Raw genomic sequence first — 576716 nt, forward strand, 5'->3', positions numbered from 1 at the left:
AAACACACACTGTAAGACCAGCCATAGCATTATTATGAATTACGTAAAATAACAACCCCAAAAAGCAAAACCAGGTTTCTTCCAGTGCTTTGCCCAGAGAGTTTGGTTTTAGGAAGACAGCAACCAGAAGCAGAAAGATATTCAGTTCTCTGTGAGAGGAAGGATTTGTGGGTCAACAGAAATATAATTGGAGTGGGTCTATGAGCAGAGGTATGCCTCACCTGTAATAGAAGTGACTTGAGTATACAACAACCCTGGGTGGGGCTAAATGTTCGCTGCCATTTGGAAGTGTTGTGCAACGTCTACAAGGACCTCCTTCTCCAATCTCCTTCCACCCAGACTTCAGCTATGCTGAAATTTCCTCTGGCATTTTGGAAGTATGTTCTTAATTTTAAAAAGCCCCACCTTTTTTCTCCAAACCCAGCCTCAGCCTCCCCTTGATTGCTCAGATGCTAACAGTTGCTACAGTTAGGGCTTAAGGAAAGTAACCTGGGGAGGCAATAGAGGCAAACTGAAGGTGGGAGCACATAGGTGAGCTCAAGCAGAGAGCCTTGCACATTCCACTCTGCCAGAACTCCGCCCCGAGGGTTCGACCGACTGAGCAATAGCTCCAAGTTCAGGTCTTTATAACCATCGCCAAATCCCCAACTGGGACTCAGTAGCCGCCCTTGCTCTTGTTGGTCCTGGGGAATCCTAACTGCGGGGTCCCCAGAGAGAAATCTTATTGGAACCAGGAAGGAGAGTTCCCCATCCAGGCTGTTCAGTCCAGAATACACAGGCTAAGCAGTCTGTCTATACTTTCTGCATAGTGCTGATGAGAAGAGAAAAAAACACACGACAAAGGGAAGAGCTGTGGCTCCCTGACAGTCTCTCCTCCTAAGGTGCAGATAGGAAGATGGCTTTCTTTTCTTTGGTGTATATATTTTAGTGCCTGGAGGGGTTAATATCAAAAATCAAATGAAATTCTTCTTTCAAAATATGAACACAACTTGCCAATAATCAGAAAAGATCAGTGCAGAAAAACAGAGCCCCCCTGCGCGCACACACACACACACACAGTTTTGCACTTCTGTTGGCTTGGCCACTTTGCACACTGAGAAAAGGTATCAATAGCCCCATAGTTTGCTGGCAAATGAACCAAATATAGTAACTTATCATCAAGCTCCAGGTTCAGGATGACCAGATACCAAATAGTTCTATTTGAGTTATTTTCTGACACTTGAATTCAGTACCTGCCACCAGGGTTCCCAACCATTCCCTGTTGTCTGAATGTCAGTGTTGTGTTTGCATCATCTCATTTCTCTTTTCCAGCTCCCTAAGGATTGAAGTAGAGCCAAAAAAAAATGTCTTAGAGGAGTTTTAGTGTCCCTATCCTCATAAATACCATAGAATCCCACCCCCATTCTTTAATGTAGACAATTGACATAGTCACAGTCTGATGTAAAGTGCTCTAAACCCCCTTTTCCAATTATACATACTTTTTAAATAGAAACTTATTATTTCTTTGTAGAAATCCTAGAGGTAATACTAGAGAATAGGCAACTACTAGAAAAAAAATTTTTGTAAACCTGCACTTTTCCAATGTTGTTTTAGGTTATATTTAAAATTTTTTTGAAAGGAGTTTAATCAAGTAAGAAAAATATTAACCTGACAGAGTTAAAGGAACAAAAATGAGAAAAATATATGTAACAAACCCAAGGGAAAATATTCAATGTAGGAAATTTATTCAGAAAAGTTTAACTAAAAGAATAATATATAACTGATTAGCCTTTTTTGTTGAATAGTACCTAATGCTGGGTTTGAGATAAATCTGATGGTACACTTGCATTACTGTTAGCATTGTAAACCAGTGGATGAGAACTAGGGATAAGAACAATCAATTAGGTCTACATATGGGCAAAACAAAAAAAGAAACTTGATTTGTTCAAACTGATAAAGCTGTGAGCTTTTTACTTTTCCTCTGCTTATATTCTTCTTATATATTTGTGTTTTATGGTTTGTTATGGACTACATTGTGTCCCCTGACCCCCAAATTTGTATTTGTAAGTCCCAACGTACAGTACCTCAGACAGTATTTCCAGATAGGCCTTTGTCCTAAGAGGTGATTAAGGTACAGTGAGGTCTTATAGGTGGGCCCCAATCTATTATGACTGGTGTCCGTCTAAGGAGAAGAGGACACAGACACATACACAGTGAAGACTGTGTGAGGACACAGGGAGAAGACAACCAGCCACAAGCCAAGGAGAGAGGCCTCAGAAGAAGCCAACCATGTCAGTACCTTGATCTCAGACTTCCAGCCTTCAAGACAGTGAGAAAATGCGTTTCTGTTGTTTAAGCCCCCTACTCTGCATTACTTTGTTATAGCAGCCCTAGAAACTTCATGCATGATTCAAAAATGAACTCCTTAAAAGAAGGTTAGACATTTTAAGTAATTAGAATAGTAGGTGGCACAGTCTTTGAGAAGAGGGAAAGGCAATTAGGAAACATGTATTAATAACCAGCAAATTCACATTTATTAGAACTCCTTGAGAAAATCTCCAAATGGGCCTGAATGTCTTGGCTCTGCCATATAATGACTTTTCCTTCTCTGGCGAGGATGGGAATAACAGATGAAGACCATTGCTATGCACAATAATGTATGGCAAGAGCAGAGTACCCTGTCCTGCAAGAGGCTGCAGAGAAGGGTAACATCTGCATATCCGCTGCCCAGAGCACCTTCATTTAGAAATCTAGCTTGCAAGGTTGTTTTTGATACGTATATCTCAATGGTCTAGATAAAGAAAACAATTTTTACTTCACATTCCAAATAAAATAAAAGAAACTTACAACTGGATTCACCTTAGGACCCTAATTTCATCCTCTGAGGAAGTAAGAAGAGGGGTCAGACACCTCCATTTGGCTGAATAATCACCAGATATTACCTAAAAGCTCTCAGCAGTTGGCTTTGAGCAAAACCCATCTCCTGTCCATTCCCAAATCACTGAGATCTCAAGACTAGGCCATCCGATGACTAATTTTGCCTCTTTAGGCAGAGGCCTGCAAACTGTACAGTTTTCTGGATATTGGCTGAGCTTCACATTTAATTGGAATCAAATGGCATGTGTGAAGCTTTGACAGGTTCGTGACAGGTTCGTGCCATCAGCAGAACCAGTTTCATTCTGGTTCAGATAAAAAGAGGTATTATTTATATTTTACATTTTATACTCAAATCTCATATTGAGATATTCAATAACTGTACATGCATATAAAGATTTATAGGTAAATGTTCATCACAACCTTATTTATAAGAGAAAAATAAATACCTCACTCTAAGTCATTACCACTAAGTGAAAGGTTATATTGATAGTATTAGGCATGGTCTGACCAGATACAAATATATACTAGAATGATATGACTCTTATCTGCCAGAACTACACCCACAGCCTGTCCTCATACTCTATTCCGTTAATATATTTTCACTATCTTTTAAAGAAACAAAATGAAACTGGAATAGAAAAAATATCAACAGTGGGCACCTTTTGGGGGAGGAGGGCATTAGTTTAGCATGACTCACTGGGAAGGGGCTGGAGGGAACTATCTAAGGTAATGGCCATGTTCTATACATGGACAGGGGTTTGGATTACACAAATATATGCACTTGTCAAATGCAGCCAATCCATGCTCAAGACTCATTCATTTCAATGTATGTAAATTTTGTATCAAAAGAAAAGCAGTAAATATCAAGCTCTGGCTAATGTTATGAATGCTAAATTATTCAAGAGGACATGTACTGATACCTGCAATTTATTTGGAAATGTGTTAAAAAAAACAGATGGGTGAATGAAAGAATATCAGGATGGATAGGTAAGCAGATATGTGCTGAAACAAGCAAGATAAAATGTTAGTGGTAAAAGCTAGGTGGGGCATAGACTGATGTTAACTGCAATTTTTTCAATGTATGTTTGAAATTTTTCATAATAAAATAGTAGGGAAATTCAAGATGGCGGCGTGAGAGGTGAGACAGAGAATTCCTCCTAAAACCACATATAGTGTGAAAATATACTTAATACAACTAGCCCTAAAACAGCAACAGGAAAGAAGGCTGCACCAGACTGCATACAGACCTCACAAACAGAGCAGACCTCATGAAACAGGGTAATGTACGAATGCCTTGATCCAGTGGGAGCTGAGCCCTTCCCCAACCCCAGCTCACAGGCAGGAGGAAGAGAAACAGAGCGGGGAGTGGGTGGAAGCCTAGAACTGCTGAACACCCAGCCCTGGAGGTCTGCTTTGGACCACAGACCTACATTGTGTGGTGCTCTGGAGGTTGGTGGCGTTGAGGAGCTGGGACAGGCGGAGTGCCTGAGAGACTGAGATTCTGGCCATTTCAGGAGGACAGCGATCCACATCAGGCCGCTCTGGGACAAAGGAAAGGCGGGTGGTCGGAGAGGCTTAAGCGGCAGCAAGAAGGCTGCTGAAGGGGTGGGGTTTGCATGGAGCTTGCTATGCAGAAGGGATAGGTGGACAAGATTGTCTGGGCACACTCTACGCAGCTGGTTGGGAACTCTGAGGAGCTTCAGGTGCTCCATCCCCCTGGCTGCCTACTCAGCTCCGAGGCCCCCCACTGTGACACACAGCCTGCTGTGCCTTCCTCCTCACCTGCCAGCGCCTGCCTGCAAACCTGTAGTCACTGCGCTGGCATCAGGCCAGCCGGAGGGAGGCCCTGCCTACAAGAGCTAGAGATGCCAAGCACAGAGGCTTACACCTGTGTGCTTGGCCCACTGGCTCTGACACTGGGAAGAGGCACTGCATCTGGGAATCAGGAAACAGATCTTTCCTCCCACGGGCACCAGCGCCGTTCCCCTATGACCCCCAACCTCATTCTAGGGGCTGAGCAGCTCCAGAGACTAGAGCTTCTGGACACTGGAGGGCACCACATAGAATTATGAAATGTCAAAGGAACCTGGTTCAGACCAAAATCTCACAACCCTAGAAAAAAGGCCAAATGAAACTGAACTCACCAATCTTCCTGAAAGAGAGTTCAAAATAAAAATCATAAACATGCTTATGGAGGTACAGAAAAATATTCAAGAATCAGGGATGAATTTAAGATGGAGATTCAATTATTAAGAAATTCTATATCTGAAATGAAACATACAATGGAGGGATTTAAAAGCAGATTCGATGTAGTACAAGAGACTGTAAATGGAATAGAAATTAGAGAAGAGGAATACAAAGAAGCCAAGGCACAGAGAGAAAAAAGGATCTCTAAGAATGAAAGAATACTGAGAGAACTGTGTGACCAATCCAAACAGAACAATATCCACATTATAGGGGTACCAGAAGAAGAAGGGAGAGAAAAACAAATAGAAAGTATCTTTGAGGAGGTAATTGCTGAAAACTTCCCCAATCTGGGGAAGGAGATAGTCTCTCAGGCCATGGAGGTGCACAGATCTCCCAACACAAGGGACCTGAGGAAGACAACATCAAGACATATAATAATTAAAATGGCAAATGTCAAGGATAAAGACAGACTTTTAAAAGCAGCTAGAAAGAGAAAAAAGATCACATACAAAGGAAAACTCATCAGGCTATCATCAGATTTCTCAACAGCAACTTTACAGGCCAGAAGGGAGTGGCATGACATATTTAATGCAATGAAGCAGAAGAGCCTTGAACCAAGAATATTCTACCCGGCAAGGTTATTATTTAAATTTGAAGGAGGGATTAAACAGTTTTCAGATAAGCAAGAGCTGAGAAAATTTACCTCCCACAAACCACCTCTACAGTGCATTTTGGAGGGACTGCTATAGATGGAAGTGTTCCTAAGGCTAAGTAGATGTCACCAGGGGAAATAAAACTACAGCAAAGTAGAACAACTAATTACTAAGCAGATGCAAAATCAAATCAACTATCCCCAAAGTCAATCAAGGGATAGACAAAGAGTACAGAGTATGATACCTAACATATAAAGAATGGAGGAGGAAGAAAAAGGAGGAAAAAAAAAAGAACCTTTAGGTTGTGTTTGTAATAGCATACAAAGTGAGTTAAATTAGACTGTTAGCTAGTAAGAGAATTACCCTTGAACCTTTGGTAACTACTAATCTAAAGCCTACAATGGCAATAAGTACATACCTATTGATGATCGCCCTAAATGTAAATGGTCTGAATGCACCAATCAGAAGACATAGAGTCAATGAATAGATAAAAAAACAAGACCCATCTATATGCTGCCTACAAGAGACTCACTTCAAACCCAAAGACATACACAGGCTGAAGGTAAAGGGATGGAAAAAGATATTTCGTGCAACTAATAGGGAGAAAAAAGGACAAGTATAAAATGATTTCTCTCATCTGTGGAGTATAAGAACGAAGCAAAAACTGAAGGAATAAAACAGCAGCAGACTCACAGAACCCAAGAACGGACTAACACTTACCAAAGGGTTAGGGATTGGGGAGACTCGGTGGGAAGGTAGGGATAAGGGGGAAAAAGCAGTATTACACGTATAATGTAGGGGGTGAATACAAGGAAGGCACTATAACACAGGGAAGACAAGTAGTGATTCTATAGCATCGTACTATGCTGATGGACAGCGACTGTAATGGGGCATGTGGTGGGTTTTGATAATAGGGGGAGTCTAGTAACCATAATATTGCTCATGTAATTGTACATTAATAATAGCAAAAGAAAAAGATCAAAAGAAAAAAAAATAGTGGGTGAAAGTGAAGACACCCAATAAAACCAATCATACAAAATTTAAACATATTGCTAAATTATATTGCCCCCTAGAGCAAAATTGCAAAGCAAATAATGTAACTCCCAATGACTAAGTTTCAGTTTGTCTGGCTGATTTATCTAATTGGGTCAGTTTCTTACAATGATCAGGACTTACTGAAATGTCTCATCTAAAAGGAAGCAATCATCTAGGGTCCAGCTATGCAGTTTCATAAACACATAGAATTTTACTGCTTCCCAACTCCTTTGTTTACTTCCCAGTGGTCATCTTCACCTACCCCTTCCTTTGTATTTTTAAAAAACCCAAAACTGCCTTTCTCTGTCCCTCTCCAAATCATGGTTTCTCAACCTCTGCACTGTTAACATTTTTGTACTAGGTGATCTGTTGAGGCAAAGAGTAGGCAGTGCTGTCCAGTGTGGTATAGGATGTTGAGCAGCATTCTACTTTTTACCCAGTAGAATTCAGGAGCACAGGCACCCCACCCACACTCATGACAGCCATATTTTAACTACTTTTTTCTACCATCTCACATGTTTGTGTGTTAGAAATCAGGAGTCTATTTTTAGACAGGTTTTGTGTGGTTTGGTGGTTTTCAGGAAGCAAAGTTAAGGGTCTCTTGCTTCTTTTCCCTCTTTTCTAGCCAGTCAGGAGCAAGGCAACATGATCTTAAGAGCCAGGAATGTTGACACAGAGATGAAGGGAATCTGATTGTGGAGGACCCTGCAGGCCCCAAAGGCAATTCCCATCATTGTTTTCAGAGGACCCACGGATGCTATTTGGAGTAAAAAGAGCATGGCTGCCTTGAAGGCAAGGCTGTTCTCTTGGAATCTTGGGTGGTGTAGGTGGTTCTGGGAATGGCCCTGTAAGAGACACACAGGCTCAAAAAAGGCTGTCTACACCAGTCCATGTCTCTTTGACTATAAATGTTTTCAAGTGCATGGAGGGAATCCAAGATAATTCAGTGGATTCTCACTGAAAAAAAGCCCAGATTCTAGTTTATAAGCAAGTGCAACCTGAAAATCTTGTCTCCTTCTCCCAGACAGGGTTTGAGATTCTAACATCTTCCTTCCCCCTTTGGCACCGCCCCCCCCAGTGGACCCTGGCTGAGATCTATACAACCCCAGAGTCATGACATTTTCAGGGTGTCATGAAAATTTCTTGTCAGAATTTCAAACGCTATGTTCTTAATTTTGTATATGAGATCTGAATTTGGTTCTGAAAACACAGTTACAGTATACCTAGGCTAAATTATCTGTTGACCTTGGCCCTCTCTTGGGAGTTCCCCAGAATAATGGTGAAATCAGGGAAGAAAACTTCCGAGATGCCTAGTGCCTGGTGGTGGGCAACAGTGTGACCAACCAACAACCACAACACACAACCACAAGATGTGTGTGTGCTGTGGGATGTCTACAGTAGTAACCTTGCCTCTTCCCCTGATTTCCCCGAGACCCTCTGGTCAGCAAAGCTCTCCTGCATCCCCAGTGGACTCTAAAACCCAGAATCCAAGGTGGGCATCATTAACTCTCTCATCTCCTCTGCCTTCTGAGGAATATTACTGAGTAATCCTGTTCAAATTCTTTCAGAGGCCAGGCAGGAAAGTATTGTGAATATATAAAGAGACCTGGTTTAAAGAGATGGTCAGGCTTATGATGAACTGGAAATTGCATGCTCCATAGAAAGCATTCATATTCAAAGTAAGAATTTTAAAAAGTGTGTTTGCCAAATGAAATACATGCTACTACTTTGCAACTCCTGCTTTGGAAGGTCCACACTAGCATCAGAGAGAAGTGATCTTGGTTAGAATTCTGTAAACTTTAACAAACACATTCCATGCCTAATTCTTAGTAACCAGCTTCTTCCAAGGTGGGGTGTATATTTTGTGCCTTTGTCTGTTTCTTCTGCACAGCTCCACAGGCAACCTGAATCTCTCTGTGGTGGCTCTCTTGAAAACTTTGTAAAATAGACTAATGTTGCTGATTAATTTCATTTTCTCTCCATTCTCCTAACACCACATCATGAATAGGCTACCTCTGGATAATAGTTTTAAAAAACAAACAAAGCCTTGCATCTGGTTAATTTTAATCCTTTCCCTTCTGTGTGTTCCCCAATGTTCAGACCCTTTTTGTTAATTAGCAGTGACAGATGAGTGACCTGTCTTGCTGTCTCCCCAAGGAAAGAAGAAGCTTGCTTCTCATTAATCTGGGAGACTTTCAGGAGTCACCACATGCTCCTGGAAGCTTCTGTCAGAAGAAGGAAAGTTCAGTCTGAAAAGCCTGGTGCAGACAGAAGCCTGCCATGGGCAGAGGTCCAACCATCCCTAGCATCAGACAGCAGGAACAGATGGGGCTTCCCACTGCTCAGTGCTGATGGGATTTTTGGGAGTCCTGGCCATCAAGGAGAGGTAAATGTCACAGGCCCAACCAGGGCAAGATCTGATTGTCCAACATTGGCAATTCACCAGCTCAGCAAGAAGTCAGGCAGCTGAAAGCAAAGGAGAACCATGGGTCCTTTTTTTCCATAAGTGAGTGACCATGGAAAAAACAGAAGTTGGTTAAGAGGGGCTGAAATTGGCACTTATGGGGACCAAACAAGGAGAATGCTGGATGATGGAAGGTTTAAGGGAGTCTGATGCCTCTTAACCAATCCCTCCAAAATTGTTACTGGAATAGAACTCCTGCAGTTTTAAAGGGGCCTGGGCAGTGAATGAGATAAAGAATCACCTACAAAGTCAGAAGCTTTCCAGATCTGCATCTGAAAGCTGGAGCTTTTTTTCTGGTGTGAACTGATGTTCAGCAGGGGGGGTCAACATATCCCAGCACTCACTGAATTTTAGGCTCTGTGGTTGAAGCCCTAACCCTCTTCTTAATGGGAGAAGCTGGAATCTTGATATCTACAAGGACAGTAATTTAGCTCAGATGCACAGGCAGATTCTTCTGCAAAGACAGAAATAAAATAAAGATTAACTGCTTACAGAAAAATGTATTAATGCTAGGGTGCTATCTCTATGAAATGATATCCATGTCTTCCTTTGGGTTTACTTTTAATGTTGAAGAAAAATATATTTATATACATGTATATACACATATATACATATATTTATTATACTATTTCAGAACATGTCACATTTTATGAAACTCAATTCACTTAGCTGAGGCTTTTATTGCATTTCCAATTCATTACAAATCAATTTCTTCTTCTGAGATATCAGACATTATGTTGCAACGCTGGTGAAAGCAGTGTGGGTAAAAATAATGTTTATGCTCAGATATAATAATTTTGTTACCATTCTCTCCAAGCATCTCCTGTTCTAAAATGATTGCTATGTAAAAATTATCTTATCAACAACAAAAAGATTTTTTTCATGGGCCAGACACCATTGTAGGTGTTTTACATTATTACCTCCCTTAATTCTCTTAACAGTCCTAAGAAGTAGGTACTATTGTGTCTCTGATTTTACTGAGGAGAGAACTGAGGCATAAAAAGGTGGCTGAGCTATTATACTAAAGGAGGTCCTATGCTAAAAGTTCACAGATGAAAGTGCTGACAGCTTGTTCTATTTTTCCTTATTCCAAAGACATCTTGATCACCAGTCACCTGTGTTACTCTCTGTGTGATGTTATCCTTCCTGCTCATATATGTTTTGGCAACAAAATAGATCTGTTTGTCTCTTGAAGTTTGAGTTAATAGATAATTATTTCTAACTGTGCATGCTAATGTTTCTCAAATCAGTGTGCCAAAAGCATCACTTTGGAAGTTTGTTAAAAAATCATATATCTAGGCCCCACCTCTCATAGAATCTGATTAGGGGAGAAGGCAAGAAATCTGGACTTAACATGCCCTCTGGGTGAGTCTGATGTGCACCCAGGCTTGAGAAGCTTGATCTAGAGCAGTGGGCTCTCCCCTTTCTTAATCAAGAACTTTTTACCAGTAAAAATATGTTAGGCCAGGAACTAGCGGTTACCAAAGGGAAGGGGTTGGGGAGGAAGATGGATAGGGAGGGAGAAGGGGATTAAGCTGCATAATAATTATCACTCACAATATAGGTAGGTCACAGGGAAGGCAGTATAGCAAGGAGAAGACAAGTAATGACCCTACAGCATCTTACTACTCTGATGGACAGCGATTGCAATGGGGTTGAGGGGGACTTGATAATATGGGTGAATGTTGAAACCACAGTGTTGCTCAGGTGAAACCTTCATAAGATTGTATATCAATGATACCTTAATTAAAAAATAAAAATTCATGAGGCTAGATAGCCACTATTTCTGTATGTATTTATTCATAAATAATATACTTGTATTATTTTGTCTGCCCATTATATATTATGAAACATACACAAAAATAAAAGTCAAGAAACACTGAGGTAAGAATGAAAAAATAATATTTGAAAAATGTTTTTCTTACTGAATTGAATACAGTTCCCACTAAAATTTTAGAGAACAATGAGATTAAATATGCCTCATTATTTGAGCAAATTTTGGATTAACACCATGTTGTATAGAGATTTTTTTTTGGTCTGGTTCTAAGTTCAGTTTGTTTTTGACATTCAGTTTTAATGGTTGTCGTAAGTGAAAGAAAGAATCTTCACTAAACCTCCAAATAGAAAAAATACATAATTGACAGCACATACTCATTTTCATTACCATCTGCTAATTAAGCAAACATTTTGATGAAATGTGTCTACTAACCTCCATAGTCCCTGACGCACATCAGTAGCTCTTGCAGACTAATTGAAAGATAAATCGCATTTTAATCATCTTAATTTGGGTACTTAAAATGAAAAGCACTAAAATTTTTTATATGGAACATTTTTGTATGTTGTTTTTCATCCACCAGGGCCTCAAAAGAGGCTACTAGACATTTTTCATTAGATTTGATGAAATTTCATAAAGTACTTGGTAGGATATTGTATGACCTTAAACATTTTTGAAAAATTATCTTCATGTTCGGGATGTACATATACATACATAGACATGTGTAATCTCTATATATTTACTTTTTGTATGTATTTGATAGCCATACACATGTATTTATACACAGTATTTACACTAATGGAATTATACATGTATATCCAAAAATACATATATACATGCAATTACATTTAGTATATAAGATGTATTTTTGTACATATAAGCATATTACACACTATGTGTAAATATACATACATGCATACATATACCTAGTTAAGGCAACACTCATCATTAATGAGAGTGGATACACATTTGCAGTAGACTTCTCACCACCTGAAATTATTTTGCCTGAGTTTTGGTCAGATCTCCTTAGGTTGGTACTACTTCCCCAGTGTATCTTATAAGGGACTCCAGCTAGAAATGTAGTTCTGCCATTTTCTCATTGGTTACCTTTACCTATGTTATTATTGTAGCCTTCAAACTGAGATGACTTGGCAAGAAACTTTTAAAACTGTGTATCTAGCTTGTTCAAGTTAGTTAAAACTAAGTAATTTAATCCATAAATCTGTTGAATCCAACAGGTCAACTGAAACATGTCTCAGGATGTTAAAAACAAATGAAAATGTGGGACACCACTATCACCGCCTCCATGGCATGGGCCTCCTCCTTTTCCCTCATGGCACCTTTCATACTGTGACTCAAGTCTGTTCAGCCTATGACAAATGAGGGGACCAGTCTATTATATTCAATACTGGTAGAACTAAGTTTCTTTCATATCTTCCCGGGTCCATGGATTTAGAAGTTTAAAGGAGTCTGCCTAAACATGTAGTTAAAGTTAAAAAAAATCATAGATCTATTCGAGGAACTCCCCAGAAATAGTCCTATACCTACAAACATCTATATTGAAGACGCTTGATCATTGAAATCCTGAAGCCTCAGATTGAGAACCCCTTGTCTAAAGACATTTTATGTCCTTAGGAAGGAATTTGGCCTGTTTAGAGATGCATTAGGATTTATCCACAGATTTAAAAAAAAACATGTAAGCATTTAGGATTCAGATTTCTCCAGTCAGGTTTGTGTTCCCTTGTGTCACCTGTAGACACTATAGGAAGTCCTTTTTTACCTCCACCTCAACTTTTTTGAACATCCTGAAGATCTCCTTCAGGACATCTCCCATAAGACAAGTGATATGTTAAGACTTCTCTAAAAGAGAAAAACAGAATTAGCATCTTGTTTAATTCTCTATTCTCCAAATAGCCCATAGAAGACAATGCAGGTTCCTTCTGCCATGAATTAAGTCATTATTTGCTCTAATGAAATCAACAGGATCTCCAACAAACTACATCTTGATGGCAGAGGGAGAGTATTGGGACTGGTTTCTGTTTAGTCTCCCTTCCCTGCCTGGTCCCCGTGATCAGTGTTTCCATAGGGCCTCCACTGATACCCGTGTTCCCTACACCTTTCAGACTGAGCCGATCTGAATCTCTCCCCTAATTCAATCTCTTTTTAAACTTCTTCTCCTAAATTGCAAAGACTTGTTGGTGGAATAACTGATCTGGCCCGCCACCATCTCATGGATTTAATTTCATTCTTATATTAATTGTAAATTCTTCTCCTGGGAGATCTTCCACACTGTCCTCCCAGACCTTACACAATCAGAGCAGCATGTCCCCACTGCCCTGCTCTGTTTTTGGGGCTCCATGCAGCAGAGAGAGGGGAGAAAGGGAGAACATGGGATTTGGAGCCAGAAATAACAGTTTAAATTCAGGCTTAGCAACTATGAATGTCTTTGTGGCTTTGGTCTAGGCACTTAGCCCTTCTGAATCTCAGTTTCCTTATCTCCAAGTGGGAAGAAGGATATTTGCTGTGTATGATTGTGATGAAGATTCGACATTTCTTAATTTAAAAAGTGAATATCTTTTAATATATAGAAAACATACTTGGCCCTGCAGTATTATTTCCCCCTTCCTTTCTTCCTCCCTTCCTTCTTCCCTCCCTCCCTTCTTCCTTCTCTCTTTCTCTTCTTTCGCATAATGTTCTTGGCTTGTTTTATGGTTTCTGCTTCTTTTACCTCTTTGAACAACTCAGAGTACCTATTTAAAATCTTTTTCAGATAGCTCAAGTATCTCTAATTTTGGGGAACAAGCTTTCTCTCTTTTTTTAATAACTGGTGGTGGTTTCTTTTGATGGACTGTGTTTGGTGTGGTTTGTAATTTTTGACATTAGGCTCCTCTTCAGTGAAGAAGGTTTCTGTGGGTTCTTCACATGATCTAGATTGTAGGAGCACCCTGGAGGCTTGTTATTCAAAGACCATCCCCTGCTCAAGGATACTGTTTGGTAGGTGTCCTTTCCCTCCTGTGCAATGCAAATCTTTCCTCCTACTGGATCATTCCAATCAGCATATAAACCGCAATATCTCCTGATTTGTCTCATTTTGATTTTCCCTTTATAGCAACACTTCTTGAATGACTTGTCCATATCCAACGCTCCAATTTTTCTCCCTTCATTCAGGAAGAACTTGCCCCAATCAGGCTTTCTGCACTCCTAACTACTCTTGTCAAGGTCACCAATGATTCCTTGTTGCTAACAGTTCTCACTCTTCATCACACATTTGATCACCAGCATTTGATACAATTTATTCCCTTCTTCCTCTTCAAACATTTTTTCCACTTGGCTTCCAGGACATCACTCTCTCTGGGCTCCTCCCACCTCAGTGCTCCTTCAGCTTTTTCTTCTTGGATGGGTCCTCATTTCCTTGACCCTACATGTTGGTGTGTCCCAGGGCACAGTTCCTTACACCTCGTTTCTTCTTGGTTTTCACTCTTTGTCTTAGGGCTTGGGCGTTTGTTATGTCCTCTGCCTGGAAAGCTCCCCCAGATATCCACAAGCCTTGCTCCTTCACTGAAGGTCTGGGTTCTAGGTTGTTTTATCAGTTAACCCTTCCCTGACCATCCCATATATAAATTATATTCCATCGCTAACTCTACCTATCTTCCCTTACCTTGATTTGATTTTCTCTACAACGTTTATCATTACCCACATACTTATTACTTGTGTATTTATTTATTGTCCAGCTCCCTCACAAAATATAAGTCCCATGAGGGCAGGGACTTTGTTTATTTCAGTGTTGTATACCCAGCCATTGGAACAGTTCTGGCACAGAGGAAGCATCTGATAAATATTTATTGAGTGAGTGAGTGAATAAGTGAATGGAAATAGATGACACCTTTACATTATTTCCTAAACTGAGGTAGATGTCGCTCAACTTTTAAAATATATTTTTTAACTTTTCAATCTGTTTAGAAAGAGAAATTCCATCCTTTGCCTTAAGTTGCCAGTTTATAAAGAAATTATTAAACTGCCAAGTGTCACTTTCATATCAGGAGCCATCTACCAGTGTCAGAGGTCTTAACCTGAGGTTCCTGGGTTACAATGATGGGCTTCAGAGCTCTGTGAACAGACTGAACTTGTGGGCAAAATTTTGTATGTAGATGTTTGGGTCTTCCTTTGGAAAAGATTTATAGCTTCGATCAAATTCACAAAGTGTCTGGCCTAGTGAAAGGTTTTGAATTAGTTATCTTCCTTGGATGTTGATTAGATAAAAGCTAACATTTGCAGATAAAAACTCATCATCTCTCCTTCCAAAGCAGCTTATCATTTGACTTTCTTGGAAGCAAAGACCCTGGTGTTGGAAGAAACACCCACTTCAGGGGTCCTGTTAAATGTTCCTGATACATTTTTACCATGTTCTGCTCAGAAAATCACAAAGTAACATCTCAGCACAAGTCAACTTTAGCATCTTCCACCTGGGTGAAGATATCGTAGTTGTCACACAGTGGGTCTTGTTCAGGCTCTAGGACTTAGAAGAGCATGTTGAATCCCTTTTCTACTGGTCAGCTTTTCTCTAAACACGGGACAGAGCACTTCACTGTTCTGCAACTCCTGTTTTGAATGCTCTGCAGTTTGCTAACTGCCTGAGATTAAAAACATTTATGATACACTTTTAACCCGAGTCTCTCGGATTTGGACATGTTCCTTCTATTAACGCATCTTACTATCACAAGGTAACTTGCAACCAAATGCAGGATCATCTGCAAATGGGCAAGGGTGGACACTCAGAAACAGGTGACACAGCTGGGGCCATTACGTCGGTTAGGTATGACGTAGAAAGAACGCAGAGGTAGAGAATGGGGAGAGGGAGACGTGTCTGAGATGAGGTTAAATCATAGGACTTGCCGATTCTTGGTGTGTGGGAAAGGTAAGGAGAGGGGACGCGGGAGGCAAGGATGACATTCAGGTTGAAGTGGCGCGAGTGTAAGAGGTAAGAGGAAAGGGAGGGTATCAGAAGAGAGTAAGTAGAGAGATTAGCACTGCACTGACTTCCAACACGGGAGAAGTAGAAGCAGAGCGCCCCGGAAATGCCAGTTGGTGAAAACTGGACAGGGCAAGGTCGGAGCCAATCAAATGCCCCAGGGAGGCCAAGCAAGGTGAGAAAGGCCAGGAGGAGAGGGATTCCGGTTAAGCACTGCGGATAACTGCAGAGTTCAGCTTTAGGTGTGGGCCAGGGCAGGGTCGGGATAGGCAAGGGAATGATCTCTGTGGCCCTCTCAATGCTTGGCCCAGGGCCTGGCAAAGACTAGGGCCTCATTAAGGTCGGTTTGGGGTGAGCTTAAGAGAATCGGGAACCTCGAATAAAACACTGAATAGCCGGCGGTGGGTTACGCAGAGCAGCTTCTGCGCAGAGGGGCGCGGCCAGGCGCGCGACCAATCAGGGCCTGCGCCTCACTTCCGGCACCGCCCCGCCCCCGCCGCCGCTCGCAGGCTGCATGAGCAGCGCGCAGCCGCTCGTCTCCCGGAAGTGCACCCGGTGCCGGCGCTACGGGCCGAGGTGATCGCGCGCGGGCTGGGCGGGCCCGGCAGCAGCCGGCGGGGTTCGGCCTGGCGCGGTTTGCGTCCGCGCGTGACTCGGCCGGTTCTACCGGAACCACGCGGGGCCTGCGCCCTGGAGCGCGCTCGGGGACGCGGCGAGTGCGGGGGCGGGGCAGGGGGGCTGAGTCTGACGCTGGGGGCTGGAGACGCCTGTACGGCCCACGGCTCTACATCTCCGAGCCGGTGGACCCCGCCGGACTCACGAGGGACGTCTCTGGACTGGGATCGAAAACCGGCCCTTTCCTCCTGCCTTCCCGCAAAGGCTGGAAATGCGCCTCGGGAGGAGAGAATCCGGATGGGCCCGTGCCCGAGTCTTTCCAGGGTGCTGTCGCTGGAGGGGTGCGGAGGGTGGAGAACACATTAGTGGAGAGCATCGCCCCGCGCCGTGCAGGGCTTGAGCAGCTCTGGCCCCCGGGGCGCTCAATGACAGTAACTCCCCTGCTCCCCCGCCCCGCCACCGGCCTTTAGTGACAGCCCCCAAACCTGCCTCCACAAATGTCCAAACGTTGCCAGCTCTGCCGCCCCAAAGCACAGGTGTTACAGCTCCCCGGGTTTGAATCTGGCTGCCATTTGTGAGCCTCAGAGGTTCCTGATCTGTAAACGTTAATATTTACTTTACAGGTTGATTGTGAGTATTGACATGAACAAGGCCTAGTATGGAGCTGATACATAGCGTTCAAGAAAAAATGTACTCAGACACTCGTTAAAGACGGTAAGGCTGACTCCGGTCACATTCAGGGTGAAGACTACAGTGGGGTTTGGCAGTAGCAGGGAGAAATTGGCTGTACTCTGCGTACAAGATCAAATGGAGAATTACAGCCAAGGAACAGGGTGTGGGGGTCAAGGGGATGGAAACTTACTAGGAAGAAATATCTGGTGGAAGGGGGGATTCTGGCTAAACCCACTTGACAAGATTTTTATTGAAGGTAGGCCAGGGTGATAAGGACTTTAGATACCAAGGGTGGTCAGATTCCAAGGTTGGGAGATGCAGAATTTGACCAGGTATCAAGTTGGGGGATTTTCCCTAAACTGGATCCCCCAAGATTCTTGTTAAAACTGTACAAAAAGGGCCCAGAACAGAGCCCAAGGGCCAGGCCTGGTCAAGAAGAGGACTCAGGTGCTTGACAAAAGTTTCGTGAAGGAGAGAGAGTTCGACCATAGTAGGTGTGCAACAAATGGTCACTTACATAGGTATAGTAAGAATACTTAGCTAGATATACATTTTTAATTTATTCTAATTTGTTATTAACTTTAGTAAGCATAACAAATGTTCAGGATTACTTGAACATTGGAATATAAACCTATAAACCTTTCAGAAAGTCATTTAAGTTTGAATAATTGGGGCATTTTTCTTATTTTGTGAGAGTATCATTACTAAAATCAGATTTAAGTCTTTTGTAAGATTCATAGTTTTCCCTAAATGTTAACTAAACTGTTGTAATTCAGGAACGAAATAGATCTGAATAAGTCTACCCATCAGTGTCTTGCTATCTGAAATCGTTCTGCTTGTTATTTGTAACTCAGATGCCAAATAGATTGAGACAGTGAAGGATATGTGTATATTTATACAATTTTTAAACATTTTTTATTTAAAACTGTACATTTCTAAGTAGTGCTTTAGTAGTTTCCTACAAATTTAGATACATTGTTTTTATTGTCATTCAACATGAAAATGTATTTTACTTTCCTTTTTCTTTGACCAGAGGTTACTTAACAGTGTTACTTAATAATTTCCATATGTTGGCATTTTCTCAATCTTACTGTTACTGATTTCTAATTTAATTGCACTGTGGTCAGAGAATATATACTTTTAAGATTCCAGTCTTCTGAAACTTAATTATGCATATGGGCTATTTTCGTGAGTGTTTCATAGGCATTTGAAATGAGTGTGTTTTCTGCAATTGTTAGGTCTAAATGTCAATTATATGAAGTTGGTTAGTGTAGTTCAGATTTTCTGTATCTTGATTTTTTTTTTTTTTGTCTACTTGTTCTAATTACTGAGAGAAAGGTGTCAGTTTGAGATTTTGAGTGGGAGAGGTGAACCCCTTACCTAACTTTGTGGAAGTATAATGGACAAACAATAAACTGCACATATTTAAAGTGTATAGTTTGGAAAGGTTTTCACACACATGCACATGTGTGAAGCCACAGTCATATCTGTCCTTCCAAAGGTTTCCTTTTGCCCTTTTGTAATGTCCCCTACCTTTCTCCACTCCTCCAATCCTGAGGCAACTACTGAGCTGCTTTCTGTTACCTTACATTAGTCTGCATTTTCTAGAATTTTATATAAAATAGCATCATGCCACATGTACTCTTACCCTTTTATGATTGAAAATTTGTCCCTGTAGATCTGGTACTAGGTGTGTACCATTTAGGGTTGCTTTGTGTTCTAGATGACTTGACCCTATTATCATAATGAAATGTCCTTTTTCTCTTTGTCAGCAAAGTCTTTTGTTCAGAGGCTAATATAGCCATGCCAACTTTCATGTGCTGGCTGTTTACAGAGTTTTTCTACCATCACGTTGTTTCTAATCTGTGTATTTATGTATAAAATGTCTCTTGTAGATGGCATACAGTTGACCTTGCTTTTTAAAAAATCTGACAATCTCTATAATTCAAGTGTTTAGTCTGTTTACATTTAATGCAATTATTGATATGATTGATTGTTAGTCTATCATATTGTCTTTTTTTCCATTTGATCTTTCTGGTTTTCTTGATCCTTTCTTATCACATTTTAGGTATTGAGTGTTTTTTAGTATTCTTTTATGACTTTTTAACTATCTCTTTGTATAATATTTTTACAGCTAGCAGTATGTATCCTTAAATTATAAAATTTTCTTTAATCAGAGGCTACTTTAATATTGCAGCACTTTATATCTCACAGTTCACATTTCTTATTTCCTGACTCAATACCTTTACATTTCCCATTTGTTGCTTGACACTTAGCACTACCCCTTCTTACTTCCTGATTTTCAGTTAGCAGTTCCTAAATGTATCAACCTAACAACAGATTAATTCTATTACCCTCTCCTTGCACTATTTTTATATTTTCTACTTACACTATTATATTTGCTTTTAACAGTCAGTTGCCTTTTAAGGAAATTGGAAGAAATAAAAGCATAGTATTTTTACATTTGTTCACTATGTATTTACCATGTTTGGAGATCTTCATTCATTTCTATAGATACGAGTTTCCCTTCTTAGAAGAATGCCCTTTATCATTTCTTACAGTACAAGTCAGTAGTAAAAATTCTCCTAGCTTATTTTTATCTGAAAAATGTTTTTATTTTAATTCTTGGTTTTGAAAGAGGTTTTTGCTGGATGTGGAATTCTGGTGGATTTTTTTTTTTCTAGAATTTGCATTTCATTCTTTTATAATTTCTGTTTCTCTGTGGAAAGTCCCTATCTCTTCTCTCATTGACTATATTTTTCTTTTAGTCCTCAGGGCAGCTTGGGGTTGGTTTCTCTTGACTACATTTTTCCTTGACTTTGAGTCAGATTTTCCTATTTTTTTATGTCTAGTAATTTTGGATTTCCTGGATATTGTGGATGGCACATTGTAAACAGTAAGGATTCTGTTATAGTCCTCTGAAGAGTGTTAATTTTTGTTCTAATAGGCAGTTGAGTTACTGACTGATCACCTTTAATTTACACTGGCTTGATTTTATTCCTTGTTAGGGCAGATTTTGCTCATGTGGAGGCCAACCCTTTGCCACGGGCTCATAAGGAAACGCACATGGATGTCTGTGCTGCACCCCCACAACTCTCTCTTCTTCATTGGCCTGTTCTTCAGATTCCAGCCACTTGAGCAGCTCCAAATTCTGATCTCCATCTCCTTATTTTAGTGAGTCACTGAACTCTGAGCACCATAGCTGGGAATTGTCCCCATGCAGACATCCATCGTGATCATGGGGCTTACCTTGAGTTTTTCTTCTTGCAGGGATTCCATTCTTGTCTGCTTATTGTCCAGTGCTTGAAAATAGGTGCCTGATAAGTTTTCTCCATTTTTATAGTTTTTTACAGAGGGTGGGCTAGTTTATAGTATCAGCTCTGCCATGGCCAGAAACAGAATTCCCCAAATATATACTTATTGAGCACATAATATGTGACACTGTAGCACACTGGATTCTGTATGAATATATAAATGAAATATGTGGGTTTCTTTTTCAACAAAAAATTAGTGAAGTCTACAGGAGAAACATAATATTGGATTAACTCCTTTTACCTCACTCTTTCCTTTTTTGCACTCTTGAAAATTGTTTTCTTATCTTTTTGGCTTCTAAATGATTTCTGATATAGAAATTGTTTGAGGGAAGTGGTCAGTGCTAATACTGAAGGAAAAAGCAGCTATTAAAAGCTGGAGAATTATACTGATCTCTGATTGAGCCTGACAGATTAAGTGATTGGGTGTTTTTTTATTGTAACAATTAGTGTCATGGAGAAATGATACCCTCTAGCTTCTTAATAACATTTAAGGATTGACCCAATAATTCAATATTAGGATCATATACAAAAAGTTAACTAAAAATAGTGCATGAACCTTTAAAAATACCCAAATATTAATTTTGCCATTTAATATTTCTCTTTTCACTAACTTGGTTGCTGTCTTCTCAATTTTGATACCATTCACCGTAAAATACTTACTTACTTCAAGGTAGTTTTTAAGGTGGTCAGTTTTTTTTCTAATCCTTCTCTAAACCCAAGGTAGAAAATTTCATGTGTAACAGGATTTTCATTAAATTCCTAAAAAGACCAGTTTTTACCATGGCACTCAAAAGAAGTCACTTAGAAATTTCACTGTACCTTTTGGGGTAGAGTTAATTTGTTCTCTTAGGCCTCATTTTATTGTGGAAGCATCTAATCATTTCAACATTAGCCTTTACTTCCAGGGCATTGATATCTTTGTTCGGCTTTATTTTTTAGTCTGCCAACTTGTGGGTGCAGATATAGAAGTGCTGTGTGGAAGAGCAGTTCACCTGGAAACCAATAGTGAGAATGGTCTGCATGGTGCATTTGCTTCTTGTACTTGATCTGGACGTTTGCAGAGCAAGAGAGAATGTTATAAAATGGTCAGGGTGGTGGTGACAGTTTAGATACAGTATTAATACTTTGCTTTGTCCCATCAAGTTTACAATCTTTCGAAATAGAATAGTATGTCCATTGATTTCAGAAGATCCAAGGTTCCCTCTGAGGCCTCTCAGGTCAGGGACATGAATTTGTTCTTTCTGAAAATGTGCCCTTCTCCTCTGTGTAGCATTTGCTCTCACTCCCTCTTTAGTATCCCTCTGAGAGGCTCTGTGAAGACCTGGTTCTCCCCAGAGACAGCTCCATCAGAAGCCCTCCTCCTGAAAGGACTTGCCAAGCCACATGATGCCTGTTGAGCTGGGGCAGGCCCCTGTCCTGCTGCTGCCCCTGGCGAAGGCTGAGGACCCCCCATGTTCTGGACCAGATGCCACCCCTCGAGAGGAGTTCTCGGGCCCTGAGGCTGCACGCCAGCTTTTCAGGCAGTTTCGTTACCAGGCGACGTCTGGGCCCCATGAGACCCTGAGACAGCTGCGGAAGCTCTGTTTCCAGTGGCTGCAGCCAGAGGTGCACACCAAGGAGCAGATCCTGGAGATCCTCACGTTGGAGCAGTTCCTGACTATCCTGCCTGGGGAGATCCAGATGTGGGTGCGGAAACAGCGTCCAGGCAGTGGAGAGGAGGCCGTGACCCTTGTGGAGAGCTTGAAGGGAGACCCCCAGAGACTGTGGCAGTGGGTGAGCAGAGGGTGTTATCTGTAAGCGAAGCGGAGGGCTCCTTGGGTGTCTCAGCAGGCATGTTGTCTTTTTTCTGACACTATATGTGTGAGATTTTCCATATCAACAACCAATTCTCCAGTGCTCTGATGCCTGCTAGGCATCCTACCGTTCAGTTCAAATATGACACTCTCTGGGGTTGGCTCAGACTCCATGGGGTAAGGGTCAGTCTCACAAGACTGCTCCCATTTCAGACCTCAGTCTCAGAGGGTTCCTGGGCTTACGATCCACTGGCTAGCATTTCAGAGGTTCCCACAACCCCTTCCTCAGGTTTGATAATTTGCTAGAATGGCTCCTAGAACTCAGGAAAACACTTTACTTACTTATGAGGATATGATTCAAAAACAGCCAAATGGAGGAGATGGGGGTTTCGTGGTACTTCCATGCTCTCTCTGGGTATGCCATCCTTCCAGCAATTCTGTGCATTCACCAGCTCAGAAGCTCCCTGAACCCCTAAAAATTAAGTTTTTTTTAATGGGAGGTTCATTACTTGGACAAGATTGCTTAATCATTGGTCACTAGTGGTTGAAAATCTCCAGCCTCTCTCCCTTCCTGAGAGGTTGAGAGGTGGGCCTGAAAGTTCCCCTCTGATCACCTGGTTCCTCTGGGGACCTGCCTTTATTCTGAAGCTCTCTGGGGGTCCCCCAAGAATCAGCTCATCAGCATTAGCTCAGGTGTGGTTGAATAACAGAAGTCGCTCCTGTCCCTCCTATCCTTCAGGTAATTAGAAGGGCTTAACATGCTCTGGGCCAGGAACCTCAGACAGAGAAAAAATACATACTTCTTGTCAGGGTCTTCCACATCAGTGTATCCCTATTCCCCACCTAATTCTGAGACTCTGTGACTCTCAACACTTTTTAGACATTAGGGGTTGCAGATAAAATCTCCCATCCCATTCCATCTTTAGGCTAGAATGTTCGAGAAATTCAAAAGATGCCTGAGTTTTAATTGGTGGTGACTATTCTGTAGAAGCACAGTACTGGTTGCCTGTGTCGGAGGTCTCTTAGCCTGCTTCAGGCCTCAGCTTGTGGCCTCTCTCAGGATGTTTCCCACACCAGTTCCTGCAGGACTGGTCATAAAGCTGGGTTTCCCTCTCCATGCCCCATGACCTCAGGGACAGCCTTATGATCGGTTACAGGAGGTTAGCTTTGCATCGTTCAGAAACCCTCACCCTGGGTCCTCAGTAATTAATTAATTCTGTGTGATCTCTAGATAAGCAGCCAAGTTCTAGGACAGGAAATTTTATCAGAGAAGTTGGGACGTGCAAGCTGTGCAGCGGGGGACATGGGGCCCCCTCTCGAAGTGGTGCCTCAGGAGCTGGGACTTGAGAATTCGCCCTCTGGGCCTGGGGAGCCACTGCACTGCGCTGTGAAGGAGGAGTCTGACACGGAACAAGAGTCGGGTAAGGGGCACTTATTCCCGGGCAGTGGTGCTGTCCTGGAGACGTTTGGGGGTTGTGGGTAGCGGGCCTGAGGGGGAGTTGAAAGTGGCATGCTGCTCAGATGGGGGAATCTCTGGGAAGTTTGGGAACAGCATAGACCTCCACGAATCACTCTGATTTGGAGACTCGGAGTCTAATGTAAACCACTTCATGACGGCTAGACCATTTGGATTTTGGTTTTGAGGAAGGAGGTGGGAGAAGATAAGGGTGAGATGGTTTGGGAGGTTGGAGGGAGTTGGAGTTTGTTAGGGAGGTAAACATAAGGCTTGAAATCGAGGGTGGTCGGGCAGGTGTCAGCCCTACTTTGTGAAGATTTGTTATCTGTGCTCGGGGGAGTGGTTGACGGGGGCCATCTAGGCCCTTCAATCTCCTGTTTCTCAACTTCAGTGGTGGCTGCTTCCCAGCTTCCTGCCCAGCCTGAAGGGAGGCTCAGCGGAGACCAGGCCTTTGGAGCCTCTCTTCTCCAAACAGCACCTCAGGTGAGCTGGGTCCCTCCGCTCCTCTTCCCCAGAGAGGTGCATGTCAGTAGTCAGGAGGTTTTGGGGGAGAGGCATCCACAGAATAAAGCAGAGAGGAGGGTCCAGCAAGGGTAACAAGAGTGATACACATGGAATGCATCCGGAAATCAGTATTTCTCTTAGGGCACTGTTTCCTAATTACCATCTTGAATAATGGAACCTGGGCCTGGAAGATGTAGCAGTGAAGAGGCACTCTTGTCTCTCCTTTTTATTATCTTTGGGTTATGCCAAGAAAAGTCTTTTATTTCCTAGTCCAGGCCTCTCACACAGGAGTCAGTTTGAGATTTTGAGTGGGAGAGGTGAATCCCCCTACCTAACCTTGTGGAGGTGTAATGGAAAAACAATAAACTGCACATAAAGTATATAGTTTGGAAAGGTTTTGATACAGTCAAGATAATAAACATATCTGTCCTTCCAAAGGTTTCTGTTTGCCCTTCTGTAATCCCCCCATGCTTCTCCACTCCCAAGGCAACTACTGAACTGCTTTCTGTTACCTTACATTAGTCTGAATTTTCTAGAATTTTATATAAAATGGCTCATGCCATATGTACTCTTATCTTTGTTCTTCTGCATATAATGTATCTTTCTTGCTTCTTTTAGTGTGTTCTCCCTGGTTTTAAACAGTTTGACTGTGATGGACCTTGGAGTCATTTTCTTCAGGTTTCTTGTACTTGGGATTCATTGAGCTTTTTGTATCTGCGGGGTTGTAGTTTTCATCAAATTTGATACATTTTTGGTCATTATTTCTTCAACTGTTTTTTTATTTCCTGCCCTTCCTTTTCCACTTCTTTGGGGACTCTGAGCACACATGTGGGTTGACAGAGAAAAAATGCATATTTCTTGTCAGGGTCTTCCACATCAGTGTATCCCTATTCCTCACCTAATTCTGAGACTCTCTGTGACTCTCAACACTTTTTAGACATTAGGGGTTGCAGATAAAGTCTCCCATCCCATTCCACCTTTAGGCTAGAATGTTCGAGAAGTTCAAATGTATCTTTATACTTTCATTTGGTCATTATTTCTTCAACTGTTTTTATATTTCCTGCCCTTCCTTTTCCACACTTGAATAATGCAAACATAAGTCTCTGAGTATATAATGAGAAAGTGTACATGTTCATAAGATCTCTTTAAATCATCCCACAGTTAGTTTACTGATGCTCTTTCTTTTTAAAACATCTGTTTCATTTTGGATAGTTTCCGTTTATGTGTCATCAGGTTTATTAATTTTTTCTGCATTGTCTACTCTGTTAATCCCATCCATTGTATTTTTCATCTCTAGAAGTTTGAATTGGGGCTTTATTATATCTTTATGTCTGTTCTTAATGTGTTGTCTTTCCTCCAGCTCCTTGAACGTATGAAATATCTGTTGTAATATCTGTATTAATGTTGTAATATCTGTATTAATGTTCCTGTGTACTAATTTATCATCCCCATCGGTTCTGAGTCAGTTTTCATAGATTGACTGATCTTATTATGAGATGATTTCCTGCTGCTCTGTATGCCTGGTAATCTTTGATTGGATGTCAGGCATTGTGAATTTTACCTTGGTGAGTGGTGGATACTTTTACATTCTGTAAATGTTCTTGAGATTTGCTCTGCGATATGGTTAAGTTACTTGGACATAGTATATTATATGGCACCAGAGAATCCTTTAGGGCTAATTTTTCCCACTTACTGAGGCAATGTCCTTTTTAAGTATTCTATCTGATGCTCGTTGATGTACAAGGATTTCCACTCTGGCTGGTAGAAATGTCAAGTATTTCCAGCACTGTGTGAACTCTGGAAATTATTTTCTGGGCTTCTTTTGGGGGATCTCTCCTAGATTCAAGGGGCACCCTCTGCAGAACTCAAGAGCTGTCTTTTTGTGGAGCTCCCCCATCTTTGGTTTTCTGCCCTGCTGACTCTGTAACTGCGTGAGCCTCCCAAACTCTGAGCTCCAGGGGGCTGCCTGGCTCCACCTGGGTTCCCCTCTCCATGCTGCTGTGGAAGCTGTCTCCAGGCAGGAAGTTTGGACTCCCCTAATTTGTTTCCTTGCTTTCAGGGAATCTGTTTCGCTTTGCCTAATGTGTAATGGCTTCAAACCATTATATGTTATATTTTGTCCCATTTTCCAGTTGTTTCAGGCAGAAAGGTAAATCTAGTCCCTGTTAATTCATCTTGGCTGTAAACAAAAGTCTCTGGAATAGGTTTATTCTGATGATGCATTTAACAACTCTGAAAAGTCCCAGTGTTTCAGGAACCTATGCACCTAAATCAAAACATGGTTTCAATCCTTTGGGGGGCTCTTCTTGGGACTTGCCTCCTGAGGTAGTTCAGAGTAAAGGTGAAGATAGGGAAGCCAGTAGGTGGTGCTTAACGTGGCGCTAAAGTCAGGTCTGAACTTCCGCTTTCCCGGCTCAAAGATCTAGAAATCAGTATACCAACTTTGTGGTTCACTCTGGAGGCGAGGGCTGGGGAGGGGGCACGGGAGGGGTATTCCTTGTTAGTGTCTGAAGGGTACCCTTCTCTCTGCCTTCAAGATACCTAGAAATGAAATTGTTAGGTCGTGGCTTGGTGAAAAAGATTTGGGGGCATATTACAAGCACACTTGGAGGATTATTGCTTCTGTAGTAAGTACAGAACATCCTCGTAAAAGGTATATATAATTTAGAAACATACTGTAACTAGTAGAGTTAAGTTGCATCACATTAACAGCATTAATCATGACTTGGTCTGGATAGCTTAAAGTTCAGATGAAAAATGCTCACCCAGCAGCATCATATATATGTATAGAGATACATAAAACTCCCTGTATTTAGCAGATAACTGATTAGCAGCTGCTCAACCCCAACAAGCAAAAATTATCCCTACCTAAAAGGAAAGGAGCGACACACAGCAGCAATTCACCGGAGAATTCCGCTTTATTAGGGAAAGGAGCTGGGTTATATAGGAAGGGGCATGGGGTGATTGTGGTGTTACTTCTACGGGGCTGGTGGCTATTGGCTAGGTGCTGGGATTAGGGGGGTGAGGGGTGATTGGGCTTCAGGTGGCGCCGGCGGGAACCGAGGACCCAGAAGAGAAGCAGGAAGTTCGCCATCTTATGGGTGGGGGCCCTTCATTCCCCCCTTTCTCCTCTATGGGGTTGTGGACATTGCTTTCTCTCTGACTGCTTCCTGCTGAACGGGGGTGGAGAAGGGAGTGAGGGCTTGAGGACTGGGAGGAAGGGGTTGATAGGACTCCCCACAATAAGCACGAGTAGATGTGGACTTCTTCAGGTTGGAAATCAGTGAAGGTTTCTTGTAACTATAGGTCGAGGACTTGTTGATTCTAATGGTGCCAAGAGGATACGGGTGCCAGAAGCCAGGCATCTGCGGCCATTGTTTCCAGGAACAGTTTCCAGCGGAGAGAGGGTCCATCTCAGCGTGTGGTGAGGAGGTTACGTGAGGGTGAGGGATCTTCTGTGGCTAAAAGCTGGTAGTTCCTGAGTAAAAGCTGGTTGAAAGTTTGATTAGAGATTTTACCAACTTGGGATTTGATAAACTTTACAAGGCAAGAAGAGACAGGCGAGAAGAATGATTATTATAGGGCCTGCAATGGGCCAAAGCCAGATAAGGAAGGGGTTTGTTAGTATTGAAGAGAATGGGTTGGAGGAGTAATACTGTGGGTACCGGGAGTTAACCATGTAGTGAATGGCGCAAGACCTGTAGGGACATCTCCGTAGGTGTCTGGCCATCACCTGCAACAGGCTTGTTTTTGGTCATAGAGGAAGCAGAGGTAGGGAGAATAAAGGCAGCTGCTAGTGAACACTTCGGTGGAGGGAGGAAAGTGGAGGTATAAAGGCTCGGAGCAGCCTTTGAGAGGGCAGTCTGATGTGGCAATGAGGGCAGTAATTTTTGTTTGATGCTGTGTGTAAGTCTGTCTGACTTTGAATCGCCATACAAAGGAGGCTGGGGTGGCGGGGAAGACAATAGGAATGAGGAAAAGAAGCGAGAGAGAGCGAGGGAGCAGTAAAGGAGGAAAAAGTCATGATTCGGGTATGGATAGCAAAGGGGTGAACGGGATTTTGGAGGAAAGAGGACAGTAAGGTCAGGAGTCTGGAGGGAGGGAGAGTCTGTAAACTTTTGTAGGTTAAGAGATCCTTTAGGTGATGTGGGGACAGAATGGTAAGGGGTGCCCCGAATGTCAGTTTATGAGCTTCCTTCTGCAAGAGCTGTCCAGTGGCTAATGCCCGTAGGCAGGGGGCCCATCCCCGAACTGTGGGGTCTAATTGCTTGGAAAGATAAGCTACTGGGGCAAAGGATGGGCCATAATGTTGGCCTAGGACTCCTAGAGCTTGACTGGACCTCTCATGAATGTATAATGAGAAGGGCTTCGACAAATCAGGAAGGTGGAGAGCTGGGGCTTCCACAAGGGCTTGACGGAGATTAATGAAGGAGTGTTGGGGTGAGGAGGATAATGGTTCTTCAGGGGGGCCCTTGCTGAGGTCGTATAGGGGTCTTGCCAACAGGGAGAAGTTAGGGATCCGCGCTCTAAAATACCCAGCCAGGCCTACAAAGGAAAGGATTTCTGTCTTGGTTTTGGGAACGGGCAGTTCAGAGAGGAGCCGTTTTCTGTAAAAAAATCTTGGGAGGAGGGGTCCAGAGGGATAGAAAAAAATGCGTCCTTGAGATCTAGGACTGAGAAGTGGGAGGCCGAGGCAGGGATCCGCGATAAAAGGGTGTATAGATTTGGAACTAAGGGATGGGTAGGGACGATGGCCATGTTGATGAGGTGAAGGTCTTGGACAAGGCGGAAAGATCCGTTGGTTTTTTTAACAGCTAATATGGGGGTATTAAACGGGGAGTGAGTGGGTCTGAGGTAATTTTTGTTTAAAAGATCTTGAATGATGGGTTGGAGGCCTATGAGGGCTGAAGTGGTTAGGGGGTATTGGGCCTGACAGATATACTTAGAGGGGTCATGTAATTTGATAGAGGCAGGAGGACATAGAGCCACGGAGGGGCTTGTAATGTCCCAAACTTTGGGATTTACAGGGTGTATGAGGGCAGAACTAGAGCTTTCATTGGGTAGAGGGGGGTCGTCGGCTATGAGGGCCATCAGAAAGGCAGTACTGGGGGCTGTGGGAGTGGATATAGTTATGGAAACATGGAGGAGAGAAAGGATGTCCCATCCTAGTAAGGGGATGGGACACTGGGGCATAACCAGGAAGGAGTGGGAGAAAGGTATGGGATTGTCCTGGATTGTGCATAAAAGGGCGGGGGTTTAATGGGAAAATCTGTTTACCTCCTACCGCGACTATAGGAGTAGTGGCAGGCGTGGTAGGGCCCCGGTATTCTCGCAAGACTGAGAAGGTGGCTCCTGTATCTAGGAGGAAGGAGATGGGGCGACCGTCTACTATTAAAGTAACCCTGGGCTCCTGTTTGGTGATGGAAATGGTCGGGCGAGAAGCCCCCGGGGCCCGTCAATCTTCTTCTGCCAGCCCCACTACGGCGGGCTTAGGATGGGGGTTGTTTGTCCAGCCTCCCCTTCGGGTGGTTGGGCAATCAGACCCCCAGTGGCCCTTTTTGTGGCATCTGGAGCATGGGGTGGTAGGAGATCTGGGGGAGGGGCACACCCTTGACCAATGTCCCTCTTTTCCGCACTTGAAACAAGCTCCTGGGGGGGACTTGTTTGTAAAGGGGCGCCCAGGTTGTGGTTTTATCAGCTGGGCCAACATTTGGAAATTGGCCTGATCAGCCTTTTGTTTACGGCGTTCGTTCTCCTCCTCCCGGTTATGGAAGACTTTAAAGGCCACTGTTAGGATCTCAGTCTGTGGGGTAGTGGGGCCCTGTTCTAACTTTTTGAGTTTAGCTTTAATGTTGGGGTAGCTTTGAGCTAGGAAGTATGTCATAAGGACATGTCTCCCGTCAGGCGTTTCTGGGTCCAGGCTGGTATACTGTAATAGGGCTTGAGTGAGTCTGTCTAAGAACTCGGAGGGAGTCTCCTCCCTCCTTTAAATTATGTCTTGGAGCTTTTGAGAATTGACTACTTTACGAGCTGCCTTTTTCAGACCTGCTATTAAGCAGCAGGCGAAGATATCTCGAGAGTGGAGACCCACGGCGGTGGGGGACTGAAGGGTTCTGGCTCAGTCTGTGGGGGAGAAACAGGTGATGGGGGCAAAGACGGAGGAGGCTCCTGGGATTTAGTTAGAGGGGGGCTGAAAGGCTCAGGCTTGATCTGCAGGTGGGGTGAGGTGGGGGAGAGATGGTCGTGGAGGAAGGGGGAGGGGCTGTTGTAGGAGAGGAGGGGGAAGGGAGTGAATGGGAGGCTTCTGCGGGGAGACGGCCTGCAGGCTAGGAGAACTTGGGGGGAGGCAGAAAGCTTCGATATAGGGAATCTCCTTCGTTTTTCAGGCGCTGGCAGTAGTTAAAGAGATCGCGAGTGATGTTAGGATCAAGAGTTCCCCCTGCGGGCCATTGGTTGTTATTGTCTAGGGGATATGTTGGCCAATCTTGGGAGCAGTATTTACAGAGAAGTTTTGGTTTTATATGGGGTGTCAGGGAGAGGGTGGCTAGATGCTTGAGCAGGCATTCAAGAGGTGAACTTTCAGGGAGGGATGAGGAGGCTCCCATGGCTAAAGGACAGAGAAGGAGACAAACAGGGGAAGACGAACGGAGACCCTCGGACTGGGAGCAGACGGCAAGGAGACAAAGGGCGTCCCCGATGATCCTTGGTGGTCTGCGGAAACTCGTATACGAGTCGGAATTTCTTAGGAAGTGTGGGTCGTCACCCAGACTTCTCTAAGAAGGCAGAGTGCCGGAGTCATGAGGAACCTAGTACTAGGAATTTTCGGCAGAAGGAACGGAAGGAGTGGGGGGGGAAGGGAGCATTCTCATCCGCAAAGGAGTCACCTTGTTTATGGCTGTTGGAGGAGGGGCCTGAGGGTCCGCTGCAGCCGTGAAGGCCTGAGGCGGGGAGAGTTCTCTCCTCGTCCCCGAGCGTCAGGGCCTTGCCGGACGATCATGGTCAATGGCGCTGCGATAGCTCGGGGAAGAGTGGCCCGCTCCGGGGGAAAACTTACCCAAAGGCCAAAGAGGAGTGGTGAGTGTGAGGAGCCAGCGCCGGAAAAAGAGGACGAGGGCAAGCTGCTGCTGGTGTCAGGGGAAGACGGGGCCCAGTTGGGGTGTCCCGTCTCCCGGGTTTCGGCACCAATGAAAGGAAAGGAGCGACACCCAGCAGCAATTCACCGGAGAATTCCGCTTTATTAGGGAAAGGTGCTGGGTTATATAGGAAGGGGCATGAGCTGATTGAGGTGTCACATCTTTGGGGCTGGTGGCTATTGGCTAGGTGCTGGGATTAGGGGGGCGAGGGGTGATTGGGCTTCAGGTGGCGCCTGTGGGAACCGAGGACCCAGAAGAGAAGCAGGAAGTTCGCCATCTTATTGGTGGGGGCCCTTAACTAACCAATACCAGCATCCCTCCCTCAAACTCACAGCACCTATTTGCCTTAGAAGGACCTTGGTATTAATGGGATCTTTTGTAAGTGAAAGAACATTTTCAGTATCAGTAGACATTCGCTCTAATCTCGTCTAGAAATTAGGAACTTCATGAATAATGCCAGAATAATAAAGTAACATTCCAACACGGTGGTTCTTCATTCATAGAAACCGTGGCTGAGTCAGAGCCTCCAGCGCTGGTGATGGGTTTACTCGCATGCCTGGGTTTCCAGCCTCAGGGATAACTATGCAAGTCGGTTGTGGCAATGCCTCATAAGCCCACAAGATGGTGCTGTTTCCACACAAACCCAAGATCTCCCTATCAAATCCATACTTAGTCCTTCTGGAATAAGAATTTAGATTTTTTCCCCTCTTTATAAAAATGAGAAAGGGGCAGGATGGCTGAAGTTGCGGTCCTGCCCATAGAGTCCGGGGTTTATCCAAGCATCCCTGGCTCCTCGGTCATTCCTTAAGTTTGTGGCCTTACGCTGAAGGTACACTGTTGAGCATACTGTGCATCTTTTCTGGTTTTGGAAGAGCAGATTGTGGCCCTTGGGGATTTTGGTGACTGTGTTCTTTCTGCTTTGTACTGTACTTGGTAGCTGCCATTATGGTGCCCGTGGACTAGGCCCCGTGCCCAGCAAGCCAGGCAGCCAAGCAGATATCACTGTGCTTGGCACATCCATCCTTTCCTCTTCCGGTGCCGGACCAAGGGTCTGTGTGTTCTGACCACCAAGACAGAACCCCTGTGTTCAGCAGTGTTTGCTCAAGCTGGTTTATTTTCAGGAGGTTGTTAAGGTAACTTCATTCACAGATTAGTAAAATAAGGTGCTAACAATTCAGAGTTTAAACATTAAAATTAAAATTCATATTTAAAATATGGTTTTAGCTAATAGTTCCATATATAGTCATATATATTGAGGTTACTTTCACATTTTCATCCTAAAATATCCCATCCCTCTTTCTTTTTCAAATTTTTGCTTATTATCTGATAATGAGAGACTTTTTGCTATCTCCATTCTTTTTTAGCCATTCCCACTTCCCTTGATATGTTACAAGGCAGGCTTGAATTAGCCTGAGCATGGCCTCCCTGAGTGGTATATTGTGTATAAGAGGAGGATGACTTCCTCTCCTTCTTTCTTTGTTTCTGCTCCCTATATTCTCATCCTTCATGACAATAATAGGTGACTGTCAACTTTGGGGTTCCTGAGAGTGTACAGAATCCCCTAATTCTCTCTGCAAACCCTCAGGGCTGATTCAGAGAGACTGAGCATCACATAGATGCATATGCTGCTTCTCCTAACATATATCACCTACCGAGGGCTGACTGCTGAGGGTTTTATTTCACCTGGACAATGTATGTTGACTGCCTATTTCTCTGTTTGTCAGGGTCCCAGGGACTGGAAAGTACAATGGAGAGTCCTCTTCTCTTGGAGCTTACATGCTAGTAGAGGCAACTATTAATCAAGCACCTATGTGTGTGTATGTGTATGCACATGCATACACACAGACATATACATACCCCAAATTGTTTAATAAGCTGTATGAACGATATGAATGGAAAGTGCAATGTGCTTTGAAAACAAATGACACTTGCCTAAATTTTGTTAAGCCTCATGACAGTTATTTGAGTTCAGTACTATAATTAGGTGAGGACTGAGGCTTTTAACTCCCTTGCTTAAAGATCACACAACTAGAAAGTGGCAGAGCTGGCCCTTGAACCCTCTATGTCTGACTACAGAGACTATGCTGTCAATCATTCCTATACAAACAGTTTCTGACAGTCAGCTCCTTGGTGGGATGATAGAAATTCGCATTCACAAAAGGGGATGCTAATTCAATAGGCTTCCCAGCATTCCCACGCTGCAGTCTCCAGTTCCATAGGAGAAGAAGGAAGGGCCTGTTTGGGGGAGAACTGAGGGACCCCTCACTCCAGAGAACCCATCAATATCCCACTAACTGGGTGGAAAACTGATTCAATATTAGACTCTAAAACCAGGACTATTGGGAGATTCCAAGTGTGTTTGGCTACTGCCTCTGCTCTGAACCTGCCAATCATCGTTTCGGAGTCTTATAATTCAGTTGACCTAATTGTTGACTCTTCCCACCATTTTGCTGATTTGCATTTGCTTTTGCAACAAATTGCTTTTTATTTCTTTTCCCTCTTGAATTTCCCAATTTTAATGAAATACTGGGAATATTAGACTCTCAACTGTTCAAAGACCTCAGTTAGAAGGACTAAAAGAGAAAAAAAAAAAAAGGACAGTGTAGAAAAAGTTACTGTCTTCTCTGTGTTGTCCATTCTTAAACTCATACAATTTAAAGAAATCCAGAAAGGGTAAGAAATACCGATGTAGTTTTCCCCTTGGCCTCTTCCCTTGAACCCCTCCCGTGATCTTGCAGATCTCTGCTGGCTGGGATCCGAGGCACATCCCTTTCCTCCCAGCTTCCCTGTTGGCAGGGAAGGCAGAGTTCAAGACCCTCCACTGGAGTCACTGTGTTGTATTTTTTCTAGGTGCAGTGGAGGCACCTGGATTCCACTCAGAAGGAGCAATACTGGGATCTCATGCTGGAGACCTATGGGAAAATGGTCTCAGGAGGTAAGGGAGCACGCCAGCTTGGTGGAAGGAGATGGAAAAGATGGTTAGACATTTAATGTGCACTTTTGGAAACAGCTGTTGTGCTTAAAGTTCCCTGGCTGAAGGGAGTTCTCAGAGACAGGGCTGGAAACTGGAGATAGTGGGGTTAGCCCTGCAGCTTCCTTGCCCTGAAAGTGTTCTGTACCCATGAGCTGCCATCGGTGCATGACACAAGCTAACTCCTGTGCCCCATGGGATGGGCAATGGTGTCGCCGTTTTACAGGCAATGAAAGTGCATGTCAGGTGAGGTCCCTTGCCCTCTGTTACGTGGCTCTTGAGTGTTGAGTCACAGTGGCACTCAGTGTGGCAGGCTCTTGAGTCTGCATTCTTTTCTACTGAACCACACTGTCCCAACTCACCCTTCTTGGGGTCCCAATCGTGAGCCTTGGACAAGCCTGCCTGGTGGGCTGCAGGCCCTCCTGGTCACCCACCCAGACTTCTTTTTATGGCTTTCACCGTATATCCTGGTCATCTTGTGAGTACTGGTGTCTGAGAAGCCCCACACATCCTTGTAGATCAGTTTCCTTAAGTGGTCTCCAGAGCCTTCAGTTTCCATCTCACGCCCAGGGTGTGCCTTTGGAAGACACAGCTTGGTGCCTAGTCCTCCCTATTCATCTGGGCCCGCATGTTATCTCTCTGTGTCAGGCATTTCCAGTTCTAAGCCTGATCTGACTAATTTAACAGAGTATGGGGATGAGCTGGCAGGACGGCACTTTCATGTCAGTGAGAAGATCCCGAGGCCCACCTGCATTGGTGAGTGAGCTCTCACTGGGCCCAAACTGTCTCTGGCCTCCTGTCATTAAATTGGAGATGGTGGAGAGGTATTAGGACTTGATTTCTATCACACTGGTTAACACTCCATGATCTGGTCAGTCCCATGTGAATACCAAGGTTGGGTCTCCTCATCTCTGTCTGTAGGGCTATCGACACACATACTTAATCATGGAAGAAGGACCACACATTGAATCTGCTGCCGTCAGTCTTGTCTGCTGTGATGTGACAGTTTCTTTCTCAGAGAGAGTAAAGATCAGAACAGATCAAGCCCACTAAAGATACGAATAGATCCCATTACAGAAACAGATGTGTCACAGATATTGTTGCCCTTCCGAACTCTTGTTTGTCTTTTTGTATTTTGGTTGTAATGAATAGAGTCAACCCACCGTCAACAAAGTAAGACAAAATAAACAGAAAAACATGTTTTAGCTAATCTCCATGCACCTGACAGTTATTAAACAGCAACAATGATAGATTCTTCATATAAATCTTGTCCCTTAAGACTGGGGAAGAAGAAATATGAACTTGTTCTGATGTAATTTAACAATCACCCCTTATGCCCTTTTAAAACCACTGTCTTCTTCACTCTTTTTAAAACACTGCAGTTATGTGAAACCTAACTATCAAACGCACACAAACACACACACTCTCTCTCTCTCTCTCTCTCTCTCTCTCTATCTCTCTCTCTCTCTCTCTCTCTCTCTCTGTTGCATATACAAAAGTACCCAGGACCATGGAGGAAGAAAAGGATCAAGGATGAGAATTACATGACAAGCCGTCTTTCTCCCCAGTGGGATCTAATTAGTTCTCTTCCTTTGCTAATATACTACAGAGAGAGCAAATATCAAATGATATATATGATTTTATTTTTAAGCGATATATTTACCGTAATACTATTTCACAAGGATTCCTTTGGAGCAGTATTTTTTAAACTTCATTTCACAACTAATTGGTGTGTTGTAAAATCATATTATAGGTTGTAACCAGCATTTTAAAAAGTGAAATGATAACATGGAATAGAAAATATCAGATTGCAAATAGAAAATACTAGATGTCAGAGTAGGAAGTATTTCAGGAAATTTTTGCCCCAAATATGTTGTATGCATTATGTTTCATTATAAATATATTTCGTGCTGTAGGTAGCAGACAGAAAAGCTTGAAAATACTGCTTTAAAGATTGTGCAGTAGGATTTTTGTTTTATAGACTATTTTTTAGAGCACTTTCAGATTCACAGCAAAATTGAGTGAAAGGTACAGAGATCTTCTTTGTTGTAGGTTTTTATTTGTGACCTATAGCTCATGTATTCCTACTCATTCTCAGCCCCCCTTATCCCACCTGCTGACTGGGCCCCATTAGAGCTTACCTTGAACCAGACTGGAGAGTTTACAAAGCCAGCCTGCCTTGATAAGATAAAGAAATGCCATCGTAGGTTCTTGAGAGAGAGGGTATGTGGGAAGAAGAGAGGTTGAGGAGCAAAGTGCAGGAGACTGGGAGGAAACATGTGGAGGAGAGGAGCCCTGTGGGAAGTTGGTGCAGGAGTCCAGCTGTGCAGGGACAAGCCCTGGGCTGGTATGGAAGTGAGCAGTAAGGTGGGAAAGGACTGGGCCAATCTGAAAGCTACAGCAGTTAGGCAGTCCCCAGATTGGGATGAGACCATGGGACAGAAGTCACAGAGAGACCATATGTGTTGTTTTGTTTGATCTACCAGAGAAGAGCTCATAGTTAAATCAGGCCAGCAGGGGCATAAAACTCAAAAAGCTGCAAGAATAGTAACGAGGCTTTGAAAGAAGACTGCTTCATCAATATGTGACTATTATGAGTCTGTTGTTTTAAAAAGGCTAAATCACTAAAATAGTGGGATACTGATATAGAAATATTATTATGTGTTTATTATGACATCTCCATGATGGACCATGGCATTTTTAAGACTTCTTTAAAGACATGAGAAACTACCTTTGCCATTTGAGAGGAATATTCTGAGGTTTTGTGAACTAACAAGTTCAGGTCTAATTCTCTGGCAGATTCCTGGATCTGTAGCAAATAACTTGAAAGACATGAATACAAGAAGGGATGGTAAATAGGTTCTTTAGATATTCATAGAGTAATTCATAATAGTTGAAAATAAATACTACCACCAAAATAAAAATCTTTACTATTTGCACCGTAAGTAGTAATAGGTGGAAACCTAAGTCATGATAACACAGTTTTCCCTGTTATGTGAGTTAATGAAGCTCAAGTGAATGCTAGATTCAAGTATAGATCAAGGAACTCACTTTTCCACTAACACCTTAGTAAATTCAGTGCATTTCATGAATTTTTAGGTTACTTGTGAATGGGAGAATCCATGTGAAAATGATAAATACCACCATTTGCAATTTAAATGCTGGAAAGCCAGATACCAAACTGTATATACAATATGATGTCAATTATGTCAGACTTGCATACATATAGGTTAAATAAAGACTGGGAGGAAATGTATATTCAGTGGATGTTACCTCTGGGGTAGTATGATTGAGATTGATTGGGTTTTCCTTATGCTTTCCTCTTCAGATTGTTTTTAGAGATCATATTTATCCTTTATATATAATCAGACAAAAACCAGTCATTTTTAAAAGTAGCGCTTTGATACACTTTTTTTCCTAGAAAAAGAAATGTGTGCCGCTTTCTTAAGGGCCTGAAGAAATGCATGCTGCTTATTTATGGCTGTTAGGGAGGCGGGTGGGGCAACAAAATGCTCTGTGAGCCCTGCTCTGCTGTCAGGCTTGCTTCGCAGCCCAGAGCTGGATCGCTTAGTCTGGACCAGCACACAGGTGTAGGGAGTGCCAGGCACTCAGGCTGGATCATATATTTCTTCTTCACTCACCAATGCCCTCTTCATAAAAAGAAGTAATGTTTTATGATGGTTCTTTCCTTGACATATCAGTTAGAAAATAGGGCAATCCATTTCTTGAACTGTTTCAAACCTTCTGTCTTCCTTCAGGAGAAAGACAGGAAAATGACAAAGAGAACCTAAACTTGGAAAATTACAGGGACCAGGAACCTCCAGATGCCTCCTGCCAGGCCTCAGGAGGGACACCTTCTCAGGTCTCTTTGAGTGGCTGCTTCAGTGAGGACGAGCTGAGATGCTTTGGAGAAGGAGAGAAGCTCCTCGAGGTTCAGGAAAACCTTCAGGGTGAGGGGACAGGGGGACAGCTGTCTCCTCAGGAAAGGACTTCTGGGAAACAGCTGAGTCAGCATTTGCCTCATCCTCATCTGGGAGAACTGTCTGTGCTGTGGCTTGAGGAGAAGAGAGAGACCTCCCCTAGAGGGCAGCTGAGAGCCCCCATGGCCCAGAAACTCCCCACCTGCAGGGAGTGCGGGAAAACCTTTTACAGGAATTCTCAGCTTGTTTTTCACCAAAGAAGTCACACCGGAGAGACGTACTTTCAGTGCCCCACCTGCAAAAAAGCCTTCCTTCGGAGTTCAGACTTTGTGAAGCATCAAAGGATTCACACGGGGGAGAAACCTTGTAAGTGTGATTACTGCGGGAAAGGCTTCAGTGACTTCTCAGGATTGCGCCACCATGAGAAAATCCACACAGGAGAGAAGCCCTATAAATGTCCCATCTGTGAGAAAAGTTTTATTCAACGGTCCAACTTTAATAGACATCAGAGGGTTCACACTGGAGAGAAGCCTTATAAGTGCACCCGCTGTGGGAAAAGCTTCAGCTGGAGCTCGAGCCTTGATAAGCATCAAAGATCGCACTTAGGAAAGAAGTCCTTTCAATAGCCAAGCTCTGACAGCCCTTTTCCATCTTCTGGCCCATTTAAAACCCTTAGCATCCTCCAGGGAGGCTGCATTTGTTAACGTCTATCCCTGTTCTCTTTCTGGTGGATTGGAGAGGGGAGTACCTATGCTGGTGTGGTTTTGGACTTGGAGGACATTCTAAGCCTCTGGATTGGATTTCATACTGGTTTAATTTCTTGCTTCTGTATCAGGAGAAAGATACTCATCATCTTTCTGAAAGTTCCTTCTTTTGCACCTCTTGGAGAAAAATGTGTCACTTGGAGACCTCATTGTAGAGGTGCCATCTGGGAAGCTTTAAGCGGGAAGAATTAGCCCCAGTTGCTACTCATGGGAAGAACTTCGGATAGGCCTCTGGAGAAGGACTTCTGTTGTGGGAAGCGGGGCAGAGAGTACCAGTGAGCTCATGTGTTCTTTTTGTCATACAGGTGCCAAACTAACTTCAGGTGTCCCTTGTTTTAAATAAACTTAGCATTACTCCCTAGCTCATTTGTGTCTGAAGTGTCCACTGTGTGTTGACTGTAACTCATATAGTGCATTTTCTCAGCAAAGACCCCAGATGGCAATTGAGCTCCTATATCATCCCACACAAACATATCAAGTTTATCAGTCAACTGAACAATGATAGGAAAGTGCTCACCTGGTACCCAGGTGTGAGAGCCTGGTCAGCACTGGGCATTGTCTCAGGTAAGTCTGTCCTGGGTGCCTTTTCCTGAGCTCACTTCCCACTTGCCTCAGGCTGCCTCTCTTTATCCTGCCATCCCACTTAGGCTATCATTTTTGCCAAAAACATACTGTGCTTTTAAAGTTATCTTTATTTTCTCATTTTGTCTGAAGGTATTAGGAAGAACTCACTAGTACGGATCTAATTTATAGTACTGTCTAGAGGTTTGACACATATCTAACCTACTTGGTTTTGTCTTCAAAAGATACACGTTCCAAAGCGTCCTGCTCTTGTGTGGCGAAACGTCACCTTCCTTCCGTCTCGGTCCTCCTCTTGCCTGCTTTTACATTACTGTTCTTGGTGAGGCTCAGGAAGCAGGATGATCATGAGGAGGGCAGAGCTATCTGCCTGCAGACATTAAACTGTAGGCATGAAACTGCAAGTTGTTGGCAGGTGGGAAGTACTGGTTGATGAGAGACAAAACTCAAGTTTGAATTCCTGGATTCCAGAGGAATTTGTTAACTTACATCATGGAGATGAGGAATAAGGTCCCTCTGTGGGAGATACAGGAGCCACAGGACAGAAAGCAGGAACATCACGGAGGAATTGCCATTAGATTCTGTATTCTGCATAGCAGAGATTTGTAGGTAGGTGGGATGTTCTGTCTTGAAAGAACATTTCTCAAAGTGGTCCCTGAACCAGAAGCATTGGTAATTTGTTAGACTTATTGAATCATCCATTCTGAAGAGTGGGGCCCAGCAATATTTTTGTTTTAACAAGCCCTCCAGGTTATTCTGATGCCTGCTCAAGTTGAAGGACCACTGTTTTAAATAACTCATTCCAAAAAAAGTTCAAGGATATGTGGTAATAATTGTAGAAGGAATAATGGGCCCTCCCAGACTTTTTACCAAACAAGCTTCCCTATAGAGCTCTTTAAAACTCAGTAAAACTGTGGAATTCTTTGGGCTTCCAGTGCACATTTGTTCTACAGAGAAAAGCTAGAAAACTTATTTTAAAACTCAGTAAAACTGTGGAACTCTTTGGGCTTCCAGTGCACATTTGTTCTACAGAGAAAAAGCTAGAAAACTTACAAGTTAAAAAGCTTTAGATTAAGGGTTAAGGGTTTCTCCTTGGGTTCCCTGTGAATGGTTCTGAATGATGTTAGTGATCCAAGGGAACAACCTACCTCATTCACAGGTATGTTCTCAGCAAATAATGTTAGTTACGAATTTATTGAATGGAAGTGTGGGGTAATGAAGGATAAATACCACATACACACTTCCCTTATCCTCTAGAACAGTGGCCAGCAAAATATGGCTCAGTAAATAAAGTTTCTGGACCACAGTCACATTCATTTATGTATTGTCACTGGCTGCTTTTGGGCCTCAGGGGCAGAGTTGAGAAGTTGCAACAGAAAGAAACGCCCTGAGAAGTCAAATGTTTTCTGTCTGGCCTGTTACAGAGTTTGGTGACCCCTGATCCAGAGTAAAGTTTCTCAAACCATAATGTGCACCCAAATCACCTGGGAAGCTTGTTAAAAAGCACACATTGGGGTTTTTCAGTGAGTGATGCCAATGCTTTAGGTTCACAGAGGAGCTGGGGGTTAGAGCGCTGAGCACAGGGCTGTGTAATAGCGCCAGGGCTCAGGCAATTGGGTGCATTTCTCTGGTCTCCAGGATCACAACTGCACTCTGAAAGCCTCCAGACAGTTGAAGAATAAATCACTTTATTAGGAAAGTGTTATGAAAAGCTCCCCAGTTTCGGGGTCCACACTCCAGCTCAGCCTCACTTTAGGCATTTCTTGCCTAGTTCCTTAATACAATTCTACAGATTTGTGAGTATTTAAGATTTCTTTTACCTCTCTGTGTGTCTGTGGTACCCCTCACCCACTTGCCCCCCTGGGCAGCCTCTAGCCCAGCCTTGTTTACTCTTTTTCTGCAGGAAGCTAAATCTGGAGAAGCAAAGCTACTCCAGCTAGAACCCACTTAGATGGGTTCTCCTTCGTCTTCAGGTTGAAAGTCCACACGTAGGTGGGTCCCCGCTGACAGGTCTTGTACACGGGACAAGGGTAGACACTGCGGCAATCCTGCTTATCTGCAGGAATGGCCTTGATGAACATCACAGGCATGGGCGGCGTCAGATCCTTCAGCTTGGCCTCTGTAATGATCCCAGCCTGAGGACAAAAACACGAGGAGCTGCTTCAGAACAGACCCAACGCCCAGCCAGCCAGCCAGTCAGCCTTCCTGTTAGAAGACCCAGTAGATGGGAGATGGGGGAGGCCTGGCTGCCTTGTAGTCCTGTCATTAGCCCATGATGGAATGCATCTGATACCTGGAAAACATTTCTATTGTTTTCCGGCCTAAATCACTTACTGAAGGAGAGTTCCAAAAGCTGTTATTTATCTTTACATAAATTAATCCTTGGTAAGCTTGAGTTGCTCTTATTTTTTATTTTGGTATCAATATACAACCACATGAGTAACATTGTGGTTACTAGGTCCCCCTCATTCTCAAGTCCACACCACATACCCCATTACTGTCACTGTCCAGCATAGTAAGATGCTGGAGTCACTACTTGTCTTCTCTGTGCTATACTGCCTTCCCATGCCTCCCCCACGTTATGTGTGCTAATCATAATGCCCCTTATTCCCCTTCTCCCTCCCTTTGCACCCATCCTCTCCAGTCCCTTTCCCTTTGCCAACTGTTAGTCCATTCTTGGGTTCTGTGAGTCTGCTGCTGTTTTGTTCCTTCAGTTTTTGCTTTGTTCTTATGCTCCACAGATGAATGAAACCATTGGGTACCTGTCTTTCTCTGCCTGGCTTATTTCACTGAGCATAATACCTTCTAGCACCATCCATGTTGTTGCAAATGGTAGGATTTGTTTTCTTATGGCTGAATAATATTCCATTATGTATATGTACCACATCTTCTTTATCCATTCATCTACTGACGGACACTTAGGTTGCTTCCATTTCTTGGCTGTTGTGAATAGTGCTGCGATAAACATAGGGGTGCATATGTCTTCTTCAAACTGGGGTCCTGCATTCCTAGGGTCAATTCCTAGGAGTGGAATTCCTGGGTCAAATGGTATTTCTATTTTTAGTTTTTCGAGGATCCTCCATACTGCCTTCCACAATGGTTGAACTAGTTTATATTCCCACCAACAGTGTAGGATGGTTTCCCTTTCTTCACATCCTCGCCAGCATTTGTTGATCCTAGTCTTTTCTATGTTGCCACCCTACCTGGTTTGAGGTGATAACTCATTGTGGTTTTAATTTGCATTTCCCTGATAATTAGCCATTTGGAGCATCTTTTCATGTGCCTGTTGGCCATCTGGATTTCTTTGGAGAAGTGTCTGTTCATATCCTCCAACCATTTTTTAATAGGATTATTTGCTTTTTGGGTGTTGAGGTGTGTGAGTTCTTTATATATTTTGGATGTTAACCCCTTGTCAGATATGTCATTTACAAATATATTCACCCATACTGTAGGATGCCTTTTTGTTCTGCTGATGGTGTCCTTTGCTGCATGACAAAGTGCCATTTGTTCATTTTTTATTTTGTTTCCCTTCCTGTTCAGGAAAAAGTTGCTCATGTTTATATTCAAGAGATTTTTGCCTATATTTTCTCCTAAGAGTTTTATGGTTTCATGTGACTTACATTCAGGTCTTTGATCCATTTTGAGTTTACTTTTGTGTATGGGGATAGACAATAAACCAGTTTCATTCTCTTGCATGTAGCTGTCCAGTTTTGCCAGCACCAGTTGTTGAAGAGGCTGTCATTTCCCCATTGTATGTCCATGGATCCTTTATTGTATATTAATTGACCGTATATGCTTGGGTTTATATCTGGGCTCTCTAGTTTGTTCTCTTCGTCTTTGGGTCTGTTCTTGTGCCAGTACCAAACTATCTTGTTTACTCTGGCTTTGTAGTAGAGCTTAAAGTCAGGGAGCATAATCCTTCCTGCTTTATTCTTCCTTCTCAGAATTGCTTTGGCTATTCAGGATCTTTTGTGGTTCCATGTGAATTTTAGAACTATTTGCTCTAGTTTGGTGAAGAACGTTGTTGGTATTTTGATAGGGATTGCATTGAATCTGTAGATTGCGACAATATTAATTCTTCCTATCCATGAGCATGGGATGTGTTTCCATTTATTGGTATCTAATTTCTCTCATGAGTGTCTTGTAGTTTTCAGATTATAGGTCTTTCAGTTCCTTGGTTAGGTTTATTCCTAGGTATTTTATTCTTTTTGATGCAATTGTGAATGGAATTGTTTTCCTGATTTCTCTTTCTGCTAGTTCATTGTTAGTGTTTAGGAGTGCAACAGATTTCTGTGTATTAATTTTGTATCCTGCAACTTTGCTGAATTCAGATACTAGATCTAGTAGTTTTGGAGTGAATTCTTTAGGGTTTTTTATGTATAATATCACATCATCTGCAAACAGGGACAGTTTAACTTCTTCTTTACCAATCTGGATGCCTTTTATTTCTTTGTGTTGTCTGATTGTCCTGGCTAGGAACTCCAGAACTATGTTCAATGAAAGTGGTGAGAGTGGGCATCCTTGTCTTGTTCCCAATATTAAAGGAAAAGCTTTCAGCTTCTCGCTGTTAAGTATAATGTTGGCTGTGGGTTTGTCATATATGGCCTTTATTATGTTGAGGTACTTGCCCTCTATACCCATTTTGTTGAGAGTTTTTATCATGAGTGGATGTTGTTAATTTTGTTGAATGCTTTTTCAGCATCTGTGGAGACTATCTTGTGGTTTTTGTCCTTTTTGTTGATGTGGTGGATGATGATGATGGATTTTCTAATGTTGTACCCTCCTTGCATCCCTGGAATAAATCCTATTTGATCATGATGGATGATCTTTTTGATGTATTTATGTGTTCAGTTTGCTAATATTTTGTTGAGTATTTTTGCATCTATGTTCATAGGGATATTGGTCTGTAATTTTCTTTTTTTTGTGGTGTCTTTGCTTGTTTTTGGTATTGGAGTGATGCTGGCTTCATAGAATGAGTTTGGAACTATTCCCTCCTCTTCTACTTTTTGGAAAACTTTAAGGAGGATGGGTATTAGATCTTCACTAAATGTTTGATAAAATTCAGCAGTGAAACCATCTGGTCCAGACGTTTTGTTCTTAGGTAGTATTTTGATTACCAATTCAATTTCCTTGCTTGTAATTGGTCTATTCAGATTTTCTGTTTCTTCCTCGGTCAGCCTTGGAAGGTTGTATTTTTCTAGAAAGTTACCCATTTCTTTTGGTTATCCAGTTTGTTAGCATATCATTTTTCATAGTATTCTCTCATAATTCTTTGTATTTCTGTGGTGTCCATTGTGAATTTTCCTTTATCATTTCTGATTCTGTTTATGTGTGTAGACTCTCTTTTTTTCTTGGTAAGTCTGGCTAGGGGTTTATCTATTTTGTTTATTTTCTCAAAGAACCAGCTCCTGCTTTCATTGATTCTTTCTATTGTTTATTCTTCTCGATTTTATTTATTTCTGCTCTAATCGTTATTATGTCCCTCCTTCTACTGACTTGGGGCTCATTTGTTCTTCTTTTTCTAGTTTCGTTAAATGTGAGTTTAGACTATTCACATGGGATTGTTCTTCTTTCCTAAGGCAGGCCTGTATTGCAATATACTTCCCTCTTGCATGGCCTTCGCTGTGTCCCACAGATTTTGTGGTGTTGAATTATTGTTGTCATTGTCTCCATATACTGCTTGATCTCTGTTTTTATTTGTTCACTGATCCATTGATTGTTTATGAGCATGTTACTAAGCCACCATGTGTTTGTGGGATTTTTCATTTTCTTTGTGTAATTTATTTCTAGTTTCATACCATTGTGATCTGAGAAGCTCACTGGTACAATTTCAATCTTTTTTAATTTACTGAGGCTCCTACTGGGGCCTACTATATGATCTATTCTTGAAAATGCACTTGAGAAGAATATGTATCCTGTTGCCATTGGACGGAGTGTTCTGTAGTTGTCTGTTAGAGCCATCTGTTCTAATACGTTGATCAGTGACTCTGTGTCCTTATTTTCTGTCTGGTTGATCTGTCCTTTTGAGTGAGTGGTGTGTTGAAGTCTCCAAAATGAATACATTGCATTCTATCTCATCCTTTAAATCTGTTGGTATTTGTTTCACATTTGTATGTGATCCTGTGTTGGGTGCATAGATATTTATAATAGTTATATCCTCTTTTTGGACTGACCCATTTATCATTATGTAATATCCTTCTTTGTCTCTTGTTACATTCTTTGTGTGAAGTCTACTTTCATACAAGTACTGCAACTCCTGTTTTTTCTTCCTATTTGTTGCATGAAATATCTTTTTCCATCCCTTTACTTTCAGTCTGTGTATGTCTTTGTGTTTGAAGTGAGTCTCTTGTAGGCAGCTTATAGATGGGTCTTGTTTTTTTAATTCACTCAGTGACTCTATGTCTCCTGATTGGTGCATTAAAACCATTTACATTTAGGGTGATCATCAATAGGTATGTACTTATTGCCATTGCAGGCTTTAGATTCGTGGTTGCCAAAGGTTCAAGGGTAATTCCCTTACTAACAGTCAGATTTATCTCACTTATTAGACTATTACAAACACAACCTAAAGGTTCTTTTTTTCCCTCCTTCCTCCTCCATTCTTTATATATTACGTATCATATTCTGTATTCTTGGTTTATCCCTTGATTGACTTTGGGAGTAGTTGATTTGATTTTGCATATGCTTAGTAATTAATTGTTCTACTTTCTTTACTGTGGTTTTATTATGTCTGGTGACATCTATTAAACCTTAGGAACACTTCCATCTATAGCAGTCCCTCCAAAATGCACTGTAGAGGTGGTTTGTGGGAGGTAACTTCTCTCAGCTTTTGCTTATCTGAAAATTGTTTAATCCCTCCTTCAAATTTAAATGATAACCTTGTTGGGTAGAGTATTCTTGGTTCGAGGCCCTTCTGCTTCATTGCATTAAATACATCATGCCACTCCCTTCTGGCCTGTAAGGTTTCTGTTGAGAAGTCTGATGGATTTTTCTTTGTATGTGATCTTTTTTCTCTCTCTGTCTGCTTTTAATATTCTGTCCTTATCCTTGATCTTTGCCATTTTAATTATTGTATGTCTTGGTGTTGTCTTCCCTGGTTCTCTTGTGTTGGGAGATCTGTGCACCTCCATGGCCTGAGAGACTATCTCCTTTCCCAGATCAGGGAAGTTTTCAGCAATTACCTCCTCAAAGACACTTTCTATCCCTTTTCTCTCTCTTCTTCTTCTGGTACCCCCATAATGTGAATATTGTTCCATTTGCATTGGTCACACATTTCTCTCAATATTCTTTCATTCTTAGAGATTCTTTTTCCTCTCTGTGCCTCAGCTTCTTTGTATTCCTCTTCTCTAATTTCTATTCCATTTACCATCTCTTCTACTACATCTAATCTGCTTTTAAATCCCTCCATTGTATGTTTCATTTCAGATATGGAATTTCTTAATCATTGAATCTCTGTCCTAAATTCATCCCTGAGTTCATGAATATTTTTCTGTGCCTCCATGAGCATGTTTATGATTTTTATTTTGAACTCTCTTTCAGGAAGATGGGTAAGTTCAGTTTCATTTGGCCCCTTTCTGGTGTTTGTGAGATTCTTGTCTGAACAAGTTTCCTTTGATGTTTCATATTTGCATGTGGTGCCCTCTAGTGCCCAGACGCTGTAGTCTCTGGAGCTGCTCAGTCCCTAGAGTGATGTCAGGGGTTGCAGGGGAGCAGCGCTGGTGCCTGGAGAGAAGGAAATAGCTGTTTCCTGCTTCCCGGCTGCAGTGCCTGTCTCCATTGTCAGAACCAGTGGGCTGAGCGCACAGGTGTAAGCCTCTGCGCTTTGTGTCTCTAGCTGCGGTAGGCGGGGCCTCTGGCTGGTCTAACACCAGGGCAGGGTCTGCCGGTTTGTGAGCTGGTGCCAGCAGGCCAAGAGGAAGGCTCAGCAGGCTGCAAATCACAGTGGGGGGCCTCAGAGCTGAGTAGCCAGCCAGCGGGATGGAGTGCCTGAAGCTCCTGAAAGTTCCCAACCTGCTGAGCAGAGTGTACCCCGACAGTTTTGTCTACTATTCCTTTGTCCTGAGCAGTGAGCTCTGTGCAATCCTTGCCCCTTTAGCAGCCCTCTCACTGTTAGGAAGTCTCTCAGACTGCCCACCTTTCTTTTGTCCCACTGCAGCTGGATATGGATCTCTGTTTTCCACAAGTGGTGGAATCTCAGTCTCTCCACGTATTCTGCCTGTCTTAGCTTTCCAACCCCACTAATCTCCAGAGCACCATGCAATGTAGGTTTGTGCTCCCAAAGCAGATCTCCAGGGCTGGGTGTTCAGCAGTCCTAGGCTTCCACCCCCTCTCCCACTCCATTTCTCTTCCTCCCGCATTTGAACTTTGGTGGGGGAAGGGCTTGGGTCCCACCAGATCACGGCTTTGGTACCTTACCCTGTTCCCTGAGGTCTGCTCTGTTCTCCAGGTGTATGCAGTCTGGTGCAGTCTTCTTTCGTGTTGCTCTTTTAGGATTAGTTGTATTATCTATATTTTGATGTTATATGTGGTTTTGGGAGGAGTTCTCTGTCTCACCTCTTATGGCACCATCTTGAAACTTCCCAACCCCCTCTTATTTTTTCATTCATTCATTTCATGAGCATATTGAATGTAACTATTTGCCAGATGTTGTGCTAGGTGCTGTGGATTTAAAGATGGCTAAGACACAGCTCCTGCCAGCAAATGCTCTAGATTTTCAGATTTTGGTTGTGTCCTGATCAGTTTCATTTTAGACTTCATCCACCCTCAAACATTTTGACTTTTTGAGCAGACACAGCTATGTTCTATGTTAACTCGTGTAATAGAGACCTAATTCTGTAGCTTTCCAAATGGGCTTCTTTATGGTTTCTGAGATGTTGTGGATAAAGTGGAGGTTCCTGGGCCAGTATTCTCACCAGGCCCTGGTTGGCTAGCTCGCTACACATGTGTGAGCAGTGTCATTATTGAGTCTATATAAAGAGCTCCGCCCAGTGTTCTGGGTGACACAGTGGCACAGCTGCAAGGCTGCAGGAAAGCAGAGGCTGGAGTGGTGGCAGCGTCGAGGACAGAGATTGAGACGGCTGTGTGGGCCCAGAGGCCCAGAGGCAGAGACCGGCTTGCTCTCTGCAAACTCGCTCTGAGTGGACGGGAGTCTTGTGATTGACCTGCCACCATGGGAATAAAGTTGGTTATAACCCTTTCACCCCAAGAATGTTCTACTGTCATTTATTTGGTCACATTGAATCCATAGTGAACTTGCCCAGGGGTTGAAACCCACTGGCAAGACAGATGTCTCAAGAGAGCTGTCTAAGTTTTTCCTACTAGTGTTGAGAAATGTTCTGAGTAACAAAAGGGTTCCTTGGTCAGATAAGCTTGGGAAATGGACTCAAAGCTTTATAGTGTACACTAGCATATAGAAGACAAGGAGAAGTGCTAAAGGTAAAGAAAACAATTGAACTTTATTTAACCTTGTGTTTCCCAGACTTACTTGACTACAGGTCCCTTTTATTTGCAATCTATTTATTTCCTATGGCACTAATGTTTTATGAAACATCCTTTGGCAATGGTTGATCCAGAGTGATTCACAGATTCCCTGTTGTTTCCAGATGACTCTGAGCCCCTTATACTATAAGTAGAGTTTGATTTATTTTCCATGAAATTTATTTAAAGGCAAGGATGTGCCTCTTTAGTTCTGTTAGAGGGTGATATGAAGCATGATGGGTAACAGAACTAACAGAAGTGAGCTCCAGTGCAGACTTGCAGAGACCGCCCCCCTCCAGAGAGGGAAGATAAGGGCAGTTTCCTGGGAATGGGGCTTTGAAGGTTCTATTTTGCTCCCTCCAGGGGCTTCTAGGCTGCTGATTCCACTGTGACTGTGACCTGTTGGTTTTCAAGGCTACCAGAGTTGGGCAGGGGAAGGGATGGGAATAGGGCCGGTTAAAGGTCACAGAACTTCCTTGTGCTGAGATTTCAGCCATTTTTCTTCAATTAACACTTCTTGTCTTTTGGTTGATTTCCAGAGTTCTGAAAACAATTGACACTGACAATTTTTTGGCCAGTGTTCTTACTGTTTTTTAGAGGAGAGGATTTGGGGACATCCTTACTCCTCCATTTTGCTGAAATCTTTCTGGGATAGAAACTTTGAGAATGAGTTCTGGGTAGGCAGGTATTGCTTTCTGGGAAGTTTTTTTTTATTATTCAGAAACAAGTTGATGAAAAAACCAGATTAGAATCAGCAGCACCTCCCACCCCCGCAGTGCCAGTGCTCTTCCTTCTGAGCTCCTTCCCCGTTTATCTTTTTTGAACTTCTCTCATTTTGATGTTTTTGGTATCTTAGCTCTGGCTCTCCCTAGGCCACCCTGCATGTAATACAATCTGTATGGTCACCACTGACAGATTCTTGTAGAAATGTTCATGTGAAGAGAGGGGAGCTGAGTTCCTTCTCAGGGTTCAGGCTGCCACTTTATTGTCTTTTCTGTTGGCTCTTGATTGGTTTCCTGGTAATGAATCACTACAAAGTTGGTGGCTTAAAAACAACAGAAATGAGTTCTTTCACAGTTCTGAAGGCTAGAAGTCTTGAATCAGGGTGTAGGTAGGGCTTGTTCCTTCTGGGGCTCCGAGGCAGAAACTGTCCCAGGTCCCTCTTTTCACCACTGGTGGTTGCTGGCACCCCTTGGCGTTCCTTGGCGTATGATGCATCACTTGTGTTTCTCCCTCTCTCTTTACAGGGCATTCTCTTCTGTGTCTCCAATATGACCTGATTGGATTTAAGGCCTACTCTACTATAGTATAACCCCCATCTTAACTAATTATATATGCAAAGACCCTATTTCCAAGCACGGTCACATTCTGAGGTCCTGAGTGGACATGAATTTTGGGAGGATATTTTCCAGTCCAGTACAGCCCCATATATGTATTTACATGACCTAGGATCTTCTAGATTTTCTAACAGTTTTTCACCATTAGCTTTGTATTGATGGCCAGGAATAGTTGAATGCCATTTTCCGAGTGGGTATTTGACTAAGTAGTCCTTTCAGATAATGCATATAATAAATGTAAACTTGTTCTAGAATTATCCATCCTTGTTCATGTCATTTATCCCAGCCATCATTGCTTGCTTGCCAGCTTCCTATCCATAACAAAGTATCTCTAATCCTATTGGGACTCAATTTTGTATTAGGCTTCAGTGAGGAATCCTTTCAGAATGTCATTAAAATGGTATCTACTGGCTCCCCTTTGCAGACAGGGACAATATAAAAGGTGGAAGATATTCCTGCTCTCCTAGAGCTCATGAATGAGAAAAATGGACCAGGGAAGTGAACTGACAACCCAGGTGACAGCAGAGGGATAGATGACTCCAGCACTTTTTGAGCACTCCCTATGTGCCAGGCACTATATATTACCTCATTTAATTTTCACAACAACTCTATATTCCCATTTGACAGTTGAAAATTGAGATTTGGAGAGACAGAACTACATCCCAAGGTCACAGAGTTAATCAATGGTGGTGCTGGCATTCAGATCCAGCCAGCCTCATTCCAGAACCCATGCTTTTAACACTCCACTTCGCAGACTTTGTGTTCTTTGTACCATCCCTGGCTGCATAAAAATGGCTTGACAACCTCAAGAAAAGTTGATTTAGGTTAAAAGATTCAGGGGTACCCCTCTGAGTAATCACAGTTAATAGAGACAATACGTATCATCCCACACAGGATGCCCTTTGGCTCATCTCAGGATTTACCTGTGTATCCCAGCGAGCACCTTCCATGAAGAGGCCATGGATGTAAGCCCCTTCCCGAGGAGGGCTCCTGACTTCCTCTCTATTCTTCTTTGTCACATCACATTGCAGGGCCATCTGGTCTAGTGGCCACTCATTCTTGCGGGCCATGGACTGCATGATGGCAGTCAGGAAGGACTGGGGGTTGAAGAAGCCTGTCAGCCACACAGTGGAGGGCATCACAAAGTCTCCTATCCAAGCCTCCAATTCCTTGATTCGGTTGAGGAGGTCCAAAAACCAGGCTGCCAGGCCTGCTGTGGAAGGGTAGGCTCGCCTGGCCCAGGGCTCTGGCACTGTGTCTAGGTACAGGGCGTTCTGTAAGTTCTCCATGTCACCAGTCATAGTCAGCTCCCCCTGAAGACAAAGAGCAAGAGGGAAAGAGTGAGGGGGCAGCAAGTCCCCAGAAACAGTTGGCCTTGGGGACCTCTGGCTCACGGCATGCAGGCAGACAGGAGATGACTCGAGGAGTGGTGACACAGTGACTTTCATGTTTAATACTTGATTTGAAAGGTTTGTTTCATAAAGGCTAGTCCTTTAAAACTCTCCCTGCCCTAGTGATCAGAGTCTCCATCTATCTATTGACAGTAGTTAAGGTCCACTGGGGACCTCAGACCACCTGTGGGTTCCATGCTGGCTCATCCCTACCCTAGAGCTGAAGTTCCACAACTCTCCACCTGACTTTGCAGCAGCCCTGCAGGCTTTTACTTACAGCTTAGAAGCACAAGAAATCGATGCCTATGAGATCTGTATCCCCCAAATCAAGGGTTTCCTTGAAAAATCAAGCTTAGATACATAGTCAACTTTAAGGGACCCTCTTTGAATTGCTAGATGAAATTGCTACATGAAAGAAAGGTGTTCACCAAGAAGCATCTTTAAACTTTGTAATTGGTTATGCTAAGCATCTCTGGCAATTTGTTGATGACCCCATTTCTATTGCAGCGGTTTCTGCACAGGGCTTAAGGTACCCAACAAGACCTGTTATGAACTAAGTGTTTGCATTCTTCTCCCCACCGCCCAATTCATATGTTGAAATCCTAACCCCCTAAGTGTGATAGAATTAAGAGGTGGGGCTTCTGGGAGGTGCTTAGATCATGAGGTGGAACTCTTGTGAATGGGATTAGAGACTCCGGAGAGCTCCCTTGGTCTGCCTTGTGAAGGCACAGTAAGAAGATGGCCATCTATGATCCAGGAAGTGGGCTCTCACCACACTATAACCACTGCCAGTGCCTTGATCCTGTACTTCCTAGCCTCCAGAGCTGTGAGAAATACATTTCTACTGTTAATAAGCCACCCAGTCTCTGTTATTTTGTTATAGCAGCCCAGATAGACTAAGACAGCTTGGCCACCCATTAAGTGCTGACTGCCAAAACGTGAGAGGTGTTCCTGGGGCCAGGAGTCTCCTTGCCTGTGGGATGGGAGATTGCACCATGTAATTCTAGGTCCAACATTTTCTCTTAACTCTTGGAACTGTTAAAGAGAGTTGCACATGCCCTTTAAAAGATGAACATACTTCAGGTCCTAAATGACAGCTGGAAACTAACCTTCTGACCCCTAATTTATAGGAAATGGGCTAATGACTTCTGTATGAACTTTCTAGGGACAGCCATTTCAAGATTCAGTAGGAGGTACAGGTATCCTGTATCTGCCGCCAAGGTTTATCATGTTAACCACACCAAAATTAGGTGAACAGAAGCTTCTCCTGGTAGACTTCCTTAAGGGTCTGCTGAAATGAATGTTGTTATTGGGATAAAATAGAAAAACTGTTCTGTTTATTTGGAACCTCCACTTCAGAGGAGGCTTCTGAAAAGAGGCTGTAAAATAATACTTGTGTATTTGAGCCGAAATCAAGCTTCTGAGACAATATGGTCTTCCTCATGCCTGCAGTTGTGTGATAATTCATTATTATATGCAATTTGTCACTTACATAATAAAGCTTCCCTAAAAATAGCTGATTTAATAAAATAATATTAAATATAAAGATCCAATTTATTGTAAAGGAAAAAAATTGATCAAAAAACCTTTTATTTTATGAGGCCCCATCTATGTATCTTTTTCTTGACTTACTGCATTATCTAGGATCTTATTAACAATGATGAATAAAAGTGCTAAGGGTGGAAATCCTTGCCTAGTTTCTAAACTTAGAGGGAAAACATTGTCTTTCACCATTAAATATGATGTTAAATTTTTCTTAGATGCCCTTTATTAGGTTGAGGAAAATCCCTTTTATTCTTATTTTTCTGATATTTTAAAATCAAGAATTAGTGTTAAATTTGTCACATGATTTTTTTTTGCATTTACACAGATCATTTGGTTTTCTTATTTAATACATTAATATAGTGAACTTCATTGATTTTTGAATGTTCAAACCAACTTTGCATTCCTGGGATGAGCCCTATGCGACTGTGTATCTTATATTTCATGATTTGATTTACCAACATCTTGGTAAGGATTTCTGCATCTGTTTATTTACAAAGAATGTTTACCTCTTTCTCATAATGTCTTTGGCATTGGTATGAAGTTAATTCTGGCCTCATAAAATTTGTTGAAAAGCATTCCCTCTGCTTTCTATTTAAATTAAACTTCATTTTGAGATAACTATAGACACACATGCACTTTTAGAAATAAGAGCTCTTGTGTACCCTTTACCCAGTTTCCCCCAATGGTAACAGTTTACAAAACTGTAGTACAATATCACAGACAGTATACCGACATTGATACAGTCAAGATACAGAACATTTCCATCACTACAAAGACCCCTTATGTTGCCCATTTTATAGCCACACCCACTTCCCTTCTGTCCCCACTCTTTCCCTAACCTCTAGTAACCACTGACTGTAAGCTTGTCATTTGAGGAATGTTATATACATGGAATAATTTATAAAATGTTTAACCTTCTAGGATTAGCTTTACATTCTGCATACTTCTCTGGACATTCATCCAGGTTTTTGCATGTACTGAATAGTTCATTCCTCTTTATTGCTGAATAGTGGTCCATGATATGTGTGGTAGGCAGAATAATAACCCGTCCAGAGATAGCTATACCCTCATCCCTAGAACTTGTGACCTTGCAAGACCGAAGGGATTTTGTAGCTGTGATTAAGTTGGGAGTTTAAAATAGGATGATTATCCTAGGTTATCAGGTTGGCCTAATATAATCACAAAGATCCTTAGAGGAGAGAGGCAGGCAGGAGGATCAGAGTCAAAGAGAGATTGCTGCACTGCTACTCTTAAAGATGGAGAAAAGGGCCATGAGTCAAGAAATATAGCAGCCTCTAGAAGCTGGGAAAGGCAAGCCAATGGACACTTCCCCAGAGCCTGCAGAATAAATACAACTCTGCCCAGATCTTGATTTTAGCCACGTGAGACCCACTTCAGACTTCTGACCTCCAAAACTGTTAGATAAATCATTTAAAGCCATCAGGTTTGTAGTAACTTATTACAGCAACAGTAGGACATTTATAATAGAATATAGATATACCACAGTTTAACCACGCACTGGTTGAAGGCCATCTGGGTTGTTTCTAGGGGGTTTGGCTATTATGAATAAAACTGCTGTAAGCATTTGTGTACAGATTTTTATGTGAAAATAAGTTTTCATTTCACTGGGATAAAGGCCCAGAAGTGTAACTGATAGGTTGTATGTAGTTGCATGTTTAGTTTTTAAAGAAACTGCCTGTTTTCCAGACTAACAGTACCATTTTACATTCTCACCTGCAGTGTGTGAGTGACCCATTTCATTCATATCCTTGCCAGCATTTGAAGTTGTCATTATTTTTTTAGTTATTATGATTGGTGTGCAGTGGTATCTGGTGATTTTATTTTTCATTTCCTGATGGCCAATTATGATGACTATCTTTCATGTACTTATTTTCCAACTGTATATTCTCTTCAGTGAAATGTCTTCATATCTTTTGCCTATTTTCTAATTTTTTTCAAACCACTGACTAATAAGAGTTAGTTATATATTAGTCTTTTTTTCAGATACATGGTTTGTAAATACTTTTACCCAGTCTATAGCTTCTCTTTTCATTCTCTTAAAGGGGTCTTTTGTAGAGCAAAGATTTTAAATTTTGATGAAGTCCAATTTATCAGTTTTTCATTTTATGGCTTGTGTTTTTGATGTCAAATCTAAGTTTGCCTATTTTCCTATCCCTAGAGCTTGAATATTTTCTGCTTTTTTTTTTTTAGAAGATTTCTAGTTGTAAGTTTTACACTTAAGTTCTTTGTCTATTTTGAGTTAATTTTTTAAAAGATGTGATATTTAGCTTGAGGTTAATATTTTTGCCTATTGTGTCAAATTATTCTAGCACTGTTTGTTTAAAAGGCTCTCTCTCCAATGAGTTGCTTTTGCATCTTTTTCAGAAATCAGGATATTTGGGAAGGTTTATCTACAGCTTCTTTGTTTTGTGTGTCTATCCGTCCACCAATGCCACACCCAGTCTTGATTACTGTAACTATATGATAAATTATAAAATTAGGTAAACTGCTTCCTCCCACTTTACTCTTCTTTTTTCAAAATTATTTTCACTCTTCCAGTTCTTTTGCTTTTTCACATACATTTTAGAATAATAATCTCTGTCATATCTACAAAAGATTCTTGCTGGGAATTTGATTGGAACTGCATTAAACTGTATCAATTTGCATAGAATTGACACACTATGTTGAGTCTTATAATCCATTGACACAGTAGGGTCCTCCACTTATTTATATATTCTTTAATTTTTTTCAGTGTTTTGTAATTTTCAGATACAAGTCCTGTACATGTTTTGTTATATTTGCACTTAGTTAATTCATTTTTTGAGCAGTTATAAATGGCACTATATTTTTAATTTTGGCGTCCATGTTTTTATTGCTTGTGTGTAGAAATATGATTAATTTTTGTGTTTATCTTGTATCCTGATGCCTTCCTAATTTACTTGTTAGTTCTAGGAGTGCTTTTGTAGACTTCTTTTGATTTTCTATGTAGACAACCATGTTATCTGCAAATAGGGACAATTTTATTTCTTCCTTTCCCATCTGGATATATTTTATTTCCTTTTTTTTCCCTATTGTACTAGCTACAACTTCTAGCACTATGTTGAGTAAGACTGGTGAGAGCAGACATCCTTGCCTTATTCTTGATCTTAGGGGAAGAACATTTAACCTTTTGCCATTAAGTATAATGTTAGCTATAGTATAATATATATAGTATAATTATATATAATATATATAATTATGTGTTGCATAATTAATATAACATATATGATAGTGTAATTGAGGATGCTTGTTACTGAGTTGAGAATGTCTTCCTCAATTGCTGTTTTTCTGAGAGTTTGTCATGAATGGGTGTTGAATTTTTGAAATGTTTTTTCTGTATCAGTTGATATGGTCATGTGATTTTTCTTTAGTCTGTTAATATAGTGGATTATAATGACGGATTTTTGAATAATGAACTAGCTTTGTATCTCGGTCATTTGGCCATGGTGAATAATTAATTCTTTTTATATATTGCAAAATTCCCTTTGCTAATAATTTGTTAGAATTTTTGCACAAAAAATTTTGGCAATTTGTGAGTGATATTGTCTGTAGTTTTACTTGTATTTTTGTACTATCTTTGGCTGGTTTTGGTATCAGGGTAATCCTAGCTTCACATCTTGAATTGGAGGTGTTTATTTCCACTCTGTTTCTGGAAGAGATTGTGTAGAATTGGTGTTAATTTTTCTTTAAATTTTTCATAGATTCTCCAGCAAAACTTTCTGGGCATGGGGATTTTTTTTTTTTTGGAATCGCTAAACTACACATCCAATTTTCTTAATAGTTATAGGCCTATTCAAATGCTCCTTTTCACATTGTGGTATTGTGGTAGTTTGTGTTTTTAAAACGATTGGTCCATGTCATCTAAGTTGCTGAATTTATGTGTGTAGAACTGTTTCAAGACACCCTTTGGATGCCTGCAGCATCTGAACTGATAGCTCCTGCTTCATTTCTGATATTCGTAATCTGAGTCCTTTTCAATTCTTTGTCGGTCTTGCTAGGGATTTGTTAATTTTACTGCTATTTTCAAAGAGGTAGCTCTTTGTTTCATTGATTCAATTTGTTTTCTGTTTTGATTTCTGCTCTTATGTTTATTCTTTCCTCTCCCTGCTTTGGGGTTATTTTGCTCTTCTTTTCTAGGTTCTTTAGGTAGGAGCTGAGATTATAAGTGTGAGACTTTTGCTCTTCTAACACATGCATTTAATACCATGAATTTCTCGATTAGCACTGCTATAGCAATGTCCCACAAGTTTTGATATGCTTTATTTTCATTTTCATTCAGTTCAGTGTATTTTATTATTTTCCTTTAGACTTCCTTTTGACCCATGGGTCACATAGAAGTGTGTTTTTTGTTTTTCTAAAAAAATATAGGTATTTGTATTTCTTATTGGAGATTTTTCTGTTTACTTTCAGTTACTGCCTTCCATGCTGATTCCATTGTGGTTGCAGAATAAATTTTGTATGACTTCAAGTTTGTTAAATTTGGTGACGTGTGTTTTATGGCCCAGCATATGATCCATCTTGGTACATGTCTCAGGGCACTTAAAAAGAATGTGTATTCTGCTGGTTTTGGGTAGATTAAGTCCTGTTGGTTGATGGTATAATTAACTTCTATATTCTTGCTGATTTTTTTTGTCTATCAGTTGTTGAGAAATGGGTGTGGAATTCCCCAGCTATAAATGGGGATTTGTCTATATCTCTTTTCAGTTCCATAGACTGTCTACTTCACATATTTTTGTAGCTCTATTGTTTATTGTGTACATGTTAAGGATTGCCATATCTTCTTGGTGAACTGACCCTTTTATCATAATGCAATATCCTTCACTGTCTCTGGTAATTTTCTTTGCTCTTAAGTCTACTGTATCTGATATGAAAAAAGTCACTCCTGCTTTTTTTCTTTTAATTAATATTTGCATGACATATCTTTTTTATTCTTTTACTTTCTTCTTGCCTATATTATATTTGAAGTGAGTTTATTTGGGACAGCATAAGAGTTGGCTCATTCTTTTTTAACTATTTTGCCAACCACTCTATTTTAATTGGCATATTGGATCATGTAGACTTAATACAATTATTGATATCTACAGGCTTACATTTGCCATTTTATTTTTTGTTTTCTCTGTTTTTACTTCTGTGTTCTTTTTTCTGCCTTGCTGTGGATTACTTGATATATTTAAATTTGTTTTATTTATCTAGAGTATTTTTGAGTGTATCTTTTTTTATTGGTTTTATAGGGTGGCTCTAGGTATCACGTTACATGTATATAACATCATAGTCTACTATGTCATTTTCTACTATGTCATCAAGTGATTTACAGAAACATACCCTCTCTTTACATCCCTTTACACTCCCCCATTTATAATTGCCTTAAATACTTCCTCTATATACATTTAGAACCACATTAGTTATAAATTTCGCTTCAGCTGTTAAACATAATCTAGAAAACACAAGAGGAGAAGGAAAGCCTGTATTTGCTCATATATTCACTTACTGTGTTCTTTCTTCCTTCCTGATTTTCCAACAATCTTTCTTTTATCATTTACTTTCTGTTTTTTTTTAAGAAGTTCCTTTAGCATTCTTTTAGGGTTGGTCTGGTGGTGACAAATTCTCTTACGATTTTTCTTCATCTGAAATGTCTTAATTTCCCCTTCATTCCTAAAAATATCTTCTCTGGATTTAGGATCAGACTCTGTGTGACACTCATGAAGGGAAAATAGCATAAGGGCATCTGCAGATTTGTCCTGACTGCACCTGCTGAGCCACATGAACAGCCATCTTCTGAGATCCACAAGTTCTAGTAGCTCTTCAAATGTGGGAGTGATCTGGGGACAGGACCTCTGACACAAGCACATTGCTAGGTCCTGCTTTTTAAAAAAATATATAATCTGACAATTCTAATTGGTACTTTGGGCACATAGACCATTTGTATTTAATGTAATTACCAATATAGCAGCATTTACTTACTTGTTTTAGTCATTGCTCTAGAGCAGGAATTGGCAAAGTATTTTTTCTGTAAAGTGTAAAACAATAAATATTATGGGCTTTGGAGGCCATGTGATCCCTGTTGTAACTACTCAACTCTGCAATCATAGCATGAAAGCAGCCAGAGACAATGTGTAAATTCATGGTTATGTTTTATAAAAACGGCATAGGCTGGATTTGGCCTGCAGGTCAATTGTTTGCTGAGCCTTACTCTAGGATTAATGATATGTATCTTTAACTTAACACGGTCTACCTTCAAGTAATATACCATATAGCATAATATTATCACATACAGCATAAGAATTGTACACAATGTGCATTCATTTCACCCCTCTCATTTTTCATGCTATTGTTGGTATAGATTTTGGTTCTACATATGCTATAAAATTCACAGTAATTATATTTTTGTTTTAAAGAATCAATTTTTTAAAATGAGAAATATGTTTATTTCTGACATTTAGCATTTATGGACATTGCCCTTTCTTTATGTAGATTAAAATTTCTATATGGTATCATTTCCCTGCTTTCTGAAGAAATTAACATTTCTTGTACTTTAGGCCTGCTGGATCCAAATTCTCTCAGTTGTCTGAAAACCTCTACTTTGTTTTCTGAGAGATTTTTTTGCTGGTCAAAGAATTCTAGGTGTATAGTTTTTATTTTGGGTATTAGTAGGACTTTAATGATATTTTCCCACTGTCTTCTTGCTTGCATAGCTCCCTACAAAAAGTGTGTTGTCACTTTTCCTTTGTTTCTTTGTATGTACTTCTCCTGCGACCCCTGGCTGCTTTATCCACAGATTTCAGCAATTTCATTGAGGTACCTTTACAGTTTTCATTTGGCTTTTTCTGCATGGAGCTTCTTGTGCCAATGGGTTTATAGTTTTCATCAAATTGCAAAATTGTGGCTGTTATTTCTTTAAGTATTTTTTTCAAGAGAAACATTTATTTTTTGATTTTTTAATTGAAGTATAGTTTATATACAATATTATATTGGTTTCAAGTATACAACATAGCAATCAACAGTTATCTACATTATTAAATACTTACCCCAACTACTGTAGTTATTGTCAACCTAGAAAGGTATTATAGAACTATTGACTATACTCTCTATGCTGTACTTTCATCCTTGTGACTAATTTATGATTGAATTTTATGCCTCTTTATCCCCTTTACCTTTCCACCCCAGCCCTTTCCCCATGGTAATCACCAGTCACTTCTCAGTGTCAGTGAATCTATTGCTTTTTTGTTTGTTTTGTTTTTAGATTCCACATATAAGTGAAATTATGTCTTTCTCGAACTGATTTATTTCATTTAGCATAATACCCTGTAGGTCCATCCATATTGTTGCATAGGGCAGGATTTCTTTTTTTATGATTGAATAATATTCCATTGCATATATGTACCACATCTTCTTTATCCATTCCTGTATTGTGGACACTTTAGTTGCTTCCATATCTTGGCTACTGTAAATAATGCAGCAGTGAACATAGGGGTGCATATATCTTGGTGAATCACTGATTTGTTTTCTTTGGGTGATTTCCTAGAAGTGGAATTACTGGGTCATATAGTATTTCTATTTAGTTTTTGAGGAACCTCCATACTGCTTTCCATAGAGGCTGCACCAATTTATATTCCAAACAGTGCAGGAGAGTTCCCTTTTCTCCACGTCCTCACCAACACTTGCTTTTTCTTTTTTGTTTTTGGATAGTAGCCACTCTGACTGGTGTGAGGTGATATCTCATTGTGGTTTTGATTTGCGTTTTCTTGATGAAATAAAAAGGTGTGTTGGCCATTTGTATGTCTTCTTTGGGAAAATGTCTATTTAGGTTCTCTGCCCATTTTTTAATCGGGTTATTTGTTTTTTTTTGGTATTGAGTTGTGTGAGTTCTTTATATATTTTGGATGTTAACTCCTTATTGGATTTATCATTTAAGAATGTTTTCCCATACTGTATGTTGCTTTTTTGTTTTGTTGAAGGTTTCCTTTCTTTAAATGTATTTTTTTTCCTGTCCAACTTCTCCTCCTGGGATAATTACTAATTACACACATAGTAGACCACTTGAGATTATATCACAGGTCACTGATGTGCTGGTCACTTTTTTCAGTATTTTTTCTTTTTCCCCTCACTTTGTATAATTTCTATTGCTATGTTTTCATGGTTCATGATCTTTCTTTCTGCAGTGCCTAATCATTTGTAAATCTCCCAAAGTTAATTTTTCATTCAGATGTTGTAGTTTTTATCTCTTTAAGTTCCATTTGGGTATTTTTATATCTTCCAGTTCCGCTTCATCACGTTCTTATTTTCTTCTATCTTCTTGAACATATAGAAAGAACTTGTAATAGTTGTCTTAACATCCTTGTCTGCTAATTTCATCATCCATGCCATTTCTGGCTCCATTTCAGTTGATCAACTTTTCTCCTGAATATGGATCATATATTCCTGCTTCCTTACATGATTGTCATTTGTTCATGTCAGACACTGAATTTCACATTAGTGAGTTTTGGCTTTTGTTGTCTTCCTTTAAATAGTGCTGGGATTCATTTTCTCGAGTAGTTAACTTACTTAAAATCAGTGGATCTGTGGGAGGCTTGCATTTCAGTTTTGTTGGGGGAGGGGTCCAGGCCAGCCTTCAGTCTTAGTCTAGGTCTAATGGTAAGTCAGGCTAATACAGCAACTTGTCTATGGGAGGCAGCTCCACCTCCAGTCTTGGCAGGTGGAAAAGAGCCCTGCTATGGACTGAATTGTGTCCCTCTAAAATTCACATGCTGAAGCCCCTAAAATTCACAATACATGTGAATGCATTGGTGATAGGGCTTTAAAGAGATGATTAAGGTTAAATGAAGTCACAAAGGTGGCCTGGTCCAGTAGGACTGGTGGTCCTGTAAGAAAGAGAGGAAAATCTCCCTCTCTCTCTTTGCCCTCCTCTCTCTCCCTTTCTCCCTGCCATGTAAGCACACAGTGAGAAGGTGGCAGTCCGCAAGCCAGGAAGCCAAATCATCTGGCAGCTTCATGTTGGATGTTCAGCCTCTGGAACTGTGAGAGAAGAAATTTCTGTTGTTTAAGCCAACCAGCATACAGTATTTTTGTTATAGCATTCTGAGCTGACTAATACAATCAGGAGGGAGGTCAGAGAACTCTAAGTATTTACAGTGGACGAGACAAATAGCTTTTAAGAGCTGCAAGCATTTTGAAGGGGAGGGGCTTGAATTCACCTTTGGGCAGGATGAGGGACTGTTCTTTATGGGAAAACTACTTGATATTCTCTGTAGCAGACACAGCTGCAAGGCAACTTTTTACCCATTATTCTTGGCTCTACATTGTAGTACCCAAAGGCAGATGCTTTAGGACTACCATGTCTAAAACAAGAATGACCAACCTTGTGTGGCTGTTTAAGTGCAAATTATAAAAGTAAATATCAGTTCCTCAGTCATATTAGCTACATTTCATGTGTTCAATATGTGACCTTGTCACATGTGACCTTAATGAAGATATGGAAGAGTCCCTTATCACAGAAAGTTCTACTGGACAGTGCTGGTATAGACAGAAAGGCTAAGTTTTCTGTTTGGTAATATAAACAGCCAGCATCCAATCCCTAGGAGGCCAGCCACTCCCACCTACTCCCTTCTTGAGGGGCTACAGGCTGCATCCTGTCCTGAGGGTCAGCCCCTGGCTGCTCTTCCTTCCCTGTGAAGATGGTCTTGCAATCAGTACCTGTGTTTTGCCAGGATTATGTTGAAAATTCTGTATGTTGCAGTTTTAATAAAACATGTTTATGGGCATACAGTAGTACATACTTTCTGCCCAACTGTGATTAAGAAGATATGTACATAAATCAAGACTCATTACAAAATAATAAAACCCAACAGACTTTTAAAAAAGACAGAGGCCATATTTATTTTTCCTTTGAACATAAACATTTTAAGAAGTTTCCAATGGCCAACTTACTTATATCATTATAAATGATACACTAAAATAAGTTCACTTCTCCACAAAATGGGGATTTTGTTAAATCCAGGTATATCTATGGATGTATATTGTACATGTGAAGATTGTCTGTCCCATGAGCGATGGGGAAGGAGTAAAGGTCCCTATCCTGGAGATGCCCCTCAACATGACCTAACAGAACTGGGTCAGCGGTACTGGAGTAAGTGCGGTAACAATGTCTTGGTCCTTTGGCACTTCCCCTGAAGGCCATGGCAGAGTGAGACAAACAGACGAACCCAGACAGAGCCACCGTCGTTTGCTTGTCTGGAGAATCCTTTGTTACCCAGTTATCTCCCCAGCTGAGTCCACCGCTCATCCTGGCACCGTGCCTCGTGCAGAGATGTGCCATTTCTGAAAACAGTGAGCTACATAAGCCTCTGTTTCTCTGATTTTCATTGTAAGGGGATGATGTGCTTGAGATTAAAACACAACAGAGAGGATTTTTAGGGCAGTGAAACTACTCTGTAACATACTATAATGGTAGATACATGCCATGATAAATTTGTCCAAATCCATGGAATGTACACCAAGAGGGAACCCTAATGTAAAAGAGAGACTAGGGACTTTGGGTGATTATGATGTGTCTATGTAGGTTCATCAGCTGTAACAAAAGGGCCACTGTGGTGGGAGGTAGGCTGTGGTGTAGGACAGAGGGGTCCACGGGAAATATCTGTACCTTTCTCTCAGTTTTACTGTGAAACTACAACAGCTCTAAAAAATAAAATCTTACTATAAAAAATATATATGAAATACTTAATTTTTAACATTCTTTGGAAATCTGAAATCATTCTGACACCAGAAAAGTAGAAAATGTCTAACTTGACTTTCTTAAAAATTTCTTATACCTGCTTATAATGTGATTCCAACATATTCTAACAATGATTTTGCATTTGTAACTGAAAGTGCCAGTAGTAGAGTAATGTACTCTCTTAAAGAATGTACTCTCTCTTCGTTTTTGCCAGTTTGAGATGAAGCAGGAAAAATTTAGGAGAGGAAAGGATTCACCTTGTAATTAGGTTTCTGAACTGAGATATTCCCATGACGTTCACCTGAGGTAGCAATGACTCATTTTCAGAGGAGGGGCTGAGAAGAAACAGAGAGAACCTGGCCCCAAACTCGCTAAGTATAACTTGCGTCCCTTTCTTAGGAGAAGAGGAGGAGGAAATGCATCTACAGATTCTAGGACAGCATTTTCTGAGAAGTGTTCACAAAAAAACTAGTTCCCCAAGATACTGGCACACTGGTTGGGTCTGGGATGGGCAGACAGGAAGCTTCGGTGACCAGACCCGGGGTGAGTGGGCCCTGCTTAGAGGCTCAAGCTGTACCCACAGAGAGACCCGTTTATATTTGTTCAGGCCTGAGTTTCTCTAACGCCTCCTGCCTAGGTCCTGTGTAACCCCAGTTCATATCTGCACCTACTTATGATAGAATCGGGACCTGAGGACCACCTTTCGAATAAGCCCACCCACCATCTCAGAGAGACCTAGGTGTCATCTTCCCCAGGCTACAAGCATCCTCCAGAAGACACGTCCGCAGGCCACACGCCCACCTTTCCCCTGACCCCTCCCCTCTAAGAGCCTGCCAAAGCCCTGGCCATAAAACGCCTCTCGACCTGTTAGAGACCCTCCTTCCTTTGTTCTGCTGGCCAGGACAGAGGGCTCCCTCTCAGGCTCAGCAATAAACCTGCTTGGACTGTGGAGTTTGCATCGCCTCTCTTCTTTCAACTTGCTCACAGGTCAAGAGTTCATAGAAAAGAAAACTTACAGAGAAAACACTGAATGCTTTTAAGAAAAATGCTGCATTTCAGGGTCCTGTGACTGGCTTGCTCTGTCAGCACTGCAGGGAGATCAGGGAGAACTGACGGCCGGGCAGTCCCTTACTGTGGATATGAGGGCTACATGGCTGTGACCTTAACCACTTTTTATTCATCCCTATAAAAATGCTTCCATAACCTTTCTCGGATGTCATATAGAGTAATAACCTTATTTTTTCCTGCAGGCCTTCATTCTTTTCAGTCAGTGTGCTTGTTAAAAGCTCAGATTCATAGCTCTGACTTCTGGAGGGCCAGGGACGTCCATTTGGAAAGGGCGGCTCTGGTCTGTCTGAAGCAGCTGGTGCTCTGGCTTGGCAGCAGGCAGCCAGCATCCAATCCCTAGGAGGCCAGCCACTCCCACCTACTCCCTTCTCGAGGTGCTGCAGGCTGCATCCTGTCCTGAGGGTCAGCTCCTGGCTGCTCTTCCTTCCCTGCGAAGGTGGTCTTTGCAATCAGTTTTCATTTATATGAAACACGGGAGGTGAGATGGGGAGGGATGTAGAAATGATATGGGTCCACCCCTCCCATTGTGGCTTCCAGACAGAGGGTGATGGCAGCCTGTCCATCTGGGCATTCTGATAGGCTGGCAGACCAAATGCCTATGGGCTGGGGCAGCTGCCTGGGGGGGTGATGATTTTGAGTCCTTAGAGGGTCAAGGAAAGGCACACCTCTCAGGCCTGCACTAAATAAATGCACAGGCATCAGGGTAAAGAGTTGGAGTAGTTCTGTAAGTCAGTCAGCCAGGCTTTAAGTCTGAACATATCTTTCATATATTTAGAAATGAATTTTGTCAAACAGCCACTGAAAGCATAGGAAAAAAAGTCTGATGCTATCAAACATTTGTAATAAAAATAGTTCCCAGCCCTACCCAGATTCTAGGCTGGCCATGGTGTTTCCTTACATGCAGCACATCTCAGTTTGGATGAAGCACATTTCAAATGCTTACCTGTCATTGGAGGCTACTGTATTAGACAGTGCAAATAAGGGAATTTAGCTTCTCATGCAGTTTTCCTACACAGGAAGGGAATTTTGGGGGCAGAGAGCCATCAGTATATGGCCCTTTGAATGTTATAACTAGTTGTTATTGTAAAGGAATAAATTTTGGCCTTTGGGAGTTGTATCAGGCTTTTGTGTGTTTGGTTAGTAGGAGTCAGTACCTTTGACCACTCAGCTGTGGACCTGGCTCTTCACTGCGAAAGGCTGAGAACCAGATGTCTGCATGGTAATTCCCAAGGGAATTCCTCTCCGTGGGGACATGGTTGTAGCTAGCTGACCTCCCTAGGTGACTACCCTGCCTTCCCCTACCACTTCGTGTGCTGTGTGCTTTGAGCTCCCCAGTCTTCAGCAGCTCAGCACGCTGCGCCTCTTGGTTCAGCTAATACTTTTTGGGTAGCATTATGGTTTCCCACCCAGCTGGTTACGGATGAGTATAATAAACATTTCTTTATCATAAATCCTAAGAGTGTTGACTTAATAATTTAAAAAGATGGACGTTTTCTAACTTGGGTGCCCAGTCTGGTCAGAGCATTTGGGTTTTTGCCCAGTTCATGTGCTGGGCAGCATGAGTTGCCCACATCCCCCTGTGCTTTGCCTATAATACTCCTAGAACTCTGAAGTGGCTGTTAGAGAGAAAGCAAGCAAGGACGGGAGGAGAGCCTCAGTGGGGATTCCCTCCCCGCCCTGCCGGGGAAGCTGGCCCGCAGAGCCCACCATGCCTGCCCCTGGCGACCAGGGGAAGCTTGGGGCTGAGTGGCTGTCACTCCGTGCAGCGCGCCCTGTCCCAGGGGGCCTCGCCTCTCCCTCACAGGCCAGGGGGTCCTGTGCATCCTGTTCAAGCCACTCCCTCTGCTGTCCCTCTCCTGCTCTCGCTTCTTGCCAGCTCTTCCCTAGACTTAAACACTCTCCCTTCTCTGAGCTCTGCTGCCATTTCATATTTCCATGAACACACCCGTCCATCCTTTCCTTCCACCTGTTTGCCTTAACGCTGTCCTCCACAAACTTGGCTCATCATGACACTTGCCTGGCTGCTGGTTAAAAATAGTTTTCACCCCGGCTCCAGGGGTTGGTAGGACCAGAGGGCAGAGATGGGGATATGAGCTGGATAAATCCCCCAGGGCGTCTGACGACCAGGCCAGAGAGGGGGGGACCTGTCCTTATGAGACTGGGTTTTCATGACAGCAATTTAAAATGCAGATGGCGCTGTCTGTTCCCCACTTCATGGAGAGGCCAGGAGACAAAGGCAATATACAGGTGCTCTGATTGCATCTGGGTCTCTGGGTCATCGTGCTGCCCCCACCGTTTGAAGTTCCCCATGTCACTGTCACTCGCCTGAGCAGACTTTTCGTCCGGGCGAGAGCAGGTGAACTCCCAGACCGCCAGGAAGACTCTGCTCCTTATTCCCACCTGTCTTATGTAATCCTACCCTGCCTCTGGGCGCCCTTGATGCCCCCTCTCCAGGGCCTTCCCTGATCCCATGCACTCATTTCTTTCTTTCTTCTCCCACATCTCTCCGTATGGCCCTTCATGAATCCTGCCTGCGTTACAATCTGTGCACTCATTTTTCCAACCCTGTCGTTCTGGAGTGGAAGGCTGCCCTGCCAGCCTCCCCGGTGCCTCCAGCACGGACTTGCCCAAAGAGCCCATCCGTCAGCAAGGCTTGAATTGGACTGAAAGAAAAGAGAAACTTCCTCCCTGCCCCCTTCATCTTTGCCCAAGCATGCTCTGTGATTCATGATTCCATCACAGCGAAGGCTCTTGGAAGAAATTTCAGTGGATGAATTGGAAGTTGAATGGATAAACAGACTGCACCAAATTGCATGGATTCAATAAGCTAAGATTGCAGCAAACCTACTCAAGATAATTGCTAATATACACCTGCGTACCTCCATAATGGGCTGCACGGTGGGACAGCAGAGTCCTTATTTACATTTGAGATTATTCTATGAAGTTTTGTAGTCTTCTCATTACAAGCTGGTACATCATTTGGAACCATTCCCAAACACTGTCAGTCCCCAACATTCCTTTCTGCCTCTCCCATCTCCTTATGTCCCTTCAACTATATTGGAAGGAGAAGGGAAATGAACAGTTAAAAACAAATCCTCACTAACCTGGAGTTTGAGGCCTATTTCCTAGTGTCTGTGTGACTAGATGTGCAGAATCTCAGTTGTTTTTCATATGCACACAAGACTGTGGATGATGAACTCCAAGCGCTAATGGTAGACGGCAGCGCATCTCCCCCTGGATTCCGGGGCTGGGCTGAGCTTTCACTGTTGGCCACAAAACTGACTTCTCACTTTCCTTCTGTCCGGGGTCATCATTCTTTTCATAAATGTGCCAACGTAAACTGACAACGGTCACCTCCCTCAGCTCCTAAAGGTGACCCAGAAGTCCTCCCATTCATATATCACTCAGGTGTACGGTAGTAAAGGTGATTACCTAGTAAGCTCTGTGCTAGGCATTTGACATAATTATCTCATGGTACACAAAATAAGCTTGTTTAAGGAATTAGTGGTAAAAGTAGTAGACTCTTCCATGGCTCAAGAGAAATGTCAGCTTGTGCAATATCTTGGATCTCTGAGACCACCTTGAGGTTGTAAAGATTAAAATTCCTTCCTTTGCCCTGAGGGGGCAGTAAGTGTAATACTATGAGCTAGTACTTTGGGGGTACTTGCAATGTGCTGGGCATTGTTCAAAACCTTCTATGTACATCAATTTATTGAATCCTTCCCAAAGCCTTATGTCATAGGACCATTATCCCTGTTTTGGAGGTGAAGAAACTAAGACACAAGAGATTAAAGTTACTTTAAGGCCATACCATGGGGCAACGGAAGAGCTCGTAGCTGATCCCTGGCAGTCCAGTTTTAGAACCTGTACTTTTACCCAGCACCACTTTTGCCTCCCACGAAAGCAACGTAACCTATGTCAGCACAAGACACCGGGCTGTGAGGACCTCTCCTGCGTGGTGCTCGCAGTGTAGTGTCCTGGGGCAGCTTGCCCATGCTGGCCAGCTGGTCATGGCCCACTTCTGGTTTCTGGGAGCAACACCTTGGGCATTCAGATTGCTGTGGAACACCTGCTCTCAGTCACCTGCTTCCCCGGTGCCCCTCTCTCCCCAGGGGGCCCAGATCCATCCTCTGGCAACGTCTCGCCGCCAAGACCTCACCCACCTTTAAGCTGAGGTCCAGCTCCCTCAGTGAGCACTGGATCTCTCTGGTGAGGATGTTCATTCGTTCACACTCCTGGAAGGCAACTACTATGTACGGGGTGCGCTCCTCCACTTTGGCCATCAGCTCTGGGATGTTAAATTCATCTGTCACCCGCTCCAGTATTTCTTCCAGGAGGACCTTGACCTGCCCCACAACAGGAAACACAGGGTTAAGAAGGGGCTCTAATTCTCCAGAAGGGCTCCATTCCCTTGTGGTGTGGCCCCAAAGAGGCCAATCATCCATCCCCGGGCCACACTGGTGCCCGCTTGCTCAGGTCAGCTAGGCCGGAGGTGTGGACCCACCATGGGATGGCCTCTCTGTAGGCTAGCTGGCTCCCTGCGGCTTGTATGCCCAGTTTAAAAAGGTGAACACAAATGCCTTTCTAAGAATTGGGAATTGGAAAAACCTAGAAACTGACCCAGTTGGCTGTAGGAATCAAACTAGAAAAGCCTAGGATAGCCAAGGGCGGTCATCGGGGGCCATGGGACAGCAGCAGTGACGTATATATATTTACACACACGCCCATTCTGAGTCCCGTGAGGCTGCACTGCAGTGTCTGCCCCTGGGTCCTAGAAGAGACACCCCCCTCTATCAGGTGGATCTCCTCTCCACCCCACGATTGCTTTTACCACACAAGCTGCCAGCTAATTAGACCAGGGGAGCCGGAACATCCAAGGTCTCTCTCCTGGAAAATTGCAACTGAGATACTGGGCTCCTTGGAGCGAGCAGCTGAAGGCTGCACCTACTATTTTGAAGTGAATGAGTAAGGCCAGGAGGTCTGTAAGCAGAGGAAGAAAAATGAAACAAGTGGAGACATAACCGTACATGTGGCCAGCAGAGAGGGAGGAGGGGAGGGAGAGCACAGGCCAAGGAGAGTGCCAGCCCTTCCTGGTCGTGCCAGCTGAGCTCCAGGCTTGTGGTGACCGGCTGTTATTTTTGCGTTTGCCTTCTGTCTCCCTTTTGTCTGTAACTTCCCCATCTCCTTTTGTGAAATTACCCCTTCTTCCCTGTTTTGGGTACAGTCATGGAGCTCAGCCCTCCCGTGACCCAAGCAGGCTGGTCAGAGTATCTTCCACAGGAGCAGGAGCTTCTGCGTGTCCAGCCTCGGACTCAGGGCCAGGCTGTGGCTGGAGCCCCTGGCAGGATGGAAGTGCTCTGACGGGGCTCCCCTGGGGCCCCTAGAGCCGCTGTGGTGGCGAGCCTCTCCCCGATCGATTCCTTTGATATAACGAGCTATTTCTTGTCCATTTTAGCTACACTGGTCTCTGTTGCTTGCAGCCAGAAAGCCCTGACTGCGTTAAAACCGTCCTGTTATGCATTACCAGTGTGAGTTTAAGCAAGTCATTTAGGCCTCAGTTTTCTCATGTACAGAAATTTCTAAGAGTGTCTTTCTCTACCTGCCCCTTCTCCCCCAACTCCCCAGGCTGATGTGAAGATCAAATCAACTGAGTTGATGGACGTGGCAGCATCTGAAAGCTATAAAGCACTACATAAATGTACAGGATGATTAATATTCACCCTTCCTTGTATTGTTAACACACAATACATTCTCTAGGAAAAGAGCTGATGTTAGAAAAAAGAGGTAAAAATTCATCACCCTGTCACAAATGGGTCTCCGGTGCTGTCATAGCAAAAACTGGGATGGAATTTTAATGGTAGCTGAAAGCTGCTGCTGGGGTAGAAGACAAACGGCTAACATTATATCATATTTCTGTCTTTGGAGCTGAATTTGAAGAAACAGCCCTCTATCAGTGAGCTGCCATTTGGACATTATTCACAAAAAGATAAAAAGATAGTTTGGAGGCCTTGTTCCAAAGTCCACTGGACGTGGGGTAGCAGTTCTGTTCTGTCTCCGATCGGGCTGTGGAGCTTTCGGGGAGCAGGCGTGCTGGTGAGGGCCCCGTCAGCGAAGGGAGCAGACCCACAGCTGCAGACAGGACCCACTTCTGCCCCTTCTCAGGGGGCAGCGGGCCCCAGGGACGTGGTCTGCTTTATTTGCACACAGGGACTCCTCTGCCTTTTTTCCTTTTTTGGAAAGTGAGAAATGCTTACCACAAAAATCTAAACATTACAGATACTTAGGATATCGGGAGCAAAATCTTCCCACCATCTTGCCTCTTCCCTTCAAAGGGGAAGAAAAGCCACTGCTACCTGTTCATTTTTTTGGTTTATAGTTCCTGCAGTTGTCCTTCAGTGCATACAACTCTCCACCACCTTCCGCTCCTCCTCCGTCCATGTAACACCATGCCCGTCTGTGGTGCCTTCCTCCCGCCTTCCTCTTCCCTCCCCCCCACCTCCCTGCCCTTTTCTCCACCCATCATTAAGGGAAGCATACCTCACATGGCTCTTTCAGCTGTGTTCTTTTAATCTATACAATAACTCTTGGACACATTCCTTGTTAGTATGTATGGATATGTCCTTTTTTGTTTAACAGTATATATATGTATGTATGTGACTGTTTCAGCATATGCAATTTATTGCATCTTTCCCCTATTGATGGATATTTGGTGTGTTTATCACTTCTACTGCTAACAATGCTGCACTAGATACATATAAATATATCATCAAATCTGTGCACTGCTGAGTGTTTCCACTGGCTGAATTCCTAAAGATAGAATTATGAGTAAAAAGTAAGAACTTTTAAAATGCCAGTAGCTATTGTCAAATCATCCTCTAAGTAAAACCTCTACCAACAGGGAGGAACATGTGTGTTTTCTTATGTCCTCAACCACTGGATATTATCACATTTAAAAACCTTCCCTGTTAGGTGAAAAATGAGATGTCACTCAACTTCACTTAGTTGTGAGTGACTCTGAGAACATATTACTATTTTTATTGGCCATTTGTATTATTATGTGAATTTCTTTTGTGTCCAGGCTTCTTCGCCCTCCTCTCTTCTTTCTCCTTCTCTTTTCATATGTAAGAGCTCTTTGTAGACTAGCAAAACTGTCCGCTTCCCGGTATCTGTGCTGCCGATAGGTTCTCCAAGTTTACTTTGTTCAGGATATTTTTTGCTTTGCAAATATTAAAAATTTTTTAAGACATCAAATTTTTCAATCTTTTCCTTTATAGATTCTGAGTTGCCTTTTTTTTAAAGGTTTTATAAGGTTTTCATAAGATCATAAAAGCATTCTCCCAAGGATTAGGGAGCTAGGGAACCTGCTTCACCTCTCTCCTTATGACTCACCAGCTGTTCGATCCTAAAGAAATCCAGTAGTCAAGGGCACATGGCGGACAGACAGCTCCTCACCACAGAAGCAGGAGGGGTGGAGTCCAGAGGCCAGTGGGACATGCTCAGTCGTGAGCCTCTAAAATTCATATGTTGAAGTCCCAACCCCCAGTACCTTAGAATGTAACTGTATGTGGAGTACTTAAAGAGGTAATTAAGTTAAAATGAGGCTGTTAAGACGGCACCTAATCTGTAAGACTAGAATCCTTCCAGAAAGAGGAAATTTGGACACACAGAGACCAGGGGCACAGGAGTGCAGAGGAAAGGCCTACTGCGGACCCCACGGGAAGATAGCCATCTCTGAGCCAGGGAGAGAGGCCTCAGAAGAAACCAGCCCTGCTGGCGCCTTCATCTTGGATTTCTAGCTCGTAGAACAGTGAGAAAATAATTTGATTGCACCCTGTCTGTGCCACTTTGTTACAGCAACCTAGCAAACAAAAATGGCTGGGTACCCCCCTGATTCGTGGCAGATTCATCTGCCTAACAGAGGCATTTGGGGCCATGCAGCACTCGCAGCTCAGGTCATCCAATGAGCCATGGTGTCCCAGAGAAAATGCAAGCTTGGGTTGAACACTGTGGTGGACTGCTGGCGTCCTCTGCCCAACTTCCATGCCCCCCGACTCTTCTCTCTCTTTCCTAGGCACATGGCTGCCCAGCTATACACTCCATTTCCTGAATTTTCTTCCATGTAGATGTGGACATGCGAGGGATTTGGGCCAGTAGTCTGTGAGTGGATGTGTGCAGCCTCTGGCTCATTTCCAGCTCAACACACAAACACTCCCTCAGTTTTGGCTGTGTGCTGCTCCTCTGGGGCTGTCCTGTGCATGTGAAGGAGCACGGCTCGGGAGAACACGCGGGCACTGTGAGAAGCTGACTGTCCCGGGCGAGCACCGGGACACTGCACAGCTGACACACACATTATCTCACACACCTGCTTCCCGCACACCATGGTCACGGCCAGTGAGCATAGCTCACTTGTTTCTGCCACACCCATACCCACACCCACACCCACAAACCCACACGCACCCTCACAACCCCCAAACACCCACACACACCCACACGCACACATCATTTCTCATCATGTCCAACTCTACTGAGCTGGACAAAGGTGATAAGGAAATAACAAGGTCTAGAAGCTTCTTTGAACCCCGCCTAAAGAATCCTAAATCTATTATTTATATAGTCTCAGCCTTTTTCATTTTTAGAGCTAGGAACATTTTTCACACTAGGTGGTTTGGATTCTGGGCCACATAAAATGTCTTCTCTGCCTTTTGTTCTCAAATGATATCTTATGCATCAAACAGTGAAACAGGCTGAGTGACATGATTTAGAGCAGCTTTTTCATGTGCATGCTCACCTGCATCAGAGTCACCAGGGTGCAAATTCCTGGGCCTAACCCCAGACATCAGAGTCTGAATTTCAAGCTCCCTAGCTCATTCTGAGGTATTTGAAAATTTAAGAACTACTATTTTAATGACACCACTCCATACCTTTAAGCAAAAGTCCAGCCCCTTTAATATCAGTCAGTTTGTTTTCCTAAAATCGATCCCTGGTGCCTCAAAGTCTGGTAACTACCCTGGTTTCCTAACCCCGAATCTTCCAAGTATGTTTCCTGGTAAGGCCAATGGAATCTCCAAGTAAAGATTACAAGAACCCAGGCTGTCCTGTGGAGTGCAGGTGGGGTGAGCGGCGTCCATCTCTTGGGGGCTGGATTTGCATGCCCCAGGAAAAGTTTCCCTTTGGTGCCCTGGGCCTTCTCTGCCCTCGGCTGGGCCCATCAGGAGCAGAGCCCTCAGACTGCCTCTGGTTGTCCCACAGCTCACACCTCACGCCGGTCGGCTCCGTCATTCCCACTACCTTCCTGACACTCTGGAAGCCCGGTGCTCACCAGCACCTAACTGTGCATTGGAAGTCAGATTAACTCTTCCGCACAGAGAGAAGGCACTTTCATTCTGAAGAATGCATTCATCTGCCTGAGCATCCGGTTGGTGGGATGATGGTGGAGGCGTTTAGGAACAGCTGCCCCCCCCCATCGTGAAGTCAGTTTCAAGGTTCCCAAACCACCGTTGTTCAGTCCTGCCCTTTCTTCACTGTGGCAGAAAAACCGAATAGACATGGACTTTGGGTGGACTAGCAAAGCAAACGGCCAAACCCAAGGACAGGGACTTCGCATGATTTAACCAGACGGCCAGCCGGGTGACATGACCGGGGAGGGGGCCCCCTGGAGGTGAGGGCACTCATGCCAAGGCTGGACCGGCCGGCCGTGTGCGAGGGGAAGGAGTGCGCAGTGCGGTGCTGTGTACTGGGGCCCCCCCTGTGACCCATGGGCTGACCTTTTCTTCTCTTGTGGCTCCTGCCCCCTCTCCACCTTGGCTGTCCCGGGGCTGCAGCTCCAGGACCGTGCGAAAGAGCTTTTCCGAGGTCTGGGTCAGGAAGCCGATCTCTGCATTGGGGTGGAGGCCATAGAGGTAGGGCGACTCTGCGGGCAGCTCAGCATCGATGTACTGCAAGTCGAGGGCAAGCCCATTAAACAGCAGCACCTCCCTTCTCCCACTCTGGATCTGCCCTGAAGGGCAGTTGGTGGGCCAGAGCAGGCCCCTGGCAGCAGTGTCCCTTTGGCCCATCAGGAGAGCACACTCAACCGACGCCGGTCACATATTCTCTACCTGTTAGCGCACATCCTCTCCCCGGCCTTTCCTGACACCATCAGTTTTTGCATGTGGGCTGGTTTTCCAGACTTTCACATTCACAAGAGCATTCTCTTGTCCAGGAAACTTAGAGGACTTTATCCCCAATCTCACGCCCTTCACCGCTGCCTGATATACACCGGTCCCTCCATGCACAAGAAGGATGCTCAGTGTCCTTCAGAAATACTAATCCCAACCTGGTGTTTGTGGCCAAGCTCTTCTAGGGTCCCAGCCCACTTCCCCTTAAATTCGGTTTCTCTAAATCAGGAATCAGAAAGCTGAACACAAACATAGGGACAGGCATACAGAATAAATGTGTGAATCGGGCTGTGGGATGAGGTGAGTTTTGCTGTGAACTGAAGAGTACCTATCTCTGGTGGAAATTATTAGAATTTTAAAAACTTAAATCTGCGTCACCAAAATGACTCCTCTCTGCGGTCAGTTATGATGGGCCACAGTCTGCCATCCCTAAAAAAGTCCTCCCCGGCTCTTAATCCTCTCCAGCTCACTTTCTTTTCTGAATGGTCTCCAAGTACTCCTTCCCAGTTCTTTCTGTCACAATGAGAAAACATCCCTCAAGTTTAGTTTCTGATTTGATTTTGATGTTTTCTTGGTGTTATTAACGTCTAGTCTAAGTAAAATGTTGCTCATTCCTTAAAGGCAAATTTGTGTGTTTATTTTTGTATTTCTTCCAGCACCCAGCCCAGCACACTCCTGGGCTCTTGGTAGGTTCCCTATAACAACCTGTTAATGGACAGATGAGAGACAGGTATGAAGAAAAGGAAAATCTACTGCAGTGATTTGGAAATGGACAAACCACGTTATTGATGCCCAGCACGGCTCCAGCCTCTTGTCGAATTGTGTCATGGACACTAGGGGACGCTCTTGCACAACTTTCTGGTTAAAGTCTTGATGCCTTTTGGTCAAGTAGTTAAAAAAAAATTCCTCTTACTTTCTTTAAAGAGTCTTACTGGTTTTAATTTGTTCTCATTGGTCCAGTTCTGGATCTAATGAGTTTTATGACTTACCTCCTTAAATTTTATGAATTAAAGATATTTTAAAACTTGTAATTAGTGTTTCTATGACTGGTATTTCCCTTAAGTTTGGCATTCAAAGTCCTTTCACGCATGTTCAAAAGTCAAGCCATAAAAGAGGTTTTAAAAATGATATTATCTTTCAAGAGGAGAACCAAGATGGCGGCGTGAGTGGAGCAGTGGAAATCTCCTCCCAAGCCATATGTATTTTTGAAAACACAACAAATACAACTAATCCTAAAAGAGAGACCAGAAGACACAGGACAACAGCCAGACTACATCCACACCTGCGAGAACCCAGCGCCTCGCAAAGGGGGTAAGATACAAGCCCCGGCCCGGCAGGACCCGAGTGCCCCCTCACCCCAGCTCCCGGCAGGAGAAGAGGAGTCAGAGCGGGGAGGGAGAGGGAGCCCAGGACTGCTAAATAGCCAGCCCCAGCCATCCACACCAGAGCGCAGACACACAGTGCGTGCGTGGGGTGCTGGAAACTAGGGAAACAGGACAGTAAGACCTGTGAGTGGGTCCCTGCAGCCAGCACGCCTGGGGACAAAGAAAAGCGAGTGCTTTTTGAAAGTCTTAAAGGGACAGGGACCCCACAGATGGACGGAAGTGCCCTGGGACACCTAGCCCAACAGTAGGGTATCCTGGGGAACTCTGGGTGCCCAAACCCCCGAAGCGCAGCTCGGAGGCCCCTCATGGAGATAAACATCCTCCCGCCTGTTCCCCCTCTGACGTGGCTCCGTCATATTGGAGAAGCAGCCTGAGGCAGGCCACGCCCACAGCAACTTCAGAGCTAAATAAACTCCATAGCAGCCAGGCAAGATCAGAAACCCTGTCTGCACGCAGCTGCCCAGCACAAGCCACTAGAAGCTGCTGTTCTCCCAGGAGAGGAAGGCCACAAATTGGCAAGAAGGGACTTTCTCTTACTCAACACATGTGCCAGCTCCCCACAAATATATTTATCGCCATGAAAAGGCAGAAGAAACTGATGCAGACCAAGATCACAGAGGCAAACCCTGAGAAGGAGATAGACCTAACCAGTCTTCCTCAAAAAGAATTAAAAATAAAGCTCATAACCATGCTGATGGAGCTGCAGAGAAATATGCAAGAGCTAAGGGATGATGTCTGGAAGGACATTACAGAAATGAAACAATCTCTGGAAGGATTTATAAACAGAATGGATAAGATGCAAGAGGCCATTGATGGAATAGAAACCAGAGAACAGGAATGCATAGAAGCTGATGCAGAGAGAGATAAAAGGATCCCCAGGGATGAAACAATATTAAGAGAACTGTGTGACCAATCCAAAAGGAACAATATCTGCATTATAGGGGTACCAGAAGAAGAGAGAGAAAAAGGGATAGAAAGTGTATTTGAAGAAATAATTGCTGAAAACTTCCCCAAACTGGGGGAGGAAATAATCAACCAGACCATGGAAGTATACAGAACTCCCAACAGAAAGGACCCAAGGAGGACAACACCAAGACACATAATAATTAAAATGGCAAAGATCAAGGACAAGGACAGAGTTTTAAAGGCAGCTAGAGAGAGGAAAAAGGTCACCTACAAAGGAAAACCCATCAGGCTATCATCAGACTTCTCAACAGAAACATTACAGGCCAGAAGAGAATGGCATGGTATATTTAATGCAATGAAACAGAAGGGCCTTGAACCAAGAATACTATATCCAGCACGACTATCATTTAAATATGAAGGAGGGATTAAACAATTCCCAGACAAGCAAAAGTTGAGGGAATTTGCCTCCCACAAACCACCTCTACAGGGTATTTTAGAGGGACTGCTCTAGATGGGAGCACTCCTAAGACTAAATAGATATCACCAGAGAAAATAAAATCACAGCAAAGAAAGCAGACCAACCAAATACTAACTAAAGGCAAAAAATAAAATCAACTACCCACAAAAGCAGTTAAAGGAAGCACAAAAGAGCACCGAATAAAACAACCAACATATAAAGAACGGAGGAGGAGGAATAAGATGGGAGAAAAATAGAATGACCAGACAGTGTTTAAAATAGCTCAATAAGTGAGTTAAGTTAGACAGTAAGATACTAAAGAAGCTAACCTTGAACCTTTTAAGGCAACCACGAACCTAAAGCCTGCAATGGCAATAAGTATATATCTTTCAATAATCATCCTAAATGTAAATGGACTGAATGCACCAATCAAAAGACATAGAATACTAGAATGGATAGAAAAGCAAGACCCATCTCTATGCTGCTTACAAGAGACTCACCTCAAACCCAAAGACTATAGGAACAAAGAAAGACTGAAGGAACAAAACAGCAGCAGAATCATAGAACCTAAGAGTGGACTAACAGTTACCAAAGGGAAAGGGATAAGGGTGGAGAAAAAGAAAGGGTACATTACGATTAGCATGTATAATGTGTAGGGGGAGCATGGGGAGGGCTGTGCAACACAGAGAAGACAAGTAGTGATTCTACAGCATCTTACTATACTGATGGACAGTACTGTAATGGGGTTTGTGGGGGGGGATTTGGTGAAGGGGGGACCCTAGTAAACATAATCTTCTTTATGTAATTGTAGATTAATGACAACAAAATAAATTAATTAATTTTAAAAAATGATATTATTTTTCAATATATTTTTCATGACAGGCTAAAAAGGTAAAGATGAGCTCCTTAAAAATAGCTGTAGCAATAGGCAAAACCAAAGAAATAGTATGAAAAAGCTCCATGAAAATGTTTTTCTTGCTGTGTGTGTGTATGTGAGCATATGTGCCTGTGTTCACAGCAACTAGCAGAGTAGGAGGGGTGAGAGGACTGGCCACAAGATCATGTCCCTCTGAAGATATTGAGAATAATAGGAATGACACTAAAAGCTGGCTAAGTTCTTACTGAAATTTTGCTCCTAATGGCTTTGCCAATATACTGAATGAAAATAATCTAATGAATACCCCAGATGTTATTTGTAAATAAGAGCAACAAATAGAATTATTGAACCAAACATCAAGAATGAAAAGATCTCCAAAGGCTCAATTGTATCATTGATATTTGATGGTAGAAATCCTATAGCTCTCGAACTGAACAGGGCAAATTTGGGGCTGAGGCCCACACTGCAGACAGGCCCAGCTCTGAGCGCCCCATGTCCTGTGGGGCTGCAGCGAGGAAAGAGCGGACCCTGTGTGAGCGCCATCAGTGCCTTTGGCAGGGAAGAGCAGAGCCTCACCTGATGGTAGCCATTGTAGTCCATGTTTCCTGGGACTAGGAACCCTGGGGCCAGACACAGCTCTCCTTCTAGCATTTCTGGTTTGATGAATTCCTCCAGATAGGTCCTGCAGAGTCTCCTGTCCCAGTCATCTGTGATATGGCCTCCATACATGATCTCTCCAAAGAGGTAGCGCAAGTCATCATAGGGGACCTGAGAGAGGGGGAAAGAAAGGGAGACCTCCACACGGGCATCGCGGCTGTCCTGATGCACAGGCAGTGTAAGCCGTGGATGGCATGCCTCTCAAGACTAGGAGCAAGGTTTTACTCCCGTGCACACCCCAAGTGCCCAGCAAAGTCAGGCATGTTTGGGGGCCCGTTAAATGTTTGAAGAATTGCATCACAGGGTGAGTGGGGGAAGGTATATGCCAGCCCCCTCGCATAAAGGCCTTTCCTCTCTCGTGGTCATTAACTGTGGCCATGAATCTGGGCTCTACCTGAGTCTTTTAAATAGGCAAATGCCAAATGAAAGAAAGCAAGGAACGGGGCACCTCCCCAATTTCCTGCCACTAATTAGCTAATAATTAATTGTCTCCTTTGAAAGTTCATAGTGAATGGAATAGAGTACATGAGTTGAATGGTGTCAAAGTTAGGAGGGAAACCACTTGGGGAAGCCTGGCCTCCGTGGAGCGAAGGAAGGGATGGCAGTGTGGGGGGTGGCGGTGTGGAAGTGAGTGGGGGGCTCTTCCTGACAATCCACAACCCCTGCAAGGCTGTGCATGCCCTGGGCTGGTGGCCTTGGGAAGGGCACTCATGGGACTGACACCCACCAGGTGTGAGTCACTAGTCTGGTTTCCTGGGCTCTCTTGGCCCTAACCTCTGTAGGGCACTCTTCTTGGCCTCGGGTCATTCCGGATCAGCCACGGGGTTAAACTCGCACTTCCTCACACCGCTTGGGAGGGTGCCCAGCATGCATGCCCCTTTTTCCTTGTGTGGGTGCTGCACTCTCCTCCTCAGGGGTGGCCCTTCCCATCTACCCCGTGCCCCCTGCACTGGCTGGAAACCTCACCTTTGCGTTGGTCTCCAGGAAGTTGTAGAGCACATTCACAGAGATGGTGAGGTCCCCGGTGTTGAAGGGGTAGGAGCGATTCCATCCCTGGGGCCCAAACTTTCGTCTTTCGGCCACCACCCCATGAAAGTAACAGAGAGCAAAGAGGATGCTCTTAAACTCCGTCTCCCGGGAGCACATCTCCAGGGTGTCCTGAAAGGCAAGTGTTGCCCCTAGTGATGACACAGACACGCCATTACTCAGGGCAAGCCGCGGTGTGGCTACTGTGACTGGGGCTTGCGTTGGATTAAGCTACCGTGTATCCTCCTTAGCTCTGAGCTGCTGTAGGACTGCAGCTTGCATAGCAGACAGGCACAGGCTCGGGGTTCCGGGGGACCTTGCAAAGGCGTTGGGTTTTAGTTTAGAATCTGAGCTAAGGTTTAGATTCTGGTTATAGTGGGGTTCAGTTTACAGTTAGGGTTCGCACATATGGACATACTAATGAAGTTCCCAAGCATAGCTGATGGAAAACAGGGCAGTGGGCCCCGGAGCACTGCGTTCTTCACAGTGATGTCATTTTGCATCAGAGTGTGGGTGAGGACTCTCACAGCAGCCTCTCTAACTTCTTCCTTTCCTGCCATGGTGTCTGGCCCCTCATGGGACCTCATGAGGTGTAATTAGCCTGCGTGAGAGGAATGCCCAGCTCATCTGCTGAGCAGATGCTGAAGGGGGGCAAGCATGGGAGTCAGAGCACAAGGAACAGAGGAGTGTCATGCCCTCCACCCCCCTAACCGCTCCACTACTCCTGAGGGGGAAGCCGGATATGCAGCAGCAGAAACAAGAGGGGTCCTGACTGCAGGGCGCAGGCTGGCAGAAAAGACATGGATCATGGAGAGGGGATGAAAGACAGGATGGATCGAGAAGAGAAGGAGATAGTCTGGAGGGAGGCAATAGAATTCTGCTTGGTGGGTCTTAAGAAGGTGAAGAAGATGTGGGAAGCTGTGTTTTGAAGGGATGGTAGGACAAAAATCCCTAGATTCTTTGGAATTAAAAGTAATTTCCCCTGAGTGAGACCCTGTATGTTCAGCAAGGAGCAAGATGTTGCAGGTGGAGCCCAAGAGAGGCGCCTCCAAAGCTCATGCACGCTCATCAGGGTCAGGCCTGGTGTTCCTACCAGCAGCTGGTCCTTGCACTTTGCTCACATGGGCAGGAGGAGCAGAGGAGACAAGCCGGTTAAGCTCCTGGTAGGTCTGGTTTGGCTGTGGAGGGCCCACGACAGTCTACCTCTCTCTGGATATGTGGGGGTCATCCTGGTGCCTTTGGTACCATATTTGGCACAGAGGCATGGAGAAGAAAGGTCAGAAGTGGTGCAGAGGACAAAGTCAGTGTCCAGTGCGAGCAGGGACCTAGGACTGCTTTCTGGACAGAGCTGTTCCCCAGAGCTGGAGGATGCCTGCTTTGTTACTTTTGACACATTTGAAGAAACTGGATCCTTCTGAAAAATGCCTCTCAGTGCAAAGACAAGAAGGCACGCAAACACTGAAACTGGCCGACAGGGGCACACTCAGTCAGAAGAAAACAATCAACCCCTGACAGCTGTCAGGGAAGCAGGAAGAAAGAGAGCTCAGTTCTGCATTTGTCCCTTAAATGGTTAAAAGGGGGCTTAGAAGGCACACAGTGAGGAGCATGAGTGTCACACCAGGGCCTCTGCTCCAGGGCATGTGGAAAAGCAGAATGGAACAATTAAAATGCTTGAGAAGGATGTATACACTCATAAGTCAATCTCCTTTCTCTGAATGAGCTACGGACGATGGCTATAGATGCCCAAACAGCCACCTGTGGCAGGCATAGAAGAACCAGGAGAAGCCGGCAGCTCTTGGACTGTCTTCCCAGCTGCCTGAGCGTCAAGACAATGTCAGGTATGCCAGGAGATAAACCCAAGAGTGGGAACTAGGAAAAGCCAGCAGCTCCTGTTCCTCCCAAGCCCCATTTTAACCATTTAAGGGACAAATGCAGAGCTGAACTCTTTTATTCCTGCTTCCCTGAGGGCCCTGCTGATTAGCAATGGTTGTTTTATTCTGACTTTGTGCTGCTGTCACCAGTCTCAGCATTTGAAGGTGTGCCTCTTTGTCCTTGTGCCTGGGGGCTTCCTTCAGCTGGCTTTCCAGTACAGCTCACTGCCTTTTTTTTTCAACTTTTAAAAATCTGTGATAAAATATGCATCATATAAAATGTACCATCTCCACTATTTAAAGTGTGTATACTGTAGTGGTATTATGTGCATTCACATTGTCATGCAGCCCAATGCCGTTCAGGAAAGAAATCTTTTCTTGGACCCAGCTACACCTTCTGTAAAGAAGGCTGTAGATTTCAAGTTAAGAATGTGTATTTCCCTTATGTGAATATAACATCTAGAAAATTTAGCAGTTCTGGCCTCTGGTATGGAGTATCTAGGAGTTTAGGCAAGGCCCATTTAGGAAAATGATACTCAAGATGCATGCAGATATCAATTCTTATCACCAGAACATGAGCATCAACCTCCTTCTTGAAGGTAGTATGCTTAGTCGTAAGCGTGTGACTGACATAGCATGTCAATTAGGTTTATAGCAACTTGCCCTCTCCAACTTGGGATATTTAATTAACATGTAGCCTTACAGAAAGCTCCCCCAGAGTTTTTCCAGTGAAAGGCCTAAGCCTGGCTCTCCCAGGCATACTGGGAATTGAGAGTTGGTTGTATTCAGCAGGCACTGGGAGGAGTCAGCTGTGCAGGGGCCCAGTTGCTCCACAGCCCAGTAGCTCCATCCCTGCTCCCGGCTGCACGCTTGTCTCCCACCTGGCTTGAATCTGCTCTTTGCAGGTGGGCGCTCCTCTTCCCTCCCACCTGGGGCCTCACCTGGGTGAAGTTGTCCAGGGCCTTGTGCAGGTTGGCATGCATGCCCGTGGGAGGCTCATTGGTGATTTTAATGGAGTTCTCCAGGATGCCCTGGGGGATGATGTGACCCTCAGGGGAGGGCGCAGGCTCCGCACTGATGAAGACCCTGAACTCTGGGTGGCTGTTCTCGCTGTACTCCTCCAGCTTCTTCTCCAGGGTGCTGAGCCACTTGGCCACCAGGTGGATGTTCTGGTGGGAAGGAAGGACCCCCTTCAGTGCAGGCCTCTGCTTTGTTGTTTGCAATGAATGGTTTGGGGAAGGCAGCTCCAGGAGGGACCTGGCCCTAGCGTCAAGTGAGTCACATGGCAGCATGAGTCTTGGGGCTCTCAGTAATGGGGCCATCTAGTATCCTTCAGTTGAACCGCATCCCTGTCCTAAATCTAACACCGTGCTCTCAGACTTGACTATGTATCCAAGGCTCCTGAAGGGCGTGTTAAAACAGATTATCAGGCCCCGCCCCAGTGTGTATAATTCAGCAGGTCTGAGGTGGGGCCTGAGATCTGCATTTCCAGCAAGGTCCCCGTGATGCTGATGCTGCTGGTCTGGGGGCCACACTTTGAGTCTAACACGCAGTTACATTCCAAGTGCAGATTCTCATATCTGATACCTGCTTATTTGAGCCCTTAATACTCAAAAGTGGGGTCCATGGACCTGCACTTTGGCATTACCTGGGAGCTAGTTAGAAATGCAGACTCCTTGTCCCCCAGACTTACTGAATCAGTGCATTTTAAGAAGATCCTCCAGTGATTTGTACGCATGTTAAAATTTGAAAAGCACTGACTTAAGCTTCTGCTAGCTAGCTCTCTCCACTCCTCTCTCTCTTTCTCCCAACCATTCTGCTAATTGTTGACAGACTTATCTTCTCAAAACACACAGATGCTGCTGTGTGCATTCAGGGAGGACTCCCTACTCCAAGCCCGAGCGCCTTTGTGTGCTCTTAGAGCCGTGCTCCTCCAGCCGCCATCTGGTTCCTGTCTGCTGTCTGCCTGTCTATCTGAACCTCCATCTATTTCTCAGCACTACTTTGCAGAATGCACGTTCACGCCAGTAAGGATAGTCACTTTCCTTCATTGCAATATGTTTCATTAGGATGGCAGATGAAAGCTCCTCGATAGATATTTGAGGACAGCCACTCAGAGAGCCTTAAATACACACATTGGCCCAGAGCACACTACTTGGCCGAGCAATCTGGTTTCTGACTGCTGCTTTCTCTTCTATGAAAAGAGAAGTAACAATAATGTTTGCCATACTTATATCACAGAGTTGCTGCAAATAACTACAGGGAATGTATTTGAAAGGTTTCTATACAATAAAATGCTCTGAGTTAGTAGTGGTTACTGAAATGAAAATTTGTTAAAGAATTCATTTATAATCATTCTGTTGGAGTCGAGATTTTAGTGGGCTGCCTGGAGGGCCAGGACTCGGTCAGCTGGGCAGGACTGGAGACCCACAGATGAGTGCTCTGTTTCCTCAGGAATTCAGTTTCTGGATTTGATCTTGGACAGCTCTCAGGAAACCACATCAATGTGCATGTGGGGGCCCTGCGCTGCCAATATGTGCTGGAGGGCAAGACACTCTGTTCATTGTCTGAATGGCTGGGTTCCCAAAGGTGCCAGGGCCCAGAAGGGGGTTCTCTGGCAAATGATCCTGAGATGGTTGTGGGGGACACACTTGCCCAGCACCATGCTGATCACATGGGAGGGAGCAGGACCCCAGCTGTTGTTATCTTTTCACCTGATATCCCCACTGATGCTGGAAAAAGAGTCCCAGGGAATGGCAGATCCCTCAGTTGCTAGGCTTCAAATTAATAATAGGCTGATTTGGATGGAAACCCCGCAGCAAGATGTGATGCTGTAACGGGTCAGGAGCCAGAGGAAGTTTCTGGTAACTAAAGCCAGGAGAGGATGGAGTAACTTTGTTTTCCTTTTTTTCATTTATTTTTTGTTTCATTGATTTCTTCAATGATTATTTTTCCCAACAGGCTTTTGTTGAGTGCTTACTATGTTCCTGGTAGTGTGCTGGGTGCTAAAAGGTGATTCAGAAACATAGCTCTCCCTAAGGACATGTAGGCAAGGACATACTCATATATTTACTAAATCATTTCAACATAGCCACGGGCACTCAAATAGAGGTTTGTAGGGTGTTATGGAGGAAAACAGAAGTAAGCCACTTGTTCTACCACGGCCACAGTATCCATGCAGCATAGATCAGGAATAAGGGACAGGCCATGATAGAAGAGGGGGTAGCCTTTATTTCCTATACGCATTCAGTGAAATGGCCAGATTTCCATGCACCAACATGAACTGTCAGTGAAGAGGGTAACTTCTAGTTAGAAGTGTGATGTTCTGGTTGCACAGGTAATGAAGGACATATAATGTGTAACACAATAGAAAGGTACAGTAGAGGACAATTTCCTGAAATGCACGGGAAAACATCAAAAGCTGAAAAAAGAATTGGCTTCCTTGGTCTTTAACTGCACGCCAGTGTCCTGAGCGTGTATCAAAACAGGCATCAGCTTCCATGTAAACAAGAGTGGCGGAAGCCTGTGTGGGGTGGGGGCAAAGAGGAGTCATCAGGAGGTGGGGTGAGGAAGACAACACAGGAAGGAGGACAAATGGAAAGAGAAACCAGCAAGCCAAAGGGGTGGGGGTGTAGAGGGAAAGGTAGATGAGTGAGGAAAGGAGCCCAGAGATTGTGATGTGAGGTCCAGAGGGTTTTAGGGTCAAGCACGACCCCCACCAGGGCAGAGGGAGCATACCTGCAAAATAACCCAGTGACCCTTCCTGGCGGCCAGGTCCAGGGCAGCCTCAGCCACTGCCTCCTGTCCTTGCCCCAGAGACACGTTGTGGAAGTTCCGGTTGTTGAAGGTGTATCCGAGTTTTCTACCTGAAAGGAGCATGGGGTTGTTATGATTATCTCTTGTGTCTATTGATCTGTGTTGGTGCATGTTCATAAGGCAGTGCACATCTCCACACCACTCCCCAAACACAGGCATGCCTGAATCCATATCCTGAGCCTCAGATACCAGCCCCTTTCCTTCATGGTGGGGTGGGCGTGGGGGCTATATCTCCAGGCTCTTTGCTCCCATGTAAAAGGAAGCCCTTGTCTAGACCAAAACTGCTTCATCCGCCGCTCTTCACTTCATCTACAAGAATGGGTAGACATGCTGTCGATTTTTGGTGCAGCTTCATGTGAGGACCACACATTGGTTCACTACCTACAGAATGAAAAGGCTCAAAGGGTAGCAAGCATGGGAGTGTGGCGTCTGCTGACTTGCTTTGTCCTCTGAATATATATTTTCCCTGGAACTTTACTGGGAGGTGTGGCCAGTAGGGGCAGGATTCAGGGAGTTATGACTTCCTGGACTTTATGTAGAATTAACCTACTCCCCTCTTATTTCCAACACCTGGAAATGTTTTAGCTCATTGTTTTGCATGAATTAGAGTAAAGAGAGGCAAGAGGCAAGAAAAGGAGGGGCTTGGCTGTACACATATAAGTATATCTAGATAAAGGGTTGCTGGTGTCAGGAACGGAGTATGGAAACTGCTACACCAACACAAATATCACAGCCGTATCATTGGAGTGAGGCCAGTGCTCATGCATTGTTCTGGAAGCCCCAGAAAAACTTCACACAAAGGAAGAAATGACCTTCATATAGACGCCTAATTCTGCTTGGACACTGTGAACAGCCCTATAGGATGAAGTGTAGGGAAACTATAATATGTTTCAGATAAAAGGATCATAAAAGTGTTTAATACCAGGAAGGGATCATTGAGTGATTTTTTTCTAGGGAGATGAAGTATACAAGAGAAAAAAGGAGAAATTTAAAAAGGGGAAAAAAAAATCTGTACTTCAAAAATGTACTTTCAGGGGAACTAAAATTGAAGACACCATTTGATACTTGTAAGAAAATTTAAAGAAAACTCTTAATTTGGATATTTCTTTTAAGTACTGAGAAAAATACAGCATCTCCTTCCACTGTATATGACAAAGCAGCATGATAACTTTTTGTAGTGAGGAATAGTTATTACAGATTCAACTGAGATGAATCTGACCCCAAGACATACCCTTATTAAATCCAAAAAATCCTAGTTGGCACTTTAGAACAAGGGATATAAACAATTTATTCGAGAAAATACCAGGATAAAAGGTGCTGGGATTATTAGATAGCCTTGGTGACATTTCTACTCACCAAAGAGCCTATTTCTTTTCTTTATTAGCAAGATATGGGATAAATGGGGCTTAATAAAGATTAGTTTGAAAACTGCAGAGTGGGAGGACTGTTGAGGCAAAATCTAGCACCACGCAGGCCAGCTAGAGTCAGTTTGCATTAATCTAGGCTTGAGGCATAATGAGGAGCCTGAGGACAAAGCAATGGATGCCGGAGATGTGGAGAACGGGGAGACCGGTGCGGTTCTCAACTGACCGGACACTCAGCTGGAGATGACGGCGCGGCACGCGGGCCTTGTGACGTGCTGTGGCCATCTTGCAGAGCCCTTCTGTTTTGCAAGTTGAGGCCCTCAAGATGCCTTGCTGGGTCATCTAGCCAACTACACTCACTTGGGTTTCTACCTTCACATATACTTTGAGGTATGGGTTCCACCCCCCTCCCACTCCCACGGCCTTTAACTCATCTTTTTGTTTCTGATCTTCTTTTCAACTTTCCCTATGGTGGCGTTACCCACAATGGTGCCCCGTTGTAAACCTTGACATCTTCACCTTGTGTACCCTTCACCTTCAGTACTTTTGAGTGGGTGTAGTCAGAGTAGGGTGAGGGCCTCCGGAGGGGGCAGGGTGGGATATCTGCAGTCAGAGCAATGTAACTGCATGCAAGGAAACCCCCCAGCTAAAACTCTATGTTAAACATTGAGCTCTTGAATCATTCTTCAGTGAAATCAGTTAATGTTCCCCAGACAAAGAAGAGTAGCACATGTTTTATTATGCTAACCATTTATAATCATGTGTAAGGTTCTCTTTAGCAAACCAAAAGGCCCAGGCCTATGTGCTGTCTTTCCTCCTTCAGATCTGATGAAGTGATTTTGCAAACTGGGCAACTAATTTAGCAAGTAAGCCCAGGCATAAACAACACAGTAAAAGGCAGAAAGGATTCCACCTTAAAGATAAGATTGCATTTTAATACCCAAGAAATTAAGACATCAGAAATTCTTAACTTACTCTTTAGCAAACAATACCTCAGCCCACCTTGGGGGGCTGAGCAGGTGGCCTTGTTTCCTGTGCCCCCAGACCAAGATGCTGGTATCTCAGGGAGAAATCATCAGAGGAAGTTGCTTGTGTTAAGTTAATTCTAAATATTCAGAGACCACTTAACAAGTCCACACCCCTAAGTTTTTTTCATGTTCTCGAAAAATCCTCAACTGTCTATAAAACCCCCTAGGCAACGCACCACTACGGACTCTCTTGTCCCCTCCTGGCGTGAGCCTGGAGCTCTATTCTCTCACTTTATCTCTAAATAAAAGCCTGTACCTTGCTCTCCTACCTTGATTGTTTGTGAAGCTCATTCTTCGGCTCCGCAAACAAGAACCCCATCATCACTTTGAGGACAGTGCAGCTTCCGTGGCCCTCTCCCTGGGTCCACGTGCTGGTGGGGCTGGGTGGAAGGCAGACCTGTTTCTAGTCTACTCTTGTTCCTTGTAGGCTATTTCCTCTTGTTCCTCATATAAAAACCCTTTCTCTTTTAAAGCACATATCATCTGCTTACATTATCTCCAAACATGTTCCATGCCTTCTCACCTCCCAGTGAGATTCATGTTTATTAGGGGATTTGGAACTTGCTGGAAAATCTTCCATACTTCCTATTTCATCATTATCTCGGTAAATGTTAATGTCACTATGGATGACTCAGCCAACATCCAGCCTCAAGCTTTCTCATCTTCAAAGAATTTAACTCCATTCCATTTCTGTTTCCCACTCCCAATGGCTGCACCCAAGCCTTTATTCACTGAGAACCGTCCCATGTCTAAAACATTATTTCTTCATGTCTACTTATGACTATAACTTCCTACTTTCCAGATAGTTCATTCTCTTACTCCCTCCTCACCTAATATTATACTTCAGTGAAATGTCCAGTCTACTGGTTCCTCTATTTTTTCTACTCTTCACATTTACCTTCCTCCTAATTTAATGTGGACCCAATAATCCTTAATCTTTAATTGGAATGATGATCTCACAAGATCTTCAACTCCATTGCCCTCTTCTACTTCTGTGTTGCCCAATTGTTTATAAAACCTCAATCCTGAGTGAATCTAGTATTAATAAAAGAGAAAAGGAATACATTTGGTGAATTGGAACCATCAAAAATTCATGATTTTCAACCCCAGTGCTGCTTGGTAATCTTTTCATGTACCCAGAAATCCCCTTTCTTTAAAATTCCTAAGGGATCTCACCCTTTTCACTGTCAGCAGTTTGCTTCACTTTCTACTCCCTGAGAAAACACATGCCATCAGGCAGACATTCCTTCAACTCACTGCCATATTGTGTGCATCTCTGCACACCCCTATTACGTCTCCATCTCTGTGCCTCCCTGATGGAAGAGGTGTCCTCCCTGCCTGCCACTCATCTGTCTTCTGAATACCGTCTCTTCTTGTATCCTCAGTTGTTACCTCTCTGTTTGCTCTCCTGCTCCTTAGCACATGACCAAATGAGTCTCTCTCAACACAGAACATGATGCTCTGCCAATCTCAAATCTGCTTTCTAAACACCGCACATGCTCCAACCTGATCAACTTTCAACTGACTGTTAAAGACAAGAGAAAGAGGCCAGGAGCAATGAAAAAGAGACTCTAAGCAAAGTGTTGATAATCTGGCTGCAAAGACAAAATTGAAAACTCTTTCTCTGGACACACCTGGTAGTAGGCTTATAAAAGTCAAAGTGAGCTAACAGTTTTGACCCGCATGTTGGAAAGAGAAAAAAGAGGCAGTGGACAGCAAAGATGGTAGATAGAGCTTTTTCTGATCACAAAATGGAGATAACAGGATTGTTTTGGCAAAGCCTGGTAGCTGAACAAAGGAGGATGGAGACCAAGCAAGACTGTGCTGGAGTCAGGTTAAAGCAAGACCAGAGAAGGTGCTGTGTTAGGGTGGAAAGGGGGGGGGCCCTCTTTGTGGAGGGCTCAAGACAGAGCTGTGCTAGCAAAGGGTATGGCAGCAGGATGGAAAAGAAGGGCAGACCGAGCTGTCTGTCTAGAGAACAAATTTTCATCTTCATTATCATGCCGTACGATACCACTGTGCTTTTAACATTTAAAAGCCTTTCCCTGTAAGAATGGGAATAGGTTAACATAAGAGTAGCCATCTTAAGGGCCGAGAAGCCATTTTCTGAGTATGTGACTTAGAAAGAAGAACCGAAACTGGGTAAGGCTTGAAAAACAAGTTAATCATGAACACCGGGTTGTGGGCGGCTGTGACCCTTGGTCAACTAATCGTGCATACCAAGCTGTGGGCGGTTGCGACACTGGTCAGCTTATCATGCGGTACTGCCCTAACAATTGAGGAGTGGTCTTATCTTGCTCTTGCTTAACCCCCAGGATGTGTGACTTGCAAAAATAATGCGTAGCTGTGGAAAATTACTATGAGTTAAGTGCTTTGAAAATGCTATATAAACCCTTGGCTTTGAGTGGTCTGGGTCCTTGTTGAAACCTGCTGTGTCGGGCAGACACTTGGACCCCAGCTAGCTGGAATAATAAACCTCTTGCTTGTTGCATCGATCTACCGTGGCCCTCGTTTTCTTGCCGGGGGGGAAGCGCAGACGGGAATAAGGCCGGGAGGTCTTACATCCCCACCTGAGGTTTTGCATTTATCCTTACAGTAACCCTAGGAGGAAGGTACGATGGGCATTGGAAGCGATGAGTGAGTGCTGTTAGATGAAGCAAGAGCAACCACCAATGTGCCGATATGCAAGTGTGGCTGATTCAGAAAGAAGGTGATGAGAAAAGACAGAGAAAGTGCTGCTAAAGGGTTAATCCGAGAGGGAAAAGTGGGGAAACAGTGGGAATAGACGGGGTAGGTTTCATGTTAACACAGAGGCCAAGAAGGGTGGATGGAATTTTCTCCTTCTCCTCTTCCTCTTCTCTTTCAAAATTGTTGAGGAAGGAAAACCCTGGAGGAGACCAAGAGGCACAAAGTGCCAGAAAAGTACAGGTTTCCAATTGCAGGTCAGTGGATGAGCTTCAGGGGCTTAGAGAACTCCCAAAATCATATTCCGAATTTTTCTGTCGTAGGTTTGTGCCTAGTGGGTGGGGGGATGGAATGAGGATGAGGGAACAAAAGGATAGAGAAGAGAAGGAGTTAAGGACATAAATCACATATGCAAAGATGAGAAAGGATACTAAGGTTTGTAAGAGTGTAAACGGAGTAAAGCAGGGAACTGTCTGATACACAGGCTCTGCCTGAGTGTAGAGGCCATAAGTCTACTTGAGCTGGGGCTAGAGAGAAAGAGGAATGCATTTGTGTCATTCATGTAGATTCCAAACTTGAGAATAAGAACCCATCAGGTAAACTGATGAGAAACAAGATGCAGAAAACATGGATGTCACCCAAGCATATGTTTTAAATGGGTGAATTAGAAAATAAACCAACCATTGAGAAGGCAAGGATGGAGGAAGAGAGAGAGAAAGAGGCACAGGTGCCTGGGCAATCTCTCGCTGATGAACACCAGTATTGCCTCTGGTAAGCAAATATGCACTAACATTAAGGCAAGGACAGGGCTGAGATAATGTATTCAGAGGCAGATAACCAATATGGATCCAGGAAGGGTCAGCTTGTTGGAAATGACAGGAAGCTTCAAACTACATGATGGAATAGTTGGAGGTCAAGTGACAAAGAACAATAGGGAATTGTTCATAAATAGGGCATATAAAAGCTTCCATAAAGGAAAATGTTAAATAAGAATGAGGACACCAGATTGGTCAATATGAAAGGAATAAAACCTCCAGAGGACAGAAGAAATACAAAACTCTACGGAAGTGGAAGTCAGGAATAACAGCTATGACAACAGTTCTTATGATGTTCATTCATTCATTTGTTCGTTAATTCATTCAACAAGTATTTATTGAGCACATTCTCTGTGCTAGTTACACTTTTAGGCACTAGTTAAAAATGATGAGCAAGATGACATCAAGATTTTAGTGACAAGCAGGTAGGAAAACATACATTAAAATTATAAAAGATTTTAATTAGAATTATATTAAATGCTCTGAAGCAAATACATGTATAATGGGGAACCAAATTTTGCAGGGAGAAGATCAGGAGAGGCTGACCTGCAGGATGAATAGACATTGAACTGTTGAAGAGCTGGGGAGAGGTATTTCAGATAAAAGGAACTGCTTGTGAAATGCCTTAGGTCAGGAGGGCTCAGGTGTGACTGAGCATCCTACTGGCATATGACCTCACATGAACAAAACTGATTTCCAGGAGATATTGAGCATTGTGGCCACATTTTGAGTAAAATTATTTTGGACCTAACAAAACTATCAAACAGGTATATGGGCAAAATTGAAGCCTTTTTACGCACCCAAGGATTCAGCAGTTTTCCTTCCCATGGTTCTTTTTGGATGGCTTATGCTAGGAAAAGTAGGGTGAAAACTGAAAATAAAAGACAAAGACAGTAGAACTAAACTAGAATATAAAGAAAAGAAGCCCCAGGGTGATAATTTCTTAGGAGGCTAAATGCAATTCATCTGTTTTAATACCGGATATAAGTGGGCTCTAGGTAAAGCATTTTCAAGAAGAATAAAGTGGATAGTTTTCTATACATACAATAATAAGTGTGAGATGATAGTGGTAATGGTAGAGGGGGCATTTGTTTCTTTTCTTAAGAACAAGGGAAAAGCATTTAGAAACTTCAGGAAAAATGAAAAGCAATCTAATAAAATCATCATCTAAATATAAAGCAAACTAAAATTTCACATGACTTTGAGTCTCTAATGCTGAGAACATTCTTTGTTGAGAGACCCCAAGAGATTATGGATTATGACATTGGACTCATAAAGAAGGAAATGCAATCCTAGTACATTTACTTTCTTCTGCAGCAAATCACATGTACTTATTAATTATAATATAAATGCTATTTAATGGCTTTCAGATATTATAATTAACCATATACTAGGCATGAATAAATTAATGATGGAATAAATTAAGAAGGAATATATATTCATCCTTGACTGTGTAAAATTAAAACTGTAGCTAGTACAAGTTGGAAAATGGAAGTCTCAGTTTACCTAGAGGGAAGTTAAGAGAAATTATGTAAAATTTAGGGAATAAAAAGTTTTACTAACAGTATTTAAATTAATATAGCCAATTGAGGAAATAAACATCGAAGTTTGGGAGGTATTTGCCAACAAATTCAATCATTCAGATGGACAAATTCCTAGAAAAGAAACAAATTACCAAAACTGACTCAAGGAGAAGTAGAAATTATGAATAGACTTATAGTAAGAGAAGCTATTAAACTAGTAATTAAAAAACTCCCCATGAGGAAAGCTCAGGCCCAGTTGGATTCACCACTGACTTCTACCAATCATGAATAATTAATATCAATCTTCCACAAAAATCTTTCAAAAAAAATAGGAGAGGAAGCAACGCTTCTTAACTCATTCTGATGGGTACATTATAAGTCTTATCCTGATATTGAAACTGGACAAAGACATCACAAGGCAAAAAAACCAATAGGACAATATCTCTTATGCATATAGGTGTAAAAGTCCTCAAAAAATATTAGAAAATCAAATCTAACAGTATATAAAAAGGATTATATACCAGGACCAAGTGGGAATGTAAGGCTGGTTTAATGTCAAAAAATCAATTAATGTAATATACCATGTTAATAGAAAAAAAGACAAAATGATATTACCATCTCAATGATAGTTGACAAAATCCAACATTTTTTCATGATAAAAGGAAAAAAATTCAACAATCGAGGAACAGAAGGCAACTTTCTCAATCTGATAAATCTGATAAAAGACATCTACAAAAAACCCACAGCTAACATCACACATAATGATAAAGACTGAATAATTTTCTCCTAAGCTCAGGAACAAGACAAGGACATCCAAACTTGTAATTTCTATTTAATGTTGTACTAGAAATTTTAGCCAGGGCAATTGGACAAGAAAAAAAAATAAACATGCATCCAGATTGGAACAGAAGTAAAACTATCTCTATTCATAGATTATATAATCTTGTATCTAGAAAATCTTAAGGAATTTATTTAAAATGATCCTGGATTGTTGGAGTGGGCCCAGTGTAATCAGGAATCCTTATAAGGAAAAGAGGGAAGCAGTAAGACCCATTTATGATTTCTGACCTCCAGAACTGTAACATAGCAAATTGGTGTTATTATAAGCCTCTATCTTTGTGGCAATTCTTTAGAGCAGCAACAGGAAACTAAAAATGGAAGGCAGACTGGAGAAATAGAGGGGCCTGGAGGATGCAGGTCTCTGCCAGCCATATTAAGGAGTTCGTGCTTTATTCTGAGGGCAATAGGAAGCTGTGAAAGGCTCATACTTGTATTTCAGAAAGATTGCTCCAGCTAAATTAAGGGGAAGGGGTGGGTGGCTGGGGGGCAGGCAGGACAAGGTCACATGAGCCTGTTACTGTGGCTTCTACCTTATGCAGCCCAGAGAAGTCCTTTCTCTGCTGAGGATCCTCTGTTGTTGGTTCAGCAATGATTCTGACTTCTGTATGTTTAGCAAATATGGAATATTGCATAATGAGCATTGAGTCAAGAAGAGAGACACTGACAGATGCAAAGAGTGAAAATTCATGGGGCTGGTGCAGCCTCAGCTCCACAATGAGGTTTCCTCACCTTGATTTTCCACATCTTTCAGTGGGTCTACCCCTGGAGACAGGATAAAAAACATGGGAGTGGCTGGTCCTGATTCCTCAAATGAGGCTGCAAAGTCAAGGGCTCTTCCCACCACGTATTTGCTTCCTAACTTCTCCTCAACGAAGTCTCTGCCAGAAAAAGAAGTGCATATATGTATACCAGTCACAAAATAATAACATTTGAGAAATGGAGGACCTATGAAAATTGAAGGATGTTCTCAAGGTCATGGGCTTGGTACTTACAGAGCTAGGACTGACTCCAAGTTGGCTACTTATCTATTCAGTCAACATTTACAACGTATGTGCTGGTTGCCAGCCTGCTTACCTAGATCAGGACTCCTGAATCCCCATCCATCCAAGCCAGCGCTGACTTCCCTGTGAAGCCTGGGTGTCCAGCCACATCACTACTGTCCGTGAGAAGACTGCTAGGACCAATGCCTTCTGGAAGTTTACAGCAGCTAAATCCTGCCTACTTCGTATCCCTGAGATCCTCTCTACCTACTTAAGATTAGAGGCCCTCAAGTTCTATTCCCACATGTTCTATCATTCTCTGTGTTTCCTTTCATCTTACTCCACTTACCAATGGTCCTTCCAAACAAGCAAAGCCTTGCAGCTACACCCACTTACCATCCCGCCCAACTCCCGGCCTTAACTCTTCCCCAATGACATGACCTTCCCTGTAGCCTTCGCAGTTAGGCTCATTCTCCTACATCTGACCTATCTCAGGACTGGAAGGTGGGGTCATGGTCCTGCCCACTGATGACTGCTGTTTCCAAACCATCACTTCACTCTCGTGGCTCTGTTGAAAATCAGCTTCCCCGCCGCATCCCCACTACCCCAGCACATCAGTGTCACCTGTCATTCCTTTGGTCACTCTACTCACTCACTGGACGCGGGGCTACTTGGCTCATGGACTTTTTCTCCCCCAGCATGAGTGACATCAACATCTATGTGGAAAATCCTCCAGATTCTTAATGATCTTCATTTCTTCCCCACTTCAGCAACCTAATTCCATGGCCACACCCTCTTCATTGTCATTACTTGGTAACTTTTTCTATGTCTGAGATCTTACATGGAAACATCCCACTCTGGCCAAAACATTCTATTAGCAATTTAGCAATTCACCCTTACTTCACCTATTTTGTGCCTGTGTTGGTGTCACACTACAGAGGAAGGATTTTTAGCGTTTTGTCCTCCCTGTTTTTGTTTCTTGGTGTTTTTGCTATTATCCCCTTACTCTCTTCATTTCTTTCCTATCCAGTGTAGACTCTGTGGCCTATAGCTTCTCTCTTTTTTAACTTTATTAAGGTATACCTGACACAACATAAAAGTCACCCATTTTAAATGTACTATGCAATAATTTTAAATAAATTTACTGAATTGTACAACTTTGTAAAACTTCCAGTTTTAAAGCATCTTCATCATACCACCAAGATCACTCATGACTATTTAGATAATTCCTATTCCTACCCTCTAGTCCCAGGCAACTACTTACCTGCTTTCCATCTCTATATGTTGCACGACCTATGACAATGTTCTCACATCCCCTGCCTAACTCTTTTTTGACATACCAACTTGAAATGACCTGTGCTTCAGATCGACTTAACTCTGAATCTACATCTAGGCTGTTGGACGCTGCTGTAGAAAATAATCCAATGGTGAAGGTTGGTACAAATGCAGGACACAAATACAAATGTGGGATAGTAAGTAGGTGGGCCCTTAATGCTGCTTGAAATTCTTTGGGTTTCCTACCCAGTCTTTCCTCTGATTTTTCACAGATCCTGTTTCAAGCCTTCTGCACTCTCTTCAAATATCCAATTCTGCCACGTTCCCTTTCACACAAACTCAACTGATGATCTTCCTCCCTACCTCTCAGAGAAAATAGAAGTCATCAGACAAAATCCTCAATTTTCTGCCATTCTCTGCCACCTTACCTACAGCCATACCTATCTTTCTCTCCTGTTGTTTTTTTTTTTGTGATGAAGGAGCTGTTCTTTTTGCTAAGGAGGATCTTTCCCTCTGTTCTCTGGATTCCATTATCTCCTACCACATTTGAGGAGACCAGCATCCCTCTTAATGCTGATGTCAATGAGCACCTTTTTTGAAAATGTTCACTTAGATATTAAGAAAACACATGGTAAACAGAGCAACAGGCCTCATGGGGTTGTGGATGTTTATACTAAGGCTCCCATTACTACAAGCACATGACCTTTGTGCTCAGTCCTGCTAGCTGGGCCATGTTAAGATTGCCCCATGCCTACCCTGGGCCTTTCCACTGGCCTCTACTCCCTACCGCATGGCGTAGGTCATCCGGTCCGGCCGCATGGCCCTCATCATGCAGAGGCGCTGCAGGGCTGTCTTGTTCTTCCACTCCTGTGGGAACTTCTCCTTCTCAGGACATTCTGATTCCACAAACTTTTTCCAGCTCTTGGCAGACCCCTCAATGTCCCGATCCAGATTACAGAATTCTTCCATTGATGAAAGTGCCTGGGAAATTCCAGAGAATCTTTCTTTGACATGCAGTTTTTCCAGAAAGCTATAATAGGCATTTTGTTGGGGGTCAGGGACAAGATGGTATTATAGACATAATTCTGGCTCATTTATTCTCTTGTCTGGAGCCTTGGATTCCCCCCCAGGTAAACTCAAGGAAGCGGAAGGATTTTGATCAGCTGACCTTCGGCAGACTGCTCCAACAACGCGCAAGGGTTAACAAATAAAGTGTTTGGGTTCTCAGTCTCTGACATAGCAGAGACTGAGCAGCACTTTTCTGCAGGGCACTACATGGAGAGAAGAGTGTGAAGTAATACCATGCCTTTTCTGGTCATGAAGCCCAAACACTTTAAGTCTGATTCCTCCCTTTCATCTCCATACTCACTCTGCCAGCAACTCCTGTCAATTCCTCTCTCAAAACATCTCTAGAATTGCTGACTTTGTGTTAATGTCAACTCTAAAAATTTCCATGAGTTGCTAGCTTCCATAAGGATTAAGTCTAAATGCATAACTTGGTAATCAAACCTCTTCATTTAGTGCTTCCCTCCAACCCATCCAGTTAAGCAGGTATCTTACTTCCCTCCTTTGTTCAAGTTATACCTGTGCCCAACCTGGAAATGTGCCAGACTCATTTCCATCTCAATTCTTTGTTGACACTATTTTTACCATGTGAGAGGTGCTGTTCTCTTCTTCACCAAAACTCTATTGCCTTTTCTTGTGCTGGTCATGATTATTATTTGTTAAGACTCTACACATTGTTAAGGTCCAGTTCAAAATCAGCAGTCTCCCTCAGATACATCCTCTCTCACCTAGGACACATAGCCTTCTCCCCTTAAGTGAACCACTTAGAACCACTCATGAGTTCATGTCTTTAATAAAGAATCTGACTCAATTTTTAAATGTTGGACTGCTAATAGCTTTTAAGCCTTATCCATCCCTCTTTCTCTTCTGCTCCTTATCTGGACAAGCTAATAAGTAAGCCTGGTCACTCCCTCCTTTGGTGCTAGAAGCAAGTTGTACCATGTAAGCTCCTGCCCATGCACACAGGAACCCTCATCTAACATAAACCTGCAAACTAACACAAAAAACCCAAGGCAGTTTCCTTTCCTGGCTTTCTCCCAAGCCATTTTCAGACCTCTCAAGAGCTCCCCTGCTTTCCCCAGAAAGCTTCATCATCTAAGTAATAAAAATTTCATACCCTTTGGTATGTGTGTGGCCTTGACATCAGAACAGAATTTTGGGGTGGGTGCCTATCCTCTTTCTTCAGAGTGCCCACGTAAGCATCACTAACTCAGACACTTAGTTACCTGCAGTCTTTCCATTATTTCCCAGTTTGGCTTGTATGCTTAGTCTCTCTAATGAGATTAAAAACTAAACTGTCCAAAGCACCTACTGCAGTACCATACATTTTAAGGAGCTTAATGCATTCTTGCTACTTGAATTCATTCATTCACTCACTTGACATTTGTTGAATGCCCATTACATGTTCTTGAGAATACAAAGGTGAACAACAACACCAAAAAAGATACACACCTTCAGGAGCTCACAGTCCTAAGTCAAGGAGAAAGAAGAGATGAGGGAGGCCGTAATAGGTATGCTGAATTCTGTTGGACTGAGATAGAGGTAGAGAGAAGGAAGGGCATTTTATGCAGAAAGATCAACAAGAGCCCGAGTCTGGAGAGGGGAAATTGTGGGGCATGATAAAAACCAGTGTGACTGCAAGTAGTAGAGGAGTTTTTTTGGGTGACAAGGGGAAGGTAGATCTGGAGAAGGACATATACACTTGACCTGGGCCTGTTGAGGCTCTTTTCCCATGCAAATGAACACATCCTGCCTTTACATGCCCCTTCAAACAGTTTCTGTGGCTTCCTAGCGTCACCCTGACCACTTAGAGCAGGGAATGCACCTTCATTTGTGCTTAGAAGTGGCATGGAGTGGTGAGTCGATGGTGGTGGAGATGCCAGGAGATGAGAGTTCTGATACCATTTCCACCTCTTATGATTTGGAACCTGGTTTTAAACCTTTGTGAGCTTTGATTTTCTCATTTGGAAAATGAAGGCAAGTAATCACTGTCTTCAGCTCCTTCTCTAATGTAGATACAAGTGCTTTGAAGACTATAAAGCTCTCCCCTATGCTTTCTCAGGGCTCCTGCAGTTACTGAATTGCAATGGCTGGTTCATTTGCCTGTTACTCCCACAAGATAGTGAGTTCCCTGTGGGCAAGACCTTTCTTAGGCATCTTTGTATGCCTTAGGCCTAGCAAGCTGTCTGGCACTTAGAAAGTGCTCAATTAATAAAGTTTGACATCTGGGTAGCCGGCAGGAGGGCTCTTGACAGGCTGAGAAAAGCTGCAGCTACTGTAATTATTTCTCTCTGGGCTGAGGAACTGACTTTCATCTCCTTTCAGGCAGTCACTTCACTCCTCTTCCCAGCTTGTATCATCATTAACCCTTCTCCAATCCCATTACCCCCTCTGGTGTCACCACAAAACCGGGCAAATTACACTGTGATCAGGACTCCCAGTTGCCATGGCTTGGTCTGAAACACACTTTCTTCAAGCTCTGGAATGAACACAGTTGCAACATTTAATCTTCCAAATGAGGGAAAGGGACTTCTAGCCTTCTAATAAGCTAAATGGAAATGACTAATTAACCTAATTACATTGGACTGTGTAGCAAAATACAACTGTGCTAAATTGGCATCCAGAGTGGTAGTGAGGGGCCTTTTTAAAGGTTAACAAAGGCATGCATCACAGATGAGACTATAGTGAAGAACAGAACATGCCCATAAATGAGCATGTTCACAGATGAGACTATAATGAAGAACAGAACATACCTTAAAGTTCAGCATTTGATGAGACTTAAAAAATCCTTACAAAGGATAATAATAAAAGCAAAATTTTATCACAAAGACTTCATTCATTACCTGCTTATTATTCTTCTGGAGAAACAAGGCAATCAACCTTCCTCATCAGATAGAATGTTTTAAAATTTTTTCTTATCATGTGCCATTCAATTATTATTTTGTTTCTTTAGGCTAAAATCCAACTGAGCACTTAAAAAGAACATTCATCAAAGGCTTCAGCGATGTGCACTACACATTGTACTGTGTTTCACCTGCTCACGTCCTGTACTGTGCTGGAGTTTGATGGCTCTGGACCTTGCTGTTCCACGTAACAAAACTCAGAGAAAGAGCTTAAGCCTCACTCATTTGCAAAAGCCTTTGAGCAGCCAGATAAGCTTAGCCCTCAAAACAAAACAAAAAGGCAAAGCAGAGCAAACAATCCTTCTGTGAAAACAGCACAGGAACTAAATTGCCCTGCAGCTTTTGAGTTGAGAACGTAAAATGAAAGCCATAAAGAGTGCTTTTCAATCATTTATTCCTTATGACTTTCGCCGCAGAGGGCTTTGTGAGATAATACAGGGAAAAGCAGCAAAAGTTGGCCCAACTGGACAACTCACAATTCCTTAAAGTTTTCCTTTTCTGGGCAAATTCTATCAGGCACTACCCACATCAACCACAGCCTGTATACACATTTTAGCTAGGTAATTAATAATCACAACCATTATTAGGCGAATTGTGTGTCCCCAAATTATATGTTGAAGAGCTAACTTCCCGGACTTGTGAATATGACCTTATATTTGGAAATTGGGTCTTTGCAGATGTAATCAAGGTAAGATGAGGTCACTAGGATGGGCTCGAATCCAATACAACTGGTGTTGTAAGAACAAACGCAAAGACACAGAGGGAAGACGGTCATGTGGAGACCGTGGAGACGGAGGCGGAAACTGGAGCTGTGTGCAAACCATGGAATACCTGGGGTCACCAGAGCTGGAAGGCAATGAAGGATCTCCCCCTAAAAGTGTTAGAGTGAACATGACCCACTGATACCTTGATTTCAGACTTCCAGACTCCAGAATTATAAGAGAATAAGTTTCTATTGTTTTATGCTGCCCAGCTCTTGGAAACAAACACAACAGATGTAACCAAAACTATAATCAGTTTCCATTCACTCAGCAGTTACTGTGTGTTTGACATAACCCTGTGACCAAGGTATTATGATGGCCATTTGACAGAGAGGGGAGCAAAGGTTCAGAGGAGTCAGGTAACCTGGCAGAGGCCACACATCCTCAAACTTGAACTCAAACCCAGGAATGTCTGACTCCAGACCCTGTGTTAACTAGCCCATCATTGAAAATGGGCTCATTCAGAACTGCTTTCCAAAATTTATTCTCCCTAAAGGCATCAGACTATGAGTCAGTATTCTCAAGCTCTGGAGGCATTCTGTCCCACAAAAAAGCCATGGTCAGATGTGAGTACTGAGCAAATAAAATGTGGCTAGTGTGACTGAGGAATAGCATTTTTAATTATATTTAATTTTAATAATTTAAAATTTTAAGTTTAGCAACTGGGAATTGCTTTAGTATTTGGCAAACTTTTAAGTATGTTTGGAACAGCTTGGGGATCTGAATCAACTGTTTTAACTTTAAATTTTATGAAATCTAAGTACATATCAAGTCAAATGTTTCTCAATTAGAATTTATCATCTGAATTGAAATGAGCTGTATGTAAAAAGTACACACCAGAAATCAAAGACTTAGTACAAAAATTTTAAATACCTCATTAATAATTTTATACTAATCACATGTTAAAATGGCAATATTTTGATTGTATTGGGTTAAATAAAATATATTATTAAAATTCATTTATTTCTGTTTATGTTTTTAATATGGCTGCTAGAAAGAATTTAAATTACATACATAATGTGCATTCTATTTCTTTTGACAGTATATGGAGTATGCCTGTTCATTCATATCTGATCTTACATAGCCTAGGAAAGTTGATGGTTTTTGCTCTGCATTTATTATAACTAATCTCAGGCATTTTGGCACATTATAATTTTGGTTGCTGCTGTGAATAGAGCTCTCGCTTGTTTCTTTCTCAATATAGTATTTCCCTTCTTTTTTGCCAGATTCTGTCCAGAACAACAAATGAAGTTAATAAAAGTCAAATCATGCCTTTATTATTTAGGCCAGGGATCAGCAAAATACAGCTTGCAGGCCTAATCTGGCCCACCACCTGTGTTTGTAAATAAAGTTTTATTAGTTTCCATTTGTTTCCATATTGTGTGTGACTGGAAGAACTGAGTAGTTGTGACCCAGTCTGGCCTTCAAAGCCTAAATATTTACTATGTGGCTCTGTACAGAAAAAGGTTGATGACTCCTGATTTAGACACAGCCCTAAAGATGATTAAAAGGATAGCTTCAGACTCTGGAAAAGAAGTTAGAAAGTATTTTGGGCAATGGTGGCATGAGTAGAATTAGCCTCAAATTTCCTGAAATGGCTCCTTTGAAGAGGACAGCACACATATAAATATTAAGGTCTGGCCTTTTGTTATAGACTAAATCAACTTGGATGGATGTCAAGAGAATTATGCTCTGTAAACAAGCCAGTCCCAAAAGGTTATATACTGTATGATTCCATTTATATAACATCCTTGGAATGACAAAATTATACAAATGGAGAACAGATTAGTGGTTGCCAGACATTAGGAATTCGGGGAGGGAAGAGGTTGTCATGGTTATAAAGGGCAACATGAAGCAGTCCTGTAGTGGTGGAATTTTCTATATCATAACTGGGGTAGTGATTACACGAATCACAAACTAAACACATACACAAGTATGTGAAAAACTGGTGAAATCAGACAGAATAAAATTAGTAAATTGAATCAGGGTCAGTTTCCTGGATGTGATATTGTACTAGAGGAGTGTAAGATGTCACTACTGGGGGATACAGGGTGCAAGGGATATTTCTATGGTTTCTTATAATGGCATGTGAATCTGTATTAGCTCAAAAAATAGTAAAAAATATAAAGAGAAAGAAAGTCAATCATACTACTTTAAGACTCACACTTGTTTGTGCTATGAAACATGTATAAAATGCACCCAGCATGGGCTATCCTGAACAGGACTCATTTTGTGCACCAGTGCCTGCTGTGGGGCCTCATTCGGGTGTGGACTGGACAGCTGCCCACCTGGACTCTCTGGAGTTGGTGTTCAAACATGTCCTGCTTCGTGCCAGGCCTGTGACTGCAGGCATGGTCCCTACTGAAAGGAGCTGATGGTTTGTGCTCTTTTCAGTGTGCACAGGATCCCAAGTAAACTACACTGTAAAACATAGAAAGAAAATAGTTTTTGCCATCAGACAGACCAGAATTTGTGTCCCGGATTTGCTGCTTAGGTTCTGTGACCTCAGTTTCCTCATACATGAAATGGGAACAAGTGATACCTAATGTCCAGGTGAACGAGAGAAGGAAGCAACGTGATGCATTTCTCAGGTGTTCAATACATGTGAACTATTACCAGTCGCTGAGAATCTCAGGCTGGAATGCTTTTCCTGCACTGAGGCTGAGTTCAGATTCTCATGGAGAGGCCTGAACAGAGCCCTGGCATCTGTCTGCTTAAAGAAGTGAGGTCATAGCCTCTCTACACCAGTCCCAGGGCCTCACGGCACAGCCCATGTTCTAGCCCTAAGCGCTGGGAGGGTGAAGATAGCTCAGCTGAGCCAGGGAAGCTCATGGAGCTCCTGTTCCCGCACATCCTGGCAGCAGAGCCTCTCACCACCACATATGTGCCTTCTTTGTAAAGCCTTCCCATGAGGTCTGGGAGCAGGGGTGCAGGTAAAGGGATGCATCTATGATAATATAGTTCCTTGCTTTGAACCCCAAAACAGAGCCCACTGACGTCCTGGGGATGAGCACTAAGGAAAATATTCCAAGAGGTGAGAACTTGACCCTTTTCTACTGACCTTGATGCCACCCCAGGCCTGATGGGAGAGGAACTCCACTGGGCTGGTGTCACCTGTCTGCACGGGAGATCGAAGCAGGAAATCCAGCTCAGCCGGAAGAACCTCCTGGTTCAAGAGGAGGATCTGCAACGCAGAAGAATGACACTGCATTTATTCAGCTTGTGTATTCACAGCGGCCTGGAGATCTCAGGGGTTGTCACTTGGTGTAATCATGGCTGCTTCTAACTCTAGAGTTTACCCATCAGTTTTGGTGATTGAAAGAGGATGGAGTGGAAGAAAGCGTATATCTGCACACATCACTTCTGTGTGCATCTTGCCCCCAAGGACCAGGGTGGCTTAAATGCACACAGTGAATGACTATGTATCTTGCTCAGCAAGCATTTTATATATCAATCCTGAATGCCATGGAATACATTCCTGCAATCTAACCAAGAAGATGAAGCAAATGACATGATTTGAGGAGAATGTCAAGTAGCATGAATATATGCAAAAGAGAAATGCATGTATGAATCTATAATGCTAATAAGGTCCCAGAATGGGGAAGTGGCCAGCACGCAGGGATCGGGGAATTAATTTGATTAAACCTTCTGTAAGTGGCTTTGAACTGAGTCTTGAGGAAGTTAAGAGATGGGAATACCTAGAATGGAAGGGAAGGCTTTCTAGGGAATGGGCAATAGAAATGGAGAGGGCTGGGAGAGGAATTGGTGAGGTGTGTGCAGGGGAGGGTGAGGCATTTGGCTTGGTGAGAGCTAATGCTTCCTGCTGAGAGGTGCGTGGGAAATTGTTCTCCCCCATTCAAATGGTGTTCTGTGATGGGGAGTTACAGATGGGAAGGCTCACTAAGAAAAAACCATTTAGTCAATTTGAGGAAAATTCTCCAAGGAGAAAACAGGCTAGAAATAGCAGATGAGGTGGCTAAAGCCCTTGCAAATGAGCTTAAAATATTTATGAAGAGAGAAGAGTGAAAGCTAGGGGTGGAAGCTCTGTGGGGACAGGGAAAAATGAGGGGCAGGAGGGAAAATATTCATTCCTGGGGCTCAAGTCTTTTTATGATGGCTGAGCTGTCATCTGGGCTGGACGAGGAGTATGGAGGTGAGAGGGAGAAGCCACATTCATGTCCCCCCATGAATTCTGGCTTTGGAACAGAGTCAGCACAGAAGCATTCATAGAACAGCTGGGTTTTAGAATGGGAAGAGGCCTGGAAGATAATCTAGTGTATGCTCCCAGTTTACACATGGCAAACAATCCCCAATCCTAAATGATTAGAGGGATGAATACAAGGAAGTAAATTTTCACATTTTTTTGATGCTGAGTAAGTAGAAGACAGGTTTCTTATTAGCTTTCAAAATCCCTGATGCTCCCATACCTTTGAGAATTGTAATTCTTAAGGACCTTTTTAAGGCATTTGCAATTTCTTATTCCAGGGGAGGTTTGAGACATTAAGCTTGTATCCCTAAAGGTACATAAATAATGAGGGATACGTGAACACATTTCTTACAGCTTCTCATAAAGTATGTAGTTATTGGTATGGCCAACAGGGTTTCATCCTGGGTGCCAGTTTGATTACTGGTAGTGCCTGCGGAGGGCATGTTGAGGAAGATCTTAGGTCATCCAGGGCCAAAGAGATAAAGTACGATGGTTGATTAAGCTGGTCGGCCATGAGTGGGATGATGTTCGCTGTAGCATGCAAGCTGCATATTGACCAGCTTGTCGTATATAACTGCTTAAAGCTTAACAGTCTTCTCCGAATACTATGGGAAGTGATGTTTGAAAGAAAAAATGTTTCTTTACACTTTTTGGTTGGGCACTAGAAAATGAACTGTTTTCTGGAAGCTTCTTCAGTCCACTTTTACCTGAAAGGTGAGCTGGGCAAGGTAGGTCAGCTTATCACACTCAAAGAGCCCGCGGGTGGTGTACCGGTACACAGAGAAGGTGACGCTGTCTGTGAGGTTGGCCACCCGCTCCTGGAGGCTCTCACTGGGAGCCGCCTTCTCCACAGCCTTCTGGAAGACGATGCTGAAGGCCTGGGGGCAGAAGGGGGACACTGGTAATTTTCACAGCTCTCTTTGTATATAGCTAGTAGTCTAACCTGTGGAGAATATTATATTTGCCAGTCACAGAAATGCATTCCTAGTATATCCTGCCAAGAAGGGACAGTGGTACAAGAAAGCATGCTATTAGCCCTTTACTTAGTTTGCCTAAATGAATCATTGCATTGTCACAAAATGGGCAAAGCTATGGGGCATAGAGATAAGAGCCTACAGTTTGAACAGTGAGAAATAAATATTGTGTAGCCAAAATAATTAACTTAGGTCCAATAAGTTTGTTGGATAACTACCCAAATAAAGAGGAAACAGTCACCAATAACCAGCTGGGATTAATTATCCTATCCACTAGATTATTAAATTTGATGGTGGGACCAATGTGTTATACAAATCCGTTGTCTAAAAGAGACCCTTGTACATAATGAGCACTCAGAATATTTTAAAATTATTTTCCCTTCTGGTGATAATCAGAACCTCATATGTCCTTGGTTTTTCTTCCCAGTAACTCTGCAGTCATACGATGAGCCCTGTACAACTTTTTTTCCCTCATGGACCCTTCCTGTAATGGTGAGAGCATAGACTGCTCTGTTTCCATCTTCTGAACATCATGGGTATACGATAAAATAAGAAACACATTAATCAATTTTCCATTGTTTTAAACTTGGATGTAGACTATTTATAAAAATACATATTCAGGATGCTACATGTTGAATATGATATGAATAGAATGAATCATTAAAGGAAAATCAAGATGCAATTGAGCCTTTTTCAATTCTTGGCTGTGCAAATTCCCAGTCTTTTCTCTATTTTCCTTTTGTGGCTTTGAGAAGAAAAGAAATCTTATTGGTCTTTCTAACATCAGGTATTGGAGTCTCAATTGAAACCATATAAAATTTGTGCCTTGATATTTTGTCACTTGCAAAGGGGGGGAGGAATGTGAATTTCTCAATTTCATGCCTCCGTGGTGTTTCTTGTTCATGAAGCTCTTGTAGGCTTTTGTCATCATGCAGTTTCTCTGATCCTGGTGGAATCTCCTGAGCACCTTCAGCACAGTCCATAGTGACATTTACCCTCACTGGGCAGGTGTTAGATTAGGACCCCAGCCTGTTAGAGGCCGATAATGTTCCCCAGCACCCTGCAGAGTAATTTGGGAATTTCCACCTGTAGGACAGGTCAGTGGAGACCGAGTCTATAACTTTCCCCAGGTGGTTACTGTGGCTTTTTTTTCTGTACCTCTGTTTAACCAAAATGACACTGATCAGTAAAGAATAGAGACTCTTACTAAGTTTAAGCAAAGTGACTCACAATTCAGGAAAAGACCTGAAGAGAAATGTAGAATCTGGGTACATCTGGCATTTCCTTTACACTGAGCTCATCTGAGCCCTCTGTTCCTTTCCATCCTGAAAAGGCCCTTCCTCCCCCTTACACTCAGTGTGTGCATAGCCCTGGTGCTCGGCCTGGTCTCTGCAGTGCTGGCTCTGACTACTCTTGTCTCCTTTCAGGGATCTTATGGTGCCTTATCTTGAATTTTTTAAGTCTTTTCACTTATTCCACATTGTGAGCACACTGAGGGTGGGATTGGGCCTTACCTAACTTCTTACCTTTCTCAGAGTCCTGCCCTGCTCTTCGCATATAATCAGCTCTGAAAAGATTTGTTTAATGAAGGACTGTGTCTTACCAATGCCCTAAAGAGTTTAGGCAAACATAAGGGATGCTCTATACCAAGGGTCCCAAACCCAAGTGGCTACAGGGGCCAGGTGTGTAAGACCAAACTGGGAGGGGCAGGGAGCATGGCACTGCAGAGGGCATGTGCCTGCTTAGGCAGCGGCCACTCCTTGACCCCAGTGAGTGAATGTTTGCCACGAGGAATGTGAGCTCCCTGCTACCGAATCTTCCAAAGCATTTCAAGCAGCAATATATCAAAATTTGTGTATTTGCTTTTACAGAAGCAAAACCTATCTCAGAAGACAGTTTTGATTAAGCCCGGAAGTTCGTAACACAGTTAAGATGGAGTAAGTGATAATAAAAGATTTTTTTTTTCAAAACTCAGCTGAAGACTGGGAGAGGGGTAATAGGGCACACTTTCCAGGTGCCAAGGAGTCCTGGGTGAGAAGACACCTCCCTGGGTGAGTGAGAAGCCAGAAATTTGTATTTGTGTGAAATCAGCTGGGATTAATTTTTAAAATTACTTCAAAATCTTCACAACTGGTGAAGGTATTTGAAAAGCCCTGAGTACCAATGAAAAGAAGCTCACACACCTTTGGACCTCTGTCTGAGACCAGGGTCCTGTGTTCCATCTGCTTCTGACTATTGGGTTCTTTCCTGTCCTGTGTCTTTGAGAAACATTATCCTTTAAGTGTTGCCCCTCCACACCATGCCCAGGACAGAGCGGGCGGGCCTCCCCTCAGTCTGCAGGAAACCCCAGCGAGGTGTCTCCTCGCCCGAGACACTCTGGCACCGGCAAGTGGGTCTTATTAACCTTCTCCTAGTCTTTGGCTGAGTTTTGAAGAAAAATTCTTCTACTATCACTTAACTCCATTCTAACCATGTTATGAACTTCCAAGCAATTCAATACCAGCCCCTGGAGAGTTTTGCTTCTCTAAAAGCAACACACACACACATTTAAAAATATTCCTGCTCAAAACGCTTTGGGAAATGGGCTGTGTGGCTCCTACCCACCGGCCTGTCTGTGGTTTCCATGCTCTGAGAATGCCTGTCCTCTCTGCCTGGAACCGGAGCTGTAAAATCCAACCTCAGCAAAAGCCAAGGCTACGAAAACTCCAGTGGTTAGTTGTTTGGTCAAATCACGGAAGTGCACTCTTCTGGTACTTCTGAAGGTCCTTATTCGGACCGCTTGTCATTAGACATGTAAATCTGTTTTCAGTGACCAAGCTGGTTAAAGAACAGCTGCCCCTGGCAATTCTTAATAGTATGGGGCAAAATGTGCCCACCGCACACACCATAAATAACACTTCTAATGACAAAACAGTCCCACAGCAGGATGCTGTTGGTACAAAATATAGCATCTTTTTGAAAACATATTTTCTTTGATTTCATTTGATTTATTTTCACCCACGAGAGTCACTGAGGTAGATTTCAACTGCTCTCAGAACTAGGGTGGGTGGGTTACCTTATAGTTATTAGCTTATCATGCTTTTATATTGTTTTAAAATATTTCATAATTTTTTCATACGTTGCTTTGGCCTGATATGAGGCCAAGCATTGGATTTCTTTTAAAAATATTACAAACAGTTCATTTAGTCTGCAGAGACTCTTTCTGATTGAGAGTTTGGGAAATGGTGAAACGCTGCCTCCAATTAAATAAGCCCCAGGTACCGGGGGCCTCTGGATTGCTTGCATCCATCCTCAGGTGCTCATTTCCATCCCCATACACTGGCTTCCATATGGCAGTTTAGCTTCACGGAAGGTGGGGTGTGTGTGTGTCCATGTCCTCTCTGCTGGGTCAAACCAAAGAAGTTGTTCGGAAATGCTCTACCACCCCTAATGCCTCGTCAATTGTGCTCTTTTGGTGAATGCCCTAGGGGAAGAAGGATATGATTTCAGCAGTGCACTTAAAATTTATATGTCTTTATTTTTTCATGAGTAAGATTAGTCAGCACTTAGAATTTACTAACGTCTTTGGTTTTAGAAATATTTCAGCAACTATAAAGCAGTAGCTTTGAGGATATTAGGGCAAAAAGAAAAGTGATTTAAAATTGGACTATTATCATTGCCTGCTTTGGTCTTTAACCAGTGTGAGTGACACACACATTTAATCAGTCCTATTATTTTTTAAGTTCTTTAGGGGCCAGGATCACTGCTGATATTTCTTGGTATCCCCTTCCACACATTCAACGAGCATAGTATGTGCTTTCTGACTGAGTGAGGCCAGGACTTGCATGGGGTCTCCTTCTGCTCCAGCCAAAGTAACCAATGAGCCCTGAAAGACCAGTTAAAGAGATGGGGTGTGTCCTGTAGGCACTGCAGCTGCTCCCTGGATTTCACTGTAAAGCTCTGCCATACCTAATGAAGCACATGGATAAACCCTGTGGACAGGAGCATTGGTTATAAGCTGCTGTTTATTACAGTTATGCAAAAAGCTCCAGGTGTAAAAATCACCTTGAGAGAAAACCGGTACATTGGGTGGATCTTGCTGAGGTCGCTCATGATGAAGTAGAGCACAGCGGCTCGGGCAGCTGCGGGCCGGTAGTGCTCTCGGGCCTCATTGATTTTCACCTCGGTCACCTTGGCCTCCTGGACCTGTTAGAAAATAAACAGTGGTCCACTGTTCAGACCAAACAGGGATTGAGAGTCAGCTTGGCCTCTGTGTGTAAGTGCCTGTGTGCCTGGGTGTGGGGTGGGGCACACGGGGGTGGGGAGAGCAGCTAGGAGACTGGGAAGCTGCTGTGATGCTCCCTGATAGAGCTTCAGGGAAGAAGGGGATGATGCGCTTCCAGGCTTCCACAGGGACAGAGGGTCAGCTCTTCCAGCTGGGCACTGTGGGCCACGCAATCTTCCAAGCTCCATTGCTAATGAGAAAGGTTTCACGGAAACACATACACATATTTATATATACACACACATACATATGTGTATAAGAGTTAATATGTAAATTCACAAAGAATTTCAATGGAAAAGTCTATTTTCAAAAAATTTCTTATCAGAGACAAAAATAAGAAAAGAGGCCTACGCATCAGAGACAGATTCTGGAAGAATCTGCCACTACATACAAACCTCAGTATGATGTGCCTGATGCTCCAAAACACAGTGAAACTACTGGTAATTTGTGAGTGTCCCACAGGGAAATAAAACGATCCCTATGGAAGATGAGCTATCAATAAACAGTTACACACTCCAGGAGCAAGTGTTTACCAAATGGGACGATTAGAAGAACTCTCCACTCATATCCCAGAAGGATCAGTATTCCAAGAGCCAAAGATGACTGAACAATTTAAAGCTTGTCACTAACTAATTCTGTTGAAAAGGAGCGGACATAAAAGAATGCGTAAAGTCAGGACATGATAAAAAGGAAAAGGCATCATCTGAAGAAGAGCTAACTGGAGTTTCTAAAAATGAGAATACAGCTATTCAAATGAAAAACTCAGTGCGCAGGTTAAAGAAGGGACTAGAGCTGGAAAGAATTAAGCAAACCAGAAGACAGATCTGAGGAAATTGTTAAAAAAATAGCTCAGAGAGGAATAATGAAATAAGTAGAGAATAGAGAGGATGAGGGAGAGGCGGTATTTTAGTTAAGAATTCCCCCAGACCAACAGCAGACCGGAGCTCTTGTTGACCTCAGAGAATGCTTACTATCCACAGGCCCTTGGAGAAATAAATATTGGCTTCAATTAGAAGCAATTTCCTTGTAAGGTGATAGAAAATTTGGATTCAGTTTTAATCCAAAAGGAGGAAATAAGATGCAAGAATTTCTTAAATATATGGTTGCTCTAAATAGCAAAGACTATTTAAAAAAACAACTGGTTTGGGAGTAGGGGGTCAAAGCAAGATGGAACCAAGACATTAAAAAACAGTAACAGAGGGAAAGGATGATTGGAGTATTTTAAAGTTCGTATACAGTTTTAGAAGAGGCTAGATGTATTGCTCAATTTTACACTTTGTTAAGTCAGCATATGTATTGTTATGTCGCATAAAAAAGAAAATATATTTTTTACATATAAATGAAGCAATCAAGGTTAATCAATAAAATACAAAAGAGTGAATAATTTTAAAATCAGTGAAGGATAAAAGATGACAAAGAAATATTAAGAAAGGAGAAAAAGATATGGTTAACAGAGAACACAAATTAAGACAGTAAAAATAAATTCTACTGTATCAAAAATGTTAATAAATGCAAATTGGTCAAATACAATAGTTAGAAGACAAAAATCAGAAGGGAGCAGAAATGAACACAAACCATTTAATTACTCAGAACAGTGTACTCACAGATTTGCACTTTTTAAGCTCACCTGGGTCCCTAATGCTGTCCAGTAATCTTTTTTCCCTGGTCAACTTTCATTCCCATTTTTCACAACTGCTACTGTATCCCTTCACCCTCTCCCCAAGCCCCCTCCCTCACCGCCGCTCCTGTACTCTCAGGGGGGCTTCATTCAGGCTTTCACCGATTTTAAGACATTATCAGCAAGGAATTTCCTTAATTTCTGCCTCCCCTTCCATTCCCTTAATTTTTTGCCTCTCTACTCTGGTTGTCTACATGGATTCATGGACCATTTCTAGACTCATCTTTGCCCCCCATTCCACTAACTCTGTCTTTCTAAAGGTAATCTCTTCATCTGTGACCTGCATTACATTTCCTCGGCTTTCTTGCATACCCCACTACACTCATTATTCAACTTCTCATCCTCTTCCTTTTCCTTTACACTCCATGCATCCTCCCGTCTCCAGCTAGGAGCTTAGCATGCTCAGTCTCTCATCTCAGGAGAAAACGCCTTCAGGGTCCTCCATCCTCCTTAAGCTACAGCCCCTTCCATCTCTACCCTTTCCTCCTCTGGCCTCTTTAAGAGTGGTTTCTACTCACTTCCCCTTTCTCAACTCCCATTTTACTTTCATTCTAATGCAGTCTGGCTTCTGCTTCTGCTGATTCACTGAAATCACGCTCCCCAAGATCACTGATAACTCCCCTTTGCAAAATTCAGTGGACACATGTCAGCCATGGGTTGAGGTCTCAGCATCATTCAACCTGTTGACATGCCCTCATGAAATGCTTTCCTTCATAATACCAAATGTACCTGCTTCCCCCACCATCTCTCTGCTCTGTCCCATTGTTTACATCTTCTGTACTTTCCTTACAATGTGTTAGTATGCTCTACTCTCAGTCTCATTATTGTGACTTCATCCACTCCCAGTCTCAATGGTCAGGGCTACTCATTGATGACTCTCAGTACCCTATCACCAGCCAAGAGCATATATCTAAGACCTTAGGTGACATTCCCATGTGACTGAACCAATAACATTCCATACTCAACACAACACAAACTAAAATCCGCATTTTCTCATCACCAAATCTACATATGCTCTCACCAATACCTACCTAGATATTTATTCCTGGAAGCTGAGACTTTTCGTTGACTATACCTATATCCACATATAAACATATGTAATAATTAACAAGTTTTCAATTCTACATCCTTGAATTTGCCCACTTCTTTGCACAACACTGCCAACCTCAGGATACCAACACCTCGAATCTGAATTACTGTACTTTTTACTACTTTGTCTCCTCCTGCATTCCCAAACTCTCCTCCAAATTATAGCTGGAATGATCTTTCTAAAGCACAGTTCTGATCATGTTACTTTCTTGTCTAAAAAGGAGGAGAAAACCCACCTCTTTCATGATCCCCAGCTCCCATCTAAAAGCCCAAACTTCTTAGCATGATTTACAAAGCCCTTTGCAATGGCAACACACCGCACCTTCCGTGCCTCATCTCCCATGACCAGGGCCATCACCCTGATGCTCTCTCAGCGTCTGGCCCCAGGAAAGGGGAGCACCTCTCATTCTCACCCAGCATGGGTTAGCCCTTTCCCTCTGTGTGTTGCTGGATCCCTGGGCTTCCTCCAGTACAGCACCACAGCTTTGTAATTGCCCCTTTTCTCATCTTTCTCCTTTGAAGGAGCAGGTCTTGGAAGCCTGGGATTCAGACAAGCTTCAGTGTTGTGCTCCCAACTTTTGCCATGGAATTTGGAATAGAGCTGCCTCCATGTAAGTACTCACTGGACGATGACTGAGACAGAGAAAGAAGTAAAAAGGAAGCAAAAAAAGGAGAAGATGGCTCTATGGGACACTTGGCACATAGCAGGCACTCTGTAAATGTCCACTGACTTTAAAGAGGAGGGCACAGATGGAAGGGGTGAGGAGGCAGGGAGAGGACAGCCCTGTGGTTGAGTCTGTTGCAGACCTACTCCTTCTGTGTGAGTTGGGTCCTGTCCTTCCCTCTCTCCTGTCTGAGGCAGGGGAACCTCTACTATAATTTTTTTTTTTAAACTCTATGGCCCTATGTAGAGATACGGAGGTGACAGAGAACCAAGAGTAACACCTGGTGGTCACACAGCTGCCACGGAGACAACACGAGACTGGACCTCCCTCCACTCAAGCTCCCACTCCAACCCTCGTTGTCTTGATCCCATAGTGGGCATGAGCTGGTTCATCTGCCCTGCCCATCATTACTTCTCATTTTTCCTACTGTGCCCCTACCTGAACAGAGTCCTTTATACCTGGAGAAATCCCAGTGACCTGACAGTGAGTATATTCCCTCAAAGGTGTATTGCTCCTGGACACTGTTACAGACAGGCTTTTCTTGCTCAAAACCAGTATCTTAATTACTCTTCTGATCCAAGAGCAGAAGTAAGAATAAGAAAGGTCATGTATAGGTTCATCAGCCACCTGGGGAAGAGTGAGGGGTTTGGCCGCATCAAGCCATGCCTTCCAGTCCCCCATAGGGGGGAATAAAAGCCTTGTGAAATAAAAGATGGAAGCTACTCACTCAAGAGTTTCCCAGGATGATACTGTTCTTGAGAACTGAATTTCCTGGGAAGCCGGTGAAGTTTCTCATTAAAATCAGGAGATTTTTGCAGGGTGGTGGGGTTTTCCCAGGGTGCAATCAGGCCTGAACCAGTCACCTTTGACAGCAGTAGCTTCAGGGCAGTTCCACCAACTGACTGAGGCATGAAGTTGGAGCTACCCTCCCCTGCACAAACACAAGGCCCCACACAGACTTAGGGGCTCAGCACACGTTTGTGGAGTTGAGTCGTCAAAAGTATTTCCCAGAAAGTGGGAGCTCCCTAAGGAGGGTACAGGATAGTCATTTCAAGAATCCTGCCTGGCTTGACTTTCTAGAGGAAGCTAGGGAAGATGGACAAACCATCTGTTACTCTGACTTCCTTTTTTGCAATGTCAGACTCAGAGATGAGGGGGAGGGCCTCTGCCTCCCGGAGAGGCTGCCAGCACCGCTTACCTTTGCTTCCACTTCTGCAGCTGTCTGCTTGGTGACCTCCAGGTTCTCTACTAAGGCTGTTTCTCCCAGGAAGTTCCCAGATGCTGAGGAGAGGCGGGACAGCAGGTTGTCTTCTAACGTTTTGAGGGTGATTTTGAACCCATTCTGTTGCTTCGTGAGATCTGACTGCAAATACCAAGTCAGGGAGTCAGGCAGAAAAGCCCAGAGCATCCTACTCTCGGGGTGCGTATGAATAAATAAAAACCATGGGGTCCAGTTCCTTCCTTTAGAGGGATGCAGAATAGCAGAGTGCTTGACACCACGAGCAGATGAGACAAGAGGGTATGTCGAGTCCCTACTGCACCGTTTACTAGTCCTGGGACCTTGGGCTAAGTTACCCTCTTAACACTTCAGTGGCATCTGCCGGGTGAAGCCCAGCACCTCTCAGAGGAGTGCTGTCCCATGCTCAGCACAGGGCTGATACACAGTCTGATCACTATACGGAGCCTTATTCAGCGATTCAGGGGCAGGAACAAGTTTTAGTTCTCTGGAGGGTTTTCTCTGTCACCACTTGGCTGCCCCCAGAAAAATAGCTCTCCTGTGGATTATCATTTTTTTGGAAAAAAAAATTCACAGAAGTAGTCTACAAGGTTTAGACAAGATCATGTTAGAAGTCCTTCTCAAGGCTGGAGGGGACGCTGGTGCCCAAGCAGATTCCACCTCATCTTCCCTTTCTGATTGTTAGATTCCTTATCCTAGAGCGCTGGACACTGTCTGTTGGGGGCTGGTAACTTCAGGCAGCTGTAGTGGGTTTCCTATGTACCCACTGGTACTATGGCTTTTGCATCCTTGCAAAGAACAGTGTTCCTGTTGCAGGCTTCAGCCACAGACACCCTGGCCATCTTCTGTTTTTAAAAAACATATCTCAGTCCTTCCTCATTGCCTCAAGGGCAGGGCTCAGTGCTCCCTCTGCTGGGAATGCTCTATGCCCAGAGGCTTTCAAATAATTTAGGATTTAGCTCAAATGATACCCTCTTCTAGACTCTTTTTTCTTACCTCCCAGTTTAAACAAGCACTCTGGTGCTCTAATATAACCCTGCTTTATTTTCTCCAAAATTCTTATCAATACCTGAAATGACATTATTTTTGTTTGCATTCTTATTTTCTTTGTTCCTCCACTCCACTCCATGGTGGTAGAGACATGCATGGTTTTCCCTGTTCACTGCCAAAGCCTCAGTTCCTGGACTCTTGCCTGTTACGGAGCTGAAGTGCCACAGGTATCCATTCAATAAATGAATGCTAGCAGGAAACAGTCTTAGGGAGCTCTGAACCCAGTGTCACTTGCACTGTAATTTTTGACCTGTAATTTACAATCCAAGTAGGTCAAAAGAGAGAAAAAAAGGGATACTACTTGCTTTGGACTAAATTGTGTCCCCCCTCAAATTCCTATGCTGAAGCTCTACCCTACCATGTGACTGCGTTGAACATGGGCCTTTAAGGCAGTGGCTATGGTTAAATGAGCTCACAGGGTGGGGTCCTGGTCTGATGGGATCAGTGCCCTTTTAATCAGAGAGACCAGAGAGCTTGCTCTCTCTCTCTGTGCACACACAAAGAAGAGGTCTGTAAGCACATGGCAAGATGGGGGCCTCCTGCAAGCTAGGAAGAAAGGTCTCACCAGAAACCAACCATGCTGGTTCCCTGTCGGGGACTTCCAGCTTCCAGAACCATGGAAAAATACATTTCTGTTGTATTAACTGCCCAGCCTATTGGTATTTTGTTATAGCAGCCTGAGCTGACTAAGACACTAATCCTAACATGGTTAAAAACCTGTTTCCATTGCCCTTGCAAAACTGAACTTGACTTAGTTCTGGACACAGGCATGTGACCATGTGTGATGAGAGGCCCTCATGTTCACAGCCCTGTGCCAGGCTCTGCTCTCGGCGATGAGTGTCTGTTCTCCCAGCTATCTTCTGCCTCTCTGTTCTCTAGCTCACTCCAGCCCATGTCCCAGCTTGGGGCTCCAGGGGCTGGTGCTCCGGGTCTAGCAGAGCCCTTGCTGCTCTGCTCTCCCAGATGGGGAGCACTGCAGGACTGAGCGGCAGAGCATTTTCTTCCTCCTTCCCTTGGTGGACACCTGACCTACCTTTAGCTGCTCCAGGTCTGGCCTCTCCATGCTGACCACAGCGGCCAGCAGCTGGTCCTCCAGGCCGTCCCTGGTCACGGTGAAGTTGATCAGAGTGGCTTGAGCTTGCAGTTCCGGCTGGTAGTGAGGATTGGCCAGCTTGGTGTGAAGGATTAGCCGGAATTTGGGATTGTATTCACACTCTTTGTCTCCGATTTTAATGAATCTGGAACACAAAGGCTTTTGTGAAGATGGGGTACCTTCCTGTGAGATTTGGTCGTGACAGAATTCTAGATGGTTTTTTTGTAAAAGCACAGTAAACAGTATTGCCACATTCAGATGGATTTCTCCCATGAATGTCTGGATTGAGCCCTAGGATCTTTGTCCTCAGGGGGAGGGTGAAAGACTGTCTCTCATGGTCCCCCTGTTCGATTTGTGTTTGCATGCAACTGGAGGGGGAGCCGTTGACAGGGCAGCCCATACAGAGCTGTACTGATGAAACATTTCCAGCAGATGGCAGTAAAGTGCTTGCAGGAAGGGGCACCCTCGTAGTTTGCACAAAGGTGCCTTAACAGATGAGAAATTGGGCTTACTTTTTTTTGGGGGGAGGGTGAAAGGGTTTATACCCAACTTTATTCCCATGGTGGCAGGTCAATCACTAGAATCCTGTCCACTCAGAGCAAGTCTGCATGCAGCAAGCTGGTCTCTGCCGCTGGGCCTCTCCCAGCACTAAGTCTTCTCTGTCTCTGTTCTTGGCACTGTGGGCTTACTTTTTTTATTGGCTAATGGAGAATAACTTCCATGGGTGAAAATGGTTAATTAAAATGAGCAGATCTTAGGCACATGTGAAGAAGGTTTATGGCCTGGGCGGCGGGTGAGGGGCTCTGAAGTCAAGCAATCCTGCATGAGATAAAATGTGCATCCTTAAGTCAGTCTGCTTGTCAACCACTTTCCTTCTAAAGTTCCTCCCAAATAGTGCACCGTGCCTTTCAGAAGAAGTCAGTGAGGACACTGACTGCCGGCAGAGAAGTTATTCCAGGAGACCTTCTCTAGGAGATGAGGGCAGCTAAATAGTCCTCTTCTGGAAGAAAGAAACGTGTGCGGGCTACCAGGAACTACTTGACATGAGTTGAGGATAGGATGTTCTAGGAAGAGTACAATCTGCCCACAGATCTGCCTGGGGCTGTGAACCAGCTCCTCACCAAGGAGCAGCCACGTGGCTGAGACTTACCGTCCTTTTTTAATGACTTCTCTGCCAAGCAGGGGTCCCAGAACAGGATCAATGGACTCTTCTACGTTTTCAATTAGCACCACATCTCCAGCTTCCAGGGCACGCTCTATAGTTTGAAGGTAGCTGCGGAGAAAGTTGGGCAGGAAAGCCTGTGGCAAGGTGTAGATTCACAGGAAATTTAATGAGATAATTGCGGCCTCTGAGACACAGTGGTTAACTTGGAGGCACCGCTCTCCTGGATGGCTTCAATTTTAAAATTGATTAATTAATTAAACATCGTGGTAAACTATACATAACATAAAATCTGTCCTCTTAACTGCTGTTCACTGGCATCACATGCATTCACATTACTCTGCGACCATCCCCTCTCTAGAGCTCTCTCATCTTGCAAAACTGAAAATCTATACCCCAGTGCCCCTCCCCACAGAACTGACACCACCATTCTAGTTCTGTGCCCATGAATTTGGCAGCTCTCCATTCCTCATGTGAGTGGAACCACACAGTATTTGTCTTTTGTAACAGGCGTATTTCTCTCAGCATGATGTCCTCAAGATTCATCCATGTGGGAGCAGGTGCCAGAGCTCCTTCTGGGTTGAGGCTGAATAACATTTCACTGCACACCCCATCTTGTTTATGCACTCATCTGTCAGTGGACACTAGGTTTGCTTCCACCTTTTGGGTATTGTGAATATGGCTGCTGTAAATGTGGTTGTACAAATAGCCATTGCTTTTACAATGGTGTACCACAGTTTCCTCAGATGTGAAATGGCACCAGTAACATTAATCCTGTCAGTTGTGTGGATTAAGGGAAGCATCTAAGATAAAGTCCCTTACACCAAGACTGCCCATTCAACCACCTCACAAATGATCTCTGTCCCTCTTCCTCTCCCCCATTGCCCTCTTATTTTTTCCATGTATCCTAATGACAAGAATTGAGAACAGAAACTACAAAGCTAAGTTATATCAGAGTTAATGAAGCAATAGGTGACAGCTGCTGAGGCTGGACCCATGAGGTGTGGAGGGTGATGGGCAGAGGATCCCTGTCATTCATGTCTCTTCACATCATAACTCCCCTGTCAGGTGGGCACAAAGCTGCATGGCCGGTGCAAAGGGCTCTGAAGGTTTCATAATGAGCTTGGCTGCTGTGCATATGACTGTCATGTCATCCCTCAGGGGACAGAGCATTCAGGTTTGTTCCATGTGGCTCCAGGCAGAGGTAGGAACATGGGTGGGAGAGTGCTGAAGGAGGCAGTTTTTGGCTAAATGTGAGGAACGCTTTGTACAACAGCTTTGTCTGACGATGGATCATGATGTTAGGGGAGGTGGGGAGTATTTACGGGAGACGGGAGGTGAATGTCAAGGATGGTGGAGAAAGGACCCCTGAGCAGGTTGGGAGGCTGGGGCATGTGATTTCTAATGAGCAAGAAAAGCAGAGACTCCGGGCCCAAGCATCTTGCATTGGGAGGTTCCCTAAAATGTGAGGAGAAACACGAGCAACATCATGGAGAGACTAGAAGGGTGGAAGCAGTCCCCTGGGGTTTCAGACCTGCTCATAACATTTTTTCTCTGCACACAAAGGGCCAAAGTGGAAACTTACGTGCTCAGCCACCTACCCCTTCTGACCTATCCGGGTGACCCACAGGTCTTCGCCGTATTTGTTCTTGATCCATTTGATGCCTTGTAGCTGAGGGTCAACCATGAGCGGCCAGCGCTCACAGTTGACGAGGAGGGTGGCATTCTCCATGGACATGCGGTCCGCAGGGAGGCCCTCGTTCTGCCAGGCGGCCATGTCAGCATCATCCGTCAGCATCCTCAGGGGATCCAGGCTGGGCGTGACTGGGATGGGTACCTGACGATGGAGAAACACCACGCATGCTCAGAACGGAGGCAGGCCTTCTCATGTGGGGGCGGAATACCCAGCTGCTCACTAAAATGACACAACTTCTTTAGAAGCGAGATCAAAATCTCCCTGAGGAGTGCTTTTCTGGCCAGGTGATTATTCCTGGAAGCAGGTTTCTGTAAACTCCTGATAGTCTTTTTTTCTCTTGATGGATGACCACCAGCTTAGCTCAGCCTGTGTGATCTTTTGTTCTTTAGTATATTCTCCTAAATCAAATTTCTACCATAATTATTAGTACTTTAACCAGTAGTTTCCTATGCGCATGCCCCTGGTAACAGGTCACTTCCCTACGACGTATCTGTGTCTCTTGTGTATTTTTCACAAACCAGGCCCCGCCCCCAGTGGGCTTTCTCCATCCATGCCAGCCCACAGTACCCACTCCCTCCTCTCCTCTTTTTCACCACTTGCTCACAGAGGCCCAGCTTGCAAAACTTTCTCCCTGCCTGGAACACCCCACTCCCAGGGCTTCTTGCCTGAAACCCGCCTGCTGCTGTGTGCTGAGAAACAGTGAGCAAACCGTCAGGCCTGAGCATGCCCTTGCTCCATGCCTCTTATGTGTGCACCAGACCCTTCCTTTTCTTTCTGTGTTGACTATTCCACCTCATTTAATTCTCCCACAAGTCTGTTTTTCAGTGGGAACAATACTCTTTTTAAAAAAAACACTGGGGTAAAATTCACATAACCACTTTAGAGTGCCCAGTGGGACGGTGCTTCACACATTCACGAGGTTGTAAAGCCGTCAGCTCTACCTAGTTCCAAAGTAGTTCCATCACTCCCAAAGGACACGCCTGACCCTTAGCAGTCAGTCTCGTTCCGCACTAGCCCCAGCTCTCAGCAACCACTAACCCGCTCTCTGTGGATTTACCTGTTGTGAATATTTCACATAGATGGAATCCTACGGTATGTGACCCTTTGTGTTTGGCTGCTCTCACTTAGCAGAATGTTTTCAAGGTTCACATGTAGGCTTTTGTAACGTCTCTGTCGCTCTCTTCTCTGACATTTGTCTCCCTGGTCACCTCAGGAAAACCTCTTCAAGTCATCTCCTGTCCCTTTAATCACCCCACCAAGGGTGCAAACAGCCAGTACTAATGTGGGGAGGGAAACCTGCCCCTGGCAGTTCTTCTGGGATCAGAAATATATTTCAATAGAATTGTTTTCCTCTGTCATCTTATTCATTCTATTCTATGTACTAAAAAACATTATTGTGAAAAGAATTACAGGTTTTACCTGACAAAGGGGTTCATCACACAAAAATGCTCAGGAACACCAAACAGAGCTAGAGAAAGCCTTGCTAAGCTGTCCATGGGTTCCTCCTCTCCGTCCACTCAGCTAGAGATCAGCCATCTGACAATTTCTTTTTCCACAGTGCTCAAGATGAATAAGGAGCAGCTTTATTTTCTGATTGTCTCCTAGTACTGTAACAGCTTGGACAGCACTATTCAACATCATCAGTGAATAAGATGTTATGAGCTGATCCGTGAAATGAGCCATCACTACACAAATGGGTTTTCTGTTCTAAGGATACACCTACCAGTGAATTTTGGAACACCACCCCTACTGTGCACAGTGAATGTTATGTGCTGACTCACAGCAGCTGTTTTCTATGGGCCTAATCACTTAATCTCCTCTACTGGACTATGAACTTCCTGCAGGCATCCTGGTCTTGAATGATTTTTGTACTTCCTGTCTAGCGCACTGGTGGGACATGCTGAGCATTTGTGGATCGCAGCCTCTGAAAAGTGTCAAGGTAACCTTAGGAATTATTCTGACTATAGGCTCTGGTGCAACCCTGAATCCCCTTCTGTCAGGAACCAACATTTCCCCCCTTCATCATGTCAGTGTGGAAGGAGGGGTTGGGAGTAAAATCCATTTGCCTACATGAAGAGGACAAGCTGAGTGCACACGGAAAAAAAAAGTAGAGACATTTCATAAGGGTGTCTGTGAGCCACAGGCACAGACCATGTAGCTTTGGGGCCCATAACAAGGTGCCCACACCGTTACTAGGAACTTAGCCTCATGAGCAGGGAAACACAGGGGTTTTGTGCCTCTCAGGTTTTCTGGTTTTGAGGAGTGTCAGGAGGCAGCCTGCTGGGCAGTGGATGGGAATTCCCATGGAGGGGGCCCCATTAGGAGGAAGGATGCTGGCCTCGGGGGCCCAGTGGTGAGGATGGCGATGACGGCATGTGGCAGGACACGGGTGTCTCTGTCACCCCTGTGTTCCAGAGGTCCCTAGGGGATGCCCAGGCCATGGTGAGGAAGTGTGCGAGGAGGGACCAGAAGATGTGGGTGAGTGTCATGGGCACGTGAGCGCACTGGTACCCACAGGTTGGCATGCTGAGGGTGAGTTCAGGCCATACGTACGTTCAGCTGGCTCAGGTAGGGTCTCCAGCTCCCGTCCAGGAGGCTCTGCCGGTATTTCTTTGTAAAGAAGCCAAGGTACGAAATGAAAGCCGTAATAAGTAAAATGTCTCCACATAATTTCCTTTCCTGTTGTTTGAAGTTCTGCACAGCTTCTGCCCACCTCACGTTTTCCGAAGCGAGTCCTCCTACCTGCCATTTCAAAGACCAGAGAGAAGACTTGTCACTCCACAGTCTCTGTAGAGCCATGGTTTTGTTCCCCAAGAACGGGCCGTGCATGCTTAGTAGCAGGAAGGCGCAAACATCAATTACTGTTCATCAGTGGGGGTTTGTACCGGCCACAGCAAACATGCCGGCGTCAAGTCCCTGCGCTGCGTACTGTGTGGGCTGTGGGAGGATGGCAAGTTTAGAATGCACGCTCTCAGGCTCTGCTCTTTCTAGGTTTGGAGATGAGCCCCACCCACCTTCAAGGGCTGTTGGGACGACTAAATATGTCCGTGTGCGTGTATGTTGATCACTTACCACAGTGTCTGTTCTGTAAAACACATTAGAAAATTATGCACTTCTCTCTTCCCCTTCTCAAATGCTGGGGATCTGATAATAAATAACATCAATTCCATGCACTATAAATAATTTGCAGTGGGTGGGGAGATAGACCTGGTAATTTAGACACAGAGGCAGAAGTCCTGAAACACGGGCATGTGTGCGATTACCGGGATTCCAGAACGTGAGCTGACTCTGCCTGAGGTTTGGCGCAGCTCTGCATGGGCACCCCCGCCCTGGGGGAGGAGCACTTCCTTTCTCAGAGGTCGGTTCCTGTGGGGTGGAGCCTGGCGTCTGTGTTATGACTTACCCGTCTCTCTCTGAAAGGCGGCATGACAGAATGTCATTGGGGGAGAGATGTTAGGAACCTGCCAGCACAAACACCCCCACACCCATTTTCAGGTTTCAGGAGCAGAAAGTTGGAGTGTCTTGCCAGAACCACGAGGGTGTCTCCAGAGACCAGAGAGCCTGAATCCCAGAGCAGAGCTCCACTCTGCCTCCCATGATCACCAGTTGTGCTGAGTTCTGGACACCAGACAGGGACCCGAGTAGAAGTCAGGCCAGCTAGGAGGGCTGGACTACTTTTGCACAGTTGCAGAGGAGAAGTCTCCACACCAAATTGTTCCATTAAAATAGTCACCTCACAGCTCTGCAGCAGCAGGTTCAGTAAACAGCTGCAGGCACACACTGTGGTACAGCCTCTCTGCACCGAGGCATGGCTTGGTGCAGTGATTGTTATAACTCATTTCTCCCTAGACTTGAAAATCTGGCTTTGTTATATAAATAAATGGTGGCTGGGATAAATGTGAAGAGGTATCGATTCCACTTTCCTTCATTGGTGAGGAAGGTACTGTGAAGGTTCTTGATTGAAGAGAAATCATACCCAGTGGAAATGGCTTTGCAGGATCTTAATAATTTGTGATGAGAAATATGAGCCATGGGGGACTTAAAAAGGCTGTGAATTCTTTGACCCTCTTGTCACCAAGAACTAGTGTCTGTGCTTCCTCTCCTTGAATCTATGACTACCTTGACCAACAGAACACAGTGGAAGAGATGTGCTGGCTTTCGGTCCCAGGACTTAACAGACTGGGACCTCATCCTTCCTCTTCTTGGAACACTGGCTCTTGGAGTCACTAGGTAAGACGTTAGACTAGTGCTGGAGAGACCCGAGGCTGCACAGAGAGGGAGAGGGGACCAGCTGAGCCCATCCTTCCAGTCCTCCCTGCCAAGGCGCATGTGAAGGACCTCCAAACCAACTGAGCCTTTGGCTGAGTAACACCCATGGTCCTACCTAGTAGGTGCCCATGAAGTGGAATAGCTCACCAGTTGAACCCTGCCCAAATTCCTAATCTAAATTCCAGATATAATGAAATGGCTACTGTGTTAAATCACTAAGGTTTGGGGTATTTTGTTATACAGCAGCAGACACCCATAATAGAAGCATCCTGCTCTTTCAGATTCATTTTATCAAGAGGCCAGATCTGTGTGTGTGTGTGTGTGTGTGTGTGTGTGTGTGTGTGTGTACCTATGGTCAAGGTCATGGTTAGAAATGTGCAGTGTCAATTGGCCATTGGTCTCATGCTTCTATCTCAGTGCCTAATCCTGGTCACACCCTTATTAAACATAGCACAGGTTTGAAAAAGAGCTTCAGATTTTGCCTATCAAATGCTAGCTTTGCCATGTAATGCGTCCTCTGGTAGGTGCATGTGTATATAAGCATGGCACAGCTCCCATGGGCCTCCTGACAGAGCCAGTGTTACCATCCTCTCAACCATCTCTGAAGGCAAACTGCTGACCAGACAGGGGCGTGCATCACACTTTTCTCAGTGTTCGGTCTCTGCATCCCAGCACATTTTAACATTTCCCCCAAAGTCAAAGCCCCACTGAGCTGTGCTCATCTATTTTGCACCTCTGTGGCACTTGACAAGCTCGGCTAATATGATTAAAGCTCAGGCAGCTGAGGCTCACACTCACCAGGCGATTTGCAAGGGAGATGGTGCCTGCGGTCGCTTCAGCTTCCTGCTGGCATTTGAGTTTGTCTGCTGTTGCTTTCTCAAATTTGGCTGTGAGTTTGGCCAGGTTTTCATTAAGGTGCTGTTTAGGAAGAAACACAGGGTCTATCAGTAATTCTATCACCCTAAGTCATCTCCAGCTTCTGAGGTAGGATCCAAGGAAGGGGGAAGCTATAAGGGACTGGGGAAGGCAGCACAGGGAGGGAAAGGAGAGCAGTTAGGGGCAATCTCAGGCAGAGTCCCATTGGCCGTCCACAGCAGTCCTGCCAAGTGAGGGCTTTTCCTACTCCAGCACTTCCATCACTGGTTCAGGGCTAGGAGGGGAGACGTACATGGACCAGGTGCATAAATCCTGTCTCTCTTTGTTTTGGGGAAAAATGGGTTCCAGTAACCTGCCAAAAGTGCAGGTTCTCCTATTAGAAGCAAAAGTATCCTGGAGCCTGGCGAGGGCTGAAAATGGTGGGAAGGATCCCCAGGGGGCCCATCTGCTACATCATGTCTGTCTGCAACCCAAGTCCTCCTCTTGCTTTAAGGTCCTAGGATCACGTGATAAGTTTTACTTAATCCCATCTATTCTTTCTAATTATCCCAAAGTAGAGGAACACTTCTCTCTAAGACATGGCTTCAATTTTTTTTCAAAGTTTATTAAGAATGTAGAATGGAAGCATACATAGATTTTGTTGCCCCCAGAATACATATTTGCATACACAAAGACACACAGACACATGGCAGATACCTCCAAATATGTCCCATGTATATGCAATAACTGGGGTTCAGGCTGCACTGTCACTCATTACCAGGTCACAAGAGAAATAAATAATGCACCAAGTTTATATAGCTAAGCAGTTTGAAAAGCAGGTGATAAGCCATCCAATTAACAATGGCAGACTGGCCACACTCATTTACTTCCTCTTCTTCCTGAGACTTCTCTAAAATGATTAGGAAATGATTTTAAAAAGTCATCAGCCCCAAACAGCAAGCAACTGCTGAGAGCCTTTGGAAGGTGACAGGAGCCCATAGATTTATGGAAGACCACACTGGTAGAGGGGCAGAAACTACCAGAGCAGGGAAGAGGAAGCTACAACCTAGATTTGGCCTTAGGTCACCAAAGGGGAAGCTGATCCACTACACAAAGCCCCGTACACACTGGGGAATTGGAAATGTCATTTGTGATTGGGGGTAATGCTAAAAATAAGAGGGTGAAGTGGAAGCCTGTCGATCCTCCACGTTGTATCTCCACCCCCATGCCCAGCACGCAATGCTACCAGGCATTTATGTCACAAGCAGGAGATTCAATAGTGACAGAGAAAGGATGCCATATGCCGGCATTTAGGATGCATCCAGTATAATTCAACTAATCTTGAAAACAAAATCTGTCATTAAAACAGCTATGCCCTTGCCTGAGGATCTATCATCAGTTTTTGATCACTATTCTCAAAAACATGAAAGGACAAGATGACACTTGATGAAAGCCTAGATTAAGGTAAAAAAGATTAAGGTAAACAAGAGGGAAAAACTGACCTGGGAAATAGAGATAACTTTAGTACAAAGACAACAACAAAGCATAAAATCCTTCATGATGAGTTTCTTAGGGAGAATGAAGATGTTTCATCCATAAAACAAGATGAGGATGCTAGTAAAAGAAACATAGAACCAAAAACTGTTGTGGAAATTATCATTAGTGTTAATATAAAAAATAATAAATTCCAGGGAAGGGTTAAAAGATGAATTTGAGGAAATCTAGAAAGCATAAGAAAATGTCAAGTGAAAAAAAAGATGAGAGAAACAGAGGACCCATGAGAAGGTCCCATATTTAACCATTATGCATTCCAGAAAATTAGATCCAAAAGGAAACAGAGCGGTGTTACCAAAGAGATAATACAGAATCCTCTTCCAGAGCTGAGAAAAATAAGTCTTTATATGCCAAACACAATGAATAAAAAAAGAACAGCAGCTCAGTAAATCAATGGGCAGTTTTAGATACCAAGAATAAAGAAAAAATTCAAACACTTCCAGAAAGGTGGAAACACAGTCTGTAAACCAAGTTCATCAGACTTCTTACCAGATAAGAGGATGAAACACTCAGCATTCTAAGGGAAAAAAATTGGCACCAGAATTCAATATTTGGCAAAATTCTTAGCTCAGTTTAAAAATAAAGACATTTCCAAACTGGAATCATTTGGAAAATTTACCTCTTACCTAACATTTCTGAGCAAGTTACCTAAGAATGGCCCACAGTGAAACAAGAGAAGAAAGCAACAAAGGAGAGAGCACGGGGCCCAGAAATCACTGGAACCACCCCAAGAAAGTGAATGTGTGCACTTTCCAGCAGTAATTGGAGCTTTGAGTTGGGTACCAGGGAGAAAAGTCTTGGGGGCAAAGGGAGACTTGACATCATCCTGGATTAGATGGTGAGTTTCAAAAACAATTGAGGCTATGCAAAAACAATAGAGGAAGCCAGAAAGAACAGGGGCAACAAGATTGTATTTTAAAAAAAGGAAATGAAATTCTAGTGTGGCAGTTAGACCTGCAATGAACAACATAGCCAGGTTCAGAGAATAGAAATGGAATTCACTAATTTTTCATCTTTTTGAATCAGTCAGTGGACAAAGCATGGGACACTTGATTTTGGTTACAGAACAGAATGTAGATATTCTCAGGCTTGGTGATTCAAAAGCAAAAGTAATAATAAATAATGATAATAGAAGTTGGGAGGTGGAAGGTAGGGGGAATTACTGCAGGAAAAGGCAGTAACTTCATCTTGAAAATTGAGGGCTCTCAGGGAGCCGCCTCTCAGGGATGGAGCAGGAAATGGAGGAAATTCAATTTCCTCCATCTGAAAACACTTGTCATAATGATACTGGGAAGACATGGGGATGAACATTGCAGAGCCTCCTCCAGGAGAAAGTCAACTGCCTGAATAAGAGACATCAAGAAACAGGGATATCAGCACAGTATACAGACAGCAGTCAACAGTTCACATGAGTAGAGGCCAGAAGATAATGTAAACTGGTCAGGGAAGTCTAGTGTTGAAAAAAGTAGGATGTGGTGGGGACTATGAAAAAATGCAGCAAAACAGTCTGCTTGAATGGAAAACTGCTCCTTAACTCCAGGGTCAGTCAGTGATATTTGGGATTCTTCTAATTACTTTAAGGCTGGCCAGAAATCAGGGTCTTACAAAATTCTCCTGCTGTGTTAAATGTGGCAATTAAATCATTTTCAAACACTATATGTGGGCCAATGGAACACATTAGTCCACTGAGTAGCAAGCTCTGAGTGGCATTAATAATGTGCTGAAATAGACAAAAGGATAAAAGAGCAAGGATGCTGTTGTTTTCATTAGAAACCCTTCTCTACTATCTGGTATTTTATGTGTGAGTACATGCTCAATGAAAAGGCCTTACTTCTTTTTCTTATTATGGTTCTTATTAACTGCACCATTAACATATGTTCATTACAGAGAATAAGGAAACATAGATAAAAAGAATCCAAAATAGACCACCCAGATTTAACCATCACAATCCATACTTCCATGTATTTTAATTTTATATATATGTATATGACCAAATTGAAATCACCTTGTATAATCTGTTTTGAAATATGCGTTTTTTTTTACCTTATGCATCTTGAATATAAAATTATTTATTTAGAATTATCCTAAAATGCTAATAATAAGGCTTGGTGGGAAGTGCAACTGGAGAAGGCTGGCAATGGCCTCAGTGGCATATAGGGAAGAATTTCCTTGTCCTGGGCAGGCCTCCTTATTAGTGATCAGTGGCAGCCTATTTCTTCTGCTATTACTAACAGGGAGTGTCTGAACTCTTGAGATATTGAAAGACATGTGAATAAGCAAAGGATGGAAAAGAGCTTGTTAAAAGCAAGAATACATTTTTTTCAAAAACTATTTTGGCAGAAAACAAATGCCTCCCTAAGGTAGCCAAGTTTTTCTAAGATATCACAGGTTGAGTGGGCCCATCATATGAATGTTGGCTACTGAATAGGTATAAACATTTTGAAAACATTCCCTTTGCACCAAATGTTCTTTTAGTTAAAATAACTTGAGTAAAGAATCTGAAACTATAGTTCTTATAACACTTTTCTGGAAGAGACTGAAGAATATGGGAATTATCAAGGCTTTCCCTCTAAAAACCAGTCACAGGGATGTTACGGTGTTTTGTACTCGGTGTTCTTTGAAGAGGGTCATTGCGACAGTGATTATCACCTGTTTTAAGCAAACATGCCCATAAACATCTGGATTTATAAAGCAAACACATTGAAAGATTAGTCACTTTGCCAAGGCATTTTTCTTTATAGAGATTGGTTGCAATTATCCTTGAATTAGTACCTTTAGCCATCAAATTTAACCTAACCATAAATAAAACCATGTCTTGTGAAGCAGGCATCATATCTACAATCTTACTTTTTGCAAGCTGTAAACCCCTTTTGATCATCACAAAAAATTTGCAGCAGGAATCTTTTTTGCTTAGAATGCATATGTGGAAGTGAAAGATTCAGGAAATGTTCTGGATTGAACTTGATCATGTAGTGACCGATTACCAAGCATGTACATGCGTGTGATAGCACACGTGGCTGGAGGAGGAGAAGAAGGAGCAAGAGGAGAGTGGAGGGAACATGGTGCTGGTCATGGTAACCACAGCAGTGGCGGGGGCCCCATGGATACTAGGGGCAGGATCCAGGCTCACACTCTGCCTGTGCGTCTCCTGTCATCCCAAGGGCAATCTTCTGACATGGGGCCATTAACTGTATCCATCTTACTTAAGGAAACTGAAGTTTGGGCATTTAAAGACCATTCTAAAGGTTGCACATCAGGAATGATTACAGCTTGGATCGGAACTAAAGTCTGCCCATGGATCTTTAGCTTCTATGCCATCCTACAGGATTCCTATTTCTACCTCTTACTTTGGTTGTACCCAGCAGGTCCACCTGTCCACACTGCTAAGCATAAGGCTGGGCCTATAGCTGGTCAGAACTGATAGGGGTATAAAAGGTAAAGGTGAAGGGAGGCCACTAAACATACATTTCAAAGGAGAAAAAGAACCTCCAGTTTTTGACCTTTTGTTCTTCACTATCAGATGTGCAAAAGTGTTAACTTCATTTGTAGGTAAAAAAGACAACTGTTGGCTCTGTGGATAACAGTGTTCGTCTAGTGTACATATCTATCTGTCATCTTTTCTTTCCTCCAAGGAAAAGGAGAATGGCTTTTAGGACCAAAGTACAAATCAATGGCTCAGAGGATTTGTCCTGTCTGGGCTACACAGTGTTTGAGAAATAAATTTTAGAAATTGCCTCTACTGAAAATTCTGATTTTGCATAACAATTTGGTTCTCCTAATTAAAAAAAAAAAAAATCAGGACATTGGTGCTGGGGAATGGTGGAGAGCGTGTGTATTAGAGGCTGCCCAGTGGGGACTGGGGCCTCTGGCCTCACTTACAGCGATCTTGGCTTTGATGGCTGCCAGCTTCTCCTGGGCAGCAGTAAGGTCTGAGGTGGCTTTGCTCAATGCTTGGCGCTTGGGTTCCACATCACAGAACACCTCGTAGAACCTCACAATGTTTATCACCCAAGAGCAGAGGCCCGCAGCGGCGTATGACTTGGTGGCCACGAACTCGGGATTGAACTCGGGGTCCTGCAGATAGGGCCTGATGGCCTTGAGGCAGTTCTCGTGAATGTTCTCCTTGTCGAAGTTGATCAGCGAGTCCAGGAAAGCATCCACTTTGGCCATGGTGACCTTCGCGGCCTTCCAGCTCCGGTCCTTGGGCACCCTGCCCCCGGGGGCCATGAGGACCATGACCGCAGCGCTGACGTTGCTGACGGTCAGGGGCGGGGAACCGAATGACTTCAGCTCTGTCAGGTTGGTCTGGGAAGAGGAAGGGAGGTTGTTAGAGGAAAATGAACAGCTTTCTTTGTCCTTGGCCACTAACAGGGTCAGACTCTGGGGTGATCAATCTGAGAAGGCTGCTCTGAAGCCGGCAGCAGCCTTCTGAATGTTAAATACCGTGACTGGTCAGAAGGAGCGCAAAGCTAGTCCCCAGGGGCTCCCAGCTCCCCTGAACAGTTAGCCGGGCCTCGGCTTTAGCTCTTCAGCACTTTAACTGGCTTGCAGCCCATTAGAGACACACAATTATTCCACATTCAGCTGAAAAATATAAGAATGCCTACATACTCTGAAGCATGCGGCATGTCATGAATAAAAGATAAAGTTATTACAAATTAATTTCCATTCTGGATTGAAGAGAATAGTGCTGTAACCTAATTTGTTTTTCTTTAATTAAACTGCTTTGTTCCATGAACTTGTCCTAACTACACTTGACTGTCCTGATAACAAAGTGGCATTTTCTGTTGAGAAATGATTCAGACAGAAAGCTAGACTTGTGCGGCCACTGCTGCTGCTAGATGGAGGTTTGTCCTTTGCTCCAGAAACGTGTGGCTGGAAGGGTTGACCAGGTAAGTCACTTAAATGTCCCAGGCCTCGGCGTTTTCATCTGTAAATTGGGAGCGAAGGGAGCCACCAATCTGTGAGTGAAATTGTGTCATAAATGCATATGAAGTTGATTTAAGGGTAGTTGTCACTGGCAGTGAGAAGCCTATGACCTCAAAAGTCCTGGCTTTCGGGGCTGATTTTGTGAGTGGGAGAAAATCTTGATTTCAAAGATTAGCTACCTGTGCTACATGAATGTGAGGTGCTCTTGGGCTTAGAGATCTACAGGCAAGGGGGATTATTTTGAGCAACTGATGGAGGCACCTAGGAAAACACTCCATGTACTTTTGAAACTTTCCCCATTTTGTCATGACACACTTGGTGGGGCAGGAAGGAAGAACAGTCCTGGCGGGTGGTAGGCTAGGAGACCCGTCGTAGTGGCCTCCTCTGGGTGAAAGTGGGCAGTGTGAGAAAATGCAATGGAAACAAAACCCCCACAATTTTAAGATAGTTTAAGTATGTTCCATGTGCTAAATCAAGAAAATATAAAAATGCGTAAAGATGAAATTGAGTTCTATAACCCAGATGCATCATTGTTAATATTTCAGTCCAATTCCATCCAGTCTTCTTTATATTCATATGCATCTACCTATTGATCTCAACCCTTTTGGTATTAGTGGCAAGAACTCTAGCTGAGCACAGAGGGGAATTTTTCGGGTTCATGAATCTGGGAGGATGGGCTTGGAGCTGTGGCAAGGAGGTGTGGCACTGTTTTGAATGCTTGCAGGACTTTCTGGACCTTCTCTTGTTTCTGTTTCTCCCTGAGCGGGTTTCTGTTTGACACACTGGTTTCTTCGTGTTACAAGGCCTATGATGTACCTCTCTGACGTCACCCTGCATCACTTTCTCCATCTTTCACTAAGCTGTAGCCACAGTCCTCCCTTTCCAGCGTACTGATTGCCAAGCTCATTCCCACCTCAGGACCTCTCCCTGGAACACCTCTTCCTAACCCTTTGCTTGGCTGATCGCTTCTCATCCATCAAGATCCCAATTCAGATGCCCCACACTCAGAAATACTGCAAACTTCCCCTTCCCAGTCACTTCCTTCCCAAACACCCTGACTGTCTTCAGAGAACTCAGGGCAATCGGAAATGATTGCCACCTTTTCCTGTTGAATTACTATCTTCCCCTCTTTTCTGAGGACAGGGACCCCATCTGTCTTGTAACTGCTGTAGCCCTGGTGCCTAGAACAGAAGTGAACATGCAGTAAGTACTCAGCAACATGTGTGGTCAACGATCAAACCGCATGAGTAAGTTTGGCAGCTCCAGGTTCCCATCCATCATTTGCACCCAGAAAGGAAGGTGGCCTTTTCTCCACTGTAAGTCAAAATAGTCCTGGGAAATGATTTTAGTTAGATGGGGCTCCTGTAGTCAGTCCCCATGGGGCAAGAGGATGTGGTTCATTGGCAGAATAGGGGCACAGAATTAAGAAAGATTTCTCAGCAGGCAGATGTGGTTTTGAGTGACAAGCACCAGGCATGTTCCCCTCCCTCCACACCACTCCTTCCTTAGGGGCTTGCTGTGGCGGGCTGGGCACTGACCGCTCTTCCCAGGTATCTGCCTGATGAATTTGTCCTTCTTCAAGTTTTCATGCAAATGCCTCCTTTTCAAGGAGCTCCACCCTGATCACCTTCAACACTGCACCCTCCAGCCTTCTGCCTCCTCCTCCCTGCTGTTCCAGCTCCAGCCCCAGAGCACTTCCTTACTCTGCTCTCTGCTATTCTTTTTATCCACAGAGTTCTGCTACTTTTTAATCGATTGTATAAATTACTTTTCATTATGCTTCCTGTCTCTCACTCTCACCTGTGTTAGAATATAACCTTCATAGAGGAAGGGATCTTTGTTCACGAATGCATTGCAATGCACCCAGAGCAGGGCCTGGCCCACAGAAAGCAGTCAACAGGTTGTTGTTGAGTGAATAACTGAATGAACAGATGTGTGCGCAGTCACTCATGGCAAATGGTGAACGAGAAAGGTGAAGTCCTTCTGCTCGTTTGTGGAAATCAGCAGCAAAGAGTCAACCTTTGATGATTTGGATACTGAGAAGTGCTTTGGAAAAAAAACCAGGGCAAATGGGATAGTGGACTCTTGAGAAGTGCTGATACCATTTTGGCGGGAGAGGTGGGTCTGGAAAGCCCACTTTGAGAACCTGACATTTCAGTTGGGATGCAAATGACAGGAAAGAGACAGCACTAGAGAGGCCTGCAGGGGGATCAGTCCAGGCAGAAAGTCTGCAAGTGCAGAGGCCAGAAGCAAAACAAGCATGGCCATGCTGTGTGGTGTGGGGCTCTGGAGAGTGGCAATGAGAGGAGAAGCAGTCAGGGCCTGACCATAGGGGTGGGATGGACCCAGAGCCACGGGCAGGGGTTGATCTCATTCTGACCTCAGTGGGAAGCCCTTGGAGGATTTTAGGCAGGGAGGGGAATGATCCAGTTTTGCTTCGGGGGCTTGCTGCCCTGTGGACTGGACCCACTGTGGCAGGGCAGGAGTGGACAGGAAGGACAGATCAGAGAGATGTGTGGTTCTCCAGGTGGGAGACTAAGGCTGAGTGGGCCACTGGAGGTGGTGAGCAGTGACTGGGTCTTTGGGGATGCTGCAGGCAGAACTTACTGTAAGATAAATTCTAGCTGGAATAAGCAGGCAAAGAGAGGCAACAAGGGGCCAGGTAATTTATTTAAATACCCCTGGGTGAGGTTCTGTAGCTTTCTTGTCAGAGGCCAGAGAAGTCACACAAGGTTAGGGAGGTGGGGTGCTTATAAGGGATTAGGAGGGGGAGGAGTGGGCAAGCTATCCTAGGGGGTGTTGAGAGGTATGATTGGCTAAAGGTGACATAATGGTCAACTAGAAATTTTTTTCTTTCCAAGAGGGAGGAGGCTGACATCCGGGTCTTAGTTGGCACATCAGGATGGAATTCAGGGAGAGCTCTCCCCTTTCCATATACGGCATGGACTTTGGGGTCTGGTCTGTTCTCCTCCTATGGCATCTCTCTGTTCTGTTTGCATGTCCTTGTTTTTCCTTTCTCCAGCCTAACATTCCAGCCTTTTGGTCATAATGGGTGACGACTCAATCTGGTTATTCTGGCTGACAAGGGGCATTGTGGGGTTTTGAGGCTGGTATTAGGCTGAAGGAGGGGGTTCAGTGGGAGGAGGTGCGTAATGGTGAAGTAACATCTGGTTGGTGGCGGCCCGGGTCATCTGGGTTAGCCGCTGTTGGAGGAACCTGAGGATACAAGGGATAACTAAGAGTAAACCACAAACTGTTATAAAGGGGCCCAGTAGGGGCATTAGCCAGGTCATTATAGGGAACTGGAATTCTGGATCGAGTTTACATCTCAATGACTAGTATTAGGATTTAGTATAGATAAGACTGCATTATTGAAACAATACTTTTCTCTAAAATCACCCTTATTTTTATTAGAAGTAGCCAAATTAAGAAAATAATTAACAGTTGGCTTGATTATTTACATAAGTGCAGCAAGAAGAGCAATTGATTACATAGGCTCTTTTAAATATGCTTTGCTGGAACTTTTTATAAGGAATTTCAGATTGGACTTTCAAAGGCTTCTTGAGGCCAGAAAGCCAAGCCAGACTTGCCATTAGGTTGTGCCTGCAGTACCTGTACATTTGGGTGAAATCCTCTCTTCTTGAGGTTCTCAAGACATTCCTGCCAGGAAGTGACCTTCCTTACTCACCTGGTAAGGCTGCTGGGAACTCTGTAAGCAAGGTACCAGGCCAGTTCTTCTAAGGGGCTTTGTTGGCTTTATAATGTCAACCTTAGTTCCTTAAAGCCGTCTGTTCATATCTGAGTTTACACACATGTCTCTCAGGTATGACATTCCAGTCAAAGCCTTGGTAGTATAACCAGTGATTTTAATTGGTCCTCTTACAAGGAAAGCAGATTCTTATTTAACTTATGCAAATAAACATACTGCCATGAAATATAAAAATAGTCACTGAGAGTTTTTAAATTCTGGAGGGATCAGGTAGAGAGAAAAATAAAATTTCAATTCTGCTTATAAAGGCAGTCATTTACTAAACTGTTGTCAGCTTAAGAGAAAAAGCTTAAAACACTTTATCAACAACATTTGAAACAAAATTCAGGAAATTCAGATATTTCTGTAACACAAAACATTCAGTAACAAAGTTTAGCATTATTCCTTTTGACAGTGCTTTCCAGGCAATTAAGCAGGTAATTATATATCAGATAAATAATCAAAATTAGCCAAATACTTTCTCCAATGAGTAAAAGGTTTTCTGACATGTTCTAGGGGCTCTCTGGAAAATATCAGAGTTAACTAGAGGCAAAAGCACTTTTTTAAATTTGATTTTGGGAAGTTGTTAAAAGTTTTAAGGCACTTGCTTAAATAGGATTATAGGCTGCTATGAAGCAATACTTATCCAATTAACTAGAATGACAACAAAGTACTTCAAAGGCAAATAAAGAACATTACATAGTTATTATCAAAGTCTTAAAAGATTTAGCAGATAACATTGACTTAAATGACCTTAGGTAAACTTAGGCAGCTGATAACAACAAGGACATGCCTGCTTCAGCTAAACTCAAATTAGCATTAAAGTTTAACATTTTTTACTAGATTCTCTGGAAGTTCCAGAATGCCTAATCTTCACAAGCACTTGTTTTTAAATAAAATATTTTTCATCTATACACCTAGACACACAAACGTACAAACTGAGATACAACGACTACAGTCAGCAACACTTTTCATATAAAAACATATACACAGATAGACAAACTGATACAAAGACTTGAGTCACTGATATCCAATTGCCGTCTTTCTTCTCAGCTTCTTGTCTGTGGCTTCTGGAACTAGAGGGTGAGAGGGGCGTGTTCTGGTGGGGGAAGAGGGTGGTGAAGGTGGAAGGAGAGGGGGAGGGGTGGTGCAGCCACCGGAAGAGGAGAGCAGGACAATGGCATGGTTGAGAATGCAGGACTTTAAGATGGAGGAGACATGTGGGAAGACAAAGGACTTAAAGATGGTGGTGGAGAGAGGGGGAGGGGATTGCGAGCTGAGGGAGGCAGGTGACTGAGGTTTTCTGGCGGATCTGAAAAGGAAGGACTGAGCAGAATAAGAGGCTGACAATCTTCAACTGGAGATCGGGCTAGGAGAACTTGAGTTATAGAACACTTAACATAAAGGTTTTGACGGGAGTGCAAAGTCCAAAAAGCCTGCACATATGGGATTTCATTCTACTTTCTGCTCTGGTGGCAATAATTAGTTAAGTCGGTGAGGAGGCTAAAATCAAAAGTTCCCTCAGGGGGCCAGCGAGATTGGTTGTCCAAGGGATACTGAGGCCCAGCTTCAGAGCAATGGAAGACTAACTTCCATTTGTGGACTTCCTGGGACAAACAGAGTAGCCAGATTAGAAATGAGATACCGCAGCGGGGTCTGAGCCTCTGATTTCATGGGCTGGTTCCTCATCTCTGCACTCATTTCCCAAAAAACATCCCGCTGAAAGAAGTGCCCAGCGTCCCAAGCGCACCAAGTCAGGGGAGACGGCCTGGGAGCCTGGGTGAGGGATGTCTCCCCCACCGCAGGGCCAGGGGCGAGTATCCCGGATACTCACAACGGATGGGCTGAATGCCCAGACCTGGACATAGCTACGATTTCGGACAGACCAGGTGAAACGGAGTTAGGAAGGGAAGCAGACTGGGGGAAACTGAGGGACACACCAGAAAATAGTCTATGCAGCGGAGAGCAGGCTGAGGTCCCGGGTTGAGGAAGGAGGGGGCGGGGCTGCCGGTGGCTGGTCAGGGCCCCACACTCACACTCCTCCTAGGTTTCGGCACCATATGTAAGATAAATTCTAGCCGGAATAAGCAGGCAAAGAGAGGCAACAAAGGGCCAGGTAATTTATTTAAATAACCCCGGGTGACGTTCTGTGGCCTTCTTGTCAGAGGCTAGAGAAGTCACACCCGGTTAGGGAGGTGGGGCGCTTATAAGGGATTAGGAGGGGGAGGAGTGGGCAAGCTATCCTAAGGGGTGTTGAGAGGTATGATTGGCTAAAGGGGACATAATAGTCAACTAGAAACTTTTTTCCTTCCAAGAGGGAGGAGGCTGACATCCGGGTCTTAGTTGGCACATCAGGATGGAATTCAGGGAGAGCTGTCCCCTTTCCATATACGGCATGGACTTTGGGGTCTGGTCTGTTCTCCTCCTATGGCATCTCTCTGTTCTGTTTGCATGTCCTTGTTTTTCCTTACTCCAGCCTAACACTTACTGATCATTTTAAAAAGAGGTATGAGAGAAACTCACTAGTTACTCTTCTTGAACAGGGTTTTGAAAGTCAGTATACCATCAAGTAAGTGAACTGCAATTTATGCCAAACATATTCAATTTCTGGAAACCTAGGTCATTTGTTTAATTTACATTATGGATGATACTTTGCTAGAAATTCTTCAATATAAATCTTTGTGAAAATCTTGGATTATTTCTTTTGGATAATATTCCTAGAAGTCCATTTGCTGGGTCAAAGGGTGGGAACATGTTAGTGTTCTTTGTACATGTGATCATATTATTTCCCAGAAACTCCAGTTCCAGTTCCAGTCATTGGTGTTTGAGAGAGTGAATAAACAATCCCACCCTTTTCAACATCTTGTAACATTATTAAAAAAATTTTTTTCCCCAGTTTGGTAGGCTGAAAATGGTATCATAACATTGGTTTAGTTCATGTATATGTACATATGTGCATATACATGTTTACTAGTGATGCTAAACATTCCATGTTTTTAAGCTACTTGACTTTTTTGTTGTATGAATTGCTTGATATTGACCTTTGCCCACATTTCCACTGGGGTGTTTGTCTTTTTCTTTTTGGTTACTGAATTAGTCAGCATCCCTGCAGGCATAAAGATGACACAACACACTGGTTAATTTGAGGAGAGCTAACTAAAGGAACTGTAAGAATGAGAATAAGTTAGCATAAGAGTAGCCATCTTAAGGGCCTAGAAGCAGTTTTCTGAAGTTGTGACTTAAAAGAAAAAAAACTGGAACTGGGTAAGGCCTTGGAAAACAAGTTAATCATGAACACCGGGATGGGGGCAGCTGTAGCCTTCAGTCAGCTAACCTTGGTCAGTTAATCCTACATACCAAGCTTATCGTGCAGAACCTCCCTAACAATTGAAGAGTGGCCTTACCTTGCTCTCGCTTAACCCCAGGATGTATGTCTTGCAAAGATAATGTGCAGCTGTGGAAAATTACTAAGAGTTAAGTGTTTTGAAAATGCTATATAAACCCTTGGTTTTGAGTGCTCGAGGTCCTTGTTGAGACCGGCTGCGTCGGGCTGACACTTGGACCCCAGCTAGCTGGTCTCTAAATAAATTCCTCTTGCTTATTGCATCAAGAGATGCCTTTCGTGAGTGATTTGGGGCGGCGTCCTCCTCTGGGGAAATCCAACATTTGGGGGCTCGTCCGGGATCTGCGCTCACCCCGCTTCACTCCCGAAGTCGCTCTTGGAGGAAGAGGTAAGATTAGTGGCGCCTTGGGTTGTCTGTATTCTGTTTTCTGTTTTTCAGTGAGACCGGTCAGAATTCTGAAAGGGTACCCGTTGTCTGGCAGCCGTCCCGGTCCCGTAAGGGGTCGCGACTGCGGTCGGTAGATGTACTAGGAGCACCGCAGGCTGCAACCCTGGGGGACGCCTCGGGGAGGTTGGGGGGCCAGGGACGCCTGGTAGCCTCCCGTCTGTTTTTCCGGCAAAGTGAACCTGATGAGATAGGGTTGGTTTTTGGGCACCGAGAGTATCAACCCTCTGATTCCTTTCGGTTTCTGTTTGAGACTCTGAGGAGAACTAAACGCGGCCGCTGTGTGTCTAATTTGTGTGTATCTTTGTTTTTTGTGTCTTTTACATGTCTAATTATTGTTATACTGACAATGGGACAGACGCAGACGACCCCCTTGTCTCTCATGACAGACCATTTTTCTCAGACGTTAGGGAGAGAGCTCACAATTTGAGCACGGACATCAGGAAGAGAAAATTTCGTGTTTTCTGCACCTCAAGTGGCCATCCTTTAATGTTGGCTGGCTGCCAGAGGGAACCTTATCATTATTTCTCTGTATGTTTGTGTGTCTAAGTGTGTAAATGAAAATATCTTTCTACCTCCGGATGGTATTAATGAAATTGATTTAAAGACAAGCGCTTGTGAAAATTGGGCATTCTAAAACTTCCAGAAAATCTGATGGAAAATGTTAAGCATTAATGCTAATTTGGGTTTGCCTGAGGCGGGCATGTCATTGTGGTTATCAGCTGCCAAAGTTTACTTAAAGTCATTTAACTTGATGTTACCAGTTAAACATTTCAAGAAAATGCTTGAAGAAAAGCTTGATTTTGTCTAATGTTTAGTAAAAGTTTTCTAAGTAATCTGGCATAGTTGCTAAAAATAAGTAAACAAGTGTAGCAAATAAACATCTTAATAATAATACTGTATTAATGTATAACAGTGTGTATGTATGCAAACAGCTTGAGAATTTTTGTGGTAACCAAAATTTTTAAAGTTTGCTAAGTTATATAGACATATTTTGTACCTAATGAGAAATTGTGTTGTAAAGCACATTTCCAAAAATGATAATATATGTTCATAGATGAAGAATGCTAGTGTAACAGTTTACGGTGGCCTGTTTTTCAGTGTTCACTGAAAGTTAAAGTATCAAATGATTTTAAGTTCTAATGAAAACTACTTAAATAAGGAAAACATTTCTCTATGCTAAAAGATGTATGTTTTAATAAGAGAAGGTATAAAGAATGGAAACTCGTCTGCATGCTAAAGAATGTGTTTTTTGATAAAAGAAAGTGGCTTTGTTCTAAAGTGCAGCTGTTTGTTAGAGAGGGACGGAGAACAGAGACAAAGAGAGAGCAGTGTGGTGCAGCAGCGTGGTGCCTTTTGTTGTAGCGGATCCGCTCAGCCTGTTGCTTTGGAGGAAGGTCAAGATGTTTAGAGATAAGGCGGGACAAACCCCGGCAAGCCCAGGCATAATTCTCACCCGTTTATGTGCTTGAGACCATGGGGCAAATGAAGAATAAATTACTATATTCTTACAGATATAGTCATGCTATGTGAAATTAAAGCAAGTGAGTCTTGATATCAAGTGCACAGCAAAATTAGAATTTTGTTTCCAGTTAAAAAAAAAAACAGTTTTCTTTAACTGTTAGTCTGCTCTTAATGTTGAAAGATTGCAAAGAGTTCTCTAATTGTTTTATCAAAGCAGTTTCTCATGCTTAAAGTCTCAGTGAGTTGCCAGAATATTTTTTTAAAAAATGAAATCTTAATATTAAAAAGACTAAAAGCTAAAGTATGTTAACAACTGTGTAACCTTTATTTGCCTTTGAAATATTTTGTTATTGAAAACGATTGCATAGCATGAGAAATTGAATTATTTAAGTTAACAAACCAAAATTTATTCTTAAAAATTAAATTGTGTAGAATCTGGACAAGATTATGTTTCTCCCAGAAAAACAGGTTTCACTGTAAAGGTTTAGATGGGCAAACGTGTGACCACTTTTGAGGAAAGTTGTAATAGATTTTTTTGAGAACCACCAGGTCTTCTTGTTTAATTTATATGCTGTGGATATGTTTGTATGTTTTAAAAAACATGGAGGACTCTCCATATTTTTTTATGCAAATGATCTTATAAGTTGCTATGCAAATTCTATTAAAAGCTCTATCTACTATTAAAGAGTAAAACATTCTTGAAGCTTTCAGGGAAGACCTGTAGACTTAAGCACTTTCTCTGCTTTTTTGTATCTGGTCTTGGACACTTATGCTGAGTTATGTTCTTATTATTTTCACTGTTTGTAAGCTATTAATTGTATATAATCTTTAAACCATCCAAATATCCAGCATACATTTCCATGTCACCACAACCCACTCTTGATGCCATGAATGAAATAGCTGGTTAGAAAGCCAAAGGTCATCATTTCTCAATCCCTCAATGAAGAAGTAAGATGCCTGATCTCTTTCATCTCAAAGCATATTTCTGGTCAAATCTGAATATCTGTGTGAAAGAAAGAGACATTTAAATTTGAGATTCTGCTTAAACTTTTAAGTTGAATTTGACTATAGCCATATTCATTCTTTGTATGTATCTCTAACAGGTCTTTTGTATGCCTGATGATATTATAATCTGCCTTGAGTTTGGACAGTTCTTTCAGCTAAATGTGAATTCTTATTGTAGCTTTTTTCCCCTCCTGAAGATGAAAGCAGAAAAATCTGCCATCTGCTACCATTCTCTCAAGAATGCTTGGTAACATAGATTATTTTGACTTTGTATATATTGTCTTTAAAAACTGACAGCAGCAGTCTCCCCTGCTGCCCCACCTTTTTAAGATATCTCGTTTACTGTGCTGGGTATATAGACAATAAATGTGTAATGATAGACAGTTCTAAAAGAATTAAATGCAAAAAAGTGCTTTTACCTCTAGTTAACTCTGATATTTTCCAGAGGGCCCCTGGAACATGTCAGAAGAATTTTTTCTCATTAGAGAAAGTATTTGACTAATTTGGCTTATTTATCTGATATATATATATATTTACCAAGAAAGCACTGTCAAAGAAAATGCTAAATTTTGTTACTGAATGTTTTGTATTACAGAAATATCAGAATTTCCTTATGTCAACTGTCTTACAGTGAGCTCTCGTCGGATCTTTGACCATTGTCATTTGTAAGTTTTTTGTCATTTATAGTCACTGTTTTGTTGTTCCTGGACTGGTAAAGAACTGGATTTCAGCAGAACAGGTATTAGTTACATAAGATTACATAAACTAAAGAAAATGGTTTTGTGTCTTTTTGTTTCGAATGTTGCTGATAGTGTTTTGAGCTTGTTCTCTTAAGCTGACAACAGTTTAGTAGATGGCTGTCTTTATAAGCAGAATTGAGACATCCTTCTCTCTACCTGATCCCTACAGAGTTTAAAAACTTTTGGTGACTGTTTTTGTATTCCATGGCAGTATGTTTATTTGCACAAGTTTAGTAAGAATCTGCTTTCCTTGTGAGAAGACTAATTAAGAACACTGGTTATACTGCCAAGGCTTTGGCTGGAATGTCATACCTGAGAGACATGTGCATAGACTCAGATGTGAACAACTTTAAAGAACTAAGATTGACTTTATAAAGCCAACAAAGCCCCTTAGAAGAACTAGCCTGGTACCTTGCTTGCAGAGTTCCCAGCAGCCTTACCAGGTGAGTAAAGAAGGTCGCTTCCTGGCAGGTGCAGAGACCTCGAGAAGAGAAAAATTCATCCAAATCTACAGGTACTGCAGGCAAAGCCTGATGGCAGGTCTGGCTTGGCTGTCTGGCCTCAAGAGGCCTTTAAAAGTTCAATCTGAGGTTCCTTGCAAAAAGTTCCAGCAAAGCATATTTAAAAGACCCTGTGTAATCAATTGCTCTTCTTGCTGCACTTGTGCAAATAATCAAGCCAGCTGTTAATTATTTTCTTAACCTGGTTACTTCTAATAAAAATGAAAGTGATTTTAAAGTATTGTTTCAATAATGCAGCCTTCTTCCAGAATAGAAAATCCAACTCCAGATGTTGGTACATAACCTAATAACACAATTTGTTTTATCTTGCCTAGAAGCCACAAAACTGCAAATAGTAATAGAAACGAAACCCAAGATAGAAGCGCCAGCCTTCTGAAGCCCTCTCAACTGACCAGTGATAGAGACCTAGCTGCACCCTTTACTGTGCCCCCTTCTCAGCAGGAAGCAGCCAGAGCGGTCATCGCCCCTTTTCCCTAGCAGCAGCTAGAGTCTCTACCTGTAGAAGAGAAAATGAGACAGGGACCATAGGCTTAGACAGAATAAAGTGAGAGCCTCTGGAAGAGGCGGGGTGGGATATTTGCAATCAGAGCAATGTAACTACATGCTAGAACTCCCCCCTACTAGAACTATGTTAAACATGAAACTCTAGAATCATTCTTCAGTGAGATCAGTTAATGTTCCCCAGATAGAGAAGAGTAGCACATGTTTTGTTATGCTAGTCATTTGTAATCGTGTATGAGATTCGCTTTGGCATACTGGAGGGCCTGGGCCTGTGTGCTGTCTTTCCTCCTTCAGATCTGACTAGGTAATTTTGCAAGCTGAGCAATTGACTTAGCATACAGACCCAGCTGTAGACGGCATAGTAAAAAGCAAGATTCTTTAGCAAATAGACAATATCTCAGCCCACCTTAGAGGCTGGGCATGCAATCTTTTGATGTGCACCCGAACCAAGGCGCCAGTGTCCCAGAGAGAAATCAAGGAAAGAAATTATCTTTAATATTCAAAGACCCCTTCCACGTTACCCAGACTGACAACCGCGATTTATATAATAAGTTAAAAGCCCTCCAGGAAGTCCAAAGAGAATTGTAGACCCAACTAAAAGCAGTCTACGAGCCCGGCACTTCAGAAGCAGCCCACCCGTTCCAAGTTAAAGACTTTGTGTTTGTAAGGTGACACCGAGCGCAGACCCTTGAGCCACGGTAGAAAAGACCCTACTTAGTGTTGCTGACCACCCCAACAGCAGTCAAAGTTGACAGGATTGCCACCTGGATCCACGCATCTCATGTGAAACCCATTGTCTCAGCTGAGACAGCTGACAACCATCTCACGTAGAGAGCCCAACCTACTGAGAATCCTCTCCAGCTTAAAAATCACCAGAAGACCCCTAAAGTGACCAGGTGCGTGTCCAGAGACACCAACGCCGTTTAGCTGACCCACGCACTGTTCTCAAAAACTCTATTCCAAGATGACCACGTCAGCTGGACAAAGACAACCCTCAAAAGCTAAGACTGCGCCGTTCATATTGTGCCTTTCCCCTATTGCACTACCAAACAGATGACCTCTAATTTCATGATTGAAATAGTTACAAGAAGAAGAGGGGAATGTAAGAATGAGAATAAGTTAGCATAAGAGTAGCCATCTTAAGGGCCTAGAAGCAGTTTTCTGAAGTTGTGACTTAAAAGAAAAAAAACTGGAACTGGGTAAGGCCTTGGAAAACAAGTTAATCATGAACACCGGGATGGGGGCAGCTGTAGCCTTCGGTCAGCTAACCTTGGTCAGTTAATCCTACATACCAAGCTTATCGTGCAGAACCTCCCTAACAATTGAAGAGTGGCCTTACCTTGCTCTCGCTTAACCCCAGGATGTATGTCTTGCAAAGATAATGTGCAGCTGTGGAAAATTACTAAGAGTTAAGTGTTTTGAAAATGCTATATAAACCCTTGGTTTTGAGTGCTCGAGGTCCTTGTTGAGACCCGCTGCGTTGGGCTGACACTTGGACCCCAGCTAGCTGGTCTCTAAATAAATTCCTCTTGCTTATTGCATCAAGAGATGCCTTTCGTGAGTGATTTGGGGCGGCGTCCTCCTCTGGGGAAATCCAACAGAATCATTTAGAAGAACATAGATTGAAGGACCCTAAGAGACAGTGTATTACCCAGGTCTAGTAATGATGGGCTTGGTGGAACTGGGTGGCTCCATGTCCACCCCTGGGCCTGAAGCAACACTGCGAAGTTGTGGCTAGCAGCACCTGGGGGGCAGAGACAATCCCATGGACAGGAAACCTGGCAGGAGCTTGTAACCTTCAGCTGAAGGCAGGTTGGGGCCAAAGGAATGAATATCTTGATCACACTCTCTTTCCCTTCCTGCAATCTCCTGCTGGTGCTCATCTTGGCCAAAGATGCCTGGAAGCTACAGGGCAAGGAAGGGCCTTGAATGTCATCCATGAAAGTCATTCTCCAAGGTCACGGAGAAAAATGGTGGGGAAGGGGAAAGAGAATGGGAGGGGAGACAAAGAGATCCAGCACAGTTTATAAGAGCTCCTGACATACTGAACTAAGGTATTAACTCTTTTCTTTTTTAAATTTACAAGTTTTGTTTATGACATTCTGTGATATATGGAAATTTAGGTTTTATGCAGCCAAATTTAATAATCCTTTTCCAGATGATGTCTTAATAGCATCCTTTGTTTCCATGCTTAGAAGGGTCTTTCACATGCATTAACATCATTATGGCCTTATGATAATTTTTGCTAGTTCTTTTATAGCTTTGTTTTCTTATTGTTAACTCTTTTACAAGATGACACTGTTTTGTCCTTTTATTAAAAGACTAAATATTTATTATGAAATATTTGGCAAAGATGAAAACAAGGATCATTCATGAATTTACTCCCCAGAGATAAACATTGGTTAGGTCCTGGTATAGTTCATTATATAGATTATATAACAGACTAACAGAGAGAGACAGAAAAGAAAGATAATGAATGAATATATATATGAACTAACATATATCTGGCTCATTCATATGTGTGTGTGTGTATATATATACATACACATATATACACACCAATCACTGTTTATACTATTTTTTTAACCTGATTTTCACTGAAAAGTATCTTAAACGTTTTCATGTCATTATTTTTGTAAAGCATGAATTTCAATAAAGTATGCCCTGTTTTCTCTCATTTAGGTAAGCATAATTTAGCTAACTCCTTATTGTTGGACATTTAGATTATTAACTATTTAATAGCTGGCTAAATGCTATGAACTTATAATGATGTTAGAAAAGAATAAACTAAAAATCAAACAGGAGTTAAATTTGACTTGTATTTAACTTTTAAATTATTAGTAGCAGCATCTTTACAGAATTGAATCTTCTTATACATGAATTTGGTATTTATATTTGTCTATTCGTGCCTGGTTTCATACCCCTCAATGAAGATATGTAGTTTTCGTTGCATGGTTCCAACAAATTAATTTATGCTTACTTGTTCCTTGTGTTTGACTGTTATTTTGAAATACATTTTTGATTTGGCTACTGCTGATATTAAAAAAGCTATTAAGTTTAAGGGACTATTTTATAGAGGGCACCCTTCCCTTTTATTTGTTGTTATATTTTTAGAACATCTATGAATAACCATACATTTGTCTGGTATTTTATAATATTTACATAGTTACTATTTTTCACTTATTATTGCATCGGCTAGAAATTCTAGACATTTTTTAGTAATAGTAGTGAAAAGGATCATTATTGTGCCTTTTCTGCAAATGGGAATGCCTGCAATGTTCTGCCATTAGATAGGATGTTTTACCCTTGGATTGGGATTGACTGCCATCTGTTAGCAAAATATCCAAGTACCTGTTTATTCCTACTTCACTGAGAGCTTTAATAAGGAATGGCTGTTGAATTGTGTTAAGTGCCATTTTGACATCCCTCAAAATGACACCAGAGCTTTTCTTCTTTGATTTGTGGGTAGGTGTGGCTATATGAACAGTCTTCTCTACCGAAGACTTACCCGTTGGTGGCAGAGTACGTGTGATTCACAAGTATTTTACAAAGATGTCACACATTATTATTCATAAATTAGAGTAATCTGAGGTTTTACTTTCTTGTACTATTTCAATCACTTTTAGTATCAAGCTTACTACATAAGAAAAGGTCTTAAGAAGTCCTAGAGGAAGGGAGTCTATGTATTTCTGTGATTCTAGAATTTTCAAAATTGATTGATTATAAAATCTGCTTCTTATATTACTTGTTGATATTCAGTTAAAAGTCAAATGACAGGGAGGAAATATTTACAACATATATACCAGGGATACCAAGGGATTAATAGTAGAAATGATAAAGAAAAACAATAAATCAATAAGAAAAGGGAGACCACCTAAAAGAAAATGGATGAAGACTCTGAACAACAGAGAAAAGAAGGAATATAAATAGCTGAAAAGATGCCCAGTCTCATTAGAATGAAACCACTTATAAATTTTTAAAGATGAATAATGTTTTGCTCTGTTCTTGAGGAAAATTGAAGTGATTGAAAATATCTAACGTTGGCGAGGATGCAAGAAAAACAGTATTCATAACTTACAAACAAGAATAACCACTCTTGACAGATATTGGGCATTATTTATAAAAAAAGGAGCACATTGTTTATATGCATTTCCTATTGCTTCTGTAACAAGTTACCACACATTTAGTGGCTTAAAACAACATACATTTATTATCCTACTGTTCTGGAGGTCAAAAATCCTACCCTTACAGTGTGTTGGTGGGCTAGTTACTTCCAGAGGCTGTTGGGGAGAATATGGTCCTTGCCTTTTCTAGCCTCTAAAGGTTGGTTTCATCCCTTGGCTCATGGCCCTACATTGCATCACCTGCCCCCACGCCCAGCCTGCTTCTGTTATCATGTCATCTTCTTCTTTTGACATTCTCGTCTCCCTCTTTTAAGAACCCTTGTGATTGCATTTAGGGCCCACCTGATAATCCAGGATAACCTCCCATCTCAAGACCTTGAACTTGATCCCACTTACAAAGTCATTTTTGCCATATGAGGTAAAATGCACAGGTTCCAGAGATTAGGATGTGCATCTCTTTGCAGGTGGAGGAAGCATTCTTCAGCCTGCCATGTTATTCTATCAAGCAATGCACTTCTCACGGGACCCAGAGAAATATTTGCACCTATGTAATAATGATGTATGTACAAGGCTTTTTGTACTGGAAAAAAAACAAATGAAACACTCAACAATGGATAGCTAAATAGAATACAATTATTGCATAGAATATTGTAAGCATTAATAAACAAGGTATCAATGTATTATACTGGCATTAAATGGTCTCATTTTATGCGGGAGAGTAAGTTTGCATTATCTGCTTGTATTTAAAATGTGATATGTTTTATATGTGTGGTTGCACAAATATAAGGGCATAAAAACACTGCAGGAATAGAGACACTTCAAATGACTCCTCAAGAGTTCCTTCTTGGGAAAGAACTAGGGCTGGAGTGGAAAGTAGTGCCTTTATACTTTACCCTGTATATTTTATACTATTTGAATTATTTCTAATGGTGAAAATGTCATTATATGTTATTTGTATAATAAAAAAATAAGTTCTCTGTAAAAAATGCATAGGAAATAAACAGAAAATACCACGTAACTATGTAGGGAGAAAAAGGGCCATAAAATTGCAAACAAAACCCTTCCTTAAGTAAGGCAGGAAAAGTCATCCTGGATTTCTTTCAGTTTAGCAATAAAAGTGAAATAAAACTGTCAAAGCAGAGACTTAAAATGTGCACAGATTTACTACCATGCTCTGATTTACAGGTGTTCTTTATGTATTAACTAAAGATTTATTGTTATTGTTAACTTTGAAAATGATGAGAAAATGGGGAAGTGAGCCTTAGATACCATAGTCCTGTAAGCTCAGAAGGGTTTGGAGATACTCCAGAAGTTTCCTGGGCTCATGATGCAGTACTTACCACATGAGCTACAGTCTGATCCACTTCATCAGGTGGGCGGTGGGCGAAATGAGTGAGGGGATCAGAAGGTACAAACTTCCTGCTGTGTAATACATAAGTCCTGGGGATGTAATCAATGTGTGGTGACTATAGTTAATAATACTATATCATGTATCTGAAAGTTGTCAAGAGAGTAGATCTTAAAAGTTCTCATTACAAGAAAAAACTGCAGAGGGGGGCGGAAGATGGCGGCGTGAGTAGAGCAGCGGAAATCTCCTCCCAAAACAACATATATCTATGAAAATATAACAAAGACAACCCTTCCTAGAATAAAGACCAGAGGACACAGGACAATATCCAGACCACATCCACACCTGAGAGAACCCAGCGCCTCGCGAAGGGGGAGAGGAGGGCCACAAACCAACAAGAAAGGAAGTCCTTCCAGCCGTCACTCGTCCCAGTTCTGCAGACTATTCCTATCACCATGAAAAGGCAAAGCTACAGGCAGACAAAGATCACAGAGACAACACCAGAGAAGGAGACAGACCTAACCAGTCTTCCTGACAAAGAATTCGAAATAAGAATCATAAACATGCTGACAGACATGCAGAGAAATACGCAAGAAAAATGGGATGAAGTCCGGAAAGAGATCACAGATGCCAGAAAGGAGATCGCAGAAATGAAACAAACTCTGGAAGGGTTTATAAGCAGAATGGATAGAATGCAAGAGGCCATTGATGGAATTGAAATCAGAGAACAGGAACGCATGGAAGCCGACATAGAGAGAGACAAAAGGATCTCCAGGAATGAAACAATATTAAGAGAACTGTGTGACCAATCTAAAAGGAGCAATATCCGTATTATAGGGGTCCCAGAAGAAGAAGAGAGAGGCAAAGAGATGGAAAGTATCTTAGAAGAAATAATTGCTGAAAACTTCCCCACACTGGGGGAGGAAGTAATCAAACAGACCACGGAAATACACAGAACCCCCAACAGAAAGGATCCAAGAAGGGCAACACCAAGACACATAATAATTAAAATGGCAAAGATCAAGGACAAGGAAAGAGTGTTAAAGGCAGCTAGAGAGAAAAAGGTCACCTATAAAGGGAAACCCATCAGGCTAACGTCAGATTTCTCAACAGAAACCCTACAGGCCAGAAGAGAATGGCATGATATATTTAATACAATGAAACAGAAGGGCCTTGAACCAAGGATACTGTATCCAGCACGACTATCATTCAAATATGACGGTGGGATGAAACAATTCCCAGACAAACAAAAGCTGAGGGAATTTGCTTTCCACAAACCACCTCTACAGAACATCTTACAGGGACTGCTCTAGATGGGAGCACTCCTAGAAAGAGCACAGCACAAAACACCCAACATATGAAGAATCGAGGAGGAGGAACAAGAAGGGAGAGAAGAAAAGAATCTCCAGACAGTGTATATAACAGCTCAATAAGCGAGCTAAGTTAGGCAGTAAGATACTAAAGAGGCTAACCTTGAACCTTTGGTAACCACGAATTTAAAGCCTGCAATGGCAATAAGTACATATCTTTCAATAGTCACCCTAAATGTTAATGGGTTGAATGCACCAATCAAAAGACACAGAGTAACAGAATGGATAAAAAAGCAAGACCCATCTATATGCTGCTTACAAGAAACTCACCTCAAACCCAAAGACATGTACAGACTAAAAGTCAAGGGATGGAAAAACATATTTCAAGCAAACAACAATGAGAAGAAAGCAGGGGTTGCAGTACTAATATCAGACAAAATAGACTTCAAAACAAAGAAAGTAACAAGAGATAAAGAAGGACACTACATAATGATAAAGGGCTCAGTCAAACAAGAGGATATAACCATTCTAAATATATATGCACCCAACACAGGAGCACCAGCATATGTGAAACAAATACTAACAGAACTAAAGGGGGATATAGACTGCAATGCATTCATTCTAGGAGACTTCAACACACCACTCACCCCAAAGGATAGATCCACTGGGCAGAAAATAAGTAAGGACACGGAAGCACTGAACAACACAGTAGAGCAGATGGACCTAATAGACATCTATAGAACTCTACATCCAAAAGCAGCGGGATATACATTCTTCTCAAGTGCACATGGAACATTCTCCAGAATAGACCACATACTAGGCCACAAAAAGAGCCTCAGAAAATTCCAAAAGATTGAAATCCTACCAACCAACTTTTCAGACCACAAAGGCATAAAACTAGAAATAAACTGTACAAAGAAAGCAAAGAGGCTCACGAACACATGGAGGCTTAACAACACGCTCCTAAATAATCAATGGATCAATGACCAAATCAAAATGGAGATCCAGCAATATATGGAAACAAATGACAACAACAACACTAAGCCCCAGCTTCTGTGGGACACAGCAAAAGCAGTCTTAAGAGGAAAGTATATAGCAATCCAAGCATATTTAAAAAAGGAAGAGCAATCCCAAATGAATGGTCTAATGTCACAATTATCGAAATTGGAAAAAGAAGAACAGATGAGGCCTAAGGTCAGCAGAAGGAGGGACATAATAAAGATCAGAGAAGAAATAAATAAAATTGAGAAGAATAAAACAATAGCAAAAATCAATGAAACCAAGAGCTGGTTCTTCGAGAAAATAAACAAAATAGATAAGCCTCTAGCCAGACTTATTAAGAAGAAAAGAGAATCAACACAAATCAACAGTATCAGAAACGAGAAAGGAAAAATCACGACGGACCCCACGGAAATGCAAAGAATTATTGGAGAATACTATGAAAACCTATATGCTAACAAGCTGGGAAACCTAGGAGAAATGGACAACTTCCTAGAAAAATATAACCTTCCAAGATTGACCCAGGAAGAAACAGAAAATCTAAACAGACCAATTACCAGCAACGAAATTGAAGAGGTAATCAAAAAACTACCAAAGAACAAAACCCCCGGGCCAGATGGATTTACCTCGGAATTTTATCAGACATACAGGGAAGACATAATACCCATTCTCCTTAAAGTTTTCCAAAAAATAGAGGAGGAGGGGATACTCCCAAACTCATTCTATGAAGCTAACATCACCCTAATACCAAAACCAGGCAAAGACCCCACCAAAAAAGAAAACTACAGACCAATATCCCTGATGAACGTAGATGCAAAAATACTCAACAAAATATTAGCAAACCGAATTCAAAAATACATCAAAAGGATCATACACCATGACCAAGTGGGATTCATTCCAGGGATGCAAGGATGGTACAACATTCGAAAGTCCATCAACATCATCCACCACATCAACAAAAAGAAAGACAAAAACCACATGATCATCTCCATAGATGCTGAAAAAGCATTTGACAAAGTTCAACATCCATTCATGTTAAAAACTCTCAGCAAAATGGGAATAGAGGGCAAGTACCTCAACATAATAAAGGTCATCTATGATAAACCCACAGCCAACATTATATTGAACAGCGAGAAGCTGAAAGCATTTCCTCTGAGATCGGGAACTAGACAGGGATGCCCACTCTCTCCACTGTTATTTAACATAGTACTGGAGGTCCTAGCCACGGCAATCAGATAAAACAAAGAAATACAAGGAATCCAGATTGGTAAAGAAGAAGTTAAACTGTCACTATTTGCAGATGACATGATACTGTACATAAAAAACCCTAAAGACTCCACCCCAAAACTACTAGAACTGATATCGGAATACAGCAAAGTTGCAGGATACAAAATCAACACACAGAAATCTGTGGCTTTCCTATATACTAACAATGAACCAACAGAGAGAGAAATCAGGAAAACAACTCCATTCACAATTGCATCAAAAAAAATAAAATACCTAGGAATAAACCTAACCAAAGAAGTGAAAGACTTATACTCTGAAAACTACAAGTCACTCTTAAGAGAAATTAAAGGGGACACTAACAGATGGAAACTCATCCCATGCTCGTGGCTAGGAAGAATTAATATCGTTAAAATGGCCATCCTGCCCAAAGCAATATACAGATTTGATGCAATCCCTATGAAACTACCAGCAACATTCTTCAATGAACTGGAACAAATAATTCAAAAATTCATATGGAAACACCAAAGACCCCGAATAGCCAAAGCAATCCTGAGAAAGAAGAATAAAGTAGGGGGGATCTCACTCCCCAACTTCGAGCTCTACTATAAAGCCATAGTAATCAAGACAATTTGGTACTGGCACAAGAGCAGAGCCACAGACCAATGGAACAGACTAGAGAATCCAGACATTAACCCAGACATATATGGTCAATTAATATTTGATAAAGGAGCCATGGACATACAATGGCGAAATGACAGTCTCTTCAACAGGTGGTGCTGGCAAAACTGGACAGCTACATGTAGGAGAATGAAACTGGACCATTGTCTAACCCCATATACAAAAGTAAACTCAAAATGGATCAAAGACCTGAATGTAAGCCATGAAACCATTAAACTCCTGGAAGAAAACATAGGCGAAAACCTCTTAGACATAAACATGAGTGACCTCTTCTTGAACATATCTCCCCGGGCAAGGAAAACAACAGCAAAAATGAGTAAGTGAGACTATATTAAGCTGAAAAGCTTCTGTACAGCAAAAGACACCATCAATAGAACAAGAAGGATCCCTACAGTATGGGAGAATATATTTGAAAATGACACATCCGATAAAGGCTTGACGTCCAGAATATATAAGGAGCTCTCACGCCTCAACAAACAAAAAACAAATAACCCAATTAAAAAATGGGCAGAGGAACTGAACAGACAGTTCTCCAAAAAAGAAATACAGATGGCCAACAGACACATGAAAAGATGCTCCACATCGCTAATTATCAGAGAAATGCAAATTAAAACTACAATGAGGTATCACCTCACACCAGTAAGTATGGCTGCCATCCAAAAGACAAACAACAACAAATGTTGGCGAGGCTGTGGAGAAAGGGGAACCCTCCTACACTGCTGGTGGGAATGTAAGTTAGTTCAACCATTGTGGAAAGCAGTATGGAGGTACATCAAAATGCTCAAAACAGACTTACCATTTGACCCAGGAATTCCACTCCTAGGAATTTACCCTAAGAATGCAGCAATCAAGTTTGAGAAAGACAGATGCACCCCTATATTTATTGCAGCACTATTTACAATAGCCAAGAATTGGAAGCAACCTAAATGTCCATCAATAGATGAATGGATAAAGAAGATGTGGTACATATACACAATGGAATACTACTCAGCTATAAGAAAAGGGCAAATCCAATCATTTGCAGCAACATGGATGGAGCTGGAGGGTATTATGCTCAGTGAAACAAGCCAAGCGGAGAAAGAGAAATACCAAATGATTTCACTTATCTGTGGAATATAAGAACAAAGGAAAAACTGAAGGAACAAAACAGCAGCAGAATCACAGAACTCAAGAATGGACTAACAGGTACCAAAGGGAAAGGGACTGGGGAGGATGGGTGGGTAGGGAGGGATAAGTGGGGGAGAAGTAGGGGGGTATTAAGATTAACATGCATGGGGGGGTAGGAGAAAAGGGAGGGCTGTACAACACAGAGAAGGCAAGTAGTGATTCTACAACGTTTTGCTATGCTGATGGACAGTGACTGTAAAGGGGTTTATAGGGGAGACCTGGTATAGGGGAGAGCCTAGTAAACATAATATTCGTCATGTAAGTGTAGATTAGTGATAGCAAAAAAAAAAAAAAAAAGGGCAGTTCCTGTGTGGTAACCTCCAACGAGTTCTACACAAGGGTATAAAGGGCATATAAAAGTGTAGGCAAAGGGTCTGTTTGTGTTTATACAGAGGATCAAAGCCTAATTGGGCTACCCCGAAAATGAACTAAGATACGATATGAAAAAGAACTTCCAACATCTGCACCCTCTGGAAGACTCATGCCAGAAGATGATCATCAAAAAACCCCAACAAAGATCCACACACTGCTACAGCTGTAGATGCACTCATCCCACCAGTTCCTGGACCTGCCATGGGAATGAGGAAGGAGATATCTAAGCTGGCCTGTGCATACAGTAAAACAACAAAATTGGACTGGATCTATACTGTTGGAACTCAACCAAGAATTTGGAGAAGTGCAAATTGTAGCGCTCCAAAGTCTTACAACTACAAACTATTTACTGTTAAAAGAACATATGGCATGTGAACAGTCCCCAGGAATGGGTTGTTTTAATTTGTCTGATTTCTCTCAGACTGTTCAAGTTCATTTGGACAATATCCACCATATCATAGATAAGTTTTCACAAATGCCTAAGGTGCCTAACTGGTTTTCTTGGTTTCACTGCAGATGGCTGGTAATTACAGATATGCTTTGGTTATGTAACTATACTCCTATTATGTTAATGTTTGTGTGCAATTTAAGTAGTAGCTTAAAACCTATACATGCTGAAGTTACTCTACAAGAAGATATATCAAAGAAATAATCAATCTTCCCATGTTTTATTCCGCCTGCTACTTCTATAGCTTTTCTTCTTCCTTCCTAATTACAACCCTTAAATAGAATTCGTGCCTCATATCAAATTTACCGAGTATCATAATTCTTCCAAGTGGTAAAGATACCTCAAGACAAATGCTGGGCATAGAAGCCACAGGGCATAAATATGCAAAGAAGTAAAAAGCTAACTTTTTCAAACAATAAGGCTTCTCTCTCACTTACCAACTTCACATTTCCCTGTATGGCCCCGGAAGATGACTGGTTAGCCAGAGACGGGTAAGATTCCTCAAGGGAGGAACAACCTAAGACAGGCACAGTCGCAGGGGGGCCATCAGGTGAGAAATTGGGGATCAACAGAGGTGAGGCTTAGAACCTCACCCCCCCGTTCTGAGAGAAATCTTCTGCATACGTGGATGTTTTATTGCCCTGGTCTAGCTTGGATTAACACATAGTCTACAGGCACACACCTGATCATCTACATGTGCTCTCTTACAACACTAAACTATGTTTTCTACCTTTATCTTGTATCTACCTACCACTTCAGCATTTTATTAAAAATAATAATAATAAAGAGAGAAATGTGGTATCCACATATAAATCAAGTATAAAAACCAAATCAGTATTCATATTTGAACTGACTGTTTATAGTTCATAATGCATGAGCAAAACCGAAAGTTTCTGTGATGACTGCCCTTGTACTGTTCACTATGTAACTTATTCATTATGTAAGAATTTGTTCTACATGTAAAAACTTGTTTGTTATGCCTCAGAAGATTGGAGACTGACAAAAATTAGGCTTGGGGTGGAATAATGATTGTGCATTGAGCATTGACTCCCCTATACAGAATTTTATTGTCGTTAACAACCATTTGATCAATAAATATGAGAGATGCCCTCACAAAAAAAAAAATAAATAAATAAATAAATAAAAAATTAAAAAAAAAAAAAAAAGAAAAAACTGCAACTATGTGTGGATGGATGTTAGGTAGACTAATGGTGGTCATTTCACAATGTTGAATCATTAGGCTGCACACCTGAAACTTATATATCAATTATATCTAAAAAAAAAGTGCTGTGTGAGACCCACTGATGGGTTACAATTTGATCAGTGCACCACACTCATCTCCACACAACCTTTGGAGGCACCCACCTGTGTACCCACAGTTCAGCCACACCACACCCTTGCATGCCTCCATGAGTTCACAAACATCACGCCTTTCTGGAATAGTCTTTTCTTTCTTCTGCTCCTTCTAGTAAGATGCTCATCCTTATACTCTTTGCCTCATGGACTTTATCTTCCTAGTTCCCACCTGGCCAGGCAGTTAGTCATGCTCTCCTCTGTACTCTCAAGCCACTGATATTTTCAACTTTTTATGTCTGTTAACATAATAAATACACAGTTTAAAAACTCTAGTAGAGCTAAAAGACTTAGAACAAAGCACTTGGCCACTACAGTCCAACACCAGCTCTCCAGAAGCCACTGATTACAATTTCTTCCATCATCACTTCTAGATTTCTCTCCTTATTCATAAAGAACATGCTTATGCTGTTAGTGTTTTTTCATTTTAGACATTATCAAGTGACTTCCTACTAATAATTAGTTAGTTTATTGCCCTCTTTTCCTTTCTAATGGTCCCCCTCTGATTAGGGTTATATCAAATTTTTAGTGAAATTAATGTTCAGCATGTACATGATTATGATTATAAATATCATTGACCTTTTTTCTTGTATACTGACATTTTTTTCTGAAATTAATAAATAATTTTATTATTTGTTTTCCAATAAAGTAACTTTTAGGCAAACACCAGACAGAAGAAGAGGAGAGAGTCATACTTGGGGGCAGGGCATTCCACACAGAAGCAAGGCAATTGCTTGCTCAAAGGCCCTGGGCTGGTACTGTACCAGGGCCATTTGAGACATGAGGTCAGCAGGGGTGGAGAAGTGCTGACAAGAGGCAGAGTAGTAACTGATGTAATAGAGGTGAACCGGGAAAGGTCACGTAGGGCTTTGCAAGCCATGGTGAGGACTTTGGTCCTTAGTCTGAACATGGTGGGAAGCCAGTGGAAGATTCTGAATGGAGGGATGACATGGTCTAACAGCTGCTTCAAAAAGATTATTCAGATGGCTGTATTGAACAAGGACAGACTTGAGCAAGGGTGGAAACAGAGAGGCAAAATAAAAAACTATTGCAATAGTCCAGGGAAGAGATGATAATGGACAAGAGTGGTTGCAGTAGAAAAGATAGAAAGCATTTGAATTCTGGATATATTTTGAAGGCAGAATTGATAGGATTTGCCAGTAGATTCAATGGGAGTGTGAGATAAAGAGCGGATTAATTCCTATTCACCCCTTTCCACACAGCAGAGGAAAGAAACCGAGGGCTCCAGAAGCTGAGTCTCTTGTGCAGGCTGCACAGACGGTGAGAAACCAGCGTGCCCCACTGCCAGGTGCACAGCAGGCACTCACGATGAATGAGGGACACTTTCTCTGCGGCAGAGGTGCCGGACTCTCAAACCCAGTGCTATCCCATCACTTCCATGAGTTACTTCTCTACAAATTTAGTTCTACCAATAACCAATTAACTAACTAACCAGGCAATAAATGAACCCAAAACACTTATGGGTGTTTACTTTGCAACCAGTTTTGTGGGAAAAAAAGTGATAACTCTGGTTATGATGACATAACAACACTGAGTGGCTATTACCTGTTTGCTACTTTTCATGCAGCATCTCATTTAATTGGCATCACAACCTAATAGGGACTAGATTACTGTTACCTCCATGCATAGATGAGGAAATGGAGGCTCAGAGAAGAGAAATTCCTTCCCAGGGCCACACAGAGTAAACAGTACAGCCAGTCTCCTGTCTCAGGCATCCTAGAAAATATAATCTCTGTGTCAAGACATCTTACAGAAGACATTAGTCTTATTGGCAGGAAATGACCAGTAAAACTTCATGAGCATGCATTAATAAAGTTGTCTCATGTGTTTTGTGCTCTGGAAATCAGAAAAGGGAGAGCTTGATCAAGAATATGTTTGATTTTGAAATATGAGTAGGTTTCAGGCAGAATGAAATGAAAGGAGAGGGATCCTAACTGACTGGGAAGGGGAGGGTAGTCTAATCAAAGGTCTAGAGGTTGGAATGGGTGACACTGTGAGGGATCAGGGGGAAGCCCAGTCTGGCTGCATCCACAGGTTCAGGCTGAGAGGTGGCAGCATAGCTGGGATACACCTCCATTTCTTGGCCTCCCCACAGATACCCTAAAACCCCTAGAGGAGAAATCTTGTGTTTTCTATTGATGTAGGGTATAGCCCAGTTGAGTCCTTTCTAGGTCGTATGTGCTCTTATTTTTAGGGTGCCTACCACCCTTCCTCATGAACACTAAAATGCACACATATCTCACATTAAATACAACTGTTATGTAACTATATGCAACAGGATTTTACAGAGTTCCTGGTTCAGTGCCAAAGTTGCTGAGGTGCTAAGCCAATAGCTGCTGCCTTCCAAAGTGAGGTATGAGATGGCAGAACTAATAAAATCAGGGTTCAGAAGCCCAGTGCTTCTGACTCTTCAACACTTCACCTGCTTTGAGGGGATTAAAGAGTCAGGGAGTTGGAGATGAAGAAGGAATTTCTAGTAGGAACTGTTGGTGAGTCCCACTCTCTGCCTTTGAGGGAGGATGTGGGGCATCTGCCACTTTTGCATCAAGTCTAGAGGGACCACTTGGGGAGCTTACATGTTTTTGCTTTGAGTGACACAGTAGACTGAGGTCTAACTTATACCCCAGACATGAACAGTCCATGAGAATAGCTGGTTGCTTCCAAATGTGGAGCTCGGGTGTTAACTGCATGGGTGGCCAATGCTCTCAGGGTGTGCCTGGGGAAAAGAGGCACAGGGTTCTTGCATGGACCAGAGGTGAGGTGCTTACACAGCACAGCTGGCAATAGGTTGTCTGAGGCCTTGACCGAGTGGTTTGTGTGAAAGGGCAAGTGCATTATCAGACTCTCAGGAGAAGGAGGAGAAAGCCAGCTGCAGGGGAGGGATCCCAGTGCATGATGGGAGGTCTTCAGAGGACCTAGCAAGTGGTCTGGGAGAGAAAGGGTCAGCTTCTCAGTCTGTCTGCGCCTTTTTCATCCTCTCTCCCTTTGCCCCTCAGCCATTGCTACACAAATGGAAAAGAAGCCTAATTATGGAAAACAATAAAAGGAAGCAGCAGCTAGCCTCATGTCCCCTTCCCCCAGTCACACACAGACACACAAACTAAATATAACAATCAAAACAAAATTGCCTTATGAATACATTTCCAAAGTCAGGTTTGTTCCACCAAATGGTTATGCATGTGACTTGAATTTAGTTGATGCAGTTACATGTTGCTGACAATTGAATACTTGCTAATTTTGATTTTGTAGATTTTTTTTTCATTTTTTGGAGCCAACACCTCATTTAAGTCTCATCATCTTAAACATTTTCACAGGGCTTTAAAAGGCTCATGTCCAATAGTACATAGCACAAAAAATGACCCTGAGATGTAGAGCTTCAAGATCTCTGGGCATGGAGTTTGAAGATGTGAGTTCAAGTCCAGCCCTAATATTGAGGTTTGTGACTGCAGGTAAGTCAGTCCTCCTTCCTATCTGGGTCCTGGCTTCATCAGTGAGGTAAGGGGTCTGGCCTGGTTGGCCTCTCCTGTCCTGATTGGCTCTAAGGCTCACATCTCTGGGATTTCATTGGTAGCTCATCGGTCCTGAGATACAGTCAGCTTAAATAAATGTTTGTTTGCTTAATGAATAAACCAGGGGCAGCTAGATCCCGCCCTAAGTCCCCCAACTTTGTCCTTGTATCAAAGACACTGAGGTGTCTTTGGGTCCGACAAGGAGTCTGCTCTGCACTGAGGGGTAAACACACTTGGCAGATGGTTCCCCTACCTTGTTGAGGGTGTTGAGGGCTGCCTGGGCTGCTGTGAGCGCTGGCTCTGCTTTGGCCAGGTCTTCCTCACAGCCTTTCTGCTTCTGTTGCACCTCCAGCATGATGAGGGCCACCTTCCGCTCCTCCTCGTCCGCGATGGCTTTCTCTTTGCTCACCTTGCCAGTCTCAACGCCCACCACCTGAATCAGCCTGTCTGCATCTTCATTCTTCTGCTTTAGCTCTACTTCCTGGGTGGCCAGCTTGGCTTTCAGATCAACCACCTGCAGCAGAGAGGCAATGGGCTTACTGCGGGTAGAAGGACTTGGAACACGGTCTTGGGGATCTGACCCTGCAGAGCAGAGTGCCAACTCCTGAGGTCAAGGTGCAAGGCTAAGCTTTCACCTGGGACCAGGCTCCCTGACCTGGGAGAGGAAAGGAACACTGGCCTCTCTCTTCCTTCCCCTCTATAGCACCTGCGGTGCAAGTTCTAAGCAACACATGATCTGACCTTTCTTTCTTCTTGATACCCAAAATGGCTTAGGCTGCTTCTCACTGATATTGGGTGCCTATGTCTTAGAAAATGTATTGTCCCTAACATAATACTCTACACATGGTGGAGTCTTAATACAAATCAGTCATCATTAAATTGAAATTGGCCAATGTGGAGTGTACTAAGAATTTAGCATACTATAAAATGTGAGGGTCTACTGAGCATCCTGAGAGACTGACTATATGAACCTACAGTGGCCAGGCCATATGTAAAAGTAGAACTCTGACCTGCAGCTTGCAACAACATGTCCAGAAAACCAACCTATTATCTACAGCAGACAATTCAGGGAGACAATAACCTGTATAACAGCTGGCCCCAAATGGCCAGGATTTGATTAGTAACTGGCAGCTTCCTTAATTTTTGTCCCTGCATCCAATTTAGGATGAACCAGAGAATGTCAAACATGTACCCCTTTCTGATCACACGGGATGCCCCACTTCTAGTTAGCCTGCCTCCAGTTCCTGCAGGCCAGCAGCCTCCATCAGGGCACATGCATGGCCTTTCATTCCTGCCCACTCTAAAGCCCTCCCCCTCTTCTCCCTGCCTTCAAGTTTCTGCAAAGTGCAAACGACGGTGGCTGACCTCCTTGTGAGGGCAATCTGAGTAAACAGCTTTTGCTTGCTCTCACTGGATTGGCCTTAGTTTATTTCCACAGTCCTCACAAGAAATACATGGACAGAGGCACAGCAAGGACAGCAAGAATCCTAATGGTCCAGACCAGCTGGGGTCCCCCATCCAATCTCCGTATTCATGTAAGTTTTGGAGGCAGTAATGAAGTGATGGAAATACCAAAAACGAGGAAACCTTCTATTTCTCTGATAGCTGGAGATGAAGAAATAGCCTCCTGTGCTTCACAGAGTGTGGTCCCTGCACCAACATCATCAGCATTCCCTGGGGACTTGACAGAAATGCAGAATGTCAGGCTCATCCTTGACCAACTGAATCAGAAGTTCTGGAGGTAGGGCCCATCAATCTGTATTTTAACAGTCCCACTGGCTGATTCTCATGCCTGCCTAGGTTTGAGAATCATTGGCCTAATATTTTGGCCCCGTCACATCCAGAGACCACTCAGATATATGTATATCTGGCAAATGAAAAAGCCATTTGTATTTGCACTATGGTCCATAAACTTTACATTCCAGAATGACCTCTTGTCTCTCATTTCTCTGCAGTCTATTTCATGCAGCAACCAAAGATTACTTCAGAGCTCCAGACACACGTCAAACAGATTCAAATGCTTTACGATGCAAAATGCATAAAGGGGAAAATAAAACAGAGGCTTAGACGCTGCTGATAATTCCCTTTGCCTGGCAGACCAAAAGAAAAGAATCAGAAAGTGAAAAGAAAAGAGAATGCTCTTTAATTTGGTGTATTCATAGAAACTGGAGACTTTGCATTAACCTCAAATGGAGGCCTGCTCCCTAGAACACATTTTATATTCCCATGTGGGGAGGTTAATCCATTTCCATCTCCTGTTGTTCAGCTGCAGGGAGTTATTTCTACAAGGACAAAGATGCAATTGTAAATCAAAATGATTGAACCACATAATCACTCCAGTCAGCAAACACACCAGTTACTTTTTGTTCCTTTTTAAATCTTGGGAGATTTGAGAAAATTGAAGTGGGTTTTCTTTTATTGTTATCGTTTTTTTTGATGATTGCAGATATGGCTTATGACCTTGGGCCCAAGGTAAATAACCACCGGCACCAGGAATAGGGCTTTATAGCTTTTATGCCATGTCATGGAGTGACATTTGGGTCCCACCAGTCAGAATTAGGCTGCTCCCCACAAAGCGGAGCATAGGGCATAACAGGTTCATTTTATGGCTCTTTTGCTATAGAACAGGAAATTGAAATAGGTTGCTTTAAAATTGTTTCTTCTCTCTTCCCCTTATTTAAAGCAATCAAGCCACTCTTTGGATTTCTTCTTATGTGGACACTTTCATGCCCAGATAGGAAGACTAAGAGAGGGAGAGAGCCACAGACACTGAGGAAAGCCTTTCCCTCAGTCTTCCCAGCCCAGTGAATGTTGACCATGTGAGGCAGGCGTGGAGATGTCCACTGAGTGGGTGACCACAGAGTAGAGCCTTCCTTCTTCAAGGACCAGGCTCATGATGCTAAAGAGAGAGGCCAAGCTTCTAAAGACCCTCTCCCCAGAGCTCCAGAAGAAGGGCAGAAAACCCAGGGTGAGCATCACCAACAGACACTCCACTGAGGCCTGGAGGTCTAGAGATAGGCTCCTTCTCGACTTGGAGTCTTTCCACTCACCCAACAACTTCTGGTATGAATTTTCATGTCAGGGAGGCTTTCCTCTTGGGTAGAGGCATTTCCCTTCTGTAGTAGTCATCTGCTATGCTCGCCTGCTTAATAAAAACTTCTCATCTCTGCTCTGGTAACATAGTCTGACTTTACTTTGGAGGACATTCCCTTCCCATGTCCTCATGATTGGTGGGGCTGACTCCAGTGGTTGTCATTTGATCCTGGCTTGGCCAATGAGCATATCCAAGTCACAGAGATCAGTTCAACCCCAAGCAAACCACTGACCAAAGAGGCCAGTCAGAGCCACTGACCATTCACCCAGGAACTTGGCTGAGAACACCAGGGAAGAGGCACTTCATGCACTAGAATCTAAGACTGAGGATGTCAGGACCACGGGGGTTGCTTGCCTGAGCAGGGACATCAAGTGAGTATCTAGTCCAGCTTTGTCCAAACTAAGCTCTATCTCTCAGTTTTCAGTTATAGAAATCAATTCATTTTATTTTGTTTTGTTTCAGCTAAACCAACTTCAGTTGGATCTTGGTCAGTTGCCATCAAAAGGATCCTGAGAAACATATCATATAATCATACATTTTTCTCTCTCCCTCTCATGTTCTCTCCTCTCCTCAGTCTTTCCTTCCCTTCCTCTTCTCTCCTGTATCCTCACCTCCTGATCTGAAATTGACCTGGGGAATTGGGAGGACTCTCCATGAACTATGTGCAGATGCAGACAGATTCACCTAAAGGTACAAAAGGCTTCTCAAGAAGAGATCACCTAACAACCAGGCTTTTCTGTCAGAGATCACCTTATAACCAGGCTTCTCCTTATTAGAGATCACTAACCGCTAGGCTTCTCCATCAAACAGGCGTCCTGTCAGAGGTAACCTAACAACTAGGCTTCTCCTATTAGAGGCTATCTAACAACCATGCTTCTCTATCAGAGGTCACCAAACAATCAGGCTTCTCCATTAGAGATCACTTAATAACCAGGCTTCTACACTAGAGATCACATAACAACCAGTCAGAGATCACCTAACAACCAAGCTTCTCTGTCAGAGGTCACCTAACAACCATGTTGCTCTGTCAGAGGACACCTAATAACCAGGCTTCTCCGACAGAGGTCAGTTAACAACCACACTTCTCCGTCAGAGGTTAACAAAACAACCAGGCTTCTCCATTAGAGGTCACCTAACAAGCACACTTCTCCATCAGAGGTCACACCTAACAACGATGCTTCTCCATCAGAGATCACCTAACAACCAGGCTTCTCTGTCAGAGGTGACATAAAAACCACGCTTCTCTGTCAGAGGTTACTTAAAAACACGGCTTCTCTGTCAGAGATGACCTACCAACAAGTCTTCTGTATTAGAGATCACCTAACAACCAGGCTTTTCCTTATTTGACACCATCTAACAACCAGGATTATCCATAAGAGGTCATCTAAAAACCATGCTTCTCCATCAGAGGTCACCTAACAGACAGGCTTCTCCTTATTAGATATCAGCTCACAACCAGGCTTCTCCTTATTAGAGAACACATAACAACCAGGCTTCTCCATTAGAGATCATCTAACAACCAGTCCTCTCTCTCAGAGATAACCAAACAATCAAGCTTCGGTGTCAGAGGTCTCCTAACAACCAGGATTCTCAGTAAGGGGTCAAATAACAAACACGCATCTCCATCAGAGTTCACCTAACAACCTTGCTTCTCCAACAAGGTCACTGAAGAAACAGGCTTCACCATCAGAGGTCACCTAACAACCATGATGCATAATCAGAGGTCACCTACAAACGAAACTTCTCTGTCAGAGGTCACATAACAATGAGGTTTCTCTGTGAGAAGTCATCAAACAAGCAGGCTCCTCCATTAGAGATCACCTCATAACCAGGTTTCTCAAATATAGATCACCTAACAACCAGTCCTGTCCATATCACATCACCTAACAACCAAGCTTCAATGTGAGAGTTAAACTAATAACTATGCTTCTCCATCAGATGTCACGTAACAAACAGGCTTCTCTGTCAGACGTCATCCAACACCAGGCATCTCTGTCAGAGGTCACCTACCAACCAGTCTTCTCTGTCAGGGACAACCTAATAAGCTTCTAAGTAAGAGATGTCTTAACTACCAGCATTCTCTGTCAGAGGTTACCTAACAACCAGGCTTCTCCATCAGAGGTCAATTTAAAACCATGCTTCTCTGTCAGAGATCACCTAACAACCAAGCTTCTCTATCAGTGGTCAAGTAGCAAACAGGTTTCTCTGTCACACATCATGTGACAAGACTTCTCTGTCACAGGACATCTAACAAGCGTTCCGCTGATTACAGATCACCTAAATATCAGTCTTCCCTATAACACGTGTCCTAACAACCATGCCACTCTGTCAGAGAGAACTTGATAACCAGGCTTCTCTGTCAGATGTCACCTAACAATCAGTCTTCCCTGTCAGAGGTCACCTACCAGGCTTATCCTAATTACACATCACCTCAGAACAAGTTTTCCCCTTATTAGCGATCACCGAACAACCAGGCTTCTCTTTATGAGGTCACCTGAAAACCATGCTTCTCTGTCTGAGATCACCTAACAACCAAGCTTCTCTGTCAGTGGTCATGTAACAAGCAGGGTTCTCTTTCAGACATCACCTAAGAAGACTTCTCCATCAGAGGTCATCTAACAATAAGCTTTCCACTGAATACAGATCACCTAACAGTCAGGTTTCCCTATAAGAGGGGACTGAACAACCATGCTACTGTGACAGAGATAACCTGATACCCAGGCTTCTCTGTCAGATGTCACCTACCAACCAGTCTTCTCTGTCAGAGACTACATAACACTCAAGCTTCTCCGTCCAAAGTCACCTAATAAACAGGATTCTCTTTCAGAGGTCAGCTAACAAACAGGCTTCTCCATAAGTCCTCACCTAACGAACAGTGTTCTCGTTATTAGATCACACAACAACCAATGTTCTCTTTATGAGTTCACCTCCCAACCAGTCTTCTCTGTCAGAGACAAACTAATAATCAAGCTTCTATTTAAGAGCTCTCTAAACAACCAGCCTTCTCGGTCACAGTTTACCTTACATCCAGGCTTATCCATCAGAGGTCACCTTAAAATCATGCTTCTCTGTCAGAGATCACCTAACAAACAAGCTTCTCTGTCAGTGATCATGTAACAAATAGGTTTCTGTGTCAGACATCTCCTAACCAGACACCTCTCTCAGACGTTATCTAACAACAAACCTTCCACTGATTACAGATCACCTAACAGTCAGTCTTCCCTATAAGAAGTGACTGAACAACCATGCTTCTGTGTCAGAGATAACCTGATACCCAGGCTCCTCTGTCAGATGTCACCTAACAATCAGTCTTTTCTGTCACATGTGAGCTACCAGGCTTATCCTCATTAGAGATCACATCACAACCAGCTTTCCCCTTATTAGAGATCACCTGACAACCAGATTTCTCTGTCAGAGAAAACCTAACAACCCAGCTCCTCCTTATAAGAGATCACCGAACAACCAGTCTTCTCTTTATGAGGTCACCTACCAACCAGGCTTCACTGTCAGAGATTATGTAACAACCAAGCTTCTCCATCAGAAGTCACTTAACAAACAGGCTTCTCTTTCACAGGTCAGCTAACAACAAGGCTTCTCTGTAAGATCTCGCCTAAAAAACAGGCTTCTCCTTATTAGATCACCCAACAACCAGTCTTCTCTTTATGAGGTCACATAACAACCAGGCTTCTCTGTAAGAGCTCACGTAATAAACAGGCTTCCCATATTAGAGATCACTTAACAACCAGTCTTCTCTTTATGAGGTCACCTGCCAACAAGTCTTTTCTGTCACAAGACTGGAAGACAGACTTATCTTTCAGAGGTCACCTAACAACCAGGCGTTTCCTTATTAGATCACCCAACAACCCGTGTTCTCTTTATGAGTTCACCTACCAACCAGGCATCTCTGACAGAGACAACCTAATAATCAAGCTTCTATTTAAGAACTCTCTAAACAACCAGCCTTCTCTGCCACAGTTTAGATTACATCAAGGCTTCTCCATCAGAGGTCACTTTAAAACCATGCTTCTCTGTCAGAGATCACCTAACAAACAAGCTTCTCTGTCAGTGATCATGTAACAAATAGGTTTCTGTGTCAGACATCTCCTAACCAGACACCTCTCTCAGAGGTCATCTAACAACAAACCTTCCACTGATTACAGATCACCTAACAGTCAGTCTTCCCTATAAGAGGGGACTGAACAACCATGCTTCTGTGTCAGAGATAACCTGATACCCAGGCTCCTCAGTCAGATGTCACCTAACAATCAGTCTTCTCTGTCACATGTGAGCTAGCAGGCTTATCCTCATTAGAGATCACATCACCACCAGGTTTCCCCTTATCAGAGATCATGTGAAAACCAGGCTTCTCTGTCAGAGTAAACCTAACAACCCAGCTCCTCCTTACAAGAGATCAATGAACAACCAGGCTTCTCTTTGTGAGGTCACCCTCCAACCAAGCTTCACTGTCAGAGATTATGTAACAACCAAGCATCTCTGTCAGAAGTCACATAACAAACAGGCTTCTCTGTAAGAGCTCACATAATGAACAGGCTTCTCCTTATTAGAGATCACTTAACAACAAGTCTTCCCTTTATAAGGTCACCTACCAATGAGTCTTCTCTGTCAGAAGACTGGTAGGTAGACTTCTCTTTCAGAGGTCACCTAACAACCAGGCTTCTCGTTATTAGATCACCCAACAACCAGTGTTCTCTTTATGAGTTCACCTACGAACCAGTCTTCTCTGTCAGAGACAATCTAATAATCAAGCTTCTATTTAATAGATGTCTTAACCTCCAGCATTCTCTGTCAGAGGTTACCTAACAACCAGGCTTCTCCATCAGAGGTCCACTTAAAACCATGCTTCTCTGAGAGAGATCACCTAACTACCAAGCTCATCAGTCAGTGGTCATGTAACAAAAAGGTTTCTCTGTCAGACATCACCTGACAAGACTTCTCTGTCTGAGGTCATCTAACAACAAGCATTCCTCTGATTACAGATCACATAAATGTCAGTCTTCCCGATAAGACTTGTCGTAACAACCATGCTTCAATGTTAGAGATGACCTGACAACGAGGCTTCTCTGTCAGATGTCACCTAACCATCAGTCTTTGCTGTCAGAGATCACCTACCAGGCTTATACTCATAACATGTCACCTCAGAACCAGTTTTCCTTTATTACAGATCACCTGATAACTAGGCTTGCAGTCAGAGAGAACCTAACAACCCAGCTCCTCCTTAATAGAGATCAATGAACAACAGGCTTCTCTTTAATAGGTCACCTATCAACCGGTCTTCTCTGTCAGAGACTACGTAACAATCAAGCTTCTCCGTCAGAAGTCACCTAACAAACAGGCTTCTCTTTCAGAGGTCAGCTAACAAGGCTTCTCTGCAAGATCTCATCCTAAAAACAGGCTTCTCCTTATTAGATCACAAAACAACCAGTCTTCTCTTTATGAGGTCACATAACAACCAGGCTTCTCTGTAAGAGCTCACGTAATAAACAGGCTTCCCATATTAGAGATCACTCAACAACCAGTCTTCTCTTTATGAGGCCACCTGCCAACAAGTCTTTTCTGTCAGAAGACTGGAAGGCAGACTTCTCTTTCAGAGGTCACCTAACCACCAGGCTGCACTGTCAGAGATTATGTAAAAATGAAGCTTCTCTGTCAGAAGTCTCTTAACAAAAAAAGGCTTCTCTTTCAGAGGTCAGTAAACAACAAGGTTTCTCTGCAAGATCTCGCCTAACAAACAGGCTTCTCCTTATTAGATCACCCAACAACCAGTCTTGTCTTTATGACGTCACCTACAAACAAGTCTTCTCTGTCAGAAGACTGGAAGGCTGACTTCTCTTTTAGAGGTCACTTAACAATCAGGCTTTTCCTTATTAGATCACCCAACAAATAGTATTCTCTTTATGAGTTCACCTACCAACCAGGCTTCTCTGAGAGACAACCTAATAATCAAGCTTCTATTTAAGAGCTATCTTAACAACCTGCCTTCTCTGTCAGAGGATACCTAACAACCAGGCTTCTCCATCAGAGGTCACCTTAAAACCAAGCTTCTCTGTCAGTGTTCATGTAACAAACAGGTTTCTCTTTCAGACATCACCTAGCAAGACTTCTCTGTCAGAGGACATCTAACAAGAAGCCTTCCACTTATTACAGATCACCTAAATGTCAGTCTTCCCTATAACACGTGTCATAACAACCATGCTTCTCTGTGAGAGATGACCTGATAATGAGGCTTCTCTGTCAGATGTAACCTAACAATCTGTCTTCCCTGTCAGAAGTCACCTATCAGGCTTGTCCTCATTACAGGTCCCCTCAGAACCTGTTTTCCCTTATTACAGATCACCTGATAACCAGGCTTGTTGTCAGAGAAAACCAACAAACCAGCTCCTCCTTATTAGAGATAAACAAACAACCAGGCTTCTCTTTATGAGGTCACTTACCACCCAGTCTTCTCTGTCAGAGACTACGTAACAATCAAGCTTCTCCGTCAGAAGTCACCTAAAAAGCAGGCTTCTCTTTCAGAGGTCACCTAAAAACCAGATTTCTCCATAAGTGCTCACCTAACAAACAGGCTTCTCCTTATAAGATCACACAACAACCAATGTTCTCTTTATGAGTTCACCTAAGAACCAGTCTTCTCTGTCAGAGACAACCTAATAATCAAGGTTCTATTTAAGAGCTCTCTAAACAACTGACCTTCTCTGTCAGAGTTTACCTTACATCCAGGCTTCTCCATCAGAGGTCACCTTAAAACCATGCTTCTCTGTCAGAGAACACCTAACAACCAAGCTTCTCTGTCAGTGGTCATGTAGCAAACAGGTTTCTCTGTCAGACATCACCTGACAAGACTTCTCTGTCAGAGGTCATCTAACAACAAGCCTTCCACTTATTACAGATCACCTAACAGTCAGTCTTCCCTATAAGACATGTTCTAACAACCATGCCTCTCTGTCAGAGACAACCTAATAATCATGCTTCTATTTAAGAGCTGTCTTAAAAAACAGACTTCTCTGTCAGCGGTTACCTTACAACCAGGCTTCTCCATCAGAGGTCACTTTAAAACCATGCTTCTCTGTCAGAGATCACCTTAACCCAAGCTTCTCTGTAAGTGGTCATGTAACAAACAGATTTCTCTGTTAGACATCACCTGACAAGGCTTCTCTGTCACAGGTCATCTAACAACAAGCCTTCCACTGTTTACAGATCACCTAACAGTCAGTCTTCCCTATAAGAGGTGACCTAACAACCATGCTACTCTGTCAGGGATAACCTGATAACCAGGCTTCTCTGTCAGATGTCACCTAACAATCAGTCTTCTCTGTCAGAGGTCACCTACCAGGCTTATCCTCAGTAAAAATCACCTCAGACAAGTTTTACCCTTATTAGAGATCACCTGACAACCAGGCTTCTCTGTCAGAGAAAACCGAACAACCCAGCTCCTCCTTATTAGCTATCACTGAAAAACCAGGCTTCTCTTTATGAGGTTACCTACCAACCAGTCTTCTCTGTCAGAGACTATGTAACATTCAAGCTTCTCCATCAGAAATCAGCTAACAACCAGTCTTCTCTTTCAGAGGTCACCTAACAACCAGGCTTCTCCGTAAGAGCTCACATAATAAACAGGCTTCTCCTTATTAGAGATCACTGAACAACCAGTCTTCTCTTTATGAGGTCACCTACTAACCATTCTTCTCTGTCACAGATCATGTAATTATCAAGGTTGTATGTAAGAGCTGTCTTAACAACCATGTTTCTCTGTCAGAGATAACTTGATAACCAGGCTTCTCTGTCAGAGGTCACCTAACAGGCTTATTCTCATTACAGATCACATCACAACCAGGTTTCTCCTTATGAGAGTTCACCTGACAACCAGGCTTCTCTGAGAAAGAACATCTAACAACCGAGCTCCTCCTTATTAGAGATCACCGAACAACAAGCTCCTCCGTCACAAGTCACCTAACAACCAGGCTTCTCTTTCATAGGTCACCTATCAACCAGGTTCTCTGTAAGAGCTCGCCTAACAAACAGGCTTCTCCTTATAAGATCACCCAACAACCAGTGTCCTTTTTATGAGGTCACATAACAACCAGGCTTCTCTGAAAGAGCTCACATAATAAACAGGCTTCTCCTTACTGGAGATCACTTAACAACCAGTCTTCTCTTTACACGGTCACCTACCAACCAGTCTTTTCTGTCACAGATATCCTAATAATCAAGGTTGCATGTAAGAGCTGTCTTAATATCCAGGCTTCTCTATCAGAGGTTAACTGACAACAAGGTTTCTCCATCAGAGGTCACCTTAAAACCATGCTTCTCTCTGTCAGAGATCACCTAACAACCAAGGTTCTCTGTCAGTGGTCATGTAACAAAGAGGTTTCTCTGTCAGATGTCACTTAACAACAAGATTTCTCTGTCAGAGGTCATCTAACAAAAAGATGTCCACTTATTAGAGATCACCTAACAATCAGTCTTCCCTTTAAGAGGTGTCCTAACAACCATGCTTCTCTATCAGAGAAAACCTGATAACTAGGCTTCTGTAAGAGCTCGCCTAACAAACAGGCTTCTCCTTATTAGATCACCCAACAATGAGTCTTCTCTTTATAAGGTCACATAACAACCAGGATTCTCTGTTAGAGCTCTGTAAGAAACAGGTTTCTCTGTCAGACATCACCTAAGAAGACTTCTCTGTCAGTGGTCATCTAAGAACAAGCCTTCCACTGATTACAAATCACCTAATAGTCAGTCTTCCCTATAAGAGGTGACCAACCAACCATGCTTCTCTGTCAGAAATAAACTGATATCCAGGCTTCTCTGTCAGTTGTCACCTAACAATCAGTCTTCTCTGTCAGAGGTCACCTACCAGGCTTATCCTCATTAAAGATCACATCACAACCAGGTTTCTCCTTTTCAGAGATCACCTGACACCTAGATTTCTCTGTCAGAGAATATCTAACAACCCAGCTCCTCCTGACTGGACATCACCGAATAACCAGGGTTCTCTTTATGAGGTCCCCTACCAACCATTCTTCACTCTCAGAGATTACGTAACAACCAAGCTTCTCTGTCCGAAGTCATCTAATAACCAGGCTTCTCTGTAATAGCTCACCTAACAAACAGGCTTCTCCTTGTTAGATCACCCAACAACCAGACTTCTCTTTATGAGGTCTCATAACAACCAGGCTTCTCTGTAAGAGGTCATGTAATAAACAGGCTTCTCCATCTTAGAGATTACTTAACAACCAGTGTTCTCTTTGTGAAGTCACCTTCCAACCAGTCTTCTCTGTCAGACATAACCTAATAATCAAGCTTGTATGTCAGAGCTGTCTTAACAACCTGGCCTCTCTGTCAGAGGTTACCTGACAACCAGGCTTCTCCATCAGAGGTCACCAAAAACCAGGTTCCCTGTCAGAGATCACCTAACAACTAGGCTTCTCCTTATTAGAGTATACCGAACAAGCAGGCTTCTCCGTTTGAAATCACCTAATAAGAGGCTTTTGTTAGCGATCACCTAACCACCAGGTTTCTCCATTTCAGAGATCACCTAACAACCCGACTTCTCCTTATTAGAGGTCACCTAACAACCAGTCTTCCCTGTTAGAGATCACCTAACAACCAGGCTTTTCTGTTAGAGAGCACATAATAACCAATCTTCTCCTTACTAGAGATCCCTAAAAACACAAGAACAGACATTATGCTTTCTTCACTGTCTGTCCTAAGGCCAAAGGGCTGCATAAAGGAGAACTGTGTGCACTGCTCTGTGAAGTGTAGGAGTACCTTTCCCATTACTTGCTCCCTAGCAAGTGTGCTCTACACAGACTGATCAGCAATTCGCAAAGGATGAGTGAGTAGGAGGCAGACAGGAGCTGGCGGGGGTGAAGAATGTTCTGAGGGCCCTGTATGTTGGGGAAGACAGAAAGAGGAAGAGGTGGGAGGTATGGGAAAAAATCTGGTAGGACTTCATTCTGGATTCTACCTTATGCTACTCTCTAGAAGTTCAGAGATGGAAAGAAATGAAAAGTAAATGGAAGAGAAGATGCTTCCTTTCCACAACAAACATGTATAACAGGCAAACTGCTACTACCTGGACTGGGACCTATGTACCTCAACCTGTCCTGCGCTGTTCTGAGAAGGGGTTTTAGATATGACACAAATGGGAAGAGAGTAGTGTCTTAGATCATTGTTACATGCCATTTGTTGACAAACATCGAGTTTGAACAGATCTCACTGTGCCTGCAAGGAAATAAAGAAAACAGGAGGTATTTATACAAATACAGAACAAGGAAAGGAATAGCAGTATAAAAGAGGAAGAATAACATAGCTCTGGAAATGACTCATTAACCAGATCTACAAAAAACATGAAGAAAGCTGCTTGGCATCAACTGTAGAATGGTTTCTGTGATACCATTGCAGAAACACAGGCTGAAATAAAAAAGCAATAGGATGTGTTGGAAAGGGAAAAGGGGCAAGATGAGGAAGGGCTGATAGAATGGTAAAAATGTAATGGCATCATTAAAGTTGTCACTGAAAGCAGGAGAAGCAGTAGCAATATTACACACTATTAAATTAGTATTACTGAGGCTAAACTTGGAAAGCTCTCCTGGAATGTAGAGAACAAGGCCAAAGGGATGAAAACAATGAGTGAGAACATAATAGATACGGGGCACAGGGAACCCATCTAGAAGATCATTGCTCTGGGAGGAGAGGCCAGACCAGATGAACAATCCCAGATAATAGAAGAAGACTTACCCAAGCAGAAAAAATCTCTATGTATAGACTGCAAGAGCTCACTGCATCCCACAAAATGAATGAACTCATTTGGAAATAGTACATCTATGAACCAAGAAACTGAAGTGGGTAGAAAGGAGAAGTCAGAATAAGGAAGTTCAGTACAGAGTTATTCCAAAAGCAACATTCTGAGAAAATGACAGTAAGTGAAAGGCTTAGACATTGGCAAGACCATGTGATGTCCAAGAATTAAATTGATCAAAATCTTAGTTTCACTGTGCAGAAAGGTATGAAAGTTCACCATCTTAATGAGAGGCTGCTGCTGCTGCTGGTAAACAGAGCACAAAATGGGGCCTTCAAGGGACCAGTGATATTTGATGGGCATAAGCAGGGGCAGAGAGGATGCTAGAATTGTCCCCAGTTCTCAAGGGAAGAATGAAAATTGACTAGAATAAACTCATCCCTTTGGAAGAGTTAGTAGAAAAATATAACAAGGTCAGGATGACAGGGGCCTACTTTTGATAGACAGCCACTTAGGAACAGATGAGGAGGTGCATAAGATCAGACAGGATTTGTTTAAGAAATTAGGTTCCAGTGGCTCTTTGATAGACCATATAGTAAGACACAAGAAACAACAACAAAAAATTGCTATCACTCTGCAACCATTTCTCCCAACCAGTCATCTTTTTTGGTTTTGAAGATGGAAGGGAAGTGGGTGGAGAGGAAAAGGAAGCAGCAGAACGGGAGGAAATGGTGAAGAGGGAGAAAGGTGCTTCAGGGGATCGGGATTCTCGTGTCAGTGAAAGACAGCAGGGCAGACCACAGTCGAGGGCACACCCAGCTGCTGGGGGAGCTCAGCTGTAACTTTTGGTCCTGTTTCTCTGGAAGACCATGAATGATGTTGGGACCTTGGTTGTGATCCCTCCAGTTGTCTGGAAATGGGCAGCCCCCACTTCCCCTCGGCCCTCTGCAGGCAGCAGAGATTGACCGCTAAGGCTCACCTGGGCAGACGTGCTGTGGAGCTTCAGCAGCCCATTCTCCAGCCGCTCCATCTTGGACTTGAGCTCTTTCCCTTTGCTGTGCAGCAAGCTCTGGTAGAGTCTGATGAACTCCAGAAATGATTTGGGAGTAGTGTAGTTGTAGCGCTGCTCGTTGCTCAGGTAAGACTGGGACATTTGGTTGACACTTGTGTGGACAAAAGCCATGAACTTGCTGATTGACTGCTTGACCTTGGGCTGAAATCAAAGCAGGAAATAAAGGGATGGTCTGGCTGTGAAGACTGGAGCTGACGGCCTACCATGCTTGATAGTGTGGAAAAACTGAGCTCCAGCAACTCTGTCCAAGCCTGAGCTTGACCCCTGAAACTCTGAACACATAATTCCTTGTGCCCTGAGGTGGAGAGGATCTTGAGGAATGCCTCCTTTTCCCTCTCACCTCAATGCTCTCTGTGCTCTGCAAGAAGCGGAGGCTGACAGACTCCAGTGCCTGCTGAGGCCACTCATGGAACCAGTCGATGGCTGTGCAGTTCACAATGGCTGGGAACTTCCTGCTGCGGACCCTCAGCTTGTTCCCCACAGGGGAGAAACAGAGAGTCACCTGAGAAGTCAGAAGGGTGGGGAGAACCGAGAAGCTTTTCGAGAAGCATCCGTAGACAGACTGCCATCAGGCTTTTTATTTCCCAGGAAGTTGGGAAGCAAACTCAACAGCGAAAAAACATCTATAATTGCTAGTCAGTCTTGTTAACAAAAAATTAACAATACTGAGACTGTGTGAGGCAAGAGGGAGGCCACTGCACAGGAAACAGATCAGAAGGGCACCCCTGCCTAGGTGCTCAGGCTGGAAGGCCACTGCACCCTTGCTGCCCACCCCCAGCACAGTCAGTGAGGACAGCTGTGTCCAAAATGACAGCAGAGGCTTCCACAACCCATCACTGGCCCTGCCTACCCTGGACAGTAAACCCTCTGTACCTTCAGCTGTCGTTGGACCCGACCAATAAAGAACTTCCAGCAGTTCTCTCTGCTGTCAATCAGACCTTGGCTCTTGACTTCATTCCCCACATGGTTTATGATGTTCTCGACTTCATCATCAGAGTAGAGATCTGGGATCTCTCCTGGGAAGAAATGGAACACAGGTGGGCAGCTTTGGCATCTCCCCACATGGTACAATTGGACAAGAGAGGTTATCCAACCTTGGAAGACATGGCCTTTGATTTTTAGGCCACTCTTGCTGGTGAAACTGAATGGACACCATATGGACTCCAAACCCAGGGCTGGGGAATGATACATAAAAGATTGGAAAGATTTAACTATAAAATAGTAAAACCATAAAAATGATAGAAAAAATGAGGGGAATACTTTCATAAACTCTGAGTGAGGAAAGGCTTTCTAACTATAAATCAAAATTGGTATGCTTTAAAAGACAGATACATTTGATACATATAAATTGATAAATTGTATGAAAAATATAAAGTTTATGTAAAAAATGACATAGACAAGGTATAACAATAGCAATAACAAAACCGAAAGAACCAATGAAGAAAATGCATGTTTTACAAAGAAGACATGCAAATGGACAACAGGTGCAGGAAACGGTGCTCGGCATCTCTAATCATCAGAGAAATGCAAATCAAACCACAATGAGGTAGCATCTCACACCAGTCAGGATGGCTGTCATCAAACAGACAAGAGCATATGAAGAAAGGGGGACCTTTTTACACTGTCAGTGGGAATGCAAAGGGTACAGCCACTATGGAAACCAGTATGGAAGCTCCTCAAGAAATTAAAATAGAACCACTAAGTGATTCAGCAATCCCATTTCTGGGTATATATCCAAAGGAAATAAAACCACAGCTCAGAGATTTCTGTATTCCCATGCTTCCTGAAGCATCATTATTCATGATAACCAAGGTGTGGAAACAATGTAAGTGTTCATCAGCAGATGAATGGATCAAGAAAATTATATATATACATATATGTGTAAAAAATATACATATACACATCCATATATGAAAAATACATGAACATTATTTAAAAGAAGGAAATCCTGTCATCTTCAGTAACAGGAATGAACCAGGAAGGCATTATGCTAAGTGAAGTAAGCCACACAGGGAAAGACAAATACTGCATGGCATCAGTTATATGTGGAATCTAAAAAAAAAATCAAACTCATAGAAACAGAGAGTGGAAAGTGTTTGCCAGGGCCTGGAGGGGTGGAGTGGGAAATAGGGAGAGGTTGGTGAGAGGATACTAACTTTTCAGTTGTAAGATGAATAAAGTCTAAGGATCTAATGTATAACATGGTGACTATAGTTGATAGATAACACTACACTAACTTTGCTGAGAGAGTAGAACTTAGATGTTCTCATTCAAAAACGTTAAAAAAAGAAAGTATATGTATAACTTACATTGCAGTTAGATGGCTGATCTCCTTAAAATTTAAAGAAACTCTACAAATAAAGAAGATCGATACTTCAAAAGTGAGATATGGTAAAGGAAATGAAAGTGGAGTTCACAGTACAGGACATACAAATGCCCCTTAAACATGTGAACAAATGTTTTACCTTACTTGTAACAACAGATATGTACACTGAAGCTATGTTTACTTATTGTTTTGTTTGTGCAAATCAGATTGGCCAGCATATGAACACTCAACCCTATAAATGAACTTTAAAACTATGCCTAATTATTATTTTTTATAAGATTGGCAAGATTCACAAAGTTAGATAAAATCTTGTATTAATAATGCAGCATGAGAAGAAAAAAAGTTTTTAAATCTTAATTAAATATATAAAAATAGGATGACCAAGTAGGGTTTATCCTGGAAATGCAATTATGGTTAAATATTAGAAAAATTCTACGAAAATAATTCATTACATTAATAAGATTAAAGAGGTTAAACAATATGACTGTTAAAAAAGACGTACAAAATTTCTAAAAACTATTAGTAAACTTGGAATAAATGAAATTACTCTTAACCTTGTGAAAATTAATTAGGGGAAACCTCACTGTCATGGAGCTTGGAGGCCTGCAGGGGGAGCTCTCACACCAACCACTCCTTGTCAGTTGCAGACACAGAAGAGGTAGACCTGCAGGGCTATTCTGATTTAGATACGCTTTCTATCCCAGCAGGAGTAAGGACGATGTCCTCCTATCCTGTAACAGCCAATAGCCCAGCCAATGACAGACCATTACAACTCAGCCAATGGGAAGCCACTACACTAACGACTCGCAGTTCCATAGACTTTTTGTTTGTAACAGCCCCTCTCAACTCCCTGCTTTTCTCTATGAAAGAGCATTCCTCTCCTTTGTTCTCTGAACGAGCCTATGGTTTTGCTGTGCGAGCCTTGTCCCAAATTGCAATTCTCTGCTATTCCCGAATAAACCCATTTCTGCTAATAAAATAACTTACATACTTTTATTTTTTAGGTTAACACTTGAAAATAGATATCTATTGCAGATCCAGAGCAAACATCATTCCTAACTGTGAAATACTGAACTATTCTCTTTCAAATCTAGAAAAAGACAATTATGATTGCTAGCATGTTTTCTATTCAACGTTATATGGGAGTTCCTAGACTATGCAAAAAGATCAAGAAAAGGAAAATGTATAAGGATACTTAAGGAAATAATAAAACTTTTTTGCTCAAAATCTAATTTTCTACATAGAAAAACTAAAAATATAAACAAGCAATCAGAACTCATAAGCATGTCCAACAACAAGCTTGCTGGATGCAAAATCAGGATCGGAAATAAAATGGCATGGCTGTACTCAAGGAAGAAAAGGTTACTTAAAAAGCTATTTAGAATACCAGCAAAAACCATTGTGAATACCTTGTAAGGCAGATGGTTGTACATGGAAAGAGAGGCCAGATCTTGATACAAAAACTAAAACATACTATTGAAGGGCATAAATAAAACCCTAAATAAATGGAAAGAAAGATTGTGCTCATGGGTGGATGACTTAGTATTACCAGTATCGTAAAAATGTAATTCCAATAAAAAATAAAATGGGTTTCTTTTCAATCCTGACAAGCATATTCTAAAATTTATATGGAAGAGCAAAGGGCAAAGAATGGGCATGACTTTCTGAAGAAGAATCAAAAGGAGGGATTTGCCCTACCAGAAATCAGGTTTCTTTATGAGCTATGATGATTGAAACAGAGTGAAATTGATACCGGGATGAATGGAACAATGAAAGCAACTCCTAGGAACAGACCCAGACACAAATATGAAATTGATACTAAAAATCAGTGTGCAAACAGGGATGGATTAACCAATAAGTGATGTTAAGACAATTAAGTATCACCATTAAAAAATAAAATTAGAACATTATACAAAAATAAATACCAGGTGGGTGAAAGTCATATATAAGAAAAGTGATACAATAATGATTTAAAAATAACGAGATAATTTTTATGATGTTGGATAAGACAAAATTTGTGAAACAGCACAAATAGCAGAAAGCATAAAAAAGACAAATTTTACAACGTTTAAACTAAATCAGCATGACAAAAAAAGTCATATACAGACTCAAAAAGATATTTACAACCCATATAATGAACAAAGGGTTAGTATCCAGAATATATAAAGAACTCTTATAAATCTATAGGAGAAAGACAAAGAACATGAGAGCAAAAGGGCAAATTTAGAAAAAGGCAACTCACAGAAGAGGAATAGCCAATAAAACTTGAAAAGATGCTTGATGTCACAAGAAAAAAAGGGAAAGGAAAACAATGAGATTTCATTTCATGCTAGCTGGCAAAAATTAGTATGTCACATAAATCCAGTGTTGAAGAAGTTAGGTGCAAACAGGTATTCATGCAGTATTGGCCAGACAGTTCATTTACAGCGAGTATACTCTGGTGAGCAATTTGGCATTTTTTAGTAAAGTTGAAATGCACATATCAGACAAGTCAGTCCTTTGGGGCACCTACTGTAAAGAAACTCTTGAACATGCACACAGAAGATTCTATTTTGCAACATTGTATGTGATTGCATGGGAGTTTGTTTTGCTGCTTTCTGAATGTCCAAGATATGTTATAAAGAAATACGGAAAACATAAAGGGAAGAAAGTAAATTGTGAGTGTTGAGAATGTAAAAACCATAAGGGAGAGGCAGCAATGAAAGAAGAAAGCAGACAGGGCAGAACTGTGAATCAGGAACCAAGAGGTGGGTTCCTGGTGCAGATGGAAGGACTGGCCTTGGAAAGGAAGCATGGTAATATTGGTGGAAAAGAGATGTTCACAAGGAAATAGAGATGGACGGTGAGGTATACAGGTATTCGCAAGGCTGAAACTAAATGACCTGTTTTCTCAATGTGAGAGAGGAGGTTGAGGGAGGTAAGAATTAAGGGAAGAGCTGGTGAAATGTTGACAACACTAGGCAGGATGTAAAGGTGAATGTGGCTCATTCCAGGGCAGTCTGTGGGCATCAGAAAAGCTCTCATTTCCAGGACAAAGCATTTGGTAGGTATGGAGGCCATCAGGAGCTGAAGTCATATACATGCTCCCCTTTAAAGTTCTCCACACCCGCATGCCTCTTCCCTCTTCCATAATCAACACAGAAACGTTAACTCCGTGGAAATGGCAGAGATGGAAGAAGCCACCGAGGCCACCCTACTCATGCCACTTCCTTAGGGATTTGGGTGACATCCTCAAAGATGGGAGGCTTGCCAGATGGTTTGGGACTAATCAGACTGATGGGAATTATGACTCCGTCGGGGAGGCTGCAGCACTTCCTTGAACTGCTATACCTGGAGGAAACTTACACCAATTTCCAACAAGTTTCTGGTCTTCCTAGTCTGACAGCACTAATCTAGTAGCTGGGAGTTTAGTAAGACCTTTACACTGATTAGGCTTAATCATTTACAAGGTCAAATGAACAAATGAATTCTCATGAAAATGATCACTTATTTTCTTCCCTTAATTAGACAAACTTGATTTAATTTCCATTTGTTGAGATATTTCATAGCATGCATATAAAATGCCCTTGGCTATAATTTGTCAAAATCAAGATCTTACTAATGGAATAATCCATTTCAGTCTTATCTGATAAAAATAGGAGTCAGAGAAAACTGTTAGGGAAATGAAATGGTATTTAGCATGTGTTGGGAGTTGAGTTCAGGGAAGTTTTTAAAAGGGAAACATTCAAATGGAGTTGGCGTGAGCCATACTCCTCCAGCATCAGGGGCTGGCCATGGCCTATATCCCTCTCTCCTTTACCTCTCTGATAGTCTGCATTTCTTGTCTGTTAACACGCTAGAGCCCTTCAGTAAGGACTTGGATTCCCTTCAGTTTCAGAACATTTGTAATCATAGACTCTGTGTTCTTCACCTATTATTTGAAATATGTAGGACTTCTGTCCTTTTGGTATTTTTATGTATAACCTGCTGGGTACTGGGCGGCAAACTATAGTCTACAGGCTAAGTCTGGCTTGCCACCTCTATTTGCATGGCCTGCAAGCTAGGAATAAATGGTTTTTAGAATTCTAATGGTTGAAAAAAATTAAAATAATAATATTTAATGATATGTGAAAATTATAGGACATTCAAATTTTATTGACCATAAATAAAGTTTTATTGCTTACAGCCACACTCATCCACTTAGGGATTGTCTATGGCTATTTTCCCAATGCAATGACAGAGCTGAGTAGTTGTGACAGAGACTGCATGGTCTGAAAGTTGCCAATATTAGCTTTCTGACCCTTTATAGAAAAAGTTTGCTGACTTTGGTTTATGTGATACCCTTACCGCCAGGATGTTGAAAGCACCCAGGCCATTTAGAGCCTTTTTCCAGGCCCTTAGGATAATGCTGTTTGTCAGAAGATTCCAAGAACTCTTAAGAAGACTGCCAGATGGCATTGAGCACCTCTGAATTGGGAGGAAAGTCTGCATTTCAGGTTTGTCCCTCCAGTTTCTCCTGACAGTGTTCCTGTCACTTATGCATGATGTAGGTAGTCATGCTGAAAACAGGAGACTGAATTGCCAGAGGGGATTTTCTGATGTGAAGAAGAGAAGTGAAAACAAATATTTGAAAAGCACCCTCCAGAGACCTAAAGTTGGAAGACATTGTTTCTGCCTCCAAGTGCTTGCAGGCGCCGTGCGATCATTAACATGTCCAAATATCTCACAAGTCACAGTAAGCATCATCTACTCTGTGTAAGTCTGGGGGTCTCAGAGGTAATAACTGCTTTTGGGGGAGGAGATCCTGATGGCTTAAGATGCTTCAGTTCGTTGGAGCTTGGCAATAAAAAGGACTGTGAGCCAGTTAGCTTCACACTGGCTTCAGGGCTTTGGCCTCATATAGACCCACTGTTTTCCAAAATATTTCTCAGGTCTCAAGGGAGAAAAAGCAAGGGGCTGTGGTGGCTATCACAGTCCTACTGCCCTCTTTTCTTTTTAAAAAATTAAGTATCATCGATATCCAATCTTATGTTGGTTTTAAGTATACAATGGTTTACAGTGGTTCAACAGTTACCCACATGATTAAATCGTCACCCCCACTAGAGCAGTTACTATCTGTCAACATAGGAAGATGTTACAGAATCATTGGCTATATTCTCCATGCTGTACTACCACCCCTGTGAGCAACTTATATGATGATTGAGAATTTCTGTACCCTTTTCTCTGCCCCTTTGTCTACATACCTGGCAACCTCACCACATGTCCAATGGTGATATGTAATATATAAGATGGCACATCATTCTCATGATATGAACCCAGTTTCGTTCAATGAATACCTCCTGAATATTGATTATGGGCCAAGAAATACATTAATTGCTGACAATATAAATGATGAAAATAAGTATCTATAGAGGGTTATAGTTCTATCAGTATGGCTTTATTTTCTAAACTGGATGGTATGTACTTAATCCTTTTTATTTTGTATCTCCAGATTGTTTAATAACAAATAATTAACAAACAGCAGACAACACAGTCTTTGCCTCCCATAAATGTATGGTGTTGTTTCAATACAATGGTGGTGTGTGCAGCAGTGGAGTGCTGTGGAAATATGGAGGGATGTTCCTCATGCCAGGGGTGACAGGTGGTTGGGGAAGATTTCCTAGAGAGGTGACACCCCATATACGTCTTACAACATGGGTAGAAGTTAATCCAGACAAGGGAGAAGGGCATGCAGTTCAAAAAGAACAGCGTGATTAAGTAAGGATGTCAGGAAACAGCATAGAGAATTATCTCAAGGAGTTAGGAATTACAAGATCATACAGAGGTCAAAGACAATTTATTTTTCTGTACAAAAGGGGCTTGGATATTCCCCTGCGTTCAGTTAGGAGCTAATGGAGTAATTATAGTATAGATAGACTTTTTTGAACCAGAGAGGGGGACTGATTGGAAGAGGTATTGCCTGTTAGGTAGGGAGGTGAGTTAAAGTAGTGTCTGCATTTGTTGAAACAAAAGATGAAAAGATCAGTGCAGCCATGATGGTCATGATAGAGAATATATGGATTCAGAATAGGAGGTAAAAACTGGTGGCAGTTGATTACAGCTTGGATATAGGTGGTAAGGGAGAGGTTAGCAATGTAGGAGAATGCACAAAGGCACAGTCTCAAAAAACTCATGTGGGAATTCAGTACCACAGAAAGAAAAGAAAATGGTGATTATTCAAGCATCTTTTTGCCTTACCCTTTAGGCATTTCTTCTTGGATCTGGAGAGACACCAGGTGCGGGTTTAAATTTGTGCTCTTTGTGGTTTGAAGATGCATCTGGTGAATGGATCCACAGAGACCACAAAATATGCTCAGGTAATCTGGTACATGCTTGACAGCTTTTCTTTTGCCCCACACTTTCTCTTTTCCCTTTTCAGGGAAACTGGGCCAGATTTCAGCTTATATAAAGCATAGATAGTCCATCAGGAACTCCAGGTTTTCATGGGAGATGAGCAATCTCATGCCAAGTCTGTTATAAATACTTCTAGGCTACATTATCATGAAGATGTGTGCAGACCACTAATATGGCAATCTGGGATCTAATCCTAAAGCATCTGGAAGACATGGTGAACTTCTCATGTTACATATGCCAAGAGGATATTTGGCCCAAATATAAAAAGGACAGTCTGGTTTAGAGATGGAGAGACATATACTGTTACAAGAGAGGGGAGCCATTGGTTATGAACTATTCCAATGGACCGCATATAAGCTATATGATACACAGCTTTGAGCAGAGCACCTACTGATTGGAAGATGGGGGTTTAATAAATGGCTTGAATCCATGAATAAATGGAAGGGTATCTATTCTGAGTCAGGGAAGAGAAATCTTAATTTTGGATGGAATAATTAAGCTTTTCAAAAAGCAAAAGGAAAACCCAATATAGGATCCTAAAATAAAATGAAGTATGAAATCAGGCAGAGTTAGAAAAGGAGAGACACTACATCTGGAGCAGATTGGGCCTTCTTGACTGGGACTGCAGTTAAGTGGGCTCTCTGGAATGCTGGAAAGCTGGAAGCAGATGTGCTGTGCCAGAAAGCTAGAGAATGATTTTGTTTTCTCTATATATATTAGGATAAGACCTTGCTGATTCTGAGCTTGATTGAAAAACTAAGAGAGAACACATTTTCTAAGAATATCTGTGTTTGAGGGCCAGTGTACATTCTTTAGGAATTATTATAACAGGGCAATAAGGACATAGTAAAAATTGAACTTTCCAGATTCAACAAGGGTCAACAGTTCATGCATAATTTCAACCAGCAGTTGACACCCTTTAAGGACTCTGGCAGCCAAGGGATGTGACTCAAAGACATGCTTAATTTATTCCTAATCTATGTGGCCACTTCCTTCTGATACAATTATGTATCTTTTGCAAATCTGACCAGGAACCATATTTAATTTTTTAACTTTGTGCATAGGATTTATTCCTATCACTCTGTAACCCACCTGAGATGCAACTGGCATAATGATGGGTTCTGAGATGTCTGGCAGGTGTCAGAAGTGGGATTTATGAGCTGAATCATTATCATGGTTTGATTTTGGAATTGGTGTCAGGAAATCAAGTGATGAAACAATGAACTAAAGAAATGTGGAAAGAAACCAGATAGCCTATGGCATGAGATAATTAAGTTACTGAGAAAGATGTTTTGGGGGAGAGCTGAATCAGTGGAATTTACTTACTGTGCCTCTATCTGCAATAGAACAGGACTTGTAGATAACTAAAGAGGGATGAGTTAATGGTAAGGGAGCCCAACATGTAATTTCATAGTCTCTATCATGTTATCTAAGAGTGGAGTGATTATACAACCCCATAAAACTGAAAATCTAAGGGAATGGGGGAGGTTCTGATGGATCTCCACAACCTTCCCTAGACTGACAAACAGTCAATTTCCAGCCAGAAATTATTTATTTGCCAGGGAAAATTAGAACTAAAATATGCTCTTGTTCTCCCAGTGAGAGTGGTTTAGGAAAAAAAAGAAAGGAAGATTTGAAAAGAATAATATTACTTTTAATTGTATATCCACTTTAACATGTGTATGTAAATCTTGTTTTTATAGAGAAGCCTTAAAATGGAAATATGCACTTGAAGCTTCATGATTTTGGAGCAAGCTGATGCATTACTTTTTCACTGGGCAGGGCTTCAGAAACTCATTTGAACTTGAAAATGTTATCTTTTAAATGAAAAATTAAGAATACTTAATTGAGGAATAAAATTTCAATTGGTAAAAGTATAACATCTTCTGTGTCTCAGATGTTATTTTAGGAGAAGGTGACCTGGCTGAATTGGAGCGAATTGAGATACAGGGTGAGGCTGGCAACATGCCTAGACTCTCCAAAGCTATAAGTCTTTGGAAGCACAATTTTACCTTTTTTGATTATTTTAGAAATTAGACTTTAGGGCACAGCTTCAGGGTGGGAGGGCAGTTGGACCCCTCTCTTATCACTTGATGAAATAATAAAAGTCGATGCACTGTTGTAGGTGAAAGACTGCTATAGAAAATGGTGGGATGTTAAAAAGACACTATAATGGAAAGGAAAAACTTAATGTACTGGAGGAGAAAAGGAAAAAGCAGGCAACTCTTGGATATAAAGCTCACTTAAACAGAACAAGTTGGGAAAGAAATGAAAATGTGGGATCAGTGTAATACTTGAGCCAGCACAGTAAGAAATCTGGGATTCTGGTCTTCATCAGAAACAATCCAAAGGTTGCTCACAGAGCCTGCTAGTGCACAATCTGGACCAGGGACCAGGAGCTCTTCATAAGTGACAGTAAAGTGACCTGGGGTACTAGGGCACAGAATTTGAAGCAGGCAGTGATTCTGAAGCAGGGAAGTTCCTAGGGATTAAATGGTAGTAGTCATCCTGAAACATACTACATATGACATGGGATAGACTGCGGAGAAATATCGTGATCATGGTTTTTGTAATTTATGTACTAAAGAGTATTCAGTAAAAGAGCCAGGGATGAACTTTGGATAAATGGGCTTTCTGAAATTCTGGAAAGCTAGAGGCAGACATTTTGTTCAGGAACATCTGTTCACTGACTTTGTTTTCTTAATCCAGATGAAGAGGTACTTTAACAGATGCTAAATTTGGTTTTAGAGCCAGGAAAGAATATTCTACCTTCAATTGTTTAAATATAAATACACACACACACACACACACACACACACACACACACACACACACGCAATCCACCCCACATTTCTGTAAATGTATAATTTATATACTAAATTGTCTTATATTCTTGAATATTTATATACATATTTACATCTTTTCACATACATACATATATATATATGTGAATACACATGATTTTTTTCCAGAATGGCTGACATAAGTCCTGAGTTCCTAAACAAATAAGGACAGTAAAGTATCAATAATTTAATTTCCTCCTTAAGTCCTATCTTGCACTGATGGTGTCACAGAGCAGTTGGCAGCCCCTGTCAAGTTCTTTGGAAACCAAGGAAATCATTTTAGACATATTCCACATCTGTTACTGCTTTCACTCTGCTTCCACAAACTTCTGAATCCTTGGTTAATTAAATCGGCAGCCTAATCTTTTCCTGTTGCATAGACTTTGTATGTGTACATTCTGTGAATGAGTGTACATATTTCTGCCAATGCCTGAGCTACCTAAAATACTGTGCACTTTCCAGTTTCTGTCTGTCTTCCATATGGGGAGGGGATAGCACCTTCTCTCTGGCCTAAGCAGATTAGCACCCTCTTGACCTGCTTTTTTCCAACAGTCCAGTCCCAGTGAGAGAGCCCCAAGATTGTCTGTCTGCTTTGAAATGAAATGAGAATGAGAAAGCCAGGACAGCAGACAGAGCACCAGCCCTAGAAGGACCTCAGTGCACAGTCCACTGTATCAGTTTTCTCACTGCCATGACCTTGCTCTTCCAACCTTCGACCAAAACTCCATCTTGGAATGACTCTGACTCCAGGGGAAATTTATTAGACACTCAAGAGCAAAGAAGTCACTTACCAGATGCCAAGAGATCATTGATGAGCACAAGGAACTTCTCATCAGCCACTTGGGCATCAGTCATGAGGAACACTGTGCTGATATTCTTTACCCCGGCTTTCAGGCACAAGCTGGCCAGGTCCACCTGCAGAAACAATCAATATCAGAGATCTGCAAGAAGAGGGTCCGATTGAAAGAAATGCCCAACCCACTCTTTAGGAATGGGACCATTTTCTTATCTACTCTAAAGGGAAATAAAGAAAAATGGCAATGGAGGAAGGGAGGAGTTCTATCTTGTCCTGACAGGCAGGGAAATATGTCTTATTCCCAGGAGAAAAGGAAAAAGCAGGCAACTCTTGGATATAAAGCTCACTGATCCCGATAGAGGTGGGTGAGTCAAGTTCAATAGTGATGATCTTTAATTCATACAACCACTGTGGCTCCTGTGTGGCTTCTGGAGCTCCTGCTTTGTGCAGAGAGGTTGATAGTTTTCCAAAGGATCAGAAATAGTCCCTGCTCATCCGTGTTACTCTGTATCATCATATAACTGAATGACCTGCCCAGAAGGCAGGCGATTGTTGTTGGTCTTGACAGAAGAGTCATGTACTTGGGGATACTGGCCTCGGGGAGAAACGTGTTACACTAGCAGAGTCTTGAGTTCTCATGATTAGCTCCAGCAAAAGACTTGTGTTGGAAAAAATATACCGGGGAACACATGCATGGTGCATTGCATGCACGTGCGCGCGCATGCACACACACACACACATTATCTGGTAGGAAATCAGATTCATTCAAAATTATAGGTGCATGAAGTTTTGGGCTAGGATGCCAACCCTTGAATTCTCCAGCGTAGCCAGTCTTGGTTCCTTTGCTGTTTCCCTTTCACAAAGCTCAGCCATCAGCCTCAGTCTTGCTCTTCTCTCTCTCACACCTCTCAAAGCTTATTCTCTAGTAGCCTCATACATTTCCTTACAGCTGAGCTTCCTTTGCATCCAAATAATTCCCCTTTAAAGTTAGTGAAATTTCTTTTAGATTAGTGGTTCTCAACCTCATTTAAGAGAATTACCTAAGATAATGCTTCTCAACTCTCATTGGAATTAACTGGGGGATACTTTGAAAAGTCCTGATGCCAGGCCACCCCCTGGACTAGCTAAGTCAGAATTTTTGGGGTGGGGTGGGATACAGGCATCAGCATTATTCAAAGGGGATTCCAGTATATAGTCAAGGTTGAGAACCCCTGCTTAGATCATTCTGTAACAGCATATTTCAAATATGCACTATAGTCTCTTTTTTGGAAGCACTGAAGATTGACCTCATGTGAACTTGGTGTACGACCTTACATTTAGCCAATCATGGACAGGATGACCTGCAGTTTTATAGCAGCGAGTACCACTGGCTGAGAGATTATGAAGGAGGAGTTAAATAAAGTTCAATAGTGATGATCATTAATTCATACAACCACTGTGGCTCCTGTATAGCTTCTGGAGCTCCTGCTTTGTACAGAGAGGTTAATAGTTTTCCAAACGGTCAGAAATCGTCCCTGCTCATCTGTGTTACTCTGTATCATCATATAAGTGAATGACCTTATACGATGTGAAGAGATTATGTAGGTGGTAAGTCTGGCTCTGTGTGGCTGACATTGTCCTGGGGACAGCAGGAGCAGTATCCTGATGGAACTTATATGGCTCCCTACGGTTCCTCTACTGTGGCCCTGGACTAAAGGGCGGGGTTGGACAAAGCGCCTTCTGAAGGTCCTATATAATGCCTTTCTCCGCTTTCTAGAGTGTGCACTGTGGCCCCTTCCTGCCAGATGTCTGGAACCAGGAAATGTCACAGAGGGTCTCAGCGGCTGGTGCTTCCTGAACTCATCTTTAAAAATATGAATTTCTTATGAAACTTGGGCAGAGTGTCAGAATTCCTCCTACTGGAGCTAGAGGGGAGATGAGTGCTTCTGGTTTGGGCAGGAGCTGAGGCTCTCCAGATGCAACAAAGCAGCTGAGTCCTCACAGATGCAACCTTGTGAAGGCCAGTGTTCTCAGGCTGTCTAGTGAGAAAAGAGCCCCTCATGTCACTAGTCCAAAATCTAAGAAGAAAATGGCTGGACGATTAAGGGGAGGTTGTGGGCAAGGGAACTGAAGAGCTAATGAAGAGTGACAGAGAGCTGAGGGTAATTGGAGAGGCTGCCATCTCCCCACTCCCGCCTGGCCTTCTGACCTTGAAGTCTGGGATCTGGTAGCCCTTCCGCAGCGTGATCTGGAATACATCCATGGAGCTGATGAAGGCCGCAAGCCTTGTCAGACTCTGCTTGCCGCTCCCGCCTACACCAACCAGGAGAGCATTTCCCCGGGGGGACTCCAGGATACGATTGATATGGCAGCTAAAGAGAAGGAAGCAGGGCATATGGCTGTGATCCGACCTTCCTCTGGGTGAGCATGCTTCCTGGTCCCAGTGAGAACTGGAGCCCTCCTTGGAGGCACACCATGGGCTGAGCTGTAGGAAATCTGAGTTAAATTGTCCCCACACCTAGCCTCACCTTCTTGTCCAAGTAGATTGAAGTCGTCCCTGCTTTGCTTTAAGCCAATGCCGCTGGCTAACTAGGGGCAGTGGTGGAAGATCTCCCAGCAGCCAGGCAGGACTTGGGGGGCCTGTGATGGCCACAGGAGGGGACCTGGGCTTACCCTCCCACATCTCCCCAGCTGAACCTGACTATGCCACAATCCCCCACTTCACTGTGCCTCACCTATTTGTGCATTTAAGCAAAAGGAGGGGATGGGAAAAAGGAAAGTAGAAAATGTACCATTGGAATAAACATCAGGGAAGGCTAGAGGACAAGCAGGAACAGAACAATTTGTTCCTTTTCAGAAAGAAGGAGCAGATTAAGGTCAGCAGAACAGCAGAGGGCCCTGGCTTAGCTTTTTCCATCCTTCTTTTATCCTTTCTGGATGTTGATGCCCTGGAAATGAATATTTGTGGATCCTTGTGTCAGCCTAGAAGACACCCACTTCCTTGGCTTCTGTATTCCTCCCTCTGCAGCTATACTTACCACCCTCAGGAGTCAGCACTGGGGAAATATTCCCTGGCCCTGGGCTTAGACCAGGCCCTCCAGAGGAACCCACTCCTCCCACCCCTGCAGGCCTTCCCCAAATGCTAGTCTTCCATCAAGCTGTCCACAGCCTCCCCTTCAGGAAACACCGCCAGTCTTTTCTAGAATTCCCCTCAGCACTACGTCTATATCTAATGTAAAGTACCTCCATTCTCTATAAAAATAACCCCTATTCCCTCTTCTTTTCTCATCTTAAAAACAATGACTATTCTTGGTGCAAAATGCAGAAAATACAGGAAAAAACTACAATTCTACTATTAGTCAAAAACACCACTGACATTAATTATGTGTCCGTTTGGACTTTTTTCTAGTGTCTGTATGTTTATAAGTGTACATTTATGTGTATATTCATTTATTACACCTGAAAACTCAGTATATTTCTATTCTGTATTTTCAAAATTGGGCTCACAGTGTATATTGAACATCATGTCTCAGAACCCTTTTCTCATTTAACGATCTATTATTATTTCACTATGTCACTGAGTGATCTGCTATACCATGCTACTAATGGTAGACTGATATTCCATTGCAGAGAGTAAGTTCCTTAACTTCAGTAGCCTGCTGTTGGATATTTAGGTTGTTGCCAACATTTTCCAGTTACAAACAATGTGATAGAAGCATTTTTAATTTGTATCTGTAATTATGCCCATGGCATAAGTTCCTAGGAGTAAAACTGCCAAGTCAGACAGTAGAGCAGTTTTCACAGCTTCTGATACATGCTGAAAAGCATCCCCCTGGAATGGTGTCACCAATTTAGATCTTAAGTAGGGTAGATCAAAATGTGAATCTATTATACTGCAGGATGAGAATATGTTAGATTATGTTAGTTGAATTAGACCGTGTTAAGTCAGTGAATTTGGGGAAACATAACACAGCAATCAAGCCACTGGAGAAAAGGGTAAGGAAGAAGAGTCAACAGGGGTTGGTGATCTTTGGAACAAAAGAGTTATGCAGAACAAGAACTCAGGTAAAGCCCAACCAAGAAGTGTAGAGGCTACATCTGATGCTGAATTGCATGGGCTATAACCCTGTGTTCCTGTCTGGTGTTAATGATATTATAATGAAAAATACCATGTTCAAATTAAGCAATGGTAATTAACTAAGGATGGAGCAGCTTAAGGTCTAGCTAACTCCAGTTTGGAGGAAGGGCTGGGGGGGAAGTCTTGGCCTGGGAACTTTGACATGTCAACCAAACGGGAGTATGTATGATATTAAAGGGCTCATGTTGAGCTTCTGTGGTTTGAAGTTTCTTCTTACTGAAAATTTCTTTCACATACTGATAACTTGGTCGTAATTAGCATCAGTAAATTAAATGTGGATCCTCATTCTTTCAGCTCTCTCATGGAAAGAACTTGGTATTTGAAAGAAATCCCTAGCAGAAGTACGTATGAGTCAACAACTCCCATCACCAGCATGCAGGAGAGTATGGCCCCCACCCTTGTTGACACTGGGTGTTATTTTTTTTAATTGGTGCCAATTTGATGGTTGAACACGTTGTTGTTTTTTATTTCTTTGATTTCTAGGGAATTGGGCATTTTTCTTATGAATTGTTATGTATCTTTTCTTTCGTAAATTTTCTGTTCATATCCATTGTCGCTTCTCATTGAAGTGTTCTTGTAGATTGGTGAGATGACCCCTCTATGTATATTTTAACTTATCCCCCCAATTTGTCACTTTTACCTGTTAGTTTCCATGTATTTTTAGATTACAGAAAATTTTAGCTTTGGAGACCTAAACTTGTATATCACTAAATCTATGTAGTTAAAACTTAAGTCTCTACATATTCAGGAGTTATTGACCTACATTTAGTTCTTTCATGCATTTCTTTTTTCAGCTTATAATTATCTGTGATACTTCATCTTACATCAAATAGATTTACACTTCTCTTGCCCCCTTATTAAACCATAGTTTCTAGACATCCAAAGAGTGTACTCATATTCTCTAGGGTGCTAGCATATTAAAGGTGTTCGATACATTTTTGTTAAATTTAAGCAGAATTACATATACTTTATACTCAGCATCACCTTTGGGGTGATGAATGGAATCATTCATTACTCTAGGTGCAAGGAACCACCTGCTTTGGGGCTACATTAGATGGTGCCTGACTAAATGATAAAAGGAGAAACAATGGTGGCAAGATATACAAACCCTCTCCTCTAATTCAAAAAAGGAGGGGGCGGGAATGAGTTAATGGAAGAGAGAGGCAAGCAAGGAGCAGGAGGAGGGGGACGGGGGCTTGCAGCACCCAGCTCTGTTCAGGAGGGCCTGAACTCAGCTTAGCATGGGCTGTGCTATTCGGTATCTAAGAGGGAAATGCATCATTAGTGATGAAGTTTCCAAAGAAGTCTGCAATTGTCAGCCCTGGGCTCTGGCTGCGGATTCATCAACAACCTCTGATGAGCGCAAAGGACTCTGCATTTAAATTACAAAATTTTAAAGGAAGATCAATATTCTAAAGGGCTCCTGGGCCAGAAAACCAAGGCAGTCTAAGTTAAGCCCATTACTGAATTTCTGGGCGATTAAAAACAAAAGCTGAAGATGCGCCACAGCACAGCTGGGGGAAGCTGGCTCACTGGAGACCCCCCCCCCCACACACACCCTTGAGAACTGATAAGATACACACAAAAAAAGGGGGCATGAGAGTACATCAGAAGTTCCTTTTTTGTTAATGATTTAGAAGTGATTCTAAAAGAAAAAGAGAGGAGGCTGAAAAAATACACGTGGGAGTGAATAAACAAGGAAAAATGTAGAGTAAGATTATGCCAAAAGCCGGGGAAAATATCCAGGGTAAAGCTGAAAGAAAAAGCAGTACAAGACTCTGCTGAAATGGTGAAGGAATAGGAGGGCAAATGGTACCACTGAGAAAAGAAAACCACTCAAAAAAAAAGTCTAACATTTCTGGGCAGCTCTTTAAGTGCAAAGCACTTGGCACAGACAGCAATGACCTGCGATGTAGGCATTCTTATCATGCTCATTTTTCAGAGAAGGAGACTGACGCTTGGGGAAGTTGTGTCCTTTGCAAAGCACCACAGCCAATTAGTGGCAGAACCAGGATCTGCACCTGGGTCTGACTCTATCTGCAGAACCTGTGCCCCTAACCACCACACAGGGCTCCATTACGGGTTAAGCACGAGAGCAGTGGAAAGAGACAGCAGCAAAGCTTGGGAAAGGTGTAGGGGAATCAAACGAAAGAAAATGTTAAGCACTCAAGAGGTGAGAAGATACAGGCGGATAAAAAAATCAAGGTGAGGTTACGCCTCATTGCACCTGTAACCACAGCTCCTTGGCCAGCCCAGGTGGGTCGGTCCTGAGACAGCGCGTGCGCACTCTGTCCCCGCCGCGCCGGCGGGCGCTCGGGTGTAAGAAGTCAGGACCTTCCTGGACTGAGTCCGGCGCCTGTGCTTTGGGCCCCGTGTGCAGTATTGCGAGGCCGTGGGCGCTCCCTGCAGCTGTGACCTGTGTCGTTTGGGGCCCCGCTTCTGCTCTATCTGGCTGGCTGAAGCAGCCAAGAGGGCCGAGGAGCGCCAGGGAGGGGAGGGAGGGGTAGCAGGGATGAAGTCATGGGACGCTGATATTTCTAAACAAACCTGCAGGACGTTATATATCCAAATACACTTTATTCTTCAGAATTGCTTCCTCAAGGGAGTTCATTATTAAGACTTTTCCTGGGAAACTATCTTGAGAGTCTGTTTAGCAGCCTTGGGAGAAAAGTCAGTTTTCATAGCCTTATTTTTTCCTGAAACAGTGTTAGTCAGTTAGATCACCCATGTTGGAAGGCGCATTGACTGAATCACTTGCTAGTCTCCCAAATTAAATTTACGCTTAAAGGACGAAGATTTGTCTCAACTCCAGGACGATGACACAGGCTCTGGTAGCTCTTGGAGAGGAGGGAAAATACTTCTGTACAGAAGTTTCACAAGGTGAGTGAACAGACATCCTAGAAGCCTTATTCCTGACCACCTGTGATGCAGCAGACAGTCTCCAGGGCACTGGGGACTCAGCATGAGCCAGTTAGTCTGTGTGCTCAGGAGCTTACACTGGATCAGGTGGGGACAGGAAAGCATATGGGGAGCGTCATAGGGTGATGGTCGCGTGCCTGAGCGTGAGCTTTGGCTTGCCTGTGTCTGGGGTGTGTAACATTAGGCAACTTCCCTCCTCTCTCTGGGCATCAGTATCCTCATTTATGATACAGGGAGAATAGCAGACCTTGCTTTCTTCACTTTTTCTGTGGGGACTGAATGAATCAGTGTATGCAAAGCATGATGCTACAGGCCCATGATGATTCTATGGTAAGTGCAGCTCTTACATGTCCTATTAAATGCTGCCGTCCCAGGGAGGCCTCCAGGACCACCCTTTTTAAACTTGCAATCACTCCCCCTTTTCTCTTTGTTTTTCTCTCCATCATTTGTCCCATATATGACATGCTAACAATTTACATTGAGGACCTGCTATGTTCCAGACACTGTCCTGGGTATTGCGGCTCCAGAAGTGAGTAACACAGAGATGCCCACGCTCACACTAACACCATGCACTGAGCAGGTATGTGTTGGGTGGATGGATAGATGAATGGAGGTAGGCAAATAAAGGAATTAATCATGACAAATGCAGCAGGGCGGTGAAGTAACACATGGCAAGGACCCAGAACTGACAACTGACTTTAGCAAGAGCTGGAACTGTTGTGACTTTGATGAGAGCTCTTTTATTCAAGTGGTAAGAAATGGACCAATGAGAAGTGAGAAAGTATAACAGGTATAGAACCCTTTTGATGAGTTCTGTTGTGAACAGAAGCAGAGAAATGGGGGTAGGAGATAGAAAGGCTCTAAGAGTCCAGGAATAGATTTGTTGTTTTTTTGGTAAATGATAACACAATATGTTTATATATTGATGGATAAGATCCAAAAGCCAATGAATTAATGATGGTGGAGTAAGAGGGAAGAGGAGGGAAAAGAAAATAGGAAAGAGGGGGAGAGAGAAGGGGTAAGTGCAGGAAGGAGCAAAGTCATGGATAAGGGGAAAGAGATGGGATCTGGTGCACATGTGGAGGGATTGGCCTTTGGTAGCAACTTTGCAGGTGGGATGCAGATAGGCTGTTAGATTTGATAGCAGGGAGATGACAGAACTCACTTCTGGTTGCTTTCACTATCTCAGTGAAATAGGAGATGTGCTCATTAGCCAGGAATGAAGAGAGGGGGAGGAGTGTTAGACACTTGAGAAGAAAAATGTGTCATGCAGTCATCACAGGGAGGGAAAGAGAGCAAACTTCCCAGGGTAGTGGAGGAGGGTTTCCAGCAAAGTTGACAGCCCGTTTGATATTTGTGGCTGCAAATCTGAAGCACCTCCAGTCAACACGATGATGGTGTTTCTTCAGTAATCGTCAGGTGCTCCGGGGAAGGTATGGGATGTGAAGACAGTGGGGTTTCATTAGAGCGGGATTTTGCCATATGGATGCAATGACAGGAAAGTTAGGGAAGCTTGAATCAGGATGATGGGTCTATGGTGACTGAGGAAAGTAAAGACATGGTAGGCAGTTTGAGAAAGTAGCTGCCTCCAGAAATGAAGTCTTGAAGTTTAAGAATAGATGGAATATTACAGAAGATCAAAGCCTAATTGGGCTACCCCCAAAATGAACTAAGATACGATATGAAAGAGAACTTCCAACATCAGCACTCTCTGGAAGACTCATGCCAGAAGATGATCATCAAAAATCCCCAACAAAGATCCACGCACTGCTACAGCTGTAGATGCACTCATCCCACCAGTTCCTGGACTTGCCATGGGAATGAAGAAGGAGATATCTAAGCTGGCCTGTGCATGCAGTAAAACAACAAATTTGACTGGATCTATACTGTTGGAACTCAACCAAGAATTAGGAGAAGTGCAAATTGTAGCGCTCCAAAATCTTACAACTACAGACTATTTACTGTTAAAAGAACACATGGCATGTGAACATTCCCCAGGAATGGGTTGTTTTAATTTGTCTGATTTCTCTCAGACTGTTCAAGTTCAGTTGGACAATATCCACCATATCATAGATAAGTTTTCACAAATGCCTAAGGTGCCTAACTGGTTTTCTTGGTTTCACTGCAGATGGCTGGTACTTACAGGTATGCTTTGGTTATGTAACTATACTCCTATTATGTTAATGTGTGTGCGCAATTTAAGTAGTAGCTTAAAACCTATACATGCTGAAGTTACTCTACAAGAAGATATGTCAAAGAAATAATCAATCTTCCCATGTTTTCTTCTGCCTGCTACTTCTATAGCTTTCTTCTTCCTTCCTAATTACAACCCTTAAATAGAATTCGTGCCTCATATCAAATTTACCGAGTATCATAATTCTTCCAAGTGGTAAAGATACCTCAAGACAAATGCTGGGCATAGAAGCTACAGGGCATAAATATGCAAAGAAATAAAAAGCTAACCATTTCAAACAATAAGGCTTCTCTCTCACTTACCAACTTCACATTTCCCTGTATGGCCCCGGAAGATGACTGGTTAGCCAGAGACGGGTAAGATTCCTCAAGGGAGGAACAACCTAAGACAGGCACAGTCGCAGGGGGGCCATCAGGTGAGAAATTGGGGATCAACAGAGGTGAGGCTTAGAACCTCACCCCCCTGTTCTGAGAGAAATCTTCTGCATACGTGGATGTTTTATTGCCCTTGTCTAGCTTGGATTAACACATAGTCTACAGGCACACACCTGATCATCTACATTTGCTCTCTTACAACACTAAACTATGTTTTCTACCTTTATCTTGTATCTACCTACCACTTCAGCATTTTATTAAAAATAATAATAGAGAAATGTGGTATCCACATATAAATCAAGTATAAAAACCAAATGAGTATTCATATTTGAACTGACTGTTTATAGTTCATAATGCATGAGCAAAACCGAAAGTTTCTGTGATGACTGCCCTTGTACTGTTCACTATGTAACTTATTCATTATGTAAGAATTTGTTCTCCATGTAAGAACTTGTTTGTTATGCCTCAGAAGATTGGAGACTGACGAAAATTAGGCTTGGGGTGGATTAATGATTGTGCATTGAGCATTGACTCCCCTATACAGAATTTTATTGTCGTTAACAACCATTTGATCAATAAATATGAGAGATGCCCTCACAAAAACAAAACAAAACAAAAAAAAGGACAGACTTCCAATGGTAAAATAAATAAGTAACTGGGATGTAATGTATAGCATAAGGAATATAGTCAAGATATTGTAACAGCTTGGTAGAGTGATAGCTGGAACCTAGAATTATGTATATAAATGTTTTATCACTGTGTTGTACACTTGAAACTAATGTAATGTAATACTGTGCGTCAACTACCCTTCAATAAAAAATAATTATCTAAAAAAAAAAAAGCCTTCAGTGGCCACTTTTAAGTGGCCATTATTAAATGAAGTGTGAACTTCTTAAAAAAAAAAAAAAGAATAGATGGAATATCCATCGCACTCTTCGTTCATCAGTCTGTCTTATTTTTGATGCACTTATTGCAGACCTCAGTATTCTTCATCTCTAAACATTTCAGCATGCACATCATTAACTAGACTTCAGCACTGACTTCCTGTTCTTTTATTGAAGAGACAGTTATATATAATGAAATGCACAAACCTCAAATGTGCCAGTTCTGAGTTTTGACACATGTATGTGCTTGCATAGCCTGAACCCCTATCTAGACAGAGAACACTATCCCCTCAGGAAGTTCCCTCAGTTTCCTTCCCAGTCATTCCCCACCCACACTGTTCTGAATTTTGCTCCCTAGTTTTGCCTGTCCTCAATTTCATCTGACTAGAATCACACAGTGTGTCCTTTTTGCATAAGACTTCTATGGCTTAGTATATTTTTGTATAAATCACATTGTTACTTTAAATTGCTGAGTGTTATTTCATTAAAATACTTTGTTCTGTTGATGGACACCTGGGCTGAGTCAGTGTTGACTATTTTGAATAAAGTAGCTATGAATATACCTGTACCAAGCAACCAACAGAAAAGAATAGCTGGAATATTTTTATTTGCAACCACATGAATGGACATTGAAGGCATCATGCTAAGTGGAGTATGTCAGGGAGAGAAAGACAAATCCTATGTGGAATCTAAAGATAACAAACTCACAGGAACAGAGAACAGATTTGTGGTTGCCAGAGATGGGGAGTGGGGGGATTAGGGGAAGGAGGTCGAAAGGTACAAACTTCCAGTATAAGATATGTAAGTGCTGGGGAGGTCATGTATAGCACGGGGAATAGTTAACAATGCTGTAGAGTGTATTTGAAAGTCACTAACAGTGGATCTTAAAAATTCTCATCACAAGGAAAAAATTGTAACTGTGAGGTGATGGATGTTAACTGATTTTATCATGGTAATAATTTTGCAATATACATGTACATTATGTTGAACACCTTGAACTTATACAATGCTATATGTCAATTATACCTTAATAAAATGGGAAAAATAGAGTAGCTAGAATGGAAACTAGAGCAGATGAGTGGATGGGTAGGAGGTACAAGCCAGACAGTGAGATGTCTGAAGATGAGATGTGGCAGTGGGCTCATTATTGATGATAGAAGTTCTGGGTAGGAGCCCATGAGGGGGTAGCTGAGACGGGGTGGAAGAAAGGATCACTGGAGCTAAGAAGGCCAGGGAACAGGAAGACGAGGTGACAGACAAAGGCAGGAATGTAGAAAGGCAGGTGGAAGGAAGAAGACGTTCCAACCTCTGGGGCAGTTTGCAGATGACAGGGAGTAACGGGCTGTCAGTGGATGACAGTTAACAAGAGGAATAATGAGAATGAGAGTCCAGTTAATGAGCTTCAAAAGAACTGGGCTTTGCAGAGAATAAAAGGGGAAATGGTTTAAACATGCCATTGGCGTGGGGTTGGGGAGGAGGGTGTCCCTCTCTCTAGACCCTGGGGTACATAGAATGGGGAAGAAAAAGCAGTTTCCTCAACTCAGAGGTCATCAGTTTCACTTAGAATGCCTCAGAGATAGAAAGTTCAGACAAGTTCAAGTAGATTTTGCTGCTAAAGAGTGAGTGCCGGGGGTGGGGGACAGGGTGGAAAGATTTTGGAAGGCAGGGAGGGATGGTAAATATGACCCAGACTGGGGGATGTAAAGAGCAGTACAGGGATAGCATTGGTATGAGAATAAATTATCTGGGAGGCTTGGTGATTACTGTGAGTGATTCATTTGACAGCAGTGACACCTAAAAGGATATTTGATTTTTTGAAATATGTGAGCACTTAAGCAGAAACCTTCAATTTCATTAAAATTGGCTCTTAGACTAGTAGGGGGTGGGGATGCAAGTTCTGAGCTGTTCTTGTGCCTCTTTTATGATTTTCAAATTTTCTTTAGTGTCACTGTAATCATGCCTGGGGACTGTCAACGGCAGACAAGGACATAAACCCAGTTGTGCCTGACTTCAGCACCATGCTGCCCACAAGGGCGGGGGACCAAAGCCGCAGCTGCTGCTCTGACCAGCAGCCACCTTGACCTTCATGGCAGGAGTCATTGCGGCTTTCCTGGTTTTATCAGAGTGGCCTCTAATGCCCAAACGAGGCCCCACACTGGGAAGAGGAGGCAGCTGAGGGAAGGCAGGAGAGAAGCACACTTACACGTGGCGCATGGCATCCTCAAAGAGCACCAGGTCCATCACTGCGTGGACTTCATTGTGGTTCTCCAGGGCTTCCACCAAAGTCTGAGTCAAAAGTTCCCACGACTGTACCGGCAGGTACTTGGGCTCGCCAGTGCCATTTGCAAAATGACAATACACGTCCCGGCTTTGTGTCTGCTCCACAGTCCCTTCCATACCCTGGAGAAGAGACACAAGCACCCTTCTTACTCTCGGTTCTGGTCCCCACAGAGCAGACACACCTCATTCAGTTTTCCTCTCTGAACACTCCCCGAAAGCTGAGTGTTGCTGCTGCTTTGAACGCTTCGTTTTCTTGAGAATTCCTTCTAGGGTGGAAGCTCTACTCGTTTCCAAGCCCCATGAAGTCACGGATGATGTCTGCCATTCCTTGCAGGCTGAGGATGTGAAATGGAAGGTGGGAGTGCCTTTCCTACATGTACAGTAAGAGCCCGGGGTCTCAGCAGAGGAGTGGATGGGGACACGTGGATGGATGTCCCTAAGCAGGGGACCTCAGCAGTGCTGGGTGAAGGAGTCCATGGTCCAGTGGCCTCATGTCCCCACATCCAATCCAACAGGTCTTGCTCTCCAATCCAGAGCAGTGTTGTAAAACACCCTTTCCTGCTTCCTGTGAGATTGCACACTATAGGCTGCCAACCCCAACTTCATAGGCTCAGCTCAGAGAGCTTGGCTTCTGAAAAATGCACCACGAGCCATTCTTAGGTGACTGGTTTGTTTAATGGGGACATTGATAATCTCATAAAACATTTATAATAGAACCCCCTACTATAAAAACTTTCCCAAAGATCTGGGATTGTGTGTCAGTTCTTGCTCACAGGATAAACCTCACCAGGTTTAATAAATACCCAGTACAACTCAATTAACTTAAAGACAGGGAGTTAACATCTCCACCAATCTACCCTCTAAGTTTTGAAGAGGTAACTTAAAAAATTTTTAATTCAGAAAGGAATCACTTATCAAAACCCAAATGCCTGCTACTTCAAAAGAAAGGATGTAGAGGAATTAAGTGGGAGAAAGAACAGGTTTTCTAATGCATAAGTAGGAATCAGTTCAAGCAATTGCCTCCACCTGCCATTCTCTTCTCCAAAGTCTAAGACTGGGAGAGCCACCCGGGGAGATGTAATCAGCATGCTATTCACCAGCAGGGCCGTGATCCTGGGCACAAGCCACTGTAGGGTTCACCCTAGAAGCCCAAGATACAAGATGCACCAAACCTAATGGAGGGAAAGTGAGGATACACTGACATCTACAGAGAAGCCAGGGCTGCTGTCTTGTTGGAAGAAGAAAGAAGTGGAAAGAGTTGAATTATCAAACAGTTATGTACATGAAAGTGGTTTCAGGACCACAGAAAACCCTTAAACTATTCTGGCTTTACCAGACAGTAACGATAAGTATCCAGACATTTGGAGAAGATTTAATGCAATGCAGGGGAGCATTCTTGGCAGTAAAAAAACATGTAGGAAAGTGATGTGGGAATACATTTGTCCAGTTTGAAAATGGGCTAATATCCCGGGAATCAGTCCTGATGGCAGGCATTTTACATCAACGATCCAGCAGAGGGGCCACTGAAGGGCAGGCCTGAAAGCCTTGGTCTGCGAAGACTCTTTGATAAACAAAACAATAGACCTCTGATTTTATGACCAGAACCAGGCTGTGTAAAAGGGAGAGAAACCCAGCCACATAGTGAATCAAAAACTTTTTAATTGCACAAGGGCCATGAATTAAAGAATTTCAAGCTTTTATGGCAGAAACAGGATGGTATCACCTCGTTTGTGGAAATATGGCAACTTTTCTTTAACACCAATACCAAGATTTGGTGTAGCCAAAAGTGCTTGAGGCTGGCATTTGAAATGTTGTGGAAAGGTAATGCCAGTATTAATTATATCTGGGTCTGTGATCAAAAGGATGTGCCCTTAGCATACAGACCCACATAAGGACTTCTGTTTCAAAGACTGAGTGTTGTTTCTTCAAAGAACTAGCTCAGACCAGAAGATACTCAAAGCTCTTTTGCAGAGCTAACAATGGATACATAAACTGGCAAATTCTACCATGCTCAAAGAAGGGCATTTAAGATGTGGCAGTACTTAACATCAGGCCATATAAAAAGGATGGGAAAGTGGAGGAATTCAGGCTGTTTGGATTAGCAAAGGGCAGACAGAGATAAACTACTTGATATGCTGTCAAAACATTCAAAAGGCTGTCATATAGGTTGGATGGACTGTAATATTCTCAGAGGTAGACCCAGGATCTTCCCAGGGAAAAATATGGAGCTAAATCTAGCAAGGTGAGCATAGGTGCAATGTGGTACATTTAAATACAAGATTTGATTATTTCTAAATTCAAGAGGGGGCAGTCAAGCAGTATGTGTGAAAAATATGGGGCTTTTCTCAACAGAAGGCTCTGTGTTAGTTGTGGGGTAATTTTGACATTAAGAAATATAAATATGATCTTAGGCTGTGTTAATGTATCAGTGCTTCCCAAGGCATATTCTATGGACCATTCATTCTGCAAACTATTAATAGGTTTTATGAAGGGAAAAGAATTTTAGGGCCCAATACATGTGGGAAATGATAAATGAATCAGGGTTATTCAAGATTTTCAGGGCTTTACTGTGCTGACTGCACTGTGGATTTCCAAGAAAGGGATATAATATGAAGTATTTTTCTCAATTTATTTCATTACAGATACCTTCTTTCCAATGAGTACATCATAGTACAAGTCTCCAGCAGGACACATTTTGGGAAGCAGTATAACAAAGCTGCAGTATATAAGAAGAGAGGAATGATGATCCCTGCTTTTTCAGTCAGACTCCAACTGGGTTGTGTTATGAAAGTTGGGCGCTGTGATTTCAGAAAGGAGAACAGAGAGGAGACTAATCAAGATGATGTCAAATTTCTCCAGGCTGGTAAACAAGCCACATCAGAAGTGGCTAAGAGAACAGACGCTATTTGGCCTGGAGGAGAGGAGACCCAGGAAAGAGAAGATAAATGGTCTTAAAATATCTGAAGGCTTGTCATGTAGACCTAGGATGGACTGACAGGGAAATACACTTTAGATCATTCGTCCATATGTTCAGTCATTAGCAGTTCCAAAATGGCTGCTCTGGGAAAGGCTGTGCATCTCCAGGGAGGCTGGCATGTCAACTGGGACGACCATCCTGGGAAATGCTGCTCAGAGGAATTAGTAGAGGATGAGTACTTGGATCTGAAGATCTCTTCCTACCGCTGAAATTCCACGATTAACTTGGGTCTCTTTTTGCCTCAACATAGTTCATCTTGGCAAAGTAATGAAAGATTTTCTTTCCTTATCCAATCTCTGATTTTTTTCCCCATTTATGAGCTAAATGTTATCATTTGGGGGATCAGCTGCACAGTTACATGATCAACTGTAAAGAAAAATTCGCAAGGCAATACTCACATCAAAAATTTTCTTGACCACTTCTGTCTGGATTTTATCAAAAAGATTAAAGTCCTTCTCTTCCACCATCTTATCCCGATAAACTCGATTTGATTCATGCACATAGAGCTTTACTAGGTCCTGTGTGGATTTTACACATTCCACTGAGGAAAAGAGAATGCCCTTTAAGGAGAATAGACAAACAAACAAAACAAACAAAACCATGAACAACAATTTAAAACTGCAACAGTTATAATTTATTGAAGCCAGTTATGTGACAGGTCCTGGACTAGATGTTTTGCCAGACAAAGTTCACTTACCCATCGTGATGACCCTACAGAGTAATTTTTATTATATCCATTTTGTATAATGTGGAGATTGGGATTCAGAAAGACAGGAAGCATGCCCAGGGCATGCAGTAAAAGGCTTTAGTTCAAAACCACAAGGTTTTGAAACCAGGTGTGCCTGAAGTGAGAATCTGGAATTTTAACCACTACATTCTGAATCACCACAATAATGGGGGGAAAGGTGCCTTCTCTGCTGTATTCCAATTCTACGAGTGTCACTTTGAAAATGAGTCCTGGTGACAATCCCTTATGAAAAATTGATGACCAAGTGAGGAAATGAATATAGTTAACTTTTGCAGGTCAGCAATCTATTTATTCATCTCTAGTAGGTTCTCCTTCCTATATAACACAGGGGTTGTTCCAGGTATTTGCTATTCTTTTTGAATTTTTCTGTCACCTTCCTCTGTTGCTATTAGCTAATGTCTCAGCCTTCTCTTTCATTGACAAATGGAGACCACCAAGATTAGCCCTTTGGCAACCTCAACAAATCCAGAAACTTCAAAGTCATCTATACCTGTTTGCCTTCATTGCCCTCATTCTTGTCTTAGAGGAAAAGTGGCCGTTTGGATGTTCCTCATTACTGACAGTAATATCCCTGCACACTTTCTGTACCTTCATGCCTTTTGCTTTGCTTGCTATGTTCACATTTAAAGATCTAACTCAATTGATATGTTTTTGTTGAAGTCATGCATGACATCACCTTTCCTGCCCAACAGCATTCCCTCTGATGCACCCCACATAACCCTTTATGTATAAGTCTCTATTACAGAAGAACTATTAGTTTCTAAAATTATTTTTATTCACACAGGTTTCCTTCTTCCAGGTCCTGGTGAGTGTCTCAAAGGACAGGGAAATTGAAAGACATAATTTGGATGTTATTTATTTTTATCTTTGTATTACTAGTACCTAGAATGGTGCCCGACATATGCTAGATTCTTAACGAATGCTTGCTGAAAGAATGAACGGGTTGATACTGAAACCTTCAATTACTGTAACATAGCAAGAACCTTCATCAGGATTTCTGCTTTTGGCAATGGCAGAGTAGCTGATCACAGACCAACCCACTGAGGTCAACTACAGAAAACAAGAAAATTATTTTAAAGCTTAATCATTTTAGAGGCATTAGAAAGTAACCAAGGCAGTGGGGGCTAAGATACCAGAGAGAAGAGGAGGAAGAAAAATGAACCCAAACTTTGACACCATTTTTTCTCTTCAGAAATTTGCCAAATCATGAGCAGTAGCTTCAGAAACTGAGAAGACAGATACAAGTGAGAGATCAAGACACTGAGTAGAGTTTTCTCATCTCATGGAGAAGGGAGGATAAAAACTGGAGTTCAGTGATTACCAAGAAGGGGTCAGAGCTACAACCCCAAGGGACCACCTCCAAGGGTTACACACTAGGGGTATGAGTGAACACAGATCAATCAATCCTTACAGAAACTCATGCTCAGCTTCAATCTTCTCAATCCCTGGTAGCTGCTTGCCAGAAACAGAAGTATATAATCTATGAAGGAAATAATGCCATCTCAACCCTCAAATTATCTGCACATTTAAAACCTCACAATGTCTGGCAATCAAGCAAAAATTACTGGGAATAACAGGAAATAGGACCAAAACCAAAGAAAAAACTGACCCACAAGAGATCTAGGTCTTGCAATAATCAGACACAGACTTTAACTATGATGAATATGACTAGAAATTAGATGATAAGGTAAAGAATTTCAGAAAACCAGAACTTTTAAAATTAATCAAATGCAAAGTCTCAAATTAAAAATTACCCCAAGGTTACAGTAACTGAAACTAAGAACATTTCAAATAGGGCTAACAGCAGAACAGACACAGCTGAAAAAAGAATTAGTGGATGGGAAGAGAGATTAGCATAAGATATTCAGATTGAGCAGCAATGAGAAAAAATTTTAAAAAAAGAAAAGAGCATAAAGGACATAGGAGAGAGTGAAAAGGTCTCAAAATGTGCTGGAAAACCAGAAAAAGGGAGAGAAGCAGAAGCAATATTTGAGGACACACTGGCTGCATCATCTCTAAAACTGAACACTGAACTAGATTCAAAAGTGCTACAAACACTAAGCAGGATAAATACAAAAAAATACTGCCTTAGTCATCTTAGGCATAAAAGTGAAAGTTTTGAAAAATCAAAGACAAAGAGTAAATCTCAAAATCAGGCAAGTGAAAAAATAAATATGTGTACATCAAAGGAACAATAAGACTTAGAGATTATTTATCAACTGAAATGATGGAAACCAGAAAACAATTAAATAACACCTTCAATGTGTAGAGCAAAAATAGCTGCCAACCTAGAATTCTAAACCTCCTCCCAAAATTCTTCCGAAAATAATAAATCAATATATTTTCAGTCAAATAAAAACTTAGAGATTCTTGTCTAGCAGATATAAACTAAATACTAAATGTGTTCTCCAGGCAGAATAAAAATGATTCCAAAAGGAAGAACAAATATTCATCAGGAATAAAGGACAATGGGAAAAGTAATATGTGGGTAAATCTAAATAAACAGACTTACTAGGACAAAAGTATTAGTGTATTATGGGTTTTCAATATAAACTGAATTAAAAGAAATAACAATAGCACAAAAATTGGAGGGAGGTAAATTTTTCTAAGATCCTTACATTGTATGACAGTTGATAAAAGTGTTAACATAAAAGAAAAGAGGATAAAATGATGCATTTGGTAACCATTAGGTGAATTACAAAAGAATGTACAGCATGCTAAAAAAAGGGAGAAAATAAAAAGAATTTTTTAAATATAAATTAGTTTGACAGAATATAAGAGAAGGAAGAAAACAGAATAAGTAGGACATCTTGAAAACAAATAGTATAAAGTAGCCTAAATATATTATTATATAAAATAACATCAAATATAAATGCACTAAAAACATTTTAAGTAGAAGACACTGATTTTTTAAAAAATCATTAAATTTTTAAAAATATTTTTTAGAAGTCCATCTGTATGCTGCCTATACAGATTTCCTTAAATAGGAAAATGTGGGATAAGAAGTTCCAAGATAATATAGCATGAAGATACTGACTAAAAGAATTAGTATGACTGGTTTGACTAAAAAATTAGTATGGAATAGCCATACTAAAACCATAGGAAGTTAACTTTAAAGCAAGGACCATTTTTAGAAATAAAGAATGCATTTAATAAGAAGGAAAGGGTCAGTCCATAGGAAGATACACTTATTCTAAATTTGCGTGCATCTAACAACATTCCAAAATATATAAATATGTCAGGAATAAAAGGAGAAATTGACATGTCTATAGTTACAGTGAGATTTTAACATACCCTTCTTAGAAATGAACACAATAAGCAGACAAAAAAAAAATCAGTAAGGATATAGACAATTTAAACAACATGATTTACAAGTTTGACCTAATTGACCTATTGATAAAACTACACCCAACACATGCAAAATGCATTATTTAAAAAAGTGCACATTGTTTATATCTTGGGACATAAAGCCAATCCCAATAAACTTCAAAGGAATAAAATTACATTGAGCATATTTTCTGACAACAGTAGAACTAAGCTAGGCAGGCATCAATAAGAGAAACATAACTAGAAAAATCTCTAAATTTTGGAAAATAAAGCACTATATTTCAAAGTATCCCATAGATTAAAGAAATATAGGGGAAATTAAGAAACATTATGAAGTAAATGATAATAATAATACAATGTATAAAATGCTTGCATAATGCAGCTAATGGTTTAATTACAGAGAAATTTTTGGCCTTAAAATGAGTGTTTTAGAAGAGATGAAAGGCTGACAGTTAATGGCCTAAGCAGCCATGCCAAGAAGTTAGAAAAAGAACAGACTAACCCCAAATCCAAAGTAAATAGAAAGAGATTGTAAAGAAAGGAACAAATATTAATAGCATAAAAAACAGATGTCAAATAGAGACAGTCAATAAAATAAAAAACCTAATTTTGGTATACTTCCCAGTTTCTTTAACAAGACCAGCACAACTGATAACTCCCTAGTAAGGCTGATAAAAGAGAAAAACAGAAAAACAGAAAAGGCACACATATATCAATATCCACAATAAGAAAGAGGGCATAATATGAGATACTATAGATGATTTAAAAGATAATAATGGGATATGATCAATAATTTTATGCTGATAAATTAGAAATTGATGACATTGGCATCTTACCACACTGATATATGAATAAATAGAAAATCTGAATTGTCTAGTAGGTATTAAAGAAATTGAATTCACAATTTAACATGTTCCATAAAGAAAACTACAGAAAGTTTCATCAGTAAATTCTTCTGACACTTAAAGAAGGCACAATATAATGTTTTATAACAACTTCTTGAGAGTAGAAAAAGAGGGAACGCTTCCCAGTGTATTTTATGAGGACCTCATAACCTTAAAATATTGGAAGGAAAGTAATTACAGGACAATCTCATTAATATAAAAGCAAAAATTGAACAAAAAAAGCAAATAGAATCCAACAAAATGTAAAACATTCAGCAGGTAGCAATTAAGTTGGGTGGATTATAGGAATGCAAGGTTGATCTAACATGAAAAAATAATCAATGTAACATTGTATTTCCAGAAAAGGGGGAGAAAAAAAGCAATATAATTACTTCAACAGATACATAAAAATCATTTTTTAAGTTTCTACATATGTTTGTGATTAAAACAGTAAACTATAAACAGGAAGAAATTTTTTTAATCTGGCAGAGTATCCTCAAAAATCTGTAAGCATCTTATTTAATGGTCAACTATTAAAAGCTTTTCCCCCTAAAATTTAGAATGCAATGAGATGCCACTCTCACTACTTCCCTTCAATATTGTACTGGCAGTTGTAGCCAATACAATAGGAGAAGAAAAAGAAATTACAAGATTAAGGATAAGAAAGAAAGAAATTGTTATAATTATTATTTACCAATAACGTAATTCTATATACAGGTGTATAATATTGAACAGAAGACACAAAAGAATATTTATCATATGATTCTATTCACATAAATTTCAAAAATAAGCCAAAATAACTTATGTTAGAAATCCAGACAATATTTACCTCTGGGTGGAGGAGGAAAGAGGGAATGGAAGTAAGAAAAATCAGGAGCTTCAGCGATGATAGCAATGTTCTATTTCTTGATCTGAGTTGTGGTTACGTAGGTGTGATGGCTTTGTGATAATTAACCAAGCTGTATGCTTATGACTCGCATGCTTTTCTACTTGTATGTTGTACTTTAAGAAAAGTTTATTTTAGAGAAAGAAATTATATGAGGTCCCTTTGGCTCCACCATACATACATCTCAGCCCTTCTCTCCTTCCCAGCTCCCCTAAGTATCCACCGTGTATGAGATGCATGGGGCAGGAAGAAGCACCAGCCAGGAATCCTGATTTGAGGACTGTGTCTGACTGCGGGGTGTGCTGTCAGCTGGTGTATCAGCCTTCTTACCCCAATCACTCAGGCTGACTGACAATTAAAGGTAGAGTCAAAGTGAGCATGTCATGTGCGAAGACAGTTATGTGCGACACTGAGATGGGGATGGTTAATGATGGCTGCTGCTCAGAGCTCTATCAAATTCTGTCCTGATGGGGACAGCACGAGCAAGTGCAGAGGAGGTCTGAATGACTGAGCCTTGGAGCAAGCTGGATGAAGAAAAGCAGCATGACCCCTGGGCAGTGCCTGTCTCCCAGTGGGCATTCAACCATCCCCTTAGGCTCTTCTGTCAAGCCTGTAGACAAGCAGGCAGGGAGGGAGGGAAGCACAGGGAGGCTGAGGTCAAGCTATGAGCTTGAAACACCCTCTGGAAGAGGAGGGTGAAGGATTGTTGGTTGAAAGGAGGCATGTGGTCCATGGAGGATGTGCTTTCCCACACTTGTGGCAGGTGGCTGACAGCTGGCAAGCTGCAGAGATGCCTGGCTGGGACATAGAGCCCAGGGGGTTGCCACTCAGCCTACCTGGGTCAGGTAGAGAAATGGGGCCAGGGAAACAAGACTTACCCTCCTGGGCTTTCCAGTTCCTTCACTGGTTGGCTGGGTGTTTTAAGCAAGTCTGTATAATTTTTGTGGGTCTCTGCTTCTTCATTTTTAACCGAGTTTATTCTTGGGAGGTATATGGCCAAGAATGTTGCCCTGAGCCAACTCACATGTATTCTGAGACTTGACCTTGCTGTGGGTTCAGTGGCTCCATCTTTAGAACCCTAAAGCCTTTCTGAGCACAGCTCTTGGATCTTTGAGCTAACATTTAGTAGGCTTCTGCTCCTTATGACCAAGAGTCCTGGCTGGAACATGCAGGCCCTGAGTCCTCAGGTCTGAAGCTTTGCTGGTTTTAGGTTCCCCAGAGTCTGGGTAACAAATTGCACATACATGTGCTCCCTGCAGGGTCATGCTTCTCTCCCTGATCCTGTTGACCTTTCCCTACAGGTGTGGCCACTGCTTGGTATGAAAGGCATCCTTCACCCAATAATGGCTTGGTGCAATCTTGGGAGTGATCTCTCTGAAAAGTAGTTTCTGCAGATTCTTGTGGAGGATGAGAAAGTTGTGGCCTCTGCCATGTGAGGATGCTGTACCTGACCAAGAGGAAGAGAGGCCAGGGTCTGCTGCATTGCCCTCTGAGACTCTGACAGTGAAGGGCCAAGCAACTAGAAGCAAAGGGCAGAGATAGGCCATTACTATTCAGATGAGCAGCTGCAAGGATCTGAAATGGCTTTGCCCTGGAAAAGAACTTGGATATTTTACAAGTGAGGCATCCCAAGCACTGGCAGATGGTGTCTTAGAGATATTGTGATATGGCTTCTTCAAGAAGCAAATCTATCTTGCATGATTTGGGGGACTTCTTTTTATCCCAAGAACAATAGGTATACCACCAGGGCCTGCAAAATAGCTTCAGCTTTGTCTTCTGTGTCATTTTCTTTCCTAGGTGTGCCGAAATCATTATATGATATTATCTCCAAGATGCTGAGCCCTCTCCAGCCGGAAGGAACCAACTCAGAAATGCATTCTGCTTACTGGGAAATAAGGTCATTAGCAAACAGAACTCTGTTTTGCTGAAGTCCTTCCTTATGGGACCCATCTCACTCTGTTTACCTTTTAATGTTCATGCGTCCATAGGAACTGAGCCCTTGCCTAAGAGTTTGGCATTAACTACTGTTTTACTGAATGGAAGAAACTAGATCATTATTCAGCCATCTTGGCTGGCACAGACTGACCTACCTGGAAAATGTTGGCAAAGTCTCTGAGATTGAAGATGTAGTGGAATTTGATGGCTGTGGGGAGGAACGTGGTGGCAATCTTCTGGTGGAAGTTAAGGGCGAGGTCGATCAGCGGGGGAATGGACCTCTGCAGGGATGCTGGGAAGTTTCCAAGCTTTAGGTGCTGACTCAGGATGGTGCTGTAGATGGAGGACAGGGCGTCTGCTCCCGGGAAGGAGAGGACAAACACACTGAAATGGCGCTGCACCGGGAAGAGAGGTATATGGAAGGACCCGGAGTCAGACATCTACCACAGAATAAAAATCACCATCTCCGGATTTGGATAACACTATGAAGATTTCCTATAAGGCTTTGAATTCTACATACTGGTCACATTTCTCACCCTAAACCCAAACTTAGGTTGAGCTAAAATGACTGGGGGAATAATGGGCTTTGGACCTTTGGTCAAAGACATCAGTATGGGGTAGTAAGAAGAGAACCTGAACTCAGAGAATGTGAGTCCAAATCTCAATGTTACTGAGTACCCACATGAGCTTGGGAGAGTCATTTCATCCCCCTGAAGTTTTCTTATCCTGAAGAATGAGTCATATCAGATGAACTTGATGACCCCTTTCAGCTTTAAAAGCTTCATAACTCTGGGTCTAGGAGTTTCTTCATCCCGCTAGAAATACAAGTCAGCATCCTGTGTGATTTACCACGTTAAGAAGCTGGACAGGGAAGGGCCAATTATTACTTAAAATCAAGGGACATCTGCCCTGGTAAGGAAGTGTTTAGGACTCACATACTGGCTACTCCCATACCTGAAGCCGTGGGTTGATGGTGAAGCTGCCTGTAGTGGGGTTCATGCAGGAAACATACTGTACATTCATGATCTCCTTTAGGCACAGCTTGTTCCGGTCATACCTGGAACAGTCAGAAACCACAGGTCAGAGTTGTGTGAGGGCCCAGGCAGGTGAATGCCTTGTGAAGGTGTGGTGGGCTGTGCCCTATTATTCATGCACTTGAGTACATGAATGTCTTGGTCCATTGGTAGAGACTGAAAAGAGACAAGAGCCTGGGACAAAATCCTGAGGGATCTAATATCTATGGAATAGCATAGGAAGAAGAGACCATATGGATGGACTAAGAAAAATGGGAGGCAGAAAGTCAGGGGTGTGTGGCACCTCAGAAAGCAAAGGAAGTCAGTATTTCCAAAAGGAGAGAGCCATCAGCCATGTCAAGTGCTGTCGAGAGAATAAAAAAGATAATGACCCACATCTGAGGTCTGTCAGACTTCACATAAAGACATAGTGAGCAGTTGAGCAAAACAGCTCAGTAAAGTTGAGGAAAACAGAAAGTAAATAATAGTGGGCCGGGGAGTGAGTGGGAGAAGAGAACGTGAAAACCGCAGAGAAATTTGGTTATGTAGGGAGAGAGAGAACAGTAACTAGAAAATCATTTTTCTGAACTCAATAGAGAAATTTATGCAAGTTTAAATACTGGTGAGAAGGAGCTAATCAGGAGAAAACGGGGGCTAGATGATGGAGTGAGGATCTCAGGAGGTTGGAGAGAGTGGGGTGAAGGTGCGGTGGACAGCTAAGCCTCAGGGCAGATGTGTCAGCAGGAGGGACAGAAAGATGCATGGGGGTGCAAGTAAGTTGTGCAAGCAAGAAATGGAGATGGCATGTGTGATCATTCACAGAGGTGGGTGGGAAGTTTGAGGTGAGAGGAGAAGATATGAAACTGACTTTTCTGAGAGTGGAGATGTGAGCATGCATAGGCAGTATGGGAGAATCCCTGGGAAGTTTCTACTTCTCAGTTAGGATTTGTGGCCATGAATCTAAAAGAGGAGGCTTTTTTCCTTACATGAGAGCCATGTATCTTCTCTGGCCAAACCTTTTATGTGGGTTTTAATGCCCTTTCTGAAAGAGCTTTCTAGAAAACAAGCCTGTGAGGAATGCAATTTGCCATGGGGATTCTCAGCTGGCACCAGAGATCAATTGAGGCTGGCAGCCCCAGCAGAATAGACTGGGCTTCAGCTCTGCCTTGGGCCTTTCCCACCCCCTCTGCGTGTGCTCTTACCAGTGGCCATAGTCCAGATGCTGCCTGATGACCGTGTGTGGCTGCACAGTCCCGTAGGCATCCACCTCGGGCATGTTCATGTCATCGATGAAATAGATAAGCTTCTTGTTGCCTGCGGGGCCATAATTTCTGCCAGCCTTCTTTTCTAGAGGCTTCTCCAGGACAGCTGAGGAAGAGAGCCAGTTAGTGAAACAAGAAGTTCAAACCTCAGGTGCTAGTATCCAGCGAATATGGATGTCAAGGTCAAGCAATGGTGCAATGTGCTCAGGCTTCCAAACGATGGTGGCAGCTACTACTAGATTCAGGCACCCCACAGAACCAGAAGGAGAAGCTGGAAATGACCTGGCAGTAGCAGGGAAGTACTGGCCAGGTGTTGAACATCTTATTTGTGCACTGTTAGGTTTTTACAAACATTTATGATCTCATTGAATCCTTATAACATTACTGCAAGATTAGTATTATCATCCTAATATACAGATGAGGGAACAGGGACTTAGAAGAGTGACTTTTCTAAGATAGAGTCAGGAAACAAGTCCAAAGCAGTTAAATTTCAAAGCCTATGCTCCCGCTATCATACTTGTGGTCCCCGGTTTTCTTGGTAGAACCAGAAGAGACCTTCATAGTCCCAATACTGGTACTCTACCCTCCAAAAATCTACAGATAGCCAGATCCTGGGTAGATCTGGCCTCTCTACCTTAGACACGGATGAGCGTGAGGATGTGGCTCCCATCCCAGGGGTAGGTGGGGGCCCTCCTTCCCCTGTGATGTAAGAGGGATTATTGGATATGTCATAAAAGGTGTTCTCAGAGAGTTCACTCCCTGTGGTTCTCCTGTGGGGGAACAGAAACAACAGCCTCAGAGTAATTTCCCAGAAGCCTCCAAGTATCATGACGGGCACTGCCCCACTGCCTGCAGGTTCTGAGGCCCATCTATCAGGGCATCTCAGTACCTTCCTGGAGACGAAGTATAGACTCTCTTGAGAAGCTATTTCTTCAATTATCCAGCCAGAGGAAAGAACCAAACAGTACCATTTTCCAGCCTGACAGGACTTGTTTAGAACAAACTTTTAAGTAATAGGGTGGATATATGTGTCTTTTCTTTCCAGTAAAGCAATTAAATATTTATATATTACAAGAATCAACAGTTCCGATTACAGCTGGAAGTGCTAAGAACCATCTGATTTCTTCTCTTAAAAAACAAGTTTGTAAACAAGGAGAAAGTGTCAATAGACATATAAAGGTGACAGATAGAAAGACAAGTTCCTTCAAGTAGCTTGAATATTCTAATTTTTCAGGTCCTGAGTTGAATTAAGTGCTTAAAATATGAATTACATTTAAATTAAATTAGCATCCAATTAAAATACACTATCAACCAATTAATCACCCAGCACCTCCTTCCCCCCTAAAGATATAACAACTCTATATGAGATCTGTCAAAATGAAATATAATTAATGGGCTGCCAAGGGCCTGTTCTGGGCAACAGTCCTTCTAGTAGGAAATTCTCTCCTTAGGAAGACTTGTTTCTCCTCCTCCCAAAGTGGTGATATTCAAGTCAACCCCTGGAATTAAGCAGACCCTGTAATTTGGGTTGATTAAACCTTTTGTGCTTCTAGGATTTTGAGAAGAAAAGCATGTCAGTTAGCAAGAAGTGGCCTTGGAATGCTCTGGATTATCTTAAAAGGATGATGTTAAGTACTCCCAAGAAAGAGAGCACCCCCGACCCTGGGAAAGGCATACACATTTTGATCCCTTCTTGGCCAAGCTTTGCTCCAAGTCGCATTGAGGATGGAATGGTAGCAAGTCCTTCCATTTGTAGGCAGAATTGCAAGAGCAGAAGTTTAAGTTTCAGCAAACATGCTGATGTTGAAGGCACTAAACACAGGGACATAAAAGTATGTGACCTTCCCACCACAATCTGGGCTCTGCATTGTCATGAACACACTCTGGGAGTCAAGTCCATAGCCGGGTGCAGAGCTCATCTGTACCATCTCACTGAATTTCTGCAGCATGGCATTTGGCCATGACTGCGTGGAGCAGCACCAGCTGCCCTCTCTTCATATCTTCTCGCCATTCCTTCTGCACCATTTCATCACCATCCTACATTTGAAGAGTGACTTCATTTTCAAAGTGGGTTCTCATTTGTTACCTCACTTCACCATCTCCGCTGCTACCCTCCTTGTCCATTGTCACTCACCTGGTAAAGGAGACATCCTCCCTAACAGCTGTCCTGCTTCCCCCCCAGTAATCACTTCACCGTATTCTCAAAGCACACTCAGGGGAGTCCTTGTAAGATGGAAATCAGATTGTGCCAGAGTCAGCTCTCCAGTGGCATCACCCTCACTTAGCACAAAGCCAATCTGGTTACATCTGCAGACCTTGCATCCATTTTCCCCTTCTACTTCCCCCTCTGCACCCCTCCTGCTCCAGCGATCCTGCTTCTAACACACTCACTGCCTCAGGGCCTTGGCTCTGGCTGTGTGCTCTGCCTGGAATCTTCTTCACCCAAGTGCCAGCACAGTTTGCTTGCTCATTTCCATCAGGCATTTATTTATTCAAATGTCATTTTCACAAAAACTCTTCCCTGATACTCTAACTCTATGCTTCCCCCTACCTCCTATTCCCTGTCCCTGCTCCATTTTTCTCCACAACACTTATCACCACTTAATATTCTGGATATTTTAGTTATTTGTCTTTTGTGTCATGTCAACCCTCCACACTATAAATGTCCTAAGGACAGGAATCTTTCTCTGTTTTTCTTATTGTCATAACTCCAGCACCTAGAACATTATCTAGCATATAGTAGGCTCCTCAAAAAACATGTATTAAGTGAATGAATGAATGAATTTTATTAGCATAACAAATTTCATGAATAGGCAAAGAAAGGTATATTATCTGTATTTTGTAATTAAGAAAATAGAAGTGAAGGCAGGTTAAATACCTTGCTGGAATTAGAACTCCTATCTACAGATACTGATTCCAACACTTCTTTCGTATCACTCAGGGAGAGAGCCCATGAGTCCTCACATCCTGATCCCTCTCTAGGGTGTACCAACCATTCCAGTCCTCCTGATTTCTCCAGTCTCTGAACTCGAGAGCAGTGCATTCATTCATTCATCCATGCAAATGTTGACTGGCTCTATATGGAGTACAGGACATGCATTTTATCAATGATCCCTCAGATAAAGCCTACTGTGTATTACCAACACCTTTAAAACATTCTTTTAACAAATGAGAAAACTGAAACTTAGAGAAATTAAAGGATTTTATCCAAGGTCATACAGCTACTGAGTGGCAAAACCAGGATTTAAACCCAGGTTACCTCCTGTTACCACTACTGCAAACTACTTCTTAAACATTATTTTTTCATGGCTTCTGCCCTTGAGAAATCCCCAGTTTAGTTAATTCAGTGCCTGATCATATTTTGACAGGAGTACATTAGCAATTAATCATGTCTTACTCTGTACCAACATGGTTTGTATACCTGTGTCTTAACTATTTTCCTTCCATGTAGTCTAATCTTTCGCTTGTTAAGACATTTCCGGTGTATTGGGAATTTGAAAAGTAAGGGCGTTGCATTTATTCTTTCAAAAAAATAACATGTTTTGCATGATTAAAAAATAATACATATTCATTATTTAAAGATTAAAAAGCATAGAAATCATAATGATGAACATAAAAATTGCCCATAATTTTATCACCTAGTAGTAAGCATTACTTCCAATATTTTGGTATATTTCATTCTACTTTATTTGCTCTGTTAGATTTTTCCTTTACAAAATCAGAATTATACTGCATTTTCTGCTTGTAAAAGATTTCTTCATTACACATATTGTAAACATCTTTATATGATAATATATATCCTCCTAAAACATGATTTTAATTGCCGCATTGCATTCCATAATTTGGAGATACCAAAATTTATGGAATGCTTTCTCTATTGTCTGAAATGTGTTGTTTTCAATTTCCTTATACTTTGAAACTCACTTCCCCCATTCCAAGCAGAGTTCTTGCCCACTAGCTGATAAATATTTGATGATTTAATTTTGTGTCATCTCCTTTTTGGAAGACATTAAGGTAAGAAGAAGAGAGCTGTCCATATGTAATAATGGAAGCTCATTGCTCCTTCAAGGTTGAGAGTCTGGTCAGATCTTTCATGGTGCCATCCAAGCTTAAACTTTTAATGATCAAGTTACAGAGATATGTTTACACTCAGACACCTGAGCTCCTATCTAATTAGTGTAATTAAGCACTCAAATATTTGTTGAACTAACAATTTAAATTGCAGTTGGATGGTGAGAGAATTCAGAATTGTGGAGGCCATCATCTCTGTCCCACTCTCTTTACACCTTGACCTTTGTTTCTCCTTGTCTCTTTCTAAACTAGCCTGTCTATGGGCCATTGTGAATTTTTTCATTTTAAAAATTACTTTTATTTCAAAAGGAATGAGAAGAGGCTTGAGGTATTTGAGTAGACGTAAAACAGACAAATTAAAATATAGACTAAAAAGGGATACTATAGGGGAAGAAACATGTTTGCACCGATAACCTAGAAGGACATAGTTCTATAACCAATAAAAATGTATCTCACATCTCCCTTTCTGACCTGCCTACTTGAAAGCTCAGGACTCAATCTGTATTTAATTACATGCCAATCCAGATTACTGGCACAAATCTACCTCTACTTTCATATGAAAAAGTTTTCCCAGGCAGTAAGTTCTAAAAGGCATATATCAGGGATACTCACAAAGATAAATCAGGCTACTAGATGGGTATGGTCTTCAACTGAGATTTTACAGAAGATACAAAAGTAATTTAACATTATCTTTTATCACCCTAACTCTTAACAAAACCCAAGGACCGATCATTGGCTGTAATCTGTGGAGGGAATGAAAGCGAGGCAAGTGCGTCTGCGGAGCTCAGAGGAGGAGGAGAATGAGGATGGATCTCTGCCTCTAACCTGAGATGTCAGGTTTACTAATCTGTGCTTTGTGTAGCTGTTGGCGGGTAGTCAGTTGAAGTCTGAGTGTTTCAAAGAAGAACTGAAGGGGCTATTTTATTTCCTATCAAAGGGAAAGATAACCCTGTGCTCTAGGTATCAGACTAACAGAAGAAAGTTGGCATTCTACTATGGAAATTAAGATGCATGACTTACAGGCTTATCAGAGAGGAAGGCCACTAGAGTCTTATGAAATAAGACAGGTTGGTTATTAATGCACTGTGTGACTTTCCAAGAAGTCACTTTACACTTCTGAACCTCATTTTCTAATCTTGTAAAAATGAGACTATCATCAGATCTGTGATGGTCATCATTTCCAGCTTTCTTGTCTTCAGTCACTTTCCAGCTGATGTGGCTGTGTGACGCTGTTCTGAACGACAAGGCACAGACACAAAGCTATGGGGTTCCTGGAGAACTATCATCTCCTGACATGGGCACTAGGTCTCTCCTTTATCTTTCTATTTGGAATGCAGACGTGATGGCTGGAGTAGCACACGTTCTGCCATCCTGAGGGAGCAGCTAATAATAGATATTACAGCACTGATATCACTGAGCCATTGGTTTAGCATTAGCAACTGCCTACCTCAAGACTTCTTGTTGCATGAAAAAATTCTGTTTATGTCATTCTTGTCAGATTTTCTGCTGCTTGCAGTCAAAAGCATTACTAATACAGTGTCTCACTGGGTGGGGATGATTAAATGAACTGAAGGGGGTAAAACCCTCAGCACAAGGTTTGGCACACTTCAAACATTAAATAAACCATGTGCTATCAACACTGGTGAGCAATGTCAATGCCTTGAAACACAACCAACATTTGTATTTAAAGAGTCCTGAATCTGTGTTTAGAAAGTACTCAATGGAACCCCAGCGCTGGATGTAGTGAAAGAGAGAAGTGAAGGAGTAACTGCCTCCTTTATAAAAGAACATCTGATTTCGAGAAAAATGGCTTTTGGTGGACTAGCAGGATGAATGAGCTGCAAAATATTCCCCTGAAGCCCTCAATGAATGGACCTGCTGCAGGGTTACTGCCCATTTGAAAGTTGGAACATTTCTTCCAAAAACATTACTTTTGCTTTAGCACAGTTTATGTTAAACTCCTTCCAGCAAAAGGGGCTTGCTTGCTTCTTTTGTTTTGGCAGTTGGGGCTTAGACATTATTAAAAAATATTTATAGGGTCTTAAGTTTGAGAAGTATCTTTAATATTAGTATAATAACAGTTTCCATGTACTCAGCACTTACTGTTTGCTGGGAGTCATTCTGAGTGTTTTATATATTTTACCCTGCTATTCCGGAATGAAAAGAATGAACTATTGATATACTCAACAACATGGATAAATCTCAAATCATGCTGTGTGAAAGAAGCCAGACAAAAAAAGGAGTGCATTTCATATGATTCCATTATATAAAATTCTAGAAAATGCAAGCTAACCCACTGTGACAGAAACAGATCAGTGTTGGCCTAGGCACGGGGGAGGGTGGAAGGACTGGGACGGAGGGAGGGATTAGCAAGAGACATGAGGAACTTCCAGAGGTGATGGTTATGTTCATTATTTTTATTGTGGTGATTGCTTCATGGCTGTGTAAATATTTCAAAACTTATCAAGGTATATCCTCTAATATGTACCATGTAATGTGTGTCGATTATAACTCAATAATGCTTTTTCTAAAGGGAAAACATTTAAAAAGTTATGCTGCCCTTTAGTAGGAAATGAATAAATGAGCTGTGATTTCTTTACACAATGGAATTCTATGCAGCAATGAGAGTAATGAAGTAGATCTGCATGCATGAAAACAGACAGTGATTTAAGAAGTTTCTAAAAAAGTTACAGTAAGATACATATTTAAAATTTAAATACACACAACAGTACTGTGTATCTGTATGGGTACCTATATGTACCCACAGTGTAAGTTTGGAATGATACACATCAACTTTGGTTACCAAGGAGCAAGAAGGAGGAATGGATGGGGGTGGGTGTTGGCTGCGATGCTAAGATCCATAGCAGAATGACAAAATTTTAACATCTGTGAAGTCTGGGTGGTGGGTGCATGGACATCTGTTGTATTATTTTCTGTACTTTTCTGCATGCTTGAAATATTTCATAATTTTTTAAAAGTTTAAGTAATTCCCCTTCCTACTCTTAGCATCCAGTTCTCCACGCCACGGGCAACCGCTGTTGTCAGTTGATTGTATGGCCTTCTGGAGATATACTAAGTATATAGAAGCATAGATGCGTGAGTGTATATAGATGTAAATTTTTATGTATCTCTTTTTAAACAAGACACAATCTGGTGCTTACTATATACACTCTCCTGTATCTTGTTTCTCTCTTCAAAAAGCTTTGGAAATAGTTCCAACTCAATTAATACAGAATTTCTTCATTCTTTGTAATAATGCTTAGGATTCCATCCTATGGAAAATCAGGCCATTTCCCATCTTTTGCCATTACATATACATTATAAACACACATCTTGCACATCTGTCTGGGTGTACTATCTGCCATTTAAAGTGGACTGTACCACATCAAAGCTAATCTTTTCTTTATTACATAGGGTCTTAAGTACAAACAGCAATGAAAATGCTGGGCTGTAAAAAGCATGATGGGCTCACGACGTGGGTGGGACAGTTAGCCTCTCATCTAATGCCAGAGAAGCTACCCTCTGAGTTTCTGTATCTCCTTTTGTAAAAATTCTATTTCCTCTTGGATACCAAGTCTCCAGCTCCCACTTTTCTGTTAGTTGCACCCTTTCTCTTACCATTTTGTTGCTTCTAAAATGTTTTAGGCTAGCAAGTCAGATAAACAAAGTTGTTTGGACTGTGACTAAAGTAAGAGGCAGGAGATCCCAAGTAAAGGAATTCCGTGCTTTTCAGAGGTAAGGGCATGAGCTTTGCTACATGGACTTTGTGACATGGATGCTGGCTACCCTGGTGCTTTGAGTTACCCACCAATTCTAGTTAGTTCTGGAGAGGTGATGGTAGCGGACAGCTGCTTCATCCATCAGCTAGTGTGAGAGGAGCGCTGGGACCGAGAGGCCACCAGGGAATTAACAAGAGACCGAGAGCACTGTGTTTTGGTGTAAGTCTAGCTGTGGTAGGGAGCCAGTGTCCATCCTGGCTCTATTTGACAGCATTCTGTGACTGTTTTGAATAATTCTTTGCGTTCCAACAGGAAGGAAGGAGAAAATCCTCCAGCTGAGGGACCCAGAGTAAGAACAAGAGGTCTGAGCAGTGAGCTTTTTTCCTTGGCTATGAAGTTTTACTCTCTATTTGATGTATTCTTTGAATTATAAAATCAGTGTAGGATTCTAGGAAAAAGACCCTCTAGAATTCTCAAATAGCACCACAAATAATAATAATAATGTCAAATATTTATTTCACTTTTCAAAACATTTTCTTACCAGAGAGGTAGCCTGGTGGTTAAGAGCACAAACTCTGAAGTCAGACTGTCTGGGTTCAAACCCTGGCTCCTCCACTTATGTGTGGCCTCAGGTAGTTTACTTAACTTCTCTGTGCCTTGATTTTCTCATTTATAACATGGGGATAATATAAGTACTTAACCTCACAGGTTTGTGCAAGATTAAGCGATTAAAAATTGTGTAAAAGTCTAACCTCAGAAAAAAGAAAAAAAGTCTAACTTCAGGTTAGCACTGGTCACATACCTGATGGATGTTTGATAAATGCCAATAATAATAATAATAATTATCATTATTATTATCATTATTATTTAGTGTAGTTGTATTAAGTAAACAGTAAATTCAGAATCGGAGTAAATAGGCAGAGCTGATAATCTGATCAGACCTTGGAATCAAGGCTTGCAGGTAGATGTAGACGTGTATGTTTCCATGAACAAGAAAGGGAAACTGTGTTAGGCAGACCTGGCGAGCTCCAGCCAGGTGTGTAGAGCCTGCTCACGGTCACGGGTGGGCACTAACGCGACGGTGTGGAGCCATGAGGGACGGTTATGACATTGTGCGGCATGGTGGGGGCTGAGGCCTTGTGGAGCAAAGAGGAAGCTAGCTGTTTACCAGAGCTGTCTCTTCAGAGCTGATTGCTAACACGGAGGGAATTTTGAGAGCTGGTTGGTAAACACAGCCATTGTTTGAAAAAAAAATTAGACAATCATACAATTAAGTAAATTGTATCCGAAACAAAGGTAATAACTATACAAAACTTATGACATCCAAATTAGTTTACCACATTTCACCATCATCTATGCTCTTCAGGTTATTTTCATCTTTCATTATCACATCTGTAAAGTGTGGAGATATGATAACTGGGGCGCCACTGTGCATCTCTGACTCCATGTTCACTGACCACGTTCATTGCATCAGTAACTTGCAACCGGTCATGGTGGGAGGATCTGTACTACGGAAGCTGGCAGACATACAGAGCAGGGCTTGGTCTGTTTTGTTACTGTGTAGACTTAAGAGATGCTGGAGACAAATGCTAATGCAGATTACTCTTAGAAGTGTGTCATACCTGTACCTGTTTACATGGTGAAGAGCCTCACATTCTTCCTTCAGAAGATGCCCACGTTGTGGACAAACCAGCCAAGTTCTGACCTGAGTCTTCACCCCCTTTGTCTTACTTGTTACCACCCATGGGGTAGCTAGAATCAATTGGTGGACCGAGACTGACCTGTGAAACATTTCCCAGCCCAGCAGGTTGAAGCCTGGAGGCCAGTGTGACAGAGAGGCGGGAGTCTGCTAACTGCTCTGGGATGCAGAAAGCAGAGTCAGTGCTGGGCCTCCCAGCCCCAGACCCCGATGCCCGGAGAGCTGGCAGGCAGTGCAGAAAGGAGGTGGAACTGACCTGCTCTCTCACTCCTGTGGGACCCTGGGGGGACCCGAGCACTGGCGACCCCATACTGGTTGGCTTGGGTTCATGTGAACAGGTGCCAAGGAAGGACTGGGGGAGTGAAGTGGTCCAGGCTCAGCAAGCTCACTTTGTGAGTCGGCCGACCTAAGGCCCAGGTGATGTAGCGAGGGAGGAAATGGAAGGTTCACGTCTCCTATCAGCTGTGGCTTCTGACTTGCCCATCCCAAGAAGGTGTGTGCTGATTCCCCACCTCTGGGGGATTTTGCCCTGGAGGTGTGGCTGTGCACTGGGATCTCATTGGGAAAGCTGGGCAGGGTGGGGTGAGGGACCCTCCTGGGAGTTTGGGTCAGGGAGGAAGTGACTCTGGCAGGGGAAATCCCTGCAATGAGCCCCTGACCCTGAGGCTGCAGCCAGGCGTGGAAAGCCAGTGAGAAGCGTGCTCCATGTGGTCAAAGACTGGATGCACCTGCCAGCCTTGCTGCCTGATGGTGACCTTGGGCAATCTCTTACTATTACCTGAGCCTCAGTTTCCTATCTATAAGATAGGAGGGGTGAACACAATGATCTCTAGAGATGCCTCCACTGACAGAAGCCTACCAGCCTGCCGAAATCTCTCAATGGCTTCCTGCTTTCCTTGTCCTCCAGGTGCTGAACTGCTTGTTGTGTGTTGAACTTGGGGCCTGGAGGAGCTTGCACAGGCAAAGGAGGAATGTAGGGAAAGGACAGGAAAGGGCATGGGGCTAAGGGGTGCTGTGGGAGAGAGGAGGGGGGCGGCCCAAAGGCAGCAGAGAGGGAGGAGCGGTGCGGTCTCAGGAGCCAAGCCCACCCAGCAAGTGCCTGGCACTCTGCACCAGCGCAGAGTCAAGGACGGGGTCACTGGCTCCCCAGCATGCCCCTCACCTTGCAGCATTGCTGATGTGGTGTAGTAGTTGAAGGGCACGTTTTTCACCTGGTACTGCTCGCCATCGAGGCAGGCCAGCTTGGCTCCCACCAGCACTGACTTGCCGGTGCCCGCGGTCCCCAGCAGCATGACTGGCCGCCGCCGCTCCATAAGCCGCTCCAGGAAGTAGCACACTCGGATGGTCTCGCTCGTGTGCACCAAACAAGCCTGGAACGGGAACACGATGAGCGTGCCAGGGGCTTGTGGGAGAGAGAGATTCACTGCAAAACGTTCTGGACCATTTCAGGAGAGGGATGCTGCCGGCAGGGTGGAGCAGGCTCACTACTGTGGGCAGGAGTGTCTCCCCTCATAGCTATGGTAAGGCCATCCTATAACTCCCCCTCAGTGTAGCAAGTATCCCCTCCCGTCCTCTTCCAGCTCTGTCTGCCTCCCTGTGGCTTCTCTCATATATTTTAGTTTTTTTTTTTTTTAACCTTCTGCCCACAGGATGCTGGGGGGCTCTGGGAATCAAGAGCCCTTTGGGGGAATCTTATATTGCATTGTGCCTATAATTTCCCTAGAAAAGCTGTGTAGCTGGGAATGACTAGTTCCTAGCAAGGCCAGAACACTTGGATTCCCATAAGGGGCAGCAGCCTCTGCAGGTCCTGGGATGACCACACGTGTCTGTTCACTTGGTCACACTCACCTGCAAAGGCATCTCAGGATCAAATTCAAACTGGGGGATGAGCTTGGACCAAGGCTCAAATTTCTTGGTTTCTGAGTCTATGTAGTAGTCAAAGATGGTTCCCTGGGAAGGAAACTTGACTGTCTTGAACTCTGTCAGCCACCATTTGCTGAATTCTGCCCGGTAGTCCACAAGCTGCCAAAACAAAGCAGGTTAGGGTGCATGGTTTCCCAGAGCTGGTAAGCTGGATGAGCCGCCCTGGCATCAGGCAGAGGTCAGGGAGGGGACACAAAGTGGCCCGGTTTGTGCAGGCCTGCCCAGTGGACCTACTCCTCCAGGAAGGACACTGCTCCCCCCAGGACCAGCCTGACAAAGCCCAGCTGGCAGCCCTCAGCCATGAACATGCCCAGCTGCTGGACCTCGCAGCTGAGTCACCCCAGTGCTTCGTGGGGTGCACGGGAGGAAACCGGTGGTAACATGGAGGACAGTGGGAGCCTGCATCCACAAGGTGGGCAAGTGTGGTCAGGATCTCCCAACGAGATAGAGCTCTGTCTTCCTAGACCCCTGAGACTGAGCAATGCCCAGGATGGCAGTCAGCGGCAAGAATAAAACGGTGACCACTGATGCTGGGGGCACAGGGTGGTGGGGTGGGAGGAGCCCCACTTCTTTCTGTGCCTCCATTTCCCCATCCATAAAATGAGGATCCAAGAAAAGACTTCTAAGGTGTCCTCAAGAGCTAAAATTCTAAGTCTAGGAGCAGCAAAGACAAACACAAATGGGACTTCATGACAAAAGGAATGGGTGGAGACATATAATTCACGTGCATACAGATCAGATCCTGTGCCTCTCAGGATAGCACTGTGCACTCAGTGTGCTCAAACTGTCTGACGTGGCCAAGCCCAAATATACACCCATATGCATGTGCACATACACGTGCACACCCCCACCTCCCACCAGCCACAAAACTAGTGCTACTAGCAACCCTCTAGGGGAGGACCTCAAACACCCTCTTTGAACACACAGACCTAGGAAAAATCTAAAAAAAGAAAAGAGACTGAGATTGGGCATTTTAGGAAATGTTCCTGGAGGGCAGGCCAGAGAGGAAGTGCAAAGGCAGGATACACCAGGAAGCTGGTTGTGTGGGAATGAAGCTGGACCTGGAAGAATGGTACTCGGCATTTTGCTACCCATTAGGTAAATAGGATTGAATTATTTTGCTTTAAAATGAGAATGGAAATAGGCTCTACTGTGAGGACAGATTTGTTTGCTGTTCTTATTCTGATTAAGGGTACACTGTGTCTCTCAGTATTGTTCTCTGCAATTGGAAGCCTCAGAAAAAATCCCTATTTTTAACTCATTGATAAAATTCTTGAGGACCTTTAAAAGCCAGATTTTAGGTTTAGATGGGAAATCTGAGATGAAGGCAACCTCTAGAAAGAAGAAGATTCGATGGATCTTCTCTCCTCATCTCCAGTCTCACCTGAGTTACTCAGTCAGCTTCTCAACCAAACCATTAGCTGGGCTGTACCAACATCGTCTCACCGCCTGTAAGCTGGAGCATGACCACGCCTTCTACTATAACTGGTCACTGTAATATAATCAAGGTCACCTCTGCTGAGTCATTCGATGGCCCTTTCTCAGTTCAGCTCTTTGTGGGGGGCAGGGGGGGTGTCTCTGCAGCAGTGACCTTAAGTGCAGAGACCCCTTCTCCTTTAGACTCAGACAATCCTCAGGCTCCCTTCCTGCCCTTTGACCTCAGGGACCCTGAGGCTGTCTCCACAGACCGTAGCAGAGTTTGGAATGCAACATCACCTCATTTGATCCTCACAATGCCTCCAAGTTATCCTGGTGAAAATTATTCCTCTTTTATGTATCAAAAGACAAAAGCTCAAAGGTTACACATCTAGAAGCATCTGGAAGAATTGGGATTTGAACCCAGGCTTCACTCTCCCAGTATGGTGCTCTCTGAGAGACTATATCCTGTGATCCTTGCAAAGCATTTAGGGAAAAACCTCCCCCTGCCCCGGCCTTTTTTGGACCTTCTACCCAGGTATGGGCTGCATTTTGTATTTCTGCTTTGCTTTAATGACAGCCTGTTAAATGTAAGCACCATTGGTGTTCCTGTTGTGAGTCTTTTGGCCAACTTCCTACTTTTCAATTTACAGCACTATTTTTGGTGTCTGGCTTGAAGGCAGCTTGTGCAGGGGGTCTTGGACCACCCCTGCTGCTAAAAGCTTTTGCCCTTGTCTTCTCTGCATGTGCCAGCATGGCTGCCTAAAGCTCCAGGCACTCCAGAGCCCAGGACAATGGGAGGGATGCTTTCTCCCGAGCTTATAGAAAAGAGTTGAGTGGATTTACAGTTTTCCATACAGAGATAGAAAATTGACCGAGTACTTCATCCTGATACCCTACTGCTTGGGAGTGGGGATGCCCAGCAGTGCTTGCTGTCTGGCATTTCAGCAGCTGAAAGGTCAGGGAGTGGGTTTGATGGGAAGCACTAACCTATGCATCTGGGTCTCTGCCTTTCGCAAACTCTCATCCATTCTACTGGACTTGTTGCCTCCTTGCCTCAAAGGGGAAATATAACTGTCAGTGAGGCAGTCCATGGAGAAGCTCCCGGGGCTACAGAACAGACAGCATGAAACTCTCAGATGTCAAGCTCTCTGTCCAGCCTCCTCCTGCCTGTGAAGATTCCCCCTTCCCACCAGCACCAGCTCTGGGGAGGGAAATGGAGAAAGGCCTGGTCCCAGGAGCTCTTGAGAGCTTCCTACTGAATTTGGAGCACAAAAGGACATGTTAGCAGGTGGTGGGAGGGGGGCTGGATGTTTACAGCCAGGGCCTGTGAAAAGAAATTAATTGTTAATTCTAAATTAATTGTGAATTCTCCCAGCTCACCTCTACTCTGGATTCTTAGAACAAGGCTTTGTCCCAGGAGGCTGACACATTTTTCCTCGCTCTCCAAAAAGCCCACAATCAAGTCAGACCAAAAGGAGTAAATCCTAACTCTTCGACCACGGCAGCTTGGATTGCTCCCCTGTCATGCAAGAGGTACCAGATATTTGCTGTGAACCTGGATATTATGGCAGGAGAATATGAATAACAAACACACGCATGTGCCAGCATGACTAAGTGTTTTGCACATATTCATGCCAGACAAGTAAAATAGTGTCTCTTGACTTAATCCTCACAGCCATCCTGGGAACTGGGTACCATCACCACCCTCATCTCCTTTGTACACATAGGGGAGTAAGGTAGAGAGAGGTTAAGTAATTTTGCCCAATGCGTCATAATGAGGGGCCGAGTTACAATTCAAATCTAGAGTCCATGTTCTTAAACCTGTATGTGACATCGCCTGGTAGCTAGAGTCAGTTGTCAAAGACTGGTTTGCATAACCTTGAATGTGATATCTCTAGACAAAGTGCTTTTTATTTGGATGAAATTAAGTAAAGAAAAAGGCTGGGAATACAGGAACAGCTAGGGCATAAGGATGCCAAGATACTCCAGCCTGACATCCCTAACTCCGAACTGCATGAGGCTCCTGCAGCCAACGCTATGAGACACATACTGCTTTGGTTTCCTACCCCCAGCCAGCAACTAACTTTTGGTCTAAACTTCTGTGGACAGCTCTGCATTTTAAGGGTAAGGAGACATGCTGGTTCACTCTGGACTCGTACTTCTGGGGGACTTTTCAAAGGCTAGAGGGATTCCTCCTATTCATTCTACAGCACAGCATTTTCCACCTATAAAACTCACATCACCTTGCACAGTACCCTCCAGCTGTTGAAGCTCAGACATAGCAGCTCTCCAGGAAAGCAGCGATACAGTCACTAACTCAACAAGAAACATCAAAATCTCACCTGCCTCCCCCAGGACACCTTTTCATGGGAATGCATGTCTTCAGCAGAGCAATGCGTGGATAACTAAAGCATCTGGTGGGTTCATGTTCATCCTGACATTTAGTTGTCCCGTCTCCCAAATCTTTGCCGGAAGATCAGGTTTTGCTGCTGTGGACATGGATGTAGGTGCTCTCTGCATCCCAGCCTCTTACCTGATCTTGGACCATCGCTCCACCAAATGCCCAGATGGCAGCAAACACAAAATACAGCTCATAGGTTTCCTTGGGGCAGTCTGCAAGGATGTCCTCCTTGGTCAGGAGACACTCAAGAAGGTGGCAGAGCATCTGCACCGTACTCTGCTCTGGGATAGGTATTATCTTCTTAAATCTGCAAAGAGAGAGCCAGATGTGCTCTAGAACACTGCATTTTCCATCCTAGAGGCATGGTCAGATGGCTGTGCAAGCCACTTGGTTCTGGTGGGCTCATGACCTGCCAGACTCTTAGGGCTTACAGAGGGCCAGACGCTTCTTCAGCCTGCATCCTCATCAGCTATTTTGGGTCATCTCACTGTGCAGACAAGTAAGGGCCCAGAAGGTTTCTGGGAAGGTTCCTTTTCCTATCACCCTTTCCTCTGATACTCTTGCCTCCCTCTTCCCTCCTCTCAACACTGATGACCCCTCTCAATCCTTGGGAAATTTGGGCAGCTGTGAAAATGTAAGTAAATATCTCAGAATTTTCTCTTTTGCCAGAAAGCACCTCGAGTCAATATGGGTGCCGTTCTGAGGTTGCTGCTTCCATTCCTTCTGCTCAGAGGAGTAACTAAAACACAGTGAAAATGTTTCCCTTGGGGCCAGAGTCTTATATTGGGGTGGGAGGAGTGCAGAGTGGACAAATGATTATTTTACATAATTACAAGTAAATCATGATTTACTTGATGGAGTTTGTCTTCCAAGACTACGCCCCTGTGCCTCTGTGCTGGCCTGGTGTTTTGTCCTCTTAACCTTGGCTTTGGAGGTCTTGAATGAAAGGCAGGTATCAAGGGATGCACAAAGGTGACCTGTGCCCAAGGGAACAGGAGCATGTGTGCATCCACACGCATGCACACACACACACAGGCACACACATATGTATGCACAAGGGCACTTTCAGCCCACCATGCACACAGAGTGCCCACATACCCACACGCTCAACCTCTCCTGCAAACCTGCCCTTGCAGCTGCCTCCCACGGCACGATGAGCTCACAGGCCACACAGGAGCAGGTCCCCTGTTACAGGATGAATGACACCGCCGACTGAGACCTTCAGTCATTCTCCAGCACTGGGCCTCAGCGCTCCCTCACATTCCATTCTCCTCAGTGTTTGGCTCTTACACTTGCTCTCAGTCTAGTTGCTGTTTCACAATGACACTCTGAAGTAGTCCAGTAGTGAAGGCTTCCATGAGTAAGGGGAAAATTGAGTACTTGAGAGGCTTTTCTTCATTTGACACATATTTGCAACAGAAGGTTAAAATGAAGCTGTCTCAGGTGGAGTTTTGAATAAGGCACCAAGATGATAGGGGCCGACTAGGCTGACCATTCCAAACTGACATCCAGGCAACCCAGGGGCGCCTGTAAAGGCTGTTACAACCCTGGCCTCTCATACTCTCCAGGAAGAGAGGATGGAAGTGGGAGATGCCGGAGGGGCCAGCAGTTGGCACACAGAGAACACCTGGTGGGCGATAAGTGTCCCCTCACCCACGGGGAAGGCAGGTGCTCACCCGGAATAAAGTTGGAGAAAGGGCTTCAGTAGGACCACTCTGAAGCGGCAAAGGACCTGTACTTGAAGAACCTTGAAGAGACTGGCCTTTCTCACAGCAGAGCGAGGAGGTTGCTCGCTGGGGCAGCCTGTGCTCCCATTTATCAAAGCAGGGAGGGGCGAGTATTTCCTGGAATCCCCCTGTGAGCCATGAGCATGTGGGGCTGCTTTAGATGCCGGCCAAAGGAGCAGTTTGCATGAGGAGTTATACAAGACAGGCTGATGGAGATGCATTTACTTTCTTCAAAGGAAGGCACGTGGAAGATCCCCAGTGATGGAGAGCGGCCCAAGGACTCAAAATCTTCAGTTTTGGATCTGCCACAGTTAGGGTAACTAAGGCCATGCCAGAGCCAGTCATTAAGGCCTTTCCTCCCTCTTACTCTCTTCTCTCCGTCACCCTTCAGCCCTGACAGGTCAGAAGCTACAGCTGATTGAGGGGGTGACTGGTAGAGTCAGGACAGAGGAAGTCAAGGACACTTCCCTTTGGCACTGAGGGTGACATCTGGAAGATGGTCTGAGCTATGGGCCAGGGGAGAAGTGTCATTTAAATGCAGTCTGCTTTTTAAAATTTTCACTATGTGTTTTCTTTAAATTTTCATGTGTGTGTTTGTGCACGCATGTGTGATTGTGTGATTGTGTGACTACAAATGATCAGATGCCTTTTTATTACTGGACAATGACGGGTAAAGTCATGGGTGTTTACGTAGGTGTCATCCAGGGGTAGGAGGAGAACCAGCCACATAAAATGGTTTTGAAGGAACAGTGGGAAACAAAATAAGTTGCTTTATAATCATCCCTTACGAGGCCCACTCATTCAGTATAAAAATCACGCTATGTTGACCTCACACAGCTTCATAGTAACAGGGCCCTACAAAGCCAGCATTATGATGCCGTGACAGATTAAAATACCAGTAAGACTTTGAAGTGTGCACCTTGTCACTAACTAGCTGTGGCCCCGAGGGAGCACCGTGGAACCCCAGCTCTTTGTCTATGGGATATTATGCCCTCTTAGGAATGCTGTTAGAGTGAAATGAGATAACCATAATTGACAGCTGTGCTTTTTCCTTGATAACCAGAATTCAGAGACTGGGGGGTGTTGTGTCTGGAGAGATTTAGTACAGTTAGTGTCTTCAAAGCTTGTTCCAAGGTTTGCACATGCACACGAACACACACTTGCCCATACCCATATAGACAAGAGTTTGGCCTCTCTTGTTCTAAATGCCCAGAGTGAGGAATGGCCTCCTAGTCAAAAGACAAACTGGACAATTGTCTCAGCAAATGACAAAGAACAGGTATATGCTGGTTTCCTAAAATCTCCCTTCTGGTTGACCTCTTTGCTGCCCTTGCCCCCAGGAGACACTAGCCACCATTCCCACTTCCAGACTTTGCCTGCTGCCAGGGCTGCTTTATCTCATTCGCCAAGGCCACGGGGCCCACAGGTCACGAGGGGCTGAAGGCTTTTCATGGGTTTATGAAAATGGTGAAATTTGGAAAAGTAATTACTGACCCTGGCATATAAAAATTTCAAAATCAAAATTAATATGTGTGTGATTAAATATTTAAAAATATACTACATGTCAATGGCTCAGCTGCAACTCGGGTTTTAGTTACATAAAATTCACTCTAAACGTGGGTGGATTTTGATAGGGTGAGGGCAGGCATGTGCGGTCAGAGGGCCTGGGGCACTCATTCACCTCTGCCTCTGTGTGTGCCAGTGGCTCTCCATCCTGTGCTTAACAGACCAATGAATAAAGGAGTCAGGGATCATTTTGAGTGGTGGACTTAATTTCCCCAAAACAATCCTGACCCTAATCTGCTGACCCTTTAAGAACTGTGCATCTCTGAGTCACGTTGCCTTCAAGGCACCAGCCTCTGATGGTTGAAGTTGGAGGAACCACAAATTTGGGTTCCTGATTCATAGAATGATGCATCAATTGACCAAGAAAGAGAATGTAAAACAAAAGCAGGGGCCTAATGCTGGAATCTCTCTTTGCAGAAACATGTGATATTGTGGCTGTAAGTATCCTTTTGGTTAAGAGGAATAATCTCTTATTCATGTGATGTGTCCAGGGCTTATTGTCTCTGCTCCTGCAGACCTGTAAGAGGAGAGGTGAACTCACAGTGTCCAGAGGGGCAGGACTGGCCAAACGATGCATTCTACCTGATCCTGCATTACGTGGGCCATGAACATACATGACCAGGAACAGAAAGTGGGTATCGAGGGCCACTGACCTCTAGGTCTGTTGGCCTGGCCTCTGGGCCATTTGTAGGAGGACCAGCTGTGTGTCCTGCAAACCAACGGACTTCAGGATTGCTGTGTATTACAACCTGCCACCTCCGTCGGATACACCCACATGCACTCATGGGAGGCACTTGCCACCTTCCTCCTCCTCACCCACCTCGCTTCTTGCCTGACTGGTAATAGGCATCCCGTGGCCATCCTAGTGTGTGTTCCCCTGTGCCATCTGCCACACCCACACAGGAATGCTTAGGGACATCTGACTTCAGGGGCAGGACACAGTGTCGGGGGGGCCTCAGATGTGAGCCAACCGGTTCTTCTGCAGCTTTAACACGTTACATCCTGTGTTTTGTGACCTACCTGGTTCTGAGTGTGTCTAAGCAGGTTGGAAGATACTTGTCAAACAGAATGGTTAGGTTGGCTCGCTCTGTCTGGATTTCCCTCTTGTCGATCCAGCTGCTCACTGCAGGGTTCCACCCCAGGTCTGCTGGGTTGATGTACAGGATCCCTGGGAGCACAGAGAATATTGTTCAGTGAGTTTTCCACAGGTGTCAGTATAGTCTTCACCCCAGAGTTGTTTTCTCTGTTTAGAAAACATACAGAACTCTGGACTTCAAAAGAACGGAGATCTGGCTGATGACTTTGGGGCAAGTGGGTTTGCTCTTGGGGCCAGCTCTGGACTGAGAACAGCTGGTGGAAAGCAAGGATCCTAAGGCCAAGTCTAGGCTCAAGAAGAGAAAAGGCTATGCCATTAGGCATACCCGGCATGGTGTGGAAGTGTGTGGCAGGTCAAATGGTGGGATCCGCAAGGATTTGTCCATGTCCCAACTCTGGGAACACGATCTTATGTTGAAAAAGGACATTTGCAGGTGTAATTCAGGACCTTGAGATGAGATCATCCTGGATTATCTAGGTCGAACATGTACAAGTGTCCTTCTAAGAGACAGTGGAGGAAAGGCACACACAGAGAAGGCCACGTGAAGATGGAGGCAGGGCCTGGAGTCACAGGCCACGAGCCAAGGAGTGCCTCGGCCAGACTGTGCGAGGAAGTGTGCTCCCCTGAAGCCTTCAGAGGGAAGGCAGCTGGCCTGACACTTTGATTTCAGATGTCTGACTTGCAGAAGAAAGAGAAAATAAATTACTGCTGTTTGCAAAGCCACCAAGGTTGTGATTCATTACAGTGCTCCTTGGAAATGAATAAGCTGGGAGAGGCAAGTCTCTTGGGCCCTGTTCACAACCTCAGCACAGGTCCCTGCAAGGGAATCTGACACAATGGTGGAGATCTCTTTACCCTCTAGCCTGCCAATAAATTTGGCCTTGGGTGTTAGAGGAAAGTTAAGGCATAAAGTTGTTATCTTCACAAGGATGTCATGAGAGTCGCAAAGCTTGTCACCTCCATTGTCATGGAGGTGAGCACTGGCTTGAAAGCAGCCTAATTTGAGGCACTTGTGTACAGTTGTCCAGCCCAGAGGCCATTCCCCTTCCCTACCATAACATTTCTGAATTAGGACGGTCACAGGGCCCCAGCCTGAGAGCGCTTGCTAATGCTCATGGATGTGGATTGGGGCTGAGGATTGGCTGGTGGGTGCCTGGCTCCCTCTGGGAACTTCCTGCCATGCCAGCCAGGTCATGTGTGATGCTGGCAGCGCCTGTTTTCAGCCGAGCAGTTCTGTGGTTTTGTCCTTTCTCATGCCATACCTGCTCTGGAGACGGTGGCTGGGGTAGCCGTGCGCAGGTGGCTGATCTCAAACAGGAGCCGCATCGTGGGACTCAGAGGGATCCTCTCATTGCTGGCCAGGGTCAGCACCTGGAAACAATGGGGGGGACACCAGGTGGGGAGGAGTTACAGTACATGGCCAGCTGGTGGGGATTTGCTGGATTTCTCCTGTAGGAATTACAGATGATTGCTTTCTTCTTTGTGATTACATGTGTTTTCTAAATTTTCTACAACAATCCTCTCTCTTGCCTCTCACCACTCCCACCCCTGTGTGTATACCGAGTCAGGAAATAAGTTACCTAAAAAACTTACATTGATGTCAGTGATTTGAATGAATTAGGCCATACTGGAATAATAAGATTATTAAAGGAAAAAAGCTTAGGCTTCTTATTACTACCGTGTCTCTTTAGGTCATCCCTCTGGGAGAACATACATTTATTCTAATAATCCTATAAATGTAGAAACCATTGTAACACTTCTAATATGGATGTGCTTTCTGAGCAAGTTTAGGAGCAGCCACCAGCTTAATAGCTAGTTTATTGGCATTCAGTTAGTTTTCACTGCTTATAAAAAATAAAAATATAAAGGGAGGGATAAGGGAAATAAGGGGCATTACGATTAGCACACGTAATATAGGGGGGCATGGGGAAGGCAGTATAGTACAGAGAAGACAAGTAGTGACTCTATAGCATCTTACTATGCTGATGGACAGTGACTATAAAGGGGTATGTGGTGGGGACTTGATAATGGGGGGAATCTAGTAACCACAATGGTGCTCATGTAATTGTATATTAATGATACCAAAATAAAACAAAATAAAAATATTTTTTTCCATGGATAAAGAGTGTCACCATTGAGAATGTCTGACAAGCTCAGAATATTTCTGATCTTTAGTTTCCTTATTTGGAAAGAAAAAACAAAGATTGGATGAGATGATTTAAGATTCCTTTCAGCTCTAAATATTAAATTAATGTACATGCAGAAGATTTTGAAGGAAATGACAGCAGTGCTAAAAACAGGGCCATCAATGTAAGTGAAAGTTGCTCATTCAGATGAGTCCATTCTGAAATGTCTATTAAATACACCAGTAATAAGTGAAACCAGGATCTTGAAGAGATACCTGTGCCCCTGCATTCACTGGAGCATTATCTACAATACCTGGGACATGGAAACAAACTAAGTGTCCAATGAAAGATGAATGGACAGAGAATATGGTACATATACACAATGAAATATTATTCAGCCATAAAATGAAGGAAGTCCCATTATTTGTGGCAACATGGATGGAACTGGAGAGCATTATGGTACATGAAATAAATCAGACAGAGAAAGAAAAATACTATATGATCTCATGTATATATGGAATCTAAAAGAAACAAAATCGTAGAAACAGAGAATAGAACAGTGGTTGCCAGGATTGGGGGTGATGAGGTGGGTGGAGGAAATGGATGAAGGAGGTCAAAAGTTACAAACTTCTAGTTATAAGATAAATTAATCCTAGGATGTAATGTACAGCATGGTGGCTATAGTTAATACTGTACTGCATATTTGAAAGTTGCTAAGAGAATAGATCTTAGCACTTAAAAGCTCTCAAAAACAACAACAAAAAGATGATCAGATGAGGTGATGGAGGTGTTAAGTAACCTTACTGTGGTAATCATTTCAAAATATACGCATATTTCAAATCATCACATTGTGTACCTTAAATTTACACAATGTTCTATGTCAATTATATCTCCATAAAGCTGGAATAGATAAAAAAAATAAGGACACTGGTAATAATTCTGTACTCAGGGCCAGCCCTGTGTGGAATCAAGATTTCCAAATGTGCCAGGGGTACAGGTTTCATAAACGAGTAGGGATGACGCAGACTCCCCTTCCCCACTGATACCTTGTTGTCGTCCATGACAGTGTTGAGAGACTCTATCCACATTGGATCTATGTCACCATCCAGTAAGATCCACTTGGGCCCATCATGGGTGATGTTGGCAAGCTCCCGCATGATGGAAGAAAACAATCCTAAAAGGAACCATGGATAATTTATTTTCCATTTCACCACCAATCTTCTTTTTCTCAGCACAGCCTTTCCCTATAAGCTACAGAAGGTGTAAATAGAAAGGCAGGTCAGAACTGGTTTTGTATCTTTTTACTAAGATTTGACAGTGCCATGAGACAACTCCCACTTTCTCTCTCTGCTCCAGTCTGACTTTTAGTAAGAACAGCTACACAAAACAACAATGCCTGATAGTACAGGCTTTTTACGTGACAAGGGACTCAGCAAATTATTTCAACAGGCAACTGTGACATGATGGAATTACATAAAACCTTTTTAGGTAAGGTTTTCATCCTTTGTAATTGCAGCCCAGGGAAATCTTGTCAAATACAGACTTTGAGAAAAGGCTGAATGTGATTTAAACTGGCATTATAGGAAATTTATATCTTCATTAGGATAGAATTGATTTTTATGAGACCAAGCTTTCCCAATCAATAATATGGTATGTCTTTTCATTTATTCAAATATTGTTTTATGTTCCTTAATACAATTTTACAGCATTTTCAGTGTATCACTTTGGCTAAATATATTCCTAAATATTTCATAGTTTTTATTGCTATTGTGAATGGGACTGTTTTTTTTTGTACTTCCATTTTTAGCTGGCTACTGCTAGTATAGAGAAAAGCTATCAAATTTTGTATATTTATTTTATACTTAGTTACGTTTAATAAATGTTCTTATTAATTCTAGTGATTTTTCAATAATACCTTGTGACTTCTTTAGGAATAAAGTTTTATCAGCAAAATAATGATTTTTCTACATTCTTCCAATTTATACCACGTATTCCATTTTCTTGTCTTACTCCATCTTCTAGAATCCCACCAATCAACCCTGACTAATAATATTTGAATATGTCTCCCTGACTTATTCCAGATTTCAATGAAAATGGTTTTACTTTCTCAACATTAAGAATGCTTTTTTTTTTCTTTTGACTTTAGGTTAAGAGTATTTATTATATTTAAGGGATTCCTTCTATTTCTATTTTACTTAGAATTAAAAAAAAAATTAGGAGTGGCCAGTGAGTTTTTAGCATCTGTTGATTGATCAAATGATTTACTCCTTTAATGTTTCAATGCTTTAATACTTTAAAATAAGTACTTAATACTTATATACTTAAATACTTAATAAGTACTTTAAAATACTTAGAAAAATAATTAATACTTTAAAAAACACTCTAAAAATCATCAATGTAATCCTACATTCCTAGAGTAGATTCTACTTGGTCAAAGTATATTATTCTTTTGAGATAGTGTTTGTGTCCCCTGAGAGTGTCAGCCCCAGGCAAGTTCACTCTGGATTCAGTGAGACTGAAAAGTGACAATGGAATGTTCTTGGGGTAAAAGGGTTTATAGCCAGCTTTATTCTCATGGTGGCAGGTCAAGCTCTAGAATCCTGTCTGCCTGAGGGCAGTCTGCATACAGCAGGCTAGTCTCTGCCTCCCCGCCTCTCCACCAACTTGCAGTCACACAGCCCCAGAGCACTGGGTGGAGCTCCTTACATTGAGTCACTAATATCTCACTGCCCACAGGTGTGCAAGCCTGCACCTACCAGCACTGCTCATGCACAGTGGGCAAGCAAACCAAGGTCAGGTGAGAATTCTGGTCATGGAACTTCCATTTTCTCTACAGTACTGGATTCTATTTACTGATATTTTATTGAGAATTTCTGAATCTATATTAATAAGTGAAATTAGGCTCTTGTTTTTGGTTCTACAGAAAGGTTGATATCAAGTTTATTTTGGCTTCATAAAATGAATTGAGAGGAGTTCTTTTTATGATTTTGGAATTATCTTTTTTTGTTCTGGCTATATTTAAAATTTTTCCTCTTTATTAGTTAACTCATTTTCTACTTCATATTGAGTAAATCTTGTAACATTATACTTTACCAGTGGACCATTTATTTCTGATTTTTGTATGTGTCATCTAATTAAGTATTCTCTTCTATTTTAATCTTGTCTATATTTACTGTTATATCTTCTTTCTCCTTCCCTATCTGATACAGTTTTACTCTTTTTTTCCCATTAATCATGCTCACAATGGACTTTTATTTATTTATCCTTCCTATGGTTTTCTTTGCTTCTTTCCACTAATTTTAGCTTTTATCTGTATTAAGTTTCTTCTTCCCAGTTTTCTCCAGGTTTAGTTTATTATTCTTTGAATAATTAGGATGGATAATGACTTTCTTCATTTCCCATCTACCTTGTAAAACAGAGTTTAGAGATTTTCCTTATTGACTTTAGATGTGTCCTGTAGGTTTTGTATGAAGTGTTTTTCTTTCTATTGCTTCCTAGAGGGATTGCAAATTTAATTTTCCCTTTAACGCAAGGATTAAGTGAGCATTTCTTGATTTGCAAGTGGTAAAATAATTTTTGGTCATTTCCTTGCTATTTGTTTCTAATTCTATTGCATTATTATTAGAAATTGTGGCCTCTGCATTAACACTTTTGAATTCATTCTGGTTTGTTTTGTTCCTAATGAAACTCTAAATTTTTAGAAATGTTCCATGAACCTACCAAGAAAGGAATATTTTCTATTTGTAAGATGCAAAGTTATATCACTATGTGTTATACTGAGTTTGATGATATATTTCCCACTTCTAGGTCTATACTTATTTTTCTGTCTACTGGATCTAATATTGAAAAAGATGCATTAATATAATATACTATATTACTGTTTTATTAAGTGGTTCTGAGACATTTAATAAAGTCATACTCCATTTACTTGGAAGTTCTCTTGTTTAGTGAATATAGATTTATGATTATTATAAATGTCAGATTTTCAACATTTAATGAACACATTAATAAAACTCTAATTAAAATTGAAACATCACTTAAAGTTTGGATTATATTATGTGAGTTTAAATCTGATATGGAATGGGAAGTACTTGAGACTAGCCAGGAAAATTACAAAAGAGCATTGAGGAGGGCCCTACCTTATCAGACATTAAAATGTTATAAAATGTGACTAAAATAGAATGGCATTAGATAAATAGGTGAGTGGAACAAAGTAGAAAACCCAGTTAGATCTCAGTGTATTTGACAAGCTGGTGTTTAAATTCAGAGGGAAAGGACACTTTACTTAATAAATGTTGCTGGCACATTTAATGGCACATTAAATTATCCACCTGGAAGGAAATAAAATTGATTCTATACCTCATACCAAGCCCCAAAATAAATTCCAGATGGATAAAAATGTAAACATAAAAAGAATCTCTAGGACCATATTTATGATACTAAATGTATAGCTGAAAGGTAGAATGGGTTATAAGCAACGTAACAATTGCACATTCTAAAAAGACTAGATGGACATAATTTCCTCCTCTAAAAAGTGTATGGTAAATATGCCATGAAGTGTGTGCAGAAAAATGGCAAATAGGGAATAACCATTAGCAATGCCTACAACAGATAAAGGGTTAATCGCTTTGACATATAAAGAACTGTACAAACTGATAAGAAAATAATAAGGGGGAGACAAATCACAGAGGAGCCAATTACTAAGACCAGTAAGAAGGAAGAGATGTTAAGCCTCATTAATAGTCACTGAAATAAAAACTAGAGATGCTACTCCCCTTATTCTAGGTCTCTGACTGAAGGCTCTAAATTAGGAACCCAGGCAGTTTGACCCTGATGTAGTCAGACATGGAGACATGAGGAGGGATCCGAGATGTCCTCATTCATTTCTGAAACATCAGTTTTAGAAAGAGATCATATCCACTCACAGAGAGTTCTCTTCAGTTTCTTTTCTGCTCACACCCAGTGATAACAGACCCTTTTTCAACATCCGCCCGTTGCTGATGGTGAGGTCAGCAATGAGTGAACAAAGGTTTGGAACCCTCAGGATCATTGAAGAGACCAGGGTTCTAGGGCTCTCCTGAGATGAATGATGGTGTATGTCCCCTTTGGCAGCTTCCCCATCTCTCCTGGGGCTGTGCCCTCTGTGCAATGCCACACTGCACTGCTCCCTAAGGAATGGGCTGTGGGCTTCCCTATCACACCCATGTCTTAAACCCACTGCCTGGCTAGGGACTCTGTGACTGTGCTCCAGAATCACAGAACTGCAGCTGGGAATGCTTGGCGGCCTCATCCTCTGTGAGTGCCCCCTTTCAAGGGGCAGCTGCAAAGTCCCCAAGCAAAGAGACTACCCCAAAGGCTAGGTTCCCCTCCAAGCCAAAGGGTTTCTTCCTTTCCTTGATTCTCTCTTCACCTCCTTCTCCCATCCCAAAAAGACCAGCCCAGTGTTCTCTCCTCTGCAGCTCTTCTCACGATGTTCACACCTGCTTGAGGGCCTCTGAGGTAGTGGGGACTTTCCCCCAGGGGTATCCTGCTCTTACCATCCTTCCATTCTCGTGTGGCTGGATTGATGAAGCCAAAGAGCTCATCGTTTGTGACGGCTTTGGGGTTGAGGTCAGTCCAGACGGGGCGGCGTTTCATGATCTGATAGGTCTTGTGCAAGGACCTCAGCACCTGGGACTTGCCAGCACCAGCACTGCCCACCACGAACACTGAGTGCCGCACTTCCAGGAGCTCCTCCAGCTGGACCACCTGGGGGGACACAGCACTCAGCTAGAGGGACCTATCTGTCACTCACCTACTCCTCACAGCTCTTCTGTGGGCCAGGCTGGTGTCTGGAGTGAGACCAACATCAACAGAGGAAGGGCTACTCCCCTCAAGACAGGATGGGTCCTAACCACAGGGGCAACATGATTCCTGTACTCACTCATTCATCATTCAGTCATATAATTTATTATTCACCCACTAAGTGCTTGAGAGTACACCAGGTGAGGGGCATTCAGAGATGACCATCCTGCTCGGCATGATCCCAGAGTCCAATGGAGAAGCAAGTCATGTGGACATGACAAGTGATTATAATGGAAGGTGAGGTGGTGGTGGGGCTGCTCTCGCTGTTGAAAGGAGACTGTATTATATTCCTAGATTTTTTTCATCAACAATTTCCAATTCCCTGCTACTGGAAAGACTTAAAATTGCTTTCTAGTTCCATCAAATTTTGTTCATTTCAGTGGTGTTGAGATATAACCCAAGTACCATAAAATTTACGTTTTAAAAGTATAAAATTCAAAGGTTTTGAGCATATTCCCAGGATTATACAACCATCACCACTCTCCAATTTTAGGACCACTTTATTACTCCAAAAGGAAAAAAAGATGTACATACTCATTGCTGGTCACACCCATCTGCCCATTGCTGCCTCAGCTTGTGTAACCCCTGATGTACACTCTGCCTCTATAAATCTGATTATTCTGGACATTTCCTATAAATAGATTCATTAAATATGTGGTATTTTGTGAATGGCCTCCTACAGCATTTTCAAGGCCCACCCACACTGTAGCATGTACCAGTTACTTCATTCCTCTTTATAGCTGAATAAAATTCCACTCGATAGGTAAACCACATTTTGTTTGTCCATTTATCAACTGATGAATGGGTATTTCTACTCTCTGACTGCTACTAATCTGCCAACTTTTGACAGTATCTTCTGTAAGATAAATATATAAGGACACTTACGCTTACTTTTACTCGTCCTTGTCCTCTTCATCACCTCTCTTCTGCCAGACCCATTATTCTCTTATGTTGCCATGTTTGGTAATATTTATATTCTGTTCTGCACTTATATTTAGACCTTCTATATTTCCCATGATTATAAGAGTTGAAGACCAATAATGGCTTACTTTTATGATTGTAGATACTTTTCACTACAGAATACATTGTGTTCTCTGTGGATTTAGAGTCATGATGACAGAAGATATTCTAAGTATCAGTCCAACACACATGCACCACTTGTTGGCGATCAGTTCTGTTGCTATGAAAAGGTAGAAGAACCTGGTCCAGTCCAAAATCACTCAAACAATGCCAGGGACAGGGCCTGGTGAGATAGATATACCCAAACATCCTGAAAAAGAATTCAAAATGAAAGTCATAACCATGCTGATGGATCTGCAGAGAAATATGCAAGAGCTAAGGGATGAAGTCCAGAGGAAGAAATGAAACAATCAATAGAAGGACTTAAAAGCAGACTAGATGAGGTGCAAGAGACTATGGAATAGAATGGAATAGAAATCAGAGGACAGGAATACAGAGAAGCTGAGGCATAAAAGGATCTCTAGGAATGAAAGAATATTAAGAAAACTGTGTGACCAATCCAAATGGAACAATATTCACATAATAGGGGTACCAGAAGAAGAAGAGAGAGAAAAAGGGATAGAAAGTGTCTTTGAAGAAATAATTGCTGAAAACTTCCCCAAGCTGGGGGAGGAAATAGTCTCTCAGACCATGGAAGCCCACAGATCTTCCAACACAAGGGACCCAAGGAGGACAACACCAAGACATATAATAATTAAAATGGCAAAGATCAAAGACAAGGACAGAGTATTAAAGGTAACCAGAGAGAAAAAAGATCACCTACAAAGGAAAACCCATCAGGCTATCATCAGACTTATCAACAAAAACCTCACAGGCAAGAAGAGAATGGCATGATATATTTAATGCAATGAAACAGAAGGGCCTTGAACCAAGAATACTGTATCCAGTACGATTATCATTTAAATATGAAGGAGAGATTAAACAATTTTCAGGGAAGCAAAAGTTGAGGGAATTTGCCTCTCACAAACCACCTCTACAGGGTATTTTAAAGGGAATGCTCTAGATCGAAGCACTCCTAAGGCTAAATAGATGTCATCAGAGAAAATAAAATCACAGCAAAGAAAGCAGACCAACCAAATATTAACTAAAAGCAATAAATAAAATCAGCTATCCACAAAAGCAGTCAAGGGAAATACAAAAGAGTACAGAATAAAACACCTAACATATAAAGAGTAGAGAAGGAAGAATAAAAAGGGAGAGAAATAAAGAATCATCAGACTGTTTATAATAGTGTACATAATAAGTGAATTAAAAGTTAGATGTTTAGATAGTAAAGAAGCTACCCTTGAACCTTTGGTAACCACGAATCCAAAGACTGCAATGGCAGTAAGTACATATCTATCGATAATCAGCCTAAATGTAAATGGACTGAATGCACAAATCAAAAGACACAGAGTAATAAAACGAATAACAAAGCAAGACCCATCTATATGCTGCTACTGTTTTAAATGCAGTTTTAAAGGATTTTGCTACAGAATCTGTTCTTCTTCAGGCTTCTTGGTGTCCTGAAAACTGCTGTCCCTGTGTGGCTCATCCCATGGACAGTGATCAGGATGGGAGAGCATTGAGAATGCCCTTAGAAAATTAAGAATAAATGAGAATTCTGAACTAATGACTTACCTACACAGAGTCTCCTGAAATAGCAGCATATTTTCAACTACTACAGCTTTTGGAAAATATTCCTTCTTGGAGACAATATGACCAAGTGTAGTATGAAATCTAGGACCAGACTTCTGTGTTGATATATGTCAACTGGGAAGATGTCATGGAAGATCTCCACAGGAGATCATCTCAGCCTACCAGAATCCATCTACCTGTGCAGCCCCCAGATGGCCACATGAAATGTTCTTTTGAGACCTTTATCATCAGGTTTATGGGTTAGATATATGTAAAATGTGTCGGCTCTATGTCTCGGAGGGATGACATTTTAAACTTTTATTATTCATTTATGTCTTCCTGAGTGTCATATGTGATATACTTCTTAAAATCAGGTTTTAGGAGGGCAATAGAGAAAAATCTATAAAAACACTGCCACTAAGAGTGAAGAGGAAAATGTACCTAAGAGGTGATGGAAGAAGAAAAATAGCTTTTATTTACTTCCCAAGTTGGCCAGCATATAATGGACAAAAGTGAATCTTCTCAGTCACACAACTGTTTTAATTTCAGGACTACTGTGTATTTTTTATTTTAAGAAGTCACTTATAACATTGTTTAAAATAGAAGTAGTCAGGGTTCTGCTACTTGCTGAGTGATCTAGGGGAGTCAGTTATCCTCTCTGTGCTTCAGTTTTTTCTTTGATAAAAGGGGCGCAATAATACCTGTCTTTCTTACATCAGAGGGTGGTTGTGAGATTACTGAAACTAAAATGCTTTCTAAATTAGGTGAATAAATGTATTATTTATAGCCTATGTTAGTGTAGAGAGGGCAAGTGCTATGAACCTCTCCTACTAAATATCAATGGAGTTTATTTTTGGTTTTACAAAAACAAAAAAGTTGTACCTTTAGTTATCTTGTTCCTTTAAATTTTGGAATGGAGTCTTATTGGTACATGGGGAAAAGCCTCTGGACTGAAACTTCTTGTGGGTTTTAACTTAAAGCGCCCAAACATATGGAAAGTTATTTGGCCAACACATGACACTTTAAAAAAGAAAGCCGCTCTTTGACTATCTTCTCAAAGAACTGTTAGTGTGCATGAGAAAACTGGAGAGGTTAGACATGCAGGGAAGCCTTCCTAAGAGGCATGATATATGCTTGACCACTGATGATCCACAGTATCCATGGCTTCTCTGATCTATTCCAGACTCACTTGGTGATTCATAAACGTGGCGAGACTGGGGCAGTTGGGCGGAGAGGTGCACCTGTACAGCCGCCTAAGTCTTGACCTCTCAGGCTTTTCCCTAAACCAGAGCCATGAGAACCTTAAGGACACAGACCATGACTTGCATGTACCTGTGTCTTCTTGTTTCCAGCACTAAATATTTACTATATGAATACCAGGCTGTGGCTGAATGTTAAGGTGAGGAAGAAATGGTGCCTTTGGCAGATTTTATCTTCAAAGCAGGTTACCTGTTTCTGCATAATTGAGAAGAGGCTCTGCCTTGCCAAGGCAGTTGTGCTCTTCCACAGGAGATTAAACAACAGCTCCAGGCCATGGGTGTCAGCTAAAGGGCATCACAATTTAAGAAAGAGGAGTGAGGAGGCAGCTCAGAGAACAGCTGTCATGATGATAAAGAGTTTAGGAAGGAATGTGCAGGAAGAGAGGAGGGAAACCCTGGGGTTATGCACACCTGACAAGGGAGCCTGAGGAAAGTGCTGGGGGCTTGATTTTTGAACATGTGTGGGGATGTTATTACAGAGCCGAGCTTTGTAAGCTTTTTCTGGGGCAAGGAATTCTTAGGAGAAGATTATATTTACGGGGCCCACAAGGGTAATCATATGAAGCTGCTGGAGATTGGAGGATGTCCTAAGGCTTTGGGACTCCTCAGTCCCACCGTGCCTCCAGGGCACTGAGGGGATCAATAGCTTAGCAGAGTGTGACCTACCTGGCCTTTGGGAGTGTAGTGCACTGAATGCTATGTCCCCCAAATTCAATGTTGAAACCCCAATCCCAATGTGATGGTATTAGTTGGTGGGGACTTTGGGAGGTGATCAGGTCCTGAGGTTGGATGAATGGGATTAGTGCCCTTACAAAAGAGACCCCACAGAGCTCCTTTAATCTTTCTCTCTGACATGAGGTTTCAGGGAGAAGACAGCTTTCTGTAAACAGGACAGTGAGTCTCACCAGACACTGAAGTATACTGGTGCATTGATTGTGGACCTCCTGGCCTTCAGAAGTGTGAGAAATAAATGTTTGTTCTCTAAGCTACCTTATCTATGCTATTTTTGGTGTACCAGCCTGAGCTAAGACAGGGATTTGTACACCTGTTAGAGGTTTCATGTACAGGGTAGGAACTGTCTGTCTTTAAAGTAGAGTTAGAAGTAAGGTCAGAATTTTTAAAAATGAAATATCAAAATAAAAGGGTTGAACTGAAATGTTTTTCTTTGATTTGAACATACCAGATCAGTTTGTGAAAGGATGTGTGTATGTGTTTTTATGTGTATATGGAATGGCCCAAAAGTCTGTATGTAGTTTAACCTCACTCACTTCAGGAAAATAAGTGCTACAGACTTACTAAAAGACCAAAATCATTTGAGGGATTATTTACATTTATTTTATGTTGATTTTAGTTGCGTGAATGTTGAATAATGAATTATTCATTTTAATTATTTTGGTCAGCCCCTCAGATTGAGAATGGTAAAGACTGACTGAAACAAAAAACTTAAGTTGACTATTTAACATTCACAGAACTAAGTAAGTGTAAAAGAGCTTTAAGGTCAATATCTTGGTTCATAAAGCAAAAAGATTCTACATGAAAAATGGATATGAGGACATACAAGATCATGGGTATAAGTGTTCTTTGGTACAAGCCAAAATTCCAGTCAGTATCTCAGGTTTTCAAGGCAGTTGAATCGGTGAGACTCAAGTCAAGGTTCCCAACATTGAAGGGGAACTCAGGAAACATCGACGAAACAAGCAGAAAGTTTCATTATGGTAATATATGATACGACAGGGTAGAGTTGGAGAACAGGGTGTGAGGCTAGGGAAGAGGGGCCTGGAGGTCCCAGGAGGGGAGGGGTTATCTGCTGGCCTGGGGGTGTGGGAGGTGCAGGGGGCACACCCTCCTCATGCTGCCCCCTACCCAGCAGACACCCTTTGTGACTCCTCAGTGCTCTGTGATGCGGGCTTGGGACTAAAGCCAAGCCCCTGCCCTCCCAGAGCTCAGTTACCTCAGGTAGCTTGGAAGATGGAGTTCAGAGAATGGAACCTTCTTTCATTTCTGAACAACCCTATTCAGCCAAGTCTGAGCTTTGGCTCAGGAACCTTGAGTATTAACCCCAGCTTCATTATCCTGTGTGGTTTGGGGTTCATCCTTCTGTCCCTATTCTACCTGGTGGGGATGTTATCTGCACCAACCAGAGGGAAAGTGCAATACAGCAACAAGGTAAGGGCCCCTGGGAAGACCCCCAACAGGGCCTCTTCACTGTCATTTCCACTTCTGGTCCCACATTTTAAAATGAATTTGGTTGGTTCAGAGACACACTCAAGATGGGAAGACTGAGGAGAACACAGAATTTCATCCTTCTAGGGAAACACTGGGCAGGGTGAAGGGCTTATCTGGGACTGTTGCCATTCGAAGCTCACCGACTAACTGTGATAAAATCCCCAGCAGTGATTTTGCAGCCCTGGATTGGGCAATTTAGAGAGTTTGGGATCTGCAGGCAAACAAAGTTTCCTGAACTTGATCTTGAGTTACATTCTCATGTCCTGCATCACTTGACCAAGCCTTCCTTCGTGCATGTGGAGAGCAGTGCCAAGCTTCTGAGAGCCTTTGGCAGAGGCTGAAGCCCAAGCTCTGTCCCAGGATACATGGTCCCATCTGAGGGAGCACAGACAGGACTGCTGGCCTCAGAGCCTAAGCCTGCCTCCAGCAGAGGCCTTCTGACTGGGAATATCAAGTGTGCATCTCATAGGCAAACTCCTTCTTTGAGTTTTTAAAATAAGTATAAATTGAAAGCATTTTGAAGTTTTAAAACTGACAAAAGGAACACAGAATTGTATTAGTTAAAATAGAGTCATATGATTCTTGGGTAATGAATGTCAGAGTCTGCTAGAGAAAAGAGTCAGAGAAATGAGTCCCAGACCCTCATTCTTTTCCTTCTGCTTTCAGCATCAAGGCAGAGCCCAGCGGAGAAAGCGAGGTGGCTCACTGAAGGGTACGTGTCTGCCTATTGCACCTGCATGCTCCAAGAGTGACCCCTCCTGTCCTTTCCATGAGGTCCCAGGTCTATGATCTCTGAGAGTGTCAGTTGCTAGAGAGAGTCTAGCTACTCTCAGAAAGCATATCACTTAGAGAGGCTCATGGGAAGTCCGTCAGGGCCTGACACACTTGTCAGATGTCCTGCTCTGCCGTTCATGGGCACGAAGCAAGAGATGGACCTGGGTATTGGTGATTCCCAATAGGTGGTAAACTTGTGTGAGATGTGGAGAGTCAGAATTTTTCTGTCTCTTGATCTGGGAAAGTATTCTGACTTCCTGGATACTCAGATTCTTCTACGAGAAACTATTGACCTCTATGCTTCACATGGGTGGTGTGAGCATCACATAACATACGTGACTGTGCTTTGAAAATATGGCGGCATACTCATGTGAACCTTGTTATTATTATTATTTACCATTTGACCTCATCTATTGAATCTTGGGGCTTTCAGAGTCTAATATTCCAAGCGGCTCTTGTAAAGGGATTCCTATACAAAACCTATGCTTCTACCTGCTGTATAATCCACACTTCTTGGTTTCCCAGCTTGCAGTTATTACCCAACAGAAGAAGAGGAGGAGGAACAGCAGCTGATTGCTCTTCTAAAAAGGTATTTCCCTTTCCTTCCCAATCCCTCTTTAGTATGTTCTATGCAACTTGGGGGATTCAAGGTAGGCTGTCATACACACTGGAGGAGGTAGGTGTAGAAAAGTATATGGGAATGGAAGTCTTGGTGTGGGGATGTTGAGCTTCTTGTGAAGTCATAGCTGTGGGGTAATGTGAAGGGATAGCAGGCTGCAAGTGGCCCCTCTCCTAAGCTGGTCCTGGCTGCAGCTTTGTACTTCCTGTCTCCTGCAGCCACCAGGGCCAGAATTACAATATTACCTGCTTTCATCAACTGTTATGTCCAGACCCCTTCTGCCAAGTGTGTAATACCACAACTGTTGAGGTCAGTCGGCTGCTGTGCCCAGAAGTCCTAGAAGGTACTACTCTCTCTGTGTCCCCTTTGGCTTCCACAGCTCCTGTGACTGAGTCATCACCCAGTGTGTCCCCTGCTGACTCAGCAGTCCCCCCAGGAGACCTAACACCAGCCTCTCTGTCTGAGCCTTCCTCACCACCTCCCTGCATTCTCTCACCTAACCCAATGACTCCCCTAGTGGACTTTTCCTCACCTTCACCTGTGTGTCACACACTGTCACCAGAACCTTTTCCTTCTTTGGATTCTAAATTCCCTGTGGATTGTTCCCAAACCCAAACCCTTGCCTTTCTCTACCCAGAGGCTGCTTTGTCTGTGAATACCACCTCCCCACTTTCCCAAGACATCAACCCCTTACCAGAATTGTCCTGGACAATGAATCCCATGGATTCATTTCCTTGTCCTCACCTACTACCAAGCATGTCTGTTGCACAACCACTAGACTGCAATTTGACTGTGACTACATCTAAATCGATTTCCATCCCATCGATGCCTGTTCCAGAGAACTCCTCTCCAGGTAGCCCTGGTGGGTTGTTCACATTTGACCCAAGAATCAGAGGCATTGATCATTCAAGCTTGTCAACTTCAGACTGTTCTTGTGGGCAAGCTCATGCCAAAGACTTGTCACAGTGTGATTTCAATCAAGAGTTTCTTGCCCTCCACTCTTCATTAAGGGGAGACCCTGCAGTCATTCCTACAGAGTCTGTAAACCTTTCATTTCTCAGCCGTGATCATCTGGCACTTCTGGAGAGGCAAGTCCAAAAGAGGAGTGATTTCCTGCGATGGAAGGAAAAGGAAAAGAAAGGGGGTTCTTTTCCAAAACAACTTAGGCCAGAGTACCAACTAAATTTCCCTGGGAAAATGATACAGTCATTGATAAGCATGACTCAGCAGTCTCCCTTCCTTTTTATTTATTTTTTTATTTATTACTTTGGTATCATTAATCTACAATTACATGAAGAACATTATGTTTACTAGGCTCCCGCCTTCACCTAGTCCCCCCGACAAACCCCATTATAGTCACTGTCGATCAGCATAGTAAGATGCTGTAGAATCACTACTTGTCTTCTCTGTGTTGCACAGAACCTCCCTGTGATTCCCCCCACATTATACATGCTAATTGTAATGCCTCCTTTCTTCCCCCGCCTTATCCCTCCCTTCCCACCCATCCTCCCAAGTCCCTTTCCCTTTGGTAACTGTTAGTCCACTCTTGGGTTCTGTGAGTCTGCTGCTGTTTGGTTCCTTCAGTTTTTTCTTTGTTCTTATACTCCACATATGAGTGAAGTCATTTGGTACTTGTCTTTCTCCTCTCCATCTGGCTTATTTCACTGAGCATACTACCCTCTAGCTCCATCCATGTTGTTGCAAAGGGTAGGATTTGTTTTCTTCTTATGGCTGAATAATATTCCATTGTGTATATATACAACATCTTCTTTATCCATTCATCTACTGATGGACACTTAGGTTGCTTCCGTATCTTGGCTATTGTAAATAGTGCTGTGATAAACATAGGGGTGCATCTCTTTTTCAAACTGGGCTGCTACATTCTTAGGGTAAATTCCTAGGAGTGGAATTCCTGGGTCAAATGGTATTTCTATTTTGAGCTTTCTGAGGAACCTCCATATTGCTTTCCATCCGTTCCTTTTTGGAACAGCAAAGGCAAACCAAAGGAGCTGCATGTGCATGAGCAGCCCCCATATCCTAAGACCTTGGGGAACCAATTATAGCAAGAAGGTATCCAGCTCTTTTGGGGTCCCCATCTCTACACAGTGAGTCCTGTCCTCTGCTGCCCATGGCTTGGTTGACTATTCCATAGTCTTTATATTCAATGCAATCTTGAATGCTTCTGCAGGTCAAGAAACCCCAGAGCTTCTTCATCTCATACCTCTGTCCTTGCCTGAGAAGCACCCTCAGCCCCAGCTCCAAGTGCTGCCACAAGCTCAGTCCCCACCTGTCTCTCATGGCCAGACCCAGGCCCATCTTCCATCTCGACCCAGAATCCCACCATCTGGTCCTCTATCCAAGATGAGGATCTGTGAAGTGTGTTTCCGTGGACCCCAGAATGATTTAGACTCTCTCACTCATCTGAAATTCAAGAGCCGGAATGGAATGTGTTGCAGAAGCAACAGGAATGTTCGTGGGGTTTACCCGCTGTGGTCCAAAGATCTCAGGTGAAATTTTGTCCTCTGGCTCCTTCCTTTCCCATCTGCAAGCCCTCCCAGCCCCATGCTTCAGTCTCTATCCTTCCTGGAGCATTTCCTCTTAGTGATGAGATTCGGAAGAAACTAGAACAGCACCTTCAAAAGAGGCTCATTAAACACTGGTGGGGCCTGCCCCACAGGGTCCTAGAAACTTTATCACAGATGATGCCACCGAGTGATTCTTTAGAGATATCTGGGTCAAAGATAGATCATGATCCAGAGGGCTCTTCATATGAGGACCTGGTATATGACTCTGAGGAAGAACTACAGAGTCACATGGTGAGACTCTCAAGGGGGTTAGGGGAATATGAAGGCTGGAGAGAACTTGTGAACATCCTAAGAGTACATCTGAGCAAGAAGTCTGAGGAAATCAGTGAGGGTCAGCTCCCTGGGGCTGTGCAGAATTCATGGGAATGTATTCAGACTGCTTCCTGAGGAATCCCACATTCAATCTAAATGGAGTAGTTTGCCACCATCAGTGGATGAAGACTACAAATGGAATACCTTCCAGGAACTTTCCTTCATTGGTTCCAGTGTAAAGCAGGTACTGGAAGCTCATATTAAAAAGTTTCATATGAGGATGGTGTGGGGACTTCCCCCCTAGGGTCCTTGAATCCATAGAGATTTTTAAATTGAAAAATGACTCATCCTACTCCTTATCCTATTCCAACTACACTTCCTCAGCCAAATTGGTGTCTGGGGTAACTCCAAATCTGAGAGGCTGCAAATCAAGCCCCGTAGAGGGAGCTCTACTCCTGATGGAGACAGAGTGGGGACAGTAAGTTCAGCCCTGTATTGCAGCATCCTCTCCCTGCTACCTCACTTGTGGCCAAAGAAGGACGAGACACTGAGACGATCACCCCCTAATATTAACCATGAGATTGCCAAGGATATTCAGGGAATCAAGGAGGCCAGACAGACCCTTGGGCATGTCATACACGGCATCAAAGGCCAAGCTACTCACAGTCAGACTCTACCGGCCAACAGGAGCCTCTCAGAGCTGCCCCCAAAGCAAGTGGGGCCTCTATATGAGCGAGAGTGTAAGACTGTGAGGTGTAGTAATGAAGTAGAAATGCAACATGGCAAGAAGACAGAGAATATTTTAAAACCTGTTTCTGAGCTCAGTATGTCCAGGAATGTATTTAGGGCTGCAGAGGTGGATACTCTTCAAGGACAAATTAGTGACATCTTGACTACCAGAAAGCCAGGAAGCTCCCAAATGAAAAATGTGAATGGTTCTGTGACAACTGAACACCACCCACAAAATATTTTGGGTCCCCGAGATCTTAAATCAAAAGACCTGAGACAACAACTGTTGAATGTGTTGATGGTAAAATTTGACAGTGAGACACATGCCCAGGCCGAAGGCCAACCCACTCACATGTCCCTTGCCTCAGATGGTTTGATGTCTACGGCCTCACTGACTCATGCTCAGGGTATTTCCAGTGGGGACATGGGACCTTTCCAGAAGCTACATGTCCATGTGGAGGACAGAGGCAGCAGCATGGAGCATCAGCAAGAGCCTCGTGTCCCTAAGCGTATCTTAAGGAAGTGCCTGGGTGGGAATTTCCCTCCAGGTGCAAAGAAAGCAAGTCCTCCAGGCTCCACAGCTAAAGGGCCTGGAGGAAGGGATGCAGGGTTGGGAACATCCCAATCAGGAAAGAAGAGTTCCCCGGCAAGGGAGACACTTGGGAGGAAGTCTTCACAGACACTGTCCCAGAAGGCTCAGCCCGCCAAAAGCCGTTTCTGCCAAACAATGAAACACTTTTTTAAATAGATTTGTCCTGGCAAAGAAAATCCCCAGGAAAAGAGCAGCACAGAGCCAAGGTGTTGTTCAAAGTAGAGCTGCCTTTAGTGGAATGACTAAAGCTCAGAAAATCATGACAGACACCGGGAAGTTCTTAGAGAACAAAATGGGGCACCAGCAAGAATAGGTAGCACCCACTTGGGGGCAATCTTTCCACCACAAGGCTCCCTCCAGTAAAGTGGCAAATAACCAATGTGGCCACCAAGAAGCTCTCTCTTCTGGCCACAGTTACCCTTCAAGTACTCTACAGATCAGAGAGTAAGACAGGTACCCAGCTCTTGGTTCAGAAGCACACCTCATCCATGCCCCACAAGGATCCTGTGCCCCATGCATGCCCCACCAGCAGGCATCAAGCCTGCCAGGGGCCTCCTGCTGCTCTCACCACTGCTGAAAACACTGCATTCAGAGATCTGTCTTACAGTTTATAAAGAAAACAATTCTCCAAATTTTCCAGAAATGAGAATTTCCTTCCCCTAAATAAGTTTTCCTTGTGAATAATATTGATTCTCCCCAATAAATGTTTCTCTAATAATAGTGATTTCTGTGTTCTCTGTGGGGGCATGGGTTTTAGGTAACTCTGGACTTGTACTTAGGGAAAAGAAAGAGTCCAGCCTCAGTCATAGCTTCCTTTGACTTCTAAAAGGTGACATGACCCCTGTTGCTCTTGTTGAGAAATAGATCTCATGTGTTCCCAAAAGCCCATGTCCTCCCTGACGAAGTTTGAAGAGATGAGTTCTGTCTCCCATCTCTTAGCTTAGCCTTATTGAAAATGTATGGCAGCTCACACCTTCCCCACTGACTGTTTTATACCCCTTAGAGTGCTAGGGAGGACAGGTCGTCCATATCTGAAGAGGGTCAAGGACAGGTATATTTTTCAGAAGATAACATTCAGGAAGAAGCAGTGGCTTACTCATCATATAGAAGTGAGTAACCAGAGGATCCCACAGGTGCATAAACCCTGAATGGGAGTGTCTGGGGTGGGTATTGCTGCAGTGGATCCTGGGATAGTTGGGGTAGGGTCTGGAAACTGTACAGATGCTGCTTAAGCATCTGTCACGTGGGTCATGTTATTGTGTAGGGGAAGCATACTTTCACCTTGACAGTGAGGTTTCCCTACTGAAAAGGTACCTTGGGGAAGAGGTGGTTCTCCATCCTGGGTATTTCTTCAGGCTGCCTGATTGATGACATGCTTCTGCAGAGCAAAATCATGGGCCAGCTGTCACTGGTAGGAATGTTGACCAGGCAGCCATCTACCTCCCAGTGTAAAATAAAGCTGAGAGTAAGGAAAGGAGGCCTAGTCATGAGCTGGAAAACAACAAAAGATGATGAGGGGAAAGAATGACCTTGCAGGTGGAAAAAGGTACATCTCGTCATCCCCATATCATAACCCTGTACTGCTCCCCACTTCCTCCAGTCAATCCAGGCTCTACCTCCTTGGGGCTGATCAGGCCACAGCACAGCATACTGACGCCTTTTACTAAAAGGGTGTGGGCTGGTCTGAGTACAAAAACAGTATTTAGAGGGATGTCATCACGCATGGCATCCTCTTCTTTGGGGAATGTGATTTTCATGCCTTCACCCTTCCACGCTTGATGGCAAAATACAGGATCTTTCCCTTAGTATGTACAGTTCATTTATCAGGATGGACGTGCCACCTTTCATATTCATGGCCTTGGTGGAGCCTGGTTGATCTCCCCCAGAACACCTGTTGCTCATGAACCAGAGGTGAATCCAAGACTATGCATCGGGGTTACAGATATCTGGGGGCTCACCATGAACCTGCATAGAATATTTTTTTGGCCAAGACTGCTCACATACGCATAGTTACAATAGGGGTCGGGGTTAAAGGTAACTCCACTTGTCCAGAACGGGACTCACAAATGGGGTGTGTGTCCTACAGAGCACTTGAGGTAGTCTTTCCAAAAAGATTTATGAATGCTGGCTATTAAAATATCAGGTGTCAACCACAGCCCACTCTCACTCCCACACTTGGTTCTTTTGTCCAGAGGTCCATCGTAGACCCTACCATGTCTCAGGCTTAGGGTCACAGAAAGAATGAAGGTTCTGTGAAAGCCCAGGGAGGGACCAAGGTGGGATGGGGCCTGGGGCAGGGAACTTGGAAGAGGTGATCAGGCAGTGGAGGGCTCCAACCTCCATGGGGACAGACCAGCCAATAACTCAGCCTCACAGTTATCACACCATCTCATCTCAGGGTCCGTTATTTCCATCCCAGTGCAGTTCCTGCCACACTGCAGAGCTTATTCCAGGAACAATTCTGCCGTCTTGAATAATATAGCCTGATATTCCACTCTTTGGCCTCATACCCTTGTCCTTCCAACTTGTATGCCCCTTAATTTTTCAACTCCAGGTCATTCATTTTTCCACTTACTCCTTGTCTACCACCAAATTCTTGTCTTCTCATCCTTCCTCTCCTCCAAAGAAGACTTGATGTCTATCAGGTAACCAACGTGTAAAAAAGCTCCACTACTCTAGTCCCCTTTAATCCATCCTTTCTGGTAAAATCCTCTCTCTGCCTTTTCCAGAATTCCTTCCTGTAAGTAACTGATCACTACTGGAATAAATCTCACAAGTCTAGTGGTGCCATGATAAATTGGTACCCAGCATTACCTGGAGATTGTTCATTCATTACACAAATAATTATCCCAATTACTAACATGTGCCCCAAATAAATGGAGCTTAGGTTACTGTTTCCTTAGTCCATGCTCTCTCAGATGCTATGGAAATCTATTTCAAATCTTCTTCACCTTCTCAAAATTACAGACCACCTCTCCTTGCTTAGCAGGTGTGCTCCATCACCATTCACAGAGGAGCTAGAAGCCATGAGAGAGGGACTTTTCATCAAAAAACCTTGAAAATAACACTTTCCCATTCTTCCTTTCTTCCTGTTACATGAAAAGTAGTTTTCTTCTCAACTTCAAAGGAACTACAGTTGTTGAAATTTCTTTATTGAGAGATAACTAAATGCCCATCTTGATGGACAGACTCACCTTTACCAGGTATCCATCCGTCCTTATGAGGCACCCAACACCTTTTATTTGAAAAGCTTTTTATTAGACACATGTAAACATGCACAACAGCAGACAGAACAACATAACTTCCCATATATGCCTCACCCAACTTGCACAATTATCTTTTGGAATGTATCATACATCCTATCTTTTACACCATGATTAAAGTGTAAAATCCCATTTAAACATCTTGTCATCCATCTCCTAGACATATGCTATGCGTGCATGTCAAAGCACTCACATTTCTTTGATAGTCATCATCTGTGTAATATACTTACACAAGCAGCATTAAAACAAAAAAAACCATTGAGCTGCAGAGGCTTTGGCAATCCATTACACTCTGCCTTTCAGTCCACCCTGAATCATTTGAGTGAATTCCTCCCTCAGCCCCATACAAAAAATAATCTTATAGAGCAAATCTGGTGTACAACATTGCTGTCTCCAAATCACACACTAAGTATAACATGCAGAAAGTACTGGTGTAGAAAACTATACATGATAGACTTGACATCGATCTATGTGTTTTCACATATATAGAAGAAAATTTTTTTCTGTCACACATTTAAAATGAGTCATTATGTTTTGAATTAAACACAGCAGTCCAAACACACTTGTTTATTTCCTCCCCATTCCCCAAATGCCATTCAAAGTAAAAGATTACATGAAAAGATGCTCAACATTATTGGCCATCAGGGAAATGCAAAGCAACCACTATGATATGAGACTTCACACACAAGTATGGCTAGCATGAAAAAGTCAGATAATATAGTGTTGGTGAGAATGTGCAGAAATTGGAATCCTTACACATTGCCAGTGGGAATGAAGGAGGGTGCAGCTGTTTTAGAAAACTGTGTGGCAGTTGAAAATGTTAAACACCGAGTTACCATATACCCAGACATTCCACTTCTAGGTATATACTCAAGAGAAATGAAAATAAAGGTCCACAAAACACTTATAAACAAATGTTCATAGCTATATTATTTATATATAGCACAGCATATATATAATAGCCAAAAGGTGGAAACACCCCAAAAGTCCATCAAGCCACAAATGGATAAAATATGGTATACCTATATGGTGTAATATTTTTGGCAATAAAAAGTTGTGATACATGCTACAACATGGAGCAGTCTTGAAAATAATATGCTAAGTGAAAGCTGTCAGTCACAAATAACCACATACGATTCCATTCATATGAAGCATTCAAAATAGAGCCACTAGAGAGAAAGTATGTTAGTGGTTGCTTAGGATAGGGGGGATAAGGGGAGAAGGAGATAATAGATGAAGGTTATGGGGTTTCCTTTCAAAGTCATGAAAATGTTTAAAAACCATATACCCTTTTTCCATATTTACCTATTAACCTTCTCACCCATTCATGATCTCTTTCCTATCTCTTTGCCTGTTTTTGTCTCCTTCCTCCCCTTCTGCCCTCTGTAGAGATGAATACACACACACACACACACACACACACACACACACACACACACACACACACACATGATATGCATACACTTCTGAATATTTTAGAATGTATTTAATGTATCATGCACTTTTGCCTTGGATATTTCATTGTGTATTTCTTAAGAAAAAGAAGATTCTCTTACATACAGAATAATTATCCCCTTCAGTGAATTTATCATTGGTATGAAACTTTTAACTTGTCTCCCACTGATATGCCATTTGTGTCAATTTATTGAGTGTCTTTTGAGGCTTTTTTTTTTTCAAACCTTCATCACAGGATTCAGTGAAGAATCACACATTACACTTAGTTATCATGTGTCTTTTCATCTCCTTTAATCTGGATCAGTTTAAGAACTAAGTAAATTATAATGTGGGGGGTTGGGGAAAAGGGAGGGCTTTGCAACACAGAGAAGACAAGCAGTGATTCTACAACATCTTACTATGCTGATGGACAGTGACTGTAATGGGGTTTGTGGGGGGGACTTGGGATAGGGGAGAGCCTAGTAAACATAATGTTCTTCATGTAATTGCAGATTAATGATAACAAAATAAAAAAGATTAAAAATTAAAAAATTAAAAAAAGAACTAAGTAAATTAAGAGTTACAACTACTACATGACACACTAGTATGGAGAAATGAAATAAACACATGTAGATCATCAAGAAAACTGACATCATTATTTAAAAAGGAATAGTGGGCTGGAGGTACTCAAGATGGTGGCATGAGTAGGGTGGCAGAAATCTCCTCCCAAAACCATATATATTTTGAAAATACAGAAAATACAACTATTTCTAAAAGAGAGACCAGAAGATACAGTCCAACATCCAGGCTACATCTACATCTGCAAGAACTCAGCATCTCACAAAGAGGGTAAGATACAAGGCTGTGATGTGGCAGGACCCGAGCACTCACCACACCCCAGCTCACCAGCGGGGGGAAAAGAATCAGAGTGGGGAAGGAGTGGAAGCACAGGCCTGCTAAATAAGCAGCCCTGGTAATCTGCACTGGGAGCACAGACACACATTGCATGGTGTGCTGGAAAAGGAAAAATAAAATCCGAGACAGAGACTGCAAGCAGGTCCCCACAGCCAGCTCCCCTGGGACAAAAGAGGGTGCTTTTTAAAAGTCTTAAAGGGACAAGGTATTAATAGCTGGACAAAATCGTCCTGGCACACTCATCCCAGCAGGCTGGGAATCATAAGGAACTTCAGGAGCCCCAACCCCCTGGAGGATAACCCAGCCCCGAAGCCCTCAAGGCGATAAGCAGCCTGCCATTCATTCTCCCAGCCAGTGCTACAAGCAAACTGGCTGACCCACCACAGCTGTGGAGCAGCAGGAGAACAGCCCCACCCACAGCAACCACACAGAGTCTCCTCCCTGTGGGCAACTAACCAGGACAGACCCAGAGGCTGCCACCAGCACGTAGCTGCCCAGCACAGGCAGAGGAAGCCAGAGCAAGGTCCAGAAGGTATGAAGGGCCACTGTTCCCACAGGAGAGCACAACCAGTGCACCTGCCACTCCCCGAAGCCCTAGGGCTGCCCTGCCCCTGGCAGCTCAGGGTATTAACTCAGAGACTGCTCCCTGCCTGTGGGTAACCAACACAGGCAGCGGAGAAGGGCAAGGCAACCAGCTAGCAGGAGGGGAATTTGTTCTCCCAGCTGACACACACGCCACCTGCCTACGACCACCTCTATTGCCATGAAAAGCAGAAGAATCTGGTCCAGTCAAGAATCACTCAGACAACCAGAGAGAGGGCATGGATAGATAGATATAACCAATATTCCTGAAAAATAATTCAAAATAAAGGTCATAACCATGCTGATGGATCTGCAGAGAAATATGCAAGAGCTAAGGGATGAAGTCCAGAGGGAAATAACAGAAATGAAACAATCTCTGGAAGGACTTAAGAGCAGACTAGATGAGGTACAAGAGTCTGTTATTGGAACAGAAATCAGAGAATAGGAATACAGAGAAGCTGAGGCAGAGAGAGATAAAAGGATCTCCAGAAATGAAAGAATATTAATAGAATTGTGTGACCAATCCAAATGGAACAATATTTGCATTATAGGGGTACCAGAAGAAGAAGAAGAGAGAGAAAGGGATAGAAAGTGTCTTTGAAGAAATAATTGCTGAAAACTTCCCCAAGCTGGGGGAGGAAATAGTCTCTCAGACAATGGAAGCCCATAGATCTTCCAACACAAGGGACCCAAGGAAGACAACACCAAGACATATAATAATTAAAATGGCAAAGATCAAAGACAAGGACAGAGTATTAAAGGCAGCCAGAGAGAGAAAAAAGATCACCTACAAAGGAAAACCCATCAGGCTATCATCAGACTTCTCAACAGAAACCTTACAATCCAGAAGAGAATGGCATGATATAATTAATGCAATGAAACAGAAGGGCCTTGAACCAAGAATACTGTATCCAGCATGATTATCATTTAAATATGAAGGAGAGATTAAACAATTTTCAGAGAAGCAAAAGTTGAGGGAATTTGCCTCCCACAAACCACCTCTACAGGGTATTCTAAAGGGAATGCTCTAGATTGAAACACTCCTAAGGCTAAATAGATGTCACCAGAGAAAATAAAATCACAGCAAAGAAAGCAGATCAACCAAATACTATCTAAAGGCAAAAAATAAAATCAACTATTCATAAAAGCAGTCAAAGGAAACACAAAAGAGTACAGAATAAAACACCTAACATACAAAGAATGGAGGAGGAAGAATAAGAAGGGAGAGAAATAAAGAACCATCACACTATGTTTATAATAGCTTATTAAGAGAGTTAAGTTAGTTAGATAGTAAAGAAGCTACCTTGAACCTTTGGTAACCATGAATCCAAAGCCTGCAATGGCAATAAGTACATATCTTTCGATAATCACCCTAAATTTAAATGGACTGAATGCACCAATCAAAAGACACAGAGTAATAGAATAGATAAAAAAGCAAGACCCATCTACATGCTGTTTACAAGAGACTCACCTCAAACCCAAAGACATACACAGTCTAAAAGTCAAGGGATGGGAAAAGATATTTCAAGCAAACAACAAGGAGTAATAAGCAGGTGTTCCAGTACTTGTATCAGACAAAATAGACTTCAAAACAAAGAAAGTAACAAGAGATAAAGAAGGACATTACATAATGATAAAGGGGGCAGTCCAACAAGAGGATATAACCATTATAAATATCTATGCACCCAACACAGGAACACCTACATATGTGAAACAATACTAACAGAATGCATTCATTTTAGGAGACTTCAACATACCACTCACTCCAAAGGACAGATCAACCAGACAGAAAATAAGTAAGGACACAGAGGCACTGAACAACACACCAGAACAGACAGAACTAACAGACATCTACAGAACTCTACACCCAAAAGCAGCAGGATACACATTCTTCTCAAGTACACATGGAACATTTTCCAGAATAGACCACATACTAGGCCACATGAAGAGCCTCAGTAAATTTAAAAAGATTGAAATTCTACCAACCAACTTCTTAGATCACAAAGGTATAAAACTAGAAATAAATTCTACAAAGAAAATAAAAAGGCTCATGAACACATGGAAGCTTAAGAACATGCTTCTAAATAATCAATGGATCAATGACCAAATTAAAACAGAAATCAAGCAATATATATATATATATATGGAGACAAATGACAACAACAGCATAAAGCCCCAACTTCTGTGGGATGCAGCAAAGGCAGTTCTAAGGGGAAAGTATATTAGCAATCCAGGCCTATTTAAAGAAGGAAGAACAATCCCAAATGAATAGTCTAAAGTCACAATTATTGAAACTGGAAAAAGAAGAACAAATGAGGCCTAAAGTCAGCAGAAGGAGGGACATAATAAAGATCAGAGAAGAAATAAATAAAACTGAGAAGAAGAGTACAACAATAGAGAAAAATCAATGAAACCAAGAGCTGGTTCTTTGAGAAAATAAACAAAATAGATAAACCCCTAGCCGGACTTATTAAGAGAAAAAGAGAATTTACACACATAAACAGAATCAGAAATGAAAAAGGGAAAATCATGACAGACCTCTCAGAAATACAAAGAATTATGAAGAACACTATGAAAATCTATATGCTAACAAACTGGATAACCAAGAAGAAATGGACAACTTCCTAGAAAAATACAATCTTCCAAGACTGACCCAGGTAGAAACAGAAAATCTAAACAGACCAATTAGCAAGAATGAAATTGAATCAGTAATCAAAAAACTACTCAAGAACAGAACACCTGGTCCACATGGATTCACTGCTGAATTTTATCAGACATTTAGAGAAGATATAATACCCATTCTCCATAAAGTTTTCCAATAAGTAGAAGAGGAGGGAATATTTCCAAACTCATTCTATGAAGTCAGCATCACACTAATACCAAAACCAGGCAAAGACCCCACCAAAAAATAAAATTACAGACCAATTTCCCTGATGAACATACATGCAAAAATACTCAATAAAATATTAGCAAACCGAATTCAAAAATACATCAAGAGGATCATACACCATGATCAAGTGGGTTTCATCTCTGGGATGCAAGGATGGTACAACATTCGAAAATCCATCAATATCACCCACCACATCAACAAAAAGAAGGACAAAAACTACATGATCATCTCCATAGATGGTGAAAAAGCATTCGATGAAATTCAACATCCATTCATGATAAAAACTCTCAACAAAATGGGTATACAAGGCAAGTACCTCAACATAATAGAGGCCATATATGACAAACGCACAGCCTACTTCATACTTAACAGTGAGAAGCTGAAGCTTTTCACCTAAATTCAGGAACAAGACAGGGATACCCACTCTCCCCCCTGTTATAAAAAAGAAAAGAGAATGTGGGCTAACTGACACATCTGTGGAAAGGGAGGGTCAGATTCTCAATAAGAAAAAAAAATGGAGAAAATGGGAAAGGAGGGTCATCTTGCCCCAGCCAACTCCCAGATTATCTGGGAAGATGTGGACTGTCCTGATCCTAAGACATCAGCCCCATGCCCTGCATCTTAGGAACCGCATCAGATTTAATTCATCTCGGGGTGGGGGCACCTTTTTGGCTCAGAGCCTTTCCTTTAAGAGGAAACCCTCAGTCTGGCATGCAAGGTCTTCTGTACTATGGTCCACAGTATCTTTTCAGTCCTATTACCCACCCACTACCCCAATACCTTTTTCTCAGCAACACTGGACCTATCTCTGCCACTGTACAATCTCAATGGTTCCCCATCTACCCTTTTGCTGAGCCTTTCCCTCTACCTGGCAGACCCTCCTGTCCTCTACCTTTAAAACATCTATCCAGTGAACTTGGGAGGAGAGACATTGGGTGTAGCTATGAGCCCACTGGTAAAAACAGTTACAGGTGCAGAGGACCAGGTGATGTCTTGCTTCCTTCTGTAAAACGTGGTCTCAGAAATGAAAGCAGATACCAATTTGCGATTCTATTTATATGTCACCAGGGCTTAATCCTAACCAGTGAAGTATTGTGTGCTTAGAAGCACCTCCTGGGGTGGAGTAGAAGTAACCTGCCCCCAGACTGTTTGTTCCCCAAAGGGGAGCACCCTCTGTCCTGTGAAATAACTTAGTGGCTTATGTTGGAAAAGTAACGGCATTCCAGTTTCCTCCTCTGTAAAGTCCCTCATCTGCATCATTAGCTGAATATGTTGTGGGGATCAAATGTGATACTGAACATAAAAACACTTATAAACACTGAAGTGATGGTCATGTGATTTCTAAAGATAGTATTGTACAAGAAAAAAAAAATCTCTCCATGTCCCTGTACCCTAGGACCCTCCTTTGTGGCACTGGTCACATCTAACTCCACAGCCCAGCTATTTGTGAGCAGGTACTTCTGTATGTATCATGAAAATGTTACTCTCTACAAAATTGCTCAGTAAAAGTAATAGACTTCTGGAGAAATGGGACTGGGGCAGACCATTCAACATGTACAGAACTTTATATCTGAAGCCCTAAAAACTTAACAGTATATCCTAATCCCAATAAAAATGTCAGCACAATTAAATCACAAGAGCACTTGCACCTTGCCCCATGTTGGTCAATCCTTCACAGCATTAAATCTGGGGGCCTGTGCTTCCTTTTTAAGGAGGTAGGTCATGGGTATATTCACTCCTAATAAAGGTCATTTGGACTAATAAAGGTCATTTGGACAACTAAAGATCTGCTCTGGATGAACACTTCTTCATTAATCTACAGTTTTAACCCAACAGGGAAATGCCTTCACCTTCCCTCAGCCTCCCCAGAAAATGTAAACACCACCATGGTTCCAAAAGCCAACTGGTCACCCTTGCACTAAAGTTAACTTTTTTTAAAAGTCTTTATTTACTGCCAAATGTATTCATTTTCTAATGCTGTTGTAATAACAAACCACTGCAAATTTAATGACTTAAAGCAACACAAGTTATCTTAAGAGTTTAGGTGGTCAGAAATCTAAAATGGGTCTCACTGGGCTGAAACCAAGGTGTTGATAGGACTGGATCCTTCTGAAAGATCTGTGGGAGAATCTGTTTGTTTTGTTTTTACTTTTTCCACCTTCTAGAGGCTGCTCCATTCCTGGCCTGTGGCCCCTTCTTCCCTCTAAAAGCCCCCAATGGCTAATCGAGTCTCTTTCCTGTGGTGTCACTCTGACATTCATTCTGCTTACTTTTATAGACCATTGTGATTATATTGGGCCACCCATGTAACCCAGGGTCATCTCATCTCCAGGTCAGTTTATTAGCAGCCTTAATTCCATCTGTGACCTTTGCCATGTAGCAAATTCACAGAGCCTGGGAATTAGGATGTGGACACCTTGCAGGGGGGTATATCAGTCTTCCTAACACTAGGAATTTTTTAATTGTAAGAAAGCTTGCTCCTGATCACTTCAAAACATTTATAAGATCAGAAAAATGCAGAGGAACCAACATGACTTCCACATTGTACCATCACCCCTCTATAACCATGTAGAAGTAATTCGCAGGAAGGCAACAAGTGCTGTAGCACAACAGATGTGTCTTCTTCCTTTCATTAGAACATCAGCTCCCTGATGGTAGGGGCTCTGTCTTTCTCTTGCATTCCCCACCATGCATTCCACACTGTGAGTGCCCTAATAAAGAGCTTTTGAACTGGGCTATTACTAAATTGATACACATTTGTACATCTAAAGTACCCCTTGGATTGAGAATGAAGGAAACCCATCACCCAAGGAAAGGACCAAGAGACAAAGAAATCTTGGGAGGAAAAACCCCATGTACCTTGAGCACAAAGTTGTCTTCAGCCTGGAGCTTCAGATCCACCACCGCCTTCCTAACCAAACCTTCAAAGTTGAGGTCTCTCCTCCGAGGGACATCCAGGGCAGGAAAGAGGTCCCCAATCAGGCCCATGAACACTGGCATGTCATCAGTCACGATCTTGGGGATGTTGAAGTCTCGCAAGGAGCGCATCAGGACTTGGTCCTCGGGCCGGTCAGGGTCCCCTCGCTTCAGAGATCCTGCCACCACCAGCACAGACTTGATGGCCCGCAGGCCCCAGTCGTAGTGATCCTGTGGGATGGTAGTGCAGGTTAGACCAGTGCTGTGGGCTGCAGAAAAGCATGAACTTGGGCTGGTGTGTGCAAAGTTATAGATATTCCATCAGGATTATGTCACTTCTGGGGCCAAGACAGAGGCACAGGAAAAGACCAGTGATATGGAAGATTCTGATCACGGGATCATCGCTCCTGATCTGGCAATAGTTTTCCAGCTATGATGACAAAAACACAGATGCAGGACATACAGGGGCTGGAGGTCAGGGAAACTAAACAGAACCACTTCCAAACCTGTCTAGCTACTCCTTGTACATCCAGAGGGTAGAAGGGTTATAAAGGAGGGAGCTTGTTGGCTCTTAGAAATGGCCAAGGCTGAACTCGCACACTCCACTCTGGAGGCCTTCAAACACTCTGGGAAAGGAATTCCCCCAAAAACAGTTCCTTAAAAATTCTGTCAAAAGTAAAACTCACTGGTCCCAAGTCCTGAGAGTAGATGCCAGGGGGAGTGGGCCATACTGCTGACACCAGGTGTCCAAGCAGCGTGGTGGGGCAAGTGTGTAGTACAGAGCAGAGCCTGCACTCAGGCAGAACTAGATTCAAGTCCCTGCTCTGCTCCTTGCTCCATAGCAGATCATTATTTAATGAGAGCTGTGACACATGCTGCAACTCACTGCACAAGGAAGACAGGGGACAAGGTGGCTCTGCCCCAAACTGACTGTCTTCCTGCCCCTCAGCCTGTGGATAACCTGGTCTTTCTGGCCTGGGCTGCACTTCTTTCTCATCTGTGCTTCACTGAATTCTATGCCGTCAGGACTTTAATGTTGTTTCTTCAGGGAAGTCTGCTCCTCAGCCTATTACAGCAGCCATGTCTTTGACCTTCAATGCACACTGAGATTAGGGAAGGCCAGTGCAGGACTGTGAACGGAGCTGTGGAAGTAGGTGGGAGGCAGAGTCCCACACAGTCTTTTAAGGGTGTGATCAGGATATTGGTCTTTATTCTAAAACCAGTGAGAAGCATTTTTAAATGATCACTTTAGCTGGTGGCTAAAGAATGGGCTTGAGGAACTGGAGGAGAGGTAGAGGAACTTGCAGAGAAGCAGTTCCAAGAGTTTAAGCCAGAGACGTGGGTGCTTGGAACTAAAGGGGTAGAGAGAATATGAGACACATGTGAGAAATATCCAGGGGGTAGAAAGCACAACAGCTCATTCATTATAAGAGGTAGGGCTGAGGAAGAGGCACATGTCGAGGATAACCTGCAGTGTTCTGGAATTAGCAAGTGAGTAAATGATGGTTCCTGGTACTGAAGTGGGGAATTCAGGAGAAGTAGGCTTGGGGCAGGGGGCTGGCATGAAGAGCAGCTTCAGGTGCTCAGCTGGAGGTGGTTATGCGCCTTGGACAGATTTCACAGGGCTGAGAAAGCCCATGTTGTGGTGGCAAATGGGATCCAAGCCAGAGAACCCCGAACGGTAGAGGGGTCTGTGGGAGCAGCCCAGGGAAGCCTGATGGCTGTCCTTGCCAGCAAGAAATTCTCCCCTGAAGGCTTAGACTTAGAGGTGCTCAGTCATGTTTTAAGGTGCTATTCCTGCCGGGGGACCTGCCATAGGTCCTACTTGTCCTTTTAAGGACGAGAGGCAGTGAGAAGTGGGGATCCTTACTGCCTAACTCTCTCTTTCCAACCCTCTCCCCTTATCATGCCCCTTCAGATAAAGACCATTGCCTCCAAGGGTTTTGTTTGCCACTGCAGGATTTCTCTTGGGACACTGGATCTATAAGGGGTTGCTAAGTATTCTTTTAAAAAATGGAGTTTCACAACCAAATCATTTAAAAATGCTGGGCTAAGAAAATGAACACAGATCTTTATTATAGAAGTGTTCAGAGCTTTTAATATGCTGAGCACAGAGTGAGTGTCCTTGAGAAGGCTCTAATGTTTGCCTAACATCCTGGCCCCAGAACCGGTCCAGAGCTGGGGCTATCACATAGGAGCGGTGAGCAGTCTAGCTAGGGAGCGCACCTGTTTGGAGAGAAGCTCTTTGCACAACTGGTAGAGAGTGATGAATTTTCTGGCTAATAACCGGGCTTCAATGAATCCTTCTGCCACCAGCATGATCTCACAGATCAACTCAAAGTCAGGAACAACCATCGCACAAGGCCTGCATACAAGGAGACAGAGAGCCGATTAGGTTTCCCAACCACAGAGTTGCAGGGAGCTTGTAAGACAAGAGTCACTGGCTGAGATCATGGACAGAGGCATTTGTGAGTGCAAAAACTGAGACCTTAGCAATTATTGCATCAAAGACCCTCAATTTAAAGATGAGCTAACTAAGGATAAAGGAAGTGAACTCTTGTCCAAGTGATGGATGATGTCAGCAGGTAGGGGCAGAACTGGGGCCATAGCTGAGTCTTGCAACCTGAATCCTGTGTGCCTTGCACAAGGCACAGATCAGTAAAGCCTTAGTAATTAGTGGATTACTAGATTGGTAATCTTCTATAACAGATTAAGGGCTAAGCTTGAGGAACTGAGTTTCTCTTGGTGTCCACAAGAAAATGAGAATCTCCCCATTCCTAATTCTCAGAACACGCATCACCTCCAAGCTCTGATGCTCAGACTTCCCTTGTACTTACCACAGACACGTGGAAATCTCTCATGCTGAGATCTAAAGTAGGTACCTATGAACCCCACTCGTTATAAAATGGCGTATAGGAGACTATAGAAGGGGATTTTTGTCTGTGCATAAGGATTTCCTGTGATTTTCTAGCTCTAGAAACATTTGATTTTAAAATTACTCACTTTCAAAACTGATTAGGTATGTAATAGGAGCCTAAGGTTATTATATTCCTTTAATTGTATTTTTCCTATACAGATAAAATTTTCAAAAACATATCAGTCGCTTACATCTTTCCTTTAAGTTGTTTCATATTGCATCCAAACTCAAAGGAGCAACCAAATGCTCAGATGCTCAAAATTACTTTGAAGCCTGAAATAAAGTTAAATATGCGTCCATACAACAGAATGCAGTGTGGCCACAAAAAGTAATGTGGTAGGAGAAAAACTATTTAATGACATGGGAAAACATTAACTAATGAAGGCAACATACTAAACTATACACAGGGTCTCATACCAAGTTTGAAAAAGAAACACTCTGTTCACACCACATTGGAAGAAAGAATGCCAAGGGCTCTGCTGAGCGTCCCAGGATGACAGGCCCGAGATGGGGAGGGACAGAGTGTCTGCAGTCAGATGCCAGGGTTCAAACTCTGGTACTGCTGCTTACTAGTTGGGTTACTAGCTAACCCCAGTAACAGGGATCTACCCTGGCAATTTGTTGACTCTGTTTTCTCACTGAGCAGGGGGAAAACTAATAGTATCCATCTCAGGGGTTTTGTGAGAATTAATGTTAAAGTTGGTGTTTGCATTTATTGTTTTTACAAATATGTTTCAGTTTTGTCCCCCCAAATTTTCTTCTGTATTCCGTTGAAATTCAGCAACACAATGTAAGGAATAATTCTTACCAGGGTGATAAGTCACCCCCATCATTATTTGTAGCACAAGCCTTATGTAATAAACACTTTGTGTAAACAAATAGCAAACAATCCTGTATCTTGTGGTACCAGCTTAGACAGCCTGTTGACATTCCAACAAGCTCTTGGATAAACTGGGGATCTGCCTGAAGGAGAGCCACACACCTCTCCAAGTGAGACAGGGATCTGCCACCATGGGAACCATTTAAATGTGAGGGAACAATGTATACAGGAGCTTCCCGGCAGTCCCCTAAGCCTCTGCATCCCCAAACAGACAGGCCTGGGTCTCTCAGTCTAGAGACAAGACCAACAGCTTTATCAGAGCTCTCATAGCCTCTCTCTGTTAGGTACCAGCTCACAGGCAGAAAATCAAAAGCCATGAAGTAGAAGCATCTTTCCACTTTCTTTTTGTTGGGCTGGTTTCTCTTCTGAAATAAGAATGGAGACTCCAGTCCCTGCTATAAAATGCATTTTTTTCTTTATTGCACACAATAAAGAAGATTTACACACATGGCAATACCCACTGGTGGCAAAAGTAAAGTAAAAGAGGTGCTCTCATGCATTGCTACTAGGAGTGTCATTCGGCACTACTCTCTTTAGAAAACAATTTGGCAATGTGTATCAAGAGCCTTAAAAATGTTCCTTCCTCTTAACTCAGTGATTCCACTTCTGGGAAGCTAGCCAAAGAAAATAATCATGCATACAGAAAAAAAAAAGACTTACATACAAAGATGTATATTACCACATTATGCATAAATTTATTTTAACTGTTGGAAACAGTCCTAATATTTAACTATGGGGACTCGTTAATTACACTGTGAACCATGCACTTGATAGAATAAAATGCAGTCATGAAAGAAGATTTCTTAAGACTGCCTAAGAGAAGACACTATTTATGCTAGGATTATGATAGACTGTGAACTGAAAAAACAAACCAATGTGAAACGGTGTGTAGACCACAAATGTAGACTACAAATATGACTTTATAGTATACATATAAAGAAGAACAGAACACAATTAAGCAAAACATAATTTCATCAGTGATAGCATTAAAGATGGTTTTGTAAAATCTACTTTTTAAAGCATTCCAAATTTCTTCTGATAGATATGTCACACATTTTCAGTGGGAAAAATAAAAGAAACTTCTCTTTGGGGCACTTGCCTGGGGCAGAGCTGACGCTCACCTGAAGAGGGCCTTGAGGTTCTCCGGCAGCTCTGTGCGGCCAGCATAGCCAGGGTTCATGGTGATGAAGATACCCACAGAGGGGTTCAGGCTAATCTCCTCCCCAAGGAAGCCAAACCGCTGCTTCTTATCTCGAATTGCATCTTGAATGCTTTTCACCTGGTGAACAAGTCAACAGAAAATGCTTCCACTGTGCTTCAGTGGCGGGTGGCAGCTCAGGCTGGAACCCATGGTTCACACACTTGCTCTGTGGCCCCTTTCAGTGAAGGACGGGATTGCATGCTGGATCCGTACTGATGGGCCCTGGCTACACCTCTAAAAGAACTCGGGCCGCCCTTATCCATATGCATAACACACTTACCAAGAGGCTGGGAGTGAACCGACCTCTCTGAACGTCGGCCCCCTCTGTGGAAACAGCTAAGGGTATTAGCACCAGCCACATGCAGGCACCTTTCTGAGCATGTTTTGTGCATTAACTCATTTGGTCTTCATCATGATCCTTTGAGGGGAGCACTTCAATACCACTGTCCCCATTTCTCAATGATGAGCCAGGCCTGGGCTCTTAGCCACAGCATGATGAAGCCATTGGGACTGTTCAGAGGATTAAACAAAATACAGTCTGTAAAGAGCTTAGCATTTGGGAAATGCTGCCAAAAAATAGCAGCTCACATGTAAACTGCTAATGTGATCATCCTCATCTTGGTTTAGCTCCTCACAGCCACTCCCCAGACTATGTTCTAGAACAGACTGTGTATTCACAGGTGACCCCTTTAGGGATGGAGTGTTCCATGCATGGTGGTGACTAGAAAGGGCCAAAGTGGCAAAGGGAGGCTGGAGCCAGATCTTCAAGGGCTACGGGGGCCTTTCTAAAGAGATTCGGCTTTTTCTTAAATGTGTTCTGGAGCCAGAGGACATTGAAGCTGAAGCCTGACTGGGTCATATCTACCTGCTAGATCGCTCTTATAGCAGTGGGAGGAGAAACAGAAATGAAATTCATCCATTTATTTTCACATTTGGTGCTTTGGAAAAATGTGTGCAGAAATCAACAGCAGCAAAAGGAGGAAGACAAAAGGGGCGCTGGACCCCAGAATGTTTCTGAGTCTTTCCAGCCTCTCAGGGTTCTTGAATGCAAAGCCTGGAGCTAGGCTCAGTGCAAGATTTTGAATGAGCCCCAAGCCTGTCAGCTACATTCAGGGTGGTTAGAGTAGCCACAGCTTCTGTGGAGACTGGACTGTAGGGATGGGTATGTGTGTGAGAGAGAGACAGAGAGAGACAGAAAGAGAAAGAGGCAGAGAGACAGCCAGACCACAAACAGCAGCTGGACCAGCTGTCTCTCCAGTGCCTGGAAGGGAATGGCTGCCAGAACACGTGCCTGTTCCACAATCAGGACTCAGCTCTTTCCCAGAGTAAAGCTCTGATGACTGAATGCACTCAAGCTCACAGCAATTAGTTTGTAACTGAAACTTCTTTCCCGTGTACAGAATGTCAATGACGTTCTGGCAAAGGTGGTCTCCAGTGCCCAGTGCGCCACCAACAGATGGAGCCCTGCTGCTTCTCGTGGTGTCATGGCCCTCTGCCACCCTGTCACCCTGCGAGATATGGGAGTGGTGAAGCCTGTGTTATCTCCTCCAGCCCTATCCTCCCATCTGTAAAATATACTGAGCTCTCACCTTGTTATTGAAATGGGGAAGTGAGCTTATTGCCACTTACAAATTGCTCTGGCACCCTTGGGCAAAGGTGACCCCCCGGACCCTTTCTGCAGCTCACTCTGACTCAGCATGCCCTCCTGTGACTCCTAAGGCTAGAAACCTCACACTCACTGAGAACTGATGATGTGCTGGAGGACTGAAGGCATCTGTGCTTCTGTGTAAAAATGCTATAGGAGGGCCCTTGGGGTTGAATGTTGAGCAGACTCGAGGAATGCAGTTAAGGTTGGTGTGTTAGTGCTTATAGCAGGCTCCACTGGCCCAGCCTGTGCAGGACAGGAGCAGGTCAGCTTGCATTTCCTCACTGCCTTAGCAGCAGCCAAGATGCACTGCATGAGCCATCGGAATGTAACAGTGGTCAGGGCCAGGAGGCCCTGACAACTTCCAGCGGTCCTTCAGGATGCTGGGGCAGAGGAAGAAGCAGGTGGGCTGGGACTGTATGAATTAACCTGCAAGCCCAGCCGGCTGGAGGTACACACAGGTAGGTACAGACTGATACCTGAGAAGTCACTTACACTCCTCACCCTAGGCGTCTGTTTCTCCATTAAAAACTCTGCTTTGGGAGATTTTAAAGCCACAAGGGAATGACAACAAAATAACAACTGGTGTTTGTTGAGTAGTTGATATGTGCCAGTGCTTCTCAGCCTTTTTGCATGATCATTCCATTCAGTCCCCTCAACAGCTGTGTAGATGGGGGGATTTTTGTTTAACAGACAAGGAAGCTGAGGCAGAAGGCAGCTAAGGAGCTATACTACAGTCAGGTAAGACGTTGACATTAGTGGTGGCTATGGAAATGAGATGTCAGAATTCTGTGCTATTTTTGCAACTTTTCTGTGAATCTAAAATTGGTTCAAAATAAAAGGTTAAGAGAAACTTGCTAGATGTCTAACAGTTGGTAAGGGGGGCAACCTGAGTTAAAAACCAGGCAATCTGGTGCCAAAGCAGTGCTTTTCAGCACTTTCCCCAAATTGCCTCCTACCAGAAGGAAGACTGTGCCCAGCCATATGCGGCCCCTTGTCAAGTGTATACCAGTTCTGAGTCATTTGTTTTGCCCTGCAAATAATCGTTTGTTATAATTTAGAGACCTAAGTTCCCAGGAAATAAGACAAGGCACTTTGCCACCCATTAAAGAAAACAAACAAAAATGCAGAGCTAGTAGAAACCAGTGTTCTCCCAGGGGATGTCTGGCCATGTCTGGAAACATTCTTGTGGGCACAACTAGGGGGCACCTACAGGGTGGAGGCCAGAGATGTGGCTAAATATCTTACAATGTACAGGACACATCTATGTAACAAAGAATTATCAGGCCCAAGACAATAGTGCCAAAAGTTGAGAAAACTGGGATCTGGATTAGACTTTTTTACCATTTTACCATTGAGAAAACAGAGGCCAAGAGCTATAAGTGACTTGTCCACTAGTCCACAGACTGTGTCTCTGGGTCTTACCAAATTCCCATGTAAATTCTTGGTCCCACCCCCAACGGGCCAAATCAGGAACTCTGGGGGTGAGGTCCGAAGACCAAGTGAGTTTTCGTAAGCCATCCAGGTGATTCTGATGCATGCCTAAGTTCAGGAATCACCACAGTCTAGCTGATTCTTAGATTTCTGCTCAGACCTGCTGCTGCCCTGTCCCCTTCATAGCTGCAGACTGTCCCCTCCCTGCATCCTCACTCCCTTCTGCTCCACCTGACATGAAGAGGACGTGTCCCTGTAGGTCACCCACCTGGACCAGCCACGCTCAATCTTGTGGGTCCTGATGTGAACCAAACTCCCCAGCCCTCAAGATGGTTTCCTTCCTTGTTAGTCTCCTTCTCAGCTCTGGTTCTCAAAGTTTACTGAACATCAAACATGAGAACCATGTGGGAAGTTAAAACAAAACCAAACAACTCTATGCCTAGGTCCTGCCCAATGAAATCGGAATCTTTGGGCATGGAGACTGCATTTGTGCCTAGCTATTTTTTCAGACTTGCCCAGGCCATGCTAATGTGCAGCCAGAGCAGCATGTCTCCAGTTTGCCAGTGCGTAGGAATCTTTAGAGATCTCTTGCAAATGCAGATTGTTCACAGCAGGTCTGTGGTGGGGTGGAGTCCACCTAAGTGTCCTTGCTACTGGGCCGCCCTGCCCTGTACCTCATTTCCCTACATGGGCCTTCAACGAGCAACAGGCTTACCACTTCTTTCTAGCCTCCACAACCTGTAACAACCACATCTCTGATGTAGCTTCCTTTCTGACTTATATTTTTGATGCAGAGGTTTTATTTCTCTATATTGTAGGCCAGCCCTGATTTCAAATGATTGGTCCTATTACCTGCACAAGCCATGTTTGCTTGTCAAGGGGGCTTGATTGGATATCCTGAGCACACTTCTCTCTTCAGAGAATGGAACTTGGGACCACAGAGGGTTCTGCCCCTGTCTCTCCCCACCCAGGCTAGGGCCTTGCCTCAGACCCACTCATGAAGTATTAAAGTCCTTGCTGGTGACATGTTTTAGGGAGGTCATAGGCTTGCTTTATGTCACATGTATCCTCCCAGCTTTTCTCTGCACCCCTCTCCCTTATCCCCTTACAGTGTGTGGTGTTGTCCTCTTTGCCAGCCTTTGCCTCCAGGTGCCACATGTTGCTAAAATCTTACTTGGCTCATGCCAGGCTCCTCCCTGCAGCGGTAGGCTGGCGTCTGCTGCCTTCAGGAAGTGCAACCCACTCATCTCTTTTCACATTTTTAAAATGTGTCTGTGTTTTTACCTTAGAACTTCAGCTCCCCTATAAAGGGTGTTACACAAAAAGCTCTCTTGGCTCTGGGACTCCAGCATTTCTTCAACGCCTTGAGTACTCGGAACGCCACTTTAGGGGGCTCCCAAGGCCTTGCCAACTGATCTGCAGCTCTGGCTGCTTTGCACCTCGGCCCAGCGCACTGTGGGGGCTCGTACCAAGGAGGGAGGGAAGGGCAGGGACTTCTGGCCAGAGTGTGGAGGGGGGACAAGGGGCTGGACGTACAAAGTGGAAGAGTGTGTCCCAGTGGAGCACGTCCTGGGCCCAGAAAACCCAAAAGTCCTAGAGAGTCAGTTGCAACAATAATGGCAAAATTCCAGGAAAAAAAGTGTGTTATACATTTCAAAATAGCAGAGTGATTGCTTTTGGAATTGCCATACTTTTTTCCAATTGGATATGCAATTCTGCTTGAACAACCCTGACAGAGACATGAAAATACCCACCTACAAGGACACCAAAGTGTACTCATTTTTGTAGAAGTTACTGGAAAGGGAGCACAGACAGACAAGCTGCCGAGCGGAGGAGAGGCAGAGGGGGAGAGAAACGCCACAGCTGGTGCAGTCCCTGAACCAATATGCCAGCCTGGATTGCTGCATGAGTAATGAGGTGCAATTTTCTCCTTGGCTGAGTGTATGATTTTCAGCGGTCCTGGCTCAGATTTTGCCTGGGCTTTGGTTTGACCACTTCCTTGAGAGTGTCCCCTATGGGTGTGTTCCTGGACTGGAGTGTAAAAGCATCAGGGAATTTCAGGTTGAACTTATTTCAGAAGCAGAACTTCAGAAACAAAAGGGAACTGACTGTGGAGAAACCATTACTGGCTTCATGCTGGGCTGTTTCAAAATAAGGCCAATTTGCAGGGTCTACCCATTATGCACTGGGGACAGTGGCTCTTGGACATGGCCTTCTCGAGGAAGGACACTGTAAGACAGCCTGAGGCTGGGCCAGCAGGAGGAGGTGTGAAGGACGTAGAGGAGAGTGGTGAGAAAGGCAGAGGGGAGAGGGAGAGAAAGAACCCCAAGACCGGAGGATAAAAGAAGCTGCTCCCTGCCTGGGTCCAGAGAGGGAAGGGGAAATGCCCGGGGAGAAAGGGATAGGGAAGTGGGTGAAGAGAGGTAGGAAACAAGAGGCTGTAGACTTCCACAGCATGTGGCATCCAGACTGCAAGGCTCCGAACAGCATCTAGCTCCCATACCTGCACGGCCACCACTGATAAGACTTCCACGGAGATTCGATTGAACTCATCAAAACAGCCCCAGGCACCTGTCTGAGCCAGGCCCTTGTAGATGTTGCCACAAGACTGAAACAAAATACATGAAGATTAGATTGGTGTCAGTGCCAGACTTACCATCACACGGCTACGTCATTTTTTATTCTCTTGATTATAGATACTTTCAGTCCCCCTAAACTCTATTAACTTAAAATTTCAAGGACAATTGACTTTTTTATGGCTATGGGTGCCAACATAAGACATGGGTTCAAACAGAACCTTTTCAAGACACTTGAACTAAAATCCCTTTAAAATGCCATCAGGTTTGCATTACTGTTGATTGTGTAGCTTCCAAAATCCCAAGAAAGGAATAAAATATTATTTTTCTTGTACCATACAGACAAAAAGCCTGCCACTCAGCCTTTGGCAGGCAGTGATTAAAAACAAAAGTTTGTATCTTTAAATCCATGCCCAAGTACCCAGGTTTTCCAGAGTGATAGGAAGCTGGAGCTTGGGGATGGGAAGTGATAACATCTGCAGAAAATAAACTACAGGTAAATCTTTTCAAATGACAGCAAAGAATTTCAGAGGGAAGATGATATATCTGTCCTAAAAATAGAAACCATTCTGGGCATTCAGTGTGAACTAGTAAGCCACAGAGCAATATAAAGACAGAGGTTACAGGGAGACCTTCAAGGCCATGAGCAAGGAGACATTGTTAAAGTGCTGAGAACATACAAAGAATGGGAAAGTCCCACTCATGTACTAAGTGGGCACTTTCTCACCATCAGCTGTGTGCACAGCTCACGTACTAGGCACAGACGGGCTCAGTCCCTCCAGGAACTTCTAATTAGGTTGTGGAGATAAAGTATACCAATAAAATGTATAAATTGCTATATGAACAGTGATTCTGATGGATAATATACCACAAGTGTTATGGAGTTCAGCAAAGAGGGGGGTCAAAGCACTCGAGTGATCAGTTTGTCAAAGAGGTGCATTTCAGATTGTATTAAAACAGCACTTTCCAAAGTTTAATTCATGCAGTGCCAAATCTGGGAGATGCTCCTTGAAGACAGTGGTTTTGGTTAAGCAAGTTTGGGAAACACTGCATTCTATAACCTACTTTTGCCAATTCACACTGTCTCTCAGTATTTTAAGGGCCCTGAGAAGGCAAAATTAAATTAGTTCAACTTTGTTATATGGCTTTTTTTTTTCCCTCTCCTCACGTCCCCTGGTTTTCTCAGAATGCATACTGGTAAACAGTGTAGTGGAAACACAAGAAAGGAAGTCAGAGGATCTGGGGCATTGGTATCTCACAGAACTATATGGTACCTTCAGAAAATACACTGAGAATACTGGCTTAATAGAAGAACAGTATCTGTGTCTGCAGAATGGAAGATAAGGGCTTTCCAGAAGGAGGAAAGATTATGGACATAGGTAAGCAAAATAAGATATGTCCAGAGAAACATTAAGGGGTCACTTTGGCTGGAAAGCTGAACTACACAAAGGCAGTCCTGGTTTATGAAAAGCTTTGAACTTTATAAGGGCTCTTTGGAGACCTGGAGCAGAAGCAAACATGATTAAAATCAACATTTTAGGAGAACCAGTCTAACATCACATAAGCTAGGTTGGATTTGGGGCAGACTTTGAAAATTCAGGAAAGAAGAGTAACCCCCACCTTTTATTTAAGGAACTGATTCCCCAACCCGAACACAAAAACTTACTAAGCATTTACTATGTGCTGGGGATTGTCCTAGGTCACAAGGAATCAGCAGTGAACAAGAAAATCAAAGCCCCTATTTTTGTGGGGCTTCCATACATAAGGGGGGAAACAGACAATGACACAGAAACAAAGAACTATCAGATACTGGTGAGTCCTACTGGAGTCTTAAAATGAGGGTGCTGTGGCTATTTCAGACTGCAAGTCACAGTCTCTCTAAAGAGGTAACATAAGTTCCAGGCATTGCATTTGTGTGCTCAAAACAATCCTGCAAACAGATATTGCTGTTATTATATTTGTGAGTATGTGTATATAGACATACGTGTGTATACACACACACATATATATAATATTTGAGATATACATAGTAATGTATATTACAGGCACAGCTCAGAGATACTGTGAGTTCAGTTGCACTCCAACAAAAAGCAAATACTGCAATAAAGTGAGTCAAATGAATTTTGTGGCTTCCAGTGCATGTAAAAGTTATGTTTGCACTGTACTATAGTCCACTAACTATGCAACAGCATTATGTCTAAAAATATATACATACCTTAATTAAAAATACTTTAATTAAAATATTATATATATTTCATTAAAAATACAAAATAAAAAATATTGCTAAAATATGCTAACCACCATCTGAGCTCTCAGACAGTCATAATCCTTGATCACAGATCACCATAACAGATACAATAATAATGAAAAAGTTTGAATATCACTACCCAGACATGACACAAGGTGAGCAAATGCTGTCAGAAAACATGGCGCCCATAGACCGTCTTGACGCAGGGTTGCCACAAACCTTCAATCCATAAAAAATGCGGTATCTGCCAAATGCAATAAAGCAAAGCACAATAAAATGAGGCATGCTGTCTATATTATTAGATTTGAGATATATAAAGTAACCTGTCAATGTCACCAATACTTATGTGGACATTCAGAAATAAAAATCCACACTTTTCTGCATTAACGGTAATTCTAAAAGCTTTTTAAAGCTGTGGTCCCTTTCATCAAATGGAAATTCAATATATCAAAGAGAAAAGAGTAGTTTCCATAGGCAGATACTGGCCACCGCCTCACTTTACCCCCTGAGGGCCTGGGCAGAGGCCGGGACTCCACAGAGCCCTGTCCTGTGACCAGCCATCGTACCACGGCACCATAAGCTAGGCTGTGTGTTCCTTGCCATCCGATGGTGAGCTTCTGGGCTAGGACAGGACAGTAACAACAGGCGTGGCAGTGAGAGGTGCTGAAGGAGAAATAACATTGGTGACTGATGGAACCAAGAAGGAAGACATGATACAATCAGGGTGTCTTATGATCTGCTCCCTGGACCACAAGGCACAATGAGATGACAGTCTTGATGGGGTGAGGGATCTGGCTGGGAGGAAGGCAGGAGTGGGTAGGAGCTGCCTGAAAAGAGAGGGTTAACCAAGTAGGAGAGATGGGCATCCGGATGGGGACTCTGCTGCCCAGCTGGAGAAACGGCTAGACGGCGATGAGCAGGGAGGTAGATTTGGGAGTCATCAGTACCCAGGGAGAACTTGAACTTAAACAGAGGACCAGAAACAAGACTGGGAAGGCAGGATCAGAGAGTTAGAGGAGAACTGTGGGATTATGTGTCAGAAACCAAGGGGGCAGCACTTCTCAAGGGGGAGCAGGTGTCCTATAGCGTTGATGCTGCAGAGAGGTCAACAAATAATTCCAGATTCTTTCAGGTTCAAAACCCTTTGATGTCTCAGCAATCGCATCTCCAAATTGAGGTCAAGGGGGAAGTACTGCTGTATAATACAAAGAATGTCTTAGCACTAAAACCATTTCCAGAGAAAGTGGCTAGTTTTATAGATTTCCCAACTGACACTGAGTAAAGCAAAAACTTTCCTTTTCCCAAGTCTCCATGCTGTTCTGTGTCCAGCCCTGACCTGACAGCCCCACATAGAAATCCTGCGGCAAATGGGATGTGTGGGTCCTTGAGAGCAGCCCCTCTCCTCTTGAACGCCTCCCTCTTCACCACCCACGCCTTCCATAGCCAGTAGGTATCATGGGAGCTTTCTGAGCCTCTCCTTCTTTCTTGTCCACATCTACCACCCCAGCCTCCAGCTCCTCGCCCTCTGGTTTGAATGACAGTCATGGTCTCACCCAAAGTTTCGTTCCTTCCAGTCTCTTCCTGTCTCCTTTCATCTGGCTGCCCAGGGAGTCTTCCTGAAATACTGTGTTTTCATCATGATGCTACCGTGTTCCAAAGCCTGCGGGTGTCTCTGCCGCCCACCACTGAGGTCTCATTCTCTTGGAGGTTTTGTGTCCCTCCCCTTATTCAACCCTATCTCCCATCTTCTCCTGCTCCCCCATCCACTCTGATGTCCTCACCAGTGCTCTGTGTTCATTTCTAGCTTGTTCTCCGGAGAGCATGCTGCTGTGGGAATCGTGCACAGCCCATCACACGGCTGCCTGGTGAAAGGCACAACAGATCTCCCTGACTTCTATCCCTCCTCTGCTCGTCCCAACCATGCTCTGTGACGAGAGCCCAGGATGAAGTCGGCCCCAGGAGCAGCACAGAGAACTTGGCTGTGTCCTTAAAGTTAACACTGTAATGCGTTAGGCTCTGTTAAAATGTTACATCCCCTGTTTGGCACATTAAACAGCCACGGGTCTCTCATCCTCCATGATGTCTTTCCTGACCATTCTGTAGCTCTTCCCCTACTTCTTCCAGGGAGAAGAGTTTGTAGAACACACATTCTACATACTGTCTAGTATGTCTCTTAATTATTTCCTATATCTTCCTTAACTCTCCAAGTGAACTGGATTATTCTCTATCATAATCAATCTATGTCTATCATCTAGATACCTACCCATGCCTGTCTATCCTGTCAATGTTTACCTTATCATTTATCTATCATCTATTATCTACCTATCCATCCTTTATTTACTTCTCTTTCATCTACCTAGAGAGATGTAAGACGGCGGCATGAGAGGTGAGATGGAGAATTCCTCCCAAAGCCACAAATAGTGAAATATAGTTAATTGAAATAATGAAAATATAGTTAATTGATACAACTAACCCTAAAAGCAACAAGAAAGAAGGCTGAACCAGACTTCACACAGACCTCACGAACAGAGCGGACCTCACGAAACAGGGTAACGAACAAAAGCCTTAATCAGGCGGCACCCAGGCCCTTCCCCCACCCCAGCTCACCAACGGGCAGAAAAGAAACGGCCGCCTGGAGGGGGGGGCTGGAAGCCTGGGGCTGCTGAACACCCAGCCCTGGAGGTCTGCCTGGGGAGCACAAACTGACACTGTGTGGTGCTCAGGACGTTGTGGAGCTCAGACTAGTGGAGTGCTTGAGAGAGAGATTCCGGCCGTTTGTGGAGGAGGGGATCCACACTCCGCGACTCTGTATCAGAGGAAAGGCGGCAGTCTGAGAGGCTTCCTAGTAGCAAGAGGGCTGCTGAAGGGGCGGGGTTTGCACAGAGCCTGCTGTGCGGGGGAGGGGAGAGCTGGACATGGTTGTCTAGGCTGCTCCAACCAGCTCTTCAGGAACTTTGGGGAGCTTCAGGTGCCCCATCCCCCTGGCTGCCTACTCAGCTCTGAGGCCCCCCACTGTGACACCCAGCCCGCTGCACCTTCCTCCTGGCCTGATGGCGCTGGTTCACAAACCGGCTGTCACTGCGCTGCCATCTGGCCAGCCAGAGGGAGGCCCCGCCTACAACAGCTAGAGACACAAGGCACAGAGGCTTACACCTGTGTGCTCAGCTGACTGGCTCTGACAGTGGAGGCAGGCAACACAGATGGGAATCAGGAAACAGATCTTACCCCCCAGGCACCAGCTCCGCTCCCCTACAACCCCCAACCTCACTCTAGGGGCTGAGCAGCTCCAGAGACTGGAGCTTCTGGGCACTAGTGGGCACCACACAGAAATATGAAACATCAAAAGAACATGTCCAGACCAAAATCTCACAAACCCCAGAAAAAGGGTCAAATGAAACTGAACTCACCAATCTGCCTGAAAGAGAGTTCAAAATAAAAATCATAAACATGCTTATGGAGGTACAGAAAATATTCAAGAACTCAGGAATGAATTTAAGTTGGAGAGTCAATCATTAAGAAATTCCATACCTGAAATGAAGCATACAATGGAGGGATTTAAAAGCAGATTAGATGTAGTAGAAGACACTGTAAATGGAATAAAAATTAAAGAAGAGGAATACAAAGAAGCTGAGGCACAGAGAGAATAAAGGATCTCTAAGAATGAAAGAATATTGAGAGAACTGTGTGATCAATCCAAACAGAACAATATTCGCATTATCGGAGTACCAGAAGAAGAAGAAGAGAGAGGAAAAGGGATAGAAAGTGTCAGTGAGGAGGTAATTCCTGAAAACATCCCGAATCTGGAGAAGGAGATAGTCTTTCAGGCCATGGAGGTACACAGATCTCCCAACACAAGGGACCCAGGGAAGACAACAACAAGAAATATAATGATTAAAATGGCAAAGATCAAGGATAAGCACAGACTTTTAAAAGCAGCTAGAGAGAGATAAAAGATCACATACAAAGGAAAACCCATCGTGCTATCATCAGACCTCTCAGTAGAAACCTTACAGGCCAGAAGGGAGTGGCATGATGTATTTAATGCAATGAAGCAGAAGGGCTTTGAACCAAGAATATTATATCCAGCAAGGTTATCATTTAAATTTGAAGGACAGACTAAACAATTTTCAGATAAGTAAAAGTTGAGAGAATTTACCTCCCAGAAACCACCTCTACAGTGCATTTTGGAGGGACTCCTATAGATGGAAGTATTCCTAAGGATAAATAGATGTCACCCAAGGGATAGTCAAAGAGTACAGAATATGATTCATAACATACAAAGAATGGAGAAGGAAGAAAAAGGAGGGAAAAAAAGAACCTTTACGTTCTGTTTGTAATAGCACACAAAGTGAGTTAAATTAGACTGCTAGATAGTAAGGGAATTACCCTTGAACCTTTGGTAACCATGAACCTAAAGCCTGCAATGGCAATAAGCACATACCTATCGATAATTACCCTAAATGTAAATGGTCTGAATGCACACATCAAAAGACACAGTCACTGAATGGATTAAAAAACAAGACCTGTCTATATGGTGCCTACAAGAGACTCACTTCAAACACAAAGACATACACAGACTGAAAGTAAAGGGATGAAAAAAGATATTTCATGCAACTAACAGGGAGAAAAAAGCAGGAGTTGAAGTACTTGTATCAGACAAAATAGACTTCAAAATAAATAAAGCAACAAGAGACAAAGAAGGACAATACATAATGATAAAGGGGTCAGTCCAACAAGAGGATTTAACTGTTATAAATATCTATGCACCCAACACCGGATCACCTACAAATGTGAGACAAATACTAACAGAATTAAAGGGGGAAATAGAATGCAATGCATTCATTTTAGGAGACTTCAACACACCACTCACTCCAAAGGACAGATCAGCCAGACAGACAATAACAGACAGAGGCACTGAACAACGTATTAGAACAGATGGACCTAACGGACATCTACAGAATACTCCATCCAAAAGCAACAGAATACACATTCTTCTCAAGTGCACATGGAACATTTTCCAGAATAGATCATATACTAGGCCACAAAAAGAACTCAGTAAATTAAAAAAGAAATTGTACCAACCAGCTTTTCAGATCACAAAGGTATGAGAAATAAATTACACAAAGAAATGAATAAGCCCACAAATACATGGAGGCTTAATAACATGCTCCTAAATAATCAATGGATCAATGACCAAATAAAAACAGAGATCAAGCAATATATGGAGAAAAATGATAACAATAACTCAACAACACAAAATCTATGGGTCACCGTGAAGGCCATGCTAAGAGGGAAATGTATTGCCATACAGGCCTACCTCAGGAAAGAAGAACAATCCCAACTGAACAGTCTAAACTCACAATTAATGAAACTAGAAAAGGAAGAACAAATGAGGCCCAAAGTCAGTAGAAGGAGGGATATAATAAAAATTAAAGCAGAACTAAAAAAAAATTGAGAAGAATAAAACAATAGAATCAATGAAAGCAGGAGCTGGTTCTTTGAGAAAATAAACAAAATAGATAAACCCCTAGCCAGACCTATCAAGAAAAAGAGAGAGTCTATCATCTACCTAATCTATCATCTATCTATCTGTCTACCTATTTATCTATCTATCTATCTAGCTAGCTAGCTATCATCTATCTTTGCTATCCTTCCATCACACCCAACACATGCTGAACAATGCTGATACTCAGATTAACTTGCCAGAGACAGCTTGTGATAACAATATTCTGAATCGCTGGACAACAAAGGGAAGAGGAGGTTTGCAAACACCTCAGTGATGCAGTTTGGTTACCAAGGATGTTTGGTGTCTGGGAAAGAATCACCTTCTGTTTGGTGTGTTTCACTGTGGCTTTGCCTGTTGTCCTTGCTTTGAGCTGTGCCTAAACTAGACTCACATGACCAAAATTTATTGCAGTTCAAACAAACAAAGGCAGACTCCTCCTCTCATCCTGGACTGTCAGAGGAATTGATGGGGTCAGGGGTCAGTACTAGATTCTGAAAGGATTGAGTGGAATGGCCTTAGTGACCCTTGGTCACGGGGCCAGCTCATCTCTTCCTATTTGCTATGCTAGGTATGACTTTGAAGCAATCTGGCTGATTTTCTTCAATCAATATATCAGGTCTTCTACATCTAAATGAGTGTGTCTTCCAAAATGTTCCCCTTGGGAGACCACTGATTTCAGTAATAGTGTCATTGCTTAACTATAGAAGGATCTAGAAACTTAAAATGATACTTATCGCTGAGTTTGTTTCCTTAAAGCAGAAACAATTCTTTTCCCTCCAGTCTGATTTAAAAAGAAACATTATCTTAAAAGGAACCATGTTAAACTTTAGAGTCTGTAGACAACAGGGAACACAGCTATTTCTGGTCTGAATTTCATTTTGTTTGCTTGCTATGAGAAAACATGGTGCTCTAGGATTCTTCAACTCTTTCCACAGCAAAATTTTGTAGATGAGAGAAATTATGAAAGTTATAGCTGATGAATCACATTTGAGGAGTTCTATATGTGGCAACCGCACACATCGTCTTGCAGTCTCTAAAATTATTTTTACATTTTATTTAGCAATCAACATATCACATGATTTATATATAAATATTTAACCTATTTAATGCAATTTTTTCCACTCTAAATTTATTTACATACCTTCTTGTTTTCAAAAGGCACTTCAGTTTACAAAAACAGTACAATAAAACAAAATAAAAATAGTGAGACTCTGAGACAAGCTGTTTTATATGTTTTTAAAAAGGAATCTACATACAAGTCCAGTTGTGAATAGAATATTCCCAGCTTAGAAGAGACCTAATGGGTCTCTAGCTTCTCTTGCTTTTCTCTCTGACACTGAGCCTGGAATATTTTTTAAAACATGAAAATGATGAGTGCCTGAATGAAGAACATTAGCCTCACACTCATCTTTCGTGGGCATCCCTTGTTAGGAGCAGAGGTTCATCTAGTCTGTCGTCAGAAGTCAAATCTGCCGTTACAGAATACTTTTCTCTAAGAGAAATTCTAGAGAAATACCCACTTTCAGGGAAGAGCACAAATGACTTTTATATGACCATTTTATATTGGCCACTTAGGGAACTTTCTGTGGTTCTAGGTCAGATAGTGAATGCAGGCTTTTGGGTACAGGTTTAGCTTCTTCATTTTGCAGATGACAAAAGGAAGAGCCCAGGGGTGAGGTAACCCATCTGTGGTCCCAAAGCTCATCAGTGGAAGCAGTTTCCACGGTACTGAGAGTTATAGGGAGGTCAACAAGTTTGCAGGGGTCTAGGACCCACAGGACCCCCGGGAAGGGGCACAGAGACCTGACTGTCTGAGCTGGGCCAGGTGGCATGGATAAACCTGGCCTTAGCCCCTCTCAAAGATGGATCTGTACCTTGTAGTCCATCTGCTCTGAGCAGTTAAACACGTAGACCATGATGCCCAGTGCTCGACCCAGGTCCTTGGTGGTCTCTGTCTTGCCTGTTCCTGCAGGTCCTGATGGAGCTCCACTCATGGTCAGGTGCAGAGACTGTGTGAGGGTGATGTAGCATCTGCCAAACACAGGAGGGTGTAGGTCATTCTCAGAGACACGGGAGGCCTGACAGAGTGCTCTGGCCCACTTCGGTCCTCACGAGATAGGCTGGGGCTCAAAGCCATGGGAGGCCTGACACAGATTCCAGAAAGGAAAGCCCAGAGCCCCCCACTCCTGTCTGTTCCCCACAGTGCTATGTGAAGAGCTTTCTACACAATCATCTGATCATGGCTATCTCCCCCAAGGGCATCAGTGGCTTTCCTCCAGGCCCTTCCTGGTCTCGCCCCTGCTTACCTCTCTAGATCACTTCTCATTGTTTCCCTCCTCAAAACCCCCAGGACTCTGAAGCCTGCTCCTGTAGAGCCATCTTCACTTGCCCAGTGTTCTGGCCTGAACATTTCAGTCTCCCTCAAATTCATAGGTTGAAACGCTAATTCCCACAGACTATAGTAATAGGAGGCAGGGCCTTTGGAGGGGGGTGAAGTCATGAAGGTGGAGCCCTCAGGACTGGGGTTAGTGCCCTTATGGAAAAGGCCCTGAAATATCCCTTGCCCATCCACTGTGTGAGGACACAGCAAGAAAGCTCATGAGACCTGACCATGCTGGCACCTGGATCTTGCATGTCCCAGACCCCAAAGCTGTGAGAAATGTATTTCTGTTATTTGTAAGCCTCCAGTCTGTAGTTATTCTTATAGGAGCCTGAACGGACGAAGATATCCAGACACAATAGGACTGTGCTTGTCCCTCTCTCTCCTTTCCTTAACCCTTCCAGCCTACCTGGATCAGGTTCCCCTTCAATCTTTACCTGGACGATGGCCAAGAACACCTTTGGGCTCATATTTGACATTACCAACTAAGTATTCCCAGAACCCTCCACCTTGAGGTAAATGAAGAGATGTCCCTCAGCTGGGCTGCTTCAACTTCCAAAAGTATATATCATACACATCTTCCATATATATCTTCATATGGTATATGAAGATAGGTCTATATCTTATTCAGTGCTTCATCTCCAGAATCTAGCATGGCTCCACCCACATATAGTTCCTCAATAATTATATAAGAAACAAATTCATGAATGAATGGATCAATCCTTCAATCTGTTTAACCCTCCTGTGACTATTTTTACTAATGACAATTAAGTAAACTCATGTTTAAGCTTGTTTCCGATGTTTTTTAAAAAGGATTTTATACTGGACTGAGATTCAAGATGGTGGCATGAGAGATGAGACAGAGAACTCCTCCCAAACCCACATATAATATGAAAATATAGTTAATACAACTAATCCTAAAAGAGCAACGGGAAAGAAAGTTGCATGAGACTGCATACACCTGGAGAACAGAGCAGACCTCATGAAACAGGGTAACAAACCAAAGCCTTGAGCCAGCAGGACCCAAGCCATTCCCCCACCCCAGCTCACTGGTGGGAGGAAGAGAAATGGAGCAGGGAGAGGGTGGAAGCCTAGGACTGCTGAACAACCAGCCCTGGAGATCTGCTTTGGGAACACAGACCTATACTGCATGGTGCTCTGGAGACTGGTGGGCTTGGAAAGCTAAGACAGGTGGAATACTTGGAGAGACTGAGATTCCAGCCCTTTGTGGAGGACAGGGATCAACATCAGGCCACACTGGGACCAAGGAAAATGTGGGCGGTCTGAGAGGCTTCCTAACAGCAAGAGGGCTGTTGCAGGGGCAGGGTTTACATGGAGCTTGTTGCGCAGGGAAAGGATAGGTGGACAGGGTTGTCTGGGTGTGCTGCACCCAGCAGTTTGGGAACTTTCGGGATCTTCAGGCACTCTGTCCCTTGGCTGGTGCTCAGCTCTGAGGACCCCACTGTGATATGCAGCCTGCTGTGCCTTCCTCCTGGCCTGTTGGCACCAGCTCACAAACCGTCAGTCTCTGCCCTGCCATCAGGCCAACCAGAGGGAGGGCCTGCCTACTGCAGCTACAGACGCAAAGTGCAGAGGCTTACACCTGTGTGCTCAGCCCATTGGTTCTGACAGTGTAGACAGGCACTGCAGCCAGGAGGCCGGAAACAGCTCTTTCCTCCCTGCAGGCACCAGTTCCACTCCCATGCGACCCTGACATCACTCCAGGGGCAGAGCAGCTCCAGAGACTAGACCTTCTGGGCACTAGAGGGTGCCACATACAAATATGAAACGTCAAAGGAACCTGGTTCAAACAAAAATCTCAGAAACACTAAAAAAAGAGACAAATGAAACTGAACACACTAATCTTCCTGAAAGAGAGTTCAAAATAAAAATCATAAACATGCTCATGGAGGTACAGAAAAATATTCAAGAACTCAGGGACAAATTTAGGATGGAGATTCAATCATTAAGAAATTCCATATCTGAAATGAAACATACACTGGAGGGATTTAAAAGCATATTAGATATAGTAGAAGAGATGGTAAATGCAATAGAAATAAGGGAAGAGGAATACAAAGAAGCTAAGGCACAGAGAGAAAAAAGGATCTCAAAGATGAAAGAATATTGAGAGAACTGTGTGACCAATCCAAACGGAACAATATTTGCATTATAGGGGTACCAGAAGAAGAAGAGAGAGGAAAAGGGATAGTAAGTGGCATTGAGGAGGTAATTGCTGAAAACTTCCCCAATCTGGAGGAGACACTCTTTCAGGCCACAGAGGTACACAGATCTCCTAACACAAGGAACCCAAGTAAGACAACAAGACAAATAATAATTAAAATGGCAAAGATCAAGGATAAGCACAGACTTTTAAAAGCAGCTAGAGAGAGAAAAAAAATCACATACAAAGGAAAACCCATCAGGCTATCATCAGACCTCTCAGCAGAAACCTAACAGGCCAGAAGGGAGTGGCATGATGTATTTAATGCAATGAACCAGAAGGGCCTTGAACCAAGAATACTATATCCAGCAATGTTATCATTTAAATTTGAAAGATGGACTAAACAATTTTCAGATAAGCAAAAGTTGAGAGAATTTACCTCCCACAAACCACCTCTACAGTGCATTTTGGAGGGACTGCTATAGATGGAAGTATTCCTAAGGGTAAACAGCTGTCAACAGAGGAAATAAAACCACAGCAAAGAAAGTAGAACAATTAATTACTAACAGATGCAAAATCAAATCAACTACCCCCAAATGAATCAAGGGAGAGACTGAGTACAGAATATGAAAACTAATATATAAAGAATGGAGGAGGAAGGAAAAGAAGGGGAAAAAAAGAACCTTTAAGTTGTGTTTATAATAGCATACTAAGTGAGTTAAATTAGACTGCTAGATAGTAAGGGAATTACCCTTGAACCTTTGGTAACCATGAATCTAAAGCCTGCAAGAGCAATAAGTACATGTCTATCGATAATCACTCTAAATCTAAATGGTCTGAATGCACCCATAAAAAGACATACAGTTACTGAAAGGATAAAAAAACAAGACCCATCTATATGCTGCCTACAAGAGACTCACTTCAAACACAAAGACATACACAGACTGAAAGTAAGGAGATGGAAAAAGATATTTCATGCAACTAACAGGGAGAAAAAAGCAGGAGTTGTAGTACTTGTATCAGACAAAATAGACTTCAAAATAAATAAAGTAACAAGAGAAAAAGAAGGACAATACATAATGATAAAGGTGTCAGTCCAACAAGAGGATATAACTATTATAAATATGTATGCACCCAAAACAGGATCACCTACAAACGTGAAACAAATACTAACAGAATTAAAGGGGGAAATAGAATGCAATGCATTCATTTTAGGAGACTTCAACACACCACTCAGTCCAAAGGACAGATCAACCAGACAGAAAATAAGTAAAGAGACAGAGGCACTGAACAACGTATTAGAACAGATAGACCTAATGGACACCTACAGAACACTCCATCCAAAAGCAACAGGATACACATTCTTTTCAAGTGCACATGGAACATTTTAAAAAATATATCATATACTAAGCCACAAAAAGAGCCTCAGTAAATTAAAAAAGATTGAAATTGTACCAACCAGCTTCTCAGACCACAAAGGTATGAAACTAGAAATGAATTACACAAAGAAAATGAAAAAGCCCACAAACACACGGAGGCTTAATAACATGCTCCTAAATAATCAATGGATCAATGACCAAATAAAAGCAGAGATCAAGCAATATATGGAGACAAATGACAATAATAATTTAACACCACAAAATCTGTGGGACACAGCAAAGGCCATGCTAAGAGGGAACTATATTGCAATACAGGCCTACCTCAGGAAAGAAGAACAATCCCAAATGAACAGTCTAAATTCACAATTAACAAAACAAGAAAAGGAAGAACAAATGAGGCCCAAAGTCAGTAGAGGAAGAGACATAATTAAAATTAGAGCAGAAATAAATAAAATTGAGAAGAATAAAACAATAGAAAGAATCAATGAAAGCAGGAGTTGGTTCTTTGAGAAAATAAACAAAATAGATAAACCCCTAGCCAGATTTATCAAGAAAAAAAGAGAGTCTACACACATAAACACAATCAGAAATGAGAAAGGAAAAATCACTATGGACACCACAGAAATACAAAGTTTTATGAGAATACTATGAAAAATTATATGCTAACAAATTGGATAACCTAGAAGAGATGGACAACTTTCTAGAAAAACACAACATTCCAAGTCTGACCCAGAAAGAAATAGATAATCTGAATAGATCAATTACCAGCAAGGATATTGAATTGGTAATAAAAACCTACCTAAAAACAAAACTCCTGTACTAGATCGTTTCCCTGCCGAATTTTATCAAACATTTAGTAAAGACCTAGTACCCATCTTCCTTAATGTTTTCCTAAGAGTAGAAGAGGAGGGAATACTACCAAATTCATTCTCTGAGGCTAACATCACTCTAATATCAAGCAGGGCAAAGACACCACAAAAAAAATATTACAGACAAATATCTCTGATGAACATAGATGCAAAAATACTAAACAAAATATTAGCAAACTGAATTCAAAAATACATCAAAATGATCATCCATCATGATCAAGTGGGATTCATCTCAGGGATGTAAGGATGGTACAACATTCAAAAATCCATCAACATCATCCACCACATCAAAAAGAAGGACAAAAACCATATGATCATCTCCATAGATGGTGAAAAAGCATTAAACAAAATTCAACATCCATTCATGATAAAAACTCTCAACAAAATGAGTATAAAGGGCAAGTACCTCAACATAATAAAGGCTATATATGACAAACCCACAGCCAACATCATACTTAACAGCAAGAAGCTGAAAGCTTTTCCTCTGAGATTGGGAACAAGACAAAGATGCCCACTCTCAGCACTTTTATTCAACATAGTTCCAGAGGTCCTAGCCACGGCAATCAGACAACACAAAGAAATAAAAGGCATCCAGATTGGCAAGGAAGAAGTTAAACTGTCCCTGTTTGCAGATGACATGATATTGTACATAAAAAACCCTAAAGAATCCACTCCAAAACTACTAGGTCTTGTATCTGAATTCAGCAAAGTTTCAGGATACAAAATTAATACACAGAAATCTGTTGCATTCCTATATACTAATGATGAAATAGCAGAAAGAGAAATCAGGAAAAAAATTCCATTCACAATTGCATCAAAAAGAATAAAATACCTAGGAGAAAAACCTAACCAGGGAAGTGAAAGACCTATACTCTGAAACTACAAGACACTCATGAGAGAAATTAAAGAGGACACTAACAAATGGAAACTCAACCCATGCTTTTGGCTAGGAAGAATTAATATTGTCAAAAAGGTCATCCTGCCTAAAGCAATCTACAGATTCAATGGAATTCCTATCAAAATACCAACAGCATTCTTCAACAAATTAGAGCAAATAGTCCTAAAATTGACAAGGAGCCACAAAAGACCCAGAACAGCCAAAGCAATCCTGAGAAGGAAGAATAAATCCAGGGGATTACGCTCCCAGACTTCAAGCTCTACTACAAAGCCACAGTAATCAAGACAATTTGGTACTGGCACAAGAACAGACCCATAGACCAATGGAACAGACTAGAGAGCCCAGATATAAACCCAAGCATATATGGTCAATTAATATATGATAAAGGAACCATGGATATACAATGGGAGAATGACTGTCTCTTCAACAAGTGGTGTTGGCAAAACTGGACAGCTATATGCAAGAGAATGAAACTGGATTATTGTCTAACCCCATACACGAAAGTAAACTCAAAATGGATCAAAGACCTGAATGTAAGTCATGAAACAATAAAAGTCTTAGAAGAACATATAGGGAAAAATCTCTTGAATATAAACATTAGCAATGTTTTCCTGAATGCATCTCCTCAGGCAAGGAAAACACAATAAAAAATGAACGGGACTACATCATGCTAAAAAGCTTCTGCACAGCAAAGGACACCATCAGCAGAACAAAAAGGCATCCTACAGTATGGGGACAACTAGTGACTAGTGACTCTGTAGCATCTTACTACATTGATGGACAGTGACTGTAATGAGGTATGTGGTGGGGACTTGATAATGGGGGGAATCTAGTAACCACAGTGTTGCCCATGTGATTTTATATGAATGATACCAAAATTTAAAAAAAGAATTTATATTTCTATTGAGTTTGAAATGTGCCTTTTGGTAATAAGCACATAAAGGTGTTTAAAATCATCAGTCATTGAGGAAATGCAAATTAAATCCAAAATGAGATAGCGCAACATACCAGCTAGAATGGCTATAATCAAAAAGAGACAATCACAAGGGTTGATGAGGGTATGGAAAAACTGGAAACCTCATACATTGCTGCTGGGAATGTAAAATGGCACAGCTAATTTGGAAGACAGTTTTGCAGTTTCTTAAAAAGTAAAGCTTACTGTATGATTCAGTAATTCCCCTTCTAGGGATTTACCCAAGGGAAATAAGAATATGTTCATACAAAGACTTATGCAGGAATGTTTACAGCAGCAATATTCATAACACCAAGAAACTGGAAAAAACTCAAATGTCCATCTGCAGTGAATGGATAAACAAAATGTGATGTAGCCAAGCAATATAAACGAATGAGGTACTGATACAAGGTACAATGTAGATGAACCTTAAAAACATTATGCTGACTGAAAGAAGTCAGATGCAAAAGATTCCATATTATATTATTTCATTTATGACATTTCTCCAGAAAATGGAGACAGCAGATCAGTGGCTGCCTGGGAAGCAGGAGAGTGGGGAGTGACTGCAGATGGGGTGATGGCAAAGTTTTAAAAGTAGATTGTGGTAATGGTTGCACCACTCTATGAATTTACTAAAAATCATTGAATTGTACATTCGTCATGGGTGAACTTTAAGGCACGTAACTTATACCTCAATAAAGCTGTTAATAATGTGCACTGGCCTAACTTTTTAATACCTAGCAAATCCATACTGTGTGTATGCTCTCAACTTGCAGTCTGAGGGAGCCTCCAAAATGAATTCTCTTTATATCTGAATCTGATGTCTACAGTTGACCAGAATCTCTGAGTTAACACTTTTTATGCCAGATGGTGATGGGGACACCAAAGTGGTTTGCAAAGACTTGAAGTGAGTTCCTGAATTCTTCTTTAGTTAAGTGTGAAATTCCTGTATCTACCTCCCTCTTTGAAAGTGAAGCCCAGGTAACAGTTTCCCCAGGAACCTGGAGGTTTCCTGTGTAGTGGAATATGGGACTCAGCTGATCAGGGAACGAACTGCATGTAACCCCTGATGAGCTGGGTTCACACAGCCATCTCACTTTTCCAGAGGGACTAAGCTGTTGATCTGTCAGGCTGGCCTGGATCTTAGCCAGGATGTGAGGGGAGTCAGGGGCAAGCTGAGAAGCTGAGTCCCATCTCACCTTATGCGGTCACTATTAACCTTTGTCAATGCATCTTTCCTTTCTCAAACATTTGTAGCTAGATCTTCAAGGAGTCCTATGTGCAGCCTTCATGATACTCACCCTCCTGGCCTGAGTTCTGGTTCCAGATTGGCCCCGATGCCTTCCACCTCTCCCAGCCTCGGGCTTCTACTACAACTATTAGAGGCCTGCCACAGCTCTGTGCCTCCCACAGGACAGGCAGCTGTCTGGACCAGCAGAATCCCAGATCCTGTGCCTTTGTTCTCCATCCTCTCTTCCATCCTCTTTCTGTTCTATAGCTGCCTCCTCTGCTAGCCAGAGGGCAACCCCAGACCTCTGTTCTCTGGAGCTGGAGGGCTGTCAAGGAATCTGAAGACCCAAGTTTTGTAGAAATAGAATTCTCAGAGAAAACTCAAGAATCTCCTGGAAAAAAAATCAGTGGAATGGGGTATGTTTTTGAGTACCTACTGAGCTTCTGAATATGCCCAGAAGCAGCCCTTGGGGGGAAATGCCAAAATATTTTTCCCATAATAATAGGATTCTAGAGCTGGAGGGGAGTTTTGAGATCAGCTGACCCAATCCTTTTATTTCCCAGATGGGTAGACTGAGGCTCAGGGAGGGAAATCAGACTGTCTGAGGATTTGTAATAACCATGGCAGGGGCAGCGGGGCTTCAGCTTGAGCCACGAGAAAACACAAAGAAAAGTAAGAAGCAGTATTTTCCTCTTCTGCTTGAGGGTATTATGCTTGGGCCACCAAGCCAGCAGGATGTCCTAGTCCTTCGGGACACACGCTCCTGCTCTAAGTTGCCATCTGTGGTCTTGTTGGATTGTCCACCTGTTTAAACATCCAAGGCAGCTACTTCTGCCTGTTTTTAGTGTGGGGGGGGCATGCAGGTCATGCCATAATGGTTTAAGGCAAGGACTCAGGAGTCGAGTTCAAAACTTGCTTCTACTGCAAAGTATGTGAGACTTAGTCACGTTATTAGACCTTGGTGACTTAAAAAAGTACCACACACTATTTTTTTTTTGTACAAAGGAATCCAGATAAATGTGCTTCTTCAAAAACAAGAGCAATTGTGAGAATGGCAAGAAATCTTTTAAGAAGAGCTCTTGCCTAGCCAGGTAACCCCAACACAGATAATAGATCGAGTTAGTTTGGTTGCTTAATGGGAACACAGAACCTTTGGTGTTGGAAGAGACCTCAGAGGTTTGGCTCTTTATCCATGCCAGGCTCACTCGCATTTTAAGTCCTTCAAATATGATCACATAACCTTTTCTTCCAGCAAGGCTGGTTTGTTATTCTAGAAGGCAGCCCCCTCTGCAGTGGGCCAGTTCTAATTGTTTGAAAGGCCTTGCTGATATTGAGCTGAAGTCAGTCTTGACTTCTTTGGGCAAATGATTTCTACAGGTTTTGTTCTTATCTGCCCCTCCAGGTTTTTGTGAGAATAAGAGGAGACAAGAGATATGACAAACACCTTGAAAAATAGGAAGCCAAGCACTTTCAAGGGATTACTTTTTAACGTAAAAAAATACATGAAACGTAGCTTTTCTGTTTTTGATATAGTTCTTCAACTGGCAGATTAAAGAAAATACTATGGTGTGGTATCTTGATTTCAGCTATGAAGATCCTATAGCTATCCCAGAAATGTGGTCTGGCTAATCTTACAGCTGGTGGGATCCCAGCTGGCTTGCATTTGCTTTCCATTGCCATGTAAGAAATTGCCACACATGAAGTGGCTTAAAACAATGCTCATTTGTTACCTCCCTTCTGTAGGTCAGAAGTCCAGGTGCATTCTCTACTGAGGATTTTAGAGGCCAAAATCATGGTATCAGTTGGCTGGACTCTTTTCTGGATACTCTGGGGGAAAGTCTGCTTCCAAGCTCATTTGAGTTCTTTGCTGAATTAAGTGCCTACCAGCTGTAAGACTGAGGTCCTCGTTGGTTACTGTTGGGCAGGGCATCTCTCAGCAACTAGAGGCCATTCTACCATCCTTACATGTGGTTTCCTCCATCCTCAAAATCAGCAATGGCATGTCAAATTCTTCCTATGCTTCAGATTTCTTTGACCTCCACACTGCCCTCAGTGAGAAGATACATGGGTTCATATGATTGCATTGAGTGCAACTGAATAATTTCTCGTTTGCCATAAAGCAAAACAAAATAATGAGAATGACACCATCATAGTTATAGTTTTCACCTATGCTTAAAGGGGAGGTGATTATATAAGGGAAAATGCCATTGGGGATTATTCTTAGAATTCTACCTACCACATGGTTCAATAATCATAGCTGAGGAATGAACACAGATGTAATGTTCAGTCTACCTGGTGGAGGCCTCCAGTGGTATCACCAGGACTCAGGTCTCTGATGTTCAGTATGTTTATTGGCAATTTGAATTAAAGAAACGATTGTTTAGATAGAAGATAGACCAAAGTTCTAAATAATTTTAGCAATTGAAAATGGTGGGGTAGACCAAAATAGTGGAATTTAAGGACAAATGCAAATTAACCTCACAAATACTTCCACACAGGCAGAATGGAGGAGATGTGGTTAGCTGGTAGCTCACAGGAAAAAGACCCAGAGCTTTTAATAGGTTCCAAGATCAACATGACAAACAGCATTAATGGGAGAAGAATACCCTCAGCATCAGCCTAAAACACATCTATCCATTTTACATCATTTTAATATTTGAAATTTGAAAATTGTCTGTCCTCAGGATAAATGCCCTCAATTCTAGGATCTATTCCTTGTGCCATTTGGTTATGAGATCTTTCATCACCCAGGGCTCATCTTTCCCTTTGCCTACACTAGTTGGTAAATGTCTTTCTCAAAGCATGATAGAAAGAACTGAGAGCAATACCTGATACATGAACTCTCTGGCAAAAATAACTAACATATCTAGTAACTAAGCTTGAGCAGTTATAATTATGCTTCATATTATGTGTATGTTTCAAATATGATTAGAAATTCTAGAAGTGACTTAGAAAACTCAAGAGAATCAAGAGTAAAATTCTTAGAATTTTTAATACAAGGAAGAATAGAAGATAAATTTACAAAAATCAAATTTCCCCTATACACAAGTGAGAAAAAAGTTAAAGGTATACTAAAATTAAGCAAAGATTTCTTAGCTATAGCACCAAAAGCATGGTCCATACAAGAAAAATTAGACAAATTGGACTTCAGCAAAATTAAAAACTTTTGTACTTCAAAAAACACCATTAAGAAAACTAAAAGATAAGCAACAGACTGGGACAAAATGTTTGCAAACTATGAAATATTTGCAAACAGACCAAACATTAGGCAAAAGATATGAACAAAGATTATGCCAAAGAAGATATACAAATGGTTAACAAGCACATGAAAAGGTACTTAATGTCATTTTAGGGGAAATGCAAATTAAAACTCCAATGAGAAACTACTTCACATCCACTAGCATGGTTATAACAAATAAGCAGACTGTAATAAATGTCAAGGATATTGAGAAATGCGAACATTCATACACTGCTGGTGGCAATGTACAATGATCCAGCCACTTTGGAAAATAGTTGGACAGTTTCTCAAAAATTTAAAAATACAACTGCCCTACCACCCAGAAATTTTCAAGAAATTCTGGCAGCCACCTGAGAGAAATGAAAACATATGTCTACCCAACAGCTTGTACCCAAATGTTCCCCGCAGCATTATTTTAATAGCCAAAAACTAGAAATAATTTAAGTGTCTGTCAACTGGTGATTGGAAAGAGAAAATGTGTTGTATCTATTAAATGGAAAATTATTCAGAAACAAAAGGAAGCAACTACTGACACATTCTCTGTCATGGATGAACCCCCAGAACACTGTGCAAAATGAAAGAAGCCAGACACAAGAGACCACACGCTGTATAGTTTCATTTATAAGAAATGTTCAGAAGAAGACAAATTGAAAGAAAGTAGGTTAGGGGTTGCCTGGGGCTGGACATAGGAATGAGAATTAACTATAATGGGCATGAGGGTTCTTTCTGAGGGGGATCAAAATGTAAAGCTGATTTATGGTGGTGGTTATGCTACTCAATAAAGTTACTAAAAAACATTGAATTGTACATAGGGAATGGTGGAATTTTTGATATGTAACATAAACCTCAATAAAATTGTTTATATATATGTGTGTGTATATACACACACACACACACACACACACATATGTATATACAGGATGTTTCCAATGGAGCTGTCAATCACCAGGGGTGGACACAAGGCTCAGGCTGGGCAAAATACTCAATCTCATTGGTCACAGTGATTGGCTCAGAGCATGATCCAAACAGGATCAATCAGAGTCCCTTCAAGGAATCTCATATATGGTACTGGGAAACACTGTCTTCCTTCTGGGTCAGGAGTCATAAAGGTGTGGGCATGGAGACCATCTTGAGCCAAAGAAAGAAATTCTATGCAAGAAAGAAGTCAACATTCTGAAGAAAGCAAAGCCACAATATGAGACAAGAGAGTTCAAGCTTCGGTATCTCCCTGTTTACACTGCAGCAAGCTGGACTCATTTTCCAGGTATGAGAGATAACAAGTCCTTTTACTGTTTTAACTTAGTATGAGTTTGGCTTCTATCACATGTAACCAAAATGTTCTGATGAAAACACTCACTTTACTCAATTGTCAAAAAGTTTACCAAAGAATTGTAAAGGTAACAGAAAAAGTAAAACAAAATAAGCTATATTATAGGTCAATATTATATTAAACTGATCTTGAAATGGGCAAGGACTTTCTAAGTATAAGAGTAATAAAATGGGCAATGACGGTAACAGTTCACAGGAGAAAGAAATCTAATAGCCAGTAAGCACATAAAAATGTTCAAGCTTGTAATTAAGGCTGTCCAAATCCAAATGCAATAACATTCTGACTTATAACATTTTTAACAATAATACTTGATGTCTGTGAAGATGGTGGGAGATGAACACTCTCATAAACTGATAGTAAGAGTGCAAACATTTTTTTCCAAGAATAATATGAAATATGTATCATCTAATTATCTTGCTTCTTGGACTCTCCTGGGGAAATAATGAGTAGTAAAAATTTATGTGTAAGCGAGTCTATGGCAGCTCTATTTTTAATAGTAAAAGCATAGATTTAACTTAAATATTCCATAATGTGGTTATATTGCATAATACTTCTAAATAGAAGGTAATTCAGCTATTAGTATGTTAGAAGAATATCTAGAGCATATGCACATGATGTAATGTTACATAAAGGAAGCAATCTCTGATATTTTATATATAGCATATGATTGCAACTTCACTTTTTCAAAGTCTCCATGTAAAAGGACACTGACTAAATATTAACAATATTAATTGAGCAACTCGTATTTTCTTTGTTTACAGGTTACTAAATTTTCCCGGAAAAATATCAGATTAAAAACTTTAAAGAAAGCATATGACCTTGGCTAGTTGTGTCCTTGTCCAGCCAATCACCTTCAAAAACTCATGAATCAATTGTATTTTACCTACTTGCAGCAGTTCCTAAGAAATTTAGAGGTACTCAAAATTGAAAACCAGTTGATTAAAATAGTACTTAACACAACACAGGGCTGAAAGGGACGTCTGTGTATGAAGGTGAGCGAAAGGGAGCAGAAGGGGGAACAAATCACCCGAAGAATAAGAAACAACAAAGATCAGTGCTTTTGTTCAACCTGAAAAAAACATTTACATTTAGTTTTTCAACTTAGCATCGGGCCAAAGTCCTCCAACAATGGCTGAGCCGTTGTACTCATATATTTAAGTCCCATCCAGCCAGTAGGAAATTCCAAAAAACAGGCATAGTCAGTTGGATGTGCTGTAATGCGGGTGTGCCTTTAATGAATGTGCAGAGGTTATACGGATCAACTGTCCATTTGATTAATTCCCCTTGCAGGAGGGAATTAAATGTACTTAGGCTAAACACCAGCAAAAGCTGAACGAACGCTCTTTAAAATGTGATTTGCTGAGGGCGGAGCCAACATGGCGGCGTGAGTAGGACAGTGGGAATCTCCTCCCAAAAACATACATACTTTTGAAAATACAACAAACATAACTAGCCCTAAAAGAGAGACCAGAAGACGCAGGACAGTGGCCAGACTGCAGCTACACCAGCGAGAACCCAGTGACTGGGGAAAGGGGTAAGATACAAGCCCCGGCCCGGCGGGACCCGAGCACCCCTCCCCCCAGCTACAGGCAGGAGAAGAATAGGCAGAGCGGGAGGGAGACGGAGCCCAGGACTGCCGAACACCCAGCCCCAGCCATCCGGGCCAGAGCGCAGACACAGTACGTGCCCAGGGGGCCCTGGATACTGGGGGAATAGGGAGTAAGACCTCTGAGCGGGTGCCGAAGCTGATGCCCCTGTGACAAAGAAAAGCGGGGGCTTTTTGAAAGTCTTAAAGGGACAGGGACTTAACAGCTTGACAGAAACAACCCAGGTCACAGTACAGCAGCTGGAAATTACAGGGAAAACCGGGTGCACTAACCCCCTGGGCAACAGCTCTGAGACCCCTCACGGAGGCAAACAGTCAAGCAGCCCCCCCATCCATTACCCCACCGGGCGCTGCGAAAGCAGAGAAGCAGCCTGAGACAAATTCCGCCCACAGAAAGGGAAATTTCTCCCTTCCGGCCAGGCAAGACACAAAGACCCACTCTACACGCAATTACCCAACACAAGCCACTAGGGGTCGCAGTTGTCCCAGTAAAGAAAGGCCAGTAGCAAGTGAAAATTTTGGCCCTCCCAGCTGACAGTCAATAGCACCTGTCAACATGAAAAGGCAAAAAAATATGATCCAGACAAGACCAACCCAGACAGCTTTGGCATCTGCTACATCTTCCCCTGAGAAGGAATCTGGGGAGATAGATTTAGCCAGTCTTCCTGAAAAAGAATTCAAAACCAAAGTCATAACCATGCTGATGCACTTGCAGAAAAATATGCAAGAACGAAGGAAGGAGAATTCAGAAATAAAACAAGCTCTGGAAGGACTTCAAAACAGAATGGACGAGATGCAAGAGACCATTAATGGACTAGAAAACAGAGAACAGGAACGCAGAGAAGCTGATGCAGAGAGAGATAAAAGGATCTCCAGGAATGAAAGAATTTTAAGAGAGCTGAGTGACCAATCGAAAAGGAACAATATAAGAATTATAGGTATTCCAGAAGAAGTAGAGAGAGAAAAGGGGATAGAAAATGTCTTTGAAGAAATAATTGCTGAAAATTTCCCCAAACTAGGGGAAGAAATGGCCTCTCAGACCACAGAGGTACACAGAACTCCCATGAAAAGGGATTCAAGGAGGGCAACACCAAGACACATATTAATTAAAATGGCAAAGATCAAAGACAAGGACAAAGTATTACAGGCAGCCAGAGAGAAAAAAAAGGTTACCTACAAAGGAAAACCCATCAGGCTATCATCAGACTTCTCAACAGAAACCCTACAGGCCAGAAGAGAATGGCATGATATACTTAATGCAATGAAACAGAAGGGCCTCGAACCAAGACTACTGTATCCAGCATGAATATCATTTAAATATGAAGGAGGGATTAAACAATTCCCAGACAAGCAAAACTTGAGGGAATTTGCCTCCCACAAACCACCTCTACAGGGCATCCTACAGGGACTGCTCTAGATGGGAGCACTCCTAAAAAGAGCACACAACAGAACACCCAACATATGAAAAAGGGAGGAGGAGGAATAAGAAGGGAGAGAAATAAAGAATAATCAGACTGTGTTTATAATAGCTCAAGAAGCGAGTTAAGTTAGAGAGTAAGATAATAAAGAAGCTAACCCTAAACCTTTGGTAACCACAAACTTAAAGCCTGCAATGGCAATAAATTCATACCTTTCAATAATCACCCTAAATGTAAATGGACTGAATGCACCAATCAAAAGACACAGAGTAATAGAATGGATAAAAAAGCAAGATCCATCCATATACTGCTTACAAGAGACTCACCTCAAACCCAAAGACATGCACAGACTTAAAGTCAAGGGATGGAAAAAGATATTTCAAGCAAAGAACAGAGAGAAGAAAGCAGGTGTTGCAATTCTGGTATCAGACAAAACAGACTTCAAAATAAAGAAAGTAACAAAAGACAAAGAAGGACATTACATAATGATAAAGGGCTCAGTCCATCAAGAGGATATAACCATTATAAATATATATGCACCCAATACAGGAGCACCAACATACCTGAAACAAATATTAATAGAACTAAAGGAGGAAATAGAATGCAATGCATTCATTCTAGGAGACTTCAACACACCACTCACTCCAAAGGACAGATCCACCAGACAAAAAATAAGTAAGGACACAGAGGCACTGAACAACACACTAGAACAGATGGACCTAATAGACATCTACAGAACTCTACATCCAAAAGCAACAGGATACACATTCTTCTCAAGTGCACATGGAACATTCTCCAGAATAGACCACATACTAGGACACAAAAAGAGCCTCAGTAAATTCCAAAAGATTGAAACCCTACCAACCAACTTTTCAGACCACAAAGGCATTAAACTAGAAATAAACTGTTCAAAGAAAGCAAAAAGGCTCACAAACACATGGAGGCTAAACAACACGCTCCTAAATAATCAATGGATCAATGACCAAATCAAAATGGAGATCCAGCAATATATGGAAACAAATGACAACAACAACACTAAGCCCCAACTTCTGTGGGACACAGCAAAAGCAGTCTTAAGAGGAAAGTATATAGCAATCCAAGCATATTTAAAAAAGGAAGAGCAATCCCAAATGAATGGTCTAATGTCACAACTATCGAAATTGGAAAAAGAAGAACAAATGAGGCCTAAGGTCAGCAGAAGGAGGGACATAATAAAGATCAGAGAAGAAATAAATAAAATTGAGAAGAATAAAACAATAGCAAAAATCAATGAAACCAAGAGCTGGTTCTTCGAGAAAATAAACAAAATAGATAAGCCTCTAGCCAGACTTATTAAGAGGAAAAGAGAGTCAACACAAATGAACAGTATCAGAAACGAGAAAGGAAAAATCACGATGGACCCCGCAGAAATACAAAGAATTATTAGAGACTACTATGAAAACCTATATGCTAACAAGCTGGGAAACCTAGGAGAAATGGACAACTTCCTAGAAAAATACAACCTTCCAAGACTGACCCAAAAAGAAACAGAAAATCTAAACAGACCAATTACCAGCAACGAAATTGAAGCGGTAATCAAAAAACTACCAAAGAACAAAACCCCCGGGCCAGATGGATTTACCTCGGAATTTTATCAGACATACAGGGAAGACATAATACCCATTCTCCTTAAAGTTTTCCAAGAAATAGAAGAGGAGGGGATACTCCCAAACTCATTCTATGAAGCTAACATCACCCTAATACCAAAACCAGGCAAAGACACCACCAGAAAAGAAAACTACAGACCAATATCCCTGATGAACGTAGACGCAAAAATACTCAACAAAATTTTAGCAAACCGAATTCAAAAATACATCAAAACCATCGTACACCATGACCAAGTGGGATTCATCCCAGGGATGCAAGGATGGTACAACATTCGAAAGTCCATCAATATCATCCACCACATCAACAAAAAGAAAGACAAAAACCACATGATCATCTCCATAGATGCTGAAAAAGCATTTGACAAAGTTCAACATCCATTCATGATAAAAACTCTCAGCAAAATGGGAATAGAGGGCAAGTATCTCAACATAATAAAGGCCACCTATGAAAAACCCACAGTCAACATTATATTGAACAGCGAGAAGCTGAAAGCATTTCCGCTGAGATCAGGAACTAGACAGGGATGCCCACTCTCCCCACTGTTATTTAACATAGTACTGGAGGTCCTAGCCACGGCAATCAGACAAAACAAAAAAATACAAGGAATCCAGATTGGCAAAGAAGAAGTCAAACTGTCACTATTTGCAGATGACATGATACTGTACATAAAAAACCCTAAAGACTCCACCCTAGAACTACTAGAACTGATATCGGAATATAGCAAAGTTGCAGGATACAAAATCAACACACAGAAATCTGTGGCTTTCCTATATACCAACAATGAACCAACAGAAAGAGAAATCAGGAAAACAACTCCATTCACAATTGCATAAAAAAAAATAAAGTACCTAGGAATAAACCTAACCAAAGAAGTGAAAGACTTATATTCTGAAAACTACAAGTCACTCTTAAGAGAAATTAAAGGGGACACTAACAGATGGAAACGCATCCCATGCTCATGGCTAGGAAGAATTAATATCATCAAAATGGCCATCCTGCCCAAAGCAATATACAGATTTGATGCAATCCCTATGAAACTACCAGCAACATTCTTCAATGAACTGGAACAAATAATTCAAAAATTCATATGGAACCACCAAAGACCCCGAATAGCCAAAGCAATCCTGAGAAAGAAGAAAAAGTAGGGGGGATCTCACTCCCCAACTTCAAGCTCTACTATAAAGCCATAGTAATCAAGACAATTTGGTACTGGCACAAGAACAGAGCCACAGACCAATGGAACAGACTAGACAATAAAGACATTAACCCAGACAAATATGGTCAATTAATATTTGATAAAGGAGCCATGGACATACAATGGCGAAATGACAGTCTTTTCAACAGATGGTGCTGGCAAAACGGGACAGCTACATGTAGGAGAATGAAACTGGACCATTGTCTAACCCCATATACAAAAGTAAACTCAAAATGGATCAAAGACCTGAATGTAAGTCACGAACCCATTAAACTCTTGGAAGAAAACATAGGCAAAAACCTCTTAGACATAAACATGAGTGACCTCTTCTTGAACATATCTTCCCGGGCAAGGAAAACAACAGCAAAAATGAACAAGTGGTACTATATTAAGCTGAAAAGCTTCTGTACAGCAAAAGACACCATCAATAGAACAAAAAGGAACCGTACAGTATGGGAGAATATATTTGAAAATGACACATCCGATAAAGGCTTGACGTCCAGAATATATGAAGAGCTCACATGCCTCAACAAACAAAAAACAAATAACCCAATTAAAAAATGGGCAAAGGAACTGAACAGACGGTTCTCCAAAAAAGAAATACAGATGGCCAGCAGACACATGAAAAGATGCTCCACATCGCTAATTATCAGAGAAATGCAAATTAAAACTACAATGAGGTATCACCTCACACCAGTAAGGATGGCTGCCATCCAAAAGACAAACAACAACAAACGTTGGCGAGGCTATGGAGAAAGGGGAACCCTCCTACACTGCTGGTGGGAATGTAAACTTGTTCAACCATTGTGGAAAGCAGTATGGAGGTGCATCAAAATGATCAAAACAGACATACCATTTGACCCAGGAATTGCACTCCTAGGAATTTACCCTAAGAATGCAGCAATCAAGTATGAGAAAGACCAATGTACCCCTATGTTTATCACAGCACTATTTACAATAGCCAAGAATTGGAAGCAACCTAAATGTCCATCAATAGATGAATGGATAAAGAAGGTGTGGTACATATACACAATGGAATACTACTCAGCCATAAGAAAAGGGCAAATCCAACCATTTGCAGCAACATGGATGGAGCTGGAGGGTATTATGCTCAGTGAAACAAGCCAAGCGGAGAAAGAGAAATACCAAATGATTTCACTTATCTGTGGAATATAAGAACAAAGGAAAAACTGAAGGAACAAAACAGCAACAGAATCACAGAACTCAAGAATGGACTAACAGGTACCAAAGGGAAAGGGACTGGGGAGGATGGGTGGGTAGGGAGGGATAAGGGGGGGCAGAAAAAGAGGGGTATTAAGATTAGCATCCATAGCGGGGTGGGAGAAAGGGGAGGGCTGTACAACACAGAGAAGACAAGTAGTGATTCTACAACAGTTTGCTACGCTGATGGACAGTGACTGTAAAGGAGTATATAGGGGGGACCTGGTATAGGGGAGAGACTAGTAAACAAAGTATTTGTCATGTAAGTGTAGATTAATGATTAAAAAAAAAAAAAAAAGCAGTTTCTATGTGGTGACCTCTAATGAGTTCTACACAATGTTATAAAGGCATATAAAAGTGTAGGCAAAGGGTCTATTTGTGTTTATACAGAGGATCAAAGCATAATTTGGCTACCCCGAAAATGAACTAAGATACAATATGAAAAAGAACTTCCAACATCAGCACTCTCGGGAAGACTCATGACAGAAGATGATCAGCAAAAAAAAAAAAAAAACTCCAACAAAGATCCACGCACTGCCACAGGTGTAGATGCACTCATCCCACCAGTTCCTGGACTTGCCATGGGAATGATGAAGGAGATATCTAAGCTGGCCTGTGCATACAGTAAAACAAAAAATTGGACTGGATCTATACTGTTGGAACTCAACCAAGAATTAGGAGAAGTGCAAATTGTAGCACTCCAAAATCTTACAACCACAGACTATTTATCGTTAAAAGAACATATGGGATATGAACAGTCCCCAGGAATGGGTTGTTCTAGTTTATCTGAATTCTCTCAGACTGTTTAAGTTCAGTCGGACAATATCCACCATATCATAGATAAGTTTTCACAAATGCCTAAGGTGCCTAACTGGTTTTCTTGGTTTCACTGGAGATGGCTGGTAATTACAGATGTGCTTTGGTTAGGTAACTATATTCCTATTATGTTAATGTGTGTAAATAATTTAATTAGTAGTTTAAAACCTATCCATGCTGATGTTACTCTACAAGAAGATATGTCAAAGAAATAATCAATCTTCCCAGGTTTTCTTCTGCCTGCTACTTCTATAGCTTTTCTTCTTCCTACCTAATCACAACCTTTAAATAGAACTTGTGCCACATGTTGAGTTTACCGAGTATCATAATTCTTCCAAGTGGTAAAGACACCTCAAGACAAATGCTGGGCATAGAAGCCACAGGGCATAAATATGCAAAGAAGTAAAAAGCTAACCTTTTCAAACAATAAGGCTTCTCTCTCACTTACCAACTTAACATTTCCCTGTATGGCCCCGGAAGATGACTGGTTAGCCAGAGACGGGTAAGATTCCTCAAGGGAGGAACAACCTAAGACAGGCACAGTCGCAGGGGGATCATCAGGTGAGAAATTGGGGATCAACAGAGGTGAGGCTTAGAACCTCACCCCCCCATTCTGAGAGAAATCTTCTGCATACGTGGATGTTTATTGACCTCGTCTAGCTCGGATTAACACATAGTCTACAGGCACACACACACCTGATCATCTACATTTGCTCTCTTACAACACTAAACTCTGTTTTCTACCTTTATCTTTTATCCACCTACCACTTCAGCATTTTATTAAAAATAATAATAATAGAGAAATGTGGTATCCACATATAAATGAAGTTTAAAAATCAAATGAATATTCATATTTGAACTGTGTATAGTTCATAATGCATGAATAAAACTGAAAGCTTCTGTGATGACTGCCCTTGCACTGTTCACCATGTAACTTATTCACTATGTAAGAATTTGTACTCCATGTAAGAATTTGTTCTTTATGCATCAGAAGATTGGAGACTGACGAAAATTAGGCTTGGGGTTGATTAATGATTGTGCATTGAGTATTGACCCCCCCTATACAGAAATTTATTGTGGTTAACAACTATTTGATCAATAAATATGAGAGATGCCCTCACAAAATATATATATATATAAACACACTTCCAATTGTAAAATAAATAAGTAACCGGGATGTAATGTATAGCATAAGGAATATAGTCAAAATATTGTAACAACTTGGTATGGTGATAGCTGGTACCTAGAATTATCATGTATATAAATGTTGAATCACTGTGTTGTACACCTGAAACTAATGTAATGTAATACTGTTGTCAACTACCCTTCAATAAAAAAATTAAAAAAAGTCTAAAAAAAAAAATGTGATTTGCTGTGTTGAGGCTAATTTTTTTGTAGTCAAAACATTTCTTGAGATAATAATGGAAGTCAGTGAGAAAATGGAATTTGCCATATAAATATTCACTACATACTCCTTTGTAAGAAATGCATCTAATGTGCAAAACAAGGTCAAGGTCTACATAGTATTTGCCATTATCTGCAGCAAACCTTTGAGTTCTTATTTGCTCATTTCATAAAAGAGGTGATTATTTCCTGTTTTAGAAATAATTCATTGTCCAAACTTCATCCTTTCCCTCTATGAAGCATTCAACATTAGCGTATGAGAGACTTCTACATCCCAGCGAGGCAATTATCTTTTTCAATTCCTGGGCAGGTGTGAAGACCCAGTGAAAAGAAAGGTCTTGTACTTTTTATTACCGGGAATAATAATGTCTGATTTGTCAGCGGAAAGGAAGGAAATACTCTGAATGGTATGGGGAAGCTGGGGCACAGATGCAGAGGCTGAGAACGCACATCACCGCACGCACTTCGGGAGTGTTTGCTGAATGCCTCTGATGTGCGGGACACAGGGCTGGGTCCAGGAGGTAGAGCCCTGGCAAATCGAAGTCATTGTTACCACGGAACGTGAAGTCCAGAGTGAGACACGGACATCAATCAAATTACTCAAATGCACAATCGCTTCATTGTTCTGTCCCAGATGATATAAATTCCCAAACTATTAGGTCATATCCCAAGGCAGGTAGAAAATCTCACAGCAAAAGAGGACACTAAATCAGATTTCCTTCCTGTTTAGGGTAGGTGTCTTGCTGAGAATCACTAGAAAGACAAAGACACAGGGGAGGATCCACTCTGAATGCAGCTTGAGGTGGGAAAACTGTTCCTTTAACCCACACTAATGAACCTCTCCAACTGAGCCCAAATGAAGCCCAAGGACAATCCTTAAGGTGCTGAAACCCTCAGGGCTGCTGCTGCAGGCTTTACTGTCCCAGCTGCAGAGAAGCCTGCATGTTCCCCCAACAGACCTTATCCACCTCTCATCCTGAGCTGAGGGAGGGAGGAGGGTCTGCCCTAGCTGAGAGCAGAGCACAGAGTTGGCGCTCCTTCTTCAAGAGCCAAGGCACACACAGAGTCCTCAGAGTCCTCCTCTGAGCCAACCTCCGCTTCTTGATTCTGCCTGTTCTTATGGTCTGGGTCTTCAGTATTGGACCTCCATTCTACAGATGTTAATTCAACATCTACTAGATGCTGGTGACATAGCAGTAAATAAGACAAAGGTCTCTGATTGAAAAGAGTTCACATTCCAAAGGGGAATGCTTCCAATCAGCAAGCAAGCAAGGTCATTTCAGAATGTGGGAAACGTCAGGAAGAAGATAAATAGAGGATCCATCATGATTATTGCTGATCGTGTGTGTGTGTGTGTGGGGGGGGGGGGGGGAGAGGTTTTCTTTTAGAAAGAGTGGGCATGGGGGGTTTCCTGAGAACTGAGACTACAACAAAAAGGTGAGAGGCTGACAGTGGAATGGAAAGCATGGGGAAGGGAATTCCAGGCAGAGGGAACCACGCGTGTTAGGGGATCCATGTGAAAATGATTTTAAGAAAGGACGCCAGTGTGGCAGAAGTGCAGGAATGAGGCATCAGGGCAGCGGGCAAGAACAACTCAGTCCCATGGGGAATTCATATTTCAGTCTAAGTGCACTGGGGAGCAACTGGAGTTACTGATGTGACCTCTATTGGTTCTCACAAAAAAGAGGCACAAGAGCAACTGGGAGTGGTCTGTATGGGATTCTGGGTGAATGAAATAAATGAAAAGCACAGAGGGAGATGAACCATGAGGTCTTAGTCTATGAATGACATTGGTATATTCAACTACTTTGGATTTCCCACACTCCTATTCATTCCAGTAGCACAGTGATTACAATTTAGCTAAACATCATTTGGAAACATATCTGAGGATTTAACCAGAATACAGGTGGCAACACTTCACATAAACATACAAAAAAGTTAAGTAAAAGAGGGCACAGATTCTATTTGGCTATTTTAACATGCATAACTTAAGACAATGTCTTCATTACTGACAAGTCACTTATTTAGGGTGAGCCAGCTATGCAGATATGCAACTCTTCTTGGAATAGAAGAGATTTTGTGCTCAACAGAATTACAAGGGGAAGGGGCACCAGTTCTTAACAGAAATTACAGAAATCTCAGCCGAATTAAAACACCATTTCTCACATGGTCCATGACCTTATCCCATTCATCTCCTCTCTCCTTTGTACATGTTCTTCTGTCCGATAAATCTTCATAAGTTACAGTTTCATCATTTTACTCCTCTGAGGAAAAGTTTTCAATAGTTTACCACTACTTACTGGATAAAAAATATATTCTTAACACATTATAGTCTGACTCCATCTTCCTAGACTTATGACCAACTACCTCCACCCAAATCAGGAGTCTATTTCCTCTTCCAGGAACATGTCATGAGTTTTCTCATTTCCAGGTCTTTGCCTATAAAATTCCATTTTCCACAATCAGTAGTTCTTAACTTTTAGGAATCCTCAACCACTTTAAGAATTGGTGAATGATATAGGTCTTCCCAATAGAACAAGCGCACAGATTTCTGCACAGTTTCATGGATACCGTGACAGCCATCCTATTGGAATCCTACACATCTTTTAAGGCCCAGATCACATACGTCTCTTCCCTGAAGTATTTCCAGTCCTATTCGCTTCATCCCACAGTGGCTGTGTCCCTCCGTGCTCATAGAGTTTACTTGCTTGGATACTTACTTGGATAAGTCACTTGCTTGGATATTTTATGGCTTTGAGCTCTCTTTTATACTATGGCCTTGAATGTTTCTCCCTTGGTGCTATTTAAATTTTTATCTACATATGTCTTTTTCTCTCACTAGAATTGGAGTTTAAGGGCAGAGAATGTTTTAGTCATCTTTGTATTCCCAGTGACTCATTCAGTGTCTGGTGTGAATTCATTAAAAAATGAGTTAATATGAATGACAAAGAATATGGTTCCCTAAAATATTAAAAACCCCATTCATGGTAGAGACTACCTTGCTTTTATCTGTGTGTTACCAGAGTGAGAGGTGCAGAATAAATGTGGCCATTGAATGATAAGAAAATAGCAATAGGAATCATTCACTGAGCATCTATACACTAAACTCCTTAAAACTCATGTGTGGTGTGAGATGAGGAGACCAAGAATTAGGTTCAGGTTTTTCATGGATAAGCAGCTGGAATGTGTTAGAACTGGTGTTAGAATTCAGGTGTGTATGACTACCTAGTAATTCCTCAGGAAGTCCCAGTGGCCTTGACCCGGATGGCCACTGGATGGCCTGAGCCAGACAGCAGTAGGGTTCTCTGTCAGTGGCCGATGCCCACACTCACCTGTCTGTCAATGGTGTTATCACCAGGCGAGGTGTATTTCCCAAGTACTCATAGGAATATTGAAACTGGGCATCACAGATGTTAGCGAAGCAGTGCTTGGCCTCATCATCCCAACGGTGCCGCAGCTGGGACAGCCAGAGGAAGGCCTGGGCATTATCCACCTGGAGAGAGTGGCAGGGGTAGAATAGGTGGGTGAGCCACAGGTTAGCAGGTAGTAAGTGGCCCCTTGGCCACAGGACACACAGTGCACTGGTGGACCTGGGTGCTGTCTCTAGACACGAGCACAGCACCCTGTGCCCACAGCACAGAAAGCATGAGCTGCTTTGATTGCATTGTTTTGCTGGGGTTTTAAAAGGTAGGAGTAGCCCCCATGATCATCTCCCAGCTCTTGGGCCAATGCAGAGTTTGGGACCCCCATGTTTAGGCCATAGCTGAGCTTCTCCACAGCCACAGTATTCATGGTATAGTTGCCCACAAACAGGGACTCACCTTCTGAGCAATCATCTTGGCCACCACATCCCGGGCATGCACATCAATGGTGCATATAGTCATGATCTTCTGCCGGTCCCCCTTGGAGAGCTGGCCAATCAGCATGGTGATGAGGGTTTTGAGCTGGGACACTTGCTTCTTGTAATAGTCCTTCATGGCGTTCTCATAGCCTTCCTCCAGCCTGGTAAATGCAATGCCCACCTCTGTGGTCCACCAGATCTGAGTGCAGGTCAGGGCTACCTGTAGCACCAAGAGGCACTTAGTAAGCCATCACCAGGACTGTCTCCACAACCAGCCCACTCATCACCCAGCAAGAGCTCACAAGTGATTGTGTGGGTGGCACTAGCTCCTCCCCTCCCTCTTCAACCAGCATGGACTAGATGAGTGAGCCACATGCTTCTAATTCCTTGGAGAGGTGAAGTGGGAACACAGTGGGAAAAAAGCACTTTCTGCCCTTGCAAAATAGATCACTTGGTTGAGAACAATCTTATCTACTCCTACTGCTTCCATTACCACCAATATCTGTAGCTCCCAGGGGAAGGGAAGGGTGGTGCATTGCAGTGAGTCATTTTCAAAAATTCTCATCAGTTCTCCCCTCTCTCTTATTACCTTGCTGAGAACCCTGTAAAGGACTCAGATGTGTCTTAGAATCCTGTCAGAACCCCTAACATGGTCTTAAGAATTGGCTTTGCGTTTCCTCTCCAGAGTCCATCTGCTGCTTCAAGCTCCCGGTCCCTTCCTCACTCTTTCTTCAAACACACCGAGTTCCTCTCCATTCCTCAAACACATTAGGCTGTTCCTTGCTTCTGAGCCTTTACCCCATGCTCTTCCCTATGCTCAGTTGCTCTTTCTCTTCTCCATTATTAACTTGTTCACTCCAGTTTTAGATCTCAGCTTAAATATCATTTCCTCAGGGGTCCCCCGAGCCCACTAGCTAGCCATATGTTCCCAGAGTACCCCGAGTCTCTCATCCAGCCAGGTCCCATGTGAAGGGCCTGACTCCCACGCCAGTCTGCAAACTCCAGTGGGTGAGGCAGGGTAGTATTGTCTTGCTCCCTGCTGGTGTCTCTGGTACTCAGCATAGGGCTTGCCACACATGGAGTTGGCTGGTTCAATGAGTTGAATTGTTTATATTTTCTCCCTACTGCAGCCAAAGAGGGTAAAGATGGACAGCCCTTGATTCTCCAAGGGATTGTTTGGATTAGGTCATGGCTGACAGTCCAGTTCCTTCTGGCTGACCCCTCACAGGCCCAGTGAGTCACATGTCTGACAGCCACTAAAGGCAGAAGGAGGTCAAGCTAGCAGAGGAAGAGCCTAGCAGAGGATGGGGGCCCACAAGGTCCTGGGTGGGAGATCACCTGAGCTGGGTAGTCAAAGAGCCACTGCTCCCTCGGCTTTTCTTCATAGGCAGTTACACCTTCTGTCATCTCGTGCCTTACGGTGGCCTTCATATGAGCAAGCACGTGGTTCAACCATATTTCCACCTGAAAGAACTCTGACTTAGATGCTGGGTTCCTAAGAAGATATGATCAGTAATATGCATTTTTGTCCATTCAGCCTGAGGGAGTGAAGAGAACGGAGCCCAAGCATGATGTATAACCCCAAAGGGCAGCCAGAAGGCACAGGGACACATTTTGTTTGTGTAACCCAGATGGTGATAGGTGAGAACGAGGCTGTTAGCAACAGCTGGTGGTGCCCATTTAGAACATGCAGGACAGTCGCAGGTGAAGGGGATGGGGGGCTGCCATCTAGAGTTCATACAAATCTTCATCTGGGTTGAGCTGGGTGTAAATAAGTCAGTGGATTCTCACAACCTTGTTCACACTGAGTATGGAGAAGTAAGCCAGGCTTATGTTTTTCAACTAAGTGCTTTCCAGGTCTGCAGAAAGAACACATTCTGAATCAAACCCCAGGGTCCTCTCATAAAACTGAGAATGTCCAATTCCTTTCTGGTACTGCAACTGCCTTCCAAGATATGGGTGGTAGAAGGTGGGACTCTATAAGAGATCCTCCCTCAAGTGTTACTTAGGACTAGACTAGACCCCCCAGGGGTAATGCTCTGCTGGATTATTTACGATAATGAACAAAGAAGGGATTATATTTTAGTGGCCGTGGCACCAGATGGGAAGGAGACTTAAGGAGAAAATTGTTGCATGCTTTGTGTTTCCTGAATTATCATGGGAGATTTGGAAGTAGTAGTTCTTGGAGCAGGGTGGTAGTTGGCTCTGTTAGGGGTAGGGCTATGGGAGGAAGTGGCTCCAAGGCGTATTTGCACAGATAAGTGGCATCTCAGGACAATGGCTGATGGCAAAGGGCATTTTCTCCCAGGGAAGATGTCAGGGTTCCTGACTCCCTGGTGGGGTGCCCCAGGGGCTGTCATTGTAAGTCTCCTGGCACTGCCAATCATTGAAAAATCCTTTTCTTGTTGACTCAGGTGGTTGTTTACATGCATATTACTCCTCTCTGCAGGGGTCTTTGGTTGGGGAAGGTGTATGAATCATGACATGTGTCCTTCCCAGAGAGAGGAAAGCAGGTGCTAGAGGCTGCTCCAACATCGGGTCAATGGAGGGAAGCTGGCAGTCCCAGGGCACAGACAGCAGTTCTGGCCCAAGGTCAAACAGGTCATCCTGAAGGTTGATGCTGACTATATTTGAGTGCAGACAACTGAGACAGAGAAGACATAAGGAGAAAGGACTTTTACATTACCTGACCACTACAGTCACAAGGCTCACTGAAGGCCACGTACTCTTCTTCCTTGCTGTACATGCCAATACTTATCTTGGTTGGTTTCTCACTGGCATCTAGCTGGAACTGCATCTTGGCCATATTGTCAAAGAGTTTGGAAAGGTGGCGTTGAACCTATGAAGGGACACCATGCCAAAGATTTGGAGAATGTGTCCAGGGATTTACTTAGGAGTATTTTTGAGAGAGCTACCATGTGATAACTGTTACCGGATTGGATACCAAACATTTAGAAGGAAGCCTGTAGGAACAATGATGACGTGAAGTCAGGAACCAACTGAATTGTGTAGAAGTGGCTTAAGAAATAGAAAACTAGCAGGAATCATGTACTAGCTACAAACCAATGAAGCCATAAAAGTTTGATTAATTTCTGCTTAATCTACTAAAGATGGGAATAGATTGGAAGAAAAAAGTAATGGTTAATTCATAAACCCTCATCCTAAGAAAATACTACTATGCAGCAGGAGAGAGGCACAGGAGAGTCTGCAGAAGAGCACTAACACACCCAAATCCAGAGGGCCACAGGGCAGTGGTGACAGTGGCCTATGGAAGAAGTCGCCCAGTTGTTGGAACTGCTTTGATGAGACAGACCAGTATCTGGAGGATCCATAGAAGGGTGAGCAGGCTCACCCCAAGCAGAAGGCCTGGCCATGCCAGGGCTTCTCCCTAGCCCAGTATCTCTCAGTACAACCCCCTTAGGGATGCCCCGAGAAGGACTTCCAGGAGGGAGGCTAGGTAGAGCCACACTATGGTCTTGAAGGGAGGGAAAGGGCAGGTTGGAGAGGAAATAATCAGAAACTGGCCTTCTGGTAGGGCTTTTAGAAATACCAGATCTTCAGGCTGCTGGGATCCTGAACTGTGATCTTGAATTTACAATAACCAGCTTTGTGGTTTATGAGCTTGAGAAGAAGAATTCAAAGTGTAATGAAGTAAACTGTGAAGGTGCTTGAGAAGATCCCACCCACAGTGATTCGGAACAAATATCTTGATGGCATGGGTCTTTCTTTATCGAAGAAAAAATAGTGAATTAAAAAAAAAAAAGAAAACCACCACCACCAATGTGGGATCTACCTGCAACTTAAAAGAGGACTTAACTGATAGAGCAAGAGTATATAATTATTTATATACATAATTTTACTATTACATTGTATTATGAGCATATATATTAGAAGCTTTACTAAAGGAAACAGGGATAGTTAGGAAAATATCACACTGTATTGTTTTCAATTAAATGCAAGAAACATGAACTTTATGAAATATGAGCTGAAAGATAAGTTGGTAGAGGTGGAGAAATAAAGCAACACAGCAGATCTATACTAATATTAGCAATACTGAAGGACTAAATGACCCAAAATTAAACATGGTGGATAAACATGGGAAACTGTGGAAGAATGCTAAAGAGGAGGACTAAGAGATAAAAATATGTACAACTATATGAAGGAAATATACGTGGCACAGAGAAAACAGAATTTCAACTTATGGAAGTAGGATGAATCTGAAGGAAAAAAAAGTCCAGATAAATGGAATATAATGTTACTTAAAAGCATACTGAAAGAAAACTTTTTAAAGATAATGAAAGCCCTGGTTTTCAGATAGGAAAAAACCTCAGTGTATCTTGGGAACATTAACAAAATAAAGCAAATGTGTAAACATAAATCTTTTCTAAAAATTTAATTGAAATTTTCATCTCCATAGAGATCCAAATAGAAAGAAATTAGGCTTCCCAGAAAGGTGAAATTAAAAGGTAGGCAGTCTGCACAAGTCTTCTCTGAGACACAGCAGAGCTATGTATGGAGGGATTTGAGGGGAAATTGCTGTGAATTCCAACCCCCAGCATTCAATCACTTCCATGTGAAAACTACAAAGAGTCACAGATATAGAAGGAATTGGGAATTACTCTACCATGCTTCATCTCTGGGGACGTAGGGAAGGGGCAACTACGCATAGATTTACTCAAAGTAAGTGAGAAAAAAATAAAATAATATATTTGAGAATGAGTAATGTACAAAAGATATAAAAGGTCTGACAATGATCTTTGACCCTCCTATACATAGACTTAATAAACACATAGTTACAAAAACAGAATGCTAATGTGATAAATATTTCAACTCCACCATGCCTGGGCTACTTTGTAAACACTGAATCTATAGGTAACAAAAAGAGAGGCTTTAACTATCACGGATAAAGAGACAGAGAAAGCTCTCCCTTTATTACTTACCAACAATCTAAAAATAATTTCAGTAAGTTAGAAAGTCACTGACAAGGACAGAAAACTAATGCATGGGTGCCATCTTTTGGCTCTGCTGGAGAAGGTCTCATCCATTACTGGTGGTACAAAAGGCTGCAATTCCTATAGAGGGGATTATGTAACAAGACCACATCATTTACCCTATGACCCAGCAATCTGGCTTCTGGAAATTTACCTGGAAGATAGACCTCCAACAATACAAACTTCAAAGTTATTCAATGCCAGTTATTTGTAATTGCAAAACAGTATTAAAAACCTATGGTATATTAGTCCATGGAGTTAGATGCAGATGAGAAAGATATCTTTGAATTGATACAGTGATGTAGGGAAAATGGAACATCCTATGGCTAGGATCCTCACCTGAACCTAAACTACTTGATGATGTAACCGGCCTGCTGCTAGGCTACTGCTTCCACACCTGTACACAAGGAGCTATTATTGACTGAATCACTATATAAAGACTTCTGGCCGGTGCTCTGGGAAGAAGCAGAGATGAAGGTGGATTATGGACCTGTGGACTGCTGGATGTGGATGTAATTCTAGTGCTCGAACTACTGCCGGGAGAGTAAAGCCGTGTATAAACCCTTTTACCCCAAGACTGCTCGGTTGTCATTTCTTGGTCTCACTGAAACCATAATGAACTTGCCCAGCGCTGAAACCCTCAGGCAAGGCAGGTGAGAAGGGACGAAAGCGAAAGAAACACACAATAGAGATGCGATAGCTCCCCTCCCATCAGCTTTTCTGATGTTCAGACCTTTGATACATAGCAGTGGTTCTCAAAGTGTGTCCCGAGACCAGCAGCAGTGCTTGGGGAATCCTTACAAATGCAAATTATTTAGCCCCACCCAGACTTACTGAATCAGAGACTGTGGTGCAGGCCCTAGGAATCTGTATTTTTACAACTCTTCCAGATAATTCTGTTGCCCTCTCAAGGTTAGAACTGTCTACAGCTCCAAATAATAACAGTGAGTGCTTCAATTAGTTACTTTACTATGTTCTGAAAACCTGTAACACAGCAGGCATCTCCCATTTCACAGACGAGGAAAGTTCCTCAAAGAGAAGTGGTACATCAAAGACTATGTGGTTACCAAGTGGCTAGAACCAGGGGCTAGAACCCAAAAGTTTGGACTGCTCACATCCACTCCTTCTACAACCACCCAATGTCCAGTTAAGACAACTTCCAAGCTTATCTCCCCATGGGAATTTTAGCTCTAACTTTGGACCACAGTTCACTGGACCCCTCTTCATAATGAAATCAACAGCATTCTCTGTAAAAGCTTAGCTCTTTCCACCTTTGCCATCCTCAATGCTTCTCCAGTTCTACTTTGGGGAGCCATCACCCCTGATAGGCTGGAGGGCCCCCAGGAAGCCATGATGGGGGATGAAGAAGCTCTGAGATTAGGGATGATGCTGGTGGCAATGCAGGTCTGATACTCTGGCAACATTGCCAGAGAGAGGAGGCATCATGCGGAACCCACACCTCTCCCGCTGGGAGCTCCTGAGGCCTTCTGGACGTTTCTACAGATGCTCCTTCAGCTTACCTGTTGTGGAGCTGTGCCGTTGGAAAGGATGTCTAACAAATCAGAAGAAGAGAGAAAGTAAAACCTAGGGAAGGCAAGCCTTTTGGTATCCAGGTACTCTGCCAGGGCTTTCTCACACAGGTACAATCTGAGGGCACAGACACAGAATTCTTAATTAAGTTTGCCTAGGTGCATAGATACACAGACCTTGATGTGAACATACACAATATATGGAATACATGCAGAAACGAGTGCAAGAAACATAGGTATTGCAAACATAAACACTGATACATTTCCAACAGAATGAACACCACACTATTACCAAATCCAGGCACACACAGAAACACACGTACTCACTCTTTCACTTGGGCAGTTAAATAGGTCAGGAGCTCAGAGACAGAATGGGGAGAAGGGAATATCATCTCCTGCATTACAAGAGGGGGCAGCTAACAGACCATCACCTGCTCTGAATATCTTCTAGTTTTTCATAAAGACCTGCTTTGGTGGTGGCTTCCACTACATTCGGAGTTTTCTGAGCATCATAAGCTAGCTCCTTAAAGTCAGCGTCAATCCCTTCAAATCTTTTAGAATCCTGCAAATAAAAATGTGGAAAAACATTAACTACCACCCCCCTCAGTTCCAAAATCTCCCCTTCTGAGGCAAGTCAGGAGCAGAAACCTGTTCTTAGGTTGTCTGAAGATGCTAAGAAAGCGATACCTTTCACCTCCAACGGCAGTTCTCAAACATTTTTGTCTTCAAACCCCTTTACCCATTTAAAAACACTGGAGAGTATGAAAAGCTTTTCTGTATGTAGGTGTTTCTTGTGTCTACCAATACAGTTTTCTACATTAGCAGCTAAAGCTGAGAAATTTAAAAAATATTTGCTAATTCATTTAAAAAGTAACAATATTAAGCTCATTATGTTAACATAACATGTTCTTTTATCCAAAATAATTATATTCCCCCAAACAAAATAACTTAGAGAAAAAAATGGCATTGTTCCTTTTCTTCTCCTTTCTTTATTGCAAATCTCTTTAATGTCTGACTTTAATGAGATGACTCGATCCACTTCTCTGCTTCTGCATTCAGTGTGTGGTGATAGCATATGTCATGCAACCTCTGGAAAACTCCCCTGTATGCTCATAGAAGAATGAAAGTCTTAAGGGAAAATAACATTTTAACATTATTATTAAGACAGTTTTGACCTTGACTTTTGACTCTTGGAGGTCACTGGACCACACTTTGAGAAATGTTGGCATCAAACACAGAACTCCTAAGTCAGGTAGATAGTGAATCCAGTATTCTTTCTGGGTCCATACAGAAGTTTAGGCAACCAAACTAGGTTTTTCCTCAGCACTTGTGATGTCAAAGTTAGATGTCATCATTTTTCCCAAACACACATCCCCCCAGTGTTGTTGAAATGATTCTGACAATAACATATGTAAAGCACTTTAGCTCAATACCTGGTACCTAGAGTTTGTGGTATTATTATTACTATATAACAACAGTTACAATGGTATGTGCTCTGTGCACTGTTTTAATTGACTCCCTGAAAGAGGTACTAGTATTAGTCTCAGTTTACATCGGAGGAAACCAGGACACAGAGAGGGTGACTTTCTTACAACCCCACAGCTGCAAGTGGCAGCATTCGGACTCAGGAGCACGCTGCCGGCCCTGTCTGCCCCAGACCTCTGTAATCCACCCCTCTCCAGGAAGACTTAGACTAACAGGGCCACGTAAAGTGAATTATGATTCCCTAATGAGATACTTGGCTCCAGTTACGGGTGGAAAAGATATCAAGGTTATAAAAGTATTGGAAATACCAGCATAAATGTTAAAATGAAAAAGAGCTGAATTGAGAGAACTATAATTACACCAACAGCAATTATGTAAAAATATGTATATACATAAACAAAAATTGGGACATATTCTTAATGAATGAAAATAGTTACTAATTAGGTTGTAAGATGACTGATTTTGTTTTGAGATTGTCTCTATTGTCGTTTTGTTAATCCAAACACATATTTACATATTTTACACACACATTTGTGGCACTGTTGAGCAGTTAATGATACTGATTCTTTATTGTATTTCATTGAAAGTCCTCAAATGTCTCCGTTAAAGTCTTTACCAAAGCCTCCATCCATGTCTTCACCTCCTTATAATTAAACCTGCTCTTCTTCAATCACTAGCACTGGAGATAAATAAAACCTGGCTTATTCAATTTGTTCTAATTACAAAAGCTCTGACAGAATTGTTTTCTGTTAGTTTCCACTCCAAATGTGCAACCTTTAATCTGTTTTATTACATTAAATATGCTTTTGCAGGATGAGATGAGAAAATAAAATGTTTTGATGGAATGTGCTTTAAACTTTTTAGCAAGACCTGGATGTCATTTGACATTTTGGAATTAAACTAATTTGTAAGCAAAGACCTTGCTCTGCTGAAGGGACCCAGAGAAAGCCTGCCAAAAAAAAATTCTTTTAATGAGTTAGAGTCCACTGAAGGGGCTAAGTTAATGGCACATTAATTAGGACAAATTAGAAAGGGCTATCAACCACAGGGAAGGTAGCAAAGAGAAGGACGCATATTTTAGAGAAATTCCGTGTTTCATATTTAGCTAAAGACTGGTATTAACCATGTGGCACAGGCCAGAGGGTTACAGAACAGCTTGCTGCTGAGAAGGAATGTGAATATGCTTGGAAACAGTGCTCTCTGCCAATCGATAGCTGCATTGTAATCATCTATGGGGCAACCCATGAGTAGCTCACCACAAACTGCAGTAGCAAAATATTTTCTCTCTCTTCTCTTGTGTACATGGGCTTTTTTAAAATCCAGGTTCTCTTTTGCCCACCCACCCAGGGACAAACTGACTGGTGTGCATTTCACCTTCTTTCTTTTCCTCTGCCTGAAGCAAGCATTTGTTGAGTGAGGCCAAGGCAGGCAGCAGAGAAGGAAAGGTCTAGAGGATGAAGAAACTGGGTGCTCTTCCCTTGACTCGGGAAGGGAACAGAGAGGGCAGGGTTTCCTTAGCAAGTACCTGGGGCAGCTGAGCCCGGATATCTTCAGATCCAATGAATATACTCTCCAGATGAGACCACGTGCGCTGTACATCAAACCAGATGGCGATGACAGCATCAGCTGTGGACAGCTTCCTCTGCCAGCCCGACACTTCTTCTAGGAAGAAAGCAACATACTTGGACGTCATCAGGTTCTGAAGCTGCACTTGGTTATCCTCCAGGACCTCAATGAGGCCTTCATCCGACCGCAGCAGGGGGACGTTGGTCCGCAGGTGGGGCTCATACTGGAACTCCATGCTGGCCCAGGTGGCCTGCAGCTCCTTCAAGGTCTTCTCCATCCCCATCTCCTTCACTGCTTTGTCCACAATGCCCCGGACCTCGTCCTCAAAGCGGTGCAGCTGGAGCTGCAGGAGCTGTGCCAGTGTCGTGCCCTCACCCACGGTGAAGCTCACACCCGTGGCCTGCATCAGCTGCCCCCAGTGCCGCCACTGGATGGCCGGATTCTGGAGCTCAGCCACAGCCCTCAGTGAGGTCAGAGTGTTCAGCACAGTGCTTTCCAGGCCCGTGAAGGCATCCCAGGCCCTGACTTCCTTGTCAAGGTTCCGGATGTGCCTGGCAAACCGCTTGCACTCCACGTCCATGGCCTCCACGTTGATATCCCTCCACATGGTGGTCTCCCAGGCATGGATGCTGGAGGTCACCACCCCAGCGGTGTCCCAGAGCTCCTTCAGCTGGCAGACCTCCTTCCTGCACTGCTTTAGCTGCTTGTAGTCTGGAATGCTAACCTCAAACAGGCTGGCAGACTCGGCAGTAGAGGCCATGGTCGATTCCATCTGCTGGATCTTAGTGTGCCAGGCATCCAGCATTTGATAAGGGTCAATGCTGTCAAATCTACAAGACACAATGTGTTTCCTTTGTAAGTACAGCACACTTATTAGTAATATTATTGCTGTACAGGCCCATTTCCTAGGATCATCAAAGTACCACCAACTCCAATATTTACTTTTTATTTTTAGTTGAAGTGTAGTTGACATATAATATTATATTGCTTGCAGGTGTACAACGTGGTGTTTCAACAATTATATTCATTATAAAAGGCTCATCATGATAAATGTAGTTACCAGATGTCAACATATGAAATTATGAAATTATTGACTATATTCCCTATGCTGTACTCTTCATCCCCATGACTTACTTATTTTATAATTAGGAGTTCATCCCTATTAATTCCCATCAACTATTTTGCCCATCCCTGCACTCCTCTCCTCTATGGCAACCATCATTTGTTTTCCATATCTGTGTGTCTGTTTCTGCTTTTTTTGTTTGTCTCTTTGTTCTGCTTTTCAGATCGTACATGTAAGTGAAATCATATAGTATTTGTCTTTCTCTGCTTGGCCTACTTTGCTGGGCACAAACACTAAGTATCTGAGCAAAGAGCAGTGAGTTTCACCAAAGCCTGGCAAGAAAAGACATTCAGGGCAGGTTGGAGTAGAGTGAACACAACCCACTGGAGGGAAGACACTCTAAGAGGAACTCCCTGCTTGGATCTTTTCTTCACTTCTGAGAAGGTAAAAATGCTCCTCTTCTCCTCCACCTCCCCCAACCCCTTATCCAGGGTAGAGGGGAGTCATTCCTTTGTTCGAGCCCCATTCAGACTCTGCTGCCACTCACTGGCTTCCAGACAACCTGTCTCAAAGGAGCACTGCATGTTACCGCAGATGCTAAAAGCCAAAGCCTGCCAGGAGCTGCTAGTGGGAAGTCGTCTTTAAGCGAGAGGGCTGGCACTTAAAAGTCCAGCACTGACCCCATCTGGCATCACTTCCTCTTGAGCAGTGGCTCTCAGTCTTGGTTGCATATTAGAATCTTCTGGAAGCTTTAAAATCTCCATGCCCAGGCTGCTCCCCAGATCAATTAAATCAGAATCTTTGGGGTTGGGGTGTGCGCAATGGCAGTTTACAAGCACCCCAGGTGACTCCAATGTGCTCTGCTGGTGTCCTTGTCTGTGGTGAGACTCACTCTGATGGCCCGCAGTGCTTTCCTCCAAGTCTGAGGACCTCTGCTGGGAGCCATGGAGTTTGAACACAAAGCCCTCAGCAAGGCACTCCGCAGTCACCATCAGTTTCCTTCACTGTGTGCCTCAGCTCGGGCTCCTCATTTAAGTCCCTTTTCCAGGCTGTGCTCAGCCTCCCCTCCGCCCTCTCTGGTCTGCTCTGCCTGAATCCTGGGTGGCCCCTGGGTCTGCACTTGCCCCAATAAACACTGTATCTAGCTTTGGAGTTTTAATTCACGCCCCCTCATCCTCTTTTCTCCAACGTGTATAGCAGGTGTCCTCTGCTTCTGGTGCTCAGCAGCGTTAACCTACTCGATGCTGCCACCCGCCCAGACCTGCTTTCCTGGTTTGGCTTCTCCATGTAAGAACTCTACATACAAAGGAACCCACATGCACAGATGATGTTTCTGTGGCCAGGAGCACACAGAACCCAGTGTTCAAGGAGCCTCTCATTTTCCTCCGCAATCTCTCTTTACACATTTTCATAATCACCTCTTTCAGGTTTACTTGTTTCTATGTGCTTGTGTTAGGTACTGGGGACACCACGACTTAAGTGTGAACACTGCGTTCCTCTAAAATCAGAATAGGGCATCCCAGGGTCCATCCTCAAGGGGAAAGTTGAGAGGACATGAATGACTAGAGAACTGGCCGTTTCCTCCAACTGAGTGTGCGTATCCGTATGTGTGTATTGGCTGGGGGGATGTGGAGGGGAGGGGAGAAAGGAAGAGGACAGCATACAAATTCCCTTTCTTGAACTGCCTCTTCTCTCAGTCCTCTTTGGAAATACTGGACTTGATGGATGGAAAGTGATCCTAATTAGAGTCATTTACCCAAACTGCTCACCACTTAAGCCTAATTGTCATGCAACACAATATCAGTTATGCATACCATTAAATTAGTGTCAGATTAACTTTGATGCTTGCTATGTTTGATTCCGCTTGTTCCATCTAAATAGTTTTTGGCCCTTGTGTTACAGTGGTGGATTTACTCCTCAAGGGAATGAGGCTGAACAACAGTGCACGTCTTCACTGTTCTCCAGCTGCCAGCTGTCTCAGAACAGAATATGAGTTTGGAGACGACAGAGTTGAAGAGGGCCCTTCATCTTTATAGGCAAGGAACCCTCTCTCCCATGAGAACAGTGGAGAAAGAACTAGAAGGAAAGAAATGTAACATCCTCAAGGCAAGCAGTCCAGCAGGGAAGATCACCATACCTGAATGGTCCTGCTTATTCTTAATTTCCAGAGACTAATTGTCAGTGTGTAGGTTCTGCTTTTTATCTTGACTACAGTGAACTTAGCCTCTTGGTATTAGCACAAGATCGACTAGACAAATTCTAGTAGCCCACATGCTGTTTAATATATTAATGGAGTAAAATTCAAGAATAATTTAATAGGTAAGATATGTGCTATTAGAGTTTTGGGGGTGCACACAAAAGAAGATAAATGATCTTTCTAACCATTCTTTCCTCAGCACATATGAACATCCTTAAATCAATATTGGTTCCTCAAATATTTGTAAGAGGTGATCATTTGTCAAAACTATCCCGAACTTCATCTACCCTGTGGCATAGTTTTTGCTTATAGTTTAAATTTGTGGACAGTAATTTCCTGCAGCTAAGCACACATAAAAGTTAATTCGGCCTAAGTAGTGAAAAGGACCTCTGGACATGAGGGCAGGTAACCTTTTTCCCATTTAAACACTGTAGTGTGAATTGTCAGGATAGCCACAGACCTGATTAATGTGCCTAATAAACTACAAGAGGTTCTCTAAACCCAGGGGAGCAATACAGTACAAAAACAAGAAAGTAATAGGAGGGAAAATGGTGTACTAAGTCTTTGAAATTGAAATAATAATGCAAAAGTATTTTAATCTAAAAGAGAAATGTCTGGAAAGTCTGGATGAATAAAACCATAATTAAGAGAGATGGAAATAGGGTGTTCATGCATGTGATCTTGGAAAAATGACTGATGCCAGCCTGACCTAGACTTGAGCATAGAGAGAGAAAGAGCAGTAAGTGACTTAAATTGTTTTGTGGGAAGCTAGTAGTTGGTAAAGGGTAACCTCAGCACCATACGTGTATACAACGAATGATGACACACCTCTGCTTGATACCCCCCAGGTACTGTACAACTCAGCACATCTGATCTGAACTTGTGTTCTTTCAGCTATTCCCATCCTGTGGCCCCCATCTGCGTGAGCAGTGGAACAGTCCCTTCCAATGACTTGTCCAAAATGAAAGAGAACAAGTGGCTAACTCTCAAGATGGCTCCAGCACCCTCTTCTAGGGGGTGTGAACTGCCTCCCAGTGGGGGCTGAAGTTGGCATTCAGTGAACATGACTACTTACTCATTTTTGAAACTGTCCTGAGGCTGTAAGTCCTTGAGGTCAGGTACTGTGTATTACTTTAAAATCCTAGCCCTTGCATCATTTTTGCTGACTCCACTGTTGAGACCACAGCCTCTTTTGTTCTATGGAAGCCTGAATCATGTGAATGAGTCAAATTAGCTGGAAGAACAGGGTCAAGCTGAACTAGTCTAAAACTAGTCTAATGAACTATAGATATGTCCCTGGGAGATTTAATGACCCATGTTGCTTTTTTCCCCAGTGATTGAAGAGATGGTAGACGCTGTCCAAGCGAGACAGAGGTCCTTCTGCCCTCCTGTGTGCTCTCTGGGCTATTTGGAAAGCCTTTCTTCCTCTAGTCATCATGCAGGATAGTACCCAATGGGAGGGGGTCTTCAAGAAGGCTCTGCAGCTATTGCCAGAATCTGGTTGCCAGCCAACTAAAGCCACTAATGTTCCCCATTAAGCTGGAGCCTGCAGGGGTCAAATGCTTTGGCTAAGAAACCCCTGAGTTACCTTGGTCTTGAGATGGATAAGATGTCCCGGAATCATTCCTAAGGTCACGGAAGACTGAACAAGAGAGTGCTGCTGGAAGCACAGAATATCCCTTTCACTCAAAGAGGAGAATTAGTCTCCAATTTTAAGAGTTCTAGAAAGCCCTTGAATCTGAGTATGATGATTTAGCCAATTACTGTGAAGTGAGAGAGCTCAACTAGGAATATGCTGACACAGCTGAGAGTTTGGACTAAAAGAGGAAGTAAAACGTGACTTGGACATGAAGAACCTCAACCCAAGCAATGTGATGTCACCCAGCACCTGTCAGACTGCAAGGGCCTAATAAGACACTTTATTTCTTTTTCTTCCTCAAAGACAAGATAAATGGGAGCTTAACCTATAGTCTAATTAGGAATAGACACTTGCATGCATCGAGGAATGCACCACAGGCTGCATTTTAGAAATTCATCAATGATCTCAAAGTGAAGGAACCAGAACTAAACTCATTTGCTACTCACTGTATCTAAACATTTTAAACACACACATTCACACACACCAAACTAAGAAACGAAACAAAATGAATTGACACCCATGAAGATTCCTTCATCAGTAAATCCGCAATTCTGCTCTAGTCCTGAAGGTTTTCTTGAGGAGAGAAATACATCAAAACTGCAGTAATGTTTTAGATTTCCACACTGCTGTGAGCAGTTCTTTTCAAAGCATTCTCTTCCAAAGATTTGTCTGCATCTCATATTAACAGATGCGAATTTGGAAAACTCACCTAAGGGGAGTGATATCCTCATAGCCAGCAGATAAAGTGCTAAGAAAGAGAAAAAAAATAGTGCAGCCACTAAATCAAAAAACAACAGCCAATCAATACACGTACACAATGTAACCATGAAGGAGGAATACCAGATTTCCATCAGATGACTAGCAAATGAATATTGTCCTTTCAACCAATCTCAGAAGCCTGTTTGGGAAGCCATTTCACCAAACCATCTTGGGAATTCCTTTTTTGAAATTTTCTTAAGAGAAAGTCTTAAGACAGACTAATGCCAAGGTTAGTAGTATCATTATTTTTATGGCTGCTGCCATGGTGTGATTGTTAACACTAAGCAGTATTACTCAGCTTGATATCCTACCTCCCTCAACAGCTTTCGCTCTACATGACCAGTGTTGAATTTTAAAAATTCAACGGCATGACCAAAAGGAGTTCCACAAGTGTTTTGAACAATAGATGTTTCTTAGGAATGAGGGCATAGCTACTAAGGCAATTATTCTAGAGGGAGACAGACTCAGTTTTAACGTCCTGGTTTGATTGCTGAGAAGAGAAGCAGTTACTTCCGTCTAGGGCAGCAGTCTCAAACTTGGCTGCATGCTGGAAACACCTGGGGAGCTTTACAAACTACTGATGCCAGGTCTTTCTCCCAGAGAATCTGATGTAGTTGGTCTGTGGGGCAGACTGGACATTGGAAGTTTTAAGAGCTCCCTGGGTGGCTCTAATGTGCAGCTGAAATGGTAGCACCCTGCTTCAGAGTCCTGTGTTTTGTCTGTCTATACACATCTTTTGCAGTTTTACAAATCTGCCCTTCCCTTCCTCTCAACACACTCATTTTGTTCTCTCTAGCCCCAAGTATAATACCTGGGGGAGAGTAGCTGCTTAATAAATGTTTGGTGAACATTATTCAGTAAGAATAAGTAGACCCTTAACTGTGGGCTAGGTTGGGTGACCAACAGCTCCGATGTGCCTGGTACAGAGGGACTTCCCTAGATGTGTGACCTTTCAGTGGTAACATGGGAACAGTCAAGGGAAAACCAAGAAGGTTGGTCACCCTAGTGCCAGATACTATGCTAAACACTTGGAAAGGGTATTGCTTTAATCCTATCAGCAACCCAATGCAGTGCATGCTATTTTTAACCCCATTTTACAGACAAGGAAACTGAAGCACAGACATATGGAGTGGCGTCCTGACCTGGGCATTAAGCCTGAGATTAGACACTAGACAGCCTGAGTCCAGAGTCCATATACTTAATCATTATGCTCTATTTTCTTTCAGTAGAGTTGTGATTTTTGTTTGTTTCATTTGTTGCTTTAACATGTACCTCCCAATGTAGTATTTCAGAGCCTCTGATGCTGAGCAGTAGACCAGAAGCAGACCCTAGCAGACTTCCCCACTAAGGGAGGAAACCTCAGAGAATGGAACCTATGTGTGCGTGCACACTGTGCACACATGTGAATGGTGTTGCCCATCCTATAGTTGTTTTATGTAAAGACCCCTTAATCACAAGTAGGGAGGTGTCTGAGCATTACTAAGCTATGAAAGAAGTAAACCCTTCACCTCAAATCCTTCCTAATTTAGGCTACCAAAATGCCTTCCAAAAGTATTTTAAAATTCTATCAGCCATAAAAGAAAAGGAGTTTTTGAGAATTTAGAATACCAACAGTTTAGTGAAAACTTCATAATTATACCACATACAATCCCTTTATAGACCTGGAGACACAGAAGTTTCTAGACTTTTGAAGGCAAGGTCTTTTGTTTGTACAACCTGTGGTCATCTCATGCAGGCCCTGAGAGGATGCTGCCCAGTCGAGCCCCACATCCTAACTGTAATGGAAGGGAAGACTGTTAACTAGTCTTAACTTGCTAGAAGAACACAAACTCAACAGAAAGACAGTCCGTAACTCAAAGGTGCCATGTTTACAAGTAAGGAGGCAGTGATGGTGACTGATCCATACCTGAAGGGAGCTTCTTGGTGGAATCGCTCGCAGAACCACTGCTGTTCAGCATCAAAGGCTGTGCACCGCTGGCGGAGGACGCTCATTTCATTTGCTTGCAGTGGGGCCACCTGCTGCCTCACAGTAATGGCCATCTTTTTTATGTTGTTCCATTTCTCAGGCAGCTCCTGCAATGGACACCTCACTGTGGTCAGACCCACATTGTTCCCTCCCTTCATCACAGTCCTGAAATTGGACAGACCCCAGATATCTTCACATCTGCTACAACACCTGCTGCAATGCCGTCATATCATTTGTTCATTCTCAACAACTCCCCTTCCTTGACTTACCTCCCTAGTCAGTTGTTCTATAGATGATCACCTACTTTGGGCTCAATACTATCCTTCTTGCCCTCAGCCTCTGACCCAGTAACCCTTTCCCTTTTTATATTTTCCAAGAATACTTGGTTATTTTCTGTAACACCCCACACTTCCTCTTAGACCACCTTAACACTCCTCAGATCTGCTCTTTTCTCCTCTGAAGGAAAATAATTTGTTCACCCTTAATTCTGGAAAAAAAACCTGACACACTTTGTCCACATCAATTCTCCCATATATCCTCCAGAATTACAGTGTTTCATATTTATTGAGTTTCCACCATGTGCTAGATATGACACATACCTTATACATATTGTTCTAAAATATGGGCCTTGGGCAATTGCTATGCCCTGTTTCTCATTTTTTTCAATCCACCTCACCAGACTCTGAAATCCTGAAACTCCCCCACTCTTTCATTTATTAGGAAAACAAATTTTGCACTGACCTCCAGCTGCTTAAACACCGTTTTTGGCAATTCTTGTCCATAGGTCTTCAGCAATTCAATAGTTTGCTTTAAGGGCTCAAACATCTCATCAGTGCTGCCCTGCCGTTCTTTAAGAGCCATAAGGTGTCCCATAATCTCAACCAATCCTTTAAAATTGCCTTTTTCAACTTCCTTGAGCAAGCCACTCTCACTACTTTTTATGAACACTTCAAGGTCGGCCAAGCTAAGCAAAACACAAACAGAACATGAGGAGCCACTCTCCTGCCTCTCCTCAAAAAGCAGATTTATTTATTGCCCCCAAAATATAGCTATTGCAATGGAGAACCTTCCATGTGCACAGCTCTCTGCATAGACTGTACACTGATGGTAAGAATATGAGCCTTTTCAGAAGTGTCAGAGTCATGAAGACAAAGATGAACACTTTGATGGAGACTCCAGAGACACAACATATTAGTAGGACAGCTGGGGAAATATGAACAAGGTCTGTAGGTTAGTTAGTAGTTATCATCAATATTAACTTTCCGATCTTGACTGTACTGTGGTTATGCAAGATGTTATCATTTGGGAAATCTGAGTGAAGGTAAAAGTAAATAAATGAATCAAATAAACAAATAAAAATACACTGCACAGAAAGGGAACTTTGGTATTGTTTTGCAATGTTTTTTGTAATGTTTTTTTGAAATTTTCAAAAAAATTCAGGTTAGTTACTAGTTATACATCAATATTAACTTTCCGATCTTGACTGTACTGTGGTTATGCAAGATGTTATCATTTGGGAAATCTGAGTGAAGGTAAAAGTAAATAAATGAATCAAATAAACAAATAAAAATACACTGCACAGAAAGGGAACTTTGGTACTGTTTTGCAATGTTTTTTGTAATGTTTTTTCGAATTTTCAAAAAAACTATAAATCACAAAAATACTGTGGTGTCTAAAATCATACACACTTGGGTTGTATGTGTAATCATGGCCAAGTCATTTAACATCTCTGAGCCTGTTTCCTCACCTATAAGATTGGAGAAATCATTTCTGTCCACTGGTTATTGTGAGAGGTGTCTTTAATTCAGATATATTTATTATCTATTACATGATATGAGAAAAAAATTAATATGTCTAACACATGAGCCCTAGCATGCTTCCAGGCCCTGAGGAGAGAATAAATAGGATAAACAAAGGCTCTGCCCTTTTGAAACTTACCTCTTAGTGGGAAAAATAAATAGGAAACAAGTGGATGGAATAGGCTGAACAGTTTCAGGTAGTGATGAGAACTATAAATGGGTAGAGACTATTTAGGATGGCTCTATTCTCTATGGAGTGGTTAGTAAAGGCCTTTCTATTGAGGTGGTTTTTGAGCAGAAACATAAATGGTATGAAGGAGGGAGCCACAGAGAGAAATAGAAAAGTTTTCAGGTAGAGGGAACAGCATGAGGGAAGGCACAGAACCTGGATTCAGTTGACTTGTTTGAGGAAAAGGGGAAAAGTCAATGTGGCAGAAGCATGAGGCAAATGGGGAAAAAATGGAGGGAGAAGAGGGCAGAGAGTTAGCAAGGGGCCAGACATGGCAGGGCCTTAGTGGCCATGATAAGCACTCCAGATTTCATTCTGAGCAAAAGATCTGCAGCTGGAGGAGAACGTGTTTTAGCGGGAGGTGGTAATGAAGATGGTGGTGCTGGCTTTGCTGGTTGGGGGACAAGAATGGAAGCCAGGAGGGCTTCAGGGACTATAATCATTGTCCATGTGACAGAAAATAATCGACTTTGACCTGGCTGGTGGACCTGAGGAGTGGTCAGATTCTAGATAATTTTGCATGTAGAGCCTATAGGACCCACTGATGGATTAGGGGAGAGATGTGAGGAAACGAGAGAGATCAATAGTGGCCCCAGGCAGTGAGGTGAACAATGGTACCATTTAAAAAGATACGGGGAAGAATTGGGGAAGACTAGTTTTTGTGGAGGGAGAAGGGGAAGAGGAATACGTTTTAAACAAATGAGGTTTAAGATGCCTACCAGACACTAGACACTTCAGGGAGATATTATTAGTCAGTGGAGAGTTCCTGAGAGGTGGGGCTGAAAATATAAATTTGGTAGTTATCACACAGATGTCCTTCAAGTGCTGGGTTACATATCACCTGGAATATGAGTATAGATAGCTAAGAAAGTTCAGGATTAAGGTTTCAGGAATTCTAATATTTGGAGGTCTAGAAGAGACAAGCCCAGCTAAGGAGACCAAGATGGCACAGCCAGTGAGACAGGAGGAAAACAAGAAACATGAGGTATCCTGAAAGCCACAGGGAGAAACGGGGAAAGAGGGAATGATCAGCTATGCCAACTCCTCCTGAGGGGTACACATGAAGATGAAGACAGATCGTGACCACAGGGTGTGGCCGTGTGAAAGCCATTAGCAACCTTGACACGAGTGGTTTCAGTGGGCTGGTCTAGTAAAAGGCTGACTGCAGAGTAAGCTGGGGAATGGCGGACTTCAGATTCTAGCTGTACGATATACATGACATGAGTAACCCTCCTGCTCAAACAACTAGAAGGCATAAGCAACTATTTCAAAATCATTTAAAACATGCATCACTAGCAGGGCATGAAATTAAGGAATCTCCAGAGGCTGAAGATGTATCAAGAGCAAGAACCAAGCAAGGTTTTAAGTTGGCGTTCATATAATGGTTTCTACTGCACCATGAAGACCTTGAACTTCCACTTTGATTGCTTGAGCCGAGGGCCCACACAAGGTGGGTAGGCTAAGCTAATAGGAAGCTGCAACACAGCAAGAGTGAACAAGAAATAAACACACTGCACAGAAAGGGACTGTAGGGAAACTTGCCTGCTTTACCCTGGGCACTAGGTGGGCCACTGCTAGTTGAAGTGTAGGTGGTCTGGGGTTGGAAGAATCCCCTGGATGACTGGTAGAAACAAAAGCAAATCATTCCCAGAGGAATGAAAACTAGAATCTAATCTTCAAAGGATTTCCACAGATAAAATTCCAAGGAACATGGTTTACAATCAAAAGTTATAACCCATACAAGAAGTCACCAAGAGTAGGAGCTAGCAGAAACAGACACGAAACCTGTGAAGAGTTCAGATACTGGAATTCAGATGCAGAATATAAAACAGCAATATTTAATATATTGAAAGGACAAACGAGTTCTTGTTTGAGTGTTTCACTTTACCGTGTCTGACCCATATAGCAGGAGAAAGTAACTTCCTGCAGTTTCTCGGACATCAATTCAAGACTAAGAAAAACAACTTTATCCTTTTAAGCACCATATGCCAGTTTAGACACACATGCTTTCTTTAGGAATCACTCCAGAAACCTAGATAAATCCACACAGCCTTAATAAGTCACAGACCCTGCCCCTGACCCAGTACTAAATTCAAGTATAAATTAGTATAAATTCAGCATTATCTCAGAGTCAGGAATGGAAGCAATTTCAGAGGCTTTCCAAATATGCCAGAACCGTGATAGCATGTGGACCTTTGTCTGAATGATGGATTCCAACAAGTGACAAAACTCACTGAAGTGGATAACATGAAAATTATGGCCTGTGGTGGCATTACTTTGTGAAGGGAAGCATAGAAAAGCTTTTAATATGTGTTTTAGCAATGCAAAAATGATCATACTGTGCTTTGTTGATGGACAATTCCAGGAGAAAGAAGCTAATAATTTCCTGTAGGCCGTTATGTTACCTTGAATCTACAGCATGAAGAAAAAAATAACTTTTAAGTTGACACATCAGAAGTTGTCTTAAAATCATCTAATGAACATGTTCTCCAACTTAAAAAATGAATAAACAAAAGGGAAGCGTTAAAATTTGAGCAAAGAACAAAAGAGTGTAAAAAATGAGCAAGCAAAATTATAAAATCACCAAATAGAAATCTAAAAATGGAAAGTATAATTAAAATTTAAAGCTCAGTGAATGGTTTAAAGAGGAGATTTAGACAAAGGTGAAAGAGAGAATTAGATTGCTCTATGTGTAGAACGTGAAGTTTTCCAAACTGCAGTGCAGATAGACAAAAAACTGAAAGCTCTGGAAACTGTGAAGACACATGAAAGAGTGAAAAGATCTGGCATAAGTGTAGTAAGGGCTCCAGGAGGAAGCAAGAGAGAGAATGGGCAATAAACAATCTTTGAAGAGATCCTAGTGGAGAATTTTCTTGAATTGCTAAAAGACTCCAAATGTGAGATTAAAAAAGTGACAAATTCCAGGCAAAATTAATATAAAGAGACCCTTACATAGGTTCTTCATGAAACTGAAGATTGCCAAAAAGGAAAAAAAAACAAACCTTAAAATTAGTTACATGGCTTCAGAGCAAAGACAGACTTGTACAAAACAAGGGAGGGAAAAAAGAATTAGACTAACATGTGACTAGGCAATGAAAAAATAGAAGCCAGGACACAGTGGAATAATACTTTAATACATAAAGAAGATATCTGTTGTCCTAGGATTCTATCTTCTAAAAAACTTTTTTCAAGAACAAGGTCAAAATACATGCATTTTCAGACAAAGAAAGCATGAGAGTTCTACCAATAGACCCTTATTAAGGGAACCTCTAATGGATAGATCTCAGGTAAGAGCTCTGTGATGTAGGAAGATTTAATGAGCAAAGATATTGGTGAATATGTAGGTAAATTTAAATAAACAATGAGTGTATAAAAAGAAAGTATAATTTGTGGAGTTTAAATACTAGAGAGCAATTGAAATTACTGGGAATGACAGAATATAATTCTAGGAGTGAACAGTTGAGTTCAAACTATTCTAAAGTCTTTGCATTGGTTGTGAAGAGAGTAATAATGCTGACAAATTTCTTTCTTTTAAGGATGCTTATTAAAAAAGCACTGGGAGCCATAATAACTGGAGACTTTAATAGTACAACATCCAAATTAGCAGAAGGGAAGAATATAGCGTTAGAAAAAGGAAAAATAAAAGAAAACAAAAAAAGCAGGCAAGAAAGGAAAAAATTAAAAGGAAAAGAACAAATGGAAAGTATATAATAAAATAGTAGAAATGGATCCAAAAATAGCAAAAGACATGTTGATGAACATCTAGTTAAAATGTCAGTATTGAGGTAGATGAAACATTCAGTTCTATGCTGCTTATAAAAATCTCTCCTAATATAAAAGCACAGAAAGGTTGAAAGCCAACAGGTAAAATAAGAGACACTAGGCAAATATCATACAAGGGAAATTGGTTTAGTCATATTAAAAAAGACAAAACAGACTTCAACACAAGAAATCTAGCTAGAGATAAAGAAGATTAATGTATGGCTAAAAGTTTGTTTTCCAGGAAGATAGAAAGAATCAAACTCTGTGTGTTCACAGAACATAACCTTAAAATAAATGAAACAAAAAGTGAAAGAAATATAAGGACAAATTAACAATCTACCAGCAAAGTGGAAATTTTTAACACAGTTATCTCAGTAATTGATAAATTAAGCAGACAAAAAGAGGCAGTGAGGATACTGTGAATGTGAATAAAACAGTTAACACATTTGATCACATAGGCATGCACAGACCATTAGACCCAGCAGCTACAGAATACACATTCTATTCAAATGTGTACAGAATATTTATCAAAACTGACCATTAGATAGTGTATAAAGCAAACTTCAACAAGTTTCAGAAGCGTGTTACTACATGTATCACATTCTCTGACCACAGTGTGATTGTTAGAAATTAGTAACAGAAATATAACTAGAAGAACCCTATGTTTGGAAATTTTAAATGTATGTAAACTCATCATAATGGATATTAAAACTGTTTTAGAACTAAATTATAATAAAAATATTACATGTTAAGACTTGTGAGATGTAGGTAAAATTGTACTTAAAAGGGAATTCATACTTGACACCAAATAAGATTGTTTATCAGTGATACTTCAATTAAAAAAAAGGGAATTTATAACTAAAAGTTATATTGAAAAAGGAAAAGTTTCAAAATCAATAAAAAAAAAGAATCATAAGTTAGCCAAGAACAGAAAACAAATCCAAAAAAGTAGAAGGAAATAATAAGCATAAGAGAATAAATTACAATGGGAATTGAGTTATAATAAAGAGGATCACTGAGTTCATAAGATAAATTTCTATAAATCTCTGGCAATATTGATCAAATAAAGTAGTGCAAATAAAAACAAATAGAAATGAGAAAAGAAATATAACCATAGATTCTATAGAGATTAAAGAGATAAGAGAATATTATAAATTTAATGACAATAATTTAAAGGTTTACATGAAATGGGTACGTTCCTAGACAAATATGGCCTACTAAGGAATGGAAAACCTAAAACTCCTATAACTATTAGAGAAATTATAGGTAAAACTCTTGCCACAAAGAAAATATCAAGCTCAGATGGCCCAATAGGAGATTTAAATAAAACATTCAAGGATCAGAGAATTTCAATCTTACATCAACTCTTCCAGAGAATAAGCAAGAAGGATTATGTCCTAACTCATTTTATGAAACTCATTTATAAGGAAAGAACATTGAAGGCCAATCTCAACTGCAAACATAAACCTATCAATACTAAACAAAACATCTGCAAACAAAATCACCTAGTGGACATATTTGAAAAGATAATACTTCATAGTTGGGCTTATCACAGTAACACCTGGTTAGTTTAATATTAGAAATTAAATAATGTATTCACCATTTGAACATTTTGAGGGAAAAAGCAGAATTATCTTAATGAAGCTAGAAAAAGCACTTGGTAAAATGCTATATCCATTTATGCTAAATTTTCCTAACAAATTAGGAATAGAAGGGGACTTCTTTAATCAGATAAAGAGAATCTACACACACACACAAAATCATGGCAAATGTTATATTTAGTAATAAAATGTTAAAGGCATCCCCTTTAAGACTGGGGCACAACAAGGGTACTTGCCATCACCACTTTATTCAACATTATACTGGAAGTCCTAGATAGTGTGGCAAGATAAGAAATAGCGATGAAATGCATTTTATAAAAAGACTGAGGAGAAAGAAATAAACCTATCATAAGTGTGTAGATGATGACTATATCCATGGTAAGCCCAATGAAGGAAGCAAATTATTCGAGTTAATAAGTTAATTTAGCAATTGCTTGATACAAAATCAATACACAAAAGTCAATTCCATTTCCACAAAAACATGATTTTAAAATTTCATTTATACTAGGGACTGAAAAATAAAACATCAAGGACACACTGAGAAGCATCAGGGTCAATGGATTGAGGATCCTGATGGGTCTGAAGAAAGTATGTGGCAGGGCTGCCAAGTACGTGAGTTGGAAGGATAATAGGTGGTGGTCAGAAAATGGAATGCTTGAACCTGAGGCTCTGAAGGGACAGAAATTACTTCTGCAACTTTTCCTCCACCCACGGAGAGCACGACATGGAATGAGGCAGCAGAGGTAAAGAGGAGGGGAAGGGCACTAGGGAGAGAGGTCAGCAAAGTAAGAAGCAGGGACAATGGAGACTCTATGTGGATGTTGGCTCCCTGGGGATGATTGTCAGCAGAAGCGTGGGGAAGGGAGGCTGAGCCAGATGGTAAGAGCTGCAGTGATGGGGAAGAATGGCTAACAGCTCAGGAGGCAGCTGCAGCAAAGACACACAGCAAGTGCTGATGTCTGGAAGAACTTGCTCCAGGGAAGCTGGGGATTTTGAGGGAGGATGGTGGAGACATGGTCTGGAAGAAGCAAGGACCAGTAAGAGTGCCTCCAGGCCCAGGGCTCAGAGGGATACAGGAGGAAAATCAGGCTCTACAGGGGAGGGCTGCAAAGAAGTGTCCTCAAGAGTGAGCCAGGGTTCAGTTAGAGAAAGAGGAGGATGGGGGATGATGAAGGGAACAGTGGGCGTTTGCTGATGAAAGATTCTGAGATCTGTGGGAAGGCTTGGTGAGGGCAAGGTCGGGGGTGAGCCAGATCAGGGCATGAAGAGCTGAACAGGGATGAGAATTTAGATGATGTTATGAGCCTAATGTGTGTGCGCCCCACAAATTCCTATGTTTGAGCCCTAACCCCTAATGGTATGGAATTTGGAGGTGGGGCCTTTGGGGGGTAATTAGGGTTAGATGAGGTCATGAGGATGGCTCCTCAGAAGGGATTAGTGGCCTTATGAGAAAAAGAAAGAGATCTCTCTCTCTCTCTGTGTGCAGAGACACCAAGGAAAGGCCACATGAGGACAGAGTGAGGAAGCCAGGAGAGCTCCCCACAGGCAGCAAACCACAGGCACCTTGATCTTGGACTTCCCATCCTCCAGAACTGGGAGAAATAAATTTCTGGTTTCTAGGCCACCCAGTCTGTGGCATTTTGTTATGGCGGCGACTAGGATTCGAATTCCAGTTTCAATGTGTGTGTGTGTTGGGGGTGGGGAAGCGTTCCCCACACCACCAGGTAATTGTCCCACACCAGCTGGGTGTCCTACAATTCAACTCAATTCTGACACTATCTATCTGGTAGCATCAGATCCCACAGGGTAGGGGCTCAGTCTCACAAAATTGCTCTCCCTTCAGATACCTGTCACAGCCCAACTTACCATCTCTGCCTCTGACTGGCCGGGTATAGATGGGAGATTCCAATGACCCCCTCCTTGAGTTTTATTAATTTGCTAGAACAGCTCGCAGAACTCAGGAAACCCATTTACTCATTAGATTACTGATTTATTATAAAAGGACAGAATTCAGAACAGCCAGATACAAGAGATTAATAGGGCCAAGGTATGGAGAAAGGGTGCAGAACTTCCAAGCCCTCTCTGAGTCTGCCATGCTCCCCACATCCCCAGATGTTCACCAACTTGGAAGCTCTCTGGACCTCATCCTTTTGGTTTTTATGGTGGCTTTATTACATATGAAAGATTGATTAAATAATTGGCCATTGGCAATTGATTGGCCTCCCGTCCCTCCCATGCCCCAAAGCCAGGCGAGTGGAACTGCAAGTCCCAACCTTCTAACCACATGGTTGTCCTCCTGGTAACCTGCCCCCATCCTTAGATGGGTCCAAAAGTCACCTCATTAACATAACAAAGAGCACCTTCTCACTCTCACCACTTAGGAAATCCCAAGGGTTTTAGGAGCTCTGTGCCAGAGATGGGGATGAAGACCAAATACATATTTCTCATTATAAACCACAGTATCACAACAGCCCAAGCTGAAAAGAAGAGTTGATAAAGAAGGGCTGAGCTTCCGACAGTAAATGAAGTGTATGAGATGTAAGGCGAGGCAGGATTGAGGGGCTTCCACCTGACCTATTAAGGGTTGGGGGAATCACATAATTATGTGACACATAGCAGACACTCAATAATAAATGTTTCTCATTGTCCTCATTATTTCCATTTTTTCTAATCCTTGAGAACACAGTAACACATTCTCCCAAAGTGTAGCAAAGCACTCAATTTATGGAATCACCAACTGATAATACTAGAGGCACCTTAGAGGAATCCAGTCATCCTGCCTTCCTTCAGAGACAGTGAAATAGGGGTTGAAGGACAAGGACTCAGGCCTCCTAACTGCTCCATGACATGCTTATCCTGTGAAATGGTTAGATCCCATGAAACCTTCCATGGTAGAGACAAGGCAGCTGCTGTCACTACACCCTGTACCAACCATGTGTTCCTGATGCTCAAACATCTGGGGCCTTGCTGATGCTGAAGGGACCGCCCCTCCCAGGGCTGGCCAATTCCTAGGGATAGAAAGGACTTGCCTTTGAGCATGCTTTTTGTGAGAAAGCCAGTCAACCCAGAGTCCATATCCCCAACCATCTCCTCCACCCAACACCCACATCCAGACCATAAACACCTGCCCTAGCCCCGCAGGGCCAGGTGTCAGACAACTAGGGACAGCCGCTGTGCCCCAGAGCCTGATGAAATGATTCAAACAAGCCAGTTCCAAACCTGCTCACTCTGCCTTGCCCATTTTCTCCATGGAAACCAGAATGGAGTCTCTTGCCCACATTTCCCTCTCACATTTCTGCCTCCTGATGGAACCTGGCGCTTCTCTGTGTGGCCCTCCATGTCAGGTTTACACTCCCTCTTGGAATCTACAAGTGTAACAAACTATCTTTTCAATGGCAGTCATCTCCTACTGATTCTCTGTTAGCCATGCCACACCTATATAAAAATTAAACCTGTATTCTCAAACATACCCCTGTATCTCCGGATGATCCGACCTACCAGTGAAGAACAGCCAGAGCAGCCGCCGCTCTCAGTGGTGCTGTATCTGGGGGCACCTCTGCTGCTGCCCCTGTGCCCACCAGGGCTTCTGCTCCTTGCCTCTCAGCTCCTCGGAGAGCAAAAGTTTTTGTGAACATGGAAAACTGGCTTCTTAGAAAACACCTAGGAAGCCCTGTTTAAAACACCCTGTGGTGCTTCTCTGGGGTTGCCTGGAGGGGCAGGCCACCAGCCTTGCAAGTCTCTTGGGGTGTTGCTTGCAGACAGACACACCCGACTTGGCCATTTTCCTTCTGCTCACAGCTCTAGTTCACCGAGCAGGGAGGCTGTACCTTAACCAAGAGCAGCATCAAATGCAGGGGAGGGGACAGGTCGGCTCCCCTGGAGCACCAGCTGTCATATCAAAGGCTGAACACTGAACAGAGAGACCAAGGCTCCCCACAAGATTCAGGGCAGGGATGGGGATCAACATTCTGACTGTGGCAGATCCGCAGGGACAAAGCGAAGGTGAGATGACCAGGGGACTGCTGCCCAGACTGATTATTTATCAGAGGCTGATGCTCTGGGCTGGTGAGCCTGGTGCTGGGCTGGGGAGTCTAAGCCCACAGTGGAATAGACAGAATGTCAGATCCAGTCCTATCACATGGCTGGAATGGCCCAGGCAGGCATCAGGAATGTGTGGATTTAGTGACGTCCGCATTGCCCAGCTGGATCATCTGAGACAAGGAGTAAGTGGTAGAAATAAAATCTAAGAGGTCCATTAGACGCCCTCTGCTTCCCAGGCTTAAAGAGATTTCAGTCAGAGTTGTGAGGGGAGGCTGGATCTGCTATGATTGCACAGAACATTATTTACCACTTACTGGGTGCCTTTCACACACTGGGCACCAAATGGAAAATAAAACAAAAAGAGGCCATATCTGGTGAGCAAAGTAAAGGCAGGAGGAAAGTTTCCACTGGTGTCCAGAAGCCTGGAACTTCCAACAGCTGCTTTAATTTTTAATTTAACCAATGAACCTATAGGGAAATATAAAGAAAATTAAAAACATGGTGTTCTCAACAGCTTGGGATACTGGAAGAAAGCTGGGACAACTCTATTACCTGTCGGTGACAGAGTCAACAAGATGCTGCTTGAACATGAGGCTCCACTTCTTAATAACATTCAGTAGAGATGCTTTAAAGGGTCGCACATCAATTTTCATCCAGCTCTCAAACACCCTGATGGGCTCCAGCCTGCACACGTCTTCATAGAGCTTTTCATAGGAGTCGATCTGTGCTTTAAATTGATGGAGGAGGGGAGGGTTCTCTGGGATGCCATCTTCTGCATGGGCTTCAATTTCCTCGGGTGTGAGGACACGCCCATACAACAGGAACTGACTCAGGACCTCCTTCCGGTCCTCCACGTAGAGGTAGGAATACTGGCTGAAGGTGTTCCGATAGCTGCAGCACAGGGCCATCATGCTCTGAACCCTCTCCATGAGGGTGCTCCTCATGCTGGCCAAACGGGCCATGCCCTCCACGTCAACCTGGGGAGCAAGACAACGGCAGGTAGGTTACACCCACATTTCTCAAGAAGTTCCAGAGCTGGCTGGAAGGCAGGATGGTCACAGATCCAGTACCTGATAGTGGGGAGAGCCGTTTTGTGGGGAAAGCCGTGGCACCAAGGATGATATTCCAAAAATGCTGGTGACAAGACCTTCAACAATGTCATGGAAGCCACCCTTCACTCCAGACTCCAGGGATGGATGGAAAACTAATTCTGGGATTGCTAAGCTCAGCTGTGCTTCAAATATTGGGGTGAGTCCTACTCGACATTCTGTAAAACAAGGAAAACAAATGGAACAAAGAAGAATGGGTACAATGAGCAAACTGCAATGCTGTTTTAAAAATGCCCAGTGCATTCCTTTCCTTTAGATAAGCTGTTTGGGTATAGGAAAATGGAAATGTAAAATTTGTTAACACCCCAGGAAAGGTGAGGGTGACAGTCTTGCAGTGTTTATCAACAGGGGAACTCCTGACATTTTAAACAGGCCAACTCTTGTACAGGGCTGTCCTGGGCATCGCAGGACATTTACTCTCCTTGTCTTCAGAGAGCATATCCCAGTGACTGATCAACACAAGCCAGTCCCCTTCCACATTCCCAAGGCCTCCTGGGTTGGGCAGGGCCAGGGGGGTGCCAGAGCACACAGTAGAGCCTTGGGTTGAGAACAGGTTGATTTTACAAAGTCAATTTCTTGGAAGCAGCTGATCTCTTCCTAGGCACAAAGCATGCACTCCCACTGGCACTCCCCAGGTGAACAGTGGTATGCTTGTCTGTGGTTACTAGGCAGGAAAAGGAAAGAGAAGTTATAATCCTATCTGTTCAGCTCCTATTCTATGAAAACACAACCTATTTTAATTCGGTAGTCCTGAAGTGATGAACATTTTAAAAATGGTATCAATAATTAATAAATCCCTGATTGCTTACTAGACTAACTTGCTAAATTTAAGTCAAAATATAACATGGGGCAAGATGTTCCAAGGACAAGATTAATGCTTAAACTTTTATCAGTGGCCACTTATTTCTGTGTATCTTTTTGACTGTAGAAATATTTAGGAGACTGTTATTTGCTGGATACTGTGGGCAGCAGAGACTATGCATTGAAATTCATTATTCCCTCCTTCCCCAGAAATAGTTTTGACTGGGTATGTGGCCACCTTCCCCCACCCTCCCTGCGGTTTGGGGTGGTAACATGACTCCCTCACCACTGGAATGTGGGAAGAAGTGACGGGTGCCATTTTCAGGCTAGGGCCACTGAGGCGGCGGCCTCCCCTCCCCTACGCTCTCTCTTTCCCACTGTCACAGGCTTGAGAGCAGATGTGGCAGTGACCCAGCTCCACCACAGAAATGAAGAGGAGGCCCTGGAGAATGGCAGGATGGCAGGAAGCTTAGACCAGCACTTGCAAGATAGAGGTCTTTGTCATTTAAGCCACAGTACAAATGGAGTTTTGTTACCAGAATTTAGCCATTCGCCCTAACTAAAAAAAACCTGGGATCCTCAAAGATATGTAAGACTAGGGTCTTGCCTTCAAAACTGTAGGGATCATGTATCCTATTTTGTCCCATCAAACACATATTTAACTTGGGGAAATGCAAGTTTACCAATACCACTGCAATCATACTACATTCACAGGATAGTTTTAAAACATCTGTACTATTGTGCTTTGTGTATGTACTCATGATGTATTATTCCGCATTATTATATGTGTTAGATACTTATAATTTGATAGATCAGGCTGCATGTAGTCTACAGGGTTTTAAAGACTTGCAAGACCATTTTTGACCACATGAGATTTTCATCGCATGTGCAAACATGAGAACCTAATCTGTGTGTCAGATGCAAAGACAGCATTATTACCATTCAAACCAGACTGCCCTGGTGGTTCCATAACCTTGGTACAAGCAACTTTAAGAGGTCAGAAGGGGGATAATAATCCTGGGTAGAGTGGGCAGCATTTGACCTGGGCAGGATTTGTATTCTGAGGGAGGATGGGGCATCCAGCCCAAGCCATGGGAATGGTCTTGGCTTCACCAACCCTGAGAAGATGGCAAACAGGAAGGTGGACCAGGGAAGACAAAGCCATCTGACTATGCTTCCCATGGCTCTAATTCAATCACTCCTCTTTTCTGAAGCTTGATTTAGATTGATTAGATTTTATGGTTTTGCTTTTGTTATAGGTCTCACTGTTTGAGAGCCTGGTTTATTGTCCAAGTTTTGGAGAGAAGTCTTTTCCTTTTGAACAATTTAGAAACTCAATACCTTTGCTATTTTACTGTGTGTAATTCACAAAATGTCCACAGCATTTTGGGAGAAGTCACAGAATGCTCAGTTACCCTTTACTGTAAGTCAATACACTTTATGACTGTTATCTCTCCAGGAATAACCCACATCCATAAGCCAGTAAATACCAGTATTTTCCAGGAGGTACTTGAGGGAGCACTCAATGGCTAGAAAGAATCCATCCAGCAACATGTCATCGATGTATTTAACATAAGTCTTCCAGATATTAGAGGCTGGGTCTGCTGAAAACAGACCCAGGTTTTTCTACAAAAAAGAGAATGGAATTATTAAACCACGTTTAATAACATGGAAGGACTGGTCTAGTCACCAGTAATGGGAATGAAAAGAACACATAGAGAAAAAAAGCATTCTTGTGAAGACTTTGCTATTACATGTGTATCAGATCCATTCTGTTTAATGGTTTTAGCCACCAGCTGGAAGGAACACAAAGTTAACCCAGGCAGGGAACAGCGGGTATCATCCTGTCCCTGAGAAAGGAGGGTGACATCTGGCCATGTTGCTGGGTGCAGTGTGCGCACCTCATAAACACTGGCTGTTGGGCTAGGGAGGAGGCTGCCTCAGCACAGAAGACAGGGGAGGCAGAGGGATTACCAAGGGTGGGGGGTGTTATGACTCAAGGCTTATAAGAAATTTGGGGTTCAAGCAAGTAAGGCATTTCCTAGACAATCCCTAGAAATGAGCTGGAGTGTTTTGTGTTGTCATTTAACTAAAAACCTTCATCACACGGAGTAATTGAGAAAACACATACACATAAATGAATGCCACATTCTCCCTCTCTGTCTCTCTCCCTCTGTCTCTGTCTCTCTTGCTCTTGTTCTCTTTCTCAGTCTTTCCTGACCTGGTGGTTGTAACAAGTAGAGTTGTCCCATTTGCTCTGTCTCATCTTCATTATTAAGCCTTTTTTCAGCAACTTCCCATTCATCTTATCTCTCCAAAGTGAGTGGTAATGAATTTGCAGGAGTAAAATTTCTAGGTGATTCACACTCACTTATCCCTTTACAAACATTTCCAGGTTGTAAATCCCCCTGGATAAAAAACAACCTCGGGATCCTGCCTTTAAGTGACAAAACTCTGAAGTTTCTAAAGTGTATTACAGCTCTCCTTTCTCAGTCAGTTGAAGATTTTCCTAATAACTTAAAGTCCATCATCACACAAACAACACAGTGATGATATAGAGTTTCTCTCAGATGTTATTAAAATGTGCATGTCTGTTTTTTTCTCTAAAACTTCCGGTTTTCATGACTGCTTTGCATGGCTACTCTATTTCCTCCCTCAGTCTGCACTTTCCACCTTTCTACCTCAGATCTACTATGGTCTAAGGAGCAAACATGTTGGGGTTTCCTGTGATCTAAGAAGAAAGAGCTCAAGTTTCTGATCCTAGCCAAGACAGAGGAATGAGATCGGACTTACTCTTCTACAAACAACTATAGAACTGGGTACAATACAAGAAACAACTGGTTTAGGCCACTGGGTAACCAACAATACAGAGATGTGATCCTTGAGAGGAGGGAAATATCCAGGTGAGCTGCACAACCATCTGGCTTTCTACATAGACACTTTCCCAACCACGGCATGAGGAAGTGGAGCTCAGTAACAGCACCCTTCCTGCCGGGCAGAACAGGTGGCACTGGAGCTGGGCTGCTAAGGCTGCTGAGTCCTCTTGAGCCCTTGAATAGTAAGCTGTCCACATTTAGGGTAAGGCTCTGCAAGGCCTGGCAGAGAACAGTTACTGAGGCTCGAAGCTGAATGGAGACTGTCTAGGTCATGCAGTGCCAGAAGACATTTGTGCTCTACCAGAAATTATCTGCAGGTAACCCAGGAATTCATTAGACCCCAGAAATGATATGCTTAGGATTAGAACTGTTCTGATCTAGAGTCAGGCCTCTTTAGACCCTCCCTTAGCAAAGCTTAATATTGAGCATCGACGGGATCAAGCGGTAAGTGAACTGCCTGCCGAAACAAAATACAAACTCCTTAAGGGAAATCACACCCAGATTCTAAAGCGGCATCCAACGTGACTAGAACATAATACAAAAATTACTGGACATGCAGAGAAGCAGGAAAATGTGACATTTAACCAAGAGAGAAAATAATTAATAACAATAGACTCAGAAAATAGCTGCCATACCCATCTTGGAATGCCTATTCCTTAGACTTATTTTAAGTCAGAGAAAAACACACTTCAGTCACACTAAAAAAACAGGCTCAGAAAATAAAATCAATGTTAGCATTATCAGACAAGAATGCCATAATTGATTAAAAACTCCCTAAATCTGAGGAAAAACAGATTCAAGATGCTGTTGTTAAATATAAACTCCCAAATTTTGAAATACAAAATCCCCAACTCCGAGCTGGATGACTATAAAGAAAACCTATTTAGGCACGTCATAGTCAAACAGAAAACAATACAAAGATTTAAAAAGAAGCTATTAAAAGCTGCCTGAGAGAAATAATAGATTACATATAGAGGAACAAAGATGCAAATTAGGGCTGGCTTCTCGTCAGAAATAGAGGGTAGAAGACAATGAGATGACTTCTGAAAGAAAAATAAAACTGTCTACACAGAATTCCACGTCCAGTGAAACTATCCTTCAGAAACAAAGGTGAAATGAGGACATTTTTGGATAGACAAAAACTGAGAGAATATGTCATTAGCAGACTTGAACTACAAGGAATAGCAGAGGAAGTTCTTCAGGCTGAAGACAAATGACCACAGATGGTAACTCAGTTCTATAGAAAGGAAGAACAAGTCTTAAAATGGTGGGTTTGTGGGTAAATATAAAACACAATGAACATTTTTCTTGAAATTTTAAAGCAAAAAATCATAATACTCTACTGTGGGATTTGTTTCACATACGTGCACACACACTCACACAGACGCACACCTCAAAACTGTGATAGATGGGGGTCAGGGTGGTTTTGAATTGAACCATATGTTGCTAGGTTACACTGTAGTGTGGGTATCTCTCATATTTCATGGGAAAACTGTAAGCAGATTTTGACTAGTTCAAGAGACATGCAGAAACATAGAACCACCGCTGCAAATGTAATCCAACAACAAAAGCTGAAATGCCAATGAGAAATTAAATCCTAAAAAATATGTCATCAATAACAAGGTGAGAAAGGAAGAGTAGAGGAACAAAGAAGATGAAGCAAGTAGAACACAAATAGCAAAACGGCAGAGCTAACTCCAGCCATACCAGTACTTACATCAAATGTTAATAGTCTGAACGTTACATAGATTAGCAGGCAGAGTTGTTAGAAAAGTAAGTTTCTACCATGTGCTGCTTGTCTATAAGGGAATAAATTCGAATCCAGAGGAGCAATGGGTTGGAGGTAAAAGAGTGGGACAGATGGATAAGGCAATAAGTAGGGATGGTGAGTCTGGAAGGAAAGGTTATGGTATTATCAGGAGAAAACAGATTTCAAGGGGGTATTACCAGAAATCAAAAGGGAATTTCATAATGATGAAATGGTCAATTCATCAGGAAGTTGTAATAATTATAAACCTGTGTTTGTACCTACTAACAAGGTTTCAAATACATGATGAAAAATCGGACAGAACTAAAGGACTAAACGGACATACCCAAAATCCTAGGTGGAGATTTTACCACTCTTCCTTCAGTAATTAGAAGAACAAATAGACAAAACATGCAGAAAGCTCATAGAAGATCAGAACAACACTACCAATCACATGGAACTTACTGGTATTTGCAGAACCCTACAGCCACCCATGGAAGAACAAACATATTGTTCAGTGCACAGGGAACATGCAGTATGATAGACAATATTCTAGGTCATGGACCAAATCTCAGGGAAATCCAAATGATTGAAATCTTACAGAGTATTTTCTCTGAACACAAGGAAATTAAATGAGATACCAATTTCATTAAGATATCCAGAGAACCCCCAAATATGTGGAAACTCAACAATACACTTCTAAACAACCACTGAGTTAAAGAAGTTGCAAGAGAAAAAATTTTAAACTGAAAGATAATGAGAATGAAGCAGATTAAATGTATGAATGCCACTAATGTCCTGCTAAGAGGGAAATTTATGCCAGCAAATGCTTGCATTAGTAAGAAAGAAAGGCTTACAGTCAGTACCCTAAGTTTCTACCCTGACAGGCTAGGAAAAAAAGATGAGCAAATTAACCCCCAGTTAACTAGAAAGATAAAATAAAAAAAACAACATATTAGAAAACAGATAAAGAAAGTGAACAAAATCAAAAGTGCAGCATCTTACCATGCTTCAAAGCATAGGTAACCCCAAATTACCAACTGTGACTCATTATTGACTTTGTGCCTGAGGCCTGCCAGCCAGAACTGCCCCATGGCTGCTCCAGTGGGGTTGGAGTTGGTGGCCATTTATGGCACTTTTCCATTGCTCGGCCTCTGATGATAAGACAGGAAGTTGCCTTGATCACAAGGCAGGGCAGAGCTTCACTGCATGGAGTGCAGTCCTCTGCATTGTTTTCTTCTCTTTACCCAGTGCAGTTAGGGAGCCGTGGTAATCTCTCACCTCATCAGGCTCTACAAAGTTAGGTTCTGAAAATGATGCTGGAGGTCCTCACTAGGTTGCATGGGCAAGTCTGGGGTGATTCATGTAGCAGGCACTTTAGGATTCTGTCCTTGGCATCCCCTTTGAGGTTTCATGTGGGACTTAAGTGGCTACTAAGTGGTATCATTATTAACATAGCACTGATTTTGACACACTGATGCAGAATGTGACTTTTCACTCCCCCTCTCTGTTGGTTTTAGTTCTTTTGCTATGAGTATAAACTGCTATTCCTAACTGCAGAAGACACAGCATCTATTGACTGTTCTAATTTTCAAGTTACTTCTTGCACCCAAACACACTTCTTGAGGCTTTCCCTGTACTAGTGTTATGTGTGTCTGAGAGGTTATTACCTGAATAAGGGCGTGAATCTTAAGGCCAGATTCTTTGATGAGACTATAAGATTTTTGCACTCGATCATGCTGATCATCCATGGAAAGAAGGCATTCCTTTTTTCCATCTTTTCTCTTAAATATTGGAGACACCCATGTTTTCATGATGTTTTGAATCTCTTCCACATTGTCTTTAGTTTTCTGAATTCTCTGTTCAAGATCATGAATACTATTGGTGATTTGACTGACATAATCCCAAATACCTGTTCCCCAAAAGAAATACAGTTAACTGAGATAGTTTACAGGGGCACAGCTAAAAGTCTAGTCTCAATGAAAGACAGGGATTTAACACTACTGGGTTTCAAAAGACTTTTTCTGTACACATCACTTCATTATCATAAGGGCCTTTTTCTCCTACTTGTATCAAAAAATCAGCTCTTACCAGAACCGTGATTATTCAGGAAAAGAAACAGTGATGTTTCCCAAACACACAACAATAGTTGGTGCCAGTGCTAGGGCACAGCAGGGCAACTTGGTGACTTGTTTTGGGGTTATCGAGTCTTATTTCTTTAAAGAACTTTCACTGTATTAAATGTTGAGAATATCATTCCCCTTGTATAAGAAATAAAGTTCCAACTTGTTTAATATGGCATTCCAAGACTTTTGTGAGTTGACTGTGACCTTCTTTTCAAACTTTAACTCTTCTGAGGATCCTAATGCAAATTAATCTCCCTCCCCTGTGATTCACCATACTTTATTTTTAAGTCTATGATGGCTTATTTTCACAGATTGTCTTGTGTGATTTGGGTTGTCCATGTCTGTTGTCCCCACTACATGTGAGTTATTTGAGGATAGGGGTCAGTCTCCTAACAGTCTCTCACATACGACCCTGCATAGGTTAATCCATCAATGAAAATTTGTTGAACTGAATCAGAGTATACAAGAGAAGCGAATGCAAAGTTCCCACCTTTAAGATGTTCATAGTCTAGTTAAGAACATTAACAGTGGTAATATACTAAAATTCCTCATTCATGGAGTGCCCAGTATATGCTGGAGACTGTGAGAGATGGAGCCTCTCTCAAGCAATCGTGCAGCCTCCCCAGGTGCCTGGCAGTAAAATGTTCTAAGCCTACTAATCATTTCCAAAGAGAAGGAAGAAGGAACACCAATCTCCCTTGTCTTCTCCACTTTGGATATACATCTGAGGGGATAGACTTCTGTTTCAAATACAAACCAGATCACCAGGGTATCATCTGAGGATCTACCAGCTTGTTAGGATCTTGACTCCCCATGTTTTCCCCAGACTCCAGGTGGTGCCGTTACCTTCCATTTGCCAGTTGAGAGTCTCCTCTGCAGCTTTCAGGCAGAGATCAATATTTTGCAGCTCTTTCTCCACTAATGGAAATTCTACCTCTAGCAGACTTTTCAAAACCTTGTTGTACCAATTGGCCATTAGCTCCAAGTTAGCCACAAGCTGCCGATAGAATTCCCTGGAAGAGAACATGGCTGCTGCCATCTCGGGGATGTGCTTCATCTGCCTGGGTTCGAGATAACTCATTTCTTTCAGCACTGAAATGAGCTGGAGAAAGAACTGATGTAAGTGGCTGTAGTTCCATGGCAGTGAGTATCGGCAATGTCATTCAAGGACAAGAAAAACCCAGGGATGCAAATACCCTCTGGGTCCCCTCTGAACTCCTGTTCCTACATGTTCCTTAAACCTAGTTTTGGAAAAGGAAACTGTCAGGCAGAAGGAGGAGCTCGTCCTGGCTGAACCAGTTCCCATCAAGAGCTGGTGGTCTGAAGGACAAGGTTCATCTGGTCTGGGCCACCCATGTGCATGAAAAGACTCAAACTGGGACAAACAGTATCCTCTCCAAATGAGGTCAAACACATAGTGACAGACATGGACAGAACTGAGGGGAGATGCCCACTGTACAATATTAACCATGGAAAAGAATCATTTGAAATATCCCTTCCTGTCAGTAACCCCTGGCTGTCATGTCTGTGCGTTTTAATATATGAGGAGGTCAGAAAATGGAAGTCACCCAGGCTTTTCTGAACTTCTGTGGGATGCTGACTTTAGTGGCAAGTGCAGAAGTGAGAAGCCAAGCAGATGTGGCCAAGTGAAAAAACAGGTTTATGGAAGGGTTTCCAGGCTCCATTTCTCATTATCTGTCATCCTGGCACCTCTGATGTGCATAGGTATGGATGACAAAACAAAAAGCTGTTAAGTCCTCCGACCCATCACTGCTCCCCACTCCCCACTCTGTGTAAGAGCCCTGGGCTCCTGACTCTCCTTCCAGGGGGCCAGGGCCAGCTCTTCATTACTGCCTAGCCAACTCTACTCAAGGTTTAGACAAAGGCTAACTACTCGGCAGTAACAATGATCTCAGCCTCTAGTTGATTTTGAATAAAGCTCAAGACAGATAATAAAAATCTAGATGCAAAAAAATGAAAACAAATATTAAAAGAAAACGTGGGGTAGTTATATAATATTGAGGTAGAGAAGGCCATTCAGAACCACAAAATACAAGATAAAATTTAGAGGCATAAAATATACACATAACAAAATGGCACACTTCAACTGGTAAAAGTATTTGCAACAGATTTCTTAATATCTGACAAAATACTTATCAAATATTCTAACAAATGTACAGGAAAAGAGGCCTTTTCCACTCAAAAGTAGGCAGAGGACATGAACAAGCAATTCATGGGAAAATCATGAACAGCTAATGAACACTTGTACTTTACCAGAGGTCAAATAAATGCAAATTAAAACAATGGTGAGATATTACATACATACATATTTATATTTAGTTCCACAGGCTGGAGGTGACTTGAAGAAATGCGTATTGGCTTAGCTTTCACCTCTCTCTACACTGTATTCCCAGAGAGCTTGCCATCAGGACAGAGGAAGGTGGCTGCTTTTAGCTCGGGGTGGCCAATACTTTTCTTTGGCTGAATGATGTACTTCCTGATGTGGGCTAACTTTTGGCTGTAGCTTTTTCCAGCATTAAGTTGCCCATGGCAGCTGTAATCCACACAGTCTTCCACCGTGGATCATCTAGACCAAGGCTTCCCAACCGTGGCACTACTAACGTTTGCAGACAAAAACTCTTTGTGGTGCAAGGTAAAGAGCCAGCAGCATCCCCACTATCTACTTACTCTGTGCTACTGGCACTCACCCCATAGTTTACAACCAAAAATGCCTCCAGGGGGACAAAACTGCCTTGGTTGAGAATCGCTAAAATCTTATTTTGGATTCTTATTTCCAAAGCTACTCCTTTGAGGTTCACCTTATGGTATCTAATAAAGATAGATTTGTGCATGTTGAGATTCTAGCTCCCAACTAGCTGAGGACTCCCTGAGAACAGGAACCAGTGTTACATTTGGTCGGCCCTCCAGCCTCTAGTCAGTGCCTTCACACAGAGTGTGCATTCAAGGTAGGCCTAATCGACTGTTTGGTACTAACTGGTCTGTAATGCTGTTTTTCTATCTGTCCCAAGAGGGGTAGCAATGTCTGTAACCTGTTTAAATACCTTCCGGAATTTCAGGTAGAGTATACCTAAAATATGATATTGAAACTTCTTGATGAGTTAATCTTATGTGTACTTCCCTAACTTCATATGGGAAGTCAAGTTCATAATAAAGCTGTTCTCATATGAAAATTTAAAGACTATTTTGCAATATTTTCTGTTGTGCAAAATCAAAGCAAATATATCCGCTAACCCTGGAGAAAAATATGAATATTGGACAACTTAAGAAAACACAACACTGGAGAATTCATCCTGAAAAGGAAATCAGGGGTGCAAATTCTTTTGAGCAGCTTTTATATGCTCTAATAAAAAGCCATTTGCCTTTGAAATCAGCAGAGTTAAGCAAAACTCTTCAAGAACACAAAAGGAAATTACTGCTGCCTGACTTACCTGTGGGTTAAAGTTGACAGTGATCTGCTTCGTCTCTGGGTCACGTTGCAGAAGTGGCTGGGAAAGATTGTACTGTGACTTCTCTGATACCGTCTGACACCAGTCATCATAAAGACTTGTCTCATATCTGTGCGGATCAGAGACAACAGCCACTTGATAAGCACCTCCCCCCGCAACACCAAGCAATGATTTACTAAAGATATATGAACATATATATCTATACAGAGAGATATATTAACATATATACAACATACCTATCTGTGTGCATGTATATATACATATGTACATTCATATATATACACACACACATACATATAAAACCATGAACTGAAGATACTATTAGTAAAATACCTGGATACATTCTTAAGTCAAAGTCATTGACTCAGCCAGGCATGGTAGCTCCTGCAGGTAACCCCTCATTTCTAATGGTGCTCATCAGAGGTGAGCAGAAAGAGAGGCTCCATGAGGTCTTTGTAGGGGATAAAGGTTGTGATTAGTCTCAGCCAATGTGGGAAGAAGTAACTGGGTAAGATCTGCTCTCACACTAATCTGCAGGCAGCTCACAGACACTCATAGTCCAGTCTCCACAGGCTGACTGCACACCTGCCCTGCACTGGGCAAGGGGACCGAGCCACCAGGAGTGCCCCACCAGGTGGTAAAGGCTGCTAGTGGCAGGGGCCGTGGGAAACGGAGTGTAGCAAGTGCAGGCCTAGAGAGCTGCACGGGGCTGTTAGGCACCTAATGGCAGGGGTGGGGGTGACAGGGAAATTGCCAGGCAGGTTTTGTGGAAGAGGGGCCGAAGCGATGCCTGGCTGAGTGTAAGGATGAGTAGTGGCTGGGCGGCAGAAGAGTGTTCCTGGCAGAAACAACAGCATGGCCAAAATCTGGAGGTAAAAAACAGCTAAAACATCAGAGTGTATGCTAAGAACACCTGAGGCCAGAGGGGCTAAGGGTCAAGGCTGGAGAGGGAGGTAAGGGCCACATTACAAAAGGCTTTGCTTTGCATGTGTTGGTAAAGGGATGGGAGGAGGCCCTCCTGAGGGCTTTTCAGCCAGGAGATGTGGTTACATGATCACTGAGAGATTTGGCAACTGTGGGCAGTGTGGGCACCAGACCCTGGGCCCCCAAAAGACTTACCGCAGCGTTAAAGCAGGAACAACTATGAACCCCTGCAAAATTTTCATTCTTATGCTTTCTCCATAGAAGGATACAATAAATATTTTTAAAACGTATTTTCTCTCTGTGCAGCACAAACTGTTGCTTTCTGCTTAGTGAGCAGCTGCTGTGATTTCCCATCACACTGATTTCAGAGTGCCGGGAAGAGCACCCTACTTTTTCTAGATTTCCAAGTTCATGCTCCCAACAAAACTACACTGGACAAGTGTCTGTTTCTAGAATAGAGCTGCATTCCCCAGAGGCCCTGTGTCTGCAAGCCAGAAGCACTGTACTCACAGATATTGGGTTTTATAACTTAAAACACGGGTGACATTTCACAGCCAATGAGGATCTGAACCAACTCGGGACTGCAAAAAGCATCACAGGGCCTGTGCAATTTGCAGAACAAGACAATCCCAGAAGTGCTTACTTTTCCAGCAAGGAGAGCATGGCTTCATATTTTTGTATCGTGCACTTTCCTTCAGCTGATTCCATGCAACTATCCGTACAACAGAGAAAAAAATGGCACCCCATTAGAAGAAGTCCAAATAATGGTCTGAATAACAAATTGCAGCCTATAAAGAACAGTTTCTTGAGCTGGTTTCCAAATGCCCTTAAAATGAGCCTTCATTCTTCTTCCTGAACATCCTCTGTGGGCCACTAGGGGGCATCTGCACGTTCTGAAACACAAGCAGCCCCAAGGATGACAGCGATGGCAGAACCTTCCACCCACCCCTCACCCCAGCCAGCCAGTCATGCACAGGGAAATGAAGTCCTTCAAAATTATGAATGAAAGGGAAATTGAGACATGGAAGAAAAATTCTAGGTGCTGTTGTATTTTATATTTAGGGAAAAAAAACGATATATAATTATACATTATAACATAACAAAACTATGTGACATAACATTATACATGCGTATATGTATATAAAAGTGTTTCATATGTGTGTATAACAATGTTTTATAATATGCATATACGTATATAACAATGTTTATCCATACAAACACATATGTATAAGCATTGTTATATACATGTATGTATGTGTGTGAGCATGCGTATGTGTACACATACATTTCTCTCTCTCTGACATCCCTCTAGGACAGGCAATGAGAAACCGTGCTACTAATTACTCATTGACATGTTCCTAGGAGGTTCCCTCTTCTTCTTATGCCCCCAAACTTGGGCACACATGATGCACATACATGCAGACACACACATGCACATGTACACATATTCACGTGAACAGACACACTCAGATTCCACAGGGATGGTGAGGACCACAGAGGAATGTGAGCAGAGTCTGGCTCTAGGCACTGTTACCCACACTTGTTCCCCCAGTTTTGACACTCCTTTGCAACACGGTATGTTCCCAGGAGAGTCCAGCTCCTGGGAGAATTGGTGAAATATCCATCATTTTCAGAAACCTTCACACTAAGTGTCTTGGAGGTTCTGGTCTTGTTTGTTCTGTTAGCAAAATGGTGCAGCTTATTGCAAAGATTCTTTAAAATCCATTTGCTCTATAAACCAATACAGGGTGTCTTCACAAGATCTCCTGAACTTTCAGTGTAAGCCCTCATGCCTGCAGAGAGAGCCCTGGATTTCCTGGCCATTTTTTCCAGGTGCTTAGTTCCCTTACATGGTGACTGGGCAGATGCGGCTGCCAGGCAGTAAAAAGTACAAAGGGCTTCAGACCAGGAGGTGGGCTCCCCTCTCAAGCTGTGGGATTTCTGCAAGGTTCATGATCCAAGATTTCAGTTTTGTATCTGGAACAGAAAGAGGCTAGAGGAGAGAGGGGCTTCTCACACGGGGGGTCTGTGGCATTGGCCAGAAGGCCCAAGAGGTCATAGGAATGAGGACTGACTGCCTGTATGTAGACTGTACTTCATGGTGAGGCATCTAAAACACTTTAATTAACCAATTTATATAGAGAGAGTGCAAGACAAATGTGAATTCATTTTTAAAACCAATGGCATATCCATGGGAATTGTAGGGGACATGGTGGGGTGCCATTCAGGGCCCCTCCCAGGAAAAGGCAGCTGAGAGGAAATATGGTTGCCTCCCTCTTTGGGAACAGTCTCAGCCAGAAAAAGCCATGTTGCCCCAAGTTGGGCCCCTCCCCGGACAGCTGACAACAAGCAACAAGCTGATGTGGGAGTAGGAGGCCCGGCAATGCCAGAGGGCCAGAGTTCCCCATAAAATGGGCTGAGGCCTTGTTGCAACTGTACCACAGCTCACTTCTCCCTCTGCCCAATCCCTTCCCCTAACCCCCAGATGCTGTTCCCAAGAGCATCTCTGAATTCCTGCACACACACGTTGGAGTCTGCTTCAAGAGAACTAGACCACAGGCAGCTACTGCTGTCTACTTTCCTAGAAGCAGACCCACTCCTCCCCACCCACTCACATCTTCTCCCTGCCGCCAAGCTTCCCATGGTAGGGGCCCCTAGGAAGAGCTCTGGGCTAGCAGCCCTGAGTCCCAGGCTCTTGTTCCAGTTCTTTTCTTGCCTTTCTTTGTGAATTTAGGTTTGTCACCTCATTTCTGCTTCTCTCAGTTTCTTCATCCACAAAACAAAGCTCTCACTCAGATCAGAGCAGATGCTGCAGATGGTTGCCACCCTCCTACCCCATGACACTTCAGACCTGCCCCAGGAGCATGATTGTGTGATCTGTGTGGAGTCTGAAAAAATGTAGAATACTTGAGAATTTTGAAGTAGAGCATTTCACATACATATCCAGATTTTTAGCTTCTCTCCAACAGTCTGGAGATTGCTCACACTGATTCTGCTCTTCTGCTCGCCAGGCTGGATGGCATATCCCTCAGGGCTCCTTCCTGGCTGTCTTGCACTGTCTTCCAGGCCCCTGAAAGCATTTGGTCTTGGCCCTTGGGTCTCTAAAGCCCTTCCTAGCATCAAAATGCCCGTAACTCCAATGCCTCCACTTCCTTTGTTGCTGTTGTGTTTGCCAAAGTGGGTGCTCTAGATGAGACTGAGCCTTTAGAGAGAGGGCTCAGGGAAAGACTGGCCTCCAGAGGAAGCATCTTGAACATGGCAAAATGTTCCCTCTCGCTTCGAGCAAGTCGAGAGGCGCTCACTAGCCTGACTTCCAGATGCAGCTATGAGGTAGGTCACAGGTCTCCAACTCCGTCAGTTGTCAGAATCCTGGGTAGGCTTGCCAAGGAAGCAGACTCACAGGTCCCATCCCAGGACTGGGATCCAGTGGGCGAGGGGTGAGCCTGGGAATCTGCATTTTTATAGGCACCCACGGGGTTCTGATGCATACATAAAGTCCTTACACCATGCTTGACACTAGGCTTCACTGTTTTCCAGCAGCCTCCAAAGAGACATTGTGTCAGAGGCAGCTGTGAGGAGGAATTCCAGGGGGCTTGAAAATTCTGACTCATTTTCCTCTGAAAAGGAACCTCACAGAGCAGAAAGGGTCAGACAGTGGTCCATTAAGTTTCATTTAACACCAAGAGGCCCCCTAATTAGTCCAATATATCAATCTTGTTACTGTTTGGCCAACAGCTATGTGGTTGCTGTGGACTAAATGTTTATGTCCCCCCAAAAGTTCTGTGTTGAAGCTTGATCCCCAGGGTGATGATGTCTGGAAGCAGGGCCTTTGCAAGGTACTTAGGTTATGAGAGTGGAGCCCTTGCAAATGGGATTAGTGGCCCTGTAGAAGAGGCTTCACAGAGGCCCCTCTGCCATGTGAGCAGAGTGAGGAGACAGCCGTCATGAAACGGGAAGCCGTTCACCAGATGCTGTATCTGCAGGCACCTTGATCTTGGACTTTCCCGCCTCCAGACTGTGGCAAACATACTGCTGATGCTTATAAGCCACCCCGTCTGTGGTATGTTGTTACAGCAGCCCAAATGGACTAGACACTGGGCAATTGCAGGAAATGAAAATAAATGAGTATGATTTTTGTGTCTTAGTGAGTTGCATTTCTACTAACACTCAAAATCCAGAGCAGCAGCAGAAGCCTAAAGCTACCTGCCTTTGAGAATAAGATACTCACGGATGTGTGATGCATCCAAAGTTGGTGAAGGGTCCCTGGATGCGTTGTCTCAGTTCCTGCACCCAGCGGAGACCCCCGGCAACAGTGGGCATGTTCTTGTGCACTGAGGAGAACCCTGGGAATACAGCACAGCCAGACTGAAGGGAGGCTTTAGCTGCCTGCCCCACTCTGCCCCAGGAACACCTCCAGCCTCTGCTTTTGGTCTCGTCTACCTCCACATGCTAAGGTCACCTGTGCTCACACAGAGATGGGGTGTTCCTGCAAGATCACCATGTTCTGCTAAGGAATAAGAAAGTGTGGCCTTGGGGAGAACACTGAACAGGGTCAGCGGACAGAGGTCCCCAGGCAGCTCTACCACCCACTGGTTTTCTGACCTCACAGCAGTGACTTTCAGCTTGGCTGCCCATCAGCGTCACCTGTGCCCTGCCCTCGCCATTCAGATTTAATTGATCTGGGTGGTGGGGGCAGTGTCCAGCCCACCTGTATTTTTTATAAAAGCTCTTGAGAGTATCCTAATTGCACAGTCAGGCTTGAGAAATGCTGCCTTAAACAGACAACTTAATCTCTCTGGGGCTCAGTCTTTTCACCTATAAAATGGGAATAATAACCTCAGGGTTCCTATTACAATCTAGTAAGATTATAAGTGAGACAGGCCATGTGGACTGTGAAGCACTTGCCCAGAGTTAGCACAGCCTGGTTCTTCTTTTTTTTTTTTTATTTTGGTATCATTAATCTACAATTACAGAAAGAACATTATGTTTACTAGGTTCTCCCCTTCACCAAGTCTCCCCACATACCCCTTCACAGTCACTGTCCACTGCTTAGTAAGATGCTGTAAAATCACTACTTGTCTCCTCTGTGTTGCGCAGCCCTCCCCGTGCCCCCCATGCACTATACATGCTGATCGTAATGCCCTCTTTCTTTTTCCCCGCCTTATCCATCCCTTCCCACCCATCCTCCCCAGTCCCTTTCCCTTTGGTAACTATTAGCCCATTCTTGGGTTCTGTGATTCTGCTGCTGTTTTGTTCCTTCAGCTTTCCTTTGTTCTTAGACTCCACATATGAGGGAAATCATTTGGTACTTGTCCTTCTCTGCTTGGCTTATTTCACTGAGCACAATACCCTCTAGCTCCATCCATGTTGTTGCGAATGGTAGGATCTGTTTTTTTCTTATGGCTGTGTAATATTCCATTGTGTATATGTACCACATCTTCTTTATCCATTCATCTACTGATGGACATTTAGGTTGCTTCCATATCTTGGATATTGTAAACAGTGCAGTGATAAACATAGGGGTGCATCTGTCTTTTTCAAACTGGAGTGCTGCATTCTTAGGGTAAATTCCTAGAAGTGGAATTCCTGGGTCAAATGGTATTTCTATTTTGAGCATTCTGAGGAACCTCTATACTGCTTTCCACAATGGTTGAACTAGTTTACATTCCCACCAGCAGTGTAGGAGTGTTCCCCTTTCTCCACAACCTCGCCAACATTTGTTGTTGTTCGTCTTTTCGATGATGGCGATCGTTACAGGTGTGAGGTGATATCTCATTGTGGATTTAATTTGCATTTCTCTGATGATTAGCGATGTGGAGCATCTTTTCATGTCCCTGTTGGCGATCTGGATTTCTTCTTTAGAGAACTGTCCATTCAGCTCCTCTACCCATTTTTTAATTGGATTATTTGCTTTTTGTTTGTTGAGGCATGTGAGCTCTTTATATATTCTGGATGTCAATCCTTTATCGGATATGTCATTTTATGAATATGTTCTCCCATACTGTAGGATACCTTTTTGTTCTATTGATGGTGTCCTTTGTTGTATAAAAGCTTTTTAGCTTGATATAGTCCCACTCGTTCATTTTTGCCTTTGTTTCCCTTGCCCGGGGAGATAAGTTCATGAAGAAGTCACTCATGTTTATGTCCATGAGATTTTTGCCTATGTTTTTTTCTAAGAGTTTTATGGTTTCATGACTTACATTCAGGTCTTTAATCCACATGGAGTTTACTTTTGTGTATGGGGTTAGACAGTGATCCAGTTTCATTCTCTTACATGTAGTTGTCCAGTTTTGCCAGCACCATCTGTTGAAGAGACTGTCATTTCCCCATTGTATGTCCATGGCTCCTTTATCAAATATTAATTGGCCATATATGTTTGGGTTAATGTCTAGAGTCTCTATTCTGTTCCACTGGTCTGTGGCTCTGTTCTTGTGCCAGTACCAAATTGTCTTGATTACTGTGGCTTTGTAGTAGAGCTTGAAGTTGGGGAGCGAGATCCCCCCCACTTTATTCTTCCTTCTCAGGATTGCCTTGGCTATTCCGGGTCTTTAACGGTTCCATATGAATTTTTGAACTATTTGTTCCAGTTCATTGAAGAATGCTGTTGGTAATTTGATAGGGACTGCATTGAATCTGTATATTGCTTTGGGCAGGATGGCCATTTTGATGATATTAATTCTTCCTAGCCAGGATCATGGGATGAGTTTCCATTTGTTAGTGACTTCTTTAATTTCTCTTAAGAGTGTCCTGTAGTTTTCAGGGTACAGGTCTTTCAATTCCTTCATTAGGTTTATTCCTAGGTATTTTATTCTTTTTGATGCTATTGTGAATGGAATCGTTTTCCTGATTTCTCTTTCTATTAGTTCATTGTTAGTGTATAGGAAAGCTACAGATTTCTGTGTGTTAATTTTGTATCCTGCAACTTTGCTGAATTCCGATATTAGTTCTAATAGTTTTGCAGTGGAGTCTTTAGGGTTTTTTATGTACAATATCATCTGCAAATAGTGACAGTTTGACTTCTTCTTTACCAATCTGGATTCCTTGTATTTCTTTGTTTTGTTTGATTGCCATGGCTAGGACCTCCAGTACCACGTTGAATAACAGTGCAGAGAGTGGGCATTCCTGTCTTGTTCCCAGTCTCAGAGGAAAAGCTTTCAGCCTCTCGCTGTTCAGCATGATGTTAGCTGTGGGTTTTTCATAGGTGGCCTTTATTATGTTGAGATACTTGCCCTCTATACCCATTTTGTTGAGAGGTTTTATCATGAATGGATGTTGAATTTTGTCTAATGCTTTTTCAGCATCTATGGAGATGATCATGTGGTTTTTGTCCTTCTTTTTGTTGATGTGGTGGATGATGTTGATGGACTTTCGAATGTTGTACCATCCTTGCATCCCTGGGATGAATCCCACTTGGTCATGGTGTGTGATCCTCTTGATGTATTTTTGAATTTGGTTTGCTAATATTTTGTTGAGTATTTTTGCATCTATGTTCATCAGGGATATTGGTCTGCAGTTTTCTTTTTTGGTGGGGTCTTTGCCTGGTTTTGGTATTAGGGTGATGTTGGCTTCATAGAATGAGTTTGGGAGTATTCCCTCCTCTTCTATTTTTTGGAAAACTTTAAGGAGAATGGGTGTTATGTCTTCTCTGTATGTCTGATAAAATTCCGAGGTAAATCCATATGGCCCAAGGGTTTTGTTCTTTGGTAGTTTTTTGATTACCAATTCAATTTCGTTGCTGGTAATTGGTCTGTTTAGATTTTGTTTCTTTCTGGGTCAATCTTGGAAGGTTGTATTTTTCTAAGAAGTTGTCCATTTCTCCTAGGTTTTCCAGCTTGTTAGCATATAGGTTTTCATAGTATTCTCTAGTAATTCTTTGTATTTCTGTGGGGTCCGTCGTGATTTTTCCTTTCTCATTTCTGATTCTGTTGATGTGTTTTGACTCTCTTTTCCTCTTAATAAGTCTGGCTAGAGGCTTATCTATTTTGTTATTTTCTCAAAGAACCAGCTCTTGGTTTCATTGATTTTTGCTATTGTTTTATTCTTCCCAATTTTATTTATTTCTTCTCTGATCTTTATTATGTCCCTCCTTCTGCTGACCTTAGGCCTCATTTGTTCTTCTTTTTCCAATTTCAGTAATTGTGACATTAGACCATTCATTTGGGATTGTTCTTCCTTCTTTAAATATGCCTGAATTGCTATAGACTTTCCTCTTAAGCCTGCTTTTACTGCGTCCCACAGAAGTTGGGGCTTAGTGTTGTTGTTGTCATTTGTTTCCATATATTGCTGATTCTCCATTTTAATTTGGTCATTGATCCATTGATTATTTAGGAGCGTGTTGTTAAGCCTCCATGTGTTTGTGAGCCTTTTTGCTTTCTTTGTACAATTTATTTCTAGTTTTATACCTTTGTGGTCTGAAAAGTTGGCTGGTAGGATTTCAATCTTTTGGAATTTACTGAGGCTCTTTTTGTGTCCCAGTATGTGGTCTATTCTGGAGAATGTTCCATGTGCACTTGAGAAGAATGTGTATCCTGTTGCTTTTGGATGTAGAGTTCTATAGATGTCTATTAGGTCCATCTATTCTAGCATGTTGTTCAGTGCCTCTGTGTCCTTACTTATTTTCTGTCTGATGGATCTGTCCTTTGGGGTGAGTGGTGTGTGAAAGTCTCCCAAAATGAATCCATTGCATTCTATTTCCTCCTTTAATTCTGTTAGTATTTATTTCACATATATTGGTGCTCCTGTATTGGGTGCATATATGTTTATAATGGTTATATACATATCTATATATGGACTTGTTGCACTGAGCTCTTTATCATTATGTAATGTCCTTCTTTATCTCTTGTTACTTTCTTTATTTTGAAATCTATTTTGTCTGATACTAGTATTGCAACACCTGCTTTTTTCTCTCTGTTGTTTGAAATATCTTTCTCCAACCCTTGACTTTTAATCTGTGCATGTCTTTGGGTTTGAGGTGAGTCTCTTGTAAGCAGCATATAGATGGGTCTTGCTTTTTTATCCATTCTATTACTCTGTGTCTTTTGATTGGTGCATTCAGTCCATTTACATTTAAGGTGATTATTAAAAGATATATACTTATTGCCGTTGCAGGCTTTAGATCTGTGATTACCAAAGGTTCAAAGTTAGCTTGTTTACTACCTTACTGTCTGACCTCACTCGCTTATTGAGCTGTTATAAACACAGTCTGATGATTATTTCTTTCCCTTCTTTTTCCTCCTCCTCCATTCTTCATATGTTGGGTGTTTTGTTCTATGCTCTTTTTAGGAGTGCTCCCATCTAGAGCAGTCCCTCTAAGATACCCTGTAGAGGTGGTTTGTGGGTGGCAAATTCCCTCAACTTTTGCTTGTCTGGGAATTGTTTAATCCCTCCTTCATATTTAAATGATAATCGTGCTGGATACAGTATCCTTGGTTCAAGGCCTTTCTGTTTCATTGCATTAAATATATCATGCCATTCTCTTCTGGCCTCTAAGGTTTCTCTTGAGAAGTCTGATGATAGCCTGATGGGTTTTCCTTTGTAGGTGACCTTTTTACTCTCTCTGGCTGCCTTTAATACTCTGTCCCTGTCCTTGATCTTTGCCATTTTAATTATTATGTGTCTTGGTGTTGACCTCTTTGGATCTCATCTCTCAGGAGTTCTGTGTGCCTCCGTAGTCTGAGCAACTATTTCCTCCCCCAGTTTGGGGAAGTTCTCAGCAATTATTTCTTCAAAGACACTTTCTATCTCTTTTTCTCTCTCTTCTTCCTCTGGTACCCCTATAATGTGGATATTGTTCCTTTTGGATTGGTCACACAGTTCTCTTAATATTGTTTCATTCCTGGAGATCCTTTTATCTCTCTGCATCAGCTTCTATGCGTTCCTGTTCTCTGGTTTCTATTCCGTCAATGGCCTCTTGCATCTTATCCATTCTGCTTATAAATCCTTCCAGAGTTTGTTTCACTTCTGTAATCTCCCTCCAGACATCTGTAATCTCTCTTCAGACTTCATCCCTTAGCTCTTGCATATTTCTCTGCAGCTCTGTCAGCATGTTTAGATTTTTATTTTGAATTCTTTTTCAGGGAGACTGGTTAGGTCTGCCTCTGCAGATCCTTTATCAGGTGTAACTATCTTGGACTGGACCAGATTTTTTTGCCTTTTCACGGTAATAGCAGTGGCTGTAGGCAGGTTGCGGGTGTGTCAGCTGGGAGAAGAAAGTCCTTTCCTGCTTGCTGGATGCCTTGCCCTTCTCCGCTGCCTGTGACGGCTACCTGCACTCTTGGAGCAGCCACCGGGTTAATCTCCTAAGCTGCTGTGGGCGGGGTGTCCATCAGAGCAGCGCGGAGCCCTGCAGGGAGTGGCAGGCATGCCAGGTGCGCTCCTCCATGCTAGCGGAGGCCCTGCCGGGCAGCTGTGTAGCAGCAGCAGCCATTGGGTCTGGCCCAGGTGGCTGTGTGTTGGGCTGGGACTCTGGTCAGCTCCTGGGAGCATGCCTACTCCCTCTGGCTCCGCTGCTGGTGCGCGCAGGGCTTTTCCACACAGGCTTCTACCGGGCTCTGGCTTCATTGCCACCGGTGGGCCCAAGCCGTGCCCAGGCTGTTCGGTCCTGCCACTGCAGGCTAGCACGTGCCTCTCCTGTGGTGCATGGATCTGCTCTTGGTTCCTTCCAGCACTTCTGCCCCCGGCGCGCACTCCCACTCTCCTGCTACTGGGCCTGTGAGTCAGGGTCTGTGCCAGTTGGAGGAATGACTGGCAGGCTGCCTAGCTCTGTGAGGGGCTTCAGAGCTGCACTGTCTCCATTTAGGGTGCCTAAGTTTCCCCAGTATTCCCAGCTGCCAGGACAACTTCATCCAGCTATGGGGTCCCCGTCTTTTTAAGACTTGCAGAAAGCACTCGCTTTTCTTTTGTCTCAGGGCGCTGGTTGCGGGGACCTGCCCACAGGTTTTGGGGAGGAGATTTCCTCTGAACTACTCACGCTGACATCTTCCCATGATCCTGCCTGGTTATTCTTATTTTAATTCATACAGTAGGTTTGTTTGCTTATAATTAGTGGCCCAGATTTAACAACTATAAGATTTCATTTTTTGAAAAAAAGTCAGTTTCCAGCTTCCCTTGTAAAATTGGAAGATCTGGCAACAATCAGCAGCCACTTCCAACCGGCAAGTGAAGCTGAATGCGGCCCCTTCATTTAGTTTACCCTGGACATCCCCACTCTGATGTCTCATGCTCAGCCCAGATCCATTACTGCCATTTTTCTGCTTGGCCCCCAAGGTAGGCAAAATTCTAGGATGACACCGCATCCTTGCATAATCCTCTCCTCCTGCAGTGTGGGTAGCAGCTCTGAATACAGTGAGATGGTCCCTCCTGTGAAGATGTTATCTTGTATGGCAAAAGGCAGAGGCTCCTCGCAGGCCTGTCTTAATCAGCTGAGCCCTTAAAAGCAGAGAGTTTTCTGTGGCAGAAGAGGAAGTCAGGGATCTGAAGTATGAGAATGATTTACTGTGCCTTTACTGGTTTGAAGATGGAGGCAGCTACATAGCCTTGCCAGCTGGTAAGGAATGGGAGCTCTTTCTGTTGCTGAGTGGCCCCCAGCTGGCAGTCAACAAGGAAATGGAGACCTCAGTCCTTCAGTCACAAGGAACTGGATTCCACCAGCAAGAATGGGCTCAGAAGTGGTTTGTCCCCTCTGAGCCTTCAGATGAGAACTCGGCCTGGCTGATACCTTGATTCCAGCCTCGTAATACTCTGAGCGGAGAACCAAGGCATACCAAGCGGGGCTGTAGAAAAATGATGTGTGTGGTTTTAAGACACTAGGTTGAGATGACATGCCAGGCAGGAATGGAAAACTAATAGGGCCTCTGAAGGTATCCTAGGTTTTGAATTCCATATTTGACTGGATGAAGTCATGAGGGTTATCCCACATAAAGCCGAGGCCAACAGATTTCCTGAGAATAGCTTCTTAACTGGAAGCATTCTTAATAGCCACACTATGAAACCTGTTCATAGACAGAGTAGTCCTGCTACTCCAATACTTAAAAACCTTGGATGATTTCCCATTGCCTGAATAGTGAATTCTGGGTTCTTTAATATGGTACGCAGAGCATTTCACAACCTAGCGCAAACTCCAGGGCTGCCCTGATCTCTCTCCTTACGCCTTGTTTGGCTATAAGCAGGTCTGACTGGGCACCTTCCACATTCTCCCCTGTCTTTGCTTTAGAGGCCTGGGCTGCCCATGCCCTCTTTCAGGGCTCTGCCTCTTGCCACCTCCTCAATACATTCTCCCTTGAATCCTCCAGCCACAGTTCATCTTGTTTTGTTATGGTTCTTTAGGACTCAAATCGAGCACTACTTATACTCTGCTATGTGTTATTGTTAACTCTGTTCAGGGATGGTGGGTTCCTTGAAGGACTACCTTTTGGTATTAAGTAGTCTATCCCTTAGTATGGCCTGTCTCTGCATACAGCATCTACAAGTGTGTCCTGCTTACAGCAAAGATCCAAGAAATATTTGTAAAACTGAACTGATCTTGTGTTTAACTTTCAAACAGATAAGATTAAGAACTGCAATAAAAATAGAGCCATCATATCTCGGCGTGGGACCACCCTTTGTCAGGCTCCTGCTGGTTCCTCCCCCCAGAAGCATGGTTGCTATGGCATTGGAAGGGATCAGCAACTTTTCTCAGGCATGTGCAAATCTGTTGTGGGTTGAGGTATGTTGGAGATTAATCAATGTGGCAACATGGATCAAGGGTCAACTCATACGTTATGCTAAGGTCTCAATGAACTAGAAGCCATCAAGATGTCAGCCTGCCAATCTCAGCCCCAGATACAGGGAAATGTGCAATTCAGTGCACTCTAAAATCACCCAAGAGGGTCTGGAACTTCAGGTAAGAAGGCTGTGCTTACTTTTCTTGGAAATGTCATGGATACACAGTGAACATTTAATAAATACAATAGGAGTGAAGCGTACCCTTCCCAGGAATGGAACCTCCCCTTCCACACCCCATCCCCCTGGCATCAAGCCTACCAAATTCTGCCTCCTCCTGGACATGCTGACTGTAGATTATTCTCACTGCATCCAGGTCTTTGTTGAACATTTGGATGAGCACCAAGTATTTATCAGCTACATCCTGTGCTACTGGTGGTCTTTCAAGGAGCTTTCCTGCTATATCTATGAGCTGCAGAGGAGGCGGAGAAAGAAGAGGAGAAAGTCACAGATTCAACCTTTCTGTGGTTGTATAAATCTTATTCTCTGGCTTTCCTTTCACATGCCTACCAAAGTAAGAGAGTCAGGAAATTGTTATTGTGCAACTGGATCAATAATCATTAATTGGTGGGTATTCATAGTCTGCCCCCCTGTCCTTTGCTTCTAAAGAAGGACTCCTATCTGTTGAATTACCTACCAGACCCTCCTGTGTTGTAAGAATCTGGATAAAGGATAAAACAAAGAGAAAACTAGAAATGTCAGAAAGGTTAAGCTGATCTACATAAAATAGAGGAGGGTGAAAATGGATATGGAAAAAAAAAATGCTAAGTGGGCTGGATGTTGAGGAGAATTTAGAAGGCTAAAGTCTGAGAGTGGGAGCAAGAAAAACTTTCAGAGAGAACCAATTCTAACAAACATCTGACAAATTTCTAAGAACTAACAAATGCTTGGAGAGAGGAGTCCCAAGAGTCTTCCTATGCAAGTTATGGAACAGCAGGTAGCAGGTATTTATTAAAGGAGACACATACACATACACACACACTCAACACCCTAAGTGGCTAATGAACCTGGCAATTTGGGGGCCCCAGTATTCTAGAAGAGCATAGGGTCACCCAAACTGAGTTTAAGCTTGTTCTTCAATTGTCCTCCATTCATCCACTCTATGTTTGAGATATTTTCAATGACTTGAAACTTAATTTCTCAAGGAAGTCTATTCCATCTCTGAGCAGTTTTGACAAAAATCTCTTTCCCCTATTGAGCCAGAATCTGCTCATTGTAACTTGCACTGATTAGTTCTGGTTCTAATCCTTAAGGCTTTACATAATAGGTCTCCTCATATTCCATAGAAGACTTATCGTGTTTTACTACATCTTCATGCCTCATGCCTCAGAATTCTCAGTTACGCAGCTGTTTATCTGCTCATCGTCCTAAGCCTTCCCCTCCATGTGCTTGTACCATCTGATCTGGGCATCATAGGGCAAGGACACAGGTCTTCTTAGTCTAGTTACTTGTACTTGAACTCTGTAAGCATTAACATGGCAAGTGGTTTGTTCCAGCTTGAACCAACCTGACAGCAGTGATTAAGTAGCCACTTGTCCTGCACAGCCATAGTTTCAGGACAGTGACCACTAGATTTCTTCACTTCTAATGGGCACCCTACTGATAAGGCCCAAAGAGCCTGTTCCAAAAGAAACTTTTGAAAAATTTTTCTTCCTCATCATGTTTACAGAAATGCATTTGTAATCAACCTGAGAAACCCAGTTCTGCATACTCCCTGGCCCCAGGACACCCACAATGAACTATCAGGGACAATTAATATCTGATATTAATTAATTAATACCAAGAACAAAACAGTTGGAAGAGCATCCTTACTCTCCTCAGATGAGGGTAGGGGAAGAATCGGGCACGGGGTCCATGCGACCACACACACCTTAAAGGCATGCTCCAAACTGGGCGCGTCATCGAAGGCCTGAATAAAGATAGTCCCCAGTCTTCGGTCGAGATCTTTTACTCTCTGGTTAAATTCAGACACATCATTTTCAAATTCCTAAAGAGACAGGATATGGACATAAAGAAAACATGATTTTCTAAAGGCCAATCCCACTATGCTCTTTACCATCAACCTTTGTATTTCAGTAAGTTATACCAAGGATTTATTTTAATTTTCTAAAATTTGCCTTGGTGTGATTTAGTTGTTATCCCTATAGGTCATCAGTTACCCTATGATTGCAGCATTTTTGTCCCCAGATACTCTAGACAAAAGGACAAAGGGAGTCAAGTGTGAGGCCAGCACCCTGTCACCTCCCTTTCTGTGTCACCTGTCCCCTCCTGAAGCCCCTTCTCTGTCACTCACAGCCCCAGCTCGTGCCGCTGTGAGGGCTGCCTCAGCACAACAGCCCCAACCACAGGGTTATTCCATCCTAACCATCTACTTTCCTTCCTCCCTTGAGTCAAAATCCGTAAACAAACTCATCTGGCCATGAGGAACAAAGTTACTAAACTAATACACACCATTTCTTCTAAGTGCATTTGAATTGGTTGAGACAGCAGCTAGCCATTGTTCCTGAGGTTGCCAAAGTTAGCAAATAAAAATACAGAACACAGCTACATTTAAATTTCAGATCACTGAATACTGTTTGTAGTATGAGCATGCCCCAATTATTGCATTTCATCTGGCAACCTAAAGGCTGTTCTCTTTCTTAGAATGTAGCAATTTTCAGAGAAACGTTGTTAAATCAAACCTCTAATTTGTGAAATGATTATTATTGGATATTGTTGCTTTATAACAGGAATGCATAGTCTTATGAAAAGACAAAGAAAAATTAAAAACATAGTATTTTCCTACTTTCCTAGCCCAGCCACATGAACATTGTAGTATGTTTCCCTATGCCTAGAATTTTGTTTTGTTTTGTTTTACCATAGTGTTAGGAAACACATGGAATATATTCTGCTTTGTAGTCCACCTTTTTTTTTCCTTCCTTCTTTAGATTAATGGAATTTTTAGGAAGTGGTGACTATGGGGTTTGGCCAGCTACAATCTCCAGCTGTCTGAAGGTGCTCCAAGCCTCCAGTTTCCTCCTTCTTCCCCTCACGTGCTCTTAAAATTCCTTCTCCAGTAACCCAGCCTCCCCCTCCCCAGGGAGCTCCGTCTGCTGCTCGGTACTGGCCCTTTCGCATCTTTGTCTCTGCTTCGGACTTGGACTCACAGGTCTGAGAGTCCCTGGGCTGCAGGTAAGATGTGGGTTCTTGTGTCCCAATCCTGGAAAACTCTGGCCTTCCTGAGGGCTACTCTCTTGGGAGCCAGGGTTACATCAGAAAAACAGATAAGAAACGACTGCATCACTTATGCCTCCCCACTCCACAAATAAAACTCTGCCCAGGGATGCCTCGCCTTTGTGTGGCAGTCACTGCTGGAAGCTTAAAGCTTTGAAAGTGGCAGAGCAACCTGCAGCCGGGGCCTCTGAGATCACCCTATACTCATCTCAGCATCCCTGAAGCCCTGGAATAGTCAAGAGCTGGAAGGGCCCTCCCTGACCTTTCTCCCAACACAAAGAATAATTAGGAGCAGTCTCTCTTGATCAAACCATGGACTCCGGAGCCAAAGGAAATGCACAGGAAAAATGCAAGGGAATACCCAGACTCTACAGGCTGGAGGCATCTGAGAGAGAAAAGCTTGCAGGTGGGCCCTTCCAAGCCCTACCGTGCTTTGGGGGTCCAAGCAGTCATAAGAAGATTCTGAGAAGACCCTGTACATCTCTTGAAATTCCTCATACATTTGCTGAATCTGCTGACTCAGGGCTTTCCCTCTGAAGCCACTAAATTCAAGCTTTCCCAGTTTGTGGAAGTCCAAGGTTGTGTTCAGAAGATCCTACAAGGACAATTCATAAAAGAATTAAAATAATAATGATAATTATGATGATAACAACAGCAGATAACACTCAGATTAGTATGGGAAGAGCTGGGAATCATGTGGGGGTGATGGTTGCTTAGGAAAATGTGAAGCCTGATAAGTTTTGTATGTAACCTTATTATTAGATTGGGTGGTTATAAATAACTCCTGGCTAAACTCAATCGCAAAGCAGAGAGAAAGTACAGATAGACAAAATTCACACAAACAAAAAATCAGATTTATACCTGTTTCTTTTTTGTGTTCTCTTATAAATACTAAAATATAATAACATCATTTATGTAACTGGTGGCTTTACTACTGATTTTTTTAAAACTCTATTTAAAAAAGACCATTGTATCTGGTTTTAGAATGGCAGCTATCTTGAGGGATACTGAGAGGAAAGCAGATCTTTCCAATAGTTCTCAGCAAGAAAAGAAACCTGCGGGCTGCTCTTGCCAAGTACATGCAGTGTGATACACCCCGCAGTCAGCTGGGTGACAGTGGGCAATTACTTGACATCTCTGCATTGGGTTTCTTCACCTGGAAGGGGATAATAATAGTAAGAGGTAAGTAAGTCAGCGCAGGCTTAGAATTTAGACCAGCGCCTGGCACACAGTAAATACTCAGTAAGTGTGTATTACTATCCCTGCTATTGACATGCCAGTGTCCCGGCTGTGCTCAGAATAAAGTGAAGGTGGACAGTGCAACCCAAAGCCTTGGGGAGAAACCCTCCCGAGTCCACCAAAAGAGCTGATAGGGCAGCAGCCTCCAGAACACACTCACATGACACATTGTGTTTACATCTCATGTAAAAACCTCCAAACCAAGATGTTCTTCCCATTACAACTTCCAGCCTATGAGCATGCCTCTTCAATAGGAGAGAGGGAAATAAAAGTTACCTTTGTGTGATTTGGCAAACATGTGGCAGGGCCCCCTAGGAGAGGGTGTTTTACTCTGAGGAATTTTGAAGGGCAAGAAGGAGGAACACTGTGTCACGATGCTGAAAACCCCACAGGGTCCTGGGATATGCCCTCTGCCCACAGCCACTGCCAACGGGTGACCCCTCAGGCTTGCAGAGGCCTGTCCAGCTCCTTTCTCTTGTGGGGACACCAACTTCAATAGAAGTGACAGAGGCACTGGGAAGTGGTAAGAAGTGGCTCCCCCAGGTTGGCAGGGGGCATGCAGGCAATCTTGGGAAGCCACCTGGCAATACTTTTTAGCTCAGCTATGTTCAGGCATGGCTGCTGTCAGCAAGTAGCTGAAGTGAGAGAGAAGAAAGAACCAGCCTAGCAAAGGAAGATATACACCCAAACCGGAGGCTCTTGCCACTGATCGTGGGAAATGGGTCAGTCTTTATTTAAAAACACGTTCAACTTTATATACTGGGAAGAAAGCTGAAATGAATTTTACTTAAGTGATATTGACTTAAGTAGTAATTAAGTCATTTAACAAGTGCTTAGTTGGAATCAGTGTTACAGGAGAAATGTATTTGTGCCTGCCATGGAATGTCACCTGGGTACCAATTTTTCATCATCCCATGGATGTCAATTTCAATTTTTAGGAAATATTCTCTAACCATTTTAAAAGACAGATGCATGTTGATATGTTTGATTATATCAGAAAACTAGACTATAATTTTGTTGCACTATTTTTTTTTCCTCAGGAATACTTAAGGCATGGTTTTGGCTGGTCACTGGGAGGTGTTCCATCTCCAATCTAACAGATATATCATAGATATTAGAGAAATGTTTATTCAGTCATTCTATTTTGGGAGAAACTCTATCACCAAAAAGAACACATATTTACATTACTTTATGTAACTTAACAAACACATAATGGGCAATACATTTACCTGAGGTTCAATTCAAGGTCTTAGACCTTTCCTTACTCCCCTATTAAATGAGCCCCCCATCCTACTCCTTCTTTCCTCTGGACTCTCTGTGCCCTGCTGCCCTGCTTAAGCTTTCTCCAGAGCTCTTACCATGCTCTGGCATTATAATATATTATTTAGCCCCCTTCAGTCCCTGGAAGAGTCCTGGACACTGAAGAATTATTTGTGGAATGAATGAATATATGATCTTTGAACTCTAACAGCTACAGCAGTACCTCTAGAAGGTGAAAAGGTGGTAGAAAATCTAGGAACCATGATCTCAGGAGCAATTGGAGAAAATAGGAAAAACTAGATAAGAGGAGAGAATTCTAAACCAAGGCTGAACTGCGCCTTCAAATGCATTTGGCCAAAAGCTCAAGGTAGAACCTTGCGTGGTGCTTCTCTGAGGCAAGAACTAAGGCAAATGGGTGAACAGGACAAGGAAGCAAGTTCGAGCTCAACTTGGAGGCTAAACTTCTAAGATTTCTTGTAGTTTACCATTTTGACCTACAAGAAATGACAATTTCATGTGGTCTTCCACTTAATAAGACAGAACCATCTGATATCCAGAGATGTCCAACTGTAGAATGGGCTGCTAAGAGAGGTAGTAAGCTCTCCTTATGAGGATGGATTTTAGTAGAAGTTTGACATCAGAAGTATTATAGAGAAGATTTCTGAATAAGGCAAGAAACTGTCTTACAACTGCAGAAACAGATTCATCATAATGATGGTGACTATATCTTTGTGTCTTAAAATATTTAAATGTAAGTTCTTCTCATTTTTTATTTACAAGTCCTCACAAAGCAGATAAATGGCAATTTACACCAATAGGAGGTTTAAGTGGTATTTTTTAAATATCCATTTTTATTCATCACAGTAGTAAACACATGAAATTCACCGCGGTACATACAGGCTGAAAATGTCAACTTCAGGGGTATAGGCCTTGCGGAAGGTGCCCCAGATCAAGGGCTAAAAGTCCCCGGGGTTTATATGGCTTAAAGCAAGACACTTACTTTTCCAACTTGTAGATGGGCTCAATTCCCAACTTGCCTTGGGGTTACTGAGTTACATGCAGACTGCCTTGGTGTGACTTCAGTAAACAGTAGCCACCATAATTAACTATCTTTACTCTGATGTCACTGGATCTGGTGTGGATGAAAGATGGATCATGGCTGATAAACAGGTGTGCGTTTCCAGACGGATGCCACAAAGAGCACAGGGTCCCAGGCGGCTGACTGGACCGAGTACGTCCTATTCTTATGAAGAGCTGTACAACCTTTAGAGGGGGTGAGGGGGAAGGTTCCATTCATGCCATGGCCCGTGGGGCACAGAATCAAAATCAGGAATAATGGCAAGTCCCACAAACACAAGCCCATTCTGGAAGGAGAGGCCATACCACAGCTTAAAAGAAATGTCTCCAGAATTCATTAAGGGAGAGCACAAAGCTGACATTCATAGATGAAAATCTCAAAAGGTCGTTGGGGAAAAGACTGTTTTCTTTACCTTTCGACAGAGGCCGACCTTATGCAGCTAATGGTCTCCTACGTGACCACACACTTAGGGCAGCCGGAAAAAGAAGCCATCCCAATTAGGCCCAGAAAGAAAAGAAGCAGAGGGCTGGAGATGGTGGAAAAAGCAAAGGAAAAAGCAGGGTATATTAGGTCAGCTTATTACCTACCTATCTCCCTGCTAATCACCTCGTATAAAGCCTCAGCAGGAAATCATTTTGTCTCCAAGTGAATCACAGCTTTACAGCAATTTCATAATGAAAGAAATAAGGGTTCTCTCCAAGCTGCTTACTGCATTGTTTGGAGGGAGGAGGCTGCAGGCAGAAACATAAACAGGGGGTCTGTGGAATCTACAATATTATGGCACAAAAATGAACTCTGTGTGGGTGTGTGATGTGAGTATGTATGTATCCAGGGGGTGGTGATGGTGGTATATGTGGTCTGTGTGTATGTATGTATGTGTTGTGGGGTATGTATATGTGCAGCACACATGTGCACAGGTGGTGATCTGTGTGCACAGGTGTGGTATGTGTGTTCATAGGAGCTGTGCCTGGTGCGTGTGTGTGTGGGGCACGGTGTGTGAGGTATGCGTGAATGTGAGTGTGTGCTGGAGCATCAAGCCAGAAGGCAGGGTGAAGGAAGGATTCAAGAGACAGCTGAATGACTCTTTTCCCTTAGATTTTTGACTATTTATTCAAATTACAAAGATTTTATATACTTTGGTGATTTCCTAAGTAAGTCATCAAGTCTAACAAAGCCCTCTCATTAAATGGGAATGATAATTTAAGCCAAATGGTTTATTTAGGAAAAAAGATCCAGACATCATGTGGTAAAAATAGAGTGTGCAAAGACAGAATGAACAAGGGCAGATAGAACCAGAGAAAAAGCCTGGAACATTCACAGGGCAGGGGATGGATGAGGACCTTGAGAACTCCCTGGGAGACAGCTGAGTGAGGCAGGGAGACAATCCACGCAGCCACAAGCCTCTGGGTACAATCTTAGCTACACCAACCTCAGCTGAGGAACTGTGGGCATGTTAATGTATGTGTCATTCTCAACTGTGCTCATTTCTTAAAGTGCAGGTATCAATAACTCGATTTTTTGATGACTGTAAGGATACAGGCTGGAGATGGGCTCTTGAAACATGTTAGTTCTTTTTTTCCCCATTCTTTCCCTTCCTCAAGGGTTGGCTCTGTAAGAAATGAGCTGTGTCATGGCTGGGATGCAGAGGAGGAGGATGGTATCCTGAGAACTCAGCAACTCCACACAGTGCAGACCTGCTGAGTGGCCCCCTCCCCACCCCACCCCACCCCACTTCCTTTTAGCAGGCACCCAGAGGGAAGAGGCAATCTGCAAAATAAAACTTTTTCAAATAAAAGAGAGAGAGAGAGAGAGAGAGGAAAAACAACACAAATCAGGGGGAAAAAAGGCCAAAAGAACTAAGGAGATGAAAAGCAATCCTTCACAACATAGCCCTGGATGCAAAATGCAGAAGCATAAATGCATCCGTGTCATTTCATTAACTTAGCTTCGTGCATTTGTTAATTGCAGCTGCCCACATCTTGGCAGCCACATATTGGATGCATTAGAACAGTAAGAGGTATGAATAAGGCTGGGTTCATCCTAATTCTTGCTGCACAGAAGCAGATTAATCCCATTTCAAACAGGCATTGATCACAGAGATACACAGAATGTTAACTAAAGGGCTACATGAAATATGTTTGGGTAATCAATAGCCCATGTCCACTGCGCTGGGCCGAGCAGGGAAGAGATAGGGAGCCAGGCGGCAGGGGGTGAGCTGGAGCATGGGTTTGGGAGATGGACCATGAAAGACAGGAGGAAATACCAGGACGGGGAAAGGAGCAGCCACAGGAAAAAGGAAAAGCATGGAAATTCAGGGTGAACCACAGAGGTAAGGGGAAACAAAACAAGAGAGAGAAAGAAAGCGAAGGAAACAAAGAAGAAGAGAAGGACGAGCCAAAAGCAGTAGAGAAAAGAAATGGTGGCATTTGGCCCAAGAGCAAGGAAATAAACCAGAGCAAAGGAGGGGAAACTCAGGAGAGGAAGCAGCAGAGCAACAGAGAGCGTGGTGACATTCAAGTCATCCTCTGAGTAAACTGGGGCCACTGCTTTTTACACATCCATGCCCTTGATTCAGAAAGAAACAGCAGCCTTTGAGCCAGCTATTGTGAGGGTAATGACCCGGGGGAGGCTGGGGGCTGGCGCTGCTTATATTTACTGAATATACCCAGCAGATTAGGGGCCCTCATGGTAGAAGAGCTGTCTACATGCAAAGTCACATCATTAGCACGTGTGCACAGGGTAAGGTGTGCTCCAGCCAAGTCATTTACGAGCTGTGCTCTCCTCCCCACCCAGGGCGGCTGCCAGGCAAGGCCAGCAGCGCCTCCACTGTGGTGGCTGCAGGAGGGGGAGGTTCTGCCCCGGGCTAGCCCTCGGTGGGGTTGATGTAGGAGAGGAAAGGAATGGGGACGGGGAGGGGAGAGGCTGCGCAACACAAGCAAGCGGTCATGGAAACAGCTGCAGAAAAAGGAGGCATTTAGGATAAAGCTAGATATCAATTATTTACACTCGCCATGATCTGGAGAAGGGTTTAAGGTGAGCCTTTCTTAAGACCTAGCTTCCGGCTTTCTCGCTTACACATTTTCTCTGCCTCCCTGCCTTTCCCCAGCATCTTTCTCTGGAGAATTCCTACTCCAGTTTCAAAACGTATTTCCTCTTGCCCTCCACACTTTCTCAGAGCCCCTCTCAGTCAGGGACCTCTTGTTTTTGCTCCCAATTCCTTGCACACCAGTTTCAGTTTCTATCATGGCATTCATACACCTCAGTGAAGTTTCCTGTCTTTCCATCTTGGATCTCCTCCGTTCGTCTGTGTACCTTCTCCTGCTTTCTGGCTAAACCAGGCTTCTTTCAGGAAAAACCAGGTTTCAGCCATCATTGTATCCCCAGCTCCTAGCCCTGCTCCTGGCCGTGCCAGCGCTAGACCACTGCTTCCTGAACTGAAACCAACACATTCAATCTCATACACCCTTATTCTCATAATCCCATTGTTTATGCCACTCCTTACAGCCTCTTCTCAACATATCCCCTCTTTTTCATCCCAAATCTCTGATCATAGCTGGAAACATGATTCTAATTCCTTCTTGGTCCCTGTGGCTATTGTAGTAATCTTGAACTTGACCACAAATTTCTCAAGTAAGTTTTAGGAAAACTATTATTTCATTTTATTATGTCCACTACCCTCCCTGCAGAGCTGTAAAGTAGAAAAAGACCAGCAAAGCATATTAAAGTCTAAGGATGAAAACAATGAAAGGAAAAAGCCTGTTTTCTCACCCTGCCCTTAAACTAAGGTTAATATTAACCTTTAAAAAATTGCAGGAAAGTCACAACTTTTAGCCAAAGTCCTGTTTCTTTTGCACCGGGATTCAGTCTTACAGTTTTCAGAGCCACCTTGAGGGCGAGAGTACAGCAGGAGAAGGTCGACACGGTAGCTGGGTGGGAATGGCCAGCTGCATGCGGATCAGCTCACCTGCATCTTGCACATGGAATTCTGAGCAAGAGTTCATTTGAAACAAAGTTTGAAGATTATGGGTACATTGAAAAACAGCTGAATTCGTTGACTGATTCCTTGGGCCTTCTTCCTAAATGAGTCTATGAACGGGATTTCCTAAGCTTCTAACAGAACCACCATTACATGAGGTCAGTCCAATGATCAACCCCAAAACTGACTGAATCTTATTCTGGGTTCCGCCAGCAGAGGGTCACCCCAGGTCGTGCTGGTCCTTTTCCTCTTTTGCCCTTTGACTCTGGATCACTCACTCCTGTATGGAGCTGGGAGCCTGATGTGCAGGAGGACACTCACCTGCACCATGAGTAGTCGTCCCAGGAAGCCGTCCACATGCACAAAAACCAAAGCAGACGGGAAATCCCACTCCCTCACTTCCTGGTTCTTTTTAAAGTAAGTATGGAGATTCCCCCTTCGGTCCTGAAACACCTGCTTGAAGAAGTTCAAGGTGTCCACGACGACCTGCAGTTTCCTCTGACTTTCTTCCACCTCACTTCTCAAGAGGTCTTCTGGGCTGAGATAATTAGAGGCCTGGAATTTAAACAGATGAGTGTCACTATGCCAGCCAGCAGGTACAGGACATCCCATAGCTTTGCCCATCCCACAACTCAGAACTGAATGATTAGCCCAAGCAATATTTTTTGGAAAAATAATACAGGAAGCACCTGATCCTGTCCTCATTTCCAGAGGTGAACTGGGACCTGGGTTCAAACCAGATTGCCAGTGATTGGTGTGTAAGTGGACAGAAGTAAGAAAATACAGCGAGACTTCTTTTGGGCCAGCTGGGGGGCACAGGGAACAGTGTTCTTTCCCAAGGGTTCCTGATTTAATTGTTTTCTAGAGTAAAATAATTCAAGTGCAAGAATTCTTTGAACTATAATTGTTTCTCTGTCTCCAAGAGACTTGAACCTGGAAGGCTGTGGAGCAACTTAAGATAGTCACTTTCCCCACCCCAGGGAGGGGCAGAAATAACTGGGTCCTGGTGGCATCATCTAAGGGCTAAAGCCAGTCTTAGGCATGAGCCAACAAATTATTATTCTGCTGATGCTAGTTTTGGTTGGGTTTCCTTATATTTTCAACCAAAAGAGTCCTGGCTACCAAACATGCAGTCCTGGTCTAGGAGCTCAATAACTGGCTTCCGGCCCTGTATTGGTTGACCTTTGGCAATTTGTTAAACCTAAGTTTTAGCCCACATCCTAAATCATACTAATAAATTCATAAGGCTCTCCCTGCGCAGGGGGCATCTGAAAGTGACCGAGATCATGAAAATGCCACTGTGTTTTGCAGCCTGCAATGTTCTCCATAGATGTGAGTTATTATTTGATACTTTTTAAGCATGTTCATTGTTTTCTCAAGGTTACAGTTCCTTAGAGGTAAAAGAAGCCAGTTTTAGGGGCAGGTTGCTCAAGCCTCATTAAGGCTTCCTCGTGGTTCATGTTGCCCTGGCCGCTGCGACCAGAGTTCCTAAGAAGGAAGAGCATGAAGTGTGTGACTCAAGAAGCGACTCTGTAGCTCACAGGCACTGAGTTCCCAGAAGTGCAGGGCTCAGGGTAAGCCTTGCTGCACATGATCACCTTGGAGCCTCACAACCATGCAGCAGCCCTTTGAGATCAGTCCTCTTCACCCCTGCACAGAGCACGGAGTGAGGCACAAGAGCAGGTAAGGAACTTGCCAGGGCACATCCAGCTGCCAAGTGGTGATACAGTATTTGGCACAGGGATGCCTGACTCCAGAGGCAACATTCCTAACTGGTGCTGACTTCATGCCAGACCATTGGCACAGGTGATTAAAGAGGTCAAAATTCGTCTCCTCCACCCCACCCTTCACTTTCCCCCAGGGCTTGCGCAGAGGGGAAAGGAAAACTGGTCCTCCCAAGTATCCCAGCACTATGAGAATGGCTTGGGGAGTTATTGGCTGTGATGTAACATAATTCAAATGTGAGAACCTTTGCACCATAATACTCTGCCCTGAAAAAAGTGCACACTTTCCTCTTCCCTGTGATTCAGTGCACCAGCCCCCAGGGACAGGTTGTTCGGGATCCTGGGGCAGCCAACCTGCTGGATGAGAAGGTTGCAGGTCTGCTGGAGCAGCACCATGAGCCGCCCTGGGGAGTGGTAGGACTCGCACGTGGCCCAAATGAGACAGACCACGTGGAGCAGAGGCTGAAGCCGTGGCTTCACCTCGGGAAACTCCATGCTCTCGAGGGCTTCCAGGTGGTGGTGGAGTGGCCTCAGGTGCATGTGGATGTCCTGCGCCTCTGCCAGAGCTGGAAGGAATAGGAGATGGTCACCTTCCCTGCTGAGGCTCACAGCCACCGCGTGTCATAGCCACTGAGGGTCTTAGCCACCAAGAGGAGCCCTGTGCCTGGGAAGTAAAGATCTGTAAAGCACTGGCTGCAATCTCTTCTTAAACTTTGAGAACAGAGAAGCCTGGTTCTTAAAAACTTCCTAGCTCTAAGGAGGAAATACTGAAATCTGAAGACCCCTGGATAGCAAGGATAACCATCTGAGGAGTCTCACACAAAATTTCCTGTGTCTGGACTTCTCCCTGGCCCTCCTGGCCCTGCTCTGGTGCTCTGTGTGTAGAAGGTACTTGGTGATCACTAATTTCTGTACTGCTATCTCTGAGGAAACACAGAATAGGTGACAGAGGACAAGGTTTAGAATCAGAAAGATCTGCCTTCACGTGCTTTCCTGTTGTATGATTTGGGCATATTTAAATTTAACTTCTCTGAATTTCAAAAATAGTCTGAACAGTAACAGATTTGAAAGGTTCTTCTGAAGGTTTGAAGGTAGCATGAAGAGATTCTTCATTCACAGCCAGCACGGTGCCCAGACCAAAGCAGGTGTCCCGTAAATGGTAATGAGGAATCTCATTGAGCTCATATGGAGATGTTACAGGGAACAGAGAAGTAGCTCAGCCTGACTGTGGCAAGGCTCCATTTGTTTTCAAAGCTAGGAAAATCTCCTGCCATTTTCTTCTACCGCAGCCAAGAAAACAGGCTCCTTTCACCAGTCATCTTGTGCCTGAGACCAGAAAGTAGGAAAACCCATAGCATCAGGTACTAATTCTGTATGGCCACTTAAAAGGTACTGAACAAAGCCCATTGAACAAACTGAGCCAGAGGGTGAGTTTATACAGGTTGGTTCATTCCTGGGCTGAAGAAGATAATCAGGTACTGTCCTATGAGAGAAGATGTTCTTAGGTTATATTATGTGGGTGAAGTTCTGCATTCCTCCTAAAGGAAAGCTCAAAATATGCACGATTTAGTAAACAGTTGCAATATGCAGGCATTGTTCTACTCACTAGATGTGTACCATCTCATAGGAAGCCCTGTGAGGTAGCTTTATTATCCCCACTTTATAAGTGAAGATATTAAGGCTCAAATACCTTGCCCAGGGTCTGCCTCTGAATTGGCCAGCCCTGCCTAGCTGAGCAAAATCAAGATTATCCCACGTATTTATCATGTTAAATCCCTCACTGGATGGTTGTGGTGCTCATGACACACAGTAGTTTGTGATGTGTACATCTGTACTTTATATCCCAAGTGGAGCTGTGGGAAGCAGTATGTGAATTGGATTTTGAAAGTCAAATGTCATGGTAAATTGATTAAAGCAGTGATTCTTAAATGGGGGAGCTGATGTGAATATCAAAACAGCTGCGTGGGAATAGGCGCTACCAGAATCTAGCAGCCACTCTCCTGAGCACATGCCTGCTTGTACATGTGCTATAGGAAAAGGGGCTGAGACCACCAGGCCAGAGTAACTTTCTCTTTATGATGCCTTTTGTAAGAAGCAAAATCTCCTGTAGCCAAACAGGCACTCCCCTAATTTTTAAGTGCAGAAATATCTGAGGGTTGGCTTATCCAGTTCAGGGTACAATGACCTTCGATCACAAGGTAGATGAAAAGATGAACAGAGTTAAATACACACCTTTTAAAAATGCAAATATAAACTGCCTGTTGCACAGTGATGTTTAGTGGTTTGCTGGTAAATCTTTAACAACAGGCTTTTTGGGGGAGAAAAGCCTTCATTTGTAGCATTTGCCAGTTTCTGTGGTGCAAATAATCCCAATCTTTCCACCATGTCTGATTTCAAGCTACTAAACTGACTTCACTGAGTGTTGGGCAGGGGGGTTGAAAAGAGGTACATACAGCAGGCTCTCACGAGAAACTGCTAGCCAGTCCAGGCTGGTTCCACCATACTACTGGACTTTGACTTCTCTTCTACATACCTGCCTACTAAAGATCTTGGATTGACAACCAGGCTGTTCTCAGCAATCCTGCCCCTGGTGGCCAGACAGAACTCCCTAATTAGTCTTCATTGCCCTGTTTTCTCCCCTTCAGGATTCTGTTGCCTCTAGCTTTCCAAGGTTCTTATTGCAGACAATCTTTTTCCCACACTTTTCCTACATCATTTTAACCACCTTTTTTATGTATCACTGTATTTTAATCTGTGCCTGCTAATCCAGGAATATTTCTTCTCCTTTCCCCCTCTTCAGTCCATCAGTAGCCAAAGGACTACCTGATTGAGACTAATAATGATAATGCACATGTAAATACATTTACTTAGGGTAAAGCAAGACAGATGCTCTGAAACTGAATTAGAAATGAGAAAATCTACCACCAGCCTCTAAAAGCTTTTTATTCTCAGGTGACCCCACCAAAATTTCAGGCCAAGTCTACCTAACTTCTCTAATCAACATTTCTTTTCTTCCATCATTGGAAGTAAGCTATATATTTCAAGGATTTCTAATTTTAGAATAGTGTGTATCTGGTATTATTATAACAGTATTGTTTTTTTTCTAATTTCTTTTCATTGCCAGCATATCTTCTACTGTAAAAGAATCAAATTCTTTTATAACTATTAATCAATATGAATGATTATAATCTATGGATCAATTAACATGAAAAATATATTTGGGGCTCTAAAGAGCCAACTCATAAGTCTACTTTTTACTTTTCTTACTACCTGTTATTTTATTTCAGAGCTCTAGATTTCAGTCATTTGCATCCCTCGTTTCTGATATGTCATGTCTGCTTACTACCTGTAGTACCCAATACTTTTCTCTAAATTGATAAATAAAATCATATAAAATGAAAACTTCAAATCACTACCACAAATGGAAACTAGTGTCACTTGCTAAAAACAGTTGCCCTTTCATGCATTTTTAATAGACCTGTCCATACGTCTCTCACAGTCATCCCTCACAGCAATAGAGGTAAACACACCACTCTGGGGACACCTGTCCCATTTGAATGAAGTATAAATTGGGAACAACTATTGATTCCTCCAGGACACAAAATCCCTCAGCGAAGCAATAAACTAGGGCCTCAAGAGGGCCTGCATTCCAAGCTAGCTTCAGGTGCTGGTAGAGTGGCCTCTCTGATAAGATTTTAAGGCCCAGAAGGACCTGAAAGACTAGCGACTTATGCTGCTTTATCTGTTATAAGCACATGTCAGAAACTCCCCACTGGAACTTTCACCCCTTTAGCTGAGTGGTTTCCAAACCCCAAGGCATGAGGAAGAGAAGGTGGGACAAGGTGTGACTAGTGGGCTCCAGACACAGGGCTCTCTCACCTCTAACAGAGTAAATTCATCTTTCCAGAAGAGAAAAAGGGTTTGGACATCACTGCTTGGATTAAGCTTAAATCATAAGAAATTGCAAGTACCTTTTTAAAAGTGCATTCTGACCTATAATACTGAAGAGCTGGGAGGAGGTTCAATAGGAGAAAGGAAAGAAGGAAAGTACACTGGGGAGAGGGGATGGAGCCTGAAAAAATTTACCTACTTCTAATTTGATGGCTTTGCAATTTTGACAAGGGCGGATCTTGCCTGGTACTCAGATGGCCAGGAAATTGCAGTCCTGTCTGACAGCAGGAACAGAACAAGCAGAATGGAGCTAGAAATGGAACAAACTTCTCAAGGAGCTGGGGCTGGAGGAACCTGAATTCCGGATTCCAGGTGAGAAATTACAATATGCGTTTGGACAATTCAGTACAGTCAATATAGTACTGCCACTGATAACATCTCACAGTGGCCCAGGAAGTCCAGGGTTAGTGTGTGTGTCATAATCATGGTACACACAAAAGCTCAGAGAGGTTGGATGACTTCACCAAGGTCACAAAGCACTAGGAATAAAACAGAGCACAGGGTAGCTCCTTTCCTGCTTTGAGATTTGGAATTCTTGCCACTATACCAGATTATGTCAGGGCGCAAGGTTAGAAGGACTGGAAGCTGCTGAAATCAGAGACAGATGATGATTCAGCATTAAATACAAAATTTCAGTCAAACGTATTTATGAAAATACTTGCTGGTCCTCACCTGCAACGACATCTCTGAACATGGCTTGAAAAGCTGGGAAGTAGCTGCTCCGAAGCTTGTCCAGGAGCCCAGCCATGCCCCTCACTTTTATCGTTCTCAGTTGATTGTAAATGTATTCCAGATCCTCAGACCTGAAACATGGTGGAGAAGGGTGAAGCCAGGTGAACTTCAGGAAACACTAGCCATGCTGTGATGACCCACCCTCACATGGACAGAGGGGAGGCCGGCTCTGGCCCAAACAGCCAGGGCATCTGTTCCTGGACCATGAGGACCAAAGCCTGAGATGGGAACAGGTTCAAAGGGCAGCTCCAGGAGGTAACAGCGTAACCCCACTGTGACCATCTGGTGGCTTAAAGCCTGGCAGCTGGAAGCCATTAGCTCTCGCAGTGAGGTTTGGGGCAGGGTGAGAGAGGTGTTGTCAGAGGAAGAAGGCAGAGGAAGGTCCCACAGTAGGTCAGCAGAAGGTCAGAAACCAGGCAAGGCGGGTGGACCGGGTGGGGGGCAACCCAGCACAATGGTGCGGACAGGGCTGGAGCCCTACAGGCATGACTGGTCACTGACATGGACAATATCCATTCACAGCAAAGACAGGGACATTGCCTTGAACATCTGTCTGCTTTTGAGTAAAGGATTAATCAGCACAATGATAAATAGGAACAAGGAATGTGGATGTGGGGAAAATTGAAGCCCCTAGGCCAGGATCCTCACCTGACCCTAAACTCCTTGATGATGTAATTGGCCTGCTGCTAGGCTAATACTTTCACACCTGTAGGCAATGAGCTATTATTGACTGAGTCACTATATAAAGAGCTCTGTCCAGTGCTCTGGTGGAGGCAGAGATGAAGGAGGATTACGGACCTGCAGACTGCTGGATGCAGACATGATTCTAGTGCTCAACCTACTGCCAGGAGAGTAAAACTGGGTATAAACCCTTTTAGTCCAAGAATGTTCTGTTGTCATTTCTCGGTCTCACTCGGTTCACTCATAGTGAACTTGCTTAGGGATGAAACCCAAGGCCAGACTGGGAGAAAGGAGGGTAATGAGCAGGAGCAATAATTAGGTCTTTCTGGAACCCTGTGGGGCTTGGACATAGTGGATAAAGGGCTTCCCAGCCCTCCTAACCATTGGCTGGGACCTAGGAGAGACTGCTCTGCAGCTAACCTCCAAAATCCTCTTTTGTCTAGATCCTTACAAAATGTGTGTGCATATAGCCTTGAGTTTTCAATGGAGAAGGAGCAGACAGGTAGAAGAAAGATATGAAAGAGAGTTAATTAATTTTACAAGTAGCTGAAAGAGCCTGTTTTTGAAGAAATATCAGAAGATGTACTGACTGTAGCCCAAGAAAGGAGGGATGGCTACTGTCCCTCGGGAAAAGTATGCATCTTCTGTGCATGGAAAAGTTGTCAACTGAGCTGCCTGCCCTAGGGTGATGGGAAACATCTGGGAGTGGCAGCAGACTCAGTGGCCGGCTCCCCAGGCATTATCCTCTGTATCCATCTGCTCCCCAGGGTTTGTACCTACCTGTTCTTCCAGAACTCCAGCTCCACCTTCGGGGTGGGATTCTCCCCTTGCAGGAGTGGCTGGGAAGACTCTCTCCTGAGTACCACCTGGACTTGGTGGCTCCACTGGATCACTGCCGACTCGATTGCATAGATGACTGACTTATCTGTGGAATCCAAGCTGTGGAAGACACAACAAATCCCCTGGGCTACTGGAAATGACTTAATTCTGGGTGTCCCCCAAACAGAACCCCAAACCTTTTAAAAATAGGTCAGAGTTCCATTTAGTCCAGGCACTTGTAACTTGTTAGATGATAGCCTCTGATGAGTGGTCAGTGAAAAGTACAAGCCCTCCCTCCCCAGACAAAATGCTTGTGCATGGGCATACACACAGTTATTCACGACCTGCCATTTCTTCATTTGGTCTTAGTTCTGTCCTGAGCCCCAAGAGGAAACAGTTCATTTACCTCCTTCTCCAAGGCAGACTGTCAGCCACCTGAACACCACTGTCGACTTCATTTTGTCCTCATATTTCCAATGAAGAATGGAATTCCCAAGCATTCCCTTCCCCCTCATACACCTTTTTACAATAAATAAATTAGGGATATTTTGAAAGGGGTTGAACGTCCAAAACACACTGTGGTTGCCTTTTCACAAAGTCTTAACTGACAACCATTCATACCAAGAACCCAGGGCACAACTGATGCACAAAGAGAATCTATAATATGCATTTTTATGAGAAACCCACATTCACTTAATTTAGTTAAATTCATATTTGTTGAGCAGTGATATGGCACAAGGGATTATGGAAGATATTAAAGGTAGATGATAGTCACCTCCCTGAAATATGATCCAGCCTTCTGGGAAGTTATCAAATTTGAACAAAGGGAGACAAACTCAATAATAATTATATATGGACACACTGACTACAACTGAATGTTATTATGTTAAAATACAAGAGAAAGAGGAAATGGGTAATTTAAATTTATTTATTTTGAAAATTGGATACTTTTATTAAACCACAGTAAGTTTTCCAGTTAACTGGGAAATTGCTTCAAATTATATATGTAGCAAATTACTTCCAATAGCAAAAACTCATTATGAAGTACATTGGCATCCCAGCAATACTTCTTCAGTTCAAATCATGAGCCATGAGCACATAAAAATGAGTCAGATTTTTGGAAACTTTGGGCAACATGGCAGGCCAACCTCATGTAGCTGCTGTCACACACTCATAGAGGTGCTGGAGAGAAGATGACAAAATGTATCATTTAGAGACACAGGCTGGCTTGAAAGAAAAAGAAAAAGATCGCCCATTATACACCTTTTTAAAAATAAATAAATCTAGGGAGGGCTTAGAAGGGGTTAAACACCCATTCTGGTTGCCTTTCATGGGAAAAAACAAAGGTAGCTCACAGCAGGAATGGTAAGTAGAAGCAGCTGGTGGATTTCACTCTGAAAAGGAGAAGAGGCTGGTGTTTTAATGCGCCCTTGGTGCAGGAAGTATGGCCTTCAGCCTCAACAAAGCCACGTTTGTTTTTGTGGGGAAAAAAAAAAATCCCTAGGACTTAAAGTGTCCAGCTGCTGGGGGGGGGTAGGATAGCAGGGAAATGATGTGCAGGGTGAATGCTGGGCAGTGGCGCAGGACCCCCAGGCTGGGTCTTTGCCGATGATGACATGCTGTCCTGCTAAGCAAACTAGTGACCCCATTGTAACTGCTCTTGGCCCTGAAATAATCTGAGCAGAGAAGGGCCACGTTGCTGTGAGAGCATTAAAAGCCTTCAGGCAGAGGGACAGGGCAAGGGTGATAATTAGCGGAAATATACAGTCCAAGGATGTTGGCAAACAGAGCAGACAGTGGGCTTGTGTGCAGTACAAGGAGCTGTGCAGTCAGGAACAACATAAAGAAAACACTCAAATAAACCAGCATCTCCCATATCTCAGAGGCCCATATGGCCAGGCTGGTGGTACTTACACGGTCTCACTTTCAGAACCCACAAACTCTATTTTTTCTGAGCCTGCTGGAAGAGGCAGCAAAGTTTTCCCCTTCACTTGCTCAAGGATGACCAGGAGGTCACACTGGAGGCTGTGGGCATGCCGCTGGACATCTTGACATAGCACGTGGGGCCAGTCGAGGTGATTCTGTTCATTGGCCAAGACAGGGATAACAACCTGGAACAGACAAGCATGGGAAAGAAAGGCATGCATTCTACTTCTGAGACCTTAAAGAAAAGCTATTCTGAGAAACACCCAGAAAGCCCTACACCACCTTCTCCGGTGCTGGTGCTGTGGGGCTTGACACTGGAACCAGCATTATGACACCTGGTAAAATCAGGAGGGCCTCGACTCTATCCTGCAGATAAGGTCCCCTAGCCAAACAGCCCTTCTTATCAAAAGGACTAGGCCCAGCTGCTGCTTATCCCTGAGAAGCGGGCTTCAGGTCCATGCCAGCCAGTGGAATTATTCAAACAAGCCAATCCCATCCTCCCACAGGACACCCCACCCCCTCTTGATACTACAAAGAGGGCTTCACACAGCCCTGGTTGTTCACTGTTCCCAAATTCAGCCCCCATGTGGCCCTGCACGACACTGTATCCGGCTCCTCTGGGCTGTGAGTATGTGATGAATAAACTGCTGTTGGTCCCATCTGTCCAGTGTTGTGTGCTCAGCCATCCCCATAACCCTGGGGCAGGAATCCCTCCTTCATCAGCAGGGTGAGCAGGAGGTGACTGAAACTGTCCCAAAGGCCAGAGGCAAAACACAGGACAGATGCAAGTAAGGATGACTTTGTCCACAGGTGGCCTAAGGGGGCATCTTAAAAAAGTAAGCCAGCTTGAGGACCTTGAATCTATCTGGAGGGTGAACACTAGTTGGTTTGGCCACCCAGCATAGTTCCTCTTCCTTGGCACTCATCTCCAGATCCAGGGGAGGACCTGTGGCCAAATCGGAGCCGATGAGAATCAGTGTCTTGTCTAAATTTTTTGAGGGAGAGAAGCTTTCTCTTTTCTCTGAGCCTGGAATATTTGGTGGCCATCTTGCTACCACGTGGACCCTTAGGGGGAGTTTATAGATGGAGAGAGACCAAGTCCTGTGACATCACTGGAGGCCCTGGATCATGATGCTCTGAACTTTCTGAGCTAATTTAAATTGAGGTTCCTGCCACTCCCAACTTAAGAAATTGTAATTAACACACCTCACTAGGAACATATGCCTGTCAAAAGCTCAGATGATGGGAAGGGAGTATGAGAAAGAAAAACAGAGGATCAGGTAATGGGAAAAAGAACTACACTGAGAAGAAAATATGGACTCATGTGGTTGGGTGGGTTCTATACATGACCAATGAGTCTGTGTGGCTGTGACACAGAATACTTGGACCCAGCATGTGAATCGAGGAGGGTGATCCTTGCCTGCCCTGTCTGGAAAGAGTGAACTGAGAACTTACAACAAGGTGAACAGAGACAGAATGTCACAAACTGAGCTTTATTCATATTTATGTTAAGAAAGGACTCTTTGGGCCCAGGGCAAAGGCCTACCAGGGGAGAGAGTATGAACAAGAATTCTCCTAGGATCTCAAAGCAGGGACTATATCTCATTTGGTCTTTATTTACCCACCATCCTCCCTAAGGTCTGGCATGTAGGAAGCTCTCAGCAGAGATTCATAGGATAACATAATACTTGCTGTCTGAGAAAAAGTGGTGGATGGGCTTGGGTTGGACTTTGGAGGGCTCTGAGTAATAGAAAAATAATAAATATGGACTTTCGATGAAATGAAAAACTATGCATTCAATAATTTAATGAATATTTATTGAGCATCTACTATGAGCTAGTACTGTTCTGGGTGCTGGGAAGGTGTGTCAGTGAGCAAAACAAAGATTCCTGACCTCATGAAGTTCATATTCTAGGGGAGAGACAGTCAACAACCAAGTTCTGTGAAAAAAAGTCTAAACAAAGCAGGTGAGGAGGATCAGGAATGTGGGCTGGAGGGGTTGTAATTGTTCAGTGGAGTGATGGGAGGCAGACCTCACTGAGAAGGTAACATTTGAACAAAGTCTAGGGAGGGTAGGGAGGGTGAGGTACAGACCCTTAGGGGGAACATACTGCAGGTAGAAGGAATAGCCAGCACAAAGGCCCTGAGGTGGGAGCATGCCTAGGGTGGCCCAGGAGCAGTGTGGAGGTCAGTGAAACAGGAACAGGGTTATGGAGAAGAGCAGGGCTGAGTCAAGCAGGTCAGAGCACAGGCGGCCCTACCTGTGGGATTTTGATTTTCCCCCTCAGAGGAGCGGCAATCACTGGAGGGTTTTGAGAAAAGGGCTGACATGGTCTGACACCTTTTTTAGTAGGGTCACTCCAGCTGCAGTGTTGAGAATAGACTGTCAGGAGCCTAAGCAAGAGAAAGGGATGGGTTAGCAAGCTGTGCTATGACACAGAAGGCAGTGGCTTGGCACGGGAGTAGTGGAGGAGATATAAGAAATGGTCTGTTCCTATACACATTTTGAAGATTCGACCATGATTTCTTGATGGATTAGTTACAGGGCTGTGAGAAAATAAAAGGGGTCAGGATGACTCCAAGCTTTGGAATTTGAATAACAGGAGGAACGGCACTGCCAGTAACTGGTGTGGGGAACAGAAAGGGTGGAGTATGTTCTCGACAGAAGACCGGGAATGCGTTTTTGGACACATTAGCATTTGATACATCTGTTGGACTTCTGACTGGGGACATTGAGTAAGCAGTTGGATATGGTGGCTGGGAGTTCAGAGAAGACTAAAGGTAACAAATTTGGTAGATGTCAGGTACAGATCGTTTGTGGAGCTCTGAAGGCGAGTGAGTGCCCACAAGGAATTGAGTATATGTAGAGAAAAGATGTCCCAGGAATAAGCCCTAGGGTTCCCATGTTAGGAAGTTGGGAAGGAGTCGGGGTGCCATCAGCGGACACTGAGAGGGAGTGGCCATGTGATAGAAGGTAACTGGAAGGCTGTCTCCCAAAAGCCAAGGGAAGAAAGGAAAGGGTCATCAGGAGCTATGTCAAGCGCTTCTCGCAGGTCAAGCAGGAAGAGTACTGATAATGAGCCTCCAATTAGTGGAGGTCACTGGAGATACTGGCAAGTTCTTTCATTTCTCTTCCATGCAATGCAGGGGTAAGGGTCCTGTGAGTGTGTATGAGATAAAGCAAGAAAAGAAGGGGACACAGCCAGAATAGACATGGATCCTAGACATGCTGCTAGAAAGGGGACCATAGAAATAGGATGGTAGTTGGCAGAAGGAATGAGGATTTTGTTTGATGGGAATTATCTAGTGCAGAGGGGAAAAACAGGAATGTAGGAGAGAGGGGAGGATTGCTGGAGTGACCACCTCAAGGTGAGAATGGGCAGAATTAGTCCAAAAGCGGCAGTTTTAGTCCTTGGGTGGGCATCAGGTGACAGCAGACAGTCTGCAGCCACGGGGGGGATGGCAGAGCACCGAGTACAGCTATTGGCAGACGGGCTAGATAAAAGCAGCTCCGGAAATTTTATTCTATTATTTATGTTTTTTTAAACCAAGCAAGCATCACAGAGTGAGGCTGATAGAGGAGATTTTGGATATTTGAGGTAAAGAAAGAAAGTGTGCAAGAGTGATTATGAAGAACAAGAAAACAATTGGCATTGGAGGTATGGGATGTCAGTCGGAAAGCATACACCTCTGTTGGAGGTTTGGGGCCATGAATTTAAAGCGGAGCCAGTTGTTCTCTTCTCTGGCCCCACTCAGCTTCATGGCTGCAGCTATGGAGTAGGCAGAGGCTGGATTTCACCAGGATTATGATTTTGCCAAGCAGGTACAACAAAGCAGGGCAGAGGCCTGTCGGTCAGGAGCAAGGGAATGAGGAGAATGATGGTGCACTCCAGCTGGGTAACAGGGAGAGAGGGACAGTGGGAAGGTGGTGGGAGCCACGGAATGGAGATTCTAGCAGGGTCACGAGCTTGTTGTGGTGACATGGGACAGAGTGAGCTGGAAAACAGGAGCAGTGGCCAGAGAAAGAGGTGCCTGAAATTGGATCATGAAGGGATGGTTTGGTAATTCAAGGTCTGGGAATGGGTGGGAAAGGGTGGTTAAGATAGGGAGGAGTAAGCATCAAGGAGCCCAGAGGCTGCCTGTTTGGAAGGATTATTTGTGTGTTTACTGAAATGGTCACCTGTTAAGACAGGAGTAATGCTGGGGAGGGTCAGAGTGGACTGGGAGCCCAATCACAGAGGAAGGAAGGCAGTGTCATCAGGACCTGGTGCAGCAATGAGGAGAGAGGGTGGCTTTGTCTGATGGCATGAGATTCAAACTGGAGGCTTTCCAAAATTAATCAAGAAGCAGCATAGAGGAGCAAGGACACCTGTCTCACCTCCAGGCTCAGAGGTAGAAGGGCAGTGGGAGAAATAAGGCTGTGCCTCCGAGGAGAGTCAGGTTTGGGTTAGAGAAAGGTGACAGGACAGTCAGAGAAGTGAGGACACTTTTAAATGGAATGCAGACCAACAGTAATTCTTATCCTTTAGGGAATACCTACAACATCACACACTCTGTTCCAGGTGCCCTAATACATTAGTTCTAAATTTCATGACACCCTGCAAGGTAGTTTGCCACTGAAGAGATGAGCTGACCTGCTCACATTACACTGATGAAAGTGACAGAATCAGGATTTGAGCCCAGGTCCATGCAACTCCAAATCCCATGCTCTCTCTCCAAAACACAAAACTTTACAACAGCATCTATGTTTCAGAGCTGTAGGAAAAATAACCAGGCAGCAGTGCAGAAAGTGATTGGGAGGAGGAAGAAAGGGAGCAGGAGAACTAGTTACTAAATTGTCTGTTCTTCCTTGGAAACATTTTTTTTTCTTTACTACTAGTGTAATGGGAGAAAAATGTTAAAAGGTATAGCTTCCTCCCCTGGTTAACACCTCCCCTCCCAACATCCCCCCCAACACACACACACACACACACACACACACTCACACACACACACACACACTCACACAACCCAGGAAGCCTTGTCTTAGGCAGGTGGGGACTTCACTTTAGTGCTGCTGAAGGGGAGCATGCAGCCTGCTTCAGCCAACACACAGGAGCAGGGAGGGTCGGCAGCAGAGCTGGGAGGGGCTGGGGGGCTTAGGGCACCAGGGGTAGGCAGGGTTCTGAAGTGACTCTGGAGTAGCTTCAGGGCACATACAAAAAGAAGGTGGCAGAGGAGTGGGTGAATGGCCTAAAGACTGTTGTTAGAGGTTTGAGAAATATAATTATTTTATTTAGAGTTTTAAAAGAGGTACCATACAAACTACAAAAGCTTTGCAGTGGAAAGTGAGTTTTCCACCTAGAAACAGTAGCATACTATACGTACAATTCTGCACCTCTTAGAAATTATTTAAATTGAAGCAAAATTTAAATAATTATTTAAATTGCAGCATTGTTCAGAAAAGCCAAGAGCTGAAAGCAACATAAATGTCCATCCAGGGAGAAATGGATAAATAAAATGTGTACATATAATATACAATGGAATTTTATGGAGCCTTCAAAAGGAAGGGAATTCTGCCACATGGATGAATCTTGAGGACATCATGCTGAGAGAAATAAGCCAGTTACAAAAAGTTACAAATACTGCATGATTCCACTTACATGAGGTGCCTAGAATGGTCAAGTTCAGAGGTACAGAAAGTAGAGTGGTGGTTGCCAAGGGCTGGGGAGGCGGAAGGAGTGGTTTAGTGGGTATAGAGTTCATTCATGTGGGATGGGGGAGTTCTGGGCTCTGTGGCACAAACAGTGTATGTACATGTGGCTGATAATATTGTACCTTACACTTGGAAATTAATGGGAGAGTGAATTTTATTTTATGTGTATTTTTGATACACACAAGTTATCTTAAGGATTATTGCACATCAGTCGTTTCTTTTAATTATAGATAGACCTTCATTCATTCACCCAGTACCCTGCTGATGAACGGTCAGTTTGTTTCCAATCTCTTTCAATGTACCAATGAAAATTCTGGAACATTTGAGGGTTTGAATTATTTTAAAATCACTTTTGAATTGCCTTTGTTGATGGATACATTTCCTTTTGCAACCCTGGGATGGACCCACTGTCTGCCACATGCATGTGTAGTTCCATCTCTGAACCTTTGTCCAGTCTGCTCCTCATCCCTCAAAAGTTACTTTGTTCTCAATTTATCCTTCCCTTCTTCTTATTCAGGAGCCAGTGCAACACTTGAGGCTAGTTCAGGCTCTCAGACCACCCACACAGCTCTCACCTCTGAGCCCAATGGCACTTCCCATCACCACCATACATTAGGGGATTTTACCCAAGCTTGGACTTCTGTAGGGATGGTGTTCAGACAATGCCCAGCAGTCAAGCCATTTGGGCTGTTAAACACTTCCCCATCTACTGAGAAACCTAGCTTCTAGCTTCTCTGGGCCCCTCAGAGCAACTCTAGCCCCTTCTGGAATTCCCCCTTCAGTAGCTTCCTGATAAAGCAGCTAAAGGGCTAACACTTGACATGGCAGGGAGCCTCCAGAACCTGGCTCCAACACTGGGGCCAAGTCGTAGAACTACCTCCACCGCAGTCATACAGGCTTTAAATATTTTAAGAGAACTACCTCCACCCCAGTCATACAAGCTTTAAATATTTTAAATACATGAGTAATTTCATGGGCGCGATCTTGTCTTCTATTTCTTTGGTATTCCCCATAGCACCTGTCACATGAAACACCACATAACCAGTACTCTGAAAACACTTATTTCACAGCGTGCAGGATCCAGGGCATTGGGCCTCCAGAAGCATGCACACTCAACTTACAGGGACGCTTACTCCCATTCCAGAAAGATCTAAATGTCCCAAGAATCTCTCCTGAGCACCCTGCCTGAAAGCTCCCACACTCTCCAGGCTTCTGCTGTGGGCTCATGGAAGCACTCCATAACCCATATCTCTGGAGAGCTTCTCCCCCAGCTCCAGGCAGACCCCTCCAAATGCCTGTTGGACATTTCCAACTGGACGCCCCAACTTCTTATCTTGGCACAGGGCTGACATTTGGCACACGGTTGTGTGATGAATGAATAAGATGAAGTCAAAGCCAGCCTACCTCCCCTTTTAAATCTTCTCCAGAAGTAAACACTATAGATAGCATTTCACCTCCCTCACCTCACTGACCCAAGAGAAATTCCCCTTTGTTAACCATTTCCTGTCTTCCCAGTACCAGGGTCCAAGACGGATGAAGAGACACAGCCTTAAAAAGCAAGCGGTCAAGACCCAGCAGGCACCCTTGGGATTTTAGCGTCCCCTCACTTCGGCTTGAACGCAGGCCAGGCCTGAAGTAAGCTTAGTCCCTAGACTTTCTCACCCTGACCTGGCCCCTACTCATATTTCCCCCGCTCTCATTTACAGCTGCCTCACGTCTCAGGGGTCAGCTCCGTCCGGTTCCCACTCAGCCCCACCCCTCCACTCCAACTGGGACCCACCCCAACCATCCTGCTCTCCTCGGACACCCCAAACTGGGCTCCTGGCCTCACTCCCCTGGCCCCTCCCCGCCGCCCCGTCTCCTCCTCCCCTCCACCTCTCCAGTTGCTCCAGCGCGGGGCCAACCCACCCTCACCTCGGAGAACAGCGCGGACAGGTGCTCCAGAGGGGCTGCGGGCACGTCCCCGCAGAGCACCGAGCCGCGGAGGCTGTGAGGCCCGGGCGGCTCGGGCCTGGTGCGCAGGAAAAAAAGCCCCTTAGCGCGAGGCGTGCCAGAGTCGGGTCCCGCGTCCAGCCCGGGTCGCAGCGCCAGGCCCCCGGGCCCGGGCCGCACCACCAGCAGCGGCTGCGGACCCTCCGCAGCATCGCGGCCCAGGAAGGCGTGCAGCAACCTCTCCGCCTCGGCGGTGCCCGCGCAGCGCTCCCAGGCGCCCGCAGCCGGCCGTAGGCTCTGGACCACGTAGGCCCCCAGAAGTCGCAGGCGCCGGTCGGCGCCGGCTTCGTCTTCTGCGTTCTCCTCAGCCAGCGCGGCCCGCTCCTCCGCGCTCAGCATCGTGCGGCCTCTGGCTGCCTCGGGCAGCAGCGGTTTCCCTAGCGACGGGGACGCAGCCGGGGCTCCCTCCTCCGCTCCCCTCCTATTGGGCACAGGACTCCTGGCCCCGCCCCTTCCTGTCTAATAAGGTAAGAGAGGGAAGGCTGGGGAAGGGGCGGGATCGCGTCGTTGTTGCTAGGAGACCTGCGGCTGCTCACGTTTAGCGTGTTGTCTCTCCTATTGCAAGTGCTGGAGGGTGATGGTCCTAGGGCACTGGTTTGTAGGATATAAATGCTGTTAAGGGTCCTGCCAGTTAAGGTCAGATGACATTCCTTAGAGGTCTCCAGACACTGAAAACATTCTGGATGTCTCACCTAGTCCCCAAATGCGTACTTCAAACTTAAGAATAATGTCAGATCATAAAATGGATGTAAAGGAATTCAGTGATGTTTTTAACTTATTTGCCACGAAAACAAATACTTTAGAGCAATGCTTATGTGGACACTAAGCATTTGAAGTGTGCTGGTGCAGCTGAGGAACTGAATTTTTAAATTTTAATTTTAAGTAATTTAAAATTAAATAGTCAACATGTGGTTCACAGCTCAGCCTCAGAATTATATTACCAGTTATATTTTTAAGAGGTTTTTTAGTGTCCTGCTGTGTCCGTGCCTTAAGTGTGTGCTTCATCTGACAAATGGGAACTCAGAATCTGAGATCACTTTGATTTCTGTATGCCCCCAATCAGTTCTTCTCAAATGCAGCAAAGCAGTTTTAAATGTGCAGGGTGCTCAGACCCTCCCATTCCTGCTGTATATCTGGACCTTGTCTTCAAAAAGGAATAATGTGAAACACCTTTCAAAAATTAGCATTTGCCACCTGCTGAATCCTCCATGATCAGGATATAAATAACCTGGTCCTCTGCATGTAGTAAGGTGAGATGGGACAAGGAAAGATATAGCCTCGGTAGCATGAGAACTGCAGGTTTGAAAGAGCTCCCTTCTGCCCTGTTCCCTAATTATAGGCACCAACCAGAGACAGCAGCATTTCTGGGTAAAAAGAAGACTTGTAATGGGCTTCAAAGGCATATTAACAGAATAAGCCCTTATCAAAGGCAGCGAGGCTAACAAGAGGCCCTCAGGAAATGCTATAGCTAGAAGGTAAAATGATTGATTTCATAATAACTGGGGCACAGGAGGTGCTATGATGAAAAATGTTCCCATAGAAAATGAATCTTTATGTTTGTAAAGAGTGTTTTATCATTGCCGTAGCAACAGTAGACCAACCAGGAGTAAAGGAACAAAAACAAACACACACATGATTTTTAAGATGAATTTGATAATTGGCATTTCAAAAAAAGCATCAGGGAAAAGAAATGTTGAGGCCTTCCTACACATACCATAGTTGGTAGAGTTTGTATTTTGCACATAGGAAGGCATCATTTTTTTAATGCTTAGGACCTCCAAAAGTGTCAATCCTAATCATGTTTTACAAAGAGAATAAAGTCAGGACCATTAACTTCCTGTAAAGTCTTCCAATAAAGTTTCTATCACCCCACCATGGCCTATTTGCCCCTCATCCTCTTTGTCCCTTTGTCCCAATATACATAAAAATACAAACACGGGAACCTGTGAAGATGCCTTGAAGAGGTCTAAGAATGAAGCCTCCTGAACACTGACAGTGCCAGCTTTTGCCTTTTTCCCCCAACTGTACACCTTAATCTCCATTTTAGAAAGAGATTTGGCAGCAGGGGTGTCTGTATGGGATTTACTGAAAACAATTAATACCATCTTTATTTTGTATAATTATGATAAGGAAACAAAAATACAAGTATATTTGCTCTTACTGTGTAACAAATCACTCCAAATAATATCTATTTAAAATAGCAGTAGACATTTATTATCTCACATAGTTTGTGATGGGTCAGAAATTTTGGAGCAGCTTATCTGGGTGGTTCTAGCTCAGGATCTCTCATAATATTGCAGATACGATGTCATCAGGGGCTGCATCATCTGAAGGTTCTGACTGGATGTGGAGTCAGTGTTGGCTGTTGCCAGGAGGTTTCAGTTTCTGAACACCTGGACCTCTCCATTGAGTGCTTGAGTGTCCTTACAACATTATGTCCGGCTTTCCCTGAACCAAGTGATCTAAGAGAGAGTAGGACAGAAGCCATGTTACCTCTTATGATACATTGTCATTTCTGGTGTAATCCTACTCATTATAGAGGTCCACCCCATTCACTCTAAAAGGGAACTACACTAGCACATGAATACCAGAAGACAGGACTCATTGGTGCACATCTTAGAGGCCGGCAACTACAAATGGTGTTAAGGAAGAGTTGAATTTGTGTGATTGTTCAGATGGAATTATTTCCTTTTCATAAACTAGAAATTTGGACTTGCTTCCATGAGCATAACATTTTTATGTCAGATTTTTTGCTTGAAATGGCCATGCACAATTCCTATTCAACACTTTTTAGTAATGATCCCTTCAAATTCTGGATAGTCATCACTGACAGGAAATTTGTTCACACAAGCCAGTAATGCAAAATTTAAAGCCTTTCACAATCATTCAAAAATTAACAGTTGGCATTATATGTAGAGAACTGAGCAGCTTTCTTCCTTGACAAATGGTATGTTGAAATTTCTTGTGATGCTGTGGATATTGAATCTACATCAATGTTTCTATATCAAATATTCAAAATAGTGATAAAGGTTTAATTCAAAGAATATGCATGCATTGTTAGTCTCCTTGCTGCTATCTTGGATACCACTAAATGAAGACAGTCAAATACAAATGTGCAGATGTGTTGGGTACACGTGTAGAAGGAGAGAGGCCAGGCTACCTGGAGCTCCAACCAGGACACATGTATAAGAATATTAATTGTTCCATATTCATGAGAGCAAATTCATGGGAAACAAACCAGTTGTTCATCAATGATAGGATGGAAAAATAATTGTGTTGTATACTACTCATAGAATAAAATACTATACAGCAGTGAAAAGGAGTGGACTACAGCTCCATGCATCAACATGGGAGAATCTAAAAGGAATAATGCTAAACAAAAAAAGACAAGTTGCAGAGGAGTCCTTTCAGTATTTATTAGTTTTAAATTAAATGATATTTTGTTAGACATATATAATCTAGAGAAAACTAAGGGAATGATTATCCTAAAATTCAGATTTTGATCATTTTTCAGGGGCAGAGGGGGAAAAGTCATGGGATGGTGAGGGACCCACAGGGGCCCCTTATGGTCCTGGTGATATTTTATTTAACCTGGCTTATGGGTTTTCATTTTATCATTCTTCTTAAACTGTGCATATATATTATGTGCTTCTTTGTGTATGTATGATATACTTCACAATTAAGAAAAGTTATGTGCCATTTCTTGTACTCTGAATGTTGTGGGACTACTCATTTCCATTACTGGGAATAAGTAAATTATTATTCATAGAAATGCTAACATTTTATTAGATTTATAAGGGTATACATCAAATATCTTTACATTTTTAAGTGATTAAATTTCACAACTTTTATAATTCAGTCTGTTGCTAGTGGCTTGTCATTGGGTTCAGTAGACACTGTTCAACCCTTCTCTTTACTTCTTGGTTCTCTTCAACACAGATCCCTGATTCACTGTGAAACATTCTAGACTGCTGATTTCCATGGCAATCACCCACCTCTTGGCTTCTTCCCCTGAGTCTCTTTGACTACTCTGGTTTTACCTATCCCTTCAATATTGACGTTGCTTAAGCATCTGTCTCAGACCTGCTGGCCTTCTCACTTTAAAATCTCTCCTTGTATGAACTTGCTAATTCAAGGTAAAAATTCTTCCTTTTATGCTGCTAGCTCCCAAGTCCATATCTCCAGCCAAAACTACACAGGTGTAACATTTTAGGGTAATATCTGTTTTCCCCTCAAATCTCTATAGAAATTGTTCCATTGCTTTTTCGAAACTTAGTGAAGAGAAGTCTGAAGCCAGCTTGATTTTGTTCTTTGTAGGTGTCATTTGAAACTACCTGTTTGTTTGAGGCATTTGTCCCCCTCTCTTTTTGTCTCTGTGATTCTTAAAAATGTTTCAGGTTATAGCCGAACTCCCACTGAATTGATTTTTGCCTGAATTATGAGAGCCCATTCAGTTCTCGTGATGTGTTCCTTTACAGTAGGAAAGACTGATCTATAGAATCTTTGATTATTACTTATTTTCCATTTGTACTTTCTGGTCTGGTTTTCTGGTAGTGTAGATTGAGAGAATGTGCTAAAAATTATAAGGGATACATTTTGAAATACTAACTGAGGTTTTTTATTCCTATATGTTTTGATGTTGTCCTGTGGCTCTCTACTCAGTGAGGTAGTGACATTTAATGCCCTAGGGGAGTGTGGATACAGCCTAAAACAGTCCACTGAATTCCTGAATAGTTTTAAACACATAGTAGAGACAATAAAGTGAAAGCCATGCTATTTCTTTTCTTTCATGGTAAGAACCAAGCACTTAAAAGGGAGAAAAGCATTTATTGTACAGCTTATATGTTTTAATCCCAAGAGCTTGGCTTTGAATATACAGAGCATGGTCTGGAAGACTGAGAGGCTAGAATGTATATCCTAAAAGGTAGAGGGCTAGGAGTGCCTGGTGACCTGATGAGCAGATTTCCCTAAAAGGAGCTAAGAACTCTTTCTAGGATGGGGAGGGGTGGGCATGCACAGTAGAGGACAACGTGGTTAGAGCTGTAGAATTCTTGATCCTTTCTGGAGAGTCTGGGGAAGGGGGAAGACACGAAAGCTACTGGGAGAGCTTGGGTGTCCAGGGGGAGGGGACACCCGAGCCTGGCTTGCCAGGGAAGACACGGGCAATTCGAGGACGTGAAGTCCTTTTATGCAGCCTGGCCCCTGTGCTAGAGCGGCAGTGGGGGAGGGCCGGGTTTGAGGAGAGTAACCAGAAGGCGGCTTTTCAATGCTGCCTTGCCTTCACAGGCTGCAGGGACAAGGGGCCTTTTTCATGGTTAGGAGGAGAACAAAAATGCTTAGAGGGCCAGCATAGGGTCAGGCTGACAAGGACACAGCAGGACCTGCATCCCCTGGAGGCCTTGGTGGATGTCTACACGGACTGGTTACAAGGACTAACAAGATGGTTTACATCTCAGTGAGGGCAAAAGACAGACATAGACCCGCTTCTGATGGCCAGTAGGTATAAGCTCTCTAGGAACTCACAACCCTCCGAAAAGAGGGTAACGGGAAGAATTCTGAATTTCCTGGAACTCAAAAGACTGGTTCCTATGGCTGACGGGGGGCAGGGGTGGATCAGCCCGGGCTTGGTCAGAGCCACTCCAAGTATTATAGAAATAAGGGGTTTACTATAACAAGTAGAACTTAGATGACTGTGGGAAGAGCTAGGAAGTGAAGGTCTGGAGGGTTGGAGCTGGAAAACGACAGAAATTGTCACTAACAATATCGACGTGTGGTCCTCGGCTCTGTATACCCAAAGCCAAGCTCTCAGAGTTAAAACAAACAAGCAATACAATTTAAGCCTTTCCTCCCTCTTAAGTGGGTGGCTCTTACAAGAAAATTAAACAAATAACATGCCTTTCACACTATTGTCTCTGCCATGTGTTTAAAAAGCATATATCTGCAGAACCACAAAGCGGGAGTTCTTGGAGAGGTCTGCAAAGGCACCGAACCTGGCCACTGTGTCCTCCAAGTAAATGAGATTGACAGGCAAAAGAGAGGCGGCCAGTGAAATCTGAATTTCAGATAAATAACAGATACATTTTTAGTATAAGTATGCCCCAAATAGTGCATATAAGGATGTGTGGGGAAATCGGATATACTTAAACTAAAAATTATTTAACTAACATACAAATTTAACTAGATGTCCTGTAGTATTATTTGGGAATATGGCAGCTGTATCCATGAACAACAGCATGTCTTTCAATTCCCTCTTCCAAATGCCATGTGAATTCCACTCAGTGGCAAATTGTCACAAAGAATCATATAGTAAAGGAGATTCTGACAGTTCCCTCCCTGCCTTATAAAGAATGGTGGCCCCAGATTGATAACAAACAATTTAGAATAGGATCTCATGAGGCAACTTAAACTTAGCTACAGGAAAACAACAATGTATTGGAAATTAACAAAGACCACCCCAGTGAGAAGAAGGAAAGGTCATTTATTTCGAGTTTGCTCTAGCAAGGGAGTCAGCCACCATCCCTTGCGTCTTGACATAGAACAAAGGCAGGCAGGGGAGTGGGAGGGCTTTTTGTGGAACAAAGAGAAGGCTCAGGTGCCCCTATTATAGGCTGTTGGCCTGTGGAAGCCGGGGGAGGGTAGCTAGTGGCCAAGCATTTTATGTGATTGGTTAGGGGTGTGTGTTTGGTCCTAAATTGGGCCTAAATTGGAAGTGAGGGCAATAATTAAGTAAATTGTCAGTTACTAATCATACTCTGGTGGTTTTGGGCGATTACTACAGGGGTTATTGTTCGGTGTCTTGCCTGAGGGTTTCAACCCCAGGTAAGTTCACTATGGATTCAGTGAGACCAAGAAATGACAACAGAATGTTCTTGGGGCACAAGGGTTTATACCCAGCTTTATTCTCATGATGGTAGATTGGAAAATAGAATCACGTCTGCATCCAGTAGTCTGCAGGTCCATAATCCACTTTCAGTCTCCAGTTCCACCCAGAGCACTGGGCAGAGTTCTCTGTACATAGTGACTCAGTCAGTAATAGCTTATTGCCTATGGGTGTGGAAGCATTAGACTAGCGGTAGGCCAATTACATCATCAAGTAGTTTAGGGTCAGTGAGGATCCTGGCCATAGGAACTTCCATTTTCCCCACATTTGGCTTCCTGGACTGTTTGCTGCAGATCATGTATCAGATTTAGGCTTTTATATATGCTCTGGCCATTGTCTGTATATTCAGTCTCTAAATATATAATTATTGTGGATAAAGTGAAGGTATGCTTTTATATATGCTCTGGCCAATGTCTGTATATTCTGTCTCTAAATACATAATTATTGTGGATAAAGTGAAGGTTCCTGTGCCCAGGATTCTCACCTGGCCCTGGTTGTCTAGCTCACTACACATGCGTGGGCAACACGTTGTTATTGACTCTATATAAAGAGCTCCACCCAGTGCTCTGGATGATGCGGTGGCACGGCTGCAAGGCTGCAGGAGAGCAGAGATGAGACTGGAGTGGTGGCAGCACCGAGGACAGAGACTGAGACGGCTGTGGCGATAGAGAGGCCCAGAGGCAGAGACGGGCTTGCTGCATGCAGACTCCCTCTGAGTAGACGGGATTCTAGTGATTGACCTGCCGTTTGTAGGAATAAAGTTGGGTATAACACTTTCACCCCAAGAACATTCTACTGTCATTTCTTTGGTCACATTGAGCCCATAGTGAACTTTTCCAGGGCTGAAACCCATTGGCAAGACAATTATTTTTAATTTTTTGTGAAAATCTGTTTTGTGACCATGAGAAATATACCTTTATACCATGCAAATACTACTATTTACTGCCTCCTAGTGAAGGGCCCCCACCCATAAGATGGCGAAACTCCTGCTTCTCTTCTGGGTCCTCGATTCCCGCTGGCACCATCTAAACCCCAATCACCCCTCGCCCCCCCCTAATCCCAGCACCTAGCCAATAGCCACCAGCCCCGTAGAAGTAACACCACAATCACCCCATGCCCCTTCCTATATAACCCAGCACCTTTCCCTAATAAAGCGGAATTCTCCGGTGAATTGCTGCTGTGTGTCACTCCTTTCCTTTCATTGGTGCCGAAACCCGGGAGATGGGACACCCCAACTGGGCCCTGTCTTCCCCGGACACCAGCAGCAGCTTGCCCTCATCCTCTTTTTCCGGCGCTGGCTCCTCACACTCACCACTCCTCTTTGGCCTTTGGGTAAGTTTTCCCCCAGAGCGGGCTGCTCTTCCCCGAGCTATCGCAGCGCCATTGACTGTGATCGTCCGGCAAGGCCCTGACACTCGGGGACGAGGAGAGAACTCTCCCCGCCTCAGGCCTTCACGGCTGCGGTAGACCCTCAGGCCCCTCCTCCAACAGCCATAAAGGAGGTGACTCCTTTGCGGATGAGAACACTCCCTTCCCCCCCCACCTTCCGTTCCTTCTGCCGAAAATTCCTTCCGCCGAAAATTCCTAGTACTAGGTACCTCGGACTCCGGCACTCTGCCTTCTTAGAGAGGTCTGGGTGACGACCCACACTTCCTAAGAAACCGACTCGTATATGAGTTTCCGCAGACCACCAAGGATCATCGGGGACGCCCTTTGTCTCCTTGCAGTCTGCTCCCAGTCCGAGGGTCTCCGTTCCTCTTCCCGTTTGTCTCCTTCTCTGTCCTTTAGCCATGGGAGCCTCCTCATCCCTCCCTGAAAGTTCACCTCTTGAATGCCTGCTCAAGCATCTAGCCACCCTCTCCCTGACGTCTGATATAAAACCAAAACTTCTCCGCAAATACTGCTCCCAAGATTGGCTGACATACCCCCTAGATAATCACAACCAATGGCCCCGCAGGGGGACCTCTTGATCCTAACATCACTCACGATCTCTTTAACTACTGCCAGTGCCTGAAAAACGAAGGAGATTCCCTATATGGAACCTTTCCGCCTCCTCCTCCCGCCTCCCTTGCTGCCGCCGCCTCCTCCTCCCCCCACGCCACCCCCCAAGTTCTCCTAGCTCTCTCCTACAACAGCCCCACCCCCTTCCTCCACCACCATCTCCTCCCCCACCTCACCCCCCTTGCAGTTCAAGCCTGAGCCTTTCAGCCCCCCCTAAGTTCCAAGAGCCTCCTCTGCCTTTGCCCCCATCACCTGTTTCTCCCCCACAGACTGAGCCAGAACCCTTCAGTCCTCCTCAGACTCAGTCCCGAGGGCCTCCCAAAATGATCGCCCCCCTCCGGGAGGTAGCAGAATCCAAAGGCATCGTGCGCGTTCACGTCCCTTTCTCCTTAGGAGATTTAGCCCAACTGGAGAAACGCCTAGGTTCCTTTTCCACTGATCCCACAACATATATCAGAGAGTTTCAATAGACCCTCCAGTCATACAGCCTCACACATCATGACATTTTCATGCTCCTAGCCAATACCCTCCTTCCTGAAGAGCATAGATGAGTTTGGGACTTTGCCCAAACGCACGACACCAAAACCCACAGGACTGACCCCACCTATCCCCCTGGCCCCACCGCTGTCCCAGAACAAGACCCACACTGAGATTATAACACTGCCGTGAGTCTCTGCTCTCGAGATATCTTCTCCTGCTGCTTAATAGCAGGTCTGAAAAAAGCAGCTCGTAAAGAGTCAATTTTCAAAAGCTCCCTCTGAGTTCTTAGACAGACTCACTCAAGCCCTATTACAGTATACCAGCCTGGACCCAGAAACGCCTGACGGGAGACATGTCCTTATGACATACTTCCTGGCTCAAAGCTACCCCGACATTAAAGCTAAATTCAAAAAGTTAGAAAAGGGCCCCGCTACCCCACAGACTGAGATCCTAACAGTGGCCTTTAAAGTCTTCCATAACCAGGAGGAGGAGAAAGAACGCCGTAAACAAAAGGCTGATCAGGCCAATTTCCAAATGTTGGCCCAGCTGATAAAACCACAACCTGGGCACTCCTCTACAAACAAGCCCCCCCAGGAGCTTGTTTCAAGTGCGGACAAAAGACATTGGTCAAGGGCGTGCCCCTCCCCCAGATCTACTACCACCCCATGCCCCAGATGCCACAAAAAGGGCCACTGGGGGTCTGATTGCCCAGCCACCCGAAGGGGAGGCTGGACAAACAACCCCCATCCTAAGCCCGCCGTAGTGGGGCTGGAAGAAGAAGATTGACGGGGCCCAGGGGCTTCTCGCCCGACCATTTCCATCACCAAACAGGAGCTCAGGGTTACTTTTATAGTAGACGGTCGCCCCATCTCCTTCCTCCTAGATACAGGAGCCACCTTCTCAGTCTTGCGAGAATACCGGGGCCCTACCACGGCTGCCATTACTCCTATAGTTGGGGTAGGAGGTAAACAGATTTTCCCATTAAAACCCCCCCCTTTTATGCACAATCCAAGACAATCCCATACCTTTCTCCCACTCCTTCCTGGTTATGCCCCAGTGTCCCATCCCTTTACTAGGATGGGACATCCTTTCTCTCCTCCATGTTTCCATAACTATATTCACTCCCACAGCCCCCAGTACTCCCTTTCTAATGGCCCTCATAGCTGACGACCCCCCTCTACCCAATGAAAGCTCCAGTTCTGCCCTCGTACACCCTGTAAATCCCAAAGTTTGGGACATTACAAGCCCTCCGTAGCTCTATGTCCTCCTGCCTCTATCAAATTACATGACCCCTCTCAGTATATCTTTCAGGCCCAATACCCCCTAACCACTTCAGCCCTCATAGGCCTCCAACCCATCATTCAAGATCTTTTAAACAAAAATTACCTCAGACCCACTCACTCCCCATTTAATACCCCCCATATTAGCTGTTAAAAAAACCAACAGATCTTTCCACCTCATCCAAGACCTTCACCTCATCAACATGGCCATCGTCCCTATCCATCCCTTAGTCCCAAATCCATACACCCTTTTATCGCAGATCCCTGCCTCGGCCTCCCACTTCTCAGTTCTAGATCTCAAGTATGCATTTTTTTCTATTCCTCTGGACCCCTCCTCCCAAGATTTTTTTGCCTTCACCTGGACGGACCCATACACAAGACATTCTGAACAACTCACTTGGACAGTTTTGCCACAAGGCTTCCGAGATAGTCCCCATATTTTTGGACAGGTCCTAGCTCAGGACCTCAAACAGTTTCATCATGATCACTCCGAGTCCACCTTATTACAATACGTGGACGATCTTCTACTCTGCAGTCCCTCGTGGGAACAGTCTCAACTTGACACTGCCTCCCTACTTAACCTTCTAGCTTCCAGAGGTTACCGGGTATCCCCCGTCAAGGCTCAAATCTCTTCCCCTTCTGTCACTTACCTCAGATTTCTTCTATCTCAACAAAGAAAGTCCATTACCTTAGACAGAAAACAGCTCCTCTCTGACCTGCCCGTTCCCAAAACCAAGACAGAAATCCTTTCCTTCCTAGGCCTGGCTGGGTATTTTAGAGCATGGATCCCTAACTTCTCCCTGTTGGCAAGACCCCTATACGACCTCAGCAAGGGCCCCCCTAAAGAACCATTATCCTCCTCACCCCGACACTCCTTCATTAAGCTCCGTGGAGCCCTTGTGGAAGCCCCAGCTCTCCATCTTCCTGATTTGTTGAAGCCCTTCTCATTATACATTCATGAGAGGTCCAGTCAAGCTCTAGGAGTCCTAAGCCAATATTATGGCCCATCCTTTGCCCCAGTAGCTTATCTTTCCAAGCAATTGGACTCCACAGTTCGGGGATGAGCCCCCTGCCTACGGGCATTAGCCGCTGGACAGCTCTTGCAGACGGAAGCCCATAAATTGACATTCGGGGCGCCCCTTACCATTCTGCCCCCACATCACCTAAAGGATCTCTTAACCTACAAAAGTTTATAGACTCTCCCTCCCTCCAGACTCCTGACCTTACTGTCCTCTTTCCTCCAAAATCCCGTTCACCCCCTTTGCCATCCATACCCGAATCATGACTTTTTCCTCCTTTACTGCTCCCTCGCTCTCTCTCGCTTTTTTTCCTCATTCCTATTGTCTTCCCCACCATCCCAGCCTCCTTTGTATGGTGATTCAAAGTCAGACAGATTTACACACAGCATCAAACAAAAATTACTGCCCTCATTGCCACATCAGACTGCCCTCTGAAAGGCTGCTCCGAGCCTTTATACCTCCACTTTCCTCCCTCCACCGAAGTGTTCACTAGCAGCTACCTTTATTCTCCCTACCTCTGCTTCCTCTATGACCAAAAACAAGCCTGTTGCAGGCGATGGCCAGACACCTACGGAGATGTCCCTACTGGTCTTGCGCCATTCACTACATGGGTAACTCCCGGTACCCACAGTATTACTCCTCCAACCCATTCTCTTCAATACTAACAAACCCCTTCCTCACCTGGCTGTGGCCCATTGCAGGCCCTATAATAATCATTCTTCTCGCCTGTCTGTTCTTACCTTGTATAGTAAAGTTTATCAAATCCCAAGTCGGTAAAATCTCTAATCAAACTTTCAACCAGCTTTTACTCAGGAACTACCAGCTTTTAGCCACAGAAGATCCCTCACCCCCACGTAACGTCCTCACCATACGCTGAGATAGACCCCTCTCTCCGCTGGAAACTGTTCCTGGAAACAATGGCCGCAGACACCTGGCTTCTGACACCCGTATCCTCCTGGCACCATTGGAATCAACAAGTCCTCGACCTATGGTTATAGGGAACCTTCACTGATTTCCAACCTGAAGAAGTCCACATCTACTCGTCCTTACTGTGGGGAGTCCTATCAACCCTTTCCTCCCAGTCCTCAAGCCCTCACTCCCTTCTCTGCCCCCGTTCAGCAGGAAGCAGTCAGAGAGAAAGCAACGTCCACAACCCCATAGAGGAGAAAGGGGGGAATGAAGGGCCCCCACCCATAAGATGGCGAAACTCCTGCTTCTCTTCCAGGTCCTCGATTCCCGCTGGCCCCATCTGAACCCCAATCACCCCTCACCCCCCTAATCGCAGCACCTAGGCAATAGCCACCAGCCCCGTAGAAGTAACACCACAATCACCCCATGCCCCTTCCTATATAACCCAGCAACTTTCCCTAATAAAGCGGAATTCTCTGGTGAATTGCTGCTGTGTGTCGCTCCTTTCCTTTTACCATGTACATACCTTCCAGAATTCCACCTACATCCGGTCCCATTGTTTTATGGGAGTTTCTTTTCTGATTGTAGAAAGATGATGAGGATGGGTGGTGTGGGGTAAGATTATGCTGGAGGATAGGAGGGAGTGAAACATTATTTTGGTCACTTCACATACTCAGCACTTGTTAACATCGCAAGTCAGTAAACTATAGCCTGTTGACCAAATCTACCCCATCTCTTATTTTTGCAAATAAAATTTTATTGGAACACACACATGCTGTGGAGAAAACTGAAGCTCCTATGGCCAGGATCCTCACCCAGAACCTAAACTCCTTGATGATGTAATTGGCCTACTGCTAGGCTAATGCTTCCACACCCGTAGGCAATAGCTATTATTGACCAAGTCACTCTATAAAGAGCTCTGATCAGTGCTCTGGGCAAATGTGAGAGGAGGGGGAATTACAGACCTGCAGACTGCTGGATGTAGACATAGTAGCACAAAGCCAGGTGATAAACCCTTTTACCCCAAGAATGTTCCATTGTCATTTCTCGGTCTCACTGAATCTACCATAGTGAACTTTCCCAGGGTTGAAACCCATTGGCAAGACACATGCCTATTCATTTATGAATTATGAAAAATTTATGGCTTTTTTCACACTGCAAGGGTGGAGCTTAACAGTTGCAACTGTACAGAGACTGGATGGCCCACAATGCCAAAAATACTTAGCACTTTACAGAAAAAGTTTGCTAACTTCTAGTTTAGATTAGATATTACCAAATCTTTGGTTCATAAGAAAACAAGGTGGGAAAGGTATAAAGTAGTCTCAGTTTCATGAAGTTAAGTTCAGAATGTGTTTTGGTGGTTTCCACATGCTTGAGGGTAAAAGGTCATTCTTTGCAGATTCTGGAATCATGTAGCCAATCAGTCATATACATTAAAGTGAAGGGCATTCTTCTTTTGTGTATTTTCTCAGTTGTTCCAGTGAAAAGTTGGGAGAGTATAGGGAAATGAGAGTTCCTATGGCTGGGATTCTCACTTGACCCTTGTCGGCTTGCTCACTATAACACGTGTGGGCAATACGTTATTACTGACTCTATATAAGGGCTCCGCCTGGTGCTCTGGGCTGCACAGCTACAGGACAGCAGAGGCTGGAGTGGTGGCAGTGCCTAGGACAGAGGTTGAGATGGCTGTGGGGAAGAAGAGGCCCAGAGGCAGACACTGGCTTGCTGCATGCAGACTTGCTCTGAGGTGGATGGGATTCTAGTGATTCACCTGCCACTGTGGGAATAAAGCCCTTTCACCCCAAGAACATCCTGTTGTCAATTTTCAGTCTCACTAAATCAAAAGTGAACTTGCCTGGGGCTGAAACCCTCAGGCAAGACAGAGAGATTGCATTAAGGTCCCTAGCTAGATATCATTTTAAACAACGAATCCATATTGTGCTTTCTCATTAATGGTTATTAATGGTACTACTTCTTTTCTCCTTCATGACCCAGCATGTTCTCTGTGGACTGTAGGAGTAGCAGAAATTTCATTAGCCTTTCATTCTGACCACCTTGGGGATGCAGTGATGGATAGTGTGCAGTGTCTTGCCAATGGGTTTCAGCCCCGGCCACGTTCACTATGGATTCAATGTGACCAAAGAAAATTGATAGCAGAACGCTCTTTGGGGTGAAAGGGTTATAACCAACTTTATTTCCAGGTGGCAGCTCTGTCACTAGAATCCCATTCACTCAGAGCGAGTCTATATGCAGCAAGCCAGTCTCTGCCTCTGGGCCCCTCTGTCCACACAGCTCTCCTATGGGCTTCTCTGCACAGCTGTCCCACACAGCCATCCTCTGGGCCTCTCTGCACAGTCATCCCACACAGCCATCCTCTTGGCGTCGGTCCTTGGCACTGCCACCACTCCAGCCTCTGCTCTGCTCTCCTGCAGCCCTGCCACATTGTCATGCCCAGAGCACTGGGCAGTGCTCTTTTTATAGAGTCAACAGCCATGCAGTGCCCACAGGTGTGCAGTGAGCTAGTCAGCCAGGGCCAGGTGAGAATCCTGGCCACAGGAACTCTCATTTTATCCATAGCAGTCTTGTCTTCAGAGAGAGGTACCATGTAGTGACAACCCAAACTTGTTATTATTGATAATAATAATAATAATAATAATAATAATAATAATAATAATAATAAGATGGACAATGTTAGAGGCTCTCTACATTCTAGGAGCCTAGTTACTTTCCATATTGCACTTTCCCTATTATTCCAAAGTCAGCAGAAGGGTGATTTAAAGAACAATGGTTTTGCTTGTTCATGTGTTTTACCCCTGCCCATCCCATTCACCCTGCTACTAAACTGTTCACCACTTGTTCTTTGGGGAACTATCTCCATCCCCTGAATCACTGGGTACCCTACCCCCAGCCCAGGTACTTTTGGTAGGGTTCAATTCCCAGTGTCGGGCTGAATCGTGTGACTTGGCCTCAGCTAACTGGATCATGCTGTCCCCTGTCCACAGTCACCAATGTGGCGATGGAGATGTGATCCCATGAACAGTCGAGTCAGATGCAAGGCTTTGGTTTGACTCGGGTTAAATGAGTGCTTCCTGTTTCCTCTTGGACTTGAACCTAGGAAGATGTAGAGCAGACCTAATGTGGCCGTCTTGGCACCATGAGGAGAAGGGCTAACTGAAAATATGGAGCCAAGGCAATGGAAGTGGAGCTGACAGAGGAGAGGGAGCAGTTCCTGATGACATGTCTGAGCTGTAACCTGCACACGGGGCTTTCCATTTACATGAGCGAAGACAGCCCCTCCCCTGTAAGCCAGTTTGAGTTGCATTTTCTGTCCTCCTTTAACATGGGTCACAGCTAATGCAAGTGGCAGGTGAAGAAACATTTCTTCAAGAAAGAAGAGATGAAGATGTTTATTGGTCAGGGGGAAGGAATCCATGTTGGGCACAGTTGAGAGAGAAAACATGAGAAACACTTCCCAGAACAATTTTTAGAGGAGATGTGAAGGGTGGCTCTTCAATCGCTTTGACTCCAGGTCACAGAGGTAGCTCTTGATTGTCACCCTGTTATTGAATTAAGGCAGTAAACCAGAAATTAACATGGACACATGTCCCTGTGTTTATTCACCATTCAATGTTTAATTCCCAGGGGGATGAAAGAAATACTTAATTAAATGAGTGAAACAATAAAAACCCTCACTTGCTTTTCACACATATTTGTCTCAACAAAAATATGCTATGAAGCATAGAAGCTATTTAAAAAGAAATGAATTCTACACACCACTTAATCACAATAATCTATAGAGTATAACTGTGCATTTTCCACCCCAGGATACAGGTGGGCAGAGCAAGGAAAACTGCTGAAAAAACCTCCTCAGCTCTTTTTTTGAGTGATTGTGGGAATTCTGGAGCTTGGCATTAATTTTAGTTCTTAGAGGTGGTCTTCTAGATTTTGGAGGAATTCACACATCTAAGAGGTTTAGGGAGCTGGCCCTTCTGGCAGGAGTGGGATTATAAATTTGCAAAATATACATCCAGTCATGACTGTGTGAATGAATGAAGCAATGTGTGTGTTATCAAACATCTGGAAGATGATGTTTACCTCTGAGCTGGTCATGAGGGTGGGCGTAGGAAGAGGATTCAGGTGGGAAAGAGTTGTGATGGAAAATGAATGCCATTCTTGAAGGTACAGAGTTGAGAAGAAGTGAAGAGACCCTAAAGTCTTTATCTAATTGCTATTTTCTCTCAAATTCAAAGTTGACATTCCTGATTTTTCTTGTTTGCCTCCAGGAAGAGGAAGATCTCAGGTCCTTTTCACTGTCTTCCTGTTCTTTTAGCCACAACTCCTTTCTTAATAGGAGACGCAGAACCAGATGAGTCAAGTTCCTCCTGGGATACACTGGACAGAGCCCACCTGCACGCTCTCTCCAAGGGTTCAGCATGAGTACCTGGATGAGCAGTTCTCTAGCCCAGTTCTCACCCTACAGTCACCTGGGGATGTTTCAAAGTATGCAGGCCCAGCCCAGGGTAACTGAAGCAGTGTCTGGGGATGGGGCCCAAACCCTGAGCTGTGTTTTAAAATCTCTCCATGTGATTCCAGTGTGTTACCAGGGTCCAGAAGTGTTGGGCTGTTTTGATGCCTTTCCTTCCACAGGGCCAAGGCCTGGGGAGAGCTGACTCTGTTTCTCCCCACTTAACTCTCCTCCTTTCTACCTCTCTCCCTTTCACTTTGTCTGTCTTCATCTGTTTCTCTGCTCCTACCTCCTTTTCTCTCTTTGTTCCTTCAGACCTTCTTACTTATATGAAAAGGTGTCTGGAGAGGTGACAGTTCCTGAGAGAAGACTGGGCTGCCACTGCCCCTTGCTCCTCAGGATCCCTTCAGATACTGGGATCATGACTGAAGTCACAGAGGCTGTAAGGGCTCTCCAGTGGGAAGCCGACCCAGCCCTGTAGAGCCCTGGGATGGAATGGGCCAGCCTGTTCTGCTCTAGGGCTGGGCCAGGGGTTCTCAAAGTGTGATCCTGGGCTGGCATCAACAGGGCCTGGTATATGATAGGAAATGCAAATTCTCAGTCCCTGACCCAGATCTGCTGGAACAGATGCTTGGGGAGTGGTTCTCAGCACCTGTGTTTTCATAAGACTTCCAGCTAATTCTGATGCACTCTGAAGTTTGAGAACTTCAAAGTGGAGAAATGCTCCCTGGCTTACTCTATCCAGGCCTCTACCTGGGATAAAGGAAATCTTCCAGGTATCTGAGCTCACCATGGGTGGGGACCTATATTTTTTCCAAGTAGATAATGCTTTCTGCCGAAACAGCCCAAAATCACAATGACACAAGTGGAAATACGTAAAGACCACCTAAACGATCAAAGCACAGGCTCTTTATTCAGACCTTGCCATAACAAGGGGGACTGTTACTACTTGAGAGAGGAAGAAAGTTATATAATTAATCCCTCCTCCTCCACAAACACATACACCAGATACTGAAAGTAAGTCACATCTTCTATTCATTAACTGCTTACTCTGGGCTAAGTACTGTTTTAAGTTTTTTCCACGTATTAACTTATTTCATACCCCACAAAACCCCTGTGACTTAAGACAATTGTAATGTCCAGTTTGCAGATGAGTTTTCTGAAGCACAAAGAGTAAATACAAGGTCCCTGATAGCAGTGGCCAGGCTCCAGAATCGTCAGCGCTCTCCTGTCCTGCCTCCTGTCCTTCACGGGGATGTCTAACAAGTGAGCTCTGTGTTTACAAGTGGGAGGTGACATCAAAAACCTGCATGTTCAGACTAGCACCCTGGTAAATAAGGAAACAGGGAGATTGTGTCTTTTTCAGTGGGAGCAGCGAGGTTCATCTTGTGAAACCTCCCTGGAGGGCAACGAATTTGTGCATTTTGAATTGAAGGTGCTGCTTTCTTTGGGTTAGATTATTTTCTGGTGTATCTTGTATAGCCCATTCTGAAGAGTTTATCTGGAGTTTGAGTTAAGCTTAATGTCTGTGGAAAAATAGAAGAATGACAGTTGGCCAGTATGGCCTGGGGACACACCTAATTTTCACAGTCTTAGCTTGACCTGTTTCATCAGTCTCCGAGAGCAGAATCAAAGGGACTATCTGAGTGGTAGTGAGGGGCGAGCTGCTCCTTCCCCGGTCCTTGGGGGGTCATAGGAGATCTGGGAAGCCTGGCAAGGCAGCCCGTGAAGGTGTAGACAGCATCTGCGGGACTTCTCTGTCACTTTATTGCTCTCCTTCCGAGGGAAGGTCACCAGTGCCCACTGGTTGACCATAGGCTTGAGTTGAGTCCTTAAGTTAACAGAAAGACAGGAGAATGTCTGGTTTCCGAAGGGGCAGAAGCTCAAAGCAACTTCCTGGTCTACTTCTCTTTCTCTGTGCCCACCCTAATCCAAAGAGGAGGACCTCTGATTTGGACTGACCAACTCCTAGAAAACAGTATTTGGTCCCAGTCTAAAGGGAAGCCTGGGGACATCCTTTCTTCACACATCCAGAGAAGTCTGGAGGGCAGGGACTTCTCCTAGTGGACAGAGGGGCCAACCACAGTTTCACCTTGGCTGTCTACACTACACTCCCCTATTTCTCTTCCACCACCACTGCCCAACACACAGGCTTGTGAGGCAAGTTTACTCACAGGGCTGCATAAACAAGACTGGGCTAGAGCTAGTCTTTCCAAAAAGAAAGCCACGCTCTCATTTTTTTCTCCATTTGGCCTCTCATCCTACGAGATCTTTGTCCCCCCATCGTCAGTGTAAGCTGACCTGGAGAACACCTTGAAATGGAGTTGCCTAGGTCTAATAAGGCCCAGGCACTCTGAGTAAACCAGCTCTGCTCTAGACTTGAGAGGAGTCTCTTCCTCTTCCTCTTCCTCCCAATCTTAACTAGAGAAATGGAGTCTTCTGTGAGTTCCAGTGAAGCCACTAAAATTCTTCATGGCCCTAGACAATTATGTTTCTTTATTTTGCTCTCCTCTTATTGAATATATTTCTCTCCAAGATTTCTTGGTTGAGAAGTGACAGTTGGAGGGAGAGATTTAAGTGTTTGGAATTTGGTATTTTGTCTTTCACTTTCTGCTGTCTTTTGACATGATTTCAATTTACTGCTACCTGACTTTTTCTTGGTGACACAGCTTCACAGGGGCCTCAGAGCTAACACAGTGAGACCAAAGGCCAGTCCAGCTCAGAATCTTCAGCAGCTTTATTGACCTGTGAAGGGCATTGTGGAAACAAGCACATGATAGCTCCAGGCCAGCTCAGTGAAGTAAGCTGTCAGAGGTTCATGTAGAATATGCTTGGCTCACATTGTTTAATAGCCCCTTATGTAGCCATAAAACCTATATCCCATGACCTACCAGGAAGTGGGATTACATCCCCAATTTTCAGGATCCAAGGGAGATGCTGGTACCCAAGAGTTCTTATCCATTAACTTCTGGGTTCTTGAAATGCCCTGGTCATTCCCCTTGGCTTAAGGTTATTACTTGTTTATTGGTGCCAAGACTATTTTTTGGAATTACAGGTTCCATCCCTAATATTCAGTATCAGTGGTTAAGAGCTGCTATAGATGTGGGAGAATAAGACATCTTAGCTCTGACTATTGGACTTGGAGCTTATGTATTTTTAGTCACCCAACTGAAAACAAACCATGGCTCACAGACATCTTGTGTTTAGCCAGAACTCCTTGGCCCAGAGAGTATTTTCTTTTTAAATGAATTAATTGCCATCATTTAAAAATTAGTGTATTTTGTCCTCTAACAGTATGAAAGGCCATTCTGGGCTGCTGTTTCCACATTGTAATGATCGGCTGGAGGTGAGAGGTGCAGCCCTTTTTAGATGGAGCTTATGTGCTCCTACCTGATGTAGTTCTCACTACTTCCTAGTAGATCTAATAGACTAATATGAAAGACAGCCAGCCTAGAAATTGTGTCTCCTCAAAGCAGTAATAATTGTCTTATAAGGGATACAGTAGGGAGTGATGGGGACTGGGCTGACCAGAGAAGGCAAGCCCTTTTCAAGGGGCTCAGCTGCTACTCACTCAGCCCAGCCCCAACTCACAGATCCCCCAATTACAAATGGAACTGATGCATTCTGTGCCTGTTAGAGGGTGATAGAGGAAAGAAAAAGGGGGCCAAGTTCAGAGCAGTCTGATGGCAGACTTTGCCCCTTATGGTGAGTGCCCAGTGGTACTCCTCCCATTCATAGCTGAGTCTACCTGATTTAAGCCAACCTCTGTGTGACTACTGGGGCACCTTTATAGAGGCGTTCTACTGGAGAATGGCTGCAGCATCTGCTGCTTTGCTTTCAGGAATGTGGGGCATCTTTATTCAAAGTGAGTCCTCCAGCTCCACTTCTTAAAATTAAAACAGTAAATTTTATTTAAAAGGTAGTGCATTCTCATTATAGAAAATTGGGAAAAATGCATAAAAGTAAAAGGAAAATTTTAAATTACCAAGACTTATTACCACTGTTAATAATTTGGGGGTAACTTTCTTCCACTCAATTTACTACACACACGCATATAGTGATCTTATGATATTTATAACACTGCATGTGGTGATTATTTTCTGAATAGAAAAAGAATATATGCTTATTATAGAAAATTAGAAATTTCCAAGAACATGAAGAAAATATTTTAAAGAAACTATAGATCAGATAGAGTCCCACTACTTAGTGATAACATAATTGACTTGTTGGTATATTTACATACTCTTCTATCTGCACATTTTATGCGTATACACAATTCATATTTAAAGCATTGTATAACCAGAATAATCAGAGTCCTGCATGGAAGACAAATAGAAAGCGGTACTTGTGACAAAAACTATCTACTGCTAACTAATTGATTAGTCTACATATTTTTTAAAAACTTAATGATGTGGATTATTAAAAATGATTGTTTAATAACCAAAAAGTGATTTGGAATCTTTAAGTGATCAATAAGTTGCTGTATGCAGTGAAAATTTTAGGATGCAGCAAAGTTCTGATTTGGTGGATCTCCAGGCACTATACAGCTAGGTTCCTCAGTAGTCTCCCTGCCTTCAGCATGAATTTCTCAAATCTATTTTTTACAGTAGTTGTTCTGCTGATGCCTCTGAGGTATGACCTTGATCTTGCCACCACGCTTCCTTTGCTCCCCTCAATGACTTCTCCTAGTCCTTAGGATGAAGCCAAACTCCTTAACAATGGAACAGATAGTTGTCATGAGGCATGAGGATTAAAAGAGTTAACCCATGCAACATGCTTTGGAATAATGCCTTGCGTCTAGTAATCCTTGATAATGTTAGCAATCATTACTGTTCTTTTTTACTGCCTGCATCCTTCTGCCAAGTTATGTGAGACAAGGTCACTGGTAGCTCCAGGTTCATATAATTAATATCTTTTCCCTGAGAAGGAAGGAATTTTCCCTAAGTTTTAATTTGGAAATTAAAGAAATGGACTTTATTTGGTCTGGTCAGAATCATGGTGGCTGCATTGGTGGCTGACGTAAGCTGGAGTGTATTACCAGGAGCTGCGAGGAGTCTGGCATGGTAGCCAGGATGAAATATGATGTAGGAAAAAGAATCAAATGTCCAGTGCATCACCATTTTCCCTTTACCTCCTATCTATCCTTAAGATTTTCCACCCCTGATAAATAAAAGCCTTGTCTTTTTATAGTCTATCGAGGATGTCATATAGTTTCTTATTACTACAATTTGTGATCCTCCTTTGAATTTTTAGCCTGAATAATCTGGAGTATTTTGCAAAGGTCCCATAGGTGCATTTAGGTGGGTGTATCTATATAACCATTATGTAAAGCATGTAAATTCTTATATGCCATCAATAAGCAACTTTATTCCTTTCTCCCACCTCCTACTTTTCAGGTTATTCTTAGAAAATAAGAAGCCATTTGGTAACTCCTCAGATTAATAATTAATATGCCCAGTTCATTATAATATCAACAATTCCAAATTAGTGTGAAACTGAAACTTCTTGCTGGCCTAAGCCTGGGCTTACTTTGGGCCAACCAGCAGCAGTGGAAGAGGGGGCTTCTTTCCCCCTTTCCTCTGTTGGTGCTTCTCCTCCTCCTTCTGTATTTATTAGGCTGCCTCTGGGTGAGGGGAGGCATATAAGGTGTGATATTGTAACAGACTAACTGCAGAAGCAGATCAAAATCTTGTTACCTTTGCCTAAGCCAGACATTAAAGAAATTTGCACACAAAAAAATGTAAAATAATCCCACTCTTCTCATTCTTTGTGGAAAATACAGTTTTTCTCATAAAACTCTTATTGAAATTAGCATATCATAGATTTATTATTTTTAAATAATTTAACAAATTTTTAAGTGATCTTTTAAATTTTGAATGTAATAAGTGTATGTAGATGTTACCTGCCCAAGCAAGAGGTCTTTGGGATCCTCAGTAATTTTTAAGAATGTACAGAGAGCCAGAGACTGAAAGGCTTGACATGATTCTGAAGGGACGTTGGGTCTCCAGCACCCGCATCAGCTTGAAAATTTATAGCTGTAACTCAGATATGCAGATTTTGCTTGTCTTCGTTTCTCTGTAATGGTGGCCATCTGCTGTTGTGAGACCCAAGATACCCATCTTCAGAGATACCTTTCAAATTTTTAGCCAAGGCATCACTTAGGGGCTGGGTGCCTAGAGTTCAAGGTGATGGAGGGGCTCAACTCTATATAGGTAGAAATTTTTCCTTTCAGAGTTCTAGGCAGGAAGCTGAGCAGAAGTCCACTTTGTTCTCAGATCCTCCAGTCTATCTGGAGGGTTCTGTTGTCTGTCTCCTCACTCCTCTTACCCCTATTAGCCCACCCCACAGTGGTGATCAGGTTCAGGGCTTTGTCAAAGATATATATGTTTTATTCTCTTGCTCTCTTCTCTAATTCTCCCTGAATTTCTTCTCTCAGTGCAGGAAGGTATCACTCTCTGCTCTGTACAGCAGGGACGTGCTCTTCTGCCACATCTTATATATGCAGTATACTCTGTGGTTTCTTACCAAGCCTGGATCTTGATAGTCAAAGGTCAGTTTCAATATCAAAGAAAACACTGTCTTTCCACCATGTGGCTTTTGCACTTACATGAGAATTTTTGCTACTGTGATCTTAACAAAAGCCAACTTTAAAAGTCAAGGTTCAACAAAACTTCTTGCTCTGGTCTCTGCCTTTTCCCTAGGGAAAGATAGAGTGCTCCTGTTATAGTTTGGAATGGTAGGGAAACAGTGGGGGTCAAGGGACAGAGGGAAAACCCACCACAGTTTAAAATCATCACCCTGTTGTAGGGAAATATTTTAATGCAATGTCACAGAATCCGCTTTAGTATGTTCTGTTCCCTGTCTTCTCTGGGGTCCTGAGACTGGAGCTACAGAGCAGGTGCTCTGTTTATGGGATGCTTTTGACACTTACAGGGTGTCCTACTGTAAAGAGGCTGCTCAGTGTGCACTTACCCTACATTTCATTTCTAACAACTGCCCACAGCTCCGAGGGTGGACGATCGCAGCTGTTTTGGAGTATCTGATCCGAGGTTCCCTGACCACAACTGTGGGACCATTGATAGATGCCAAATTTCATGTCTTTATTCTTATCATAGGGTCATAGAATTTCAGAAGTGAGGAAATAAGGCAGAATGATGTGCTTCTCAAACTTTATTGTGCATAACGTCATCTAAGAATCTTGTTAAAGGCCAGTTCTGGGGTCCTGCCTCCAGAGATTTTAATTCAGTAGCCTAGGGTGGGGACTGGCAGTCTGCATTGAAATGAGCTTCCAGTGGTACTAATGCTGCTGGTCTATGGGAACACTTTGAGGAGTACTGGATTAGATGGCAGTTTTTTGTTTTTGCCAAGTCTGGAATGAAGACCGATATATGGACCAGTATCCCTTAGGTTGCAGAGGAGTTCTTCTCCATGGTTGGCATGATGAACCAGCAGGAGACGCTCTTATAAATGGTCCAAGAAAGAATCATTAAGATGCTGACGGTTGGGAATGAGGGCGATGATCCCGGCATTTATTCTATATTTGACATGTATCTCCAGAACTTTGACTTGATACTGAGATTGAGGCTGGAAGCAGAACTTCTCCCCTCTTTGTGGAGAGGGCCCTGGTTCTGAAACACACATTTGAGCCCCATTTCTATGAGCAAACACAATAAAATAATTAAGTGTTGAGAACTCCCTGTGAAAATGCATTCTTTGGGATTTTTTAAACAGACAACTCGTTGATTTGGGGAAATCACAAAAAGTTAAGTTAAACAGAAAAGGTAATTTTCTAAGGACCTTATTTTTCCCCTGGCTTAATACCTTTTCTTCCTCTATAGCTATCTTGTTGACACAGGGTAGATATGCCAGCAACTGGGAAGATGCTATCTCATAAACGGTGAGTCTAGCCAATGGTTTTCTCCTTCCTTCCCATCATTCTGCCTTCCCACTCCACCCTCATGCCATGAATAGTACCTGCTGAACTCACCAGCTCCCTGCAAAATCTTGACAAGGTCACAGAAGCAGAGACTAATGAAGCTGAGAATGATTTTAGCGATTTAGAGTTGTCTGAACTACTCCCTTTGTTTTGAATGAGAAAATTGAGTCTTGAAGAGGAGAAGTCAGTCTTTCAAGGTCACATAGTAAAATGCTGGCCCAACCAGTACAATGGACAAGGTCTTCTGACTCCCAGTGCAGTGGTCTTTGACTGCATCTTATTCTCACAGGATGGGAAAGTGGAGATGGGAGGGGCCAAGGAAGACACCAGCACATGTTACTCACAAGTTCATTCAGCTACCTAGAAGCCCAGATAGAACTGGAGTACTGTTTGGTGATAATTCAGTGATATATATCAGACATGGGAAGAACCTTCAAGTCTAACAGCCCAACTTTTATAGCCGAGGAAACCAAGATCTGGCAGTGACATTTGGCAACATGTCCACAGTGTAAAAGTTACTGATTCTCTCATTCTAGAACTTTCCAAACTCATTCCCAACCTCTGCTTTTGCTGATTTGCCCACTCCTGACACATTTTGCAGCCCAAACAGTAGTGTTCTTGGTTTTCATCTTAGAATCTGAAAGGAAAATCTTTCTTACTCCTCCTTAGAGGTTTTGTGCCTCCTTCTCTTGCTCAGCCAGAGAGGGGAAAGATCAGTGGCCAAAGTAGCATTGAAGGTGGAAATCTTTCTGAGACTCCTCGCATCTCAGTCCTTCCAACATGATTTTTTTTCTGGCCTTGGCATGTTAATGATAGTATATTAAGATCTTACTTTTTCAGGTCTCACCAATTTGAAATTAGTAGTGACAACTGTGATGGGGACTAAATTGAGGTTTACCTTTGAGAATCAAAGAGAAAAAGTTGAACAAATTGCTAGAGTTAATGATATTTAAAGGGGGGACATTTAGCCTATTTAAGAGAAGAATCTTTTAAAGTATGTCAGATACCATTTAAAGCATGTCCACAACTCTCTGACCCATGCTTCTTGACCATTTTTATATTAATTATGCATAATTCTTATTTGTTCAATAGGAAGGGCTCCTGAGAGTTTCTACTAAGAAACATGTTGATAATCTAATTTAGTCATAATTTGTATGTGTAAGCATTGTAATTAAATTGCATTTCTCTAAAAAAATGCTCCAATTTAGGATTTTGTTTTCCCTTGGGTTTCCTTGCAATAATGAATATAGATTAATGATGCTTTCCTGTGCTTGTAATATGTATGTGTGTGTCTGTGTGTACTTGCTATGAGTCATCATGCATTAGAGACATTTATGACTTAGAAGCAATAACACTGGAATAATTATTGCTGTAGTGAGCAAAGCACATTTCAGAATACGTGTGGTTATGTGTTATGTATTAGAATAGTCTGTATTGAATTATGTATTAGAAACAGGCTTGTATTGAATTATATATTAGAAACAGGTTTGTAACTTTGTTTTAGGTAGAGATCGCCATTCACAGGAGATAATAAAAGAATTTTTTAATATAAGCTCAATGCATCCAGTGAGAAGTGTTTTAATTATGAAGGAGCTGGGCAATTGGAAGAGCATATAACTGACTGTAGATTTTAGGAACTATGGAGGTAATGAAGTTGGCTGAAGACCATGTCCTGTTTGGCAACACTTTGTTTGCTGAACCTGAGCCCACCAGTATCTAGGTTATGGCGAAAATTCAAAAACACAAAACAACATATGACCTTAGCAGCAAAAGTGACTGTGTGCCAAAGAAAATAATATAAAAAAATCAGTCCAGAGAAAGAGGGTCTTGAGCAAGACTCCAAGTCTCAATCAATTTCTATGGTTCAGCTTGTTTTTCCAGTTCAAATGGCATGGATGTTTAACCACCTGTACTCTAATCACCCATGGTAACTATCAGAGTTAACTGTAAAACTAAACTGAGACCGATGTCCAAGCATAACAGTACAAGAGCGGGCCAATGTAGATACAAAGTTACGCTTTAATTCTGCTTTGAATTGGTGTACCTTGTCCACTGGCACTTGTCCAAAGCCTACCTTCCTACATTCCTTTTGTTCACCATTTTTAAAAGCATTATTAAGATCTAATCTGCATATCATGCAATTCACCAAGTGTAAGTGTACAGTTTGATGGGCTTTAGTAAATTTTTACAGTTGTGGGTATCACCATAATCCAGTTTTAAAATGCTTCCCTCACTTTAAAAAGTCCCCTCATTCCCATTTGCAGTTAATTCTTGCCTCCATTTCCATCTCCAATGATCTTCTACATCCTCTTGTGATGTTTAATTACCTTTAGTTTTGGCATTGTGTTTGTGTAAGTAAGCATGTGGCTACTTTAAGAGACACAGGTTCTGTTGAAACGGCCCTATTTTTTTTAGTCCATAAATATCTGTTACTGACAAAAGTGGAAAAATCCTTAAGACTAAATCTTACTGAAGTGATATCTGCTTACAGTACATATAGAATGTGCTTTGACAAGTAAGTAGAATGATGAGATTTGTACAGAAGCAGCAGTTACAAGAGCACTGCTCACCATGAAGCTTACTTATGAGGAAAGGTATAGATAGAAAGGTACTTTTCATCAGAACTACCATATAATAAACATGGAATCCATAAATTGGGCTAATGCATAAAAATGTTCATTAATCCCCCTTTAGGAAATTGTGTTCCTGAACTAAAAATATTATAGTAAGAATTGCTTTTTATTAGAGAATTTCAAGAATTCTTTACTACAAAATGTTTAGTAGAGTTACAGAACTAGAGGAGTATTTGCCACTACAAAGCAAGTGAATGAGTCCTCCTGTGGAGTGGCATTCAAGGGTCACAGCAGGAGTGGGCAGCAAAGTTGAGCAGGGGTCTTCCTTGCCCTCAGGGAAAAGGGTGTTAAGGAAACCTGTCATGTTATTTCTCTGACTGACGGAAGGTTGACTGACGTGTCTGCTGATTTACAAGATGGGTGTGGTGATACTGACTTACACTCTTGATTCTTGCTTCACAAGCTTTCACCAGGAGGACAGTAGCATCATGAGCAGGGGCTAGAAAAGTGCTCAGATGGGGTGGGTGCCCACCTCCTAGCAGCCAGGGGTGATGCCTCCCCCTCCTCTGGTTGGGATGGAGCCTGGCGTCCAGACTTAGTCTTCAGGACACAGGTTCTGGAGTATGATAGAATAACATTCACTGCCACACAGAGCCATTCTGCTCTGTGGCTTGCAATGCATTTCCAAACTGCCCTCAAATACAAACCCTATGCCCTTGTGAGCCAACCTCTGGACCTTTCTCTCTAGCCCATCCCCTCTCTGAAATCAGAACCACCTCCCTCCAGCTTTAAGGACCACATCAGCATGAAAACTTCAAATTCAGAGCTCCCTAATGACACAGATACCCAGGGTGATTTAGGTGTGCCTATGTGACACATGATTGGTGACCTATTGAATGGGTAGGCCCATACACCTTCAGCTATGAAAGCCTTCCTGGGAGGCTGAGACTGTGGAGCCCACCCCAGGCTCTGGCAATGATTCTGGTAGCTGTTTGGGGTTCATCACCATGGGGCAAGCATAGTGGGATGTGTGCAGCCAGTGGAGGCAGGGAGGAATTGGGAGAAAGGAGGGGGCAACAGTGGGGAATGAAAGCCCTAGCGTGGAAAGCTGGATGAAACTTCAGAGCACATGTCGTCAAAGGCCCTCACTTTACATATAGGAAACTGAGGCATTGAGCAAGAATGTGACTCCTCAGTCACATGGCAAGATGGAGACAAACCCATGTCTCCAAGAACCTCAGTCCTGTGTGTGATCCTCCTGTAGTATGCTGCCTTCTGAGATCAAATATGAAGCCCAGGAAGACATATCTTTCTTACTGAATCAGTCATTAAAATGCTGCATTTGTAGGAAATAGTATTTGATCCCTGAAATGTACTTCAGTAAAACACAACCAGCTTACCTGAAAATACTCCAGAGCAAAGTTTCCCATGTTTGGAGAAGATGGTGGAGGAATGTATAGAGGAGGTGACCAGTCAACTCTTCCTGGAGCAGTTGCTTCCTAGGGCCCAAGCTATCAGCAGCCCTTTGGGGATTCCCTTGGGTCGGGTCCACAGTTGCTTGTGGATGGAATCTGATGATGGGAGGCTGGTGGCAGACAAGGTATTTCTGAACAAAATGGATTGTTTGGTGGTAGGATTATTGGAATGGATATTTCTCTGTGCTTGGGGAACATGAGGCTCTCCAGTCTTTTGGGACAGAGGGAGATCTGTGACACACGCAAGCAGCACAGGCAAAAGTGAGGTGAAAGAGCAGCTGAGGACCCTCAAAGATATGAATCTTTGGCCAGAGAAGGCACCTCTGGGCTAGTGGCGGGCTGAGCAGGAGCTTCAGGGGACTTGCCGGCTACAGGAATCAAAGCTGCTCTTGAACCATGATGCTTCTGATGGGCAGCTTCTTTCCTTTCCCTCCCAAAGACCAGAGTGGGAGAGCCCTCAGCTCTGTGCCCTGGGGTATCAGCTCGCAGGGGATGAAAGTGGAGGATGAACCAATGAGGCAAACCAAAGACCTGAGGGATGTTTTGTTTTTCCTTGTCACTGAAAGCTCAAAAGTTTTAGAACTAGAGTGTGTAACAGGACTCAGGAAAAAATGAGGGATGGGGGAAGGTAAATGGAGGAAGAAGACAGGGCCAGGAAGATGAGGAAGGACTTCTGGCACAGAAGACTGAGGCTAAGATGGGAAATTTGGAGTATGAGGGTAGAAAGATGGGAGGAGAAATTTGGATTAAGGAAAGGTTTGGAACTTTTTAGAAGGCAGACCCATCGCCCAAGACACTAGGGAGCTATGAGGGCAGAGGCCCAGTTAGGAGATTAAAGGAATTCTTGGGAAAGCCTTTGTGACTTATGAACTCATGGAGTCAAGAGTTAACTGGAGGAAGCAAGATAGGAAAGGTGGAAATGCATGATGGGCTGTGGGAGCTTCACTGCCCTCAAAGGCCAGGGAGACCAGCGAGAACCTTCAGGGCAGGTGACAAGCTGTGCAGACCCAGTCCATTGCCTACAGAGCGATGGAGACTTTCACAAAGAACAAAACAAGCAGAATGAAGTCTCAGGCCTTGGGCTTCCATTACTGGGGAAGGACTGGTCTTTCTATGTATGGCCTGGTGGGACTGGGAGTCACGACATCTGGGTTCTAGCCCCAGAATCTTCTCCTGTCTGCTGTGCGAGTGTGCCTGGTACTACGGCTTTCTTCTCCTGCACACATTGATGGGGCAACTGAATAAATGAGATCTTTCTGTGTGCCAGTTAAGACATAATTTATGGATTTTGAAATGAAGGACTAAATTGGAGCACATTTGTAGGCTTCTCTCTCTTTTCTTCCCTCCCTCCATCCTTCCCTTCCCTCTTTCCAGACCCAAGGGTGAGGCAGGAGAATCTTTTAGATGTAAAGGTTCAGGTAGAGTTTTCTGATCCAACTGATGCTATAGGTTTTAAAGTGAGCAGTGGTAAGGCTAGGATGAGAAGTGTTTTGGAATCAGCCTATCAACCCCTGAGATACAAAGGGCTGGGGAGAAGTGTCATCCTGAGGGCTGGAATGCCTGATGCTGAGATGATACCTCTATCTTTCTATCTGATCTATAAGATCAGCTTTCTGGTTTGGGGTGTACATGTGTGTGGACACCTGGAGAGGGGATTCTCCCCCACACACATACTTTCCCCTCCAAACCAGCAAGCAGGCTTCACAGCTGGATTAGAGGATGGTGGGCTCAGGGGGACAGGTATATAATACCTTTGTTTCCGGGAATGGCCAACTGCTCTATTTACGGTGATTTTCTCCAGCCCACACCTCTTAGCCTTGCCTTCTGGAGCACTCCCATAAACCCTTGGGGACCAGCCCTTGAGGAGGTTTATGTATTTTGTAGGGGAGGGCAGTAGAGAGTTATCCCTGACCTCACAGCCTCAAACTCCCTGGGCCACCATCCAGTGGAGTTACTGGGGGGCTCTGTTCATCACCCCAAGACTGAATCCCAAATGTTTCATGAGATGCTGAGCCTCCAGGGGAGAAAAGAGCTTTGGAATTCTTGAAATAAGTAAGAAGACTCAGTCAATGGATGTATCTGTGAACTGTGGATTTGGTTGGATTAAAAATTCCCAGGACTGACCCTGTGGAGTTCTCCTTGCCCCACCCCCTTTAAAGGGCCATACATATATACAGAACTGGGGGAATCTAAAGATCCCAGTTCAAGGTCACTGCTTCTCGAGTCTGACTGCACCAACAGTCACATTTTTAGTATTATCCCTTCACCCAATAGTCTGGAGCTGATTCCCCTGGCTCCAGCCCAGGGAGGTGTCCTGGCTTTTAGCATGGGGAGCCCCTTCTCTCCCACCAGGCTCTGGTCTTGTTGGAGTGGATGCTGTTTACTTCACTGTCCACCCTCCAGGAGGCTGTCACACCTTGCCCATGCCCCAGGCAGATCTGGAGCTGAGATTGGCTGGCAGTGGCATTCCCCCAACAGGAAATGGAGCTGCCTGGTGCCTGAGTGCCCCTGCAGAGGAGCAACTGGGGAGCTGCCAGGTTAAGCCCCAGACCAGTAACCTGAAGTACTATTGTTTGCATTTGCTAATGGATCTCTGTTGCTCTGATCCCCAGGAGGCATTGGTCCTGAAGCAGTAGTAGCCAGGAGAGAGTAATGGAGCCACCGGAGAGCTGGAGGTGGGGAAAGGGAAAATAGGCAGAGGGAGTTGGTTCTAAACAGAGAAGAGGCCAAGCAAGTGGGCAGTGATAGGGAGACAGTAGTAGGCAAGGAGCAGGACAGCCACTTGCGGTCCCCCTTGGTTGAGGGCTGAGCCACTTTTCTGGGAGCATCTGCATCAATCCTGCCTGACGGTCACGGTGGGAGACAGGCAGAGCCCTGGACAATGGGAATGGCGAGCCCCTGATACCCAGGGCATCACAGTGGCCCTCCCCACCTGCCACTCTGGCCATGGGCAGATGCCTCCAGGATGCAGAGCAGGGGAGGGAAAGGAAGGCCTGAGTGGCAGGTCATAGTTCAGACCTAGAGGCCTGGAGGAAGTGTGGAGATAATCAGGTTGCAGAGACACCCCAAAGGTCCTGGTTTCCTATTGCTCCTCTCCTCTGGGAGGGCTACAGCAAAGCCCTAGAGAACTCAGGAGTTGAACATCTAGGGCTAGGGGTAGGGCAGAGTCCTCCAGAGAAGGGGTGGGGGGCCCTTGAGGGTGGGGCAGCCAACTAGAGCTGGGCAGGCTTCCCAACAACAGGGAGGCAGCTGAAGGAAGGGACACCCCCTTTCCTGGGGCTGGGGAGAGGGGCACAGGGCCAGACGGGGCCCAAGGGGGTCACTGAAGGAAGGGCCACTCAGTAGGGACCAGAGAGTTCCAGCAGGCAGAAGAGAATCATTATTGTGCTTATGGACACGGCAGCTCCCTGGCTCTGAGAGCAAGCAGGCAGTTTTTAGGCACTAGAAGATTTCTGTGATGCAGATTTCAGTCAATGAATGGACCAAGTAGCCTAGTGGGTCAGCCCATTGACTGCACCTGCTGGCCAGTTCAAACCCAGGCAGCTCCCGACCAGGGCCAGGCCAGGGGCTCTTGGCTGAGGAAACTGCAGCTGAGCCTGCAGGAGGGGGAGAGGGGGCTTGGGACTGAAGAAGGTTGGTGATGGTCGGGGTGGTGAGACTGGGGCCTCACCCTCTCCTCACTCCCCTTCAACTCTTCTGGAAGAGTGGGAGTGTTTGCCGTAGATCCCAAGTCTGAGCGTGCAGTGCCAGGCCATAGGCCGTGTGCCTGGTGGGTATGGCTTTCTGGGCAAAGGCTGCCATCACCAAGGCCTACAGAGGGGTCAAGGGCAGGGAGCCGTGCAGGGTGAGCAGCTCTGCTCCAGGCCGCTCCTGACCCCTGCCCTGTCCTGCCTGCAGCCTGGCCCTGCCCCACCAGTCACACAGTCACTTCGGCCTTGCTGCCTGTGTACCAGGTGTGGTGGCCCGGGTTGTAGTGCAGCTGCTCCACCGTGTTGTGTCTGTGCGAGGCAAAGGCCTGGCGCTTGGCTGCTGTCTGGCTCTGGCCCAGGGTGGCATAGGAGTTATTGGAGGCACTGGGATGGGAGTGCATCTTGGTCATGCGGTAGCGGTCCAGCACAGGCGTGGACACAGAGACGTCTGTGTGCGAGATGGCCCGCGACAGGGACTGCTCTGGGAAGGCCATCCGCTCCGGGGACAGCAGTGGGTCCTGGGAATGCAGGCGCTCCATGGAGAGCAGCTGCTCCTCAGACAGGATGCGGTCATAGGGCATGCCGAACTCCTCCGGCAGGCCCCGCTGGGGGGACAGGACCCTGTCCTGCGACATGGCCCGGATGGGCCGGCGGGGCCGCTCGCGTGGCAGCGGCTTCTGTTGGGACATCTGGATGACGTTGAGAGGGAGGGTACCACGGGCAGCCAGGTCGGGCAGGTGCCGCCTCCTCATGTAATACTCATCAGCCTCCTTGTCAGCTGCAGAGGAGACACAGAGAAGTAGCTGGGGTGAGACCTCAGCACTGCCTCTGGGCCTGAACAGGGACCCTGCAGCCCAGACGGGTGGAGGCAGTGCTGTCCACTGCACGTGCGCACCTCGCATCCTGTTAGATGCGGATTCTGCTTCAGAACCCCTCGTCTGGAGGGACCTGAGAGTCTGCGTCTTTACTGCTTCTGCCACACCATGGTTCTGAAACAGAATGGCTCCCTGGGCTTTGCGGAAACACCCAAGGAGCTTTCCAGTGAGAACCACACTCCAGCTAGAATAAAATAAGATGCTTCAACCAGGAGGCACTTGTGAAAAGGCGTAGCTGGTAACTTAGGAACATAGTAACACCTTCTCTGGAGTAACAGCCAATGCATAGGAAGCCAGCACATGGGCATCCAGCCTCCACACAGCCACAGAGTGGAGCCCACATACTTGGCTTGCCTGCAGTATGAGCAGGCCAGAACATCCTATATACATGCCCCATCCAGACCCCCCAACCCTCTTTCCATCCAGGAGGCCCTGCCAAGCTCACACTGCCTGCTGGACCCTTGAACACACTCAGGACACACACAGCCCACTTTGCCCCAAGTTCTGGGAATAAGGCTTCCTACACATGGCCTTCCAGATCTCTGCAGAATGTGGGAATGTTGACTTCTGCTCAGTTTTCCCAGGAGGTCACTGGCAGGTTGCCCCTGCCTCCTGATCTCCTCATCCCAGGCAGGCATCAGATTCTTCGGATCATTAGGGATCTTCACTTCTAGCCGTAGAAACTCACTGTTCCACCTTGTAGGCAGCTGCTGTGGACTCATGGGCTTTCTAACAGGGTAGGTTACCCTGTAGCTTCCGGCAAGTGCTCAGCACGGCACTGGGTGACCATCAAAACAGACTTGTGCATAAATGGGGACAGAGACCCAAGACTCAGAAAGCCAGGAGAGAAGAGCTGTCCCACCACATACCCTCTTGACATTCTAATGTGTTAAGCCCGTCTGTTCCCCAAGGCTCCCCAGACTCAAATGGCAGAGCTGGATCATTGGATAAACCAGACTCAAGTGATGAAGTGGGCGTGTGTGGGGGTGGGGAGTCTCAGGGTCTCAGGACTGTGGGGGCTGGGCTGGGGGGGAGCCCGTTTCTGGGCCAGTCCACAGCCAGGTGTCTGGGTTGGTCTCAGAGAAAGCTCTGGCACTGGTTGCCTCTACTCCAAAAGACATGGGAAGTGAGAAAGGCTCACGGTTTGAAGATGGCAGCTGTAGGGTGAGGCTAGGGAAAGACTTTCTCTTGTAGTTAAACTGGTGTTTGAGTTGAAGCAGTGTTTCCTGTGGGAAAACAGCTCTGAGGATTCCATGGCCTCTCTTCTGTCTTTGGGGAGAATAGACTCACGCCATCCAGGACACCAGCAAGGGGCTTGCCTATGCTCGCCTTCCAGGCTACATCTCTGTTCTTGGGGCTCCACTGGTCCCCTCAGGTGGACGGCAAGGCAGTGCAGCATGGGGGGTACCGTGGGGCACTGAGGTAGACCCCAACGCAGGGAAAACCCCACTTACTTAGCCTTTTTAGGGAGGAGTACTTGCTGGGGTGGCTCTTCACTGCAGACTCATAGGACGGGGGCAGGTGGGCCAAGTTCTGGAAAAAGCGAGAGAAGGATAGGTCATAGGGCTCGGTGGCCGATGTCAGGATGTTGTTCATCCGTGGCTTCTCTGCAAAAGAAGGGAGGGGTGCATGGCGTTAGTGAGGACCCAGGAGGGGAGGGGCCAGGTTCTATCATCCCCACCCCGCTTTCCTGGACCCTGTGCAAGGACACAGGCAGTGGGGGTGAATCTGTTTCCCTTACGCTGGGGGCAGGTGCTGCTTCAGCTGCCACTGGCACGCTGGCAGGGCAAACTCCTTCTTCCTGCACAGTCTGTCTGGTGGAAGTGTAAGCCTGCTGGAGCTGAGGGGAGTCATAAAAGCATCTACAGCAGTGTGAAGGTTCTGAAGCAGTGTGAAGGGTCACAGCTAATGCAAGTGGCAGGTGAAGAAACATTTCTTCAAGAAAGAAGAGATGAAGATGTTTATTGGTCAGGGGGAAGGAATCCATGTTGGGCACAGTTGAGAGAGAAAACATGAGAAACACTTCCCAGAACAATTTTTAGAGGAGATGTGAAGGGTGGCTCTTCAATCGCTTTGACTCCAGGTCACAGAGGTAGCTCTTGATTGTCACCCTGTTATTGAATTAAGGCAGTAAACCAGAAATTAACATGGACACATGTCCCTGTGTTTATTCACCATTCAATGTTTAATTCCCAGGGGGATGAAAGAAATACTTAATTAAATGAGTGAAACAATAAAAACCCTCACTTGCTTTTCACACATATTTGTCTCAACAAAAATATGCTATGAAGCATAGAAGCTATTTAAAAAGAAATGAATTCTACACACCACTTAATCACAATAATCTATAGAGTATAACTGTGCATTTTCCACCCCAGGATACAGGTGGGCAGAGCAAGGAAAACTGCTGAAAAAACCTCCTCAGCTCTTTTTTTGAGTGATTGTGGGAATTCTGGAGCTTGGCATTAATTTTAGTTCTTAGAGGTGGTCTTCTAGATTTTGGAGGAATTCACACATCTAAGAGGTTTAGGGAGCTGGCCCTTCTGGCAGGAGTGGGATTATAAATTTGCAAAATATACATCCAGTCATGACTGTGTGAATGAATGAAGCAATGTGTGTGTTATCAAACATCTGGAAGATGATGTTTACCTCTGAGCTGGTCATGAGGGTGGGCGTAGGAAGAGGATTCAGGTGGGAAAGAGTTGTGATGGAAAATGAATGCCATTCTTGAAGGTACAGAGTTGAGAAGAAGTGAAGAGACCCTAAAGTCTTTATCTAATTGCTATTTTCTCTCAAATTCAAAGTTGACATTCCTGATTTTTCTTGTTTGCCTCCAGGAAGAGGAAGATCTCAGGTCCTTTTCACTGTCTTCCTGTTCTTTTAGCCACAACTCCTTTCTTAATAGGAGACGCAGAACCAGATGAGTCAAGTTCCTCCTGGGATACACTGGACAGAGCCCACCTGCACGCTCTCTCCAAGGGTTCAGCATGAGTACCTGGATGAGCAGTTCTCTAGCCCAGTTCTCACCCTACAGTCACCTGGGGATGTTTCAAAGTATGCAGGCCCAGCCCAGGGTAACTGAAGCAGTGTCTGGGGATGGGGCCCAAACCCTGAGCTGTGTTTTAAAATCTCTCCATGTGATTCCAGTGTGTTACCAGGGTCCAGAAGTGTTGGGCTGTTTTGATGCCTTTCCTTCCACAGGGCCAAGGCCTGGGGAGAGCTGACTCTGTTTCTCCCCACTTAACTCTCCTCCTTTCTACCTCTCTCCCTTTCACTTTGTCTGTCTTCATCTGTTTCTCTGCTCCTACCTCCTTTTCTCTCTTTGTTCCTTCAGACCTTCTTACTTATATGAAAAGGTGTCTGGAGAGGTGACAGTTCCTGAGAGAAGACTGGGCTGCCACTGCCCCTTGCTCCTCAGGATCCCTTCAGATACTGGGATCATGACTGAAGTCACAGAGGCTGTAAGGGCTCTCCAGTGGGAAGCCGACCCAGCCCTGTAGAGCCCTGGGATGGAATGGGCCAGCCTGTTCTGCTCTAGGGCTGGGCCAGGGGTTCTCAAAGTGTGATCCTGGGCTGGCATCAACAGGGCCTGGTATATGATAGGAAATGCAAATTCTCAGTCCCTGACCCAGATCTGCTGGAACAGATGCTTGGGGAGTGGTTCTCAGCACCTGTGTTTTCATAAGACTTCCAGCTAATTCTGATGCACTCTGAAGTTTGAGAACTTCAAAGTGGAGAAATGCTCCCTGGCTTACTCTATCCAGGCCTCTACCTGGGATAAAGGAAATCTTCCAGGTATCTGAGCTCACCATGGGTGGGGACCTATATTTTTTCCAAGTAGATAATGCTTTCTGCCGAAACAGCCCAAAATCACAATGACACAAGTGGAAATACGTAAAGACCACCTAAACGATCAAAGCACAGGCTCTTTATTCAGACCTTGCCATAACAAGGGGGACTGTTACTACTTGAGAGAGGAAGAAAGTTATATAATTAATCCCTCCTCCTCCACAAACACATACACCAGATACTGAAAGTAAGTCACATCTTCTATTCATTAACTGCTTACTCTGGGCTAAGTACTGTTTTAAGTTTTTTCCACGTATTAACTTATTTCATACCCCACAAAACCCCTGTGACTTAAGACAATTGTAATGTCCAGTTTGCAGATGAGTTTTCTGAAGCACAAAGAGTAAATACAAGGTCCCTGATAGCAGTGGCCAGGCTCCAGAATCGTCAGCGCTCTCCTGTCCTGCCTCCTGTCCTTCACGGGGATGTCTAACAAGTGAGCTCTGTGTTTACAAGTGGGAGGTGACATCAAAAACCTGCATGTTCAGACTAGCACCCTGGTAAATAAGGAAACAGGGAGATTGTGTCTTTTTCAGTGGGAGCAGCGAGGTTCATCTTGTGAAACCTCCCTGGAGGGCAACGAATTTGTGCATTTTGAATTGAAGGTGCTGCTTTCTTTGGGTTAGATTATTTTCTGGTGTATCTTGTATAGCCCATTCTGAAGAGTTTATCTGGAGTTTGAGTTAAGCTTAATGTCTGTGGAAAAATAGAAGAATGACAGTTGGCCAGTATGGCCTGGGGACACACCTAATTTTCACAGTCTTAGCTTGACCTGTTTCATCAGTCTCCGAGAGCAGAATCAAAGGGACTATCTGAGTGGTAGTGAGGGGCGAGCTGCTCCTTCCCCGGTCCTTGGGGGGTCATAGGAGATCTGGGAAGCCTGGCAAGGCAGCCCGTGAAGGTGTAGACAGCATCTGCGGGACTTCTCTGTCACTTTATTGCTCTCCTTCCGAGGGAAGGTCACCAGTGCCCACTGGTTGACCATAGGCTTGAGTTGAGTCCTTAAGTTAACAGAAAGACAGGAGAATGTCTGGTTTCCGAAGGGGCAGAAGCTCAAAGCAACTTCCTGGTCTACTTCTCTTTCTCTGTGCCCACCCTAATCCAAAGAGGAGGACCTCTGATTTGGACTGACCAACTCCTAGAAAACAGTATTTGGTCCCAGTCTAAAGGGAAGCCTGGGGACATCCTTTCTTCACACATCCAGAGAAGTCTGGAGGGCAGGGACTTCTCCTAGTGGACAGAGGGGCCAACCACAGTTTCACCTTGGCTGTCTACACTACACTCCCCTATTTCTCTTCCACCACCACTGCCCAACACACAGGCTTGTGAGGCAAGTTTACTCACAGGGCTGCATAAACAAGACTGGGCTAGAGCTAGTCTTTCCAAAAAGAAAGCCACGCTCTCATTTTTTTCTCCATTTGGCCTCTCATCCTACGAGATCTTTGTCCCCCCATCGTCAGTGTAAGCTGACCTGGAGAACACCTTGAAATGGAGTTGCCTAGGTCTAATAAGGCCCAGGCACTCTGAGTAAACCAGCTCTGCTCTAGACTTGAGAGGAGTCTCTTCCTCTTCCTCTTCCTCCCAATCTTAACTAGAGAAATGGAGTCTTCTGTGAGTTCCAGTGAAGCCACTAAAATTCTTCATGGCCCTAGACAATTATGTTTCTTTATTTTGCTCTCCTCTTATTGAATATATTTCTCTCCAAGATTTCTTGGTTGAGAAGTGACAGTTGGAGGGAGAGATTTAAGTGTTTGGAATTTGGTATTTTGTCTTTCACTTTCTGCTGTCTTTTGACATGATTTCAATTTACTGCTACCTGACTTTTTCTTGGTGACACAGCTTCACAGGGGCCTCAGAGCTAACACAGTGAGACCAAAGGCCAGTCCAGCTCAGAATCTTCAGCAGCTTTATTGACCTGTGAAGGGCATTGTGGAAACAAGCACATGATAGCTCCAGGCCAGCTCAGTGAAGTAAGCTGTCAGAGGTTCATGTAGAATATGCTTGGCTCACATTGTTTAATAGCCCCTTATGTAGCCATAAAACCTATATCCCATGACCTACCAGGAAGTGGGATTACATCCCCAATTTTCAGGATCCAAGGGAGATGCTGGTACCCAAGAGTTCTTATCCATTAACTTCTGGGTTCTTGAAATGCCCTGGTCATTCCCCTTGGCTTAAGGTTATTACTTGTTTATTGGTGCCAAGACTATTTTTTGGAATTACAGGTTCCATCCCTAATATTCAGTATCAGTGGTTAAGAGCTGCTATAGATGTGGGAGAATAAGACATCTTAGCTCTGACTATTGGACTTGGAGCTTATGTATTTTTAGTCACCCAACTGAAAACAAACCATGGCTCACAGACATCTTGTGTTTAGCCAGAACTCCTTGGCCCAGAGAGTATTTTCTTTTTAAATGAATTAATTGCCATCATTTAAAAATTAGTGTATTTTGTCCTCTAACAGTATGAAAGGCCATTCTGGGCTGCTGTTTCCACATTGTAATGATCGGCTGGAGGTGAGAGGTGCAGCCCTTTTTAGATGGAGCTTATGTGCTCCTACCTGATGTAGTTCTCACTACTTCCTAGTAGATCTAATAGACTAATATGAAAGACAGCCAGCCTAGAAATTGTGTCTCCTCAAAGCAGTAATAATTGTCTTATAAGGGATACAGTAGGGAGTGATGGGGACTGGGCTGACCAGAGAAGGCAAGCCCTTTTCAAGGGGCTCAGCTGCTACTCACTCAGCCCAGCCCCAACTCACAGATCCCCCAATTACAAATGGAACTGATGCATTCTGTGCCTGTTAGAGGGTGATAGAGGAAAGAAAAAGGGGGCCAAGTTCAGAGCAGTCTGATGGCAGACTTTGCCCCTTATGGTGAGTGCCCAGTGGTACTCCTCCCATTCATAGCTGAGTCTACCTGATTTAAGCCAACCTCTGTGTGACTACTGGGGCACCTTTATAGAGGCGTTCTACTGGAGAATGGCTGCAGCATCTGCTGCTTTGCTTTCAGGAATGTGGGGCATCTTTATTCAAAGTGAGTCCTCCAGCTCCACTTCTTAAAATTAAAACAGTAAATTTTATTTAAAAGGTAGTGCATTCTCATTATAGAAAATTGGGAAAAATGCATAAAAGTAAAAGGAAAATTTTAAATTACCAAGACTTATTACCACTGTTAATAATTTGGGGGTAACTTTCTTCCACTCAATTTACTACACACACGCATATAGTGATCTTATGATATTTATAACACTGCATGTGGTGATTATTTTCTGAATAGAAAAAGAATATATGCTTATTATAGAAAATTAGAAATTTCCAAGAACATGAAGAAAATATTTTAAAGAAACTATAGATCAGATAGAGTCCCACTACTTAGTGATAACATAATTGACTTGTTGGTATATTTACATACTCTTCTATCTGCACATTTTATGCGTATACACAATTCATATTTAAAGCATTGTATAACCAGAATAATCAGAGTCCTGCATGGAAGACAAATAGAAAGCGGTACTTGTGACAAAAACTATCTACTGCTAACTAATTGATTAGTCTACATATTTTTTAAAAACTTAATGATGTGGATTATTAAAAATGATTGTTTAATAACCAAAAAGTGATTTGGAATCTTTAAGTGATCAATAAGTTGCTGTATGCAGTGAAAATTTTAGGATGCAGCAAAGTTCTGATTTGGTGGATCTCCAGGCACTATACAGCTAGGTTCCTCAGTAGTCTCCCTGCCTTCAGCATGAATTTCTCAAATCTATTTTTTACAGTAGTTGTTCTGCTGATGCCTCTGAGGTATGACCTTGATCTTGCCACCACGCTTCCTTTGCTCCCCTCAATGACTTCTCCTAGTCCTTAGGATGAAGCCAAACTCCTTAACAATGGAACAGATAGTTGTCATGAGGCATGAGGATTAAAAGAGTTAACCCATGCAACATGCTTTGGAATAATGCCTTGCGTCTAGTAATCCTTGATAATGTTAGCAATCATTACTGTTCTTTTTTACTGCCTGCATCCTTCTGCCAAGTTATGTGAGACAAGGTCACTGGTAGCTCCAGGTTCATATAATTAATATCTTTTCCCTGAGAAGGAAGGAATTTTCCCTAAGTTTTAATTTGGAAATTAAAGAAATGGACTTTATTTGGTCTGGTCAGAATCATGGTGGCTGCATTGGTGGCTGACGTAAGCTGGAGTGTATTACCAGGAGCTGCGAGGAGTCTGGCATGGTAGCCAGGATGAAATATGATGTAGGAAAAAGAATCAAATGTCCAGTGCATCACCATTTTCCCTTTACCTCCTATCTATCCTTAAGATTTTCCACCCCTGATAAATAAAAGCCTTGTCTTTTTATAGTCTATCGAGGATGTCATATAGTTTCTTATTACTACAATTTGTGATCCTCCTTTGAATTTTTAGCCTGAATAATCTGGAGTATTTTGCAAAGGTCCCATAGGTGCATTTAGGTGGGTGTATCTATATAACCATTATGTAAAGCATGTAAATTCTTATATGCCATCAATAAGCAACTTTATTCCTTTCTCCCACCTCCTACTTTTCAGGTTATTCTTAGAAAATAAGAAGCCATTTGGTAACTCCTCAGATTAATAATTAATATGCCCAGTTCATTATAATATCAACAATTCCAAATTAGTGTGAAACTGAAACTTCTTGCTGGCCTAAGCCTGGGCTTACTTTGGGCCAACCAGCAGCAGTGGAAGAGGGGGCTTCTTTCCCCCTTTCCTCTGTTGGTGCTTCTCCTCCTCCTTCTGTATTTATTAGGCTGCCTCTGGGTGAGGGGAGGCATATAAGGTGTGATATTGTAACAGACTAACTGCAGAAGCAGATCAAAATCTTGTTACCTTTGCCTAAGCCAGACATTAAAGAAATTTGCACACAAAAAAATGTAAAATAATCCCACTCTTCTCATTCTTTGTGGAAAATACAGTTTTTCTCATAAAACTCTTATTGAAATTAGCATATCATAGATTTATTATTTTTAAATAATTTAACAAATTTTTAAGTGATCTTTTAAATTTTGAATGTAATAAGTGTATGTAGATGTTACCTGCCCAAGCAAGAGGTCTTTGGGATCCTCAGTAATTTTTAAGAATGTACAGAGAGCCAGAGACTGAAAGGCTTGACATGATTCTGAAGGGACGTTGGGTCTCCAGCACCCGCATCAGCTTGAAAATTTATAGCTGTAACTCAGATATGCAGATTTTGCTTGTCTTCGTTTCTCTGTAATGGTGGCCATCTGCTGTTGTGAGACCCAAGATACCCATCTTCAGAGATACCTTTCAAATTTTTAGCCAAGGCATCACTTAGGGGCTGGGTGCCTAGAGTTCAAGGTGATGGAGGGGCTCAACTCTATATAGGTAGAAATTTTTCCTTTCAGAGTTCTAGGCAGGAAGCTGAGCAGAAGTCCACTTTGTTCTCAGATCCTCCAGTCTATCTGGAGGGTTCTGTTGTCTGTCTCCTCACTCCTCTTACCCCTATTAGCCCACCCCACAGTGGTGATCAGGTTCAGGGCTTTGTCAAAGATATATATGTTTTATTCTCTTGCTCTCTTCTCTAATTCTCCCTGAATTTCTTCTCTCAGTGCAGGAAGGTATCACTCTCTGCTCTGTACAGCAGGGACGTGCTCTTCTGCCACATCTTATATATGCAGTATACTCTGTGGTTTCTTACCAAGCCTGGATCTTGATAGTCAAAGGTCAGTTTCAATATCAAAGAAAACACTGTCTTTCCACCATGTGGCTTTTGCACTTACATGAGAATTTTTGCTACTGTGATCTTAACAAAAGCCAACTTTAAAAGTCAAGGTTCAACAAAACTTCTTGCTCTGGTCTCTGCCTTTTCCCTAGGGAAAGATAGAGTGCTCCTGTTATAGTTTGGAATGGTAGGGAAACAGTGGGGGTCAAGGGACAGAGGGAAAACCCACCACAGTTTAAAATCATCACCCTGTTGTAGGGAAATATTTTAATGCAATGTCACAGAATCCGCTTTAGTATGTTCTGTTCCCTGTCTTCTCTGGGGTCCTGAGACTGGAGCTACAGAGCAGGTGCTCTGTTTATGGGATGCTTTTGACACTTACAGGGTGTCCTACTGTAAAGAGGCTGCTCAGTGTGCACTTACCCTACATTTCATTTCTAACAACTGCCCACAGCTCCGAGGGTGGACGATCGCAGCTGTTTTGGAGTATCTGATCCGAGGTTCCCTGACCACAACTGTGGGACCATTGATAGATGCCAAATTTCATGTCTTTATTCTTATCATAGGGTCATAGAATTTCAGAAGTGAGGAAATAAGGCAGAATGATGTGCTTCTCAAACTTTATTGTGCATAACGTCATCTAAGAATCTTGTTAAAGGCCAGTTCTGGGGTCCTGCCTCCAGAGATTTTAATTCAGTAGCCTAGGGTGGGGACTGGCAGTCTGCATTGAAATGAGCTTCCAGTGGTACTAATGCTGCTGGTCTATGGGAACACTTTGAGGAGTACTGGATTAGATGGCAGTTTTTTGTTTTTGCCAAGTCTGGAATGAAGACCGATATATGGACCAGTATCCCTTAGGTTGCAGAGGAGTTCTTCTCCATGGTTGGCATGATGAACCAGCAGGAGACGCTCTTATAAATGGTCCAAGAAAGAATCATTAAGATGCTGACGGTTGGGAATGAGGGCGATGATCCCGGCATTTATTCTATATTTGACATGTATCTCCAGAACTTTGACTTGATACTGAGATTGAGGCTGGAAGCAGAACTTCTCCCCTCTTTGTGGAGAGGGCCCTGGTTCTGAAACACACATTTGAGCCCCATTTCTATGAGCAAACACAATAAAATAATTAAGTGTTGAGAACTCCCTGTGAAAATGCATTCTTTGGGATTTTTTAAACAGACAACTCGTTGATTTGGGGAAATCACAAAAAGTTAAGTTAAACAGAAAAGGTAATTTTCTAAGGACCTTATTTTTCCCCTGGCTTAATACCTTTTCTTCCTCTATAGCTATCTTGTTGACACAGGGTAGATATGCCAGCAACTGGGAAGATGCTATCTCATAAACGGTGAGTCTAGCCAATGGTTTTCTCCTTCCTTCCCATCATTCTGCCTTCCCACTCCACCCTCATGCCATGAATAGTACCTGCTGAACTCACCAGCTCCCTGCAAAATCTTGACAAGGTCACAGAAGCAGAGACTAATGAAGCTGAGAATGATTTTAGCGATTTAGAGTTGTCTGAACTACTCCCTTTGTTTTGAATGAGAAAATTGAGTCTTGAAGAGGAGAAGTCAGTCTTTCAAGGTCACATAGTAAAATGCTGGCCCAACCAGTACAATGGACAAGGTCTTCTGACTCCCAGTGCAGTGGTCTTTGACTGCATCTTATTCTCACAGGATGGGAAAGTGGAGATGGGAGGGGCCAAGGAAGACACCAGCACATGTTACTCACAAGTTCATTCAGCTACCTAGAAGCCCAGATAGAACTGGAGTATTGTTTGGTGATAATTCAGTGATATATATCAGACATGGGAAGAACCTTCAAGTCTAACAGCCCAACTTTTATAGCCGAGGAAACCAAGATCTGGCAGTGACATTTGGCAACATGTCCACAGTGTAAAAGTTACTGATTCTCTCATTCTAGAACTTTCCAAACTCATTCCCAACCTCTGCTTTTGCTGATTTGCCCACTCCTGACACATTTTGCAGCCCAAACAGTAGTGTTCTTGGTTTTCATCTTAGAATCTGAAAGGAAAATCTTTCTTACTCCTCCTTAGAGGTTTTGTGCCTCCTTCTCTTGCTCAGCCAGAGAGGGGAAAGATCAGTGGCCAAAGTAGCATTGAAGGTGGAAATCTTTCTGAGACTCCTCGCATCTCAGTCCTTCCAACATGATTTTTTTTCTGGCCTTGGCATGTTAATGATAGTATATTAAGATCTTACTTTTTCAGGTCTCACCAATTTGAAATTAGTAGTGACAACTGTGATGGGGACTAAATTGAGGTTTACCTTTGAGAATCAAAGAGAAAAAGTTGAACAAATTGCTAGAGTTAATGATATTTAAAGGGGGGACATTTAGCCTATTTAAGAGAAGAATCTTTTAAAGTATGTCAGATACCATTTAAAGCATGTCCACAACTCTCTGACCCATGCTTCTTGACCATTTTTATATTAATTATGCATAATTCTTATTTGTTCAATAGGAAGGGCTCCTGAGAGTTTCTACTAAGAAACATGTTGATAATCTAATTTAGTCATAATTTGTATGTGTAAGCATTGTAATTAAATTGCATTTCTCTAAAAAAATGCTCCAATTTAGGATTTTGTTTTCCCTTGGGTTTCCTTGCAATAATGAATATAGATTAATGATGCTTTCCTGTGCTTTTAATATGTATGTGTGTGTCTGTGTGTACTTGCTATGAGTCATCATGCATTAGAGACATTTATGACTTAGAAGCAATAACACTGGAATAATTATTGCTGTAGTGAGCAAAGCACATTTCAGAATACGTGTGGTTATGTGTTATGTATTAGAATAGTCTGTATTGAATTATGTATTAGAAACAGGCTTGTATTGAATTATATATTAGAAACAGGTTTGTAACTTTGTTTTAGGTAGAGATCGCCATTCACAGGAGATAATAAAAGAATTTTTTAATATAAGCTCAATGCATCCAGTGAGAAGTGTTTTAATTATGAAGGAGCTGGGCAATTGGAAGAGCATATAACTGACTGTAGATTTTAGGAACTATGGAGGTAATGAAGTTGGCTGAAGACCATGTCCTGTTTGGCAACACTTTGTTTGCTGAACCTGAGCCCACCAGTATCTAGGTTATGGCGAAAATTCAAAAACACAAAACAACATATGACCTTAGCAGCAAAAGTGACTGTGTGCCAAAGAAAATAATATAAAAAAATCAGTCCAGAGAAAGAGGGTCTTGAGCAAGACTCCAAGTCTCAATCAATTTCTATGGTTCAGCTTGTTTTTCCAGTTCAAATGGCATGGATGTTTAACCACCTGTACTCTAATCACCCATGGTAACTATCAGAGTTAACTGTAAAACTAAACTGAGACCGATGTCCAAGCATAACAGTACAAGAGCGGGCCAATGTAGATACAAAGTTACGCTTTAATTCTGCTTTGAATTGGTGTACCTTGTCCACTGGCACTTGTCCAAAGCCTACCTTCCTACATTCCTTTTGTTCACCATTTTTAAAAGCATTATTAAGATCTAATCTGCATATCATGCAATTCACCAAGTGTAAGTGTACAGTTTGATGGGCTTTAGTAAATTTTTACAGTTGTGGGTATCACCATAATCCAGTTTTAAAATGCTTCCCTCACTTTAAAAAGTCCCCTCATTCCCATTTGCAGTTAATTCTTGCCTCCATTTCCATCTCCAATGATCTTCTACATCCTCTTGTGATGTTTAATTACCTTTAGTTTTGGCATTGTGTTTGTGTAAGTAAGCATGTGGCTACTTTAAGAGACACAGGTTCTGTTGAAACGGCCCTATTTTTTTTAGTCCATAAATATCTGTTACTGACAAAAGTGGAAAAATCCTTAAGACTAAATCTTACTGAAGTGATATCTGCTTACAGTACATATAGAATGTGCTTTGACAAGTAAGTAGAATGATGAGATTTGTACAGAAGCAGCAGTTACAAGAGCACTGCTCACCATGAAGCTTACTTATGAGGAAAGGTATAGATAGAAAGGTACTTTTCATCAGAACTACCATATAATAAACATGGAATCCATAAATTGGGCTAATGCATAAAAATGTTCATTAATCCCCCTTTAGGAAATTGTGTTCCTGAACTAAAAATATTATAGTAAGAATTGCTTTTTATTAGAGAATTTCAAGAATTCTTTACTACAAAATGTTTAGTAGAGTTACAGAACTAGAGGAGTATTTGCCACTACAAAGCAAGTGAATGAGTCCTCCTGTGGAGTGGCATTCAAGGGTCACAGCAGGAGTGGGCAGCAAAGTTGAGCAGGGGTCTTCCTTGCCCTCAGGGAAAAGGGTGTTAAGGAAACCTGTCATGTTATTTCTCTGACTGACGGAAGGTTGACTGACGTGTCTGCTGATTTACAAGATGGGTGTGGTGATACTGACTTACACTCTTGATTCTTGCTTCACAAGCTTTCACCAGGAGGACAGTAGCATCATGAGCAGGGGCTAGAAAAGTGCTCAGATGGGGTGGGTGCCCACCTCCTAGCAGCCAGGGGTGATGCCTCCCCCTCCTCTGGTTGGGATGGAGCCTGGCGTCCAGACTTAGTCTTCAGGACACAGGTTCTGGAGTATGATAGAATAACATTCACTGCCACACAGAGCCATTCTGCTCTGTGGCTTGCAATGCATTTCCAAACTGCCCTCAAATACAAACCCTATGCCCTTGTGAGCCAACCTCTGGACCTTTCTCTCTAGCCCATCCCCTCTCTGAAATCAGAACCACCTCCCTCCAGCTTTAAGGACCACATCAGCATGAAAACTTCAAATTCAGAGCTCCCTAATGACACAGATACCCAGGGTGATTTAGGTGTGCCTATGTGACACATGATTGGTGACCTATTGAATGGGTAGGCCCATACACCTTCAGCTATGAAAGCCTTCCTGGGAGGCTGAGACTGTGGAGCCCACCCCAGGCTCTGGCAATGATTCTGGTAGCTGTTTGGGGTTCATCACCATGGGGCAAGCATAGTGGGATGTGTGCAGCCAGTGGAGGCAGGGAGGAATTGGGAGAAAGGAGGGGGCAACAGTGGGGAATGAAAGCCCTAGCGTGGAAAGCTGGATGAAACTTCAGAGCACATGTCGTCAAAGGCCCTCACTTTACATATAGGAAACTGAGGCATTGAGCAAGAATGTGACTCCTCAGTCACATGGCAAGATGGAGACAAACCCATGTCTCCAAGAACCTCAGTCCTGTGTGTGATCCTCCTGTAGTATGCTGCCTTCTGAGATCAAATATGAAGCCCAGGAAGACATATCTTTCTTACTGAATCAGTCATTAAAATGCTGCATTTGTAGGAAATAGTATTTGATCCCTGAAATGTACTTCAGTAAAACACAACCAGCTTACCTGAAAATACTCCAGAGCAAAGTTTCCCATGTTTGGAGAAGATGGTGGAGGAATGTATAGAGGAGGTGACCAGTCAACTCTTCCTGGAGCAGTTGCTTCCTAGGGCCCAAGCTATCAGCAGCCCTTTGGGGATTCCCTTGGGTCGGGTCCACAGTTGCTTGTGGATGGAATCTGATGATGGGAGGCTGGTGGCAGACAAGGTATTTCTGAACAAAATGGATTGTTTGGTGGTAGGATTATTGGAATGGATATTTCTCTGTGCTTGGGGAACATGAGGCTCTCCAGTCTTTTGGGACAGAGGGAGATCTGTGACACACGCAAGCAGCACAGGCAAAAGTGAGGTGAAAGAGCAGCTGAGGACCCTCAAAGATATGAATCTTTGGCCAGAGAAGGCACCTCTGGGCTAGTGGCGGGCTGAGCAGGAGCTTCAGGGGACTTGCCGGCTACAGGAATCAAAGCTGCTCTTGAACCATGATGCTTCTGATGGGCAGCTTCTTTCCTTTCCCTCCCAAAGACCAGAGTGGGAGAGCCCTCAGCTCTGTGCCCTGGGGTATCAGCTCGCAGGGGATGAAAGTGGAGGATGAACCAATGAGGCAAACCAAAGACCTGAGGGATGTTTTGTTTTTCCTTGTCACTGAAAGCTCAAAAGTTTTAGAACTAGAGTGTGTAACAGGACTCAGGAAAAAATGAGGGATGGGGGAAGGTAAATGGAGGAAGAAGGCAGGGCCAGGAAGATGAGGAAGGACTTCTGGCACAGAAGACTGAGGCTAAGATGGGAAATTTGGAGTATGAGGGTAGAAAGATGGGAGGAGAAATTTGGATTAAGGAAAGGTTTGGAACTTTTTAGAAGGCAGACCCATCGCCCAAGACACTAGGGAGCTATGAGGGCAGAGGCCCAGTTAGGAGATTAAAGGAATTCTTGGGAAAGCCTTTGTGACTTATGAACTCATGGAGTCAAGAGTTAACTGGAGGAAGCAAGATAGGAAAGGTGGAAATGCATGATGGGCTGTGGGAGCTTCACTGCCCTCAAAGGCCAGGGAGACCAGCGAGAACCTTCAGGGCAGGTGACAAGCTGTGCAGACCCAGTCCATTGCCTACAGAGCGATGGAGACTTTCACAAAGAACAAAACAAGCAGAATGAAGTCTCAGGCCTTGGGCTTCCATTACTGGGGAAGGACTGGTCTTTCTATGTATGGCCTGGTGGGACTGGGAGTCACGACATCTGGGTTCTAGCCCCAGAATCTTCTCCTGTCTGCTGTGCGAGTGTGCCTGGTACTACGGCTTTCTTCTCCTGCACACATTGATGGGGCAACTGAATAAATGAGATCTTTCTGTGTGCCAGTTAAGACATAATTTATGGATTTTGAAATGAAGGACTAAATTGGAGCACATTTGTAGGCTTCTCTCTCTTTTCTTCCCTCCCTCCATCCTTCCCTTCCCTCTTTCCAGACCCAAGGGTGAGGCAGGAGAATCTTTTAGATGTAAAGGTTCAGGTAGAGTTTTCTGATCCAACTGATGCTATAGGTTTTAAAGTGAGCAGTGGTAAGGCTAGGATGAGAAGTGTTTTGGAATCAGCCTATCAACCCCTGAGATACAAAGGGCTGGGGAGAAGTGTCATCCTGAGGGCTGGAATGCCTGATGCTGAGATGATACCTCTATCTTTCTATCTGATCTATAAGATCAGCTTTCTGGTTTGGGGTGTACATGTGTGTGGACACCTGGAGAGGGGATTCTCCCCCACACACATACTTTCCCCTCCAAACCAGCAAGCAGGCTTCACAGCTGGATTAGAGGATGGTGGGCTCAGGGGGACAGGTATATAATACCTTTGTTTCCGGGAATGGCCAACTGCTCTATTTACGGTGATTTTCTCCAGCCCACACCTCTTAGCCTTGCCTTCTGGAGCACTCCCATAAACCCTTGGGGACCAGCCCTTGAGGAGGTTTATGTATTTTGTAGGGGAGGGCAGTAGAGAGTTATCCCTGACCTCACAGCCTCAAACTCCCTGGGCCACCATCCAGTGGAGTTACTGGGGGGCTCTGTTCATCACCCCAAGACTGAATCCCAAATGTTTCATGAGATGCTGAGCCTCCAGGGGAGAAAAGAGCTTTGGAATTCTTGAAATAAGTAAGAAGACTCAGTCAATGGATGTATCTGTGAACTGTGGATTTGGTTGGATTAAAAATTCCCAGGACTGACCCTGTGGAGTTCTCCTTGCCCCACCCCCTTTAAAGGGCCATACATATATACAGAACTGGGGGAATCTAAAGATCCCAGTTCAAGGTCACTGCTTCTCGAGTCTGACTGCACCAACAGTCACATTTTTAGTATTATCCCTTCACCCAATAGTCTGGAGCTGATTCCCCTGGCTCCAGCCCAGGGAGGTGTCCTGGCTTTTAGCATGGGGAGCCCCTTCTCTCCCACCAGGCTCTGGTCTTGTTGGAGTGGATGCTGTTTACTTCACTGTCCACCCTCCAGGAGGCTGTCACACCTTGCCCATGCCCCAGGCAAATCTGGAGCTGAGATTGGCTGGCAGTGGCATTCCCCCAACAGGAAATGGAGCTGCCTGGTGCCTGAGTGCCCCTGCAGAGGAGCAACTGGGGAGCTGCCAGGTTAAGCCCCAGACCAGTAACCTGAAGTACTATTGTTTGCATTTGCTAATGGATCTCTGTTGCTCTGATCCCCAGGAGGCATTGGTCCTGAAGCAGTAGTAGCCAGGAGAGAGTAATGGAGCCACCGGAGAGCTGGAGGTGGGGAAAGGGAAAATAGGCAGAGGGAGTTGGTTCTAAACAGAGAAGAGGCCAAGCAAGTGGGCAGTGATAGGGAGACAGTAGTAGGCAAGGAGCAGGACAGCCACTTGCGGTCCCCCTTGGTTGAGGGCTGAGCCACTTTTCTGGGAGCATCTGCATCAATCCTGCCTGACGGTCACGGTGGGAGACAGGCAGAGCCCTGGACAATGGGAATGGCGAGCCCCTGATACCCAGGGCATCACAGTGGCCCTCCCCACCTGCCACTCTGGCCATGGGCAGATGCCTCCAGGATGCAGAGCAGGGGAGGGAAAGGAAGGCCTGAGTGGCAGGTCATAGTTCAGACCTAGAGGCCTGGAGGAAGTGTGGAGATAATCAGGTTGCAGAGACACCCCAAAGGTCCTGGTTTCCTATTGCTCCTCTCCTCTGGGAGGGCTACAGCAAAGCCCTAGAGAACTCAGGAGTTGAACATCTAGGGCTAGGGGTAGGGCAGAGTCCTCCAGAGAAGGGGTGGGGGGCCCTTGAGGGTGGGGCAGCCAACTAGAGCTGGGCAGGCTTCCCAACAACAGGGAGGCAGCTGAAGGAAGGGACACCCCCTTTCCTGGGGCTGGGGAGAGGGGCACAGGGCCAGACGGGGCCCAAGGGGGTCACTGAAGGAAGGGCCACTCAGTAGGGACCAGAGAGTTCCAGCAGGCAGAAGAGAATCATTATTGTGCTTATGGACACGGCAGCTCCCTGGCTCTGAGAGCAAGCAGGCAGTTTTTAGGCACTAGAAGATTTCTGTGATGCAGATTTCAGTCAATGAATGGACCAAGTAGCCTAGTGGGTCAGCCCATTGACTGCACCTGCTGGCCAGTTCAAACCCAGGCAGCTCCCGACCAGGGCCAGGCCAGGGGCTCTTGGCTGAGGAAACTGCAGCTGAGCCTGCAGGAGGGGGAGAGGGGGCTTGGGACTGAAGAAGGTTGGTGATGGTCGGGGTGGTGAGACTGGGGCCTCACCCTCTCCTCACTCCCCTTCAACTCTTCTGGAAGAGTGGGAGTGTTTGCCGTAGATCCCAAGTCTGAGCGTGCAGTGCCAGGCCATAGGCCGTGTGCCTGGTGGGTATGGCTTTCTGGGCAAAGGCTGCCATCACCAAGGCCTACAGAGGGGTCAAGGGCAGGGAGCCGTGCAGGGTGAGCAGCTCTGCTCCAGGCCGCTCCTGACCCCTGCCCTGTCCTGCCTGCAGCCTGGCCCTGCCCCACCAGTCACACAGTCACTTCGGCCTTGCTGCCTGTGTACCAGGTGTGGTGGCCCGGGTTGTAGTGCAGCTGCTCCACCGTGTTGTGTCTGTGCGAGGCAAAGGCCTGGCGCTTGGCTGCTGTCTGGCTCTGGCCCAGGGTGGCATAGGAGTTATTGGAGGCACTGGGATGGGAGTGCATCTTGGTCATGCGGTAGCGGTCCAGCACAGGCGTGGACACAGAGACGTCTGTGTGCGAGATGGCCCGCGACAGGGACTGCTCTGGGAAGGCCATCCGCTCCGGGGACAGCAGTGGGTCCTGGGAATGCAGGCGCTCCATGGAGAGCAGCTGCTCCTCAGACAGGATGCGGTCATAGGGCATGCCGAACTCCTCCGGCAGGCCCCGCTGGGGGGACAGGACCCTGTCCTGCGACATGGCCCGGATGGGCCGGCGGGGCCGCTCGCGTGGCAGCGGCTTCTGTTGGGACATCTGGATGACGTTGAGAGGGAGGGTACCACGGGCAGCCAGGTCGGGCAGGTGCCGCCTCCTCATGTAATACTCATCAGCCTCCTTGTCAGCTGCAGAGGAGACACAGAGAAGTAGCTGGGGTGAGACCTCAGCACTGCCTCTGGGCCTGAACAGGGACCCTGCAGCCCAGACGGGTGGAGGCAGTGCTGTCCACTGCACGTGCGCACCTCGCATCCTGTTAGATGCGGATTCTGCTTCAGAACCCCTCGTCTGGAGGGACCTGAGAGTCTGCGTCTTTACTGCTTCTGCCACACCATGGTTCTGAAACAGAATGGCTCCCTGGGCTTTGCGGAAACACCCAAGGAGCTTTCCAGTGAGAACCACACTCCAGCTAGAATAAAATAAGATGCTTCAACCAGGAGGCACTTGTGAAAAGGCGTAGCTGGTAACTTAGGAACATAGTAACACCTTCTCTGGAGTAACAGCCAATGCATAGGAAGCCAGCACATGGGCATCCAGCCTCCACACAGCCACAGAGTGGAGCCCACATACTTGGCTTGCCTGCAGTATGAGCAGGCCAGAACATCCTATATACATGCCCCATCCAGACCCCCCAACCCTCTTTCCATCCAGGAGGCCCTGCCAAGCTCACACTGCCTGCTGGACCCTTGAACACACTCAGGACACACACAGCCCACTTTGCCCCAAGTTCTGGGAATAAGGCTTCCTACACATGGCCTTCCAGATCTCTGCAGAATGTGGGAATGTTGACTTCTGCTCAGTTTTCCCAGGAGGTCACTGGCAGGTTGCCCCTGCCTCCTGATCTCCTCATCCCAGGCAGGCATCAGATTCTTCGGATCATTAGGGATCTTCACTTCTAGCCGTAGAAACTCACTGTTCCACCTTGTAGGCAGCTGCTGTGGACTCATGGGCTTTCTAACAGGGTAGGTTACCCTGTAGCTTCCGGCAAGTGCTCAGCACGGCACTGGGTGACCATCAAAACAGACTTGTGCATAAATGGGGACAGAGACCCAAGACTCAGAAAGCCAGGAGAGAAGAGCTGTCCCACCACATACCCTCTTGACATTCTAATGTGTTAAGCCCGTCTGTTCCCCAAGGCTCCCCAGACTCAAATGGCAGAGCTGGATCATTGGATAAACCAGACTCAAGTGATGAAGTGGGCGTGTGTGGGGGTGGGGAGTCTCAGGGTCTCAGGACTGTGGGGGCTGGGCTGGGGGGGAGCCCGTTTCTGGGCCAGTCCACAGCCAGGTGTCTGGGTTGGTCTCAGAGAAAGCTCTGGCACTGGTTGCCTCTACTCCAAAAGACATGGGAAGTGAGAAAGGCTCACGGTTTGAAGATGGCAGCTGTAGGGTGAGGCTAGGGAAAGACTTTCTCTTGTAGTTAAACTGGTGTTTGAGTTGAAGCAGTGTTTCCTGTGGGAAAACAGCTCTGAGGATTCCATGGCCTCTCTTCTGTCTTTGGGGAGAATAGACTCACGCCATCCAGGACACCAGCAAGGGGCTTGCCTATGCTCGCCTTCCAGGCTACATCTCTGTTCTTGGGGCTCCACTGGTCCCCTCAGGTGGACGGCAAGGCAGTGCAGCATGGGGGGTACCGTGGGGCACTGAGGTAGACCCCAACGCAGGGAAAACCCCACTTACTTAGCCTTTTTAGGGAGGAGTACTTGCTGGGGTGGCTCTTCACTGCAGACTCATAGGACGGGGGCAGGTGGGCCAAGTTCTGGAAAAAGCGAGAGAAGGATAGGTCATAGGGCTCGGTGGCCGATGTCAGGATGTTGTTCATCCGTGGCTTCTCTGCAAAAGAAGGGAGGGGTGCATGGCGTTAGTGAGGACCCAGGAGGGGAGGGGCCAGGTTCTATCATCCCCACCCCGCTTTCCTGGACCCTGTGCAAGGACACAGGCAGTGGGGGTGAATCTGTTTCCCTTACGCTGGGGGCAGGTGCTGCTTCAGCTGCCACTGGCACGCTGGCAGGGCAAACTCCTTCTTCCTGCACAGTCTGTCTGGTGGAAGTGTAAGCCTGCTGGAGCTGAGGGGAGTCATAAAAGCATCTACAGCAGTGTGAAGGTTCTGTCTTCTCCCTGTTGGCTTTAGGCAAACCCAGCCCTCACGCTCAGAAAAACCTGAGTTTGAACGAGGAGCGACTGTTCTTGTTCGCATGCCCGTAGAAGTGGTCCAGGACCAGCTCCTGTGAGACTCCATGCACACTGTCTGTGATGTCATTTCACCTCTCACATTGTCCCTTCCACTTGGGCCTATCCAAGACCTGCACCCTGCAAGCCACTAGGAGCTAAAAGCCAGTTTCTCATTGCAGTTCCTTCCTCCAAAGCTCCTATAGCCATATCGGAGCCTCTGGAGGGAAGAATGTAGGCAAAATACTTGGCACATCATGCCCCTTCTCTCCCTCCTTCCCTTGAGATTCCAAAATCTGAAGAGAGAGAAGGGAGTGTTGTTCAATGCCAGCCCTGGGAAAAAGGGAGGGGGAAGGAATGGAAGAAAAGATGAGAGACAGATGAGGAGAGTGATCTGGGCTGGCTCTGGGGGCAAGATTAGCAATAGCACAGGTGTGGGGGGAAGAGGAGATGCAGGTGAGGGTGAGGAAGTGGGCAGAAGGGAGTGGAGATATGGGGAAGGGAGACAAGCATGTGCTGGAGCTTGGCAGACTTGAGGCACAGCAAGAAGTCAACACACAGGGGAACAGTGGTACCGTTCTCAGAATGAGGGGGGAGGGCACCTCTCACATCGGTCCTCCATCCTCTCTGTTTGGGGCCTCCAAGAAGGGGCAGGCTCTGGCTTTGGACCAGTGTATCAGAGGACTGTGGCTTCCCATCTCTCTTGGCAAAGAGAGTGCTGAGCCATGGAAGACTTCTCTATCCCTCTTGCCTTCACTGGCACCCCCAACAGTGGGGACGGAGCCAGGGCACTCAGCCAATGAGCCAGTGCTCATGCCAACTCAGTACATATGTGAGGGGGTGGGGGACACCCTCCATCCCTGAGAGATCAGAACATGCTGTACAGAAAGTGCCCCTCTGGCATGGATCGGGACAAGGTGCCAGGAAGTGGAGTGGGCAGGAAGCGGGGAGCATCACTACCCAGAACTGGGTAATAGCAACCAGTCCCTTAGCTCTTGTTTCTTCACTTTTGGCTCTGCTGCAGAACAATCTTCCCTTTGCCTGTTGGCATCATGCTCCCATGGAGGGCATCACTCAGTTCACCCACCTCCGAATGCAACATTTCTGTATGCTCTGACTCCACACTGTGCTCTACAACATGCTGCTGCGCGAAGGCCGGCTCTTCCATGGCCTCTCTCTGCACCTGCACCCTTGGTCATGCTGTCTCTCCTATTGCAATGCCCTTCCTTACCCTTCCTGTAGCCCGCTCTCCCTTCACTCAAGACCCTTCACTATGACAATGTCACACCTTAGCTCCAGTGACTTCTGTTCTTCCAGCCCCGACAGCTCTTCTTCTCGGCATCACCAGTTTATTGTCTGCATGATCTCCAATCATTTGACTTGAGTTGGTCTTGCTGATCCTCAAAGACTGCAATCTCCTTGACAGCAGAAGTCTCGCTTTCCCGTTTTTCTGTTGCCCTCTTAGTGTGCGTGGCCCAAAATAAGGATCCAATGAATGCTCTTTGGTTAATCATGTAGACAGTCTTGCCTCCTGTCTCCATAGTCACTGTACCAGCTCCTGGGAAAAGTGTGACATTCAAGGAAGGAATGCAGAGGAAACCCTGCTTCCACTAGGCTGTGAGCTGCTCTAGGTCAGAGACTGGGCCTCATCTACCCTCATCTCCTTGCACTGGTTGGGAAAAGCAAATAAGAAGAGGAGGAAGGAAGAATGGTTCCTGCTTTTGTATTCAAAGGCTATGCTTGTGTTGGCTCCTTCTGGGGAAAACCAGCTCATCGTTGCTCTTCCAGAATATTACTGAGCAAGCACAGCACTCCCTGCTTGCGTTTTCTGGCTCCTTTTCTTGCTGCTGCTTCATCACCAGGGGCATCCCCCAGGCTCTCTGCCTCTGCCTTCTGCCTTTCTCTTTCAGCCTTCTTGCACAGATTGCCCACACTCCCAAGGCTTCTGTTACTGCTTCCAAAGTGTACCTTACGTCTTCAGCTGTAATGTCCCTCCAGACTTCACGTCTGCATTTACAGCTGCCTGTTGAATTTTTCTTGCATGTCCTGTGGTCATATCCAGATCCAGGTGTGGAGATCCGAGCTCATGATCAACAGCTCCATCCCTTGTACACACTGGCTGCTTTCTTGATTCCTCAGATGGTGTTACTGAGTCTCCCCCATTCTTCTAATTGACGATGGTTCTTCATTTTGCTCATAATTGACTCACATCAACCATATTCAGTTAGTAACTATATTTTCCCAATTTCTGCTACAGAATGTTTCCAATCTGAACCCTTCTATTTCCATTGTTAGCAGCACCAATTGCATCAGCTTCTTTTAGCTCATCTCTGCAATTTCTCCTAGTTCTAATTTTTCCTAGACCCCCACCACCTGAAAGATCTTGTTAAACTGTTGTTCTCATCACATGTATCCACTAGGAGTCTAGCACTGGAGGGGAACATTGAAATAGTCCACTACTGTCCTCCTAATTATAATGTCCCTCAATCTCAATGCTGAAGCAGAACATAATCTGACATGAGAGTGATTCGGTCTCTCTGCCAGATGAGCTATAGCATTTATCTTTGTTTTGCATTTCTCTCTAACATTTAATGATGTTTTCAGTCCTTCACAGCAAAGACAGAAGAATGACTGATAGTTCACAATGTCCATGGCTGTCTTATGTTTTGTCGAGTTTGAGCAGGTACCAAAAATAGTTTTTCTCTGCACTTCCAGATGTTAAGTTGTGATCTGGTGGGCGAGTGTTACATTCTAAGAGGGAGACATGGTTTTGTAACCCTTTGGCATTATTCTGACAGTCCCATGATCTGCAACGGTCAGCTTCTTCCCCGGCCAGGAGGCTAAAGCTCAAGTCACCAGGTCTGGTTTGGGAGGATCGGTGTAGTTTACCAAGTTTCAAGGCATTTGTAAATGGTACCACAAGTAGCCCTGGGCAAAGAAGAGTGTTCACTCCTTGCTGTGGACATATGGAATTTATGACAGCAAGAAGTGATAAAGATTGCAAGTGAAAAATGGGTTAAGAAAGGGCCTCCCTCCTTCCCTTTCATGGTGGAAGGTCACTGTTGATATTGGAGATAGAAGACTAAGAGGACAATGGTTTAAAAGTGAGAATGAGGCATTGTGGCCCTGGAGGAGGGCAGGCATCTGGCTCCTTACACCTGCTTGGCTTCAGTGAGTCAGTGGCCATATGTGTGATGCCCCAGAGGGCATCAGTAGTAAGGATGAAGCCCTTGGAATAGGATGGAATGCCCAGAGCCCTCAAACATCTCTCACCATGTGTAGGGGTCTGGGTAGCACTGCTTAAAATCGGATGGTTATACAGATGATCACCTGAAAATCATAGAAAAGACATGTTTAAAGAAGAGTTCAGGCATTCCATTGTCTCACAACACAGCAGCCCCACTCTTGACCTCTAACATGCTCCTCTGAGTCAAGGAAGTACTTCTAAAAAGCCTGGCCTTCTGATGCCCTGGAAACATGAAGGGCAGGGGACAGTTTGGCTCAAAGAACTTCCTCACTGCTGCTGTCTCCTTCACCATCAGGGCTTTGTCACCATGGTGATCCACCCACATTCGTGGGTCCTGCTGGCCAGCAATGGAAGCTTTGTTGGGGTAGATGTGGGTGGAGGAAGAGAATGGAGGCTGGAGCCTAGGGAGTATTGGTAAGTATACATATATGAGGTGGGGAACTGGGCAGGGCAAGTAGACCCTTGGTGGGGGAGGGTGTTAGGGAGGGCATCCAGGAACAGGATCCGCAGCTGAAGGTGCTCACTCTTGATGGGGCTTTGGCTCGACCCACATACAGGTGTCCAGGTGCATCACGTGGTGCAGCAAGGTGACATGAACTTCACCACTGCCTGGGATCAGGAGTCCTAGGTTCTAGACTCTGTCCTACCTATAAATGACACAGCCTGATATTTCGAAGCATTTTTCTTAGTTGATAATGCAAAAGTCCATGTAGACTGAGCAAACCGCAAAATTAATAGTCATAGTTGCCAAAGCCCAGAGTTCAAGGCACCTTAAGGACTTCTAAATCTGAAGGAAGATTTGGCTTACTACTAAAGCACACTTCAACATTGTATTATTGCTTCGACTCAGCATTGTATTTTATTTTCCTGGGTGCTTGCATCTAGTTCAACTAAAGCAAGGAGGTGAGGAAGCACGAGGCCTTTACTTTGGTTTAACTACATCATAAGGGCCAGAAGGTCTACTTCCATCTCCTTCCATCTTCTTGTTGACACTGTCTTCCCTATGCTTGGCATTTCACCCTCTGGCTCCTCATTCTCCAGCCCCTCCATCAGACCCCGCTTCCCCTTCTAGTCTTTGAATACCAGAGCTCCATAAGGCTCAGGTGTCTTCATGAAGATGCGGCTCTACTTTCTTGCCCAAATTAAGTGTTCTCAAGTCCACACCTCTAGCTTGAGGGTCATCTGTCTATAGGGTTTGATTTTAAACTACGTATGAACAGTCCTTTGAAATTCCTACCCTCAGCCCAAACCGTTATGTTCCCAAGTGAGCTCATTTTATTCTCCAGAGTTCAAAACTTCTGTCCACAGTAATGTTTCACCGGCTTGGAATGGGAAACTTCAGTCATTCATCACCATTTCCCTCAATCTTCCATATCCAGTGAGTGCCTAAATCCTGGTCCTATAAGCATCTCCTAAATCCAGACCCATGATATATCTTTTTTTTGTCCAGATTTCTCTTAGTTCTGGACATTTCTAAGACATATTATCCTATGTACTCCTACCAGACAAAATTTCCCAGACCAGTGGAATAATTGTATCACTCCTTTGGTGCAGACCAGACTTTCAATAGTCATGGATACCATCCAGTGGGGTGTGGCTTTGGCAATAAGCCAGAATTCCTCACATGAAGACATTCTCCCTCCCCAAGACAGAAAGTTAAGTTATATCTGTGGAAAAAACACTTGGGAAAGGTTGAATCAACTCTACATTGGGCTTGGTTAGACAAGAAGAGAAAATCTCCAGACAGACAGATAAAGGACAGGGTTTTTCTGCATGTCCTTAGAGGCAACAAGAAAACTAGTATTATTTTCTGTTGTTGTTATTTCTTGGTTTATTTGTCTTTAAGCAACATGAACGCATCAAAGATACAGTCCTGAGAAATGAGAGAGCTCAGGTTGAGGGTGGAGTGGCAGTTAGAGAACACTTGCAGTCTTCCATTGCAGAGTCTAGGTGTTGCCAGGAAAGGGGGGGATAATTCAGGTTCACTTAATAACTCCTGGTAACCATTGGGCTCCAGGTTGTGTGCTAAACACTTTCACAAACACTTTTAAAAGCTAAACTTCACAATGATTTTCATTTGAATGTATATTATTGGCCTGCCGATCTCCAGACGCTGTCAAAAACCCCTTAATGCCTTATTTGAAGTAGTTCTTATAATTTATGTAAAAGATGAGTTTAGAAACAGGATAAATGTCTTAAATCTGGATATTTTGTGTGCAAAGCATTTCCTTTTGTTTGAATCACTTCAAATATTTTGCTAACATTTTATCTTTTTTATTACATTGACATTAAATGAAAAAAATTAAAGTACATAGATGAAAATTAAAACTGTCCTAAAATAACCATTCTAACATTTTGTTATATTTCCTTTTGTTTCCCTCTCACTATAAATTACTGTATATCTGTTTACACACACACACACACAATATTGTGATGAACCTTTTGCATATTTCATCATGCACAAATGAGAATCAGATTACAAGTCTTAAATTGGAGAAAAATACAGTGATTTGATCCTCACACTTGTACAAAATAACAAATGTGTGAGGTTATTCACTGCAGCATTTTTGTAGTAGGGAAAGAAAGAACCTAAACCTAAATGTTTATATATACATGTACATATACATAAATAATTAAATATGTGTAGTTTCCATATATGTGAACATGCTATTTATGCTCCTTTTAATCTGTTCCCTTTATACATAATGGAGAACACATCTTGAATATATTTTCACATTTGGAAATCTTTGAAATATTTTATGTGGTTCCACAATAGTCCTTTGTATAGAAAAGTCCACTGTATATTTCTACATGTAATTTAAGCATATGTTTATCTAATATATAGACTTACTGTGTATTTAGATTGTTTAAAAGTTCAATAATGTTACACCGAACCACCCTGAACACAAGGCTTTAAGAGGGCATGTCTCATTTCCTTAGGCAAATAACCTAGTAGAGCACTTCTAGGTCAACACACTGCCAATCGGCTGGCAAAGAGATGAAGTGGATTATAGATTGCCTCAGAGTGAACCACTCCTCTATTTCTGGGAAATACCTTATTTGATTTTGGTCTTTCATTCTTTCATTACAGCACTGTTTGCTTATGTTTTATTTAATTCACATATATTCCCAAAGAAAATTTGTATATTTTGTGCTACTATGTCAGGTTTTTATATTAAGGTCATGATTTTGTAAAGTCAGGTGAATAGCGTTCCATCTTTCTGTAGACCTGGACACTATTAATACAGCATATGAAATATCTGTTCTTTGGAAGTTTGATTGAATGCATTAATAAAAACATCTGGTGCCTTTTTGGGAGTCTTAACAAGGTGGTAGGGGGCTGGTTTGTTATTTTGTTGACTGCATGACAACTCTAGGAGATAGATATTATCATCGCCAGTTTAGAGTTAAGAAACTGAGGTTTGGAGAGGTTGAATAGTTGGACCAACACATGAAACTGGTATGTAAGCCCAGACAGGCTGGCGCTAGAGCCCACATCCTTAATTATCACACATGATCATCTGCATCTCAACTTGGCAACATTCACCTGACATATTGATTCATCCAAGTTTTCTAATTCTAAATTTAGTTTTTTATATTTTTCTCAAATAAATGCACTGGGCATTTTTATTAGCTTAAAATTATAACAGAACTTCAATAAAAACCCTATATATGTGAAATTATATCCCTTTCCTTATTAATTTTCTGAGTTAATGTTTTCTGGATTAACAATTTATTCAGTACTATACTTTTTTAAAGAACTACCTTTTATACCTATCAGGATTTTCTTGTCTTCAAATCATTACTGTATGCTTTTTGAGTTGGTAATTTTTGGCTCCTAATTTTCTTTGGTTTACACTGTTATTGTTCCTACTTTCTTGGCCTGAGTCCTCAGTCCCTTTATGTTCACTCTCTTCTGCTACCGATGTAAGGGTCTTTAGCTCTGAGTTTGTCTCTGGTGCTCTCTCATGAGCGATGGTGTGCAATGTTCTTACCGTCATTGTATCCTAACATTCTCTAACTGCAGCCTCGATTTTCTCTGTGACCCAATAGTTTCTTAGTAGAGTGTTGTTAAATTTCAAAGTGTTTAGGTCTGTTGGCTTGAAGTTTTGCCCTTAATTTTGTTTTATTGTATTGTGGTCAGAGAACAGGGCCTGCACAATTTCTGCTATTTTGGCATTTATTGAGATTTCCTTTGTGGGCTAATATATGATTGACTTTTATAAATGTTTCAGGAATACTTACAGAAAAGGTATATTTTCTTTCTGTAGAGTACAGAATTGACATATATCTATTAAGTCAGACACATGAAATGCATTATTCAGTTCCTCTCTATCCTAACTCATTCTTTGCCTACTTAATCTGTCAAAGACTGAGGGAGGTATATGAAGGTCTCCTGCTACTGTTGTGTTCCTGTCATTTTCTCTTTGTATTTGTGATAGAATTGGTTTTACATATGTCATAGCTACATTATTCATCACAAAAAGGTTCATGTGCTCATGTCTTCTTTGTGGCTTGCACCCCTTATCAACATTAAATAACCCTTTCTGTCCTATTTAATGCCTTTTTTTTGCCTTTAAGTCCTCTTGAGCTGGTATTTATACTACCAACCCAGCTTTCTCTTTGCATTTGCCTGATAAACTTTGCCTGTTCTGTAATAGCTAACCTTTCTGTGCTATGTTGTTTTATATTGTCTCTTGACAGAGCAAACAGTTTTTAAAGAAAATTTACCTTATGTGCTTTGGCACTTTCTGGATTGTCTTGATAGCTAAAAATGGGTCCTCCTGCTCAGAAAACTTCCCTGCCTTCTGTTGCCTTCTCTCCACCTCCCTGTTGCAGTATCTGCTGTGACCTTACTCCCCTCCACACAGCCCAAGCTCTAGGTCATGGTTGATGTGACCAAGTGTGAACACATGACTCAAGAGGGCCAATTTGAGCTCCTTCTCCAGAAATTAAGAATCATTATAAGGGAGCAATTTGGTCATGTAAACTAGGTAGCTGGGGAAGTCTTATAGATTTGGAAAAGAAAACATCAGTCTTTAGAGGCTATGACATGTTACATTTCACAAAAATAGCCACAGCTATATTCCTAGTTGCACATGCTCAGCCAGAACCGTCTCATTCTCCCATTAGACAGAGTGTATTCTCCCTGTTCTTGAAGCTGGTGGGCTCTGGAATTGCCTCCGAGGAGTCACATGGCGTGACTTCCATGGCTAGGTGGCAAAAGGAGATACGGCTTTCACTTGCTCTCTCTCTCTCTCTCTCTCTCAGCACACTCAACTTTGGATCCCAGCCACCGTGATGCAATGAAGTTCAGGGTATGTGCAAAGACTATGTGAAAAGCTGACAGCTCCAGCTATCCATCAACAACCAGCATCTGCTGTCAGATGTGAGTGAGTAAGGCTTCAGATGATTCCAGCCCCTGGGCTTCTAGCTGCCCAGGCATAAACAAGTGGAGTAGAGATGAGCTATACCCACTGAGCCCTGCCCGTAGCACAGATTTATAAGTAAAATTAATGTTTCCTTTATTGTATCATTTACTAACATTAAAATTTTTACTTTGAGATGATTGTAGATTCATATGCAACTGTAAGAAAAAACACAGATCTATCTTGTGTAGCATTTCACAAAACTATAGTATACAGCAGAACCAGAATATTGCCATTGATACAGTCAAAGTACAAACATAGGAGGATTCCTCATGTTGCCCTTTCATAGCCACACTGCCTTCCATCAGCCACCCACTCTTTAACCCCAGGCAACCATTAACCTTCCATCATTTCTATACTTTTGTCATGTCAAGGATGTTATATAAATGGAATCATAGTATGTAACCTTTGGGATTGTATTTTTTCATCAAGCATAATTCACTGGAGATTCATCCACGTTGCTGAGTGTATTTATAGGTGATTTCTTTTTATTGCTGAATAGTAAGTATTCTATAGGATGGACACACTGCAGCTCATCCTCTGTTGAAGGATCTCTGGAGTGTTTTCAGTTTTGTGATGTTGAATAGAGCTTCTATTAACATTCATGTGCTGGTTTTTGTCAACATGTCTTCGTCTTCCCAGAATAAGTGCTTAGGAGCACAACTAAGCTGGATTGGATGGTAGTTGCATGTTGAATTTTTTAAAGAATCTGCTAAACTGTTTTCCAAAGCGGCCATACCATTTCACATTCTCACCAGCAATGAATGGGTAATCCAGTTTCTCCACATTCTTGTCAGCATTTCATGTTGTCTCTTTTTTTTATTTTAGCCATTTTTAGCTATGATAGCTATGCAATGATATCTTATTGTGGGTTTAATTTGCATTTCCCTAGTGGCTAATGATGATAAACATCTTTTCATGTGCTTGTTTTTCATCTGTATATTTTCCTCAGTGAAATGTCTCTTGATTACTTTCACCCACTTTCTAATCAGGTTGTTTGCATTTTTCCTGTTAAAGTTTGGGAGTTCTTTTTATAGCCTAGATAATAGTTGTTTGTAGGATATACAGTTTGTAAATATTTTCTTTTTGTCTGTACTGTGTCTTGTCATCCTTTTAACAGGTTGTTTTGCAGAACTAACGTTTTGATTTTGATGAAGTCTGATGTATCAATTTTTTCTTTTATAGATTGTGCTTTTGGTGTCCAGTCTAAAACCTCTTTGCCTAGCCTTTGGTGCTGAATATTCTATTGTTTTTCTAAATGTTTTATAGTTTTATGTTTTACATTTAAGTCCATGATCCATTTTGAGTTAATTTTTAGATAAGGTATGAGACTTAGGTTGAGGACGAAGCTTTTGTTTTATCTTTATTTTTATTTTTGGTTTCTTGCTTACAGATGTCCAATTGCTCCAAGTATCACTTCTTAAAAAGGCTCTCTTTCTTCCATTTAATTGCCTTTTCCTGTTTTTCAAAATATCAGTTGGATGTATTTATGTGGGTCTAATTCAGGTTTTTCTATTCCATTCCATTGATCTATATGGCCATTCCTCTGCCAATACTAGACAGATCCTTGATTACTGTAGATACATGATATTTCTTGAAATTGAGGAGATTGATCCCTCCCACTTTATTTTTCCTTTAAAAAATTATTTCAACTCTTTTAGTTCCTTTGTCTTTTCATATAAATTTTAGGATAATATTCTGTATAGTTGTAAAACATCTTGCAAGGATGTTGACAGGAATGAATTGACATTCTTCTTCTGTTGAGTCTTTCAATCCATGATCATGGTATGTCTCTGTATTTATACTGTACTATTTTAATTCCTTTGACATTTTTACTGTATTTAAAAAAATATTTTTTCTTAGTGGTTACTCTAGGGATTACAATATGTATCTTAACTTATTACAATCTTCTTGTCCATGGGAACTGCTCCAATGAACCCTCCTCCATTGTACGACCATTGTCATGCATGTTATCTATCTATCTATCTACCTACCTACCTACCTATCATCTACCTACCTATATACCTACCTATCTATATCTATCTATCTATCTATCCATCTATCCATCCATCCATATATATGTATACCCAACAGTATTAAAATTACTGAAACATAAAATTTCTCTTTTAAAAAAGTTAAGACACGAGACAAATATGTGTATAGAGTCTCTCACATGAACCACATATTTATCATTTCTGGTGTTTTTTCATTTCCCCTGTGAATTTGAATTACCATCTGGCGTCCATTTCCCTTTAGCCTGTGAAGTTTCTTTAGTGTTCATTTCTTGTAAGTCAGATCTGTGATCAATGAATTTTCTCAGTCTGTTAATCTGAGAATGTCTTTATTTCACCTTCACTTTTGAAGGTTAATTTCACTGTATATAGAATTCTTGGTTAACAGGTTTTCTTTGAGCATTTTGAATAGGTCTTCCTAGCTGCCTCTGGCTGTTGCTTTAGATGAGAAGTCAGCCATTAGTTGTACTGACGCTCATCTGTACATGGTGAGAAGGCAAGAGTGTCACCAACACTCCCAGTGCAGGCAGTCTCTTTTGGCCTAACAGCAGCCCAGTTCCCAGCATTCACAGCCTGGCCACAGAGCCTCTGTGCTGACTGATGTGGGAATGCTGGGAGGAGCCCCAGGCAAGAATGTCGGAAACACTCACCGTTGCTACCTGAAGTTCAGCAGTTTTTCAAGCACAAGCACTTCTCAGATTGTTGTATGTTTTCTGGTCTGTCTCTACGGAACTGAAATATCTCTTTCTATCAGTTTAGTCCAGCTCTGTCATTGCACTATGGGGAGACTTGCTAACCTTCTCACTGGACCACAGCCAGCTTCACCTGGGTATTGGGTTGCCCTCCCTGGTCATTCCCCAGCTGTTTCTTCACCAGGCTGGTGGAGTCTCCCAAAGAGCCTGGAGACTTCAGTGCTCAGCCAAAATGTTGGAGGGAGAAAGGAAGGAAGCGGAAGCTTTGACCTGGGTCCTTGGTCAATCAGCAGCTTGACAGTGTTTTCAAACATTTGGGGATCAGTGAACTCCCAAATATATTTTAGGTCAAAATTTTATATCCAGGCAGAATGAGATCTCATTTACACTCATCCACACATTTTAATAGAATATTGGCTAGGAAAAGTTTTTTGCTACTAAGGACACTACTTGGGAGCATATACTAGGCTCCAAAGCTCCTTTACCCTGAGACAAACAGAATTACTTGTTGCTAAAAACTGACATATTTTCAGAAATGAAGATTCCATGTGGGGCTTTTTGCCAGCTTTGCCATAAGCACAGGATCAGGAATAGTGTCTCCAAATCTGGCTCCAGGAAATCTCGTGGATTCCTTGCAAGTTCCTCAAGGGCTACGGTGTGGCGGAGTCCAGTGGGCGGCGTTTCAGCACTGCCCCCTGTCCCACCCCACCTTGAGCAGCTTGGTTTCCATCTGGTTTCTGTATGGGGCTTCTGCCTAAGATTTCATTTGAAGAAGCAGTTCCAGTTGCTCTAAACTTAAAATCTACTGATCCAGTTCAGCTCCTTCTTTTCACAGGTGAGGAAAGAGACCTATGGAAGAGATGCGGCCTGCCCAATATCACAATGTTAGTGGCAGAGAAAAGACTAGATCTTAGGTTGTATTTTTTCATGATGCCTCACTGTTGGAAAGCTTGTGTGCTATTTACAGAATCTCTCTTGCTTTCTCCAGAAGAGGTTGCACAGAGCTATGCATTTTCTGGTGTCTCTGTCCCCCCTTTACTAGCTGCCTTTAGCTGCTGGGATAGAGTGGGCTTCCTTGAAATACTCTGAATTCTGGGATTGGAGGGAGAATGGAGGGTGGTTCTGGGTCAGATAAGTTATGGATTCTAAGACTATATCTTTCCTCTTAGATATTCACCATATATGTTAAAGGCTCTGAGAAGTCTAACCATAAACCACCAATTTTATTAGTTATTTGACATGGGGATTTTTTTTTATCCAAACACAGTCAGGAAACAGATACATATCCAACTGGGTATTTTCAGAGGGCATTAATAAAGGGACTGTTTTCAGAGGTGTGAGCAGAATGTAGGGAATCCATAAGGGACAGTGCAAAGCCTTGGGATGGGTGAGGGTGGAGGGGCTTTATCCAAACTGGGCCTGAAGGTGAAGGGAGGGAGTGGCTCCTGGAGCCCAAAGCAGGTAGAGCTGTGTAGACAGGGCCTCCCGATCTTTGGTTGGGGGACACAGCCAAGCCCCCGCGAGTGTACTGGGAGATAGTGTGGGAAACAAGCACCCTGACTTCGTTCTCCTCCATCCTTGTGATCTCTCTCCAGGATTCCCATTTACCCAACTAGCATCCACAGAACAAGAGAGCCCAATGAAGTGATCCTAAAGGTCAGCATCCAGGAGACTGAGGAGAGTGGGGAGTGGATGGAAGAGTCAAATGGAGGAAGCGTCCTGTGGTCCAAAGATGGTCTACGGGGGTTTGGGAAGATGGTGTTCTAGGTAATGGAGTTTTGAGTGTGTGGGCAGCTAGGTGTTGATGTGGAAGGGAGAAGAGTGGAATTGGTGATGTTCAAAGAATAGGCAGGTTAAGGATGTCACGATTCTGCCTGGAGCTCCTCTCTACAGTGACGTGTATACAGTCTCTTAGATTTGGCATCCTGTCTCTCCCTGGACTTATCAATGGATCACATCTGCACTCCCTCAATTACCACCAGTCTTCCTCCCTCCTCCCCACCGTCCCTTCAGAGTGTCCTGGGTTTTGGCACAGTGCCCAGTCAGGGCCATCAGCCACCTGATGGATGGAGCTGGATAACGTACCAATTAATTAGCACTCAGGACTCATCGATCGATGTGCCGACAAGACTGCAAAATGACAGAACAATCTCTATCTGAAATGCAGGGCTGCTTGAAGGAAGCAGGGAAGCAAGAGAACATGTGGACCACCTGTAGTCACCAGGTCTCTTAGAATCGGAATGGCCCCCTGTGTCTGCAGCTGGGAGGTTACTGGCGCTGAGAGGAAGTGTCCTCACACTGGTGCCTGGTTTACCTGAGAAGGGAAGAGGCTAGTTTTCTCTGTGGAGCAAATGAACTATGTGCATATATGTGTATGCATGCAGTTCTGTGTCTGTGTGTTAAAATGGGGAGGGGATGAAAGAGAAGATTCATTCGGTATTGGACGTTCCTGTGGTAATTCAGTGACAGACACAGCAGAAAGAGTTTCTGTTTACTGAGTCACAGGAAGGTTGCAGATACAAATAATATCCAAAGATGTAAATGATGACTGATCAATGGGATACTGAGACTACAAAATGAAGACGTAATATGCATATTGCTTAGAGACAGTCTGAAGGCTTGGGCCTCATCACCATGCTCTGGAATTGCTATGATAACCTCCTGATTTTCTCTGCCCCGAGTCTCTGACCCTTTGAGTCCCCCTGGCAATACTCCAGGTAGGCCAGTCCTTCTTAAATGCTACTGTGCCCTGGCCTTTAGCTTGCAAGTGTTAAAGTGACCAATAGGTTAAAACTTAGATGCCTAAGGCCAAGGCTTTTTAACTGGTATACCTTAGATTCACCTGACGAACAATTTTGGGCTCTTTCTCCATCTCATGAATTATGATTTAGGTGACTGGAGACAGGCCCAAGATTCATTTTTTAAAGCATGCTGGGTGGTACTTCTGCAGCTAGCATCCTGACCCAACTTTGAGAAATGCTAGATGTCATTGCAATTTTCAAAGCTGCCCAAGGCATAGGCCCATTTCAACTCACCCCACACAGCACTGACTTATAGGGATTGGTTTTCCCTCTGCTCTTCCCAACACCCATCACCACCTGGGTGCTTTGCTGGGGAACATCTCCCACCTGGGTCACTCTTCTCCTTGCTTCCCCCAACCCTTCCCGATCCTTGAAGGTAAAACTCATATCCTCTCCATGAAGTCATCCTCAGGTCCTGCAGTGCACAAGGATGGGCCTTGCCCTTCTGAGAACTGAAGCATTTATTACCACCACCATATGCATTTGGTGCTTAATCAACATTATTTTGCTTTTTTGCTCCTCTATCTCATTCATTTACTCTTTCAAAGATGATTAAATTCTGCATCTAAGGCACTTCTCCCCAACTATTAATGCAAGGAACATTTCTGGTGATGGACATCGATCACACTACTTTTGTGTTTATCTTAACAAAATAATCCTGGGGCTGAGCTCCTTGGAGGCACTTGTATAGTTTTCTGAGTGATGAATGAATGAGTAAATGAATCAGATCTTGAGGCAGCCAAAAATGGGCAGGAGAACATGGTGATGGTACTTGATTGCCTGTCCTACTTTCTTTCTTTGTGTGCTCTACCCTCTCCTTCAGGCTCAGAGTGGCAGGTTTTCTGGGCCTGTCACCAGATGTGTGGGTTGTAATATTTTATGCGTCTGAGTATGAGCATGCAGAGGAGTAAGGCACCCCCCTTTTCCAAACTCAAATCCAATCCATCCTTTGCACTTCTTCGTGACAACCTTCGTTGTCACTCTAATTCATCCTAACACAATCCTTTTAATCTTGGTGGCATGAAAAGGTTGATATAAAGAGGCAGACCTGTGAGTCATTGTGTCAGGAGGTGGGATTCCTCCCAAGCTGACTTGATTGCCAGGGACATTGTGAGACCATCCATCCCTGTGATCCTGTCCATTCTCCCTTCTTCTCTGTCTTGCTCTACCTCCTCTCGCTTCAGAGGCTTTGACCAGGAGCTCCAGTGTCCCACCCCTGAGAGTCTGCTTTGTGCTAGTGCCTCACATGAGGACCTGCTCTGCCTCCCCACTTCTGCCAAGGATATTCATTTTCAATTCTGCCTTGAAAAAAAAAGGCAGCACATGGGATGTCACATGTACCCAGGAAAACAATGTGTTTTCTGCCAGATCCACTTAAAAAGACAAATTTTAGGTTCCCCAGGAAGCTGCCTGTCACCTGCTGTGATTCGCTTCTTCTGGACAGCTTGGGCTGGTCTGAGCCAGGAGGCACTGGAGCTGTGTTTATTCTGCTAGTGGTTCTTGTGATCATCCCAAAAGGAGGATTTACCACCCCCTGGGCTGGAGAGGACTAATCCTCCTCCTGGCAATAAGGATTCTGGCATATCCCTGAGAGCTGTTTAAATCCTACCCACAGACAGTCAACCTTGAAAGGCCCTGAATGGCCTGGGGCCAGGCTAGGGTATGAGTACCAGGCATGCAAGGAGGTGGATTGGGAGGTGGTGGGATGGTCTTCATCTCTATCCCTGGGCCAAGCTGGCATGTCAGGTGGGCTCTCTCAGAAGTGGGATTGGTGTGAGTTTCTATGGCAAATTTGATACTCTCCTCCCACAGGCACCCAATCCTATAATTTCCCGAGCTCGATCTAGGCACCCAACACATCTACTGGATGACACAAAGTGGCTCCATATCTCAAAAGGTGACTCCAGTTGGAATAAATAGAACAGAGGGGTGATTGATATTTAGAGAGCCTACAGTCTTTGGGGAAACCTCAAAATATCCCAAATCAAAAGTAGGTCACCATAGGATCTGCATCTGTCCTGTAACTACCATGAGCTATGAGTGTATTGGACCTGGTATCACATTTCCCTTTAAGAAGTGAATTTCTTTATGATCTGGGTCCATTTTCAATATTCATATTTGTTCTTTACATTACAATACCAACTGGAGGACAGTCTAAGCCTGGTGTCAAGCCCAAGAAACCACGTACACTGCTCTCCCAGTAAAACAGAGTTCTATTGTTTGGGCAAAAACAGTCATCTTTTTTCTATCAGCTACCGTTTGTTTTATCAAACCCTTCCTGGGCTGAGTAATTTAAAAGTATTACATCACTGAAGCCTCACAACAATTCTGTGAGGTCATTCACATTTTACAGATGACACTGAGTTGTCCAAGGTTACACAGAAAATCGGGTGGCTGACCCTGGATTCAAACTCACATCTACACACTGCAAATACAGTGCTCTTGAGGTCTGCACTATATGGCCACTTTGTTCAAATGTGCAGATAGACACTCATCTGCCCCACCAATGACAGAGCTGGACAGCATTTCCAGGGACTCTAAGTTCTCTTAATTTGTAAACTGGTAAAAAAATGGCTGATACTTGGAGCAAAGCTTATACAGTTTCTAATCTATAGAATCTCTGCTCATGCCTACCCCATGCCCCTCTGCAAAGGATGCCCTCTACTCAGCCCAGAGCCATGCAGCTCTTCCTCAGCCTCACTTTTCCCATTGATGGCAATCTTCCAGGTTCCCGTTGCAGCCCCTCTGTTCCTTCATCTCAAAACCATCATCAGATCAGTGCGTGCAGCCTAGCCAAAGCTGACCACACTGCTAGGGACATAGGACACAGGAGACCACCAGTTCAAGCAGCGATTGCCCTTTTCTGGGGAACGTCATGAGGAGTACTGCTTCCGGGCTGTGGGTCATGGCCCTCTGGAGAACAGTGGACCTGCTGGGGGTCCTCTGCCTTCCCTTGCCTGCTTTCCTGCCCATGACCTTCTTAGGATAGCCCCAGAACACAGCCTCTTGCTGGTCTTTCCACTGAGTTGCGTCACTTTCCCATGCTTTGATTCTTTCTCCCTGGAATGTGTCTCTTCTGCCCTTGCCATTTGCTCAGTTCTTATCCATCTTTCAAGAAGAGTTGAAAGGCTACCTCTTCCATTACAACCGTCAATCCCATCAGCTTCAGGCAGTCTCTCTCATGAGCTCTTTCATGCTGTGTAATTTCTTGGGGGCATGTACCACTTTCTTCTATGTTGTGTTATAATTACTATATGAATGTCTTGTCTCTTCTAACACACTGTGTTGTGATGATGGTGGATAACAGAGATTCCTCTTTGTCTACCAGTGCTTACACTCAATAAGCATCTACTGGATAAGTAAATGAGTCCATTATAATGGGGAATTAGGGAGATATGGAGGTGGGTCTGAAACAATAGTAGTTGCACACAATAGATGTTCCATAGATATTTTGAATGAAATAATAAATATGTGTATTTATAATTGCTGAGGGTACATCAACTGTTTGTGAAGATCTTTGCAGAGTAGACTTAGGGAAGGGAAAGCTTCATAAAGAAGGTAAACCTTGAACAAGGCTATTAAAGAAACCTGATTCCGGATGGGGGGATGGGAAATGAGAGGAAGGAAGGCCGCGGATAAAGAGTGAGGGTGGAGCTTGCAGGACAGGGTTAGGATTACATATCAGGGGTGTGGTGCTGGGGAAGGCAGCAATGAAGATGGGAAGAATAAGGCTGGATTATGGCAACTTTTCTTGGCAGGTTGAAGATTCTGACTTTATCCTTAAAGGCTACTGGTTCCCAAACACAGGGATGATATGACAACAACCTTGTTTACTAAGGATTGATTGGTGGGAAAGACTAGAATGAACAGGAAAGTCAGGTCGGAGGGGTTTGGGACTGAATGTTTGTGTCCCCTCAGAATTTACAGGGTGAAATCCTAAATCCTGCTGTGCTGGCACTGGAAGGCAACGAGGGCACAAGGTCGGCACCCTCATGAATGGGACTAGTGCCTTATATGAGAGACCCAGAATGCTCCCTAGCCTCTTTTCTGCCAGGTGAGGATATGACAAGAAGTTGGCTGCCTGCGACCTGAAAGAGGGCTCGCCAGAAACCAGCTGTGCTGGCACCCTGATCTTGGATTCCCAGCCTCCAGAGCTGTGAGAAATAGATTTCTGTTGTCTGTAAGCCACTCAAGCAGTGGTAATGTGTTATAACAGAAGGACTAAAACAGGACGCTTAGTCCCAATTTCTTTTCATCATTTGTCTGGTAATTTAATTTTTTTGACTTACAAATACCTTAAATTCAAATGGCGTCCAGTTTATCTATATGAACCCAAGTGGGAGGTAATGGGAAGACTGAATCAACTCTGAGCTACATCCAGACTGTGGTCTCTGTAATTTATGGTCTTTATGTGTCATAAGCAAAGCACCAGGTGGAAGATATAAAGAGGCTGATAATATATACTCGGTTACATTTCTTCCCTGGGGGACTCATTCCTACTGGCTCTTGGCTTCAGCACTTGTGTCAGCCAGACTTTGTGCCTGACAGGCACAGCTCAGCTGTGATGACATCCACAGCCCAGTGTGCTGTCCACACTCACAGGCTCTCTCAGGTCCCTGAGAAGGTCTGTGTTTGGGGTTCTATATAAAATGCTCCCCACCTCTTCCAGAAGGACTGTCCCCCTCCATACCAACAAACCCATTTTCAGGTGCCATGGGGAGATGGATGTGGAGTGCCCCTTGATAATACTCAGGGGAGACCCTGGATATCATGCTGTGCTGAGCACTGGGATATGTGCCTTGGGAAGCCTGCAGGGGCTGGAATAAACTGGAAACAAACAGCCTCCCAGCTAGAATGGGCAAGGGTATGGATTTCTGGAGCCACTGATCACTGGCAACATCATACATTCAAACGACTCAGTAAACTTTAGGGACTGTCTAGGTCTATTATGTAAGCTTGTCTAGTTCTTCTTTACAGCAACTCCTAAGAGGTAGGAACTAGTATGATCCCCATTTTGCAGATGAGAAAACTGAGGCACAGAGCAGTCCTCCACCAGGTCACACGGCTATTGGGCATAGCATGTGCTGATGAACCCAGACAGTCGGCTGCAGAGCCCCCATCTAACCCTCACCAACCAGACCTGAGCCAGGCTTTGCTCACTGATACTTCACCATGGCTCTCTTCACGGGCACATCCTACTCATATCAGTTACTAAGGCAACCAAAAAGACTTTATTGGTCTTCTGGGAATCCTGGCCATCTGAACACTGTGGTACAGTAACAAATATCAGCTGATTGGGGACGAAAGGACAATGAATAAATCTACCATTTGCTGTACAGTTCCACTGCAAAGCAGGCTGGCCTGTTAGACTGAGAGATGTCTGCCACCACCCCAGAGTTCAACTCCCTTGTTACAAAGCATATCCTTGCTTCATCTGAAAAATTCACATGCCACTTCTTTTCCTCCTGAGTATGGGAAGCCTTCCGCAAGGAACATCTTGAATAAATGACTAGCCTTGACAACAGACGGGCCGACGGAGCAGCCAGAACTCATACCGGGGTGTTCTGAGCCGTGCCTTTGAGTGTGATGAAGCCCAGGGGACCCACAGGAAGCATCACACCTCTGGGCTCTGGGAGTCTCTGGGAGCATCTCTGTCTCCCCTTGGAAAACCACTCCAGTTGTCACTGCTTTTAATTTTTAAGAACTATATAATGAGCATGGAATTATCGAAAAACTCAAAAATAAAATGAACTAAAATAATACGTATTTTTGTTTCACAAAAAAAATGGGAGAATGCAGAACAAACTGCTTTTGATGTGATTTTTTGGTGACAAAATACTGAGTATTTTTCAAAGTCAGTGATGAGCTCTTCTGTGCCGACGGTAAACAGTAGCTTAGCATTTAGCCATACAGATGCCTCATCATAGCTGTTAGGTTTTTCTTTTTTAACCAGTTCCCTAGTGTTAGATATTTCAGTTGTTTCCGTTCCAATGGTATCGTGAAGGATACTTTGTATCTCTGTGGGCAGAACTTTGTGCATGCCCTTAATGGTTTACCCTGGGGAAAATTTCTAGAATTTCTAGGTTAGAAGGGAATGTAATTTTAAAGATTTTTGTTTCATTTCTTGACAGGAATGTGCTGATTGATATCTTTTTTAATTCTAGAATGAAGAGTGCAGGATCTGAGGATCCTTGGGTATTATCTTCTTAGGAAGAGCCATTTCCACCAAGTGGAGAAGCCCTATCTGTTTCATTGATTACTAGTGAAATTAATCATTTTTTAAAGTTTACCCTATGTTTGACAGGGGAAATATATTTGGAAAATGTTTAAATATGTTTGATAGTTTCTGTTGTTCATTTCTCCCCCATGAGAGTGATCATCTAATTTTGACTTGTAAAAAAATTTTAAGAATTCTCTGTATAAAGGATATCAAGCCCACATCTACCACATAATACATCATTAATCCCAATTTCTTTTTATCATTTGTCTTGTAATTTAATTTTTTTTGACTCACACATACCTTAAATTCAAATGGAGTTGAGGTTATCTATATGTTTCTCTGTGATATGTCTGACAATTTATTAATTTATCTTTCAAAAAGCAGTTTTTGAGCAGAGACTCTGAGCCTAGCATTGGGATAGACTCAGAGAGACCATTTCCATTCCCAGATGGCATGAATATTGTTTTTCCTATTCTTTTATGGTCCCGTTGTTGGCATTTTAATCTTCAGTATACATGGATTTTATTGTTACATCATGAGATCGGAATGTAACTTGTTTTAAAGTGGTTAACTATGGAGTCCAACACAATCCTTCCTGTCTTTTATGTAAATCCATCTTCATCCTAGACCCAGCCAAGGAGAGGTCTTTAGAGTGAAGTGTCTGTGAATTTACATCCAGAAATGATACATTGGTTTCAAGAATATTTTGATAGCAGAGGAGAAACTAGAGCAAATCAAGGTTTTGACTGGGCATCTATCTTATAAAATATTAGCAGCAGGTGATGATTAAAGAAAATGGAGTGTTGAGCAAGCCGAGGTGAAGCGGCGCACGCAGGCTGCTCTCATCAGCTGCTATGGCCTGAAGGCATCTCGCTGGGACATGGCCCCCAGCTGGGGGCTTCTCAATGCCCACTGCTGTCCCTGGGTTCCCACGCGGTGCACAGAAGTACAGGCATGTTCTTCACTGTTAAGCAAACATTTATTTCCACCAGATGTCCGTCTCAGAGCTTTCCCTGTCAACCACCACTGTGGACCATGTGATTCCATGCTGCTGCTTCTGTCTTTTGGGGCCTCACTCATGTTGTTTTCATTGACACATTTTTATTTTACCTTTAAATATCTAAATATCTAGCCATGCAAATGTCCATCTGCATTTTTACATGTGTAAAATGTAAGTTTTACATGTGTAATACATACACATTAGTCTAGTGCAACATGCTTCCAGATATATTTTACTGTTATTTTGTGAAATTACAAATTTAGATTTTTGTTTAGCATTCCATCGTTACATTTTAGACTGACTTGGAGATGATGAAAATTTTTCCCATTCAGGGACATGGTATATATCCTGCGTTTATTGAAATCCTTTATTTTGTACGTTAGTAAATACTATTTTCTTTATATAGATCCTGTACATTTAAAAATACTATTTATTTGTAATTATTTCATATTTATTTTTGTTACGGTAGATATAAGTGCATAGTTTGATAAATACTATCAGGCAGGTAAAGACAACTTAGGAAGGTTATAATTTACTCTCTAGGACTTTATGATGTTTAAAGTTTATTTTTAAGTTCTACATCTTTAAAAACAAAACAAATGACCCAGCAAACAGTAATAAATAAGTCTGGGGGTGGGGCTTGCTTATAGATTTGACAGTTGGATCAGATAAGGTGGTCTGACTCAGGGGGGGAAGCTGATCTGTGGATGCTCAAATTCTGAATGAAACCAGGAGGCATTCACCTTTTGCTCTAAATCCAGGCAACGGCCTTGATGTTTTACCTGAGACCCCTTTTTACTTAGAGTCTGGTAGTAATTATTCATCATACTGAGTTTTAAAAACAAGCTAGAATGGGGCAATGAAGAACGGTGTTTGCTTCCAGGGATGCTTAGGGACCATTCTGCATGCTGGGCTCTGTTCCTCCTGTTGGGTGACTTGTATACATGCATTTTCATCCATTAGAGGGATGAGAAAGATAATCATTCTTTTTATATACTGAATGAACTTTTTATATTGTTTATAGTATTTGATTATTAAATTAGGAATAACCTGATGAGAAAATTGGTCTTTTTGGGTAATTACTGCCAAAAAGAATGACATAGGGTTGACACACTACAGTCTGTGGGCCAAATCTGGCCCACTGCCTATTTTGGAAATAAAGTTTTATTGTAATACAGCTACACTACTCATTTACATATTGTCCATGACTCTTCCATGCCAGAACAGTAGGCTGGAGACCTTATGTCCTGCAAAGCCTAATATAGTCACTCTCTGCCCCTTTACAAAACATATTACCCAACCTCTGACTTAGGTCACCTTCTGAAGTATTATTTTTGGTAGGAGTTCCTAATTCTTATCCAGTTTGCACAAAATCTCATACAAGTTACCTTGTTCATTTTGCAAATTGTTTATTCCTGAAGGTACCATGATGTGGCAGCGTTCAAACTCGAAGATCTGTGTTAAGAGTTCTCTTTTGCTTGGGGTAGGCACGTGGCCAAAAGTGTTCCCAAAACTTTGCAGGCTAAAATGATTTTGTCCCTGCTATTTGGATGAAGGTGTGATGCTCTGGGCGCCCACCTGTACATCTGCGGAGCAGGCAGAAAACAGTGGTGTCTGTGGGGATGGTCTGGGGGCACACCTTTGGCTTTGGTCTGCTGTAAGAACGAGGCTAGCATTCTCACCAGGCCTCTTAGCTCTTTCACGCAGATGTGACCTGTTTGTCTATTACATGATGCAGAGCACCCAGGACTACTGTTCCCAGCTCACCACCATGCAACATTCATCAGTAGCTTGGTTGAAAGAAACAATATCCAGGGAGAATTGTAGGGAGGAAATATAAGCTGTTGACTCATCCTGATATTCGAAATCATATCTGGGCCAGCTAAATCAGCAGAGAGCAGGGTGCTCACAGGACAGTGTAACATGGCCACCAATGCGTCTACCGACATTTGCTCTGATGCCCTCGGTCCATTGAAGGTCCTTATGTGAACCAACCCTGCGAAATCATCATTCAGGATAACCCTGTTAATTATGTCACAGTTTCCCCATTCATGAGAACCGCTGCAGGAAAGAGGCTTGATCTTCATACCAATAAGCACCCATCTCTTAGCTGATGGACATTATTTCTTCTTATGGACATTATGAACTACACACCCTAAGAGATTCATTCCATTCCTCCAGCTGGCTGTTAGAATGGCCAGGCCTAATACACAGGCAAGTAGATGGCTAAGCCCTATGGTTTAGCTTAATCCCTGATTTTCCTTTATCCCCCACCTTTGTTTCACTTTCTCTTCATTCTAAGCCCTCTTTTGCATTTAACCCTCCTTTAATGCCTTCTGTGACAAGGTGAGACATAACGTGAACAACAATAAAAATCAAATGACACATCAACAACAAAACCCTGCTGGCCTTCCATGTGTGAGACACACAGAGCCTTCCGCCCCTTGTGTCCGGGTTTTGGAATATGCAGGACTTACTTATCAAGACGGTGATCTCAAAGCAATAAAGAAAAACCATCTCTAATCTGTTTTCTTAAAAAAAAAAAAAAAAGTAACTGATGTTGCTGCAAAATATTCAGAATATAAAAAGCAAATAAAACAAAACTACCTATAAGCCCACTTCCCAGAGAATTATCTTCCTTCTTAAAACATGTTACTCATCTGTTATCCATGAGTTCAGCTTGCCTCCTGCACTTTATTTTTATAATTCTGTACCATATTAATCTACAGAAGGAAGAAAACACCTTGTCTTTCTAGGACTCTTATTTTTCTCCCCCACTTTATCAGAAGTTGCTATCTTGTGGTTTTATTCATCGCCAACTGAAGAGGTTTATTCTGGTCTCTATCTCAGAAGTTTTAGGGCCATGTGACCAGATGGCACAAGTGTGACCTTATCACATGGTTCAGGCTGAAAGGTGTTTATACTCTTTTTAAAGAGTTCAAGATTGTAGCTCTCTACTCCTACTCTCCACCCACTACACGGAGAATAAAACAGATAAACACAAGCACATTTTAAATAAATATCAAAGCATCCCATTTTCAAGGCAGATACACACAACATTAGACTGTCATCATTAGTGTAATTAGTGGGAGTCAGCCTGACTCTAGTCAGTGGCCAACCTCCAAGCTACAACTTTTGCTTCTCTCTCACACCTTGCAAATGCTCAAAGGGATATCTATCTTCCAGGCTCACAGGAGGCACATCTGCCTGCTTCTGCAGTGATCTTTCAGCATTTTTATTCAGATACACTTCTTGGTGTTTTGTCAGATTCTCTTTGCAGACTCTAATCCTCCCACAGACAACAGGAGGAATAAATTGCCAGAAATGAAAACGGCGAATCCTCTGTTGTGCCACGGCAACAAATCTGGCCAGAGCAAACAGCATGCATTTTGCTCTTTCTCCCACCCTCCCTCCTGCCCTCCCTCACTTCCTCCCTCCCTCCCTCCCTCCCTTCCTTCCTTTCCTCTCTCTCTCTCTCTCTCTCTCTCTCTCTCTTTCTCCCTCTCTCCCTTCTTTCTCTCTTTTTCATCTTTCCAATTTCTCTGCTTAGCTCTACAAGGTGCCTATACCCATCGTCTGTGCTCAGTAATGAGCAGGCTTAGTTGGTGGCTTCTAGAAAACTTACTACGGGAGTTTTTTAGAGGCTCAGAGCTCAGCATCAGTATCCAGGCTGAAACCAGTGTAAACATCTGCTGAGAGACTGTGTTTAAACATGGATAAGAATATTCTTTAAACAGGTCTCTTCAGTGAAGGATACAAGTTGTTTTGGAAAATGGCTCTGAAGACAGGGAATCTGAGGCAATCTGTGATCTGAAGGCCTGGGGACCTGATAAGGCAAAGAAGCTTCTAGAAGCCTACATATAAAATATTATTGCATGCAATTCAGTATAAAGAAATTCTGTTGAAAATACTTCACTGGAATGAGGAAGAAAAGCACAGCCTGAATAATATGAAATATTTCATCTACTAACCAGACAGATCCTGGTTCTGACACTTGGGCTTAAAAAACAATGTCAGAACTACATCTCTCTTTAAGTAGGCTTTCCCTCTTTACTCTTCCTTTTCTGTCCCTCCAAGGAGAGAAAAGATAAGCTAGGAGAGAAGAGTTAACATCTAGGTAGTTTTTTCAAAGCAACTTTTTAAAAGGCAGCCATTGTAAGAAAGAATCTCTTAAAGTCTGTAGCCAGCAATTCTCAAATGACCTGCAAATAGTTTGAGGTCAGGCTGATTGAAGCCTGAAATCCCAAGAAGGTTTTGCCTAAACTAAGAATAAGGTTAAGCTGGTATTAGGCATTTGTGAAAAAAATACCAAATAAATACTCCTTTTTACAAAATATTGCTTTAAGTAAAAAATATATATTTAATTATTAAACTAAAAAACTTGCTGTGACGAGTAATATAATCCACTGGTTAATATTGTTTGAGATCACCAGTCTTACTGTAAAAGAATTAAGTTTTTGTTAGTAAGTAAAAAATGGAGAAAACTGAGGATTATAAACTTCTGGAACATGGCCAGAAAAGTATTAATCTAAACTAAAGCTTTAACTCCAAGGCATCATGTCCCATGGTGACCGTGTGCCCATGTCAAACAAGGATTACTGAGTGTACCTTGTGTGTCCTGGGTGGACATGGTCAAAAGGCAGCTAGAAATGCAGTGGGAATCAAACAGACCAGGAAGGAGTCTGTGCTCATGGAGGTTGGAACTTACTGGCAGAGACTCATTATTAAAATAATGAGTTAACAAACATAAATAATCGCTATGGTGATAAAGCCTAAGAAGACAAGACTAGGCTTGAGGGATGGATGGTACCACATAGGTGTGTTGAATTACCTATTTAACTAGAGTGATCAAGGAAGGTGTGTCTCTCCGAAGAAGTGACACTTACACAGAAGGCCAGCCATGCAAATGGACATGGGGGGCGGTGAGGGGAAGGAGTACAGGAGAAGGAAGAAGGAAGAATATATGTGTGCATGCATAGGACCTGGGGCAGGAAGGAGTCGAGCCAAGTAGAGCACAGGCATGGCTGAGAGACAGCGATGACCCAGACGGCCAGTGTGGCTACAGCATGGAAGCTGAGGGCAAGGAGAAGATAGGCTTGAGATAAGGTGGGAGGAGAAGAATTATCCAGGACTCTGGACTTGTATGAAGTCCACCACAACTGTCTAGTTGAGGAAAGATGGTGTTTGGTACTGAAGAGTAGTGGGCACGTCAAGGAGTGGACAGATCCAGACATAATTTTAAAGGGAGAATTGTCAGGATCTACTTAATGCATTAGATATGGGGGCCAGAGAAATGAGGGAAATGGGGATGCTATGCAGAGTTGAAGAATGGTGGCTGCACAGTTCAAGTCAAGAGTTCCATTCCCAACACATGAAGTGGGAGGTGCCCATGAGACACCGAGATGGTGACATCAAGCAGGAGGTGCAGTTTACAAGTCTGGTGTTCAGAGAAGAAGCTGGAGGTTGGGCCTGGAGATGCGACCCTGGGAGTCACCGACATGTAGGCTGCACTGGCGATGACAGGGGACAAGCTCTCCAGGAAAAGAGCAGCATATACGCAGTGAGGAGAAACAAGGAGAGAACCGAGGAACCCTTAGACCTACCCCCTGAACCCGAGGCCTGGAGAGAGGGGGGCAGCTAGGAGGAGGAAATGGGAGAGCATGGCGTCATGGAAACCAGGAGAGTGAGCATCTCAGGGAGACAGCGGGGTGCTTCAGGGAGTCTAAGTGGAGGCGGGCAGGGAAGGAGTTTACTGGATTTGTACACATGCATGTCAACGTGACCTTGGCCAGAGCAGGTTTGGTGCAGTGGGGGAAGTAGAACCCAGAGTGGCTGTGGGCTGAGGAACAAACGGGAGGTCAGAGTGGGAATACGGTTGTATACAGCTGTGATTTTTTTAACTGCAGTAAATACACATGGCATCAAATTTTCCATCTTAACCATTTGCAAATGCACAGTTCTGTGGCATTAAGTACATTCCCCCCAGTGTACAACCATGGCCATCATCCATCCACTGAGCCCTTGCCACCATGCCAAGCTGGAATCCCAAGGCCACTAAACAATAACCCCCCATTCCTTCCTCCAGCCAGACCCAGGCAGCCACCTTTCTACTTTCTGTCTCTAGGAATTACAGTGGACCCTACAGTATTTGGCCTTTTGTGACTGGCTTACTTCACTCAGCATACTGTCCCCCGAGGCTCACCCATGCCGAAGCGCCTGCTGAATGCCATCCCTCTACACTGCATGTGCACCACATTTTGTTTATCTGGTCTTCCCTGCCAGACCCTCGGGTTGCTTCCACCGCTCGCCTGTTGAAAACCCTGCTGCCCGTGCCCATGGGTGTACACAGATGGCTCTTTTGACTGGAGTCATGGGGGTGAGAGGTGGACGGGATAAAGGGTCAGGAAGAAGGTCTGTTTTGTCGTTCTTCCCCAAGATGGGAGAAACTAGAACATGTGTGTATGCCAGGAGCAGTGACTCCATGCCAGAGAGGCAAATGCTGAGCTGAAAGAGGGGCAACTGAAAGAGCGAACGGCAAAGAGGCCAGGATCTCTGATGACTGGTGGGGACAGGCACCCCTTCCTTTGCTGAAGAGAAGGGAGAAGCCTCGCCCGCAGATGCAGCCACTGTGGTAGCTTCGGCTCCAGTGGGCAGATGTGTCCTTCCAGCAGCTTCAGTTTTCCCTGTGAAGTGTGAAACGAGTTTGCCAGCTGGGAGTTGGAGGAAGGAGGAGCAGGGGGCTTGGAGGACAGAGAAAGCATGAAAGGATCATCCTAAAGGAACGTTCCTCCTCTTGGCTGCCCAGAGAATCACCGGCAGGACATTCAGCACACTCTCATACCTGCTCCCTCCCCAGCCCTGATGAGGATGGAGTTGGTTTGGGTTGGCCCGGGGCAGCCACAGTGTTAACTGCAGTGTAAAGAAACTATGGTCAAACCGTGGTCTAGTTTCCACTTAGTGTTTCTAACATTAGTGTCAGCTAATGATAGTTTAAACCCCCTAGATGATGCCGATAGGCCACATGGTTGAGAATGGACATCTCAGAGCAGGAGAGCAAGTCGTTAGAGAAAAATAATAGGATTACAAGGAGGATCAACCCCATACTTGAGACTTGTGATCATAGATTTCAAGTGAAAGGAGCCTGTATAGATCACAGGGTGTGTGTGTGTGTGTGTGTGTGTGTGTGTGTGTTTCCTGGCTCAGCATGTTAAAGCCCAGAAAATCTCTGTCATGTCTTTTTTTTAACCCTCCTCATTTAAGAGTCCATCTATTTCTCATCATGGACCTCTATCGATAATCGTAACAGCTAATGTCACCATGTGCTAAGTGCTGTTCTAAGCACCACCTATTCACTCCTTCAGTCCTCACAATATTAACATCTCCATTCTATGTAGAAGCAAATGAGGCACAAAAATAAAACCAGGGAGCTGCCAATCTTCACATAGTTAATGTGTGATAACAATGGGCCCGGGGACCGGGAAGTCTAGACCTGGTGTGTGCCCTTGACCGTGCACCCCTTCACCTCTGTGTGCTCCATCTAAAATGTGGACCTCAGCCCCACCCTTCCTACTGCACGAAACAGAGACCTGGGTTTGACTGGAATGCAGTTGTAGGGGGACCTTTCAAAGGGTCGGAGGAAATACTTTGATAAACCCTCTGGCAGAGAGGAGACCCCACAGGGCGCATGGGAGCAATGATGAAGGAAGGGCGGACCCAGTCAGGGATGCAAGTCTGAGGGCAGCCCAGAAATTTCTCAACATATAAGCCGGGAGGGTTGCAAGAAAGGACCAGGAGAGGTGCCGTGAGTCAGGGGAACTCTGGCCAACAGATATGTCTGAGGTGGACTTTGAAGCCCCATGAAATTGTCTATGAATCTTACACTGTCCCTCACTAACGTTGTTGGTGTTAGTGGATTATTTCCAGGGAAGGTGACCAAGGGCTGAGGTCTACGGCAAGATTGAATGGGTGGAAAGCAGCCTACAGGCAGGGCAGCTGTGTCTGGGTGCAGGCTCCACTTCCAGCGGCCTTCTGGATAATCACACTATCAACCATTATGACTCGTATGTCATTAAACACAGAGCTGCCCCCTGATGCCCCCTGCCAGTTTCTCTTTCTGGTTTCTAGACTCCTGCCTGTGGTACTAGATTCCCAAACCTCAAAGACTGGGCATCTCAGCACCATTTCTGAGCATGCCTGCACCCAGAGGTGTTACACAGGCGTTGGTCTTGGCTAGAGCACTGGGGTTACTTATCAACATGTCTGAAGGTTTGGAACAAGCATCAGGACAAAACCCTTAGGGACATTCCAGTAGAAACTATCCCACGGCTGAGAAAAATCCCAGTGGCCCCGTTCCAAAGCCATTTCTCTCAAAAACATGGGCCGGTACCTGTAACCATCTTTCTGAAAGATGCTAGAGCCACCTCCCAGCAGCTCCCCTGAGCAGATTTTCAAACATTCAGGAATTTTGTGAGGTGGTTGTAAAGCCAGGGTTCCTTTGAAATCAGCCATGGTGGAGTTATCACACCACAAAAACCATTGTCAAGCAGGGTTCCTTCTCCGAGTTGCCACCCACCCCAAAGACAGTTTGCCAGTTCATCACTCACTTGGTCCTTTGGAACCGAATCCTTAATCGCCTCATGAACGAGCTCACCACAGTTGGAGGAGGATAAGTGTGTCATCAAGGGTCACTTGGCTGGTGAGGAGCAGAGCAGGGCTTGGAAGCTAGCCTCTTAAACTGAAGGGCTGAGGATGGTGCGGAATTAGACCCTGAGGTACTACTACAAGGAGCTGTTCCGACACCTGCCCCCAGCACCAGGCTGGCTGGGCTGACCCCCGGAGTTTCCTGTCAGAGACCCTTGCAGCAGAGGTAGGGGTTTTGCTTCTGAGGCAACGTGACACTTGAAGAAAGTCTGCCGTTCACTTTTAAAAAATTGCTAATTATCAGGGTGTGACCCTGGAGGGAATGAGGGACCTTAGGAGCATTCGCATGCTAATGACTGGATGATGTCACAACACTTAAAAGCTGTATTTGGAGAGAAGCCCTGGCACTCCCCTGAGCGACCTCTGTTGGAGAGATTAAAGGTCACCCAGACAGCTGGGCAAGGGAAGTTCCAAAGCACACAGCCAGAGCGGGAGTCTGTGCAGCATGGAGAATGGGGGGGAAGAACGGTCTTCCTCGCGGCTCACGAGCGCCTCACTTAGGGACACGCAGTGGATGCTACCCGCGTCCCATCCAGGGCCCCTTTGTTGAGCTGGTGCATCTACCCTGGCTCATGGGGTGACTTCCCTGGCCAGAACCTGAACGGCCAAGCTAGGGAAGTGTTGGGGTGGAGGCGCCCTCAGTGTCTGACTGACCAGGGATGCCCAGGCTAGGCCTCTGCCCTGAGCGTGATCAACACTGGACTGTGATGCAGGGTTCTCAGGGGGAAGCCCGTCTCCCGCCGAGCCCACAGCCCTGCTTAGCTTTCTCCTCCTCCCAGTCTTCCTGCCTTCCCTCCTCCTCCTCCTGAGAAAAGTCCCTCAATAAAACACTCACCCAAGATTCCCAGGCTCAGCTTCTCAGGAACCCAAGAAACACACAGTCTTAGTTCTTCAAGAATCTTCTGCAGGTTCCTCTGGTATCATCACTGCCCCTTCCCCATGACACGCCAGTAGGATTTAGGGGAATTCTGGGGCTGCCTTGTGGGACTTCGCACTCCCTGGCAGGGACACTGCCTCCTGCTGCGGTCTCTAAGGGAGGTCCACGGAGCTCTGTGTGCTGGCTTCTCAGCTCCCTGTGCTCCTGAGACCTGCCCTCCTGGTCTCCACAACACCCCTTCAAAAGTACAGGTAGAGCCAAGGATGTGGGTGCCTGCTGTTCATCTGGGGGACAGCCTCTGGATTGAGGAGGGGGAAGACAAGCCTTATGTTTAGGGTGTGTAATGAGGCTGGATGCACAGTAGGACCTGGGCTACTATGTGCCAGGTCCTTCTGAGAAATGTGTGGGGCCTCTGGCATTGCCCACTGAGGGAAGGGCGGCTGGAGCATTTGTGGGCTGGCTCCCTTCCCACACTGGCTGATAGTCCACCCCGGGTGCATTAACTCGCTCTTGTTTGGGGGCTTCTGCTGCATAAGGCAGGGCCTTTGTGCACAAAGCACAAAGGTGTGCCTAAGACAGGACACAAAGACACAAAGGTTGTCCTTGTGAGGGAGCCTGCAGTCACACGGAGCTGCGGCTGATAGCAGAGACAGGCCAAGGCGGCCGAGAGGTCCACTGCCATTACCCATTGCACCATTTCAAAATATCATAAAAGCCACTCCAGAAAGGAGGGCATCATTAGAACTGGTTACTCACTTTCCCTTAAAAAACATTAAGACCAATAGATACCATGGCACCTTGCCACTGCGTTACGTCAGGCACACCAGAAGCCAAGTCTTCAGGCCCCATGCCTGACACGCTGTGAGCTGTCAGTATGCGTGTACTGAACACAGGGGAAATAAAGCAAAACAGAATATGAAACTTCAAATCAGAATGTTAGGCGTGAGTCCCAATCACTTTAAAAAGACCAGTGAGGGACAGGACAGCAAGCGGTGGCTGCAGCTGTGACCAGAGCAAAGGCAGGACAGGGCTGACCTTGAGGAAGTCAGGGTCGTGGTCAGTCATACAGCAGAGTCCAAACTGGCGGTGCCCACCCAGGCACTGACCAGGGGAGAGGGGGGCAAATGGGTGCATCAGAGCCTGAAGTGAGCAGACTGTCAAATCCTGTAACTGCCCCCCCTTGCCCTGCTTTCCCGCTCCCTGGGGCACTCTTCTGAGGTGTTGGCTGCTTCTGGAGCTTGCCTGAGGGATAAACTGTACTAGAGAGTCCAGCAAATGTCTGGTTCACAAATGAAGGACTTGGCTCTCTGGTTTATATGCTCAGGTCTCTGTGAGTTTAGTCACTATGAGTCAGCCTGCTTGGGATCAGCTCTGAGCACTAATGAGATGGAGCTTCTGGACATGCAGCTCGACTCCAGAGTGAGCGAATCCTGCACCAGGAGGGCTGATCAGCTACTGGTATCCCTGCAGGGGCCTCCCCTTCAAATTTCTCTACTTATGTGGTGAAGAGGCAGGTGCACAGCAGGCTAAGGGAAGCCAGTGAAGAGGTCTGAGGCTCACTGTCTCCATGTATGATGGAGGGGAATTTACATAAGTCTCCTTATAGGATCTGTTACCCAGAGACATGTTATAGGTTGACAGTGAAGAGATTTGAGAAGCAAGTGCTCAGTTAAAAGTTGTATCCTTTTACATTAACAGGGAATTCATAGAAGAAATGCTAGAAGAGTGTTTGGCACACAGAAGGTGATAAATATTGGTTGAATAAATGAAATATAATTGGTCAGTGAACAATGAAAAAGTATCCAGTCTCAGTGAGCAAAGAAATGTCTCTTAAAGCAACAATAAGATACCATTTTCCATCTGTTAGATTTTAAAAGTTAAGAAAAATAATAATATAAATAAAATCACATGCTTCCTGGGAAAGGAAAAGGAAATAGGCACTCATATAATTATTATAAAATTTCTGGAAATGAATCCCAGTAATTTGCATCAAAAGTCTTAAAAATATATAGACATTTCACCCAGGCATTTCATTAATAGGAATGGATCCTAAGAAAATAACTGACCAAGTTCACTGCAAATTTGTTAATATAGCAGAAAAACTGGGAACAACCTCAGTGTCTACAATAGCTGATTCGTTGAATATAAGATAGAACTCCAAGTGATAGAAGGCCATTCAGCCTTTACAACTCATAATATAGATAATTAACACATTCATACATGTTAAGTGAAAAACAAAGCATATTAGAAACAGTATAATGGAATATAATTCCCTTTTACTTATATGAATTGTTTGCATGTAAATAATCTAGAAGGATATATAATAAAAGGTTATCTTTGGATGTAGGATTATTGGCCTTTTTAATTGCTTTTTTGACTAATTCGTATGTTCTGATTTGTCTATAATCTACTTATATTGTTTCAGTAATAAAGTTACTTATGTTTAAAAAATTGAAGTGATTTAAATGTTGCCAGTTTCCAAGTGGACCTGATTTGTCTTCTGAGGTATGAACATACCAAGTTATGCATGTAAGGTTAATAAAGAACAGAATTTACTCCAAGAGGTAGAAGAATCAGCTGTTACTGGGGTGTGATGTGCTTTGATTATCATCACTGGGAGCTGCACTGATCTGTGAGTGTCCTGGCGGCCAAGGCAAAAAAACACCAAAGAGATAAAGAGATGAGACTATTTTTTTCTTTCTTTCTTTCTCTGAAAAGAAAGGCAAACAGACTGACCTGAGTTGCACAGTCCTTCAGGCACAAAGATGAGACAAGGTGTTTATGTATTAAGGCCGGCATAATACACTTACTTTTTATTAAATGGGCCATCAAAATCTAGATCAAGGAGGTGATTTTTGAGTAGAACTCTAACTCTAAAAGAAGAAGGTACAACATTAAGTTGTACTTTGAAATCACTGAACATTCACATTGGAGAGGGGTAACCTCAGACATCAAACTCTTTTACAGATGAAGAAACTGAAGGTCAGAGCAGTGATGTAATCTGTTCAGTAAGTGGGGGACACCCCAAAGTCCCCATATTGCATGCCTCTGGCTCGCCTCTGCATTTGGGACTGGCCTGGCTGTCCCTGGACTGCACTGGTCAGGTAGTGCTACCTGCACTGGATTTGGAGGCTGATGTGAGTTATTCGCCCCAATTCAGGCAGCTGGCATATAGTGAAAACTTGGATTGAAACCTTTGCCTCTTAAATGTCTGTGCTGTTTCTGCCATGCACTGAACAGGACAAAAGAGCCTCCCAATGGGACAGGTTCCGAACCTCTGCATAGGAACCAGGCCCAGCAGGGAATTTCCTTACCTCTTGGATGGATCCCAGGAGTTGTGGCTTTTGCCTAGACACTTGTGGAGTTGGGCAAGCTCCTCTTGCTGTTGACCAACCCTGTTACGTGGCAAGGTAGACTGGGTGGTGTTTCTGCTTGGGAATGTTCTTGTCTAGTCTAGGAAGGCCTTTGATTGAAGAAAGAACAGAGGCTGATGCTCTTCTCCCACAGCCAGGGCTCTCTGACCTCTCAGGCACTCAGGGTAGTGGATATACAGCTTACTCTATGGCATCCTAGTGGGAGAACTGGGACCCTTGGAGGGGTAGGCAGTAAGGTAGGCTTCCTGGAGAAGGTGATATCAAGAATCAGAGGAGTAAGCTTTGGGAAGGGGCAGTGAGTGATGTGGCTGAGAGGCAGGGCTCCATCACTGGGATGATGCCAATCACTGGTGTCCCTTGAAGGCTCAGCTCTGTGCAAAGCTGCAGGCAGGAAGTGCGTGCTTCTCACCCATGTCCCCTTTTTGTGCCTTTTGCCCCGGCTATGTTCCTTTTCTCTCCTCTATGATCTCTCACCTCAAGTTGGCCACTTCCTCCATGGACTGCTGCTTTCTAAGCGTCTCTTCCCCAGGGGAGAGGTGACCAGTAAGACCACCCCCACCACCCACCCTGGGCAATGTGCATGAAGCATTCCTCAGATGGCAGAATATCAGGAAGCTGTGCATCCTCTCTCCACAGCCTGCCTTTTGCCCTCTGCCGCCTTAGCCTTCCCTCTGCTACCCGGGAGTGGGAGTCCCCCCTATCCAACTCACCCCATTCCCTCAGGGAAAAGTCCAGCTATGTGCTTCTCGCTGGTGTAGGGACTCATGCATTTGCTCGGTGTCTCTTGGAGGCAGCATGCGTGACCCAAAGGGCTGGGAGTTTCCAGGCCAGGCAGCAGCTGCTGAAGGTGAGAGTGGGGTCCTGTCTGCATGGCCAGTAACCAGCTCCCCACAGTCCTGGAAGGTGCTCATTCTGAGTTTCACCCTCGGGATGTGAGGCAGCCTCAGGCATTTCCAGGAGCTCTCTGAAGCTCCAGCTCCTGTCTGCCTCACCTAGTTGTGTGAGCCTCCAAAGAGAGAAGGAGGCTGAGAGTGCTTCGTAGGTGGTAAATTCCGTGCAGGTGCAGATTATGTGCGGGGCTGTCATTGGCTATGGGTGTGTGCTTTTGCGTGAAAGCCCCAGAGTGAGTTCCCCACCCCAGAATTGCTCATGGGCTTGGGAGACCTTCTCAGGAAAGGGCTCCCCTAACAGTGACTGAGCACCTTCTGCCCCTGCTCAGGGTGTGGATAAACCTCCAGCTAGAGAACTGGGCTTTCACACCCTCCTTTGATCTGGATTAGCTGGGAAACTAAGGTTGTGTGGCCTCAGAGTCCGAATCCCCCTGCCTGTCCATCCTTTGACAATCAATCGATGCTTCATGCAATCAACCTTTCCTGGGAGGAGTTTAAGATGGTGTTATTGTCTCATTCAGGTATAAAATCTTGTCCCCAATGCTCATTATTCCTATAAATGAGAATGATTGATTTAGACTTCTTTAATGTAATACTCTCACAAATGAGCGCTTCATTGAAACTTAATATGATCACCTGAAAAGGAAATCCTCTCCTGAGAGGCAAGGAGCAAGACACACTATAGGAGAGACATCCTCCAAAAGGCATGTGGAAAAGGCAGTAGTCTGTCTGTCTGTCTGTCTCTCTCAGTTCTTCCCCCTCCCACTTGGCATGTGCACGGGAGAGGGCAGAAGGACAGGAGTGGGTATATAGGGTGTGTTGGAGATGCTCAGAGTTAGGCAGGAAAGAGGACGGATGGGCTCAAGAGTTTCCATTTTTCATCCAGTTGCTCAGGTCAAAAGCTGAGAGGCATCCCAGACTCCTCTTCCTCCACCCCTCACATTCAAGTTTCCAAAGTGTTGCTCAAGTGTAAAACACAGCCCACTTACCACAGGGCTGGAATCCCCGAGGCTTCCATGCTCAGAGTAATGCTTACTCTCTTTAACAACGGTCCAGGACATCGGCTCTCTTCTGGCCTCGTCTTCCTCCCTGAACCCAGCTCCTTTCCTTGCTCTCATAGAGTCTCCAGACAAGCCCCGTTTTTGTTCTTCTAACACAGCAAGTTCATCTCCACTTCAAAGCACTGTCTGTGGTGTTCCTCTGCCTGATTCTCAAGGCTGATTCTTACCAGTCCTTGAGCTTCAAGCCCATTTTACCTTCTCAGGAGGGTTTCACTGACCTGCCTGTCTACAGCATGTGCATGTCACTCCTGTACCCAGCCCCACTTTATGACCTTGATTGTGACTCACGTCTGTCTTATTCCTGTGCCTGGGTCGTTGGCCACCTCCCCCACTAGAAGACAAGCCCTCTAGGGAAAGGGACCATGTTTGTCTTGCTTGTGTTTGTATCACTGGTACCTGAAAGAGTGCCTGGTACCTAGTAGGCAACTCAGTAAATGTTTGCTGGATGAGTAATAAAAAGGAAGCCACAGGGGCACAGAGCCAAGGAGAGAAGCAGAGAAGGGACTGAAGCCTCCAGATGCTGTGTCTGCCATCTCCCACATGGCCCCAGCTTTCAGCACACCTCTGGGGAATTGACAGAGGGTCAAGGCAGTGCAGACATGGGGACTCCTGTAGGGGTTGACTCAGTCACAGGTCATCCTTAACAACAGGACCTAGTCTCCCCTGAATGCATTAAGTTCCCTGGGCTTCCTGTGATCAGCGGCGAGAGGGAAGAGTAGAAGGGAAGGACAGCCTCCTCCTCATGATGAAAGAGCTTTTCTCAAGGTGAAATTTCATGGACTGGTTTAAAACTCCTCCCAAAGACTGGGGGCCATGGAGCTCCCACTGACACCAGGAGACTTGGCCTACTAATAGCCGCCACACTTCTGCCCTACGCTTGGAGAATTCATGTAGAGCGCTCTGGGCTGGAATGATTCACCTGCAAGGCCTGTGAAGCCAGTCTTCCCTCTTCCTCCTCACACAGGAGCACCTTCTTACCTGATGACCTTTTGTCCTTCCAAGGTCATTGAGATGTTTTACCCCACCCACCAACATTCCAGCAATAACTCACACTTGCATCCCAGATAAGTAAGCATACCCCCTAAGTTTAAAAATTGCCAGAAGGGATTGTGTTCTTTTGGTTCTGTTTTTATTATATTGTAAACATTGGTACAAGGTAAATGCACACAGAGACAGACATCAGAAGGCTGCAAAAACGTAACATTAACATACTTGTACATAGAGAAGGATCCCAGAGGGATGGACAGAGGACACAAACGCACACAGAATACAGATCCCAGCTGCAGCCACGCTGGCCACATCCAGTGTACATTCCTACACAAAGCAGAGCAGAGGATACAGAGCCCAGAGGTCAGTGGATAAACATCATCAGTTAAAATGCAGCCATTTGCTTTACATTTGACAATGGCAACAATATACAGAACCTTATTACATCTCCAAGGTCAAACGGTCTAGGGAACCTCAGAGAGCTTTCTGGAATTGTCTCAGAGGCTGGGCTCTGAGCGGGGGAAAGAAGCAGGTGGTGGAAAGAAGCAGGCGGTGACCACAGAGACAAAGACAGGAGAACTGATGGTCAGGCTAAGAAGCAGGGACAGTGTGAGCAAGGAAACCAGTGGGGATAATGGGGACACATTCTTCAGGAACCTCAGCGACGTCAAGAAGATCAAAGGCCCTTCTCCATCCAGATCCCCAGCCCCACCTCAACTCTCCAGTCCCACTGGAAAAATCCAGGGATGGAAAATGACCAAACAGGAGCCTGGTTTTGCTTTGTTTACGTTACTCTTGGTGACTAAGTTCCCAGAGCTGGGTACTAGGCAAAGGATGTCACCCTGCGCGGTCAGAATTGCCATCACAGCGTCCACGTTGTCAGCCTTTGGTTCTGGCCCTGGCCCTGCATCCAGCTGGCTGAGCCATCTTGGGCAAGTCACGTAACCTTTTTGGGTCTCAGTTTCTTCATCTGTAATATGAGTATGACTAGATGACCCCTAGACTCCTGCCAGCTCTTAGAGGGGGAACTTTGGGTGAGTTTTAACAGCACTTTTTTCAGAAGGAGAAATAAAATGAAAAGAAATGGTTGAACAAAGGTAATCCAGCTTCCCAACCGCCTGTCTGCCCATTCCCCACTGTCTCCCCCAAAGAGCAGATCCTGAAACTCACCAATTAGACATCTTGAGACCTGGCTCTGTGCACAGACCCATCCCAGGGAGCTGCCTTGTGTTCAGGCAGACCCTTGGGATCAGGAGTAAACCAGTGTGTGCTCCTTGGGGGTTGAGGTGATGTATTTGCTTTGTAAACCCCAACACCCAGCTCCGGGCCTGGCAAATAGATGCTCTTAGCCCCAACCTTCTGCAACATTGTATGTCAGTGCAGACTGAATTTCCATAGGGTTCCATTTCCAGACATTTTAGCCTTTCCTTCACTCCTGAGGCTCAAGCAGAGGGACCTGAAAATAACCCAAGTGGAAATAGGGACTAAGTGAAGTGAGTTGGCATCGAGGAATTGCCCACTTCCTGGCAAGACACTGGCCAGAGTCACAGCAACTCCTTTGCCATCTGTCCTTCTCTCCCTTTCTCCTCCTTTTACTCCACTAAGAGAACCAACACAGTCTCTTTTGTTCTTGTCCACTGTCTACGAGGCTCCACTGGGACCACGACAGGAAGGTAACTGGAGGCTCTTTCTCCCTGAATATCCCCAGGTGGCAGGTGGCACCTGTCTGCCTGTGCCTTCTCCATTTCTCGGTGCTCGGAAGCCCCGCCTTGTGACCATCTGAATTCTCTTTGCTCCACCTCTTTGCTCTTCTCTGGCCTTTAGCACTCACAGAGGACTACTGCCTACAGAGCCATCTCCCATTCCCAGAGATGGGATTAAATCACCCCCGGGTCTTCTCGTTTAGCACCAAACAAGCCTTATTAATTCCTGTAATTGGTTCTGAGCCCTTTAATCGTCTTTGCCCTCTTGAAAATGGCATCTGTTTCTTGGCTCTATAGCAGCCCTTTGGTCTACAGGCTTTTCTATCTGTTGGAAGCAGTAGCGATTACTGATTAAGTACCTGTCCTCTGAGGGCAAACCGACCTGAGCTGTGGTCTTGGCTCACCACTGGCAGGCTGTGTGACCATGGCAAGTGACTTAAGGTTGTTCACCTGTGAAACGGGATCGATGAGAGGCACCGTGAAGACCAAAGGAGAAGGAGGTCGTATACACAGGGAGCTTGCCACCATGCTTGGCACACTGGACACCTTAAAAATAAAAAGCAACTCTTTCTGCCTCGCCTCCCTGTCTCCCTGTGGACCCAAGTATAAGCTATATCCCAGCTATGTCCACGCAGTAGAACTTCCTGAGGTGATAAAAATTCCAATATGGTACCCACTTGCCACATGCAGCTACTGAATGCTTAACCTGTGGCTGTGCAACTCAGGAAAGGAAACTTTAATTTCATTTCATTTGAATTAATTTAAATTTAAATTGCCCCATGTGCTTAGTGGCTGCCATATTGGACACAGCCAGTGGATATACAGACATACATTCTGTATGTGTATGGGAAGAACTGGACCAGTGGCTACCTATGGATATATCTTTGCTGTGCAGGAGGGAAGAGCTGGACTTTTGAACAAACAAGGGAAAGGTTAAAATGTATCCTGGGCTGGAGGTTCCCTACTTGATGCTACCACAGAAACTTGGGCAAGTCAGTTCACCTCCATGCCTCAGTTTCCTTACCTATAAAGTCAAGTAGTTGACTAAGGTTCTAAGATGCCTTCCATCCAGCACCGCTGATAGGACCACATGGGCTGTGCACAGAGACTGCAGTGGGAGGGATGCCCCTGGAGCTGTGCCCCTCACAGTCCTGCTTCCATCCCTAAATATTCTGGGGCTTCACAAGGCTGATTTTCCAAACTGCTTCTTCCGATACTTCCTGTAAGTTAGGAGGGGCCTCCAGCCCACTTCAGAATGCAATCTGTGAGGGGGGTGGAGAACAGGAGAGGGAGAATGCATGTGCCACGACATCAGCTTCCCTCTGCCAATGCATTCTGGGCCAACCTGCCTGACTCTCCACCTTGGTCTCAGACTCCACAGACATAATGCAAATGTTCATAGCCACTATTCAACAGGAACTAAGTAAGGCATTGCTTCCTATTAAAGCACGGAATGAGTATACATGCAGTCTGAGTAGACCTTAGCACCATTGCACAAATCAGCCCATTCCACAGTGCTAACTAGCTGAGAGCCATTTTACCAAGGCAGAGAGCTATTTGGAGCCTGTCACTGTGGCCCACAGAAGGCAGACGGAGATGCGCGCTGCAGGGGAGTGAGGCAGAATAGGTTTAGGCATGGGGGCATGGAGGGTGGAGTACATGTAGAAATGCTCTGGAGGGAATGAAAGGTCCTAAAGAGGGGACGATGATGCTCTGTAACCCACTTACAGGGTGGCCCCTTTCTGCCCAGCGCTGGCCCCACCCAGGGTGCCTGCACCACTTCTTGGACAGCTCTGCTCCCACCACCTGCTCTCTGTGTCCTGCACTGTCTCTCCCAATTCAGCGACGCAGTGAACTTTTGGCCCTGGGAACTTCCTTTCCCCAGGAAATGTGGGGTTTGCATCCTTGTCCTTCTTTCCAGAAGAGAAGCTTCAGGTGGCTGGATGTCACTTATGCATCCTTAGGAAGCCACCCATGTGTCATTGCTAAGGGGGAGCAGCTATAGTTGTTGCCAGCGAAACCCCCAGAGGCCCCCAGGATAAGCTTGTGACAGCAGGATAGGGTGACAGCAGCATCTGTTCACCCTCCTCCCCTTTCCCTCTCTTAGTAATAATAATGAGAATGAAGTAAAAACAACAAACATTTATTGAGCAATTTTGGCAGGCTCTATGCTAAGCATGTCAGATCCTCCCCAAATCCTCAAGCCAGTCTTTTACAAATGTCGGGATTTGGGCTCAGAGAAGTAAAGTAACTCCTACAGGGTCACACATTTTATGATGTGGGTGAGCTGGAATTCCAGACCAAGCCTGTCTGGCCCCACCATCCAGGCTCCATCCTTCTCCTCCCTTCCTCCTTCTTTTTTTTTTTTTCTTCTTCTTCTTTCCCTTATTACATCGCTCCTCCCCTCTCTTCTCTCTCACAGAAGATAGACATAGGCCCCCAGGACACAGATGCTCAGGGAGACGTTTCCAATTGAGGGTGAGAATGGCTGGGATGTGGGGGCACTGAGGGTGTCTGGGGGACAGGGGGTGGGCCAGCTCAGAGATGGAGGGGCCATCAGGGAAGGCCCTACAGGAAGAGGCTCCCTTGGGCTAATAGCTAAGCCTTAGCCACGAGATACCCCCTTGCTCAGTGTGAGAGCTCTGCTTCCCCAGCACACCCCACCTGCCCACCTGAGGATTCCATCTGTGCAGGAGAGAGGCAGGAAGAGGAGAGCCATGAGCTGCCGAGTCAGGCCAGGCAGAGTCCCCCAACCCTTTCTCCTGCCCTCTTCCTTCTCCAAACCCTGTGTTTCTTAAGTGCTTCCTGGGAGCAGAGGCATGAATATACAAAGAAATAAAGTCCAACACCTGCTCCTCAAAACTTAGCCTGGGAGCAGGTATCCAGTGACTTGTGCCATATGTCAGCGAAAGAGAAACAGGCTTTAACCACACTTGAGGGTGGTGCTGTGAGGGCCTAGAGAAGAGGGAGTGTCTGAGCCTGGGATCGAGGAGTAGACTCAGGAAAAGGGCCCAAGAGAGAGGGCTTTGTATAAGGAAGGAAAGAGAAAACAGTTGGATGGGCTAGAGAGCTCAGGGTTTGGGGAAACATGGCTGGTAACAATTTGTGGTTGGGTCAAGGGTAGAATTTTGGACAAATGTTTGATAAGCTAGAACTGGTTCCTGAAATGCTGTCTCCCTGGTGGTTTGACAAACTTTCTGCTGTTTTCGAGGCTGGCAGCCCAAAGTGGCTGGGCAGCCCTGTCTGTCCACACTGCACCTTAGCCACAGCTGGCATCGTCCCCTTGGCTGGTGCACCTTAGCCACAACTGGCCACACCTGTCATCTCTTGCTTGGACTACTACAGTAGCCTATTCAGCAATTGTCCTGTTTTCCTTTGGACTCTGCCACACCACCCCTTTCACCTCACAGCTGCCAGAGTGATTGTTATAACCCATAAATCAACCGCTTCCATCCCATTCCTCAGGCTTGATGAAAATCAGGGCACTTGAAAATGACCTCTGAGTCACAATAATTTCTAGAAGTAATCTCAGAATATGAGCCAGGCAGGTCTCCCATGACTGAAGTTCCCTGCTCTTCATCCATTTCCTTTGCCCACGACACCACTCTCTTCTCTTCTTTCTCCAGGTCACAGCCTCAGGAAATAATATAAAGGGTTCTGGGACTCATCCCTGCTAGAGTCTATAGCTTAGTGTCCATACTTGTGGGAGGCAGTGTGCACACTGAATCTTGCCTGTAGAGAGATTTCTTTGGCCTTCATTGTTTTAAAGATTAGGAAATTATATACAAAATCTGGATTCCTGACATCTCTTGGAAAATGAGAAAATACAGTCACACAAAATCTGCATTCCCATGTGGAAATGATTGCAGAAAGATCAATAATTGGCTGGCTCCTTTAAATGAGACTATGTTTTCCAGTTTGTCACAATCCCCACCACTCCTTATGATTTTCCACCTATCCCACTTCATCTCATTTTATGCCTAGCTCTTGTGGGCATTTGAGCGTACAACCCCCTGGGCTAGGGCGATTTCTTGTTAATTTTATTCTATAATGAATCCAAATCAAGTTGGTAACTCTTGGAAAACTTGCTTGTAAGTTTCATTTGTGATGGACTGAAAAATGTTAAAAGAAGTTTCAGGTAATTAAAGATTGGTTGGAAAAAAAGCAGTGGTAAGAGAAGGGGCGCCCTCCTGTGGATCTGGAATCTCACTGGATTGGAGATCCTTGTTTGCCAAATAAAAGGCCCAGTTGGTTCCCAGGAGATTAGGCTTGCAGAATCTTAAGTTTTGTGGCAAGTAGACTGTGGCTACAACAGCAGGTACCAGATCATTTCTGGTACATAGGAGGTCACCAATAAGCAATTGTGGAATGGATGGGTGGATGGATAGATAAATGGGTGGATGATTGGGTGAATGGATGGATGGATGGATGGACAGACAAGTAGGTGGGTGAGTGGGTGGATGGATGGATGGATGGGTGGATGGATGTAGGGATGGATGGGTGGGTGGATGGGCAGATGGATAGGTGGGTAGATGGATGAATGGGTAGACTTCCAGCAGCAGCTTCAGGCCTTGTTCTGTCTGAGTGGGGCCACGGGTCAGACAAGAAAGAGGTGCCCTAGAGAAGTCTCTGGGAATCCTCCACATGCAGCCTCCCTTAATAACTGACACTTCTTTTCCTCAGCTTCTAACTGTGTTTTAAAAGTCTGGCCTGCAGCCAGAACAGCACAACTGTTACCCATTTCCTAGATAAATCAGCCCCATGATGGTTTGAAACTAAAGGCACTGAGAGAATGTGAACCAAAAACATACGGACCAACATGATCACTTATTTCTCAGAGGGATGGCACAGTGGCCTGACCATGTCAGGAGCAGTGGAAAACGGCTCAGAGTCCTTGCCATTGGGGATCCTGATACAGGAGTCCAGACATCACATCTGGAGAAAGCCCATGTTCACTGTCCCCTTCTGAAGTCCCTACTAGCTGGAAGTTCCTTGGGTGTGCAGAGGGGTGCCTTTACACCTGCAGACACCTGGTTGATAAGTAACCAGTAATTTAGGGAACAGAGATGGAATCAAGGGTGGGATGGACAGTAGGCCACTGTGACAGGGCTGGGTAAGGGCGCTGAGCCACAGATGGGGAAAGGCAGGTGACAGGATGGGGGGTCTGGGCTGAGGAGGGGTGTTAGGACAGTGGATTCTAACGAAGTAGGGTGTGGGGTAAGGGAGATGAGAGGGGCTTGGGGAGAGAAGCCCTCTGCTCCTGCCCCTGTTTGGCTGTGACAGGGTAAAGCCCCAGTCCTGTTTGGCACATGGACCATGATCCTGTGGGGGAGACAGGAGCCCCTGGCTGAACCCCAGTCTCCAGTAAGGATGTGAATGAGGGTTGCCTCATGCTTATGCAGCCTGCATTAATTGGTATTTCTACTAATTATTAGATTTAATCACCACTTCTCTGCTGAAATAATTTTTGACTCAAATGAGAAATTAGTATAAAAAAAGCACAAGTGAAAAAAAAGTACAAGGGAGAACAGAAATCAGTAAAGGAAAAATTTTAAGTTGACTTTTTTTTGTGAAGTGAAATATTATTTCCTTTTCCATTCTATCCATATGCCAGGAACTCCAAGGCCAGAGTCTCGGGGGGATGCCTGCACTGATGAGCTGCCTCAGGCTACGGGGGAGCCCAGAGACTCTGAGGCTGGCGAGGCTGGGAATCACCAACCCTAAAGGGCTTCTCCTGCTTTGGTGCCTGGCCACCCCCTGCTGAGGGGTTGGAAGAGGTGAAGGTGGCTGCTCTTGAACCACAGGGGTTTGGACAGGTGTAAAGAGTGTGTGTGTGTGTGTGTGTGTGTGTGTGTGTGTGTGTGTGTGTGTTTCCAAACAAGTAGGAATTGCTTTATTTCTGTCCAGGAACCATATTTGGCTAACTGGCTAAGTGGCCATAGGGATCAGGAGATGACCTCACTGTCCTCTGAACAAACAGTGGTCATTAGCCAAAGCTTACTGAACATTCTTCCCGTTCATGGAAAAGCAATAAACTGAAGTGCTTGGGGGATCACGGAAGGGTTCCCCACTTGCCACAATGAGGCTGAGGTGTGGATGGACTGGCCTCCAAGCTCCCTTCCTACCAGTCACAGAGCTCTGTGATTGAGGCTGCCACCATGACTGAGAGAGACTGTCAGATAGATGAGAGCAGACAGAATGGAAGCCTGCAAAGAAAGTTCACTGTGTGTGATGCTGAGAAAGTCAGTGGAAGAGAGGGAGGGGAAAGGGGTCAGGCAGCTGCAACACTGCCTGGATGCAGAGACCCTGAGCTGGGGTCTTGCTTCTGGAGTGGGGACATGCAGGGCACTGGGCTTTGGAGAGGAAGCTGAAATTGCCCTGCCCCGTCGTCAGGTGAAGAGACACCAAGGCTAGATGCCCACAGGGGTATGTTACAAGGGGGGCATTAATGGAGAGAAGACAGCCGTGTTTATGAGGCTCTCACCATGCACCATGCAAGGCACTCCATGGAGTTACTCCCTATCCTAGTTCTGTAGATGACTGGGGGCTTCAAAGATTGCCCCACTGGACATGCCCACCTTAGTAAGGGGAGAGCTGAGACTTCAACCTCAGGCCTTCCTGGCCCCTGAAGCACTGCCTTCGAGGGTATCAGCAAGCTTAGGCTGCTTGCTGGTCAGTGCATAACCACTTTTATCAGTCAGAGTCAGGGCCCGTTCAACTTAATGCTGTTGCGGTGATTGGACAATGGGACCCTGATTGAGTAATAAGAAGAAACATTTTGGAACCTGTATCAACCCTCTGTGGCCTTTTAGCATCACATACCTGTCGTCCCCCTTTGATTGAGCACTTGGAATGCTCAAGAACATGAAGATCCAGGCAGGAACCCCCACTCAGCCTCCCATTCAGGACCCCGGTCACATCACACTTCACTTCCCAGAACTTCCAGTAGTTTCCCTGGAATTGCACAAAACCGGACACTCATATCTGAGCTGGCATTTAAGTCCCTGCTCATATGGACCCCATGAGCCCTCCAGACCTTCCTCCCATTACTCCTCTCTATCTGATCAACAGGACACCGCCTGGGCTGTTTTCCTTATGGTTCCATGAGCTCAAAATTCTCTCCCTCACCATAGACAACTCCTCCTGGCAAAGTCTCCACTTAGGACCATTATATCCATGAAAGATCTCCTGGTTCATTCTGCTGATAAGAGGTCTCACCCTCCAGGCCACTCGGGAAGTTATGGAGCTGGGCCTGCCCCCAGGGCCCCATTGCCTTGGCCCCTAGCTTAGTCCACTCCTAGAGAATCTTCATGCTGGGACACTTCCCTAATGGGAAGTGACACTGGGGTGGAGGACTCCACGGGCAGCCAGGGCAGTGCCCGAGGGTCTCTCTCCACCTTCTGTGCTCAGAGAGGTTGAGATGGGGCACGAAGCCTGAGCCGGAGTCCTAGGTCTGCACAGCCATCAAACTCAAAATGCTCCTGTGGATAAACATTCCCCTGGACTTGGCCCCACATATTCACTGACCGTTGTGCCCCCACCTCCCGCCCTGCTATCGCCCAGTCTGCAGGAAACAAGACACAAACAGGAGTGCAGGCCTGGGATGGAGGTCTGCCCTCCCTTCCCGCTGCAGAATATGGACCCAAGTCACCACCGGCGGAGCCTCTCCAGAGTGTAGTAGAGCGTGTAGGCTCAGAAACCTCTGGAGCACAGTGTGACTAATGGCAACTGCTTCTGACTTAATTACACTCACAATAAAACCGAACTGCCTGCCGCTGGTGGAGGCTGCGGGGAGGGCCCTGCCTCCCCCAAGACCTGGGATGTTCTTCTCATTCCCACCCAGGTCCTGACGTCCTTCCCACCCTCCCCATCTCCATCCAGCCTCATCTCTTATCCCCATCTGCCCTTGCTGTTTTTACTCACCATTCTTCTCTTCCCCTCTCTCCCGTCTCCTGCCTCCACACGCCTGGGTACCCAGCGCCTTGTGGCCGGCCCTGCACTCCAGCTCTGCTCCGTAACCATGAGCACAGGACAAAGCCTTGTCACGCTCTGGCCGTGTGTAAAATACAATGGATGGCAGGAAGAAGGGGGTGCCCACCAGCCCTGGTTCTGCGCGCATACACAGGCCTGTGTATTTCCACCCCATCAGATAAAGAGGACATCACCATAATGGCTGACTTAGTTTGCATATGGCTGAGGACAAAAGGGAAATCCCTTAGGGGCTACGGACGGAAACACTTTTCTTTGCATATGCGGAAGCCAGGGTTTCTAAGCCTGGGCACTGCTGACTTCTGGGGCCAGATAATTCTTTGCTGTTGGAGGGGGTGCGTTGGTGGCTGGGACTGTCCCCCATATTATAGGATGTTAGCAGCATCTCTGGTTTTCATTCGATGTCACTAAACTGGCATCCTCCCACCTCCCTCCAGTCCCGCTAAACCAAAACATCTCTAGGCACTGCCAGTGTCCCTGGGGAGCAAAGTCCCAGTGTGAGGACTGTGCTAAGCTTCGCTTCATGGTTCGGAATGTGTGTGGCTGAAGAGATGCACGCTGGCCTTGGTGTTTGTGTCCCGGATCTGCCCCTTTCCCACTCCCACCCTTTGGCTCACTGAAGGCTCTGAGGTGGCTTCTGCATTTGATAAATGGGGCCATTGCCTACTTTACAGGATTAACATGAAGATTAAGTGAGATTCAAACTATGAAGTACCGCATCACATTACAGAAAACATATTTAAGCGCTACAATGTGTTATTGTTATATGCAAGTGAGACTGAATCTATATACTCAAAGGAGAGTTAGTTTTAAGTGTTGATGAATAAGGGCATGCCAGAAACTCAGTTGATTAGATTGGGAGATTTGTGAAAAACAGTTTAAAGCAAGGAAGAACTGGTGGCGTTAGGATAGGAGAAAGAAACACAAAAGCAGGTGTGAACAGAATGATTTCCATGTAAGTCAGGCCCTGAAAAGCACTGTGGCTAAGGGGCTAGCAGCGGGTCTGGGGCAGACTTCTCCCTACGTGGAAGGAGTGATCTGGGATTCAATAAAGAGATATGTGGCTCAGGATTGGAGGAAAGTTCAGCTAATTGGGGGTGAGGGGAAGACCCTCAAAGAAGTTGACACTTCTCTTTAGCCCAGAACAGTGAACAAGGAGAAGAACCTGCATAGCAGGGATCCAGGCCAGGAAGATTGACACACCACCAAATTAAGACTTCAGGCTTGGGAGACAGACCTGGCAGGAAGCAGCATGGGTATCTGCAGACTTGGCTCCCCAGGATCCGCCATCCCTTCCTCTGGGAACAGAATGCTCATTTTCCTTTGGAAACCACCCATTTCCCATTCTCTATCCATGTGACTTCAGGAGAGGACATGAGTATCACATCTCCCAACTGCAGTAATGGTTTTAGGGATGGGCACACAGTCAAGCGAGGCAGATCAGAGCCAATGAGCATCGGCCCTGGGACTTTGCTCTCTTCCTGCTGAGACTGCTAATCTTGAGGAAGAATGTAAAGGAGTCTGAGAATGAAGCCAATGCAGAACAAAGCAGAACAGAGAGGTGGGCAGAGATAGATCGTTGGTGATACCATCTGTACACCTGGATCTAGCCGTGCCTGAAGTCCAGTACTTCAGGCATTTTCAGCAAAATGAGGCCACAAATTCCTTCTTCTTCTATGTCTCCCTTCTCCTCTTCTTCTTCTCCTTCCTTTTCTTTTGCTCAGTCAGGCTTCTGATGTTGAAAGAGTAATATAAAGAAGCAGTGTGGTAATTCTGTTAGTAGGTTGGGTTAGGAATCAGGAATTCTAGGTTTGGCTGTATATTCACCTCACCTTTCTGAGCTTTAGTTTAATTCCTGACTACAAATAGCATCAAGACTTCCTCAGGATCACTTAGGGGACCCTGTGTTCAGCTGCTGTGTATTACTACTTCTAGTTATTTGTTCAGACAGCTGAGAGCTCACAGGGTTGGCCTCATGCAAAACTAATGTCAGAGAAGTTTTTCTCCACTGGAAACATAACTCTCCCCTTTCCATGTTACAACACTCTCGGTTCTTTAGACCGATGCCTCCCACCAAAACCAAAACCCATCTGATGAGAGACTTTTGACCTTTAGTCTGAATGAGATTTGAACAGCTTCTTGCCTTTTAAAGCAACCCAGGCAGATATTTAGTCGGGCTCCAATGTTGTTTTCTGAGAGGCACTTTATGGTGCTCAGAGCAGCTGGCCCGAAGGTGAGTTGTCACCAGTGACTTGCTACTGCAAAGGATCCCATCCCTAAGTTGGGACTCCAGGTTCTTGGAAAGGGGCAAAACAAATTAACATCATTCCAAGCTGGAATTCAAGAGAGACTGGCCAACCACAGAGGATCCTTACAAAAGGGTCCTGACATGAGCAAATTGCTCAACTGAAATGTTTCCAGTCTTAGGAAGAATCAGCGGTATTAGTCCCCTCTGGTTGAGACTAATCCTATTATTTGGAACTCTATCAGCATGTTCTTCTGGCTGATGCCTAATCTTAGGAGTAAATTACTGCAGGGGGCTGCTTTTCATTCCTGCTCCCTATGTTTTAATGATATTTCCTGGATATGTGACTGGGTATGTGGGATCAGGACAAGACTGCTACCAGCCCTTCCGTTGCCCCCATCCTCCTCCCAACCAAATGCTACAACATTCCCTGGGAACAATGTTTATGGTTAATAGTGATAAGCTAGTGAGAAAGTTTATCTGTAAACGGTGAAAAACAGCACTGGAAATGTACCTTCCACCGTAACACTCAGACTTAAATTGGCCCAGAGAGTGTCATATCCTCTGGATGTCCAAGAGAGGTGGAAAGCCCCTGGTACAACTGGGAGCCTCATTCGTTCATTTCATTCATTCATTCATCTTTCATTCATTCATTATCACCATGGCTGTTGGTGCCTCCTGATGGAGGATGTGACGATGGCCCACCTGTGCTCATGCAAACTCATGCAGGTGCATGAACAGGGCTGCCTATGTCTTCCCTAGATTGGAGGTCTGTAAACTTTTTTTCAAGAGGGCTGGAGAGTAAATATTTTAGGCTGTGTAGGCTGTATGTCCTCTGTCACAACTGTTCAACTTTGCCATTGTGGCTCTAAAGACTGTGTTAACAAACAGTGGGGTTGTGTTCTAATAAAACTTCATTTATGGAAGCAGTCCCAGATGTGGCCTGCAGTCCCAGTTTGCTGATCCTTGGGCTAGATGCCAACTGCACTGAGCGACATGGTTTACTGGTGTAAACTTAGTGACTGCAGTCTGCCTGTTCTCCACTGTCCCTTCTTAGGGTATGTCGGACAGCTATCTTCCTGGAAGCTATGAGGAGAGCTGATGAAGACAAGCAGGTAGATAAGATGACCCCTTGAGATTCCTCCTAGTACCCAGATGCCGGGGTTCAGGGTGGATGAAGAGTGATGGAAAATGCTTCCTCAATGTGTCTATTTATGATCTCACCCCAGGGGCATCTCTGCTGGCATGGGAAAAGATAACGTGGCTCAGCCTCCACCCAGGACTGGGGACTCTGACAGCCCAACGGATAGATTCTGCTGGTTATGCCACTTGGTGGTGTATACTTATTCATTCAGCATCTTGATCTTCCCTTTAGCAGAAGTTTGCATATTTATAGTGGAGGTTTTCATAATTATTTATTGAATATCTGCCAAGTATGCATCAGGCCTTGTGGGTTCCAAAACAAAAAATACAGTGTCTGGCCCCAGAGAGTTTACAATGTAGTATGCAAAAAGAAAAATAAGTAGTCATGGTGACCATGTTAGGTGGTGTGAGCATGGTAAGCACGCGGTACTATGCAGAGAAGGACTAATAGGTCCCGGCGCTACCTGGGACCAGGGAGGCAGGTGACCCCAAGGCACCGTCTCTTTCTGGAACAGCATTCCAGCACTGCACGGAAGCGAGAGCTCACCTTTTGGCCACTTGAGTGCCGCTGAGCTCTGTTCACCTGCTTAGAGTCACAGGGAGCTACAGCAGAGGCCTCCGAAGCCCACTTGTAGAAATGGAGAGCGGCCCATTCAAGGAAAAAGAACTCCCCCTATTTGCTTCTTACAGCAGTTTTTGTTTATCTCATTATCTCCCAACCTGAAGAACAGGACCATTTGGCATGTGGGCATGTTAACAAGATCATAAATTAGGAGGAGAAATGAAGCCAGATTTCCATAATGGTCGCAAGACAGAAATCAACAGCACTGGGACAGAATGTGCTGGGAAGGTAGGGAGGGAGGGGAAGGGAATGGAATGAAAATGCTGTAGCACATCCAGCCTGGATGAAAAACACAAATCCAGAGGCATTTAGAAGGAGTGTTTTTTAAAAAGTGCTGGCGAAGCATCTCTCGTCCCTATCTTTTGTCCTCTTCTCTCCCTCTTCCCATCTTCTGGGTCTGCCCCTAGGAATGGGGCCAACTTGAATCTCCTTGCTCTTGTGGGTCATTACTCCAATCATTGTAATAACTGCATGAAAACTTCTGATTCTCATCTTGGAGAGGAGGCTTTGCCCAGTGCACAAGGCTGCATGCTCACAGTGGGTCAGGCTGCAAGCCACCAACGATTCCACAGATGCCTAGAATTTCCTGGGATCCTGGGTCTTGGCTCCAGCCAAGATGACACCCACAGGTAATTAATGAGAGAGGGTGTCATCCACCAGGGGCCTGGCTGCTGAGTGCCCAGTGCACAGGCACACACACAGTCTGTCCCGTGTCACCACCCATTAGATGGCTCTTGCCTTCTTGGCAGAGAGAACTTGTCCCCGTGCCCCAGAGTGGATTCAGGAGCACTGTACATGCTGCCACATGTGGGGGCTCTGGACTCCTTCCCCTCCACTGCCGCAGCTCCCCCAGCCTTACCTCTGCTTCTTTGTGCCCCGTGGTTCCCGCCTCCAAGGTCTTTGTGCCTTCCTCCAATCCTATCCTGACAAAATAGCTCCTATCTCTGCTTTAAAAATGTGGGGAATGCTGGATCATTTTGTTCCACTGATTGTACTTATAGAGGGACATCAGGGAATAGGGTCTGTGGGAGGATTTTTCGATAGAGAGAAGAAACCCAAGGTAGGCTAATTTTAGGGTACCTGATAGAGAAGAGGCTGACATTATGATGGTAAAATAAAAAGTTTTTCTTCAGTTGGACAAGAGACATGTCATGGCTTCGCCTTGGTGATGCAGTATGGCAGAAGGCTCCAGTGTGGCCTGAAAATTGATCTCTGCTTAGTTTCTTTTCAGAGGACAATTTATTGACCAATTTTTCAATTCCTTCCATGATTTGCCACCCATTCAGGCCTTTAAACGTTTGTATTAGAAATTAATTTTGGTAATTCACAGTTGCCTAGGAAATGTCTTTTTTTGTGGATATAAACAAGCCTATTTTCTATATCTGTGGTTTCTTTCCCTATATTGGTCCTTACTTTTTATATTCATGTCTTTCCCTCTAGCTCTCTCTTATTAATTAAAGACACTTGCTTTGTATATTTTATTTGTATTTTGTTTAAAGTTGACTCTTGGCTCAATTCTGCTAACCCATTATGCTTTGTAATTTATTAATGTCTTATTTTTTCTTTATCAATTACACCCCACTCCTTTCCAATGATTTAATTGCATCCACATTCTGTAAGTCATTTGTTTTCGTTCATTTTTGTTCAGTCAATTCTCTGACATTTTCTTTACCGCCCAATATAAGGTCAAATTTTGTAAATGTCCCAGGGTCACAAGAAAAGAAATATTTGACTTCTTTGTGGGTTAGTGATGTAAATATTTAATTATTGAATATTTATGCAGATGAGTAGGGTCTTATTTGAGAAATGGCCCTCCTTATTATTTCCGTCACTGTTTTTCTTCCTTCCGACGACTTTGGCTTTCTGTATTTTGATGTGCTATTATGCGCAAGAAGAGATATAGGCCTATTAGATCTTCATTATGGGTTGTTTACTTCATTCATAAAAACTGACTCTGCCATGTAAATGACTTATCACTTGAATGCTATGTACCACACTTCTTTTGAAAATTTGTGTTGCCTGGTATTTTCCTGTCCAGTTTATCACATATTTCATCTTCTCTCTTCCTCCCAGGTTTACCAGTGGTTACTCTATCAAATTTTTGACCCTGAATAACATTGATAAATGATTATCCTTACAATGGTTTTGTTTTTTGTGTGTTTTCTTTGCTTTCAAGAATCATGACATTTGCATTGTTTTGTAGCTGCGTTGGCAGTAATTTTTTGGGTCTGTATGTCTGGATCGTCTCCGTGGTCGCCACCTGGGTGCCAGGCCTGCCCTGTGAACTCTCCTGACTCCTCTTTGGTGTTCAGGTGGGCATTCCTGGGATTTCTGCCGATCTGAGGAAGACTCTGCACTGCTTTCAAAAGCCAACACCACCTTAGTTGGCTGGTGTTTCCCGGATCAAAACGTCTCTCTCTCTTCTATGTGTGGCTGCTCTCTCTCAGCCTGTCTCTCTCTGTTTCTTTCTCCTTCTCCCTCTTTTCAGCTTTTCAGCATCTCTTTTCTGGAATTTGCATCACACATTCTAGCTATCTCTGTGGCAAATCTGACTTTAGTTGCTTTTTCCATTTGTCACATTCAGTATACGTCTATGTGTTGGTTACTTTCAATTAATTATGCCTGGGGAACCCATTCCATCTGCTCATTCAAGTCTTCCTAAATTCAGGGAAGTTTTCTTCTACTCTGTCCTGTGTTATCCTTCATATTGATTTGATTCCTTTCAAAGAAAATGAATCTCCTTTTCTTTTCTTGAAGAATCCCTTTACCTATCTGCTGGCTTTTACTCTCTGAACTCAAACTCCATGTGTCTGGTCTGGCTTCCATCTCTTGCTCCTGTTTGCTTCAACATCTGGAGAGCATCTCCAGCTGGTCCTTTACATTAAATACCACATTTGTTGGTATTTTTTCATGGAATCTGTTTTGCTCCTTGCCATTTCCAATAGCATGTGTGCTTGCATTCACTTCTTCCTTAACCTACCAGGCCCTTAAAACTTCTTCAGTCTGTCGTTTTACTACCCCCTGTTTTAAGTATATTCATGATATTTAATTTTTCTTTAACATTGTAACTGCATATAGATATATATAGATGAGGTATAGATATAAATATAGATGGATAGATAGATGTGCCCTCATGCTAGAGAGCATGGAATTTTATATGTCAAAATCAAAATTGTAATAACATAATTATTAAGGTATTTCTCAATTTTCCATAAGCTAGATTTATTTCAGATGTACATGAAATACACATACACCTGGATAGCTTTGGAAGCCAGAATTTTATATAAATATCCAGAGCAATTTTTACTTCTAAGTTTATTTTTGAAAAAATTATTGAGGTACATGCAATAGAATGCATAAATCTTAGTGTACAGCTTGATGCATCTTGACATGTGTGTACACTCACGTGACAATAACCCAGATCAAGATACCAAATATTCTCACTACATTTTTTCCCTTACTACCTCTTGTTTTATCTCATATTTATTAAGTGGATGACGTCCTCTATTTTAATAAATACCATTGATTTAAGAGTTACATGTTTTTAAATATTTTAAATCATTTTTAATCCCTAATTCTTGAATGCTATGTTTATCTTTTATATTACTCCATATTTTTAATATACTTCACCCTTCTCCTGCAACTGACTTATCTTTAAATGACTTATTTATATTTGAATAGCTTATCTTTAACTGACTTATCTCAATTTGGAATAGCCCCGGATGTAGTACAGTCAGATTCCCCTTGGGATCCCTTTCTGTGCTATCCCGGATGCCGTACCCACTCAGATCCTAAGTTGCTGTAAGTCTGCACCCTCGGAGACGATTCCAGCACAGAACTGTGGTCACTGTGTTGTATCATTTCCTTCCAACCAAAGCTCAGATTTTTCTGTCTTGTAGGTAACAGTGTAGGGGAGTCTGGCCCCTTCTTGGAACCCAAGTGGGGAGTACCCTGAGAGAAAACACCACCATGGGGACACACTCCACAGAGTCGGGGGACAGCCTGGCAGGCAGGGCCTGTGACTTTGGGGTGAACCTGGCCACATTCTGCATCTTCTGATGTCTATTATGGCAGCCCACCACCAGGACAGCTCCTACACGTGTTTTAGATTTCCCTTTCATTCATTTGTTTATTCATTCAATAAATGTTAGTTTGTTGATCCATTCAACATGTGTTTGGGAATATGTGCCAGGCATAGTGCTGGTTGCTAGGGATGTGGTGGAGAAAAAGAAAAACGGGGTGCCCTTGCCAAGCTTTCATTCTAGTGGGTCAAACAGATCCACCAGTCCCCGTCTAGAGACATAAGGCATAGGAGTAAACAAGCAGCAAGCTCATCACAGACGGTGGTAGAAGCTGCAGAGATATGATCATAAGGGTCGGGTGCCATGACGTTAGATCCAGAGGTCAGGGCAGGCTTCCTCCAGGGAGATAGCGTTTGAGCTAGAGATGAGAGGGAACTTGGCGTGTTGGGGAACAGAAGGAGGCCAGCACATGGGAGCAGAGTAAGCATGCTGGTTGGCGTCTTCTGTTCGCTCCCCAAATCCACCGTCACCATCCCCACTGTGTGCATCCCCAATTCCCTGACCCTCTGGGTTCCAGCTGGGCTTGACCAATAGGGGTCACCAGCAGGAGGCTGGAGGGTGAGTGGAGGGAAGTCAGCTGGGGCCTCTGCTCCCACAGCACATGCCCTGTGGGTCACTGCTGGTTGACTCCAGCTCCTGTATGTGGCCTTCCCATATCTTCTCTGGAAACTGGAGTCCCCACCCGTCACTTGCTCCTCTAGGTCAGGGATTACAACAACTCCCCACCACTGCCAGCCACCATGGGCTGCAACCTCCCTCATTCATTCCCCTAACTACGCTCACCCTCTCATGCGGAACCAAGTTCACATCTACTGTTTGCTTCCTGCCAGGACAGAGTGGCAGAGATGACACTGCACTGCACGTTTGCCAGGGAAAAACAGATGACCATTTTCTGCCCTACCACCACACATGCCTTCCCTGGTATGACTTCAAATGCCAGGCTATGACTTCAGTGCTTACTGAATCAAACCACTGCACCCCTCATGCCTGCTTTGTGACTCATTTTAATCTTGTTTCACCTGCTATTGACAGAGACTGAGCAGGGGATGCCCACCTCTCTGGAAGGCTGGATCCCGGCTGTTCCCAAGCATGTGCTGTAATCCTTGTGGAAAAGAATCCAAACTGATGGAGGTTTGGGGTGACCTTAAGGGGGTCTCCTTAAGGGGGACACTGTTCTTAAGAGAGAGGGGAGGAGCATCAGCAGTTTTCTGCATATGCCTCTGGGGCCTGAGATCTCTAAGAAACCCACCCTAGAGAGCCCTTGGACCTCCCTGGTACTGTGCACTCATAACTGGCCATTTGAAGTGGAGAAACTTGGAGCAGAGAACAGAAGAGGTGCTTTGAGGTGGCCCAGCTGGGTGAATGGAAGCTCCACTCAGAGTCAGCACCTTGACACACCCAGGATACGGGAAGCCACAGCTGGACCATCTGCCACTGAGGAGAGGTGGCAGACCTGAGGAGAGCAAACTGCTTCCCCACGATGCCCCTCAGTCAGACAGAATATCTGCTGGGCAGTCAGAGAAGGTGGGAGGAGGGGGAGAGCTGAGCACCAAGATACGGGTCCAAGACAGCGGAGACCCGGGGCCCCTACGTGGCCCCTCGGATCAAGGGGGCCTGGCCCAAGGAGGCGTCACCCCTCACCATGTGCTCCGCCTTCCTCCTTCCTGGGCTCATATTAGCCTCTTGTTTGCTGCTGTAACCAAGTACCACAGACTCAGTGGCTTAAAACAACATAAATGTATTATTTTGCAGTTCTAGAGGTCAGAAGTCTGACATGTGTCTCACTGGGCTAAAATCAAGGAGTATGGGGCCGAGTCCCTTCTGGAAGCCGTAGGGGAGAATCTGTTCCCTTGCCCTAAAAGCTGCCTGCATTCTTGGCTCGTGTCCCCTTCCTCCATCCTCAAAACCAACAGCACAGCCCCTTCTGATCTCTCCGGCGGGCACCCTCTCACCTGCTTCCCTATCACAAGGACCCTTGTGATGACATTAAACCAGCCTGGATAATCCAGGATAATCTTCCAATTTTAAATCCTCTTTGTCCCGTAAATACCATATGCACAGGTGTCAGGGATTAGCATGGGACCGTTATTCAGCCTACCAAAGGGGGCTCCTTCTGTGTGTGCCCCAGCTTCCTTCTGTCTTTGGGAGGGCATGGGGCCCAAAGGGCTATCTTCATAGGAAATGGTAGACACCATTCCATCTAAATCAGGACAGGGGGTGGTTGGGGCCTCTTCAGGAACAGCCTTTCCTGCTCAGATGGGCTTGGACGGGCAGGAAATACTGGCCTGATAAAACATGACCCAATTCTATAGCATCTTACTACAGTGATGGACAGTGAACTATAATGGGGTATGTGGGAGGGACTTGAATGTAGGGGGAGTCTAGTAACCATAATGTTGTTCAAGTAATTGTACATTAATGATATCAAAAAAGAATGTGATCCAAGACTCAGGCGGGGGTAGGTGGGTGGGGGTGGAGGAGAGGGGCTATGGTGGTGCAGGCTGGGCAGTGGCAGGTGAAGCAACAGCCTTTCTCTGGGACCCAGGCTCAGCCTGCAATGCTGGGAGGGCTGTCTCCTCACAGCCACATGTACTGTCAGGCCTGAAACTCAAGCAAGCTTAGGATGGGAACACAGAGCTGCCCTGGTCATGTGGGTTCTGACCCCACTGGGCCCATGCAGAACAGTGAGGCTCTTCACAGTGGGCACAGGGGTGGCCCCCCCCCATTCCCTTGACACTGACCTACAGTCGGGACAGGAACCTCAGGGGAGAAGGGGTAGGCAGTGTGAGGTTGCAGCTCGTGCCATCAGAGTGCTCCTTCTCCTCTGAAAAGGAATGAGGGGCTTCCAGCTTCCCCCTCTGAGAATCAGGCTTGGACTGGCCTGTATGCTGACAAATCCAGGCGCTGTCCTGTTACTGCACTGGGAATAACTCTGGGGTCACAGAGCTCCCCCTCTCCTGAGGTAAGTGTGCAGAGGAAAACCAGCCTGCAGCCGCCTGAGGTCTCAGGCCATGAACAGGCACAGTAAGCTATCTTCTTGCAAGCCTTTGCATGTCAGCAACGCCCTGGGGGATGCTCCTGGTTGATTCTGTCCTTAACGTACAAAATCTGGGCCCTGTCTATGTGCAGCCTGGCCCTCATCACCCAGTTAAGCTACCTGGATCAGACAGAAGCTCGCCGCACCCTGACCACGGACAGGTGTGAGAATCCGCAGCACCCCTGTGGATGGTGTTTCAGCAACGCAAGGAACACCAAGGAGGGGTTTTCAAGGAGAGAGCTGGCCTGGTGAGTGGGGTGGGGGTGAAAGGGCCACAAGTGGGCAGTGCATGAACAGACCAGTGAGCAGGAGTGGATAAACTCATCTCCCCCAAGTTGTTGAAGTGGAAAAATTAAAAATATAAATTAAATAATGCATCTGTTCTCCAAGGTCCCTTCCAGCTTTAAAATTTTATGCTTCAGGGGCGGAGCCAACATGGCGGCGTGAGTAGGACAGTGGGAATCTCCTCCCAAAAACATATATACTTTTGAAAATACAACAAACACAACTAGCCCTAAAAGAGAGACCAGAAGATGCAGGACAGTGGCCAGACTGCAGCTACACCAGCGAGAACCCAGCGACTGGTGAAAGGGGTAAGATACAAGCCCCGGCCCTGCGGGACCCGAGCGCCCCTCCCCCCAGCTCCCGGCGGGAGAACAATAGGCAGAGCGGGAGGGAGACGGAGCCCAGGACTGCCGAACACCCAGCCCCAGCCATCCGGGCCAGAGCGCAGACACAGTATATGCCCAGGGGGCCCTGGATACTGGGAGAATAGGGGGTAAGACCTCAGAGCGGGTGCTGAAGCTGATGCCCCTGTGACAAAGAAAAGCGGGGGCTTTTTGAAAGTCTTAAAGGGACAGGGACTTAACAGCTTGACGGAAACAACCCAGGTCACAGTACAGCAGCTGGAAATTACAGGGAAAACCGGGTGCACTAACCCCCTGGGCAACAGCTCTGAGACCCCTCACGGAGGCAAACAGTCAAGCAGCCCCCCCATCCATTACCCCACCGGGCGCTGCGAAAGCAGAGAAGCAGCCTGAGACAAATTCCGCCCACAGAAAGGGAAATTTCTCCCTTCCGGCCGGGCAAGACACAAAGACCCACTCTACACGCAATTACCCAACACAAGCCACTAGGGGTCGCAGTTGCCCCAGTAAAGAAAGGCCAGTAGCAAGTGAAAATTTTGGCCCTCCCAGCTGACAGTCAATAGCACCTGTCAACATGAAAAGGCAAAAAAATATGATCCAGACAAGACTAACCCAGACATCTTCAGCATCTGCTACATCTTCCCCTGAGAAGGAATCTGGGGAGATAGATTTAGCCAGTCTACCTGAAAAAGAATTCAAAACAAAAGTCATAACCATGCTGATGGACTTGCAGAGAAATATGCAAGAACTAAGGAAGGAGAATTCAGAAATAAAACAAGCTCTGGAAGGACTTCAAAACAGAATGGACGAGATGCAAGAGACCATTAATGGACTAGAAAACAGAGAACAGGAACGCAGAGAAGCTGATGCAGAGAGAGATAAAAGGATCTCCAGGAATGAAAGAATTTTAAGAGAGCTGAGTGATCAATATAAAATAAATAATATAAGAATCATAGGCATTCCAGAAGAAGTAGAGAGAGAAAAGGGGATAGAAAATGTCTTTGAAGAAATAATTGCTGAAAATTTCCCCAAACTAGGGGAAGAAATGGCCTCTCAGACCACAGAGGTACACAGAACTCCCATGACAAGGGATCCAAGGAGGGCAACACCAAGACACATAATAATTAAAATGGCAAAGATCAAAGACAAGGACAAAGTATTACAAGCAGCCAGAGAGAAAAAAAAGGTTACCTACAAAGGAAAATCCATCAGGCTATCATCAGACTTCTCAACAGAAACCCTACAGGCCAGAAGAGAATGGCATGATATACTTAATGCAATGAAACAGAAGGGCCTCGAACCAAGACTACTGTATCCAGCACGAATATCATTTAAATATGAAGGAGGGATTAAACAATTCCCAGACAAGCAAAAGTTGAGGGAATTTGCCTCCCACAAACCACCTCTACAGGGCATCCTACAGGGACTGCTCTAGATGGGAGCACTCCTAAAAAGAGCACACAACAAAACACCCAACATATGAAGAAGGGAGGAGGAGGAATAAGAAGGGAGAGAAATAACGAATCATCAGATTGTGTTTATAATAGCTCAACAAGCGAGTTAAGTTAGACAGTAAGACAGTAAAGAAGCTAACCCTAAACCTTTGGTAACCACAAACTTAAAGCCTGCAATGGCAATAAATTCATACCTTTCAATAATCACCCTAAATGTAAATGGACTGAATGCACCAATCAAAAGACACAGAGTAATAGAATGGATAAAAAAGCAAGATCCATCCATATGCTGCTTACAAGAGACTCACCTCAAACCCAAAGACGCGCACAGACTTAAAGTCAAGGGATGGAAAAAGATATTTCAAGCAAACAACAGAGAGAAGAAAGCAGGTGTTGCAATTCTGGTATCAGACAAAACAGACTTCAAAATAAAGAAAGTAACAAAAGACAAAGAAGGACATTACATAATGATAAAGGGCTCAGTCCATCAAGAGGATATAACCATTATAAATATATATGCACCCAATACAGGAGCACCAACATACCTGAAACAAATATTAACAGAACTAAAGGAGGAAATAGAATGCAATGCATTCATTCTAGGAGACTTCAACACACCACTCACTCCAAAGGACAGATCCACCAGACAGAAAATAAGTAAGGACACAGAGGCACTGAACAACACACTAGAACAGATGGACCTAATAGACATCTACAGAACTCTACATCCAAAAGCAACAGGATACACGTTCTTCTCAAGTGCACATGGAACATTCTCCAGAATAGACCACATACTAGGACACAAAAAGAGCCTCAGTAAATTACAAAAGATTGAAATCCTACCAACCAACTTTTCAGACCACAAAGGCATTAAACTAGAAATAAACTGTTCAAAGAAAGCAAAAAGGCTCACAAACACATGGAGGCTAAACAACACGCTCCTAAATAATCAATGGATCAATGACCAAATCAAAATGGAGATCCAGCAATATATGGAAAGAAATGACAACAACAACACTAAGCCCCAACTTCTGTGGGACGCAGCAAAAGCAGTCTTAAGAGGAAAGTATATAGCACTCCAAGCATATTTAAAAAAGGAAGAGCAATCCCAAATGAACGGTCTAATGTCACAACTATCAAAATTGGAAAAAGAAGAACAAATGACGCCTAAGGTCAGCAGAAGGAGGGACATAATAAAGATCAGAGAAGAAATAAATAAAATTGAGAAGAATAAAACAATAGCAAAAATCAATGAAACCAAGAGCTGGTTCTTCGAGAAAATAAACAAAATAGATAAGCCTCTAGCCAGACTTATTAAGAGGAAAAGAGAGTCAACACAAATCAACAGTATCAGAAATGAGAAAGGAAAAATCACAACAGATCCCGCAGAAATACAAAGAATTATTAGAGACTACTATGAAAACCTATATGCTAACAAGCTGGGAAACCTAGGAGAAATGGACAACTTCCTAGAAAAATACAACCTTCCAAGACTGACCCAAAAAGAAACAGAAAATCTAAACAGACCAATTACCAGCAACGAAATTGAAGCGGTAATCAAAAAACTACCAAAGAACAAAACCCCCGGGCCAGATGGATTTACCTCGGAATTTTATCAGACATACAGGGAAGACATAATACCCATTCTCCTTAAAGTTTTCCAAGAAATAGAAGAGGAGGGGATACTCCCAAACTCATTCTATGAAGCTAACATCACCCTAATACCAAAACCAGGCAAAGACACCACCAAAAAAGAAAACTATAGACCAATATCCCTGATGAACGTAGACGCAAAAATACTCAACAAAATTTTAGCAAACCGAATTCAAAAATACATCAAAACCATCGTACACCATGACCAAGTGGGATTCATCCCAGGGATGCAAGGATGGCACAACATTCGAAAGTCCATCAATATCATCCACCACATCAACAAAAAGAAAGACAAAAACCACATGATCATCTCCATAGATGCTGAAAAAGCATTTGACAAAGTTCAACATCCATTCATGATAAAAACTCTCAGCAAAATGGGAATAGAGGGCAAGTACCTCAACATAATAAAGGCCATCTATGAAAAACCCACAGCCAACATTATATTGAACAGCGAGAAGCTGAAAGCATTTCCTCTGAGATCGGGAACTAGACAGGGATGCCCACTCTCTCCACTGTTATTTAACATAGTACTGGAGGTCCTAGCCACGGCAATCAGACAAAACAAAAAAATACAAGGAATCCAGATTGGCAAAGAAGAAGTCAAACTGTCACTATTTGCAGATGACATGATACTGTACATAAAAAACCCTAAAGACTCCACCCCAGAACTACTAGAACTGATATCGGAATACAGCAAAGTTGCAGGATACAAAATCAACACACAGAAATCTGTGGCTTTCCTATATACCAACAATGAACCAACAGAAAGAGAAATCAGGAAAACAACTCCATTCACAATTGCATCAAAAAGAATAAAATACCTAGGAATAAACCTAACCAAAGAAGTGAAAGACCTATACCCTGAAAACTACAAGACACTCTTAAGAGAAATTAAAGGGGACACTAACAGATGGAAACGCATCCCATGCTCATGGCTAGGAAGAATTAATATCGTCAAAATGGCCATCCTGCCCAAAGCAATATACAGATTTGATGCAATCCCTATGAAACTACCAGCAACATTCTTCAATGAACTGGAACAAATAATTCAAAAATTCATATGGAACCACCAAAGACCCCGAATAGCCAAAGCAATCCTGAGAAAGCAGAATAAAGTAGGGGGGATCTCACTCCCCAACTTCAAGCTCTATTATAAAGCCATAGTAATCAAGACAATTTGGTACTGGCACAAGAACAGAGCCACAGACCAATGGAACAGACTAGAGAATCCAGACATTAACTCAGACATATATGGTCAATTAATATTTGATAAAGGAGCCATGGACATACAATGGCGAAATGACAGTCTCTTCAACAGATGGTGCTGGCAAAACTGGACAGCTACATGTAGGAGAATGAAACTGGATCATCATCTAACCCCATATACAAAAGTAAACTCAAAATGGATCAAAGACCTGAATGTAAGTCATGAAACCATTAAACTCTTTGAAGAAAACATAGGCACAAACCTCTTAGACATAAACATGAGTGACCTCTTCTTGAACATATCTCCCCGGGCAAGGAAAACAACAGCAAAAATGAACAAGTGGGACTTTATTAAGCTGAAAAGCTTCTGTACAGCAAAAGACACCATCAATAGAACAAAAAGAAACCCTACAGTATGGGAGAATATCTTTGAAAATGACACATCCGATAAAGGCTTGACGCCCAGAGTATATAAAGAGCTCACACGCCTCAACAAACAAAAAACAAATAACCCAATTAAAAAATGGGCAAAGGAACTGAACAGACGGTTCTCCAAAAAAGAAATACAGATGGCCAACAGACACATGAAAAGATGCTCCACATCGCTAATTATCAGAGAAATGCAAATTAAAACTACAATGAGGTATCACCTCACACCAGTAAGGATGGCTGCCATCCAAAAGACAAACAACAACAAATGTTGGCGAGGCTGTGGAGAAAGGGGAACCCTCCTACACTGCTGGTGGGAATATAATCTTGTTCAACCATTGTGGAAAGCAGTATGGAGGTACATCAAAATGCTCAAAACAGACTTACCATTTGACCCAGGAATTGCACTCCTAGGAATTTACCCTAAGAATGCAGCAATCAAGTATGAGAAAGATCAGTGCACCCCTATGTTTATCGCAGCACTATTTACAATAGCCAAGAATTGGAAGCAACCTAAATGTCCATCGATAGATGAATGGATAAAGAAGATGTGGTACATATACACAATGGAATACTACTCAGCCATAAGAAAAGGGCAAATCCAACCATTTGCAGCAACATGGATGGAGCTGGAGGGTATTTTGCTCAGTGAAACAAGCCAAGCAGAGAAAGAGAAATACCAAATGATTTCACTCATCTGTGGAATATAAGAACAAAGGAAAAACTGAAGGAACAAAACAGCAGCAGAACCACAGAACTCAAGAATGGACTAACAGGTACCAAAGGGAAAGGGACTGGGGAGGATGGGTGTGTAGGGAGGGATAAGGGGGGGAGAAGTAGGGGGGTATTAAGATTAGCATCCATAGCGGGGTGGGAGAAAGGGGAGGGCTGTACAACACAGAGAAGACAAGTAGTGATTCTACAACAGGTTGCTACGCTGATGGACGGTGACTGTAAGGGGGTATGTAGGGGGGACCTGGTATAGGGGAGAGCCTAGTAAACAAAGTATTCGTAAGTATTCGTCATGTAAGTGTAGATTAATGATTAAAAAAAAAAATGCAGTTCCTATGTGGTGACCTCTATTGAGTTCTACACAATGATATAAAGGACATATAAAAGTGTAGGCAAGGGGTCTGTTTGTGTTTATACAGAGGATCAAAGCCTGATTTGGCTACCCCGAAAATGAACGAAGAAACGATATGAAGGAGAACTTCCAACATCAGCACTCTCGGGAAGACTCATGCCAGAAGATGATCATCAAAAAACCCCAGCAGGGATCCACGCACTGCTACAGCTGTAGATGCACTCATCCCACCAGCTCCTGGACTTGCCATGGGAATGAAGGAGATATCTAAGCTGGCCTGTGCATGCAGTAGAACAACAAATTTGACTGGATCTATGCTGTTGGAACTCAACCAAGAATTGGGAGAAGTGCAAAATTGTAGCGCTCCAAAATCTTACAACTACAGACTATTTACTGTTAAAAGAACATATGGGATGTGAACAGTGCCCAGGAATGGGTTGTTTTAATTTGTCTGATTTTTCTCAAACTATTCAAATTCAGTTAGATAATAACCATCATATCATTGATAAGTTTTCACAAATGCCTAGGGTGCCTAACTGGTTTTCTTGGTTTCACTGGAGATGGCTGGTAATTACAGGTATGCTTTGGTTATGTAACTATACTCCTATTATGTTAATGTGTGTGCGCAATATAAGTAGTAGCTTAAAATATATACATGCTGAAGTTACTCCACAAGAAGATATGTCAAAGAAATAATCAATCTTCCCATGTTTTCTCCCGCCTGCTACTTCTATAGCTTTTCTTCTTCCTTCCTAATTACAACGAATTCTTAAATAGAATTCGTGCCTCATATCAAATTTACCGAGTATCATAACTCCTCCAAGTGGTAAAGATACCTCAAGACAAATGCTGGGCATAGAAGCCACAGGGCATAAATATGCAAAGAAATAAAAAGCTAACCATTTCAAACAATAAGGCTTCTCTCTCACTTACCAACTTAACATTTCCCTGTATTCCCCCGGAAGATGACTGGTTAGCCAGAGACGGGTAAGATTCCTCAAGGGAGGAACAACCTAAGACAGGCACAGTCGCAGGGGGGTCATCAGGTGAGAAATTGGGGATCAACAGAGGTGAGGCTTAGAACCTCACCCCCCCTGTTCTGAGAGAAATCTTCTGCATATGTGGATGTTTTATTGCCCTTGTCTAGCTTGGATTAACACATAGTCTACAGGCACACACCTGATCATCTACATTTGCTCTCTTACAACACTAAACTATGTTTTCTACCTTTATGTTGTATCTACCTACCACTTCAGCATCTTATTAAAAATAATAAAGAGAGAAATGTGGTATCCACATATAAATCAAGTATAAAAATCAAATGTGTATTCATATTTGAACTGACTGTTTATAGTTCATAATGCATGAGCAAAACCAAAAGTTTCTGTGATGACTGCCCTTGTACTGTTCACCATGTAACTTATTCACTATGTAAGAATTTGTTCTCCATGTAAGAACTTGTTCGTTATGCTTCAGAAGATTGGAGACTGACGAAAATTAGGCTTGGGGTGGATTAATGATTGTGCATTGAGCATTGACTCCCCTATACAGAATTTTATTGTTGTTAACAACCATTTGATCAATAAATATGAGAGATGCCCTAACAACAACAACCAAGAAAAAGTACACACTTCCAATTGTAAAATAAATAAGCAACCGGGATGTAATGTATAGCATAAGGAATATAGTCAAAATATTGTAACAACTTGGTATGGTGATAGCTGGTACTTAGAATTATCATGTATATAAATGTTGAATCACTGTGTTGTACACCTGAAACTAATGTAATGTAATACTGTGTGTCAACTACCCTTCAATAAAAAATAATTATCTAAAAAAAAAAAAAAAAAAAAATTTTATGCTTCAATAAGCTTTCAGGGACAAAAAGGAACCAACCTCCAATATCAAGGAGATTGTGAAAGCTTTAAGGGTTTTAGAAGCTGTGTCTAACAGGTACAAAGATGTCTGCCACACACACCCGAACACGTAGAGGGAAAAGTGAATACTCGGCTCTTCTCCATCTGAAAGGAGGCTTATCCAAAGCAAACCCTGCTTTCAGGCACTTACATTGTATCTATTCTGCTGAACTAAGCTCTCCAAACATAGATATTTTCTTCTTACAGCAACAGGAGCTGTAAGAAGAGGCCATGAATTCATGAAATACTCCCACACCCCAAGAAGTGAGAAGCAGTTAAGAGAGCGAGAGGTCTGTGTGTTGGGGCTCCTGATGAGGGCCAGGCCCACTGTCAGCTCAGAGGCTCTGCATTACATTATATTTGACTGAGACACCTATGGGGGGGAAGGCTTCTCCTGCCACACCTTCCTCTAGTTTTTTCTTCATTTATGCAGAGACAAAGTCACCTGGCACACATTTTTGCCATCTAATAAACAACAGAGGACACGGAGAAGTCTTTAAGGACCATTGTCCAAATATGGTCAAGGTGACCGAAAGTAGAGTTGATTTTTAAAATCCATCAATTGGGGGAGGGGGATCTATATGTGAAGTTAAATGTGTGTGGTGGTATTGGGCCGGGGGTGTGCATGCTAACTTGTTTATCATTAAAACCCTGAGGCTCAGAGCAGACCCCAGGCACAGTAGATGTTTAATAAACACTCAATGAGTGAGTGAACACTTAAGAGGGAAATAAGTATTTGTCCCCATAGGATCTAACTCTGAACCATGTCAAATACACTTGGTAATGTTCCCGTCAGATCACTGACATGAGCGAGGGGCTATTCCACATTAAAGCAAAACCTGTCATTTCAAAGCTTCTGGTGTTCCCTTGCAGCTGCTGAGGGGGAAAACCCAGAGCCCTTTGGTTAGCAGGCATTTGGTGACATTCGGGACATGCAAAAAGTCATCTCAGAAGGAGGAGATGGGGGTGAACAGCCTAATCTGCATAAAGGAGTCACAAATAAACAGGAAGGAGGAGCAATGAGCCAGGTGCAGGAGGCCAGCTCAGGGGAAAACACGGGCTGTGAGAAAATCCCCGTGGAGGGTACTGGCCAGTGAATTTCCAAGACTGACAATGTCTGACATCAGCTGAGAAGCTTCCCTGCTCTCTGCTTTTATTTTTGCTCTCCTAACCCAAAGTTTCAGGAAAGAGGCTTACAAAAAATCTTGTGCAAGGGGGTGCTGTGGAGGAAGAGCAGGAAAGGAGGAAGGGTGGTGCCTGGGATGGGTGGTCTGGAGATGTGGGATGCCAGACTGAGGAGCAGAGACTCAGGCACGAGGAGGTGGAGGCTGTCGTGTGACCGAGAAATGGATTCCAGGGCAAACACACCAGAGGCAGGCTGAACAATGGTCCTCTAAGGATGTCCCTGTAATGGTGAATATGTTATCTTTGCAATTGTGAATAAGATTAAGGTCTTGAGATGGGGAGATGATCCTGGACTCTGTGGGTCGACCCAAAGAAATCAAAGGTCCTGAGAACAGAGGAGCAGGAAGTTCAGGGTCACAGAAGTGGAGGTGGCAACGAGATAGAACTTGAGGGATGCAGTCATGAGTCAAGGAATGCAGCCAGCCTTTGAAAGCTGGCAGAAGCACAGCCTAGAGGCTCAAGGAACACCTTGCTGACACCCTGATTTAGCCCAGGGGGACCCATTTTGGACATCTAACCATGAGAACTGTAAGATGATAAGTTTGCTCTGTTTTAAGCCAGTAAATTGGTGGTAATTTGTTAGAACAATAACAGAAAACTAATACCATGCTTTGGCATGGAGATTTGGGAGAAAGATAACCCTTCAAAGAATGGATGCAGACAGCAGCGTTCTGGTGACCATCTGAGTGGAGGATGGTGGGTTCTGATCACCTGAGCATTCATGTGGAGTAACAGGTAGCAATAGGCTGATGTGACTTCCTTCCTCCCTCTTAATCCTTCTCACTGTAGACCCCTGAAAAACCTAGGGCATGGGGCCTGAGGGAGATGGGAACTGTCCTTCCCAACACACAACCCCCTCTCCTCTCCATCAGCCACCCTCCACTAAGACCCATTTATGACAGGACTGGTCAGCAGTTTGATGATTGGGTTCTTGAGCAAAAATGCAGGTCCTGGAATGAGAGGGCTGGGGGCACCTACATCCAGCCTTGCCATTTCATAGATGAGGAGCTAAGGTCTGGACAAATGACTTGTCCAAGCACAAAGAGCTAGTACCAAGCAGAGGTGGAGTCAGAACCTGAGATGGCTCATTTCCAAGCATGTGCCCTTTGTTCTAGTAGTGCCCTTGCCATGGACTGAACCTCAGTGCGTGGTCGCCCAATGGCTCACATGAAGGCAATGTTCTGCCAAAATGGACAGTGAGTGAGTCCCTCTTCAGTGCCCATGCAATTATCTGTGACCACAGGACCATGCAGTTCCCTCTCTTCCCTCCGTGGTGACAGACCCTTGGGGACGTCAGGTTGGGCATGTCCATATCTGAGCAGGTCACTTCAGGGCAGGTGGGTCTGGGGCTGTGAGTGCTGGGTCCCCTAACCCTCTGAAATGGCACTGACAGCCAGAGCTGCCACCAAGCAGAGGGCACCTTGGAGTGGGGGCTGTTGCCTCCTTCGGGGATAGTTTCCCCTTCCTGGAGCCCCTTCTCCTACACGGCCTGTTAATCATCCTCAGGTTCCTTCCCTGACCAGCCTCTCGGATCGAGACTTCTCTGTCCAGTGGATCTGAACACTTACAGGCTTTCTGTCAGCATTCTGACTTGTGGGGTCGCCCGATGGCTCACATGAAGGCAATGTTCTGCCAAAATGGAGAGTGAGTGAGCCCGTCTGTAATCCCCATGTGATTATCTGTGACCACAGGGCCATGCAGTTCCCTGTGTTACCCAGGACTCTGTTTCAGTGAGAACCTTCTTCAGCTTGAGTTTTCAAGCACTGGGTTTGGGGTGGTGGTAGAAGGAATGTCTCTGCTATTAGCAGAGTTGAGTTGAGGGCAACAAAGATAGCATGACCATTATAAGCTCTCTTCTCAGGGGTGTTTGATTCAGAGCTGCGGGGGAAGGAGTGCGGGCTGCATGTGCCGGGGCGCTCAGCACACGTGCAGGTGTGTGAGCCGCAGCAGCATCAGGCTGCCCTTCAGAAGGGCGTGGCAGGGTGACCCAGGGAAGTGCCGCCACACCAGGGCTCCTCCAGAGCCCAGGACTGGGGCAGAGGAGGGCAAGCAGGCTGTGGGGGCTGAGGGAGAAGCCAGCACAGGGGTGGGAGTGGGTGGGAAGGGTGGTAGCAGACAGGTGGCCAGGATGTGGGTGGAGGGCAGAGCATGACTCCAGCATCCTAGAGAAGCTCCCGGTTCCCCTGGGAGTGGGCAGCAATGGTATCGCAACAAGGGAAGCTGAGAAAGTAGCCTGCCAGGTCTAAGTCATGGGTTTCTGAGTTCCCTCCCAAACATCAACTCCCTGGCTCTCCGCAAAGCCCCTTCCTTCCCTCCTCTGAGCCAAGGGCTATACCCTCTCTGTCCTGTGCCTGCACAGCACCTAGAGGCAGAGAAGGCTGTGTGTTTTAGGAAGCCCACTGCTCTTATCTCCTCTACACAATGCAGAAATTCCTTCAACTAGATACCGATTTGGGGAAACCAGAAAGCACTCCTCTCAAACTTTAACAATGTGGCTCTAAGTCATTTTCTTAACTTAGTGCAATGTTTTAAAATATGCAGTAAGTGCTCGTTATACACAGGAGACAGTAGACAGTAAATAATGCTATATGTGGCCTGATCCCTGCCCTCTAGGACCTGAAAATCTAATATAGAACATATGCCATATAGACACAAACAGCAGCAACAAAGCATGAATATGAGAGGCATAATGAATAATAAAATAATTTAAAAGACAGACACTGTTATTGGTAAACCTTCCTGGGGTGGTGGCCTCTACTACTGAGTGGTCAAAGAAAACTTCCTTTGGGCTTGATTGTTTTCTCTGCCTGGGGGCAGGACAGGGTCTTCCCCAGCTATGGGGCTCTGAGCTTTCATGGTTACCTTCACCAGGGAACACAACCGGTCCATTTGGGGAAGTGAGCATGTGATTCAGGCCTGTGTGCAAAGGAAAGCTGTCAGCCACAGTGGTGGGTGTCAGCTTTACCTTGTGCCACATCTTTCCTAAGGTGGCGGGACTTAGAAATCATTCAGGCAAGCTGGAAAACAGGGTCTCCCATTCCTAAACCCCAAATCTATGAGAAACAGTTCTCCTTTGATTGATGGGGCTAGAACCCAGGTGGACATGGTGATTGGACTAATTATGTTATTAACAATTACAATTCATCCAACTAGGAGGAAGAAAACATGAAATCTGTAGATCATACGGTTTAGAGTGTATTGTAAATTTTAAAAAAATACTCTGCATGGTCTTCAGTTCACTATCTCTTTCCCAAATGACTTACAGGTGCATGGCAGGGATTTACAAAATGTATAAGCAAACGACTTTTTCCCATTATATGACACTTGAGATACATGAGGATTACAAACTAAATGTCCATCAGTAGGGCCTGGATAAATAAATGATGGCACATTTATGCTGCACAGTACTCTGCAGCTATTAAAACAAGAGCACAATAGATCAGAATGAGCTGTCCATGAGCATTCTCCATGACATGCCGTCAAGCGGAATAAGTTCCGGACCAATATGGATAGTGTGGTTTTGCTTTTATATAGGAAGGCATGCATGTATATAAGCACAAAGATATGCAATGAAGCACAGCAGAATGGTGGGAAAGAGTCTATTAAAGGCATCTAAGCAAAGGAGTGTGGGATCGGAGAAGGGCAGTAATTCCCACACCTTTAATTATTATAAATGGTGGGATTTGCAGCAACTTTGGTTTTCTTTTTGTTCTTCTGTATTTTTTTTCAATAAAAACCTTTTTAAAGATTCATAAAGGGTTTTGACTCTTTAAAGGAGCCACTTGGTAAACTGAAGAACAGTAACAGCTCTTATTTGTTGAGTGCTTGCGACATGCCAAGTTCTGTGTCTAGAGCTTTGCAAACATTATCTCATTGATTCAGACCCCTTTTGAGGTAGATATCACTACTATCTCCACTTTGTGGACAGGGGACAGGGCTGCAGAGGTTAAAGACGTGGTGAACCCACATCAGCACACGGTGGAGCTGTATTCCATTTGCTGTCTGGCAGCTACATGGGCTGCTTTTGACTGGCGCACTGCTCCTGAACAGTACCTTGCAAAAGGGAGCACTTGTGTGTTCTGCATTTAGGCTTTTCGTAAGGCATATTTGAAAGTCAAGGGTACAAAATGCAGTAATTCATGGTGATGATCAGCTTTGTGAGTACAACATCTGACTTCACTCTTCATCCAACCTCAAGTGGATAACTTGTTGACTACTAAACACATTAAAAATTAAAATAAACCTATATACTGTCCCACTGGTGTTTCCTCAAAAGTCAAAGACTTGGTTGCATGAGTTATAATAAGATTCTCTGAATGGGAAAGTGAGCTTAGGTAGAAGACATGACCTGAATCCAAATGCCTCGTGAACCTTCTTGCCTCCTTCCTTCTTTCCATTCATCCATTCAACTTCCCATCCATCCATCCATTCACCTGCCAATGCACCCATCCATCCTTCCATCTTTCCACCTACCCATCAGTTCAGCACACAGTGCAGAATGCATGCAAGGGAATTTGATAGGAACTATAAGGAATACTAAATGGCATGTGACAATTTCCAAGGAACTTACAGACTAGCTGCTTGTCACTTATGACATGGTTCTTGGGCTAAATCGGTTGCAGATCACTGTTATAAAGTAGAGGAAGCCAATGTCCACCATATCTCTTGGGGGACAGAGCCCAGGAGCTACCCCATGGAACCACTGGGACTTGGGTCTGGAATGCACTGAGGTGGCCCCCTGTTCATCTGGGGAGGACGGTGTGCTTGGAGACTTGCACCAAGGAGAGGGCACTGAGGGAATGGGGATTATGCCTGCTTCAGACCCTGTAAGTCTGAAGGAAGCCTGCTTGGTTCAGCGGGAAGGTGGCTGTGTTTCCGCAATGGTGTGGCTGTGATTTGTGGGACCTAAGCTGAAGGGGCTGGCAAGGCTGTGAGGGACCCTGGTGAGAGGGCGGTTAGGTTTTGGCTGGGTGTGAGGTGCAGCAGCCCACAGGCCCTCTCCAGTAAGGTCTCCTGAGAATGACATGACTCTCACCAGTGAGTCCCCACGGGCCTGAGCCCAAGGACCAAATTGGAAGACCAGTGTACCTGGTGGCATGAGGGAGTGTCACCGCTCCTGCCTGTCTGGCATCCAGTGACCCAGATGCTATTTCAAGTTAGCCTCAGTCTCCAGTAGAGGTAACTGTGGTAACAAGAATACAGGGCCTGGCATCAGAGGCCTGAGCTCCAGCCCTGCCTCCCGCCTGTGATGACCTCCTTGTTCTAGGCCTGCGACTCAGCCTCTGTAGGCCTCTGCTTTCCTACATGTAGAAGGAGTGCTCATGGGGGTCACATAAATCTGTGGGGCAGCACCTGCCATGGGCACTTGGTACTCACTTTGATGCGTGTTTCTGCTGCTGAGGGAGGCCTTCTCCCCGCCCCAGACCGCTGTTAGCCCAGAAGCTGCAGGACTTGCCCAAAGCCAAAAACAGGCAGGCCAGAGAACTCCCTGTGCTGTAGATGAGCTTTTGCATCCTCCTCTGAGTCCCTGTGCTCTGACCTAGCCTGCCAGAGCAGTGGTTCTCAGGCAGGACCCATTTTGTCCTCTAGGGGACATTTATGACTACAAACCTGGGGGAGAGGTTGCTACTGGCCTGGAGCAGGTGGAGGCCAGGGGTGCAGTTTACCACCCTACGGCACACAGGAAGCCCTCTGGAAAAAGAACCGTCCAGCCTAAAATGTCAATAGTGCCGAGGTTGAGAGAGCTACTCCCGTACGTCCAGAGAGAGTGGAGGGGCACATTAAGGCCAACCTGGGTATTGCTACCAACAGCTCTCTGAGACCCGAGGTGGGGCTGAGCATTATGAATAATGCTGGTCGCGATGATTCTAATGATAATATCCCTGGGGGCTTCTCTCCCCAGTCTTCTCCTTCTGCAAAACAGCACAGCCACCTAGTGCCACAGCTGGAAGCCGGGAGGCTAGTGGTCGTCTTCCCCTCGCTCCCTCCTCCACTGCTGGTTCCAAACCACACCCGGAATCCACCTGCCCCCAAAGCACCTTCCTCTCTCTCCACTTGTCCCTTCAACAGCCTCCTAGCTGACTGTTCTCCTCTGTCCTTCCTGAAACTCAGTCCCCGTAGAGCTGCCCAAATGCTATTGAAAAACAACAACAGCATTAGTTTGTTTGGGTCATGTGCCCTGCTTCCAACCCTCTCACTGCCCTGGAATAAAATCCAAATTCCTTGACATTGCTCGGGGTCTGGTTCCTAGAACAACTCCTGTTCTTCCTTCCTGGGGACTGTGCGCTTCTCATTCCATCTGTGCAGGCAGCGCTTCCTCTGCCTGGCCACAGGCTGGCCTCCTCTCTGCTTCCCGATCTCTGTGTAAGTGACTTCCCATCGGAGAGGCCAAACCTGACTTCTTCCTGTCAGTTGGCCCCCTTACTATTCTCCTCCACACATCCCTGTTTATTTCTGTCACTGCGTTTACACAATGTGTAATTAACTAAACTCATTACTTTGTTTATCCTCTATTAAACAAGGGCGCGACCGGCCTTTCTCCTGCTCATTGCTGTAGCCTCAGCACCTAGCACAATGCCTGGCTCCAGCAGGTGTTCGGCAAATGTTTGTCAAAGGAATGAGCGGGCTCTTCAAATTATATACAGTTTATATATTATATATTACGTTATATATTGCAGTTGACACTGTCAGCCGTATTTATTATCTTTGCAAGGAGGGAAGCCAACAGAAGCTCTCATAGAGGACTGTTCAACCATCGGCATTGATTTTGGCAGTGGCTATCGAGTAAATCCTGCTAAAGACATTACCAGTTGGCAGCCACCCAGCACCCCATCCTGGGTTCAGTGGTGCTGATGGTGGGGTGGCAGTGGTTCAGCAGTTGCCTGATTCATTCCCAGAGGCTACACATGCTGGGTTAAGATGAGAATCTGTGGTCTTGGAACACAGACAGACCTCTTGGCCCATGATGGGGAGAAACCCTTAATGATGGTATCCTTAGCAGGCATCCTAACTGAATAAACCATTCGGCCTCCATGGCATGTTTTACAGGTCACAGATTCGCAGTGACTTTGCCCTCTCAACCCAGGGCAGAGCAGGAGAGGAGGGGGGTAATGGGCAAGCTTTAATCTGTTTTCTATCACATTGCCCTTTTTCTCTAAACTTACTGGTCCTTTTTTATCCCTTTGTATGGCTTTGCCTAAAATATTTTTGCATCTCTCTAAGGTTCACTGATTTCCAGTTGACCACCAACATCAGCACAACTGTAAACTGTGCCCCTGTTTACCTTTTTGGACGTAGAGTCATACTAACTATATTTTCTTGTTTTCTGTATTCTTGATGCCCTGGCATCTGGGGCCTTGCTGGGAGGTACTGACTGGGAAGTCAGCTAATTCCTAGAGACAGTGAATGACTTGCCTGTGAGTAAGCCTTTCATATGCAGACTAACCAATCAGCCCACACCCCCTCTCCTCCAGCTCCTCCACAGGTCTCTCAAACCCTGGACCACTATGGACCTGCCTTAATCACTCAAAGGCCAAGCAACCAGCAACTGGAGTCAGCCCTGTGGCCTCTAAGCCCACCGACATTAATCAAACTAGCCAATGCTAAATCGGCTCACCGTGACTCACCTACAGTGTAATAAACAACTACAGTGAAGGCTCTTAACCATGTTTCCCCCTCACTGCCCCTGCCTCCTGACTGGCCGCTGACCCTGGTGCCTCCCCTTGTGGCTTTGCATGGCATATGCTGTGCCTTCTGATGCTAGGGATCCTTGAGTATAAAAACTTCATTCATGACAGCCCTTTCCATGTATACATGTCCTACTACACCTCCCTATGAAACAAATCCTAGGTACATTTTTAAATGTTTCCTTTTGAATTGTGTATTAAAGATGGCTTATATCTATAACAAATATTCTAATTTTTAACAGCTTCAAGTATTCTTAACGGATTCAACTCACACTTTCTGGACATTCTAGTAGTTCCTGAGGAAGACAGAAACCATCAAATATTCATTCATGAATTAATCAATAACTTATGATAAAATAAGTCCCTCTATGTTGCAAGCACACTTATTATCCCAGTTGCAATCCATTAATTATGGCTTTCTGTCAGTCATTAGCTGATTAATAGACAGGGCCTCGTCTTCTCTCTGCAGGCACACCCATGCCCCAGGGGTCATGGTAGACATATGTCAAAGGGATGTGGGTTTTCCCTAGTGCAAGTGTAGAGGTCTGGGGTTCTCTCTGGCTCCTCTGTCTGGTGGGTCACCCTGCAGTCCTGGATCCACTCAGAAGGGAGAAGTGTAAAAGCTCACAGCTTTCTTTCCTTTCAGATGCAAACATTGTTGGGTTTCTCTGCTAGGCTTAAGTCCATCCTTTTTACCAAGAAAATCAGATCACAGAGCGGCTTCTGGGAGTCCATCCCAGCATGCAGCAGTGCAGACTGCCAGGCAGTGGGAAGTTCTTCGGTAATTGGTCTGAACAAAGTCCCTCGTGTAGCAGTTCATGCCCTTCTCTTCCTGTTTCCAGCCTCACTGAGCCGGGCATTGCCATCCTTCTTGCAGAAAATGTTCACAGACTTACACATTGTTATTTGTTCCTGCTCACAATACCTCAAACCTGTGGCTTCATCCTTTCCTCACAGGACCTATCTTCTGGTCTTTTATCATGTTCATTGCTCCATGCTGGCCCATCTGCTGGGCAGCCATTTGTCTGAGACCTCTATGGCCAAGGCCGTCCACAGTTCCCTCCTGAGCTCGTGTGGATTCTGGGCTTTGATGAGCAATCTCCCCTATCAGCAGGCTGGATATTAAGCAGCTGGGAATCTCTCCAGCCCCATCAGGGATTTGCCCAGAAGACAAGGAAGCAATTTCAGAGACAAGAGGAAATTGCTTCCAAGACTCCATCAGGTTCCATCCAAGTGTTCTGTGGCTGAACACAGGGAAATGCTGGAGGGGAGGAGCTGGCCTCTGTGTGTCAAACCCAGCTGTCTACCATTCTAATGACTTCCCACTTGCATCACCAGCTCACTCAACTGGGGCCTGACCCCAGGCTGGGGAGTGGGGCCCTTAAAAGAAATCAGCTTCTCCTACCTCCAGATATTGAACGGCACATAAAATATAACACAGACACTGAGTCCAGGCAGCAATGACCTTCAGTCTTTCAATAAACATTTATTGAGCATCTGCCCTGTGCCAGACATTGTGCTGCATATGTGGTGAATGTACAGATGAGTTAAGAGTCCCATCCTGCCTGCCTGCCCCATGGAGATGGGTCTAGCAGGCCAACAGATACATGTGAATAACTCCTTACTCTTCAGGGCAGGCTGGGAGCAGTGCTGTAACAAAGGCACATTATTACCATTCCGGATGCAGCCCAGAGGAATGAGATTAATCCACCACAGGTGGGTAGGGGAAGGCTTCATGATGGATGGGGCATTTGAAGTGAGTCTTGTATTTGCAATGTCTTCTGCACCATGACCCTGTTTCATTCTCAGTCTGAAGATGCAGGCAGGGATTACGTCCCTCTGTCAAATGGGAAATCAGGACTCACAGAGGTTGGGTGACCAGTCAGAGATCACCCAGTGGGTTCATGGCAGCTCTGCATGGAGCCTGTCTGAGTCTTGGGGCAGTGCTGTGCCATCCTGCTCCTTTGGAGAGTAGGCGGGCCTGGGAAAGGCACTGCACTTTGGCTAGTTCCTGGGCGGGCGCTCAACAGGTACAAGAGCACAAAGGTGGCATCAGTCCCGAATGAGGGGCTGTGGTCCAGTGTGAGAGCACTCCCCAAGGAGCTCCTCTTCCCAGCCACCATGACTGTCTGTATGCATGGCTGGGGCTCCTGCGAGAGTACACAGCCTTGCCACACATGGGTGCATCCATCCTCATTGGGGCTTGGTTGGCAAGGCTCAACAGGAGGGCCACAGAAAACCACTCCTCCCTTGCTGCCTGTTTCTGCGGGGCTCAGAGCTCAAGCCTTGGCTCCGTTAGCCTTATTTCCTGACAACAAACCCAGAGGCTGGGCGAGGAGGGAGGACTCATACCAGGGCCCAGAAACCGCTTTGCAAAGCTGATGTCCTTTTATCACTGCAGCCACATACCAGCACGGCAGGCAGGTGTTTTCTCCATCTTGCAGATGAGAAAACTGAAGCCTGACAAAGTTCTGTTATTCCCCAGGAGATGCTCATGGGTTTGACTTGAGAAAGAAAAGACTTGTAAAGAATTTATGACAATTCCTAACACATGGTAAGTACTCAATAAATGCTAGTTGTTTTGGTGATGATGTTGCTTTTGTTAAGCATTAGTATCTCATCTATCTTTATGGAAGGTGATGGAAAATGGATTTCCCTGTGCAGAAATGAGCCTCATGAAGCTCATGGGAAGCTTCTCTTCTGCAAAAGGGCTCTAACCTGGGCTCTAACTGTGGTCTATATGGGGGTGGGGGTGGTGTAATACAGAAAGGGCTCCTCTGGAAAACTGGAGGCAGGTGGAGGCACAAAGAATTGATGGTTGGAATTAACAGCAATTGGAGAGGAGTGCATGGCAGAGAGATGAGTGTCAGGGACAGCACTTTGGGGCAAGAGAAAGGGGCACTGGCCACAGCCTGGAGAAGGTTGCATGCATTAGAAAGACTGTGTTTAGATAGTGGAGAAGACAGGGCCCTGTGGAGCATTTTTGATATAATAAATATTCAGTTGTCCACCAGGAATATTCAATTAGGCAGAGATTTGCAGATAGGCCTTTAAGGGAGTTGGAACTGACAGGGGGGCCTCACTTCTTTCAAGACTCTCCCAATGTTGAGGGAGCATAGACCACAGCAGAGGCCCAGATGAGATGGTAGGTGGAGGCTAAGGGTAGAAGCCTCGGTGAAGAGCAGTGGATGAGTGGCAGCTGGCAGGCGCTGAGCAGCTGCTAGGAAGGCTTGAAAAGCATCACTTATTTGACAGGCCAGGCCACACAGTGGAATCATGGGCCTTGTTATTTCCATGTGTGCACAACTCCCTACAATCACTAGGGGATATTTTCCTGCTTGGCAGGTTCTTATAAAATCACAGGAATACAGCATGAGGAGAACATTAAAGAGACACCCTGACTGTGGTGGGGCTGTGTGGAGGGGTGTAGCAAGGCCATGGTGGGGACGCAGGTGCAGGCCCCTGCCACCTCCAAGGACACCCTCAAGGTTGTTCCGTCACTTCCTGGCTTCTGAGATAATTTCATCAGAGGACATGGCTCTGCAGCTATGAAGTAAAATGTTGCAAAACAGCTCTCCTGTCCACACACATTATTTTTATGGATGTGGCCTCTGCGAGCTGGAAAACGGCTGCATCTTGTCTAAGGTGGCAGCGGAATCCAGGTTGAGACTCAGCTGTGCTCGCTCCCAGTCCAGACTCTGCTCATTTCTGTCTTCGAAGGAGGGTGTTCACAGAGCCACTGCCAGGTTATTTGGTACCTTTGGGTGAATTAGAAAAAGGGAGACTCCTCTGGGTGACCACAACCCCAATGAGCAAAAGGCTCTCCCTGCCGGGTGCCTCTGTGCAGAACACAGCCTGTACCACCCTCCACGGTGAGAAATTAGAAGGGACCTGGCAGGCCCATAGTGCCACTGATATATTCTCCTTCCTCCTTCCAATCTTCTATCTCCCACTCACTCGCTTTTTAAAAATATGCATTTAGTAAATGCCTCGTCCATGCACAATGACACCTTCCTGACTCATCTGGTAAAGATTACCACTCGAAAGGTAAGGGGGTGGGTTTAAATTTACAAAGGGCTTTTCCAACCATGACAATTTGAAGTTGCTGGAGTGAGGTAGGGAGACTGGGAGAGAGCGGGAGATGGGGAGAGAGCGGGACACTCAGAGGAGGGAAAAGAGGGTGAGGGTGCTTGGAAGACAATATGGACTTCCGTACTTGGATCTCTGCTCTCAGACTGCAATCCTTCAGGCTCAGTAGGAGACAGTGGGTTAGCTCTGATACAAAGGTGGTTTTGAGAGCATCATAAGATGATGTTTATTGTTTTGCATGTAGAGAGACTTCTGAGAGTTCCCGATGACTACAAGGGTCTGGAGGTGTGCATGACTGCAGACGCAAACAGCCCCCAGTCAGTGCCCCCTGGGGGCAATACCCTTCCAAAGGTGGAATGCAAGCCCCCTCCCGTGGTTTCTGTGGAGGGTGGGGATGTCACGGAGAGAGAACTCTAGAGTGGGGTGAGAACTGGCATTTCTGGGCTGTTCTTGGAGCAACCTGTGTTGTTCTCGTGGGCTTCGTTTTGTGTAGGCTCAGTATGTATTCATTGAAGGAAGGAAGAGATTTGTTCTCCTAAGGAGGTGAAAGCTCCTCCTTTCTCACAAATTTCCTTGTGCCACTACCATTTTTTAAACTCACACTTACTTGGTGTTTCCTGTGTGCCAGGCATGGTGCAGGGTATTTCCATGCAGTGACTCATTTGATCCTAATCTTAGGAGGTTAGTACTGTTCTCCTCTGTCAAATCTCCACAAACTCCCTCTCCTTTACTTTTTTTAATAGGTAGTATTAAAAAAAGGATGAGTAGTCATCCTTTACTCATTCATTCATTCACTGAATAATCTTAAAAGCCTAATAATACATGCCAGGAACTGTCCCAGGTACTCGTGGCAGGCTGGGTGAGATGCCAGTTTTAAGGATGCTCCTGTGTTCATTGGAAAGATGTAGGTAACAAATAGGTTAACAGATTGATATAAAAATAACCAATTTGGATTGAAGGCCCTTTGAGAAGGTGACAATTAAACCATGGTGCAAAGGAGCCCACAAATACAGAGCCCAGAGAAGGGCATTTGCAGGCGCTGGTTGGGGGTGAACTCCACTCGTCTGGAATTCAAAGGCCAGCGGACCACAGCACAGAGAGGAAAGAGGCTGGGATGGCGGCGGGGCCGTATCACAAAGCGCCTGAAGGCCAGGGGCAACGTGACATTGGTGGGGGCCTGAGGTGGGGAGCTACCTGATTAGATGAATGTCTTAAAAGGATCACTTTCTGCTTTGTGGAGAATATGCTCCAGTGGGGAGGGCAGAGAGGGCGTGGGAGATGAGTGGACAGCTCCTAAAGTCACCCAGACAAGGATAATGGTGACTTATGTTGAGCTGGTGGCAGTGAAGATGGATAGAAATCGACCATTTGTAGCTATGTTTGGAGGTAGAACCATGAAGACCTGCAGATAAGTCGAACATGGGAACTATGTTTCGAAAGAGAGGGATAGACAGTCATTTCTAGGCTTTGACTTTAAAAATTGAATGGATAACAGTTGCTTAGGAAAATAGTTTGGCTTACTGATCTAACTTAATACAAATAAATACAGATACACCAGACGACCCAGGAATCCCACTCCTGGGTATTTGCCCCAAATGATGAAAACTATGTCCAAACAAAAACTTATATCCTCATGCTGATGCCTGACTGTGCTCTGGGCTCCAGGAAATTCGAGGAGTGTTTCCCAGAGACCTGGATCCAGGCTGGGGGTGAGGAGGGAGTGGAGAAGACAGAGGAGGAGGAGGAGGAAGGAAGAGATGCTCCACAAGTCTGTTTCCATGCCTCATGGCACCGTATGCAGCACATTCCATGGACAGCAGCTCTGATGGCCTGGAAAGCCTTTGTTCTATGGTGCCTGATTCTGCCTCCATATAACATCCGCACCCTGGGCCTGGCTCAGCTCTTGAACCAACACAGAGCAAACTTGTCCTGGGTTGTGGTAACTGTGTGACTGTGTCTCTGTTCTGATTCAAATGCCCTTTCTACAGACAGATCCTTCTTTCCACCCCCACCCGGTCACTCTCAATCACATTCCTCCATTTGATTTGATAACCCTCCTGGTTGTTACACGTTTCTGTAACTACCATAGTTATCACTTCATTACTTAACCCTTGTCTTCCCCAACTAAGTGTAACCTCCTCAATAGCAATCACAGGACATAGAAACATGTCTGCCATATAGTAGATGCTAAATAAACTTGTTAAATAAATTAAATGAATACATTTGTATAAACATGTATTTATATTTCTGTGTATGCATAAATATGAATAAATACTTATTTCTCATCTCCTCCTCTTCCAGAGAGCAAAGAAAATAAGAAATAGAAAATGCCCAATGGATGTGATGGCCTGTTAAGATAGCAGGTTGTGTACAGTGGAGAAAAAACCCTGAGATCATTTTAAAGGTGTAAAGGATGAATGGGAAAATGGGAAAGGGGTGGGGTGGTGGCATGGGCAAAACCATGCATTTGAGATGCCTGGACCAGTGGGAAGGGGGATTTAGGAGCACATTTACTGCTGAAAGGATTCATTTCTTTAGTGTGATTCCTCCCCAAACCCCAGCAGTCTGACCTCTTTCATTTGTCATTCTGTTGAACCTGGTCGTGGATACCCTTGCCAAATCTAGGTTTTATTATCATTTATTTTCCCACCTGTCCTGGTCTACTTTGCTCCTTATCAATGAATGAATTAGCAACATTTTCATCAAACACCGAAGGCCCATGGTGACCCTGCACCCAGCATGTACGAGGCAAGGGCTCACTGCCTACTGGGAAGAAAGGCATCATGCATTGCAATGGGTTTCCAAAACCACTGACCAGCTGTCCTCTCTTGAGATTCCTCCTCTGTTGGTGTGGTCCCTTGTCTCCCTACATTTTGGTTCTCTCCCTGCTTTCTTGGATTAATCTTCATCAGAGGTTGAATTCTGTCCCCCAGAAAGACATATTGCAGTCCTGACCCCAGGAGGCTCAGAATGTGACCTGGTTTGGAAACACAGTAGCTGTAAGATGTAATTAGTTATGATGATGTCCTAATGGAGTAGGTGGGCCTGGAATCCAACAGGATGGGTGTCCTTACACGAAGACAGCCAGGGAGTAGAGGTCCAAGTGCAGGCAGAGGCAGAGATTAGAGGCAGATGGCTACAAGCCAAGGAAGAACAAGGCTGCCTGCTGCCACCAGAAACTAGGAGAAAGGCATGGAATGGATTATCCCTCAGAACCCTCAGAAGGAAGCAGGTCTGGAAACGTCTAGCCTCTAGAACTATGAGACAATACCCTTCTGTTTAAGGATGCTCCTGTGTTCGTTGGAAAGGCATAGATAACAAATAGGTTAACAAATTGATATAAAAACGACCAATTTGGATTGAAGGCCCTTTGAGAAGGTGACATTTAAACCACGGTGCAAAGGAGCCCACATGTACAGAGCCCAGAGAAGGGAATTTTCAGGCGCTGGTCGGGGGGGAACTTCTGTTGTTCTAAGCCACTTTTTTACCGCAGCCCTAGGAAACAACACCCTCTTGCTTTGGTAAGTTGATTACTCTTCTTTCCATATTCTGTCTTCCACATCTGTGATCTCCACTCCCTCCTTTATAAGATCTACCATTTCTTCACTCTCTCTGACCTCCAAGTGTTCCAAGCCTCAATTTCTGTTCCTAACTTTTTTTGCAACTTCCCGCAGATCTTCAACCTGGATGCTTCATGTGTATCTCCAATTCCACTTCAATCACCCTACAGTAATCTTTCCTCTCAGCCCAGCTCTATTTTCAAATATTCCACTTTCTGCCACTCACCACTGGCATGCTTTCCTTCACTCAGACCTGAATTTTTTGCCTCCTCTCTTCTATCCTGAGTGAAACTTTTGTGTTTTTCACCTTATATCTATTCCCCATTCTTTTTAGTTCTTCAATTCAAAACACTATGACCTGGATTGTTGCAACAGTCACTGCCTCATCCCTGTGCCCAGTCTTGCCTCATATGGGGGCCATAAGCTTTATGAAGCAGCTTCCGCCATGCTCATTTCTCGTCAGGGACTGAGGTGTTTCTAGCCATAGTCAGCTCGTCCCAGACTAGCCTCATACTGCCTGACTCCAGCCCCATGCCTGTCCCGTCTCCTCAGTGGCCCCTCCACTGCCCATGGGCATTTCACCTTACACAGCATGGGCTAATCCTCCTGCTCTGGACTGAACACACACTCAACTCCACAGCCACTGGCCCTCTGCCAACACTATGGGCATGTATTTACTAAAGGTAAATGATGTTCCCTAGCCATGGGTCCATGAGTTATTGTGGAGCAGGATGTCTTAGCCTGTCATTGTTTAGTAATAATTGAATTTATGATTTGCAACTTGATTTAGTGGAGGCTGGGGATGGGCGAGTGGTTTCAGTGGCTAAGGCTGGTCCTGTGGGTAGAATGTGCCTACATGACTAGCTCACTATAGGAGACCCTCACAATGAATGGACTTGGGATGTCCTGGCACTGAGATGCTTTGCACATATACTGGTGGTGGTTCAAGGCCTGAGGACAGCGCATATCCTGTGTGTCAGCCTGCACACTAGACCTCCAAGCCCCTTTGAATGCATAAACCTTCTCCTGCTATTGCTGGGCTATATATTTAGCCTATAATGAAACTGTCCTATATATATAAACTGGGTCTCATGAATCCTTTTAGAGATTGAACACGCGAGGCGGTCAGCATGTAACTAATCCAGGATTTGACTCTTGCTTTTCTGACACATGAAATCCCATCTGTTTCTCTCTCCCATCCACCCTTCATCTAATCTCTGAGGACATCTCAAACTCTACCCTTCCAAAAGGTTTTAACAACTGTCTTCCCGTCTTACTGATCTTCACAGAACTTGGCCAGAGGGCTTTAACAAGAACTCCAGTTCCAGCACAGCCAGTTATTAGCTATACAAAATTCAGAAAGTTGCTTAACCTTCCTGAGACTCAGTTTCCTCATCAATAAAGTGGGGATGCTAATGCCTACCAGAAAGGACCACTGTGCAACCTGAGCAAAATCATGTAGGAAGAGTGCCTGATATTCAAGAAGCAGGCAATAAATCTTAATTCTCTTCTTCTCTCCTTGTTTTTTCTTTCTCTTTCCAAAGAGACTGTAAACTCCTTAGCAGAGGAATCATTTATCTGTCTGTCTTCTTTGCATGGTGTCCTCCAGGAGTAAGTCTGGTGGGACACACAATAGATACTCAGATTATAGAGTTCAAGACTGTCATATAAAAAAGCTAAGGCATGATTTGTGATGGAGGCATACACACGCTGGCTTGGCAGGAGACACCTAACTGTTAGAAACACTCCTTTCCTCCTCTTCTTCCCAGGATGATGAAAGCGCTTTTGAGAACTAAATAAAATAAAGTGGGCAAAGTTCTTGGTGCTGCTGACGTACTTCCAAAGGGTTAGCTCCCTCTTTGCTGCTCTTTTTTTTCCCCTTCTGCTCCCGGGGAGCTCACCTAACAAGGCAGTTATTGTATCCCCACTGAGTGCCCTTGCACACCGAGTCCTGGGGACCCACCATAGACCGCTACAGTGGAGTCCCGGGTGTCACTGTAAAGTGCAAAGCGCCACAGTCATGGAGCTGCCCCTGCTCCCAGCTGTTCAGGGGTTTGGTAAGCCTTCTTCTGGTCTATCAGCCCTTCTTCTGCAGAGCATGCCCTCTCCTACACGATGTGGGTATTCCCATCAGGAAGAGAACATGCCGGCCATGGGACTCTCTGGTTCGGAGTGGAGGAAAATGGGAAGGAGAAAAATGCATTAAGGAGATGACAAACCTTGTGACAAGGCCGTGAATGAGGCAGCTCTCCCGGGAAGCCATTGCAGGGGACCGAGGAGGAATCTGTCAATCAGCAAGGGTATTTTTCATATATGGAGAGAAACAAAACTCCTGCCTCCTCTCTGAAAAGGTTTAGTTGGAAAGGTAAAAAAAATCCGTGGAGGCTGGAGCAGGGTGAGCCGTTAATGAGTCTGGCATTAAGAGATCTGTGTTAACTCCAGGCAAGAGGCTGCATTCCCAGGTTTGATCCAGCCCATTCAGGGGAGCTGTGGGGGGTCTTCTCTGAGGTCAGCAGCAGTTAAGCTAAAATAGTCAACTGCTCATTATTCCCACAGATTGCACCACTTTTCCAGAGTATTTTGGGAATGAGACAATTACCCCACATTGGGTGAAATTAGTTCAGCCCTAACTTCTGAGCCTACCGTTCTTCATTCAAAGAGCCTTTCTTTTTGTTTCCTTCTTACCTTCCCTCCTCAGAAAGCTGTAAATGCTGCCGGTGACTCAGGTTCTGAATGTCACCTCCACTTCTTGTGCTTAAGGGTGCATTGTTTGTTTTGCACGCCTATGGCTTTATCTACATCTGAAAATAGTACATTGTTATTGAGACAAAAGTGATGCCTCTCTGCTTCCCATTGGAGGAAACAAGTTGGTGCGGGGCCCGAGAGAGATGGGCTCAGATGGGGACTTTCGGAGTCTAGATGGGAGAGGATCACAGGGTGAAGACTTTTAGGAAGGCAAACGCTGGGAATGAGACTGTTTCTGCTGCTTCAACTAGTCAGACTGAAAGACTTAGAAGGTACCAGAAGCCATATTTTATTGGCTTCTCCCACATCTGTGGGAGATGAGCAGGCACATACTACTCCTGTTTTCAAACAAGGAAAAAGAAGCTCAGAATTAAAGTGATTTGCACAAGATCATAAAGGCAACATGAGATGAGAAATTTCCATGGCAGCCGGTCAGGAAAAGCTGGGTCAAGTGGCTGATGGGAGACGTCCAGACAGAGGGAGAACAACGACTGGTGTCCTAGGCTGGACGCAGGAACAAACTACATTTACCCCCACATTGTGCCGACGTGTGGATTTTGCCCTCAACTGTCTGCTGCAATTCCTTTCCACTCACTGTTTGTCCGGGAGTGTTTTGCTGACAGCAGCCTTTCTGGGGAGGACTGCTGGAGAACTGGTTTAGGAGGGTTATATTCCAAAGGTCAGAGCCCCAGGAATTAATTAGTACAAACAAGCTCCAATAGTGGCAGCCATGAGCAGCAGAGACAGAGAGCGGCTGAGTCTCCGTGGTTCCTGAGGCTCCAAGTCTTGGTCTTTGAACACGGTCCCATCACACATGAAAGCCCAGTGTGAGTGTGTCTGTATGTGTGTGTTGAGTTCCATGCATTTTTATCACACATAGGTTCATGCGACCACAGCCGATTGATGAACAGTCCATCCAAGTAGGCGGCTTTGGTCCACGCGTGGCCTCTGCACAGCAACCTCCCTCACTCACCATTCCTTCGTTTGGCCAACGCTTGCCCATCATTCAAGACTCAGGCCACAGGTCATCTCCTTTAATAAAAACCATTGCTCCCATCTCTTACCTAGTTGCGGATGAGAGATCTCATTTATTTCCTCTGGGTCTCCAGAGTTTCCACTGCTTACATCCCTACAGTTCTCCTGGTCTATTTATTGCTCATCTCCCCTAAACTTTGAGCTCCTTGAGGACAAGAACAGTGCCTCTTCTATGTCTGCATCACCACCACTTATTAGTGTAGTGCCTGACACATAGCACAGGCTCAATCATTGTTTGCTGAATATAACTGAATTTTACAAAGAAGGAATGCTCCACAGCTAAGGGCAAAACCATACACAAGCAAAACCATAGTGTAATTAGGACTTAATATACTTGACTAACACTTGCAAGTACATTTGCATTGCTAAAACATTCACATTAAATTAACCTGAGTTATTTTGGAGACATGTATGGATGAGTGTGTACAGTGATGCTCTGCATGCAATCACACCTCTTCTTTCAGGAGTTAATATGTGCTAGGCAGATCATCTCCTAAGCACTTCCCCTGAGTTTGGCTTTAGTGCTACACCTTCAGCTTCGTCAAAGTCCATTGTTTAAGTTTTATTAATACCACCCCTCTATACCTGTTTTCTATAAAATGCCACTCATTGTCTTCTAATAACTTATTTGCTCTGTGCAATAAGCTGGGCTCAAGTAACTGAAAATAGAAACACCTTACAACCCAGCAATTCCATTTCTAGGAATTTACTTGAAGAAAATAAAATCAGTAATCTGACAAGATGTACACACCCCCATGTTCACTGCAGCATTATTTACAATAGCCAAAGTATGGAAACAACCTAAGTGTCCATCAAGAGATGAAGGGATAGAACAGATGTGGTATGTATGTACAACAGAAATATTGCTCAGCCCTGTGAAAGGAAGAAATCCTGCCATTTGCAGCAACATGGATGGACCTAGAGGGTGTTATACTCAGTGAAACGAGCCAGGCAGAGAAAGACAAAAACCATATGATTTCACTTTTTTGTAGAATCTAAAAAACAAAGAAAATGAGCAAACAACAAAACTGAAATGGACTCATAAACACAGAGAACATGGTTGCTAGAGGGGAAAGCACTGGAGAGTGGGTGAAATCGTTGAAGGGCAAGAAAAATTACTGAGAATGGTTGATATCTTGATCTGGGTGATGGTTACATGAGTGTACACACATGCCAATAAGTCATAAACTGTACACTAAGATTCATGCATTTTATTGTATGTACCTCAAAATAAATGGCTTTAAATATATAAGTACAAATGCCCAGTAAAAAAATAAAAATACAGTATTTCATTTAAAAAATGTATTAAAAGTACCTCTCTACACCTTTGTTTTCTACAAAACTGTCACTCACTGCTTGCTAATAATTTATCTGCCCTGTGCAATAAAGTTATTTTAGAATTTGACACCAAGAAAATCATGATCTCCTCCATGGAACTGGTAAGGCTCTGTCTTTCTAATAACCAGGTGAATCTAAGCAATCATCTTTTCCTTTTTGACATGGTTGCCAGGAAGCTCAGAGTCCCATCTGATTCTCATTTACTAATTTTCAATCATTATGTTAACTGCTTTGTGGCCTCCTGGTATTTCTCAAAAGAATTATAAACATTGTTAAATAAATCTCTGTTCCTTCTTCCCTTAGATTATACCCCGGGGGTGTTGCCTGTTTGAGAAGAAGCTCCATCTAGATCTATGTATGCAGCTAGAATTTTCTCTTTGGGTGACTTGAGATTGGGGGCTCAGATTTTTTTGTCATTATTGGTAGTTTTTTTTGGTCTAAAGCATCTGAATCCACGTAGTTGATCCCTCCTAGCTCACAAATAGTGAGTGGTCTCTCCTGGACCTCCATGTGGACTGCTTGGTGAGCCATCAGTCTCACTGAGGCTTCCCCCGTAACCTCGGCAAAGGGCATTTCACATATGCTATGCCACCTGTGTGAAAATTCCTTATGGCTCCTTTCAGAAAATATGGAAACAGACAAAGAGATAAAAACTTTACTTTCTTCTTCCTTTCTTTATGTTGATTCTTCTACTGCCTTTTTATATTTCTCTGACTTTATTTTATACTTGTCATTTATTGGAAGCCCTACAGATATTTACAGAAGGAAAATGTACCTCTGTGTCTAGCTAAAATGTCTCTGGTCCCTTGAACCTTTTCTGACCTTCTCCTTCCCCATCCACCTCAATAGGAAAAGTGAACACCTCCCTTCTTGTTCTCAGAACAATTTTATCCTAGTATCATTTCTGTTATGGCACAAATATTACGCTGCGATTATTATGGTGGAGAATCACCCTAAACTATCAGCTTCTTGAAGACAAATGATGTGCCCTGTTAGCTTTTTATTCCATGGGCCTGACCTTACCAGAGGCATAGATTTAGGCAAGTTACATACAATTTTTGTGCTTTGGTTTCATTATCTGGAAAATAGACATTGAATAATAGGATCAACCTTATAGAGTAGCTGTGGGGACTAAAAGAGATAAGCTATAAGGCCTGGCACTTGCAGTAACCACTTAATGCAGGCTCCTATTAAGAATTATTATTACCGATTATAAGTGGGAAGAAGAGGAGGAGTACTAGTTCCAATATTCTTGTTACTCAACAAAGCCTCGTGCATAGTTTAAAGCTCAGTCCTTGCAGAATAACTGCTAAGGGATGCTCATGTACTAATATGCTCTCTCTCTCTCCTTGTGAGGGGCATCATGCCGCCCATTTCTGAGATGGGGATGTGGAGGCAGACATAATAAAGGGTGGAGCTGAAGACAGAATCCAAGTGTGCAAATTCCTGGCCATAGGCTCAATGTCAAGATGGGTAGCCTTCGTCTGAGGGCTCAGGCAGCTTCAAGAGAAAGAAACTCTTCAAATGCCAGAGACTCCTTCAAGAGTCCTGAAGACAAGGCTTTTCAGACTGGGTCAAGCACGTGTTTTAAACTGTCAAATGGAGCCTCCACTCAAATACCCAAGACTGCTGGGGAGAGAGCGTCACAGACCTCAGTGTAACTGTGGGCCCTTCCACTTCAACCTAACTTTGGTCTAGATCTTGGCTTTCTTTTTCTGCTTAGAACTTCCACGATGGACAGGATTTAGCCCTGTGTCCTCCAACTTACTTGCCTGAGCTTGGACAGAAGTGCTAATGAGCAGTGGGTCGGCTTAAAGGAAGGATGCCGATGACAGATGAAACCTTAGTAGACTGGATGCTCAGGGTTTGCTCAGCCCAGTCCCTCCTTTATCCATCTCCCCTCTCCTACAGCTCAGTGCAGCTGCAGATGAGCATGCCTGGGAGTGCCTGGGGTGGGCAAGGACCAAACCCAAAGGCCCAGTTATCCACTGTTGGGCCCTGGAGGCAGCCCAGAGTCATGGGGGCAGCAGTGATGGTGGCAGTTAAGGCAAACCAAACACCGCTATTCGTTATGTGGCTACTGCTAAACTCAGGCCCTTGGTCTCTATCATCCCCAGTTCTTACACCCACTGTACAAGTGCAAATTGAAGCTTAGAGAAACCATGGCTCGGCCAAACCTACAGAGAGGTCAGCAATATAGTACAATTTAAATCAATAGCCCCCGGGCTCTCTGGATCCAGACCCGAAGTCCTGTGTGCTCTCCACCATGCCACCCGGTTCTCCATTCACTCCTGGGTGGGTCCAGACTGGCAGGGGTGTGTGGAGGAGAAAGGGGACAGGGAAGGAAGGGATCAGGAGCAGGAATCAGGGGCTGGCATGTTCTTGTTGTAAAACAGAGTTTCCCCTATCCACCTTCTATATCCCCTCTCCTCTCAAATAAACCCAGAAAAGTCTTTTGTGGGCTAGTTGAGTGCTAATTATGAAGCAGCAAATACTAGCTTTTAGTTTCTACCAATCTTCTATTTCTGCACTTCTTTCCCATTTTCTAGCTTCTAAAGGAGAGAAACATCCTGTAAGGCAGGTTCCCAGTCCTGATCTTTCTTGTTTCCTGAACAGCGCTAAGCAGGTTCATGACCAAGAGGGAACAAATGAATGAATGATTGAATTCTCCATGCCAGTGCACCGAGGAACCTCTGGCTGCTCCTCAGTGGGGATGCAGCCGGCTGTGCCCACCTCTGCTGTTGCCCCCTTTCCTCCACCAAAGTACAAGTAGGGTCCATCCTCTCAGTATCTTTTGGATTATGAAAGAGGGTGAATCTCTTCCCTTCTCAGTAAAAGATGAGAAAACATGCAAGGAAGAGCCATCATCAGACCACAAAACCCTCTCTCCCCAGAGTGTTAGAAACTTTAAACCAAAGAGACAGAAGGAGGCAGAGTTGTGTTTCCAGAAGCAGGTGTGCAACTGATTCCTCAGAAGGAAGGGAGATGAGGCTGGAAGGAAAAACTAACGTTTTTTAGGTGCTCCTGAGTGCAGGGTAACTTCCTAACAGCTTTATTTATATAATGTCCTCATCTATAGATGACATTTAGGATGAGCTAGATGTGACTACTTTACTTGAGTGATGGTGTCACTTGCTTAAGGTCACACAATTAGTAAGCTGTGGATCCAGGATCCTACTTGACTATGCTGGACTCCAGTCCACACCTTTTTTCCCCCCAGGAATCTGAGAGGCCACTAGTCTTTGAAGCTTGTACTCAGGAAGTAGGTGGCTCTCTACTGTTAAATACTAGGGCTTTCCTAAGTCCTCTGTGGGAAGAAGTGGCTAGCAAGCAACTTCATGCCTTCCATTGGAGAGGTGAGGCAGGTTGGGAGGTTAGCAGCGCTCAGAATGCCAGATCCTGTGCTGACAGCCCCTCCAGCCATAGATACATCTTATTCTTCCAGGAGATCTGCAGCACATGCTACTGAAGGTCCACCTTGATTCCTTGGGTCCTGGACCCTTTCTGTGCACCTCTTCTTTAGGTTAAGTGTAATTTTGCCTTCAGTGGGCACATCTGCCTTTCTTTGAAGGATTTTCTTGGGTGCACAGAACTAGAAATTCATGTCCCCCATGAAAACCCATAGCTTGACCAACAGGTTCAGAAATAGGAAAGCCCAGCCCGCCATCAGCACAGCTCTACCAATAATTAATACTCCAGAGCCCCCCCTGGGATCTGTCCTTGGGACTTGGCCTCAGTGTGCACATTTCCTTCCTTCTCCCGGTGGCCTTGCCTCCCCTTTCCCTTACCAGGTGGCCTTCTAGGATGTGCATTATAAATCCCTTGCACGTGAATCCCTGTATCAGGGTTAGCTTCTGGGAGGCCCCACCTTCCCATAACTTCTGCTTCATCATCTATCAATTAGATCCCTGAAGGTGAGTCATACTCTAGCCAATTGTCTTCCAACAGGATGAATTAATAGCACCTTTACAATACAATGAGCTTGTTACATATGCTTATTATTATGCACTGAATTATGCCAGTGCAAAATTCATATAGTGAAGCCTCTAGCCGTGAGTGTGACTGTATTTGGAAATAGTGCCTTTAAGGAGGTAATAAAGGCTATGTGAGGACATAAGGGTAAGGCCCTAATTGGAGAGGACCCGTGTCCTTATAAGAAAGGGAAGAGAACTCTCCCTCTCCGGTCATGCTCACAGAGGAAAGGCCATATGGGGACACAGTGAGAAGGTTGCGGACCCCAAGCCAGGAGGAGAGCTCTCGCCGGCCATTAGTCCTGCTGGTGCCTTGATCTTGGACTCTCAGCCTCTAGAACTGTAAGAAAGTGCATTTCTGTGGTTTGAGCCACCAGCCTGTGCTATTTTGTTATGGCAGCCTAAGTAGACAGATCTCCTAACTAATGGTGCAACTTAGATTTTTAAATGTAGCTTAGTGTTTGGAGAACTGTGAGGATGAAAACAGACCAAAGTGTTTGAGAAAATAATGCTTAGGTCAAAACAGATCTTTAAGTAAGTAATTAGCTAATAATTAAACCAAGACCAGGTACCAAGCATCTGCCCTGTATTGAGCATGGAGGTGAGTGATGCAGAGATGGCCCTCAGGGAGGGAGGGTATGAGAGAACCTTGGAGAAAGGGTGGGCAATAGGAGGGCAGAAATCCTCACCCACCCTAACTCCACCTGCCAAGGCTCCAAGCCTCACCATACCATCAGGCCAGAGGCACCTTACCCTATTCCCAAAGCTATCATTGCCACCACACCTTCAGCAGCACTAACAGTCTGTAACCCCCAAGTCAGAGCCACTGTTCGACTCCCCCAGGCCTGGGCTGCCCCACAGCCACCACTACACTTCCCGAGAACCTGTTAGCCTTTGGGACTCACTTGCAGAATTGGAAAATGCGTACGAGAAACAGGACACCGGCATTAAAAATAACATGCAAGCATGTGCAGTGGGAATCTCCATTAGGAGGGCCAGGAGAAATGACCATTGCTTTGCTCCTCATTAGGGGAATCCTCCTGTCTGGCTACTGAAGAGCCCTATCCCTCTGTGCCACCTGTTCTCTGTAAAGTCTATTGCCGACGTGAGTCGAGGGTGAAGGACAAAAGGAATGTGCTCCTGCAGAAGAAAAATGCTGAGCTGATGCTAGCCACCAGGGTGGCTCGCTGTGGTGGCCGGCACTGGGATAGCCCACCTCCAGTTCTAGGCACAGTTGTGGGGGACGGTTCCCTGCAAGTGTAGACCCACTTCAAGACTGCACTGTGTCTCTTCCCCCTTTCTGTCTTGAGCCTTCTCCAAACCGGCAGGAATCCTCATCTTCTCCCACAACAGCCTGGAAGAATGGGGAGTAGCTTGGGGCTGTCCTCAAATCAACAAGAGACAAGAGCCAGTGGATGAGTGACCCAACATCCCATCCTTGAAGTAGACAATTCTGGGTACTTGCCACACACCACAGCTTAATCATGCCCCTGTTGTTAATGCGGCAACTTGGACCGCAGGACCTGATGTCGGCCTGTTCTCCTTCCTTCTCTGATTACCCTGTGTCTCACTTTTGCTTCCTTAGAACACCCTCTCCAGACCCAAGTCCCTCTCTCAGGCTCTGCTGTCAGGGGGACAAACTAAGACAGCCACTGTTTAGCAACATGTGTGCGATACACAAGAGGCTAATGATATCCCCCCATCACCCACTAAGCCTTTCAGCTTTGCTTGGCGGTGGTCACAACATGGACAGCCATTTATGAGTTTGGCCTTATGGTTGGAAAAGCCAGATGTCTGTAAGGGTATCATTGAGTTGAAGATCAAACTTGCCACTCTGTTAGGCTTTTTGAAATGTCTTAACTAGAATTCTTTGCTTAGAATTCTAAGCAAAAGAAGTTACTAATCAGTAATATTCAGCTACATCAAGATTCATTCATTCATTTAAACACTCAACAACTGTCTCTCCATCGTTTACTGTGATAAGCCCTGGACATGGGGCTTACAGTCTAGCAGGATCAGCAGAATCAAAACACGTGGTTAACTGGATTTGGTACAACCAAGAAGAAATACAGAGATGCTATGAAAATGAACAGTGGGAATCTTTCTGATGATGAATGGGATGGAGGTAAGTCAGAAACCTATAAATAATTGTCAGTTAACATTTACAAGTGAGTGATAGAGCTGTGAAGCTCACAGAAAACCATGTGAATCTATAAACACATAGGTGTGAGTCAATGCCTGTATCAGTCAGCTTGGGCTGCAGTAACAAAATCCCATGGACTGGGTGTTTAAAGTAACAGGAACTTATTTTCTCACAGTCCTGGAGTCTGGGAAGTCCAAGAGGAGGGTTGTGGCAGGGGAAGTTTCATTTGAAGGCCTCTTCTCCTGGCTTGCAGGTGGCTGCCATCTTGCTGTGTGCACACATGACCTCTTCTTTGTACAGATGGGAGAGAAAGAGCGGGCCACACCTTCATGACCTCAACCTAAAATATCTCCCCTAACCTCATCAAAACTACGATCACCACTGAGGGTCAGGACTTCAACATATGAATTTTGTGGGATAGAAACATTTAGTCCGTAATAGTATCTCTACCCACACCTTTTAGCTGTTTTCAGTCTTTAGAATCTGTGGAGGTTAGGGTACCGAGATTTAGAAACAAGGTGATAGATTCTCCCTTCCTTCTCTGTTCTTTGCATTTCAGGTTAAAGGGCTATTTAAATATGTTAGGTAACTAGGGACAAGAGTGATGTAACAGAATGGAAAAAAAATTTTAACGTGGGAAAAATGGTGCTAGGTACCAGTTAAATAATACATAAGAATGATATTTTATGTAAGTTTCTCTTGTACAAAAATAAAAAGCCTAGATGAGACACAAGGGAGAATGGAAGAAACTGAAGATGGATCTGCCTGAGTCTAGCTGCACCTCCTGCTTTCTGCTGAGAAAAGTGAGAATGCCATCTTTATCAGCCTGCAAAAGGAATTGTTGGGGGTGGGGGTGGGGGTGGGGAGCAGATCAGAGGGCTTCAGAGCTCAGGCCAAGATCAGCTTGCATTAGGATTAGATAACACTGCAAATAGTTGTAGGAAAACTGGGGAGGAAACTTATTTGGGCTGTGATAAGTATGGACCCAGGTGAGTGGTCAAAATAATTAAAAAACAAGGCATCTCTCATGACACACAGAATGGGCCCCGGGCATACTGGGAGTGACTGGGCATGAGTTTTGGTCTCATCCCCTCTTCCTCCCTTGGTTACAGCCTCCTGATTTCCTTTTGGGCAATTACCCGCTTTTCACTCAATGTAGTCTTGTCTAGACTGCAAATCCCCAAGCAAGTTAATAAGATGCTCTCTTGAGACTCTGCATCTTGAGTGAAGTAAGCGAACATCAGGACAAGAGCAGTTGAAGGTCATTCAGTGCATGAAAGGCACCCTCTCGAGTGTCTTGGGTCCTGAGTATTTCTCAGCCAGAACCTCCACCCTCCCCTTTTATTTTTTGAAGAGCTTTTATACATAATCTTTTAAAAAATATATTACAACTTTATTGAGCTATGCAGTCCACCCAATGGCAGTATACACAATTCAGTGTTTTTTTTCATGTATTTGCTGAATTGCGCAACCATCACCACAATCAGTTTTAGAACATTTATTACCCCATCCCCATTAGCAGTCACTCTCCATTTGTCCCAGCTCCACGGCCCCAAGCACCCACTACCTCTACTTTCTATCTCCCTAGATTTCCCTCTTCTGGACATTTCCTAATAATGGAACCTACCACATGTCTTGTGACTGGTTTCTTTGACTTTGCATAATGTTTCTAAGCTTTGTCTATGTGCTGGCATGTGTCAGGACTTCATTCCTTTTTTGGCTGAATACTATCCCACTGCATGGATATAGTACATTTTATTTACCTACTCTTCAGTCGATGGATATCTGGGTTGTTTCTTCCTTTTGTTTTTATGAGCTGCCCAATGTCCTTCCAATAAATTATTTCTCTGCCTAAGTTAGGCAGTAGTTTTTCATTGCTTGAAGCTAAGCAACTGTGACAGATACTATTTTCTCTAGAACTGCCCATATATAATATACATTTCAAATGCAGTGGCCCTAGGGTTCTGGTGACATCCTGCCCTCTGATTCATTCAACTTCAGCCTTTTTAAAAAAACAGAACACTTGGAACAGAATAGAGACTCCAGACATTAACCCAAACATATATGGTCAATTAATATATGATAAAGGAGCCATGGACATACAATGGGGAAATGACAGCCTCTTCAACAGCTGGTGATGGCAAAACTGGACAGCTATATGTAAGAGAATGAAACTGGAGCACTGTCTAACCCCATACACAGAAGTAAATTCGAAATGGATCAAACACCTGAATGTAAGTTATGAAACAATAAAACTCTTAGAAAAAAACATAGGCAAAAATCTCTTGGACATGAACATGAGCGACTTCTTCATGAACATATCTCCCTGGGCAAGGAAAATAAAAGCAAAAATGAACAAGTGGGACTATATCAAGCTGAAAAGCTTCTGTACAGCAAAGGACATGATCAATAGAGCAAAAAGGTCCCTACAGTATGGGATAATATATTCATAAATGACAGATCCAATAAGCGGTTGACATCCAAAATATATAAAGAGCTTACACACCTCAACAAATAAAAAGCAAATAATCCAATTAAAAAATGGGCAGAGGAGCTAAACAGACAGTTCTCCAAAGAAGAAATTCAGATGGCCAACAGACACATGAAAAGATGCTCCACATCGCTAGTCATCAGAGAAATACAAATTAAAACCACAATGAAATATCACCTCAGACCAGTAAGGATCTCCACCATCCAAAAGACAAACAACAACAAATGTTGGCGAGGTTGTGGAGAAAGGGGAACCCTCCTACACTGCTGGTGGGAATGTAAATTAGTTCAACCATTGTGGAAAGCAGTATAGAGGTTCCTCAAAAAAGCTCAAAATAGAAATACCATTTGACCCAGGAATTCTACTTCTAGGAATTTACCCTAAGAATGCAGCAGCCCAGTTTGAAAAAGACAAATGCACCCCTATGTTTATCACAGCACTATTTACAATAGCCAAGAAATGGAAGCAACCTAAGTGTCCATCAGTAGATGAATGGATAAAGAAGATGTGGTACATATATACAATGGAATATTATTCAGCCATAAGAAGAAAACAAATCCTACCATTTGCAACAACATGGATGGATCTAGAGGATATTATGCTCAGTGAAATAAGCCAGGCAGAGAAAGACAAGTACCAAATGATTTCACTAATCTATGGAAAAACTGAAGGAACAAAACAGCAGCAGAGTCACAGAACCCAAGATTGGACTAACAGTTACCAAAGGGAAAGGGACTGGGGAGGATGGGTGGGAAGGGAGGGATAAGGGCTGGGAAAAAGAAAGGGGGCATTACGATTAGCATGTATAATGTGGGGGTGGGGCATGGGGAGGGCTGTGCAACACAGAAAAACAAGTAGTGATTCTACAGCATCTTACTACCCTGATGTACAGTGACTGTAATGGGATTTGTGGGGGGGACTTGGTGAAGGAGGGAGCCTAGTAAACATAATGTTCTTCATGTAATTGTAATGAAAAAACAAAAAACAAAAAAACAAATAAACAGAACGCTTGATGAAGTAGGCTAAGCGTAAAAATCAGGCAGTGAACTTGAACTTATAATAGGTGAATGTTTTGGGTGCCTGTCCCGTTCTCACTGACTCTGAGTAGGCATGTACCCCACCTAGTGTCCCAGCAGGAATGCTCACAGCCAACAGCAGAACCCACTGTCTGTATAGGTGTGAAGTCACAGAAATCTGGCTTTAATTTTCATTCTTTTAGCTTCTTCTCAATGAACCATCCCTTTGCCATCTCAAGGCCTCTGTCCTCTCCCTTCCCTGACTGTTCAATGTCCATGCTCATATGGAAGAACTTAGACCTTCAGTGTGAACTTGCAGCTTTATATTCTTTCTTACAAGCAAATTTGCTTTTAGGATTCTGGAGTACCTGGGAGGCACTCTGCTGGCGGCAAGGCATTTAGTGAACTCAGTTTGTTACATCTGAGTAACAAATGAGGGGCAAGGGTGGCTGGACAGGTCAGCGATGCTTCAACTGTATTTAGCAACAGAAGCAATATTTTAAGGGCTATATCATAGGTGGAAACTGAAAACACAGATGAGGCCAATGAAGAGGCACTCTGTGTTTTTTTTTTCTCTCCTTAAAGCACATATATCTACCTTGGAAGGTGGTACCAGAGGCTCTGGGCATACTAATAGACTGAGTACCTTGGGCTAAGATAACCTAGTACTTCACCGAGAGGTACATGGAATGGTCAGCGCTTGGGTGAGATCAGCCCCAGCAGTGGGGTTTCCTGTGGGGCAGATACAAATTCACAGGGTGGGAGCTTGAAAAAGGAATCACTCTGAAAAAAAATCTTGGCCTCAAGGACAAAGAAGCAAAATGCAGAGCTGAGGCTGTCCACAGTCACTCCCTCAGGAAGGGTGCTTTTTCCTGGGAGCATGGGAAAAACTAGGTTTAGTATGTAGTTGAAAGTGTTACTTCTTTGACTCAGTTGATAGACAGCCCTAGAGCCCTGTGTGATGGTGGGTGTGGAGTAAATGGACAGAGGGGTAAAGAGGGTGCCTCTCTGCTATTGCCGTGCGGAGGACACACAGCCCACCGAGGGAAATGCGTCCATCCAGGATTTGTGCAGGGTGCATACGGTGAGACAGTGGCTTTGCTCTGTGGAATGGAGGATGGAGGAGAGGAGCAAAGCCAGAGGAACCAGCTTTGGGGCTGATGGCTCAGGCAGCGCAAGAGAAGGCAATTCCACATTTCCAATGGGTGGATGTGTGGGAGGGAGGCAGATGCTGGGGACACATAATTATCTGTGCTTTGAACCCTCCCCAACTTGTCCCAGACCTTGACACTCACCCCTGTGTGAGCCACTCCTCGGACCAGCAGAGGGGACACTAGCTTAGTGAATGCCTGGTGTGGCCACCAGGGCTCCTCGGGGACAAGCTGTTCCGATGTGAGGATGCTGCACCACTTAAGCCTCTTGCTGAGCTGTGTGTGTCATAACAGGCTTGGAAGGGATAACACAGCCCTGCGTTGTGTGTGCACAAGTGCTCAGAGTGCAGGAGGCAGCAGGGTTCCCACACTGCTTCTGACTATTGCCACTGGCTCTCTGGTACTGATTCTATCCACTTGCATTCAGAAATAGAAGTCTGTCAGGACCCAGACCCCATGGACCCCAGGTACCCAAGGGAAGGTAAGTGCCTAACATGCCTTCCCGCCAGGCAAGACAGAACCAGAGCCCCTTGGGGCAGCCTGCACGACCCCCACTCTCTGCTCCTTGGTCTTCTCTTTAGTGGCACATCAGCCAGGAGAGTTTGAATCCTCCCCCTTCCCTGCCCTGACTCAACAACTCCAGATGCCACATGCCCTTTTTGGGCTGGTGGGGGTGGAATGAAAGGGTCTGCTCATCTTAGTCACTTAGGGACTCAAACTTTGCTGGTGCCACAGCAGAGGGAAAAGAGGCCTCTGAAGGGTCTTGCAGTTTAACTCAGGCCTGGACTCTTCACCTGTATGCACAACACACGGGACAGAACCAGTCTCCTGGCCCAACCCCTCCCAGGAAGTATAGCGAGTGCAGTCATTCTATGGTCCCAGGGTGGTAGAACAGGACCTATTTGACAAATAGCACTAATGATGAAGGTAAGTGGAAAAATGCCAGGAAGACCCGAGTTAACTCCACCCCATCCTGGCTTAGGGACCTTTAGAAAATTCCTTAATTCTGTGAGTCTTGGTTTCCTCATTCAGAAGGTGGGGACATTACATCTTCCTTGGGATATCCACTCACGTTTAGTACACGGGATAGGGTGCTAACAAGGAGTAGCCCCCTTCCTTCCTTCCTCTACTCAAACACCTGATCACAGGTAACTGTCTTGATGTTCCTGACTGAATAATCACTTTCAACCTGAAAGGTTAATGTAGATAACAACCTAAGTTTATGGGTTTTGTTTCCCAACTGCTACAAGTGATATTTGGGTTTTTAATGGGCAAGGTTCAGTTGGGCAGATAGGCTTTGAACATTGTAAGGAAAGCCCTCTGAGGTGCCTCCATGATTCCCACCCTTTAATATTAACACCCTGGTGGGACCACCTCCCCTAGAATGGAGCCCCATCCAGGACTTGCATAAGTGATGGGTATCACTTCTGAGATTAGTTTTAAAAAGGCTGTGACTTTCTGCTGGTATTCTCTATCTCTCTCTCTCTCTGGGCCCCTCTCTTGATGGCTCTGATGATGCAAGCTGCCCTGTCGGAGAGGCCCGTGGCAAGGACCTGTGGGCGGCATCTGGGCCACAGGCCACAAAGAACTGAATCCTGCCAACCAACCCTGAGTGAACTGGAATTGGGTCCCCACTAGTTGATCCTGGAGGTGACTGTGGTCTCAGTCGACCTGTGACTTCAGCCTTGTGGGAAACTGCCAGCCAGACACACACAAGTAAGCCATGCCTGGATTCCTGATCCACAGAATCTGTGAGTTCATAAATCTGTGTTTTAAGCCACCAAGTTCTGGGATAATTTGTTACAGCACAGTAGATAACCAATACAAATGCTGGCTATATGCCCAGCACTGCTAGGCGTGGAAGCCACAATAGGCAGAGCCAATTCCTTCCTTAAGGAGGCAGTCTTGCTGCCACCACCCAGTCCCCAATCACAGCCTGCTTGTTTGAGCAGGGACAGTACTAGCATCAAATCTAGCCTGGCCACTGGGACTGGGCCGTTTTAGAACACCTGTGTGCATCCCTTGACCTCAGACTTCCTCATGCTTGATTAACTCTACCTCATCTGTTTCAAAAGACTGAGCACATCCTGGTCTCCCACCCCTATTCCCATTCCTTTATCAGAAGGCAGTTTGGTACAATGGGAAAGATCAGATTCTGAAGCCAGATTACTGGAGAGTCAAGGTTGGTCCTGCTACTTACTAACTGTGTCTTTGGGAATATTATTCCACCTCCTTGTGCTTGTTTTCTTTAATGTAAATGGAATATGAAATAAGCCTTGGGGTTGTCAGGGTGAAAAACAGTATTACACATAAAGAGCATGGCCTAGTAGCTGGGAAATGGGTACATTCTCTGCAGATGTTAGCCGTCACCCATCTCAGACTTCATGCCTCCCTTTACAGGTGGAGCATTTGTGTGTGGTGAGCAGCTACGCTCCTGAGTGCTGTTCTGGTCTCAACAATTATACTCAATCTAAAGTAGTGAACCAGGGGCAGCCTGGCCACAAATGGCCACAATTCAGCTGAACTGCACTTAGGCGCTGCTCCCTGCTCCCCACCCAAGAACATGGTGCCATGAATAGATGCCAGGATACTTCATGTTGGGGGTTTTATCTTGCTTCATTTACGTGGTGGGCAGGGACGCTGTTCTCTTCACCTCCTGTTGGTCCTCACGTGCTTACCTCTGACTGGAAGGGAATCCTTTAGCTTAATAATGCATGTAAATTACATCACAAACACAACCCCTGAAAGGCAAATTGTTCAGAGAGTAGTTTTAAAAAATAATGATTAATCAATTAATTAGTGAGGGCCTAGGAATACAACTTGCCAGTGAAGCATGGATGGGAGGCACAGGAACCAGCTGGGGTTGAGATGGGAACTGGCAGAATAAATTTGGGCCAGAAGGTCAGGGAGTTTAGAAGAGGAAAGAAGAAAGGGGATGAAAGAGGGCTCTTCTGAGTGTTTGAGGAACCTTAGGGAACTTTGGCACCATCCTCAGGGCCTTGAGTACATCTGAATTTACAACACAGAGCATTATGTCACTTCTAGTAGTGTGTTTGGAGCCCCTGCAGGGGTTGATACAGGATTGCCATGTGGGATTTGCTGCTGTTTTCTGGACAGGAATGTGGGAAAGGAAAGGAAGATGGAACAGGTGAGAAGATGGACATGGAAGGTCTAGAATGTCTGGTTCAGCAGATAAGGAGGGAAGGATAAAGAAGTGCTTCCCCAGTCTTCCCTTACTCCTCAGTGTTTTACCCTCCTCCATTCCCAGAATTATTAAACTCTATGGGAATCCCAGACAACAAATACTTACTGTGCACCTATTAGGTACAAACATAGCTATTTTTATTTTAAATTATTAAGATTTCTCTAGTTAAGATTTATTAGGTTTTGAGAGTGGAAAAAAAATAAATAAAATTCTTTTCCTTACAGTGCTGTGAAGGTAAATAATTTTCAGAATCTCAAGTTCTACTTCTGACAGAGGCATTGTGGGCAAAGTTGCAGGCAAAAAACACACTCATCTTCTACAGTAGTGTTCTCTAGAAGTGTGCATGATGCCCCATCACCTCCTGATAAGAGGCCATGGTCTGTCTGCTACAAATCCACATAACCCTTAAACCACTTCCTTTTCATTTTTACTATGAGAAACATGTCATTTCCCATATTTCCCATGATTATTGCCTGTCATTCTAATTAGAACTCATTTGATCCTAAAGCTACATCTCAAGCAAAATAAGCTTCTGCCTAGTTCACGAAAACAGGGATTTAGAAGCCACAATGCGTTTGTCCCTGCATGGCCCCTGCTAATGCTTAGAATACTCCTCACTTTTAAGATTTTTCTCTCATTTGTTGTCATTCCATATAAAAAGAGACTAAAATTCTTACACTTTTCTTTTTGGGAAATCACTCCTGATTGTCAGTTGCAGTGGACAATTTATTTATTTTTTATTGTCATCCAATATCCATTCTTCCTCTTCCAGGTAACCACACCTCTGGGAAATGACACCCCCCACACTCTAATTGGCTACAGTGAAGCTGTGCCTGTGCCCCAGTGCGAGCGTGGTCGGCTCAACTCAGAGCTGCTCCTCCACTCAGGTCCCTGCCCGGCTCAGTTCTGGGCTTAGAACTCTATCAAAGCTAATGAGACACAATGAGTGTCTCACTGGGGCCTCAGGGAAAGAGATTTTGCTTTTCTTGCTATATGGAAAAAGAGGATTTAAGAGCTGGAGCTGCCATCACCATCTGGCTACAACCACCATCTGGCCTATCACACTTGATGGCTGAGAAGAAGCTAGTGTAACTAAAGGCCCACCGTAGGCGATTAAAGAAAAATACCCCGGGCACATGATGGTGTTTCCGAGCCCCAAACCTAGCTGTGCCTCAAGCTAGACCTAGCCCTGAGTTTCTCATCTTACATAATCCATTTAATTTTTCACCTCCCTTAAGCCACTTGGGGCTGAATTCTCTGTCACTTGAAGACAAAGAAAGCCTTATGAATACAGATGCTCTAGTGAAAAGTGATTTTTATGCTTGAAAATGTGGCCATCTAAAAAGTCAAAGGAAGCAGAACAACAGAATGCTGGAAATGGAAGGGACCTCATTAATTAAAAGATGAAACAAGTGAGAGTCAGCGAGGGGCAGTCTGTGTGTGTGATCATACAGTTGCTGAGAGGACCATGACTTGACATCCAGGTCTCCTTGTCACCTCCTCACACTGAGACTGGAATGGACTTCCACTTTCTACAAGGTTGAGTTTTTTTCCTATCACTTTCCAAGAGCTTACCATGACGGACCGCCCCTTCCTTCCTTCTCCCTGTTTCTCCTTTCCTTCCTTCCTTCTTCTAGTTGATATAGATTTATTTCTTCAAGAAATTTTATTTTGAAATATTTCAAACACACGGAAAATACAGAATGAAAATAACAGACACCAGGTACCTCAATCCAGAGTAATAGACATTAATATTTTGCCATTTTTTCTCCAGACTTTAATTTTTTTTAATATGACTTTGAAGGCATAGCTGAAGCTGTACCGTTTTTCCCATCCCTTCTGCCTCCCTTCCATCCTAACCAGCAGTAATTACTATCTTAAATGTGGTTGTGTTTTCTCAATGCTGCTTTGTACTTTAAACAGATGAACAATATATAATTCAGTGTTGGGCTTCATAATTTTATGTCAATAATACTGTGCATTCCCTGTTGTAGTCTGCTTTTTCACTTGGTATGTGTGTTGATATTTGATAAAAGTACATTTTTTTAGTCTTTATTTGTGCAAAAATGCATTTCTTTTGTCTTACCTCCTGAATCAGTTTAGCAGGTTAGAGACTCTTAAGTTGATGGTAGTTTCATTTCATCACAACATTATTATGGCACAATTGTGATTGTTGAGAATTCTGTCAGTTCAAATTTGTTCCTGTGTAAGGAAACTGTCATTAATTTCTTGCTTTAAATGTTCCCTGTGATTTTGGATTTTTATTATTTCACCTGCTTGAAGGTCACTGTATTTCTCAAATCGGTGGATTCAAGTCATTCATCAATGTTAGAAAAGACGTTAGCATTATCTACTAAAATACTGTTTCTCCCATATTGTCTCTGTATCTTTTCCTTCTGGAACATATGACATATGACTTATATATGGGATCTTCACATTTTAAACTATTTAGCATAACTCTTCCTTTGTATACTTTCTCTCTGCTTGGCATTCTGTATAAATTCCTTTAATTATTTTCCAATCTACTAACTCTCTTTTTGGTAGTATTTAATCTATTATTTAACCTCTCCACTTAGTTTTTAATTTCAGTTACTATTTTTCAGATGTCTAGAAATTGTATTTGGTTCTTTTTAAAAGTTACCTGTTCTTTTTTTCATAAGACCTTAATTTGTTATTAGTAGGACAAATCCTTTTTCTTCATATTTTCAGTAATTTTAAACACACTTGTTCTATACTTTTTTAGATTGCTCTGTTCAAGTTCTGGAAGTCTCATTATCGAATAATTTATGTGGCTATTTGGTGAACTGATCTCTTGTGGAATGTTCCTTTCTCCTTCAGAAATCTTGTGGTTTGCCTTTCCACTATATTTCTGTTTTTGCTTCTACTGAGCCCCCTAGGAGTATCATGGCCTCAGGATCAATTTTTATATGTTTTATGACATATTTCACCTTGATGGTTCCTTCTATCTTTCCAGAAATATAAATCCAGACCTCAAACCTCTAAAACTGCAGTCCTGGTTTTGATTTTTCAGAAGAAACATTTTTTCCCATCCAGATGCAGAAAGTGAAAGAAAAGCTTCTTTGCTACTGTTTTGTGCTGGTGGGTATACATTTTTTTCTAGTTGTACTAGGGATGCAGTCCCTTGAGGTCCCTGATTCTATGGTTCCCACTTTGCTCATGCCTGAGGTTTTGTATCCTTTTTGTATGCGGGAGAAAAAATTATTCAATAATACAGGCTATTGGCATTAAAAAAAAACCCTTCTTTCTATCCTTCAAGAGTAGATACAAAACTAGTTCATACATTTACTAATTTGGTTTAAATTTCCTCATTTTTCCTACAGCCAATTATTTCTCCTTCTTTCTTTTGAGTCCACCCATGTATTTTAATGTATTTGTATTTTACACAGAACTTTTTAGTATTCATAGTGAAGAGGTTTTTGGGTTATCTTAATATATGTAACCTAGTTTGTTAACCTCTCTGGATATACTATCCATGTTTTTCTGCTGATGGGACTTGTGAGACTCCATGAAGATCTCCCACCCCAAATGCATTTCTGTAGGTGCAAAAGGCATGTTTCCATCTCTGTACTCTCCTTTGTGGTGGTCCACTTGTTTAGTTGACTGGGGTCTCTGGTGGCTGCTCTAGGTCCCTCATGTCACTCATAGGCATGTCTTGTGTCTTTCTGTGAATGCTGCTTGCCTCTCACTCCTGGGCATGAGACATTGTGGGGCTCTTTAATACATACGATGTCTTGCCCAGCTAACCCAGTGAGGCTGCAGGGGGAGAGAGGGCGAGTGCCACTGGCTGCCTTCCATTACAGGCTCTGCTTGAACATTGTGGCTTGGGCCATGGATCTGGCCTTCCTAGGTGGTTACTGGAGGGCCTAGGATGTAAACCCAGAAATCTAGGAGAGTTGATGTCACATGGAACAACTCTAACCAAAGAGTGACAGGAGTTAGCATAAAATTCTTCTCCCTTCCTCTTCCAAGAGGGACAATTAAAACATGAAGTAGTTTCAGGCAGCCTTTTTGAAAACATCCTGAGAGATGGGCAATAACCTCTGCTTGTTATAAAAGCTATGATATAACCTGTATTTCCTCTCTTGCCATTCCTGACCCACTCCTGAGTTTTCCACACTTCACCCACCACCCTGTAAGTTGTACTCCTCTCTATACTGTTAACACCTAAGAATTTACCCCATGCTCCATTTTCTAGGGAACTCAGACTAAGATATTCATTCATCACCTTACTGGAATCTGTGGCCCCTCTCTTTGTTTCTAATCAGACAATAATTGGAGAAGTCAGAAAAAGCCTCTTTGAGATAAAAGATGATCTGTGGAAATAGCTTGCAGTGTAAGATCTAGGCAGTGGTGAAGTGACACAACTTTAGATTCATGTTATGAGCTATAAATCCTTGACTTGTACAACCCTTCTTTGGTTTATATAATCAAGTTGAACAGCAGACATTGATGGGGCTTAGAAATCTCCCTGGTGCTGTTACTTCCTCTTTCTTTTTGTTGAACAAATTATTTTTTCCAGCTATACCTCTCTGCTGAATCTGCAGCATACTTCTGATAGTAATCTTCAGTTTAAATCTGAGGCTCTAAAATTTCATTGGGAAAACAATGTTCTTAGCAAAGGGTGTTATCACCAGGAAAATGCTACATGGAAATGTCTTAACATAAAAAAAACTCACAATTTGAGAGCTAGAGGAATCCCACCACAGTGCATGGTATATGGGAGAGATATGACATTCATTCAAAGGCCTGAATACATTTGTATGAAGAAGTGTAAAATGCTAAAAAGCTCTAGGAGACTGGGAATGAAGAGGCACAGCAAATCTTAGCCCTGCCCACAGTCACGTGTGGTGCTTCAGTCAGTCATGGGACCCAAAGTGCCTGAAATTGACTTCTGAAAATGCTTCCTAGTGGGCAGAAATCCCAGGAGGGGTAGGAGGCAGACTGTTGCCTCCTACCCTGGAAGTTGAGAGGGTTAGCTAGATATTCCCTCTCAGCATCCTGGCAAGCAGACTGCAAGCAGATAGATAACCAGTTCTCAGCCAATTGACTGATCCCGTCGAGGACTCTGAATCTAGAACAAACAATGTTGTAAGGCAAGTGACCATGTAGAATTTATCTTGGTGGTGGCAGTCTCAACTCCTTCTGGAGCCAGGGGTAGTGGAAGTAGGGCCTATTGTGACAAGAACAGTGACCAGTCACACTCCTCCTATGGCATGTGATAGCTGCAGTTCTGGCTCCCACCTTCCACTGATTCCTGGATAGTTTCTGAGCCTGGGTCTTCAGCTTTGCTACTGAGTCTGTGAACTCGGTGATGGCATTCCAGTATGCTTCTTTGCTGTTTAACTTAAAGAGTTAGTTTCTGTTGCTTCTAGCGAGAACCCTGCAAGCAGAAGGTCTACAACTCTTCCCTGGTTCTCCAAATCCCACAAACTGCTGTGTGATTCTTTGGATTTTGCAAAGCATTTTACACACATGGTCTAACTTGAAACAGCCATCTGGGAATGCTTTACTAACTCTACTACATGTATGGAAACAAACAGATCACAAAGGTCAGTGGTTTGCTCAGAGTACATAACTGATCCCCATGGAGGGGCAGGACCTAGGCCCAGCTGAGGTCCATAAGCTTGTTTTATGTCACCATAAAACAATGACACAATGGGTAGGTAAAAATGAGACAATGAACATAAAGGTGTGCCCTAATCTGACAAGTGCTGTGCAGTTGTTATTACTGCTCAAGGCCACCCAGGGAGAAAGTGGCAGGAATGGAATGAAAAGGTAGATCTGAATTCTCTCCCCGTGTCATTCCCATTACTCTATATTCCCTCTCTCCAAAGGAACGCTTTTGTTTAATTAAATTTATAGGTCACTATCTTTGGTACTTATTTTTACAGGCAATTTTGGCAAAGAAATAATAAATTTTGGGGCTATATTCTAAGAATTCAACAAATCTTTGCATGGTGTTTTCAAGAGCCACACAAAAATGTCTCCACTCCATCCAGAATCCTTAATGGTTCATCCAAGGTCATCTAATTAGAACAGTGATATTATCTCACATTTATTTAGTGAATTTATGGTAACAACAGAGAATCTGCTCTGGAATTACCCCAATACCCTCCAAACTGTCCCAATGGTAGTACTTTCTCAGTTCCTGTCTTACCTTCTCTTTCCGTTATACCTTGTGACTTAATCACATCCCTTGCCATTCCTGGCAGCCTCCCATCTCCTGCTAGGGAGGAAGGAAGACAGCCAGATGAGCAGAGGAGTGCAAAAACCGGCAGCAGCCCAGTTAGTGGTAACTGCTGGCCACTGAGAATGAATAGAAGCAGAATGATTTCCACTGAGTAGATAACCAAGACTCTAGAAGTTAAGAGGGAAAAGAACAAATCCAACCTAAGCCCAAGAACATGAGGGCAACAGTAGGCAGGTTTTTCAACAAGCAGAATGACATGAGCCTCTTCAGCAAGCAGAATGACAGACAGCCTCAACCAGAGACATGTTTCTACTACAGTATGGAAGGTGGGGCTAGAGCAATAATCATCACAGCAAACATATTTACATAGCACTTAACAGTTTGCAAAGTGGGGTGGGCAGAGCAGTTATTACTTCTCTTCTCCATATAAGGAAATAGCCAGGATGTTATGAGACTTGTCAAGCACCTCACAGCCACTAAGTGGGGATCCCGGAATCAAGCCGAAGCGTGTGTGTTGGGTGGGGGTTGGGAAGTGGCTGGGTTGGGGAGACAGAAAAAAGAACAAAGAAATAAAAAGGATGGTTAAGAAGAGTAGGTGGGAGAAAATGTAGAACAGAGAAGTCTCTCATACAGCAACATGGAACTAAGAGACATACTGCTAAAATATCCACCATGATAAAACATCCTACCCTTTATGGAGCTGAGAGAGAAGATCCAGCCAAGTAGAGATGGTATAAATGACGTACCATCATCATTACTTGGACACCAAGACCCTCAGGTTCTTTTAAAAATTCTCTATCAAAATGATTTTTAAAATATGCTGTCACAGGACAAAAAGAACCATGACTTCTATTTCATTTTTTTGATGATACATTTGACATATTCAGTCTTACTTCCAACATTTGGAATCATTCACTTGTTTTGAAGCTGGAGGGTTAAGGAAGGCATATGTGGTCTGTATTCCACACGGAGCCCTGCTCCCAAGATGCACATATTTCTTGAGTACTTCTCCTGGCTGCCATTCCTTAAAACTGACCAAGCTAATTCCTAGATCTCTCCCTTGATAATAATAGAGACTGCATTTATTCAGATGGACACATACATCCTGACCTCTGATCTATGAATTATTTTACTTCACAAAGGCACAGACTCTAGCTCAAATTCTAGAAGCTCTGTTCCTACCATGACCAAAATGCCAGCAGTGACTTTATTTAGAAGCTGATATGAACCATCTTAGCTTAATCCTAACAGGACTGAAGGCTGCATCTTCAAGTTGGGCCCCAGCCTATAAGAGGCGAAACCTGTCTTAGAGATGTTTTTTCAACACCTCAAGGTAAACCTTCAAGCCATTTTGATGAATGAACAGACTGTCTAGTTGGTCATCAGGTGGTATCAACAGCATGGTCCTAAGTGAACATCACTCTCTCAACGTCATCCTGCAATCAGAGTTTCAAACACAATTATTGAAGGATGTATCCATTTGCTTCTTCAACCTACTTAACGTTTTTAGAATAAGCCATCTCCTGATGGTAACATACAATAATTTTATTACCTATTTTGTTAATTAATAGTTTGATCTTTCTGAAAATCACCCTACTCAAGCTCTAAGGACTAGGTCCCTAATTTTTGAATCTAGTGAACAGAATCATTGAGTTTCTTACTCACTTTTTATGGTTTAATAGATATTGATTATACCTCCCTTTTATATATGGGAGTAACATGGCTGTTGTAGTTACTATTACTGTTACCAGTTTGCCAATCAAATCTGTTTTCAAATGATAGCCTTTCTACGATTTTATTTTAATTCTTATTTTGGTTTGTTTTTTTCCTAAAATGGAGCATAAGTTTTAGAATCAGACGGATTTGGCCTCAAACCCTAACTCTTTTGCTTACTATCTATGTAAACATATACAGTTTGATTTTTCTGAGATGCAGGTTTTGGATTCATAAAGTGAGAACACAAGTATCTACCTCAAAAGATTGTGAAAGGAGGAAGTCAGACATAAAAACAACTTACACAAGATAAATACTCTGAAAATGGTAGTTCGCTCCCCTAATTCAGTTCCCAGTATATGTACATATTATAGCCACTGAAACGCCAATGTAGCCAGCCAGTTTCTGCATCCACACTGATATTTACCTACACGCCACTTACAAATCACCTGGCTTCAAGTAAAAATTCTCAGGGAGAGGTATTATAATGCAGGGTTTCAAAGGCCTTTCTTCATACCTTATTACAGGGCATGTTTCTGAGGAGAGCTAGGGGAGCCCAGGAGGCAGGGTGCCCTTCTGTACACACAGATACTTCGCAGAGGTTTGAGTTGACTGACATTTCAATGGTGGGGAGGGGCAGGAAAAGAAAAAAGGTGTATTTTCTGAATCACTCAGCACCTTTAGCACCTCACCAGGAGCCCAATGCCATTTTGAGGCTGCCTGGGTCAAAATGAATGCTTCTGGAACATGCCAATAGGAATATATCGGGGCTGAGGTTTCTGACAGTCTAATAGGGATGCTAGTCCAAGAACTTTATTAGTAAAGTCAAGGATGAGGGTTAAATGAGATGCTTGGGACTGCAGGTGCTTTATTCCCATGCTCTTTCCCAGCACCCTTTTCCCTGCTGTCCTTATTAAAGGGTCAGGTAAAGCTGGCAGAAAAGGAGGAGGGGGAAGGAGAGGAGGAAGAGGAGGAGGGAAGGAGTGGAGAAGCCAGGCGAGGCAAAGCCTTCACTTGCCCAGCATCAGTTCTGGCTAATGGGTCTGTGGGGGATGAACAGTGTGCACTCTGTAGCCGTCCCGGTGTGCACAGCTCTTTGCAGAGTGACTGCACCCACTCCCAATGGGAAGGAGGTGGGGAACTCTGCTGTTTTTCCAGCTCTTGAAGCTGAACTGGCCAAATAGAGTTGCTTTGACCAAACAGAATGAGGCAGAGATGTTGAGCCAGTTCTCAGGCCAGGACTCCAGAGGCCTACCATGATTATGCCCTCTCCTGGGCAGCCAGCCAGGACTAGGCCAGGTGAGTCTGCAGGACAGAGCCAGACCCACGGCCAGGTGCTCCATCCACAGAAGCTGGTCCACCCTGCTGACATAGGAGAAACTCCCCCAGACCCAAGAGCTGCCAACTGAGCACCCCAAACTGCCTCTCTGCATGGGTGTTAGTCAAACACAGGGTGTGGTCGATGCCCCAGTTTGGAAAGGACTGTCTAGCAGCAGTGGGGAAATGACACGGGCAGACGTAGGTTTCTGGGGAAGTACTCCCCCTCTTCCCTGCTCTTCTGCCCTTGAATGCTTGGACGAGGTGACAGCTGGGAATTTCCAGGCTTCAAGCAACCAGGAAGGAAAGAAACAGATGTCTTTTGTGAGGCAAATAAATTCCTCTTAGTTTAAGTCTGTTTCCTGTTACTTGCAGCCGAACATAATCCTAACCGAAAAGTGAAAGCTATTCAAAGTCTGACCAGAGCTAGGGGGATCAGTGATGGCAGCTTGGAATGGCGTAGCAGAAGGAGATGGTCGCCTAGGGGATACAGAATCCGATTCTTTCTTTTACTCTATCATCTGAATATGCACTAGTGTATCTGCGGACCTGTGAGCAGAGGGAGCCCAGTGGGTGGGAATTGCACCCCAAGGCTCTCATGGTTGGGGAGCATATGAGGAGTGACCATGTCCTGTCTTCCCCCAAGGAACCCATTTATGACATCTCTGCAAGCTCTTTATTACCACATGGTCCCCATCTAACTGTCAGAAAGTGACTCCCAGGGGAACATCATCTGCGTATTTACTGCTTTCAGTCCCTGGAAAATGTCCTACTGTCCAGTGCTTTCCAGACTGTTCCCATGGAGTGCACTGAAGAATAAAGGGAATGGACGTGATACATGAGGTCAGGCTGGCAGGATGTACAGAATACAAAGAATGAGGATGAGTCTAAATTTCCTTCAGAATCATCCTGTATCTTAGAAACTAAAAACCATGTATGAGATTAAATCGACTTGGTTTGTCTTCATAAATCACACTTGTATTTTTAACAAAGAAAGAAATTGGGTCCTTGAGGAACCTATGCCACATTTATCTTCCATACCTTCTATACCTGCACTCTGAGGAAATAAGACAATTTAATTCTCTATAATAATAGTATTTATTTAACATCTACAGTATACCCAGCACTGTGCTGGACACTTAACTCTCAAACACCAAAAAATTCTCACTATAGTCCTATGTGGTATTATTTTCTCCATATTAAAAGTGAACAAATAAAGTTGAGAGATTTTAGTTGATTTTTTCCCTAAGATCTCCAAAGTAAAGTGGAAATGATATTTACACTCAGTTCTGTAGATCTCAAAGCTCATCTTTCCATAGCTTATTATTAATAAGCAACAGACAATATATTCAGGAACAACATCTTATCTTCTCCAAATATCCTTACGGGGAAAGGAAACTAAAAGAAAATCACATTCCCTTTCCCAAAGGGAATCATAAAATGGTAGACCTTCATTAATTAAAGAACATGGAAGCTGGAGAGGCAGAGTGCTTATTTTCTTTAAGTCACTGCACCCCAGAAAGCCTGAAGATATTTGAACGTACTCTTTGGGATTCTGGGTTCATGAGTGTGGTTAATAAAACTTCAGGCACCTGGCAGAAAATCCTTCACCTGGCAAGGTGAGCACACAGGTGTTGTCCCCCTGAGATAGAGACTTTCTCTATGTTGGGCTTGGGGGAGTTGGGTGGGGGGACGTCTATGATATCCTCAGGGAATTAAAATTGATTTTGGCAAACTAAAACTAATATGAGGGGCTTCAAAACCAATCCAAGAAATCTTTAAAACACATGAAAGGCAGAAGGTCAGTGAGAGAATACAGGAGACCAAACAGACTAAATGTAGTCACTGTTTTGCTGTTTCAGTCTGAGTTCTCAGACCTTACTTATGCATGAGAACCACTTGGACAGCCTACTGAAACCTAGATGGCTGGGTCCCTCCCGCAGAATTTCTGATTGAGTAGGTCTAGGGTGGAACCAGACAATGTGCATTTCCAACCTAGTCATAGCTGACCCATGCTGCAGAGGCCAGGGGCCACACTGCAAAACTTCCAGATAATCAGCAAAGTTACTGGAGGGCAGGCTATCAGGATGACCCCATTTTCTTAACAAGAAAGGCCAGGGAAGAAGTTGGGCTCTAGAGTGAGACCTTATCCGAACCCTAACTCTGCTGGACCTGAGCTCTGATACTACCTCTGCTGCTCAAGAGCCGTGCAAAGTTGGGCAAGGTGCTTAATCTTCCTAAGCTTTCATTTCCTCTTCTGTTCCAGGGAGATCAGAGAAACTAGCTTGTAGAATTGTTGAGAATGAAAGAAAGCAAAGAACTTGCTGGCACAGAGTGATGTTCAAGAATCATACTGGTTCAAGGAACTGGGTAAATTCACCCCATCTCGTCTCAGTGTTATTGATCAGGGGTGTTACACCAGAAAGAAAAGTGAGGTCAGAGCTGACATGAGATCACTCCTCCTTGCCAGAGCCTGACCCCATGGACTGATGCTTTAGGAAGTCAAAGCTGGTTTAAAGAGGGGTCTATAAGAGTCAGGGACAATTTTTAGACTCCTGGAAGACTGAAAGGCAACTGGGGCTTAAGCCACAGGTTGTGGCTACTGCCAACAGCAGGGGATGAGGAGAGCTGAGCTCTTCCATCAACACAAAGAATTCTGTGAGCCTGATGATTTCTTACCACTTCACTTCCACATAAAGTTTTGGTGCCCCTAGACTTAGAGAAAGGATATGACCAAAGATATGTGTATCAGAAGCAACAGGTTAGGTCTAACCAGTGGTCTACCCAAGTGAATTGTGGGTGTCACCCAGGGGGCCCTAGAACTCTGATCCTTTATGATGTTCTCCATATATGGTTGGGAGAGGAACCGACACATGACATTGCCAGTGACTAATAAGGACAATCACCCCGTGAACCTGGAATCATGGATCCTCTTGAGTTTGACAACCTTCTATTTTATCTTTAATCTTGCATGAGAACCTGTGTCCAAATTCTTTTCCGAGAGGGTAATTATAACTAGTGTTCTCCATTGAGCAGTATTAGAAAGGCAAGTTAGTTACTGCCTGACCCAATTAGTTATATAACTTTTAGATTTTGTACTGGCTCCTTCAAAAGGAAAAGCTTAAGCTATTTTAGACACTGCAGCTATAATGACACAATGATACATGGGTCTAATGAGTAATTTCATCAAATTAATTAGTCCTGAAAGGGTACACTTTATGCTCAGAAAAATCACTCCAGCTTTTTTACATTCTGATCTTTGTAACTAATTTTAAAAGTCACACTGTGCCTGTCCCATTTGCTCAGTGAGTCTTGCAACAGTCCCAGTCAAAAGCAGTAACATTTGGATTTGATGGAAGCCCTGGTCTTTATAGGTCTCTCAGTGCATCCTATCACTCTGGGTGATTAAAGTCAGTCAGTTGAATTAACTTTCAGTATTCTCACAGTTTTAATATCATAGTTTCAATAAGGCAGCTGTGAACAAGGAAGACAGCTGAGCCTTTCCAAGTAAGAACCATCTGAATTAATCATCAGACTTCAACCATATCCCACCTGCCTTGATCAATGGGCAAATAATGGTTTGTACACCAGGGAGGTATTTTTCTGGAGTCAGTAATGAACAAATGGTTTTAATTTCCCAGCAGTTTATGTCTGGCTCCTGACCATTTGACTGAAGTTTCATGCCTGGTACAGAACTCCATTTCTAGGTAACAGCAAGCTGAGATGTCCTATGAGGACATGATACTTAGATGTACCCTTTGCATCTTTCTCCTTGGGTGAAATCATATATTAAGAAGCATGTTTTAATTATGTACGTGAACATGCATCAGAATTACCTGGAGGTAATTATTAGGACACACATTGTTGATCGCCACCCCAGAGTTTCTGATTCAATGAGTCTGGAGCCGAAACCAAGAATTTGCATGTCTAACAAATTTCCAGGTAATTCTGACGCTGCTGGTCTGGGGGCCACGCTTTGAGAACCACTGCCTCACAGATACTGATACAACTTTTATTTTTTTAAATGAACCTCTAATGGTTTCCCATAACCTAGCATAAAATCACAGTGAATATGGAAGCCATTATGAAGCCCCTCACCTGGCTGGATACAGCAGAAGAGTCTGCTGTCGGGAACGTGGTTAAAAACATCTGCTCCCAGATTCTTCCCCTGACTTCAGACGTGGTCTACTTAGTCTGGGCACATCCAGTCATCTCTGTCTACAGACTGTCAGGGAGACCACATCTTAGAAGATGGCCAGGGAAGAACATTGATTCCAAATCTTAGTTTTTCAAGTATGAGGTCACCAGTGAGATGGTTCTCACACAAGGTGGGAGACTCCAGAAACGAGGGCAAACTCACTCCACAGGAGGGTCCTTGAACGTGTGACAAGGACCCCCTCACTCTTTATTTTCTTCATGTTGAAGGGGACTGGACACACCCCCGAAAGCACAGGAGGGGGCTCTTAGGTTCCTGGTTGATCCCCAAAAGGGCCATTAGTAAGGACAAAGAGTAGTACCATTAACAGGAGTATTTTAGACTCTGAAACCATCAGCCAAACTCCTTATTCCAGCATCCCAGTCTTGTATCCAAAAGCAAATTCAATTCTAGGAACACAGTAAAACTGTTCTCATTCTGAATAAATTTATTTTGGGTTTCCAGATAAGTTGTCCATGGAAGTCTCCTAAGCCTCTATTCCCTGAGAGAGATGTGTGTGTATGTATATATCTTGGAGAGAGAAAAAAAAATGAAATAGATATGCCTAAAATTAAAGGCCGGCTACTCTACTAAGATGGAGAACCTGACAGTCCGTTCTGCTTCCAGGGGTCAAGTGAGGTCTCTTACTTACGAATACATGAACTACGGGGAATGTTAACAGTCATACTGTGAGATCTGATTCATGGTTTATCTTGGAAGAAGCCCACTCTCTCGTGCAGTGCAGGAGTGAGGAGCACAGATGTGAAGCTAGTCACCTGCTCCCTTTGGAGACTCCACCACTGACTAGCTATATAATCTTCGCCAAGTTACCTAAACTCTCTGTGCCTTAGTTTCCCCACTATAAGACTGAGATGCTAATAGTACTTTTCTCATAGAACTATTGTGTTGTGTAAATGCATTAACATATGAAAACTACTCAGAGGAATGCCTGGCACATAGAAAATTGCTCTGTAAGTGCTAGCTATTATTATTTAGGTCCCAATATGGTGCCATCCTTCTCCTTTTGTTCTATGCAAATTCCTCATGCTAATGCTATTTAGACTGGCTAACATCCAAACTTCAGACTGCTGCCATAATTATCTACATATGGCAGCAGGATCATTCCAGAACCACCCTAATGACTTTGATTGGAACCAATCACCTGTGCCTATTTACACAGCAGAATGATTGGCAGGGTTTTGGAAGGACTGGGCATTCCAATTACACTTTTGTCGGGTATGGACTGGTTGAGCAAATAAGCCCATCAGAATCACACTAAAACAGATCAGTTTCTGTGCATTTTATACAACTCAATAGAGAAACCAGAAAGAATAAAGAGGAACCAGTGATTCATTCCATAAATGTTGTTGCAGGTTCTGCTGTGTTCTGAGCATTGTGCAAAATAATGTAGATTGAGCAGCGGACAAGCCACTCCCACTCTCAGGGAGTGCACCATCTAGTGGGTGAAACAAGTTAGAAAGTCAACAAATATTGCCCAATATACTAAGAACTATAGTAGACATTCCCACGGGCTGCTGGAGGAGCACAGAGGGGTTGCCTAGAATTGCAGTGCCCATCTTGGTCTGGAAAGGTGAGGTCCTTCTACAGTTAAGAAAGAGATGGAATTCAAGTAGGAGCCAGCCACGCCAATGAGGTGGGCAAGAGCATTCTGAGGAATGCCATGTACAGATGATGCTGAGGAAAGTGGAAGTTGCAGGGAAGCAAGGTACTAATTCATTAGGGTTCTTAAGGAAGGACCAGGAATGGAAAAGGGCAGGAAGACAAAGATGGAGGGACTGTATGAGTGAGGGGTTAATCCCATGCACGTGGTGTATTTTATGTACGCCACTCTGTGTGGTTGCGTAAACGTACAATGCAACTTGCTCCACCAGAGGAAGGGAAGCCAAGAAACCACCAACCAGCCACTGTGTTAATTTTCTGTGCAAATGGAATATACTAGATACATGCTTTGCTAATATTGCTATTGGTTATAATTCAATGAGCTTTTCTAAGATGATAATATGGATTGTCTAGCTGTCTGGAAAAAAATACTCAGTGCTCAGCTAGTAGGGAAATGGATTTTGGAGAGTAGATAGTAGGTTTGTGGTTGGGATGGGAGCTAAGCAGGTGGATCACAGAACCACTCTGGTAGGAAACAGCTCCTGGACCAGGAATTCTCAACTGTGGCTGCACAAAGTTATCACCTGGGAAGCTTTAAAATTACTAATGTCTGCATCTCAGCCCCAGAAGCTATGACCTCACTGGATGGGGGTTTGACCTGGGCAAAAGGATATTTAAACACTCCCAAGAGGACTCTGATGTACAACCCAGGATGGAGAACTCTCATTCTATACCTTGTCACCTAAAGTTTGCCCCTGGGCCAGCAGCACCCCAGGGACTTGTCAGAAATGCTGCATCTCAGGCCCACCCAGACCTGATTCATCAGAATCTGCATTTCAATGACATCCCTACATGATTCTGAAGCACATGAAGAGTTAGAGGCACTGACCACAGCTGTGCATCAGCATTGCCTGGGAAGCTTATCAAAGTCATAGGTTGGCACTTCTATAGATTATAATTCAGGAGCCTTTCATCTGCATAGGGTTTTAAGTTTTGGTGAATCTGAAGAGCAACTTGAATTGAAAGCCACTGTCTTACTATGCAGATAAAGTTGGACTGGGCACCCACAGTGGAGGGACTCGGCTCAGATGGAGTCCATGCAGAAGGTAGGGGAGGGAGGCAGATGCTCCCCCTTCTCACATAAGGGGGCTACACACTGAGAAAGGGAACATTATGAAGCTCAGGGATTTTGTGTGAGGGCTGCATAGCCCCTAGTAATTGCCAAGGGAACAGATGGAGACAATAAATGAGCCCCAAAATGAGGTCATCCTGTGCTATAAAATGATTCATGACTTCCCTGTGATTCTTCAGAAAGGATAGTTGAGGGTCAAACAGTTTAAGTCTCCTTGTGCTCATTTGTGTGTGTGTTGGGGGTGGGGGTGCACATCGTCCAGTGCAACAGGGCCTTATCATGTGCCCTGAGCATCCTCAGGTTCTTATAAGAAAATCTCTCCTGCCTCACATGGACCTCCTTCACCAAATGGCCCATAGCTGGTAGTAGGTACAGAGTTCCAGGCCCTTATAAGCAGCAAGAGGGCAAATGGAGGTGGCTGGCCAAACTTAAAGTAATGGCTATGTAAGTTAAGCACAGGCATTTTCTTTCCTCTTCTTCCACTGGGAGGGCACTGAAGTGAGCAGCAGGGCCCTCAGACACAGAGGCACCAAGCCTCTGGTCAATCTCCACCCCATCTGGGTCATTGGTGAGCCAGATCAGGGCCCTGCTCCAGGTCCTTTAGTGCCACTCCTTGCCCAGGGAGACTCTTGTCAATAGAGTCTTCCAATCCCCAGCCAGTGTCAAATGCAAAGAATGAAGGAATGAATGGGTGGGTGAAGAGATGAATGAATAAAAAGTATGTTATTCCTATTGCAACTGTTCTTGTCATTCAAAAGAACAAAGAAAATACTCAGAATCACCTGTGCCAGGAGCTTTTTGAATCTGGCTCTGATCTCCCTAGAAGCTGCTCGATATTTTTATTTTTTCTTTTGACAGAACACCTTGCTTCTTTGGCTGAAGTGTATAATTTCCTACCTAGCTCTTGAGTGGTGCCTAAGCCCTCACACACAGAAATGAGAAAGCAGATGTGAGAGCTTTATGCCCCTGGGGTGTGGTGTAAGGGCCTTGGGGCACTCACCCTGCTGCTCCTGCAGCGGGCTTTCCAGGTGACAGTGTTCCTGAGTGTCCCCAGGGGGACCTGCCAGGGACTGATTGACAAGAGGCCTCTAGGAAGACCACTCAGCCCTTCTTTCTCTCTGCCTCCAATTACCTGGGGAGGGAATGGATTGAGAACACATTTAGAAAACGTGTTCATCGTTGCTTTTAAAAATCTCCTCTGTAATTAGGTACTATGCGGGTAGTCAACCATGAAAAGCCATGACGAGTACTGTCAAGTTCCATAAAACAAGAGGACCCAATGAATCAAAATGAAGAGCTGGCTGAGCCTCAGCACCTGTCTTGGCCACTCCACGCCTACACCTGCCCAGCAGCAGCCTCGACTCTCAGGCAGTCCACACTGTCAGGCCACTTCCAGAACCCACGTTGGGTTGATGGGAAGTCATCTGAGTCTTTGACCTCTCTCTTGAAATCCATCTCATCAAAAATAGTATCAACAGTTTTGTTGTGCTACCTTTCAACTTCCAGAATGAGCCCCTGCACCTGCCAATTACCAAAAAGGTAGGACAAATCAGAATCTCAGCTCTTTTTTGCATCATAGTAGCTCCTAGGAAGTATTAGTATGCATGGGATGAGATAAAAGTCACAGAGAACTGCTTGGACTCCACCCTGTTCTCTGATGGCTTTTGAGCCTTCTCCAGTGAACTGTGAGTCTTGGGAGTGATTGCCCTCTAACAAATTGAGTAATTCCAGTGAGTGTGAATGTAAAGTAGAGTGCTTTATGAAGCGTTAGTTGCCTTAGTGTGACCACCGATTAGTGTGGTCTCGCAGGCATTTATTCTCTGGGATCCCACATTAATGAGGTTTTTTTTCAACCCTCCCTCTTGCACAAGGGAGTTGTTTCAGGATACCAACGTCAAAGAATAGGAGGCAGTGAGGCAGCCAATCCAGAAGCTTCCAGGCAGGGCACAATTCCTTCCATGGAGTGCAGTTACCAGTGCTCCAAGCATTTGTCTGATCCTGGCACAAAGGAAGAACCTGCACTCTTTGGCATCTTCCAATCAATTCCCTTACCGAGGCTGGCCTCAGTTCCTTGCAGTTGTAGCTTAGAGTTCCACCCAGAAGTGACACACTCCATACTATTTGTCAATTTATCTGGCTCTCTTTCCCTCCCAGTGCAAGAAAAGTACATGTCTTCACTTTTCTGAAGTTTGATATATCGACGGGATTTGCTTTGACCAATGACAAATGAATGGAAGTCAAATGTATCACGTCAAAGTGGAGCATCTGAGAGCTGGTGAGCCATTTTCCCTGCCCCTCTTCCCCTCCCAGGTGAGCTGAGAAGATCAGTACTTTAACTGGATAAAGCAACTGAGAGTAAAGAATGTAAAGGTATGTTCTCCCACAATGTCTGATAGGCTCAGAATGCCTCCCAGTAAGTGAGGGGAAGTAGTATGAGACTAGAAAGCAAAGGAAACAGTTCTGAGGACTGTATCTCAAGAACTATGGATGTTTACCAGCATGTGGAGATGATTGGAATCAAATAGGTAAGGAAGCTCCTATGAGGACAGAGTTGAACTGCAAGGGACAGGGAATTTGACAATCTTCAGGACTGTAAAGAATCTCTGGACTTTGGACTTGCAGTGGGAAGTGGGTTGATTGAGAGAGCTGTGTAGTTCCTAAGGAGGATGTATCCTCAACACTGAGTTCAGATACGGCCAAGGAAGATAAAAGGAAACTGTGAAGTCCCCTGGGGGAACAGAGCTGAGAGCCATAGAGAACACCGAACAAGGAAGCTCCTCCAGAGAGTGGAACAGCAGCCTCATCAAGAAGCATTCCCCAACCCAAATCAGGGGCCCTTACTATGTCTGCACAGAGAAGTTTCAAAATTGCTAGGGACCAGTGCCTGACAAGTGCCTTCCTTTCTTCTCCTTTCTGATGGGACTGCTTGTTGTGGATGCCCTGCCCATATTCTTTGATGTTGGTGTATATGGAGGGAACCCTGTCTTTTCGTTCATCAATCTCTAGTGGGATTAAGAAGAGCTCCCTGTAGACTTGATAAGGAGATTTGGATGTGGGGAAAACTCTTGGAGACTGAAATGCATGGAAGAAAGCAATATTTATGTAGAGCCATGAAGTATGAGTAAATTTAATGTATGTCCAAAGGTGGGAAATCAAAGAGTTCAGGTTTCATGGAGGCAAAAAGAATATTATACAGTGAAAGTTTCAATAGAACAGGCAGGCTACCCATATAAGATCTGAACTAAGTAGAAGGCCAATCAGAAAGGCCAGGAAGGGGGAGAATCTTAAATGCCTATGTAATGGAAGAAATACAAGAAATGGGGAGCCACTCTAGGATTCTGAGCAGGATGATGATTTGCTGAACATGATATTGAAGAAGGAAAAATCTGGAAATGGGCTGTGGGAAGGTACAGGGGTCAAGGCAGATTCCAGTTAGGCAGCTATTAAATTAATGAGCTGAAAAAATGTTTACACTGGGGAGATAGACAAATATGAAAAATTCAAAAGATGTGTTGAACATAGAATAATCAGCAAGTGTGCATCAAAGGAATCAAGCAAAAAGGATGTGCATGCTTCAGGTTTGGACCACCAGAGGAAAATGATGTCAACAAGTTTTCATCAAAATAGAAGTTGGTTTGGAGGAAAGATGCAGGTGTTCCTTAGGACATTCTGAATTTGCAGTGATGGCAGAAAATGCAGGCATGTCTCTTCCTTTCCCACTCCCAATGTCAATTTTCTGCTAAAAGACCTTCCAGGAGTTACTTCATCAAAAAGACAAAGGCTGGGAGAAATGACTTTGAGTATTTGACCTAGGAATAATGACAGGAGACAGGCGGGAATAGAGGATTAGCACAGAGCTTGGAAAATGTGCATATCTGGGGAATGGAGGAAGGAAACTATACCCAGAAAAGGAGACAAGGCACGGTTGAGGAGAAACTATTGTCTAGCATCATAAGAAATGACTTTCAAGTTAGAGTGGGAAGTCCACAGGATAAAATTCTGGAGAAAAGCAAAAAAGGAGAGTGAAAAAAAGAAAAGTCTTCATACCTGGAGATTCATTAATTTTTTTATCAGGGACCTTTAGCAGCGGAGTTTATTCTAGTTCTCTGCCTGAAGAGTTGCATCACCATCTGCTAAAATCCCTCACCTGCATGGCCCAGTATCTCCATAAACATTGCTCTGATTCCTGTCCTCCTGCATCTGCCATTATAGGAACATGATGAAGGGGGTAATGATATAACTCCAGCATGTCAATGACATAATAATTAGTTCTACATCCAGTTAGTAGAATTCGTAATCACTGGTTAGGGTTTACAAAGTCAGCAACAAAGGCAGGAAGTGACTATTACATTACACATAAGCTCATGAACTAAGGCTGATCAAATAAGACTTTGCTTCACATGCATAGCTGTATCCACATATGTATACATTCTGTGGGTCCTATCCAAATCTCTGGTATATCATAAAACCAAAAGCATTAATTACAGCCCTGTTATTTCTAGTTGTATGTTCAGTATAACCAGAAAACAGAAAATACCAGATTTTAAATTACTTTTAGTTTAAAAAAGAAACATAACAAATCTCAGCAAGTTACCTTTTCATTCCTCCTGCAATTCCTGTGGTGAACAAGGAGAGTCTGGAAAAAACTATGTGGAAGAGAGAAGAGGGAAGATAGCAGTAGGTCTAAGAATGATCTACAACTACTGTTGGAATAAGAAAGTTCATGCTAAGGGTGAAAATACTGAAGGACTGCCCTGATAGGTCAGACTACTGCCTGCATGCTATTCAAGTGACAGCCTCCTAAAGAATTGTTTCTGGGAAAGAAGAAGGTAGAAAAGAAGGGAGAGGAGCTCCTTGGAGATCAGTTGGTAAAGAGGAAAAGAAGGGTGGGATCTTATGAGACAAAAGAGGGAAAATATCTTTAATAATAATAATAATGCCCATTAAAGAAAATTTACTTTCTATATTAATAGAAAAGCTACCATTAGAACAAGTCTTATACACTGCCCACAATTTGAAAACACATAGAAGGAATATGAATATATATATACACAAATCTATTAAAAAACATAAAATGAGAATCCAAACACCCCTACTAATGATAATTTTCTTCGATCTATACACAAAAATAGCCATGAAGCAGAAGAAAACTGTACACAAAACTTCAAAATGAATTAAATGGCCTTAAAGGCACATTTGCATTATATAAAAAAAAGGTCACCCTGAAAGGGAAATTCAAAAATTAAAAACAAATGGCAAACAAATAAAATCTTAAAGAGAATTTACTGAAATTAGGAAAGACCTAGAAGAAAAAGAAAAAATGAACACTAACGTACAGGATGACTAAGGGAGAACAGAGTCAAAATAAAACATACATTGATGAAAGGCAAGAAAGTACAAGGAAATGAAAATGAACTAATGAAAGCAAAAAAGAATTAGATGGTGAAACCACTGTATGGCAGGAAAAAAAGGAACAGCATGCTTATAATTGGAGTCTTCTAAGAGAAAAAACAAAACTGGAAGATATATAAAAGTATAATTCAATAAAACTTTCCTTACATTACAAGAGGTTCTGACAGTACATTTTGAGATTGTCAACAGGTACCTGGAAAATGTACAATGATCACCTCTGATGCACTAGTAAAACTAAAAGACTTCAAAGACAAAGAAAAAACTCTGAAGTCTTCCAAGCAAAAAGATCAAATAACTTACAAAGTGAGAAGAATCAGACTGTCATCAGACATCTCAAAAAATGACATACAAAACAAGGCAATAATGAAGCACCATTTTTAAAAAAATCAAGAAAAGAAAGTAAGCCTAGAATTTTATGACCAAAGTTTTCTTCAAGTGTCAAGGCTAGAGAACTGCAGTTTCAAAGAACAAGAATTTGGGAACTGAAACCATGAGCCTTTTTTTAAAAAAATTGAGATATAATTGAAATATAACATTGTATTCACTTCAGGAGTATAATGCAATGATTTGATGTGTGTATATATTGTGAAATAATCACAATAACTTTAATTAATAACTAATGTATCACCACAGGTAAAATTTTTTCTTATATATTTTCTAGATGATTTATATATGATAGTATAAAATTAAATATTATTAAGCATCCATTGGAGGGGAAAAGATTGAGCAAGATCTGTAAGTGCAGCATTAAACATTAAGTACAAAGGTAACTACTAGAAAAAATAGTAAAAACCAACTGAAATACCAATAAAAAACTTTTAAGACTTACTCTCTTAGCAACTTCCAAATGAGCCCTTTTCAAGAAATCTGTTGCAAAATGAATTTCATCCAACCAAGAGATGACCGGGAAAACTTCAGAGGAAACAATGATGATAAGCAGATAGATAGGTAAGAGATTATAGATCTCAAATACTAAAATGTAGGTGAGTAAGAGGGGAGATCACCAATGTAAAGATGGTATAAATGACAAAGTACAAATAATGCACCTAAAAAATGGCAGAAGGAAGTAGAATGAATATACTAATTGTTGCACAGGCAAATGTTGTAAGTTAAAGGATATCAATGAAAACTGAGAAGCCAGGTGATAAAGGCTAATTATAAACACTTGGGACTTAGAAGCATTAAACATTAACTACAAAGGTAACTATTAGAAATAAAATAAAAGCAACTTAAATACCACAATGCAAAAAATGAATTAAATATCAAAAAAATACACAGTTTGTTATTTTATCAAAGTTATTCTTCTGATTTTGATAATCATACTGTGGCTATATAAGAGAATGTCTTGATTTTTAGGAAATGCACAGAGGTAAAATGTTATGTCTGCAACTTACTATAAATATTTCATAGACAAAAAACATTTATATATATAGCATGTGTGTCTGTGTGTGTGTGCAGAGACAGAATGATAAAGTGTTAAAGTGAAAATGTTAAAATTTGGAGAATTTGAAGGGTACAGTAATTTTTGTACTATTTTTATAACATTTATGTAAGTTTGAAATTATTTCTAAATAAAAATTTTCAAAAGACAAAAATTCAGTTATTACTAAACTAAACCAAAAAGCACTAGGCCCTTATTGTTTTATAGAATAATTATTTCAAAACTTAAAAGACTATATATTCCCTATGCTGTACATGTGGTTCCACAGCACTGAAAGGAAAGGAAAATTCCCAATTCCTTTAATAAAGCAAGTGTAACATTGATACTAAACATGATAAAGATACAAGAAAGAAACTATATACCAGTGTTATTCATGAATAGTGATACAAAAATAGTAAATGAAACATTAATAGAATCCAATACCATATTAAAAAAATAATCCAATGTAACCAAGTGGGATTTATTCTAGTAGTGCAAGATTATTAGGAATGATGATGTTAGGAAATCCATTAATAATATATATCATATTAATAAATCTAATAGAAAAATTACCTCTTATAGATTACCACTTCATAGATGATGAAGAGCTTTCAACAAAACTCAATACTCTTTTCTGATTTTTAAAAAACTCAAGGAAATAGGAATTAAGGGCACTTTTCTAACATTAATCTGAATCAATATATGATCTACATGTCTTTCTATCTATCTATTGTGTATCTATCTACTGGGGTCCTAAAGACAGTATCTTAAGGAAAGCTCTAGAGCATTTCCTCTAACATTGAAACAAGGCAAAAATGCCTTTTATATCCACTACTGTTCAACATTGTACTAATGGTATTAAGCCAATGCAATCAGCCAAGAGAAATTAATGAGAGGCATAGAGTATAGAAAGCAAAACTACCTCTATCTGCATATGATATGATAGCATACGTAGAATGGCAATGATAAAAATAATTAAAAATAAATCACTAAGACAGAAAGATATATAATTAGCATACAGAAATTAATGCTCTTCATATACACAAACAAACCAATAGGAGGTCCTAATGGTAGAGAAACCCCAGTTACAAGTAGTATTTAATAAAGAAGTTCAAATACTTAGAAATATACCTAATGATACTTTATTGTGGATCAGGACAAAACATTTTTCTTCTGTTATAAAGGATATCAGTAGCACATTTGAATAAAAGCTGTAGATTAGGTAGTGGTATTTTATCAAAATTAATCTTCTGATTTTGATAATCATACTGCGGCTATATAAGAGAATGCCCTTGATTTTAGGAAATGCACAGAGGTAAAATATTATATCTGCAACTCACTCTCAAATATTTCATAGACAGAAAACATATTTATATATATAGCGTGTGTGTGTGTGTATTCAGAGACAGAATGATAAAGTGTTAAAATGAAAATGTTAAATTTGGAGAATTTGAAGGGTATACAGTAATTTTTGTACTATTTTTATAACATTTATGTCAGTTTGAAATTATTTCTAAATAAAAACTTTCAAAAGACAAAAATTCAGTAGAAAGAAGCAAGTGGTAGGCCTAATACTGGTTGTATAAATGATTGTGTAGTAAGATATATTATCAAACAGCCATTGTAAAAAAAGAAGATTGAGGTAGATCTGTATGTGCAGATACTGAATGATAGATAGCCAAGTGAAATTAAGTTTAAAAAGCAAATGAAGAATGGTGAATATATTGTATTCTTCTTTTGCACTTAAAATGCATGTGACTGGAGTTGTAAAGATTACAATAAAAAATAAAGAGGTATCAATTCTCAAAGAGGACTAAGGGAGTGAAGATAAGCTCTGGAGTTTGCTGGAGAAAGGTGTGCGAAACTGCCTATGCCATCCTCTCTCCTGTGTTTCAGTACACATGCACAAAATCCTGAGATAGCAGGATGAAATGGCATCTTGTAGAGGTTTACGGGTAAGGAGATGCAAGCCAGAGAAATGAGGCAGTTTCTTCAAGACCACATTTCATTGCAACAATTCAGGTCTCTTGCCTTCTATAGTGTTGTTTCAATTCATTCATCCATTCATTCATCTACCCTACCATCCATCCATCCATTCATTCATTTGCAAATACCCACTGAGCATCAACTATGTGCCAGGCACTGTGCTAACCACAGGGAACACAGTGGTAAACATACCCAGTCATGGTTCCTGCTCACACATTTATTGGCAAAGATAGACATCAGGCAAGAAATTGTACAAGTTAAAAGTAACTTTTTGAAGAGTATGGGGAAGGAAATACTAAAGATGCAATTAGAAAATATAATGGAAGATATGATTTTCATCTGATGGTGAAGGAAGACTTTCTTGAATTGAAATTCAAGCAGAGACCTGAACAATGAGTAGATTGGTCTGATAAGGACCGTAAGGAAAGAACATTCCAGACAGAAGAAACAGTCTGTGCAAAGACCCTATGGAGGGAAGAACAAAGAGGAAACCAATTTTGACTAGTGTGCAGAGCACAGGAAGGGGAGCAGTACAGTAAGAGGCTCAGGCAGTAAGCAGGGGCCAGGTGGCACCAGCTTGCATGCCACATTTACTTAGCTCCTGAGACATGTCATTGATGGAGAGAGGAGGGGAGGGAAAAGGATGCACATGTTGCCTTTAAGAGTTTTGAATTCAGCCAGTATTTTTATGATGGGCAAGCGCTGCTCCAAAGAGCCAGAGTTCATATTTCAGACTCTGGCTCCTTTAGAGAGCTGTTATGGTTTTATAAAGCAGAGGGTGACAACAGATCTAAGCT

The 576716-nt window shown here is 43.6% G+C and overlaps 2 protein-coding genes across 26 annotated transcripts; one reads left to right on the forward strand and one right to left on the reverse strand.

Annotated features, from left to right (window-relative positions):
- The first annotated feature begins 15864 nt into the window (after window positions 1–15864).
- Window positions 15865–39441, forward strand: ZNF18 (zinc finger protein 18). 8 transcript variants are annotated; one of them, XM_036920710.2, is made up of 8 exons: window positions 16429–16514; window positions 17177–17267; window positions 21834–22312; window positions 23564–23753; window positions 24180–24271; window positions 34276–34360; window positions 35045–35152; window positions 38155–39441. In XM_036920710.2, exons 3-8 carry the CDS (start codon window positions 21923–21925, stop codon window positions 38940–38942), a joined length of 1653 nt encoding a protein of 550 aa, XP_036776605.2. In that variant the 5' UTR covers window positions 16429–16514; window positions 17177–17267; window positions 21834–21922; the 3' UTR covers window positions 38943–39441. The 8 variants fall into 8 exon arrangements, with proteins under 8 accessions (XP_036776609.2, XP_036776608.2, XP_036776605.2 ...); XM_036920708.2 differs by lacking the exon at window positions 16429–16514 and adding an exon at window positions 16521–17089; XM_036920709.2 differs by lacking the exon at window positions 16429–16514 and adding an exon at window positions 16521–16877.
- A 2020-nt stretch (window positions 39442–41461) lies between these two features.
- Window positions 41462–394141, reverse strand: DNAH9 (dynein axonemal heavy chain 9). 18 transcript variants are annotated; one of them, XM_057500836.1, is made up of 69 exons: window positions 393627–394140; window positions 386006–386202; window positions 384053–384211; window positions 382532–382662; window positions 378263–378474; window positions 376506–376739; window positions 369059–369226; window positions 367289–367405; window positions 365680–365830; window positions 356888–357002; window positions 353303–353371; window positions 351718–351844; window positions 349115–349370; window positions 347813–348054; window positions 343010–343145; window positions 340680–340876; window positions 340162–340586; window positions 328919–329141; window positions 328118–328284; window positions 320513–321383; window positions 317934–318064; window positions 317494–317620; window positions 313669–313821; window positions 312321–312446; window positions 310963–311202; window positions 310474–310634; window positions 285271–285427; window positions 275570–275674; window positions 269908–270065; window positions 267216–267354; window positions 264933–265220; window positions 241010–241220; window positions 236519–236646; window positions 234609–234717; window positions 233271–233418; window positions 229090–229264; window positions 225063–225236; window positions 224377–224584; window positions 213666–213831; window positions 212405–212507; window positions 211606–211845; window positions 204069–204230; window positions 200617–200813; window positions 190114–190276; window positions 187921–188044; window positions 176462–176604; window positions 175929–176090; window positions 175496–175729; window positions 160917–161177; window positions 131291–131716; window positions 125801–125920; window positions 123287–123475; window positions 120639–120874; window positions 119026–119148; window positions 117816–118020; window positions 115694–115858; window positions 110844–110984; window positions 106533–106703; window positions 104680–104802; window positions 97677–97870; window positions 95364–95512; window positions 86302–86429; window positions 83505–83732; window positions 80633–80824; window positions 79586–79777; window positions 74992–75162; window positions 69391–69573; window positions 51397–51786; window positions 41462–41794 (listed from the first exon to the last, which is right to left on the reverse strand). In XM_057500836.1, the coding sequence occupies exons 1-69, from the start codon at window positions 394041–394043 to the stop codon at window positions 41567–41569; spliced, it is 13461 nt and encodes a 4486-aa protein (XP_057356819.1). In that variant the 5' UTR covers window positions 394044–394140; the 3' UTR covers window positions 41462–41566. The 18 variants fall into 18 exon arrangements, 17 of the variants coding, with proteins under 17 accessions (XP_057356819.1, XP_057356821.1, XP_057356820.1 ...); XM_057500838.1 differs by lacking the exon at window positions 367289–367405; XM_057500837.1 differs by lacking the exon at window positions 353303–353371.
- Window positions 394142–576716: the final 182575 nt, after the last annotated feature.

Source organism: Manis pentadactyla, chromosome 4, assembly GCF_030020395.1.
Source record: "Manis pentadactyla isolate mManPen7 chromosome 4, mManPen7.hap1, whole genome shotgun sequence".
Lineage (NCBI taxonomy): Eukaryota > Metazoa > Chordata > Mammalia > Pholidota > Manidae > Manis > Manis pentadactyla.

Excerpts from the sequence above, each read along its gene's own strand:
- DNAH9 (XM_057500836.1), bottom strand. The coding sequence starts at position 394,043 with ATGCTGAGCGCGGAGGAGCGGGCCGCGCTGGCTGAGGAGAACGCAGAA. Across the intron at positions 188,045-190,113 it reads ACCAGATCCCAGACTTCAAG|GTGGACCTGGCCAGCTTGTG; the intron begins GTCAGAAGGCCA and ends TTGTTTCTGCAG. Across the intron at positions 83,733-86,301 it reads GTCACTGGGTTATTTTGCAG|AACATCCACCTGGTGGCCAA; the intron begins GTATGCTCCCTC and ends CCTTCCCACCAG.
- ZNF18 (XM_036920714.2), top strand. The coding sequence starts at position 21,923 with ATGATGCCTGTTGAGCTGGGGCAGGCCCCTGTCCTGCTGCTGCCCCTG. Across the intron at positions 22,313-23,563 it reads CCCAGAGACTGTGGCAGTGG|ATAAGCAGCCAAGTTCTAGG; the intron begins GTGAGCAGAGGG and ends TGTGATCTCTAG. Across the intron at positions 23,754-24,179 it reads TGACACGGAACAAGAGTCGG|TGGTGGCTGCTTCCCAGCTT; the intron begins GTAAGGGGCACT and ends TCTCAACTTCAG.